Source organism: Trachinotus anak, unplaced genomic scaffold (assembly GCF_046630095.1).
Source record: "Trachinotus anak isolate AG129_WGS33_773 ecotype Australia unplaced genomic scaffold, CSIRO_AGI_Tana_v1 ptg000018l, whole genome shotgun sequence".
NCBI lineage: Eukaryota > Metazoa > Chordata > Actinopteri > Carangiformes > Carangidae > Trachinotus > Trachinotus anak.
The window spans coordinates 19,272,806-19,836,994 of record NW_027273869.1 but is presented as its reverse complement, the minus strand read 5'-3'; the positions used below and the strand labels follow the sequence as shown (position 1 = coordinate 19,836,994).

The window sequence follows — 564,189 nt, the reverse complement described above, 5'->3', positions numbered from 1 at the left end:
TTTTGGTTGATCCAATCTGTGCATAAAAAAGTTAATAGTGCCTTAATCATAATCTGATTCAGTTAATACCCTTGTCAAATGCATCTGAAGTACCATAGAAGAAGAAAGCGTGTATTTATATTAGCACTGTAGGGATGCAATCGACTGGTTGCACATAGAAATAACGTATTGTAAATTAATGTATTGAATGTACAGTGAGCAGTCTTCCTGGTTGGTGTTTTGAAAGAGGAAAAAAATAGGAAAATGTAAAAAGAAATCTCTCAATGGAAGCTCAGTGTGGCCATTGTCACAGTTCATCGTTAAGGCCTGTTATCTTGTTGCTGAATTTTTCTTCATCACCTGGGGCAGATAAAATAAAGATACATAGTCTTAGTCTTTACCAAAAGTTTTAGTAAAAGTTTAGTTTAGTAAAATTTTTCTGTGGAGGATTTGGACAGTAAATCATGATTTTGTATCCCAGGAAAATGATTCAAGTTTCCTTGTGATAATTAAGTTGTGATGTCATGATCACAGGCCTGAGAAAAACACTTGCAACCATAACCACTCTGGGCTTCCGTAGTTTATTTTTCTGTTGTAGAATTTTTCTTTTACAACTGTTCATCCTGTCTTTACTTTGGCTGTTTTCATGTAGTCCACTGCATTTTATCTACAAATTTACTAAGTGTATACATATCACTGTCCTGTATAAAAAAAATTTAAATAGAAATTATGATTACTCCAAAATCTTTAAATTAAACAGAATTTAAGGCTGAAGAAGAAGTGGAACTAAAATAACCTCGGTCATAACATTTAGTTTCAGTAAAGATTTCTTATAATTATGGAAGCTGACTACACTTGATCACACAGCACACAATAGCTCAGCATTTTTAATAGAGATCATTTAAAATTATTAAAAAAAAAGAAGTTAAAACTCACTTTAAAATCTGTAAAAATCACTTTTATTGATTCAAATAAAACAAAACAATATTGGACTTAAATAACTGCAACTTATTATTTACCATATTGATGTTATATTTACATCATCTGTTTGGTCTGGAAATATAATATTGAATAATAATAATGATAAATAATAAATAAATAATATTGAAAAATAATAATGCTAAATTCCCATGAAAAACAGTTGTATATTTGTTGGATTTTCCAGACTGCTGTGTCAAAGCGACAGAAATAAATCGTACGGACTCTGTGTTAAACCAAAACATACATTTACTTGATTTTTGATACAGTGCTGTTAGACTCAGTGAAACAAGGAGTGAAATGACTGAGAGAACGACTGCAAAAAAGAAGAAGAAATGAATATCAGACACTTACTGGCATGAGTGTAACAACTGCAATTAGTCTCCATGTGTTTGAGGTCAGTCCTGTGTCCAGTCACTGAAGTGTGTGTGTTTGTCTCATGGTGTTTTCCTGCTTCTGCACTGAGTCCTGCAAACAGCTGATACAACAGTGACGAAAAAAAACTGTCTGCAAAACCTCAACTTGTGTCCTCAATGTTGAAAATCTCAAGTAATAGATTTTATTTTTGTTAACTTGGAGTATCTGTGTGTTTCACTGTGCGACAGGTATAAAGTTAAACAACAGAGAAAAAAAACAGAGAACTTTCATAATGTGATATATGTATGGCTCGGGATCATACATACTGTATATGCACAACAGAGTCATTCTGAAAACTAGTTGTGACTATGTTTAATGTGGCCTTTTCTTTCTCTTTAATGTACTGCAATGTTGTAAATGATTTGTATAATATGACATAATGTATATTAAAGTTAATGAGGCTTTATGTTTCTACCACTTATGTTTAATAAATAAATGAACTGTGCTCAACTGTACAACATCCCCCTTTTTTTCAACACCTTGACAGGTAAGGTTGTCGTCTTTGTTTACAGTCATATTTCATTAAAACCACATTGTTCATTTAGGTGAAGATTGTAGTTCTAGTGGCTTTTGTGTAGTTTTTCTGGTGGCGTGCGTCTAACAACAGTTTCCCCACTGGAACAACAAAGTGGTGTCGTGTTCTAACTTCTTGACTCCTGTTTGCGGAGTCATGTAGATCCAGCAGATAGCCTCCCTTCAGCTGTCCCAGGCCTCATTCAAAAGTAATGACTCGGCGCTGCAGGGAAACAGATCCATTACATAAGAAACACGCTCTGCAGGGACTCGGCAGAGGCTGCAAATGGAAAAGCCACGACCGAACTCAGACCATTAGCTCAGAGACTGCTGAATCAGCAGTCTTATTCTCCATCAGCCACTTCCGATGCATATCTGGACTCAGGTCTAATGGTAACTGATAAGTTCAGTATTTGAGATGTGCTTCTCCACAACTACACCCTCCAGCTCAGGTCTGGAGGAGTCCGTAGGCCGGATGGGACTCAGAAAACCCCCTAGAGAACATGTAAATGTGAGCCTGACAACATGTTGGTTTTCAACCAAAACAGCTGATCTTGCTGAACATTATCCTCATGAAGTGACTCAGACCCACGGCTGTGGTTCAGGTCGGGGACAGATCCTGGTCTGGTTTAATACAGAACCAGTTCAGAGAGACTTCGGACACAGAAATAACACCTTAGATTCCTCAAGCAACTACTTCAATCACCATAGCAACCATCCACCAACAGTAATAATGAAAACACCTTGAAACCAACCACAAGTGTAGATTTAGGTCACATGACCTGGACTCGAACTTAAAGGAACAGTTCAACATTTTGGGAAATATGTGAACTGGATTTAGAAAGACTGATGCCACTGTCACATCTGTGCAGACAGCAGCCAGTTAGCTTAGCTTAGCATAAAGACTGTAAACAGGGGGAAACAGCTAGCCTGGCTCTGTACAGTTAAAGACAATTTAACGGATGAGGGGGAGGAGAAGATCGGTTTCAAATGATAAGAAAGTGACAGCGTACGTCTCAAAATCTTTTGTGCAGTGATTCTGTTCACGGCCCACGTTGTGCTCTACTGAACCAGTTTCATCCCAATGATCCCAGAAAGCACTGTTTATATTCAGCTCATCACTTTGACTCTGTGACTGCAGCGTTAGAAGATCAGCTGTCCGAGCGGCTGCACGGGCGACTGAGAGACGAGAGCACTCTGCCTTTGTGTTTCTGAAACTCGGCTCCACTCTTCATTAATAATTGATCCGTCTGAGCTGGTTTCACTTCTCCTCTCACATGAGGCGAACAACAACAGGAGGCCGGGACACAGACCTGAGCAGAAATCTGTGTGTTCATGGGTACAGTATGTGACCGTCCTCCTCATGACCTGCATGAATCAGTGTAGAGGGCAGTGCAGTGAACCGCGCTCTATGACGGGGCTCTAAGCTTTGGTTATTAAGGTGGAAGTGTATGGTGTTGTTCCTTAAGGTGGAAGTGTTCATACTATCAGCTAAAAGACTGAAGTTTCCATTAAGGCCACAGGAGAACGTCTGTGCTGACGGGGAAGGTAGAGGAACTGGTGTCCATCCGTTTGGAGGGAGGTGGCTCTGGACCAAAGCGTGGGTCAAGGGGAACGAACCAGATGATGGAGTTAGGGTCAGAGGGCAGCGTTGTAGTCGGGTCTTGAGTCCCCAGCGTTCAAGTCTGAGTCCGAGTTATTGAGGTTGAGTCTAATGTTACAGTATTAATAGATCAACTATCAATATCTTGTGCCAAATTATTATGGCTAATTATAAAACTAGAGTTACCACTACCACTCAGAGGAGTTTCAGATTACATCCCTGTTTATTCAGAATCATATGAAATATTAACAATTGCTGTGTGAAGCCTTGACTAATGGCTAAAAAGTGTTTTGTGTGGTCACAGTGACCTTGACCTTTGACCTTTGACCACCAAAATCATATCAGTTCGTTCTTGAGTTGAAGTGAATGTTTGGAGAAATTCTCTCAAGGCCTTACTGAGATATCGCGTTGACGAGGACGGGATGGGACTGACGCCGTCAGCCCTTGAGTCTGAGTCATCAGTTCAAGTCCAAGTTGAATCACAAGCCCTGAGCTCAAGTTCTACAACACTGTCAGAGGGTCAGCAAAATCAGTGGGTTTCATCCTGTGGGAATTATGAAAGTCTCCAATAAACCCCACTGAAACCAGCTCCGTGGTTGTTATATCTCGCTGTAGATGGATGGGTGGACCGGGCAGTGTTTGCTTCTGTGTAGTGTCAATGAACAGCTTACTTAACTTAATCAATCAGTGTAATGAGGACCCTCTGAGGGCCGCACCACAGTGGAGAGAGACCCAGAGGCTCTGTGATTGGTCCGTATGGGAGAGGTTGTTAGAAACTAATCTTTGCTTCACACACAGACATCACGAGTTCTCTCAGCTCTCAAATCTCAACTGGGATTAGCCAGTAATCCAAGGACAGTCCCGTCCATTTGAAGACGGCTGGTGGCTACTCATTAATGTAGGTCACAGTGAGAGTCATCAGTCACATCAGTCACATTACCCTGTGATCACCCTGTTCACCAGGGCTCCTTTGCTCTCTTTTGCCCCAGAGGAAGCGTTTTGTTAGCTGATTTAGGAGGAAGCAAGTCCTCGAAGAAAAGTGCACAGTCATCCATGAGTGTCTGGTCCAGCATCCCTGCTCCGTCGAAGACCTTTGAAGTTCTGCTCATTATCCAGACAAACGTCCAGATTATTTAAATCAGTTTTATCTGTTTTACATTTTCACTCATTTTCAGTCTTTTTAGAGAAAAGCTTCATTCAGACCCTTATCAGGGTTTTATTGACATGTTTTATTTTTAGAAACTTTATTCTCTATATAAGCGTTTAATTGTATGTTCAGTTTTTTGTTTTACAGCTGACCTGCAGCATGTGCAGGGACTGAAAAACTGGACAGGAAGAGGTCAAAGGTCGTCTGTCAGCAGGTTACTATGACCCATTGTTAGGTTTTGTTGCTAGGCGACATCTAGTGGTCGTAGTAACGATGACAGGAGCAAAGGGAAAAGTGCGGTGACGTTTATAGAGCGACAGAGTCCACGTCAGGAGGAGGTTGGGGTGGATGGATGAATATGACCCAGGAGAGCGGTGTTCGATTCCCATGTGACAGGAGCAGCTTATGTTGTTTCTATTATCCATGACCGTTCATTGTTATTATTGTAACCATGACAACAAAGATCGTCTGATGTCAAGGAAGAACTTATTTTAACCCAAATCACCATCTTTACTAAACCTGACCAAGACATGACTGTTATTATAGTAACCATGGCGACGAGAACGAGGTTGTCTTTTTACTACCAAATTATATATTTCTTTCTAGGGTTTTATTATTATTATTTTTATTATTATCATTATGAATTGACACACCTGAAAAAGAAGACTTAATTTTCACCCAGAATTAGTTTTAATCTTTAGACTGTTTATAAACATTTCAATCCTAAATTTAAGATAAATGACAGACTAAAGAATGAGTCTTCACAGCAGCAGCTTTGGTTAATTACCTGCCTGTTTAATGAAGTTTTACTGAGGTATTTCTGAGTGATGTCTCTTGAGTGTGGATATCTGCAGTATTACAGTATTTCTGCATGAAAACGGATGTGAGTTTTTCTGCAGGCTTAGGGGGCGAGGCAAGGTCGATTCCTCTCTTAACAGAAAGTGTAGGGATTTTTTTATTTTTATAATTTTTTCGGGTCATACCATCAGTGAACAGAGCCACAGGGGGAAGCTGAGAAAATACAGAGTGTCTGTCAGCCTCTTTGGAGTCCACGCACACATACACAGACGGCAGCATGAGCTAATATCCTACACTGGCTTAATTGCATAAGCTGTCACGCACTGATGGGTAAACTGCAGCGTTTCCTCATTTAGCGTGCACCAATAACCCCCCTCTGGACGGTAAATGGTGCAAACTACCAGGACCCTCAGCAAAAATAGACTCCAGAATCCCCTCAAAGAAAGAGGAGCTTTCTAAAAATAGCTCACACACACACACACACTCACACACTCTCTCTCTCACACACACACACACACACACACACACACACAGAAGCTATGTTCGCTGCATGTAGGGATTCCCTGAAGGTCATTTTTGGTTTTTACGTTTACATCGTTATTGTCAGAAGAAATGTAGAAACAAATGCAGCATTAAAGGGGCAAAAACTAGTGACTTTGGCTCCATGTTCTTAAATAACAATAAATAAATTGTTATTATTAGTATTACTATTATTATTATTATTATTATTATAACTTTAGCAAATTCAGACTCAAAAACACAGTCATTACCATTGTAATGATGCTCAGTCCAGCCTCCTGGTGGCGCTAAAAAAGAAGATTCATCCTCTGGGGACCATGAAGGTTTGAACCAGCTTGTCTTTTTGTCTTGATGTCATGATGTGTGATGTGACTATAACGGGTCAAAATAAAACTGTTGTGTTGCCCTGTGTGTGTCTGGGTACAGCTAGCAGTTCCTTCCTGTTTCTGGTCTTTGTGCTAAGCTAATCTAAACAGATCCCGGACGTCTCTGAACTGGACCCAGTCTGTGAATTGATGATGAAACTGAAACAGAATGTTAATCTCACTGTTTTGTGTTAATTTGCACACATCCAGCCTCTTCCTGTGTGTGTTGTTGAAGTGAGCAGTGGTCACGCCCCGGCTGCAGCGACAGTGTGAACACACAATCAGCTCCTATAGGATCTAATGATGGTGTTAATGCAGCCTGTCCTCCAGCTGTGTGGGGGTCGACGTCCCATTTAAACCTCTCTCTGAAAGAGCCACGAGCGCAGCAGCCATGTCTTGAGGAGGATCGCTGCCAGGGCCTCATTAAACGCTGCTGTGCACTCGCTCCACTGGGCTCATACACGATGCACGATGGGACAGAGTTAAAAAAGTGGGCTCCTTCCTGACAGCTGATGATGTGATGTTTTCTGATTTCTGAGGAGGACTGTTCAGACCGGACGCTCACTGGGCTCCAGGTGCTGCAATAATCAAACTAATGACAGGTGAAATTTGTGGTTCACAATTTAGGACCGGGCAAAGGCTCAGGGGCCCACAGGTCAGGGGGCCACTGGCCCTCACCCGCAAAATAATAAAATCTCATAAAGAGACACTGAGTGAATGTGTCACACCTCTGTCATGTTACCAAGGTGAAGCATCATATTTTTCTAATCGTTTCAATAATACATCGAGTTGTTCGGTGAACTCCGTGTTCAAACTACTGGAGGGGCTTGATGCATTTCTCCCTCATGTTCTCGTGTTTAATTCATATTTCCTTCCTTTAGTTTCTCACAAATACAAACCAGTGAACTCACGTCAGACTGAGACTGTCCGTCCTCTCTGCAGCGTCCCACCTCCGTCTGTCCCTCCCCCTGCTGCACAACACTGTGCTTCATGTATCACAGACATCATTTATTCATTTATTTGCTTTCATTAAAATTTGATTTGTCTCAGGTACAATGGAAATAAGGAAATTCTGACCATACATACATGTTTGTTTATAGTGAATTATTTATCAAATCATATTTACGACCTCTGTTAATGTTATTGATGTGCCCCTTCTCTGCCCCTCCTCCACCCCCCCGCCCCCCTCCTCTGGCCTTATTTACGGTTATTTGAAGACTCTGCTGTCAGACCTGTCAGACGTCTCTCCTTCCTCCTGCATCGTCTCCTCTGGCATCAACATGTCCCTCCGCTCGCTGACTTACTGCCGTCCCAGTGTCCCTATTGATCAGCTCATTGACACCGTGTCCCATTCAGGTCAATGTTATGATGATGAAACTGCCGTTTGGACATTGATGCGGTCAGCTGATGTTTCTTTGTTTACACTGAACCTTTAGACTGATGTTCAGACTCCATCCTGCTGACAGATAATAAATGATCCGGACAACAGAACATCTCCTGCCCCCTCCGGTCAGCAGATGAGTCAAATAATGGCTCATGTTCACATCTGTGCACAGATGTAGTGAAGTGCTGCGCTGCCACCGGCCTTTATCCAATAACTGGACTAAATACTGTTCTGATTCACTTCTCATTGTCCATATGGGAACAATCCAACAATCAAAGGACTGGTTGTATATAATAATCATCAACAACAACAACAGTATCATCATAAAGCCCATTAGAGTTTTCTATTGTTTTCCTTTTTTTTTTTTTTTTTTTTAGTTTAATCAGAACCAGTGTTTTTGTATGAAATGAAACTGACGCTTCTACTGACTACTTCTACAAACGCATCAGATTCACAACATCTCACCAGAACAGTTCAAACCAAATAATGTGTCCTTTTTAATCTAAAATCCCCCCCCCCACACATCTGCATCTCTATCACACTTTATCAATTCCATGTTCTTGTTTAGAAGGATCCTGAGCTACACTGGTTAAATCCAACTAGTCCTCCAACCTGAACAACCAACAACCCTCTGATCCAACCCATAGCAGAGTCTGATGAAATGGTCGATGCCCGCCAGCGATGAATCACTTTTCTAACAGAGAAGAAGACTCCACGAATATAAGAAGAGACTGAAGATACAGGAAGTCCTCCACTGACAGACCATCTCCTTTTGTTTCAGCCCTCACAGACTATGTGGCCCTTGGAGCCTCCCCCCCCACCCGGCCTGTAAATAAGGTTCTGGAGATGGAGACAGAGGGATCTGGAGTTGTGGACTCCTTTATTTAAAACGCATCGATGAGCTCTGATCAGTGCATCTTCTCCTTCAGTGGCTCCCTGACTGGTCTCAGACTGGAGTCGCTGCTGATTACTTGCTGCTTTTACTTTGGACGCTCAGTTATATTCTCAGACTTCCTTTTCTGAGCCTGATTTATTTCTGCCTCTGTGCGGTGAAACATGAACCTCATGACATCAGTATTTTCCCAGCCTTTACATTCTCTCCATCATCAGCAGCACCACTATGCCCTGTGTCCGTTATCTCTTCCCTCCCCCATCTGTCACTTCGCCTCCCTCTCTCCTCGCTGGCTCTCCCATGACGTGACTCTAATAATAGCTCCCTGAAGTCGGGCCCCGGCAGCCCCCAAGGGCCGTGTGTTGGTCTTGAAGGGCACTGCATGAATTGGCCACGCTCTTTTCCCTGCATGCTATGAGGTTTATAAATAGCTTTGGAGAAAGAAGGGGGGATCTGCATAGGCATTATATAAGCATCCCGTGTGTTTATGAATGAGGGGGGGTGAGGGGTGGCTTGGTACATTCATAAGTCCTGCTGCAGCTGCTGCTCTAAACACCCTCCCACCGTTCACTCATCCATGTGTGAACATATTGAATTTTTATATGAATAAGGGATAAGCAGATACTATTTTTCTTCCATGTAATCACCTCTACTGTAGCTTTGCTCCAGATTCACGGAAACACTGCTGGAATACGCAGTCTCTGACGTCCTGGGAGACCCCAGTGTTTTCAGCTCGGTAAATGAACATGACTTTGAAATGTTGCTGAAAAGGTCAGAAGGAATCCAGTTTGGACCAATCAGATACAAGTGCTGTCTCACAGTGTTACTGTTTGTTACTTCAGTTATCTCCACAGGTAAAGAAATGTAATTACATGTATTTACAAAATATAAAAACACCAGCTTTATGCTACACCTGAGTATTTGCTTCTTCAGGCCGAGTCAAATATATTTGAGCTCCCAGACAATTTCCTTCTCATATTTACGACCTGGATGTTGATGCTATTTGTTGGAAACTGGTAAATAACAAACATGTTCTTCTGTTTACTTCAAGTGTTGCAGGAGTTTTGACCTCTTCAGATTTTTTCCTTCCTTTGGAAGTTGGTGAAGTTGTGCCAGAAACGTATTTACAACTGATTTAGCTAATTTAAAAAAAATCTATATGTAGTTTATCTGTATGTTTTATTTACATATAACATTAAGAAATATTTAATTTAGAGTTAATTATATTTATCTGGTGTAACAGAGCCAATAAACTGGAATTAAAGAAAGTTTGCTTGTTGTAAAAGTGAAACATTTTCTGCTGACATGATTTTAATGCACTATGAACAAGCTAACGTAAACAATTAGCATGCTAACATGCTAACATTCACACTGTGAAATTTTTAGACCAGAAATTGATTTGGTTTTAGTTTCTATATTTGAGTCCATAATTATGATAAATATATATTTTATCACATGTCAGAAGCTGCTTTATTTTCTCGATGCCTCTGTTTGAATCCCATCTCCTGAGCTAGCTTTAGCATGTTTATTAGATTAATATTTCATGTGGTTACATTAGATTTTCTACCATCTTCACCTCCTCCTCTCTCTCTGCCTCCTGAGGTTTTCCTGACGAGGTACATTGAGCCGAGAGTGAGGAGATAAGAGGGATGTGGAGCGAGAGGACGGCTGTGGAGGGAGTAAAAGAGAGGAGGGGGGAGGATGGAGAGAGCGATGAAGAGCCCCGTGGAAAGGAGGAAGGCTTAATGAGTATGTTGCCCCTGATTCTGGCACGAGCACGAGGCAGGAGATGACAGGGCGGTGTGTTGCCACGGGGGATGGAGCGTCAGTCTGCATGAAGCAGAGGCATCCCTCCTCCTCCTCCTCCTCTTCCTCCTCCTCCCCCTCCCCCTCCTCCTCTCTACAGCTCATTGCATGAAGACCAGAGTACACAAGTGTGCACAGCTCAGCCACTTACACTCAACATTACAGCACAGGCCCGGCCTAAAGAGAGAGGTTCTTCATGGGTTTGACAGTTTGGATCTGACCTGAATCCCTCATCCACCCCCCCCAAAAAAGTGTAGCACCATCACTGAGTGGTTGCTAATGCTAACCTGCAGCTAACCTCCAATTCATCTGAAGCCAATGCAGAGTGTTGTCTGTCAGCATCTGTCAGCAGCTGGAGTGATGGAACCTGAACATTTCCCCATTCAGTTTAGGTTCTGATAGTTTGTCTTTGTTTGCCAAGAAATAGTTTTACATGTTTAACCTTCCATTAAAAAAATCACATTTCTGAGGGTTAAAGAGAAGTAAAGTGTGGATTAGTGAACTTTAGTGCTGTTGGTTCGTGGACTCTCAGGAAGAAGCTAAAGCTAAAATAACTACTCCTCTCCACTCCTCCAGCCCTGATTTCAGATTCACAGGCAACACTCCTGTCTTCTAAGTAGAAGTGGTGCCGACACGTTGTTCCATGCTTTGGTCAGAGATACGTGGGAACATGAATCTGGTCTCAGACCTGGACCACATGAACCCTGACAGGAATAAAAGTGTACAGAAGATGTTGATTTGATCTGGTTTGGATACTCACCATTACAGGTTGACTGGCCTCCAAGAAAACAAATCTTTATCCCATAATCAACAGCAGATCTGTGATGGCAGGTGAGACAGTCTTGGTTTAGAAAGCTTTGTCAGTGACTGACTAACAAGGTTGAATTCAAAATAACACCCTGGTGTTTGCAGTGTAAATTAAGAAACTAATCCTCGCCTAACGCTGCCAATCTCTGCTTCCCAGTAGAGGAAACTGAGGCCTTCAGGAGCTTAGTGGCTGCAAACATCAGCTGCTGATTGGCTGAGCAGCAGAAGGAGGAGAGGGGGTAAGAGCTCTCTCAAAAGTTCAAGTGCACATTAAACTTCCCACTTGCTTTGAGGCGGGATTTTAGGTGCGGCTCTGTCTTCCATCTTCAGTTTCAGCGTTGGTGAAGCAGCAGCTGTAATCCGACACTCGGCCGGTTATAGCAGCAGCAGCCTGCACGTATCATCTAACATGAGATAAAACACAGTCCAGGCAGCGCCGCGTTTCAGTGAACGCCACAGGGACGAAGTCATCCGAGGTGCATCTGTGCACCCGTGTCAATGTGTGAATATGTGTGTTCAGCACTACGTCGGCCGTTTGCCTGTTTCAGCTTTTTTCAGGCTCGTGATCTCTGTGCTCCTCGTCAGGTTTTCACATTTTCATGCTTCCATTCACAACAAAGCATGTGAGCATGTGTCGTCCAGCTGCATTAATCCCTCTGGAGTCTGAGGCTGCATTTGTTCACTGTTGAATTTGACCTGTTGTCACCACCTAGGAGCAGTTCACTGTAAATCTGACCCTGGCACTGATTTGTTCACCAGTTTCAATAAACACACAATTGAACACCAAAAGTGTTCATGCAGCTATCCAACCAGCCAATCACGTGGCAGCAGTGCAGTGTATAAACTCCTGCAGATACAGGTCAGGAGCATTTTGTAAAACTGACATTTTAAATAACCAGGATCATATGTGCGCGCACACACACACACACACACACCTTTTTTTCCCATTACTGCACTTGCTTCTGAACCAGATCTGTGTGGATTCTTACAAAGACCTCAACTTTTTTTTTCTTTTTTTTTTTTTTCTGTTGCCATGGCGCCGCGGATGGCTGCCTCGGTGTGTTGGTGCGCATTTTTTTGCCTTATTTTCTTTATAAATCCAGTTTTCTGCTTTGGTTTCCGGAGCTCTTTCACCAGAGAAGAGCTCATTAATATCAGAGAAACAACTCCAGTGGATTTTTTTCCTACTTTTCTCGACTCACCTGTGGGATTATTGGACATTTTGGTCAGAGGTCACTGACCGTTGCTCTCGCAGTGAAACGCTGGAGGAGAGGAAAACGTGCCGGTGCGCCTGCGCGTCTCCGCCGGCGCGCACTCCGCACACCTCTCCCAGGTATCTTTCTCTCCAAGGTGCGTTCACTGCCCAACAAACTGGATGAACTTCAGCTACTGGTGCAGAAGAACAGAGACTTTTCCTCATCTGCCGTCCTGTGCTTCACGGAGACGTGGCTGTGTGGATCGATCCGGACTCTGCGCTGGAGCTGGCCGGCTTCCAGCTCTTCAGAGCGGATCGCGACACAGAGCTGTCCGGCAAAACCAAAGGTGGAGGAATCTGTTTTTATGCAAACAGTGGCTGGTGCAGAGACGTGACAGTGATCCTGCAGCACTGTTCTCCTGACCTGGAGACTTTCATCATAAACTGCAGGCCCTTCTACTCCCCCCGTGAGTTCACCTCAATCATCCTGGTCGGTGTTTACATCCCACCACAGGCCACAGCAGATACTGTGTGTGGAGCGGACCAACCCGGACTCCGTAGTTATTGTCCTTGGTGACTTTAACAAAGGGAACCTCAGTCATGAACTGCCCAAATACAGACAGTTTGTTAATTGCCCGACCAGAGAGGGGAACACTCTGGACCACTGTTACACCACAATCAGTGGTGCTTATCACGCCGTCCCCCGGGCTGCACTGGGCCACTCTGACCATGTGATGGTCCACCTGATTCCCACATACAGGCAGAAACTAAAACTGTGTAAACCTGTTGCGAGGACATCGAAGCAGTGGAGCAGTGAAGCCATAGAGGATCTGCGGGCATGTTTGGACTGCACTGACTGGGAGGTGTTCAGGACTGCTTCCAACAGTCTGGATGAGTTCACAGAGGCTGTGACGTCATACATCAGCTTCTGTGAGGACTGCTGTATCCCATCACGCACCAGGGTGAGTTATAACAATGACAAACCCTGGTTCACAGCTAAGCTCAGTCAGCTCAGGAGGCAAAAGGAGGAAGCTTTCAGGAGTGGGGACAGGGACAAGTTTAAAGAGTCCAAGTACAGGTTTAGCAAAGCGGTGAGAGAAGCTAAACGACTGTACTCTGAGAAACTTCAGCTCCAGTTCTCAGCCAATGACTCTGCTTCTGTCTGGAAAGGGCTCAGACAGATCACTAACTACAAACCTAAACCCCCCCACTCCATTAATGACTTCCGTCTGGCCAACGATCTGAATGAGTTCTACTGCCGCTTTGAAAGACAGTGGGACAAGCCTGACACTAACCTCCACATCAGAGCCACATCAGAACCCCCCTCCTCCTCCTCTACCAAAGGAACGTCTCTCTCTATCCTGGAGAGAGATGTCAACAGGCTTTTTAAGAAGCAGAACCCCCGCAAAGCAGCCGGTCCTGACTCTGTCTCTCCATCATCCCTGAAGCACTGTGCTGATCAGCTGTCTGCAGTGTTCACAGACATCTTCAACACCTCACTGGAGACCTGCCACGTGCCAGCCTGCTTCAAATCCTCCACCATCATCCCTGTCCCCAAAAAACCAAGGCCCACAGGACTAAATGACTATAGACCCATTGCCCTGACCTCTGTGGTCATGAAATCATTTGAGCGTCTTGTCCTGTCCCACCTCAAATCCATCACTGACCCACTCCTGGACCCCCTGCAGTTCGCCTACAGAGCCAACAGGTCTGTAGACGACGCCGTCAACATGGCTCTCCACTTCATCCTCCAGCACCTGGACTCCTCAGGGACCTATGCCAGGATCCTGTTTGTGGACTTCAGCTCTGCCTTCAACACCATCATCCCGGCTCTGCTGCAGGACAAGCTCTCCCAGCTGAGCGTGCCTGACTCCACCTGCAGGTGGATCACCGACTTCCTGTCTGACAGGAGGCAGCACGTGAAGCTAGGAAAGCACGTGTCTGACTCCCAGACCATCAGCACTGGATCCCCACAAGGCTGCGTTCTTTCTCCTCTGCTCTTCTCCCTGTACACCAACACCTGCACCTCCAGCCATCAGTCTGTCAAGCTCCTGAAGTTTGCAGACGACACCACTCTCATTGGACTCATCTCTGATGGCGATGAGTCTGCCTACAGGTGGGAGACTGAGCGTCTGGTGACCTGGTGCAGGCAGAACAACCTAGAGCTAAACGCTCTGAAGACAGTGGAAATGATAGTGGACTTCAGGAAGAGCCCAGCCCCACCCACCCCCATCACCCTGTGCGACTCCCCCGTGGCTACCGTGGAGCATTTTCGCTTCTTGGGAACCACCATCACACAGGATCTCAAATGGGAGCTAAACATCAGCTCCCTCATCAAAAAAGCTCAGCAGAGGATGTATTTCCTGAGGCAATTGAAGAAGTTCAACCTGCCAAGGACTATGATGGTGAACTTCTACACCTCCATCATCGAGTCCATCCTCACCTCCTCCATCACCATCTGGTACGCTGCTGCCACGGAGAGGGACAATAACAGACTGCAGCGTATCATCCACTCTGCTGAGAAGGTGATTGGCTGCAATCTTCCGTCCCTCCAGGACCTGTACGCCTCAAGGACTCTGAGGCGTGCAGGGAAGATTGTAGCTGACTCCTCCCACCCTGGACACAAACTCTTTGAGACACTCCCCTCTGGCAGGAGGCTGCGGTCCTTCAGGACCAAAACCTCTCGCCACAAAAATAGCTTCTTCCCATCTGCTATTAGCCTCATCAACAAGGCTAGAGAGCCCCACTGTTGCTGATCAATTGCACCAATCACCAGAAAAAATTCCTTGTATGTGAAAACATACTTGGCAATAAAACTGATTCTGATTCTGATTCTGATTCTGAAATAACCAGGATCATATGTGCGCGCACACACACACACACACACACACACACACACACACACACACCTTTTTTTCCCATTACTGCACTTGCTTCTGAACCAGATCTGTGTGGATTCTTACAAAGACCTCAACTAAAGTCAAACTGGATTATAATCCTGCCCATTAAATCTCTGAGGTCAAAGGTTACAATAACATATGGACTGCAGCTCATCATACATCTTTGCCAAGTGTGCAGATCGGCTGCACATGCATGACTGAACATGAAGCCATTTTTCCTCTTTAGTGCATTGTGTGTGTAACTCAGAGCTCGGGAGGTGGATTAGACACCACACAGGTGCTGGTGTGTACTAGAAGTCAGAGCGTTTTAAAACTCCAGGAAACACGGGAGGTTGTGGATGAATCTGATTTGTGCGTTCATCGTCCAGAGAGGATTTCATACCACTGGCCTATTTTCAGACTAAATTTAGTTTTCAGGAATTCACCACTTCATGCAGGCGACATTTGTTTCGAGCAGCCGCGCAGCAGAAACTCTGCCAGCTGTCAGACAGTTACAGTGACAAACTAACACTGTAACTACAAATATAGTTCAGTCACTGGCACCGAATAACCTTCACCCACACAACACAAGGGCACAGTCCTGCCTGCACTTCACATTATTCACACTAAATTATATTTTATTGCTCTTGTGCTCGTTAATATCCTTCCTAGTTTTATATTGTGCACTAAACCAGAGGAACACTACTGACTTTCCAGAAATTTTCCCTGCATCTCTCTTGTCTTTGTCTCTGTCTTTGCTCTTATTAAAGTAATGGGACTGGGTCCAGCTCTTGAAGCCAGCTGATCTCCCAACTTCCTGCCCACTGCTGGGTCCATCTGCTGGGCTTTCACTCCTGCTGCCTCCTACAGACCCTGCCACCGATCTGCTGAAGAGACTACGTACAACATGGCCACACAGTGAATGACTACAATAAAAAAAGAGGCATAATGATGATGTTAAAATGAACTTAAACAGAATAAAAGAATGATTAAAGACGTCTGGAGGGACGGAGCTGTCCGTGGTGCTGAATTTCAAAAGCCTCCTGGGGCTTTTGAAATAATGAACAGTTTCACTGATCCTCTTATTCAGTTAGCATAGTATATATAGTATAGTATGAGTATAGTATAGTATATATAAGTTATTCCACTAAAAACAAATGAGCTTCTGCAATAAACTGATTTCTGTTGACTTGAAAACTGCAAGAAATGTCATTTGTTTCCATTTAAAACCCATTAACTGCACATTAGCATTTCCATATCTAAAGTTTGATTGACTTATTAAGACAATTAATAAATCCACCACCTGTAATACTGTGTCACATCAGAAGGTTTATACTTGACTCACTCATCTGACCTGAATAACAGTAGAGGTGAGATAACCTCAAGGCTTTTGTGGATTGAAGCTGAATCTCAAAAGCCCTGATAACGTTAGATTAAGCCTCAGAGCAATTCCAGGCTCAAGGTTTGAGTTTTATAATATTTGCAAAAAGGACAATAAATCCTTTGTTTGTTATCTCACTTATCAGCACATGTGACTTCATGCTTACAGCAGGTTGATTTTGGGATGAATTTGCTTTTGCAAATATGTGATATGAAAGTTATTTTAAACAGTGATAAACTGTTGAAGAATTGATGCGAAGTTAAGAAAGATAAATGTAAAACTACCTCTATATCCACATGAGATTTACTGGTAAGTGTTGATCAAAGCATTATCTTTAAATGTTTTCCTTCTGTGACGTTATTTATTTTAATTCTTGTCACTCCATACGTTTCCTGTTTTTCTGGCAGAGATGAGCTTCCATATAAAACCAACTGATAGTCGCTGATAACGTGTCACTTATTGATCGACTTCTTGCCTGAAGCCTTTTGGATTCTCTGCCATGAAGTTTCACATAAATAAATAAATAAATATAAATAAATAAATAAATAAATCATGTTTCTCCCTGTTACCATAGCAACACCTGGTATTCACACCAACATGCAGGCCTGACTGTCGCAAAGTGCTCAGCGGCCAATTACAGGAACAGTTTGAGCCGCAGATTCCTCAAGTCAAACCTCGAAACCTGCAGGAGTGTTTGTGTTGCACGGCAGCAGCAGAGACTTATACTGAACACTGCGGTTACATAACGCGGCGCAGTGGATGCTCAGGCTTCACCACTGATGTATTCTTTATCTTGAGCCTGCAGAATCCTCCACCTTGATTTCTAACAAGGTGTTTGATAAATGTCATGTGATAATGATGAGTCGTGCAGCTCAGTCTGGACCTGCTGCTGTGCTGCTTGGCACACACACACACACGCACACGCACACACACACACACACGCACACACACACACACACACACAGGCTACTGTAGTGCCGACTGTGTTTTACAGTCTGTCTGCATTGCGTCGAATCCCCCCTCCTCTCCTCTTTCTCACTCCCCTCACTCACTCACTCACTCTCTCCTAACCCCTCCCTCCCTCCTTCACTCACTTCTTCTTTTTTCCCTCTACACGAAATCCTGCAATATGCTTCCAAACCAGCGGAGACACGTCCTCTCTCTGGCGCGCCTACAGCGCGGGATAAACCGGTTTCAGTGAAGCCTCCGCGGTTTTTTTTAACACCGCAGCAGAAAAACAGCAGAGTCGCTTTCTGCTGATGCTGCAGTGTCCAGTCCTCCCAGTTCCCTCCATCAGACTGGGAGCTTGATCCAGCTTTATTTTCTCATTTTGCGCCTGTCCTCCGCCTCCGTGATTTCCAGCATGATTTTAATACACCGTCAGTCCGGATTTCTGCTGCTGAGCCGCGGTTCACAGGCGTCTGAAGCCTCCTCCTCCCGCGGGCTGCTCCGATCGGCGCTGAAAACCTACACCAAGAGGATACGGATGTTGACCAAGACAACATAGTCTATTAATATTTCAGAGATACTGTAAAGCGATATCAGTATTAAAGCCAAGTTGTGGTGGGTGGCCGGGGAAAAGTGCGCACGGTGAGGACATTCTCCTGCTCTCCAACTCTGCACAGGTAGGGTTTAAATGACGTTTTCTTCATTTAAAGAAAACGTTAGGTTCAGATTATATTTATTTGTTTATTTGAATGTGTTAAACCTTAATCTGACAGGACAGCAGTTGATGTGTGAGTGAAAACTGCGGGTCCTGATGTGCGCAGAGGGAGTGCAGCGGGACTGCAAACTTGAATACTGATGTATGCGGTAAAAATACAGCAAATGCAGCACAGGCTACTGTACTGTACTGCATGATTTTTCCCTCCTGCTCCGTCTGACAAACAGGAAGCTCTCCAGCACATGAACACGGCAATGAGCCAGAATCTGTTTGCTTTTTTAAAGACTAGATTTGGTTGATTCCCTGTCTTCCAGGTGACCGATGAAGCATTGCTGAGATAAAGAAGATGTTCAGCTCGGAGATGATGGAGATGATGGTGGTGATGATGATGATGATGGAGAGGGAGGCTCTGCGCAGCTCCCGGTCTCACTAGGACCTTCTGCACTCTGGCCTGTACCCCCACCCTCTTCACACCACCTCCTCTTCCTGTCCTCCACCCACCAGGAAGGATGACTGTGGTGTCCACAGACAACATGGACGAGACCTCCACCCTGCCAGGTCACCCGCAGGACCCCTACCCGCCTGATGATGACCACGATGACCATGACTGCTGCGAGCGGGTGGTCATCAACATCTCAGGGCTGCGCTTCGAGACCCAACTGAAGACCCTCGCCCAGTTCCCGGATACGCTCCTTGGGAACCCCAAGAAGAGGATGCGCTACTTTGACCCCCTGCGAAACGAGTATTTCTTTGACCGGAATCGTCCAAGCTTTGACGCCATCTTGTATTACTACCAATCCGGGGGAAGGCTGAGAAGACCGGTCAACGTGCCGCTGGATATGTTCTCAGAGGAGATTAAATTTTATGAACTTGGTGCAGAGGCTATGGAGAAATTTCGGGAGGACGAGGGGTTTATTCGGGAGGAGGAGCGACCTCTGCCGGAGAAGGAGTTCCAGCGGCAGATCTGGCTCCTGTTTGAGCATCCGGAGAGCTCTGGACCGGCCCGAGGTATCGCCATTGTCTCAGTGATGGTTATTCTTATTTCAATAGTCATATTTTGTTTGGAGACACTACCAGAGTTGAAGGAGGATCCCAACGACCGGATGAAGGTGGTGGGGAACACCACTATCTATTACAAACCAAATGTCCTCACAGACCCTTTCTTTGTGGTGGAGACACTCTGCATCATCTGGTTTTCCTTTGAGTTGATCGTTCGGTTTTTCGCTTGCCCCAGTAAGGCGGCGTTCTTTAAAAACATGATGAACTCTATTGATATCGTGGCTATAATCCCATATTTTATCACACTTGGCACAGAGCTGGCTGACGACCAAGACAACAAGGAGGGGAAGGGAGGAGGGGAGCAGGCTACATCTCTGGCTATTCTCAGGGTAATCCGTCTGGTGAGGGTTTTCAGGATCTTTAAACTGTCCCGACACTCAAAGGGGCTCCAGATTCTGGGGCAAACTCTAAAGGCGAGCATGCGGGAGCTGGGCTTGCTCATTTTCTTCCTCTTCATTGGCGTGATTTTGTTCTCCAGTGCTGTCTACTTCGCCGAGGCCGAAGAGAAGGAGTCGTTCTTCACCAGCATCCCAGATGCTTTCTGGTGGGCCGTGGTGTCTATGACGACCGTCGGCTACGGGGACATGTACCCTGTGACCATTGGAGGGAAGATTGTGGGCTCGCTGTGCGCCATCGCTGGCGTGTTAACCATCGCACTGCCGGTGCCCGTCATTGTGTCCAACTTCAACTACTTCTACCACCGGGAGACGGAGGGCGAGGAGCAGGCCCAGCTGCTCAATGTCAGCAATCAGAACCTGGCGTCGGATACCAACTCCAGCCGCCGGAGCTCCTCAGTCGTCAGCAAGTCAGAGTACATGGAGATAGACGAGGACATGAACAACAGCATTGATAACTTTAGGGAAGCAAACCTTAGGACTGCCAACTGCACGGCTCCCAGCCAGAACTGTGTGAACAAGGGGAAACTGCTCACCGATGTGTGAGGCAGCGTCCAACGCACCAGTGTAAATATTGTAGAAATCTCTGGATGCTTTATCTCCATTGGTGCATTTTATTCTCTTTTTTTGCATTGATTCATTCAAACATGTGTGATGACTTAAATAGTTTAAAAGGCACACATGGTAAATTTGTAGAGGTAGAGGCTCAGTTATTTCATTAAAAAATTGAAGATCAGCAGGTGTCAGCGAAACATTTTTGATAACATTCAATTAATTTTGTAACTTGCGCCCTTAAATTCCTTAATTTAGTCCATAACTTTAAAGGTTAACACAGGTTGTTAGTTTTGGTGTGTAAAAATGTTTTCTAGTCTTTGGATGATTGTTGTCCAGTCATAGAAAAATAACCCTGGTGATGTCACAATGACGTCATCATGGTTACCTTAATTTGGGCTTGGACACCACATATGAAACTCCGAGCATGGAGTTTTAAACCCATGGGTAGGCTGGAAAGAGATGCTGTCAAGTTGCATTATGAGAAACGTGGTGTTTTGCTTTCCTTTCCCCAAAGCAGAGACAAAAAAGTATTTTGGTCTATGATACATCGTTTTAATTATTCTTTTTTTTTTCAAATGTGTCTAATTAGTCCCAAAGTTTTGGAGGTGCAGCACTACAAAGGTTGGAGTGCAACCTTCCTTCATTACAGCTTGGCTTTGATTTTAGACTGAGATACATGGATTTACTTTAAGTTTACAACATTGAATCACAACCTTGTGTCATCTTTGATGCATTAAATGCATTTTATGGGATTACAGCTCGTTTTGTTGTAAAAACCTGGACGAGCCACTTCAGACAGCTCTAGATGCACAACAGAGGAATAAGTGAGTGAAATACATAATTTACAAAGAAGCTCTAGTAAAGTTGAAGGATGCAAGTTTATTTGTACAGAACCTCTCAACAAAACAAAGCAATATATAGACACACAAACAGGGTTTAGAGTTGTTTTCATAAATGTGAGGGTGCGAATGATTAAGTAGGAGAAAAAAAAACATATTATATTGAGAGTATAATGGAATAATTTGCTATTTTAGGGCACAAGAATTAATCAAAAAGTCTCCCTGACACCGACCAGGCTTTGTACAACAGAATCAACTTTCAGGATTAAAAAAAAAAAATAATAAAATAAAAATTAAAAAAAAGGACAAAATAATGAAATGGCAAAGCCCAACTGAGATTTGAAGAACGTGTTCAAGGACAAATTGCTCCCTGAGGAAACACATTTAAGTGGATTACAGTTGACGTTCAGGCGTGTTTTTCTGCAGCACATCCAGGGAAGTTTTGGGAAAACTTGACGCCAGATGTTAAATCGACGTTTTTCAGGCACCTTATCAGAAACAGACAAGAAGTGTGCCGAGCCTTGTGGAGGATTATCTGCACCGCTGCTGCTGCTACAGGTCGGCTGGAGGTTCCCTGTATGATGCCATGCAACACTCCTTTATATAGAAGCATGTGGAGACTCTCTTCTCTCTTATATCGGCATGCACAAGACGTTACCTCATTTTTATTTTTACATTGTTTTTTTCTTCTTCTTTGACCTTCATCTTCTCCTCCTGGATTTTCTCTCTCATTTGTTTTCACCAAAAGTGCACTGGCTATTTATTATTGTTTAAGTTATTTCAAAGCATTTAAGTGTTGAATGTTAAAGCATTAAGGGAACAGGAACACTTCTTTTTCGAAGATCATGGCATGTCAAAATACTAAAGCATTATGGCCTAATTAGCTATGGTATAGCTACGTATACTCAATGCATGATGTCAGTATTAAATTGCTTGCAGTTGTGGAGGAACCTCGGGAGCTGGAGGAGGATGATGATGATGATGATCCTCCTCATTATTGTCAAGCTAACAACAGGATACGGTGCATGACGGAACTAACTGCCGGAAGGGACAAATCTGCTAGAAAAAAAAAAAAAGAAAAAAAAAAACACAAGGAAAAAAAAATCTGAAGAGACATATCGGTGATCTCTTTTTAAAAAGTGACATTTCAAAAATTACATACTCTTTCATTTATCTAAAGCTTTGATCTTTGACGACGGAGTGCATGGGATCATTTTATGTGATTTGTGACCCCATTTTTTCGTTTTTGCATTTGACTTTTAAACAGTTTCAAGAAGGAAAGCAGTAATATTTAACAAATTTCATCGATATATCTAAAATTAGTTTCTAGTGCCTTGAACCCCGTCTCATTATAGAATTGACTAAAGTGCCTCCCGTTACGACAGATGACTAAGAGCCTACTATGTGCAGCTTAACTTCTCCTGCCATAAAGATGCACTACTCCCTGCACAACTGGAAAAGAAGAGGGTTACTAATACGTGTAGATACAGATATGAATATATTCCTTATTCCAGGGTCAGATTTATTGGGCTTAAGTAAACTCAGTTTTCCTGGATGATGACACATGGCGCCCAGTGCACATTTAGCAACACTGATGAGTTCAATATGGATTATTTTTCCTGAAAGTACAAGAAAAACAAGTCTTTTTTGTCCTGGATGTGCAAGTAGATGAGTTTGACATCCTTACATTTCAGTATTTTCAAAACTGGAATTGGTCACATAATTGAGGTCGATAACGGCAAAAGCAACTCTAGCAAAACCAAGTCCATCACTGCAACCGAAGGGAGCTTCAGAAAGCTGTTGAAATCAATTTCAGATGCTTTTCTCAGAGTCCAGACTTAAGTAAACATAGATTGATTACTGGATTAGCTACTGCAGCTAACTAGGGATTGACCATTTGACTAATAGGTCTGTTTTTCAGTGAACAAAGCTAACGATTTGGTCAGCCAACTGCCTATTCATGGCAATGTCTGAATCCCAATGAAAGTAGGAAAGGGATTTTCTTGGATCTGTTAGTTGGCTAATTCAGCTAGCTGTTGGGTTAGCCAACAAGCTGCTTTATACTGAGCTAATTGTTTGGTCCAGCTGCTTCAGTTTTTTCTTTTAGCTGATTTTGGGGAGGTGAAAATTGTCTCCATTTTTTCTTTCCTCTTCCGTCTGATTTAAATCCTTGTCTGTTTATTCTGGTTTGGATAAACATGGTTCAGATAAGCTACAATTGCTAACTCAGGGAGCTTCTTTACTTCATTTAGAGACAAGTGTTTGAAATGAAAGTTTGTTCGGAAAGCTTTAGGAGGTTTGGCTTGACATGTTGTTTTGACAAGGTCAGACTTCCTGAATATGTACAACAGAAGTGGTGAGTGCAATGTTAGCATGACCATAGAAAGATTATCAGAAAAATTCTGAGGTTGAAAAATACCAGGAATTTTCCAACCAGACACATCTACAGTATAGTGTTGGGTCATAAATACATGTAGGGGTCATTATTTTCAGGTTTATACAATAATACAGATAAAATTATATCCTAAAAATACACAGATCATGAGTTTTTCAGTCACAATAATATTATGGATTTACATGTTTGTGAGAACGGTAACAAGGGTCTCATTTGTTCAAAGGATAAGTCTGGAAATACTCAACATTTTTCTTACTGTCAACAAATCTCATGTACAGACCCAAACCTTGTGCTAGTTCACCTCTACAGCTCAAATACATCGTTCTCTTTTACTGGGGACTATTTTCAGCGGCGTTTGAATCGACATGTAGCGCTGTAGTGAGTATTTTTGGACTGAGTCAAAATAAACTAGAGTGTGTGTTTTCATAGTGATGAAGAAACAAGTCACCCAGTACAACACTGTGGTTCACTGATGTGTTAGTATTACAGATTTACTGTTGATTGGTTTGGCTCTGCATGACATTTGATGACAACAGGAAAAGCAATAAATATCAGATTTATATTCTAATGTTACATATGGCAGATGCAAAAGCCTCCACATTTCCTGAATCATTGAGGACGTTACCTCAAGTGTCCTCTGCTGTATCTACAGCCCCGACTGCGGCACAACAAAATTTCAAAGGACTCAGATCTGCAGCACAATGAGCAGCTCTCATGCTTTTTCTCTTCACTTTCTATCAGCTGCCACTGCCAGAGGCGACTGTGAGCCGAGCTGAAAACAGCGTCCTCTGCCTGCACAACACACAAAACAACACTGCCACTTTATGATGACTGGGACCAAAATCCTCTGCTGAGAATTCAGATCTGCTCCTTTTAAAATAGCCCTGGACACATGAAGCCTATTGAAATGATTGAAAATCCACACAAACAGAAAAATGAGGCTTAAGTACACAGGTTTGCTTTTGAGTCTTTCTGTGGTCGTGTCTTTCTTGCATTTCACATCTTTAACCATCTAACATGATGTTCTGTCGTCAGCCTGCTTCTCAACAGGAGCACTGCAGTGTTTCTGATGTTTGATTAAGGCTTGTATTACTTATATCCTCAGTGTTGGGACGACTGGTTGAGCCTTGAAAATATCTGCTTTTTTAATGTCTGTAAGTGCTCGGTTGTGGATGTTGCTGTGCAGACTTGTGAACAATCTGACCACAGTGCAGGCAGTGAGTGTTTCCTCTGCAGAGCTGCATTCATCTGAACATTACCACAGGCATTAGTCACTCTCCATGCCAGCAAAATGGCGCTGCTGCTGCTGCTGCTGCTGCTTTGTTTTGAGGAGGGAGCACATGGCTGTGTGAGGGAAACGCTGTCTTTCCTGTTTTGTTTTTGTGCAGGACAGGGTGGTAAAAAAGATGAGGATTGATCAATGACCCTGAGGCATCCAAAAGAATCATGAGTGTTGACTCAGTCTGACGAGAGTTTGGATAAAACGTGACTTTTACTGGCTGAAATGTCCCTCTAGGGTATGCACTCTAAATTCTGGTGTTTCTGTTAGCACAATCACTGCTGCAAGAGATGAACTGACTCTAAAGAGTTCATCCTTAATGATGCATATTTTCATAGTGACCCCAGATAAAGTTCCTGATGAGGAAACTTTTACACAGCAGTTAAACAGCCTCAGAGGTGATCTCCTCCAGGTGTTTCGGCTGATCAGACCTCTTCCTGAGGACGGTGTGGGCGCATGCAAACTGTGTAAGACTAACATTGTCCACAGGCTCCTGTTGAACCAGTGAGGCCGGGACACCAGCAGAGACCTGATCAGTCACCAGTTATTGAAGACACCTGTTCAGGTGAGCAGCGCCTTAAAGCTACACTCCCTGATTTTGTTGTAGTCAAACATCATCACCCCAAATCCCACAACTGAACAACATACAGACACACTTCCAGGCTAAACCTAAAAGACCTGAAGCAAATCACAGATAAGTATTTTCAGTGGAATTGTCTCGTCTATTCCTGTTCAGTTTCCCCATAAAATTCTTCATTACTGCCTCAATATTTTCTGTCACGATTATTGTTAGAAAATACATTTATGTCAGTGAAGAACAGTATTGCAAATTAATTATCAGTGTACCTCCTCTTTTGCTGTTGAGGAGATCTGAAGTTTTGGCCCCTCGAACCTCAACTTACTATATGTATATTTTTTATCTAGTTCATGCACATACTTTATTATCTTCTTCACAAAAGATCCAGATCTTGTGCAAACAAGATACAAGATAATCTAAGCACAAAAGATAAACTGTCAACAAGGTTACAACTTGATAACAAGATAATTTTTGTTCATAAATTATCATAAATCATAATTATAATGCCGCTTGCACAAATGATCTGGTTTGCACAAGATCCTGTGTTGTTAATAATTTAACATGATAATAATTTATACATGCAAGATTGTAATTTGTGTGCAAAAGTTATTTTTAGAGCACAAATGATCTACTTTGCACAAAGATCTGGTTTTAACAAGATATTGATAAAAGATCTTTTTATGTAAGCATTATAATATCTTATGTGTGGAAGACTTTAATTTGTGTTCTCAAGAAAATTTATTTTGTGCGAACAAATACACAAATATCATCATTTGGGACTCTCGGGGACTCTGCAGCACTGCGTTCTCAAATATCTCAGTATATTTACAGCTTAAAAACCTCAGCACAGCCAAAATCCAGGTTTAGTTTCAATATAACATCTGATTTAAATTTCTTTTTTTGTGAGGTTTATTGTCTAAAAGCCTTGGTTTTGTTTGCAGTGCATGTGTGCACCAGCTCTGTGTCATCACCCTGTTAGCTTAAACTGCTGTTGAACTTGTGAAGAAAAAAATCCCTTTAATTAATGTTTCAGTCTGATAGAAAAAATAAAATAAAAAATGCTACGAAAGGTGCTACGTGTTAAACATACAGTAGGTCCTAGGGAGCAAAATTACAAATTTCACAACTTTTTTAAGGATAACAATCACGTAAAAAAAGAGAGGTTCTATATTTTCTTGACAACTATTTAAAATCAGTGAGTAAAAACAACATCAGGGTAGTTGGTAGTCTTGTGGTATTTATTTCTGTTTGTTCACACTTGTAGTGTTTACCGTAGGCCACTGAAGGGACCAAATGAAGTTTTATATTTGTTTCATATCATCAGAGCAGCTTAACAGACAGATGATACTAAAAAAAAAAAACAAAAAAAAAAAACAAAACATTTTGTAGATCGAGGGTCAAATGTTTTGAAAAATGTTAAAGTTTGTCAGTTTTATCTTTGGACATTTTTGTTTGATATGCAGTTGAAAATGACAGGAAATTCACTTTTCCTTAAACATCCTTAAAGTCCAGGTTTTATAGCTACAGTAAATAGAATTTAGTTTACAAGCGTCCAACTGCCATTTTAAGTCTAAAATGATCAATAAATGAATTTACAGATGATCACATGATTTATCTCCAATGAGCTGCATATCAACCATTTCTGTTAATTCTATGTGTTTATATAACAGGCAATTTGGAAAATTATTTTGGTTCAATTCTTTTTCTTAATATTCATTCACTGCTGAAATAAGCCATCAATGCAGAGTTTCTCAACCTTGAGATTTTAGGACGTGTATATCAACACACGCTTGATATATTGTGACTTAAAGCTGCATTAATTGTGTTAAGACACTAGGGGGAGGAGAAACAACATCTGGCATTTTATCAGCTTTTAGCAAACAGCTAATCTGCAAAACCAAATTTAAAAGCAAAAAGTTTCTGCAGGTTTATCACTAGAAACGACCCCAACAGCAATATGATCAAGTCTTCACAAAACATTTATTAGTGCAGCTTTAAACAAGATATTGGTTTGAACAATCTGAATAATCAGTAATTAGTCGACTGATTAGACCAAAAGAAAACTAATCCATATCAATTTTAAAAGTCGATGAACAATTTGATCACTAATTTAATAAACATCCCCCAAATTAGCCAATCAAAGATGGAGATTTCCTGTTTTCTGTGTTCTGTATCTTTGTAAATTTAATAATCTTGGGGGGCAGCAGTATGTGTCATATTGTCAAATTCTTTGAACAGTAAGTGGCACTTGAGTTAAGATTATTTATTTATTTTTGTTATCAACTACAATATCCAAGGTCAAGAAATGAAAATTCATGCTCAGTTATTCAATTCTCCAAAAAACTGAAATAAACTAAATAAAAATAAAAGAAAATCTTATTTTCATTTTTCATAATTAATTAGCCCATAAATTATACTTCTGATTATAAAATTAGAAATGATAATAACAAGTCAATTCAATTCAATTTTATTTGTATAGCGCCAAATCATAATATACATTATCTCAAGGCAAGACAATGAAACTGTTTTCACCACTTTTGAAAAAGTTCTTCACAATGAGGCAAAACTACATAAAATCTCCACAGACAAAACTAAATAAAAAAAAAAAAGGTTAATTATTTAAATATTAAGAATAATCTGATGTTTCAAAACTTCTTCTTCTTATCATTATTATTATTTCACTGCATAATCCTTTAAAAAAAACCAAAGAAAATAAATTTACAAAGATATGTTGAGCTGAAGTCAAGCTAAAAATAAACAGGTGGAGAAACTCTGCATTATGTTTCACAAGTGTTCATAGGGAATGTCTGTGATTTTAAAGCCATGACTTTAGTGGTGGTGACTTCCTTCGACTTCTGCTGAGAAAGTGCATGAATGACTGAAGACTGAGCTGCATGATCATAACATTAAAATAGATTAATGATGGTCATATACTGTATTTTTGCTCATACAGACATTATCATTATCACAAGTATTACTATATTGTATCTTAAGAAAATCATTTTAAAAAGATCTATTTTCAGCTGGAGGATTGGTTATTTTGGGACTAATTCGGTTCAGTTTGTCCTTTAGCAGTAGTTTGTCTGTTCCCTCTCGTCCTAACTTAAGTCAGAAGCCAAAGTCTCGTCCCGAGCACGACAACTGAAAGTCCGGTGCTGGAAAAAAAATAAATAAATAAAAAAATAAAAAAACGTCCTCTGCACTGGGCTGTTGAGATCCTCCCTGAACTCTGGAGTCGTTCACATTGCAGTTTGTCCGTTCTTTTTTTAATTTGTTTTTCTTATGGGTTCTTGCTGCAGTATGCAATGTTTGTCATTTGTTGGTGAGGCATAGTCTGTAACCTATGCAAGGTTAGTTGACAATTTATGTCCATTCTGACTTCATCATATTACAACAGTTTCAATAAATTTTGAAAGATATGACTCTGCTGTTTGTTTATTATTGAGGTGCTATGAATCAAATGATTGGATGATCTAAGTTATGTTCAACCGATTTCTTCCACTTTTTGTCTGGAATTTGTTTCTACTCGAATAATTTAAGTAAATATGCCTTGAAAAAATGTAATTATTATAAATGGATCATTCAGTACGTTATTTGGATATTGTTATATTTGCATTGGATATTCTGAATTTGGCCTTTTCCTGAATGTAGCATTTTAAGATGAAGCCATATGGAGTATGCTGATATTATTTACTAGAGTTATTCAGAGATAAACAGTTCATTTGGAATAAGCGTCTCAGTTGGGTTTTTATCACAGTTCCTGTTAATGGTCAGCTCTGGACATTGTACGCAAACCAACTAGGCAACAGTTTGCAAGTCTTGGGTAGGAATGGACGCCCAAAAGAAAAGCCCACATTTCTGAATGAAAGGAGAAAACCACCTGTTTGGAAAGATTTGGAAACATACTTTTAACTTCTTAGAGAGTTCATCTGTGAGTAACTTTACATTTGAACCTTTCAGTGCTGAGTTAAAACTTTATTCAATACGTGTTGCTAAACCTGGGTGAGCTGACACCCAAAATTCAAAACCTCAAAAATGAGTTTTCAGGTGTGACAGCTGACAAAATGTCTAAAAATATATTTTTTAGGAAGGAAACAGTTTTTGAGTTTTCTTAATTCAAATATTTAACAGGGATTTTATTGTATTGAACTTAAATAGTAAAAGAAACAAAATACACAGTTGCAACTCACATGAGAGTATGGAAGAGCCCTGCAGGAATTTATCAGCAGTTTGTGAGTGACACACATTAGTGTAACATGATGCTGCCAGAATATGTGAACTGTAAGCAGTGCTCACAAACTGCTGTCGTAATACAGGCCCCTAAATGCATCAAGGTCCTGCTGGGAGGTGGGTAAAGACACCTAGAAGTTAAACAGCCAGGCAGACGTCGGCTCTGAACAGCACCCACGCAGGTTTCTGTAAATGCTGCTGATGTTTCACAGGTGTTTGCAGCTGCAGACAGTTTTTCTAACGACAGGAACACGTCAGGACGGCAGCAGCACAAGCAAAGTCAAAGTCCAGGAGCAAACTAATGTTAGAGACCAGCAGCAGCACGTGTAGGTGTGACCTCTCTAAAATAGTCCGGCATGTGAAGCAGCTCAGACTGTCAGAACATAGTGACCCTGCTGCACAACATTAACGTCAACACTAATGTCACTGACTGACGACAGGCGGTGATGAAACAAGGGTTAAAACCTGCTTCGTTAGAGGAAAACAAACCAAGTTTAAACGTGCACTGTTTGATTTAATGCTCCTTTAACTCATGAGAACATTTCACTGAGGAGTCATTAGGCTCTTTAAACGCTGCCAAGACGTCTCGTTGTTGGAAAAGCTGTTTAACTCTTTAATAACGAGGGTCTCAGCCTCTCTTCTGATTGGCTGACTGTTTTCTGAGTGATCCAAAAAAATATAGCAGATTTCAGGTAAACACTCAGAGAAACCAAATCCTGCAAGGCTGGATGGTGGGTCCAGGTGGGCGGGGCTTGGGCTGTGGCTGAGGTCACCGCACTGTTGTGACATCACAAAGTTACAGAAGGGTTAATTAAAGAGGGAAGAGTTTGATGCTTTAAATGTCTTGTTTAAACAAAGCAGCTCAGGGTGTTCTTCAGATGGGATGTGGTCAAACAGACATTAATGATGTACATTAATACACAGCAGGTGATGTTACACCTGGTGTAACAAAGGCAACAACCTTCTCTCCTAGACATAATGTTTACAACTACATCACAACAGCAAACATGTTTAGTAGGGGATGAAGTCGCTGGTTGTAGGAGACAACAAGAAAACGTTGCCTGTGACGGTTGGTTTTTGGACGCAGGCTGCTCAGTGCTGCAGTATAGACTCTATAGTCTGTACATGTGTAGCTGCTCCGTGGGCTGCAGAGCCATCTGAGTCAGAGGAGCTATTCTTACTGAGCTAAGAATACGACCGAAACAGCAGCGTCTGCAACAGCTTCACACACCACACGACCACAACAACACGGATACTGTGCTTGACACTGAGAGCCCTCGTACAGCAGCACTGCCAACAGCCACAGAATTGAAAACACTTCCCTACTGATCTACACTCAGCTCCTCTACATGTACATGAAGCTGCTCATGCTCAGTTACCTGCATCCTGTAGGTTAGAATTTCCCATGGGACTCAAACACATCCCACTACCTGGACCCCTCTCTGTACTGGACCTGAGATAAAACTGATCATTACTGTTTATTACTCCCATATGTTGGGCTGCTCACTCAGCCGCTCACCGTCTCCTCTGGATGTAAATCCTGTAGATTTTTCTGACATTAATTCCTACACTGTTTTAATAAGATGCTGTTTTTTTTGGGGTTTTTTTTGTTGCATGAATCATACTGAGGCTGGAGACCACTGCGGCATACAGTAAACGATAGAGAAGAGCTGTTTCTGTATATGGAGACAGAGAGAGAGGCAGCCTGAGGTAGAGTGCATGTTAGGTTAGTGTGGGTGGACGCAGGGGGAGATCCAGGGGAGGAAAAACACAACAGAAACAAAGAGGAGGAGGAGGAGGAGGAGGTAGACGACTGAACACCGAGAGGTTTGCTATTTGAGGAAAGAGGAGAGATGGAGGTACAGGGACGGAAAAAACAAGAAGGTGAGAGAGAAAAGTGAAACATCCAGTAAATGATGAACTGATCAGGATTCCTGGAACATACAGAGAACTGCAGGTTTTTACAGTTTCAGGGCCCTGAACGCCTCATCCTGTAAACACGAGACTGAAGTAACTACATACATCACTCAAATAACCTACTGTACTTAAATACAGCTTAAAGTACTTGTACTATACTGGAGTATTTCCAATTTGTACTGCTTCATATGTTGTGTTGTGATGTTGTGAAGTCACAGCCACACAGGTGTTTTCAGGTATGGCCTGATCGGATCAGGTTGAAGCCGTCCACAGCTCTGATTGGACTCATATGAGGTCACCTTGTTTTCCTGTGTCTCTTTGTCTTTTCTCTGTAGTTTAACACCATCAGTACTTCTAGGACTGATACTTTAAGTACATTTAGCTTGTGATACTTTGGTACTTTTACTTGTGACGGAGTGAGTCTGAGTGTTTCCATTCGGGACCATTTCCATCATGTTTTCCACACAGTCGTCCACTGGATGGACAGATAGATAAATATATGGATGGATGATTAATTATAGATACATAGATGGATGGTGGCAGATGGAAGAGTGATGGATGGATGGACAGACCAGTAGATGGATGGATGCTGGTACCTCTCTGACTGCAGTTCTGCACTGGCTGCATGGAGAGCTGTATGGACGGATGAGTAGATGGATGCAGAGTCCTCTCCTCTGCAGTCCTTCTCTGGTTGTGTAACGTCCTCTGGATCAGTGCTGAGCTGCAGGGTCGAGCTCTGCTCAATAATTGAGAGCTGCTCAGTGTCTCTATTGTTGGAGTGGAAATCTGCCAGCAGACTGATCTCACTGAAACCTGAGCCGCTGGAAATATGCACAGTTCCTGCTCTCCTGCCTGTATGTGGGAAAACGATTATTTAACTGAACAAAAGGGAGGAACAACGTCCTGATCGAGTGTGTCAGCGAACATGGAGGGAAGGCGAGGGACACGGGAGGACAGCTGCTCAGATACACAAGCAGAGACTTTAGACAATAAGATGACAATGTTCAAAACAACTATGAAGAAACACAGAGAGAGACGCAAAATGACTCTGTATCCATAGAGACACAAAGAGACATAAAAAAGATGCAGAATGACTCTGTATCTCATAATCCATCCATGCACTGGGTTCTGAACTCTTCATCTAGAAACACCGTCTCCTACAAATTATGTTTATAAAGTACTGATTTGTTTCAGGGAAAATGTCACAGCTGCATAGATCAGGTTCCACAGTGAAGCTTATTTAAGTTACTGAAGTACAAGTTACCAGGAGGCGGTGCTGGATGGATTTCATACCCGAGACTAAAGGTCACATCCTGAGTCCTGTGTGCAGGTTCAGGTGGTTTGGGTCAAATATCAGTGAAGTAAAGATGTTGAGTCTTTGTGTCTGAAGGTGGTTAGGACGCTTCCCGGGCCCCTTCCATTGGAGGCCTCCGGGTGAACCCAGAACACACTGGAGAGATTAGACACCTCATCTGGTCTGGGAACGCCTCAGGAGCTGGAAAACACTGCTGGAGAGAGGAATGTCAGGAATACTCCGTTTGACCTGCTTGACCCCACCTCGGATATACGTAAAAGAAAATAAATGTATGGACGGATGAGTCTTCAGTTCAGTATTAAACCAAGACAACCATCTTTCCTGAACCTCGACCAAGTCCTGTGAGCAACTAAACATTTTCATAATGTTTAGTCGGCTCCGGTGTTCATGTTCTCCTCAGGAAGAACTGGAATCACTTCGGAGACCCAGTGATTAATCGGTTAAGATAAGGAAAACTCAGGAACATTATCAGCAGATTAAGTGATGATGAAAATCATTATCTGCTGCTCTGTTTGGTGTGTCACACAACACGAGTAAAGTGGAAAATCGTTCAGCTCAGAGGTTTGGGCTGCGGCTGCTGCGTTGGCACAGGCTGCAAACACCCACTCACATTCTCCCACACACACACCGTGTCTCTGTCTCCCCCATGCAGACATACAGACATGTCTAAGCTAACAGCCCGGCTGTCTCCTCGAGTTTCATTTTCCATTGGAGCGTTCCAGCTCTTACCTGAGCCTGCACCAATCTATTCAGGCGGAGAGGAGGTGAGACGGGGGCAGTCGGGCCGAGCCGGGCCACGCGTCTTCCTCCAGCACAGGAACGCCAGACAGCCCGACACAGCTGAGAACGAGCAGTTGGCTCATTGTGCTGACACAGAGCTGTGAGCGCCAAGACCAGCGTCCATATGGGCCCACAGCATGAAGGACAGACAGCGTGAGCAGACCAGAACCAGCTGTATCTCTGGGTCTGCATCAGTACATCTCTGTGTGGACTCACTCTTATTTATCACATGTTGGAGACATTGATGCACATTTTAAATACTCCCTTTGAATCATGGATAAATTCACCTGACATTAAAATGAGCTTTAGGTGATTGGATTACAATCAGATGGAGCTTGACCACATGGAAGTCCAGCTGTAAACACAGCCACGACACACTGAGGACACGTTATGGTCCTGTTGGACAAAACCGCCTCCACCAGTGCTCAGGGACACATCGTGACCACATTGAACACAAGTGTGAATGCAGTTGCGTTGTTTAGCCACATACAACAACTACATGGATGGAAATACGTAATTACATGCAACTGTTCCAACCAAGGTAGCAGCTAGCAGCTTTTAGCATAGCAAGCAAACACAATAACACAACTTCATGGATGGCCACCATCTTTTTGTAACGTTGGCTGGACCACAACAGCGGGGCGAGTCCTATCATCTGGACTGTCCCTGACCGACTGACTGACTGACTGATGATATTTCCACCACTGTTCAGCTGAATTCCTCGTCACTGAGTTGAGTTTCTGGTGTGAAATGGTTTTATTAGGAGAATGTTTAAAACCTGGACCCTGTCAGCTATTTGCACTGACAAACAAGGACCCTTCAGCTGAGGTGGACCTCTGCTCAGGGGGCAGCGTGCTGGAAGGAGCTCCTCTCAGTCTGGTGTCCTGTTCCCTTCGAGCAGCAGATGAGGTTATAAAATATTCACATCTGTACTTTCTTGAGTGCACTACCTCTACTGTACAAACTGTCCACACGGGAGACGAGGCTGCTCTAACGAGATCAACCAGTGAGAACAATGAACTTCATTTAGATGCTTTTTAGCATCTTTTAGCTCCTAATTTTGGTTTTCTGCTTTATTTTCTATTTCAGCTCTTAAGATAATTGGACTGTGCTGCCTGCTCAGCAGTGTAGTGGTGTCTTGGTTTACAGTAGCTTCAGTGGACACTATACACTCATGAAAACAACTGTAATTACTTAAGTATTTCTATTCATGCTTCATGTTTTCACTTGACAACATTTCAGAGGGAAATATTGTACATTTTACTCCACTACATTTACATATATTTTCACATAGAGAACATATGATGTTTTTATATGATACGATGAAGTGCTGTGTTACTAAATGTGACACAACACTATAAAAAAAAATCTCTTTGTTTCTATGACTCCATTGCAGAAAAACTGTCCAGGGAAACAGATAGAGGGAGTTTTATATTGAAAAGGCTTTGGAGGATATTTACTGTATTTCATTAACTAGACTGTTTATATTACTGCTGAAGCAGAAAGTTCAAACTTCATGTGTGCACCTAACTATTGTGGAAAAATAGTTAACATGTATTTGAAAACTTGAATAAAATCAGTTTGTCCAAGCACATTACTCTTCAAAATAAAAGTCTAACACCGACCACACTGGTGGATGAGGGCTGAAGTCTGTAATCTAAGCAGGGACCCGTCGACTTCCTCCTGTCTGTCAGTCAGCTCTTCATCACCTGTCCAGGCATGTGATCTTCACGTGTCGGCTCCACAGGAACAACACTGTTTCCATCAGCCTGGTCTTTACGAGCCTCTCTCCCCACACACCTGTCCAGGGTCAGCCATGTAAGGAGGAGGACGAGCCAGTCTCCTCCTCCTCCTCCTCCTCCTCCTCCTCCTCCTCCTCCGGGTGGCCCAGTGGCCTGAAGATCTTTTTTACACTCACACCATGTTTTTAAATAAAGAAGAATATGTTGAGAAGAAAGCAGGGATCCTGTTCTCCTCCCTTTGGCTCGGACTGGTGCTGAACAATTAATCTAAACACGGCCAGGTGCAATATCCAACTCACAAGAGCTGCAATTTTTTTTTTTTCTGTGAAAATCAAAAGCAAAAATAACCATTTCAACAGATATTGTGGCTCAAATCACAATATCTGCCTAAATTATTGCAATATGATTATTATTTTTATTTCTGCTTGGAGAGAGTCTTAAATATATTGTGACATCTGACATAAAAATAATAATTAAAAAAGTTTTTTCTTTCATTATTCATGTTCAGTTGGTCCCCGTCATCCTGCCCTGCAGATTCCCGCCTCCACCTGAGTAATCAACCCCTATAAATATGGACGACAGAAAACAAGATGGCGGCTTACCACTGGAGAACAGGCCCGGTCCGTCCTGCTGTGTGTCCGCCCTTCCTCCGGCTCCGTGTTCGGTCCACGGTCGGTAAACACCCGGTGCTTCCTTCTTCAGCCCCGAACAACCCGGAACTCAGCAGGGAAACGTCCCCCTTCAGGCCGAAGACTCACCTGTCCGGTGCCGCAGGTAACTCCGACACCGTCCCAGGTTTTGTGTTTACTTTTAGTCAAAGATGGACTTTTAGTTTCGTCGGGAAGAGGATTCACTCGGTGATTTACTGAAGTAACAAGAGATCTTCAACCGAACCGAGACCAAAGATCCGATGTTGTTTAGCTTGAGAAGAGGGCTCACTCCAAGGCTAATTTAAGAACCGGAACCGAACATAGTTCATTTTTGTTGGTTGTTGATAAATCCCTGTTTCTTTATGTTGGTGAATTTTATTTCTCTTGTTGAGTGTTGGAAGTGAAAGCTGCTTTTCGTTGAAAGGCCTTGTGTGTGTGTGACATGATGATTGCTTGGTTATTGGCTGCAGACTGGAGTGGGTTCATGCACCGGTTCAAGTATCCAGGTGAAATTATTATTGTTGGAGGCCATAAGGAAAGAAAACGTTCGCAGTGGGACTCTTTTTGGTTGCACAGGGCTGATGCAATGCCCATTTCCCAGCATGCAATGCAGGACAACATGTCCCATTTGGCCTTTAGAGATATTGGCAATATCTCTCTCTCCATACATGTCACTGGTTTGAGCCCAGTTTCCTCCTCTTTAAAAGGTTATGTGAGCAGAGTCACCTCAGCCGTCGGTCTTTGGGTTAGCAGCCCTCCCCTCCCCCTCCCTGTTCTCACATTAGATTAGTGCAGCTGAGAGGGGATTTGGGATGCTACATTTCGTTAAGGCGACCCATTGACAGCCATCACGCTCATCACCAGCGGTAATGTAAAAATGTGTCATATGCGTTGCTATTTTAGGGCCACACCAGACAAATATTTATCCACAGCATAAGTGCGTAGTATGAAATGGGAGCAACGCTGACGACATGACGACACTGTAATGTAGGAACAGAAGTACAGTACGTACAGCACATCAGGCGGAGAGGGGCTTTAAGAGCCGTCCTGTGAAGCTTCCTGCACATAAAGTTTCAAATGACTCATAAAATCGCTAAATGTCACAATGTCAATTAGCCAACGCTGGGTTTTGACATCAACCTGATTTTCATTTCCAACCAAAATGTAACATCTGTATAACATCTGTCTGACATTACATTGCCGCCCGTTGTCAGCTGGGTTACAACTATATTGTAATGTGTTGTAACAGGCTTCATCCAGACTCAGTCAAGACCGTAGAGACGGGCAGCACTGATCAGTAATCACCATTTTCTAATCAGTGGACTATGTCTGTAAACTCATCTCTCCGTTAATCAACCACAGCCTCCATGTGCCGTTCGGCGGCATCAGGCCACCTCACCTCCGTGTAAGTGTCTGGTTCTACACCCCAGGAGGGATGCAGTGTGTTGATACCAAACAAAGCTCTGTAAAGCAGGCCTGTAAATGATGGATGATACAGAGCTGCAGTCAACACACGGAGAGAGGAGCAGACGCTCAAACTCTTGAGTTACAAGGTGCAAAGTGCAAAATCCGACAGCTGATTTAGTCACCGGAGACTGTGTGTGTGTGTGTGTCACTCTACAGTCAAAGTAAGCAGAATAACAAACCTAAGAGCCACTTACCGGGCCGGGCAGGAAGACAGCAACCACACAGAGTTCAGACAGGCATGAATACGAGATGCACAGTTTATATAAGCATTTAAATCCAACAGAAAGCTAAAGAGTGACTGTTGGTAACCTTCAGAAAACTATCAGAGCTGTTACGTTGCAAAGGCACTGAGCATTTCAATCCCAGTGAAATGACATGAATGTGCCATTGACCTCCACACTTGTGTGTACATGTGTGTCCAGCAGGGGGCACCTCAGGGCCAAATGATCCCTGCCTGACACCAGAAGATCCACATCAATAAAACTCCTCATGTGGAGACTATATTGTTTATGATGAAAGGACCGTGATTGTGACTGTTTGTGCTCATAACTTCTCCTCCCTCACAGTTGTGGCTCTGGTCCTGGTGAGGCTGTAATGAACTCTGGAGCCTCTAGGGGACACTGGCAGAACTGCAGGCTCATATTGTCTCCATGTGTTAAAGAGAAGCGTCATGTGATGGTAAATGGTTGGATGTCCTCCGTTCAGCAGGTTGCAGATTGTCCCCGGACATGAACGTGGGGGCAGGTTTTTGTGAGGTGCAGTTAAACTCACCGTGCAGTAAATAAAAGTTATTTCTGTCAAAACCAGCTTGAATAAAAGGTGAAGTCAGAGTGCTGGTAATTCAAGAACACTGCTGCTGCTGCTGTTGATGCCTGAAGCTGTGTCTCTCTTGTAAAGACCACGTTATGAAAACTTTATTTAAGGTGCGCTCAGATGCATGAGTGTGCGCCTCTTCCTCTGGGCGGCCGGCCTTTGCATCATTTACATAACCCTGCCCCTTACCCTTTGTTTTTTTTCACCTCTGTCTCTGGTTTGTTTTCTTTGCTTTCGTCACACGCAGGCTCACTGCCCTGCAGCGAGGCCTTCCACAGGACGGGACGACGTGTCTTTAATACACACTGACAGCGGATACTGGCTTTCTGCTTGTGTAAGTGCACATACTGTAAGGATTTGACTGCCTTTTAAGGCTGGAGACAGAACTCTAAAAATAGGAGCTGTGAATAATACGTCAAAACAATAGTCTTCAGGACAAAAGGACGGTTTGGAGGATCGTCTTTGGAGGACAGAAGAGCTGAATGGGCTGGTGTCAGCTTAATGTCAGTCAGTGAGGAGGGACCAGAGGACAGAGACGGTCTTCGGCTGAGGAAGGTCGTCCTGCAGAGACGAACTCGTCAAAGTGCTGCTTCACTTTTATCAACATGAGAACGGGAGAAATGATCCTGAGTAAAACAAGACGTACTGACGAAGTGACTCTGTAGCCCAGAAGAAAAAAAAAAAATCTTAAATTAGTGATTCAGAGTTTGGTTATTTTACAACCGTAGATTCCCCTGAAAGATATCTGATCAACCAACCAGCCACTCGATCGGTTCAGTGACACTGTCCTAAAAAATGAGGTCACAGGTCGTCTGTCAGCAGGTCACTATGACCCATAGTTAGGTTCTGTTGCTAGGCGACATCTAGTGGTCATAGTAACGATGACAGGAGCAAAGGGAAAAGTGCGGTGACGTAGTTTATAGAGCGACAGAGTCCACGTCAGGAGGAGGTTGGGGTGGATGGATGAATATGACCCAGGAGAGCGGTGTTCGATTCCCATGTGACAGGAGCAGATTGTGTTGTTGCTATTATCCATGACCGTTCGTTGTTATTATTGTAACCATGACAACCATGGTCCGGTTCGTCTGCTGCCGAAGAGGAGACACTGCTATGGGTCGTATCAGAGGGTTGATGGTTGGTGGAGGAGTTGTTGTGTCATTGGGAACCTTTACTAGAATATCCAACCTTCACTCATGATATAAAAACTTTTCAATGATTGGTGCAGAGAAGAAAGTGAATTAAACTAAGACTTTAAATCCCCGTCTGTATCAGTGAGTGTTAATGAGCTGATATTCTGTTTCCCATATGAAAAGGTGTAGAATTTAAGGAGGTCTGACATTTACTCAATTAACTGAACAAAGAATTCATTTAAACTAATTTTGATAATTAATTGTTTTTAAGTAAATTTCTGAGCATAAATTACAAAAGTTAGACTGAACTATGTGGACATTTTTCACTCATCTCTGATATTTTATAGACAAAATGATTAAAGCTTATGTGTCTTTATTTATATGTGCAAAACACACATCAGTAGTTGGTCTGTCCTACGTTTGCCCCAGTCTGATGCAAACACAACCAAACCACAACAAACTCATTTATCATGTGCAGTCTTTCTCTGAACTTCAGTCACTGCTGGTGGTTTCTGCAGCCAGCAGCCTGTTCTCAGCTTGTGGGAGTTTTGTCATCAGGTTTTCTGGGTCACTGCTGACTCCCAGGCTGTGGATCAGTAATGGCAGGTTGTGGACTCACCAAACCCCTGTGTAGGGACTGCAGGATTTTAACTACAGAGCCACGGGATGAAGGTCTGCATCAGCTCAGTCTGCTGTGCAGCTAATAGGAAACATGACTGAAGCTCAGAATGTCCCATCAAAACACAGCTTATGTCCCCGCAACAGTGACACTCAGCCAGTGTAAAACCTTTCATATAAACATCTGTAACACCACTAACGCACCAAATGAAGACATTTCTGCGTGTCCTCGAGATAATATATGATGTGCCTGGGAAAGACTGACCTACAACAGCGTAGGAGTCTGTGTGTTGTACAGTCACATAACAATCAGTTCAATTAGCCGCTGGCGTTGACACATTAGACTCTTCCAATTAAGACACAAGATTTTATGAGACTTATTACGAATTAAGACACTGTGTCCTTCATGTACAGCCAGTGAAAAAAGAAATCATGAGCTCTTAAACTCATACATAAACTATTGAACATAAAGGTTCCTGTCACAGTTTCTTATATTACTGGATTATTATTATTATTATAACTGATGAAGCACTCAGAGCAAGAGTAAACATACTGAACACACAAAATGCTTCACTCATAACAGCAAACTGTGGTTAGCATAAACATCACTGAGGCACCTTCACTCAAGAGAACCTCAGAAACGTCTCCTTTCTTCTACTGAGGCCTTGATATCGACACCAGAAAGTCTCCAGCTCCACCTTGTGGCTCCTCTTCATCACTACAGCTTCTCCATTGAGAAAGACACTATGGAATACACATCCCCATATCCAATACACAATCCATCACATTCACCGTGGGAGGGATGCTGCGTTCACATGGAGACAAGCCTTGGCAACAGGCAAATACTACTGTGTGTCACCATGGTAACCTGTGAACTAGTGAGAGGCAAGAGAGGAGGAGATGTCAGAAACTGAGGGAGGAAGATGAACGCTGAAGCATGAGGGATAAGAGGCAGGAAATAACAGAGGTGATGAGATATAATGACGTGACGGGAGAGAGGTTTGTGTCGGTTGATAGATGATAACACAATAACACAACAAGACACCAGCGTGTCTGTAAAAATAAGGCCAAGAAAACCTCCAGGCCACATTTGGTGCTACTACTGTTTCACTTAAATCACTGTGTTTCTTTCTCTCTCTCCGTTTTTTTTTTTTTTTTTTTTTGTTTGGACTGAGTCACGCCGCTGATGTGTGACCTGTTTAATGAAAGATAAAGTAGGACAGTCTTTTCCTGCTGGCGCTTCTCAAACAAACTCAGCTCCCTCCCACAACGCCGGTAAATAACAAACAAATGGAGCAGGAGAGGCAGAGCCGGCTCCACGAACAGCTGACCTCTGCAGACACCAACACAACAGCCGTCAATACAGTCGACCTGCAAACTGTGTGTTTTAAAGCAGCAACATGAAAATCTCAAATGTTCCAACCCTGTAACAACACGGAGGTCAAATGAAGCCTTCTCAGAGCACTTTCTATTTTAATGATAACGACTGAACATTCAGGACTGAACTGAAACAGAGGAAGCTCTTTTTTTTTTTTTCTTTGGACAGAGGAGAGATCACTTGTTGATTCACCATCTGTCTCTTGACTCTTTCATTTTAATTCTTCCTGTTTCTAACCAGCTATCCAAGTTGATTCTCCAGTTTTTGCCATGGATGTGATCTTTTAGCGCACAATCTGGCTGAGATGGCAAAGTTAGGGTTAGCTGTGAAAGGAATCTTTAAATTTTAATGAGATATTTTTGTTTTAATACAAAACATAATTCATATTTTTATTTTTATAATGATATCTTCTCACCAAAATTGTACTGTTTGGTAAATGATTTATCGGCCTACTTGCAATACCTTCATGGCCCACCAGTGGGCCCCAGCCCGCAGGTTGGGAACCACTGTTTCAAAGCTTTTCACATTATTCAGTGTGAAATTAAACTGTGGACAAAGACTGGACAATATAAAACCTTTAAAAGCCCAAACTGTAAAGTTTCACTATGAATATTAGACATAGATGTGAACATATGTCTAATATTCATGGTGAAACATGGTGGATTGAAGAGTTTCAGTTTCTGTAGATGAACAATTATTTCATTAGATAAATATTTTATTAATAGCTAACACAAGTCTGGTATCAGCACAGAACTTCCCAAAGGCCAAGTTAACTCTATATGATTTAGGTCATTATAATTTTATTAATTGGAGATTTGTCAGAAATTCATTTTCATTAATGCATCTTACATTTAATAATCAATTTAATAATCAGTTAAAACTTGACTAATCAACAGTCAGAAACTGTGGAGTTTACGATACACTCACATTGAAGCTGGTGCCTGTGAATCATGACTTTTTTTTTTTTAAATAACCAAATTGTTGCTAATTGATTTTTTTTGTCAGTTGACTAATTCATTAATCAACTAATCCTGGTATAAAGTGATATAATCTGAGGGACCAACAATTGTGAAATCCCAGGAAGGCTGTGAGTTTATGCAGATTGGAAGGTTTGATGTGAAGTGACGGTCAAGTTCCCTGAAGTTTCACAGATGCTGCTTAATGTGAAAAAGGCTCAGAAATTATATAATGACCTCTGAATGCAGGCTGCCGGCACAGTAAGGAGCATAGTAGGGCAAACCTGTGTGTGTGTGTGTGTGTGTGTTTTAATGTGTGTGTGTGTGTGTGTGCGTTCTGGTTGGGAATTCAATGTGCGGGACGATGTTCTCTCATGCTGAAAAAATCTGTCCTTCCTTTTCTTGTTTCTCTCCTGGGGTGTGTGTTTACATATATCTGCGTGCGTGCGTGTGTGTGTGTGTTGCAGCTCTCTGTGGGCAATGAAGGCATCTGGTTCAGTCTAAACAGACGCTGCAGTGTCATGTTCATAGTTGCAAATCTGCCTGTTCAGATTTTCAGGAACAGTAAAACTCTAATAATAATTTTTATATTAAAGCATCAAATTACTGTGAAATGTTAAAGCCTCTTTTAGCTCCTTGTTTCTGTACATACATACATACATGAGATCATTCAGCTTTAAAGCTCCACCCAGTCTAAAGGTAGATGTCCATGTGTTTGTGATTATAAAGCAGGTCTAGGTTCTATATTAATACTGTGAAAGTATCAAAGCCTCAGTCCACAGAGAAATGCACACAGCCTGTATTCAGACACTGAGCCTTAAAACCAGCCGTCAGGACTTCTGCAACTTTGTGATGTCACAACAAAGCAGTCACCACCCCCACGCCCCAAGCCCCGCCCACCTGGACCCACCATCCAACCTTGCAGGATTTGGTTTCTCTGAGTGTTTACCTGAAATCTGCGATATCTTCATTGGCTCACTCAGATAACGGCCAGCCAATCAGAAGAGAGGCTCAGATCCTCTCTTCTGATTGGCTGACTGACCTGTTGTTACTTGAGCTGCAGAGAAAAGCCTGAGAGAGGAGATGTAAAACTACACTGATATATCTTCTGATGGAGATCAACACTTTAAATAAAACCCAGGAGAAGTTAAAATATGGGACCTGACTGCTTTGTTGTGACATCACAAAGTTCCAGAAGTCCTGACGGCTGGTTTTAAGGCTCAGTGTCTGAATACAGGCTGTGTGCATTTCTCTGTGGACTGAGGCTTTGATACTTTCACAGTATTAATATAGAACCTAGACCTGCTTTATAATCACAAACACATGGAGATCTGCCTTTAGACTGTGTGGAGCTTTAACATTGTTGACTGAATTCATCTTGTGGCTGGTGGTGCCACATATATTCTTTTCTCTGGCCACCACTGCTGCTGCAAGTGAATTTCTCTACCTTCAATATTGATAGCACCAACTACAGGCTGGTCTGTGTCATTTCTTCGTGCCTTACACTTTATCTCTACATACATGTGCACATAGACTGAATATGTAAGTGCATATATATCTGTGGATGCGCCGCCTGTACAGACATTTATATGACACATGTGATGTGTGTGAGAAAGAGGGAGCAGAAGACTCTTAATACCTCACTTTTCCTAATGCTTTTCACTCTTAATACCCTCGTCTGAGAGAGGGAGAGCGAGGGAGGACGTGCGACATACACTCGCAGTGAGAGAGAAGGAGAGAGAGAGAGGGGGATCTGTCTGGGGATTTGGACAGCTGTCAATTAAAATCCCTCGACACAATCCACCTCTCCTCCTCCTCCCCCATCACACCGACCCACATCCCTCTGCTCAACGGCACTCCTGACACCACATATCACTGATGACTCCGCTCTTACCCTGTACCCCACCCCCCCACCCCACCCTCCTGCACCCCCCATGACATGCATGTATGTTTTAATGTGTGTGTGTGTGTGTGTGTGTTGCAGGCTGAGGCTGTTGTTATTATTTCTCAGAGGCTGTAATCCCCTCTCTCCCCCCCTACAGCCTTTGTTGAGTTATTGTAGCTTTGGTTGTGCATGACCGTGTGTGTGCGCGCGCGCGCGTGTGCGTTGTTAATATCCTCTGTAGGCTGCTGTGAACAAGCAGAGATTTTCTTTTTGTATCTGGTGATCTGGGCTCCAGAGGGCTTTTGAACAAATGCAGGGACACTGAGGTGGGTAGGATGGAGGAGGGGAAGCCCTACCCGGGCGTGTGTGTGTGTGTGTTGGGGGGGCACTCAGGCTGCATGTTCAAGCTGGAGGTGTGATTCGTGACCAGTGGAGGCTGATGATTGGCCCACAGTTCCTCCAGTAGCAGTTATTTTCCAGTTCAGTGCTCATTCACTGCACACACACACACACACACACACACACACACACACACACACACACACACGTATGCACGTCTATGCTTGTGAGGACTCTCATTGCCATAATACACTCCCTGGTGGCTAACCTTAACCCAAACCTAAATCTACAACCTTGACGTGTTCACCAACGGACAAAATCATGTTTGGTCTCCTGCAGAAAACGTTTGTGGTTTGAAACACATGTTCGTGTTTGTGTTGAAACAGTTTCAGAGACATGTTGGTTTAACTTTGTGGTCATTTTGGAGGTTGTATTTTGTGGGGCTGAGTTAAGATGCACCCTTACTGATCCCCTGTAGACGAAATTCAGATTAACACAGCAGCACAAAGGGCAAAATATAATGAGAAATAAAATAAGAATCAGAAACAGAATCTAAGATAAAATAGAAATTCCGTGTTAAATTACAGACTAAAGTGCTCCTCAAAAATACAGAAATGTGAGACAAGATGGTTCAAATCATTCAACTGAGATAACAAGATGATACGAGATGAGACGACAACATAAAATAAAATGTCTGCTGAGCATCAGAGAGCATAAGTATGAGATAAGACGCCACACGAGACGAGATGAGACGAGATGAGATGAGACGAGATGAGGCAACCTAAGATGACATGACGCAATGAAATTTGTCTCAGAGAGATGAGATGACACGACATGATGTAACATGATGTGACGACATGAAGACATGAAACAACCTGACATGAGACAATGACACAAAATAAAATGTCCTTTTAGGTATAAATAAGACATGAAACAACACAACACGACAAAAATGAAGATAAAGGAACATAAATAAGACATGAGATGTCACTGTGTATCATAATGTTGTCGCAGGTGCTTGAAAAAGTTCTATACAAATAAAGTTATTGTTGTTAATTGGTCAAAGAAATTAATAATCAACATGTTACAAACTAGTAAACTTACAGTGGACCTGGGCTCTCAGGACCTCCTGAGCTCTGGACCCTAAAAATCTGAAACAATATCTTTGTTTCTTGTGTGAATTGACCCTTTAACCCACAAACAGACCAACAAAAATGTCCCCACTGGAAAGGTTTACAACCAAACTGGTCCTCACAAGGACAGAAACATGAGCGTACACACAAACACACACTCATATGGTGAAGAGGAGGAGGGAGACAGAGAGGAGCCCATTTTAAACCGCTGCCATCTTGACACTGACGGCCACTTCTCATGTGAGCGCGCTCAGATCGCTCCCCCTGCACAGTGACGGCCGGAGACGCCTCCTCTGTGAGAGTCAGGACGACAGGCGAGGAAACGATGTGACGACATGTTGACTGATGTCAGGAGGACGTGTGTGGCTCAGGACCTGAAGAGGTTTCCCTTCTCAGCTGCTGAGTGTCAATCCTAACGAGCTGCAGCATCAGATTGTGTAAATGTTTCTCTTGTTTGGGCTGAGGCTGAACTCGGCCTCCTCCTACACATCAGCATCTGTTCCAACGCTCGCTGGCAAATCTCACCAATCACCAATCATACTTAAAAAAGTCCTCTCCCTAGCAACATCGCCTCGACCTCATCAAAATACACGGATCGTGTTTTAAATCCCTCCCCGGCTATATTTCACAGCACTGATTTACAAATCCATTTAGCAGCATCTGCAGCCTTTTCTGCACATAATCTGTGTGCATGTTTTAAGCTGCGAGAGGAAACTGTGACTTTAAATGACTGGCACGCATGACGTGGTGTCCTTGATTTTCCTGCTTGCACATGTCCTCTCTGTGTGTTATTATGCAGGCATCTGCTGTCAAGACTTCTTAAACTCATCGCAGCGTTCCTCCCCGCTCGCCCCTCCACGCCACTCTCTCCATGCAGCCGCCCTGAGCCCAAAAACACACACACACACATATTTAACACACAGACGAGTGCATGCAGAGTCAAACACAGTGAGGAGGACACACAGTGTGAAACATGCGCACACACACACACACACACACACACACAGATATGATGATGGTGATGATGAGGAAGATGATGATGATGGGAGGTTGGTGAAGCTCCCTCGGGGGATGCAGAGTCTGACTCAGGCCTACTGTTAGCCTCGCAGCTCTGCTCGTCTCCGCACCAAACCTGACGTTTGGCTGCTACTGTACCGCAGAGTCGCTCTGAGCTCGTCTGTCGAGGCCGACAGGTGAAACCAACAGGTCGGGTCCGTTAAAGCCGTCAGTTCAGTGTCTGGGAAATACCTCATCCTCCTCCTCTTTTCTTAGATGTTCACATTGATCCTACATACAGGTCTGTTTGGTGAATATGAAGCTAGCTTAGCATAGTTTAGCTTAGCACATCTTAAGCTCACTGACCAACATGTTAGCTCTTCTTTGTTTGTCCCAGATTTTAACTTCTCCTGTGTTTTATTTAAAGTGTTGATCTCCATCAGAAGATATATCTGTGGTTTTAAGAACCAAAAACCATCTCAGTGTAGTTTTACATCTCCTCTCTCAGGCTTCTCTCTGGAGCTCTAGTAACAACAGGTCAGTCAGCCAATCAGAGGAGAGGATCTGAACCTCTCTTCTGATTGGCTGACTGTTTTCTGAGTGATCCAATAAAAATATAGCGGATTTCAGGTAAACACTCAGAGAAACCAAATCCTGCAAGGTTGGATGGTGGGTCCAGGTGGGCGAGACTTGGGGCGTGGCTGAGAGCAGTGACTGCTTTGTTGTGACATCACAAAGTTCCAGAAGTCCTGACGGCTGGTTTTAAGGCTCAGTGTCTGAATACAGGCTGTGTGCATTTCTCTGTGGACTGAGGCTTTGATACTTTCACAGTATTAATATAGAACCTAGACCTGCTTTATAATCACAAACACATGGACATCTGCCTTTAGACAGTGTGGAGCTTTAACATTCAGCAAATTATACTGTTATAATGTTTTGATCTGTATTTACTCAGCCTGTATCCACCTCTTAAAAACTGCTGAACAACATATTTCTTCAATAAACCAACCAAAGGAAACAGGAGATGAACTGTTTGACAAGAGAGATACAACAACAGCAGCAAGTAAGAGACACAGAGCATATGAAGTGGGAGGGCATCGCAGATTTTCTCATGCTCATGCTCGCTGTATGTTTCCCTGTGTGCTCTGACCTTCAGTGTGAGGTGAGCTGCAGCAGTGATGTACAGCTGCTTGGAAAACACTTTAGAAAAGCCTGTTGTTATCAGCAGCAGCAGCAGCAGCGGCTCTGAACTGTGCCTCTGTAATTAGAGAGCTAATTTGCGAGCTGCAGTTGTTATGGATGCTGGTTGTTACGGCTACCTGTTGTTATGGTTACCGTTTCCCTCTGTTACTGGCAACAAGACCTCGAGTACCACAGAGTGGGACTCAGCTCAGCTCTCCATCTCCCACACACACACACACACACACACACACACGCTTTGGAGACTTTATATGAACTAAGCCTTAACTACATTCATATACGAGCCTCACTGTGGTGGCAGCGTCTCTCCGTCTCTGGCTGGATTCTGATCAGAGAAAATGTTTTGTTGTGTTTTTGGATGAATGAAGCGACACATTTATTAACAGCAGCGGAGTCACCAGGAGCCGGTCTGTGAATTAACTCATGATGACAGAGGAGGAGCGCACTCAGTCATAAGAGATCGTTTTATTCATAAAATACACGGTTTCTGTGTCACAGTCCTGCAGTGTAGCTGCCTCACGCAGGTGATTCGTGTTGCACCTGGCAAACCGACCAATGAGCTTCCACAGAAAAATGTGGAGTCTGTCCAATAGATCCATCACCGATCCTGTCACACATCAGATGTCAGTAGGCGTTCAAACAATTACCAGATCCCACATTAAACAGTTAAACAGTTAAAACAGTGTCTCTATTGCTTTGAAATGAATATTAGAGTAAACCTGGATCCAGAAGCAACAGATAGATAACTGGACTGGACTGTGTTCTACACTCAACCATGAAGACTGAGTTACTGTATATGCACAAGCTGAAGGGGGGTCCCTCTGCTGAGCCATGTTGTTGTTCATAATACTGATTGTTGAATGAGATATTGTTCCTTCATGTGGAGCTGTGTTGCTTTAGACAGAACCCAGGTCAACACTGATGAAGCTGGGGTGTCCACAGGTTCTTTCATGGCTTTAATCAGTCAGATTTCATTGGAAATCAGTGGTGGAACTTTGTATTTTCACTGACGACTATTTAACCTGTTTGTCATTAATTGCACATGAGATCAAATACCCTGCACTTCAACTTAAAAACAATGCACTTATTGTAAGTTGGTACAAATTAGGGTCTGAGGACGTCTTCCTCCTCTACCATGTTTCCTTTACAGGCCTCTGGCTCAAGAACAAATATCTGTGTGAAACGCATGATGTGATCACAATACTTGGATTCAGCACCATGCATAATGTGCACACACATACATACACACACGATGTGACAAATAATCTGCACATCTTAGAGCCCTCTGCTCTTTTCTCGTGTCCTCTCGTATCCTCCTCCCTGATTTCTCTCACAGCAGGAAGCTACAGGCTCACGTTTATCAAGCCGCCGTCGTCCACACGACAAATATTATAAAGTTTATTGTAAAAACATCCTAATGGCTGTATCCAGTGCGTGAAATCGCAACGTTGCCAGTGGCCAGTCACACAGTGAGATGGATGTTGGCGAGTTATTATTCATGGCTGCAGTAGTCTGAGGACAGTGCACTAATCCAGGGGCGGGGAGATGCACATAGTTCTTATCATGATGAGGCTGGGGCATTAGATAAGGAAAAGGATAAATATAGTGCTCGTGCTTTGTTTTCCTAATCCACCCACAGGGCTAAGAAACTAACCTTTTAAATAGGTCACCTTCTCTGCTTTTAGAAACCAACACACTCAGGCTCTCAGTGTCCACTGGCTGTGTGTGTGTGTGTGTGTGTGTGTGTGTGTGTGTGTGTGTGTGTATTTTTCTTACCTATCTGAGACCTTTTCCAGTATAAACACCGACCTTGTTGGGACCAGTGGGGACTTAAGTCTGGTGCTAAAAGTGTCATTTATGAGTTCCTGGTTCAGGTTTACATTAGTCTGTCTACAATGAATGGAAGTCAGTGCAAGGTCCAACAAAGATGGCTGCAAAAAACCTGTGTGTGTGTGTGTGACTTACCAGATATATTTCATGTTAAAGGTCCAATATAGTATATAGTGACTTTGTCGCTCTATAAACTACGTCACCGCACTTTTCCCTTTGCTCCTGTCATCGTTACTACGACCACTAGATGTCGTCTAGCAACAAAACCTAACGATGGGTCATAGTAACCTGCTGACGGATGACCTATGACCTCATTTTTTAGAAGGGGACAGTCTTAATAAACTACACTGACAGTCAAGAGGACTGTAGGTTTGTAGCTAAGCTAACAAGGAAGGTAATATTACCCAGCATTATTTATCCAACTGAATAAATCCACTGTGGGAGTAAACTTGTGTTGTTGGGTCTTTGTGGCTATAAAACCTTCACATGGACAAATAACATGATACAGAGCAAACGAGACAGTGAACTGTGGCTACAGCTGCTGATGCTAAGCTAACACGCTAACACGCCTTTAAAACACATTATTTATATTTTACCAGAATTTCTAAATGATAAAGATAATAAACTGTATTTTTTTTCTCTTATTGTTTGATAAGCATTGGTGAAAATGCAAAGAGCAGTGTCAGAGAGTTCATGTGGAGTGGAGCAGGACAGGGTTAGGGAGTGAGAGTAGTCATGGATCGTCTTTATAGCACAGAGAAACACAAGTTTATAATGTGTAGTTGTAAAGAAAGACTCTGTCCATCTTCTTCAACGCCAGCAGGACGGGTAACCATCCAGTTCAACAGCAGAGAGCAGAGTGTGGCCCCGGGGCCCAACCCTCCATCCGCAGAGAAGAAGAGCACTCGGACACAAAGACAACAAAAAGGGCCCAAGTGAAAGAGAAGAGGCCATGGATGTCATCATGTGGAAAGCAGGTCTTTGTGCTCGGACAGTAAGGAGATGGATCTGTGTGCATTAAAGGACGTCGGTTTGAAAACGTAGCAGCGACCGGCCGTGTGCACAAAACTGCAAAACACAGAAGAGTCAGCGTTACATAAGACTCAAGGACAATATCAAATCATTTTGGGACTAAAAAGCTGCTGTCTCACCATGAGTTCTGGAGCTTTTGATCATATCACATGATCATCCTCAGCAGGTGTTTGCAATTCTCAGCTCTTCATGTTGATTTAAAATGTAAAATTCTCGCAATATCGCAAAAAGGTTTTTACAGTTAAGATAAAAGCAGATGTTTCATGTCTGTGCTTTTCACGTGTCTGGAGAGTTTGAACTTTTAATACGCTGAATTAGTTTCTTCACAAATGTAATTAAATTAGTTGAGTAGTAATCTCACAGATCTGTTTCATTATCTATATTAATACTGTGAAAGTATCAAAGCCTCAGTCCACAGAGAAATGCACACAGCCTGTATTCAGAAACTGAGCCTTAAAACCAGCCGTCAGGACTTCTGGAACTTTGTGATGTCACAACAAAGCAGTCACCGCCCCAAGCCCCGCCCACCTGGACCCACCATCCAACCCTGCAGGATTTGGTTTCTCTGAGTGTTTACCTGAAATCTGCTGTATTTTTATTGACTCACTCAAAAATAAATAAAACACAGAAGAAGAGTAAAATATGAACCTTTAATGAGAAAAGATCAGTTGATTCCACTAAATTCCTATTTGATGTTTTACACTGAACATGGAAGAAAGGAAAGAAAAAAAATCAGGTGACACATAATTCAATCGAAGTAAAGAGAAAAATAAAGACGTTTCGTTTTTCTTCTTGAAATATTATGATATAATATTACTGTGTTTCTCTCTTTTGTCTCTTATTATAAAATGGTCAAAAGAGAACATGTGACCATTCAGTTGACAGAGTGACAGCATGCGGCCACTTCCACAGTGATAGGCTCCGCCCCCAGAGAGAGAGAGAGAGAGAGAGAGAGAGAGAGAGAGAGGTCTCCTCCTTCTCCTCTGCTTTTAATATTTACTTCCTCCAGAGCAGCGCTGGGTTTAAGCCTTAACAACCCCGACACACATGCAGTGATGTAAAGAGGAGCCGCGGCCCGGATCCACCGCTCGGCTCCATCTGCTGCACATTATTTCAACTTTTTATTTCCTCAAAATATCGGAGAGGATGTTCTTCCCCCCGCAGCTCAACAAGTCTCTTTTATTTTTCACACATTAACTGTTGATGGCTGCGGAATGGAGATAGCCTTGGTGAGTTTTGAGAACGGCGGCGCCAAAGGGAGCGGTGGTGGTGGTGGAGGAGGTGGAGGTGGAGGTGGAGGCAACAATGCCGAGGAGAGCTGCCGGAACGCGCTGGATGTCCCTCAGTCGGGCTTCGTTCAAACTGGCCTCGGAGAGGACTACAGCAAGGAGCTGAACACCCGGGGGAGTCCCCAGCAGCGGCCGCGGCAGAGCTCCTGGAGAATCAACGACATGAACAACACGCTCAGCTGCAGCGAGAACGCCATGGATGCGCTTTTACGCGCGGACCACAGTCCCCATCTGTTCGACGAGGACCTGCTGGACATGGACATGGACACGGAGAGCAACGAGAGGGTGCTCATCAACATAGCCGGGCTCCGGTACGAGACCCAGCTGGGCACCCTGAACCAGTTCCCCGATACTTTACTGGGAGACCCAGCCAAGAGGATAAAATACTTCGACCCGCTCCGGAACGAGTACTTTTTCGACCGCAACAGACCGAGTTTTGACGGGATTTTGTATTTTTATCAGTCAGGAGGGAAGATCCGGAGACCTGTCAACGTGTCCATCGATGTGTTCGCGGATGAGATCAGGTTTTATCAGCTGGGGGAGGAGGCCATGGAGAGGTTTCGTGAGGATGAGGGCTTTATAAAGGAGGAGGAGAAGCCGCTGCCTCAGAACGAGTTCCAGAAGCAGGTCTGGCTCATATTTGAGTACCCGGAGAGCTCCAGCCCGGCCCGGGGCATCGCCATCGTGTCTGTGATCGTCATCACCATATCCATCATCACCTTCTGCCTGGAGACGCTGCCGGAGTTCCGGGATGAGAGGGAGCTGCCGGTCACCAGCCGGCTGGACAACAGCACCGCGGCCCGGCCGTCCCTCACCTTCACCGACCCCTTCTTCATCATCGAGACCACCTGCGTCATCTGGTTCACCTTCGAGCTCATCGTGCGCTTCTTCGCCTGCCCCAGCAAGTCCGAGTTCTCCAAGACCATCATGAACATCATCGACATCATGTCCATCATGCCTTACTTCATCACAGTGGGCACCGAGCTGGCGGAGCAGCAGGGCCAGGAGCACCAGAACGGGCAGCAGGCCATGTCCCTGGCCATCCTCAGGGTCATCCGCCTGGTCCGGGTCTTCCGGATCTTCAAGCTGTCCAGACACTCCAAGGGGCTGCAGATCCTGGGCCAGACCCTGAAGGCCAGCATGCGGGAGCTGGGCCTCCTCATCTTCTTCCTCTTCATCGGGGTCATCCTCTTCTCCAGCGCCGTGTACTTCGCGGAGGCGGACGAGCCGGAGTCTCACTTCTCCAGCATCCCGGACGCCTTCTGGTGGGCGGTGGTCACCATGACAACCGTCGGTTACGGCGACATGAGGCCGGTGACGGTCGGCGGGAAGATCGTGGGCTCCCTGTGCGCCATCGCCGGCGTGCTCACCATCGCGCTGCCGGTGCCCGTCATTGTCTCAAACTTCAACTACTTCTACCACCGGGAGACGGACCAGGACCAGTCCTCCCTGAAGGACGAGCCCCACAGCGGCCGGGCCAGTCCCGAGCCGAAACGCAAAGGGAGCAAATCTTCGACCAAGTCGCAGGACGTGGAGAACAACGATGCGGCCGCTTCGGCGGAGAAGGCGAACATCAAGGCGAACAGCAGCATGGACTTCAAGAGATCCCTTTACGCTTTCTGCCTGGACACACGGGAGACAGACCTGTAGTCCTGCAGTCCTCACTTTAAAAAACTATTAAGGCCCATAGTTGTGTAGAATAAACCCCCATTAATGGGCTCTTAAGTCTTTGCACATCGCCGCCAGGAGGATCAACACATTGCAATCCTGAAAAGTTTTAAGAGCGACGGGGGTTGATTTATAAAAAGCACATTTTAATCCCCCTCATCTGGTGAGCACATCCGTTAGTGAAAAAACTGAGGAGTTATGAACAAACCACGGTGCATGTGATGCAACACAGTGGCCCTTTAATAAAGTAGGAACACCTAAAGAACATTAACTCATGGATGAATTAGTCTGGAGGAAAAATAGGACATCTAGCCTGTGCTACAGATAATCAAGGACAAGCAGGACTTGGAATAATTACTTGACATCAGGAGAGGATTAACAGGACCAACTAGTACTGTACTCTTTGTACATAATGTAGGAAACAGTCCCTACTCAGTAGTGCAACAAAAGAAAAAGCCAAATTTTGTTTTTTCGTACCTTCCCTACATTTAGTCGTTATGTTTACACTGAGAAGTTGCAGCAAATGTGTACATATTTCCCATAGGCCTACTATTTATGAATTGGATTATGGTGTTATTGTAGATTTTGAGGAACAAAAAAAAAAAAAAACACAACTATATTTTTTGAGATGCAGACACCTGTTCTCCTCCACTCAGGTTCTGTAAAAGAAGTGAAACACTTTCCTTTTTTCTAAATGAGAGTCGATTCACTCTCAGAGAACCTAAAGAAAAACAGCCTTTTGTTTTAAACTAAAAAACGCTTTTGAATTTTTAAGAAAAAGGACATAATGTGGAAGTACGTCAACCGAAGGAGTGACAGCCAAGAGAAGAGGACAGCGCAGAGACCATCTGGAGAGATCGAGCAACACTGATACCAGGTTAGTGTCATGAAACAAAGATCTGTGATATATTTAACATAATTTGGGTTTAAAATGAGTTTTTATTTGATGGAAATTCTCTGAAATCGATTAGTTATGTGCAGATATGGAGCAGTTTTGTCCCTAATATTTCTCCATACATTCAGCACCAGTGCTGAAAGGACAGCTCCTCATGTATTGAGTATAATTAGGGACCAAATTAAATCCTTGCGTCCAAGTTCCATAAAGGACATGTATATATATAACTGTGAAGACAAAGAACAGATATGTGAGTAGTTTACTTTATAGTTTATTTTATTTTTTACTACTTTATACTTTTACCAAACAAGAAAACAAATAATACGTACTCTGTGCATTGATGACATGAGGCACCGTATGGAAAATTCTTATAATGGGTTTTACACAAATATAATAAATCTGTGACAAATCAAATTAGATTAAATTGAAAAAGAAAAAAAAATGATGCAAACATCTAAAAAGTTACAGCTTGCTTTGGAACATGTAAAGTTATTCAATGTAAATTATGATAAAGAGGCTAAAAGAAAGGGATGTAGTCCGCTATTACAGACAACAAACGTGGACATGCTCTGCTTTAATCTATCAGTCAGTTTAAGTAGCTATCAGCTGTGAAGTCAATAGTGCAGACATCATGGTTATTTAGAGGATAATGATACGCTGTGACGGAGCAGGGTGAGGACGACTGTGATCATTACTACATCAGGATAAGTGTGTGTTGGTAACTGACTGGAGAGCTGCCAGGAGAGTGAGAGTCAGTGACCTTTAACCTTTGATCCTGGCATCTTTCTTTATTTAAAACAAGCTCAGTTGTGTTTACTTGTTGAGTCAGTGACAGTGGAGGTACTGAAGGAGGAACAGGGGGCTCGCTGTAGTTGCACATGTACAGGACCCGTATCCTCGTGTTGCACCACTTCTCACGGCCACTGATGTTGGTGATCTGGTCTGTTGGCCGTCCAGTTTATCCCAGAGGTGTTGGATTTGTTCTTCTCCACCAAACTGGGAAAACCTTGTGACACAGTGTTGGAAGTCATGCAGTCGTGTAGTGATCTCTATGTAAACCATGGTGGCAGAATCAAAACATAATTCATCATCTGATTTATTCTTTTCTTCACTGTGGTGAAACCAAAACTTAGATCCAGAATTTTCAGACTTTGACATCCGGCTCTGCTCTTCCTCTCTGGGATGTAGGTGAAGCCTGTGGCCTGTGAAATCTGTGCAAATATCGGATAAAAATGTTGGTTTTCGCTTCACCAGACTTGTTATTGTTTCAAGCAGACAGTATATGTGAGAAAGATAAACCCGTGGCTGGTGAAGGGAGGTGAAGTCTCCATCCAAACATAGTGCAAATCTTAACCAAAGAACATCTGCAAAAGAAAATGCAAATGACTGTTTGTTTCCCTCCTCTCCTGCTGTGTGAATATGGTTGATGGAGATAAGCAGCTGGTGGAGCTCAAGGTTCCAGCCTCCTCATCATCGCTTCACTCAAAAGTTTCTTTCCACTTTTTCGTTTGTTGCATGTTGTTTTGTTGATTCACTGCCTTCTCGCTTCAGCCAAGCGTATAAGGTGTTTTTTTAACTGTTGTCTAAAATATCACTGAGTGCTGTAGCAGATAAGGAGCTGTTTGTAAGTCTTAGCAATGCTACATAGCCAACGTTAGCATGAAAAGCTGTTTTTATAACACGTCCTTTGAGCAGCTACTTCTTCAAGGCAGATTTGACGCTACAGTGACTCGGTATCGGAAAGTGACAAGACGGGTTGACTGGGCCGGAGCTAGCTGGTTAGTCTGCTAGTATAGTAGTACTAGTTAGTATGCTCCTGTAGAAGGAAGTGATAGAAATAGAAGCAAAACAAGAGGGTTGCTTCCCACGAGTGAACTTACAATGTTTCTTCCAGACTGGTCAGTAAACAGCTCTTAATGCTAACGTTGGCTATGTAGCAGTAGCAAAAGGTGTCTCTTTATTGGGGCCATGAGAAACAGCCTCAACAGATGTACACTGATTGACCTCCTTCGTGTCGGGATTTTGTTCACTGCAGTGTAATTTAGGCTGAATTCAATACTCAGCTAATACACTGTGAGTATTTAATCCCGGGAGTCTTTGTGAATATTTACCCATTCATGGGACTATTCATGTGACGAGGACACATTCAGCTCCACCCTTCAAGTATCTGAAAATGATTTTTTTTTTTTTTTTGGTTAAATCATCTTTGCTCTGCTTTTGTTGATCTCATCACCCATCAGCTCTGTCCTCCTGCCTTTAATCAGTTCAGGGGCTCTTCTGTTGGTTTTGTGAGTGATCCAGGTCCCCTCGCTGCCTGAATCTGGTTAGATTACATAACATTTTTTCTTTATTCATTTTTTCCCCTGCTTTCTACAGTATGGTGACTTTACAACCACGACAACAGTTGCTTTTTCAGATGTAGAAAATGGTCATTTAGTATCATGTCTGTCTTGTTGAGCTTGTGTCAGTCAGCAGAAATCTGCAGGACAAAAATCTGTCCTGCAGATCCACGTGGCCTCACCTACGCTGACACACCGCCAGCAGTGCAGCATCTGGATGCAGTCGACCAAAAGCCAATGTACATGTTAGCCTGCATCTTTTATTACTTTCATCTGATTTCACTGGGTAATTACAGCCTCCATCACCATCTCCTCTTCTTTGTGTCATGCATGCTCCTGATTGGTTGTTAAGGACAGACTTCTTTAAAAAAAAAAAACACTAGTAAATATTAGTGATAGATTAACTGATTTCCTTATTTTTACATTTTCTGTTCTAGTTTTCTTTCTGGAGTAGAAAGTGAAGGAGTGGCAGATGTGAAAGTGAATGTATGTTAACAGTGGCTCAAGGCGATATGAGCGTCAACAAAGCCAAATGTTCACAATCACAACCCATGAATGTGACGTGACATGACAGGAGCATAAACTGTGAGGGCTTTCGTGTATTGGGACGACATTACAACCTCATAAATTCACAAGCCTCTCAGCTCATGGGTGCATTTGTAGCTTGGATATGTATAGTTTTATTTTCTGTTGTGGAAAATTGATTTGCAGAAACTAAACTTGGTCCATGTCCTTAAGAACAAATACGATCTTATTCTTCAGGCTCTAATAATCCCTCAAAGTTCAGAATCTGGCTCACAGTGACAATGCTAACATGTTGATGTCTAGCAGGTATCATCGTATCAGTTTAGCTTACCAGAATGCTAATGTTTGCTAATTAGCACTAAACACAAATTCCAGCTGAGGCTGATGGGCTGATGTTTTATTTTGTCATAAACCAAAGTATTAGATGAATTAAAATGTGACCCGACAATGGTCAGAGGACACAGAGGTCGAACTTGTGTGGCTCATTAAATGTTGGACTGTTCCTTTAAGACTTTTAATTCTGATTGAGTTAAAGCTGAGCTACAGTAGCTTTTCTTGACCTTTTGATCATATCGCATGATGTTCATCAGTCGGCAGAGTTTGTTCAGTTGTAGCTCTTTAAATTAATTAATTAATTAATTAATTAAATTTAAATTAAACTCCTTGTCAATGTGACCTGATGAGCTGATGTTCAAAAATGCTACAGCCTATGCTACAGCCCGTGATGCCATTTTTCCCAATCACATGTTGTGTCAACACATATGGCTGTAATCTTTGTCCACATACTTATGGCCATGTATTTTAACCACTGTAATGTTGTCTCATCTCTACCTATTCCCTGTCATGTGGTTTTGTCAGAATAAACTGCTCTACGGCCTTCGTTATCTGCTGGACGCATCAATTAGCCAGATATAACAGGACTATCCACGAGCCCCGGGACGCCGTCCAATACTCATACTTTTTGGCAGAGCCGCGGCTGCCGTGTAATCTGGTGAACTGGCGCTCTGCAGATCCCAATCAGGGGAAGCTGTCTGCTGCTGGCGAGCAGCGGCTGTGCTAAAGAGGGGGCTCAGAACCATCCACAGATACATGAAAACAACCTTCAATTGTTCATCGAGAAGCAGTAATTTATCACAGGATTATCTGCTACTGAGGGTTTGGAGCTGATTGTTTCTCTATAGTCTCTCAACATCCGGGGGTAAAGGAACAGACTGATACTCTGAGGAATAAATATGTCAATTCACACCTGTTTTGAACAGGTGAAGCTGATGATAGATGGATCTTAAATAACTAAAGTTAATATTGTTCCCACATGAATCACATGAAAAGATCAGTTTGCGGTGGACAGAGATTAGAGACAACGGGCCCCTGGGCACAGACATGTTAAAGGCCCCCCACCGTTTTATAGGCTGTGGGGCCCAAAGACTGAAACAGACACAACGTTTACAAGCGACAAATCTATGTGAAGTTGTTTAGCATCCCTCTCTGGGCATTTTGCGTTTCTTTGTCATTGTTTGATGAACTTTACAAAAAGAAATGTTATCAACCCCCAGCCCCCCCACAATCCCTTACCCTGTAGACCACTTCAGGAATCCTTCCAAGGACTGGACTGGGTCCAGTTCCTTTGACAGAGGCACTCAGTTCACACATAACAAAGCCTGACCTCTGATTTGTTCGGCTTCCTAGTAGGTCTGATGTTGTGCTCATTGACAGCTGCCTCTCTGAGTGTTTACCTGAAATCTGCTATATTTTTATTGGATCACTCAGAAAACAGTCAGCCAATCAGAAGAGAGGTTCAGATCCTCTCTTCTGATTGGCTGACTGACCTGTTGTTACTGGAGCTCCAGAGAGAAGCCTGAGAGAGGAGATATAAAACTACACTGAGATGGTTTCTGGTTCTTAAATCACAGATATATCTTCTGATGGAGATCAACACTTCAAAAGTGGAAAATATGGGACGTCTAAGGCCTGATTTGTGATCTATTAATTGGTTTTAAATTGTTAAGTCTATAAAATGTCATCAAATAGTGAAAAATCACCATCAAGGTCCAAAGTGAGGTCTTCAAATGTCTTTATTTGTCTGAGGATATAATACATAGGAAAACAGGAAATTCTTACATTTGATATTTTTGGCATTTTTGTTCTAAAAAAGTTTGATTAAATAGCAAAACTACTGTAGAATAATTTTCTGTGTCTTCATCACATCATAATCTCTTCATATCTGCCGCATAACTTCTCATTTACACCTGAGTTGCCTTTTGTAATTTGTCATGGAGATTTTTTCTTTCAGATTTAATTTAGAAGATTTTTCCGTCATGTTTCATTTGACCTCGAACGCCTTGTGTTGCTCTGGCGACCGGCTGGATCTGAGCCTCAACTTTAAGCCGTGTCCTCGAAAACTTGGAAAAGATTTAAAAAGTTTATGCTGACAAAAATATCCGGTCCCTGTTGTCAAACTGATTGACATCTCATTTCACTGAGAGCTGAGAGACGGTGAAAACTGTTTCCATGACTAATCCAAACTGCTCTGTAATCTCAGGCCTCCGCCATTCATATAAATAAACACACATTAGAAGTACAGTATTTACATGTGTTGCATTATCATGTTTCTATTTTTACCCTCATAAAAGCATTTAATCCGTGGGTGTCTTGTGCTTTGCGTGACAGGGGAGCAACATAAGAAATATTGCTGAGGAGCTGCAGCAGCACATCTAATTACACTGCTGTTACCACACAAACCCATCAGCCATGATTAGTGCCATTAAAACGTGACTGTCAGAGGTAAATATGTGGCGCTGCAGCTCAGCTGGAGATGGCTGAGTGAGGCTTTTGGCATTAACACTGGCTCCAGTTGTCAAATGTGAAGACGGAGACGAGTCCGTGCAGCGTTTCCCGTGACTTCTGAAGACACTGAGGGGTGCGGTGATTAGCGTGAGCTTCTTTCTGCAGCTCTGTAACCCCTGCTCTGCTCTGCACAGGCTGGGAAAGTGCTGGGAGCAGGAGAAACAAAGCCATGAGGAAGTTACGTAACACACACACACACACACACACACACACACACACAACACATATATATATATATATATATATATATATATATATATATATATATATATATATATATATATATATATATATATACACACACACACACAGTGGCAGTCCTCAGCTGTAACCTCCACTGCTGCTCAAAAAAAGTGGGAAAGCAGTGAGAGAGCAAAGATGGGGCTGAGCTCGTCCTGGCTGACAGAGCGAGTGACTCCAGAGGAAACTGTGCTTTTCACTTGCAGGGCTTTTGTCAGAGAATCTGAGTCTAGCTGCAAAAAAATTCCCGTCCATGGGACAGTTTGACCTTGATAGAGCTCCACCAGGTGTGTTCTGGTCTGCACCGGACTCAGTCTTCATCCAACCATGACGTATTCTACATTGGCGGCATCCTCACATCACTGCAACAACTGTTGACACTTTTCATTTGATTTTCATACAAAAAAACAAACTCTTACACTCATTCTTTGGTTGTAGAAACCAGAGTCATGACTGTAATCAAAAGGCTTGATGAGCAGTACTAATGCACTAATGTTGACTGTTGGGAGGAGGTGCGATGCAGGTGATGGTACCTGGTGTTAGATGCTTTGTGAAGAGATGTTTTTGAAGCTTTAAATCTGTCGAGTGCCAACATGTCCAGGGGCATCATTTCCAGTGGTTCTTTCCAAAATCTTATTCTTGTCACCGTCACGTCGACAGTTTCAGTTTGATCATTCTCTAAAAGACCACGAGACACCGAAATCCAGAAGTTAATGAAAATGTTAATAACCTCATCTTTACCTCATTTAAGCTCTGCGAGTAAAACATCCAAGCTGCCCTCGCTTCTTGGTGCAGGTAGTTGGGGCAGAGTGAAGCAGTCTGCAGACGCTGCTCAGGGCTGAAAAACGTCGGCATTTCCTGCTAAAAAAAAGGTTAATAAACAAATAATTCTCCCACAAACACACCGGAACTGATCATCAAGCAAAAATAATGGAGTACAAGTCAGTTTTCGTTGTATTCAAGATAAAAATAGAATGCTACTTATTGTGTTTAAAACATACGTATGTAAAAACCAACACTTAGCTCCAGGCAAACAAACACAAACATGAAGTCCTACACATCCAGGTGTTTCTCTGGGGGCCACAGTCACTCTCATCACCCACAGGTGAGTCATGATGAAGCTTCACTGGAGAACTGAAGAAAAACACTGAGCTACTGGAGTAAAAACATGTATAATATCATAGGTTCAGTGATTTTACTCAATGTTTTTATCACCAAAACACTGTGACCTTGGACCCTTGACTTTATAATTACTGGCTGCTTGTGAATTAGCATAGATTATATAGTTTGGATGGAGCTGGAGCTGGAGCTAAAAACCTAAACCCCCCCTCCCACACACGCTGTAATCTCTGGTGGTAACCCTGCAGTTGCATAAGAACCGATCTTGTGTGTGGAGGCTCAGTCGTAGGAGCACAGGTGTTCATCACAGCTGACATCTTCAGGTGATGTTTGAATTTACCTGCCACTGAGTAATATTGTCCCTTTTTCAGCCTGTCAGAATAAAATAAAAACCGATGAAGAGCAACGACCAAAAGTGATGCTGACAAGTTGCGTGGATCACTACAACAACACACTATTTATCAGGACCAGGGCTATTGATATGTTGATTGACAGTAAGATGGATCAATCGGTTTGTGTGTAGGCCACCGACATTTTACTGGGACTGACAGGTGAGTGCTGAAGCAGAGACACTGAAAGGAGCTGAAGTGTCAGTTGAACTATAAGAGCTGAAAGCAGTGGAAATCAGTTGTAAGGGTTGTTAGCGAGAGCATTAGGAAATTCAGTTCCAAGTTTAAACCCTGTAGGCCGTTGAACTGTACAGCACTGAAAGGAGTTGAAGTGTCAGCTGATGGTGAAGTGATGGAGACAGTTGTGTGCAGGGTAAATGGCGAATCAGACAGGTGGTTTGAAAACAGTTGATTTTTAGCAGTTAATCTGATTACAATAATTATTTTTACGCTTCCTCTAGTTTCCTGCTAATTATTTAGAAATTTCCTCATAATTCCCTAAAAAAAAAAAAAGACGTATTTACCTGTTAATCACCAGGATTTTTCTGGGAAAAGCTGACACAGTTTGGTGCTAATTGTATGACTACGATTTTCTTTCACTTGTATCCAAAGACAGGGTAGATAAACAACATATTTGACATCCTATTAACATAACGCTAAAATGTGTGAAATGTTTAAACCAGCGTTTAACATTATGTTCTGTTCATTTGTGAACAAAAAATATACATTTTTGAGAACAGGAATGACCGTTTGTGATACAAATGGAAAAATATTTTCAGAATATTTGTATTATTCATTATATCATTACATTTATTTGTTGTTATGGACATTTTTTTACCTAATGACTACATACATTTCCATATAAAAATTCAATAAAATTAGATAATGTTGAAATAATATGATATAAGAAGATATAAGAGAATGAAGCTAAATAATGTCACCAGTTACTACTACTAAATACAGATGGACATTTTAAGACAGCTGAACTTTATTGTACACTCATTTACTGAACATAAATAGACCACTTATTTCTGAACCAGCAGTGGAACATACAGAGAACACCACAATAACCCTGAACGCAGCGAACGCCCATACGCCCACAATTATCTAAAAAAGACCGAGCAAAATGGCAACGTGAAGTTCACTACATCCTCACGTAGGTTATTTTAAACCTGGGCCGTACTGGGAGATTAACTGGAGCCGAGTGTGTAGAAGGGAGCACACGAGTAAATAGAAAATGATTGCCTCATTGGCGTGTGATAATTAAGGGTTTTCAGCCGAGCTGCTCAGCTGGCTCGAGGTCTGTGACATGGAAATGTAAGACTCATATGAGCTTATGTAACCTAATTGTTTAGCCTGGGAGAAGAGCGGTTATCTTTAAAATGGAAAGCATTGTGAGGGCCTGAATTAATCAAATATATGTAAACTCTACTGAGAATGCTAATTAATCCCTCTCGCTGTTCCTGCCCTCCGCTGCCATCTCAGCTCGGCTGCTGTTTCCTTTACTGTGATCATCAAACCAACCAGGGTGGGGCGGGCAGGGGGGGGTCCACTGCTAATTTCACACATGGTAACGTCACCTCCACTTCAATACCACACTGACTCATCCTGACAATAGTCTCAGTGATAAATGAATACTTAACATATTAAATGCAAATAAACCGAGTCCTCATTGTACAGGCCAAGACTGTAAGCGACAGAAACAACCAAGAAAAGAAGAATCTAAGAAACACAGAAGATCACATTTCTGTTCTTCTATTTCTTTATGGCTGAACTCAAACCAGGATGTTTAAACCGCCAGGACCCCAGCACACACCGTAAAACTTTAAATTAAAACAGAATTAATAATAAATTCACTTTAAAAATGTAGATAATGAAACTTTAGTATGAGGTCAATAGGAAATATCAGACATAAGAACAAACATCTATAAGACTACAACATACAAAATACTGTATATTCTCAAGTATAACCTGAGTGAAAATAATGTCTGTGTCACCTGAGGAGTTTTTTTGAGAATTGAAGTTATACTGTATATTGATCAGATTCTGGCTGACCTCAAAGCTCAGAAGAAACTGGGCATATTTCTGTTATTTCTCTCCTTTTTCTATCATTTTTTATTCTCAGTTAGCTCATTAGCTCTCTTAATTGGCTGAAAATCACATTTAAGGGAATTCATTAAAAAAGACACTTAAAAAGACATTATTAATAAACAAAATCTGAAGAGGCAGGGGAGCTCATTTTGAAGAAGATATAACAGGAGCTGTGTGGAAAAATCTGATTTGCTATGTAATATCAAAATGGTGAATATACAACCTCACTAATGTAAAAGCTCAGCTGAAACAAAGGTTGATGATTTCAATGGCGTTAATGGCCAGTAAAATTTAAATCATAAAACATGTGCAAGCTAAAGAAACATGTTAGTGCAGATTATATTTTAGTGTCGGGTGTATTTCAGAGGATCGGGTCATTACAGACTGTGGTGCTTCTGCAAGCAGAGAGAGAAAAATCAGATAAGCAGAAAACAAGCAAACAAAGAGGCATCAGAGGAATGTTATCTAACCAGACTGACTGAATGCAGCGTTTCCACATGAGCGGCCTCTGCCATCACTTCTGCATCATCTGCTTTAAGTGCAGCCCCGTAACTGTCTGCCCCAGGGCACCACAGCACCTACACTGCTGCTGAAAGTGATGATGATGATGATGGTGATGGTGATGGTGATGACGATAATGACACCTCGGGGCACTGCCGCTCACAGCCAATCAGAAGCCACGGAAGTATTGTTGGCAGTATTTGTTTTTTTTTGTGGAAACAGAGTTTTGTTGTGTTACGTAAGATTACAAAATATTAGATACACAATCATGATGCACATCACTCTTCATTCTTCTTACTCTTGGCTGTTCTTGTCCAGTTTTCTCTCCTTTAATTTACAGGCTTTTAGCCTGTGGTGGAATGTACACAGTGCTGATCCTAGAGTCTGGGGGGGCCCTAGGCAAAGAGCCCCATCGAGACCCCCCCACCCACCCCCACATACAGACTCTTGGTAGATGCTACAATTTACGAACGTCCCCTAAATGCCTCAGACGCAGGCAATGGGTTACTTTAACCCTCCGCTTTTGTGTTATTCATTCTTTATACTTATATTTCAAAGGGAAACTACCCAAGATGCTGATGGAGCTGAAACATTTAGCTCATTAACTGACCAGCCGACTGTCAAAAAATTAATCAGTGTCTATTTTGATGAACGTGTAATTTTTCACATAAAAATACCAAACATTTCATAGTTCCAGCTTCTTAAATGTAAAGATTTGATGCTTTTGGTCTTTTTGGTTGTTGGACAAAATATTTTGAAGGTTGCACTATTTTATGAAAATTTACAAACTTTACTAAATTTACTGGAATTAATTGAGACAATTATCAACATATTAATGCACCAGATAAATAATTAGTTGCAGTCTTTTATAAAATAGTCAAAAATCTGAGCAGTGAGACTTTACAAATCACTGTGGAAAAAATTAATCTGATTTAAAAGTGATAATATTAACAGCTTTTTTTACATTTAGGAATATATCATGATTTTGGTTAAAATAACCACTTAGTTAATGTTTATGGACACGCAATTTTATTATTATTAGTTTTTTTGTTTTTGGTGGAAATTTCAGAGACAGATATTTCAGAATCTCAACAATAAATCAAAAGTATCTGTGTCTGCACTAGAGGGAAGTGACAAAATAGGCTTTTTGTAATTTGAGTGAACTGACCCTTTAATACTGGAGCTAACAGCTAAAACATGAACACAACCTGTATTTCTTATAGAGCCACATGCAGATCTTTTGGTGCGAAAAGTGACATGTAGACGTGACGTGTTGACATTGTGCAACAGGCTTACAGAGTCCAGCAGCGGGAACATAAAGGTCAGCATGTGCACGGCTTCACTCTGCAGAAACGTCAGCCAGAGAGGCCGAACATCAAGCTGCAGACCGTCTGTCTGACAGAGCAGAGGTCACTTTGGACTGTTAAATAATACGTGGGCATGAAAAAAAAAAAAAAAGACAGGGTCGTGGGCAGGAAGAGACTGAAAGCTCAGAGAGTATTCATCTTAAACAATAAAAACTAAAATCAGATCAGATGCTGGGCTTTAAAAAAGATAGAAAATACTTTGGCATTCCTACAGAATTTCTACAGCCACAGAATTTATTTTGGCACCATTTCTGGTGATGAGCTGTTAGTGCTTTGTTTTTTCACTTGTATTACAGACTCTGACTCCAAATGCTTTATTCTAAACAACCCACATCTGTGAAGAAGACTACTAAAACAGCACTGGCTCTTAAAAAAATATGTTTGTATTTAACAATTTACATTAACAAATATGTTGTTGTGGGAAATCAGTTTATGAAGTTAAACTTAACCAAAAATACAGATATGAAGTAGTTTCAACAGCAGCAACTAAAACATGAAAATGGTTCGTTACTACAAAACTTCTTAAGTGACTTTGAATGCATAGTATATTTTTACATTGTTGTATTTAATCTTTTGCAAAAGTAAAAGTACGTGAATATTTCTTCCACCACTGTGTCCTACAATATCTACTCCTGGTGAGTAAAAGCAATTCATGTTTTAATATTTGTTGTTTAGGCCACTTTAAGAAAGATGGTGGGATATTTCTGTCTTTTCTCCAATCAACGAAATGAGCAATCTTCCCCTAAACTTAAAGGCCCCATATTCTATAAAGGCAGATGTCCATGTGTTTGTGATTATAAAGCAGGTCTAGGTTCTATATTAATACTGTGAAAGTATCAAAGCCTCAGTCCACAGAGAAATGCACACAGCCTGTATTCAGACACTGAGCCTTAAAACCAGCCGTCAGGACTTCTGGAACTTTGTGATGTCACAACAAAGCAGTCACCACCCTCAGGCACGCTCCAAGCCCCGCCCACTTTGACCCACCATCCAACCTTGCAGGATTTGGTTTCTCTGAGTGTTTACCTGAAATCTGCTGTATTTTTATTGAGTCACTCAGAAAACAGTCAGAGCCAATCAGAGGAGAGGCTCAGAGCTGTTGTTGCTAGTATCGATTGTCTCAATACTTTTTTGTCTAACACTGATATCATTTCGGATCCAAGACGTAAACCTCCTACATTTTTTTTGCACGTGAGCAGTGGGTTATATAAGCGTGAGATATGAGATGCAGGAACACAGTTATAAATGCAGCCTTGAAAAAGGTGCAGCAGCACAGTTTGAGTTTGTCACCTTCAGACTGTGTGAACACAGTAGCAGGTCAAAGAGGCAGCTGGGATGTGAGGCTGGAGCTTTTCAGAGAGATGACAGAGACATGAAGTTTGGCCCCGAGGCCTGTGTCACGCCCCTGTGAGGCTCTGCTGTCCACACAAATCTGCGGTTTAGGGAGGACTGGATGTACGGTGTTCGTAATGAATTCACTTTGACCAAAGGTCAAACTGAGGCGGATCTTTTCCAGCTCACAGTCCGTCCTCATCACTGTCAAACATCTCAGATCGGACACGAAGAGCGACGTCTTTCTTGTCTTGGTAACATCAGCTATCTGAGTTTATCTATCGAACTGTTTGTCCTCCGTTCAGTTACACTTCCTCTAGAGTTTGGTGCACCGTGTACGCAAGCAAATACTTTTATATATTTGTATACTACGCTTAATATACTTATATAGACAGTGTATATTAGAGCTCAGCTAATACTGGATGTTTCAGATGAAACATAAATAAAGTTGGCAAATATTAATTTAATTTCATAACAATATGTCCAAGAAAAGATATTTTAGAGTTTAACTTTTTGAAATCAGTAACAGTAGATGCTATAACAGTAGATTTTGAACAACAAATATCACTGACACATGCTGTAAATAAAAATACATAAATGAAACTATAAAATCAGTTTATATTCAGTTTAAAAAGTGAATTTTAATTGTCTTTCAAACCTTGAACTGGGGTTGTTTTGTCTATCTACGGTCAGGGACGAACTTTCATGCATTTTATCACAAAATATCTAAAAATTAATGCTTAAAAGTCCACATAACATATTAGTTGGTGTGGTTTATTGCACTGTAAGGCTAGAAAAAAGATATTTATAGAAATCTAATTCCAGTTGTCGTCTGTTGTGTAAGACACTGTTTTCACAGATTTTTGACATACTATTCTATTCAAGATGATACATTGATTGACAAAATAATTAGCAAATTAATAATTTGAAATAAAGTTTTTATTCATGGTTTGGTACATTATTCTATAACAATCCATAATATTTTAAGATATCAATATGTGACATAATATATTGACTTTGTAAGTTCAATACAGTCGCTCAGTAAAGTGTAAGCACCTTAAAACTGACTTGACTGATTATATCACATATTGTGTGTGATGAGACATAATGTAGTGATATGAAATGATGAAGTGAAGCACACAGGATATGTGACCCTCCATTTGGAAAGGATGGACAGTAACAGACCCCCCCACCCCCCACCCCCTGAACTTGGGAGCTATTTTTAGGAGCTTAAAAAGGGAAAATCCTGTTTCATTATTCACAGACGAGGTGGCACAACTGCGTCATATAACTCTGTTTTTTTTTTCTTTTTTCAGTTTTTCAGCTGACAGGCTACAGTAGCACGTTCGACTCCATGTGCCACATCAGTCATGCATGAACACACAGATTTAATTACTCAGTAATAATATTCACCATGTCTAACCCCAGTTATAAATAGAGGATATGCGAGTGTGTGTGTTGTGCTGTTTGTAGTAATCGGAGCGGAGTCGGCTGTTGGTGTCAGAGCACACCAACGGCAGACGCAGCAGGCGAGGTCACATGCTCCCAGCGGCCAATCACAGCAGGCCTCGCTTGATTGAATTTCATCGGTCGGCCACCGTTAACGACACGGCTTCCAATAAACCCTGAGGCTGTGGATGCTGGTCACAGATGTGTGTCAGCTCTGACGGAGACATGACGGAGGGTGTAAGGGAGATTATGTCATTAACAGAACAAAAATGAAGGCAGTCATTTATCTGTATACACCTCAGTTAAACTAATGCAGATTAATACAAACAGTCCTGCAGTGAATTCTGCCTTTGTAAAGGCTCTAGTGTTCAGCTTTTGTTGAAACTGTTTTACAGAGGTGTTAATTTAGCTGCGTGATCATTTTGGAGGATGTCGTTAGAGCTCCTGTCAGAACAACACAATACAGTTCTGACAGGAGCTAAAAATATTTTGTCCACCCCTTTATATAAGCGAGTGTAGCGTATGCCTTTGCTTTTGCATGTAATCAATCTGATCAATGACTTCAATGAAAGATTTTCTGAGCTATAAATAAAGTGATGTTGTTGCTCTGGACTATGTAGAGCGGACGTGTTAGCAAACACACGGAGGAGTGATGTGATAGTGTGAGGGTTGTGTCTTCACAGTGAGGACGGGCAGCGTCCTTAGATCGGGCTACTTCTTCTTTAACTTTGCATAGTGGTCATAAATCAGGGCGGTGTCCAGCTATGAAACACTTGGTTATATACCACAGGTTTAAACTGTGAGGGAGGTGCAGGAGGAGAGAGGCGAGGTGACAGGGACAGGTGGTGCAGGTGTGGTAAAAACTACAGTTAATGTAGTTTGGTTGTTTAGCAACATGATCAGTTGTTGCAGCAGACAGATGCTCCTTATACCTGTCTTCAGTATCACAGTACCAGCAAGCTGCTGATACCTCCAAACAGTCGGCTGCTTGTTAAACCACAAAGTCTTGTTTTCTGTTTAAATAAAGTGCGTGGTAGTTGTGAGGGTGGGGGATTTGCAGCTGCAGCACATAACTTTCACTGAGATGTGCTGAATAACAAAAGTGTTCTCTCTATTTTAGCTCTGTTTTTGGTCTCCACCAGCTCCTGAGGGAAGTTTTGGCTCTTTAGCTGTAGAGTTGCAGATTGTGTGACAGTTTAACATGATGCATCTTTTGATTAATTGTTATTGGGAAAAAAAATGACTAATGGACCTTTAAGCTTTATTTTCTTGGCCTGATGATTATATATCTTTTTGTGTTACAAAACACTGTATGAAGTGTTTGTCCTGCTCATCACAGACCCTGCAGTGCTTTGACTCGGGTGTTAACCTTGGGTACTGTTTGGTCATTTTGGTGATGTAACGCTGCAAATCTCTGCAGAATCTGTGCCTCCGTAAGAGCGACCTCAGCAGCGTGTTGGTGCTGGATAAAATCAGTTCCCGTCTCCTATGTGACTCTGTTGAACATCTCTGCAGCAGACAGTCTCAGTGCAGCTCATCTCCATCACACTTCCCTCTCAGCGAGGACGAGGGTGTGAAGTCGTGGGCTGTGTTGACGCCGAGCAGGGCTGAATGTTCTTTCATTCATCTCAGACGATTAACAAAACCAATGAAGAAGTGGAGCACCAGGGAGGAGAACATTTCTGCTCATAGATGTACAATCATCACGACATGTTACAAACCAAATGAGAGCTGATGTTCATAGTTCAGTAAATAATTGTACCTTTTAAAGGTAAATATTTAAGCAAAGGTGTCTACAGAGGTGACAAACAAACTCCATCCATACAGTTTTCTAAACAGACCTCCAAACATGTAGTTTTATGCACGATTTTGTGCAAAATTATGAACAGGACATTTTAAATTCCTTTAAAATTCTGTGTGGATTAATAGAGACTTTTATTTTGAAGGATTGTGTTTATACAAGTGTTATACAATTTTCTTATGTGGTTCTCAAAGTGTTATATTTTTAAGAATAAAGACGGTTTGATATAGACGTCATTCAAGAGATACAGGATGTTTAGCAGCTGTTTTATTTCAGGAGCTCTATATTGTGCTTTTGCCAGCTTTTGAATTTTCCCCAGAAAAATAAATATTTTCGTCTGTGTTTTTAGCCAAATTTGTTGGGTTTATTTATTTATTTATTTTTTTTTGTGGATGGCTCCGTCAGTTGACCACTTTGGCTTGCTATTAAATCTGGTACATGGTAAACATGACACCCGCTGGCATTTTAGCAAAACACCAACTTCAACTGCTCCGACCTCAGAGCGTTCCCCCATTATTCCAAGGTGTTAGCCCTAGCGCTTATCTTGAGAGGTGAGGTTAAATTAGCATCTTTTGTTGTATTACAGACTGGTAGGAGTTCAAGTGTCACCAGACCCAAAAAAAAAACAGTGTACACATGACCTCCTATAATGCTGGGTTTTATTTGGAACTGCAGCAGTGGTGCACTTGCAGCCTTTTCTTCCAACAGTTTTGTTGACATGTCTGAAGCTCTTTCACCAAGTGGGATATATCTTCTCTGTCAGAGGCCCCAGCATTAGCATTCCAGCATTAGCATTCCAGCATTAGCATGTAGTCTTGTTGCTTGGAAGCAAGTGTAATAATTGTACTGATGTTTTTAGATTATGTTTTCATATTTTCATGCATAATCTACTAATCAGAAGAGAAGTTTGTTAAGGCATATGAAGTGGGGTTTGCAATGCTGGATTATGATACTGAGATCCTGTCGGCTTGTGTGGGTCTTTTAAAGGTCCCATGTTGTATAAAGTTAGATTTCCGTTTCTTTGGAGCAGATTTCAGGTAAACACCAAATCCTGCAAGGTTGGATGGTGGGTCCAGGTGGGCGGGGCTTGGTGTGTGGCTGAGAGCGGTGACTGTTTTGTTGTGACATCACAAAGTTCCAGAAGTCCTGACGGCTGGTTTTAAGGCTCAGTGTCTGAATACAGGCTGTGTGCATTTCTCTGTGGACTGAGGCTTTGATACTTTCACAGTATTAATATAGAACCTAGACCTGCTTTATAATCACAAACACATGGACATCTGCCTTTAGACTGGATGCAGCTTTAATATTGAGCTACCTGTCGTTGCATCATGCAAATGTGAGTGACTGCTGTAAAATGCTCTAAAACTGCACCATAAACACTGTGAATAAGCTGCAGTCACGAGGACATGGAGCATGAATGATCTGACACAGGCCTCACACAGACGGATGTGACACCACACTGATAAAAATGAACAAAATAAAGTGAATGTTATGAAACAGATAATGACTGACACCCTGTTACATGCACCACAGTCATTGTGACTATCAGTTGACTTCATGAACAATAATTATACATTTTAATGTTGAGTTTTGACTTTAATTCTCCTTGACACTGAATGTAATTCACTGGAGGTCACGCCCACCTCGGCCATGTGACCACGCCCACTTCCACCTCCATGTGCAGGCTTTTTCTTCTTTTCTCTCTCGAATTACACTGAATTCATGTTGGTGTCTTGTAATCAAATGCTATGACACAAATCTTTATGTATCAAAACAAAACTGCCCTTTTTTCATTTGCAGAAAAGTTACTTACAGACTAAAACAAACCCTAATGATATAAATCCCTTGGAGATATTAAGGAGATAGGATTTACAGTTTACCCTCCTTTTTTGGGCAACTACGTCAGTGATGAGGCTCAATAAAAATATGTCTTTAGCCCCATTAAGGCAGGATTAACATTACAGAGGGAGGTGGGGAGTGTAATCTTCAATGTGCTCCTCAGTCGTTTAACTCATCGTTCTGGACAGTGTTTAAACCCTGGTGAAATTACAGGATATTGTCTGGACATGGAGGTTAAGCAGAAAGAAGGTAAAAGAGAAACATTGACATACATTGTGAATACGACCACATATCCAGTTAGAAATCACAGAAAAATGAAGCTGCAGAACTTGCCTTTGAATAATGATGTTTTTAACTTTTCTTCAGTATCAGAGTAATCCAGGAAGTGCTCATAGTTAATTCGGTTCCACAACCTTAACCACATTATTGCTATTGTAACCATGAACATGAAGGTCCTCTAGTCTGAGTCCTTCCTTTAATCCAAACTGTGATTGTTCCATAAGCCTAACGTTGTGTGTTTATCATTGTTACCATGATGATGAAGGACTGGTATGCCTGCTGCTGGTTCGCTCCTGGATCGTACCTGAGTGTAGGGACAAACAGCCTCTATGGTCCATAAGACTGGATGACTTGTTGAATAGAGAGACAAACAGCTCTTCATGCAGAAAAAAGTCAGAGATCCACTTTAAAAAACAAGAACATGACTCCTGGATGGGATTTAAACGGCAGGAGCCCAGTTCACAGAAAACACAGGAGATCATTGTGGCTGTAATTGTTGTTGTGGTGGGGGTGAAAAATGACAGGATTAAAATCACTGACCAGGGCAGGTAATGAAATAAATCCAGACTGAATGAAGCTTTAGGTGAAAAACCGATTCAGTAGCCGCAGCTCTTTTATCATTTCTGTCTATATTAGGGCTCCAACAACGTGCATCTTCAGCCAACACTATGTGTGCATATCTGATATACTGTGACAGCTGTAGGCCTCCACTTGAGAGCCTGTCACTGTCAGATTTCCCATAATTCCTGTCCATGCAAGTAACAGCCAGACCGTCCCCAGATTATGTAGGTTGGGTGTGAAAACAGATTTGGATATGGTCAATTTATGCATCCAGATTTGAGATGTGTGTGTTATGTTTTTTTTTTCTCCGCTGATGTCTGAAATGTGGGCAGATCCTTTTAAAACTGCAGTTGTATCTGTGTAATGGTTGCAAAAACACTTTGGCTCAAGCTAAATCCTGCAGGCTGCAGCGCTGTGCTGACTGAGGCTGGAACCTGTCCTGCCTGGATTTGCGGTGTCTGTTATTAAGTACATAATGCCGAGCATGCTACGTGATCTGCCGGCCACCCTCACAGCCAGAGGTCAGGGAGGGTCTTTGATGAAAGACAGATCCAACAGCCACACCTCGTCGATCACCACTGTCTATTTTAGTGCTCAAGCAACATTTTTATTTGTTTTTTTTTTTTTTTTTAAATCTATACTATTTTTTGTGTTGAAGCTGCAGAGGTAGTGATTATATTCAATATTTCCAATGTTTCAAATCACATATATTCATATTGTGACTTCTCTTGGATACATTACTGACTTTAAATGTACAATTACATTACAAAACACATAATATTGTTATTTCTGGGGCACCATATTTGTCCAATGCATATTATGTAAATTCCCCATGTTGTAGGTAATACCTAACATGGCATTTTAGTTTTTAATTGCATGTTTTTCTGCCATGTAATTTTGTTTAAATAACTGATATATCCCAATGTATTTGTTTTTAGCATGAAAATGAAAAAAAGTCATCATTAAAAATACAGGATATTAAGGAGTCCCAGTCCCAGAGCAACAACTATCAAATAAGAAAATATGATGAGAGTCATTTAAAGCTGCTAACAGAGCCAATTATAATCAATAATCATGTAGAATTTTTTTATTTTTATAATATTTAATATTTAATCTTTGTTATATTTTTGTTAAATCACCTTTTTCTCAATCATTGATATATTCTAGTGTATTTGTTTATCAAGGGAAATGTAAAATAAACAAATAAATAATAATGATTTTGTAAACATCCAGTATTGAGTAATTTATAAAGGGCCATAAATTTACACCTATTTCAAAAAAATATGAAATGAATGAAAGATGCCAATAGAGTCGATTTTATTAAATATTATCTTTTAATACATATTTTTCTAGTTCTGCTGAAGTTTCATTTGAAAAATGAAACAAAAAAATGTCCACTGGTAAAGCCTATATTTGTACATTTATTTTATATTTATATTTTTACCAAATCCAATTGCCTCTTAGTGACTTTTGTCACAGCTCCACACTGTCCAGTTGTCACCTCATATTTAATAAAGCTTGGTATCAGCACTACTTTATTACTCATAATGTGTTATTGATGTGGTGATTAATGCAAATGACCTTCAGCAGCCACTTATGATAATAACAATAAATACGTGAATTGAAAGGATGAAAGTCAAGGTCAGAAAGCTTATTGCAAACGCAGCTTTTCAATATGGAAAATAGTAACCATAGCAACCACGAACAACTCCAAATTAGCCTTGGTACCAAGAAACATAAAATAAAACCTCTCCCACTTTGAAAGCTGACAGCAGAATAAAAAAACACCCTGCAGGTTAGCGTGATGTTTCACAACCCCAGCAATGAATCATCAAATCTAACACACACAGTTTTTTCTCTGTGCATATTTTCCCACTGTGTAACACCAGATCTGCAGGACGTGTCTTCATCTGAACCAAAAGAGAGACATACATACATAAATACATGCAGAGCTCTCTGCATTTAATCTGCTTTGCACGACATATTCATGCTTGAAATAGTCCGGAGGGGAATAAGACTGCTGGAGCGCCCAAATGTCACTGTTTCCATCTTAATGTAAAAGTATATCTGCAGAGGTCAAGTACAGCGTTAAGGTGAAAGATCCCAGAAACAGGTACTCCTGCCCTCATGAAGTTAATCATAAAATATCTTGATCATGCTTTTACTGGACAAACCACAAAACAATGAAGTAAACAAATGAGAGCATCCTCTCTTCTCTCAGACCGAAGCGAGACATACAGCTCCCACACGACAGAGGAGGGAAATCTGGAGAAATGCTGCAGCTCCACCTTGTGGTTTTTAATGAGACTGAAGATACCAGAGAGTTAACAAGCAGTGGTGGAGGAAACACTCAGAGCCTTTGCTGAGTATGAAAAAAGTATGAAAACCACAATGTAGAACTACTCAAGTAAAAGTCCTGCATTTAAAACTGCACTTAAGCAAAAGTACATTAATATTGTCAGTTAAATATAGTTAAAGGATCAGTAGTCAAAATACAGAGGTATTCTCAGCTTCTACTGCTACTTCAACTACACAAAGCTTAGAATACTTGTGTACAATTACTGCTTCAGAGATATTTTTAATTTTTGAAATGGTTTAAACAGATCACCAACAGATCAGAGGCAAAGTGGACTGCTCGGGGCTCCAAAAGCTTTTTACATAATTTGATTAATCGCTAATGTGTTGGACATTTGCACCGCTCATGTGCATCATCAACAATAATGGAAGCTCCGTCCTCCATTCTGTGGCCCCCGTCTGGAAGAGAGACTCTCTCTCAACGTTTTAAGACCTTTATTTATTTTAGTTTAACTGTAAGGCTGCAACCCAATTATTTCCATTATCAATGCATCTGACAGAAATTAATGTGTGCAAATAATAATGCAGAAATTTGCATTACTGTAAGTTGGAGGGAAGCTGGGGTGTGGAGGGATCATGGATGTGCAAATATTAGGACTTTCTGACAATGTGATGTATATTTCTTTAATAATCAGTGAATCATTCAGTGACAGAAAATAGTGCAATATGCTCGTCATGATTCCCTCAAATGCAAGTTAACATGTTCAAATCATTCACCATGTTTACCATGATAGAAATATTTCTTTCTCTGCATTTAGATACCTACTATATTGCAATATATTCTGCCAAATTTGACACATTTGTACAATTAAAATTAAAATGAAAAGCTGAAAGACCGGAGTTTGACCAAAAAGATATGTATGAAGACCATAAATTAAAATTCTACAATCTAATGGTCTTTAAAGCCTGTTTTTAAGTACCATATTTAAAATTACACAATAAGCCTGATGTTTAATAACCTGGAAAGTGACTCAAATAGATTTTTGTGGCTGAACTTATTTACTTTTGTAGAACACGTCTAAACTGACAATATTAGACATGAGCAATATTCTTGATGAACTTTAAGGATTCTTTCTTCAGTTTGACTTTAAACAGATCAATAATCATCTGTCTGCTGGCGAGGACGGAGCGAGGCGTCCTGCTGAGGACGTCCGAGTGATTACAGACCCAGTGGTCACAGGATAATCAATGATTAAGCCATTCAGAAAAATCCAGCACACATGAGGTCACAGGAAGATGAAGGGATTCGTTTACATTATGAATGAAAAATGTCAAGTTGCAGCTATCAAGCTAACGAGCTAACAGTGAACTCAGAAACAACAGCTCCTTTACTTTCCCTGACATTTTGTCCATCATTTCATTCAATAAAAAAAAATAAAGCTCTACAACAAAAAAAGGGAGCAAACTCCTTAGCTTAGCTTGGTCGCTAATGGGACGCTAAAGTTCACACAGTTTATTTGAATAAACGTATTTGTACCATCAACTAAAAAGCTACAAAGTTCAGCTTCATCTGTTTTGGACTCTCCGGCCCCTCAAAGTTCAGCTCAAAGACAGCTTGTGATCAGTCAGTGGCACAAATTTCTGCATCAGAGTTCACCTGTACAGGTGAGATTCATGCAGGTAAATTTAGCCTCTTTAAACGATGCAGTCGGATGATTTTCATCCTTGTAAATTCAGGCCTCACAGCACAGATGGGTTCGCAAAATTAGATTAAAGACTTCCTTTAATTTTCTGTTTAACTTTAATTTTATCCTAAGCTTATGTAATAATATAATAATTTTGTGTGTGGCATCACGTACAGTTATAATCAGGCAGGGGGCCGTCGGAGGCCATGTTAACACCTTGTGGCCTCCTTGGAGAGTATTTGATGACGAAAGTGAAGGAGGGAAGTTCTCCTGCCTGCTGGATTTGGCCCTGTGGGCTGCTGCTGCATATGCTGCGGTGGATTACACTGATCCAACTTAATGCCTAAGACCATGCAATCATTCATAACTACAGGAGCTGTTGAGGCCACAGCCACGGAGGCTCCCAGCACCATCTGCCGCTGCGGGACGGATTAACTTCGAGGAAGATGTTGAAAAAGGTGGGGGGTGGGAGGACCAGATCAACGCTGAGCTGTTGACCACCCTGCAAAAACCACCCGCTGTCAGGATCCTGACATTTTACCAACCTCACACTTTGGTTTCAGTCTCTTTAATAATCTGACAGAGTGCTGATTACATCTCAGTTTTAGTTTGCCTGGAAAGCACGACCCTGCAACCACATGCACATTTTCTGTTTTCTTTTCTACCTTTTCTATTTTCTTTTCGTGCAAGAATCGATCGCAGCAAACACAGCACATTGCTTGTCAGATCAAGTCCTTAAAGATCCTTTAATCAATATTTTTAAAACAACAGAGCTCAAGTGAGTGAGGTGTCGCTCGTAGTGATGAATCTCATTGTTTATTTGAATTTTACTCCTGTGGTTCCCTCTCACCCCGAGGCGTCAGGTATACTGGACCTTTGTCGCCATGGTTACTATAATAACATCATGTCTTTGTTAGGTTCAGGTAAAGATGGTGATTTGGGTTAAAATAAGTTCTTCCTCAACATTAGACGATCTTTGTTGTCATGGTTACAATAATAACAAGTTAAACAACATAAACACTGTCACATGGGAATCGAACACCGCTCTCCTGGGTCATATTCATCCATCCACCCCAACCTCCTCCTGACGTGGACTTTGTCGCTCTATAAACTACGTCACCGCACTTTTCCCTTTGCTCCTGTCATCATTGCTACGACCACTAGATGTCGCCTAGCAACAAAACCTAACTACGGGTCATAGTGACCTTCTGACCTCTGACCTCATTTGTTACAGGACAGACTCACTTTATTTCTTTATTATATACATTATTGTAACATTACAATAATGTATATATACATATTCAAGTAAAGCACAAATACCTGAAAATCTAGAAGTAATCAGTTACTTTCCTCCGCTGCTTCATGTTCTGCTCAATAACAATGAACATGTCCTCTGTTTGTTCCTGTCTCCACAGAGAGTTGAAGCCCTGCCCTCCGACCATCAGGAGTCGACCCGACCGCAGGAATCCCCTCCACATGGAAACAAAAAACTGCTGCTGCTCTTCAAAAAAAAAAAAAAAAGGAGAAAAAGCATCTACGACCCTTTTTGAACTCTGTGCCTTCAACCAAATTCACCAGTGATACTTCTGAAGTTTTCTTTTGCTCTTTTTTTTTGTTCTTTTTTTGGGTGTTTTCTTTCGAGCAGGACTCAGAGGATATACAGCATCTGCCTGATGTAGGAGGGCCTGGGATTGTGCTGCTTTGTCTCTCTGGAGAAAAAAATAATAATAATCAAACCTAACCAGGACATGCAACTTTTGATCAATTAATGTCCTAACATTTTTTTTTTTTTTTATCAGATTGTGTCAGTGATTTACTTCAGATCAGAAGAAATCCCTTACTGTGCAATATCAGCCCATATTTATGTGAAGTTGTCATGTGGATGTAGACTTTGGAGGAATTTTTTGGTTTATTTTTGTAATGATGTTTTCCTGATTTCTATTTTTCTAAAACGATAAGACAGATGAAGAGAGAAAAAAATAATAATTTGAGTACATTTAAGGGAGAGAGGACGTTTGGTTGTTGCTAAAAGACAATTTTGTCCAAGTTTAGTTTTCCTCAGCTGCACCCCCTCCTGCTCTGACCAGGGCCAAAGCCATAGCCTATCTCAGATAACAATGCACCTGGTGTTGTAAACACACCAGGGTCCCTAACAGCAAGATGCATTCAGGGTCTCACCGTTTCTCACGTTAGCTCATCTTAGCTGTTGGATTTTCGAGCGATGTTTTGGTTTCTACTGTACGTTCAGGGGCTTGAATCTGAAGTATTTAGTATTCTCTACCTTCGTGTGGCCTGTTCTTCTTGCTGTTATTTTGTACTTCCTCCTACATATCAATCAAGCAACTGTAAGTGGCATGAGTACATATGTGTGCAAGTGGGAAAGAATGAGTGAGTTCCAGAATCAGAGGTGAAATACTGCAAATTCTCAAATAAAAGACGAATAGAGGTCATGGAGCCAGAATGAGGGAATTCTGCTCCTGCTGGGTTAAGACACTTAATTCTGTGAGTTTGCTGGTACCCTGCTCTACTAATTGCTTGTCCTGTTAGCTAATGCAGGGTGACTGGAAACTTGGCCCAGCTAATCGCTCATGTATTTGCACACCACATCAAATACTAAACCAAGTCACAAAGCTAACCACGCTACGCTAAAAACCCGACAATCTTCACACAGCCTAGACGATCACTGAACAATATTTCCAGAATCCTCACAGACTCTTCTGACCATCTGGATGAAATAATCTTACATCTGTTGAACTATATTAATTTTTTGGATATTTTTCATCAGTTTTGCAAAGATGGTAGCTAGCAATTTCACATCTCCGTGCCCAAGTTGTGTGAAATGAACCAAAATTAAAACAATTTACTATCACTAATATTTGTTTACATTGATATTAATTTGTTTAACTATATATTTTTATACACAGTAATATTTTTATTTAATGCTTCATTTCTTATCTCGATCATGGACATATCATTTTCAGGTGACCTTGTAGGGAAAGATAAGGAGGTTAAAGATCTTTATTCTGCAGCAGATGGACTTTTTTCATCCAGATGTGAAAGAAGCTTTCAGGATGGATACCTGCAAAACTCATGACTAGTTCTATGTTAGATTTGTGCCTTGTTAGCTGATATTCACAACATAACCTGGATATGATTTCTGCCCTGTTAGCTGATCTCAGTCTGTCAGTACTGTACACCTGGTCTAGCTGATGTTGACCGGGAAAATATATCATTCACTCTGACCTCTGGAGGCAGGAGGCACAAAGGTCTGGTTGAAAGCTTTGAAACTAATATATGGACCTTTGTGCTTGTATTTGGGAATGAGCATTAAACATTAACTAGTAGGAATAATAATTATCAGATATAATAACCTGTTTCAAATAAAGGGCAGTATTTGAGAATTTACAGTAATTCCAGTTTTATTGTTTCAACCCTGTTTTCTGCAGTTGTGAATCGTGTTATGTGAATCCACCAAGCTGCTCTCCCTGTGCTGTGTAGATTGGAGATGTCCAGCCTTACCCCTCAAGTCCTACAAACATCCTCCATTAACTCTCCATATACCTCACACACACACACACACACACACACACACAGATATTTATCTTACAGGCTGATCAGGCGAATAGATTTCAGTTCAATGCTTCAGTGGTTGACTTGATTCAGTTTGTGCCTTTCAGGGAATATTGTCTCATGTTCAGTAAAGCAGATTTATTTTGACCTGTTTTCCAAGATGCATCTCTGTTCATTGGCCCAAACAAAGATGGTGACTACGTGAGTTTGTTGACGTGTTAAACGTGCTAATGTCGTTTGGAAAGGACTTGAGAGCAGCGTCGTGGAGAGGGGGGAGATCTCCATGTTTAAATATTGGAAGTTACAGCAGTTACACAAAAGTTTGTGGTTTTATCTTACAGATCATTATCTCATCTCACATGAAGTGAAAATAAACATTGACACATTATTTTTATATGACAATATGGAAGAAAATAAAATGATTCTGACAGAACTTGTGATGACGTGCTGCTCAGCAGGAGTGAGGAAAATGTCACTGTGAGTTTCCGTCTTTGTTTGGTTTAAAAATCTGCTTAACAAACATTTTATGGAAGATTTTTTTGTACCGAAGAGTCTTGAAGTATCTCAGAAATGACAAAACCTGTTTGGGAGTTTGATTTACGTTTTCTTTTAATATCAAGAGCAGCATTTTCTTTTATTTTCTTTGAAAAAGAAAAACCCTTGGAGGCACAAACTGTCGCTCATGATCCACAAATTTGCTTCAATCAAATCCACATCTTGCAGCATTTTGCAGCATTTTTCAACATTTCTTGAAAAGCAACTGTTTGTAGGCATACCTACAAAGTGTTTAGATTTTTTTTTCTTTTTTTAATTTGATGAATAAATTTTTTACTGCATGGTTTTGACTGAATACAGCCCTATGATGTTGTGTTCTGCCAACGGTAGTGGAGGTAGTTCCCCTTCTGTGTGGAGTCACTAGACTTTGCTGCCTGTGAGTGTGAATCATCCGTGAAGCTGCCTCCGTCCGTCAAGTACCTTTACTGACACCGTTCCCCAAAACAACGCTGCCAAATTGGTCTGAAGAAGCCAAAACTTTCTGACGTTCTCTGTGTATAAGTGGTTTAAGTGTATCACATGTTAAACCTCATCCCGTCAATGTTACACTGTGTTTTTAACAGAAAGAATCCTGTTTGTTAAAATGTTAATAATATATGCAGAAGACTTATGAAATAAACTGAAACTAACTCAAACGTGGCTGTTTGCTGTTGACTGAGGAGAATTTGTACAAGGTTGTATTTCATTGTTTCACCACTAGATGATGCCATTAACTTACACATAGGTGTCTCTCAAGCTGTGGCCAGGGACCAGACCGTATTTATTACACTGCTAAATCATAATAATCATTTATATTGGATCATAATAAACAGCTTCTCTGTCTCCACTTGTCAGTGTGGAACTAAATTCTCATGATGTGATTTCTCTAATGTACCTTTTCTTCAACAGCTGAAAATCTTACAACATAATATTTTGTTGTTTATTTCACGTTAATTACTTTTCGGATTTAAAAAAACAAATAAGTTTTAACTTCATATAAAATATTAATAATAGAAATAATATATTATTAGATATAGCAGAATAGCATCCCCCTAAATAAACTGTATACAGATGTAGGGTTGACCTACATTCATTCTTACAAGTTTGAGAAATGGGGGCCGGGGTGTTGTCTGTGGTTATTTGATTGCACATATTCATTATGGGATATTTCACATAATAAAGACCTTAAAAGTAGATTCTGACACAGACAGAGCCTCAAAACAAGAAAACAAAGCAGCACCCACAGTATCAACCATAAGGCAGCTGATACTTTGCTTTGGTGATGCAAATACATTCAATCAGTTTTCTGTTAAATTAACACAGATCAGCTGACACAGCTTCTGGCCCTTTGAGTCCTGCTGCCCTGAAACATTTCTGTGTAAATGAAATAGAAATTTGCTGTAGTGATAAGTTTAGTTGAAGTTAGGATTAAATTCAATGTAGAAAAAAAAGATAAGATTGACCAAAATGTGTTCACTAGTCAACATTTAAACACTTTTAATAGATAAACTTTACCTTGTTTTGTTGATAAAAATCATCTTATTAAAAACTGAAAATATGAAAGATGTTCATGAAATAAGACTGATGTCATAAAGCCAAATGTTGTTCAATGAAAACAAAACTTTAATGGACTTCAAGAGAATAAAAAAAATATAATAATATAAATAAATGAATTAATAAATAAAACCTCCACTAAAGCTTCATAAACACATCATCTTCTGTGTCCCGATAAACTGAGGCTGAACCTCATCTCCCTCAACTTCCTCCTCCATGTGCTGCTGGGACACTTCCGTGTACAGCGACTCTCTGACGCGTTAACAATCAGCCAATGGCAGAGCGGGGACAGCGCAGTGCAATTTGCATATGGTGTGTAGAAGAGGAGCAGCCGCCGCTTGTTCTCCACACATTTGCTTGAGCAAAGTGAATCTGTTACTATGCCTGAACCAGCAAAACAAGCGCCCAAGAAGGGCTCCAAGAAAGCCGTGGCTAAGACCGCCGGCAAGGGCGGGAAGAAGAGGAGAAAGACCAGGAAGGAGAGCTACGCCATCTACGTGTACAAGGTGCTGAAGCAGGTCCACCCTGACACCGGCATCTCCTCCAAGGCCATGAGCATCATGAACTCCTTCGTCAGCGACATCTTCGAGCGCATCGCCGGCGAGGCCTCCCGCCTGGCTCACTACAACAAGCGCTCCACCATCACCTCCAGGGAGATCCAGACCGCCGTGCGCCTGCTGCTGCCCGGGGAGCTGGCCAAGCACGCCGTGTCCGAGGGCACCAAGGCCGTCACCAAGTACACCAGCTCCAAGTGAACGGCTCTGCTCACACCGCCCGCACCAAAGGCTCTTTTAAGAGCCACCCACTGCCTCTGGAGCAGCACAGTGTCCTCAGCTCCGCTTCAAACTCAATCACTTAGAATCAATACACATCATCGATATTTCATTTTCTGAGTCAAGGCCCTGAATCCTTCACCATAGCAAGATAAAGCATATAACTCAAACTCTGCTCAAGCTTCTAATCAAATACACTGTTTCTGCAGCAGCTGCTCACCAGCAGCTAAACAGGGTGAAATCTCCAGCCACTGTGACCAAAGAGTTATTTGTTTACATCAGACATTACTTGTCTTTGTTTTTATACCGTTTACTTGTATGTTATGCATCTTATTTGTGTGAGCGGTAACATACATGTGCTTCGCCCCACACTTCATGCTTGCCTCTGTGTGCAGGGGGTCGCTGCTGATGTAACTGCAACATGATGGTAACTAGTACATGAAAAACAACCGGACATAATGGCGCAGTAATAATAATGTTATAACAACGTTTATCTGACTCGTTGACAGAGAAAGGCGGGAAAATGTGGGTAAAACATGAGAATAAGATTAGATCTCTACAGACATTTGTATGACAACACTACTCTATTCAGAAATCAAAGCGTTAACGTCAACGGTTTAACAGTTTGCCGCCCAGTGGATGCATGTGCTCTTCAACTACGTCCGCAGAAAAGATTCAAATACCAACGCGAGTCTGATGTTCGACATCAGTTTTTCTGTTTCTGCAGCACAATGAGCGGAAGAGGAAAAGGAGGGAAAGGACTCGGGAAAGGAGGCGCTAAGCGCCACCGGAAAGTTCTCCGTGACAACATCCAGGGCATCACCAAGCCCGCCATCCGCCGCCTGGCTCGCCGCGGCGGAGTCAAACGTATCTCCGGCCTCATCTACGAGGAGACCCGCGGTGTCCTCAAGGTGTTCCTGGAGAACGTCATCCGTGACGCCGTCACCTACACCGAGCACGCCAAGAGGAAGACGGTGACCGCCATGGATGTGGTCTATGCCCTGAAGAGGCAGGGCCGCACCCTGTACGGCTTCGGAGGCTGAGCCTGTCCCGCGTCCCCACAACACAACGGCTCTTTTAAGAGCCACACAACCCGTCTGCAGAGCAATAACCCTTGTTATGGTCCAATATGAAAATCATCAAGCAGCTGTTTCAGTTGTTTTTACTGTGGCTGTTAATACTGAGGTGTAAGTAAATAAAACCAACATCACTGTAGAGATCACACTGAGACAAACTCTTTACTGCATCTTAAGTGTCCCATCAAATGTCAGAACATCTGACACTTAAACATCAACACACAGAACATGTGAAATGTGAGAACATAAACTCAGACATGCAGTATATTCTTGTACTGATCCTGACCCCTGACCCCTGACCCCTCTCTCTTCAGATGTCTCCTGTCATAAACTACAAGAATCTGAGGTTTCAAAAATGATTAAAGCAGCTGTGAGGAGCAAGAATTTGATCTTTGATTTCAATCAGATATGAAGAGTGTGAGGCTCTGTCCTGTGCCAGCTGATGACAGTTTACTGGTGAGTTTAAACATTAATGTTATTACAAAATATGAATCTAAGTCTAAGGGAGAATCAACGGCTGTGCATCTGCTGACAGTGCAGCGTCCTCCCATCTCATTTCACAGAAGGCAAACTGAGGCAAGTTTATTTGTACTTTCCAGCGATAAAGCAGTTTAAAGTGCTTTACATGAAATATAAAAGATGTTAAGAAAAAACCCAACATAACATAGAAAGACACATGTGACGCTCCTATTGTGTTCAAGTTTAGATGTGTGAAAAATACCTCTCATTTTTTCTGATCAAAGCAAAACTTCATCACATCCTCAACAATGACCTTCTGAACACAACTAAATAAATTTTGATCATTTTTCTTTAAAAAAAAAAATCCCTATTTAATAAAAAAAAAAATACATACACATAATCCATAATAATCCTTATTATGACTCAATCACTAACGTAGATGTTTTACTGGAAATAAAACTACCAATATCAATAGCAATAACATTAAATAGTTGTTGATATGAGTCGTTTGTAAAATCATTAATATTTATTCTTACAGATGTTGTCAACGCTGATTTAATTTCATTCTCATCACTGATCGGCCCTGAAGTTAGAGCCACTGGGCGAAGCATAGAGAATAAAGGAGATATTGATAGTATTGATCGTGAAGTAGTCTAACTAGTTTGTACCGTGTGTGTATATATAATATATAGTTTGGTGATTATAAAGATATAAACTCCCACCACAACAGGGGATATCTACAGGTTGGTTGAATTAGTGGACAAACAAAGCAGCTGCAGCAGCGGCTTGAAGTGTTAATGATCCGTTATAAATACCGTGTATCGATGTTCAATAATCGATAGGAAAATACTCTTAGCAGACGTGTGTGTGGCTCTTAAAAGAGCCGTTGTGGTGTGTGTGAGCCGGGCCGGGTCGCTCTACGCCCTCTCCCCCCGGATGCGGCGGGCCAGCTGGATGTCTTTGGGCATGATGGTGACCCTCTTGGCGTGGATGGCGCACAGGTTGGTGTCCTCGAACAGGCCGACCAGGTAGGCCTCGCTGGCCTCCTGCAGGGCCATGACGGCGGAGCTCTGGAAGCGCAGGTCGGTCTTGAAGTCCTGGGCGATCTCCCGGACCAGGCGCTGGAAGGGCAGCTTGCGGATCAGCAGCTCGGTGGACTTCTGGTAGCGGCGGATCTCCCTGAGGGCCACGGTACCGGGCCTGTAGCGGTGAGGCTTCTTCACGCCGCCGGTGGCCGGGGCGCTCTTGCGGGCAGCCTTGGTGGCCAGCTGCTTCCTGGGGGCTTTGCCTCCGGTGGACTTACGGGCGGTCTGCTTGGTTCTTGCCATTGTTGGCGAATTCGCGCTTCTTCCTTCTCAGAAAAAGTTGTGCTCCTGAAGCGCTCGGTGTCTGGTTTATATAGCCAGAGCCGGAGCACCGACGACGCTGATTGGTTGAAAGTATGCACATGACCAACGGCTGGTCTAAACGTCAGTCTACCGGAAGTCATGTCGGGTTCATGTATGAAATAATGTCAATCTCATATAAAAGTTAAAGTTTCTCTAATAAATATTTGAATATGAGTGGACTGGTCCAGAAAACATTAAATCCAAGTGTGTGTGTGTGTGTTTTCTTAAGCTTTATTTAATTGAGAATGAATATTTATGGTAAAATCAATTTCAACTAAATATTATTATTTTATAATTATTAATTATTAATTATAAATTACAATTACTATAACTGTCCACTATCAGAAGGAAGCAATTAAAACAAACCAGCATCATTTATACAGCTGATTAATGTTACCACAGCTGTCCAATCATTGGTGTCATGAAGTGGCTAGATTTACTTCAGTTATCTTTTCAGTTAGATTTATTAAGTCAATACACTTTATTTATCTTTATATTATTTATATATAAATGCATCATTACTCTCTGCACCAAGTTGCCAGTACTTTCTGTGTGAAATGACAAAGTGAGACATGACAGTGAAGTGAATGAGATTGATCTTTATTGAAACAAGCTCAACAATATGAACAGAAAAAGTATAAAGAAACAAAGATTTACAAGCATATAAAAATAAATACAAGAGCAATGAAGTTCAACGTTACAGGGCAAATCATAGACATACAACCCAGTGTTGTGAACTAACAGTGCAGTGCTGTCAGGAGACATCACTATGATTAACAGGAGCGTGTGTGTGTAAATATATATATAATGATGATGAGCTTTATTGTCACTGTAACAGTACAAGTACAATTACAGCAAAATTACACACACACACACACACACCTGTTAATCAGGATATATATATATATATATATATATATATATATGAGCATAATACTGGTACTGTATTGTGTGTTATTGTATCTAGACAGTTGTGACAAGGAAAAAAAAAAAAAAAAAAAAACTATTGGAGAAACTGTAGGTAAAAACTACTACAGAGTATTTTTAACAGACAGGATATACAGAAACAGTAAAGGGAGCATTTACAATATACAACTATAAAAATATAACTCTACTGCCAACATTTATACAATATACACACACACACACAATATATTCAAAGAATTGTATGAAAATCCAGGTGAAGAGGAAATCTGCTCTGGAGTGAAATATCTGGGTGGCTCTTAAAAGAGCCTTTGGATGTTTTAGAGCCGAGTCGTGAACATTCACTTCTTGGCTGTTTTCTTGGCGGGAGCCTTCTTGGTCTTGGAGGGTTTGGGCTTGGCCACCTTCTTCGCAGCCTTCTTGGGCGTCGCCGCCTTCTTGGTCACCTTCTTCGGGCTCTTCGCAGCCTTCTTGGCCGCCGGCTTCTTGGCAGCCGCGGGTTTCTTGGCCTTCTTCGGGGTAGTCTTGGCTGCTTTCGGCTTCTTGGCGGCCGTCGGCTTCTTGGCGGCGGCGCTTTTCTTTGCCGCTGGCTTCTTGGCTTTGGGGGCCGAGGGGGCGGCGGCTTTCTTCGCCGCCTTCTTGGGCTTCTCGGCGCTCTTGCTCGCCTTGAAGGATCCGGAGGCCCCGGTGCCCTTGGTCTGCACCAGGGAGCCCTTGCTCACCAGGCTCTTGATGGCGCGCTTGATGTGGACGGTGTTGTGCTCCACGTCGTAGCCCTGCGCGGCCAGAGACTTCTTCAGGGCCACGTAGGACAGACCTTTGCGCTCCTTGGAGGCGGACACGGCTTTCAGGATCAGCTCGCTGGCGCCGGGGCCGGACTTCTTGCTCGGCTTGGCGGCCTTCTTCTTCGGGGCTTTGGCCGGGGCGGCCGGGGCGGCGGGTGCGGCTGGGGCGACTTCTGCCATCGTGCTGCGGGACAATCACGGTCAACGAGAGCTCTCAGACTGATGCTCAGCCTCCCGCCCAGAGAGGCACTTAAACACACCATGAGAACCGTGGAGACTCAACCCGGCCCGCCGCTCCGCGGGGCCGCGGGAACAGGAGACACTTGTGTTTTCTCTTCACCGATAAATGCACAAAATACACGTTTCGGGGAAGCGATGCAACATGAAATCCCATCGGTCTGGTAGCGAAGGAGCTTCTCCTCGGGTGCAGGTCAAATAAAGCCTTTAAGCTTGTTGTGTTTGGAGTGAGAAGCCTTTAAACCCGCCCTATCTGCCGCCGAGTGAGCCTCTGCTCCGCGACTTTTCTCTCTCATTTCTCTCGTAAATGTTTTAAATTAGACCAGAAGTTCACTAAAACCAGTCAGATTTTGAGAGGAGAAGTTTGTTCAAAGAGTCAAAGTGAAAACAGTCAGATTTTGAAATCTATTATACATTTAACAGAGGTTAGTTTGGTGCCTGCAAACACAGCCAAACGTTGTTTACACCTGCTATGGCAGACAGTCACTGAGTTGATCATTTGTTTTATTCTGCTGTAAAATTCAAATATTTGAGCCGATCTGAAACTATGTCTTTGTCATTAAAGCAAATGCACATTAAGTCGACATTTTATTTGGCATGTGTTTTACGTTGGGAAGGTCAGCTCCACTGCTCTGCTGAGGCCTGAGGCCTGTCTGGTGGTTGCACCTTATACAAGACAGTTTGGGATTTTCTGAATATGTCTAAAGAATAAAGTTTTGGTAAAATACTCACACTTAACTCGTACTTATCAATGAACTGAATGAGATATATCATGTTTTAACTGATATGATGCACAATTTTGTCTGGGTTATATTTGTTTATGTGAGTATATTTCTGCTGGTCCTTGTGATGGTGTGTGTAAACATTTATAACATTTTCTGTCCTGCTGAACATTATATGTAGGTTGTTCATGTTTTCATGAGGTCAATATATTGTCCTGTGCTATTTCTAAGAAGACTGGGTCATACTCATACTAAGTAGTATTAACAGTAATAGTATTAATATCTTTAGCCTCACATCTCTATAATATCTATATCTATCAAGCAAGTCAGAAAGTTATTTTGGATCTTAAGTTTATTTCATAAGATTTTGATTTGATTTCTCCACATATACAATTTACACTTCCCATATCATCAGAAAAAGACCAACAGTCTTAACAGTAAAATTAAATAAGACAAGAAGACAAAACAACACAATGGTAAACATAATAACATACATTTGCTCCACACCTAAAGCAAACAAGCACAATTTCAGTATCTTCACATCTGAGCAACATAAAACAAATTAAATACACAGTATACATATATACTAATATTATACCGTTCTTGCTTTTAGTGCCATGGTTTTGTTCTCTGTAATCTTGAATCTACATTAGTGTTTTCTGAGATTTTTGGCCTGTGTCTCCTGCTAAAAAGAAATTATACTAATGACCAAACAAAAGTCAGAAAACACAAACAAAGACACAGTTTCATTCTTATGACAATGAAAATGTTTTTCCAGACCTGTTGTTAGTGACTCTGTGTTTTTGCCTGTTAGGTGATGCTGGTTTTGTCCATTTTGGAGCGAGATCGTGTCTTTTCATTTGTTGCTCTTCCACTTCTCATTTATTCTGTTTACTTCTGAATGTAATTTCCAGGACAACAACTGGTTCTAAGTGGTTTCCTCCACAAATGACACTTAGAACTCAGACTAAACAGCTCAATCATGGTTTAATCAGACCACAGATCCTGTTTCTCATGGTCTGAGTGTCCCCTTGAACTCTTACCAAGACCCTGATGTCTCAGTTAGTCCAGGCATCCAGCTCTAGGAAGAGTCCTTCATGTAAGAATGACGGAGGCCATTGTGCTCTTGAAGCTTCAGTGCAGCGGAAATATTTTTGTTTCCTTCACCAGATATGAGCTTTGACACAATCCTGTCTCTGAGCTCTGCAGGGAGCTCCTTTCTCCCCATGGCTTGGTTTCTGTTTTGATCTGCATTGTCAGCTGTGAGACCTTACATAGACAGGTGTGTGTCTGTCCAAATCATGTCCAATCAGCTGAATTTACCACAGGTGGACTCCAATCAAGGTGAAGACACATCTCAAAGATTATCAAGAGAAATGGGAGGAACATGAGCTAAATTTCAAGCGTCATAGCAAAGTATCTGATATGTGATATTTCAGTTTTTACTTTTTAATGACTAAAATGATTTTACTTTGTCATCATTTTTTAAATTTTAACTTAAGGCTGCAACATAACATGAAAAAATGGAGGGGTCTGAATACTTTCTGAATGCACTGTAAATGAGGACATAAAATTCAAAATGTTTGAAACTGGAGGAGAAACAGTGAGCTGCTAACCGCCGTGAAAACTGGTGAAACGGATCTGTCATGTCTCATCTCCGGGTGCTCCTGTGAAAATGTTGGAGCTTCAAATCGGTGATTGTATGTTTTAAAAACTAATTTCAGGGCTGTGCTCACTCTGTCATCTCCAAGCGCAGTGTAGTGGTTTAATGGCACCGTGATGGACAGGTGACACGTGTGTTTTCAGTGTCTGAATCATGTCACAGCAAGAAAAGGGGTTAAAATTAGCGTGTTCACCCATGTGTTGTGTTTACATCAATGATTGGAGGAGGAACTTATGAATGTGTGTGAATGCTAACTGTACCCTTCTCTATTTCCAGCCTGGTGTTAGTGGGTCTTAGCGGGTTTTTCGACCAGTGGAAAAGGGGCTTTGGTAGTCAGTTGATGTGGTTTAATATTTAGGCCTAAGATTACTTAAGTTTGTGGTAAGTGATTATCCCAAAGCTCCATCCAGTCTAAAGGTGGATGTCCATGTGTTTGTGATTATAAAGCAGGTCTAGGTTCTATATTAATACTGTGAAAGTATCAAAGCCTCAGTCCACAGAGAAATGCACACAGCCTGTATTCAGACACTGAGCCTTAAAACCAGCCGTCAGGACTTCTGGAACTTTGTGATGTCACAACAAAGCAGCCACCACTCCCAGCCACGCCCCAAGCCCCGCCCACCCAGACCCACCGTTCAGCCTTGTAGGAGTTGCTTTGAGTGTTTATCTGAAAATTGCTATATGATGTTTTTAGGTTCTTATAACCACAAATACATTTTCTTATTGATATCAGCACCCAGGATAAAACATGAAAAAAGTATAAAAGAGACCTTTAATGCTGTAAACGAATTACTAATTTGTCCCATGACTAGAAAATCTAATGAAAATAAAGATGGTCTCTAAATGACTAACTGAAAAAACAAAAAATAAATGATGAATTGTTAGAGTCAATTTGAAAGTAGAACTATTCTTACCCCAAACAGCAAGAACATCATTATATATGTATATAATACAAAATAACAATACTGAATGATAGTAGTTGAGTGTAAAAAAATAAAATCCATCTTCCTCAAGATTATAATGGTCGGATCAGTGTTTATTCATCTCTATGATGTCTGATGATACTGAGAGGTGTTTCCAATGCTAGTTCCCCCAACAGCTTCAGCTGGGTGAGGCTCAGAAACTGGAAACAGACTGCATTTAAAGCGTCAGACATACGGAGGCTTTCATGTGAATTACTTACAATATACAGAATATTCTGTCTGAACTCAGTTCATATTCATCACAGCTATGCTGCAAAATTCATAGTTTCATGTTGTGTCAGTTGACTGTGTATTGATGAGTAAAGTGATGTGTGGTGTTAACTGTGTGTGAGAGGGTTTGTGTCGCTGCAGTATGTTTGTTACACAATGTCAGGTTGTTACTGTGATTCAGGTCTGATCTGCTGTGAATTTAACAAGAATAAGTTTGGTAAATACGTGACACCGTGTCAGGAAGTAACTCAGCCAGTGGCTTCACTGACACCAGTGTGTTTGCAGGCACCAAAATAACCTCTGTTTATTAAGAAACTAGAGACACGAGATAAATGTTTTTACATCAGATCTCTGAACAAACTTGTGGTCTCACAGTCAAACTCTTTTAATTGAACTTCTGGTCTAATTTAAAACATTTACGAGAGAAATGAGAGAGAAAAGTCGCGGAGCAGAGGCTCACTCGGCGGCAGATAGGGCGGGTTTAAAGGCTTCTCACTCCAAACACAACAAGCTTAAAGGCTTTATTTGACCTGCACCCGAGGAGAAGCTCCTTCGCTACCAGACCGATGGGATTTCATGTTGCATCGCTTCCCCGAAACGTGTATTTTGTGCATTTATCGGTGAAGAGAAAACACAAGTGTCTCCTGTTCCCGCGGCCCCGCGGAGCGGCGGGCCGGGTTGAGTCTCCACGGTTCTCATGGTGTGTTTAAGTGCCTCTCTGGGCGGGAGGCTGAGCATCAGTCTGAGAGCTCTCGTTGACCGTGATTGTCCCGCAGCACGATGGCAGAAGTCGCCCCAGCCGCACCCGCCGCCCCGGCCGCCCCGGCCAAAGCCCCGAAGAAGAAGGCCGCCAAGCCGAGCAAGAAGTCCGGCCCCGGCGCCAGCGAGCTGATCCTGAAAGCCGTGTCCGCCTCCAAGGAGCGCAAAGGTCTGTCCTACGTGGCCCTGAAGAAGTCTCTGGCCGCGCAGGGCTACGACGTGGAGCACAACACCGTCCACATCAAGCGCGCCATCAAGAGCCTGGTGAGCAAGGGCTCCCTGGTGCAGACCAAGGGCACCGGGGCCTCCGGATCCTTCAAGGCGAGCAAGAGCGCCGAGAAGCCCAAGAAGGCGGCGAAGAAAGCCGCCGCCCCCTCGGCCCCCAAAGCCAAGAAGCCAGCGGCAAAGAAAAGCGCCGCCGCCAAGAAGCCGACGGCCGCCAAGAAGCCGAAAGCAGCCAAGACTACCCCGAAGAAGGCCAAGAAACCCGCGGCTGCCAAGAAGCCGGCGGCCAAGAAGGCTGCGAAGAGCCCGAAGAAGGTGACCAAGAAGGCGGCGACGCCCAAGAAGGCTGCGAAGAAGGTGGCCAAGCCCAAACCCTCCAAGACCAAGAAGGCTCCCGCCAAGAAAACAGCCAAGAAGTGAATGTTCACGACTCGGCTCTAAAACATCCAAAGGCTCTTTTAAGAGCCACCCAGATATTTCACTCCAGAGCAGATTTCCTCCTCTTTTTTATATATTCAGGGTCATAATATTCAGTCAGTTGATAATATGTGTGTGTGTGTGTGTATATATATATATATACATTTTATATATTCGTTTGGCAGTTTGTACAGATTAATGAATTATATATTTATAAACAAACCTGTTCACCCTGACCCTTTCTATGTATGACAACTTGTTTTTTCTTCCATTTTTTTTGCACATTTATTAAATGTATTTTATTACATTATCTCACTGGTTGCCCCTAACATTCATCCCACACTGGGAAATACTCATTACAGCAGTAAATCTAGTTTAATACTTGGTTCACTTTTTAATAACAGTAAATCTAGTTGGCTTGTGCTGACACACCAGCATTTATTGGGTGAGGGAGTTGGTCAGTGAATGGATGACTTCTCTGTACAAAACAAAGAATATATATATATATATATATATCTATATATCGCCCCGCATACCATTACAGATAATAATGGTAACATATTTACATTTACAGTGGGAATATAAACAGAGAAACAAACTATATACATATATATATATATATATATATATATAGCCACCACAGTGTTACATTAAGTACATGCAGTGTTGTGCGGGAGAACATGACCCATGAATCTGGAGTTATAATTACTAACTAATGTTATATTTAACTACACATTTTCTAATTGTATGGACATAAATACACTACACTCCTAACTGATGATTTTTTTTTTTTTTTAAGCAGTGACGTCTTATTTTGTAAGTCCCACAGACTGTGTGGCGGAAGTCGCGTCCTCACGACAGTGATTTGACTTCAACGTTTGTGATTGGAGGAGCCCACAGCGGCTACACCTGACCAATGAACGACGAGATAGTAGAATATAAGCTGGCCTCTGGAACTTCTCCGACATTCTGTTTTTGGTTTCAAAGCAGTAAACATCTCTTCAAACATGTCTGGACGTGGAAAGACCGGAGGAAAGGCGAGAGCCAAGGCCAAGACCCGCTCCTCCCGGGCCGGCTTGCAGTTCCCCGTCGGCCGTGTCCACAGGCTGCTGAGGAAAGGCAACTACGCCGAGCGCGTCGGTGCCGGTGCCCCCGTCTACCTGGCGGCGGTGCTGGAGTACCTGACCGCCGAGATCCTGGAGCTGGCCGGAAACGCCGCCCGCGACAACAAGAAGACCAGGATCATCCCCCGCCACCTGCAGCTGGCCGTCCGCAACGACGAGGAGCTCAACAAGCTGCTCGGCGGAGTCACCATCGCTCAGGGCGGCGTGCTGCCCAACATCCAGGCCGTGCTGCTGCCCAAGAAGACCGAGAAGCCCGCCAAGAAGTAACCTCCTCTGCCCACAACTACACAAACGGCTCTTTTAAGAGCCACCCACTCCCACTCTAAGTGCTGGTTCCTTATGGAATATAACGTGATATTTAAAAAAAAAAAAAAAAAAAAAAAAAAAAAACAAACCACATAACAAATAATACATTGTTTTATTATATAATTCTTTATACTATCATACTTCTGCTTCTATTCAAATAACTGACTTTTATATTGCCAGACACTCATGATTTCAGATCAGTATTTACTCCACCAGGATGAGCTGAGGATCAATGAAATAACACCAGCTCCATATAAACAAAACCCAAACTTGTTCAAGGTTCATGCTGAATAAATACATTCGAACCAGGGGAGAAGATGGCGTCAGATGTAAATTACTAAGCACATGCATATCTCATTATGTTGGCCTCTAAATTTAAGTTTTTATGTCACATAAAGAAGAACAAACTGAAAATATTTAGACAGGGTCACCATTGATTCTGGTACAGTTTAAACTTTATTGTTCCAAACCAAGCTAATAAAACATCAAAACACTTTGGCACCATATTGAATTTAAAACACAATATCCTGGTGAATTTGATAATAGTCGAGACAAACTTTATTATCACCAAAGGGCAATTAGTTGTGCAGCCAACAGAGAATAAATAAATACAAAATCAAAGACAGCAGTAAAACATACACAACAGACAGATGTGGGCTTCTGCTGTTTCTAGGGGGCAGATCGTATCAAATTATTGATGAGGCCAATGCTGACTGGGACAAATGAAGATCCGTACCTTCTTGTTTTGCACCTTGGCACGATGTACCTGCGACCAGGTGGCAGCAGCCTGTACTCATGAGACCACGACACAGGGGATGACCCTGGTCGCCAAGGTAACCTTTGACCTTCCCTGTGACTGTCTCCGTAGAGGTGAGAGAGCTTCATCTCTATAACTTTACCACATGACTTCATGAAGCTGTTTAGTCTGTGCTTATTTTTTAAAGTGAGGGACTTAATATTTAGATAATCGACTTGAACAAAACTAACTGAAGCACTAAGTTCAAGCTGTGATGTTGAGTAGTTGATAATTAAAATCCATGTTGGTGTCCAGTAAATGTTTGAGACACTTTCAACACTTCTTTTTTTTTTTGGAAGAGTTTTTACCCGGAAATGCAGCGGCTCACAGGCTCCAGCTTGAAAGAGGAAAAGGAAAAAATGGCGGCGGGGGGGAGCTGCCTGTCTTCATTCACGGCCGCATCCAGGATTTAAATACCGATGTTTCTGCCTCACCACTCATCAGTCTGTCTTCAGATCAACCTGAACCAGTCACCATGAGCGGAAGAGGAAAAGGAGGCAAAGGACTCGGGAAAGGAGGCGCCAAGCGCCACCGGAAAGTTCTCCGTGACAACATCCAGGGCATCACCAAGCCCGCCATCCGCCGCCTGGCTCGCCGCGGCGGAGTCAAACGTATCTCCGGCCTCATCTACGAGGAGACCCGCGGTGTCCTCAAGGTGTTCCTGGAGAACGTCATCCGTGACGCCGTCACCTACACCGAGCACGCCAAGAGGAAGACGGTGACCGCCATGGATGTGGTCTATGCCCTGAAGAGGCAGGGCCGCACCCTGTACGGCTTCGGAGGCTGAGCCTGTCCCGCGTCCCCACAACACAACGGCTCTTTTAAGAGCCACACAACCCGTCTGCAGAGCAATAACCCTTGTTATTGTTAACTAATGTAGGAAATGCTGCTTATAAAATCTAACAAGTCAGTATATTCATATGAATGCATAGTAACAGCTGATATTTATATAAACACAGCTTGTCTGTGTGTGTATGTATGTGTATATATATATATATATAACTACTTATCTAATCATGAGATCATTAGATTTTTATAATTCTGCTCACTGCTCTTGACCCAAACTGGTGTTATTAAGTTAAATTTACCTGTTCCTGTAATTTTCCCTCCCTGTTGAATCAATGATTGTGGGATGAAAGAGGCTCTTTGTATTGTACTACAGTTCAATATCTCATATAAAAGAAGTTTTATTGCATTCTTAGTATTATATTTGTCAGTTTGTGGAAACTGGTTGAACATTATATATATATAAATATATATAACCCTAAGAAATAAAGGTACCCTTACACTCTTGCATAGTTCTCACGTACTCTTTACTGTCCTCTATTTATCTGCGTGTAGCTCTGAATATTATTTATTGCTCTTCATCTGACGGCTGCCTCTGGGTTATGGCTCCTACATCATAAGGTGCAATGTAAATTAAAGATTAAATCAGCAGTTTGGGACCTTTTGGACACTTACAAAAAAGTACAAGAAATAATAAAGAAATTTTGTGAGTCTTTGGAGGTTGAGCCTTTGTTATTAAACCACCGAGAATAACAGATATACAGACAGTCAGAGTAAAGCCAGTGGTGCAGTATTTTATGATTTTATAGTTGACACCGTATTATTGTATGTTTGAGCTGATATAAATACTACACTGTATGTATTACACCATAAACACTGTATAAACGTTATGAAAACTAATCCTGGTTCATTTGCCATAACACTGGGAACCACTGAGGCAACTTTCTGCAACTGCTGAGGACAAGAGAGCGAGTCCACTGGACCGAACACTTGAGTTTATTGGTGTTTTCTGTACAGTTAAATATGTAACTATATTAATGTGTAACATCACTAATCACAGAGAGTTCGAGTTATATTTTATCTTCCTGTAGTGGCAAATGACTCAGAAAATGAAATACTGATGATGTGTATTGATTCTAAGTGATTGAGTTTTGAAGCGGAGCTGAGGACACTGTGCTGCTCCAGAGGCAGTGGGTGGCTCTTAAAAGAGCCTTTGGTGCGGGCGGTGTGAGCAGAGCCGTTCACTTGGAGCTGGTGTACTTGGTGACGGCCTTGGTGCCCTCGGACACGGCGTGCTTGGCCAGCTCCCCGGGCAGCAGCAGGCGCACGGCGGTCTGGATCTCCCTGGAGGTGATGGTGGAGCGCTTGTTGTAGTGAGCCAGGCGGGAGGCCTCGCCGGCGATGCGCTCGAAGATGTCGCTGACGAAGGAGTTCATGATGCTCATGGCCTTGGAGGAGATGCCGGTGTCGGGGTGGACCTGCTTCAGCACCTTGTACACGTAGATGGCGTAGCTCTCCTTCCTGGTCTTTCTCCTCTTCTTCCCGCCCTTGCCGGCGGTCTTAGCCACGGCTTTCTTGGAGCCCTTCTTGGGCGCTTGCTTTGCTGGTTCAGGCATAGTAACAGATTCACTTTGCTCAAGCAAATGTGTGGAGAACAAGCGGCGGCTGCTCCTCTTCTACACACCATATGCAAATTGCACTGCGCTGTCCCCGCTCTGCCATTGGCTGATTGTTAACGCGTCAGAGAGTCGCTGTACACGGAAGTGTCCCAGCAGCACATGGAGGAGGAAGTTGAGGGAGATGAGGTTCAGCCTCAGTTTATCGGGACACAGAAGATGATGTGTTTATGAAGCTTTAGTGGAGGTTTTATTTATTAATTCATTTATTTATATTATTATATTTTTTTTATTCTCTTGAAGTCCATTAAAGTTTTGTTTTCATTGAACAACATTTGGCTTTATGACATCAGTCTTATTTCATGAACATCTTTCATATTTTCAGTTTTTAATAAGATGATTTTTATCAACAAAACAAGGTAAAGTTTATCTATTAAAAGTGTTTAAATGTTGACTAGTGAACACATTTTGGTCAATCTTATCTTTTTTTTCTACATTGAATTTAATCCTAACTTCAACTAAACTTATCACTACAGCAAATTTCTATTTCATTTACACAGAAATGTTTCAGGGCAGCAGGACTCAAAGGGCCAGAAGCTGTGTCAGCTGATCTGTGTTAATTTAACAGAAAACTGATTGAATGTATTTGCATCACCAAAGCAAAGTATCAGCTGCCTTATGGTTGATACTGTGGGTGCTGCTTTGTTTTCTTGTTTTGAGGCTCTGTCTGTGTCAGAATCTACTTTTAAGGTCTTTATTATGTGAAATATCCCATAATGAATATGTGCAATCAAATAACCACAGACAACACCCCGGCCCCCATTTCTCAAACTTGTAAGAATGAATGTAGGTCAACCCTACATCTGTATACAGTTTATTTAGGGGGATGCTATTCTGCTATATCTAATAATATATTATTTCTATTATTAATATTTTATATGAAGTTAAAACTTATTTGTTTTTTTAAATCCGAAAAGTAATTAACGTGAAATAAACAACAAAATATTATGTTGTAAGATTTTCAGCTGTTGAAGAAAAGGTACATTAGAGAAATCACATCATGAGAATTTAGTTCCACACTGACAAGTGGAGACAGAGAAGCTGTTTATTATGATCCAATATAAATGATTATTATGATTTAGCAGTGTAATAAATACGGTCTGGTCCCTGGCCACAGCTTGAGAGACACCTATGTGTAAGTTAATGGCATCATCTAGTGGTGAAACAATGAAATACAACCTTGTACAAATTCTCCTCAGTCAACAGCAAACAGCCACGTTTGAGTTAGTTTCAGTTTATTTCATAAGTCTTCTGCATATATTATTAACATTTTAACAAACAGGATTCTTTCTGTTAAAAACACAGTGTAACATTGACGGGATGAGGTTTAACATGTGATACACTTAAACCACTTATACACAGAGAACGTCAGAAAGTTTTGGCTTCTTCAGACCAATTTGGCAGCGTTGTTTTGGGGAACGGTGTCAGTAAAGGTACTTGACGGACGGAGGCAGCTTCACGGATGATTCACACTCACAGGCAGCAAAGTCTAGTGACTCCACACAGAAGGGGAACTACCTCCACTACCGTTGGCAGAACACAACATCATAGGGCTGTATTCAGTCAAAACCATGCAGTAAAAAATTTATTCATCAAATTAAAAAAAGAAAAAAAAATCTAAACACTTTGTAGGTATGCCTACAAACAGTTGCTTTTCAAGAAATGTTGAAAAATGCTGCAAAATGCTGCAAGATGTGGATTTGATTGAAGCAAATTTGTGGATCATGAGCGACAGTTTGTGCCTCCAAGGGTTTTTCTTTTTCAAAGAAAATAAAAGAAAATGCTGCTCTTGATATTAAAAGAAAACGTAAATCAAACTCCCAAACAGGTTTTGTCATTTCTGAGATACTTCAAGACTCTTCGGTACAAAAAAATCTTCCATAAAATGTTTGTTAAGCAGATTTTTAAACCAAACAAAGACGGAAACTCACAGTGACATTTTCCTCACTCCTGCTGAGCAGCACGTCATCACAAGTTCTGTCAGAATCATTTTATTTTCTTCCATATTGTCATATAAAAATAATGTGTCAATGTTTATTTTCACTTCATGTGAGATGAGATAATGATCTGTAAGATAAAACCACAAACTTTTGTGTAACTGCTGTAACTTCCAATATTTAAACATGGAGATCTCCCCCCTCTCCACGACGCTGCTCTCAAGTCCTTTCCAAACGACATTAGCACGTTTAACACGTCAACAAACTCACGTAGTCACCATCTTTGTTTGGGCCAATGAACAGAGATGCATCTTAGAAAACAGGTCAAAATAAATCTGCTTTACTGAACATGAGACAATATTCCCTGAAAGGCACAAACTGAATCAAGTCAACCACTGAAGCATTGAACTGAAATCTATTCGCCTGATCAGCCTGTAAGATAAATATCTGTGTGTGTGTGTGTGTGTGTGTGAGGTATATGGAGAGTTAATGGAGGATGTTTGTAGGACTTGAGGGGTAAGGCTGGACATCTCCAATCTACACAGCACAGGGAGAGCAGCTTGGTGGATAATTCAATTCATTTCAATTTTATTTGTGTAGCGCCAAATCATAATCTACATAATCTCAAGGCTCTTTACAGGGTCAGGTCAAGACCTTACTTTGTTAAAGAGAAAAACCAACAGTTCCCACAACGAGCAAGCGCTTGGCGACAGGGGGGAGGAAAAACTCCCTTTAACAGGAAAAAACCTCCAACAGAACCGGGCTCAGGGTGGGGGGGTCTGCCTCGACCGGTTGGGTTTAGGAGGAGATAAAAAAAAAAGGGGTGGGTGGGGGGGCAGGAACAGCTGTGTAGGTAATGGTGTTATCAATAATAATGACAGGTAACAGTGGTTAATAGTAAAGATGAGTAGTGGTGGATCTGGATCCTGCTGCTCCAGAGGCAGAGAGACCTGCAGAATGAGGACAGAGAGAGGGAGAGAGAGAGAGAGAGAGAGAGAGAGAGAGCCCAGTGCATCATGGGAATCCCCCAGCAGTCTAGCTCTATAGCTATAAGTCTGTGAATATTCTCATTTGTCCAGGTCATAGTATCTCAAAGGAGTTTTAAATCAAAAGCAACTGGACTTGGTTATTTGTCTAGGAAGACGTTTCACCTCTCATCCAAGAGGCTTCATCAGTTCTTTCTCGCACCTGACCAGGCTGGGACTGGTCCAACTATCTGGTGTGGAGACCCAGGTATTTAACCTGTGGGAGGGGTTTCACAAGGCTGATGATTTAACTTTGTGCTCCATGTGCCAATGACAGTCGTTACAGTGACTGTCTGGGTGGAGAGTTGGTTTCCACTTCGTTAGAGCCCTATTGTGTTATAACGACAGTCGTTGGAGTCACATGCCACTTGTGAACAGTTGTTTCTCTTAGAGGTTAAATTGTTGAATCTCCTGGGAAGGGATGAAAGGGCAGCAGTGTAAATTGGAGCTAGGTGGTGTCTGAGGCCTCCTCCCCTGTTGAGGGATGGTTTCTCTACTTTCACATAGATGGCTTCTTTCACTCCTCTTTCGAACCACCTGTCCTCTCTGTCCAGGATGTGAACCTTGCTGTCCTCAAAGGAGCGGGCTTTCTCCTTGAGATGTAAGTGGACAGCAGAGTCCAAACCTGAGGAGTTAGCTCTCCTGTGTTGGGCCATGCGTTTATGCACTGGTTGTTTTGTTTCTCCAATGTAGAGGTCTTTGCATTCCTCACTGCATTGCACTGCATACACCAGGTTGCTTTTTTGGGTGTGTGGTGTTCTGGCCTTGGGGTGTACCAGTCTGTCTGAGTGTGTTGCTGGGTTTGAAATACACAGGGATACAGTGTTTGTTGAAGATCCTCCTGAGTTTTTCTGATATCCCAGACACATATGGGATGACTATGTTGTTTCTCTTGTTTGGTTTTTCTTCCTCAACCATTTTGCTACTTTTCTTTCTGGAAGCAGAAGCAGTTTTCACAAAGGTCCAGTTGGGGTAACCACAAGTTGTGAGGGCGCCTCTCAGGTGCTTGTGTTCTGCCCTTTGGGCCTGTGAGCTGGTGGGTACGTTATCAGCTCTGTGTTGCAGGGTTCTGATAACACCAAGCTTGTGTTCCAGAGGGTGGTGTGAGTCGAAAAGTAGATATTGGTCTGTGTGTGTGGGTTTTCTGTATACCCCAACGTGGAGGCTCCTGTCCTTTTTCATATGGACGTCACAATCTAGGAAGGGCAGACTATTGTCCTTGACATCCTCTCTGGTGAACTTGATGTTTTTGTCCACTGAGTTAATGTGTTTGGTAAAAGCTTGCACCTCTTTGGTTTTGATTTTAACCCATGTGTCGTCCACATATCTGAACCAGTGGCTCGGTGTATAGCAGCATAACTAAGGGATGGGTCAGGACATACCTGAGCCAACCCTAACTATCAGCTTTACTAAACAGGACAGTTTTAAGCCTGATCTTAAAGGTAGAGAGGGGGTCTGCCTCCCGAACCCACACTGGGAGCTGGTTCCACAGGAGAGGAGCCTGATAGCTGAAGGCTCTGCCCCCCATTCTACTCTTACAAACTCTGGGAACCACAAGTTGACCTGCATTTAGAGAGCGAAGTGTCCTATTGGGAAAATAGGGAAGTATAAGCTCTCCAAGGTACGATGGTGCCTGACCATTAATGGCTTTGTAGGTGAGGAGGAGGATTTTAAATTCTATCCTGGATTTTACAGGGAGCCAATGCAGAGAAGCTAACACAGGAGAGATGTGATCTCATTTCCTAGTTCCTGTCAGTACTCGTGCTGCCGCATTCTGGATCAATTGGAGGCTTTTTACTGAATTTTTGGGACATCCTGACAATAAAGAGTTACAGTAGTCTTGTCTAGTCTCCAGTCTTGAGGTAACAAATGCATGAACTAGCTTTTCAGCTTCCTTTAGACATAGAATGGGTCTGATTTTAGCAATATTGCGCAGGTGGAAGAAGGCTGTCCTAGAGACTTGCTTTATATGTGAAGTAAAGGACAAGTCCTGGTCAAAAATGACACCAAGGTTTCTGACTGTAGCACTGGAGGCCAAGGTGATGTCATCCAGAGTCAGTATATTATCACATAGTGTATCTCTGAGGTGTTTTGGGCCAATTACAATAACTTCAGTGGTCATCCAGGTTTTTATGTCCTTAAGACACACCTGAAGCTTGGCTACCTGGTTAGTCTCACCTGGCTTCATGGATAAGTACAGCTGGGTGTCATCTGCGTAACAATGGAAATTTATCTGGTGCCTCCTAATAATGTTTCCTAGAGGAAGCATATATAGACTGAAGAGCATTGGTCCTAGCACCGAACCTTGTGGAACTCCATGACTAACTTCTGTGATGATAGAGGAGTCATTGTTAACATGAACAAACTGGAGTCTATCTGACAGATATGACTTAAACCAGCTTAGTGCGGTTCCTTTGATGCCGACCATATGTTCTAGTCTCTGTAATAAAATCTTATGATCAATGGTGTCAAATGCGGCACTAAGATCTAGTAGGACAAGTACAGAGACAAGTCCATTGTCTGAAGCTATGAGGAGATCATTGGTAACCTTAACCAGAGCTGTTTCTGTGCTATGATGGACTCTAAAACCTGACTGAAAATCTTCAAACAAACCATTTCTGTGCAAATAATCACAGAACTGGTTTGCATAGGATTCACATAACACAATTCACAACCGCAGAAAACTGAATTGAAACAAAACTGGAATTACTGTAAATTCTCAAATACTGCCCTTTATTTCAAACATGAATAATGAAATAATGAATAATTATTATTCCTACAAGTTAAAGTTAGCACTCATCCAAAAAGTTGAACCAGTTTAACACAGTCATCTTAACAGCAGAGTTGTGTCCAGACCAGCTGATTGTAAACTAATTGATCCAAATACAAGCAAAGCAAATTGGCCAGTTACTGTTTTCAAAGCTTCCAACCAGTTGTCAGTGACCAGCTGCTGCAAACAGTGAGTTACAGACATGAAGTGAAAGTTTAGTTGTGTTTAATTAGAAGCTCGTGCAGAGTTTCAGCTTTATTTCTCTATAGTAGAGAATAAAGTGAGACTGAAAATGAAATATGGATGATGTGTATTGATTCTAAGTGATTGAGTTTGAAGCGGAGCTGAGGACACTGTGCTGCTCCAGAGGCAGTGGGTGGCTCTTAAAAGAGCCTTTGGTGCGGGCGGTGTGAGCAGAGCCGTTCACTTGGAGCTGGTGTACTTGGTGACGGCCTTGGTGCCCTCGGACACGGCGTGCTTGGCCAGCTCCCCGGGCAGCAGCAGGCGCACGGCGGTCTGGATCTCCCTGGAGGTGATGGTGGAGCGCTTGTTGTAGTGAGCCAGGCGGGAGGCCTCGCCGGCGATGCGCTCGAAGATGTCGCTGACGAAGGAGTTCATGATGCTCATGGCCTTGGAGGAGATGCCGGTGTCGGGGTGGACCTGCTTCAGCACCTTGTACACGTAGATGGCGTAGCTCTCCTTCCTGGTCTTTCTCCTCTTCTTCCCGCCCTTGCCGGCGGTCTTAGCCACGGCTTTCTTGGAGCCCTTCTTGGGCGCTTGCTTTGCTGGTTCAGGCATAGTAACAGATTCACTTTGCTCAAGCAAATGTGTGGAGAACAAGCGGCGGCTGCTCCTCTTCTACACACCATATGCAAATCGTACCGAGCTGTCCCCGCTCTGCCATTGGCTGATTGTTAACGCGTCAGAGAGTCGCTGTACACGGAAGTGTCCCAGCAGCACATGGAGGAGGAAGTTGAGGGAGATGAGGTTCAGCCTCAGTTTATCGGGACACAGAAGATGATGTGTTTATGAAGCTTTAGTGGAGGTTTTATTTATTAATTCATTTATTTATATTATTATATTTTTTTTATTCTCTTGAAGTCCATTAAAGTTTTGTTTTCATTGAACAACATTTGGCTTTATGACATCAGTCTTATTTCATGAACATCTTTCATATTTTCAGTTTAATCATGTTATCGGTACAGAAAACGTAGCAGCTTTTATCCTGCCACTCTGATATTATTAACATCTCAGTTTCAGTTTATTTGACATGCACATCACCTAAAGAGCCTGTAGACACTGTAAATAATAATAATTTAAAAAAAAACATGGCTTCACATGTAAAAGTACACATCCGCACAGGTAAGAACAGGACTGAGGCTGGGACATACAGAGCCTGTTTGCTGAAGAAGCAGTGCAGTGGCTTCAGGCTGTAAGACAGAGGGTGGATCTTGTCCTCGGTACCTGGAGGACAGGTGCTATATGATCAAATTTATAAGAGCTTGTGATGACTTTTGCCAGCGCACGTTGGACCAAACATCTGTCTGCTGTCATTGGTCGGCCAGTGAAGAGCATTAGAGCAGTGAGGACTTTTTAAACTGGATAAAATCACACATTGTGTTCACATGAAGGCAGATGTTGTGATGCACTGATACGTGGGTCAGGCAACAGATGTAGAAACCTGTTCTCTAGTGCCACACATTTTAGTTGTGAACAAGAAAATATTCATCAACAAAACAGTGTAAAATGATTCATTAATGAAATAATACACATGTATGTAACCTGTGTGAGAGTCGACTACACTGTGATGCTGAAGGAGACGAGGCGGAGGTCGGATGGGCCCAGTTTAACCTCCGTCTGCCACTAAAACTGATGCTTTAACTCAAGACGACAAGATGTTTCTCATGAATCAGTAAATGGGATCTTGTGTAAAACAAACTTGTGTCAAAAAGGAAATATGATCATGCAAGTAATCCAAGAGAGGAGTAAGGTTTTTAACATGCACAATTTACTTTTTTACACATCGATACTGGTACAAAGTACTATTCTATGCTATGCTGGTGTTTATAATGTTGTTTTTACTTTATATGATCCTTATCCTTATTATAGAAAGGTGGTGATTTATGTATTTTTAAATAATTCATATTTCAACCTTTATGTTATTGTCTATACTCATCTCTGCAACATGTTCACATGTGATTTTAAACTTTCACTTCTTTCTTAACTGTTCTTAACCAGGCATCTTGTTTCTCTCCCCCACTGTGTGATAAACATTTGTTTTTTGTTAATATTTATTCAGTCACTTACCTGCAGTGAGTCCTGAAGTTCTCATATTTTGTTAGAGGTTAACTTTGTATAACATTACAGGTTAACTGAACATGAGCGGACTTCCCGCCCTGAGAGGAGGTCGGTTTGAATTTCAAATTTCTTTGTCCAATGAACAATCGGTTACATCACGTGTATAAAATCGACCAATCAGCGTTAGCGACGGTCCGGGGTCGGCTATAAAAGAGACTCTGCCGCGGACTCTTTCATGTTCATTTTCTGATAAACGAACTACTGTTAAAATGGCAAGAACCAAGCAGACCGCCCGTAAGTCCACCGGAGGCAAAGCCCCCAGGAAGCAGCTGGCCACCAAGGCTGCCCGCAAGAGCGCCCCGGCCACCGGCGGCGTGAAGAAGCCTCACCGCTACAGGCCCGGTACCGTGGCCCTCAGGGAGATCCGCCGCTACCAGAAGTCCACCGAGCTGCTGATCCGCAAGCTGCCCTTCCAGCGCCTGGTCCGGGAGATCGCCCAGGACTTCAAGACCGACCTGCGCTTCCAGAGCTCCGCCGTCATGGCCCTGCAGGAGGCCAGCGAGGCCTACCTGGTCGGCCTGTTCGAGGACACCAACCTGTGCGCCATCCACGCCAAGAGGGTCACCATCATGCCCAAAGACATCCAGCTGGCCCGCCGCATCCGGGGGGAGAGGGCGTAGAGCGACCCGGCCCGGCTCACACACACCACAACGGCTCTTTTAAGAGCCACACACACGTCTGCTAAGAGTATTTTCCTATCGATTATTGAACATCGATACACGTTATTTATAACGGATCATTAACACTTCAAGCCGCTGCTGCAGCTGCTTTGTTTGTCCACTAATTCAACCAACCTGTAGATATCCCCTGTTGTGGTGGGAGTTTATATCTAATCACCAAACTATATATTATATATATACACACAAGGTACAAACTAGTTAGACTACTTCACGATCAATACTATCAATATCTCCTTTATTCTCTATGCTTCGCCCAGTGGCTCTAACTTCAGGGCCGATCAGTGATGAGAATGAAATTAAATCAGCGTTGACAACATCTGTAAGAATAAATATTAATGATTTTACAAACGACTCATATCAACAACTATTTAATGTTATTGCTATTGATGTTGGTAGTTTTATTTCCAGTAAAACATCTACGTTAGTGATTGAGTCATAATAAGGATTATTATGGATTATGTGTATGTATTTTTTTTTTTATTAAATAGGGATTTTTTTTTTTAAAGAAAAATGATCAAAATTTATTTAGTTGTGTTCAGAAGGTCATTGTTGAGGATGTGATGAAGTTTTGCTTTGATCAGAAAAAATGAGAGGTATTTTTCACACATCTAAACTTGAACACAATAGGAGCGTCACATGTGTCTTTCTATGTTATGTTGGGTTTTTTCTTAACATCTTTTATATTTCATGTAAAGCACTTTAAACTGCTTTATCGCTGGAAAGTACAAATAAACTTGCCTCAGTTTGCCTTCTGTGAAATGAGATGGGAGGACGCTGCACTGTCAGCAGATGCACAGCCGTTGATTCTCCCTTAGACTTAGATTCATATTTTGTAATAACATTAATGTTTAAACTCACCAGTAAACTGTCATCAGCTGGCACAGGACAGAGCCTCACACTCTTCATATCTGATTGAAATCAAAGATCAAATTCTTGCTCCTCACAGCTGCTTTAATCATTTTTGAAACCTCAGATTCTTGTAGTTTATGACAGGAGACATCTGAAGAGAGAGGGGTCAGGGGTCAGGGGTCAGGATCAGTACAAGAATATACTGCATGTCTGAGTTTATGTTCTCACATTTCACATGTTCTGTGTGTTGATGTTTAAGTGTCAGATGTTCTGACATTTGATGGGACACTTAAGATGCAGTAAAGAGTTTGTCTCAGTGTGATCTCTACAGTGATGTTGGTTTTATTTACTTACACCTCAGTATTAACAGCCACAGTAAAAACAACTGAAACAGCTGCGTGATGATTTTCATATTGGACCATAACAAGGGTTATTGCTCTGCAGACGGGTTGTGTGGCTCTTAAAAGAGCCGTTGTGTTGTGGGGACGCGGGACAGGCTCAGCCTCCGAAGCCGTACAGGGTGCGGCCCTGCCTCTTCAGGGCATAGACCACATCCATGGCGGTCACCGTCTTCCTCTTAGCGTGCTCGGTGTAGGTGACGGCGTCACGGATGACATTCTCCAGGAACACCTTGAGGACACCGCGGGTCTCCTCGTAGATGAGGCCGGAGATACGTTTGACTCCGCCGCGGCGAGCCAGGCGGCGGATGGCGGGCTTGGTGATGCCCTGGATGTTGTCACGGAGAACTTTCCGGTGGCGCTTGGCGCCTCCTTTCCCGAGTCCTTTGCCTCCTTTTCCTCTTCCGCTCATGGTGACTGGTTCAGGTTGATCTGAAGACAAACTGATGAGTGGTGAGGCAGAAACATCGGTATTTAAATCCTGGATGCGGCCGTGAATGAAGACAGGCAGCTCCCCCCCGCCCGCCATTTTTTCCTTTTCCTCTTTCAAGCTGGAGCCTGTGAGCCGCTGCATTTCCGGGTAAAAACGCTTCAAAATAAAAGTGAAACGTTGACCCTCACAATCCTGCTGACCTCAAACATTTACTGGACACCAACATGGACTTTATCTAATTATCAAATACTGGGACTTAATGTTTCACTTAGTTTAGTTCAGTGCAACTGAATAATGTAATGGGTTAAAATATTTTTCAGTTTGTTCATATATTTTTATATTTTCAGTTTTTTTCATCTTAAAATACAGGAACAAAACACACGCTTCCTGCCTAGAGCTGATTCACCAGTGAGAAGAGCTTGGATGAAAGACACAAAGCTTAATTCTGTTCAATCAATATTACATCATTGATATTTTGTAATTTTAACAGTTAACATCTTCAACTCAGCAGGAAACGATCAACCACCACAAGAGCCACTCAGTTTTCATTGTTAAAACCCAAAAGATCAAAAACACATCATTTGCTCCTTTAATTACTTCATAAACCAACAACACTGATGTTGTTGACCGATTATGTAGAACAAAGATCAATAGTTATTTAGCACCATGTGACGATCTTCATTTTATTTTGGTTCAAGTGTTTCTTCAGATACAAAGTTCAGAGACAATCACCCTGAAAACATCTCAGAAATAAGTTTGACTCTATAGACTTGACACATGGATATAATAAAATATAATTCTGTCAATATATATGTATAAGTATTTTATTTTAGCAGTTCCACAGCTTAACATAGCTACTGTGTATTAAAAGTAGGCTCATGAAATATGTACCGGATTATTATTAGTGTTAGTAGTTGAGGAACCAGCACTTAGAGTGGGAGTGGGTGGCTCTTAAAAGAGCCGTTTGTGTAGTTGTGGGCAGAGGAAGTTACTTCTTGGCGGGCTTCTCGGTCTTCTTGGGCAGCAGCACGGCCTGGATGTTGGGCAGCACGCCGCCCTGAGCGATGGTGACTCCGCCGAGCAGCTTGTTGAGCTCCTCGTCGTTGCGGACGGCCAGCTGCAGGTGGCGGGGGATGATCCTGGTCTTCTTGTTGTCGCGGGCGGCGTTTCCGGCCAGCTCCAGGATCTCGGCGGTCAGGTACTCCAGCACCGCCGCCAGGTAGACGGGGGCACCGGCACCGACGCGCTCGGCGTAGTTGCCTTTCCTCAGCAGCCTGTGGACACGGCCGACGGGGAACTGCAGGCCGGCCCGGGAGGAGCGAGTCTTGGCCTTGGCTCTCGCCTTTCCTCCGGTCTTTCCACGTCCAGACATGTTTACAATATCTTACTTCGTCAAAATGAAGTGAAACGTTGTCTTTGTGTCGGATCCGTCCTTATATCGCCACTAGCGGCTTCTATCTTGTCGTTCATTGGTCAGGTGGAACTTAGGCGTCATCGTCCAATCAGAAATGATTACGTAAAGCCGCTGTAGCGATTACGCGGCTTCCGCCCTGGAGTGAATGCGATTTACAAAATAAGACGTTTCAGAAATATAGTTGGGTAGTTGACAAAAACGCAGCAAAATGTTTGATTTTGAAGAAATTCTTAAATGAATATAAGATGTTAGAGAAAAATTCACGGAGTCACTCATTCTGTCAGTTCTTTTATTAGAACATTTTCACTAAACAACACCATAATGTGTGATCTAGTGTGAGATAAAAAATGTGAAAAAAATAATAATTTAACAACATATATACAAAAAGCATGAAAGAGATTTGTCTTCACTGTTCTTCATTCATTCTTCATTTTCCCCATGACTTGTCTTTCTTCAATTATGAGAGTAAAACTTGTCTGTTATCCTTTCAAAATTGCTGCAAATTATACCAGTTTAAGATGAGTGATGATTATATCTCTTCTAATGCTCAATACTATGCTGTTTATAAGAACTATGTTTTGGTTCTTTTATGTGTCACACCATAGGACATTAGGCAACACTAAAGGACAGAAATGATAATAGCATTAAAGAGAAAGTGAAACGTTAATGTACACACACTCATTTGTCTCCCCCAATTCTTTGTCTCACAAAAGTTAGGTATCATATTTTATTCTTATTTTCATAACATTTTATAACACTAGCCTACAAATTTTATGCAAATTATTTTAATTAATGTGAATTTTCCATTTAAAAAAAACTGAAAATTGTCAGAAAGGAATAAAAAGGAAAACTAATCTTTAATTCAGTTATTTAAAAACCTTCTTAAAGGGACCTTGTTCTCAGGTGTGACAGTACAGGTGTCACTGCAGTGGACTTAATCATACAGTTTAACATTCAGTTTAATTAAAAAATTATATTTCAAAGATGCCACACCATCAAAACTTAACACTTTAAATGGTTTGAAAAAAAAGGTTACAGACACTTTCACTTCCACTGCAAACAAACCGGGGGAAGACCCACACAGTGTCACGAGCAGCCGCCCCATAAGCAGCGGTGGACAGGAGTACATTTACTTGAGCACTGTACTTCAGTATATCTTTCCACTAAACGTATGACTTTCACTCTACTACACTTAACTCAAGTAGAAATTTGACTGAACAACTCTCACTTGTGTTGTAGTCATATTAAACCAGGAGAATCTATACTTTGACTCAAGTAATAGAGTTATGCACTTTGTCCACCTCTGCCCACAAGCTTAAAAATAAAAACTGAACTGAACTGAGTAGGGCGATGGGGGCTCAGAGGTCAGACAGTAGAGAGTCGAGTGGAGCAGAGTAGAAACCAGTGGAGTGATGGGGCTCAGAGGTCAGAGGCGAAAGGTATCCCAGCATCCTCGCTGATTGGCGAAGAGATGTCGGCCATCTTGGATTGTAGCGGGGAAAAAAGATTGATGCGGTGAGCTCCTTCTTTATCCGTTTAATTTATTTTCTGAGCCATAACCAACCAAAACCCAATTTAGGTAAAGCACCTGTGCTGTGGTAGCCACCACGGAATCAGGCTGTGAACGGAAGTGACAAAATACGCCTTTAAACGCAGTAGTGCGGCTTCGTTTCTTTTTGTTGTTGTTTGGGGGAACTGACCGACGGAGGCGCAGCAGGCCCAAACCCGAACAAAAACACACCTGTCCTCCGGTCTCCTCCTGCTCGGTAGCCTGTCTGCATAACCGAATATAAACCCACTTTCTCGACTTGCCAGATAGTGTTATAATCGCTTACAGCTGCCCCTGTAGCGGTTTTTATACGGTGCTGTTAGCCGAGTAGCTAGCTCGGTAGTGAGCGTTAGCTCCCATGCTAATGTCCCCATGCATTCTTATCGAAGTAGCTAGTAGCTTAAGTGCGCTTGTTAGCTAGCGGTAGCTCCTAACATTCTACAGCTAACAAGGTAACGCCAACTAATAGCTGACATTTGTTTGGGACTCATAAAGATTACACAGAGCAGGATGAGTCTGTTCATTTGTGCTGTAATGGAAAGGAAAGGAAACAAGTGGGCGGTGTTGTGTTTGAGTTATCATTATCACACAGTGTATTAGCGCTTGCATTAGCTCACAAAGCTAACATTAGCCTTTTGCGACACTGCTGCACCTTTAACGGAGATGGAAATTTGAAACAAGAACATTCAAGCTCCCACACTGCTCTGCTGGTGTTACAGCTGAAGGGGAAGCGTTAGAGGAACCCACAACCCGAAACAGAGGCTTCGGTATAATACATGCCTTACAGAGGCGTTAGCTCAGTTAGCCGCTGTTCACCGGGTCTCGATGCTGCTGTTTGGGGTTGTGGATGTTCGGAAACTGCTTCAGTAAACAGAACTAATCCTGAAAGATCACTGTCCACACAGGGCTCTGGATCTATACATTTACACCATCTCATGCTGTACAGAGACCACAGGTAAACTACACCAGTCAGCCTTTCACCAGGTTTTAAGCATATTGATGCAAGTTAGGTTGGTCTTCATATAATGATATGGTTATATTTTCTGATTAGAGCTGCAATGATTACTCAATCAATTAATTTAGGGTTAGGGTTGTAGATTCATCTGGAAATTAACTTTTTTAAATTCTGGCATAATGTTTACTTGAATAGGTGGTTAAGCATCAGAGTTTTAGCTCGACTGTGTCAGGGGACATCGTGATGAAGAGCCATTGGTGAGGCTGAAACATTTTCCTGTGTGGTGCTCCTGTCATACAAACAGCTTAGTTGACTCAGAGTGATGAACACAAGTTTAGGCTGCATAACTCTGATTTTGCATGTTAATCAATGATTATCACTGCTCAAATAAGACCTGAGTCTGCAGGTGTAGCTCCATCAACGATGTACAAGTTATTCCCGATGTATTTAAAGTAATTTTGTAAACATAATTGTAAAGTTTTTTTAATGTGCAAACATGTCTGAATAGTCATAGCTGACAGAGGTTTCTAAAGATGTTTATGTGCGTATCTCCAAAATTAAATATACACTTTGTGCATCAAAGAAAGGATACTGGTTCTCAGCAGCGTTAGAGATGGGCGTAAACCCAACATGAAACTAAAGCAAAAACAATAAATCAGTTTATTTGCCTTGTTTTCAGGGTTGCAAAACTACTTTCTGTGTGAGAATCTGAACATGATGCCTGCATGTGTTTGCAGAATCAGATACAGAGGCATGTTTACTGGTTTACAGAAGAGTTGTCGTTGAAGGCAATTGTTACAAGCTGCACGTAGTGATTCTTTCATTATCAGTTAATCTGCCACTGAATTATTACTTTTTTGATGAACAGCTCAGTTTTTATTTACAGCATCTTAAGTGGATTTGGAGACAGTGTTGTGAATCAGGGCTTTGCAAAAGCGCTGCAGGTGTGACAGGAAGGAGGTTAGTGTCTTCTTCCGTCTGACCGTTCCTCGTCTGGCCTCTCAGGTGACACGCGGCATGTTTGGTGCTAACCGGAAGAAGTTTATGGAGGGGGGGGTGGAGAGCGACTACGCAGATGACTCCAGCCTCTACTACAGCCAACAGTCCATGTTCCCTCCTCATCGCCCTGACAAAGATGTAAGTTCTATTAATGAGGATTTTCTAAGTCAGGCTTTGCTTTATGAATTGTATGAATTTCAACTTCACATTCAGTCTCCACTGCAGGGCATCACAGTTGTGATTTAAGGTCATGGAAATACTGTAAAAATTCTATAATTTGTTAAGAAGACCATGGCAAGGTGGTTCTTCTTCTGACAGTGATCAAAGAGGAAAAAACTATCCAGGAAAATCACTGGGTCCTGTCTCAGCGATTTAGTTTTTAGTTATTTATTGTATTAGATTTTGTATTATATCCTGATTCTCCCTGTTTGGACTGAAGCCCTCATCACTATCAACTCTGCTGCTGTCATGGACAGGGTGTAGACCAGGGGTGGACACAGTATCAACCCTCAGTAGACTCAGAGTACCAACTAAAATGTGTCGATGACACTGAGCATCGTAAATTGTCTGGTCCTCAAATGTCTGGTCACATTCATAATGTTGTTTACTTCCTCTGTCATCGGACAGTTCCTTATTTAGATCAAAATATTTACATGTTTACAAAGTTATTCTGTGGCTGCTTCTGTCTACACAATATTAAACGTTTGACAAATTTGACTCATTTAGTTCGAGGGAAACAAAAAAAAAGGTTTAGGACAGGTACTGAAAAAAGTATTGCATTGACACAAGTATCAAACCTTTTTCGAAGAGGGACTAGTACCTGTGTAATAAAGGACAACAGAACATAATACTGTCAGTTGCTGCATATTGTCATGTGGTCTGGTTAGGGTTAGTTGTAGAGGAACACACTAAACCGATGAGTTGCAATTTCACAACATGTTTGTGTTTTAGATGCTGGTGTCTTCCTCTGCTTCCTCAACGGGTCAACTGTCACAGCTGGGAGCCAGCTTATATGGCCCGCAGAGTAAGATCTATTTATCTGTATAATGGACCGATTGGTGGAGGCATACACCTGTGAGGTGGTGATTCTAGTTAAAGAATAACATGTTTTCTCTCTGTCTCTGGTTGCAGGTGCTCTGGGGTTTCCCATGCGGGGTATGAACAGCAGTGCAGCACCTCAGTTAAGTCGAAGTGGGCTGAACCAGTCTGCCAGCCAGCTCTCCAGTCATGCCAGTACACCCAACACTGGCACAATGCACACACCTCCCTCACCGAGCAGGTACAACACACACACACACACACACACACACACACAAACACACACACACACACACTGTGTATTTGTGAGTCCTTAAAACATCTTCACTTATTCAGTGTTTGCAAAAAACATCAAATCAACAAAGTTTGGTGTAAAAAAAGAGATGAAAACACACCATCAGAGCTGTAAACTCCTGTCTCGTAGTTTTATAAGCCTCCGTGCAGCGTGGATGTATAACTCAATTCATTGTCTCACCAGTATCTGGAACAACACGCCTCCAAAAGCGCCGCCGCTATTCTAGTCTGAACGCTCAGTCAGACACGTACCACATAACCTCAGTGCTGTTTCAAATCCAGCTGCTCCCGTTTCTCTCTCTCTCTCTCTCTCTCTCTCTCTCTCTCTCTCTCTCTCTCTCTCTCTCTCTCTCTCTCTCTCTCTCTCTCTCTCTCTGTGTCTGTGTGAACTTCATCTCATGTTCACAACCACAAACCACCACCTGCAGCTTCAACCTTAAAATACATTTTTCCCTCTGTCGGTGCTTGTGCCGCTCTCTGCAGGGGTATCCTGCCCATGAGCAGCCGGAGCGTGTTGAACCACAGCCAGCAGGTGGGGGGTCCGACGGGTCAGGCGGGAGGGATGGTAGGAGGAGGAGAGAGGGGAGGCGGCGGTGGCAGTGGAGGAGGGAGGAGCGGCAGCATGGGGAGTCCGAGCCGCTCGTCACCCAGCATCATCGGCATGCCCAAACAGCAGCAAGCACGGCAGCCTTTCACTATTAACAGGTAACACACACACACACACACACACACACCTTTCTACTTAATACCCAGCTTAGTTTAAAACTGTCCTCTAGACTTTCAACCTTCCTCTTTTTCTGACTGACCGAATAAAAATACAGCAGATTTCAGGTAAACACTAAACATATTAAGGGGCAGTTTCTGAATACAGGCTGCGTGCATTCAGTTCCAGTTTGATTCTGGTGTTGAACAAAAGTTTCATCAGTTCTGGCAATAATCCTGTGTGTGTGTGTGTGTGTGTGTGTGTGTGTGTGTGTGTGTGTGTGTGTGTGTGTGTGTGTGTGTGTCAGTATGTCAGGGTTTGGGGTGAACAGGAATCCCGGCTTCAACTTGAACAACTCGTTGTCCAACAACATCTTCAATGGCACAGGTACAAAAAGATAATTGTGTCATTATAATATTTTTCATTCCAATGTATTTTTAGACTCAATTTTTTTTTCTTCACTGTTGTTGTTAATGTTTCAGCTCAGATGATGATTTTCATTTTTTTAATAGTGCTAGAAGCTCAAAAATGTCATCATTTCTCTTTGTTTAATTTTCCTGTGTTCGTCCAGACGGCAGTGAGAATGTGACGGGGCTGGACCTGTCAGATTTCCCAGCGTTAGCAGACAGGAGTCGGAGGGATGGAGGCTCAAATCCCACCCCACTGCTCAACCCGCTGGCCGGTCGGGCTCCTTATGGTACAATCACACGACAAGCTTTTAAAATACAACACGTTGTCAAAGATGAAACCAGTGGTTTCCAACCTTTCTGGTGTCTGACGTCTTACTTAAAGTGTGTAAACTGTGTGAAATTGTAATGGGTGAATTACTAACTGCTCTTTCCCCCGTTTCTCCAGTTGGCATGGTAACCAAGCCGTCCAGTGAGCAGTCGCAAGACTTCTCCATCCACAATGAAGATTTCCCAGCTCTTCCTGGGCCAAACTACCAAACAAAAGACCCCACCAGCACCAGCGAAGACAGCAAAACGGTCAGGGTCACTTTTCTTTGTCTTTTCTCATTGTGTCCCTTCCCTTCTGATTTCTTTTTTCTGTCCCGTTTCGTCATCGTTCTCCCGTCTTTGTCTTTTGCCGTTGTCTCCATTCATGTCCTGCCTCGTCTCACTTGTTTTGGGACTGATGTTTTTTTCCCCTCATTTTTTTGTCTGGGCAGAATCTGAATTCATCAGGAAAGCCCACCTCTAACTCAGACGGTCCAAAGTTCCCTGGCGATAAGAGCTCTGCGCCTAGCAACAACAACCAGCAAAAGAAAGGGATCCAGGTGCTTCCCGACGGTGAGAAACACTCCAGTTTTTTGTGACACACGCACAGAGCGGGAGAATAAAAGGGACAGATCTTAGTCTAAACCATCGTCATGTGCTGTCTCTGTGTCCCAGGCCGTGTGACCAACATCCCAGTTGGCATGGTAACGGACCAGTTTGGAATGATCGGCTTGCTAACGTTCATCCGGGCAGCAGAGACGGACCCTGGCATGGTCCACTTGGCGCTGGGCTCCGACCTCACCACGCTCGGCCTCAACCTCAACTCACCTGAGTACGACACACACACACACACACACACACACAAACACACACACATACACAGGAGCCTGTTATAAAAATACAACTTAAACACTTCCAGCTAACATGCTCTTTTTGGAATAAAGATAAATCAACATTCCTATAATTGGCTGAGAGCTGAACATGTGACTGAAGACATTTCATATCATCATATGAGTAAATTTTCATCTCTAGACTTTTCATCTCTCAATGAGGAAGTAAATCTAAACATCTCTCTCTTTTCTCTCAGGAATCTCTATCCTAAGTTTGCGTCTCCCTGGGCATCGGCTCCGTGTCGACCGCAGGACATAGGTGAGTTTGAACTCAGCCTGTGATTATTTGAGTTTATTGTGATTATTCATGGAAGTAATATTACACTTACATTCATCTCATGGCCACTAAACAACTCCAGTGGGATAATCGTGGTGCTCTGTGTGAGCCGTGTGTAAACAGGCGAGTGTTTGCTAAATGGCTCTACAAGGCAACGATGTGTGTGTTGACTGTCCCAGAAAAACGAGGGAAGCCATTCAGTTCAGAGAGGTTTTGGTTTCTTCTACCACCAAGTGGCCAAAATATAATAATGCAGCTCTAGTGACAATATTAAAGGATGTGATGAGTCTCGTCTCCTCTGTCAGTCCTGTCCTGATGAATTTGTAGGTTTTACAGTGTTTTCAGCTCTGTTTGCTTCCTCTTCCTGCAGACTTCCACGTCCCCTCAGAGTATTTAACCAACATCCACATAAGGGACAAGGTATGTGATTCAAAAAACACCAGAAGGATCCTTTGTTTATTTTTTCTTGCTGTTACAGTAATTTTATTGTTTCCTTAGTTAATTACAGATATTCTTCTGTGTTGTGTAACAGTCAAAATATGTCATTTTAGTCCCTCCATTCCTTTAAAATTGGGGTTGAAGCTTTAACTGTGCATCTATTTCCCTCTGACCTTTGACCCCACTCTGTCCTGTCTGCAGTTAGCAGCTATCAAGTTGTCTCGGTATGGTGAAGATCTTCTGTTTTATCTCTACTATATGAACGGAGGAGACCTACTACAACTTCTGGCTGCAGTAGAACTGTAAGAACAACACACACACACACACACACACAGCTGATTTTCATCCTTTCACCAACTCCTCAGAAAATAACATCCTGACACTTATGCAAAGCTTTTCAATTAAAATGTCGGTCTGTAATTTTGTGTTTTTTTGTTTTTTTTTTAATCCCTCCTCTGATGTTAATATAATCACCATCCTTTATGCTCATATCTTCTGCATCTTTTCTGTCCACAATAAGGGAATTTTTCTTTCACATCACCACAAACAACACAAACTAAATACAACACAACTTGGCAAAAATGTTACTTTACAAAGACACAGTCGCCAACTTGACATTTACGAATCTGTCCAGACTTTAATTGTGAGTTTGAAGTAGAAACGCTGTTTGAACCTGTGTGTGTGTGTGTGTGTGTGTGTGTCTGTGTGTGTGTGTGTCTGTGTGTGTGTGTGTCTGTGTGTGTGTGTGTCTGTGTGTGTCTGTGTGTGTGTGTGTGTGTGTCTGTGTGTCTGTGTGTCTGTGTCTGTGTGTCTGTGTGTCTGTGTGTCTGTGTCTGTGTGTGTGTGTGTGTGTGTGTGTCCAGCTTTAACAGGGACTGGAGGTACCATAAAGAGGAGCGGGTTTGGATCACCCGGGCCCCGGGTATGGAGCCCACGCTGAAGACCAACGCCTACGAGAGAGGGACCTACTACTTCTTTGACTGCCTCAACTGGAGGAAAGTGGCTAAGGTGAAAACATATTTACACTTTACATCCCCTGGGGTACAACTCTACAAACATATGATCTCTTCAGCTGTTATTTGGAGAGGTCACAGCAGAAGTATAACAGTTAAACTTGAAATAAATAGAATCACTGACAGTGAAGTTATTATGGGAGAATAAAGAATAATTGATTGTAGGACTGGAACTAATTTTTACTTTAATACATTAATCTGTCACCTATGTTCTCAGTTCATTGGTGCATTGTTTAAAAAAAATTAATTAATTTTCTTGTTTTGTCAGTGAAGACAAAAGGAAAACAGCTAATTTTAAAATTTGAGAAGCTGAAACCAGTTTTTTTAATGTTTTGCTTAAGTAGGGTAGATGTCCATGTGTCTTTTTTATTATAAAGCAGGTCTACGTTCTACATTCGTACTATTAAAGTATTAATATTAAAAGATCCTCTCTTCTGATTGGCCGACTGACCTGTTGTCACTAGAGCTCCAGAGAGAAGCCTGAGAGAGGAGATGTAAAACTACACTGAGATGGTTTTTGGTTCTAAAAACCACAGATATATCTTCTGATGGAGATCAACACTTCAGATAAACACAGGAGAAGTTAAAATATGGAGCTTTAAAGGCAAACACAGCTTCAGTTTTATTTGCCTTTTGTCACCGGTGAAATATTTTTATCAATAACTATTTTCAAGCAGCATTTTGACCATTAAATAAATAACCACAGAACACGAGGAGTCTAGTGTGAGAACTATAACATGTTCTCACACAGAAGTTCATCTGTGTCTCTGCTTTCAGGAGTTTCATCTGGAGTACGACAAACTAGAAGAGCGGCCTCACGTTCCCTCCACGTTCAACTACAATCCTGCCCAGCAGGCCTTCTGATTGGCTCTCCCTCCTCCTGCCTGCCTGCCATTGGCCCTCCTGGCTCATCAGACAACCCCCTTTAGGTTTTTCCCACCTCCACACACTCAAAGTGAATCTGGCCGTTAAGGACTTGGGACAGGGGAGGAGGTCCTGGCTCCTGTCCTGTTAAACCCCTTTCTGAATAGACTTTATCATTTTAACCTTTCTGATTTTTCTTTGTTCTTTACCTCATTTTCTTTTTTTTTATTTCCCACCCTCCCTCCATGGGTTTGGTTCAGTTGGTCTGTTATGTGGAGCACAGACTTAATGTCAACAGACAGCACAGTCCATCAAACACAGACACACACTGTAAATAACTGTCCATCTGATCGAGTGATTCATGTTTCTATTCAGTCTTAAGAATCGACTATTTTTGTCTAGAGAAGCTTTTAAGAAGAACCAGATTTTAACACAGGATTCAATCACCTGTCAGGATGGATAATTATTTCACACTGTGTCACACAGGAACTGAAGATATTTATCTTTTTCTTTATTTTTACCAGGTTTCTCCAGCATTACAAATCAGAACACACACATCATCAGCAGACAGTGGACAGTCAGGAGAGGAAATGCAATGTACATTGTAGCACTATTTCATAATAAAAGGAGAAAAAATATCTTTTATTTTGGTTTGTGTCAGTGTGGCGATGCGTGAAGCAGCGGTTTTGATTTTAAAGGCTCAGCTTTTTGGTTTTTAACCCATTTAGGTGAAGTTTAGTGAAACAGAAACACCAGCGTATTGAACGGACAGATACATGTGTTTACTCTCTTTCACCGAGCCAGTGTGTTTGTAGTCCTCCTTAGTTATATCTTAAAGAAGTGGTTCCCAGCCTTTACCAACTGAAAAATCTCCAAAATGTTGGCGGCCAGAGCACTTTTTACACTCGTTGATTCCCCATCTGTCTGTTTCCGTTTAATTCTTACTGTTGCTAACAGCTATCCGTTTTAATTCTCCAGTTTTTACCACAGATGTAAACTGTTCACACACAATCAGACTGAGATAACAAACAGGTACAAAACATAAACGTTCCTATCGTTGGCTTATCACAATGATAAACCTTAATACAAGAGAAAAAAAACAACGTTAGAAGTTTTTAAACATCTTTAATGTTTTTAAAGATTATTTAGTTTTAAAACTTTTAAAAACATTATTTTATATAACTAAATTATTTTCACCAAAATTGTTCCGATTTGCAAATGTTATGTCAGCCCACTTAAAATACCTTTGCGGACCACCAGCAGGCCCCAGCCCACAGGTTGGGAACCACTGTCTTACAAAATAAAGCTGGCATTGAAGCTACATATATTTTTTTTCTTATTGTCAATGAAAGACCCAAACCATCAGTGTGCATTTGTAAATCTTTAAAACCTCAGAAACCTCTGTCGTCTCCTAAAACATCTGGACACTGTAGTTTTTACCAAACCACAGTGGAGGATTTATCCACATTCAGTTCTCTAGTGAATATTTCCGACCATTTTACTTTGCTTCTCTAACTGTTACCTCTTTAACGTAGTGTTGAATTTTAATGTTTCTGAAACAAGACTGAGAAAAACAAATTGTTAAGAATGAAGAAAATTTTGTTTTTATTTTTAGAAAATACTTGAAATTACTTGATTCATTTAGGAAGAGGTGGAATAATCTGTCACTTGTTTCTTTAATAATGAGACTTTAATGATTTAAGCTACGGGGAAAAAAAATAAAATACTTGCGTCGCTACAGCAGGATGGTGTTTGTGAGACTGAGTCAAAATAACTCACATGAAGAAGACGCCAGATGTTCGTAGGAGACATTCAGTGTTGGTTTGGGTCTGATGTTGACAAGAAGAAAACTATAGACTTTCTTTAAATTTAAATTGTATTTAATGATAAGACAGAACAACAGTGGAGGGTAACAGAAAATTTTTTTGCCAAAGTTCAGCTGATAAAAGTAACAGACTGACAAAGCTTTTGATCAGTTTTCATCCTCAGCTTTTTATTTCTGTCATCACAGCTCTTGTTCTTTCCCAGTTCCTTCACTTACAGCATTTAATTCCTTTATTTATCCTCTTCTACTTTTCTTTCACCTCCCACGTTTATTATTGGCAGTTTCTTGTTTTCTGCCCGGCAACAGTCAAACCAATCAGAGCGTTGGAGTGACCTTTCCCATGATAGTTAAAGGAAACGTTTCCTATTTTGAGACATATGCTTATTAGCTTTCCTGCTGAGAGTTAGACGAGAGGATCGACACCACTTTCACGTCAGAATGGTTAATATGAGCTATAGCCAGTTGGCAGTTAGCCTAGCTTAGCATGAAGATGGGAGAGACAGCTAGCCTCACTTTATCTGAAGGTAACAAAATCCACCTATCAGCAGCTGTAACTCACTAATTAAAGCGTCTTTCTTGTTTGGTTAAACTTACAGAGGATCATGTGACGGGCTGGTTCTTGATGAATAGTCTGGTGAGTAATTCGTATAACAGAAACCATTCAGTCATTTTTACACTTCAGTGTTCAATGTCAAATGAGACAAGATGTTGATTAGTGAACTTTTAGAGGAGCTAAGCTAAGCTAACCAGCTGCTGGTGGTAGCTCTCATGTAGAGTGGCGTCAGTCTTCAAATCTAACTCTCAGTAAGAAAGCAGATAAGTTTATTTCTCCAAACGTCACTTTTCCTTTTCCCACTGCCAGTTCAGCGAAAGGCAAAGTCCACCAAAAACAAATCATTTTAAGGCTTTATATTGATTTTAATTTGAATTTCACTGTTCTTAAATTCCCTCCAGGAGGCACCAATGTACAGTTATTTGTGTATGTGTGTGTGTAAATACATATATGTACAGTACACATATATATATATATATATATATATACACACACACACTCACACTCATAAACATAAGGCAGTATTACTTCTAAGAAAAAAAGGGGGACAGAAAGCGAAATGACACTCCTCCTGTACTGGCCACCAGTAAACGATGCAATACTAGACTTCCCGTTACCACGGAAACCATCATGGTGACGGTTTACAGGGGACCATGCCCACACCAACCACCTTCTAGCAACAACATCCGCTACTGTGACGATGGCGGTGGCGGTGGTGACATTGGTTGCCGTGACTACAGGAGCCAGCTTGTTCACACTGCAGCAGGAAAGCCAAGGACACGCCCGCAGACCCCATGTGACCTGTTTGAGAAGATTTAATTGGAGAATGAGGACTGAGGCACTTGGCCATTGGCTGTTTTATTAAATATGGCAGCTAGTGTTTTAATAGAAAAAAATAAAATAAATATTCTGGTAATGAAATTGAAAGACGAGTCTGGGTTGTTTGTTTGTTTTGTGTTACTGTGGAAATGCAGTTTTTATTTTTCAGGACTGAAAAGTTGCTGAAGATCTTGTGAAGATTCACGTTTTCTTCTTTTTTCTTCTCATCATCTCAACTGCTACGTTCTCTACAACACACAAGTAAATATGAAAATAACAAACAGTCTGTCAAATGTTTACCACCTGTTTACCTGTTTACCGACCCATACTTGCTTGTTTACATCTGGCCCAGCACACATCTGGACCATATACAGCATGACTGTCAGATGCTGCTTCCACATCTGGACCTATTCTGACACTCACAGAAAATCTTCGGCTGTCAGTCAATACAGGAGGGTAACATCTGGGATCTGACCAGATGTGGAAGTATACGGGCCGGACTCGGGCCGAGGACCAGGCCCCTTCTGGGCCAGGAGTAAACTACTATGACTTTGTCGCCATGTTGCCAGTTTCTCTTTGGAACATCAAAACCAAACCAGTTGAAATTAAAATCATGGCTGCAATTTAAAATTTTTTATAATTGAATAATCTGCTGATTAAATGTTTGGTCTATTTACAATTTTCCAAAGCAGAAGCTGTGTCTCAAGAAAAATCCAAAACCCAAAGATGTTCAGTTTCCTATCACAGAAGACTGAGAAGCTGCAAATGTTCACATCTGTGAAGCTGAAATTATATATTTTTGGCATTTTTGCTTGAAAAAAAAAAAACTTATGTGATTAATTGATTATCAAATTTATTGCCACTTAATGTCATTTTAATTTGTAACAGCAGTGGTTGCTGGTGGAAGTTTGCAAACAGCAGTTAACAAGTAATATGTCATTTTAAAAGTTGGTATTTCTGTTAATCCACTCAAAGACTTGTACGGCTGCTGTACGTCTCATCCACACTTGTCACCGTGTTTCTGTCCATTTTTCTCTTGTCTCTGCACAGGAAGTTGATGTCGCCATTTATTATCCACCTATAAACGTCTGATCACCAGGTCACCACCAGACAGCAGAGATGTGGATGAAGATTCAGTGATCTTTCTGTTTCAGGTAAAACGTTACTATTGACTTTCCTCCCCCCCAAACATTAATAAGAATAAGAACAAGATTTAATCACCACTAAAACTGGAGGGTATTTGGCTTTTTGTTTGATAAATGACTGAAAAGTTTAGTCAGTTAAATGCTCAGAAAACTTTAAAGTGGAGAAAAGGTGGAAGTGTTTGAGAAGTTTGTCCACATGAGGGTGCTGTGCTCCAAAAGAAGCTCAACACAGGAAGAGCCTGAGCGATGACGTCAGTGTGTGAACCAGCTGGTTGTTCTGTTGATAGAAAAACATTATTATTGTTAAGTTCAACTACATGTTAATCAAATATCTTTCTTTCTGAAAAAGCAGTAATTTGATCTGTGCACCATCAACAATAATGACAGCAGCATGTTTAAGTGTAATTAAGTAAATTCCCAGATTTATTTTTTTAAACCAAAAACCATTGAAGTGATTTGTGTTAACTTATATGAAGAAGACAGGATCATGTTTTTTTGCAGCTGCTGCCAACAAATATTTAGTTTGTCTGTCTGACTGTCAGTAATAAAAGTTTCCATATTTTTACCGTCAACAAATCAATGTATTGACTTTTCATCACAGCTGCCTCCATGTTCCAGGAGGTGAAGAGTAATAGAGGCAGTAACTTCCAAGACGGGGGGTGGTTTATACCCTGGAGGTAAACACACACACACACACACACACACACACACCCAATATCATAAAGAAATACACAAACAAACAAAAAAATAACACACAGATGCTGAGAGTGATAAAAGTGTTAATGTGGTGATAAAAGCAGATTTTACTGCAGCAGCTGAGAAACGACTGAGGAAGCTTTACACTAAAACCACCTTGAGTCCAGTCACTATTAATCTGCTACACTGTTGATCCTGGTCCTGTTTTAAAGTTATTTTCATTTTCCACAGAAAGTCTTCTTTTTTCCTCTGGACCCAAAATGAAATGAAAAATTGACAGCGTTCCCTCCAACTCTCGGGCAGTTAGGAAAACTGGAGAATTACATTATGTAACAGGCTCTGAATGTGTGAAGGGGGGCGCATTCAAACCGGTTCAAAATAAAACCAGGTTTTGAGTTTGTGCTGTTCTGTGTTCACACTGTCACAATATTAAATATGTACATAAAGGTCAGTGTTCATATTAAACTACTGTTTCTGGACACCGTTGTCTCTTCAAATGTGTTGAATTCAGCTCCTTTTTTTAAAGAAAGGCTTCAGCAGGTGTTAAAATATAATTCATACAGGTCTGGAATATTTCTTGCTTCTTTAGCTGCCACAATAACATTTGTAGTTGTGTGTCAGGAGACATTTATGAACTAAAAGGTCGTTGGATCATTGGGTTGAGCTGGAAACTCATCAACTCATAATGGACAAGTGTCGATTTTAGCAAATAAAAATGAAATGAACTTAAAATAATAGTTTTTTAATTAGTTCATCCATCCATCAGTTGGGTCCAGGTCAAGATAACTGAGTAATTATTGTTGTATCCAGCTGGGAAGTGCTGACAACAGTGTGATATAAATCTAAATAACTTCATAAATAATCATCAGCCTTGTCACCAGACTGGTTCTCTGTCACGTTCTGACCAGTATGACTGTGAAACAGGTTTTAAATTACATCCTATGAGTTACTAAAATAAATATAATTTAGTGAACACGACAGAAATCCAAAAGCCCAAAGTAAGTGAAGTAAGTGGAGGAGCTACTGCAGAAAAATGTAATAAAATAATAATGAGAGAGCAGAATAAAAACTGGAAATAAAACATAAAGATGGAGTTTAGTTCAGCTGCAGAGGTGTTGCAGTTAACAATTAACTTTAGTTTTTCATAATCACAGTTTCCTCAGATAATCTGAATGATTCTTTTCACTTTGTTCTGAGTCTTTTTCTTTTTCTAATTTGATGTCTGAACAAAAGTTATGTAACTGACTAAACTGGTCTAAAAACAGTCAAACTGTGGGAGTGAGTGGGCGAATATGAGAAATTCAACTTTATTTGTTAATTAGCTTGTTGTACAAATAAAACCAAAGAACTAGAGTCACAAAAAAACACATTAAACTCCTGTTTTAAACATCACAGTTGCACAACATTAACCACTAAAAACAACACATTCATTGTGTCACTGGAAAAAAAAAAAAAAAAAACTTCAACATCTAAAAACTCTACTGTCCCTGTTCAGAACAGTCACAGTAGAGGCCACACATGATCTTTGTACCTGTTTTCCTGGTTAGTTGGAGCTTTAGTCTCCAACCACATGGCCATGGGTCATCTGAGTGGTTATCTGAGTGACCATAGCCCTTCTGTCAGCTCCAACCAGTCTGAACATTCTTAAAAATAATTATAAAAATAGTGTTTTTAAATGTTTTAAAATGAAATGATCTTTAAAAATATAAATGAATGTTGAAAAACTCCTTTAATTGTTTTTTTTTTTAATCTCATATTAAGACCTAGAGCCAATGACGGGAACTTTGCTGCCGGACCACATCATACTCTTGTTTGCTCTCTCAGCCTGATTCTGTGCTGATAGATTATATTCATGGTGAAAACTGGAGAATCAAAATGAATAGCTGGTTAGAAACAGGAGTCAAACAGAAAAAGAAAATCTGAGCTTCCTCTGCTTTCAGTTCAGTCCTGAATGTTCGATCGTTTTCACTAAAATAAAAAGTGCTCTGAGACTTTATCTGGCCTCCGTACTGTTACAGGGTTGGATGTGGGCGCCAACACTTCTGAGATTTTCAAAGGTTGTGAACCACTGGTCCAGAGACTGTGTGTGAAAAAAGTTTCAGAAACCCTCAAACCAGCTCGACAACCATCATGTAACTGAAGCTCCTGCACTGCTGCAACGTGATTGGCTGATGAGATAGCTGCATGAATAAGCAGGTGGACAGGTGTTCCTAATAAAGTGCTCGGTGAGTGTATACACAGACATATTGTGGTTTGCTGTGTGAGCTGCTGTTGACAGTGTGTTTTGTGTTACCCTCTAACCGCCTCATATGTCCCGTTTTAACAACAGGATTTCCACAATAAGAGCGCAGCCTGTTGTTTTGTGTCTGGCATCCTCCACTGTCGGTGATTACAGACAAAACAACGTGTTAAAAATAATATGTCGCCTCAGATCTGGCGCAGAACAGGGCTGCAGCATCACTCTGTTGCATTTTTCCATCACAGTGCTCTCAGAAAAAAAGCAGCCATCAGCTCCATAATGAGGGATATTACCGGGCTGTGGCTCACTGTCAATGCTGGGATTTTCAGCCAAATGCAGCAGCTCTTTGTAGCAGCACTACGTCTGTGTTTTTCCAGGACAGCAGGAGCAAATATTGCGCTGCCTAATCGCATCATCTGAATGTTGATTTGAGTCAGTCGATGCCCTCTTCTATCCACTTTTATTTGCTTCACTTCCTGAAAACCCAAATCCCGTCCACAGAGGATGCCAACTGTCGACGCAGCCTGTCTTTCGAATTTTTCCTCTTAGTTGTATTTATTTCATTCTAACTGGAAATTTAGCTCAAATTTCCTCAATTTTATTTGTTGTCACATGCAGGCTCAGTCAAAATGACTTAGTCAGTGTCTGGACCTGTGATTTTCTGCTGGGTGGCCTTCAGACCGCTGTTTTTCTACTGCTCTGGTGTTTGTCTGTCTGTGGGAGCTCTGCAGAGACACGTGGCCCGTGTCCTTCCACGCTGATGTCCGTTATTATTTGTAATCTTTTGATCTGCAGAGATGATAATAATCCCGCCACATGCCTCCCTGATTACCAATGCATAATGCTGAGGCTTTATTCTGGAGCCTCTCAGCGCTTCACGTTTATGCAACAGGCCAGAAGCAGAGAGAAATGATTCTTTACATCCAGCAGAGGTTGAAGGACGTGAGTGTTTAAACTAAAGAGCTGGTCTCGCCATCATTTGACTATTTTCATGAAAATGCTTTAATATTTAGTGTTTACTACCATTTTTTTTCTTTTTCTGATCAATGGTCACTAAAACTGCTAAGTCTGGAGAAACAGTTTTTTTTGTTTGTTTTTAGGTTTAAGGAGCCTTTAGAAACACTGAACATGTGACACAAACATCACAACACATGAATCATCCCGTTGATCCACAACTGCTGGATGTGGAGAGAGTGATCAAAAGTGACGTCGTGCAGGCTGAAATAAAGATGTGGACGCTGGTGTCTGCATCCACACCACTTCTGCTCAAGACTCTGAGCGGAGCAGCTTCTGCGTGATCACCCAGCACAGTTTGTGTTGATAGATTTGGTCTTTGGCTTGTCAACAGGTCCCTCCGTTATTCATTTATTTATTTATTTATTTACAGCGGCTGGACTCCTCAGTGCCGACTGAGAGGGAGAGAAATCAATACAGTTCAGTCAGTTCATTGATCGTTTGGTCCTTGGAGGCCATTTTGGACAGCTGGTTGCATCTTTAACAGCGATCAGACTCTGCCTACACACACACACACACACACACACACACACACATGATGAAACTCTATTGATCTATTTAGAGAAACTGTGCCATCAGAGCAGCAAGTAATGAAGTACAGTAAAGAAAATAAGTGTTGTGGATGACACTACAGCCAACCACGTGAATACATACATATAATCCAACTAATACAGCAGCTCAATAATTTTCTTCAACAGAAAATCCAGATGAATCCAGTGAAATGTCTGCAGCAGGTTCAGCATCTGTCTGGGACCAGAACAGTGGAGGCTGATTTAACTGCACATTAACATCACGCCTTGGTGTCCATATACCTATGGCAATGTAGCGCAGCCTCCATCTATCTGTGATGTTTCTATGGTTTCGTCTCTCTCTCCTCCTCTGTGCAGGATGAGTGATGCTCGGTCGCCCCGGTGGTCTGATGATTCAATCTAGATTTGTGTTTTACTTCGCCGGTGGACGCTTGTTGTTCTCTCACTGTTACAGGCTGGATGAGATAAGCCTCTTAGCCGAGGGAGAGCACGTCCCTCTCAGAAACATCCTCTGGTTCTCAGGCACAGAGGACAGATGTGATATAGTTTATAAAAGTTATTAAACTGATTTGATTAGTTATGAAGCTGTTGATTAAAAAAATACTAAAGGTAATGAGGTGAATAAGAAGACGGTGCTATACTGAACTCATTTTGATTCTTTAATTGGTTAAAATATGACACATTTTGAAATGAGACTAAGTTAATATCTGCAGAAACTTTCTCTACACTGACGTCTTTCTTCTTTAGACATTTACTGAAATAAGTTTTACCAAACGAGTCCATTTAGGAAGCTGCATCTGGCTGCAAATGATCATCTAGATGCCAAATTTTCATTTTTTTCAGAGCATTTTAAGGATTTCTCATCCATGTTGGCTTCAAAGTTGAGGAACAAATAATTAAATGTGGTAACTTCATTAGTAAATACACGGAAATTCTGCTATTCAGTGAGATGAAAAGCTCAAGAACGGGCACTAAATGGACTAAAACATGGCGTCGCTCTACAGGTGGTGGTGCAGGTCGCTCCACCACTTTGGTCCAGACCGAAATATCTCACCAACCATTACATGGATCGCCCAGAAATTTGGTGCAACATCAGGACACCTACCATGACCATTATTACGGTAACCATGACAACCAAGGTCCATAGGCCTGTCGCCATGTGGAGCGCTATTTCAGGAGACGCTCCCGTGGGTCGTATCAGAGGGCTGAAAAAAAACGACGTAAATGGTCGTTCAGGTTAGAGGACGTTAATGTCAATGATAGATAGATAATTATATGTAATTTGGGTGAACTGACCCTTTAATAAAAGTTCCAGTTGTTTTACAGTAGTTTTTGTTTTTACAGTGAAGAGAGTTAAAATTAGAAGATGATGATGATGATGATGAGACATTGTGAAGGAGGAAGGGCAGAGTGAGGGAAAAGTAGAAGCAGTAGAGTAGGAAAGAGAGGGAGAGGGATGGAAATAGAGCCGTGGAGAGGGAGGGAGGATGGATGGAGGGGTGGAGGCAGGGAGGAAAGCCTAAATGAAGCCGCGGGGAGATGAAACAGATTTAGAGACAGAGAGCAGCCGGTGTTAAAACTCAGTTTCTCAGTAGCAGGCAAACAGCGTCGCCCCCACCTCTCTCCTCCTCCTCCTGCATCCTCCTCCTCCTCCTCCTCCTCCTCCTCTGCTCCTCTCCATGCCGGCGGAGGTCTCCGCGGGGCTGCCATGGCGAAGATCCGGGTGTCGTACGAGTACTCCGAGGCCGAGGACAAGAGCATCAGGCTGGGCTTGTTCCTGATCGCCTGCGGGATCCTCAGCCTCTTCATCCTGGGCTTCTGCTGGCTCAGCCCGACCCTGCAGAGCCTCCAGAGCAAGCCGGCCAACTGCACGGTGAGCGCGGCTGCGAGCCCCGAGCTGCCGCCGCCGGATCCCGGGGCCAGCGCTCCGGACCGGGGCGGACTAGTTGTAGTAGTTGAGTCAGTCGCAGCAGTGGTAGTAGACTACTAGTTAGTGAAGGGGACACTGTACTTTTAGCTCAGGCAGTTTGTTAACATGCAGTAAAGACTTCACTGTAATGTAGTTTTAAGCAGATTTTAATTTGTATTATTTCACAGCGACGAACCCACTGAATGAAATGAATGAAACAACAAAACAGCTGTAATGCTGTAAAACACATCTTCTTATATATATATATGGTCTTACATCTGCTTATAACCACATGTAATGTGTTATAAAGCATTTATTAACTGTTTCAGCCTATAGAGCTTATAAATGTTAAACCTGAACTAAAGAGACTTTTTGTTGTTTTAATCAGTCATTTACATTAATAGTGGTGTTGAAGTGGAGTGTGTACTTTAGTGGAGGTACTTTTTAATGGGAACATTATTAATATTAGAATAAGTTGTAAATTTGTCACTGGTGTCAAAATAACTGTGGGGTTTGGTGGTGCTGTTCATCAGGAGCAGTGATAGAATTAGTAATGTGTTATTTTTAATGCAGTTACTGGTAGAAGTTGTGATAAAACTACTGCCTGGAAGGATTAATAAGTCTGCTATTAGTAATACTAATATTTGTTGTAGCAGTAATAAATACCATCAGTACTTTTGTTTGTATCAATATTACGACTAACAGCTGTATTAGTTTTACCATTATGAGGTACTACTCTTAGGATTTTCATGAGTGCATCAGGGTAAATCCTGAATAATGTCAGAAGTATTGAGTTGTGTTGAAACAACAGATAATTAATCCCAAAACATTTAGATAATTTATTCACCAGAATCAGAAAAACTTCAAAGATCTGCACAGAGACATCACTTTGTTACAGTTAGTTGTGACTTGAAGCATCAGGTGGTGGAGAACTTTCAATATGCACCGAAGATACTGGAGGGAAGCAGAGTGATGAAGCATTTCAAGACTTTTATCATATTGAAAAAACTGATGTGATGAGATAATCTGTGCCAATCTCCTGCAGCCACTTTAAGTGTGCAGTAATAAATCAGGACTAAAACCAATCTGATCAGTGATCAGTGATCGGTGGGTGTGTTGGTCCAGATTTTCATCACGTTGATGGACGGTGAAGATGAGTCTGTTATCAGATCTGACAGAATCGCTGATACCGAGCTGTCAATCATCCGTCAGGCTGTCATTGATACTCAGTCACTGTGGTTTTTAAACTTAGTGTATTGGATGTGTTTTGGCCCCACAACAGTCACCATCAATCAATTAGTCGATCGACAAAAAGAACAAAAAACAATTGATTCATCAAAAAAATATTCAGCAAATTTAGCAATAATGAAAATGTAGTTTGTCGTCTTTATTTTACTTTATTTGGTGCTTCAGCAGTTCTGGTTTTAAGGGATGGCCGTGGTCCAGATTCATATAACTCTAAAATATATCTCTCCTGAAAGCAGACTACAAAATGAAGCCCATATAACTTCATGTGCTCTCTAATCACAGCCAAGAGAAAACTGGGATCTTAAAATGAAAAATAAGTGATGAGAATCTGTGTTACGTCACCTGTGGGTTCAATTACTTGAATTTAAGTGTAAAAATCCTCGACCGGCCTCAGGCCTTTTTCCATTTACCTCCTCAGTTGTTTGAATCTTTTTTGTCGTCCGCTCTTGACCTTCAGCTCCTGTAGTTCCCTCGCCTTGCGTCACTGTGGATTATTAAAACTGTTTGCACAGCGTGTTGAACCCACTCAGGAGTTTTCATGACATAAATTACAGGCGGCCACAGGCTGCACTCCTGCTGCTGCTCCCTGTGGATGATGAATTCATACCAACCTGATTTATTTGGCTGTTAGCTTATTGCATTGTCCTGAAATAATGTTCATGCATTACAGAGAGTGGAAACCTTTTGTTTTTCTTTTTTTTTTTTTTTAATAACACAGTCTGAAGTCATGTGGCAGTGAGAGTGTACTCCGTCATTCACTAATCCACTGCTTAGTATAACATAAATCTCAGGACCGGGACATTATTGTGGCTGCCGTACGTCTTGAGTGATGAAGAAAGGTCTGACTTTCATCAGTTGATTGATTGTGTTTTATCTTGTACTGATATTTATTTTAATGGCTGTGTCTGTTATTTCAGTCTGGTAATGAGCGGGGAGAAGCACTGCCGTCATCGCTCTTCGTTAACATGAGATATCAAAATCATTCAGGTCACGTTCACTCACATGTTCAGGCTCGACAGTCGGATTTATCATGTGTCCAAAGACGTGGATAACGTTTACTTGTAGAGGGGCGTCTCCAAACCAAATCACACTGTACACGTTCTTAATATACCAGTACACCAGTACAGATTACTCATAATTACCCTGCTGGCTCCAGGAGTGGCAACGCCAGTCGGTCCACGACATTTGTCTCAAACTAGAATTACCTAGAATTACCAGTGACCTTTGACCTTTGCCCACCAAATTCTAAACAATCCATACTTGAGTCCAGTGAACATTTGTGCCAAACTCGTAGGACGACTGTCTGAGATGTTGTGTTCATGAGGCCAAAGACATTTTGTGAGGTCGCCTTAACCTTTGACCTTTGACCATGAAATTCTGATCGGTCCATCCTTGAGTCCAGGTGAATGTTTGTGCCAGATGTAATGAAATTCCTTCCAGGTCCTCAGAGGAACAACCCCTCTGACTTTGGTGATACTCTGACTTTAACTCCACCAACTTTATAAACTTGTCGATGTCTGTGTTGGACAAACTCTGACGGTATCACTGTTTCTTAACTACGTCAAACACATCTTTGTCATTTCTGTGCTCACACTTGTTACTTATCAGCCAACATATACACTGATGCTAATATATCTGCAATAAGCTAATATCTGCTGATAAACCAGCAGCACAGATTTATCAGTCTAGTTCCAGTTGGGGGTGAAGGTGAGGGAATGAATAGCATTTTGAAGTTCATGGTTTCCTCTTGCTTCATGTGCTCTCCTCCTTCTCTTTCAGGTGGTGTCGGTGTTGCGTCCGGAGGAGATGTTCGAGTGTGTGTTTACATGCGGGGCGGACTGTAAGGGGACGTCCCTGTATCCCTGCCTGCAGATCTTCGTGAACAACTCGGAGTCAAACTCTGTGGCTCTGCTGCACTTTGACGAACAACAGCTGGTCCTCAACCCAAAGGTAAGACAGGACTGTTTTTTATTATTTCAGAGTTGGGAGCGAGATACACGTCAAACTGGATGCACACAGGGATACACATGGGTGGAGTTGTTCTGCTGATAAACTCTACACCTTGTCAAAGAAAAATTACAGCAATTTAATAAAAACTGAACGTTACAACGAAAAGCCCAATATAAACTAAAATAATAAAAGTGTTAAAACTATGTTAAAACTATGACCAAAACTACCAGATGAAGTCATAATGAGATTTTACTTAAGTAGACCGGAATGATATTGAGTAAACCTGGGGCTTTTAGAGTCCAGTACGTATCTCTGCCAGGACGAAACAACCCTGTCAAGTCTGTGAGGTCCAGAGGTCAAAAAACAAAAAACCCTGGCTCCACCCCTTTAACTGGATCATTACCAAAATCTAATGGATTCGTCACTGGCCCATGTCCCATCCCCCCAGCAAGTTTGGTGCAAATCAGTTCAGTACTTTTTGTGTAATCTTGCTGAAAAAACAAATGAACAGATACGGGTGAAAACACAGCCTCTTAGGTGGAGATAATAAAGATTTAGTTAATAGAAGCTTATCAGTGTAGATTTAATGGATTTCCTTAAAAGCAGAGGAAAATAACCAAAGGGAATTCAATTTTAGTAGAATAATCAGTTTATTTACAAAGGTTCAATGTCAGGAAGTTGAACTTGAGTTAATAAAGTTGAACTGGTTGTAAAACAGACAAACACATATTGAACTGGTGAGTGCTCAGTATAATGCATCAGTATGTAAAATCATGTGAATCAGGCGTTAAATGGCCTGAAACATGCAGATAATATGGAAACGCAGCAGCAATTTCACAAGTTTCATGTTTTTTTTTTTATCTGATGGGTTTTTTTATCGCAGCTGCTTGAAGTCAGGAGGTGAACAGAAATAGCTCCACTGAGACACAACACACCATTACAACACTCACTTAGAGCATCATTAACAAACAGCTGACAGTAAACACATCACAGCTGACACCATGTGTACTCACAGCTCCTACTGTGGCCAAAACTATATAGACGCCATCAGACTTTCGTGTCCTTTTCTTCTGCGGTTTGTTGTGCGCGGTTTGGGGAGTCTTTATACTTCGTGTCAACAGTTTGTGTTTGTCCCTTTCCTGCTTCAACATGACACTGCCTCCGTCAAGGGTGGATCACCAACCAGAGTGTGTAACTGCTCAGGGGCAGGATCCACGGTCAAGTCATAAACAAGCTTTATTCTTGGTCTTGTTTATCACAGTTGTTAAAATCTGGGGGAAAACCTGAACCCAGGAGAGTGGAGGCCGTTATAGCAGCACATGGATTTAACATATGGGTGGACCATCCAGGTGTCCACATACTTTTGGCCATGTGTATAGTGAAGACCCCCTCGTGGGAGAGACTGAGAGGGGAGGGGTGGGTCCAGTACGGACAAATACAGTCAGCGTCCGTCTGTCTGTTGGTCTGTGGGACGTCTTCTTCTTTAGTGCACGTCTGGGTCGTCGCTAGGGCAACAGAGTAAATATAGAGGGGAGAGACGGAGCGTCATAGATGCCGCTCAGTCGCCATAGCGACTGCAACAGAGATGATGTGGAGGGACAGAGAGAGAGACAAGTCACGCTTCATTCAGAAATACTTTAATGTGCGATGGATAGAGAGGCTGGATATTAGGATGGATGTCACACTGCTGTGGTCATGGGCTCTGTGACCTTTCATATATAACTAATGAAAGAGAGTCACACTTCAAACACAGTCAGATTTTATTTACATAAACTGCCAAGATCACAAATTTTCCTCAAGAGGTTTGACAATCTGTAGAGCTGTGCAGCATCTTCTGTTCTTAGACCGAGGAAAAGGAAAGGGAGGAAAAACTCCCAGCATGGACAATCAATGATGACGACATTACAGATTGTAAACATATATTGAGAAACCTCCAACAGATCCTGATCCATCTCCATAAAGACCTGGAAAGAGGGAGACAGGGACAAGGAGGAGGCTGGGACAGACGTCCAGATCCCAAACATCTGAATGAGGCACTGAGACGGGGAGGGGGGAGAGGGAGGTCTCTGAACGGCTGCTGGTCCAGCACAGAGAAGACAGGGAGGAGGAAATAAAGAGAAAGAGAGAGACAGAGCCTGAGGGTTAGAGAGATGTAGTGGCTTAATAGAGTCATCTAGAGCGAGACCGAAGCACCAGAGGGAGAAAGGTAACAGGTACATCTGAAGGTTCAGGTGTGAAGATGAGTTTCAGCCTTTTAAAGCTCCAGCCCACCTGGACCCACCATCCAACCTTGCAGGATTGTGTGTGTTTACCTGAAATCTGCTGTATTTTTATTGGTGACCTTTAACCTCACAGTCTAATGAGAGCGACAGACAGACTGTGACAGTTAATTGCAGCTGTGGCTGTGATGGACCTGTGGACCAGCTGACTGAGAGACTGATTAAGAAAGAGAGACCTGGAGCTAATTGGTGTTGTGTCCATAGGGGGCGATTAGTTAATGGAGCCGCCTGTGGACCGATGACTGACATGACATTAAGATCAACGGCAGCACGGCTGTTACAGAGATCCACCGTCTGTGTGTGTGGAGGGATGTGTTAAAGGATCAGTCTGGTTCATCACAACCTGGGTCTTATTCTGTATGTCTGTCAGTAATAATCAGCTGTTTTTAAGTCTTTGTGACGTCACAACAAACACTGCTAATGGAAGCTGTTTGGTAGTTAATGTCCAGCTGCAGGCAAAAGATCTGAATGTGTTAAAAACTGTTTATTATCTGTCTGTCAATTTGTTTTTCAGAAAGAGAACTTTTGTGATCAGGAAGCACTTGGCAAACGTGTCAAAGTGTTTGAAGTTTTTTTCTCATAGGTGAAACTGTAGACTGTAAATAAAGATGGACGTAGCCTCGTGACGTCACCCACAGATTTCGGAAGAGTGAGCTGATCCTCCATTGCCATCTTGGCAGTGCCTGACTCCGCCCCAAGCTAATCCAAACATGGATATAGAGGAGGGGCATGTGTGGAGCTGAGACAAGCATACGTTCACCCACCTGTCACTCAAATAGGCCACGCCCTCAATTTTACATAACTTTAATCCTTAATAAAATGTAAACGGGTGAGTTGAAGGAGGAAAATGATCAATCAGCCTTAAACACACGGTCACAGTGTGAAGCTGTCTGACTTCAGCTTCAGTGTGAAACATCCACAGCTTCATAAGATCCAGAGCTAACAGCTGATTCTGCTGCGAGCCAACAGGCAGGTTTCCTTCTTGAGATAATGAACATTTTCTGTTCATCACTTTTGCTTTTTAGCCACAAAAACAACATTTCATGTTGATCTCAGTCATTTTCTGCCTCCTGCCACCTACATCACCAAACTCTGTGGGCTGATTTTCTCTCTGCTCCATCCTGATGAGCTAATAAACAGAGCTGTAAAATAATTGTCTCTCAAGCAGGTTTGACTTTGTAGAGCTATTTTAAATCCAGAATAAAACACACATCTACCTGTGTGCGGTTAGCTGCAGCATGAAGATTTTAGTTAATCATGATTTTAAAAACACATAAAGTCCAATGGTCTTTTAATAAACAATATTAAAGGAAATGTGTCTCCAGGGCCGAGTGGATCTGAGGCGACGCGCCACATCGATGCATTAGTTTGATAACCTCCCAGAAAGTTATTGTGGAAGACACACACACACACACACCCACACACACACACACACACACACAGAGTGATACTCTCTGGTTTATTGGGGTCACGAGTTCGTTTCATTTTTTGTAGGAACAAAAATGAACTGTGGAGACAAGAGGAGGAAATGGCTGGAGGAAAAAAAAAATGGACTGCTGCAGTGTGTGTGTATATGTGTGTGTGTGTGTGTGTGTGTGTGTGAGTGTGTGTGTGTGCATTGATTTTACACATCCATCAACCTGCCTCACACTCTGGTTTTTAAGCAGAAACAGGTGACCTGATATAAAAGATAAAACCTGCTTTAATTAAATGTGTGCATGTACATCTTAATATATTGTGTGTATTGTGTCTGTGTGTGTGTGTGTGTGTGTGTTTGCGTGTGTGTTTATACATGCATTACTTAAATGAATCACCATGTTCAGTGGGTGTAGAAGCAAATATCTGAGCTCCTGACTGGACGTGCTCTGTTTTCTCTTTGGACTCAGTTAAAGCTCCACACAGTCTAAAGGCAGATGTCCATGTGTTTGTGATTATAAAGCAGGTCTAGGTTCTATATTAATACTGTGAAAGTATCAAAGCCTCAGTCCACAGAGAAATGCACACAGCCTGTATTCAGAAACTGAGCCTTAAAACCAGCCGTCAGGACTTCTGGAACTTTGTGATGTCACAACAAAGCAGTCACCACCCTCAGCCACTGGATCACAGAGAAAACACTCAGACAATCACATCGAACTGCATCAAAGTTTTGAATAAAGACTGTTTCTTGTAGATGACAGATTGTTTTAGCAGGTTCAGGTTAGAAGCACAGTGCTGTGTTTATTTGTTTTGTTCTTTCTCTTAAAGGAGACGTTAAATTAAATGTACAGACTCAGAGTTAGAACACTGTTACTTTCATCCACACCCTACTGCCGTTCTCTCCTGTTCTCTGTGAGCTGGTTTACAGTTTATTGCTCTGAGCTCTTAATGTTCCCCTGGCCTTCTATCAAATGCAGACATAACTCTCTCTCTCACACACACACACACACACAGACAAGGACTAATGTAGCTAGCCTAGCTTGGCTTTGCAGACGCCATTAAGCAAGAAATTGAAATTGACTGAATGATGTGTGTATTTTACTTTACCAGCAGTGTGTATATGTCTGTGTGTGTGTGTGTGTGTGTGTGTGTGTGTGTGTGTGTGTGCCTTCATACACTTTCTTTGGTCAGAGTGTGTATTTGTCAGGGTGTTTGTGTCCATCACATTATATATTTCATTAGAGCTGAAATTCCTCACTGAACAAAGTAAAGCTGCTTTGCATCATGACGGACATTACTGCACGTTTTTACTTCTGTAACGCTGACCTCTGACCTCTGACCCTGTGGCCGTCTACACACTGGTGTCCATGTTTGTTTTTACTCTGAGATAAAATGTAGTGTAAAGTATTTGATGTGGGGAATTAATTGCTTTCCATCCATGTAGGAGGAATTATCAACATATCCAGTGGCGTCTAAGATGGTTAGGCATGTGAGGCATTTAAGGAACATATGTAAATTGAAATCTCTAACCATAATCTGCATGTGAGGCGTTTAGGTGCTTTTTATGAATTAATAGCTCTTTCCTCCGACCTTCTCAGCCTGTTTGTTGTGTTCTTGTCATCGTGTTTCTACACAGATGAGGTCCACATGTCCTCACAAAGATGGGAGGCAGTGAGGACATTCTGCAAGTCACTTGTATAAATTATTAGTGTGGGATCAGGGTTCATTGTTAATATTAAAATACTGGTAAAAGTGAGAGGTTAGAGGTCGGTATATTAATACTAAATGATGATGTGATATGATCAATAAATATTTACACTGGCTGTAATCTAATTACCTTTTTTCATCTAACCTTTGATGCACAAAAGCAGCTGCATGCAAACTCTGACTGCAAAGGCTTTTTGCTTCAAAATAAGAGCATATCAGACTGAGATTTAAAAGCCAGAAATATTCAGGGAAAGTAATCATTGAGCCATAAGTGTTTATCAATAACATTATTACCCTCTGCAGATTAGTCTGTGACAAGGAGCAGAAGATATCCAGCCTGTAAAGCAGATTCATCTGAGACTCCTTCCTTCCACTTCCTGTCATTTAAAGAGCAAATCGGCTCCAAATCATGTGTTTTGAGCTGTGAAACGGTGACATGGTGATCTGGTGTCTGAATAGAGGAAGAGAGAGTGACATGAACGCAGCGTGACAGGAGAAAAGAGAGAGGAAGGAAGAGAGGAGATGAAGGCAGGTGGGTGGTTTCACTCAGCCAATTACACCGCCGAGTAATTTCCTCGTTTATGACTTAATTATGTTATAAATGTAAATGACAAGAGCGGCAGGTAACCAGAGGGCAACGCTGCTCAGCTGACTGACATGTACACACACACACACACACACACACACACACACACACACACATATTTTGTATTAATATACCCACCTCTAACCTCTCACTTTTACCAGTATTTTAATATTAACAATGAACCCTGATCCCACACTAATAATTTATACAAGTGACTTGCAGAATGTCCTCACTGCCTCCCATCTTTGTGAGGACATGTGGACCTCATCTGTGTAGAAACACGACAACAAGAACACAACAAACAGGCTGAGAAGGTCGGAGGAAAGAGCTATTAATTCATAAAAAGCACCTGTTTCTTCAGGCAGAGAATGAAAAAAAACTTAATGAAATCACTGACAATGATGATGTGTGTGTGTGTGTGTGTGTGTGTGTGTGTGTGTGTGTGTGTGTGTGTGTGTGTGTGTGTGTGTGTGTGTGTGTGTGTGCGCGCTACTAACTTAAACTAATTAACCATAATGAGGCAGAGCTGCAGGAGCTCCAGGACACTGGGGGGTAGTTGTCGGTGTCTCCCTGCCCAGCCAGGAGCCTCCGTCCCTGGGGACACACTCTGCCTCGCTCCCTTCCCTCCCTCTGTCTCCATCTCTCTCTCTTTCTCAGAAGAAACTATGAACTAAAACTTAAAGGAAGAGACGTCTGTGTTCATCTGTCCCCACTGGTGTGTGTCCTCTCTCTCTTCCCAGTTGTGAGCTGGGGTGAAGCTCAAACCTGTTCTCAGGTAGTAGAGCAAACACACACCTCTGCTTAAATAAGCCCAGGCTGACCTGCTGATTCATCACTGTCCTGTTCATCCAGCCTCCAGAGAGACAGACGGGCAGGCAGACAGGTGGACGAGGCCCCGTGTTAATCTGTTTAGCTGTTTGCAGAGTTGGAGTCAGACAGAAAGGCAACAGCAGGTCACTGAAGACAAAACACACACACACACACACAAAGATCCTGATTATCTATTTAAATTGATAATAAGCCTGTATGACAGAAACACTGTCTGATAATGTCAGCAGACAGTCTGCGTGCTTATTAATGCGTGCATATTTTTACATATTTTTAGACTCTTGATTTGTTTCTCTTTATCAGAAGCTGTGAGTTATTTATTGATGAGCAGCCTGTGTTCACTTGTTCACCACTTTTCTCTTATTGATCAAAAGGAAGAAGCTGATTAGTTTACTTTAAAAATAAAAGAGGCTTTTACTCTTTCATACATAATTATCTACAAACATATTTTTATGGCTTGAAACAAGTGAAGGACAAAAAATGCCTCAGATTATGACACGACTTTATTTTTGGTTATTTTTGCATCTTCGTGTTTGTGGTCGTTGTGCGTCTCTTTGATGACATTTTGCATCTTCTTGTGGTGGTTTTTTCCGGCTCTTCCTGTTGAAGAAGCATCTTACAGTTGTGCTGGAAATGAACCGGACTCATGGAACCAGGTGTGAACTGGGACAGGAGAGAACAAGCCTGTGAGCCAGCTGTGGTCCACACTCTGATGCCTCCAAACTTCCTGCAGGATAGAGTTCACCTTGTCATTATCGACCAATCAAAGGACCTTTTGTCCTTGACTGAACCAATCAGAGCGGAGAGTGTTTGTTTTGTCCACCTGTCAGGACGTGATTGATGCTCTTCCACCCACAGTTGATTGTTTGTGTGTTGACACATCAGTGTCCTGTGTTGCATCTTTGTTATGTGGGACAGCAAAGTTTGAAACAATTCATCAACTCACTATTTTGATGATCAAATTCTTCTTTTAGCAAAAATCCCCCAGAAAAAAAAGAACGTTGGTACCAGAGGATTTCTCCCTGAACATCTTTGGGTTTGGATAAAACAAATTATTCAGAGATGTGACCTTGGGCTCAGAGGATTTGTGGTTGACATTTTCTCACTTTTTTTTTTTTTTTTTTTTTTTTTACAGACTGAACCACAGTGATAAAGTGTAAGTACTGCACTTAAGTACTAATTACTTGAGTACTTCCATTTTATATTTCTACTCCACTACATTTCATAGGGAAATATTGAACTTTTTGCAGCTTTTTTCTGACAGTTTTGTTATTTTTCAGATTAAAACTCTCAGTATTCCCAGTAAAAATCATGCATCTCCAAATTTTGCTTTGAAATACTGATTTTAAACAACTGATTTGAGCTAAAAAAAAACAAAAAAACAACAAACATCTGGAAACATCATCATCACAAAGATGAAAACAACTTCTTCGCTTATGAGAAGTCGACTTTTCAGAGGTAACACAACACTGCAAATGTGATGATTCCAGACGACAGGAAATGAATATATATCATACAACAGTAAAACTTTTAGTTTCGATACTTGAAGTAAATTTTACTGATATTACATCTGTGCTTTTTCTTCCCTAAGGTTTTCAATGCAAGGTTTGCATGCAATACTTCTACTGAATACTTCTTCCACCACTGCTTAACAATTATAAATAATCAGCAGATAATCAATAATGAAAATGAAAATGAAGCTGGCACTGCAGCTGATGATGATTTTCATTACTGATCAGTCTGCAAGTTATTTTACTGATGAATCACTTTGTCTATAAAACGAAATTAAATAGTGAAAAAACTGTCACACAGTCCAAAGCTTCAGACAAAGAGAAGCTTCAGATCCTCATGTTCAAGAAGATGGAAATTATTTAACATTTTTCCTTAAAGAAATTAATTAAATATATGTTTGATTACCAAGATAACTGTCAATCGACTGATCGATTAGTCGACTAATCGTTGCAGCTCTGTTTGACCTGACACATCTGGCCCCCGTCGGCTCTTTTCACTGAGTTGATTTCAGCCATTTTAACAGCAGAAGGGTTGAAAACGTCGTCGTCCCTGATTTGAATTTCAAAACCCTGAAATAGCAGCAACACCTGAGAGGAGAATTTAAATGAGTCCAGATTTGTAGGAACCTGTGGTGTTTTCAGACTGATCAGTGTGTGACGGTTCATCCTGTGAGCAGCCGGCCGCAGCTTCACACACACACACACACACACACACACACTACATTGATCTCATTTAGGCTATTTATTAGAGACTAAAACACACACTCACATGAACACACATACACACACATGTAATTGTAACCTCAGCCTGTTGGCATGGCAACCGCAATCATCCGGCAGTGCGACCCACTTATGATGTCATCGGGCGAGCCGAGTGCGATTGGCCAGATGATGAATGGCTGCTGAGCTGAGCTGGGTAGTAAGCTGACAATTACCTGAAACATAGAGAGAGAGAGAGAGAGAGAGTGATGGTCTCTCAACCTACTCTGAGTCTGGACAAGATGCAATCAGACGGAAACACAAAGTGAGGACAGATGAGATTAGAAAAACATCAGCTGAGAGGAAATGAAATAATATCTGTGGATTTACCTGCCAGGTGAGACTGGGCCCTGTGGCCCCTGTGCACCATCGTCCAGGGACAGGGTCTGAGCTCCACCGGCCCCTGTGGTGACCTTTGGTTTCAGACTGTGACTTTGTCTGAAGGTGAAGCTGAACACATAATAAATACATGTTTTACTGGACAGTTTAACAACAGCACTGCTCTGTTATATGCACAGATAATTTACTTTGACTCAGTCCCACACACATCAAATGTGGATTGATCCGCCACAGAAACTAGTCCCCAACAATTTTTTTTTTTTTATAGTGAGCAGCAGTTTCAGGAAATTTCTGAGACTTCTGCACTTTTTTAAACATTTACATCTTCAGTGGGAACCAATGAGCTTTAGTTATTTTATTGTCTCATCTTTCATTTTGATGTATTTTTCTTGTGTTGAGCTGAACTGTAGCTCCCCTCCAAAATCACATCACACAGATGATCCACAGTAACCAGCCAGGAGGCAATCAACCTCCTGCAACGTGAGTCTGTGTGTGTGTGTGTGTTTAGAAAATGAGACTAAATCTAAACTGGAGAAGAAGAGCACGGTGCAGATCCCCTCTGAGCCAATCAGTTTTAAACTGATCACCTTGTTTTGACCTGATTACTGCGCCCCCTGTTGAGTAATCACCGTCATTTTCAGAGACGCTGGAGCGATCGTCAGTCATTAGTCTGAAACAAATAAAGAACAAGACAAATCCAACTGTGTCTTTAAGGTTTAATGTTTGAAATCACAGCCTCACTCTGTCTGAATCATGCAACAGAAATAACAAGACTGTCCTGTAACAAACGAGGTCAGAGGTCGTCTGTCAGCAGGTTACTATGACCCGTCGTTAGGTTTTGTTGCTAGGCGACATCTAGTGGTCGTAGTGATGATGACAGGAGCAAAGGGAAAAGTGCGGTGACGAAGTTTATAGAGCGACAAAGTCCACGTCAGGAGGAGGTTGGGGTGGATGGATGAATATGACCCAGGAGAGCGGTGTTCGATTCCCATGTGACAGGAGCAGTTTATGTTGTTTCTATTATCCATGACCATTCGTTGTTGTTATTATTGTAACCATGACAACAAAGATCGTCTAATGTTGAGGAAGAACTTATTTTAACCCCAATCACCATCTTTCCTAAACCTGACCAAGACATGACTGTTACTATAGTAACAGTGATGAAGGTAGGTACGCTGCTCTCAGTACAGTCCATGTGTTTATTATTGTAACCATGACAACCAAGGTCTGGTACACCTGCCACCATAGGGGCGCTATTTCAGGAGACACCGCTGTGGGTCGTATCAGAAGGGTGGTGGTCGTGCAGGTTGGAGGACTGTTACAGAAATCTGAATGTGATGTTTGCAGTTTCAGTGAAATATTTTTATATCTGAATATAAAGAAACAACAGCTGCAGATTTTATATTTAGTGGTTATGTCTTTGCGCCTCATGTTAAATTTGTGTTTTGTTCGTTCAATTGATCTTCAATCATCAGTATTCTCCAGCTCCTTCATGAGGCCTCTCTGCGATGAGTTACTGACGACGGGGGCGTTGATATCTTGGAATAAAATCTCTGTCTTTCTGCGTCTCAGTGTTCGTACGTCCCTCCTTGTGAGAGGGACAACCAGAAGAACAGAGACAGTGTTTTGTGGTGGGAGGATTACTTCACTAAAGAGGTCAGCAGCCAGTCCTTCACCTGCTTCTTCAACCAGCAGAGGAGGTGAGACACACACACACACACACACACTCTTACAGTGCAGTCTATTTGGAGGTGTGGTGCAGATAAATTGGAAACTGGAGGATGTGTGATGCTGTGAAACTGACAGATCATTGTTACCACAGGAGATTTCAGATGGGCTGCAGCAACCAGCAGCATTACAGAGGCATCTTTCTGACCGAACCTTTTCCACTTCACAATTTACTGCTGGACGACCTTTGACCTCGCAAGAGTGACCTTTAACTTCAATTTAATAGTCCTTATTCCTCCAGATCTTTCGGCTACATTTTCAGTCATTTTGTGAAGGACGTTTTTCACAGGAACACAGTTGTTGCTACAGAAAATGTGTTGCAGGACTTTAAACGATCCTTCACAAAAGTAAAAGACTTGCATTTTAAATGATACTTTGGTAAAAGGTATATAAATCAGAAAGTAGGAAAAAGAACTTGAAACTGTTCAAAGTATTCAGTGCAGAAAAATGTGCCCCATGAATGTTGGATTATTATATACTGTACTATATAATAGTATATAATATTGTTCAATTACTACTCAGAATATTATTATTATTGCTGATGCATCTGGGTTGTAAATATGGCAGGTAGTGGAATTTTTAACATATTTCATAAGCTCTTCATATGTTTTACGTGCAAAATCTTTAAAGTAACTAGTAACTGCAGCTGTCAGATAAATGTGGCATTAAATAGCATGAAAAATAAATACTCAAGTACATGTTCCTAAAATATGTACTTATTTAGTGTCTGTCAGTCTGGTTCCTTTTGTTCTGTTCCTCCTGGTAAAAGTACATTTTACTGCTGCAGCGTTTCAATATGACGAAACCAGCGCCATCATGAAACGGTTTCCACTGTTTAGTGTGGAAGAACTTGACTGTGAGCACTTTTTAATCTGTGACCAAAAATTGATGAGATGGACAAAAACCGTTCTCCTTTAGTGTGTCAGCTTAATCCTCCTTTTATTCACAGACGATGCTTACCTGTGACCTTGGCTAGTTTTATTTTTATCTCTGCACCAGAAGGATCTGAGCAAGGAAACTCTGCTTTGTAAATGAGGGCCCAGCGGGAGCTCATGATGCTGCACATCGGCTCTGCTTTACTTTAGAGGAGAGTATTCAGAGGGCTCGAGAGAAAACACAATTACTCGCTACTTTTTTCGTAGATGGTATGAAGGTGATATCCCAAAACTTTCTGATGTTGTCTCGGCCAAACTATAAGCACTAAAATCAAGTTAAAACACACTGCTGCAAGTTAAGGATTTACTTTTTCTGACTTTAAAGTTTCTCTATCATTAATTTCAGCTCAAAGAGGAAATCTATAAGTTATAGTTATAAAAATCAACAATCTGTTTTTTCTATCACTGTTAAAAAAGAGGCAGCTCAAAGGGTAAAATTCCTCCCTTTCCTGGTAGGCTTTTAATTTGAAAAATTTGCAGGAAGAGTAGAGTTTCATTGATAGTAGCTGAACCATGACTAAAAAAACAGCAAAGTAGAAGAAACTGGAAATAATTCCTGTTCTTTTTTATGTGTTTTCAGGCCCGATGACGTGTTGTGGCGCCGTTCCCATGACACCAGCGTCCTGCTGCACTGTGTCCTCTGGCCAATGGTGTCGCTCCTTTTGGGCACGCTCATTGTGCTCCTGACGGTGTGCGCTCGTTCCCTGGCCGTTCGAGCCGAAGCCCTCCAGAAGAGGAAATGTTCTTACGAAGTTTGCCAAGACCTGTCCAGCATACCCTCAGATCGCCGCAGCAACAAGGCCGGAGACCCCCTCTCAACGAACTCTGACCCCGAGCTGTTGTCGCCATCAAGGACCCTGCCACTGTTTGCGGTGCCGGTGCGACGCCGCGATCGGGAACATTAAGGCAGAACCGATATCTGCTTTCACTTCATGAAATCTAATCTGTTAGGATGCTGATGAGCCGGTGGGCGAAGTCGACTGACTGGCTGAGGACGCCACCGACAGCCCGCTCCTGTCTGGTGCGGTTTGTATGATCAGAAAACAAGAGCTGAATGTGGCAAGAGGATGAGGGGAAATCCACCCTGTGGCCTCTAGATTTCAGCAGAAACACTGTAGAGAAACATCAGCACCTTGGATCAGTTGGGACTCTCGGATGCTGCTGAGTTCAATCCTCTGTTTATAATCAGCATAGCTTCTGTGCTAGAGTCGTTACGAATGGTTCTTTGAATTACACTCGTGCTGTCACCGACGATACACTGGCTGGAAAAGTGAGTCAGATTCAAACTTCGAACATGAGGTTTGACATGTAGAACTCACCTGCTCTTTACTGAGGTCTTTACTGTAGCTCTTCTATTAATGTAGTTTTGAGTTTTGAGTCCCAGTAGCCATAAATGTGTCTAAATGGAGAGCCAAAGTCGTCACCTTCGGGTTAGCCTCTCTTCCTCTAGGTTCGTGAGCAGTCATTCATTGAGAGTTTCTTTTACTAGTCTGAAAATGTGTTCCTTGGGTTTACTTCCCATATTCTATGATAGATGAGTGTCTACTATAGCATTTTGATGGTAGTTACAATCCAAACTGCCCAATTTATTGGTTAGCACTGAAAAAACTATAGTTCCCATGAAGTATTACCAGCATGAAGTATCACAGAGTATGTCATCGTAACTGTTTCTTCTGTAACCGTGACGTTCAACGACAGATTCGTCTTTCCTGCTCTTTAGCTGTAATCTCTGTTTGTACCAATACATACACATAGACAACACCTGCAACATCAGTATTATTGTTCACACACTTGCTTGTGAACTTTGTGTGTATCTGGAGGATTAAGAGAAATATCCACTAGGGGGCGAATTAGGGCCTAATCATTCCTGACGAAAATATTATCATTGTGAACTTTAGCTTTCGTACAAGGTAACCAGAGCTCGTAGCTACACCTGAGGAGGTTGTAATGTTGCTGATGTTGAGGTCACCGCAGAGAAAACAGGCAGACAAGCCTCCTCAAGACTTTCTGTGATACTGCCCCCCGCTGGTCATGTGCTGCATTGCACTCGCAAACACAGACACAGTAATTTCTGAGGACCTTTCAGCAACCGAGAAACGCAGGATACACGAAGTAGCTTTGGTGCAAATGTGTAGCAAATATGTCGTCTACAACTGTCCTGATATCGTCACAGTTTGGTCACCAGGACCTGTGCAGCCATCAAAACCAGTCAGGGCCTGGCCTCAAGGTTTAACCAGCACTGAAAGGGTGTTCATTAAAGGCTGCGAACGATAGAAATATTAAATAGATTATATTAAAACAATATTATATTTGTAAATGAACATTCTCATCTTGACAAATGGAGTTAACAACACAACACAGTGTTTGGTATATACATGTCGTAGGGCTGGGTTTGTATTAATTAACAAGAAGTTGTTCCTTTACTTCCAGTCAGTTGACAGAATAAATAAGCTCTTGATTTATTTCACACTCCCATTTATAGTTTGCTGGCTCCATTTATAAGAACGAGTCAACAAAGAAATTAATCACAGAGTGAAAACTGTGTCTTCACCTTGAAGAGTAGCAACACCTGCTGTGAAGAAAAGTTCCTCCATAAATCTGTTAACAGCGTCTTAATGTCATAGTCTGACCGCTGCAGTTACTGTTGGGCTGCTCCTGCTACGCTAATGTGTCATATTTTTATTTATTTATTTTATGTTTAATGTAAAATATGAATTACCACCAGCTGCCAAGTTAATGTAGAGGAGTAACAGCTAATATTTCACTACGAAATGTGGTAGAAATGGTAGAAAGTCACACAAAATGGAAAAACTTGAAGTAAAAGTACCTCAAAACTATTCTCAGATTTAGTACTTGAGTAAATGTACTCAAGTATGTCACAGCTCTGCATGTAAACAACAGGAAGAAGAAGAATTTCATGTTGGGAAAAACAGAAAAATGAAGAAGTAAAAAAGTAAAGAGCCAGTAAAGAGCCAGTAAAAGTTGATTGGAGGATATTTTTAAATCATTAACTGGAGGTAATTTTTAATAATTGAACTTACCTTATTATTTATTGATGTATTCAGATACACTCTTGACTCATCTGAGGGCCCATTAGTGGCTCCTGTTGCTTCTGGGACTCCACAGTGCCTCCTCATTAACGGGCTCTTTGAATCACAAAGGTGGAAAATGAAGCACAGTTCGTCTATGTGTTCTGGTGTAGAGAGCACAAAAATGACACTCACACCAACCACAACAAATAGAAGTAAAAATAAAAGCAAAGATATCATAGGTAGCAGGGACTGTGACAGAAAAATGTCTTTGTAAAACAGGAATCTCAGCCAGCTGTGGGACTGATGTTGGGTGATGAGGAGTGAATCAGAGAGGCAGATGACTCGATGAGAATGAGCTTTGGATCACAGTGTTCTGGAGCAGGAGCCATTTCGGTGGTTCTGATCTGTAGTTTAAAATCTCACTTTGTTCTTTTGACAAAGCCTCAAAAAGGTGACCACCAGGCCTCTGAAGAACCGAAGCATCAGTCAAGAGTGAATCTGATTAAAAGGCTCCAGCAGGACGTGTGCATGTTAAACAGACGGGCTGTAGCTCAGTGAGAACGCTGGGGGAGAAAACAACACATGGCCGGGACCTCCAGGCCTTTCAGCCGTCGCCTTCAGCGGTAATGAGGACAAAATCTAGACCATGTGAATAAAGTAGGATGCTTTGGTGAATCCCTGCAGTGCAGATGGTTTGTGGCTGTCTACTGAATCAGATTCTACTTGGTTTCTACCCTGTTTAGACGTTTAGGGAAACTTGTGGTGAGTAAAGAAGAGGAAGGTCAAGCTTTAAAACTGGTAGCGTTTATTTATTAGTTGTTTTGTTTTTTTGTAGCTGTGGCTTCATTTTAAATGGTTTGATAGAATCAGTGGTGAAAACAAGCGAACATGTCGTGCAGAGGGCAGGCTGCAGGTCGAACGCTCAGTCTCGGGAAGCGGCAGCAGGTGGTGGAGATGCTGTGGTAAACTTGAGTTTCATCTTTTCACAGCTTTTACGTGGTGCAGCAGACAGGACAGTAACATCTCCATCTGGATCTCTTCATGTGGAATATGTGTCTGTTAGTCTACATCGCTGACAAGGCTGTTGGTACATGTGAGATTTTGTTTATTTGCTGCACAAGCCGTTAATTCAAGTCATGTTCTGAACTGAGAGGATCATCATATACATACTCGATTCCTCTGTAATCTGCCCTCTTCTTCTTTCTTGTTTCGACATGCTCTCAACTATCACTGGAAAATTCCCGAATCAAAGGAAGCAAAAGTGGACTGAGTGTTTGAAGAGCAGTAACCTCCACGGGCTGAATTAGACACTAAATCAGCTGCTGTCATCAAACATGATTCATCCTGCATCAGAGGGACTTTTTAATCTTCAAGTGTTTCCTCCAAATTCCTGCCACCACCTTTCCAACGTGCCCAACGGTCTAAAAATTACCTGGCGTGAAGCTACACGTTGCTTAGCAACAGCCTCAAGGCTGAGTGAAGTCGCTGCCAATGAGAAGTGAAGCAGCTGAACTTCAGTCTGTGTGTGTGTGTGTGTGTGTGTGTGTGTGTGTGTGTGTGTGTGTGTGTGTGTCAGCCGACTGTTGTTGTAAATACATGTCGTCCTCCTCGGGTTCAGTCTCTGTGCTTTGTGTTACGCTGCTGCAGCACGTTTTGTTGGTGCAGCTCCTCCAGGAAAAGTTCTGTCGCTTTGTTCGTCTCAGATTTGTGTTGTTGGTTTGTGTTAGAGTTTTTTTTTTTTGTATTTTTGACAAAGTTTAACTATAACAAACTGAATGTAAAATCTTATTTATGCCTGCTGTGGCAGAATGTGCAGAAACAGTGTTTTATGGTCATTATTCTTTGTCTTTACAATAGTTTTTCTAATTGATTTTTGTACAAAACTCAATAACTCATAAAAGAACAAATAAATCAGCTGGTTTACATGTAGAGCTGTGTATACAATTAACTGAAACATGAAAAATTACAGGACCCCTAAGAGAAGAAGACCCCACTTTACTTTCCAGTCATACATGAAAAAAATCTTGTGGACATAAAAGACTTTGCTCCCGTTGCTTTAACAAAACCGAGCTCAGCCACGTTGTGTCGTGTTGTGTTGTGTCGTCATTTCTACGCTGGCAGTTTCCTGGAAGCTGTTTTAGTGAGTTTTGCTAATTTGTTAGTTCGTTTTTGTTAATGACACCTTTGGGCCACCGTACTAATCCATAATGAATATATCAAGGAAATATCTGCTCTTGTTTGAACTAATGTTCTCTCAACATAAACAGTTTCAGGTGCATTTTACAACACGATGTAACACGTCATCATCATCATCGTCCTCCTGAGCTGAATGACTCCATGAATGTAGGCAAAGGAACAGGAAGTACTGATGTAGCTTCATTTAAACTATAGCTGCTTTCCAATTCAGGGGCCGTGTCCCCTGCGAAGGTGTGGCCCTTTGTAGCCGTCACAAGCTACGTTGCGTCTGAAACCCATCGTTTCCAGTGGCTTGTGCCACGTCACGGCGGTTTGTCGCTGTTCTGCGCAGAGCGTGCATCGTCACTTTGCACCACCGGCTGTGCCCGCCCTTACTGTTGCCTAGCAACCCTGACGTAACAGTTTTTCACGATAACTTGAGTTTTTAAGGTCCTTGGTTTTAACAGTTGCACCATTACTGTTGAGCTGGGCTGAAACCCAATGCTTACATTTAACAGCGCGATCCTCAGGCTCTCTGTCAGTGCTGTTTGCTGCTATTTTATTTTCATTACCGCACGCAATGCATCTTGGGATAGGTCGCGCCCTTGTGACACAATCAGCAGCCTCTGAAGGATATGGCCTGAAGGAATCAAACAAAAGTCATCCTCCACTTTTTCTTCCCTCCTCTCCTCCCTGTTCCCTTTTTATTTACCTTTTCTTTCCTTATCCCTTTATCCTCTTTACCCTCCTTACTCCTTCTTTTCCCAACTCGTTCTTTCCTCTTTGTTGTGCTAAAATTACAAACCTGTTAAATGGAAACTTTTCTCCTGAAAACTTTCTCAACTGCAGAAAAACTATAAAAAATTATAGAACAAACCTCTCTCTGTCTCACACACACACACACACACACACACACACACACACTTGTATGAATCAACTGTTGTTTTTTGTCCGTCACTAAACTTTAATCATGAATAGGTTTTCAGCTGTGGAGAGAGTTAAAGCCATCGTGTTGTCTGTCCTGTCCAGAGAAAACGTAGCTTCACTGTAGCATTTCTGTGTGTTTCTATGAGCTGTTGACGTCTTTGTGTCTGAGATAATAATGTTAGATTTTCTATCTGAAGCCATAAGCTAAGCTGTGAACCGCAGTAGCAACTAAACACTGTATTTTGCTTCTTCACAACAGAAATTGAAAACATTTCATTTTATTCTTACAGATGTGGTTTTGGTGTTTGTTGAGGTTTTATTGAGATTTTAATTGATTTTCTAATTTATTCTAATCCACACTGTAAAATGTTTGTTTGTTACTTTAAGTCCTTTGTTTATTGAATTAATGTCTTTATTTTTATTGTGATACTTTTTTTTCATACCTTTGTACTTTGCACTGTGTCGTCTGCAGGTATTTTGTCGTCCTCCATCTCTCCTGTGTACCATGTGACCCAGGTAGCCGCTTCGCCTGTATTTTAATGATAACGATGATAACTATAGTGCCTGATAGAGATCTTTCAATAAAGACACATTTTCTCTTCAAACTGAGTCGCACCGAAGCTTCTTCTGCTTCACCGGCCTCCAGCATCTCATCAGACTTCACATTTTATTTTCATAAAATGTGAAGTGCACAGACGGGAATAATAAATAATAAATAAGGAGTATGAAGGATGTGTGCGTAACGGGAGAGAAAGAGAGAGAGAGACTGGCGACCGGAGCAGAGAGTTAGCTTGTTAGTTAGCAGTTAGCTTGTAGCTGCGAACGTAGCAGTGTAACGTTTGTTCGCCTTTGGCTGTTTGTGTAAATAAAGGTTACGACTCAAGACCGAAGTTCCCGCCTCTCTGAGCTTCAGCTACGGTCCAGAGGAGGAACCAGGAGGATGAACAACACTGAGGCGGGAAAATACAGGATTCTACATGGTCACTGTGTCACTGTCAGTTCATGCTAAATATGCTGATTAACTTAGAAGAGATTTTAGACATTTTTCCTCTTTACTGCACATTTGATCAGTTTAGTGTCAGTTCAGAGGAATAATCAATAATAATTTTTAAGATTTGTTACTGTCATGAAAAGGTTTGTTTTAGTCTGGTCCATATATTTGTGGTTAGTTTAATACACAGCTGAATCGCAGAGTTAGGGTTAGGTTTCGTTGTGTTTGTTTTTTGGCTGCTTGTCTATCTACAAAAGTCACAGCACACCACCAAGTCAAGAACCACTTACTAGCTTTAACCACAAGTCTTCATCAGCAGTTTGCTCAGTTCTAGAGGTCGGCAGTATTTCCTTAGAATGATAGTGTGGTATTTTTGTTGTCAACAACGGAGAAATCTGTCTGTCTATGTGTTAGGATGAGTCTGTCCTTACTTTGACCTCATCTCAATCCTTTCATTCACAAATCTCATCAAAATGGAGAGTGTTGAATTGAATGACCTCCTATCAGACAAGAGAAGGACACACACTTGTATTGTCTGAGTCACACCACTCGTTCTTTCTAATCAATGAATATTCAATGACTCTCTCTCTCACACACATTGACCCTGTCTCAGCCTGGACAGCGGTGTTAATACCAAACCACTTATATCTCAGGCTGTTTGAGGAGGAAACACAGTGTGTCTCTGTGTTGTTTGTGTTGTTGTACTTTGTCAGCAGTGTAAAGTGAACATATGTGCGGATACAGATGACAAGCAGAGCTTAGCTGAAAGCTAAAGAACATTCTCTGTTTTCTCACACAGGAAAACATTCACACATCAGTGTTCAGGTTTTAACTGGTTTGTGTATCACGAGTCCTTCCTCCCTCAGCTTCAGTCGCTCTTCGTTTCAACAGACAGTGAGCAGACTCTCCGCTGTGGAGGTGCAGCTGCTGCAGAGCTCAGGTGGATTAAAAACCTGCAGACTCGTGGTCCTCTGCGGCTGTTTCTCTGCTGATGGAGGCGCCTCCTCTCCAGCACATAAACATGAACAACACCACCATCAGCAGAACGAGAGCCTAATCAAGACCAGTACATCAGCGCAGACACCGAGCGAGGGGGAAACTCCTCAATCGACCTCAAACCGTCAAGCTGTGTTCAGCACTGGGTCTCAAACTGGGGATTGGGACCCTACAGGGAGTCGTTACATAAATCTCAGTGGTCAGGGAGGATGAAGAGGACTAGAGAGGATCAAAAACACATTTCTACTACACCAAAACGTCCATTTTCTCCTGACTTCTCTGTAAATTGATTTTTTCTTGTAGCTCCACCACATATTGGGATCAAGGTCGCTTCTAGGCGATAGCTTAGCTCATTAGTGTGGTCCCTGTAAAGTGATGCCATCCTGTGTGTGTGTGTGTGTGTGTGTGTGGGCCTATAGGGGTCATCCTTAGTTTAGGTTTTTGTTATGTCGGATGGGTCAAAGGGCAGGGCGGTCAGCTGACCTGACCTGTGAGGTTTTAAAACAGGAAGTGAGAAAGAGGGAGGCGGAGGGAGCCCTGGGCCTTTCTTCTCCAGAGCTGTGCTCCGCTGAAGCGGTTTGCTTTGCCGGGAAATGAGGACAGAGCTGCGGAGGGAACTCATCCGGGGACGGGTCGGTGATCCTGGTGAGACCGCTGCCTCTGGGTCTGTGGGGATGTTTGTCTGTGGGAGGATGCAGCGACGGGTTTTGCCGGTTTTCTCCAACGTGATTTCTCTGTCGGATCATTGGGACACTCTGGGCTGGATTTATGTTTCCTTGTGTTTGAAGTGACTTTAATCCGGAGTCTTAGTGTGCGTCCCGCCGGAGGAGAGCCGGGCCAATTAAGAACGCTGATTATTCGAACCTGTTTGCGCATGCGTGTTTGTCTTCTGCCAAAACAGTGAAAGGCCTGAGACAAACCTGTGCAGCAGTGAATCAGCACAAGAGTTCCTACTGACAGTCAGTCTGTCTAAATTATTACATATATATTAAAGTCTCAGGAGTCTCAGTACATGATGGTCGTAGCAAGTGAACAAGAGGAAGTGTTTTTATTAGGGTTTGAGGTTTTGTTTGAGGTGTGTTGTTTAAAGAGGAGAGGAGGAACATACTCAGAGATATTTACAATCCTAACAGGACTTCCTCACGTCTCCTCTTTAAGCCTCCCCTGTGTCTTTTTGTCTTGATGGCCTTTTTAATGTCTGGCGGACTGTGTGTGTAAAAAGTAGGAAATGAAGAAATGTGAAATGTCAGCCTCTGTAATGCCGGAGGCTTTGAAAGGTCAGTTCTAAGATATTCTGCACCGCCACGAAGAGGTGCAGACGGGAATCACAATGAGTCTCCTGTTAAAAAAAAAACAACAACTTTCGTTATGACGAGTCCAGCTTCAGGTGGACGTCTGTAAATACAGGGACTGATTATTGGTCTGATTCAGGCATGATGGGAATTATTTTGACTTCCAAAGTAGACGAGTGATTGTTGAGTTTCTGTTGATATTTTCTGATTACTTCTCTAACTGAATATCTCTGGGTTTCAGACTGTTGCTTGGACAAAACGAGACATATGAAGGCACTAGTTTGGGCTGTAGAAAATAATAATGGACGTTTTTCATGTTTATTTTACATTTATCGAGAAAATGATAATTTATTAAATTGAAAATAAGTTTTATCCAACTTTTTCCTCTGACTTGTTACTCCTTACATTTAGCAGTCTCTGTGGTCTGCAGTTTGTGTTGGTAAACTTTGATGCTCTTTGCACCTTTCATGGAGTTTTTGGGCAACACATTGAAAACCATAGCTGTCACGTTGGAGCTTGTTTCCCATGACTGTACATGCTGGCTTCTCTTTGAGCTCACTGACAGGACCGCGGGACGCCGGAGGATTTCTAACTTTGCCTCTGTATGAATCTCTGCCAGGACAGAGTGGGGAGGATGAGCTGGATGTTGGGCCTGTGGGGAATCAGGCTCAGCTCGGCCTCTCTGACAGGGACTCCAGGCTTCGCTTTTAAGCCCCTGATAGCTGCTGTATCTGGGTTACCCAGTTCTGCTCTGGCCTCAGTGTGCCCTAAATCAATGTGGAAATAAGAAGTTTGAAAACTACATCCACAGATGCGGAATAGAAATGTAAAAAGAGGCTAGAGCTTTTCTTTTTTTTCTAGTTGGTGTCTAGCTGTCTGTTTGTGAGTCATGTAAATGGCAACAATAATATTAGATCATCATGATTGAATTTTACTGCAAATTGATAAATATTATTGTTAAGGGTTAGGGTTAGAATTTATATAAAATTATGTAAATGATAAATATAAAGTTAATGAGTAATAATAATGTTTGTTTGTTTTTTTTTCTTTAAAACTGTAAATAATAAAACTAACAGGAATTTTTAGTGATTTAAAGTTATTAATATGAAAGCAAATGAGAATTTAAAGTTATGTACAAGTTGTAATTACAGCCAATACCAAAAGATTTCAAAAGGTATGTAAAATTATATAAAAGCTTGTGAGAATATTTGTTGAGTTAATATTAAAAAACATAGATTACAAATAACAAATGCCTCAAAAGTTCATGAGACTATTTTGGGTTAATTAAAAGTGAACACAAAACGTGATGAGTACAAAAAAAGAAGTAAAGACATGTATTAATTGTAGTTATGTGTCAGTTATGAATATGAAACAGTATAAAATACAAGTTATATAAAAGTAATATAAAAGCTAAAGAAAATTTAAAAAAAAATAAGTTGTATAACAGTTTTAAGGGTAAAGTGTAATAACACTACTGACAATGTTAAAATGCGTTCAGTATGTAACTGATCATGAATGATGCTCCTTCAGTCAACTTTAATTTTCCATTCAAACAAAAAACCTGACTCACACACAAAAACATAGTTTGGCAGCTATTTTTAATCAGCACTTTATTTTCCAGTTGACAGTGAACTGACTGCATCGGGGCAGCAAGTTATAAAAACTGCTTTATACATTCTCTTAGGACTGGGTGATAGGGCTTAAATCAATATCATAACATAACAAATATATGCAAAATCATATATAAAACCTTAATAACAATAATATCTAATTTTGTTAGATTTAAAGCACAGTTTTCCTGGCATTGTAATCTGGATGTTAGATTTTTGTAATATTATAATAGTGCTACTAATAATAATACCAATATTGAATTATTGCCCAGCCTTATATTCTTTTCAGAAATTCAAAACCAATGATCATAAAAAACATATTGTATGAGCGGAAATCATTTAAAAACCTTAAAATTCTCCAACAGTCAAGTCAACACAAAGAGGGATTACCAAATTTTTAATACTGCTTGAATTTCAAATGTGAATTTTGAACACTTTTCAAACAAATTTTTTAAAAATCACACATTTCACAGATATTTTAACAACAAAGCAAATATTTTTATCCAAATTTACTCCAGTCAATAAGTGATGCAATTTAACAACAAGAAAACAGGGGGAGTCCCTGCATTATATTCAGACTTCCACTTTAATATTTCCATGTTAACTTCAGAAAATCTATGAACAACTTTACGAAAGAGTGTGATTATTGTAGTGTATGTTTAAAACTTTTCTTATTTGACGAAGTATTTAAAAGCAGTAGTTACAGTAAGTCTGAATACAGCAGGTTATAATTACTTGCAGCTACTGAAACGTTGGAATCATCTAAATATTACCCAGCATTAAAACAGTCAACATACAGTATGTATTCCTTATCATATAAAAGAGTATTACATCAATATTTACATACAGCAATATGTGTAACTTTTTAAATAAACAGCTTATATGGATGAGTGAGTGACAACATACAGTAAATAATAAAGGGTATAAAAAATAGATGGCTCTTTCCTTCCCTGTGATCAGCCAGTTTATGTTGAGGATAGCTAGTGAGCTACCGCTGCTAATGTCAGATTTAAACACAAATGTTTTTAATAATCACTTTAACACCAATGACCTGAGATTAACCTGCGTTTCCTTTTAACTAGGGATGGGTTCCAATAGCTGGCGCTGAAATATCAAGTTTTATCTTTTTATTACAGTGCCCATGTCTTCACTTCCCCCAAGGTTTGATAAAGGATTCAGATTCAACAAAATGCTACTGAACGCCGCCCCCACCTTCAACACGTCAGAAACACATTGACCACATTTATTAACACGATTCTAGTTTTTTAGGTGAATAAAATCCATCTCCAACATTTTTTTTTTTAATTCGAAAAGTTTTGAAAAGTCACCAACTGGTCAAAAAAATGACAAAACTTTAGGGTGTAGCTAATAAACAAGCCTCCCTGTAATCCTAGCAAACACAAAGTTCCTGTAATTGAACATGGGGGTCAGCAGTTGGCGTTTCGCTTCCATAAACTCTGATACACTGACAGAGGTCAAGAAGTTGATGTAAAGGCAGTGATACACAGTAAAAATGGACTTTAAGAACTGGAGAGAAAAATCAGTTTAACTGGTAAAATACTGACCTCATAACATATCAAATCATTTGTGTTGTTTTTTTTTTTACTTGCTTACTTTACACATTGCAGATTTTTCCCTGTTTTGTCCGGTGTGTAGCTCAAGTTCTCTGCTAACTCAGATCATGTTAGTTAATTTTCAGAGAGAGTTAACGGAGAAAAGTTTCCTCTCTGTTGATCAGATGGATGTCATCGTCTGTTCAGCGTCCAGTGTACATGAAATCTGAGGAGAGACAAAAACACAGATGAGTTTCTGGATTTGTTTCAGGCACGTCAAGTTCAAGGAAGCTGAAAAGCTGAGAATATATCCAACTGATTTTCCTTTCTGCTTCCAGCTTTTAAACATCAAGATTTGCTGCTTGTTTACTTTGCAGTTGTATGAAAAGTTTGGGCCACAATTACTGATTAATTTTGTTTTAATATTTTTCATGACATTTTAAGAAAATTACATTTTAAAGTGTCTTCCTGCTGCAGGAGTTGTATTTACTTCACAAATCAGCAAAATGTTTGCCCAGGTGTTTTTTAAGAACAACTGTAATAGTAAACTTAATATCTTAGGTTGAAAATTAATGGAAGCTTAATCTATGGAGATGATCTTTAATTACAGCCCTATAATGTTTGATAAAACTCAACATACAGTAGGTAGGTAGCCATGTTGTCACTCCTGATGTAAACTTGTTTTGTAGATACAAGACACAGCTGATGATTAAATCTCAATATATTTTTAGTACCAAGTGAAATGTGTTGTAACATATTGAAAAAGTATTGTTTTGGTGTTGCTGCACTAACAATTTTTTTTTCTTAAAAATCAGTTTATAAGAGGTTTAGGTTTAGGTCATGGTTCATGTTATAAGTGTAACGTTCAGGTGGATGAGCTGAGTCTCACCGCGGCAGTACTCAGGGTTGAAGTTTTCATAGATGGGGTAGAGAGGATTCTCCTGCTCGCTGCGATGTTTCTTGGCTCTCAGGACGTCCCGTACACACTGGTGCAGGAAGGCATACTGGCACTGCAACACACACACACACACACACACACACACACACACACACACACACACACACACACACACACACACACACACACACACACACACACGGGAATCAGTGTAATGAATGACTTGATGTGTATCATCACATTGCTGCAAACATCAGCCGAGTATAAACTGTCACTGTAGCTCTACTTTAGTTACTATCTACTGTTGTTTTAGTCCAGTATTTGTTTTGTCTCTGTCTGGTCCTTGATGTGCTGATGTTGCAGCTGTAGTTTCATCCAATATTCATTTGTGTTTAGCTCAACTTTCTCTGTTGTTTAAGCCTGTTTTTACTCTAATATGGTTGAATACTGGATGTCGTCTTAGCCCTATATTAACTGTTGTTTTTAACCCAGTTCTGTCCAATATTAACATTAGGTCCAGTATTTACAGGTGAAGTGGTTCTAGTTTCATCCAGTGTTGACTGGTCTTTCAGATCTAGTTCGGTCAGTTATTTGCTGGTGTATCAGCTGCAGTTGAGTCTGATATTTGCTTGTTTAAGCACCAGACGGGTCCAGTTTGTTAGCTCTGGTTTAACCCAGTATATATATTGTTGTCTGAGCTCTTGTTTTATGCATTATTCAGAAGAGACAGGGAGGAAGGGTCCTCCTCAAGGACTCTTTGTGTACCTCAGTCTGGACCATGTGCTGGCGGTGCAGGCGGAGGTCGAACACGCAGCCGTACAGGTCGATGGTTCCTTTAGAGTCCAGCTGCTGCAGAACCCGATCCAAGGCGATGAAGGTCCCTGTGCGTCCAACACCAGCACTAAACACACACAGAGTTAACTGTCCAACTGCACCTCTAAGAATGATTCATCTAAAACGAAAGTCTTTTCAAAACTACTTCAAAAATGAACTGGTTTATGTTTCCAGTAAAACTGGTTTATTGTAGTGAGATCGGCGCCTCCTGAAGTCCTGAGGAGCAGCTCCACCACGCTGCGACCCACCTGCAGTGAACGATGGTGGCTCCGGTGCTCGGTGAGCGGTCCACATAGTCTCGCACTGTCCTGACGAACTGGATCAGGGACTGGGTGCTCTCTGGGACTCCGTGATCAGGCCACACAGTGTAGTGGAAGTGACGCAGCACCCGAGGGTAACTGCGGCTGCTCTCCTGACAGGACACACAGGATGTATTGATTAGGAATTATTGCATATTAAAACTTCTAATAACTACTAAGACCTGGAGGTAGAGCGGGACGTGAAGAGTCGGTACCGAAGTGATCTTGAACTCCCTGATGGTCCACTCCGGCAGGACGGACTCTGACAGCATCTGAATGACCAGGTCACCGTAGTATATGGGCTCTCTGTCTGCAGGCCAGTACTGATCACACTTCACCTGGAAACACACGTTTATATATTTAAATACTTTTCAGGCTTGTATTTATTTTCTTATGTGATGTTCATTCAGCTTCTCCAATTTTTAACTTGTTAGAATCGACAGTGTAACATACAAGGAGACTGTAATTTGAAATTTTAACTTTCAAATTGTCAAGGTTTGACACAAATTTATGCTCATTTTCTGTTTCATTTAGAGCCGCAACTGTCAATTAATCCACCGTTTATTTGGTTCAAGCTTCTGGACAGACGATCATCACCGTCTTTAGGTTCCTTCACCAACAAGCGAATAAAAATAAAAGAACCAAAAATGAGAGTATCAATGACTCACCCGTCCTTTCTCCGTGCACTGTGTCACCATGACCACATTGTAGACGCCGTGCTCCCACACCATCCGCCAGAAATCATCCTTGGTGCCTGGCAGCGGGCCCTGGGTGGCGATGTACTCTCTGCGGTAGTTATTGCCCTGCACACACATACGAAGGAAAGAGGGATTAGTACTGTGTGTTAAACCGGGTATGTCTTCAGTATGTGCAGATGAGCGTACGTACAGGTATGTAGCTGGCGTTGATGTAGTCGGAGCAGGGGTCGTCCTCAAGGTACGACAGCTTCACTCTGGTAGAATCATCTGAAAGATGTAAAGAGAATTATCCATGTGGTTCTGTCTCTACAGTTTGTTGGTGTTTGTAGATAAAGGCCTGAAATTAATCCTGATAACCTGGAATTTTTTTTGCGCATAAAGTTTTTTCTAATGTAATAATTTATATCAAAGCTTAATTTGTTTTTAAAGCCACTGAAATGATTAAGGAGCCGTTTTATTTAAGCACTACATGAACCTTCATGGGTTAAAGCATCAGGATCAAAGTTCAACCACCTTCTTTAAAAGGACCACGAGGCCAAACTGATCACAGCTTTTCTGAGGCTTTTATTGTTGTAAGTGAGAATATTTGTTAAAATGTTAGATGTTTGTAAATGTGAAGAAGTTCAGCTGTGACTCAGACGTGGGAGAAACAATTCATTTTACTGTGTGTGTGTGTGTGTGTGTGTGTGTGTGTCTGACAGTTAATTATAGAGCTGCTGTTGTGAATGTATCACCTCCAGTCACAAATCATATTTCATATAGAAAATTAGCTACAGATGCACATGACTGAGGCTCAATTACTTTATTTGTGTATAAGTGTGACACTGATACACAACTCTAACAATAATACACACAATGATTAACAGCAAACACCTACATGTTTTCATAACTGTTGCTTTTTTTTTTTTACATTTTATAGACAAAAGACTGGTCAATCAAAAACGTCAGATGAATTGATAATGAGAATAATCTTTATTTGCAGCTCTAGCATCATTTCATGTTTGATATGTAAACATCTGCAAAGTGACAACGAACTCCACCAGATTAAAGCAGGAGAGATAAAAATATATATCAATATCAGTATCAAGTAGCTCAAACTTGTAACTTTAGTAAAGACGTTCCTCAAAATGCCTGCAAAACACTTCTCAACCTACTCTGTGATTTGGAGAAAACTCTTGTTGTATCAATTAATTTATTACTTTTTTTTCAGCACAAACATAGAAAGAGGTAAATAAAAGGTTTAGGGTGGAAAAACATTTAAACTTACATGGCAGGATGTTGTTGTATCGGTTCTTTCCTCGGTTTTCTGGCAGCCGGGCGACATCCATGGGCTGGTTGCGACCCACATCCTTCAGATCCTGAACAAACGCAAGATGGTTTGTTCACAAGCTCAATTATTTTCATGAAAAATTAGTCAATTTTCTCCAAAAAAATAATATGAAGCAACTCTAAAAGAAAGTGGGTCAGATTTCTAGACTGCAAAACCTCCACCAGCTGCAGGTTCACCAAATTAAATCAAGACTTTCTACGATATCCTGATAACGGTAACCTGAAAACCAAAACGAGAAGTTTGTGGACTTCTCATGTCGTCACTACTCCCAAACCCTGGGAGTAAAATCTATTGATTGCAGCACAAATTCCCTTAAGCTCCATGAGAAATATGACTTCCGTGCAAAATCTGGCCGTTATAAATACCGATGTGATCAGACCCACGGTGGAGTTTTCTCCCAGTTTTCTACTGATGTGAAAAATAATCTTAAACTGTTTGATTTACCTCAAACTCCTCAGACAGCATGTAGTTGGAGTCGGCCTGCAGCTTGGTCAGGTGGGACTCAAAGTGACAGGCATTGATGGGACTGGACAGACACAGACACATTTTCAACATATTATGATTATTATAATAATTATCCCCCCCCCCGTCACTTAAAGCTGGTGCAGAATGAAGAGACTCTTACCTGGTGACCCGACGATTACTGCAACAGGAAGAGACAACTAGTTATTATATTGTCATAACTGTAAGTTAGAAAGGTTAGTTGTTATTAAAGCATGGAGTAGTGGTGTTAACTAATATTCATAACCAGTTATTACAGTCTACTGTTTATATGATTGCTAATATTTATGAGGTAATTAATGATAATAACAGATATAATTAAAAAGGGTAGAGGGTAATATTAAAAACAAAAAAAATTACTAACTACATACTAATAATTAAGACTTATTACCCAATTATTACATGTAATGACTGGCTTAAAATATAAAAGTTCAACAAATATTCATAGTGTTATAATTACAAACAATAAATATTTTCAAATACAGACTTAAAATAAAAAATAAATAATCTCATTAGAAGAATGCCATGTTTCAATCTGCAGTCTGATATCAAACATTATATATATTTTATTTTTTTTAAATATGCAGCCATGTAATGTTTGGTCATTTTACAAGATGTTTTAGAGCAAATCAATGTCAATATTGTTGAGCACAAACCAAGTTTTAAATAACATCCCTGAAACCTTAAACTGCAGCTAAGATATGTCAGGATTTAATGAATTATTGCTTCAGTAAAAATAGCATAAACACTACTGCAACTTAGGTATGGAAGAGGAAGAAGGACAAAAAAGACGACTAATTCAAATTAAAATAAATATTTGAATGACAGTAGCAGTGCTACAGCTGAGAGCTACTGATGGGACCGTTCATGATACAACAGAACAGTAAAACAAGATCACATCACTTTCCCCAGTCGTATGGAACCGTATGAAAACTGATGCAGGGTTTTCTGATTCACATTTTAGTGTTATGCATTTTTTTAGCAATAATTAATACGATTTCCAGAACAGCAAATGATAGGAGCTTATTTTATCAGTGTGTAGTAGAGTCTGTTGTGCAATTATAACCTATTAGAGCCATTTATGAAGCACAGAAGTTTCTACTTTAACTGACTGTTAATGAGCTGCACACAAACACACACACACACACACACACACACAGACACACACACACACACACACACACACACACACTGAGTAACTAACAGATGCTGTGGACTGTGGAGGGTGAATGATGATGTCATCTGAGAGACTGAGCACTTTGCTGGAAACTAATAGCTCACAGTCACATATTGGATGTAGGAGGTATTGGAAACTAATCTCTCACACACTGAAGGAAAATATAGATCTCACACACACACACACACACACTCTTACCTCCTGACGCCCATATATATCCCTGAAGCTGGAACCTCTTTCCACATACTCATCCTCACCACTGGGTTCTCCTGCACAGCCCTGCACACACACACACACACACACACACACACACACACACACACACACACAAAGCTGTACATTAGAAAATATCTCAACAAAACACCTCAACACAATATTTACCTCGTTGTTTTTCTTCACATTTCCTGTGTTCACCACAGAATCAACTGCCTGTCTTTTTTTTTAATTTTTTTTTTTTAGAAAGAGGTCAATGAGTTGTAGCGCCCCTATGGCAGCAGGTGCACTAGACCTTGGTTGTCATGGTTACAATAATAAACAGGTACATGACTGTACCTAGAGTGGTGTACCTACCTTCGTCACCATGGTTACTATAATAACAGTCATGTCTTGGTTAGGTTTAGTAAAGATGGTGATTTGGGTTAAAATAAGTTCTTCCTCAACATCTTTGTTTGATCTTTGTTGTCATGGTTACAGTAATAACAGTGAACGGTCATGGATAATAGAAACAACATAAACTGCTCCTGTCACATGGGAATCGAACACCGCTCTCCTGGGTCATATTCATCCATCCACCCCAACCTCCTCCTGACGTGGACTCGTCGCTCTATAAACTACGTCACCGCACTTTTCCCTTTGCTCCTGTCATCATCACTACGACCACTAGATGTTGCCTAGCAACAGAACCTAACTCTGGGTCACAGTAACCTGCTGACAGATGACCTCTGACCTCGGTTGTTACAGGACAGACTCTTTACATTTCAACTTCAGATGTCTTCACAGTCTTTTCTGTTTGCAATAACATGTCAACGAGGACTCACAAGTGCAAATACATGTGTTTGTTTTTTGGTTTTTTTGTGTACTCACACTTTGCGGAGCCGCTGTCTGTAAACCAGCAGAGAGACGACGGCCACCATCATCCCGATCAGAAACATCCCAGCACTCAGACCCTCCACAACGCCGCCGAGAGGCTCTGACACAGAATAACACACATCAGAAGTTAGGTAGAGGCATCAGGTGGTGTGTGTGTGTGTGTGTGTGTGTGTGTGTGTGTGGTACTCACCTGCGTGTGTCCTGAGCGGTGCAGACAGGTAAGTGTCAGAGAAGAGCGGCTGTGGAAACTCACTGTGGTTTTCATCAAACAGTCTGGTGAAAGCTCGAACACTCAGCCTACACACACACACACACACACACACACACACACACACACACACACACACACACACACACACACACACACACACACCTGGTCACCTGCAGTAATTACAGCTGAAGGGTGAGCTGCCTTGCTCACAGGCTCTGAGCAGGATGTGTGTGTGTGTGTTTGTGTACCTGTAGGATGTTTTGGGTTTCAGCGGTCCGTCACAGAAGCCGCCGTAGCTGTCGCTCAGGTAGAGGTCGTCGTCATGGTAATGGTCACAGGTGCTGCCCAGTCGGTCCCCTCCTGCCCCCAAGTTCACCTCCACCACCTGAAAAATTATTGATTGATCAGTTTGACTCGCACAATAAATACAAACATGAAGAGATGATGTTGTTTTTTCTCCTCAGTCTTCATTTCTTATTTTACATTAATTCTGTTTCCTGCGTCCTCGGAGCAGCCGCTGTGTTACCTGTCCGGCTGAGGTGTCTGTGTCCTGTGGGCAGCGGCTGGGGAAGTAGGCCGTCTGATAGGCTCTGACGGAGGAGTTGTTGATGTAGTCGCGGTAGGAGGGCAGAGGGTGGCGCTGCTCCGGCTGCAGGGGCTCATTGGCTGTTTGAAGAGAGCAGGAAATCAATTAACATGCAATATTTTTCTGCCGATTGGCTATTTATATATTTTTATATTTATTTTTTTCTTCTTGCACTTTCAGCCACTGAACACAGAGGCTCTAAATGCCAGATTTCTTCCTAAACCCAATGATGATAAATATAAGGTGCGTTGAAAGGACAAAAACCTATATGAAGTAAAACTAAATGTTTTTAAAAATAAAAACATAAAAAAAAATCTGGCTACTTTTGTGATGGTTGGGCAGGTTTGTGGCTGTGATTCAGCTGATTGGTCAAATCTGTCAACACTGTGGGGCTCTGAGAATCACTGCTGCTTGTGTTCGCACCATCAGACTCGGCCACGATCACAGCGAAGTATCGCACGGCTCCATTGGCGTCGCTGAACCAGGAGCAGTTGAAGCGAAACAAGATGGAGGACGACGTGACCTTCGATGACCTCTCACTGACACGTACACTGGTGGGCGGGACCGGAGGACCTGGGAGGAAACAGATTGGTTAAACACATTGTCTAAATGAAACATCACATATTTGTTGTTCTACTGTTTCTCAAATTATATGTTTATTGATCCTAATGTTTCTCTTTTTTTAATAATAAAAAAAATACTCAAAGTTACAAATGATAAAAAAAAATAAATACTAAAATTTTAATAAACTAAATTATAACAATCTCTTAATTTTAATTTAGTAAATCTTACAACTTTATAACTTTTGTATTCTTACATTATGATCTAAATCATAATTATTAGGTATTTTATTTTTAGTTTTTCTTTTCTTCATCTCATGGCAGAAATGCATTCATGTGTAAATATTATGTTGTTTTTTGTTTTGGTTTTTTGTCTTGGGGAAAATCTGGCTCTGTCCAGATTTTTGTCACCAATAAAAAATAAAAACATTCTTGGGGATTTTCCAGAGTCATTGCTTTTTTTTTGCTTCTTTTTCTGTTTCCAGTCCAGTTGTGTCAGGATGATTTATAATGTAACACAGGCAGAGAGGGGGAGGGGGGAGGAGAGATGGATGTGAACTGAGAGGAACAAAGAGAAGAAAGAAGAAGGCTGAAAAAGAGAAAAGTTTTCAGACGCTGTATTTTGGGTCACTGACTTTTTTGAAAAAGGGCAAAGAGGAAAAATAAGCAAGTGACATTTTAAGACGAAGAGACGCTGAATGTGTTCGTGTTGCGTTATTTCACAGATCTGTTGGAGTCAGACACAGCTGCTGTTATTTTCCTGTAGGGAGCTGAAGTGAACCAGAACTTAGAGAAAATATTTAAAACCCCACTGACATCTGTAACAACTCTAATAACTAAAGCTTTGTCAACAGTACGTTGTGTAGCTCACTTTAGATGAGGACGGTTGTTTTTTGTAAATTATCTAATGTTGTTTATTCCAGGTCTGCGGTTAGTTCATGTCTTGTGCTGTAGTTCTTTTATAAGAGCCATAGTTTTCCTGTGCTCACAAAGTAATCATTGTTTCAACTTTGACCTCAGTTCTTCATAACTTTAGTCCTTAATAAAATGTAAACAGGTGAGTTCTGTAAAATTCAGCCGCACAGTCGTCATGAAGGAGGAAATTATCTCTGGAGACCAGAACAGTCAGTCCCCATAGAACCGAATCTATGGGGACTGACTCACTGCTGGAGCCAGACTCTAGTGGTCATTAGAGGAACTGCAGCGTCTTCACTGTTGATACTTCAGGTTTCATGTTGATGCTTGGATGCAACCGATCTTAATAAAGGGCCAGTGTGAAACCAGCTCAAACCCACGACGGCTTTAAGATTTCACACAAACTTGGAGATGATTTTGTGAATAAATCTTCTCCGGCTGTTCTGTTCCCTCCGTCGCTCCCAGGTGACCAGACCTATTTAAACAAGTTTTATTTAAACACCAGACTCCACTACTGCACCTGAGGGGAGCGCGTGTGTGTGTGTGTGTGTGTGTGTGTGTGTGTGTGTGTGTGTGTACATATATAAACTCACGGTCTATCATGGTGACTGTGGTGTGTGTTGCTGGTGGACTCATCTGTCCAGCCGAGGACACCCTGACGGTCACAGAGTACTTCCTGTACGCCTCCAGGTGGTCCAGCCTTACAGCGGTGACGCCCCCATCCAGCCTCAGCGCCGAGGTCAGCTCCCCGTTGTCATGGCGACGACACTCGACCTCATAGGAGTCGAAGTCGGAGAGGGGAGGCGACCAGGAGCAGGAGAGGGAGGAGGAAGAGAGGGGGAAGCAGTGGATGGACTTCAGAGGGGACGGGCCTGTAAGAGGAGAGGAGATGAGGAGACAAGAGGAGGTGGAAAGGAGACAAGGAAAGGAGAGACAAGAAATGTTCAGTGAGTTCAATGAGCTTTCAGTTTGTAAGTTTTTTTATTTCCTGCTCCACTGACATTAAACCTTATTACTTCTTTATTCATTTTTTGCTGGTTGCTGAGTCATGTATTTTACTTCCAGACGAAGGTCAACACATTCAGCATCAATTCAAACTAATGAACACACAGAGCTGAGTGATGAGTCTGCTTTCTTTTTAAGGTAACGTCGCCGTTATTTGTTCTGATGGGACGATAAAAACGTCTCCTTTAGTGAAGACAAATGTGCGAGAGAGAAAACAAAGAAGGTGAAGAAGAACACATTCTTCATCTTCTGTCTCGCAGCAGACGGAAGATAAAACCTCATCTCAGGATAAAAACAGATGTCGACTGTAACTTTACAGTGAACTCTGGGTTTTCAGAACGTTTTATGGCATTCTGTGGACAAAACAATGAGAAAATTAAAGGTCCCATGTTGTATAAAGGTAGATGTCCATGTGTTTGTGATTATAAAGCAGGTCTAGGTTCTATATTAATACTGTGAAAGTATCAAAGCCTCAGTCCACAGAGAAATGCACACAGCCTGTATTCAGACACTGAGCCTTAAAACCAGCCGTCAGGACTGCTGGAACTTTGTGATGTCACAACAAAGCATTAACCACCCTCATTGGTTTGTTGAGGTAAAGTTGGCACAAGTTTGTTCTGCTCAGTTTAAACGTTGGATTACTGCACTGTGTAAAAGCTAATTTTAGCCATTTTGGAGGTTCTGTATCAGTTTGGCAGCCAAAGGATACCTGGGTGCACTGGTCACGAACTGACCTGTAAAACCTCTGCACTTTTATATATGCACCTAAAGGTGGATATATGTGGATGGCCTTAACCATGGTTCTATGATGTTGACATGTGAAGTTATTGAGTTGTTAAATATGAGGTAAAATCAAGAGGAAAAACAGCTACTGCACAAATCAAAGCTGTTTTTTTTGTCCATATAAGAGACACAAAGTTGGCTTTATTTTTGTATTTCCTGTGTGTACAAACCCACAACAACTTTCAGTGTATTCACCAAACTGTGGCTGCAGTTCTTTCCCCTTTGAGTCTGTGTCAAGTAAATACTGCATCAACTCTTTGGCCGACCTCAGCTAAAAGAAACGACAGACTGGGTCAGCATATACATATTTATAAGTGTGTGTGTGTGTGTGTGTGTGTGTGTGTGTGTGTGTCACAGCCCTTGATTTGTTATTCCTTTTGCCGATCACTTTTGATCCCTGCAGCCAAACAAACAGAATGTGATTAAAAATGGATTCAGTGCCAGAGACACAGTCTGGTCACTGTGCTCTCTCTTTTTTATTCAAACCCTTTGTTGTTTCGCCATCTTGTGGTTAAAATGGATATTACATCTCTAGACCAGATCATATGTCAAATTAAAATATTAGAAGTTTGACTCAGCAGCTTGAAGTGATCCTTGTCTGCCCTGTTGAACCACATCCTTTTTAATTACATGTAATTAAAATATAAATATACCTCATATACTCAAATTAAAGATGATTAATTGACTTTAAAATCCTGGAATTTATAAAACTGAATTTAAGATAATTTAACACCTACTTGTCCTGACGCTTCTCTGGATTGGCTGGCTCCTTACAGTGGGCCTGCCTCTGGTCCCGTCCCCGCTAACAGTTGTCAGGGTGAAGTTATACTGTCGCCCTGGAAACATCCCACCAACGATGCATCCAGTCAGGTGAGTGTGTGTGACTGACAGGTGATCTGGAGGAGTCCACTGAAGGCTGAAGTTATTGTAGTCCCCGGAGGTGGGACCAGACCATGACAGCTCTATCGTCTCATTGGTCAGGCCTTGTTTGACGGACAGGTGGGTGGGAGGCTCTGGAGCTGGAAGGAGAAAAAACAAAAATATGTATTAATAAATATTAACACTAGTATTAAGTATCAATAATTACAACAAAAGTCATTATTTAAGCTCCTGTGTGTTTTTCTTGACGTACAGGTGCGTCCGAGAGCTGAGATTGTATTGGTCAGCTCCCCGCTGTGTGTGATGACCTCAGCACGGTACAGCCTACCAGGGATCAGCCCCTGGAACATTTGACTCTTGTGTTCCGCCCCCAGTGTCTGAGCTCCCAGAGTGGCTCCAGAGATGTCGTACAATACCACCTGAAATCACAGGGGAACAACAAAATATAAAAGATTGAGACATTAGCCGCTGCGATAATGTTTTGGTTGTTTGGTTTTCAAAATACAAAGATCACCAGTTAAAAAAATGTCACTTACAGCTGAAGACTTGAAAACTTAGCAGCCAATCTACGCATTTTTTAGATGCTCAACTTAAATTTAGCATGCTAACTTGCCAAACATGGTAAATAGGCTGAAATAGCAACAAGTAGCTCTGTTTTTGGTCTCTACCGACTCCAGAGAGAAATGTTGATCCTGTGGATATTACTCCTGATTCCTGTGACCTACTTTTAATTGTCTCCAGATCATTTCTTATTTCTGCTACTGTCGTGATTTTGATGAACACACATCAATGGTGGAGTTGTTTATTCACTCTAAAAAAATACACATCGCATGAACACAATTATCACAGTAAGGTGAGTAAAAACACGTCTTGATATGTAGACGACAGCTTCATATTTTGGGAGAATAATGAAGCATATGGTCTTATTTCCACTCTATACGGGAAAACTCAAACCACACAATACATTTAGGAAGGACGTCCACACCCGAGTGTACTGAGGGAAAATAACACTTGAACATCCCGGCACTAAGTCTTGGCACAAGCTGCAGATCAGAGCTGTGAGCCAACAAAATGATTTCAATGTTACACTGTGTGAGTGTAATGCTGCCGTGAGAACGTCCTGAAGAAGTACATTTTGGGGGCAAGTGTTGCCTGAAACAACCTGATCATAAAGTCAAACCATTTTCCTGAGTCATTTTCTAAGACATTTGAAAATTTTGATTAAATAAATCCCAGCTGATCAAGAACACATTGAAACTCTGCCCGTTTACCTGATAGCTGCTCAAGCGTCCCTCCCCGTGCTGCCAGCTGACCGTCAGTCTGTCCGTCCGTCCTGAACTCTGAACCAGAAGAGACGAAACTGGAGACGGGACTGCGGGACAGAAGAAAGAAAAGATGATAATGATAATAAAAGATGAAGATGATCCCCAAGATGGTAAAGACAAAGAGGAAAACAAAGACATGAAGAAATGAGACACCACCTCTACTTATTATGTCAATAATATTATTAATAATAAGATAATAATGTATTGACTGACCGGTTCTGGCGAGAACAGACGAGTCGCTGCTCATGCCTCTGCTCCAGCTCACCACCTGCAGCCTGTACAAACTTCCTGCTCGGAGGCCGGAGAAAACACAGCTGTCTGCGGTCGGACCAACCTTCTGCAGGTCCACTAGGTCACCTACAGCCTGAACGCACATTACACCAAGTCAAACCACAGCTGTAGTTAACCTGTTGGGTTCTGATTGGTCCCAAATTCATTCAGCAGCACACAGCCAGAGTCATGAAGAACTATCTACAGAAACCAGAAGAACCAGGAGTCCTGCAACAGATCATCTGGACCCACAGAGCTCTGATCTCAACATCATGGAGTCAGTCTGAGATCACATGACACTGACACAGCTTGAATCCACAGAGGAACCGTGGCAGGTTCTCCAAGATGCTGGAACAACCCACCTGCCGAGACCCTGAAGAGCTGTGAGCAGTCCCATATATTGTTACATATATGAAACATTAATCTATTATAACTTTTGTCTTGATGCATCAGTGTCATGATAATCACCTGGTGATGCTCCTTTCTGCTCCCTGCAGCATCCTGCCTGTGATTGGCTGTTGCCTCAGTAACTCTGTAGAGCGACAGGTCATAGATTTCGACGTGGCCGTCTGAAGGGCGCCAGGAGAAGGAGAGCGAGGAGGTGTTGGCCGAGGTGACCGTCAGATTACTGACTGCAGCCGGACCTGGATGAGGGGGGAGAACGATGGTGACCACGGCAGTTTACACACCTTTCTCAAGCCTTCTCTTTTCAGCCCAACCTGATGAAGTAGTGACTTACGTGTTTGTCCCTCTGCTGTGGCCTCCAGAGACGGGACTCCGCCGCTCAGCGTCACCACCCTGACACGATAACGCTTCCCTGAGGTCAGACCCTCCAGACGCTCGCTCCGACTCCCCACCAACACTGACCGATTGGCCACGACGACGCCGGCCTCGTTCAGCAACTGCAGACTGTAGCCATCGTAAACGCCCACCGGCCTCTCCCAGCTGACGGTGAGGCTGTGGGTGGTGTGGTCGTTATCGGCCTGCAGGGCCGTGACACTGGCCGGAGCTGGAGGAGGGTGAACACAGAGTATTAACACCGTACAGATTCATCTAAACAACTACATTTATATGAATCTCATCCATCGTTCAGTCTTACCTGTCCTACCGGTGGCTGTGTTGGTATTGTTCAGCTTCCCGCTCAGTGATTGGATGGAGATGGTGTAAGCGTTGCCTGGGATCAGATCCAGGAAGTCCAGGGAGGAGACGTGTTTAGGGACAGGACGAGTCTCAACAACGACACCGCCCTGCAGAGAAAAAAGGAAGAAAGAAGAAGATTTGTGTCATTTTCACTCTGCTTTTACATCTCTTTCTGTTTCTGGTTCTAACTGTTCACTCAGTTTAAATATTGTGTTTATAAGTGTCTGTTTTTTATACACAGCTTCCGTTTTGTTACAGGCTTGGATGTGGGTCGCCAACATTTTTGAGATTTTCAAGTGGACCATGAGTTGGAAAATCTTGGTCAGGACACTTCATGTCTTTCCTGGTTAAATAAAGTTGTATATAAATAACAGGTGATGTTCAACCATCAGTCAGTCATTTAATAATAGATGCATCCTTTTGTCCATCGTCTTTGTTTTACTCCATTTAAATAAAAACTGGATTCATTCTTCCAGATTGAACCCAACACGTGCAGTCGGACTGACCGTGGTCGACAGGGTGACGATGTACATGTCCAGGTCTCCGTCTCCAGGAGTCCAGGTGACCAAGAGCCCACCAGCAGAGTCCTTCAGACCAGGTCGAGGTGCCATGTGGAGGTTTCCTACTGGACTGGGAACTGAGGAGGAGAACACAGTGACAGGAGACTCATCTAAACTGGACTGGATGTATTTAACTCTGAAGAGCAGTGGGAGGAGAAATGTATCTGTGATGTTTAAAATGCTGCTGAGTCTTCACACCTGTCCGTCCCTCGATGAACTGGGGTCTCTGGTTTGGTCCGCTGAACGTTGACACCACGATCTTATAAAGACGCCCGGGGGTCAGAGAGGTCAGCCGGTGATGCCGCACCTCGTTCCCCAGCGTTGCCGGAGGGAAAACCCGAGTGTCGTTAAAGAGCAGAGTGACCTGGAGACGTGAGAGAAGTAAGGACGATATTAAAACCCTGGAGCTTTGCCAGCGTCCACCAGGGTGATGGAGCTAAACTCAAAATCTTTACTTATCACACCTCATAATGGTCCACATCTCCAGGGGCGGGGCTCCAGGTAACAGTCAGATCACCTGTTCCTGTGTTGCCTAGTGACAGATTTCCCACAGCTGCTGGAACTGAAGAAAAACCAAGACATTTGCTCTTAATCCTCAATAAAAATACAAAAACAAAACACAAACAAGTATTGTATTTGTGTCCCTGGTTTGTGACTCACAGGTGCGTCCGTCAGTGGAGACACTGCTGACGTAGTCTCCACTCCAGGTTTCCACGGTGACGGTGTAGAGTCTCCCCGGCGTCAGAGACGAGAAGACGCACTCGTTGTGTCCGTTGGAGACGCTCTGGTTCTGCAGGACGCTGTGGTTGTAAAGGATCAGAACCACATAACGGTCCAGATCTCCAGCTGCGTGACGCCAGTACACCTGAACATACAACACAATACTGTAATACCACTGCACCACTGATAGCACAGACATGTGATATACGACTTTAAAAAATAATAAAAAATTATCACAGCAGTGAAAAGCACACCTTGAGGAAGTCGTCTCTTGCAGAGTGAACAGCTGTTGGGTTTTGCACAGTGGCAGGTTCTGCAAAACAAAGAGAAGAGAATATAGAGCAAAATAAAAACATTCAGACGTGTTTAATATCATCTGTACACTCACATGATGCGTCATTTTTTGCTTTGTGACTTGAGGTGTAAGAAATAAAAGTATAAACATAAATGTAAATACAAACAAAGTAAAATACAAATGAACATAAAAGTAAAATACGAGTAAATATTCTCCCTCCTTACGCGTTCGTGCTTGAACCGTGGTGGAGTTCTCCAGGCTGCCGCTCCTCGTTACTATGACAACCGAGTACAGTCGCCCAGCAACCAGCGAGCTGAAGGAGCACTCAGGCAGTGAGGAGCGGGACACGGCCAAGGTTTGACCTTTGAACTGAAGACGAACCAGGTAACTGTCCACCACGCCCACCGCTGGATGCCACGACACCTGCAGAGCATCTGACCTGCCACCGTTAGCAACGGTTACCTCGGAGACGGATGCTGGGGCTGAAAAAAAAAGAAGACAGTGACAATAAAAGAAAAGTTATAAAAGATTGTTTTTTTCCTCATTATTGAACAATAAATTTATAAACAAGAAGTTGTTGTCTAAGTAGTTTGAAAAAAAATCACACATATAAGAAAAAGCTGTAAAATAAAGTACACAAATTGTAAATAATATAAACAATGCCGTAAATCACTACACTAAATAATAATTTGATGTGAAATCGTCTTAAATTTGGTCTTAAATTTAAATCAAGAATTAGCACAGTCAGACTTTATTAATTTACTATATTAATATTGGGAAAATACATTAACATCACTGACATTTACTCAGTCAAATATCAACATAAGGTTCCATAATTTAAGGCATGTTGTGATATTTTTGTTAAATGTAATTTAAAATTGATGATCTAGGGCAGGGGATTTTTCGTTGCAGTACCGCAAGTGGCCTCCAGGACGAACTGGCTGAGTTTTGGTGTCATAAATTTACAATTATACCAAGCTAATACAAAGGTACATAGTCTGTATTTAAATGCCATCTATTGACTGATGGAAGGTCATCTAAGGAGGCTGGGGGCGGGGTTTGTTTTGTCAACCTGTTACATACACACACACAAACTCACAGTCTGTCCTGAAAATAACTGGGACATTCTGTGGGAACACAATAGGCTCACTGAGCAGGAAGGTGTGTGTGTGTGTGTGTGTGTGTGTGTGTGTGTGTGTGTGTGTGTGTGTGTCTTTGAGCAGGGTCTCTTTGTGTGTCTGGAACATTCCAAACTTTCCTTCTGGTATTTCAGCTATTGTTCTAAAGTCTCTCTGATGTTATCACATAGAAATACACAAACACAGACACACACATTCACTCACACACACTTTAAATGTTACTAACTCTGACACTGATCTGCTGCTTATTAATACATAAAGGTTTAAATAGTGAAACATCAATTCTAAATGTCCTGAAACAACAGACAAGGTCATTTTAACCTTGGAAATCGTAGTTTAACAAAATAATTGAAAGTACAGATTATTATACATGTGAAGGTCATTTATATGATTGAAACATACTGATTAGGACATTAAGTCTCCATTAAGTGATGAATATAACAAACAGGGAATCACATCTGCAGCAGCATTTTCTCTGATATATTATGAAACCCATTTCCAGTGACTCCTCTGTGCTCAGTTATTTTACAGTGGAGCAGACTGTTGCAGCTCCAGACTCTGACACACACTGTAAACTGCTATATTTCTGTTCTGCGTGAGGACTGTTGATTCTTTGGTCGAGCGGGTCACTGAGTTTGTCCTGTGAACAGCAGCTGAATGTGTTTGAGGGGAAACAACACAAATCCTGAGGGCAATATTGTCTCTACACAATAAAACTGGCAATCAAACAGTCTTATATAACCAGGAGGAGTGTGTGTTTGTGTGTCGCTGTGAACTCTTTTAATTATTCTGGCTTCCGTTAACTGATGAAAACAAACTGAAAAGTCATAGTTTTGTTACTACTTTTTTTTCTCATAACACATAGAAACAAGCTGTAATGGTCTATGTTAATTGTGCAAATTTTTATATATAATTAATGCCACAGCGGATTCTGTAGCATGGGGACAACTGGAGCTGTGACCTTTGGGAGTTTGGCGGGAAAAAAAAAGTTATGCGTGTTATTTCTTACAGAAATAAAAGAACAAGAAAAATCACTGCAATAATGTGAAGAAAGAATTTAAAGTTGAAATATTAATATAAATATTCTCACTCAATTGGCAACTTTTTGCAAATGTGAGAGTGTCATAAGAAAAAAATACATTAACATTGATTTTTTTGCATCTATTTAAGTATTTGAAAATGATTTGAGGTTATAAAATGATAAATAAATGCATGAAAAGTAAAAAAAAAAATTTTTAAATTCTGTGTTTGAATGTTGCCTGATTAAATTTAATGTAAAATAATGATAAAGCTTTATTGTTAGGATAAAGAAATATTGGGAAATGAAGTACTATTAAAATACAGCCTTTCCAAAAAGTAAGTAAATACAATTTCAAATAATCAGCTCAGACTGCAGGAGAATAAAGTTTCAATTATAAGATTTAGGTTGCAGTGTCTGACCTGTGCGTCCCTCCAGACTGATGGTTTTAGAAAGCAGCCCCCCGCTGACAGTGGCAGCCTGCAGCCTGTAGAGGGCGCCGGGCATTAAACCATGGAGCAGCAGACTAGAAGAACCAACCAGGACACTGACGTTCTGGACCACAGCACTGTGGAGGAGGAGGGACAGTTTAGTGATGGGAAGACATTTTTTTTTTTCACTATTTTCCTCCATTTTCCATCATCAACATGGTTTGACTAAACATTGACATACACTACAGAAACTACTGTCCACTAGTTTCCACCATCAAAGCTGACAAAAAAATATATATTATTAAAAATACTTCAAATAAAAGCCTGTAAAGTCTTAAACTTACAGAGACAAAGCTGAAGTATTGACCAAACAAAGTTGAAAAAACAGAAATATCAAAATATTTGACAGGGCTAAAATCTGGTTGGTGTTTTTATCCAGTTTCATGTACAAAAAACTGGACCTGGAAGTTGGTGGAACATGTGCTGTATACAGCAAGCTAGCAGTTTCCACCGGCTTCCAGTGTTTGTAGAACTGGAACTGATTTATATCTTCTTATTTCACAGACGTTTAATATTTCCATAAAGACATCTAGTTCACATACACACCTGTCTTGCAGCAGGGTCAGTGTGTACGAGTCCACATCTCCGGGTGGTTTCTCCCATGATGCCTGGAGGCTGTTGACTCCTGAGCTCCTCAGATTGATGGCGTGTAGTGCATTAGGAACTGCAACACACACAAACTGTCCAGTAAATATAACGTACACGCAAACAAGGACCAGGGCCGTCAAAGGCATCTTAAAAATTTAAGTCTTAGCAAACTCTGACAATAACCAGTTCTGTGAAATGTTAGTTTGATAATTTCTCCATATTACAATCAATTCAACTTTATTTATTTGTTGATTCATTTAAAAATAGTTGAGCTTCACTACATGGTCTGTAAGGCTTTTGTTAAATTCTGGTGAGGAATATTCATAAATGTATTCTTTCTTTTTCTAGGCCAAATCATTTTCAAATTAATGTCACTGAGGAAAAAAAAAATCAAAATAAAAGAATAAAACAATGTGTCATGAGTGATTTTAAAAACTCCATAATAAATTTTATTTATATGATATAAACTACACTTGCAGTCCTTAAATTCCCAGAAAAAAAGGGGTTCTCAGTTAATTTTGAAACTAACTTCACTAATATAGTATTTATACTTTTAAGATTAATTTCTAAAATAATATAGTTTCTGCATAATATAGTTTGAATCTGCCTTGGCCTAACCCCTAAATCTAGTTTACCCTAAATCTGGCCAAGTCTTTTAATATAAAATGAAATAATTTTGAATTATTCATGCTGTTCCTTATCAGGACCTGCATGGTCCTGGTCCCCACAAGGTATCAAGGCCAGTACACAGACACACACCTGTCCTTCCCTCCACAGACACGGATGTGTTCAGTTTCCCGCTCCTGGTTGTCACTGTGATGGTGTAGTGTCTCCCAGGTGTGAGTACGTTGAATGTGCACTCCCTCATGTTAGGATCCACCTCCCTTGTATCCACGGTGACATTATCTATGACATGCAGGAGGGAATAATTATAACACTAATAATAACGACCTTTGGTTTGGTTCATCAGTCTGATATTGGCTGATTTATACATCCATGCATCTGACTCTAATGATTACCATGGCGAATGGTGAGGAAGTAGCTGACACGTGACCCAGAGGGGGCATGGCTCCACATGGCACTGAGAGAGGTCTCATCTGAGTGTCGAATATGGAGGTCCAACACTGGAGCAGGGGCTGCAGAGGCGAAGATAGTTTAGGTTCAGGTCTTAATATTTATATACTAATATAATTATTTTGTCATATATTTCTATAGAAATATACAATTTGTGGTATGTATGTGTTTGTATCCTGTTATATAGCAAAATATCTTTGTTTCATACCTTTCTGCTGTAATTCTGTTACACTTTTGAAATATACCGTTAGTCAGGCTTCAGTATTTTCTAACATACACATTTCTGCAGCGATATATATTTGTGTAATATTTCTGCCATAACTTATATTTTCTATCACCTCATATTTCTGCGTCAGTATTTTCTGTCATATATTTTTGCAGTAATATACCTATGTATTGACTTTTTGTTGTGTATTTTTGCAGTAGTTTCACCTGTTGATCCTTCACAGCTGCTCTCAGCCATCAGTCCTGCACTCTCCACCCTCAGCACGGCTCTATACGTCCTCCCAGGTATTAGACTCGTCCCAGGGAAGACGAACTTCACCACCTCCCGGTCCAGAGTGGTGTTGACTAACTGCTGGAAGCCGTCAAACAGGAACAGTCTGTAACTCTCCCAGTGGCCAGGAGGGGGAGTCCAAGACAGGAGGAGGTCCCCAGAGGAGGAGGGAGACAGGGAGAGGAGAGACGCTGCTGCTGGAGCTGGAGACAGGAAAAGACAGGATGAGGAAAAGACAAGAAAAGAGAAGAGAAATAAAAGGAAAAGAAGAACGACTCACCTGTGCTGACAGCGCCCTCTGATTGGCTTGTCAGCTCGCCACTCCTGGATGTTACTGCGACCTGATAGGTCAAGCCAGGTGTCAGCTGATGGATGGCGACATCTGTGGCATCTGGGGGAAGCGTCTTCTCCCAGAGGCTCGTGCCATTGGTCAAGAGGGTGACGATAAGCACATCCAAGTCACCTTTGGGTCGTTGCCATGACAACAACAAGCCTGTGCTGTTGCTAAAGTCAGTGGTGAGGTTTGAAACAGCAGAGGGAACTAGAAAGAAAAAGAGAGGGGTTATAAAATTAAAGATCAAATCTCTTTCTTTTCCTCAGTCCTCTCTCTCTCTCTCTCTCTCTCTCTCTCTCTGTACCTGTCTGGGCCTCGATCACCCAGCTGTTCTGCAGATCCCCGGCCTCCGTCACCACGGTAACATTGTACAGTCGTCCAGGCGTCAGGTCGATGAGTGTGTGTTGTGTCGTCGTGCTCTCTAACGTCTCGTTCTTCAGCAGACCTGCAGACACAGAAGAGAAGAAGAGTACACAAAAGGTCACATGACTCTCAAGCAGCTTGTTTATTGGTCAGAAATTTGGTTCATGTAACCAGTAAAGGCCCCTCTAGGGGAATTACAAACTTTCTACGCCTCTAAATGGTGTGTTGTGTGACCATGGTTCATACAAATAAACATTAAACACATAAATAATAGTAGTATGAAATCATTTTTAAAGAAGAAGTGGGGGATGAGGGGGGAAAAGACAAACGTACCTGAGTGATCCAGACTCTGGGGGGTTTCCCACAGCTGCAGCCTGAAGCGCTCCGTCCTGCCGGGGCCGGCCTGCCAGGAAAGACCCAGGCTGCAGCAGGTCCTGGAGGTCACTGCCAGGCCGCTCACTGTTGACGGCCCTGATACAATAAAAAAATAATACACACAGTCAGAAAATATAAGTCATAATAAACACAATACCTATTGAAGTCATAGTTAAAGGAGGTGTTGAGATGAGCTCCATTATTGGGAGGTGTTTCTGTATTAATGTGAGGGGAGCAGAATAATGCAGCTCAGTGCAATACTAAAACATGATTTAATTAATACATCGTTGACAGTGTGCAAGAACAGGACGTTATAGTTGTGTTAGATTGCATTCGACCTTATTTTGGTGAGAGTGAAAACGTTGAGACACCAGCACTGATCGAAACCTCTGAAAACTGATATTTCTGGAGCACGTCTTGTCAGATGAGATGATGGACTCCAGTTTCATCTGTGTGTATCCAGTACTGAACCAGGTCAAGAATTTGGCCTAGATTAGCACAAAGACTGGAAACTCTACACAGAATCCCGAACAGCGTCTGTTCCTTTACAGTGATTTATCTGTTTTGAACACGAGCTTCAGTCAGGCAGCAGGAAGGTTTCGGCAGGAAGAGGATCCATCTCCTCAAATCTGTGGCCTTGTCATCAAAGTGTGAGCACTGTGGGAGTCCTGTTGACACGCTGAACAGACACAGACACAGACACACACGCACACACACACTCTAAAAACCTTAAGAGCTCCCTGCCTCCCCACAGCACCTCTCTCAGCAGTCAGACGGGTTAAGTGCTTGAATTTGTGCCGCCGTGTCGCCACTGGTGCTTCAAACTCAAGTCGAACAGTATTATCAGGCTGTGACATCTTTTCTCTACCCTGAGAGCCACACTCGCACAAACAAACCATTTACGCAATTTTCAGTCCAACTGTCGAGGTTTCTGCTTCTTCTCAGGCCTCCATCAACAATCAGTGGATTTCAGTTGCTTCAAAACTCAAATAATGAGTATTTATACATTTTAATTACAGATCTAATGACTCTGAATTGTGAGAGGTGGCACTGTGACGCACACAGAGAATTGTGTGAATATTTAGCCGGATATTTCCCTCAGGAGCCGGTGGAGCCCAAACACAAGCTAAAAGAGAGGGAACAGTGGACTGAGATTCATCAGGCGACACAAACACAACTCCACATGAATGATGAGTAAGACAGTATGCAACTATTTGTTTAGCATGTTAACACAACTTTATATGGCAATAAAATATCATAGATGTGGCACTTTCAGCTTCTTCTGCTGCCCCCAAGTGGCCAAAAAGTCAATTAATGCAGCTTCATGGAGCTCACCAACACCTTTGAAGTTAAAACAGGTAAAAATAAACCAGCAGAGGTTGTGTGTGCTCTAAAGGTCAGTGCACGAAACAGTCAGGGCGCCTTCAAAGATAAGAACCTCAAACACCAGTGTTTTGCATTGCTGAGAAGGTTACTGTCGGGAGTCGACTGGGTGCAGTAACACCCTGTTTCCTCCGAATGCAACACACATATACACATATACAAAGACACACTGACACACACACACACACTCACACACACATACATACATACATACACACACCCTCACGCCCTTTCCCAGTGTTTCCCACAGAACAAAGGAACAATGGAGGCAGGAAATGGCTGAACCCTGAGCTCTGCCCATGATGGAAATACACACTGAGAGTCCAACTTCTGTTCTGGACACCCGCCACTGTGGACACACAACACACACACACACACACACACACACACTTACACACTTACATGTACTTTTACTGCTCTATCATACTCTCTCAGCAGGGCAGTGGTTCCTGTAGCTAATCACAGAGCTACAGAGAGGGGAAGCTACATGAAATTAACTCTGACACACACACAGACACACACACACGCAAAGAGGAGGTCATGTCGTGTTCTTTTACTTCAAACGACGAGAGGTCAGAGGAGATGGAAACAATAGAACAAAACAGAATACAACAGAATATTTGGAGTAAATACTGTGGACTGAATTTAAACTTCTCCAACAGGTTGTCACAGGTACAGGTGTGAGCAGCAGTGGATATTTCACACTGTCTGTCAACATGTAAAACCCTCAGACTCTCCACAATAATGAATCAACGTCTGTGAAGCATTTTCATGTTGTAGGTTTTTAAGGTGGTTTAAGGTTTTTTTTTACCATTTAAAAACCCAAACCAGGCCCCTGGTTGCAGCTTCTGCAGGGTTTTGGTCGTAAATAGAATTTTTGGTTCTGGATATTTGGTCAAAGCTTTATGACCACTTCTCCTCAGGCTGTGAGAAATCACAACAGACATCTTATAGACCTAATGATTAATTGATTAATTGAAAAAATACTCAGATAATAAGTCAGTAAATATGAAGCAGCCACTATCAGGGAGACACCGTCGCCACACTGACTGTAACAGACCTTTCACCACAGGTCAAACACAGGTGTAACTAACAACATTATTAATGGCCCAGTTCCATTTACATGTGCCAGGGTTCTGGTATTGTGTGTACTGGCTCACCCTCACACCTAAATGGAACCGAGCCATCACTAATGTTATTGGTTACACCTGTGCATGACTGAAAGAACATCATATCAAACCAAAGCCGAAACCACTCAAATAAAAACAAACAGTTAGACTGCTGCAGTAAAATTATTAAGTTTATAAAGTATGTATTAAATTGTTTGACAGGAACAGAGCCACATTGATTTTGAAAATGATCGCAGTGATTGAAATACGAGACTTTAATTTGTTAATAAATGTACAAAGTGTTCCCACTAATAGAGGTTTTTAAAGTGCTAGCTGCCAGTGGAAGTTGTACATAGTGGCAGCAACCTGCAGGTGGAACGATGGGCAGTAACAGGTTAAACCTAACTGACCTGAATTACAGTGGAAATCCAAAGATGTGCCAGACTTTATACAAATTTCCCCAACTGACCTTGGAACAATGATCCAGCATATACACGATACTGTCAGACAGGGTGGAATAAAGCATTTTTTTCTGACCTCACAGCTACTTAAAGGTGGATAAAAGGGGAAAAGGCACTTTGAGAAGTTAAATAGCCCCTGTTTTGTATTAATTCAGCCCCTTTTTTTCACTGTGTGGATAAAATTTATTCTGGCAAAACATTTCGAGCTTTCGGGCTTGAATCACAGTCAGTCTTCCAGAGAGCAAGGAGCTCATAGCTACCTTACACATTAAAGCTCCACACAGTCTAAAGGTAGATGTCCATGTGTTTATATGTGATGTGATTATATAGCAGGTCTAGCTTCTATATTAATACTGTGAAAGTATCAAAGCCTCAGTCCACAGAGAAATGCACACAGCCTGTATTCAGAAACTGAGCCTTAAAACCAGCCGTCAGGACTTCTGGAACTTTGTGATGTCACAACAAAGCAGTCACCACTCTCAGCCATGCCCCAAGCCCCGCCCACCCAGACCTCTGATGGAGATCAACACTTCAGATAAAACACTGGAGAAGTTAAAATATGGACCTTTAATGTTCAGGTTTTGTTGATACTTGTTGATATTTGTCCTGGAGCTTTCAACCCTATCACATGGTCTTCATCAGTTGATGGACTTCACTCAGATGCTACTGGAACTGCAGGTGTTCAAACTTTACATTAAAATAATTTGACTAATAATAAAAATTAACTGATTATTAAGCTTCATCTATGGATGAAGACCATGTGACACTGATGAAAGCTCTGAAAAAAGGAAGGAAGTGGACTTTGAGCCGTCAGATCTGGATCAGGACTTACTGGTGTGCAGGGTGAGGTTTTCCGTCTCGTTGTCTTTCTGGGATTGAACCTGCAGCTGGTAGGCAGTCCCAGGCTCCAGGTGATCCAGCACACAGGTGAAAACGTCTTCGACACCTTTACTCCCTCCATCCTCGCCTCCTAGCTGGTTGGTTCCCAGAGAGTTAGCTCCTGTCTCCTCCTGCCTCCCCCTCGCCCCCTCCTCTCCTCGCTCCCTGCCTCCGATCTCATTAGTCTCCAACTCCTCGTCTCCTCTTCTTTTTCTTCTACACTCTGCGTGGTCTGCTCCGGAGTCCAGTGAGGTCACGATGAAGGAGCAGTCCCGTCCAGGTGTGTGAACAGTCAGTGATATGGAGTCCAGACTGGAAACTGGTTCAGATACAGAGATGCTACATGGGACCGGCTGGTCTGTGGGAGCTGCACTGCTCACATCCTGACAGAGATATGACACGAACATCAGTGAGACGAAGCCATGAAATAAACTGTGGGCGTCCAAAATTCATATCTTTGATGCATATGAAGGAAAACAAAAAAACTAAAAAAATGTATTTGGATCTTTACTCTAGCACAGGTAGAGTGACTTCAGGTGTGTTCTGGTCTGTCCAGGACTCAATCTTCAAACAACCTGGACAAATTCTACTCTGTTTGAAAGCTCCAAACCCTCACATCACTGCAACAGTTTTTAACATTTTATGTGAATTAGCTGAGACTAAGCTCCTGCTACAGGCCTGATGTTCTCTTTTTACACCAAACAAACCCAGATTTCTACCATGTTGGTGCCTCTGTAGCTTTGGTTCATTGTCTCTTCTGCTCATTCAGATTTTTTTTATTGTAAAATCTAAAGTGTTTCCTTTGGGTTAGGGTTTTTACTCCAGTCAGTTGGTTAGCCCAGGATAAATGTAGTTTCATTGTTCCAATGGAAAAATTAGTTTTGCAGCTCCACAATAAACTAACAAGTAATATTCTCCAATAAATGCAACATAGTAGTTAATATTTCCAACTTTAAAGGATGAAGTATTTCTATAACATTAAGGAGGCTGATGCAACAGAGGCAGATTTACCCCAGTGTGTGTTATACATAATGACAAACAGTGATGGTTTGGACCCACAGGGATCGTGTGAGACAAACTTTAGTTTCCAGGCCAGAAATCTGGGAGGAATCTTTTTATTTATCTTAATAAACATTTTAGCAATGTCACTAAATCAGCCATTGGTCAAATCAGGAGTTATTTCCAAAAAAAACACTCAGTGACACAGACTCATCCATGTTTTTGTTTCCACCCATACTGATGACTGTAACTCCTGCCCCAGAAATTCATTAACTGCCTCCAACTACTGCAGCAACAGCACTTTGTGCATTTAGTCATGTTTTGGTGAAAACATCTGTAATGCGCTGAGCAGACTGTGTGGATGGACAGTGGATGAGTAGATGATGCTGCAGGACGTGGATTGAGAGGCTTCGACAGACATTTTGACTGACAGAGAATCTACAGCCTCCGCCCTCCATGAAGGAAGAAAACAACATGTCTCTACAGCCAAGTCGACAGGAGACCATCGTCAAACTCCAGACTTTGGGTGGAGCAGCTCTTTGATCCCATTGTTCTGAAAACATTTGTGAGGGCCAAGACTTTGGAAATATCCACAAGTTCTCCTTCACCCTTTATTTTTCTACAGTATTAATGCACTTAATCATAGTTGCTTCCTCGGCCAAATTCATGAACAGTAATGTAATATATATTTTCTGCTGTTGTGATTTGTGCTTGAAGGTTTAAAAGCTTTAAGAGACTTAAAAATGCCAGGAACTAAATCTTAGTTCTGAATTCTGTGTAAGAATATTTTCAACCATCTCAAAAGGCGTTTAAGAAATAGTTTGGCACATAATCTTTTGTAAAGTTAAAACCTGATGTTTTTATACTTTTGTTTTTATTAAACACATAAGATATAATGTTCTAATTAGTGGCATTTAGAGCAACAACTTCTATAATAGCAGCAGCTTTTTTTTTCCTCTTCGTCTTCCATTAACAGAAACATTTAAAGAGTTTGTAAACTGCTCAACAGTTCTGTCTGGAAGCAGTAAACCAATCTTAAATGATGAGAAATATAAAACTCACAGCTACTTTTTTTTTTTTTTTTTTAAATATTGAAATATTTTGATGAAAATATGCAAAACCAAAAACATTCAGCTTTTTGTGTTGATGATGCCAAGAGAGCAGACGGCTGTGGGAGTTAATCAGCTGCAGCTATTTAAGGACCTGTAACTGCAGCGTTTCTGTGTTTTTATCACTTTTTGGGTTTGACCTTTCTGCTGACCTCTGGCCTTGTGCATGTGTGAGTGTTTGTGCAGTGAGCGATAATATAGTGACAGTGACAGTTGTTCTGAGCTCTGTAACCTTTAATACTGGGAAGCAGAGGGGAAAATAAAATAATTTGTCACTGATAATGAAGTTCAGGGAGTTCAGAGACAATGATGCTGCAGGGAGGAGACACGGACAGATAAACAGACAGGAAGAGAAGGAAACGACAGCTGAGGAAAATAAAACTGTATAAATATTAGCAGGACATCCAGCACTGTTAAACCTGCAGCTGCTCTCAAAACCTGATTAAAGTTCACACTTACATCATCCTAATTATCCAATCATACTGTCATTAAAAATCCAATATCATATGGAAACACTCTCAAAAATAAGATAAGTCCAGGTCATGTTTAGCTTAGCTTAGCACAAAGACTGGAAGAAGAAGGGAACTGGTAGCCTCCTGCTAGCTCCACCAGCTCCACCAGCTCCAGAGTTGTTCAGTTTACAGTTTGCATCTCACTTACTGAACAGGTGTAGAAATAGAAATATAAAAATATGTGATACACTGTGGTTTTAGCAGCAAAACCCTTCTCAAGAAGATATATTATATTCAACTGACTGTAATTATATTGTCTCTTTTACATTGTGCATATTACCTCAGTGTTTGTTGTATCATAACCAGACTGTTCTTCTGTATATTCTATTTATCAGGTTCTATCTTTACTGTACAGTTACACACTAAGATATCACAGCTTCTTTACATCTTATATGTTTATTCTGTGCTGCACACAGCGTGTGTTAACTTCTGCTCTTGGTGCATCAGCTCAGTTTTATATAAAGTAGAATTGTAAAACTAAAAGCTGCTACAGCTGCAGAGTTGGTGATGGTTCTCAGTTGGACTGGCAGTAATGCAGTGGTATGTTTTGTGCTGGTCTGTGTGTATTTCACTGTTTAGTTTTATGTGTTTTAAAAGAGATGGACATTGAAAATGAGCTTTTTGAAAATTAAATCCATAGTTATGCATTAAAAACAAAATGTGGCCATAGCAAGACATAATAATCCTCAGAATATCTCTTCATAACAAGGTTTCATGGTACTGTAACTACAAGGTGACAATTTGTTATATCAAGACAATTTGCTTGATATAACAAGGTTCATCATAGTGGTAGCAAGGCTATGCTAACTTCATATATAAACTTAATCTTTCTTATTAAGTCAAGAAATATCTACTAGATTTTTTTTGTTGTTATCAGTCTCACCTGAATTCCCGGTAAATTTGAAAATACTGTTATACCATCACATTTTCAATTTTTAATGCTTAACTTGCATGAGACTATGAATATAAATTAATAAAGAACAGTAGTTGTTTAATACTGCAAGTAAAGCCGTAGGTTTGTTTTGATAAAGATACTAATGTTGGTATAACAAGAAAAATGAATATTTAAAGCAGCTTTACACAAAAAATAGCAATTAAAATGTATCTTTAAACCAATGAGTATAAATTTCAGAGTTGCACCAATTAAGAAAATTAATCAGTAACTATTTTGATAATCGGTTTTAAGCATGTTTCAAACTAAAAATCCAAACATTTCTTGGTAACAGTTTCTCAAATGTGATGATTTTATGTTTTTCTTTGTCAAATCAGATTATAAACATGAGACTTTGGGGATTTTGGATATGGAAACTGTTTAAATCAGTTTTTTTTTTCCACTATTGTTGAATAGAAATATACATTAGAAGTATTGATTTCCTACACATCATAACCATCATAAATGATTGAAATGAAAAGAAATGTCATCAGACTGACCTGGAGCAGCAGCAGCAATGAGGTGAACCACAGGGAACAGAGATAATTATGAATTTTACATTTCAGCATTTTGATCCTCCTTCAGATCCTCAGACAGAGCAAACACCACCATAATCCTGAGGCTGAGGTAGAAGATGTGAGTTTTGATTCACTATGTCAGGTAGATTTAGGAAAATATCCTTCTCTTTTATCTTTGCGGTCTTCAGCGTAGAACAAATCCTTCTGGAAAATTTAAAGCTGGAAAAGAAAACACCTGGTTAAATGTCCTTTTTTGTGTTTCTGAAAACAAGATAATAATTCCTTATTTGACGAGAAGAAGTTTCATTTTTTCCAGATATTTAGTCTTGTTCGTTCGTCGTCTATTCTCCGTCTCATGTCCATCCTCAACTCAGAGCTTTCAGACTTCAAACTCAGTCCTTCCTCTCTTTTCTCTGGACTCTTTGCCTGTCTCACCAGCTGTGTGTCTCTCTTCCTGCCTGTCTGTCTGCCTGCCTGCCTGTCTCTCTGATGGTCAGACTCTATAGTGTCGAGGTTAGGAGTCACTAACGGACTTCCTCAATCAAGCCAACAGCTTTGTGAGTCACAGCAAAAGCTCGACTACAAACCCTGGCTGGATGGAGGCTATAAATAGGCCAGTAACTACAATAGAAGCTCACCTAGCTGCACTGACAGCAGAGGTAGATGTTAAAAATAGAGACCAGTGTTTGATTAATTCCCACCGAGACAGAATCGTTGTGGAGTTTAAAGTTTGCTCCGTCTCTTTCTTTCATGACAGTGTTGTTGATGTGGCTCCATCGGGTGTAAATTTAGTTCTGGATCCATATTAGATCCCTCCCTTGGTTTCTGGTGGTTCTGGTGTTACTTTGAAATTAAACTTTGTGAAAAATTAACTCTCACAGGACAGAAAACAAGACATAATTATGTTGTCTCATAACTATAGTAAGGACCAGGGTGGCAACAATTAGTCGATTAAGTCAACAGGAGAAAAATTAATCAGCAACTATTTTGATAGTCAAATAATCATTTTTTAAAGCAAAATTTTTTTAAATCACTGCAAACATCACTGGTGTAGTTAAGCAACAAAATTGCTCATTCACAGATTTAAAAGTTAAGTCTTGTGACAACCCTACATTAAGTCTAAAAGTAAGAAAGATTAATTCTGAGATGACAACATATTAAGCTAAAAAAGAAACATTTGAAAAACAGTTTTTAAACCAGATCCTCAAATGCCTCATTTAAAAACTGTTGCATGAGCAAAACATGTTTTAAACAGTTCATCTTCTCTCTTTCATTCCTGTCAAGTCATATTTTATTGTTTAATATGTTAATGTTGTATACTGTGTGTCTCCTTATGTCTTTTATGAGGGAGCAGGAAGGAAGGAAAAAGGTGTGGATGACTAAATGTAACTCAGACCAACTTGAAACAAAAGCCGTCTGGCCTTTAACTTGTGATGCTGCATTACAGAAAAGTCGACCCAAACTTTTTGTGGGTCAGATTCAACCTCTGTCACGGCAAAAATTTTACCACTGATAGACTTCTTTCACTTTTTCTTAATGAGAAAACAAAACTTTTCTTTCTGAGTGAGTTTAAAATACATTTTCCACTACAAAGGTAACGTAGAGTAACTAACCTTTCTGTAATGCAGCATCACAAGTTAAAGGCCAGACGGCTTTTGTTTCAGTTGGTCTGACTTACATTTAGTCATCCACACCTTTTTCCTTCCTTCCTGCTCCCTCCTCTCTCTCTGTCTGACTTTCTCTCATTATATGACACATGCTGTGGTTTCTAGGAACAACAGCTTCAGCTCTGCAGCTTAAGTCTTTTAATGTCACCTTCAGGAGGGATGTTGGGGGTCATTACAGACTATTGTCACCCTGTATGTCCCATTTAATTGACATCCTTATGTGGGTTGTCCCAATCGTGACCCAAGATGTTTGCAAAGTAGTGTGATACAGTGCTACTGTCCTCAAACCGGGATAAGTATATTTCAGTCTACATTAAGCCAGCTAAATTCTAACAAGCCATTTTCGTGCATCCACACCAGGCGTTTCAACAATTACCTCCGTACACATTAAAATACCAACATGAAGGGCGCCTCGGTGGCTCACCTGGTAGCGCACGTACCATTAAGGCTTAGTCCTAGCCACAACAGCCCGGGGTTCAAGTCCGACCCACGACCTTTGCTGCATGTCATCCACTCTCTAGCTCCCCAACTTTCATGTCTCTCTCTCACTGTAACTATAATAAAGGCATAAAAAGCCCCCAAAAAAGCCAAAATGAGTAATTCTCCTTCCACTGGGCATGTGTGAGGACAGGAGGACAAGCCAGCCTCAGAAACAAGCAAAGAAGAAACTGAATAGTACCTGAGTTTTTGCTCCGCGCATCGTACCGAAATGAAATGCGGCGATACTGCCACCAACTGTTTCTACAAAGTTCTGTTTTATCCGTACACACTACAATGCCAAGCTGGCGTTTTAAGATTTACACAATCAGGAGGCCGTTTTGGAAAAGCTCTATTTCAGGCAAAGAAAAAACACCATTTTAGTCAGGTTTTTTTGACCTGTCCAAGATCCTATAGTTGTTTAATAATCAATAATCCAAGTTCTCATTCCTACCTTCAGTGAGTTGTCATCTTACCCGTCTACCAAAAGAATAGCTGAAGCCAGAGCAGGTTCTTGGGTCTTGGGTTTAAGATCACAACCAAAGCTGACCAGTGATCAAATGACCAGCATTGACCCATTATGAACAGCAAAGTTAAATTTCCCAGGTCCAGTCAGTCCGTCAGTTGGTCCCAAACAGGACTCAGAGTTCCACTGTTTTTATGTCCAGTGTTTTTATGCACATATTACAGATAACAGTGTATATGTAGATAAAGTAGATAAAGAGGTTACAGCACTACTCAGTGGCTAATGTTCTGGACTATTACAACATTCAAGTTGATTAGTAAGACATTAAAAAATACACGTACCATAAGTACACTAATTAGCATCAGTTGTACTCTGACTGAGCTGTAATGCCCACACAGTAGAAGGTTAAAGGGACTCTCAACATTTTTAATTTTAATGTGGTAGTTTTGTCTTTTTAATCAATTAATTTGTTACTCCCATCCTTACATTAAACAATTTAAGCAACACTGACAATTAACTAAATAGCACTCACGATGATGTATCAGAAGCAACTGTCAGCATGTTTGTAACATGAATTTCTTAGCTTGTTAGTGAGATAATAGTTACATTTCATAAATTAAATTATTGAGATATTTGATATCTTTAAAAGGTTTGAAACAAAGTTCTAGTTGTTTGAAAACTTCAACTGTAATATTAATGCATTACATCCACTGTACATGCTCAACTTTCTAGTTAGCTAACATCAGCTAACTATCTTGCTAACTTGCAAATATTAGAAAAATGTCAGGCTGGGGATTAAATAAAAGATGGATTACATCTCCATGAGGGAAAATAATTTTACTAGCCAGTGTTAGCAAAAGAAAAAACACAAGCCAAATATTTTCTCTTTCACATGCTAACCCTAAACTAACTATTATTGAGCTTAAAATTTGTCATTTACAAGCAAGCTTTGAGAACAGAACTAAGCAAGCTAAAACTGCTTGAAAAAATTGCTAAAATTTGTTATTGTCACTACCTGTTATTATTTACAGCATCATGTTTGGTAAACACCTTGTTTTCATTAATTACACATTTATAACTGGAAACTTTATTCTACATATATGTTGAATTTTATTCTTGCCTGTTGACAAATTTTTGCATGTTCATCTGACCTTGTGTACACTGACAAGATAACTCTTGATTGAATAGTGAATTGAACAGTGTCTCTATATCCATGTTTTTCATAGAGCTGAAACAATTGGTGAATTGTGAAAACACACCACATCTTTGCAAAGCCTCTCAAAAGAGAAGATTTGCCACTATTCTTTATTCTGTATTATTGTTAACTGAATATTTGGGGTTTTGGAGTTGAATGTCAGAATGTCACTTTATGTTCAGTTAAATTTTTGAAAAAATTTTAATGTTTCATAGATGAAACAATAAATCAAAAAGATACTGAAAGATTAATCTAGAAAGAAACTGACAAATAACTGTACAGTCTCTGAAAGACTCCTGGAAAGGACTCAGTAATATAGTACTAACAATTAGGGCTGCAAATAACAATTATTTTTATTATTAAAACAGGAAACTTTCTGTTCAACTCCTACATTAACCACCCATCTTTGAGTCTGAACCAAAATGCTGTAAATTTCAATAAAACTGCAACTGCATGACCGTCTAAAATTGAAAATGTTTAGCGTCCCTTTAATCTCCATCAACAGTCAACAACAATTAAGTACAGGACATCAACCACCACCTACTGTACATACACAATACTATGTCAGAGGCAGTGTGTGTTGTTGTACCCGCTGCTGCAGTGGGCATGGAGGCTGGGTTCAACTCACTTTCTCTTCAGTCAGTTCAAAAAGAAAATTACATCACTATCACACTGTAATATATTAGATTTTGACCATTTTGAGTTTTGAAATTGATACGAATTGAATTGACTTAAGTGAAAAGTGGGTTGATGATGGTCCCAGGAGGCATGTTGGACGTGTAGACAAACAGACGCAGGTCCAAAGTCCCTTGATTGTATCACAAGTAAAGATACAAATAAAAATATATTGGTACATAGAAAAAGAAGAGTCTTCAAAGTTTCTCTCGTTCATTGTCCGTCAACGTTCACAACGCTCCCAGTTTTAGCAGCAAGATCTTCGTGTTTGTGGTCCGCGTTTTGAAATGCAACTGCCCACATCAGTTTTAATAGCACTTTAACATGTACTGTACAATGTTATCCCATTCACACAGAGAGCAGATTAAATGTATATGTTAATGTTGTTCATTACTGGCATTGTTGTAGAAACCTCAGATCTCTAAAAAGAAGTCAACACCCCAGGAACTGGAAAAAAAAACATTGGTCCTTGTATTTTTGTTTCACACTTTATTCTAAAATATATCATTATATATGTCGACATTTTTATAAGTTAATTTGAAAACTTCTCTAGAAATACAACGCATTTAGCTGTCAATATCTAATATCTTCTATAGTTTTTGTCTGGTGACAAATTTAACAAATACTGCTTCATTAAAAATAGCTTAAACAGGGATAAATTTGGGTTTGTGTAAATTTGTTCAAACTTCAACTCCCTGGCTCCAATAAAAGAGAAAATAAAGTCAGTTGTTAATTCCTTCCAGCTCCTGCTAAATTGATAATTTAGAGATAATGAGGTTTGTACCCCCATAGCGAGCTTTCATACAAGTCGACAAATGGCTGATAGCTGCTAAACACATCAAAAACATGTAAAAACTGTATAAAAATAAAGTTATTATTACTTTGATACACCAAAATAATTCACTCACTAGATAACATAATTTACAACATCACACCAATGAGATGATTGCACCATTGTGACTTAAATTGTTTCACATTTTTGGTATAAAGTAATATTTCACACAACAGCGGAATTGTCAATGCAAGAAACAAGGTTACCTACTATACTAAGTGTAAACTCTGAGACCAAGCAGCACAAGTTGGTTTTTTTTTTTTATTTTTGTTGTGTCAGGAAATACTTAGCAAACTGGTTTTCAATTTGGCCCTAAATTTTGAATAAAAGTTATTAATTTTAAGTATGGATTAAGAAAATGATTGACCAAAGTGCCATGCTACTTTTGAGCTAGCGTGTGTTATTTTTTATATATATTATATTATTTTTATTGATATTTTTTAAAGTTTTAACATGATGGTTAGGAATTGTGTCCATTTTGTAAGATAATTGGGTTTCTAATAGTATACCACTCTAACAGCTAGAAAAATTTGAAAACCTCTAACAAAGATAAAAAAATAAAAAAAACACTTTTTCAGCAGTTTTTTTCAGCATTCAGAAACTACAGTTCCCATAACTCTCAGTTCTGCTGTCAAAGCCTCATGGGAGCTGTACTTAATGAACGGTGTAAAAATATATGGACCAAACACATTTTTATTGTTTTACAAGCATTATGTAGTTGTGGAATACTAGATTTTATTGGTTTAATGGAATATTGCATTAGCATAGCGTGCTAGTAATAGCATGAGTTTATAGATTTGTGTCCATTTATTAACATAATAGCATATGAAACTAGTAATGCAAGAATGAGTCACTATGGGAAGAACTAGCTTAGCAGAAGCTTATTTATCATAACATTGGTTTGTTAGCTTTAGCATGTGTTGTATGGCTGGAGGTAGTTCCATTTGTGACCTTAGCACTCTATAAGTTACCAGGCCACAGACATAATGTATGGCCAGTATAAATTAGCAGAGGACTGCAGTTTGTGGGAACAAAGAAAAAAAACCTTGGGCCCTGGTATAAACATTGCCCCTACCCTTCAGTTACAATTTCAGTTTGTTAGTATGCTAATCACAGTATTGGCTCACCTAATCAACACTGTCTGATTTACAAAACAGCATACTTGCTAACATATCAGAAGGTAGTGTTAATATTTAATCAATGAAAATGAATGTGTTTGATAAACTACATTGATGGCTTGTTACCAAAGTAACATTTGATGTTTAGCTTAAATTCCTATAGATATATTTGGTATCTCTAAAGTTGTAATAGTTGACACATCTGTGAAATCATGAAAATACCTTTAAACATACAACTCATTATATAATTCTTTAAAAAAAAAAAAAAAAGACATTTTGGAGTGGGTGATCAAAATTAAAATATGCTATACTATACAATATAATATAATATACTAAGTTGTAGGGTTGTGGCTTTGTCATGGACTTTTCTCATATATTCTGAGACTTCAAAATTTTCAAAAAGAGATCAGGTTTATTACGGGTATTGATTTGAATCTGAATCCCGCACTTTTTTATTTTTGGTATCCTATCTGAAAATCTACCAGAAAAAAAAAATTGAGCTACTTTGGAAATAAAAAATTATTATGGTCTCCTGGTTAAAGCCGCAACCCCTAAGCATTGACTAATAGAGAAAAAGGGTCAACATGGCTAATGTCATAGCGAAGATCACAGCTGCAAAGCTGTGAAATAGAAATGGGAAGAAACAACTTGTACAGGCATATTGGATTAAAAGCACTCTGTGTGTTTTGTTAGTCATTTTTCTCTTAATTATTATTTGTTGTCTATTAGTTTTTGTGTTTTAGTTTTCTTTCAGTGTCTGTAAGGTATCTTGTTAAATTGTATGTTAAAATTATTTAGTAAAAATAAATTAAATACTGTTACAGTTAGTGTAGGGAACGCAATGTGTCCAAATTACAGAGTAACTTATGGCGTGCTGAAGTCATAAATAGGAATAGGCTGGAAGGGTTGGTTCAGCAGTGGTATCGTAGCTTAACCAAAGGTACAACCAGCTAACAGTCATTTTCCAATAGCCTTTTGTATAAGAACACCATGTTAAAAAATAATTTTAAAATCCTATAAGACACAGAAACACAACAGTGTTATTGAACAATGTACCATCAATTTCAGTCAAACTATTTCTACGTCTCCATGACAGAAAAGAGGTAATAGGACAGTCTGGTTAGTTAAAAACGACACAATCTGACAGTCAGTTAAGAGAAGTGAAGTTCCTCTGAAGAACCGCTCGCCGACAAAACATGAAGAAACAGCAGAGAAGAAGAAGAGCGGATACATTCCATTTTCAGAAATTTACCTGTCCTCTTTCCTTCAACAGGCTCCACCCACAACAGTCCTCATTTGTTGTCCATCAAACTCAAAGACTTCTTCAAGAATCCCCTATCCTCAGAGAAATCCCAAATCTCGGAGATCATACCTTCTAAGGACCTGCTATGTCAGCACACTTCATGGATAAAGCAGATGTCCCCTGTGGTGGTGAACACTCATTGGCCGGTTTCTGCAGAAAGGCGGGCCTCGTACAGGCTCAGTGCGTGATGGACAAACTCATACTGCTCACCTGTCTGGATCATACCACCTCTGCATGTGAAGAGACAGAGAGATTATTAGTTACTGTAATAATGATATTGCACTCTTCAATTGAATTTATTAATCAAGATACCGTGTATACTTGAATTGATTATTATAACATCTTGGAAATGTCTGGGCATTGTGGGACTCAGCACATGTTTTTACACTTCACATTGTGAAGACATATGGGGACTAAAGGGTGGTTACCACAACACACAAAATACTACATGTCAAACATATAGTGGTAACAGAGAGAGACACAACACCTGTATTTACATTGACATTGTAGGCACATGTGGATAGAAAGGTCACAAAAAAGTGTGTGTGAAAATGCAATGTGGGGACCTAAGTTTTGTTTATATGTTGTGAGGACATCTGAGGACAAGAAGGTCGTTGCAGGAACAACTACAAAACAAACTAAAAATGTAAAAGCAAAAGAAATTAGTGGGAAAAAAATCAAAAGTGAGTGCATGAATTGCGGGAACACGCCTGCTTTTACACTAACATTGGAGGGACATCTGCAGACAAAGCTGGTCCCCACAAAGGTTCGCCATTGATTTTAGTTTTAGGATCACTTATTTTAGGCTTATTGCTAAATTAATTTTACAGATTATGTGACTGCAAATAATGTCTGTTTGTGTAGGTGCAAACAGGCACCATCTAGCTGGCACAAATTAAGGAGTTAACACTTATCCCATTACTTTTTGACTTCACTTCAGGACTGTACCAAAATGAGAAGAAGAGGGAGAGAACTTAAGGAGGAAAAGGTATTAGCCTTTATATAAAACCCATTATTCCCCATGTGTTCTTTGGAGGACTTTTTGAACATAAAAACTTTCTAGACTAGAGTAAAGGTTAATGTTAGTGCCATGTCATGCAAGAACAGTAATTCAAGTTTTTCTGCTTGCACTACCTGTCGGCTCGGAGCTGGCAGGTGATGCTCAATACATCCACCACTTCCTCCAACTGCAGCTGTCGACAGCCTATTGTTGTAGCAATGAAACAGCCGGTTCGGCCAATACCGGCACTGCAAGGACGGGAGCGTGATTAATGAAGTTATTTCAAACATTAAACAAACAACATATCAAACATGTCCATTGCTCTATACCTGCAATGGACAATAACTGGTCCCATGGAGGTGGCTGCTCGTCTGTCTGCCTCAACATCAGCCATCAGCTGCAGCAGCGGCATTGCAGATTCGGGGGTTTTGTGGTCGGGCCACGATGTATACCAGTAGTGCTGCAGCACACGGGTTTGATTCCCGCACTGCAAAGATATAGTCCCAAGCCCCAACTTTAAATAAATGGCTCTCTTTGCACAGGAACACCAGAAATAAAAAGTTTTTATTAAAGTGTGTGTACCTTGAGTGTGAGGCTGCGAGTGGTATAGTGTTCACACTCTCTGACGCTGTTTACCAACACTTCAATCTTCCCGTAGATTCCTCTCTTCTCCGGCCAATACAGAACACACTTCTACAAAGAGAGAGAAACAAAGTCAGCTAAAAGCTCATACATGTTTAGCCCATTAACTTAAGTTTACCTGTATTGTATTTTACTTTCCTGCTGAGATTTTAAATTGATTTCCGTCCTTTTGTTTTCTATTACAATGAACTTGCAGAGACTTGCTGGCTTTTGTTATTGTTGCCTCGGCCTTTCCTGGAAATATCCTTTTAAGTTTTTAAGGTTTCCAGAAAACTTAGCTGGAAAAATAAGGGAAACGTTACCAAACTGTTTTGCAATATTTCGAGATTTTTTTTTTTCTGCATTTCGACAGAGGTTTTTTAATGTGCAAATAGAAAATAGGTATAAAAACAGGAGGTCAGAAGTCCACCTAATACAATGCCTCTTTGAGTGACATATTGTCTGAGTGTGCTGTTTTTAAAACAGATCTGCTCATATGTAGAATTAAACTTCCACCTCTGCATCAACATCCATGTCCCTCTTGCTTATCCATGTCTTTGTTTTTCAAGTTTGAGTTTTTCAGTTCGTCGGATTACCTCGTTCTTCTCCTTCAGTTTGGTGATCATGACGATGACCGGCGACTCCTCCTGCCACGCCATTTGCCAGAAGTCATTTACTGTGTTCACCATGGGACCCTGTGTGGCGATGTACGCCTTCTCGTCGCCTAGGTAACCCTGGGATGAGAGCCAAACAAACAACAGCGTCACCAGGGTAGCAACAACACTCTTACGGACAGCTAATATACTTGATCTTACAGTATCTATTCATATTTCAGGTATTTGTTAGTTTATTGATAATTAAATTGCATTCTGGTGTCCATATACTAAATGTCTATGTTGTTAATAACATTCTTCTTACCTTGAGATTTATCTGTTTATCTTGTGGTTTTATTGCTGAATTTCAAGATAAATGAACAATCTATCTAAAAATCAAGAAATGGTTTAAAAATACATCTGGTATTGAATCTGCTGATGCAGGCTGTATCGCCTCGTATTACATTCTCATCAAGCTGTGTAGATATTTTCTGTGTCCAGTAGATTGCATGAACAACAAAAACAGCAGGGAATTACAAGACAGATTTGATGATGATGCACTCATCAGCTGCATATTTTATATTTGATATTTCCGTCTCTCCCTTTAGTGTGATAAATGTGCAAAGTGACCTTGGACGTGCTAAAATTGGTGCGTGTACAGTAGGATGAAGTATTTAAACACAGCCTCTGTTCTCTCATGTGGCCCGATGGTTTCAACTGTTTCAGTGGGGTTTCCTGACAGGAAGAAAGTCTATTGTGTCAGAGTCTGAGAGCGACATTACAGACCTCCGCTGCAGTTTACTTTCACTGTGCTTGTGGTGATGAGGAAACCAGAAGAAAAACCTGTTGGCATTCCAGATATGTGATGTGATAATGTCAGTGTGTTGGATGTTTGTTCTCAGTTGAGTTGTGTTCAACCAAGTCCGGACTATGACGTGTCACCAATGAAAATAAAAACTGATGAAAACTGTTCGTGGTGTTATAAATACCTACCCGTATGTAATTAGCATTAATGTAGGAGCCCAGCAGGTCGTTGCAGCTCTTGGACTTCAGGATCACCCTGGAATGAGGATCTGGGGACACACAGCAAGGAGAGGAGGTGAGGATACAAGGGAGGAAGCAAGGGAAAGAGAGGAGGGAAAGGAGGCAAGAACAGAGAAGGCAATAAAGATTTAGATGTGGCGTCTACATTTATCAGACATGTTTATCAGACAGACATCAGACAGGAAGTCGCACAAAAATGTCCACAGAGCTGCACCACACATCAGTTATCTAAAAATAATGAAATATGTGACGACTCTGTGCCAAGAGAACAGGTGGGAGGGAGCCGTGGTTCATGAAACTCAACTATCAATGTCCTGGAAAATCACTACAGGCTACAGGTCGTTTACATAATTTACTGGACTGAAATCCCCTCAATATTCTAGCGAAACATCAGCTGCATTAAGAAAACAAGAAACTGGAACAACAGGTGGGAGGCTGACATCACTGATTTATTCTGACCCGCTTTTAGACCTGGTCTTGACTCGGTCTAACCCTGAGCCTTATCGCCCTGCCTTGACGTGGACTTGCCTCAGTCCCGTGTTGTCCAGGCCACAGCCCTGCACCAGGGTTTACACTGAACACCTCCAGAAAAGACAACAGATGAACTGGAACACAGGAAGGAGTTTGATTGACAGCAGCTCTAGGTGAGAATTCCTTAGCCATGATTGGCCGGAAGGAAGGAAGGAACACCCCCCCCCCCCCCCCCCCCCCCGAGGTGCTGATAACCCCACCCCCCCCATCTCCAAAACATGAGCACACAAACCAAAAACCATCATTTTGTGTGTGTGTGTGTGTGTGTGTGTTACATAATGTCTTAATCGGGCTCATTGGTTGGCTGGCAGTGTGAGAACAAACTGTGCTCTGAAGAAAATGTATTGTTCCAGTGTGTGTGTGTGTGTGTGTTAAAGGAAGAGGGAGGTGCGATATTAGCTGTCCTTGAGGTTGTTGGCCTTTGACCTTAAACCCCGCCCACATACTAAAGCAGCTTCCTGGTTCAACAGGAAATAAGACATGAGGATTGTTTTACAAGTATTTCTGTTTATTAGCAACTTTGAGACTATTTCTCTTTTACACACACACACACACTCACGCAGTACTCACTGGGTAGTATGGTCTTGTATCTGTTCTTGGTTCCATGGTTTGGAATATCCAGCTCCTTGGGGTCAATGAAATTCATGGGAATTTCCTTAAACAGGAGAAAAGACTTTCATCATTAGAAATAAATGAGCAATATTTTATTACATTTTCCTGAATAATTATAAACAGGAAGGATATACTGTCACTGTTAAACAGTAAAACAACAAACCAGGGAGGCACCATATAAAAACAACATGAGTGGTGTCACTGCCTGGTGAGATCTGACCTTTGACCTCGTGGTTGCAGGAAGATTCTACCTCAACGTTTTAATTGTAACAGGAGATTATTTTTAATACCAATGTCAAAAGTGAGTGTGTGTTTCATTTCATACAGCGAACTCGGCGTGCAGCTTGTGTGTGTTGATGACTCGCAGCTGCTGTCTCGTCAGTGGCCGGCCGGCCGACGACAGGTACTCCCTCGCCACTGACTCCCTGGGGGTCAGGACAGGAACGTTGAGGGGCTCCACGGAGCCCAGAGCCGACATGTCCAGCACCAGAGACACATTAGAGCCACGTCTGGAGGGCGGGAAAGAAAGGCAGAAAGAAGAAGAAGAAGAAGAAATTACATTAGGATCCTCTTCCTCCTCAGTGACAGTGGACTGTGATTTAACCAGCAGGGGTGAAATTCATCTCTTCCTCTTCCAGATTTTTTTTTTTTTCCTGTCATGAGTCAAGAAATAAACAAAAAATGTTGATGTGAAAACAACTGATTTCAGTGAAACAGCTGAAATCCTTTATGTTGCACAGTGAGGTGTCAGAGCAGAAGAAGAAGAAGACAAAGGTGTGCTTTGATGAGGTGTGTGTAGGTGGACTGTCGTCTAGCTACGTGTCGGCCGGCTTCCTCTCCAGGATGCCGTGTCTTCCTATCCGTCTGATTGCTGATTGGCTGCCATCCAGAGTGGACAACACACACACACACACGAGACACAGACACCAAGAAAAACATCCTGTTCTCACTCTGAGGCTGAAATCTTCCTCCCTCTCTTACCTTCAGAAACACAGATTGTTCTCCATACTTTTAACGCCCCGGCGCTGAACGCTGATGTCACCAGAACAAAATGGCCTCTGAGCTCCGACAGCTCGTTAACGGAAGAGTCACAAGCAGCAGATAAAGGCTAAAGTGCTCGGCACCGAGCTGAGCTGCAGATAAAGATGTTTTCCTTTCAGTTATGAAACTACTTAAGAGGGAAACGAGCTGCGGCCAAGGTTTAAAGCAACACCGGCTGATTCCTACAAACACGTCTGATTTTGAAAAATGGGGTCCATTTATTAAACCAACAAAAAGCCAAGTTTCTCAGAACCAAACTGAGTTTCCAACCTGATGTGAAATTAAATGATGAACGGTGACTCTGGACTCAAACACACTGAGTCTTTGGACGAGATTATGAAGTTTTAATACCCAAAATCAAAATTATAACATTTACCAGGTAAAAACTTTCAGATTCACAGGCAATTTTTTTTATTTATGAAGAAACAATTTTAACTTCCATATCAAATAAATCAATTCACAAATAACTTGAACATTTGACGACTTCCAAGGCTGCAACCAGACTTTATTATATATGGAAATAAACTGAGACCAATGGTCCAGAACTCAGTGTTTAACTGTTCTCTCAGCAGTGATGTAACGATGACATGATTCATGGGCTAAAACGTGGGAAAGGTTAAGGATCTAATGTACATCTTCCTGACATAGATGCTTCCCTTCATATAATCACCGGCCTGAAGACACGTACAGGCAGCTCTGATAGATGGTACACACACACACACACACACACACACACACACACACACACATACTTGTACTTCTATCTTTGTGAGGACACTCATTGACATAATGCATTCCCTAGCCCCTTACCCTAACCTTAACCATCACACCTGAGTGCCTAACCCTGTCCCTGACCTTAACCTTAACCTAAACCTAATTCTAACCATAACTCTACAACCAAGTCTTAACCCTCAACATGTGATTTGAAGGTGTCTCAAAAGTGAGGACATTTTGGCCGGTCCTCACTTTCCCAAAATGTCCTCACTCTGTTGATAAAATACTTTTTTTGGTCCTTACTATGTAGCAAGTACAAGTACACACACACACACACACACACACACACACACACACACACACACTATACATATTGTTTATGGAGGAAGCCAATCTTAATGTAATCCTCAAGTGCTGATACTTCAGAACCATAAGTAGAGCGAGCGCACACACACACACACACACACACACCACCTCCATTTTAAGCCTCCTCATTGACACGTACGCAGCTCAACACCTGACCGCTCCAACAATTACAGGTTAGAGGTCACTGTACTCTGAACACACACTGTTCTTCCGCTGATAAACAAGGTGTTTCATCTGAACGCTCGTTATCTGCATTTCTGTCCAAATGTTAGGAAACTTCACGTTTCATAACAAGCTTTAAGTTTCGTAACATTTTAATCAGTTGATGTGTTTCTTTGTGCACAAGCACAGTCTGTGTATCTGACTGAAACTAATACACAGATGAAATCCAGTCCAACATCTGGAGAGAGAACAGAGACTCGACTCTTGATGTTTAGCCACAAACATCTGGGGCTGATGGGAAACGGTGTTTGGTAAAGACCACTGAAAACATAAATATTGTTACTGTTGACAAAGACTCTACCAAACCTAAATGTTTTAATTATTCCTGTTGTTGAAAATATCAGTGGGATTTTTTACTTCTGGAACAGGACCTGGTTCTGGTTCTGGTCTGATCTGGTCTTTCTGTTGCTGTCTGGTCCCATCACCCTGCCACCCCCACCACTCCTTACCTTTCTTGTAGACCTGCAGCAGGTTTCATCCTAAAGGGGGAGGGGCAGGGCTTTAGCTCGTTATTGGCTGTCGCTGGGGCAACGCTGGCAAGGGGGGCGTGGTTGTTGTTGTTGACAACAGGGACAGGGGCGGGGCTGGGAGGAGAAGCACGGTTAAAAATTTGTTTTGTTTTTCAATATATTGCAATTAGGGGGTTGGTCACTAAATCACCTGGGCAGAGGGACGACAGGTGGAGCAAGGCGGCGGCAGGCTACGATTGGCTGCTGCTGGGGAATGGGCGTGGCTACAGCTGGAGGGAGCTCAGCTTGGACCATGCTTCCTGACGTCACAACCTGGAGAAGACAAGGACGCATGAATGAGTCATAATATGTTTTTTTACACCTTAACAGTCAAACAGTTTTGGTGTCGGGTGCTGACCTTGGTGCCCTTTGACCTCTGTGCAGAGTCTGGAGGCACAGCCGGGGTCAGATGGAGGTCAGGGGGCGGAGCTTTCAGTTGTCTGTCAGAAACCTGAACCTTCTCCTTAAGTCGGTACAAAACCTGGAGGTCAGTCGGGAAAGAAGGTCAGAGGTCATGAAGCTGACGGACAGAGCGGCTGGAAATTAGAAGCTGCTGATGTCACCTGACTGTTTTAAATAACTAAATTAAGAAAAAAAGGTTCAATAAAAGACTCATTGGTGTCAAAGCTCAACGAATCTGGTTATTCTGCCGATGAGGAACCAGATCAAAAGTGGAACCACCTATCGGAGCCTGAAACATCCACAACACGCTGGTGCCTTTAAGTTTGGTGCCAAAACTTGGTATTTTCTAGTTTCTTTAATCAGTTTAATCTGTTTCTGATTTTCCTGATTTATAATTATTATAATTAAATTGATATTGACATAGACTAACGGTATCAAACAGTATTGTTTCAGTATTGCTACAGGTATTTAAAAAAGTTAATAAAAAAGTTCTAAATGATATGCAGCATCATTTATTACTTTACTCATTTACCATCATTTCAGTTTAAAAAATTCACTTAAATTTAATGATGTAATCTTAGAAGTCAGCAATGTTATTATATTCTATCTACACAAATAATTCACTGTCACTGAAAACTCCCAATTTAATCCTGTGTCCTAACAATTATGTTCACATTAAATTAATTTGCAATACCAAAAATGTTTATCTTCACATGTTGGCTGCCAATTCAACATGATCTTTGTCAGTATATTTTATATTTATTTGTTTTCCCTACAGTTTCTGCTCCTGACATGATCAGTTGTTCAAACTGAAGCCAGATCAGTGAGAATTCAGCTGAGAACCAGACAAACAGCTGAAGGAAGAATAAACAGATTCAGGTTCATCAGCCCTCGAGATGCCTCGTTGTTGTTTCAGTGGACAGCAGCTCCCTCATGTGGATTCATGTCACACTACAACTGAAATGTTCTCAGTATTTCTACATACAACATACATTGTTGATATTTAACCTTTAACTTTTACTTCTCTGTTTGTTATTTTTATTCATTTCAGACTCTGTAATATTTAATATTTAATATGTGTTGTGTTAAGTGTGTGTGTAATATATGTTCTCTGCTTTTGCTTTTGTTGTTTCTTTTAGGCTTTTTATCTTTTCTATATGACAACAAAGCAAAATGCCTTAAATCCAGTGTGTGTGTGTGTGTGTGTGTGTGTGTGTGTGTGTGTGTGTGGTTAAAGGCCAGGACATGATGACCTTTGACCATGGACACAAATTGGCTAAAGGCGGTTGGTTGTCTCAGCCAATCAGAGCGGCCGAGGTGCAAGGTTTAGCGACGTGTTGCATGATGTCAGCGATTATGCTGATCTGTGTGTGTGTGTGTGTGTGTGTGTGTGTGTGTGTGTGGCTCTATTTTAAGTGCACAGCGGTCAGCTTCTGTGGGCGTCTCACCTGCTATTCTGGTTCATGTTTGTGCAGCAGCACACGGAGCCAACGGGCTGCTGAGGTTGAATATGGATCATAAATACATAAATACGCTCGGTCACATCATTCAGCCAATTTAAAGGCAAAGAAAACACCAAACAGGTGAAGTCTGGTTGTTCTGCCGCCATGAAAATAAAGCCCAGTGTCTGGTCTTCCCCCTTTAAAGGTTGTTTCAGAGTCAGGTGGACATTTCTATATGGAGAGTGAAGGTCGTGTCTGTGTGATGATGTACTTTACCATCAAGCAGGTGATGATGATGACAAAGATGGTGAAGAAGAGGACGACAGTGTAAAACCCTTCTCTGCTCCACACGTGATCCCTCTGCTCGCCCTGCAGGACGTTTTTCTGCAGAGAGACGAAGGAAGTGACGTCATGAATTTTCTAAATCCGATTTCACCTGTAGTTCAGTTCAAGGTTTAATTTACTTCCACTGCTGCAGAAAAGCTGTTACTTGATCCCTGAAAATTGTATAACTGAAATCTAAATTATTTTTCTGTTTTTGGTGCCCTAAACTTTTTTAATTTTGCCAGTTTACAACGTTTAAGGTTTTTCACAGGGCATTAGGTGTATGTGGGAAAAGCACAGCAGATCCATTAGCACTCAGACGAGTCTCAAACAACACTGCAGATAATCATACTGAACATATTGTGAGACGTGAAAGAGCAAACAAGAATAAAATTAAGTCTTGACGAGAAGTGTGATGTGACCAGAGAAGCGTGAGTACTAGTTTACGCCCAGACGACAAACTAACGAGGATGTTTTTGTTCATGCACATCGACCAGTGTTAAGAACGGCTGCTTTAAAGGGAGCAGAGAAACCTGATTTGTTCTACGGGGAGAGTCTGATTTGTTACTGTAATATTATTACAGAAGGGCTGTCACATCTCTCACTGCTGCGAGTGAGAGTAATAATATTAATATAATCTATAAAGCTGCTCTGTTCTTCCTCAGGCTGATCGATGGGACTTTAATACTTCCATTAAACTTTTAGCAGCAGCACTCTGCTCTCTAATAATCCCAATCCATCCTCTCCATCCGTCTGTCTCCACGGGCACTAACGAGGCTGCTTAACGAGCCCCTGTTACCTAGGAGACAGAGCAGCAGGTACATTAATGGTTTTCAAACACACACACACCTCAGTTGAGACCTCGGTGATGCCAAAGTGTCCCAGGTGGCGATGAAGGACCCTGACGTTCAGTGATTGGATGACCTCTTCGGCGGGGCGGGGCTCCGAGATCCCCAGCCTATCAGAGGACACGAATAGCTCGATGCCATTCTTCTTCTCCTGCAAGAGCCGGCCATCAGTCAATCAATGAAACAATCGATCAATCAGTCAGTGGAGTGTGAATGTGTGTGTGTGCGTGTGTGTCTCACATTCAGCCGGTTGATGTGAACATGTCCTGCAGGAACACCGAGCGCTGCTGCTACACCTTCCCGAAACCACCGAAGAAGACTGACGTTCAGCCTCCTCACATCCACAGCCAGGTACTGGGAGAGAGAGAGAGAGAGAGAGAGAGAGAGAGAGAGAGAGAGAGAGAGAGAGAGAGAGAGAGAGAGAGAGAGAGAGAAAGGAAAATGTGATTTGATGAACATCTCTGCTGTTCATTCTGAATAAGAGTAAACTGTTTAATGGTTAACTCTCCAGTCGCTGCCATGAAACCACTGCAGAAGAAGACGAGGTCCATGATGGAAGACCATGTGAAAACATGATGGAGATGTGACACTTCTGTTCATGGGTTAATGCGAGGAAGGCTCCAACCTCCTCATCATCGCTCCACACACACCCGATGTTTCCGTCTCTTTATGTACGTTATGATTAATTAACTGAGTCTGTTTCTGTTGCACATGTTGCTTTTGTCAATGCACCAATTTTTTCACCTCAGCTGAGAATAAAACTTTTAAAATAAAAACTCCAGTGTTTCCACAAGTGGACGAAAAGAAACTAAACAAAGTTGAATCTCTGTCTGACTCAACTCAATTCATATTTAGCTAACGGTTCACATTTAGGCCTGAAAGCTGCAAAGAGGTTGTACAGAAAGTACAATACACAGATTGTCTCATCACTGCTCAGGTTCAGGGCGAGATTTCAAAATTACTGCAGGTCAGATTTACTGTATATGAACCTTGATGTTTTTGCTTTATATTTTTAGATTTACACAAACTTTAAAATTTGAGACAGAAAACACTGATTGATCGATGTGATGATCGTCTGAACGGAAACTTCACAGTCTGCAGCCTCATCACCAAACAGATCGAACCATAACATCATCCCGCTGATATTTCATCTCTCTCTCTGCTACAATCCATCTTTCTACACCCCCGACTCCCCCATCCCCATCTCCATCTCCATCGCCCCTCCTCTGGTTTTCCCAACAGTCTCTCAGCTTTCAGCAGCAGTGATATGGGAGACAGGTGAAACACACACACCAATGACTCATCCTGGATTTTACTGTAATCAGTCTCTGAGTGTGTGTGCAGAAAATATACAGGAAACATAACACACACACACACACACACACACACACACACACACACACACACACACACACACACACACATACCTGACTGGTTTGTGTTGCTAAGACATCAGACAAACTGAACATACATGTTTCTTCAGTTACTCTATTTGACAAAAACACAACAAATCATCACTTTAAAGCTGCTGGAGCCACAAAAGGCTTTGGCACAAACAGCTGCAACAAAGTCAAAGCAAAGATGTAAATATGCTGCAAATAGAAGCAAATTCACTCAAGGTGACAAAACCTGAGGCAACGATGTGATTGAAAAAAATGTAAAAATGCTGATCTGGGTCTTTATGAAATCAGTCGGAGGCTGAACAAACACAGACAAAAGCTAAAACTGTACCTGTGCAGTTGGTACATCGGCTCACCTGAAACTGAATCTGCGCTCCAGGTGAGCACCGGAATAAAGTTTCACTCTGAACAGTCAGTGTTACAGCTGGTTCAGTGACGATTCTTTTATGTTTATATCTGAGCGTTTGGGACAAAATAAAAGTTCATCAAAACAACCTGTCCACAAACTGTCCTGTGTCCCGTCCTGCTAAACAAGTTACACTAAACTACAGGTGAGCTTCCAGCTGCTGTCCTCACAGTCAGGTCGCCAGGTTCCAGCTCCACTGCAAACTACACCCAGTTACCTACAGCAGGGGTCAGTGACCAGCCTGTTAGCTGACAAGATATATAAACAGCTCTGGCTTCCTGTTTGTGCTAAGCTAAGCTAAACACGTCCTGATGCTAATGTCCAGCTCTGTAGAAAGAGAAGACAATCACCATCGATCATTTCTCCAATAAGTTTAGGAGAAAACAAACATGAAGTCTGTGTGTGTGTGTGTGTGTGTGTGTGTGTGGGCGGTTTTCTGCTAATGGCTGTAACAACAACATGTTCTGTTGCCACTTAATTCAATATCAGGAACAATAACCACAGCCAGACAGGCTCGCGCACACACACACACACACACACACACACACACACACACACACACACACACACACACACACACACACACACACACACACACACACACACACACACACACACACACACACACACACACACCTGATGTTATTATCTGTGTCTGGTTGCAGTTTGTTCTGTTAAACAAATTCTTATTTTTCTCTGCTTCATAACAGAAAAAAACACTGCTCAACCAACAAATAAATAACCTGCAGTCATTATTAATCACTATTTTCATTTATTGATGTTTCAACTATTCTCAAGATTAATTGTGTTAATTTAATTAAGTTTTATGTTTAAATTTAGTTTTAAGTAAATTTTTTGTCAGTTTTGTTTAAAAGAAAAATGAAGTGATTAAGTGAGTATCTGAAATGTCGCTGGGAAATATTCTGTCCATAAACCAATAAATCAATCAGCTATTTTTTTCAGCTCTAACTCTCAGTGAACCACTACAGAGCTGAAATTATTAGTCTATTAACCAAATAGTCAACTGAAAAAAAAAAAAATCTGCAGCCATTTTGACAAGTGATTAATGCAAAAACTGTCAAATGTTCTGAGTCCAGTCTCTGACATGAGAAGATTTCCTGCTTTTTTTATAACCACAAATCACACTGAATAAATATTTGGACTTTTGGTCAAACAAAACAAGACATTTGAAGACATCACATTCAGCTCTGCAGAGCTGTGATGGCAATCTTTTAAAACTATTTTATGACATTTCATAGACTAAACGGTTAATTGATTAAGGGAAAAAATAATGGTCAGATTTATAAATAATGAAAATAATTGTTAGATTCAGCCTTGAAACAACAAAAAAACAAAAACACAAACTGTTTGCATGAACTAGAACTAGCTCCACCAAGGCCAGTGTCAAACAACTTCCACCAGACTTCACACTAAAAATAAATAAATAAAAATTGTTAAAAATCAAATTCATAGTAAATGATCTGGATCTGGGTTCTTCTCCATCCCACCACCAAGTGATTCTGCTGTCAAATGAACAAAAAACACCAACAAACAGACGCGGGTGAAGACTGAAGCTCCTTGGAGGAGGAAACAACAATCGACCAGGAAACCAAATGATGTTTAAACATCTAAACAAACTGAAACACACAAAAAGAAACAAAAAAACTAACTAACTAGTAAAACTACAGCCTAAATAAAAACAATACGACTCCCTGAAACGTCCAGCAAACAAACACCCTTACCAAGTAAACATGGAAACATTGTGGATCCTCCCTGTCGCCCACAGGAAGCCTTTCACTCAACGAGCAGACACAGAGCGACAGCCTGCCTTTCAGTCACAGCTCAGGGACTTCTCGCTCCATTTCCTGATCTAGTCATGTCGTGATCTCTGATTGGCTTAGAGGGGGACAGAGCTCAACCTGCCACCTGATTGGCCGTTGTCCAGGTAATGCCATTATCCCACTGCGCTTCCTGTCAGGATCAGGTGCTATTTCTGTCCGACACACACACACACACACACACACACACACACACACACACACACACACACACACACACACACACACACACACGGTAATAACCACTAATTAGCTGATAGCCCTCAGGGCAGAGGGGAGAATCCAATTTGGATAAATCAGATATCAGATGGGGCCGGGGGCACGAGTGGGGGTTAATATGATGGAGATAAACAAAATGTAAAAAGGTTAAAAAGGAGAAAACGAGTGAAGAGATTTAAAGAAAAATAAAGAATTGGTCAAAAATGCAAAGATGCATCTCAGTCAACAAAAATTAGGCATTAATGTGTACAAATTAATTTTTTAAAATCAATAATAGCTGCACTGATTAGGCAATTGATTAATTGATCAATCAATCATAGTTGATCAACAGAAATTTAATCAGAAACTATTTTGATGGCCAGTTAATTTTTTCATTCATGTCACAAATCTATTTCATGTTTCCAAACGGCCTAAAAATGCTTACATTTTTTAAATTTTTACTCTTAGCAGTTCACAGAGTAAAGATTAATAGGATTAATGTAGAAAATAAGCAGTGATTCATTGATAATTATAAATTGCAGCCATCAATCACACAATCAATCAATCAATCACTGATTTTAAAACAAAAACATCACAATTCTCACTCAAGTTCTGGAGTCACATGGAGTTTTTTTCTGTTTCTAAGCTGGTTTATGGAGATTTACTCTTAATGGACGTCAGAGATAATGATAAACATGGAAAGTGTCAGTCACAGTGAATGATATCAACATAATAAAATAAAATCTGTCTGTTTCAGTCTTATTCTCACTTCATGTCTTTAAATCACCGAAACACAGTGAGATACCATTTATCACTACTGCCCATTATGTTTTCTATCAAACTATAAATATCAGATAATAGTGAAAACTGCTGTTACAATTTCCCAGTGACACAGTGACATTTTCAAATGTCATTTTTGTTGAGTTCAAAACCAAAGATCTTAAAATTTATCATCAGCTACGATGAAGAAAAGCATCACATTCTTAGATCTGAGAACCAGCAAGAAGTAATATTTTACTTAAAAAATGATTAAATCAATTATTTGAATATCAGAATAGCTGCTGTTAATTTTCTGTCAGTCAACTAAACCATTAATCAGCTACTCTTGTTGTGTTTTCCTGTTTGTGTTCTGAGCTCTGAACAAAAATAAAAGGGTCAACAGGCTGTTATGGTGTTTTCTTGTTATGAATTTCATGAGACAGTATAACTGGCTGACACTGTTTGTTTTCCTGGATCACTGACACACACACACACACACAAAAATCTGGCTTCCTGTGGATCAGCTTGAATAATGAAGCAGTAGTAGAGGCGAATCTTTTCTTCCAGCGAGTTACTCGTGCCGCTTCTCTCCAGAACGCTGACGGGAAAAACGTGAGCTGCACGTGCAACATCCAACTGAATGATATCACACACACACACACACACACACAACACACACACACAACATACACACAGCACACAGCTGAATGAGTGGGTTGACATGAGGTTAGATTATTCACGCTTATGTTACTTCCTTTGAGAAAAACAGACTCTGGAGCAGAGCAGGCTGTAATCTGACAGGAGACCTCCTGAGTCTTACTCTCATCATGTTTTAATGGCTGAAAATGTTACTGCATTAATGTTACTAGAGCTGCAAATAAACATTATTTTGATTATCAATTAACCTGGAGATTATTTTCTTGAGTTAGTGATTAGATTAAAAATGGTGGGAAAAATTTTCAGGTGACATTTTTAAAGCTCCACCCAGTCTAAAGGCAGATGTCCATGTGTTTGTGATTATAAAGCAGGTCTAGGTTCTATATTAATACTGTGAAAGTATCAAAGCCTCAGTCCACAGAGAAATGCACACAGACTGTATTCAGACACTGAGCCTTAAAACCAGCCGCCAGGACTTCTGGAACTTTGTGATGTCACAACAAAGCTCTCAGCCACGCCCCAGGCCCCGCCCACCTGGACCCACCATCCAATCTTGCAGGATTTGGTTTCTCTTTAAAACTGATAAATTGCAGGTAAAATGTGTTAATACAGAAAACACATGAAGCTGCAGTTATCAGAAGTGAACTGAGCTCTCTCACACACACAGAATCATATTTCCCTCTGTGGGTTTGAAGTGGCGTCAAAGTTCCCTCCACTAGCAGACGTAACACACACCGCTGACATGAATTATTTAATAGTATAACACACACACACACACACACACACACACACACACACAGCGTAGGCTGAGATTTGAACTTGAACACAGTGAACCCTCCTGCTGTGATTCAGTTCAGTGTGTTTCAACATTTGTTTTTCCAGCTTTCATTAAACTAAATAATCTGCAGACATTTAAAGCCTCACAGTGACGTCCAGGTGAATGCAGAGGTCTACAGGAGCTTCAGATTCAGACACAAACATCAAAACTCACCCAACGACATTTCGTCATTCAGCAGGACGATGATCCTGAACGTGTGAGCGAGCATCCTGAAAACATAATCCCTGACTGTCACTGGTGTAAAGCCATCAAACACTGCAGATAACTGCAGAACTTGCCTGAAAATCATCACATTTTTAAGTTTTCTTCAGGATCACAGTGATCCAGTGATATTTGCCTGCACATCCCTGGGTACACTGTAAACAGGAACTGCTGGTGGATAATTCGGCTTGTTTCTAATGGTGCCAGTTTGACACAATCTAATAAACTGAAGCTAAAAATGGGCTAGTTGTAGCCCACAGCTAACGCAGTGACTCCACAGCAACATATACTTCATACAGGATGTTTCTGTCTCTTTAGTAGAAGCTTATAAACTACTTTGCAATATTTTTCAGATTTTTCAAAAACATTTTTAACAAATTGAAAAAGCTCATAAAAACAGGTGGATGTCAACACAGTGAGCCGAGAGGTGAAGAGCTTTTCAGCCCTTTTCAGTAAACAGCCTGACGACACACAAACCTCTACCCTGCACCTCCTCTGATCAGTTTCAGTGGAGGTTTCAAAGCACAACATCTGAATTAAATCCAGGTCAACATTCAGACTCACAAAGAGACACACACAGTTTTTATGCTACACACACACACACACACACACACACACAACTACAGCAAAGTATGTGTGTGATAACCAGCTTGTACGTGTTGTAGGAACCTGACAGGGGAGCAAAGGCCACACACATACTCACACTCACACTCACTCTCTCTCACACACACACACACACACACACACACACACACACACACACACACACACACACACAGCGATGGGAGGTGACTGGATACCATCTGGGACTTACACAACCTCGCTCCATCCTCTTTTTAGCTTCCACCTAAACACTGGTACATTATGGTAAAATGTAATACTACTACTGTACTACAGATAATACATACCAACTAATCAATGCAGAGTAACCTGCTGATTATTTCCCACATAATCAATTCATTACTTGGTTAATAAATATCAGGAAATAGCAACAAATGCCTTTCAATTTTCTAACAACAGCCCAAAACAAAACACTAGTTTAATATAATATAAAATCTATTTTCTTGGTGGTTTTGAAAACAAATGTTTTTAACAATGAATCAATTATTAAAAAAAATAAATAAATAAAATAAATAAATAAATAATAATAATAATAATAGATTATTTTTCTGTCAATCAACTCATTGTATTGTTGAAGGTCTAATTATTTCACATTAAATGTTTGCTTCAGTCACTAAACCTCTGTCTTTTCTCTCTCCATCCATCAGTGATGTGGTTCTCATAGTGATGTGATGGGACGGCAGCAGCCTGCAGGGACAGGTCATGTGACCTCCCACAGAAAGTCAATTAACACAGAATAGGGTTATGTAAGACCAGTGTCGAGCCTTACAGCGGTTTCTCATTGATAAACGCACAAAGGGCTGCAGAGGGAAAAACATCCATTATAGTATCGTAACCACAGACTCTCCTCGTTCACTGAGTCGGTCACAAAATTTCAAAATAATTATCTTTCATTTTAGTTACACCACCAGCTACACCAGTGAGTGAAGTAAAACACCGTCCAGTCAAACTGTCTCCTTACAGTGCTGTGAGGTGGTTGCTAAGGTGTTGCCAGGCGGTTGCTATGTGGCCGCTACACTGTTACCAGTTTTTGGGTGTTGCCATAGCATCACTAGGTTGTTGCTGGGTGGTTGCTATGTTGTCCTATGTGTCTGTTTAGGTGATTTCTAGGTTGTTGTTCCTACAAAAATATCAAAGATCTGTGATAAAAGCTTTTTTTCTGCATCCAATTCTTTTTTTTTTTTTTTTTTTTTTTACAAATTTGCTGTATCTAACAATGTAAATAACAGGCTTGTGTAAAATCCCACAAATTCAATCAACAATTTATATCTTAAATCCAAACAGGTTAACAGTCTAACAGCCATTGCAGACTGATATATATATATTTCCACACAGCTGACAGACTGATGATCCCTCCCTGCTGTACAGTGTCCATTTACAACAAATACATTATACTCAAGGTGCAATAAGCTTTAACTGTTCCTTTTATACACTTGTCCAATACTAAACGGTGTCTTTAATTATCTGGGCTTTGGACTGACCCTTTAAATAACTGCTCTTTTACTTTACTTGTCCAAATATGTCCTTGCATGGTCAGGTTTCTCCAGTGTGAATCTATCATTTAACAACGTGCAAATTTAGATTTCTTATTAATTTTTCATTGCACTCCTACAAAGTGTGTGGGTCTAGTGGAGTGTGCGTGAGTTTGCTTCATCAGGCACTGAGCAGGGTGACCTATATCCCACATCAAGGACCCCAGGACCCGGTTTGCTGTGAAGGTTGAACCAGAAACAAACAGTGAAAGACTGAACCGAGTGGACAGACAGGTAACCCGTCTGGTAACACCCAGCATCCCTCGTCTGTCTTTTGGTTTCCACCGGAGGTTTCTGCAGATTGCCTCCACTCCCACGACGCATCTGTGCTGACAACACCTCTGACTGTTTAGGCAGAGAATTGTGGGAGTGTTGACGCTGAGAATTCACAGTTGAGGCGTGTAGATATTCATTTAAATTAATAATCTGCTACATTTCTCCTAAAAATAAATGTGAATCAGACCCTGTGTCCTGATTCCACACTTTCCTCTGACACTGAGACTAATGACTGACGCTAGTACACAAGAAATGAATGGACTTTACCGTTCGACCACAAAATGATGCAAGATGTGGCCTCGACTCATTACTGAACCAGGTTTTCATCGCAGTTTTGCAACAGATTCCCAGCGATCTGCCTCTCAGTTGGAACTGGCTCCCTGGGGCCGTTACTTGAATCCAAAAATAAGTGATTTCATTTCAGTTTTGCAAAATATTGCTTTGTGGAATAGTCTGAAAAACCACCTCATGAGAACACATTTGAGATTTTTTTCTAAATTCAAAAACAAGTGTTTCCATTCACTCGTTTTTTAGTTTGCAATTTCAAATTGCTCATAAAGCAGATTAATGTCTAGAACTAGAGCAAAAACTAGTGATTTTTTTTCATTATCTATTGTTAATCTGCTGATTATTTTTTCAATGAATCGATTGTAAAACATTAGAAAATGAAACAAATGATTTTGTCCTCAAAAGGCTTTTTGTGTTGGACCAACAGTCTAAACCCAGAGTCACCCAGCTTCCTCCAGGTAAGAGTCAGAAGAAAAGTCAAACCCTCACTGGAGAAGAAACAATCAATGATTAAGATACTGTAGCTGCTTCAGCTCTGACACAGATCCTGTAAAAACAGAATTAAATGTGATGGAGCTTCTGGTCTTTTCCTCTCTGTGAAGGCTGCATCCATTTTTAACTAGGGCATCTCTCTCTCTCTCTCTCTCTCTCTAACAGCCACTTCATACCTGTCTGTGTCTTTGTCTCTCTGTTTCTGTCCCAATGTCACTCTGAAGGTCGCTGCTGTTTATCTACGAGTTATGTAACTGCCCATTGTGTAGGTAAGTGGGTCTCTCACACACACACACACACATCCATGATTAGTGTTACCATGGCAACAGAGAGCGCAGCATCTCTCCTCCGGCACTATAGATAGAGGAGTCTGCAGCTCCTCGTCCATCATTCACTTACTGTCTGTTTGTTCTGACCTTTGACCTCCCAGTATTAGTTGCCTTTGACCTCTGAGAGCCAGGAGACGACCGTCGTTTATCAAACGGTCATATGAGCGAGCCTCAGTGGGAGCTGCAGCAGCATCTACTCACACTAGCTTCCAGAAATTTCTAATCTGCAGGAATTTAGCTGGTTGTCAAACTGAGGCTGAGGCGTCATAGGAGCCCTGCGTCTCTGATGATGATGATGATGATGATGATGATGATGATGATGATGGACCAAAGTCCTGATATGTTCAGGTGTTTCTCCTCAACTCACAGTGTGGAAACCTCCAGATTAATCACCTGAAGACACGGGTTGTGTCTTCAAAATAAAAAATTTCCTATCTGCATTTCTGAGAAACTTCTGTCCTGTTTCAGATTCCTGGATGTTAGAAATAAACCAAAGAAGCAAGAAGAAGAAATCCACAGAAACTGAATGAACAGAAACATTTACAGGAGGACAACATCATGACTTCCTGCCTCACAATGTCTAATTGACAGGAGACCCCGCTCCCACGCTTTCCTTCTTTCTCATCCAATCAGGCAGCAGATTACTCACCACGGTAACCAGATGCTGTGCAGACACGGCGGCGTGCTCCAGCTGCACCTCCTGTTGCGGCCGTGCCAGCAGGTTGAGGGTTCGGTGACCGGCGGGCTCCTGAGGAAACCGAGACTGCGAGAGGGCAGCCGGCCTCCGCGGGTGGTGGTTGTGGTGGTGACGATGATGATGGTGGTGCGACTCGTCCGCATCCTGCTGCTGGTTCAAGCCGTGTTGAGGGTGCAGAGGTGGGGGGAGGTGACCGGAGCGACGAGAAGGGAAGAGACAAATCTCATGATCGCCAGAGGATGACTCTGAGGGAGGAAGAGGAAGATGATGTCAATGGAGGAAACATTAAACAGGTGCCACTTTGAATTCTGGGTAATTATGATCGCATTTCTCATTATTATTTATATTTTTTACAAACCAATCAAATTATTAATAAAGAAACAAGTCAGTCTTCTCTCTGGAGCTCTAGTAATAACAGCTCAGTCAGCCAATCAGAAGAGAGGCTCAGATCCTCTCTTCCGGTGGGTCCAGGTGGGCGGGGCTTGGGGTGTGCCTGAGAGCGGTGACTGCTTTGTTGTGACATCACAAAGTTCCAGAAGTCCTGACAGCTGGTTTTAAGGCTCAGTGTCTGAGTACAGGCTGTGTGCATTTCTCTGTGGACTGAGGCTTTGATACTTTCACAGTATTAATATAGAACCTAGAGCTGCTTTATAATCACAAACACATGGACATCCACCTTTAGACTGGATGGAGCTTTAATTACTTTAACTTTAAATACCTAAATTACATTTTCCCGATTATACTTAAACACTTTTACTTAATTAACATTTAAGGACTTAAGTGTTTTTACAGATGGTATTAGTCCTTTAACTTGGGTAAAGATCTGAGTATTTCTTCCACCACTGAGCTTTTGATGTTGCATCTTTGGTTTTTTAAAAGGCAGTAAAAAAAAGTCACTATCCTCCTCACACTTCAGATATGAAGTTAGGAGAGGGATTCATCCGACAGTCGTGTCAGACCTGACTTTAAAGACTTGAGAAGGAAGACATGCAGAAAGAGATGTTTTCTTCTCTCTTGTCTTGTCTAATCACTGCACAAATCTAAAACAGTCCTCCCGTCTTTAAACCTGCAGCCCTCCAACAGCACATTCAGCAGCAGCGAGAGAGATGAGAGCAGGAGATCCCATCTGTCTGTCGGTGTCTCTGCTGTCACAGCGTCTTTGCTCAGGACCGAGGCTTTCATCAGTCTGCAGGCAGGCCGAGAGGAAACCCCTGACTGAACTCAGCCAACTGTGACGAATGTGAACGCTGCATAATTCATTCTCAGTCTTTATTTATCCTGAGAGAAGAAGAAAAAAATCTACTGAGTGAAGCAGTTTTTCCCCTCCCAGCAGCATCCGGCTTCATATTTACAGCTGAGGGAAGTTCACGTTGATTGAGAACTGGACCTGACACAGACTGAAAGAAAACACAGACCAGAACCTTCCAGAACCGGACCTGAGCCCGGTGTTTGTTGGTTGCAGGGACGACATGAGCATCCAGGCTACGTAGCATTTTTCAACAGTTATATCATAATTCATATTACTGCAGCTGTGTCCACAGGAGGAGTTACAGCTGTTTCATACATTAATAAGCAGACAGACCTGCTCACACCTACACTGTAATGTGTTAATGTGTTTATAAATGACTATATACCAACTATTCTTAGGGTCCGATAAAATATTGATGCAGATTGGAGTGATGCTGGAAGTTTCAGTCCGACCTCCACGACCCCCTCAGCTGACAGACCGCCTGTCCGTCGACTCGTCTGTTTGTTCTGGCAGGAAACACGATGAGAGGAAGCCAGAAAAGAAAAATATCTGACTTGTGTCTACCAGCCCGTCTGGCTGCTGAAATCAGGACTATTTTTCTTGGCTGCAGCTTTGCCAAAAACCATAAAAGTGTCGAGAGAAATCATGAATCTTTTTCTCCCATATCTGAGAAATCACATTTGTCCATCATTTAAGAGAATGGGTTTTAAAGGTCCCATATTTTACTCTTTTCCAGGGTTTGATTTGAAGCGTTGACATCCATAAGAAGATATATTATATGGTACTAAGAAACAAAGCCAGGACACCAGAAGCCAGGAGGGCTGACTCTTCTCTGTGTGATCTAATAAAATTATAACAGATTTCAGGTAAACACTCAGAAACACAACAAATCCTGCAAGGTTGGATGGTGGGTGCAGGTGGGCGGGGCTTATTTGTGACATCACAAAGTTCCAGAAGTCCTGACGGCTGGTTTTAAGGCTCAGTTTCTGAATACAGGCTGTGTGCATTTCTCTGTGGACTGAGGCTTTGATACTTTCACAGTATTAATATAGAACCTGGACCTGCTTTATAATCACAAACACATGGACATCCACCTTTAGACTGGATGGAGCTTTAGATGGAGAAGCCAGTGAGGGCTGTGAATCAAATGGGTGAATTCAAAACACAAAAACTGATTCAGAATTTTAAAGTCAACTGAAAAAAAAATGAATCCACGAGGCTTTAACCTCCACAGTCAGGTGTTCCCACGAAGCTATTGTGGTCCTGTATTTTTAAAAAGGTAGAATATGAATGGATGTGTGCATCCTGTTTATGAAAGAGGTTTTTTGGTGACGGTGGCTGCAGCAGAGCAAGTGTTTCTCATGTCTGAATCATTTCACTGTGTGAAATTATAAATAACAGGAAACAGCAGGTTAAAGAGGTAAAAAAAAAAAACTTGGACCAGTCCTGTGAGATGGCTATGGAGCTGACACAGCTTCTCTCCATCTCTGGCATCTTTTTTCCCTAGCGACAGCGTCCTGGTTGCTATGCACGACCCTGAGCTGAGCCGAGCCATGATTGGGCAGGGGCTGCTAGCCAATCACATGTCTGAGTTAGAGAGGGGCTGACAGGTAGCTCTGTGGAGAGACAACACACTCCCCAGCACACAACAGAAGATGACTGGGTCTATCTGTCTCTGTGTGATGTTAATAAAATTAATACGCATCCATCAGTGAGTAAAATCAGGACGATGAAGCATGTTGACTTCTCTCATTATTATCATTATTATTATTATTATTATTATTATTTTCCAGTTACAGAACTAAGAACAGAATGAAATCAAAACCCTTTTCTTTCAAGTTTATATCCATCATTTTTGTAAACACAGCAGGAAAACATCTGAATTTTAAGTACATTTGTCTGAGAAACACGACAAACACAAAAAAATAGTTACGTGGACCAACATTAAAAACTGATTTGTGGTATTATTAGGTAGTTTTCAGCAGTATTCAGATTATATACTGTACATAATGTCAAAGTATATGAGAATAATCAGGAAAATGTACTTAAATAAAAGTGAGCATTGCAGATAAAAATCTCCTGGGAGTATTTTAATGTTATAATAATATAACTCGTGCATTAATGTGCAAACAGCATTTTCCTGCTGTGGTATTTTTTAAAGGTCCCATATGCTCCTATACTGAGCAGTGTACCTACCTTCGTCACCATGGTTACTATAATAACAGTCATGGTTTGGTCAGGTTTAGTAAAGATGGTGATTTGGGTTAAAATAAGTTCTTCCTCAACATTAGACGATCTTTGTTGTCATGGTTACAATAATAACAACGAACGGTCATGGATAATAGAAACAACACAAACTGCTCCGTTCTGATCAGTTTTAACAAATATAAAACTACAACATCAATTCACACAAACAACTATATGCTTGCAAGTCTGGACTGGAAGACTGGAGCTGCAACGATTAGTTGATTAATCAATTAGTCGACTGACAGAAAATTATTAGGCAACTATTTTTAGAGGTTGTTTATCATTTACGGTCATTTTGTAAAGAACTAAAAAGCCAAAACTCTCAGGATGCAGCTTTGGTGATTTCCTGACTGTTAGGTGAATCTCTTTGGGTTTGTCGTCACCTTGACCTCTGGAAACCGCGATGGGCATTTCTCACTATTTTCTGGCAAATAATTAATCAGGAAAAGAGCCAGCATTTATTTGAAACTGCAGCAGAAAAGGTCAGTATATTCACTGCGACTTCAGGGCTGCTGAATGCCAGAGTATGTTAAAGGTTTTAATCTGATCTTTGAGGGGGGTGATGGCTAAAATCAGATATTTCCTGTCATTGTTCTTAAAATTATGGCCCCAAAATCTCAAGCCAGAAAAAAAAAAAAAAAAACACCTCAGCATCAGCATTATAATAACTCCTATTACCTACAATAAGAAACCCTAAATGATCTGGTTCCAGTGTAAAGGTTCAAGGTTTTTCTCATCATTTTACACTGAATCGTTTCAGGGTTTTAGTCGTGTCACCTCATCACAGGCTGTTTCAGGGTAAATTCCTGCACAGCATCGCCACGAGCATTTATAGTGAGCAAATACTGCACATTCTGTAGCATTTCTCTACAAGATTTAACCTCCTCTTCTCCTTCAGTGACAAATTATCATCGGATTATTGCAGTTACAGTCCTGTCATATCCTTGTGGAAGGTCTGAGCCTCTGTCAGGGGGATTTAAATGGAAAACAACTGATTTCAGCTGCAACAAACATTATTTAAGGATTAATCAGAAACATTTGTCATGTGAGATCTGTAACTGCTGGATAGATTAAGTCACACAGGTTATTGTGCTGATGAATCTGATCAGAGCAGCAGCAGTGTTGGTTTCATTAGCACAGTAACAGTGGCTCCATTTCTGCTGGTCAGAGGCAGCAGACAGAAAACAGACGCTTACCTGAGATCAGCAGCTGTGTCCATGCCAGACACAGGAGCAGAAGCATGGTGAGAAATCCTCCTGTTCCTCTCCTGCGGCTCAGACCGGAATAAACCCGCAGTGATCCGCCGCAGCTGCTCTCGCCGCGGTGCTTATGAACACAGGGAAACAGCCGGTGTGTTTGTCCGCAGCGAGCAGCATGAGGGAGGGAGGAGGCGCCGCCGGAGCTCCGCAGATCCGCTCCACCACCGGGGGACCCCCTGCGACGCTCCTTCCCCGCCCTGCGGTGTCCTACAGCGGCCTGACTGCAGCAGGAAGAGCCGCTCTGCAGCAGCAACTGCTCCGGGGAGAAGAGGAGGTCTGGACCATCTGAGGTTCAGAGACGAGCCTGTGCTTCAGGTGGAGGCTGATGATGATGATGATGATGAAGAAGAGAGGAAGGGGAGGAGAAAAGGCGTGTTGGAGGAAGAGGAGGATTTATGTTAATTTATTATTATTTTAAAAAATATATTTAAAAAAATGAATGAGCCATTTTTATATTAAGCATTAATTAATCTAAATGTATTTTATTTCCAATGTTTTTTAGCCACGTTATCTGTAACATAAGATGTGTTACAGCTGTTTATATAGCGCCACCTGCAAGTCAAAGTCTGCACTTCACTTTACGAATGAATACCTCAAATATTAATATTAATGACTCTTAACTCAAGGGTTATGATAAGTAACATGCTAATTAGTTCATGTGATGCGTTCAAGACATATTTTAAACCGTAATTACGAGCAGCTGAGTGGGGAAAAGCGTTCACATCAGTCTTCAACACGAAAACAATCGATTCAGATCATTTTATAGGAACTTTACACACAAATCTATGCGGTTTATCTGGTGATCAAAAGATTTGGATTTGGGCTGTCATGGTCATGTGATTATAGTGACCAAAACATTAACAATAATAACAATAATAACGATATTATCAGATAAAAAAAACAAGAAGAAAGAAAGAAAGAAATGTTGTTTGTTAAATTCATTTTTATTATCATATGAATTAGACTCAAATACAAGTGCAGGGAGGTGGAGTCTCTAACTACATCTGTCACAGTCCATGTAAACACCGTCAAAGTGGATTTAAAGAGGAATTAGATTTTCTGTAGACAGTGAACTTCCACATCTGCAGCTTCGTCCTCCTCCCATCTGTTACAGGAAGCCCTTCCTCCCTCCTGACTCTTCACTTCAGCCCCTCTCAGCCACTCTAACACCTCTGAATGTGTCCCTGCAGCAGAAGAAGCATCATGACTTGGGTCAGGCGTCTCCTCATCCTCATCAACATCGTCTTCCTGGTGAGTCTCTGGATTTTAAGGTAGAAAAAAAGACTCTTTTTGCCCTGTGAAGCTTTTACAGAAGGTAAAGTGTGGAGATGAGAACAGTCATGATGACACATGAGGATTTGCAGCAGGACAGACAGAGCGTGAGCGACCTCTGCTGGTCAAATAGATGAGGTGAACTCATGAATCAGGATTCAAACTGTATTTCACTGAGCTGGAATCTGTCTGTTATTGATGAACTTGTTTAATAAGGACTCCTCGTGTTTCAGATCAACACCGTGCTTGTCCTGCTCATCCCTCTGGGTCTGCTGTCTCCACTCGTGGATTCTTTACATGGAGATGATTATGTAAGGGTGAACACACCAGCTGGACACACACACACACACACACATCAGTTTACTACGCAGCACTAACTGGCCGACCAATGTCTCTGTCGTCCAGCTTGAAGTCGAGATGGCCAACCGCACCGCCCTCTACATCATGCAGAGCAATGTGGTTACCATGGTGATCATGGTGATGAGCATCCTGGGAGTCTACGGAAGCCTGGAGAGGAACCTGGCGGCCCTGACTGTGGTGAGTAGAGACGCTGAGGCTGCAGTGACGCTGGCCACTGAAAATCTCCCAGTGTTGGTGAGATTTGAGACAAACTGTGCAACTTCTGCAGACGGAGAGCAGGTGGATTTTCTGAGGAAGCACCTGCACAGCTGTCTTTCATCACTCAACACAAGTTGACACTTTATGCAAATTATTTTTCACTATTTTTGATACATTGACTCCAAGACCCAGAATATATTCAAAAAGAATTTCAATATTTCGTCCCAGTTGAATCTTCATCAGGTCAAAATGCCCTCACAGGGTCGCAGGCTCTGGTGTCCTCCCTCTGACCTCAACAAAAACTAAACCTGATGGAATAAAGCCACAAAAACCACAGGGAGTTGAACCAATGTCCCCGCCCCCTCTTTCCAGGTGTCCTCCCAGTCAGACCAAATACACCCGAGGAGAGAAAACATCACGAGTCATTACACATCATCACCAGCAGGGGGAGGAAGTAACATCGACCTTTACGCCCTGAAGCAGTTCCTCTGTGTCTCCTCTGTAGTTCCTGGTGTGTGCGGTGACTGTGAGTGTGCTGATGCTGAGAGCTGGACTCCCTGCTGCTGCAGCCCGTCCTCAGGTGACGACCTGGTTCAGGTGCAGGTTCAGGCTCCAGACGAGAGGCGGAGCTTCACCTGATTCGATTTGGACAGTTTGATAAGTTTAGAACTGACACAATCAGTCGATGAATCATTAACCAGTCGACAGAAAATTAAACTATTGAAACTGATTTAATCAAAACAATTGACTGACTATTAAATCAACTGCAAATTCCTTCAAATAATCTTTTCTTTCATTTCATGTGTTTATAGTTGGAGGGACTGGTGGAGGAATGGTGGCGTTCACGTCTGCCACTGGATCAGGCCTCAAACGACATCAAGAAATGGGTTGAAGGTCTGCAGCCGTCGGTAACAACCACACACACTGATTATTATTTTCACAATAAAACACCAGTCTGGGAAATATGTAGATTTGCTTTTTTCCCAACTTCCACAATAAGATCAAAACCAGAGGCCTGAGACCAGATGAATCCTCAGTGTGCTCTGTGGGGTGTAATAACCGCTGCAGTCTGGGGGGGGGGCACTAACTCTTCTTCTCTTGTGCTTAGCTCGGCTGCTGTGGCATCTTCAGCTACAAAGACTGGGGGGACAACATTCCCGCCTCCTGTCTGTGCAACCAGGTGGAGGAGGGAGGGGTGGAGGGCTTGTGTCAGACCGTCAACCACAGAGTGAGTATTAACACGCTGCCAGTTCTTGTGGTGGCAAAAATGTTTTACCTTGTTCAGTAATTGAAAAAGAAGATCTTCACGCGTCAGCTGTCTTTCTTGAGTTTTAATAAACATTCATGAATGGAGTCACACAAACACAACCGAACAGCAGTACAGTCAGTGAGTGAGAGGCCTGAAGATGTTTTCCAGGGCCACAGTCTTATAGAGATGAGATACGATCCTCTCTGTCACCTGCTTGCCTCTCCCCAAACACAATGTCCCTGTAACTCACAGCTCTGTCTCCACCGAGGTCAGTGAGACACCCTTATCATGAGCAGAAAGGCAGACGGGCAAGACCTTCACATATATTTGTCTACACGTGTTTATCATGGCGAGGAAGGCAAGGCCATCCTGATATCTTGTCTCCATGTGCTTATCATCAGCTCATCCAGAGTTTCTTTCATACTTCAAAACTTCATTAGAAATATCCACACAGTCTTTGGTTACACAGTTTTGCATAGACACACATGAGTTATACCAAAATTTCCCATTACATCCTCAAACAGCTCTTTAAGATGTGGGAACTGGACAAAATACATTCACTCAAAACATCTCTCAATGTCAAGGATCTGAAACATCATGAAGCGCATGATGGCCGAGGTTTCTCTTGGTTCTCTTCCAGAACTTTCTGCTGAACCTCTTCTGGCAGAAGAAGTCCGTCTTCACACAGGTCAGTGAACAACAATTTAGAATTGGGTTAGTAATTACAGTTATGTCATATTAACCTCATGCATGGCCCATTAGGAAGGTGGAAGGACTGGGCTTCTTCTTCTTATAGTTTATGCTGTTAATTCCTCTCTCTCCTCCACCGTCAGCCCTGCTTCCCCTTCATCATTTCCTCCGTCAGGATAAACGCTGACACCGCCCTGAGTGTACACTTCATTCTGTTCGTCCTGATGGTGAGTTGAAGGTTTTTAACGTACTGAAGACAGGACCACAGCACGGCACCGTCTGTCACTTTGTCCTTTCAGCACAAGATATCTAAATACTGGTCAGATTGCTGTCAACATTTATTAAAGAGGAGCATGAACCAATGACCCCCCCCCCACGGCCTTTCCTGTAGTTTCACCCTTTGGACAAACTTTACGACTTTATCTCGACTACGAATCTGAAAACAGAATAAAGAATCCGTCGAACTCACATCTTTTCTCGAAGCAGTGACAGAGAACAGATAAAAATTATTATTATTATTCCTATGAGAAGAAGAAGATCGGTTTTAGAGATATAACAGTGAATGTTCATCCAGAAGCATCAAGCATCATTGTCCACATTAACTCAGTGTGTTTGTGTGGTGCAGCTTCTGGCCTCGGTGCTGTCTTCCCTGATGATCTGCCGGATCATCAGAGCCTCCACCGGGCCGAGCGCCCCTCTGTCTGTGACGGTGATGTTCGGCGACCCCCCCCCTGCCTACCATCAGCTGTACAACCTGCCCGAGTAGGCAGCGTCTCTCTCACAACAAAACCATGATGCATGATTTCTCCTTCAAGCTCAGTGACCACGAACACGACCCTGGAGGAGGATACAGGGACGGCCCAGCGTCAACAACTCAGTTACATGATGTTAGACTAGAAACTACTTTCATTACCGATGACACATTCTTTTGAATGATATGACTCAGTGTTTTTTTCTTTTGGGTGTTTTTTTGTATTGATGTTTTGATGTCATTGTGCTTGTTATCTCATGGTATATGTGCTGATCTTATCCCTGCTGTTTCCATGAAGTTTACCAGGTGTCAACACAGTTTGTGCTCTGAAGAAGACCCACAGAGGCTGGAGCTGGTCTCTCTGCCTCCAGCCCAGAAGTGCCCGAGGAACGTTTTCTTTACTCGATGAATTAAAGCAGCTCTTTGGAAAAGACATTTGGGATTGTAGAAACAACTGTGTCTGAACAACACAACTGGAGGATTAGTTTCAATTGTAAATGGTAAGTGGAGATTGTAGATACTGTTTTGGGACTTTTAGGATGCAAAGGGCTCATTTCCAGTTTTCCAAAAGATTCCTGGCTGGTGTCTTTGGATGATAAATAAATAATGGTTGATACATTAGAATTAAGAAAAAAAATTGTCAGTTTATCCTTTTTTTCTTTGGGTTTTTATATCTTCATTGGACAGACGACAGTGAGCAGAGAATTTGTGATGAGGATGAATGAGATGGGTCAAACTGCAGACTTCACATTTATTTATGACAAGTATTCAGCATGAAACAATCTCACACACAGTTCAACAGTGGATGGTGCATTAAAGTGTCAAGTCTCAGCTCCGATTTCAGTAGATTTACATCAGTATAGAAAGAACTGTGTGGGAGACATAACTTTTAACACATAGTGCTCAAATTGCAAAAGTTCAAAAGTAACTGGACACTTGGCTACTAAATATTTTGTGTGCTTTTTCCAGAGCGCTTTATTAGGAACACCAAGCTAAAACTGATGCATTCAAATACAACGGTTCTGCAGTAAATCCTCCGTGAGGTTTTAGAGAGGTGTTTACTCAGGTGTGTGATCATTTCTGGAGGCTGCAGTTTGTGTTTCTATTATTTAGTCCTCAACAATGTGTGTGTCTATTTTATAAGCTTATCACAGTTGTCATAAAAGCATAAGAAAGCAGAACCTCAAAGCTGTATCTAAGTACTTCAATAAATGTACTTTGGAACTTTCCACCACTATAACAGAGTGAGATAAAGCTGAATGGCTCTGTGTGTTTTTCTGTTTCCCCCTCAGCCTGATGAAAAAGGAGGTCAACCGACCAGCTCCTGTTTTAAGATGTTCATGGCTGAAAAAGGTTGTTCATGTGAAAAGTAACAGAAACAGTCGCATCGAGACTGAATGGTCATTTATTTCTGTTGACCTCAGAGGCTGTTTGAAGCATCTCATTCGTCTGCACATGCAAATGAAATGTGTTTGACATGAATCATTTCCTGGTCCTGTAACGTTCACTGCAGCAGCCAGTCAGCGGAGAAACCAACAAAGAAAAACACGCCTTCATCTCAAAGGTTTAGATATGTATATTTACATCTCTAGTGTAAATATGTCTCACAGACACGTCGTTGGTCCAACCCCCCTGCAAGCAGCTCATCTCCTTTAAGACCACGACTCCTCGGTTCAACATATTCCTCTGCACTGAGTCACAGCAGCACAGACCCACACTGGTGATTCTGATCTGTTTTCCTCTCAGACCTGGTTTAACACAATCCCTCTCCCTCCTCACCTGAACGCTCCATTCCTCCCCCGTCTCAGTGTCGCTCTTCACCTTCGTCCTCTCTCACCTCTTCATCATGAGTCATCGCAGAAACACTTTCACCTCAGGTGTTTGTTGACTTTTCTGCCAGTGAGTTGACTTTAAGGCAGCAATAAACCTGTTTAACACAAAGAAGCAGCAAACGCAAGTCTGACTACACTCGACACAGTTTCTGACACGTGGAGGGATCACTGCTACACAAAATGACTACAAAGATACAAAAAACAACTACAAAGAGACACAAAACTACACAAAAATACAAAATGACACAAAAATACAAAAAACAACTACAAACAGACAAAATGACAAAAGGAGTTTTATTGAACCAGACTTTAACGGTGAAGGAAACAGGTGAAGGAAACAGGTGAAGGAAACAGGTGAAGGCTTCTGCTTCTGCTCGCACACATGACCGTTGTGATGTTGTACAGGTTTCATTTCTCTCCAGTGAAGTTTGACTCTAGGCAAGATTTCCCAGCATGCATCTTATTTCCTGAGCTGAAATTCTCCAGAGACCCCGAAGAGAAAAAAACAAAGAAACGACCATCGAGACAGGAAGAGACACAACAGACGGGGACACATGACCACAGACACACAAATCCACCAACAACAAAGAGCTGCACACAGACACACACACATCAGACCATTAATACTGGTGCATCAGTGTCTCAGTTACAGTTCATTGCTGGAGATGAAGTGTGAATCATCCACAGTCGTGTTGTAGTAACAGCAGTAAAAAGTGCAGTATTTCTGTAGAAGTACAAAAATACAAAAGGGAAATACTGGCACTCTTCAGGCCTGTTCTGACCTGCAGTGTGTTTACCTCTTTACACATGTTCTCAAGAATTAATGTACTGACAGTTAAAGAAGAAAGACTGTAATTTCCCAGATGTGGATAATGAGGGAATTAAGCCCCGCCCCCCCCCCCCCCTGTATCCGCCCCCCTGCCGGATCCTCCGACACCTAAAACCAGCCCCCCTGCGCGCTGCCCCTGACTCCAGCCCGCAGCCGCAGAGCCACCGTCCCGGACTCAAACTGCAGAGGAGCGACCGCTTCACTCAGTTTCTTCTTGCACCTGCAGCTGTAAACATGGCCAAAGTCAACACGAGCCTCAAACGCGTCTTCACCATCTTCAACGTCTTTTTCGCGGTGAGTTCACGGGTTAAAGCTGAAGCTTTTGAAAATGGCTGCCCTTTGATCTCCATCGCTGTGGGAATAAAAAGTGCGTAGTTTCTGCTCTTTGCGCTTTCAAACACAATTTCAACATTTGTATTAGGGATTAATATAAACTCCAATATTTCAATCAGTTGTGTGTCAGCAGGTCGACCCGTGAATAAGCCTTTGAGAGAAGAACAATATTTGTGTGCAAAGAAAGAAAAACTAACCCAATAAAAGTTCACATATTTCTTCTGATCCGTTTACAGGTTTATTCTAATGGTTCAATGTGTTTGTGTGTTGAACATTTTTGCCTTGTTGATGGAAACTAAAATCAAATGTTGTATAAACGGAACAGACTCTGTCATTTCCACCAGTTTTAAGCTTGTGAAGATTTTACAGCTTTATCATGTTATTCTAAGCGTCACAGCTTTTATTTGTCATACGATAAAAAAATGAAATGATTTTGCAATTTGTTGACGTTGCTTTGAGCTTTCATCATTTGTCATCACCTTTTTACATTTAATAGACACAACAAGTATTTGATTAATCGATAAAAAATAACAAAGATCCCCAAAAGTGGGACAAATGTTTTCAAAAACTCTAAAATCCATGGATTTACTGTGATATAAGACCTGGAAAAGCAGCAAATTCTCACATTTAAAAGCTGGAATTTGTCACATTTGCTTGAAAAGTGGATAAAAAAAGTTGCTGCCAGCCAAATATGTGTAAAGTGTAAAGTAAGATGCTGCTGGTTTCCAGTCAGTGTGAAGTGAAAACCAATTAAATTTGATCATGAGCAGCTGCTCTGCTCCACACAAAGCTGCAGCTCAGGCGGTTTTCACAATAAAAGCTTCCAGTGATCCATTGCAGTGATGTTGCTCGGTCACTGTGGGTGAGTTTGTCCTGATGTAATCAGGCCAGTCTGATTTTTATCTGGGATTTTATTTTCTCTGGGCAACTGTTTGCTCATTGTTTGAAATTCATGGACAGTTTAAGTATTGTTACAAAACTTTTTCTAGTATAAACAGGTTTTTCTTGTTTTAGTGTTTTAATTTAGCAAGGTGCACATTAGAGACGTACTGTTCATAACTGACTGTTAACAGAAGAAGCTGATAGTGGAGCATTTACAGTGTAAAAATAAACTTGTGTCTATGTACAAACTAAGGACGGAAGGCTCTGTTTGTAAAGGACCCGTGTGTTGGATTTTCTTCCTTAGTGTGAAATCCAGATTCGTCATGTTTTTATTGGCTTACAGTGAGCGCCTGAAGGCCTCCGCAGCTTCTCCTAATCTATTCAGTGTCAGTATTCAGGGGTCTGCAGCCTCACCATTAGGAGGCACTAAATCCTACACACTGGTCCTGGCATTTTTTAAATGAATTAATATTTTTAATTTTATTTCACTTCTCAAGTGTTCTCTTTATCTATCTTCCTCATGACACAAGCATTTTTCACTGGTTTCTGATGTTTTATAGATGACACCAAACTCATTTATTGATAATGAAAAAGCCCTTAAATATAATGTGTGTAGCCTTTGTCACGCAACCCCTCAGCTTTAGCTCTTTTAAGGACTTTAACTTTAGTGAGGTGAAGTGTCACTTGTGTTGTTTGAGTCGTCGTGTTCGCAGGTCAGCGTGGATCTGATCAAACTCTGTGTTTTGTGTTTCAGATTATTGGTGCGCTCATCATCATGTTCACTCTGACGTGTCACGTCCTCACCAACAGAATAGAAAACGTAAGAACAAACGCACGTTTAACCTTCGACTTAAACGGGTCTCTAAAAAACCCAAACATATGAACCTGTCGCTCGTCTTCTTCTCCAGATACAGAGTGGGAGCAGCGGCCTCATCCTCCTCTACGTCATCGGCACCATCACCATGGTGATCGCCATCCTGGGAGCCTACGGAGCCCATAAGGAGAACAAAGCGTGCCTGATCGTCGTGAGTATAGACATCAGCACAGGATCACACAGGCTGCACAGGAAGATGATGATGAATCTTCAGAATAAAAGAGGATGTGAAATTCATATATTTCCAAATCAGAAAAACCCCAAACTTAGTAATGTTCCGCTCCTAAAACATGATGAAACGATAGAATCAGGTGACGCATGAGGGGAAAAACCAGACTAACAAACAAACCAAAGTCCGACGAGGAAAAAACAACTTACGTGACCTGCAGAGACGAGAGCAGGGAGGTTTGTGTGGTCTTTGTCCTGTTTCCTGTTGTGAGTTTGGTTATTTCCTGTTTGACACTTAATTTCCCCTCTGCCACGTCAACAAGAAGGTTAAACTTTCACCCTTTAATTGCCAGCTCGTTAGTTTTAATGCCCTTCAGAAAGATTATCTCCTGCTGGGGCCTCATTCATGAACAAAGCTGGTTATCAGCCGTCGTTAGGGTCCAGATTATTATATAGGCCTGTAAATATATCATTTATGCTCCATATTGACCTGTTGTCTCATACAATCCACTGCACTTCGGTGCAAAGGTGGTTCGGGTGTGTGTTCTTTAGCAGAGGTCATGAATTCCTGTGTTTCGTTTGCAGTTCCTGGTGTGTATGGTGATCGGGACTCTGCTGATGATGAGGTCTGCAGTCCCCACTGCTGTCATCCGTCCTCAGGTAACAACCCTGACGCTCCACTGTTAGTTCTACTGTTGGTTCTACTCTTGGTTCTAGTGCACACAAGAAAACAGTGATGCATCATTTCCTTGTGTGTGTTTATAGGTGAAGGACCTGATAGAGTCTAAATTCCGTGACTTCCTGCCTCTGGACCATGCTTCATACCAGGCGCAGAACATCGCTGATGAAATGCAGAAAGAGGTGAGATACACACACACACACACACACACACACACACTTTTTTGAAAAATAAAAAAAAATTCCATTAAACAAATAATTGTGATGACAGTTGACCAGCGCCACCATCAGCTGTGGTTTTCAGATCAGAATCCTCACGGCTCATCGTGACTTTCTCAGGATGCCGTGACCTCGTTGTCACAGGACGAACGTTCAAGTTTTCAGCTCCTCATTAAACTTACTTTACTTTCACTGGAAAACAAAACTCGTCAAGTCAGAACTGGCTGCTCTGCCTTTGCCTCCAGCTCTCTGCAGTCAGGAAAGACCGCTTTACAAAATAAAAGCTCTAAAACAAAACCGACGTTGACACTCCCAGAATTCCCTTGAGGGCAAACAGGTGCGGCCCGGTCCGTCTGATTGGCTCTCATAGTGACAGGATAGTTGTTGGGCAGGAATGTAAATCAAAAATGGCTGCCGTCAGGAGGAAGTCACAGAAATCATGTCTCCACGTTGTCCAGGGGTCAGATCTGATCATTTATCACTTCTTGATTTTAAAGAGAAACCTGCCGTGACTTCCCTCAACGTCTTCCACATTTATTCTCGAACTGAAACGATGAGAACATGAAGCACAAAGCAAATGGTGACTCAGTTCCCTAGAAGTGTCTTTATTTGCTGTTCACTGAAATGTGCAAGAACCAAATTTTTAAGTATCACAATTTGGTGTTTTTATTTTGTTTTCATATTTACGTGTGTGTGTGTGTGATAGACTAACTCTCTTAACCAACATGAGACAAAAATAAAATAATTATCTATTCTTAAAGGTAATATTTTAGTTTACTATCAGAATCTCAGACTGATAAGGGTTTTTTTTCTCATTTTACAAAACAAGCTGCTGTTGTTGTGGTGATACTGGGAATTCTGGGATACTGAGTTTACACAGGTTGAACTGTGAGGTGAGGATTTAAAAGAATAAATCTTCTTCACCAGCAGAGCCTCGTTTCCTTGAAATGAACAACATGTAAAGTTAAAAACAAATGGGTGAAACCACAGCTCAGCGGTGATTACAGCTAACACCTTTCCACCAACTGTCCTAGTTTCAGGTCTCAGTGGAAAGTAGAACCTTTATTATTTCCTGCCTCCGTTCACTCTGAGGCCAAATCACCAACCACACAAAGCAAGAAACTGTCGAGCAAATCTCAAGCTTCTCACACTTGAAGATTTTAAAGGTCCCATATTGTATAAAGGGAGATTTCCATGTCTTTTTGATTATAAAGCTTATATAACTTATATGTGTGTGTGTGTGTATATGTGTGTGTTTGATCACATCCTGTAATCAAAGTTACAGGATGTGACGTGACTGCAAATAATTTCAGTTTTCAAACCAAAACTCCTCCTGATATTGACTCTGATCAATAACCCTCCCATTTCTCTCGTCTTCTTCTCTTGTGTTCAGCTGCACTGCTGCGGTCTGGACAGCTACAACGACTGGGAGGGAAACATCCCCGACTCGTGTCTGTGCGACCCGGAGGTGGAGGAGGAGGGAGCGTGTCAGACAGTCGGCTACAAAGTGAGTATCCATACACAACCCGGCTTCGTCTTCTTCTACTGTGTTTGAAACACTCGTGACTCACGCTGTTGTTTTTTGCGTCTTCTGCAGAGCTTCATGAACCAGCAGAAATCCATCTACACCAAGGTCAGTAACCCGGCATCAGGCTGAAAATAAAAACCAGTTTTATTTAAAGATCCATCAGCTGGTTGTAAGAACTAGAGGTGATGATTTCTCTCTCTTCCTCGCTCCAGACCTGCCTCCCCATCATCGTCTACTACGCCGAGCTGGTCTGTGACATTGCCATCGGCATCACCTTCACTTTGCTCGTGCTGGCGGTGAGTGTTTGTCGTCGCACTGTTTCCACATGTTGGTGTGTCTGTGTGAAAAGTAATGGGATTAAAGGACTGACCGGAGCAGGTGGTGTTAAAATCCCCTCCCTCCTCCGGACAGGCTGAACGGGCTCTGTTCTCACGCTCTGACCACCCACACCTTTCTGTTCTTAACCACCTTCAAAAGGTCGACGTTTGCTTTTTCCAGCTTCTCGGACTCGACAATAAACTGAATTTTTGTGTTTTGGAAAAAACAAGATGTTTGAAAACGTTTTCTGATGTTTCATAGTGTTGCAGGGATGATGTGTTTTTGTTCAGCAGGATAATCTTCACTAACAAACACCACTTCATGACGCACTAGTCTGAGCAATGGAGGCGTACATACAACTGCAGGGCCATAATTCTAGTTTAAGTGATGTAAAAGCCTCTAGAAATCAGAGCTGCAGTGTTTACTGATGTATTTTATGTTGTAGAATAGGCTTGAGCTCGTTTTAACCACGGACCCTATTTCAGTCATTTAAACCAAAACGCAGAGTTCAGGATGAGGGAACAGGAAGTGCCCAAACCCAACTAATCCCTTTGTTTTCAGACTCGTTCCCGCAGCTCTCTTTAGACAAAAGCCCTTTAGTCTGACTCACTTCGTCAGACGTCAGAAAGCTTCTGCGACTGTTGAGCAGTTCTGACCACGACGAGTTCCCTGACCCATGATTTCTAACTGGACTCGCTGTGTTCTCCCTCCAGCTGCTGGGCATGATCCTGTCCTCCATCATCATCCATCAGTTGCGCTACCCCGACTCACCCACCATCCTGATGACGGTGCCCACCATCTTCACCACGGCGCCGCCAAAATACCAGGAGCTGCAAAACCCCCCGAGCTACTGAAGGAACCACACCAGCTTCCTGTTGTGCTGGTAGCCTGTTGTACAGGGTCAGGAGGGTCAGGTGTTTTTTTGTTTTTTTTTTTGTTTGTTTTTTTTTTTTTCTTCAATCTTCGGTTACAGGACTGAGTCCAAAGTGCCTCACAGCTGAGGAACTGCGACTTGTTGGCTCCATTTGAACCAGTGGGAACATGACAGGAGCCTGAAACACCACTGGCTTTAATTTTCGAATAGAAGAAAAGAAAAAGCTGCTTTTTAAAAAATATCTGCAACGAGATTATTCTTCTTTCAGAATCTGCTGTTTAATTATGTTTGTAAATGTTTCTCTAATCATCACAATAATTATTTCTTGTCAGTCATTGTCCAGTTCACTAAATCTGTTCATCCTGGTGAAGAGAAATTTGTTTGGTTACTGAGAAAAAACAAGAAAATGAAGCTTTCAGGCTACAAAATATTCACAAAATAAAAATGTTTGTTTGAGGAAACTAGATTTTAATTTAGCCATAAATTGTGACTTTTTTTCTGAGGTTTGGCTCTAATCTTTTTCTGCAAAGGTGCACAAAGTTTAAGTTTATACTGTGAAAAGACTTGAATTAAGAAAAACATCTTATTCTTGTGATCCTGGAAAAAAAAGTCATTTTGTCGTTCGATACAAACCTAACGAGCTTCAAATTGTTAGTTTTTCAAACTTGTTTCTTGTTACACGCCATAAAAGAAGCACTTTTTTTTCCTTTTTTTTTTTTTAACCACTAATTCTCATTTTGTTCAGCAAATGCAAAAAATAAGCACACGGCCAATGAAGCAGAACCACAAGTGCCAGAAATTATGTTTGTCCTGCAGAAGCACTGAAATAAACCTGACGCTGCAAAAGATTTAGTTTTATAATAAAATATTTTTTGACGCAAAGCTTAAAAATTTAATTTTATACTGAAAACCCTATATGGATTTAAATCCACCGTTTGTAGAAATTGTCACGCTTCAGTCAGTTATTTTATTTTTATAATAGTTTTTATAATCTTTGTGTTTTGTTACTGAATGTGACTGTGGGTCTTTTCTTTCTGTTACTGTGTTAAACAGTTTTACACCTCGTAAACCACTTCTTCCTGTTAACCTGCATCATGTCAGAAACATTCACTTAGTCAAAACTTGAGGTGAAAATAAAAGCACGTTGAGAAAAGGTAAAATAAAACCTGAATGTTTCAGTTTGGACAGTTTGTGTCTATGAAAGTAGAGAATAGGAAAATGTTTTTTATTTCATCTTCTTTGTGTCATTTGTTTGTCACTTTGTTTGATTCTTATGCAGAAAATATTCCTGAGGACCTAATAAAAAAATAAAAATTCACCAGAAACTCTGCTTGTGTGTCTGTCTGTCTGTGTGTGAAAATGTGTAGATTAACAACCACAACACAGAAAAATGTGTTTTCAAATTATCTACTTCATGAGTGGTTTCAGTAAATTTCAGTTTTATATCTAATGAAGTGTCAGCAGGTGATTTAGACGAGCTGCAGTGTTCGGGTTCATCCTGTTACACAGTTCACAACATAAATGACTTTACATTTATTTGTCTCAGACTTTTGGACGACAGTTTACACAAATTACACTTGGTGGGTGGACGATTGGTTTATCTTTAAAATCTTTAGATTGTCTTGTCGACTGAAACTAGATTTTTGAGAACGATACTGGCAAATGAATAAATAAATAAAATGTCCACTTTGATTTTGAACTAATTTCCCGGAGCTGTGGGAAACAGACTTTAAAGCCTCATCAGTGATCGGACTGAAGGATGAAGACGGCTGCACTCAGCCTCACAGAGCGGCTGAATTTACAACTTCAACTAAATTTGTGCCTCAGATACAAACTGAGACGTTTCACAGTGCAAACACAGTCAACAGTGCTCTCTGGTGGACAAGCTCCACAACAGCAGCTCTGTTCATAAATCACCTTTAACGTGTTTGTACAGACGCGTCTTGTTATTTATCAGTCGACAGATTCACTAATAAGATGTGTAGTATATCTGTAATAATGTCAGACATGCTGGGTAATTACTTGGGATGTACCTTTAAGGCAAAATACAGAGGAAAAGTATACATTTAGTATTTCTACAGAAACCGTGTGGAGAAGCTTTCATGAAGATAAAATCATACAGAATTTTAAATTAATCAATAGAAATGTTTTTCTTTGTTGTCGTCCAGTGTCGTCTTGGACTAATGTCCCTCCCTTTTAAACCTAAACCTGTGGCTCCACCTGAAACATTTAGTTTCCACCTTCTGATGAAACTCCAGCTGAGCCTGGGACAGCCTCCTTATGTCAACAGGAAATGTTTTTACCTGAAGAGTGATTCTGATGTTATTCTGTATTTTTATTATTATTATTGTCAGCAAATCCCACAAAAAACACCCAAAAACAACAACATGTAAGTGCGACTCTCTAAACTTTCTGACTTCTTTACTGTGTCTCAGTCTGAGCCTGTCAGTTCCTACTGAAGGTGGAAAGTTTGGGAACTATTTTCAGCAGCGGATTAATCCACACTGGGGGTTTTAGTGATCAGTGTGACTCACTGATATGTTTTTAATAGTTTTTAGGAACCGCTCAGCTCTGTCTCAGAGGAATCAGGCGGTGAGACACAGTAACTTGTTCGCAGGAAACATTCATTGTTATTTTGGTCTTTTTATGGAATTTGTTGAGAAGAAGAAAAATATAGACTAACACTAAACTTCTCCTTAAAAGTGTTGAACTTTAATTTCTTTTTTTTAAATCTTCGTTTTTCCCATCTGAAGAACAACAGTGAATATGTAAAAAATGAAATAACGACAATGTGTGCGACACCTCCATGCGTTGTGTAAATTGTTATAATTGTTCTATTATCTTTACAAAACACTTTTGACACTAGCAGTTTAAAAAAATTACATTTCCAAAAGGTGTGCTGATTTTTTTTTTTTTTTTTTTCCTTTTCAACCACGTTTTTGCTTTTCCATTATTCCATAATAAACAGGACAGTACATAGTTTACTTCTTCTATGTGCGTTGATTTTTCCCAAAGGCAGATAAAACGTCCAGTTTGGCCTTTTTTTTTTTTTTTTTTTTTTTTTGTACAATGTCAGAGTTTTTTTCAGTAAGCAGAGAGATTAATGAAGCTACAGGCCCGGTGGAAAAACAACAGTAAAAGTCCACAGTAGAGCGTACACAGAGAAAAGGTTTGTTCATGTACAGGTTTCAATCACTGCCACATGAGTATAACTTATTAAATAATTGCTGCTCAGTTTTTTTTTATTTATTCACCAAGTCATTTAAAAGTCAAACAAACAAAGCCTTTTACAGAAATCAAACATGCACGGTTTTATTCCTCTGTCCAGGAGAGTGGTGCGATGTAGTAATGACGTGTTTTTGTTTTACAAACCATTAACTCAACAAGTGGAGGAAGAAGGAGCAAAACTTTGAGCTGCACAACATCAATAAAACCATAATTTTTCTTTGAGCTGTGACATTTAGTCAATTAATCATTTACCAAAAAAAAGTAATTAACAAAATGTTATTAAGCAATTTTTCAATGTCAATAAATTCCTGCTTTTCTGTTTTATGGAATTTAAAATTGAATATTATTGGGAACAATAACTTGTTTGAAGATGTCACTTTGGCTCTTTTTCACTATTTTTCTGATATTTTATAAACCAAATGATAAATTTATTGAAAATAAATTGATAAACTGATTTTTGCTCAATATTTCAACTGCAAACTGAAACACATTGACCACTATCAAGAAACTGTTTTTAGCAAACCTGTAGGAACTGAGATGTTTAGGATTTGCTGTTTTTATTTTCTTTGTTTAGAAATTTGATTTAAATTTAAAAATGTGTAACCAAACCAAAAATCTGCATCAACAGCTGCTGCAATGATTCACGCATTAATCAATGAATCTGTTAAATTATTCAGCAACTGTTCTGACAACCAATTAATCATTCAAGTTATTTTTTCAACATAAAATGTCTAACTTTCTTTTGCTGCAGCTTCTCAAATGTGATGACTTGCTGCTTTTCTCCGAGAGTCAAATGTCTTTGGGTTTTGGGGACAAAATAACCAACTTAAAGACGTCACTATGGGTAATTTTTTAACATTTTATCAACTAAACAACAAATCAATGAATCAAAAAATGTATTTGTTTGTTGCAGCACTGATTTTTAGAAACTTTTAGCTAACTGATTGGTTCTTTTTTATTTCTAAATTTGATTTTAATTTCATAATGTGCAGTTTAATTTATAGAACAAAAATCAGGCTCAACAGCCGCCACAGTGTAATTTTAGATCCTTCTTGTTCTTGCATATGTTTTCTTGTTTATTTATAAAATAATCACATTTTTTTCATTTGGCTTTAACAATGAGGAGTTAATTCCATTTATATTTAGTTTACAGACGACTGTAGCTTTCGTTTGATAGTTTTTGTGCAGCTCCACCTGGAGTTTGTGTTTGTGATGTAGGTTTTCAGCTGCTTGGTAGAGGTCCTCACAGGTCCAGGACCTGATCCCTGACAGACCAGTGGAAACACGGCCGCCATGTTTAATTTTAGGGGATGTTTATGGGATTTGTGCTGATCAGACACCAGTGCACATGAAATCCATGACCCCCACTGAGCCGAAGACACTGGGACCATTTTTAACTGAGGTCACATGAAGTTGGGGAAAGTTTTGGCACCAAATGTAACTGGAGAAACATCAGCCTGCAGGTCGAGGAGTTAACTGAGATCAGTACTGATGCACTTCAGTTTGAGCTCTACTTCATCCTCACTGTTCATTTTCCTCTGTGAACGTGCGGGTGCAGGCCACAGCAGCAGATATCAGAGCTGAACCCGGGTCAGGTCTCAGTTATTAGGATCTGTGAAGACCTCTACATCCTGAATTTACCTTTGATCATCTCCCTGCAGTTTGACTTTCGTCCAGCAGGTGATGCTGTTACACCACAAACTTATGTTTACATTTTCAGATAATGGAGGTTTGTACAGTGTGTGTGTGTGTGTCTGGATGCATGTTAAACCCCCTTAAGAGACCCCCACCCCCCAAAACAAAAACAAAAGAAATCTTTGCTGAAGCCTGAGCCGCTTTTTTCTGTCTTCAAACTTAATTGCAACTGTTGTATTAATCATTTTTAGTATGAAACACACAAGAACTGCCGAAGGAGGGAGGTGAAGAGGCCTTCAATGTTTCTTGGAGGTTGTCTGTGATATTAGTCACTGCTTTGTTTCAAATTGCTGTTGAGTTATAGCATTTTTTATAAGAAATTATAGTAGATAAAGTGCTAAAAATATGATTTTTAGAGAATTTTGTCACTAAAAGCACACTGATTTTAATCATGAGGACTTCAGTTACTTTTACTTTGAAAGGGAACACTGAATAAAGTCTTTTAAATATGATTTCCCATGCTCCTTAGCGGCAGAGGCAGTGCTGAATGAACACAGCAGATCACTTTAGAGCGGACCAACCGGACAACAGAGACACTGATAAATGTGTGTGAGTATAATGTCTGTCAGTATGTATGACAGAGAGAATGTGTGTGTGTGTGTGTGTGTGTGTGTGTGTGTGTGTGTGTGTGTGTGTGTGTGTGTATGTTAGCCAGAAGAGCAGCACCCTCCAGCAGGTGTGGCCTGTGGTTCGTCATCGACGATCTGTACTCCTCTCCTACTCGAAGCTGATTGGCTGGCTCCATTGCCCTTCAACCTCTCCTCAGCCTGAGCTGTTTCCATCATCCCTGATAAAACACACACACACACACACACACACGCGCACACACACACACACACACACACACAAACAATGTTAAAATCATTCCATTTATAAAAACTAAAATTGTCATTTTTTCTTTGGGCTTCTGTTCAGATTAAAACAAACCAGATGTAAAGTGTTAATTTGTTTAGTTTTGTGCGATTTTGTGTAACTTTGTTGTTAGTAAGTTGGTATTACAGCAAAAGCATTTAAAAAAAAAAATAGCTGAGAACATTTGTGTGACTGGAGCTCTAAAAAAAAAAAAAAAAATGATGTGGTAAAAATGTTTTTCCATTTTCACTTTGATCTCGAGAGAGCGTCACTTCTCTTTTATCACCTCTGAATGTTCCTAAAAAAACCATCTTGTTATCAGAGTGACTTTGTGAGAACATCATGATGCAGATGTTCAGTTTGCATGATCACAGGTGAGCTCGTACTTTTACAGAGATCCAGGAAGAGCTCCTCGATGCCTTTGTTTAACTTGGCTGATGTGTGGTAGTGTTTGGCTCCCACCGACTCTGCATAACTAAAGAGAAACAGAGATAATAACCAACACGGGAGTTAACACCGTCGTCACCACCATCATCATCATCATCAGTGTTAATAATGAGAGTCTGTACCTCTCAGCCTCTTCCACTGAAACATGTCTGTCTTTGTCCAGATCAATCTTATTACCTGCAGAGAAAAGAAATCACACATTAATCTTTGTCCTCGTCTCACTCAGTGACTCTGCTTCTCATCAGACCACAAATCAAACAGGATTCATTTTCAGATAAACACTGAAGATTTTAAACCTTGTTTTTATTTAACAGTTGTTGAGAAAAGAGCCTGAGTTTTTTTAAACTACCAGGAAGTTTTAACCAAACTTTAAAAAAAAACACAAACTTAAGCTGCAGATTTATTGATCTGATCCAATACAATTAAATCAGGCTTCATCAGCAACGTGTTCATTTGGTTTAATTAATTAATTTGTACAGTAGCTCCTTAAACTAAACTCTGTCAGAGCATTCATCTTAAGTCACAGAGTCTCTATTAACGGACTAAATGACACATATTAGCTCATGTAAATGTATTTACATGGAACAGTTCATACACTGAGGTAGTTTTAAAAAGCTTTACTAATAAACTGTGAAGGAAAATGTAAAATTATGTGCAGCATTTCTGATGTAACAGGATTATTTAATGTAATCCTGTTCACCTTTTCCTCAGTTTGGGTTTTAAATCATGTGACTTCATGTAGGTGCAACTGTGTTATAAATATAAAGCAATAAAAACATAATACAAGTGATAAACATATTTGAGGTTTTTAGATGTATCATCTTATATGGTCACCGTCTTTGTTTATTCTCTCTATAGATAAAATCTTTAATCAGCTGATCTTTGTTCAGATATCACGCTCTGCACAGGTCAGAGTGCGACAGATGTAAACAGTGAAACACTTGAACGCAACACAAATAAAAACCTGCCTTTAAACAGCCTGTCGTGATGTCAGGTGTATTAAACTCCAGGTAACATTCAACCTTGTGCAAACACCCACGGTAACGATACGACTGTTAAACGCTGCAGCAGATTCATTATATTTAACAGTTACATCAATCATCATCAGCTCAGAGCCTCATGTGACTCACTGCTAATTAAAAACACTAAAAATACATTTTCCAAACAGCAGCTTCCACATCTGTCGCTGTGCTACTGTCCAAACACATGATGAACACAACAACAACATCGCCAACATAATCCAATTAAAACTAAAACTTCCCTCATGATGCCACACGCTGAGAAATAACTTGATATGTAGCAGCCATGACAACACAACAGAGACAAACACGCAAACATGACAACAGACGCTGCTGATCGTGTGTTTGTGTTCAGTTTGTCCTCACACAGGTGAGAGCGAAAACATTAACCATCTGTCTTCTTCTGCTGCTCTTTCTGTGTTGTCCGAAGCTCAATGAGTTGACTGCAGCTACAGTCGTTTGGAGTCTGGAGGACGCGTCTTATTTAATGTGCAGACCGTTTGTGTTCATATTTCCTTTTTAAATCTCTGGATAACGTTTCAGATGGGTTAAAAAAAGTAAAATAAAAATTTAAAAACTTACCTACTATACATAAACAAATCTCGTTGCCCAACATTTTCCTCAACTCTTTCACCCAGTTCTTCACCTGCAGCCACAGAAACAAACAAGAGGAAGAGGAGGAGGAGGGATAAGAGTTTAATAATATAGAAGACCAAAAAAAAAAAAACTGAAACCAAGATTAATTTTGTTATTTTCTGATGAAGTGAAGTGTGCGTCACCTTCTGGAAGGAGTCTTCGTCTGTGATGTCGTACACTAGTATGGCTCCATTGGAGTCTCTGTAGTAGATTGGACCTAACGCATGGAAACGCTCCTGACCTGCTGTGTCCTGCAGACAAACACAACACAGCTCACATCTGTCCGGTGTCGTGTTGTTGCCGTGACAACAGAGACGCAGGCTGTAACTCTCTTACCCATATGGCCAGGTTCACTCTCTTTCCTGTGATGTTGAGCTTCTTTGTGAGGAAGGATGCCTGCAGAGGAAGAGGAGGATGATGATTGTAACCATTAGGTTTTAATGATGATAAATCTTCCAGTCCTTCAGACAATCATGACCATATGATTTACAGCAGTGGTTCCCAACCTGTGGCCCGGGGCCCACTGGTGGGCTGCAAAGGGGGACTTACCCTCAATGATTTTAAAGTTTAAATGCGTAAAGAAAAATAAATAAATAAATGTGCAGGTTGGAAACACAAACCCTGAGTGCAAATACCAATGACTTTCAATCTGATCTTTACTTTGATGATTAATAATTGCTGAAGTCATTGATGAAACTGTGACGTTTCAGCTTCTAAATGGGAGAATTTTCTTTCTTAAAACTATAGTAACTTAAATATTTTGGGATGTTTGGACAAAACAAGACATTTGATGACATCAACGTGGGCTCTACGACACTGTGCCGAGTCATTTCTAACATTTTCCAAATAATTAATCACAACAAAATAATAATAATACATCAACAATGACAATAATCATTAGTTGAAGCTCTCATCCAAAACCTAAAGAGATTAAATTTACTGTCAAATATGACAGAGAAAAACAGCAAATCACCACATTTAAGGGGCTGGAACCAGAAAATATTTGGTATTTAACAATTGTTGACTGTAAAAATTGTTGCAGATTCATTTTGTATCAGTTGTCTAATCGATAAACTGACTAATTGCTGCAGCTCCACAGTGACGCCTTGTGAACCTTTAATCATATCACCAAGGCCTCTGATGGTGGATTAGTCTCAATCAACTAAAAACTCTTTAGTTATTTTGATCTTCAAACAACTAATGAGCCATTAATCATCATCATCATCATCATCATCTGATTAGTCTCAATCTTCATGACAGGTCTTAAAAATGTACTTTCTGCATGACTGAACTGAGAGAAATCTCAGAGTTCATATTTACGTGACTCAAAATCAATACTGACTGTTTAACTCAATTATTCACAAAAAGAGAACATTTTATTCAACAACAGCCATAAATAATGAGATCACACAAGACAGAAAAAGAAAGTGATGCAGTGAGGAAGCAGCCAGTGGAGATAATATATTTATGTTTTCAGTCCCTGAGAGACGACAGTTTGCTTATCAGTTATGAAAGGAAGTGAGAGAAAACAAATATTTCTTTGAGGAAACAGTCTCAGTGATCTAAGTAGAAAAGTGCATAAATTTCACTGCTGAATTCAGTCGCCTGCAACAGTTTCATTTTCATCTGGAAACTGCGAGAGTTTCCTGCCCCCAGTTTGTTGAACGCAGCTCTGATAAGAACCCAAAGGTCAAAGTCAGTGTGGGGACAAGGCTGTTTTTTTTTTTTCAGATTTATTGGGCTGTTCAGCGTCAGCGTCTCCACCGAGATTAAGACTCAACGTCAGCAACAGAAACGATCTGAAGGTTCAGACCAAGAGGAAGAGGAGGCAGAGTTATCACGGAGTGAGCAGGGATGTAACAGTGTGTGGTTCTGTCCCAGGATTGAGTGTGTGAATGTGTGTGAGCTCGGTCAGCTGACCGGGTGTGTCCATGGACATGTGACTTCTTACCAAGGTGAACGCTGCCCATAAAATACTTTTAAAAAAAAAAAACAAAAAAACACAATTGTTCATCACAACTTACAACAACCACAACTAATGACTTTAAAATCCATGAATCAGTCACAGCAACAGACAAACAGGCTGAATCCAATCAATTCAACCAGCTACAGATCATTTTGATTATTGATTCATCTCCCCGTTATTTTATCAATTGATCAATTTGTCTATATAAAATGTCTGATATCATTTCCCGCAGCTTTTTGGTGTCACTTCCACTTCCATGTTTGCAGCTCGTGTGTCGTCAAATTGATGAAGATTTATTCATGTTCTGTCTATTTGCGTGTGTTTTGTTAAGTTGCAGTGTGTTGAGCTCTCTGGGCCACTGTACGAACTCCAGCAAATTAACCATCCACAGCCTGCTGACAGTATCAGCTCTGACAGTGGACGAGGGGACAAATATGTACAAATGAATGAAGAGTCTCATGACGAAGCCTGACAGTTAGAAATGATGCCGAGCTCGTGCTGGGAGATTTCAGAAATCAGCAGCATCAGAAGATTTTCCACCATTTCTGATCTTCAAATGAAAAGATCAGAGGGCCTCATTTCATGTAACGCGTCAAAACGTCTCCACCACTGGCAGAAAATCGCAATAAAATCATATGTTGATCTTCTGCTGCATTGATCCCATCATGTAAAAACTCTGTAGGTCACATGTGGGTGAGTGTAAACTGTGTCTGAGCCCTGCAGCAAAAGGGCTGAGGAACGTTCAAGACCATGTGACTGTTCACACTGGAGGAGTCCACAGGACCTGGAGGGGTCTCTGCTGCCTGGGTCTTACAAACGCCTGGGAGATCTGAATTGATTCCTTCCATGTTATGGAAATGAGAAACATGGTTCACCCACTAACTGGATTTATCGAGGAGAACAGCAATTTTTTCTCCACGTGAACATGTAACCAGATTATATACGTCCAACATGAACATTCAACCATTGATGTAATTCAGACGCCGCTGTGAAGAGAGGGAAGCTCTGCTGTCTGTGCTAAATTAAACAAACCATCACATCAGTTTAATGAACGTCCTAAATTTATGGTTTTCATTGCTTCATGAAAACACGTCAGGCCACGCTTCCAAAATAAGGTCGGGGGAAATCTGATGCATGTATACTCAGATTTACAGTCACCAGGTCACCACAGTGCACGTAAACATGTTCTCCAATAACCAACTGCTTTAGTAATCAGGTTATTTAAGTGCATGTAAACACACTACATGACAAATAGGAACAATCCCGACTTCACCGTTTCAGGATTTTTCCATCTGGTGAAACTTTCTACTTTCTGCCTCAGGCTGCGGCTTCAACACCAGAAGCTGCGACTACGCAACAGCCAAGTTAATGACGCAACCCACAAACTCCGGCGCAGCGCCAACTTAGGCAACCACAGCCGCCTAAAGATGCGAGGCTTTCTATCACTGTCACTCTGAGCTCATCACTCATCTGCCGACAGAGACCATGCTGGTTTGATTCAGCGGCTAGAAGTCGTTCCTGATGCTCCATCACTGGCTGCTCTGATGGAAATGCTGCATCATTCTTCCTGCTTTGAGACCCACAGTCAGCGCGAGGCTTTTGTAACCTGATAAACAACTGAAACAGAGTCAGAAAGGCGGAGCAGCTGCCTCTGAGCGCGGCTGACATGGGATATGCAAACACACTCAGACAGTGAAGGCATTTTATCGGCTCGGAGGCCATGAGCACAGTGATACGGATGAATATGAAAACTCAGTTTACATTTGGAAAGTTTTCCATCCTCACTCATGATTTCTGGACTGTTGTCTGAACTTCTTTGTCCTCAGTGAATGAAAAACTGGTCCAACCTCCTCATGGCGTTTTCTGAGGAAACTGATGGAGCAATTTTCTCTAAACCTGTTCTGCCACCTTTAACCCGAACCATTATTTTCATCAGCCATTCATCTGCTGATTATGCTCTTGATATATCAACTAATTGTTTGGTCTATAAAATATGACAAAATGGTGAAAAATGCTCATCAGTCAGGTGACATCTTCAGATGTTTTGTTGGTCAAGCAGTTCAAAACCCAAAGAGATCCGGTTTACTGTCATGACATCTTCACATTTCAGTAGCTGGACCAGCTAATGTTTCACTGTTTGCTCAAAAATGTTTATTAATCTGTTCCTTAAGGTTTTTTATTAACCATTTATTTGTAAACTCAGACAGTCAAAAGTCTAAATTGACATTTTTCAAATGTCTTGTTATGTCTGACGAATAGTTTAAAGTTTCATTATGATATCAACCAGAAGAAAGCAGCAAATCTTCACATTTCAGAAGCTGAAACCAGAAAATATTTGGTTTGTTTAGTGAAGCTGAGAGAGAGAGAAAAAAGGAGTAAGACCGAAATAGAAAGTTCACATCTGTGGGTGAGACGGAGGGAAGCAGAGAAATAAAACTGAAACTTTTATTTTAGTTATTCCAACTCAGTGTAACTCTTAGAGGAACACTGAACATATATGCTGTGTGTTTATTATTTAACCCTGTTACAGCAGAGAAGTGAGCTTTAAAGGTCCATATTTTACATTTTTCCTGTGGTTTTTTTTGAAGTGCTGATATCCATAAGAGGATATAATTGTGGTTTTACCAGGAATGAGTTTTGAGAACTAACCAAAAACCATCTCAATGCAGTTTTACATCTCTCTCAGGCTTCTCTCTGGAGCTGTAGTAACAACAGGTCAGTCAGCCAATCAGAGGAGAGGATCTGAGCCTGTGTATGGTTGTGACATCATAAAGATCCAGCAGTCCTGACGGCTGGTTTTAAGGCTCAGTTTCTGAATACAGGCTGTGTGCATTTCTCTGTGGACTGAGGCTTTGATACTTTCACAGTATTAATATAGAACCTAGACCTGCTTTATAATCACAAACACATGAACGTCTACCTTTAGACTGTGTGGAGATTTGACCAGGGTGTGTTAATGTGGAGCCTTTATCAGTGGCTGTACAGGGATTCATTATTCAGCACATTTTATTATTATTAGATATACAACTGCAATTTTCATAAATAATACTAACACAAATATAGACTGAAACTACTCACGCCAAACATCAATTTCAAATTATACTGGTTGACGCTAATGAAATTACAAGTACAGCTTTTCTTTTACTTTCTCAGTTGCTGTGTACCAGCTGATATTCACATTTAATAAATCAGGAAACTTACAGTTATCCCAGGAACAAATTTGTACTGAAACTGTATTTAATCCTCAGTAGTAGTTCAAAAACATTAAATTGGGCCACTCAGGCCAGAGCGAGAGCTCCACTTTATCCATAACTGTAGCAGGGAGCCATCAGCACAGACAGCTGCTGATATAACGACACTCAGTGGGTTTCAGCATCATATCACTGATGCAGCAAACATTGATTATCCACAGTCTATGTGACAGTTTCCCCTCTGATAGCTGCATGTAATTCAGTTTGACGGTAAGGTTCACTTCCAGCAGTTAAAGGGAAAGTTGAATAAAGACAGACCACATATGGACCAGGTCTAACTTAAAGGTCCTGTATTGTATAAAAGGTCGATCTCCATGTGTTTGTGATTCTAAAGCAGGTCCAGGTTCTATATTAATACTGTGAAAGTATCAAAGCCTCAGTCCACAGAGAAATGCACACAGCCTGTATTCAGAAACTGAGCCTTAAAACCAGCCGTCAGGACTTCTGGAACTTTGTGATGTCACAACAAAGCAGTCATTTTCTCAGCTATGACCCAAGCACCGCCCACCTGAAAGAAGCCTGAGAGAGGAAATGGGAAACTACATTGAGAAGGTTCTTGGTTCTTAAAAGCACAAATCTATCTTCTAATGGATATTAACACTTGTGAAGTGCAAAGCATGGGACCTTTAAAAAGCCCCACGTTTACACTTGTCAAACCTGGACCTGATTAACAGACTCCACAGACAGGTTGAGACTGTTTCACATTTATGAAACTGGAATTAGACAAAAAACACAAATAGGGCGATTTCATTGTTTGTTCTTACCCCATCAGACCGGGTCCAGATCAAAACCACTGGTCCTAGATTTATCAAATCTGGACCAAAGTCACCAGGAGAAGCTACAACCTGTTTAAAACAGTCTCAGATTTGTGAAAACTTTATTCATACTGCGAAAAGGCAAAAATAATCCCGGACCACCCCATCCAGACCTTTTTTTTATTTTACTGATTCTACCTGCATTTTACTTGTGATGGAGTATTTTCAGTGCGGTATTAGGATTTATATTCAAGTAAATGGTCGGAGTTCATCTTCCACCACTGCAGGTACCCAAATCTTGGCACATCAGTGGACGCTTGACTTTCACCTCCCTCACCCCGGCTAGACCTGGCTAGACGGGCGGCTCCGGTTTCAGCCACAGCCCCCGCTCTCCCGGCACGGCTTGGGCAGCGTAACACGCGTCCACACACAAGTGACAGCACTACAAACACCCCCACCTCAACAAAACAACCCCTCCCTCCCCCAGTCCTCTTGGACTTGCAATAAAACAAACACCTCCGTTTAACAGTGACTGAGGTTAGCTGACAAGCTAACCCGGGTCAGCGGCTCCCCGGCGGTCTGCCTTACCTGTAGAGTTGTGATGTGTTTGTCGTTGAATTTGTTTTCGCAATATCGCAGCACCAGCGACGTCTTCCCCACGCAGCCTTCCCCCAGCAGCACCACCTTGAAGGAGTAGGTCTTGCTGATGTTGCCGCCCGCCCCTCCGGCCGCCATGGCTGGGAGTTATATTAAACTAATTTATCGGCGTTTATCAAAACAAGTGGTGTCAAGCTAGCGCTGCTAATGCTAACCCCCGTCGGAACTGAAGTCCTGCGTAGCTCACATCGGCTTCCGACTTTTAAAAAACAGCTAAAAAATCAGGAGAAAAACACATCGACAGCACAGGAGAATCCGACGCTAATCAATATTTGCTGACAGATGTGACACAGATGGGTCTACGCTGTGGAATACGTCCCCTTTCGACCTGATGCGAACGCCTGGTTCTCACCCAACTAATGGCGTCTCTTTGAGCTAGCCGTTAGCCGGTTAGCTCCGCCGAAGATCGTCTACGGCCGGAAAGATGGATCACTCAGTTATTTGAAGAGCAGACATCTCACTCCCTCTTCATTTCCTGCTTGTATGTCTTTAGTTGGGTAAAACTACAAACACGTTTCTGCTCTATTATAAGTAAAAGTAAATAAACAATTACAGACAAACATAGAATACATTTACACACCAACTGTACAAGTTAATGCGTAAAAAGTGAACAGCATGACCTTGCCTTGGTTAAAGTACATTCTGCTCATAATACCTCTGTACTTTTACTTGAGTAGTATTTTGAACGCAGAACATTTACTTGCATTAGAGTAGTTTCACATTTACAAATTGCTACGCTAAGATCAGAGCTCTTCTTCCATCACTGTTTGTTGGCTGACCCTGGAGTCGTCAGGAGTTTGCTCCTCAGAACTGGCAGCAGAGTGAGAGCTCTGCTTCGTCCTCTGTGTTCGGTCACATGATGACGGAGCCGCTGCCTGTCACAGCCCTCGGTGCTGGGGGAGTGGAGGGGGTTTCTGATGCTGGATCATCAATCTGACAGTGACTCCACAGTCTCAGAGCTTTTTATATGGGGGTCACCTGGGGTTAGGGTGCAAAAGGCATTTTGTGTTTTTATTCTGTTCCGCTTTAATTATGATTTAATGGAAAAACAATATATAAATCTCAGATTTTTATTATAGAAACATGATTGGTTCATGTTCAGACAATATTTCTGTGTATTTCCTCAACCTCCTTCCACAGAAAAACATCGTTGTAACTGATTTTGAGATATAGAGCTGCAACTATCGATTGTTTTCATTATTGATTACTCTGCAGATTATTAATTTGATGAACTGATTAATCGCTTTGTCTATAAAATGTAAGAAAATAGTGGAAAATGTCTGTTATAGTTTCCCACAGCCCAAGGACATGTATTCAAATGACTTGTTTTATTCAACCAACAGTTCGAAACCCTTGAATTTTATTGATTGTAAATTAGTTTGTGAATGTGTTCAACCAAATCAACAAGGTCTCGAGACCCAGTCCTGTAGGAGGACTCTGCGTCAAATCCAGTTTTAAGCCTTTTATCATTTCAGTCATTGTGTAGTTCACATGCTGCAGATTCCTAAATATAAATTGTGTTTAATCAAATTTCCATAAACTACAGATGCGGATTAACAGGAGGACAAGGCCCATATCCACTAACTAACCTGTTACCAGACACCTGCATTTCTGTTCTGAAGTCTGAAAATAATCTCTCCAAAATAAAAAACAATGGTTTCTATCCCTGAAATGAAACTCTTCAGATTTTACAACCAGACAGTCAGAATGAGCAGAAGAGACACTGAACTAAAGTTACAAACAGGAGGAGATGTAAATTAATCTAACGCCTGTAATTTGAGCTTTCGTGTGGAATCACCTTTGTGTAAATATATGAAATATATGATATGCAAATAAAATTGTGAATAAAAATGAATCAAATAAAACATGTATAAAGCCACGTAAGCTCTGAAGTTCTCATCCATCTTTGTTTCTCACTGTCTGTCAACTGCAGCCTCAAGGACCCCTGGAACTCCTTTAAGGACCCCTGGAAACTCCTGGAACCTTCTCATTTGACAGTTTGTGTCTCTGGGTGCAGAACAGCTGATCGGCCATTAGAGGTCAGGGTCGCACCAGAACTGGAGCCACAGAGAAACAAGCTTCAGAAACATTAAAAGGAGCAGTACAACTGAAATAAACTGTCATAACTACCACTAATAGTTAATCGAATGTCATGTGTGTAATCACTTACTGCTGTCAAATACTTCACTAACTTTACTTTATTATTTTTACAAGTAGTTTCCAGGAGCTCGCAAGGGTCTTCCAGGAGTTATCATGGAGGATCCTTGGGAAGTTTTGAGGCATCAGTAAAGAGTTTTCAGCTGCTTTTCAGAGTTTTTATTAGTACTAGTGTATATTTTTGAATATTTATGATATGTAATCATGTGTTTATTATTAATGTCATATATTTATCTAAGCTTACAACATTTGATTGTCTTTAGCTTTGTGATTATCAAAGAGTTTTTTTCTTCTCCTGTTTATTTTGTGTATTTGTTGACCTGGATGATGAGCGGATGTATGAAACTGTCCTCACAGGCAGAAATAAAGTTGTATTGAATTTAAATTTTACATGAGTGACATAAATGAATTCAGGCCAAATAAACAACTTGAATTATTCTAATATAAAACAACTACTTCAACTTCAACTTCAGTAACTTTATTTGTCCCCAGTGGGGCAATTTAGTCTGCAGCAGTGGGCAATGAATGAAAACATAAAAACACTGGGCACATAAATACAACAACAAGGCCAATAGATAAAAGACAATAAGTTAATAAAAACAAAAGAGAAACAGAACATTAGTAAATTATATGTTCAGACAACATCTACCTTTCCTCCCAGGATTTAGGAGGGAGAAGGCAGCGGGTTGAAAAGACTTGAAAATGACATAAATGAATATCAGTAACTCCTGCCATCCTGAGACAGCAGACACGGTGAAGGCCCCCGCCCTCCCACATCTGGGCGAGACTCCCACACTGACACAGTCGCCAGTGTTTGTAGCCGTTTTGTGTTTTGCAACTTTTTATGGTCCTTTCACATCTTTGGAGAACTTCTGTGTCTCTCTGTGGTCGTTTTACGTCTCTTTGTGATCATTTTACGTCTTTGTGGGCCTCACGAGTCTCTTTGTGGGCAAGTTGCAACTCTTTGTAATAATTGTACGTTTCTTTGTGGTCATTTTTTGTCTCTCTGTAGTTGTTCTGTGTCTCTTAAGCCCAAAACCGAAGCCTCTTGGTCATTTGATTGACTTTTCAACTGGAAACATAAACAACAATCACTTCATACAGAGGCTCTGATATTAACACACCAACTACCTTCTTACTCCAGCAGGGGGGGCACCAGGGGAGGGCAGATAGAGTCTAGTGGGGGGGTGGAGTGCTGTTCCACACCTGTACACCACCTCTGTATGTGTGATCCCCAAAATGTGGAACTATTCCTTTAAATGAGCTGAGAGAAGAGACGCTCCTCTGCTGGTGTGGGACAGATTGCCTCACACTGTTGCATCATCACTTTAGTGCAGTGTGTGTGTGTGTGTGTGTGGCAGATAACTATCTTCATATCTCACCCACACCACCATCCCCCCAACACACACACACACACACACACACACACACACACACACACACACAGTATATATAATAGAAAGACTCACTGCTTTACTTCTATAACAAACTAATGAAACACAGATGTGTAGATAGAGTGTGTAATCATTAGCTCGAGCTCCGTCCCTCTCTCTCTGTGGTGTGTGTGTGTGTGCGTGTGTGTGTGTGTGTGTGTGTGGTCATCATATTAGAGAGTGAATATTGGACTAGATTCATCAGATGAAGTTATTTATTAGAACTGTAAAGCTGGTGTCTGTTTGATTTGACGTCTTTCATTTTATTCATTAACCTTTTATTGTTAATTATTCACATTTTGAGTGAAACCACTTGATTCTGTTTTGTTTATCTTTAAACTTGTGTTGGATTTGTTCTAATATTGAAATTATGTTTCTGATTATGTAAAAATGCTGGACACAGTCATCCTTTATGAAACAACCTGACAAAGCGCTTCACTTCTCTGTTAGAGCCAAACAACATAAAGACACAAACAGACAAAACTATAAAAACTGTAAACAAACATTGAAAAATCTCTTTTTAAATGTATTGCTTACTTTAAAAGAAAGAAAAGATGCAGATGAGAAATTAACTGAATGAGTGAAAATCACATGTGCATTCACAAGTTGTCTATATACAAATGTAATGTATGTACATATAAATATAAATAAAAAAGTGAAATAATTTCATATATTTACATATATATATATATATAGCTCATACAAATATGTACATTTATATATGTATGCTTATATTGTAGACATATGTTACATAAATATATATCCATCCCTGAGCCTGTTAATATATATTGAGATAATATACAATAGGGTCCAAAAGTCTGAGACCACTTTGCCAGAATGTGAAGATAGACATGTTTAAAATAAATAAGAAAAACATATATGAGCATATAGACTTTTTCATATGTATATGTAAATGTACAAATGTTATTATGGGTATTTCATAAATTCTATAAGCCTTTATCGTCATATATGGGACATAGTTCCTTTATGGATTATATGTCACAATATCTGAAAATCGCATCATGTTACTTAGTGAGTTATTGAGTTAGTTATGTAGTTTGTTAGTTATGAGTTTTATTTGTTTTCATTGAGACCATGAGAACAAGTTACACATGTTGTGTGTTTTATTGTTGCTTTAATGGCTGATTTAACATCTGGCCAAAGAACAACAGCCGACACTGAGCCCACACATTTACAGTGAACCTGATTAATGTGCATTGTCTCTGGAAACAAACACAAACAACACACACACTCAAACACACACACACGCACACACACACACACACACAAACAAAAAAACGTGTATAAAAGTTTATAACAACATGAGTCACACAGAAAAACTCATTAAAACAATCACAAACTTTATTGAAATGATCAGCAAGTTGAATTTATTACAGAAAAACAAACACGTTCAAATGTAATAAATCGCTAAATGTTTTTATTTGTAATTGATTTGCTGATTTAATTAATTCTGTGCATGTATTGATTATTTCATTCGTTCAGTATCCTGTTCTCCCTCCCTCTGTCTGTGCTGTGATAAATGACCACAGACAGTGACACAGTGAGGTATATAAAAGTGCTGCAGTAGGAGCAGAGGGAATCAAACACACACACACTTCCACACACACTTGCTCTCTCTCTCCACACACACACACACACACACACACACACACTCCGGCTCTGCGGCTCCACGCGTGCAGCCTGGACAGCGACCAAGCTTCTCTCAGACAACCTGGATGTTTTATTCCAGCCTTTTATCTCCTCTCTGTTAATCCAGATGAGCTGAGTTTGATCTGCACCGTTTCCAGCCAGACTCCAACAACAAGCACAGCGGGATCCGGACCCCGGGCTGCAGCTGTGCTGCTGCGTGATTATTACTTCTGAGTGCGGCTTCACTGGAGCTCAAACTTGTATCCTCCGAGGACAGACCACCGGGGACATGCCGGGGTTTGTGGCTTTGTTAGCCGCGTTTGCAGTCCTCTCGGCCAGCTTACAGAGCTCCGTGGTCGGGGTGGAGATGCTGGGCTCCGTGGCCGTGGAGGAGAGCTCCGCAGCCGGGGTGAACAGCACCGCGGTGGCCAGGGAGGGGAGCCGCGGGGACGGGGACTCAGGAGCGGGGAGGGCTGGCTGCCCCGGCCGCTGTCGGTGCGGGGTGGACGGGCTGCTGCACCGGGTGGACTGCTCGGACCTGGGGCTCCGGGAGATACCGAGCAGCCTGAGCGTCTTCACATCCTACCTGTAAGTCAACACCCAGGGCAACCTGTTGCTCTTAATCTGCACGTATGAACAACAACTCAAATTGGTGTGTGTGTGTGTGTGTGTGTGTGTGTGTGTGCGTGGATACTACACACTCGTGAGAAACGCAGCACCTGTCCCGCGCATGTCACGTAGCCTGGAGTTGTTCATCTGGTGGTTAAGGCGGTTCTGAAGAGATTAGTTTACACTCACCGCCAACACAGAAAGAAAGTCACTGAAAGTAGCAGAGAGGGAACCTTTGAGAAGTTCCACAGGTTTGCTGAAGTTTCTCTAGGAGAGTAATGGAGCGTCAGGTTCCTTGGTTCCAGAGGGTTTTGAGGAGGTTTCAGCCGCCCTCTTTTTCAAGTGGTTCCACAAATCCATAAGATCATTTCAAATGTTCATGAGGAGGTTCCTTTGGTACTTGAAGCGATTCATAGAGCTATCGAGAAGTTCTAGATGTTGTTGAAGAGTCTCAAAGGCATCTTTAGAAAGTTCTAGAGATTTCAGTGGTTTCTCAAGATGTTTCAGGTGTCCTCCTCAAAGACAGTTAAGGGGTCTTAAAGTGGCTCCACAGATCCTTGAGGACATTCCAGATGTTTAGGAGGAGGTTCCACTGGTACTTTAAAAGATTCCTGGAGCTACTGTGAAGTTCCAGGAATTGTTGAGGGCCTCTTTAGAAAGATCTAGAAGTGCTCGTGCTTGGGGTTACTGAAGGACTCAAAAGATCTGAGTGGTTTTCAAAAAGGTATTGGGAAAGTTTCTACCTTCTTGAAGAGGTTTTATGGGTTCATACAGGTTCCACAGATCTTTGACTTCCACTGGTACATGAAAAGCTTTCTGGAGCTATTGAGAAGTTCCAGGGGCTTTTGAAGATACTGTATGTTTCCTTAGAAAGTTCTACAGGTTTTTGAAGAGGTTCAAGTGGTTTTAAGAAGGTTTCAGGTCAGGGCTTCTGAAGATGACCTACAGGAACTAAGTCAGTTCCCAAGAGCTTCACAGAAGTTCCAAGAATTCCTGAGGAAGTTCTTCTTGAAAAAATGTTCGAGTGGAACTTCCTGGAGCACCTGAGAAGGGGTTCCAGGAGTTCTGAAAGAGATTGAAGGATTGCTGGAGCACTTGAGGAGGTTCCAGTAGTTCCTGAGGACAGTTCAGGTGTACTTGGAAAGGTTTCATTAGCTTCAATGTTCCAGGTTTGAGATGTTCAAGAGATCTCTGAAAGTTTTCCAGTGGTTTTTGAGGAATGTTTTCTTGTGGAGGTTTAAGGGAAGAGACATCAGGAGTTTCATTTGGTTGTTTTTGGTTCTAGGAGTTTGGTTAGAGGGTTAGAGGGGTTCTTAAATGGTTTCCAGGATTTTTTGGGGACATTGAAGGCATTATTGAGAGGGGTCACTCCACATGTGGAGAGACTCCAGGCACGTTTCAGATGGTTCACAAATTCTTAAGGAAGTTTCTGTTTTTCAGAGAGGTCCCAGAGATCCCAGAGATACTGGGTTCAAGGAGCTTAGAGTGATTCTTGAGGATGTTTACACTTGTGGGTGGAACTACAAAATGACGTCTGCAAGTCCTGAAGTTGAACTTAGGTCAGGAAACAGATGTTTATAAATTTAAGCCGTTTTAAAGGAAATAGTCATTCACATCTTAATCAAATCAAATTGAAACATTTGAGAAAATGTTGTGTTTTTGTCATTAAATGTTTGTGAGGTCTAGTCATTAGCAAATAAGGCTGTTAACTCATCTATAAACTGAAGATATGCCTTGTTAAACTGGTCCAAAACAGTTTGTTATTCACATGGAACAACGTGCAGAAGCTTTGCTATGGTCCTTTAACAACTGTGTCAGTGAAGTTTCAGTGTTTCTACTTGAGTGAGCGACTGTGGTCTGAGTTTAAACTCCTGTTAAAGCGAGACACTGAAATTAATTCAAATCCATTTCACCTCACAGCAGGTGACCAGCCTCGATACAAGACATGTTTCAGCTCTGGCAAAACCATTACATCACTGTACGCTGTGTGTGTGTGTGTGTGTGTGTGTGTGTGTGTGTGTGTGTGTGTGTGTGTGTGTGTGTGGAAGGAAAACCTGCCCATCTTGGCTGTGGTCTAAAAGCAGCACAATGTCCAGGATTTAAGTTTCACTCTCATTAAAGAAAACCTTCTTCTATTCAGAATAGCTCTGTGTGTGTGTGTGTGTGTGTGTGTGTGTCAATGAAAGCACTTTCCTTACAGTTTGTCTAAGACAGGCAGATGGACACACACACACACACACACACACACACACACACACACACACACACACACACACACACAGCGACAGTCGATCAAAGGTTCTTTGTGTCTTTATTAAAGCTCCAATCAGGAATTGAATCCAACAAAACATCAAGGAGTTTCTGTGTGTGTTTCTGTGTGTGTTTCGGAGAGTTGTCGCTCCATAGCTGTGTCCCATCATCTGCTGGTTACCAGTATCCATCGGAAGCTGGTCACCTTTTGATGATGCGTTCAGGTGCTCCTCGTCAGCTTGCTGAGGAGCAGGTGAATCCATCTCCTGAAGTGAGATTAGTTTTTTTCAGCAGAGACATGTTGGTCCTCGTGGCCTGCTCCAGACGTTCACACATGACCACAGACATACAGGGCGTCACACAGAAATATTTCATCTGTCGCTCTGATCGTCAGGGATCCTGGTGCTGCTTTACCACTGGGACGCTCCACTTTGTTGACCTGGAGAAAAGTTTGACTGCTTCATGGTGGCGAGTCGTTACAAAACCAGCGGTTCCCGTCTTTTTCTTGCTTGTAAACCTTCAAAGCGAATGTGAGCGGTGGTGGGCAGAAGTCACCGGGTTGATCCCTGCACCAGCAGCCAGGTTCTTCCAGTTAAACTTCCCTAGATAAATACAGGAAAAAAAAGAGAAAATAAACTCTACCCATAACCTGAGCAGTCCAAGAGCAGACATTACTGAAACACTGAAGAGGTCAAACTCTCCAGTGTTTCACAATAAAAAAATAAAAAGGATTTGAGGAAAACTTCCTATCTTGTTATTCATCTTACGACCGCAGAGCTGGATTCAGATAACAGGGTTTTTTGCAGGTCTTTAAAAGTCTTTAAATGCAGTGAATTTAGTTCCTATTAAAAAGCTCAAAATTTCATTCACCAAGGTTTTGATTTTAGAAAATAGCAATGTTAGTTTAAGAAGCTCATTTATTCATAATAGGCAAATATTTTTAATTGATTAATCCATCCATCTCTTTTTCCAGTTTATCTGGGTCCAGGCATTGACCCTATATGAGACAATGGGCCCCCACCCCTCCGAAAAAAACTCCCAGACACAAAATAACTACAGACAGTGGTTGTTTTGTGTCTCTTTTGTGGTCGTTGTGCATCTCTTCAGGATAGTCCTGCCTCTCTTTGTAATCTTTTAACTGAACACTGCAAATTTTGAACAGGAGATATTAACAATCTCTTCAGACAGAGGCTCTGACCCGGGGGCCCCTTGACCCTTTGGGGCCCTTTGAATTAGCTCAGCCCCCGGTCAGAAACACACCAGTACCTCTGAAGTGATTCGCATGTTGTATCTTAATTGTCTAATCTCTACACAAACGTATAAAACCCATATTTTGTGTGTTGTGCTGGAACTATTTCTTGACAAACAACAGCATATCCCCCCGCCCAGTAGTTCTGTGCTGTGCCCAGTTATTTTTCGTGTTTGTTTGTGTACAGATGAGACCTTCCCTCAGTGTTTATTGTGAGTCGGTTCATGAATTTCTGTACGTTCTGCTTCACTGTGAGAACTTTTAACCACTTTGTGAGAAAATTAAACAGTAACTGATCTCAGACAGACAGAAACGAGGGAGAGTCAGTTTACAATCTGCTTCTGTCCGTCTGTCTGTTTGACCGCCGTCACTCTGAATACTACCATCTGTCAATGGCTTTGTGAGTGTGTGTGTGTACACTAGCTGCATGCCTAAGCAGTGCTGTCTGAGGCCTGAATGGGCCTGTAAGTCTCTATTCTACCTCTGACTGACAGCAGGAGCACAGGAATGCATTTAGCTGCAGCCTGATGAATGAACTGATGTACATATGAAGGATGTTTGCAGCCATGCCCCCTTTTGGCAGCCATATTGGAAGTCCTGAGCTCTGTCAACAGCTGAACTGACCATTTAATCTTTGATCTGGTGCCTCATTTGGCTCCTGTGAGATTTTTACACTAAAAAGCTTCTGGTTGTTTTCTAAGTGAGAGGTGGCTTTAATTCAATTCCATGATGCAGCTTAGAGACAGAGAGACAGGTAGAGCGACAGACAGGTGAGCCTCCTGCCGTCAGCCTGACCTCTCTCACGACCTCAGAGTGAGACAGCTCGTCCATTTACCTGTGCAGGATGTTTGGACGGCTGCTCTCTGGCTGAGAGAGAGCGCTGAGCTTCGTCAAGGTTCAGTTGAGCTCAGCTGTCGTTGAGTGCTGCTTTTTGGACGCCACGGCCCACAAAACACACACACACACAAACCTACACACACACACACACACACACACACACACACACACACACACACACAGGTAAATGGACTACCTCTCTCTTCCCTTGAGGTTATGACAGACAATATAGATGCAGAGCTGTAGATTGAACTGCTGTTAGCATGACATGAATTGAGGGTCTTGAGTTTCTCAGCAAAAGTCTCCTTCAATTTAACATGTTAATAAATCATTAGTGGGTTTTACAATTATCCATCAAGTGTGTAGTTATAAATGTTAATAATCAGTTTATAAATGGATTTTGGTCCAGCAGCTGTTTTACACAAGATAAATGGTGAAACTGTCCAATGGAAACATGTCACTACTGAATAATGATAAAAATAAAGAAGAATTTAATGGTTTATAATCTATAATGATGATTTATCAACAATTAACAAAGCCATTAGTTACATCTTATAAAGCCTTTATAAACGGTGTCTTTTCAGAATAAGGTACCTTCGTATTTGTAACTGTAAATGCAAAGAAAGATGCAAAAACCACATTAAGTATCATTTCTGCCACAGACATTTTCCCACACTTGCTAAACTTCCTGTTACACCACTGCACCGCTTTTTATTTGTTTCCTTATTATTTTGATTATTTGGTAAATTACTACAGAGCTTCACTGAAATTTCACAGCTTTTAATGTTTTTTTTCTACTGTCACCTACTCAGGCACCAGGAACTGACACGACCCGAGATATAGTGTAGATATATAGAATATAGATATAGATATAAAGTAGATATTGAAGATTGTTATGTTAAAAATCTTGACCTCGACTTGTGATGTTGTGATTAAGTTTTATTATGTTGAACGTTTGTCTTTCCCAATATAACAACATAATTACATTTAAAGTCTTCGCAGCGTCAGGCTGTTTGTTTGCAGTGAAACACATGCAGATCTGTGGGGAGCTGTTGTTTATCCTCCGGTATCTTTTTCTCTGGAAGCAGACAGCAAAGACTGACAGGACAGATCGGGGAATACACCCCCTGCGTTCACTTGCCCCGGGGGGCCCCTGCTGACCCGCCCCCGAAACACTGAAAGAAAGACAGAGTGAAAGAGTGAAAGAGGACAAAAACAGAGAGAGGCCTCGCTGTCACATTACGCCTCCAAACTACACAACTCTCTTTTCTTTCTTTCTCCAGAGTTTGTCTTTCTGCGGGCCACGGACATTTGAATAATCGTCTGATATCCATCAGTTTGAGCCCGAGGAGACGGAAAAAAGACAACACATACACACAAAGCTTCATCTAACTCATTACCGAGAGGGAAAAAAACCATAAAACATGGTTAATGTATTCGTCTTTTCTTTCATCCCTCTGTTCTCCTTGTTCTTCATACATACCGCTTTTATTCCTCAGTCCAGAGGGAAAAAAGATCTCAAGTTGTACAATAAAATGGTTCCTGATTGTGGGTCTGTAACTCAAACTGTGACACACATGATCCTGAGGAAAAACAAACTGAAAAGAGAATAAAGTTTATACAGTATTGTTCTTCATTTGGGTAACATCATGCCTTCAATCTGATAAAAAACAAAAACACTTTTTCTTTTACATTTTTGACTTTATGTGAGATATATATTACAACTTTTTCTTTGTTTTTGAATATATTCAAAAACTATTACATCTTAAATCTGAAAACATTATGACTTAAATCTACAAAATAAAACTTATATAATTTAACTTTTATAACTTTTTATACATTTTCCTTAAGATTTTTTACCTGATTCACAAAAAATTATAACTTGATTCTTTTGAATATTAAATTAGAAAAATTAGCAAAAACTGCCACTTTTTATTTTTTGTTTGTTTTACTTTCTTTTCGACCTGTATGACTTTTCCTCTTGATTTTCAGAATATTACAACTTTCAACTCAAATTATTTTTTATTGTAAATATTTCATTAATCAATCTGGAAAATATTAACTTCGATATAAATAATCACTTTTTTCTTGTAAATTTTTGACTATTTTCTTAATAATATGAATTAATTCACAAAATGTGATCAGTTTTTCCTTTTCCTTACTGTGCACCAGGAATGTGGTTCACCAGATGAATCCAACTGTTTCAAAATAAAAGCTCAAGCAGTGAAAGTCAGGGCAGTGTAAACACAATACAAATAGTAAGTACAAGACTTTTATATACGACTGTTGTTTGAGGTTTGACATCATAGGTTTCACCCAGCAGGGTAATCAGTGCTGGATATTTCCTTATTGTTAAAGCACAACAATAGCACCACCATTATCATCATCATCATCATCATCATCATCACCATTACACTGTGTGTCTCAGTAATGTCCCACATCTCAGGACTGAAGTAAACCAAAACACACAACACACACCACAGCTGGACCAGACAACCATCATAGTTATTTTAAGTCATTTATCAAACAACAATGACAAATATTTCCTGGTTCAAGCTTTTCTGTTTCATATATATAAATCGTTGTTTTTATAAAGCAGGCGTTCTGCAGTCGTCAGTTTCACTTCTGGAAGCTCAAGATGCACATTTTTCTTTACCCTCTGATCTTCATGAATAAAAATGAATACTCAATTAACCAGTAATCAACAATTCAATCATTAGTAAAAAGATATGTTACAGTAATAGCTGCAGCCCGAGCTAGCAGCTAGCAGCTAGCATTAGTAGTCTGAAGAATGCAGATGATATAACTAGGACATGAAACAATGCTAAGCTACCTGTGATTCAACATTAGCAAACAGGCCAAGAAGCTAACGTCGCATTAGAGGCACAAAGCTAACAGAGAAGCAATCAAACTTTGGCTAAAAGATACTGATTCGACATCAGCGAAAAGGGAATGAAGCTAACGTAGAGCTAGCAATTCAACATTTAACAAGACCCAAAGTTAACATAACATTTGAAGGTAAAATGATCAAACACCAGCTAATTAGCGCTGGAGCAAGCTTGAAAAATGATCAGAATTTCTACAGTTTGTTGGTAGAAAGACATTTTAAAAAAAGGATTTTACTGTTTTTCAAGCAGGAGCTTTGCTTTTTGACTCATTTATGACCATGAATTCTTCTCTCAGTAAATCCTGTTTGAAATAATGACCCAACTTTCTGTAAATAGTCCAGTTTTTTTAACTGTTTATATAAGATATGTGACCACATGTAGGGAGCTTTACAGAGCTCTCAGTCTGGGTAATGAACAACTCTGTGTCTGAAAACACGCTCACGTATAAATATATATATTTTGAGTGTGAGTTAATAAATGAAGTGAATGAGAACTGCTTTCAAGCACCGCCATACAAACCTGAATGTGTGTGTTAAAGCAGTAAAAGTCAATCAGCCGTAACGCTGTTGGTCTGGTCAGAGTAAAGGTACATTCTGCTAAAATAAGTCCAAACAAACCCTCTCTGTGTGAGCGCACTACCTGTCGACAATGTTGTAAAGCTACACACACACACACATTAACAGGCTTTATGGTGTTTTGAGAAAGTTCCTTAACAACCAGTATATTCAACCTGCAGACACACCCTCACTGTGTGTGTCTGAGACAGAGACAGCCTGTCTCCCTTTCCTTTCAGACGGAGCCCTCCTGAGTGGAAAGACGCTACCTGCCGATAGTTATCAGGCGCACAGAGAGCAGAAAATAGACGGGCGCAGATAAGGAAAAGAAAAGAAAGGAGAGAGAACGTCATGAGCGCACACAATCACAACATACAACAAACGATGTCCCTGTCCCTGCGAGCCAATCAGAAACACTGAAGTCACCTTGTTTTGGCTTGAAATGGAAATTACCTTTTTAAGAAGCTGACGTTGGCCCCTGGTTCTGTTTCACCCCACAAAACATGACATTACACGACATTACTAAAGGTTTGTAGAGCTCTGCACAGTGGATTAGATTAGATGCTGACATATTTGTGACCAGGAAACATTGCATTAATGTCATGTTTGCTTTTGTTAGCGTTGTGCTGACGTTACACTGGTATTCCACAGGTATTTTGTGGTCATTTTCCAGGAACATTAATGTATTATTACACACAGATGGGTGACAAACTTTGGAAAAACCCACAGTGGAGATATCAGATGAGATATGACCCAAAAACAATATGAATTATTATTTTAATCTTCCGGTCCTTGTCCATTTTGTTCTGGAACATAGTGAAAATGGCTCATGCCATCTCCCAGAGAAAACCTCAAAGAGTTAATGTCGTATGTTATGGTAACCAAAAGCATCAAATCCTCACATCTGAGAAGCTAAAACCAGAGAATATTTGGTAATACTGATATAGGTCGTTAAATTAGCTGCACATGATGTGTACAGATTAATGTAATAATCATCTCAGATTTCAAACCAACTGAGCACCACATGAGGAAATGGGGCCAAAAGTTTGCGGACAGGGGTGCACAGAGGGCTGTAAACTGTGTCCACATACTTTTGGCCATGTAGTTGATGATGTTTATGCCTTCATTGGGGTTATAGTGTTTTTTTGCTTTAATTTGTCAACCACACACAGACAAACACCTCGCTCCATGTGATCCACAGGTGTTAGAGGTCATTGAAAGTCCTGGAACTTCAGAGCAGAGCAGGGAAACCTGGTTTATTCATTCATTCTTTTCTTGCTTTCTCTCTTTCCAGTAACTTCCACTCCCGTCTTGTTTCTCACTCAGGTGTGTGTTGACTCGTTCCTCTCAGCAGCTCTTTGAAGGAGGCGTGAAGTCCTGTGTGTGTGTGTGTGTGTGTGTGTGTGTGTGTGTGTGTGTGTGTGTGTGTGTCCTACCTGAGTCATGAGTAGACGCTTTGTCAAACTAAATGTTTTTATATGTGAAGTGTGTGTGTGTGTGTGTGTGTGTGTGTGTGTTGAATGGTCTCTGTGTGTGAACACAGACTCTGTGGCCGTTTTATGACCTCATGTCTCTTTAATAATTCATGAGGCATTAATGCAGTGTTTGTATTTCTAATTGGTCGTTTGGATCAGGATGTTGTTTGTTGTGTTTTTCTATTTAAGATCTAAAAAATGTCATAAAAGCTGCTGTACATTATTTTTTTATCCCAAAAGTTGATTTATTTATATACATTTTATGACTTTCCATTACATTTATTTGTGACTTTACTATGTAACTGTACAGTTTCAAAACAAGATGTTTCAGTTGTGTCGGAGCCAAAAGATGTGAAGGTAGAGAAACATTAACAATCACTTCTCTCTCTCTCTTTTTGTTCTCAGTGATCTGAGTATGAATAATCTGACTGTGTTGTCCAGTGGAGCTTTGTCCAACCTGCACTTCCTGGAGGAGCTGTGAGTTACACACACACACACACACACACACACACACACACACACACACACACACACACACACACACACACACACACAGGTTCATTCCTGTCTGATATGTCATCATCTACTGTGTTTGAGTCGAGGAGGTGACATCAGTTTTCCTTCCTCAACACCTGCTGAAATTCCAGGAATCTCAGAGTGAATCAAAGCTGCGAGATTCCAGGTTGAACAAACAGAATCTGTATAACATCTTACAAGCAAACTGATGAGTGCTTCATTCATCCGTCTCCGAGAAATTACATTTATGATGTAGGGAAAGATCCTGATCTGGTTTAAGACAGAAAAAGTTCACAGTGACTTTAGACACAACCAGTTTATTTAAATTTAAAGGTCCATTCAGTCTAAAGGCAGATGTCCATGTGTGTGTGATTATAAAGCAGGTCTAGGTTCTATATTAATACTGTGAAAGTATCAAAGCCTCAGTCCACAGAGAAATGCACACAGCCTGTATTCAGAAACTGAGCCTTAAAACCAGCCGTCAGGACTTCTGGAACTTTGTGATGTCACAACAAAGCAGTCTGAGTGGCTCAGATCCTCTCTTCTGATTGGCTGACTGACCTGTTGTTACTAGAGCTTGATGGTTTTTGGTTCTTAAAACCACAGATATATCTTCTGATGGAGATCAACACTTCAAATAAAACACTGGAGAAGTTAAAACATGGACCTTTAAGTGTTTTGTGGTCCTGTTTACAGTTTCTGTTTCCCCAGTTATGCAGATATTGGACTGGATAATGTTTTGCAGAGGGGCCACAGCTCTCAGTGTATCAGCTGATCTATGTGTTCATGAACTGGATGATATGAGCGTGTGCAGTGAGGGTGTGTGAGCGGGCGAGCAGCTCAGATATCTGTGAGGATACGATATGTAATCCCATCTGTCCTCACCTACCTAAGACTGGATTACCAACTGGGCAAAACAGGCAACTGTCCAGGGGCCAAAGACCCCCAGGGACCCTGAAAAGCCCCAGCCTCATTCCACATCAGTATATAGACTCTAAATAATTTGATGAATTACAAATTTGCAAATAATTTGCACCACTAAAATGTACAAAATCAGGCCTGAGTCAGAATCTAGTTTGAAGACCTTTAACTGTTTTAGTTTATATTTTGCACATCTGAAGTTGTGTTTTATCAAATTGTATTTTTCACTGTGTCAGGTTGTTAACACAAAAAAACCTGCAGCAAGGTTGTATTACTTCATCATAAGTAATGTGATGCTGAAAACTATGACTATTTTTCTTATCAGTAGGTCTGACTTTTATTTTCTTTAGTAACAAGTGATGTACAAAAAATAATTTGTCTTTAATGTTTGTATTGGTTGGTTCCTGGGGAAATATTGAAACTATCATGCAGGTTGGAGGACCCCAAAACAGACCCTGAGGGGTTAAACTGGCCACGCAGCCCAGCAGCAGCGACACTTTCCTGCAGCTGAAGTGTGCAGACGGACTCTGATGGACTAAATTAAAGCTCAGGGTTCGGCCTGCGAACAGCTGACCTCACAGAGACCTGAACATGACTCTGACTGCTGTTCTGCTCTGCTGCCAGCCATGTGTGTTTATACGTGTGTCTGTGTGTGTGTGATATTTCTCACCGTGGCGTGAGAAACGTCACTACGGCGATAGGACACCGCAAGAGGTGCATGCTGGGTACATGCGGACTGGCTGAACTCTGTGTGGCCTCGAAAAACACACAGACCTGCAGGACCCATTACAGCCCAGTGTTTTCTACTGGTTTGAAAATCAAGACTTAGTGAGAATATCATGTTTACTGAGGAAGAAGATACTTCACCATGACTGACTGATCAATGACTATTGATACTTAACTAATCAGGAAATGGTGCACAGCATATTCCCACTTGTTGCTGTTTGATTAGTATTATTCATCCGCCATGTTTATCTGTTGTTATGTATTTTACCAAATCTTGCAGATATATTTGTTGTTGATAGAGCAAAGCATCTGAAGTACAACAGCCACTATTCTTTATGCGTTTTAGCTCATCTGAATCTTTTTGGAGCTAATTTATAAGGTTTATGCTTTGCACTTGGGGCTCCACCTGTTGCTCTGCAGTCTGACTTCGCCTCCTGCTGCATATTTAAATTTTCTTTTGAGAGATGTTCTTCTTCTCTGAGGCCAAGTTAGTGGTTGAAGAGGTGTTCGTATATTTTGCTTGAGTAAAAGTAGCAGTATAACTCTGTTACAGGTAAAAGTATTATCAGCAAAATGTACTGAAAGTATCAGGTTCCACAGTTACTTATGGTGGCCCATAAGTGTCCCACTTCAACCCTCTCCCTCTCTCTCTCTCACACACAGGCGTTTGGCAGGAAACGATCTGTCGTTCATCCCCAGAGGAGCGTTCACCGGCCTCTACAACCTCAAAGTGCTGTAAGTCCGCACACGTTTCTGTACTTCAGTGTCAGTGACACAATGGTTTCCCTGGCCCCTTTACCCTGAGCCTGAACCTTAAAACCAAGTCTTAACTTTCAAACAGCCCTTTGAAGTTGGAGGGACTGACCAGCATGTTCCCACAATGCAGAAATGTCCTCACAATGCACACATGTCCTTACAATGTAGAAATGTCCTCACAATGCACAAATGTCCTTACAGTGCAGAAATGTCCTCACAATGCACAAATGTCCTCTCCACAATGGTTTAAAGCTGAAACTGGTCCTCACAGAGATAGTAACACGAGCTCACAGCCACACTGTAATAATGTGTGGTATGTTTACTGGTGCTAATCATTCACAGACACTTTGAAGACGTCGTCTGTCTCAGTTTAGTGAGTTTCTGCTGTTTGAAACAACACTTCTGTTCACTGTTTACCTCCCACATGTTTACTCACATGAACAGATTATTTCTGTCGTGTTTCATGCATCGCTCTGTTCATTTCAACTTCATTGTCACGATTGTTTTCTGTTGTTTTATTCAACTGCAAAAATACTGTTAGTAAAGCTCTTACTAATACTGTTACTACTGTAACTAGAACTACTACAACTATCAATATTGATATTTGACTGTTAGAAAAATCACAAAAACACATATCAAACATGTTATTTATTCTTTATTAGTTTGTGAACATGTGTTTGCCAGCAAACTAATAATAAAATCAATTGATGCCTCTATAACTCTGAACACTGGAATAATAATAATAATAATAATAATAATAATAATAATAATAATAATAATAATAATAATAATATGGGAAAGCTGTAATGATAAATTGTGAATTACATAAGGCAGCACAATAGAAACCGCTGCTCTAAGTTAGTCAGTATGTTGTTTGTTGTGTTTAACAAATTCACAGCAGATTAGATGATTAGTCATGTTACTATGTTTTAACAGTTTTTACTATTTTTTTATTTTTTATTTATCTTGACTCATTTTTTTCCAGGATGCTTCAAAACAACCAGCTGAGGTCTGTCCCTGCTGAGGCGTTCAACAACCTGCACAACCTGCAGTCACTGTGAGACACACACAAACACACACTTATCCTGTTATCTCGTTTTACGCTTTGGTGGAAAGGAATCTTCACTCACACACACACACACACACACACATATACACGCACGCACACACACACACACACACACACACACACACACACACACACCAGTATATTAATGTATGTAGTCCAGACACTGTGTTCTCTCAGCCTGAAAACACACAGTAATTGTACTGAAACTGTACCTGTGTGTGTGTGTGTGTGTGTGTGTGTGTAGATAAGGGTATAAGAATGGAGATGTCTAAGGTCTCTCTCTCTCTCTCTCTCTCTCCCATTATGTGGAGTCCCATCCTTCTCTTCTCTCTCTGGACCTGAACAGAGGAGGTATTGTTAGGACAGACAGACAGAACATACAGATAATATACAAGAGTTTTCCAGAGCAGAATGAAAATGAAAGCAGGAACCAGGTGAATGTTAGGAATCCTCTTATTCCAGTGAAAACTCATTCTTGTGAGGTGGACCTGGGGAAGGTGGACCTGAGGGAAACTGAACAGTCCAGACTCAAGATTTAGACCATGTCTGCATTAAGTCAGTTTGATCCACATTGATGTTTCCAGGTGGTTTTAGTAGAGAACTCGGTCCAGACCTGATCAACATGAACACAGATTAATCTCTTCTTCTTTATCCTCTGTTCAGTCAGAAAACAGGTGAGGAGCGAGTCCGCTGATAACGTTCATGGTCAGGATGTCGTCATGATGACAGCTGTGCTTTCTGATCGACTGTATTGACATTTAAAACAGGATTTATGAGAAGTTAAAGGTCGTAGTTTTGTAAGAGGTAATTTTTCCCCGTACACAGTAAACACCAAGCCAACATTTTTAGTTTTACACTCTCCATACATCCTTTTGGGGGAGAAAAGTTTTAGTCGGAAAGAGGGCTGAAACGCATTTAACCAACGTTAAGGTCCCACACAGTCTAAAGGTGTCCCAGCCTGGTCAGGTGCGAGAAAGAACTGATGAAGCCTCTTGCATGAGAGGTGAAACGTCTTCCTAGACAAATAACCAAGTCCAGTTGCTTTCGATTTAAAACTCCTTTGAGAGTCTAAAGGCAGATGTCCATGTGTTTGTGATTATAAAGCAGGTCTAGGTTCTATATTAATACTGTGAAAGTATCAAAGCCTCAGTCCACAGAGAAATGCACACAGCCTGTATTCAGAAACTGAGCCTTAAAACCAGCCGTCAGGACTTCTGGAACTTTGTGATGTCACAACAAAGCAGTCACCGTCCCAAGCCCCGCCCACCTGGACCCACCATCCAACCTTGCAGGATTTGGTTTCTCTGAGTGTTAACCTGAAATCTGCTGTATTTTTATTGGATCACTCAGAAAACAGTCAGCCAATCAGAAGAGAGAACATTTTTAAGATTGTTGTTCCTCACTTCAACCTATTATTTTAATGTTGGTGAATCTTACAGGGGCACTGTTATGAGAGGCTTTTACTTTGAAGACCAAGGAGGAAGCAACATTTTTGTGGTTGGTCAGGAGGGGAGTGTGTGTTGCTTGTGTTGTGTCCTCTGAGTGATATTTCTAAGATCTTGACATGAGCACAAGAAGAAATGAATTGGATAAAAATGAGACCTGACAGATTGTTTCCTCGTGATCATTAAATGATCATTTTGTGGTCTCAATAAAAACAACAATGTGGGATAATAAGATATTTTAAAAAATCATCTTAGTGTGGCTGTTAACCAAGCACATTGGCACTGACTGACCCACTCAATCCTCTCAGCAATAAGTCTGTGCTCATTAAAATACCTTCGTTTTTCCCCAAGAGCTCATTGGCTGGTTAAGTGGTACTCGAGCGGCCTGCCGATCATTCCTCTGCACTGGTCAAACACTCAGCCTCTAATGTTCCTCTTAAACGGCTTAAAAGAGAAGTGAAGCCTCCGAGTACGACGACGTTTTAGAGTGTAAAGCTGCGACATTTCAATGAAGCTGAAATTCTCTCATACACATAAAAAAGTAGATGTTTTCTGTGACTATTGATCTTTAATAGTATAAAGAAATACTGAAGATTAGAAATTGTTCAGATGCTGTAAGTTTACAGGAGGAAAACAAGGGTTAATAATCCTGTTTTTACTGCTTCATTATCTCCTCAGTGACACTGAGATTTTTTTAATGATCAGTTTGGTTAAAATGAAGTTGGATCTTTAGCTGCTGTGTTTTCAACCCACTAACAATGTGCAGACTGTAAACTGAAGTAAACCAGAAATAATTCTGGTTTAATCAGACTTATCAATAACAGGAAGTGGCCTCATTTAAATTCATAGAGGAAGAACGGACGGTTCCGTGTGTGGCTGACGAGTGAATGTTGTCAAAGTGATTCTTATATGGATCTGATGACACAATAAATAACGAATATATATGAAAAGAAGGATCCAACTTAACAATACAATATCTCCCGTCTATATATGGTATATATCGTGTATATTTTCCTTTGTTTACGCAGCCGCCTGGATGCCAATCACATCTCCAGCGTTCCTATTGGCTGTTTCTCCGACCTGCGTTCGCTCCGTCACCTGTGGTTGGATGATAACTCTCTGACGGAGGTGCCGGTGGAGGCTCTGAGCGATCTGCCCGCCCTGCAAGCCATGACCCTCGCCCTCAACCTCATCAGCCACGTCCCCGACCACGCCTTCAGCAGGCTGGGCCGCCTGGTGGTGCTGTACGTGATCCTGAACACACACTCAGAGATTTGAACATTTAAAATGTGCAGAGAATAAACTTTTTCCAAAATTAAGCAAAGAGACAAAAATCTGCAAGGTGTCATCTGAGGCAAACACGTGAGTTGATTAGTTCAGTTTAGAAGTCGATTTTAAATCAACTGATTCAACAGATTTGTTCCAAACTGAACTCAACAGAATTCAAAACATCTGGATTCAAATCTGCTCAAATCACATTTTTTTCCACTTTTTGGTAATCTTCTTGTTTTTGCAAGTGTGTGTGTGTGTGTGTGTGTGTGCATATTGTTGCTAGGAGCTGTTGCTGCATTAAGTTTAACCGTGGCAGCGACTGTCCCCGACCGTCTGTATTAGCTCCTTAATAACATGCAAAACTCTGAGTGTGTGTGTGTGTGTGTGTGTGTGTGATGGCATTCAGCGCGGCAGCATTGAAGTCTGCTGTCATTTCCTTTGTCCAATCGGCTTGAAGCTAATTTGCATGAAATTACCAAAAGAAAAAAAAAACCTTCTTGAGAGGCCCCGGGGCCCCTTTTAGAAAGATACACACACACACACACACACACACACACACACTCTTTGTCTGCTTCATTAGTCCATCAGTCTCTCTCTCTCCACAGGCATCTCAACAACAATAGGATCGTTTCCATGGGAACGAACTGCTTCCACGGACTCCACAGTTTGGAGACGCTGTGAGTTACTGTGTGTGTGTTCGAGTGAGTGTGTTTTGGGGTGGAGTCGCAGCAGTCAGGGTTGAGCTGGGGTCGGGGTGAAGGGTTAAGAGACGACAGAGAGGTTTAGTTTATATATTTGTAAATTCCCTTAAAGGACCAGTGTGAAGGATTCAGGGGGATGTTTGCAGAAAGTGAATCAAATGTCATTATCTTTTCATTAGTGTAAAACGAAACTAAGAACGGTTGTTTAGAATGAGCGCTTCATATCTTCATGTTCCTACGGTGGCCCAGAACAGACAAAGAGAGAGGACCCATCACGTTTTACGTTACCTGAAGGCCTCCATAGGTTCTCCCACATGCAGCGAGGGTCAGATCAGTTTCAACTCTGTGCTAGCATGTGGTTAGCATTAGCCTAGCATGGCAGGTTTGTTTTTAATATGAATAAACATGTACAGACATATACTGAAGTCCAGCAGTAAAATATGTTTAATTCGAAGGACATCTCGTCGCGCCGCTGTGACGCAGCTGCTGAATCTGAACACAGCTACTGCGTTTGATTGACAGCTCTGTTTCGGGACTTATTGTTTTTATTAGTACACAGGGTTTGGTGTGATCATGTAATATAGCTGCTCGTTACTTAGATCAGACTGGACGTCTAATCAGCCAGAGTGATGGAAAACACCTGTGCAGGTGTGCAGAGGCTTTAATTGGCCATGTGACTTGTTACTGCATCTGTCAATTACATGTAGTGCAGTAAAAATTACATTTCAATGCATTTTGTACTGAAGTAGAAGTAATTTACATAACATGGAAATACTTGAGTAAAGTACAGTCAGATGAAACCAGTTGTTTCTGGTCTGTGAACATGTGATCAGGTTGTTCAGAGACTTTGTGGATATTAGCTGGAGTCGCAGCAGATTAACCTGTGTGTTTATGTTGGTGTGTGTCTGCATGAATTAGTGTGTGTGTATAATTTGAGGAATGTGTGTGTGTGTGTATAGAAATGTTTCTGTTTTCTCAGTCAACCAGAAAGGCAGGTTTAAACATACAAACACACGCTGCCTTCATTTGGAAATACTTCTGTGTGTGTGTGTGTGTGTGTGTGTGTGTTGGACTGGCTCTGTGTGTGGCCCTGGCTGTATGCTAATCATAATCACTATTCATGCACACACACACACACACGCACCCACACACACACAGGCAGCATGTGTTTGTGTGTGTGTGCTTGGAGGCTGTGTACCTGCACGATCAGCAATAATAAACCACACCAGGGCCTCATGTTCATCTGAAACTACAAACACAAACAGAGAGAGAAGAAGAAAACGGAAATGAAAACAGAAAAAAATAAATTAATACAACCGGCTCAGCTCCGACGTAAAGGAACACACACGTTCACCAACGTCAGTGTCTAGTTCAGCTGTGGCGGAGGCCGAGTCTCGCCCACCTCGGCTTCACCTAAGCCCCGTCCCTTTTGCCCAAGTTAGGATTTTCTGGTTCCAGTAAGTGACGGAAACGGTGGTGAGCAGGAAACCCAAAATCCAGCTTTAAAAACATTTCTGCAGAAACCTCCAAGGCACCACAAAAATACTGTGTGTGGGCCCCGAAAACCACCAGCACTGAGTGTGATCAGCTGAGACAAGTGTCAGTGGAGGCAGAAACATCATTTCTACTGTCTTATACCAGCTTGTCAGTCAGTTTGTACAAATAAAGTTTGAGACATTTTTCACAGAGAACCAAACCTCTTGGGGAAATATGGGTTTTCCCTGGTTTAATTAACCAGTGAAGTAGGTGAAATCTGGTTCATTAATTTTCCATTTCTGACCATTCCCAGTGTAGTAGAGTTTTCTCAGTCTGGAGCCGACTATTTCCAGTACAGAGCTGTATTACCAGTTTAATTGGACTGGTAGTGCCATTAAGGATTTAGCATTCCCAGTCTAGAGCTGATATAACTGGTCTCTAACCAACCATTTCCAGTATATATGTGACCCAGTGAAGTGCTGTGAGAACCAAACCTCCTGAGTTAAAAATGAATCTGGATCCTTAATTCTCATGGAAAAGTTTCCCTGTAAAGAAACTGTATCCAAGCTTGATCCCAGGTCTCTGATTCATGATCCACACCAAAGGTTTTTGAGTCTGGTTGACAGCTGTTTCATTTCTACCCGATGGAGAAATAATCATCAGAATTTTGCAGGCAAGATTAAGAAAAGCTATCTACCTATTTACACCCATGAAAAATAGCAACAAGTGTGGAAGCCAGTGTCACAACTCAACAAGAGCTGTGAAATTTAAAAAATACACATGTTTCTTATTATACCTCTTCGTTTGACTGAAAATTGCAGACACTCTGACTTTGCTCATGTCCAGTGAAGGACATGAAAAGCTGCTGAAAGCTCCAGAAAAAGCCAGACAGCAGATCTTGAGTTAAACAAGCATTTGTTGCTGTTTCAGAACTCGTCCTTATTTCAAACTGGAAAACAAAGCACTGCACTGTAATTGGTCCAGAGTGTGATTGAAATTCCTAAATTTATCTACAAACCTCAGCTTCTAACTTCAGTTCAGCAGTAGTTCTCTGGACGTCTCTCTGGACGTCTCTCTGGACGTGACTTGACTTCTGATAGTGTCTCATTGCTTGTATTGATAACTGGAAGCTTCATGTCCGTCCCACCTACAACAGTCAGTCTCCTGATGCCGACAACATTGAACTTAACAGGACTTTTACTGCAGGAACCCAGAACGTCTAATGTAGCCCCGCCCACTGATTCATGCTCTGTTGAACCTAATCGGCACATTCAGTTTAACTATGACGTGATGATGAGTGAGATTTTTCAAAATATTTCAAAACTGATCAAATCAGAAACCTGTTATCCAGCTCTCAGCCAATCACGGCCTCCCGTCAATAAAACGTTCCAGCTATTGTTGTTACAAATCATCCTCTGGACACACACACGGACTCACACACTCAGATCCAGACTGAAGCAATTTCAATTTAATGGTATTTTCACAATGTGGCAGCTTCATTCCACACAGTGTGTGTGTGTGTGTGTGTAATAGCCACCTGCATCCCAGAGATGGATGAGAGGACCTAATGGAAGCCATGTGTGGACGGAAGAATGCTCTAGTCTCTACTGGTGACGAAGGGAAGAGGAAAAGAGGGAGGAACACTTAAATATTTTTTAATAAACTTAAAGGACGGAAAAAAGATTAAGCTAAACATCGAGCTTGAAACACAAACATTTACACGAGACATTTTCCCACAGCGTCGCAGAGCCGGCCTGTCCATCACAGAGCTCATCTAGAGCTGTCATTCCCAGTATACAGCTGACATTCCCAACACGTAGCTGTGTTACCAATCTAGATTTCCCAGTCTAGAGCTGATATAACGTGGTCTCATTATAGTGCAGGTATTCCCAGGCTAAAAGTGTTCTCAGTGAAGATTTGACTATTTCCACTGTAGACACTGTTTTCCAAGTGTAGAGTTGATTTTTCCACTATAGAATTGATCATTCCCAGTTTAGAGCTGACCATTCCCAGTAGAGCTGGTATTCTTGATCTATTCCAGTTATATACTGTAGATCTTCCACTTTCTTTCCCACTAGTTGGTATTCCCATTCCAGTACTTGCAGTACTTAGTTGGTATTCCCAGTCTACAGCTGGTATTCCCAGTCTGGAGGACAATTCCAGTATGGATTCTGTATTCACAAAGTAAGAGATGACACTACTAATACAAAGGTGATATTCCAAATCTAGAGCTGACCTTTCCTCACACCTTAGATCAGTTTACATCTGGTGTTTCAAAATAAAAGCCTACCACAGATATTCCAAATCTTGAGCTAAAATTCCAACTTTGATCTAATATTCCAGGATTACAGCTGATAAATAATGACACATTTGAATCTGATAATCCAAGTTTGACCTACTGTTACTGGTTGAAAGCTGATGACACGAGTATATAGCTCTGTTACCAGAAGAACCAGTATTCCCAGTCTATTCCCGGTATTTAGTTTATATTAATGCTAATACTAATACTAGCTGATCTGACATTCCAAGTTGAAGCTAAAATTCCCAGTTTAAGGTTGACATTCCTAAGTGTTCCCAGGAGAACAGTGGCCTCAGTATGAGATGTCAGTGTTTGATGTTTTCACTTGTCATTGTGGGTCATTGAGAGTGGACTGATGGGCAGTGACAGTTTTATCCATTTAAAATTAAACCTGCACAATAAAGTTTGCAAAAAGTGACGGGATCTGAAACCACTACATTCTCTCTGTGTGTCTCTCTCTCTCTCTCTCTCTCTCTCTCTCTCTCTCTCTCAGGGATTTGAACTACAACAGTCTGGTGGAGTTTCCCACGGCCATCCGCTCACTCAGTCACCTCAAAGAGCTGTGAGTCCAAAAATCTGTTTGTGCGTTTGCTTGAGAAACATCTCAGACAGTCTGCATGATCCCTGATAGATGACGCTGGCTCACTTCCACGGTAGCGTACGGTGCATCGGTATAAACATTAGTCATATGTGGAAAGCTCGTCACTTTCCTTTTTATCCACTTTTTCTTTCTCACTTTTTCCACAAACATATTCACAATATTTAACTAAATATGATGCGAAAAAAGATAAATAATTTGAATCCCGACTCATCTTTTCAAAATAAGTCTCAGGATACACATGAAGCATCTTCCTACTTCTTCAGGGATGAAGGACAGAAGAAAAAGCTAATTTCTGCTCTGTTTCCTGTTTAGTGGTTTCCATAGTAACAACATCCAGTCTATCCCGGAGCACGCCTTCACAGGAAACCCATCACTGATCACCATGTAGGTACCACTCCGAAAAACTAAACACAAAAAAAATCATCTAAAAAAATCTCATCTATAAAAAGATGAAATCACATCCGAGCTCTCGGATCCATCCCACACTTCCTGCAGTGATGAAGACCATATGATGAGGGTAAAAGCTCAGGAAAAAAGCCTGTAAGTGAACATTGAGCGGAATGGTTTTGTCAAACTACTGTTTCCAAGGTCAAGAATAAAATTCATGTCTGTTATTGTTTTATTAGACAGATGTAATTTATTGATACCAAATTGCGAAATTCTAGAATAGAATAAATTGAAATCATAGAGTAGAATAACAAACAATAACAAATAATAAAATAAAAAAAAGCTCAACATACATAGAAATAAATGCAATGAATAACAAAATAAAATATTATTATTATGTTGTTTATATTTATATGTGTTTATATGTTGTCTGGCCTTAATGTGCAGTGTTGGCGTGTGAGGCTGAGAAATCATTTTCAATTTTTTTCAATTTCAATTGTGTGTGTGATGATAATGTCTTTGTGTGTCTGTCTGTGTGTTTTGCAGATTTTTCTATGACAACCCGATCCAGTCTGTTGGACGCTCGGCCTTTCAGAACCTACCAGAGCTTCGCACACTGTGAGACACACACACATTTAAGATACACACACACACTGGAGGAGTAACAGACAAATAATCAATAACTGTTTTTAAATTATCTAGAATTATCAGCTTGTGGTTTTATGACTCCGCCGCTCAGACTAGTTTCAGATTACATAAAATATGAACCATTTGTGTGAAATTTAGTCAGAATTGCTGTGTGAAGTCTTTAAAAAGTGTTTTGTGAGGTCACCGTGACCTTGACCTTTGACCTTTAGCCACCAAAACCTAATCAGTTTGTCCTTGAGTCCAGGTGAATGTTTTTACCAAATTTGAAAAGATTCCCTCAAGGCATTTGGAGATATTGCGTTCACACAGCCAAGACCGTGTTTTCTGAGGTCACAGTGGCCTTGACCTTTGACCTTTGACCACCAAAATGTAATCAGTTCATCCAAGAGTACATATGGATATTTGTGCCAAATTCAAAGAAGTTCCATCAAGGTATTACTGAGATATTGAGTTTAATTTGAATGATTTTAAATCAAAAGAGTCTGATTGTAATGAGGCTAAAATCTAATATTTTTCATTTCCCTAGTTAATTTTTATATATAAATATGGGACCTTTAAAATTTTCTTTATGACCAACGTGATCTCCACTGTGCATCTGAGCTCACAAAGTTAAACTAAAAGTCGGTTCGTTGTGCTCACTGAGTAATTAAATCAGATGCTAACACAAAGAGCGTAACACAAAATGAATGAAAGGATCAATATTTCTGTTTCTCTCTCAGCTCTCTGAACGGAGCAGCAGATCTCACAGAGTTTCCAGATCTGACGGGAACCAAAAGTTTGGAGAGCCTGTAAGACACACACACACACACACACACACACACACACAGAGAGGAATGCTTCATATCTGAGTGTGTTTGCTGTTGTAGCCAACATCAGTGTGTGTGCTGTTATTAATACACTACAGTTGTTATTATTCTCTGTAACTTTATTTTCCCGCAGCTCGGGCCTGAAATTAAAACCCTCCTCTCCGTCTCCTTGTTGTGACCCACTTTTCCATGTCATAATAAACACCTTCACCGTGTTTGTTTTCTTGTATTTTTCCATTTAAGCTCATGTCTGAGAGCAGAGTGTGTTTAACAGTAACCTCACACTGAACCAGTAGGTGGAAATAAAGACTCCAGTCAAACAAACCATTACACATTCTTCCTCTCTGTTTTGAAATGATCCCTTTGGTGTTACTGTTACGCTCCGACATAACAGAATCCAGTGAATTCAAATCTGACTAATACAACAACCTAACACTACTTTTGGGGCACATAAACACGTCAAAATTCCTTAAAATGCTCCTGAACACACCATAGTACAATGGGATACACCCTAATTGCACCTGAATGCACCATCATCCAGCTAAGCACATCATAGTACAACTTTGATGCACTGAATGCAGTATAATGCTTTTTTAAACATTCCTAAATGCACCATGGTACAATGTGTTACACCTTCAGTGCACCTGAATACACCATTGTACAACCTAATGCACCTTTGATGCTCCTGAACTCACCATGATTCCCTTAAACACATTATCATACAGTTTATCTTCTGTGCTCTTGAATACACTGTAGTAAAATCAAATACAACTGCACAGCGTGGTGCATTTTTGATTAATCTGAATGCTTAATGCTTTTTAAATGTGAACACGTAATAGTACCATTAACTACACCCCCAGTGCACCTGAACACACCATCACCACAATGCATTTGATCCACCTGATAACAGCGTTACACATTTTTAAAAATGTTCCTAAACATCTGTAAATTTATGCTACAGATCTAACATGTTTCTTTGTGTGTGTGTGTGTGTGTGTGTGCGTGTGTGTGTGTGTGTGTGTGTGTATGTGTGTGTGTGTGTGTGTGTGTGTGCGTGCAGGACTATCACAGGGGCCCGGATCACCTCTCTGCCCAGTTCAGTGTGTGAGCAGCTTCCAAACCTGCAGCTGCTGTGAGTCCAAACACAAACTGCATCCACATCTACACACTGAGGACGCACAACACCCGACACCTGAGAGCCTCATTCACTTTATATATTTTTATATCATGCTCCTGTTCACATCCTGTGATGCGTTCAGTGTGTTTTGGATTTAACAGTGATGACAGTTGACGCTCTCTCCCTGCAGTGATCTCTCCTATAATCAGATCCAGACTCTTCCCAGTTTCTCCGGCTGTGAAAGTATTCAGAAGATGTGAGTTTGACTTTTTACGTTCACTTTAATTTTACTTTTAATTTTGCTTCTTTTCTCAATCATTGACTTTTGTTTGAGGGATCAGGTACGACTTCTCTGACCTGTAACACACAGCTTTATAGTCTGCTTCACAGTCACTGTAACTTAACAGCTGCCATGGCAACCAATCAAGTGCAACCAGCTGTGCATTATGGGAATAATTAGCACCATTGTAGTCCAATCAGAGGAAAAAAAAACTTTGCTGTAAAACTGATTGATAAATGTGATGTAATGGAAACATCAGGGTCACGTTTGTGTTTCAGTGACCTGCACCACAACGAGATCGAGGAGCTGCAGGAGAACACCTTCCACGGTCTGATGTCTCTGTGCTGTCTGTAAGCGCGCGCACACACACACACACACACACACACACACACACACACACACACACACACACACACACACACACACACACACACACACACACACAGGTTTAATTATCCTGCAGATCCTGAACAGTGATCTGAAGCCCTCTTTAAATACTTCAAAATGGAAACACACTCACAGACCCAGGTGGTCTGCGTGTTGATGGGACAGGTATGAGGACATGGTCTGGCACAGAGTCAGGACTCTACACTGGAATATTACAACTGATCCTGATTCTACCAGCGACAATAACACATGAATTAAAGACTAGAAAAAATATTTGATTTCCATTAGTTTGGAAAAGCTGAGTTATAATTTTCACATCAGCTCCGTCGGATTTATCTGTTCTCAGGGGAAAATGACTGAAGATATTCACTGTCAGATTTGAAGTTTGAAGTTATTGATCCACTAAAATTTATCTTGTGTGAAAGGTGCTGAAAAGCCCACCAGAAATGATCGTGGTAAATTCACATTTTCATAAAAATCACTGTGTATTTTATAAAATTATCATATGTTTGTTCATGTAAAATTTTAATCTGAAAAGTTTAAAATGGCTGTAGTGGAGTAAAGAACCTCATCACTGTATTTCAGCTCAGTAGTTGAGTCAATGATCTCTCATGCTCATTGTTGTTTCTACATAATATTAAAAACCACATTTATGAGCAAATATAATGTGAAATGTTTTTTCCACAGGTGATAAACATGTTTATACGTCACCAAACATTTTAGCCTCACAGCTGAACACTGGTGAAAACGAGTCCTGTTTTCTTTAGTGCTGCTCGTACTTCGATGGTTTATGAGTTTTCCATGAAATGCACAATACTGAAATATTCAGATAGTTTAATATTGATGTGAAACTTTGAACATCAATGTAAGAGTTAATATACGACTTATTTCATGATGGTATTATAGAAATAAGAGTTTTATACACACACTGGTTCTGGGATTAGGAACAAAGACTGTGTGTTGAACCCGTGGAGTCACTGCAGGATTAAATGAACTGGACCAAACTCAGGATGGGTGAAGTCTGATGCTGGTTCGATGCCGTAGCGTCTCTCTCTCTGTCCCTGCAGTGATTTGTCGTGGAACCGGTTGTCGTCAGTGAAGCCGAACTCGTTCTCTGCTCTTCCCACTCTGACCAAACTGTGAGTGTCAGACGAATTTACAGAGACAACCTTGAGCGCAGGAATTTGTTGGTTTTAGAAAAAAATGCAAATAACTGAATGTCTCTCTCTCTCTCTCTCTCTCTCTCTCTCTCTCTCTGCAGTGACCTGTCCTCCAATCAGCTGTCTTCTCTGCCTCTGATTGGTCTGCAGAGTTTAACTCACCTTCGATTGGCTGGAAATGATCAGCTGATGGAGTTAATACCTCGGGAGGACCTGCCCCGAGTCAGGTAGACAAACACACACAAACACACACACACATGAGATACATAAGACACACATCTATAATCAGGACTGATGGACAGAAGAACGTGTGGAAGAAGAAAATGAGTCCAGCTCTGAACTCTGGTCACTGTGTGTTTAAATCTCTTTATCTCCCACACAGTTCTTTCTATAATGACGTAAATCTGCTCAAATTATAGCTGAGACTTTAAAGTAGTGTCTATAATTTTATTTCGAACTGAATGTGCTGAAGCTCAGAGCCTGAAGAACAATAACTGTCTGAATACTTACAGCCTGAACGATACATAAACAAAGGAGCATTTTTTGCATTAAGACTCGTTCCAGTTAATCCATGGCTCATGCACCTGAACTGAAACATGAAATACCAAACAAAACGTTGCCTGCTGTGATGCTGGACCTCCAACATGGCTGCTTGGGGGGGGGTTCATCACCGACAGCCCTGTCATCCTGCTCAGAGTCAAAACTACAGCAGAGACAGACCTCACAGGTTTTCCCGCCCTGTTTTCGCTTGGCGGTCACAGCCGTGTCGTAATGTTCTGAGTTATTGTTAGCTCACAGCGGCGGTCCCAACACCTGCCTCCAGCCAATAAAAAGCCAGAGAACACCCTCCGTCTCTTTTCACCTGGGGGGTAAATCTCTAAATTACACCAGTAATCCAAACACTGCCTGTGTGATTTAGTGGAATTTCCCTTTATCTGGAAAAGGTTTGAATTTACAGCTACAGTATTTAGATGTGACACACACACACACACACAGACACACACACACACACACACACACACACACACACACACACACACACTAATCTGTCTCCACCTTGTGTACTTGAAAGGATTTAAAGGGACATTCCACAGGTTAATAAAGTTGATTTATTTGGGCGTGTTTGGACGATGGAAATGATAAAGACGTAAAAAGTGTGTGTTTGTGTGTTTTTCAGGGTGATGGAGCTTCCTTACGCCTTCCAGTGTTGTGCCTTCGTCTCCTGTGAGAGGAGAGGAGGAGGAGGAGGTGGAGGAGGAGGGGAAGGTTTGTCCTGGGAGAGAGAGGAGGCAGCGGACTTTACCGGGAGAGACACGTCTGTCCTCTCCAGCCAAGGTGACAAAAAACTGTTTATGATTTTAAAGCAAAAAATCTGAAATACTCTCAGGTCAGCAGCGCTTTGTCGTCCATGTTGCAGTCACCAGTGGAAGTCGAGACAGATGCTTTTTGTTTCCATCCAGAAAAGCTGCAGCAGCACCTCAACACAAAACACCACCCTGACGGTTTAGTTCGTCTTAAATCCAAAACGTGATAATTTATTGTAAATGAAACAACATGTGGAAGCTGAGTAAGATTCAAATGAATCACACGGGAGTGAACTGGAGACAAACTGGAGACAAGCAGTCGACTTGTTTCCCTCAGAGTTGTTTTCTTCTCCCCTCATCTTCGTGACAGAGATTCATACAAAATGGGAGGTTCATCCTCTGGAGACCAAGAATACTCTGAGTAAATAACATGTACATTTAGCCGGTTGTTGTTCAAATGTTTAGAACAAAGTGTCAATGAAAACCAAACTTCAGATCCTCTAGATTTGTCCATATATGTTGTTTTCCCACTCAAAGACTCGGAGGACTGATTTGCTTCTATCCCTATGTCTCTGCAGTGGATCAGGACTGGGAGGATTTTCTGATGGAGTTTGAAGACGAACCAAAACCTCAGCACTCGGTCCACTGCAGCCCTGCACCAGGTGACACACACAACCCTAACAGATCAGTGTACTTCAACACCATACATGAAATGTGCTCTATTATTAATCCTTTCACTTATTGAGAGATGAGATTTTATTTTGTTCGTACAGTAAATAAAGTTTGGTTTAAATTTATTGCAGGGCCGTTTCGTCCCTGCCTCCATCTTCTTGGCAGCTGGTTGATTCGTGGTGGGGTGTGGCTCATCGCGGTGCTCTCATTGGTCAGCAACAGCCTCGTCGTGCTGTCGATCTTCTTTTGCCCCGTCACCTCGGTTACGCCTCCCAAGCTGCTGATTGGCCTGCTGGCCCTGGTGAATGGCCTGATGGGGGTGTGGTGCGGCTGGTTGGCGGCGGTGGACGCCTGGACATTTGGGAGCTTCTGGAGGTACAAAACTTTTGGAGCAGTGAGATCTGATGAGGCTATGAGGACACTAGGGATTATAAGGACTCTGAGAATTCTGTGAATTCTGGGGACTCTGGGAGGTGTGGGGACATTTTTGACTATGTTCTAAAATTGACCAGTTCAATCAGATTTACCATGTAGACCTGTAATAATCACATTAAAAGGATCAGTCTGTGTTAAAATGCCCAAAATGTATTTCATGAACAAGAAATTTCAAAATAATAGCCCCTCAGCTAACAGGAGAAAACTACTTGGAATTCATCTATTTGTGTGTGTGTTGCAGGTATGGGGCGAAGTGGGAGAGCAGCTTCCTGTGTCGACTCAGCGGCTTCCTGTGTGTGTTTGCGTCACAGACCGGCCTCTTCCTGCTCACCGTCGCAGCTCTGGAGCGATGCCTTGCTGCCGCCGCCGCACGACACGACAAAACTGACGAACACAGCGGTGAGGAGCCACGGACGTGAATTTCACCATCACTCATCATGAAATTAGGGTTTGAAAGATGATTTCTGATTTCACTCTTCTGTCTCCAGGTCGCTCCTCGTCTCCACTTTCCGTCCGCCTGTCCGTCTTTCTGTGTTTCCTGTTGGGTTTGGCCGTCACACTGCCCCCCCTGGTGGCTGGACACAGTAGTACCTCCCTCTGTTTGCCGCTGCCGTCCTCCTCCTCCTCATCCTCCCTGGCCTTCTCCGTCTCCCTGGTGCTTCTGGACTCGCTGTGTTTCCTCCTCATGACGGTCGCCTACACCCGTCTCTACTGTCGGGCCAACAAAGTGCCACCTGCCTCAGAAGAGGAGGCAGCGCTGACTCGACATGTAGCCTGGCTGCTCTTCTCTGACTGCCTCCTCTACCTCCCTGTGGCCTTCCTCTCCTTCTCCTCCCTGCTGCGTCTCCCCGCTGCGGGGCCGGAGGTGGCGAAGGGTGTGCTGCTGCTCGTGGCACCGCTGCCGGCCTGCGTCAACCCGCTTCTCTACCTCCTCTTCAACCCACTCGCCAGAGAGGAGCTAGCAGCGCTGGCCAAACGCACCTGCGGGGCTGTGGCGGTACGAAGACTACACAGGAGTGGAGGAGGAGGAGGAGGAGGAGGAGGAAGGTCGATGCCTGTAATGATGGATTCAACGTACGACGAAGACGCAGAGAAACAGTCATGTGACTCGACTCAGGCGCTGGTGGCAGTCGGAGGCACTAAGGAGGAGGAGGAGGAGAGAGGAAGGATAAAGGGCGAAACACGACATTCAGTGGTGATTGTTGTTCCACGTCACTAGACAGACACAACACACACACACACACACACACACAGGATTTAATGTTCTCACCTGCAAAAGACCAAACATCTATCTGATAAACTCACCTTAGGTCATCGGTCATATTCATTCTTTGGTGTCTTTTGTCCCAGCTGGCCACCGTACTCCTCAGATGATGCCCAATCAAATCAAACCAACGCGACCTACTGTATCCGGCTGTAACGGGCCCCTGGACGCAGACATGTGGAGGCCCCCCGCCCTCAGAAAGGGACACGAAACAGCAACAGACAACACGACTGCATCTCTGTGTTCTTTTATTTTGGTAAAAGACACAAAAAGCTGAATCTCATCATCATTGTTGGAGCTTGGAGACAAGACTCAAGGAAAGGAACCAAAACAGGATAAAGAACTGATGAATATAAACAAACAAATATTTCACATGTAAATCTCAGTTCAGACCAAACACATTTCTGCTCCTTAGAGGATGAACCCTTTCAGTTTTAATGACCCCTGTTCCTCTGGCGCCACCTTCAGGACAGACCGTACAGTTCAGCCTCTGAGGACACAGATCTTCAGTGTGTTGTTGGTTTGTTTTGTCCAGTTTGTTCATATAGTGGCTGTAATTAAAGGGGGGCCCTGTAGGACTTTGGCAGGTGAGACAAAGACCTAATTTTAGGACACCACACACACACATAGAAACACACACACACACAGTAACAGATACACAAGTAGACTGATATGACTGTGTGGCAGCAAATGTAGCAGAGGGCGGTGACAGAAAACAAAGGAAAAGAAAGCACATGAAGGTGAACGCACCGCCAGTTTGACCCCAACTCTCTTTCCTTCTCTCTTGATGTCTGTCTTTGTCTCTCTCTCCATCTTTTATTTTATTTGTTTTAACTTCCTGTAAAGACGAAAAAGTCGATCAGAAACTAAAAGATGGATCAAGATATGTGAAAACAGAAGAACTGTGCTTCATCCTGGACTTCACAATCTGCAGATGACTGATTGGTCAAGCACATGCCAGAGGACACACACACACACACACACACACACATACACACCCACATATATAATGTGGAGCATGAATTCAGCAGCTTTTATTTTGAAATTTTACATGATTTACAGCATCTTGTTACCAAGCATCCTACCAAATGTTCTAGCAAATGCTGTTTACCATTTTCTGCATGTGTGTGTCTGTCTATGTGTGTGTGTGTGTGTGTGTGTGTGTGTGTGTGTGTGTGTGTGTGTGTGTGTGTGTGTGTGTGTGTGTGTGTGTTTGTGTGTCAATCCACAACTAATGTGTTTTTGCGAGTGTGTGTGAAAACTGCAGCATCTGTGTGAGTTTTGCCACAGAGTTGATCCCTGAGCTGAAAACAGGAACCAGAAGACAAACAGGATTAAAAACCAGCTGAAGCTCATGTTCAGCCACTGTTAAAAAAAAAACAAAAAAACACAACTGGTCCTTCAAAATAATTACTTCCTGTTGTATTCCTAACATGAACTGGAAATGGAAAACTGACCCAGGTTCAGACTGTGATGTTCATCTCACTTTGCAATGTTAGTGGTGACATTTCTAAAGAATAAAGCTTTTTATGTTTTTATTGTCCACAAACTGCACAAAGAAATAGAAATACATTATATTAATGAAGAAAAAAGCCTTTAAATTAACAAAACAGTCAATAAAAAGGTTCATATATAAATAATTTAAAGATCAGATCAAGCCAAACATCTTCTGACAGTGGTTTAAAACTAATTTACTTGTCTAAAATGACCCTTTGTGAGTGTATGTACGTCTAATGTGTTGATGCATATTGTTGTAAATACAGGCTACTGTGACAATCTTTTCTTTCTATTATGTCGACTGTGAGAAATATCTTTACTGAAATAAGGTTTATAATGTTTGTATGTGATAACAATGCAGCCCAGAAAGGTTTTCAACATATTCTCAGTACAGACATTTATTTTTTTGTTTGTTTGTTTCTTTATTTTCCATCCACATGAATCTGAAAATCTTTTATGAATTTTGTTGCATGAGCGTCATCAACATCCTCTGAATCTCACAACCTGCATGAGCTTTTACACAAACCCAGTGTGAGCTTCGGAAAAAACAGCTGACAAAAAATCTTAACTCAAGTTCCACTTACTAGCTTTCAGCCACATCTCTAACACGTGACCATAAACACTGTGGGACCTTCAGACTGAACTGTCTCCATGACAACTGAGCATCCATTGAGGAAGATGTGAGATTTGGTGGAAAGCTCCAGGAAAAAGTTAATAAGAGGATCTTGAGATAAGATTTTTCTCTGTCCTAAATGGTTTGAAAAAAGAGCACATTTACTGTGTTGTGGTTTTAGTTTCTATCATATAAGTTGTATCAAAGTTATCATGTTGACTATCAAAATGTGGGGGTGGAGTCTTTTTTCAAGGCCCCGCCTGCATATGCAGCCATGGCAAGAGAAAAAAAAAAGAATTGACTGTTTGAATGTCCACTGAGTGTGATGGTTTAACTGCGCACTTTCTGTGATCTTAAAATCTTAAAAAAAAAAGTTCATAAGCTTTGTTAAAACCTTACCAGTTCAGACGTCATCCGTCCATCTGTTCTCTGGTTCTGTTGTAAACTTTTGTAAATTATCTGAGTGTTTTGAGTTGTTTTAGTTTGTAAAATCCAGAGTGAAGTTTTAGTTTGTGGCGTATATAAAACGACATCACGGCTGTAACTGCTCTGAGTCTGAGTCTTTTATTTCAGCAGCGATACAGGTCTGGGATATTAGACAGTGAGGGGGCAGTCGTGGTTTACCTGTTGGCTGTGGGACAAGTGAGCAGGTGTAAAGACCTCCACACCTCCTTGTCCACCTCCAGACGAGCCACAACTAACAGGTTAGCATGCAAACAGTGGAAGAAAAGAAGTGATAGAAATAGAAGCAAAACAAGAGTTAACATTGTCATTGCTCTCCACCTCTGGAGTCAGCTCTTGGTGACTGAAGGAAGGAAGTTTGATGTTGAACTCACAATGTTTCTTTCAGACTTGTAAGTAAACAGCCACTAATGCTAATGTTAGCTATCTAGCAATAGCTAAACTTACAAATAGTTCTGTCAGGCCGCATAAATGTCCAGCAGCCTCTGTAGAGCAGGCTGATGACGTCTGAGAGACAAAAAAGGCCATAAAGCACAACCCAGTTTTGATAATAACTGGAGGACATGAATCTTTTTATCATTTCATATCATCTGCATTGTTGTACCCCACCCTCCTCCTCCCCACCCCTTGTAGAAATTACACCCTTGACAGTTTGTGTTATGATTCATCCATATCATCATCCATCAGTCAGTATGAGTCTGAATCTTCAAACGCTGCTGTGACTCATTCTGGCTAAAAATAAGTTTTGAATTTAAACAATTACACAATGATCCACAGCAGCTTTGTGAGCTGAGCGGTTTCTGCTGTCGGTGGCTGAGTCGTGAACTCATCCTTCCACATCAGCAAACACTGAAACGTGTCTGAGGATTTAATAGAGAAGGTACAGATGCGTCATAAATACGTGAGGCCCTCCTGACCTGTTTTTAAGCTGCAGTAGCTTCAGTCTAATCAGTCAGACAGTTTTATTTTTCGTCATGTGGGTGTTTAGTGACTCCATTAGCTCAACATTTCATTCCTCTCAAGGTCTCGTTCATCTGTTCGTGCATCAAGGAAGTTTACATCAGCTACACATTACAACACAACACCTGTAAGTGTTCAAGCCCCGCCCACTGTTTTTTTTTTACTTATCTGTTGTTGCCCTTCTACTCCCCCCGTGAGTTCACCTCAATCATCCTGGTCGGTGTTTACATCCCACCACAGGCAAACGTGCAGGAGGCACAGCGGGCGCTCGCAGACCAGATACTGTGTGTGGAGCAGACCAACCCGGACTCCGTAGTTATTGTCCTTGGTGACTTTAACAAAGGGAACCTCAGTCATGAACTGCCCAAATACAGACAGTTTGTTAATTGCCCGACCAGAGAGGGGAACACTCTGGACCACTGTTACACCACAATCAGTGGTGCTTATCACGCCGTCCCCCGGGCTGCACTGGGCCACTCTGACCATGTCATGGTCCATCTGATTCCCACATACAGGCAGAAACTAAAACTGTGTAAACCTGTTGCGAGGACATCGAAGCAGTGGAGCAGTGAAGCCATAGAGGATCTGCGGGCATGTTTGGACTGCACTGACTGGGAGGTGTTCAGGACTGCTTCCAACAGTCTGGATGAGTTCACAGAGGCTGTGACGTCATACATCAGCTTCTGTGAGGACTGCTGTATCCCATCACGCACCAGGGTGAGTTATAACAATGACAAACCCTGGTTCACAGCTAAGCTCAGTCAGCTCAGGAGGCAAAAGGAGGAAGCTTTCAGGAGTGGGGACAGGGACAAGTTTAAAGAGTCCAAGTACAGGTTTAGCAAAGCGGTGAGAGAAGCTAAACGTCTGTACTCTGAGAAACTTCAGCTCCAGTTCTCAGCCAATGACTCTGCTTCTGTCTGGAAAGGGCTCAGAAAGATCACAAACTACAAACCTAAACCCCCCCACTCCATTAATGACTTCCGTCTGGCCAACGATCTGAATGAGTTCTACTGCCGCTTTGAAAGACAGTGGGACAAGCCTGACACTAACCTCCACATCAGAGCCACATCAGAACCCCCCTCCTCCCCCACCAAAGGAACGTCTCTCTCTATCCTGGAGAGAGATGTCAACAGGCTTTTTGAGTAGCAGAACCCCCGCAAAGCAGCTGGTCCTGACTCTGTCTCTCCATCATCCCTGAAGCACTGTGCTGATCAGCTGTCTGCAGTGTTCACAGACATCTTCAACACCTCACTGGAGACCTGCCACGTGCCAGCCTGCTTCAAATCCTCCACCATCATCCCTGTCCCCAAAAAACCAAGGCCCACAGGACTAAATGACTACAGACCCATTGCCCTGACCTCTGTGGTCATGAAATCATTTGAGCGCCTTGTCCTGTCCCATCTCAAATCCATCACTGACCCACTCCTGGACCCCCTGCAGTTCGCCTACAGAGCCAACAGGTCTGTAGACGACGCCGTCAACATGGCTCTCCACTTCATCCTCCAGCACCTGGACTCCTCAGGGACCTATGCCAGGATCCTGTTTGTGGACTTCAGCTCTGCCTTCAACACCATCATCCCGGCTCTGCTGCAGGACAAGCTCTCCCAGCTGAGCGTGCCTGACTCCACCTGCAGGTGGATCACCGACTTCCTGTCTGACAGGAGGCAGCACGTGAAGCTAGGAAAGCACGTGTCTGACTCCCAGACCATCAGCACTGGATCCCCGCAAGGCTGCGTTCTTTCTCCTCTGCTCTTCTCCCTGTACACCAACACCTGCACCTCCAGCCATCAGTCTGTCAAGCTCCTGAAGTTTGCAGACGACACCACTCTCATTGGACTCATCTCTGATGGCGATGAGTCTGCCTACAGGTGGGAGACTGAGCGTCTGGTGACCTGGTGCAGGCAGAACAACCTAGAGCTAAACGCTCTGAAGACAGTGGAAATGATAGTGGACTTCAGGAAGAGCCCAGCCCCACCCACCCCCATCTCCCTGTGTGACTCCCCCGTGGCTACCGTGGAGCATTTTCGCTTCTTGGGAACCACCATCACACAGGATCTCAAATGGGAGCTAAACATCAGCTCCCTCATCAAAAAAGCTCAGCAGAGGATGTATTTCCTGAGGCAATTGAAGAAGTTCAACCTGCCAAGGACTATGATGGTGAACTTCTACACCTCCATCATTGAGTCCATCCTCACCTCCTCCATCACCATCTGGTACGCTGCTGCCACGGAGAGGGACAATAACAGACTGCAGCGTATCATCCACTCTGCTGAGAGGGTGATTGGCTGCAATCTTCCGTCCCTCCAGGACCTGTACGCCTCAAGGACTCTGAGGCGTGCAGGGAAGATTGTAGCTGACTCCTCCCACCCTGGACACAAACTCTTTGAGACACTCCCCTCTGGCAGGAGGCTGCGGTCCTTCAGGACCAAAACCTCTCGCCACAAAAATAGCTTCTTCCCATCTGCTATTAGCCTTATCAACAAGGCTAGAGAGCCCCACTGTTGCTGATCAATTGCACCAATCACCAGAAAAAATTCCTTGTATGTGAAAACATACTTGGCAATAAAACTGATTCTGATTCTGATTCTGATTCTGAAATATGCTTATTAGAGAATTTGATTGTAAATATATGGCTACAGAGAGTAGCTAGTTAGCTTAGCTTAGCATAAGAGCTGGAAACAAGGCACAACAACAAAAGCAAGTGGACTCACAGAAAGTGTAAAGCTGACTTCACACATACTACTTAATACTGGAGTCCTGTTGGTACTGTGAGGTTTTCTCTCTTATAACCGTCCGCAATCCACAACTAAACTGCAAAACTAAAACTGAAAAATGTCTTAATTAATGAGCTTCTGAGGGGCTGGTGGGTGGATATTCAACGTGCTAACATAAACAGGTTTCTCAAAACTGGGATAAGGTCCAGGTTTCTGAAATTGGGACCCGGATCATAGCCAGGATCCTCATGTCCATGTAAACACTCTCAGTTCATCTCAAAGACTCAGTGTTAAAAAGTGAATTAAATAAAGTCAGATTTCACTTCACTTCATGGATCATCACTACACTGTTTAACCCACTGACTAATTACCAACTAATTACCATCATACTGGAGGTGATGCCTCACCTGTGCTGACAGTGATCAGGTTGAGTTCTAGTTTCTGGTTTCTTCAAGTTCACCGTGAAGAGTTGTCGTTGTTTCTTCAGCACGACAAACTCTGACGTTTCTTTCATCGGTGACTCAGACGTCAGCTCAGTAATTCACTTCCTAACTCTGAGGGGATTTTTTTAGAAACTGGTTTGTTGAACTTTGTGTAACTGCAACCCAGAAGAACAAAACCAACCTGAGGTGAATCATACTGAACTTATTGTAAAGCAATCGCACAATTACTCAGAGCAAACCCCGGAGAACCAGGGATCTGACTCACTGTTCACTTATGTTGATGAATTTATTTAATGTTAATTATCTTCCATGACTCAGAGACTCGCACAACCAGGCTTAAGGTCTCTGTCCTCCTCCTTCTGTAGCTGCTGAAAAGTTTTAAGGTTTAATTTGATGTTTTAAACACATACATCAATACATGAAATATTTTCTCACTAATTCTCCTTCCAAAAATTAACAAACCAATGTGGATTGTATAAAGCTGCCGTTTGACTTTCCCCAGTACATTCAAAAAACGTAAATAATGACGTGCTGCATATAGAGCGCAGGCTGATCGCTGTTGGGATGAGTCTCTGACACGGAGCTGGTTGGCACGGTAACGCTGTTGTTGCCATAATCTGATTTCCAGGTCACTGATAAGAAACTCAACAGTGATAACAAAGACAAAGGAGTGTGTGTGAGATGGTGATAAGATACGAGCGGACAGAAGAGTTATTGTTAAATGGAAATAATTTTTATGTTTCTCTGACAGAAGCTACTGCACTATGACTGAACTATCAGAGGTCAGAGGTCACGGAAACATTACAAAAGATGGAAGCTGCAAATATTCAAACACTATCGTCAGCAGGTAAACCACGCCTCTCTTTGTTCATTCAAAAAAAAAATTTGAACATTATATCATTATTCCATGATACCTGAACCTGCACCTGTCAGACCCAAATTATTATTATTAATAATTATTAATAATTGGTATTTCTGCAGGTTCAGTTCAGAGTTTGTAATGTCTCCAGGATATAGCTGAATGCCTGTGGATATTACTCCTGATTCCTGCTGTTTGTGGACTTTAGAGAGATTCACTGCTGCAGACCTCCCTGTTGTATCTGGAACCAAGACGACAGCAGCAGATCTTTTAAGTCATCTAATTTGTGATGTGGAGTCATTACCCAATTTGTGTCGGTGCCCAATCTGGGTCCCACATGCACAACTGGGTCAACGCAAAGCCTAACCCATCCCCTAAGCCCTGAGACACACAGGCTTATCCCCCCTCGGACTGTCGCAGTTGTCGTTTTCCAAAAGTACTAGAGTTTAAATTATTTTTCCTTTTTTCTAGAATATCTAGTTGTTTACCTTTCTCCCCTTCGTCCTGTTTTCTTCCACTGTACCTACATTTAACTACATGTATAGACCTGATTAAGGTAGTGAAATTACACTGTAAATCACATTAGTCATTTATTAAAATGTATCCAGCTGTAACAGACCCTATGTTTTTGTTTTCCTGACATATGACTCTGTAGCCAAGACTTCAGGTGTCAGAAACGTAATTATTTCATTTCTAGAGGGACCTGTTCATTTATATTTGAAGTTTTATTCGAAAGGAGCAGATGTTTTACAGAACTCATCTGGAAACAACAGCTTGATAAACTGGCTATAATAACAGTGTCAGAACTCTCTTTTCCTCATAATTTGTACCAGATTACAAAGTTCTTTCCAAGAACTTCCTAGAAAATTGTTAGTAGTTTTATGGGCTCGTAAAATGAAGCATTATTGCTCATTTCCCAACATAAAAATATATAAGCTGTTTCAAAGCTTTCTACACACTGCCAGGAATTAAATTCTGGTGGGGAAATATTAAATGCGTTTTTATTGTGTTGGACTAAAAGCGAGTAGAAAGAAGATCAAGGTCGATGACTGGGTCAGCAAGGCCACAGCAGACCGCTGTTGGCATTTAGTCGACATTGGTTTCTTTAAACCATGACCGAAATATTTCCCTCACACTGACCAAGTAGTTTTTGTGTGAAAACCTAACCAAAACTTAACCAGAGCTGCATCAGAAAATCTTCATGTGAATCACTTTTGTTGCTGTTGCTTTGTGAGGCAATGACAGATGACTTATTTTGTTGTTTAGTTTGGAGCATGTGTTTTTTTTTTGTGCCAAGGCAATAAAATGTTTAAGCCTCATTTTGTTAAAGAGGCTTTAGTGGATATTTTTTATAAAGACATATCAAATGACAATGGAGCAGTAAGTAAACAATGTGAAAGTGATTAACCTAAAGAGAAGTATCTGAGTAGCTGATTCTGCAGCTTCCCGCGGTTTCACAGAGCTTTACAGTGACTTTCAGCTCTTTGTTCCTCTGTCCGGACACAGATTTCCTCTCAGTGCTCTCGTAGCATCGTTTTCAGCCGCAGCAGGAAGCCGTTGTCAGAGAAATAGCTGTGAAAAACCTCTGTCCTCTACCTGCTCGGCAGCAAAGAGAGCAGCTGGTGAACATAATGAAGCATTTAGCAGCTAACGAGCTCAGGAGCTGGTGGAGACCAAACACAGAGCTAAAAGAGAACGAACACTGGACTGAGATTCTTCAGAGGATGTGTTCATCATATTTCTGTTATTAAAGTGTCATCATTTGTATCTCTGTGTGCAAATTTCCATGAAAAACTGAAGGAAGTTGACAAAACAGAAACCTAACTTTCCTGTCTTCGTGTCTGTTCACTGTTTGTATGTTAAAGCTCCATGTGAGTCGTCCAGTTGGGCCACAAATCACCCATGAGGGGCAGATGAGGACAGAAGAGAGGACTCCTTTCCTGTGACACCATCTACTGGACAGACAGAGACTCATATTCACTAAGTGGGAATTATTTTATTTGATATTGTTGTTTTTAAAATACCAGTTCTTATTGTATTAGAATATTTATCTTTAACCTGATTGATTTATATTCTAGTTGATTATTCTGTATTTTGCAGCAACAGGTTTCTACAATTCAGTCAATGAAGCAAACTGAACTGAAGCCTGTACTGCCACCTGCTGGCTGAGAACCTAATGACATACATCACAATAAGAAAAAAGGCAAAGGGATTAAACTGTAGATAAACACAAAATTAACACATGATTACATTCAAATCAAATTTCACCTCAGGACTCAATTAACAAAGCTGAGTACTGCCTCATTGCAGCTGTAATTACAGTTACATTTATTGAGCTCATGGGAGTCATTTAGTTTGATGTGGGCTGAATGTAATGTTTAAAATCAAGTTATATTCTGTATTGAGGTGTAAATAGTAAATAAAGCCCCTGCAGCATGTCTTCATGTTTTAGTGCTCTGCTGCTTTTTAGTTCAATTATTCAAATTAGAAATAGAAAAAAAATAACAGTAATTGTGGGATGCGCAGCTTAAGAGTTTTTCTATTCTTGTTGAGGAAATTGTGCACCACTTCAGGTTCTGAGATATTTTCAGGCTACACAACATGTTCATGATGATATTTGCTGATATTCAGGTGAATCTGTTCTGTGCAATGTTAACTGTGCATCTGTTTAAAGTTAGGGTCGGGGGATGTAATGTGTTGGAGAGGGTCCTCAACAGTATGAAAGTAGAAACGTGTATTTGTGTGTGCACTTCCATTAAGACGACTGCCTGGTTTATGGCTTTCCACACACACACACACACACACACACACACAGGTGTGTTTTATGCTTGTGTCAGGTGTGTGAATGTCTTTCGTCTTTTCCTGTTCAAAGCTCAAAGTCCAGCGGACAGACAGAGACCATCCACAGACGCCACAAACAAGAAGAAGAAGATTTATCTAAAAGGAAATATTTCTCTCAGCTGAAGCTACTTAAAACGAAGAAGAGTATCGAGCACATTTGGAGAAACTGTTGGGGTCTAAAATCTGACTCTAAACCCTCCCTCACAGATGGATTATACCTGAAGACGAGCCGCTTGGATAAATCACATGAATCACTGCTGATCGACTGAGCGGTGGCCATCTTGGAGAGACACACAGGTGTGTTTGAACAAATATGTCTGCTGTTGTTTGTGTCGAGCAGGTCAGAGCTGCTGTTCCTGCACAAACCAGATCCTGAATGACAGAAACAAAATGATCATTTTATAAAAAATAGGTAATGTTTAAATGTTCTATGTTCCTCTATGAGCTGACGTGTCTCAGTAGGAGAAGCACAGATGTGAAAAATAAAATGAATTATGGCTGAATTCCATTGAGCTGCTTCAGTTTCAGGGTTCTAGTGCTCGAGGTCATTATTTACTGGGACCTGAACAGAACAGAGATATTGTTAATGTTATTAGTGACAACTGTGCACTGTAAAACATCATGCAGTAATTTTCTTTTCTTTAACTTGATATAAATAATAATAATACATTTTATTAATTCCAAGTTAATTCAACTGAAAATGTCTAGTTTATTTTTCAGATCTCAGGTGAGCTGTTCTGACTTGAGGCCTTTAGAGAGTTTTTATTAGTTTTTTTTTTTTTTACAGAAACCAAACTGACACGTTAACAGATTTCCCAGCATGCCTTGTTTCAGAGATGAAACTCTCCAGAATATTTGTTCATGACATGATGTAAACTTTCTGTCCGAAAGAAAACTTCAGTCTGTTTTACATTTTCAAATTTCATAAAACAACATTGAACTATTTCAGTTTGGTTAACGGAGGAGTGAGCGATTCTGGAGAAAGACCAAATTCATGGACGCTCTTTGCCAAGGCAATGACACAACGGTGGAATCCAGAGCGTTTCATACGGCGTGGAAGTTAATTCTGTCTCTCTCATATCATCAAACAAATGACATGCTCACAAACAGCATCCAAACACAACGGACTAAAAACCACAGAGTTAGCTGATTAGGTTGTCGTCACAAAACTACGGTGACTTAAGACATATTTGTTATTTAGCTAACAAGAAAGGTAACGTTACCTAGCATAGCTTGTGTTTTTATGTCTGTGGTTATAAAACTCTTCGCACAAAAACATGATACAGCGCAAACAAGACAGCTACAGCTGCTGTTGCTAAGCTAACATGCAGAGAGGTTAGAGACCACACCAACTGCAGACAGCAATACTCACAACCCTCCTGCTACTACAGCTAACATCACATCAACAACATATCTGTGCAAACTCAGAGGCAAATGTCTGTGGACGAGTAATTTAAAATGACCAGACTCATAAATGTGACACCAGCACCTGCTTTCAATCTAAATGTTAGTTATCACAACCATTAGCAAACAGGACACAATAAAACTCTGTGAGACATAGCAAAACTAGGATTACCCACCTGAAGCTGAAACAGAGCAACCTCCACACCCATCTTCAGCCCTTTCAACTCTCACAGGTCTCCACCACAGTCGCTGTCAAATCATCAGTAGACTTTTTGAAGTTCAGATGATCGGTTTCCCAGAGCGACCATGTAGTTTCCACCTGATTATAGCTCTTCTTTTTCTTCTCCTCTCAGTCTGTTCATTGTTGTTCCTCATTAACAGAACCAGGTCTGTGTACAAACACCCCCTTTTATGTAGGTAACACATAATTTAAAGCTTTTGTAATTTCTTAATAACTATTGCTACTGTGCAATTTCAAGTTTATGTAGAAATACAAACACATTTCTGAGACACTACACATAGTTAGCACATGGGTCACATAGCTGAGTAGAGTCTGTCAGCAGTTTAAGATTCATTTAACTCAAATTACATCTGTAGAAAATGTTATTATCCATTTTTGTTTAGTACTGAATTGTTCGATTATCAGCAATTACACAAAATGACAGATTTTAATTTAAATCTTCTTCTGACCTGCACAAAAACAACTTTGATAAAAGAAGAAATTGAATTAATAGAAGTTCCACCAATTAAACAGTGTCTCTCTTTTCCCTCTAATATTACCAAATGACACACATCTTTCCAGGAAATTTTAGGAAATATTCCATAAAATGACCTAAATAAATAACATATCTTTGTCCCTGAGAGGTCAGGGGGTTAAGATTTCTCTCTTATTTGTAGTCAGAGGCTTTAACCTTGAACTTTATATCAGTATCAGATTTGACGTTACTTCAGTGTCGTAAACCTATTTTCTTTCTCCATTTCACCTACAACCCCAACCAGCAGCTGCAGGACAATAAAGAAAATGGTTTTAATATTTTAATGATTCTAATTCTAAGTTATTTTAACAAAATTTTAATTAAATTGCCTTAAAAACTTCTCTGTATTTTTTACTTCATCTGTACACTTTTGTATTTATTCCATCAGTGTCTGTCTCCAGCCCTGCAGCAGCTGGTCCAGCCGGGGCCCCCCGATCCCTCCCCACTCCCCAGCCTCGGTGCCCCCTGCTGGGCAGCATGGAGCCTGGAGTCAGCCGGCTGCCTCTCCAGGTCCTGGGAGAGAACGAGGCACTGCAGCAGTTCTTCAGTGGTGAGCTGTTACATGTCATCAGTGTCTTTACATCATATCATCAGCTTATATTAGAGGTTCTGTTAAATACAAAAGATACAGTTGATGATGTGATTTGTCACAACTTTAAAATCTGAGAGGACACAGAGCCGCCGTCTCTCCTCGAGGCAGAATCATCAGTAACAGCTCAAAGCTTCTTACACATTAAACTGTATATTCACAGTCAGAATTAGTGCCTGACCTCAGAGGATATACTCTGTATGCTTGAATACACGCAGGAAGTGCACCAATCTGCTTTTATTTTGAAAAGCCTGCATCAGCAGAAGCACTAGCAGAGTTCTAAGGGATTCTTAAAGTTGTTTAAGATGTTCTTAGGGAGGTTTTGAGGTTTGGAGGTCAGGTCATTAATGTGGCTTCAAGGGTCCTTGAGAGGGTTCAGGTTGTCCTTGAAGTGGTTCTCGTGGTCTTTCAGGTAGAGGATGGAACCACTGGTACTCGAGAAGGTTGAAGTGGTTCTGGTAGATTTTGCATATTTCACTTGTCCAAGTTAGTCTTTGAGGACACTCTAGGTGAAGGGGTGTGAATACTTTCTGAGGCCACTGTATTTGAGTCCTGTGGACATTGTAAATGTAATTGGCAGATTCAAAATGTGAGTTTGTGTGTGCAGGTCAGGATGTGAGTGGTGTGTTGGACAGCTCTGTCGCCGTGGATACCAGCATCCTGGAGCAGTATCTCAGTAATGACATGGATCCAAACAGCTTGTAAGATTCTCTCTCTCTCGAACACACACACACACACACACACACACACAAACACACATACACACACACTAACCTTAACCATCGCAACTAAGTGTCTAACTCCAGTTCTTATCCTAACCCTATTCTAAACCTGAACCCATTGTGTTCTTGTTCTTTGTTATCAGTCATCAATGAGTTGAATCCAATTTGATCAAATCCAGTAAAGCAGACTGGAAGAGAATAGACTTTTAACAGTTCACTCTCATGGAAACAAATCCTCATTTTAACATTTAACATTTATTTACTTCTTATCAAAGATTCTGCAAAATCCAACACAAAGATTGTTGTTGTAGGTGAAGAATTAAATAAAACATGGTTTTCAACACTAAAAAGGAATTAGAGTACATAATAAAAGTACTAGTAGGGGAGGTAGAAAGAGTTGTAGCAGTAATGAGGAAAATTTCCTGTGTTATCTTCATTCCTTGACACACATACTATTATATAATACACATAAAAACAGCATTGACCTAGTTGGTTATCAGCTAACTGAAGGTTGTAAATATTAAGCACAGAGAGCTTCCTGGAAAACCATGAGATCCTATTAAAACAATGTAAAACACACATTATCAACACTAATACACAATCTCCACCATAAACAGTTACACAAAAATTGAAAAACTGGAATTGACAGACACAAAAAACATTTTCAAATCACTCTTTACTGAAGGGAACCGGTACAAACAGCAGAAATCACAAGGAAAAAAGGCACTAGACAAAAAAATCTTAAAAAATGAAACAGTAGAAAAGACACTGGAATAAAAACATACATATATTTGTAGGAAAAGTCTGTTGGTTATAGCTCAGTGAAGTATGAATAGTTATTATTATTATAATTCTTAAAATTTCTAGGAATTACATCAAAGGTTAAACATCTTATGTTTGTGCATGTTCAGCTAACCAGTCCATGAATCATATCTTTTATTTATTTCTTTACTTTTTTTCCAGCATACTTCCTGAGTCTCCTCCTGACTCGAGCTCAGAGGCCTGTTCGCCTGCACAGATACCAGGTACTGTTCACATCTTCAACCACCAAGTCTGTCTATGGTGCTGATACACACAGTTAATAGTTGTATCAAAATGCTGCTGTTGATTATATGATATTGTTGTTTTCTCTTTTTTTCTAGAAAAACTCTATACAGTAAAGTTTACTTTACAGTAATTTTTTGAAATTAATGAATTTCTTCAGTAACATCTGTGCTTGAGTATGTTTTGAAAATGTGCTAATAGTGTTAAACTGTCCACTAATATACTGGACATTTCTAACTGGCAGACTTCCATCATGAGCCGCCCTATTGGTCCAACCAGCAGACCACCCAAGAGGTTTTCCAACCCACAGCACAATCTGCTGCTTCTTCATCCTGTCGCTTTAAGGATCGAAGCTCCGCCCCCGCCCACCCTGAATTGCTGACCCACGATCAGCTCCACAGTTTGGGCCTTACTAACACTTACATCAAGTCTAGGACACCGCCCATCCCACCTGGTGCACCTGCTCCCCTGCACCAGCATACACACCACTCACCTGAACACAATCACTACCTGAATCCTGAGAGCTGCTCAGAGGTTTACACTCCACCCACACCTCCTTCTCCGCCCTTACCTCCCTCGAACAGCTACATTGCTCCTTGTGCTGGTCCCGATATGGGCCCACATTTAACTACACCCCCTGCAGCCTGTTTGCTCAGCTCCGCTCCCACGCTACACACCCGGTAAGCAGATTTCTGGCACAGTCACTTTTATAACTTTGAGTCTTTATTAAGTCACCATTTCATACTTTTTACTGTAAACATGTAAATGCTTGTCTGAAGAAATATGTGATAAGAAGAGATTTAAACACTGACACTGAAGTAGCAGTGCAAGTTACTCCAGATCCAGGGAACTTTAACAACAAGGGCTCTAGTGCTAGACTCTAGTTAATAACCTGGACCCAGAAATAGCCAAGAAACCCATGCCAGAGGACTTTGAGTTGCAGTGTAGTTCATAATGGGATAAGAGTTAACTGATGTATTTTGCACTTAGTTAAGGCTTAATCAGTAAAATTTTGACACTACAAACGGATTGGGTGCATAGAGTTGGGAGGATCACATATAATTATCTCTGATTTGCAGGAAATTACCTCTTACAATACAATACAAGGCACTTAAAGAGTGGAACAAGAGGAACAATTCAATGACAATTCACTAGGTATTATTGGTACATACAGTAGGGTGTCATCAGCATAAAAATGTAGATTAATATGATATTTGAAAATAATGTCCTAAAGAGGAAGCATGAAAACAGAAAACAGCAGTGGACCTATGACACCACAATATGAGCAGAAGAGCAGAAGAGAATGAAGCATTACCAATAGCACTAGAGATCACTCTCTGTGGCTGAGGTAGGATCGAAACAGATGACTACCCACATTTCAAGATGAATAAGCAGGATGCTCCACTCATTCTAAGTCCGCTGTATCAAGGTCAACGCAAAGTACCAACAGTATTAAAAGGGAATAGTCTTTAGCATTAGATGCAACCAAAGGGTCCCTGGTGATCCTCAGGGTGGTGTAGTTCTTCACCAGGAAATCAGAATAATCTCTCTTGTCCAGAAATTATGGCTAATGCATCACATTTCCTGAAATGCTTATGAGTCATATCTACACCTGACATAATGAGGGAGAAAAACAGATTCAGATGAGCAAAGTTAGTGCAGCTTTAACAGAACACAACAGAATAGTAACTCAGTCAGTCAGTTATTAGTTGTGTGTGCTGAATCCCTTTGTCTTTTTGTGCTTCAGCTCCCCACAAAGTAAAAAGAGGAGGAGATCGGAATGTGAAGAACCACCACAAGTAATTGATGCTTCCTGCAGCGATGGTGACGGGACTTGTGGTGGCAGTGTAGGGAACGGCATAGGTAGTGCACTAAATTTTGGATCCTACCAGCTTCTAACCTGGGAACAATATCAGCCGGGACAGTGGAGCACTTTGTACGACAGCAGCTACCAGACACTGTGAGTAAAGAAACCAGCTGAAGCAGTTTGTAATTTCCCTGATACCATCTCAGCAAGAATGGTTGTTCTTTGTTTCCAGGTCTCCTCCTGCCTACCACGTTGACACAGATAAAGGCTTCAACTATTCCACAGCTGACGAGGCCTTCATTTGCCAGAAGAAGAATCACTTTCAGGTCACCATTCACATTGGTGTGGCAGCAGAGCCACAGTACGTCAGAACACCCAGCGGAACACAGGAGGTGGACCACTTCCAAATAAAAGTGTTTGGGGTCAAGGTATGAACAGAACTCTGAAACTGCTTTTCTACATCCAGTGAGTGACCAGAAAAATCCAGAATACAGAAGATCCATATCAGTCATCATCTGTGTGTCCAGTGCAGAGATTCAGGAGGTTCAGGACATGTTTAACCAAGACTAGCACAGGCATTAGAAGCAGGGAGAAATTGTTAGCCTAGTTCTGAAGTTACTTTTTGACAGACAACAGTGACTGCACACAGTGGGGTTATCAGGCCAAACTCTACTGTGAAACCCCAAATGACTCTGAGATGAGTCATTTGGGGTCATCTGAGATGACTGGTGACTATTCCCTTTTGTACAGCATTCAGTATCTTGATGAAACTGATTTTCTCATCTTGCTTTGTATAAGATGTTTTCCCAAAATGTTTTCCCAATATGCCAGGCTGATCAGACTTCTCCTATTGAGCTGTTTCAGTTGTGAGACAATCTGAAGATTGATAATACAGCCAGATAGAAGGGCTCAGTTGTGTCGCTTGTGTGATACCTTTGACTTCCTCCTCTAAACTTACAGCTGGAAGCTCCAAGCCACCAGGTGACCATTGAGCAGTCTCAGCCCGACCGCAGCAAAAAGCCCTTCCACCCTGTCAGGTAGGTAACAAATGAAGAGTCCATACATGCACCAGCAGCAAGTTGTATCAAACCACCACAGACAATAAAGAACTCTTACATCTGTGCATGTACATTTAAATTAAGTTGTAAAATTACAAAAATGAAAACAAATATTAAAAAACAACAACAATAATCTTTGAACATCCAGGGTCAACCTTCCCGGTGGTAAGATCACAAAGGTAACGCTTGGTCGGCTGCACTTCAGCGAGACGACGGCCAATAACATGAGGAAGAAAGGCAAACCCAACCCTGACCAGAGGTATGTGAGAGAGTTTCTTTGTGTGAGTGTATAAATGAATTAACTGCAGTCAGAAAGTGGCTGAATAACTGTATCTGTGTGTGTGTACAGGTATTTTCAGATGGTGGTTGGTCTATACGCTGCAGTGGGAGAGGACACGTTTCTCCTGACAGCTCTGGTGTCAGAGAGAATCATTGTCAGGGTAACAACACCAACTTTGAACTAATAACGTATTAAACAATAAGCCAGCGACCCTCATATCAAATATCTTTCAGTCTAAGAGTCGTCTCCCTCCTCCAGGCTTCTAACCCTGGTCAGTTTGAGATGGACGGGGACGCTCTGTGGCAGCGTGGGGTGGTGCAGGATGCTGTGGTCTGCCAGGGTCGGGTGGGCATCAACACCGACTCCCCCGATGAGGCCCTGGTCGTCTGTGGCAACGCAAAAGTGATGGGTGCCATCATGCAGCCATCGGACTGCCGTGTCAAAGAAAACATACAAGAGGTAGTCAGGTGCTTTAGCTCCATAACTTTGCATGGAAACAGATTTTTAAAGGCAATAAAATTACAGCTTTTGTATCTAGATCTAGATCAAGGTGGAAAGGAAAATGGCCACTGTACCTCTAGTACAATATCAGCAACTCTTGACAGTTGCTAATCCTGTTATTACCCAATAGAATTGTTGATTACAGTTGGGGGGGGGGGGGGGGGGGGGGGGGCGTTATCATCATCATCATCACTCCCCAGTTCCTTGGTCCCTGATGTGCTGAGCTTGTTTTTTTCTTGTGAGGAATAATGTGGTCAAAGCTGCACATAATCTATGTTCACATGAGTTGAATTTCTGAAATTACATTAATAAACATATTTAACATGTTATAAAGCCACTGTTTGCAGAATTGCCTGATTTTGGTGTCATATGGTACCAGGATCAAAAATGATGAGTTTTTATTATTGAATTTTACTCATTTGAAATTCAGTTTGTTGATTCTGCACTTCAGTAATTAATTAACCAATTAATTACCAGAAATCCTCTTATCTGTTTGTTTTTTAGGTCGACTCTGAGCAGCAGCTGAAGAGAATCACTCAGATGAGAATAGTTGAGTTCGATTATAAACCAGAGTTTGCCACCAAGATGGGAATGGACCACACCCACCAGACAGGTAACACGCCACATTATTATAGTGTCATTAAAATATTGAAACTGTCATTTAGTTTTACACCGGGTAAGTGTGATGTTGTGTAAATTGGGATTATTTTGAATTATTGATATTTCAGGTATAATAGCTCAGGAGGTGAAGGAGCTGCTGCCGTCAGCGGTGAAGGAGGTCGGAGACGTCACCTGTTCTGATGGAGAGAGGATTCATAATTTCCTCATGGTGGACAAGGTACTCCTATTCCCTTCCTCCTGCCCCTAGACTGTGTTGTGTTTATTAAAGTTGTCATGGAGTTTGTGAATCTGTATTCCTTCTGATGGCCTCCTCCTCCTCCTCCTCCTCCTCCTCCTCCTCCTCCTCCTCCTCTTCCTCTAGGAGCAGATCTTCATGGAGAACATTGGGGCGGTGCAGCAGCTGTCAAAGCTCACCGATAACCTGGAGACTCGGATCCAAGACCTGGAGATCTGGAACCGCCGTCTGGCCAAACTGAAGAGCCTGACGGGTAGTCTGCGCTCCACAGGGTACTTAAGTTTATTCATCTTCCTGCCATTTATTCATTCAGTCATCTGCTATTATAGCTATTATAATAAAAAATGATTTACAGGGTTGGACAAAATAACAATTAAGTATCAACTAAATTTACCTAACCCTAACCCTCGAGGCTTGGAGACTTTGAGGATATTTTTTAACTTTTACTATACAACAGCTCATGGCACTACAATAAAGCAATATGAAGAACAGAGCTGCAGCATCATATTCATAAAATGTATCCAAACACAAGACAACAAAACAGTAACTGAAAAACACAAACAAACAGAAAAAAAAACAATCAGGAATTATAGTGAATTATTTTTGGTAAATGTTCCCTAGATTTTATGAATTTTTAATGCTGATTAAAAAACTTCAGAGACATGTTTTTGATTCTTTTAATGATAAAAAGTATTCAGTCCATTACAAAATAATTTTTTCATGATTTTTGACAAAAACAAAACTTATCTTGGAGCAGAGTTGGCATCATATTTTGTTTTTTTCACCTTCTGTGGGAAAAGAGAACTGTGAAAAAGACACAGTTGTACAGAATACAGTGCCATGGAAAACTACTGATGAAAAGTGTGTGTGTGTGTGTGTGTGTGTGTGTGTGTGTGTGTGTTGCATAATAGTGGAATCATTGTGTTATCAGTGCAACAGTTCAAGGACAACCAGGTTTAGAAAAGCTACTGTGTGAATGAAGAGCAGCGGCTTTAATAGACCAGAATTCATTGCCACTAGAAAAACAGGATGAAGCTGTGAAGTTACCAAAATAAGAGACATACTCCAGTTTTCACAAACTGGTCACCTGCTGAGCTGTAGTCTTACTCGTTGTTTGTTGAAAGATATTGTGGGACATGTAGGCAATGGGGACCTGAAGCAGAAGTCATGGTTGAAGGACTATATGTTTACTTTTTTACAAAGCAACAACTGCACAGTTCAGTTGTTGTCAAGGTCACACTGTTTTAAAAGTGTTGATAGTTACTCAGTGATAAATCTTTGGTTAAAGCTTTTCACAAAAAAATTACATTGTAAGAATTCATATTCTGTCAGGTTGAAGCCTCGTGTGTCTACATTGATTCACTGCATTGATTTAGTTTTAGTACACAAACAAAAAGAAAATTTCAGTGGATCCCTAAATGATTTCAAAAATAAAATTCTTGTTTGTGTGTTTCCTCCAACAGGAAACCCAGGGCAAACAGCAGCGTGTCAACAATGTCGAGTACTGACCCATGTAAGACTGGGAAAGTTCAGAAGGAGGGCTGGAGTCAGAAATACAGCCACTGTATACGGCATAAAGTCTTCCAGGCCAGCGCCTTCAGCCTGTTGGCCGCCCTAGCTTTCTGGTGAGGCTTGATGCCACTTACTGTTTTTACTAATTAATAATGTGTCAAATTGAGAAAGAAAATACATTAATATTAATTTAAAACGCTTATGGTCTGTGTCTGCAGCATCATCTCTATCACCGCTCTGTACCTACTAAATTTGAAGGAGGAAGGCTTGGGTCAATTTCCCAACTACAAGTAAACAACCAGCCTTTTTATTGTAATAGAAACAGCATTTATGTACACTTAGTAAAAGCCCAGCAATCACCAAATAACACTCAGCAACCACTGAATATACCCAAGTCAACACCCCTAGTAACAACCCTATAACTATTAACAGTCGCCTAGCAACCTGACAAACACCTTCACAACCACTCCCATTCAACAAACACACTTGTTTTTTGTTTAGAAACTGTTCTGCAGAAACACCCAGTAACACAACAACTACATAGTATCTTCCTAGTGACAACAGACAGTCACCTGTCAACAACTCAGTAACACCCTACCACACATATTACCAGTAACATTTCGCAACCACATTAAATCTCCAGACAAACACCTGGTTTTACCTAGTACCTTACTTTTACCTAGTAACATTTTAGCAACCACTGTCGGTTGCTTGAAAACCATCTAGTAACATCTGACAGTTAGTTTTCCTTCTGTAGCCACTGGTAGTCACCTGGTAACCACCTAGTAACATTATGCCAATAGTATTCCCTTTATAACTGCTGATTGTCACCTGGCAACAATTTAGACCTTACCATTCCTGAGTATTCCTTCTGCATTGACAGTTTCCAGGCAACCACATGGTAACACCCCACAATTACTATTCCATTTGTAACAATTTACAGTCACCTGGCAACCTCCTAGTAACACACTACCATTAGTAATTCCTTTATAACCACTGACAGTTGTATGGTAGTTATCTAGTAATACTGTGCAATTACCACTCCCTTTATAACCACTGACCAACTACTGACTAACCATCTTGCAACATCCTAGCAGCTACCTGGTAACAACCAACAGTTGCTTGGCAACAACCTAGTAACACCCCACCATGTAAATGCCTTAACAACCACATTGTAACACTATTATAAACTATTGCTCGATTCTGAAATTTTAAATGTACACTTTTAAAAAATATATTTTCTAGCTTGGCTGCCTTCAAATTTTATTGTGTTGCCACATTTATGAACACAACAAGTAATTACATCCCCTGATTGCTGATTCTGTCTGTTAGTAACGGGAGCGTGGGTTCTTCGCAGACCACAGGCTGGACCAGCACAGGTAAAATACAACTTCACAACACTGACTTGTGTTTGCAATGTCATTGTGACAAAGAGGAAGTAAAGAATTACTGTTCAATTCATGTTTACAGGTAATATGATGCAATGATTATTTGGTATCCTGTGTACATGGATAATCAGGATAATCCAGAGTCCAAAGTAATATTAGATAACCACTGAGCATGTGAAAATGGCTACTGATAAATGAATGAGTTGATTCATTCACTCATTCACATATGGACTTAAGATTAATCTCATAAATTAAAACAAAAAGCAACTTTTGTCTCAGAACTATTATTTTCCCACATTCTCAATCCTCCAGTCCCACCAACCAGCCCACCTGGGCCCTGGCCCCCAGACATTGACTTCTGTGGCCTGCTGTACTGCGATCAGGTGTACTGCTGCCCTTCACCAGCAGAGGGCAGCCCTGACTTCAACGTCACCACCATGGCATTAGCTGGAGCAGATAAACCTGATATTATTGGTAATGATGGGCATGTGCCTGATAGTATTAATACATACATGAATACAAACAGAAATGTATAAACGGAGAAAAGTTAGTATCGTTCCTGCTCACTCACTGGTTGGATGTTGCTGCCTGCATTTACAGTACTAAGTTTGTGATGCTGATTTCTTGTTTTATGTTTGGTGTGTTTTTGCTCTGCAGAAAAAAGAAACAAAAAACTTTATCGCAAGCTGAAAAGTGCCAAAGACTGTAAGTGTCCACATCTTTAAACCTTAACAGCCGTATTCATAGACACAATGACTTCTTTGACAAATTGGTAAATAAATTGATAGTCAGAAGCTGATAGTTGTGGATATGACTGACAGTCAAAGTATATTCCCAGTGGATAACTGACTGGACTTTTTTCATTTTGTGGGTTTTTGAGTCTCATCATGGTCGTCACTCTCCCTCTCTACCAGGGACAAACACCACCATCCATTCTTTCAGGATCAAAGAGAACCAGCAGATGATTGACAGCAAATACTGTCTAAGAGACGAATGTGGGTAAGTGCAGAAAGACAAAGAAACATTATCAGCATGATACAAAAGGTTGAGGCTTTTTTTTGTTACAGCTCATGTAATAGTCATAACAATAATGCAATAGCAATGTTAAGTTACTGAACTTTGTTGTGCTTGTTAAAAAAACTGTATAAAATCTATATGTCAGTTGGATGCTTGCTTTTCTCCTGAAGAAGGCATTGTGCCAAAACAGCGATAGCTAAAACTTACAAAAAAGATCACATCAGACATGTTTGACATGTTGAATGTATTTTACTCACCAGTACAGGTCGTCATTTATATCAGAATGTGTAGAGAAAATTCTAGTACCATGTTTCAGTCTTTCAGAGAGACAGATGAAGAAAACTTTTGTGTTTGAAACTCTCATCAAAGTAGCCTGAATGGTGTGATGACTCACTGACTTGTTGAAGTCAAGGTTGTAGGTGTTTGTGACTTTACTACATTTGAGTTGATTCACTTGCACGTAATGTAATGAGGATAAAATGATGATTAAGTGTCTTAATTTTAATGAATAGCTTGTGTGAACATGATAATTTTGGCAGAATTTATAATTTTGTGTGTGTTTCCTTTAGGCCAGGTAGATATATCTACAGAGTTCCCATCAACCAGTTTGTCCCAGTCAACATGAGAGTCACTTTGCTCATGAAGTAAGTACTGACTGACTGCAAAAATCCAACTACTACTTCTACTACTACTAACACACTTGGTCTCAAACCAAGGACACAAGACAGAATTTAATCCAGCTTCCAGGTAACACAAGAGCTGTGGCTAACATGAAACATTCACTTCATCTTTAAGACCTTGAATTATTCATTTTTGTTTTAGATATAGATATATATAAAATGTAAGAGTGGCCAGCTAACAGTAAACAGCTGCCTACTACATACAATTTCTTTATGTTTTGGGTTTTTAATGTGAAGTAAAATCACTTTTATTCAGTGTGGTAATGGAAGTGGAGATATTGTCATTAATCAAAAGTGGGTAAAAAAAACAAAACAAACAAATTCAACAGCTCAGAAAAGTTAAGATGAAGATTAAAAAAATAAACAAATTAAGTTCAAAATAAAATTGTTTTACAAAGTCTTTGAATTTTTTTATTTGTTACTGGTTATAGTGTTTTACTTACCAAACATTCATTGGTTCACACTTTCAGAAATACTGTACATTATATAATTTCTTGTAGTCAATTTTGGCATGTAGTTAATAATACACAATATATGTAATTGGGACTCAATAAAACCAACCTTTTGCACACTGAACCATAGCTGGGTGGTTACTAATGCAGCTGATTAGCACACTAGCTAACTTGGAAACCGCCGCATGTAAAAGCTGATTCTTATCAATAGTGTTTTAATTGAAGACTAAAGCTGAAATAAAAAAGTAAATAAAAATCTTTCCATGTATTTTGTTTATTTCTGTGTAGCTCTTCTGAGCTGCTGGTGGTCCATCTGTGTGGGTTTGATGAGTTAGCTGCCTGCTCTGCCAGGCTGGATATTGATACTGTCACAGGGAGCAGATACCCATCAAACACACAGGTAATTATGAATTCATTAAGCAATCCATTATATTATGTATTGAATTATAACAAAAATTGAACATCTGTGCTTTGTAAAGTGATGGAAAATACACGCAGCTGTTTAGATCAACTTAAAGGTTAAATAGAGGTAAATTTGGGGTCTTTGCTGGTTCTGTATTGGAAAACCAAAACCTAAACTAATTTTAATGTTGTAGCCATTCTAGTTTTTTGTCTTTGTGTGTGTGTGTGTGTGTGTGTGTGTGTGTTGGTTTGAGAGTCACTGAGGTTCCAGTCCACTAACCCAGTTACCGTTACAGTTAATAATGCAGGAAGAATGGGGGAAAACACTGATGAATAATGGATGTGTGGCAGGGTTTCCCTCACATCAGGACAACAACATACTAATCACAGCCACACTCACACTAATCTAGGACACAGACACAATCACACAGTGACCCAAATGTTAACTGCCCGTACACACAATGATAGTATCATAGACAAAACACATATTGTATGTAATTGGGATTTTTGGCAAATTTGATTGTTCTGTTTTCCTTCATACTAATTTGTCTTTCACAGTTTCTGCTAAAAGTGCAGATTGTGTTTTTATTTCACAAATATTTCTTAGGAGCAAAGCGGCCCAGAGGACAAAAACAATCCAACACTAAAACTTAAAGTGTGCAGTTTATAGGCCAAACAAATAATTGAGACGATAATCTGCAGATTAATGATGATTAATGAAAACAAGTGTAGTTGCAGCCCTATCATGCATTATGACGTTATGGCTTTTCAAAGGCTTGTTTTGAAGGGGAGTTAGACTAGGATATATCTGATCTGATGGATTGTTTTTATTGTAATTAAATACCTTCAACAAGCAGGCTGTGCAGCCAAATATTGTCCAAACCCACAGAACTTTGATTTAAATTCTAGCAGAGATCCCAGAGTGTAAGTGGAAAACTGTATGTTAGGTTAGACCTGACTGGTGTGTTTCTGTGTCTGTTTCTGCAGGGAGAACATGAATGGCCTCTCCATGTGGCTCGTCTTTATCACAGCTCGTATCACTTCCGCTCCACAGTGGCTGTAAGAAGCTAAAAATTATTTTTCTTGCTTCCAAAGATGGAAATCTTTAAAAACAGTTCACAATTATAAATTATAAAAAAAAGGTTCCTTATTTTCTGCAAACATCTGGACACTGTAGCTTTTACAAACCAGAGGAAATAGCACAATTCTTTTGGACTATTTTCAGCAGCAGATTTATTCACATTTTGGAAACAATGGAAGATTAAGATATGTCCAACTTTGGATACACACACAGTACTTGTTAGGAGGATACCTCACATGTTTTGGTCTTTTCATGGGATTCATTGACAATTAAAATAATGTTGAAAATATATAATAACACCAGCCTTATCTTAATCTTACAGCTAAAGCCAACACAACTCTGTGTCATTTTGTTTGCTAGTAAAGCTATCAGAGTTTGTAAGCTGCATTTGGAAACATGTCATTCACTTTTACTGAAAACATTACTGAGTAGATCTACAGACACACAACAACCTTTATTTTGTAGTATTTACTATACTAATATAAGTCTACATGTCTTTCTCCAGGGTCAAGCAGACTGCAGTACTGACCATCACTTCGCGGGGGCGCTCTTCACTGACTACATTTTCCACTTCTACAGACGCTGCACAGACTCATAGACAAATAACTAAACATATTAAATTTTAATATATTAAATGCAAACATATGAAATATTTGTTTTTTCCTCACAAAGATGATAATCAGAGAAACAGAAGCAGACTTCTACTGAAGGACGTCACCTCTGCTGCTATGTTTTTAGTTTTTTTAAAGATGCAAATTTTTATTGTGATATAGATCACTTTTGCTGACATGCTATACGGCATAATTTCAAAAAATGGTCTGCAGTGGACTTTAGGCTCAGATCAGATAACACATTTCCTTATATGTTCTTTTGTTCTCATGTCTTTCCTGTTTTGTGAGATAGTGTTAAACTAGTAGAGACAATAGACCAACAGAGCAACATCACGATGGAGAGTGAACTGATGAAAAGATTAGGTCAAAGTTTATCTCTCATAATTCACTACATAAACATCAAGCCATCAACGATTCATTTTCAGCACAATGAAATTTAGTAAATTGAAAATTATGTACGGAAATCAGTAAATGGAGTTCTGACACTGACTGTAATCACTTTGAAGGATATTAATGTAATAAATCAAACTGAGAGTTTTGTTAGTCTTGATTTTTAGTTATTAGCTAGTTATTATGACTTTTTCTGTAAAGCACTTACAATATTTCATTCTTACGGAACAGAATTTCATCTTTGTGAAAAACAGTATGACTTCTGAGATCTCTGAACTCTGAGAAAACTTTCAGATTTCTCTGAATAAAACCTGAATTTTAATCTCATAATTGTGGTGTTTGAACTTGTAATTCTGACTTTAACACTATGTTTCTAAATGCTTAAATTTAACTCTAACTTTATTTAACGAATAAGAATATTAAATCACAGATTCTTATAAAAAATTAAGCTTTTCTTGTCTGAACTCTGATAATAATCACAGAACCTTTAAATACTCAAGCATTAGTGAAAGAGCAGAATAAAAAATTACTGCTGTAAACTCCAGCAGTAACAACAGTGGTCTGACTGAAGCAAGGTGTTAAAGTTACTTGTTAAAAACTAATATTGATATGGTTTGAGTCATTTCTGTTAAGGTGTTAAAATGAGTTTTTTCTGTGTGACTGAATCCTGACTGCTCTGCTTTATGTGAAATAAAATAAGCAGTGAGGTAGTTTATAAAGATATTTTAAAAATTTAATCATATCGTTGTAATATCATTCATTTGACTCGAACATTTTCACATTTTAAAAGGAGAGACAATGAGGAAGAATATTAAAAGAAATAAAACATGTTAGCCATGAACCACTTGTGGACGTTTCTGTTGCGTGTTAATAAAAATTTAATTCAATCAGTATTACATTTACTACAAAATACATTTGCCACTGAGGATTAGTTATATATGAACATAGTTTTAAGGAGACAGGTCTGTTATTTTTTTATGTGCAGTCCTTCAGCTGACACAAACACACTGATGACTAATTCAGGTGGAGGAGGTGCAGCAGAAACACCAAACTAATTAGGTGTCTGAGACAAACAGATCACCTGCAGAGAGGAAGGTAAAGTTGCAGGACAGAAACACAAACATAGAGACAGAGATGGACACGCAGCACAATGTAAGTATCTGCATATTTAGATAATGAAGCAGTTTTTTCTTTAGTGGATGATTATGGAAGATCTTTTACTCATTTAATAATCACTTCATTACATTGATGCACTACAAAATACATACATAGATTTTTATTATTATTCATTATGTGCTTCTATTAAAAAACTGAAGAAATATTGGTGTCAGTTTAAACTCAGGTTCTTTGAAATTGTGTAAATAAAAAATATATATATATTTAGTTTATATTTATATTTATTTATATTATAGTATTTAAAGATTTACTCCACTTACGAAAGTACATGTAACTCGGAAAGGATGGAAAAACTACTTAAATATAAAATAAATAACCTGACCTAAAACATGAAAAACCAATGGGACAGCCCATTGAATGACTGACGCTTGTATTCCTTGCTGTTTCAGTGAAGAAACAATAACATAATACGTCTTTGAAAGAATGAAACATGGTGTTTGGGGTGGGACTTTCACATCAGTCAAGACTCAGTTGAGATAAGGATGGGTTAGTGGTCAACTGGAAAAGGAGATTCACATGTTACTGGATCAAGTTTTCTTTATACGTCCCTGAGTGAAAATTGAGTCATTAAAAACGCTGATACCTGATGACCAATCTGAAACCCCCCTGCCCCAAAGCTTTTCCAGAATAGGAAGGGTCCAGCTATTTCCATATGAGTTTCCCAAAACAATTTAAGCTAACCCTTAGAAAAAGGGTTTACTAATATAAAATATAATAGTCCACATGTTAGTCTGTCCGAGAAAGCTCTCAAACTATGAACCGAACTTCCATGAAATTTGATGTGGATATTTCTGCCCCCTAGAGGATGAATCCTTTTGATTTAATGATCTGATTATCTTTACATTTTACATTCATAGCACTAAGAATCATCAATTTGCTGTTTGTTCTGTCCTAAACTTTCATGTTAACGGCTATAATCAACATATGTTCCTGTGGGGGGGTGCTAAAGGAGCTTCAGCTTTATCTCAGTTTATATATATTTGAAAATGCACAACAAAGAAACCCTTTCTCTGATGTAAACTGTTAATCTAGACTAAACTAAAACCAGGTATAATGTTCCAAAACTGATACAGGTAACTAATCTCTACTCAGTTGCCAGAGTGTGTGTGTATGTGGTGTCATCTGTCAGCCCTAAGACTGATGGACAAATGTCTTCTGTCACCACGGTAACTGTCGTCGAGGGAAACTGTCATTCTCCTTCACTTCACAGCTTCCGTCTGTCCTCTGAGAACAGGTAATTAACTGATACTCTATCCTTTGTGTGTGTGTGTGTGTGTGTGTTTGTGTGTGTGTGTGTTGCAGGGCAGGATGGCAGCTCGACATCTCTCAAAGATTAAGGAGGAGTCAGACAGCAGAGAGCACAGGTAACAGGGCAGCTGACCTTTTATTCCCCCTTATTTTATTGTACTCTTCCAATTCTTATTGTAAAGCACTTTGAGCTACTTCTCTTGTATTTATTATTATTATTATTACTATTATTATTCAGACAATGTAGCATTTGTGGAAACGTGACTTCACCTCAACGTACAACATGATGTCCAACCACATAAGAAATCAAATGTACTTATATCTGATTCAAGTATCATGTAAATATGGAAAAAAATAAGGATATTTTCAGACAGTCTCTCTAGGAAGAGATTCTATGCTGTTGCTTCGTATTTAATGTGCAGACTCGATAGTGGTATCAGACTGAATATCTGACCCTCAGCAAGAAAGCCAGTGTGAACCCGAAATGTTAATAAGTTTGTTTAAAGTACAGCCACTGAGTTCACATGAGAGTTAATATCAGGCACAGTCATAAAGGTCACAAAGAAGATGTTGAGTTTACATATAAATCATGAAGGTCAAATGAAAAACACAGGGATATAATAATAGACATAATGCTAAAAAGGAAGCTATAATTTCCAGCAAAATACATTCTAGGTTTCACATTTGTTGACAAGTTAGTATATTTGTGTATGTAAATGAAACAAGGCTTTAAACTAATTATGTATAGCCTAGATATATCCAGAAACCATGAATGGAAACATTGCTACTGTCTGAAGAGGAAATGGAAACTCAGTCTGGATGGGTCAATCTGATAAGAGTGTGTGTGTGTGTGTGTGTGTGTGTGTGTGTGTGTGTGTGTGTGCGTGTGTGTATGTGTGTGAGATACTCTCCACCGAAGCGCGACCTTGGCAGAGGGATACATTACTGTGAGCAGACACCGACGAGACTGTAAACAAATCTGAATGGAAATTAGTTTACATGGAAAATCAGATTGTGTGTGTGTGTAGGACTCCAGGTATTACTGATGTTGTGGGGACCTAAGTCTTTTATATTACATTAAGGGGACAAGAACCAAGTCCCTATAACATAAATCATTAAATTTTAAGGTGAAGACATGTTTTATGGTCAGAGTAACTTAGGGTTTAGGTTAGGGTTAGGTTAATGGGCTGTGGAATGACAGGTCCTCACAAATACTGTAACACGAGGATGTGTGTGTGTGTTCATTAGCTCTGCCAGTCAGCTGCTGCTCGACAACATCACAACATGATGAAGTGAAATATGAACTCATCACTCTCTCTCCCTCTGTCAGTACCTGTTTCCTGCCTCCAATCATCCAACAGCAGCAGCAGCAGCAGCAGACAGGTGAAGCAGGTAAACCAGGTGTGGACAAGGTGGAGAGACGGGAAGTGAGGTGTCTGTCTGATCCGTCATCTCCGGCTCTGTACGAGCAGCAGAGGAAGGTGGAGGATAACAGGACTCTGCTGGACGAGGTAGCATTTAAAATAATACAGTGCCACTACTTGTTGCCATTTTACATGAGGTGCAGGGTCAAACTGTGCCCTCTAGAGGTCAGAATGAGACGTTTCCTCATTACCTGAGCAGATAATACAAATGAGTAAATAAGTTGATTGACAGAAAAATAATAAGCTGCTATGTTAATAATTTTCTTTGTATGAAAAGTTAAAAAAAAAAAAGTCTGACTGATTGATTGATCGATTGATAATCAGTCATTTTAAGTTTCTCCAATGTGATAATTTGCTGTTTTTCTCAGTTTTATATCATTGTAACTTTAATTATCTTTTGGTTTTGGACTGTCAGTCACACAAAACAAGTAATTTCATGATGTCTCTTTAGTCTGTGTTTGGCATTTTTAAAAAATATTTCAATATTTACTGTAATTTTTTTAAATCCCAATTTATTTAGAATTCTTCAGAATATACATAATACATGTTTTTTTTCCCACAGTTCCAGAAATTTTCATCTGTAGATATGTCTTTAACTTAGTATTTCAATGTAATTTGGATATAATATAGATTGCAAATTCTATGTATGAATAAGAAGAGTAAAAACTTTTTGCAACCTTGCACCGCCTGGTGGCAAAGCGTTGAATTAACCAAGTGACGTAAATTTCGTCACAGACAGAGTATTCAGTGCGTCCATGTACCTTCCCATTAGGGCACATACTACGCTTTAAAGAACAGTATTGTTCTTGTATTGCTAGGTGGAGCTGGTTCGCCCAAATTATTTTTATAAAGTATATTATAATACAGTATTATAATGAAAATTGTAATAGTAACAAATAGGGAGAATACGTTTTGCATATTTTTTGGTGTCATGAATGGACCCTCATCTGAGCTTTCCGGAGACATGCTACATATCAGTCACCCATGTTGGCACGGTGAGACCAGAATTTAAAACTTCTGTGTGTGTTCTTCAGTTGGGTCGTATCGAGGCGGAGCTTCGGGAGACTCTGCGTCTGGATATGGAGCGGCAGCAAGAAGCTGAATTCCTCCGTCAACAGGAGAACAAGCTGCTATGGAAAAACCTCTGTTACCTGAGTCTGAGCCAGCGTGTTGCCAAGTATACACACACACACACACAGACACACACACACATGTTGGTTTTATTATAGCTGTGAGGACACTCATTAACATAATGCATTCCTCAGCCCCTTACTATGGTGGCCCCTGAGGACTAAACAGATGCAAGAGTGAAAGGACAGACATTGAGGGAAACACACTCCAAATTCAGAAATGCGACAAACACAAAAACACAAACAGGAAAGTCGCATGCAACAAAAACTGCTACACTGAAAGTACTTTGGGAAATTGTGGGAAGAAAATTGCTCTTGGTATTTTTTCCAGGAAAAAGGAGCAATTTTGGTGAGAATTCCTAGAAAGGATAGAATCTAAATTCCTGGCATTCAGTGGAAACACAATCAGTGTGGGGGCCACTGGGGGGTTACAGTATATTTTATTCAGCTGAATAAAAGTGAGTTGATTAAAATGATCCATCATAACTGCTAAGCTCAGCCTCAAACAATACTTCTGCTGTACATTTACTCCCTTAACTTGCATGAGGATTTTATTGAAACCGGTAGGAATCAGTTTTCTTGTCGGTTAATGTTTGTTAGTTTGAAAAGCTTGAAGAGCAACATATGTTGTCAGGGTGTGAGGGGCCGAGCTGGCAGGCAAACAAAGAGATTTCATTTACCCAAAAAAAAGAAATAACAATTTACAGAATATGCATTAAAGTTCTGTAAAGGAGGTCAACACTAGACTCAGACAATGTAAATTTTGCAAAGACTGAATAGACGTGAACGAAGAAAACGAACTGACCCAACAAACCTATTATAAATAATGACACATAAACACAAACCACACCAAATACACTTCAACAAAACAGAACAATTAATCGTTTTAAATAATCTGGCAGCAAACAGGTTAATTAAACAAACTGGTAATACGACAAAACAATGTAAAGTAGATGTGTGTGGTTCATTTAGAAAAACAGTGCAGTGTCCAAAGGTGCTAATAAATAAATTATCTGCTGTGAAAGTAACTGCACATGTGATAATGATGTGGGTGGGTGTGTGAAACCTTAAACCTTCATTTGCGTGGCTGTCATCACACAGGGACTCTGTTTTTTGTTATTTATCTTCCACAGACCCTGGGTCAGCAGCTACTTCAGGAAGTTTCCCATGCACATCTACTGTCTGCCTGTCCAGGCTGCCAATCACAAAGGCAGGAGGCGGGGGCTGAAGAAGAGGAGATGATGAAGAAATCTCAAATATCTTATTTATCTATATTTTTGTTTGGGCTTTTTTTAAACCTGAATAATAAATTTGGTCTCCTCCTCCATCATTATTTCCTGCTGTACTCATTTCTGCAGCAGAATCCAAATAAGAAACCTTTATATTATTTTGATTCCACACTTTATGTCCTCATGTGACTGCAGAGGGAACAGTCTAAACTACTGGACTGACTTTAATTCTGCTGGAGCCTCTAAAGTAACAAATGGCCTCAGACTGGACTCTGGTTTTAAATGGTCCTACGCTCCTTTCCAAAAAGCACCTTAACGCTAAAATTTATTTTATGAAATGATGGTAGATGAACAAGTTCTTCCTGTCAGCTTGAAGAAGACAGACAGCGCCCCCTGTTGGAGTCATTGTGGACTACATGTTTCATTTCGAGTCTTTTGTTTTTCTCATGTTTTTCTCATTTATGCTGCCCTGTGGTATTTAATAAAACATAACTGATTGTGTTTAAATATAGGGAGAAAGAATGGAATCTTAATTAACTTGAATAGCTACTTATTTATGATATATTCTAATATCAAATAATAATAATATAGTAACAGAGTAATAAAAATACACATTTGTGTACATTTCATTGATTATTTGTAATAAGACAATACCCTGCATTGCCATTCATGCATCATTTTTATTTTGCATCTGTCTTTTATCTACATGTATATTTACTTATTGATTTATTTTTGCACATGTATTATATACCATGTACAAACTTCATTTTACAGTACAGACAGTTGAGATCTTGGAAGCAGAACTTGACAAAACAGTCTCAGTCTCAGTCTTTCTTTTTTTTTTTTTTTTTTTTGAGCACTTAAAAGAACTTCATGTCAATGTTCATGTCAGCGCTTAAAAAAAGAAAATGTGATCTTCATCATTACTGGTGTAGATAATGTGGTATGACCCAAAACAGCTACCAAATGTTGAGCTTGTCTTTATTTAAATGAGTATACTGAGCATCTTTCTGAATTTATCTCAGCAGTTGATCAGCTACTTCAGTGGTGTAAATTTGTAAGTAATCAAATTGTGTAGACTGTAATAGAGTACAGCAAACCTGGAGTTTTGGGGATCTTTGAGGGTCTGGACCTTGGCAGTAGTCCACCTAATTTGTAATCCAGCATCGATCTTATTGGAGAGAAGTGTAGATAGCGTAGCAAGTTGATTAATACAGAATACAGTTTAAGGAAAACATTTTGTGGTACATGGGTTTGGGGTTCGCATTGTGTCTTAATCTAAAAATAAAATCTATGCTCTTTTGGAAACTCTGCCTTTTCCTTGATCTGTCCTGAACGCAGCATTACGCTTGTACGTAATACGTCACTCCCACGTCCAGCCCTTCCTTCTGTGCGTGTACGGCTCCAGCCCAGAATCCCAGACATCATGGTGAGTTTTAGCTCTGATTTACTCTTTTCTTAAACGACAGAATCGGTTATAATTCGGCGCTTCAGGTCTTTATATATTCGAGCGCTCAAAGACTCTGTAAAATACCATGTACGTACTGTTTACGTTGTTTGTAGCGTCCCTGGAGCTCTAAGCTAACGGTGCTTACCGGCAAGCAAGCACATGGGCGTCATGAATACGCTAGCGGCTAAGCTAACTGCTTAAACGCAGCTGTTTCAGACATTACACACAGAAACGATGGAGCTGACGACGCTACTGCACATAACGTTATCTCAGCTGTTGTGTGTGAAATGTAAGTTGCCGCAGTTCGGGCTCAGCTTGTTCTCGTTCCTCTTAGCACGCCTGGTAGCATGCTAGCTTAGCTTGTCATCTGGGCTTTGTGGCTGTCAGTCAGGAACAAAGTGATGGTAGAAATTATTAATAAAACATGCGTTGAAGATAAATTAGTAAAAGCTGACGACTGAAGCATCACATAACACTCACTTCGTCATCAAACTTAATCTGTTTATGTATTTTTAATGGTTTTGAGTGTGTTTTCTGATTGTTGGGTTGGAAGCTTCTAGCGGTTTCCAGGATGACAGGGGCAGGGCTTGACTGCTGCTGCTTTCAAATCTGCTCGGAATAAATAGTTCTGTCCACGCCTATGCCGTGTATAGTTTTCTACATGTCCATTAATGATTATTTTAGCTAAGAGTAATGCCATGTGTAAATTGTGTTTTTCTTGAGAGGGTGATGATGACAATGCTTTTGTATATGTGATGTAAACGGTAATTTGAAGTAAAGTACTTGCATTTTTTTTTGTAATCAGTGAAAAGTCATTTAGTTTATAAAATAGTAGTAATGAGGCTTAGATGTTTTTCTTCTGTATTGGTTGATTTGTTGATTAATCAACTTTGCTGTCTCTGTAGGCGTCCTTATCGATGGCCCCGGTCAGCATCTTCAGACATGGAGCTGATGAAGAGAAAGCTGAGACTGCACGACTGGTGTGTTTATTTGTGCTTTAGGCTTTTATTTTGCTCTTAACTACTTGAATTGACAAACTAATGTTCTGTTTCTTTAATCCCCTCTATGAAGATTCAGAATAACTTCTTTGTGTTTTCTCTGCAGTCCTCTTTCGTGGGCGCCATCGCTATCGGAGATCTGGTGAAGAGCACCCTGGGTCCAAAGGGGATGGTGGGTCATTTTAAAACCAACAAGTGTTGTTTTGATTCTACAGATTCCAATTTTTTCCTTTTAGATTGTAATCCCTAAGAAAAGAAGGAAACATGTTAAAAGCTAAAGCCTGATTGATTTAAGCTCCCATAAAAAGTCACATGTTATACATGATGAGTCATGGTGTGATTCTTTTGGGTTAAAACCTGAAATAAAGTCTTGTACATTTCCTCATTGACTTCAGAAGTCTGCAAGAACATACTCTGTAATTAAAAACATTTCTCATTTTCTTCAGGATAAGATCTTGATGAGTGGAGCGAAGGGCGCCTCAGTGACAGTGACCAACGATGGAGCGACTATCCTGAAAGCCATCGGGGTCGACAACCCTGCTGCCAAAGTTCTGGTTGGTGAGTGAAGATGCTGAATCCCTGCTGGTCATACTGGCATTGTTTTGTCTGTAATATGTAGGTAAATAGTGAAAAATGCCCTTGATAATTCCTCACAGTCTGTGGTGATGTCTTTACTAAACCTAAAGATATTCACCTTATTATCAGGTTTGACCAAAAAAAAAACCAAAAACATCAAATCCTCACTCAAAGGAGTTTTAAATCGAAAGCAACTGGACTTGGTTATTTGTCTAGGAAGACGTTTCACCTCTCATCCAAGAGGCTCAGTTCTTTCTGGCGCCTGACCAGGCCGGGACTGGTCCAACAAATCTTCACATTTTTTAAGCTGAAAACTGCAAATATTTGACATTTTTTGTCAAAAATATCATCAGAAAAAATGAAAAGCATTGAAATGATAACAGTTTCCATTAATTTCACAAGATATTGCCAAGGATAAAGTGTGCAAGTAGATCAGGACCTGTGTTGTTTAGAATAATATCACGTCAGACTCAACAGTAAAACTAATTTAAATGTTTAAAAGTTTAGTTTGTAGTAAATCTTTCACCTACCAGTTTATCAAGAAGGAATCAAAGTGAATCTGAGATGATGAGCAGAACAGAAAATGAAGAGTGATTTCTAAATTCTCTTTGTAGACATGTCGAAGGTTCAGGACGATGAAGTCGGAGATGGGACGACGTCCGTCACTGTGCTGGCTGCCGAGCTGCTGAGGGTAACTACCCATCATTCTGTCTGTTATTACACGATGGAGGTTTAACGAGCCCTTCACACAACATTTCTGCTCTGTCGCTCTTTAACCGTCACTGTTGCCGTCGCAGGAGGCGGAGCTCCTGATCGCCAAGAAGATTCACCCACAGACCATCATCTCCGGCTGGAGGAAGGCCACGCAGACGGCCAGAGAGGCTCTGAGGGAGGCTGCGGTCGACCACAGGTTAGACAGACAGATGGATCTCAGTTTATTCCACTGAACACAAACAGAAACGTCCAGAACCAAGAGTTTGATCACTGAAGTTATTTCACATGTTCTGCACATTGACTCAAAGAGGAAGTTCAACGGGTTTAGAGGGAGTTTAGGAGATTTTAAAAATTACGTACAAACTGAAGTTACTGACAATAACATTAATCCAAACATTTGTTAGATCTGTGAAGAAAAGAAAATCACTGTAAAGGAACTGATGTGAAATCTGTTCCCTTTTGTTTCTTTTATAAATGAATTTATTTTTTATTTGTACTGATTTGTTTTTATTAGCCTCTGTTTCCAAATTTTGGGGATTTTTTTTTTTTTTCTTTTTCTCGCTTATGTTTTATTCCTGCAACTACATTATAACTTCACTGTTGGTAACTCCTTAGGTAAATAAAAATAACAGTGAAGTGGGAGAGGAGAGGAAAGGTACTGATGGTTTTGGTCTGGTTCTAGCCTCTGTCAGTGAAGTAAAATCACACCGTAAAAACAAACTGATCTGGGCTCAACAACATGCTGGAAAATGCACATTTATCTGGAGGGATGTGGGGGAAGCAGCGTTTTCATTAACAGAGACAAAAAACATCTGAGTGCTCAGGTGGCTGTCACAGAACTAGTTTCCAGGTTGTGACCTAATCTAACCCCCCCACGGTTTCTGATGAGCCTCCAGTTTGAGTTAAATTAAAATTCAGATGATTAAACAGAAACGTGTCTTTAGCACCAAACCCTCAGTTAATGTGTTTGTTCTTCTTCTGTCTCCTCCCTCCTCTACCTCATCACTCTGGTCTCCATAGCAACGACCCGGCTCGTTTCAAGGAGGACCTGCTGAACATCTCCCGGACCACCCTGTCCTCCAAACTGCTGACTCACCACAAAGACCACTTCGCCCAGCTGGCCGTCAACGCCGTCATGAGGCTGAAGGGCTCCGGGAACCTGGAGGCCATCCACGTCATCAAGAAGCTGGGAGGCAGCCTCACGGACTCCTACCTGGACGAAGGTGAGGGCACGTGATGCGTCCCAGGCCATGCCCCAGGTTGGGGTCTTCTCTCTGATTGGTTGCTGTAACGCTGTGTGTTTGCGCTCTGTCTAGGTTTCCTGTTGGACAAGAAGATCGGAGTGAACCAACCAAAGAGGCTGGAGAACGCCAAGATCCTGATCGCCAACACCGGCATGGACACTGACAAGATCAAGGTACACACACACACACACACACACTTTGTCCTCACCATGGTAATTAACTTGTGCCAAGTGGCTCCTTGGCTCCAACACAGCTTCTCCTGCAGCTGCCTCACAATAAAAACCAGAGTCTGTTTCCTTCACAGGAAGACTTTTATTGTGAAACAGCAGCAAATCCATTAACATTAAAGGGAAAGTCACATCAAAGCTCGTCTGTAGACAGACTTCAGCTGCACAGATTGTAAATAATCCACAGTCTTATTGGCTGAATATTGACTCTTAGCGTGTGTGTGTGTGTCAGGTGTTTGGCTCCAGGGTCCGCGTGGACTCGATGGCGAAGGTCGCAGATATCGAAATGGCAGAGAAAGAGAAGATGAAGGAGAAGGTCGACCGGATCCTGAAGCACGGGATCAACTGCTTCATCAACAGGTACAAACACGTCTGAAAAGACTGACCTGCTGTGTGTGTGTGTGTGTGTGTGTGTGTGTGTGTGTGTGTGTGTGTGTGTGTGTCCTCTGACTGATCCTGTGATTCCCTCTGCAGACAGTTGATCTATAACTATCCAGAGCAGCTCTTTGCTCAGGCTGGTGTCATGGCCATCGAGCACGCTGACTTCGCCGGCGTCGAGCGCCTTGCGCTGGTCACTGGTGAGTACACACACACACACAGACAGACTCTCTCTCTCTCTCTCTCTCTCTCTCTCTCTCTCTCTCTCTCTCTCTCTCTCTCTCTCTCTCTCTCTCTCTCTCTCTCTGTCATTGTGCTGGACATTTGAGTTATGTTAATATTTACTATTTATGATTTTTGTTTTTCTTCAGTCTGAGGATTTTTCACTTGATGCAACTTGAAATAAATGTAACAAAGAAAAGTTAAAAAGAACAGAAAAACACACAGTTTTCTTGTGCCAAAGTGATGTTTGTCAGGATTTAAAGTAAAAACAACGGAGCTAACGTAACAACTAGTTGTTCAAAAAGGAAAAAATTCAGTTCTTCTTCTTTGCTTGTTGTTTAGGCGGAGAGATCACCTCCACCTTCGACCACCCCGAGCTGGTGAAACTCGGACACTGCAAACTGATCGAGGAGGTGATGATCGGAGAAGACACACTCATCCACTTCTCTGGAGTCGCCATGGGTACGAACACACACACACACACACACACACAGTATTAACACCCAGTCCTTCCCAGTTTGTAAAAAGCAGTGATAGTGGAAAAGCATCTGTTGTGTGTATGTCACTGACGCTTTGACCCCCCCTCCCCTCAGGTGAGGCGTGCACCATCGTCCTGCGAGGAGCGACTCAGCAGATTCTGGACGAGGCGGAGCGCTCGCTGCACGACGCTCTGTGTGTGTTAGCTCAGACTGTGAAGGAGCCACGCACCGTCTACGGAGGAGGTACACACACACACACACACACACACACACACCATCAAACCTTTTTCATCGTGTTTCACCAGATTAATGAATTATAATAATGAAAATATGAGGTGATATTTACATGATTTCAAATATTTTAAGATAAATCTGAAAATAACAACCTATGATTTCCTGGCTGAGACGTGTAGCAGTCCTGCTGCACACCTGTAAATAAAGGGAGTGAAAACCATGAAAAATGATTAAAACAGCAGAAGCCAATGAAAAACAATCAGTGCTTTAAAACATGTTATATTGTCTTCATTTATTCAAAAACTAAAATGTGCAAATGAAAATACAGGTTTTTCCATTTTACATCACCCCTCATACATATACATACTCACCCTGACTCTTCATCAGGCTGCTCTGAGATGCTGATGGCCAAGGTGGTGACTGATCTGGCCAACAGGACGCCAGGGAAGGAGGCGGTTGCCATGGAGTCTTTCGCCAAGGCTCTGAGGATGGTACGAACCTGCGTCTGTTTAAAGGGTCATACTGAGGTTTTCATATCCCTCCTGTTGCGTGAAAAAACCTTCAGGGGATGGGTGTTTATATGAATATGATCGATCTCTGAGTCGTTACTGGAAATTTGAGTCATTTCTAATGTTCACAAATATGTTTTGGTCCTGGTGGAGGTCACTGTGTGTTCAGCTGTAGACAGTCAATAAAACTGGAGAAACCGTCTAATAAAGTCTCACATTCAATCAGCTGCTGTTATTTTAGAGTCACCAGAGCGAAATACAGCTTCATACAGTTTGAAAGGTTTTTTCCAATTTTGATAAACAATTTCTTCTCTGTTTCCTCCTCCAGCTGCCGACTATCATTGCCGACAACGCCGGCTATGACAGTGCAGACCTGGTGGCTCAGCTGAGAGCTGCTCACCAGGAGAACAAGACCACCTTTGGACTGAGTGAGTTACCACAACAGACGAACGTATAGCTCTGAAAAAGTTGATATAAAGAATATTAATGCCACAGATTCTCTAAGAGTCTAAAAATGTGCTCTTTTTCTCTGTTTTTATATTTTAAAATAAACTGAATATCTAGTTCAAAACAATGGAAGAAATGAAATGAAGATGTCACCCTGAGTTTTCAGAAGTTGTGATGAACATTTAAAATGAATAAATAAAAATAATAGTTTCCACATTAAACCATCAGTTTATCTACATTTCCTAGATTTCCTGTCAGATTTTGCAGTGGATTCATCTCAGCTTCATGAAACCCAGGAGCTTTTCTTTGACAGATACATGAACCCAGCAGATTAGATCCTTGTCAGCTGGTTTTAGACGAACTGACAGGTTTGTGTTTCTCTGCAGACATGTCTGAAGGCACGGTGGGTGACATGACGGAGCTGGGGATCACAGAGTCGTTCCAGGTGAAGCGTCAGGTGCTGCTGAGCGCCTCCGAGGCCGCCGAGATGATCCTGAGAGTCGACAACATCATCAAAGCTGCACCCAGGTCAGTCTTCATGTGTCCGTGATACCACCGACTGGAACAGGGTCTTGTTTGGTGTTTGTTTCATAGTTCTTACTGTTGTTGTTTGTGTTTGTAGGAAGAGAGTTCCTGACCATCACCCCTGCTAGAGGAAGAGGAGGATGAAGAAGAACGGGGGAGGGGATCAGTTTTGTTATTTATCACCTCTGTAGTTCAAAGTAAAGAAACGCTCCGCTGTTTTTTTCTCTGTTATTAAACTCACTGTGGAAGCACTGTACAGGCTAGCTGGATAACGCTAGCTAACTGTCAGACGCAACCTCACTTCAGTGCCTCTGCTAATGCTAGCAGGAAAGATGGCTGACATTGGCTAAGTATGAAGCTAATGTGAAACCTTGGTCAATAAAGTTTGTGATGCTAACATTAGCAGAGGTCGCAACACGCTGGAGGCTGGTTATGCTAACGTTAGCCAGTTGGTGCCGACAACGCTTAGAAAATACGTTTAGACGTTGTTTTTGTTTACTGAAATAAATGAACCAATCCTCATCAGTGGATTTGTTTGTCGTCGTTATTTGTCTGATTTCATTAAAGCTGTTTAAGATATTTGTAAATGACTCTAAAGACATTTTACTCAGCCACCAGTGAAGTGTTCATGTTATTTAGTCCATTGTTTGTTAGTTCACAGGTCAGAGTGGCTGAGGCCTGACAGTGTCAATATACTGAAGTTACTCAACCAGCCTCTGCAGTCAGTCAGAAAGCTCAGTCTGACCTGAGCCACTGAAACGGAAACAGACAACTTTAACTCTGAGTGGTTACTGTGGTAACCTTAGCTTTGTGAAGCTAACCTGTTAGCTTTCCCTCAACAAATGGTGCAAGAGTTTCTCTGTCTCCTGATGCTGTGTGTATTTCTCTGTGGACTGAGGCTTTGATACTTTCACAGTATTAATAGAGAACCTAGACCTGCTTTATAATCACAAACACATGGACATCTACCTTTAGACTGTGTGGAGCTTTGATTAGTTGGTCGATAAAATGTTAGAAACATCAGTCAAATAATTATTTCAGCTGACTGTAACATCTACATTATTCCTAATGAATCTGAAAGCACAGTGAAGCATAACACAGTAAACTCACTATGTTTTACATTGAATAATATAAACTTTGAAACATAATATTGCATTGGTGACTCAGTATCAAGTGTTTATATTCTTCATACTCAGAAGGCAGAGTCTGGTCTGAATCTGGGCAAAAAGACAGTTTATCTGGACCCAGCACAGTGTAATCTGATTCAGACTGTACATGTCACATTACTGTCATTTCACCTCACCTGGTGGGATTTACTGTGGCCTTTTATTCAACAGAAAGTCACTGATGCATCAACTTTAAATTACTGTTAAATGTCCAAAGAGTCTGCATACACATGCACACACACACACACACAGAGGGTATGTGATTGTGAGTTTTTGGGGTGGATTTTCTCACACTGACTCAGATCCAATCAGAGAATCAATGAAACCTGATAAAACTCCTCAACGCCTGCCAAGCACCAGTGTGACTGACGGACGGGGGCAGACCGACACGATGAGGCTGCTGGTGGTGGTTCTGGTGCTGTGGACATGGACAAGCTCAGCACTGGTCAGGTAGGAAACATTCACCTTCAGTGATACCAGTGTTCAAAGACAGTATTTCTCTTAATAGACCAGTTAACTTTCTTGAAGTGATATTTCTTTATTATTTGCTCCATATTATTGGGTTGTGAATAAACTGAGTTCAAGACTTTTGACACATATTTTACTTTTACTCTCAATTTCTATTGAAAAACCCCCAAATATTTAAGCTTGATCTTGGTTTTACTCTAAGTTTTTTGTTTTCTGATTAACATAAAAATAAAAAAATCATCACTCAGCCAGTTAATCTAAATCCAAGAAACTCATCTATCACCTCCAGGGTCCCACTGAGGCGGGTGCGTTCGATTCGAACACAGCTGCGAGCCAAGGGCCTGCTGGATGAGTTCCTGAAGGATCACCGTCCTGACATGTTCAACCGCCGCTACACCCAGTGCTTCCCGCCCGGCACGCCGTCACTGCGACTCGGACGCTCCAGTGAGAAGATCTACAACTTCATGGATGTAAGAACAACAACACTGACTGTCAGATGAAGAGGTTGTTTGTTCATATCCCACAGCTGTTCAGAACAAAAAAGACACTCAGCATTTCCTTACATCTGCTGACGTGCTCCTCAGCAAGGCACTAAACCCCCGTCTCCTTATGAAGCCCAGGGATTGTACCTGTCAGGCTGTAAACCTGCTGCAGTGCCTTTAAAATTCCAGTGGGGGTCAGTGTTGCAATTGTAATTTGAATTTTTTTAAAGGGTGTTTCTGTGCCTTGCTCAGGGTCTCCTCAGCAGTACAAAGTCAGGCATGAAACCTGCAACCATTTCATATACCCTATTCAAAAATAAAATCACAGCCATGCTGCTGTGTGTTTACAGTGTGTGTCTGCGTTGTGTGTCAGGCTCAGTATTATGGTGAAGTCCGTTTGGGGACACCAGAGCAGAACTTCTCTGTGATTTTTGACACTGGCTCAGCTGATCTCTGGGTGCCATCGTCCTACTGCGTCAGCCAGGCCTGCGGTACCACCACACAACACAACACAACACAACACAACACAACACAACACAACACAACACAACACAACACAACACAACACACAATACTGTAACACTACACTGCTTTACAGAACTCACACAAGTGGGTGTGTATCTGTATTTTTATATTTGTTTTTATATATATTTGAGTTGTGTTTGTCGGTCAGGACAACACGACTCCGGTTTAGGGTGTTCCGAACTGTGATAAGAAGTTCAAGGTCTGTGTGTGTGTGTGTGTGTGTGTGTGTGTTTACAGCATCACACAGGCGTTTCAGGGCGTTTGAGTCAACTTCATTTCGTCATGATGGTCGGATGTTTGGGATTCACTATGGATCAGGACATCTGCTGGGAGTCATGGCCAGAGACACACTAAAGGTCTATTTATTCTACTCTACACCAATGTGAATGTTACAGTAAAGACTGTATTTATCTAATCCGGGTAGCTGGTTGGTTAAAACACATACTACATATCCCAAAGTCCAGACAAAAATACCTCTGATACACCTGTCAGAAAAAATACTGATTCTGGAGTCAGAATCTCCTCAACATACGAGCTGCAAAGGATTTGAATATTTATTTTGACCCAACTTTAGCTGTTTATGTTTTATAATATTCTGCAATGAGTTATCTTCTGTTCCAGATTGGTGATCTTGCCACCCTGAACCAGGAGTTTGGGGAGTCGGTCTACGAACCTGGTGCCACATTTGTATTGGCAAGGTTTGATGGTGTTCTGGGGATGGCGTACCCATCCCTTGCCGAGATCCTTGGAAACCCCGTTTTTGACAACATGTTGGCACAGAAAACGGTGGATGAGCCAGTCTTCTCCTTCTACCTCAGCAGGTGTGACTTCACCAGTTAGGTCCAAAAGATCTAGGAGAGTCCAAGAATTAATGAGGTTTGACAGAAATCCAAAAACAGAATGGGGTCTTGGGATTTCACAGGAGTCAGAGGTTCTGAGGAGGTCCAGAGGGTTCTCGGAACCTTCTAAGAAGGTTTTCAGTGTTTTAGGAAGCTCTAGAGCAGACATCTCAAACCACCTGCCACAGAGAACTGAGACTGCAGGTTTTCACCCCAGCCAAACTTAACAAGTTCATCTCTGTCTCTCTGGTTCAGCATATGGAAAGAATTAAAGTCTGCTGGGACAACGTTTGGTTGGACTGATAACCTGGACACTTTATGGTCACTGTGTGAGACATTTGGTCTAAATGGATTCAGGAAATCAAAGACTTGCACAAGTTTCTGTGATTTTACAGAAGACAGTGTTTTGGGTTATTGACTAAGCATAAACTTAAAAAGTATTCTCTGCAGGAGAACAAGTAGCAGTGATGGAGACGGTGAATTGTTGCTAGGTGGAACAGATGAGGCGTTGTACACCGGACCAATTACCTGGATTCCAGTGACTGCTAAGGGATACTGGCAGATTAAAATGGACAGGTTTGACATGTTTTTACTATTGTGATTCTGACCAATCAATGTTTATTTACCCTGTACTAACAATCAATGCTAATTTTCTTGTTTTTTGTAGCACCATTGGTGACTGGCAGTAACAGATCTTGACCACATCCAACATTGCAGCTGTGCTGTCATGATTAATACATTGTGCTGATATGCTATGCAGTACATGCTGCAATCACTAGATGGTAGTGCAAAATGAAACAGCTAAATGTCCTCATTTGGGAGGATTTTACCTTGTCGTTGTGAGGACATTTAGTCCTATTCATGATAGGAAAAACAACAATTCACACACCACTAACAAAATGATGATGTCTGTGTATGTTTCAGTGTGGCGGTGCAGGGTATGAATTCGTTTTGTCCTCATGGTTGCCAGGCAATTGTCGATACAGGAACTTCCCTAATTGCTGGACCGACCAATGACATCCTCAACCTCCAGCAGCTGATTGGAGCCTCACCCACAAACATTGGAGAGGTAGAAAATAATTTGCTTGAATAACCTAAATCTCAGATGATAGTTAAGAGTAAATTTGTTAACCTGCTGTATAATTTAATTTGATCTTTACGTTTGTGTGTTTAGTTCCTTATCGACTGTGTCAGGTTGTCCAGTTTGCCTCATGTGACATTTGTCTTGGGAGGAACAGAGTACACGCTTACTGCTGAACACTATGTTAGGAAGGTAACTAATCGTCTGTTTGTGAATGTCTTTGTCTTCATCAGCTAGTTCTCCAAATATGCTTTCACCCAATTTTGAGCTGTGTCTGTTTTTGCATCAAAAGGGCTAGGTCTTTTTTGCGGTTCCATAAGGTTGATAGAACTTTTGCCATATTGGCACCGTAGCTTTAGAACCATCTTCCAGTTAGTATTTGGTCTTCTGTCCTTGACTTTTAAATCAGACCATAAAACACATCTTTGTACAGCTGGCTTCATGTCCAAATGCTAGCTTCATTGTCAAATCTGTGATGTTACCACAGGATTTAAATTTTATTTCTCTCATTTAATGTTTTATTGAATGTTCTTGCCTTTGAATTATTGCCATATTTACTCTTCTCATATTGTCATTCTAATGGTATCCTGTATCCTGTATGTAGTTTTTGTGATCCCTTTGGCCTTACACCACTGTCTCTCTGTCTCAATCTTCAGGAGATGCTTGGTGACAGGGAGTTGTGTTTCAGTGGATTCCAAGCCTTGGACATCATTTCCCCTGAGGGCCCCCTGTGGATTCTGGGAGATGTATTTCTATCACAGTACTACAGTGTTTTTGACAGAGGACAGGACCGGGTTGGTTTTGCACCTGCTAAACATCCAATAACCCATCAAAAGCTGACAGCTGTGTGATCAATAAATATATGAATTTAAAAGAACTTACCAGCCTTTTGTACTCCTTTGAAGGGCGCAACACACAAACACAAATGGCAGTCACATTTAGCTGGTAGCCTAGTGCTCAAGTTATCCTCCATTCTCTGAACTATTTTGTGATCTTTGTCCATCAGCAGTGCCCAATCAATGTTGGTGACCCATCAACAAGTCAGTCACTTTATTTAAAAAATTAGCTTTCAGTGATTCGGCAGCAGCAACAGTGTATATTCACAACTTCAGTCACATTTACAAGACCAGACACATATAACAGTCACCACATAAAGACAGAAGATTTTGTTCTAGAAAATATTTTTGTTCTAGAAACCTTTAAAGTCCAGTCAATAATCCTGAGCACCAGTACTTTATCCAATCGATATTCACCACAGTTGAGTCTTGGAGTCAGTACTTGAGTGTGTTCGCCTGCAGTTCTTCTGATGGCCAGTGGGTGGTATCCATGAAATATCTGTGTTGACGTGAATGAGAAAACGCCTAAGTCAACACATTATTCCCACGTCAAGTTCATCTTACGGTTAATTTCACTTCTTCTAATGTGCACTGTTAAGGCATGACACGGCTTGAATGACAGGTGTCTCAGTCTTTCATGCTAAGGTTGTTGCTTGCGCTTCCCATTTCTTTTGCCCAAGTTAGGATTTTTTTGAGTGTGAAATTTCTTGTATTTTTTTATTCCTTCATATACCATCTTTGGATTAGGGATAAGGTATTTTGTCTCCAATAACAAAACTGGAAACAAGCAGTAAGCCAAAATTCCAAGCGTCAAAACATTCATGGTTGGCATATCCACCTTCCCAAGCCTTTGTTTGATCAAAGCAACAAAATTAAGCAACTTAGAACATTCCTCTTGGTCAAAGATGCAACTTCTCTTGCTGAGTCATGCTGTTCGCAGCTCAGTGATTCGCTCTGTTTGGGCAGAATTATGTTACTGCGTGAGTGGTTCTCATTTCTTTTCCGAACTCTGTGATTGGAAGCTGTTGTTTTCGACATTGTCACTGTTGTTGGTTCCATCTGTCTCACCATCCTCAGTCCCTGCTATTCCCTGGAAGTTGTGGTCATACTCAGGGTCAGGGAGCTGTAGAGTGTCCGTTGGTGGACCGGGCGATCTTCGGGATTGAAATCGAGCCAGGCCTCGTTTTCGCCTCCCCAGGGCCTTGGGGCTTGGCAGGCTGCGTATTGATGCCTTCGACGTCTGCCGGGAGAACTGGAGGGAGAACTGGCGCCCCCGTGGCCGAATTATAGGGGGATTTTGGGCAGTCGTCCAACGGAATTCCTTTGGTCCTAGTTGAGTGGGGGAACAACAGACAGACCCAGACCTGGAAATACATAGGGCAAGGAAGTCAAAGCAGTCGATAGACAGAAGAAATAGTAGTAGTATATTAGCAAAAAGACCAGCTGGTTGTTGTGGTAACTGTAAAGTGATGGCACTTTGAGCAGAAAATAATGAATGCATCACCTTGGAGTTTCCAAGCCTGCTGCCTCCTCCGTGGGGGAACGATCCAGCCCATTCTGAGGTTTTTCCACTTCAGCGTTGCCAGAAGAATCTCCATTGTGATGGCCATCACCAAACAACGGTGGGCTGACGATGAGCCGGGGGAAAACAGCAGAGGGTGAGCTTTCAGGGGATGGAGGGTTGCTGCTGACCTCCCTCAAGGTGGACAAGGTGTCAATGGAAGGTGGGGGTATGACCAAGGAAGAGGGTGGAGCCAAGTCATCTGCACCTGGATTGAGCCTGGATGGAATTAGATGGACGTCACAATGACCATCAGAAAACATAAAGATCATCTCCATCTTTAGAATTGATGGAATGGAAATTGGCCAATGGACCAATGCCATACCTGAAGTCTGGGAAGAAGCTTCCTGTTGCATCACTGCTGTGCCGTTTGAAGATGGGTCGAGGGGGACAGAGGTCAGGAGGCTCCTGAACACTAAGCAGCCGACGGACTCGACCAAGAACCTGCAACATTGTAAAATTCGGACTCCAAGAAAGCCATAAAATTCTCTAAATTTTTTTATTCTTATTTTTTGTATTCATAAAAGTTAGACAAATGTGATGAATGCTATAAATCTGACATCATGTCAATCAGTCATTTAAATTTGCTTTTGTTTTTTACAGATTAACTAAACAGTATGGTGCATTAAAAAGTTATAACCTTTATATTTAATGTAAAAATTTTACGGGCTCTTTAGAGAAAATATTTGGTTGAAAAAAACTGAAATAGAATTGACCTACATGATTCTTTGGCCTATTACCTTATTTTTCGAATTTCTGTGAAATATGTTTAATAGATTTTGAGATATCATGTTTATGGATGAAAAAGATGGTATAAGAATGAAAAATAAGTTTGGCAGCAGAGTTAAGAAAAATGTTGTATTACCGACTCTTGGCGCCGAGCCAGAATAGGGTCCTGTTGCCGTGGATGACTGTCACTAATGTCCACCTCATCAAACTGGAGAATGTCTGAGAGTCTGGAAGAGACGGTGGATAAAAGTTTTTCATTTGGATGAAAAACTATTTGAAACAGCCAGTCACATTACGACAATACAACATTACTGAAGCCTGGCTTGAGGTAACCACACCCAATGAACTTCACTGATTGGGCTGAAAAATGACACAGAGCAGGACAACAACTCACTCCATACTGATGAATAAGAGTCTGCCCTCTAGGGGAATATATCTTTATTACAACAGTTACCAACCCACTGACTAAATCCCTGCTGACATTTGCAATCACAACCAGACAATTGGCTTGAACTAATCAGCTTGCTTGGTTAAAATTATCCAGTGTTTGTATGTAAAATATGTGTGTATGTATCTTCACCCCATGTCGGTGGTGGAGCCGAGGAACGACGGGATGCAGTAGTCGGCAGCAGCCAGTGTGTACGGCGGGCGAGCATCGCAGTCGTTCCAGTACATGTCTTTGGTCATATGAGGCAGGTTCATGTGCATCTCATCAACAGCCAGAAGAGAAACCTGGAAGAACAGGTAAACAGGGAGTGACAGGAATGCAAAGGTTTTAGTCTAGAATCTTTATTTAAGATAGATAGATAGATAGATAGATAGATAGATAGATAGATAGATAGATAGATAGATAGATAGATTCTTTTTGTGAGTGCAGTGATCAGCTGCAAACCTGAAGGTTCCTGTCAATTATCCAGTTTGCTTCAAAGTCGTCATCATCCTCTCCAAACGGGTTGATCAGCTGCTCTGCTACCTAACAATCACAATGTGTAAAGATATACATGTAATATATCACAAGTTTCACAGGCCAGATTTCCACAAAATCTACAGCACACATTCATGTTTCTCAGAGGATGAACAAGTCCTTTCTTATAGCACCACACTCGACAGTCGACAATATGTACAATTTCAGTCTCAGTGCTTGTGACACCTTTGTTTTTTTTTTTTTTGCAGCTCAACCTCATCCAGTATTTACGGCTCATATCCACCACATAAGTTATTAATAACTTTATATGGTGTGTTATTAATATAACAGACCAAGGTTGAGACATAGACAACAGGTCAACCACCGGCCTGTTTATGTCTCAGCAAACAGGAGAGAGTCATAGAGATTTGCAGGTGTGTGATATTCTGTCATTTTTCCAGATTATTATCTGAATCAGCACCAAATGGTATAAAGTCAAAGAGCTCAACACCATAAACATGTCTGATGTTTTACATCAAGATCTATACGTTACCTCCTGAGAAAATGACACAATCTTGCGATGTTAAGGAAAGTGATACAAATCTCCCAGATCCACCCCTTTACAAATAAACAAGAGGAAATATATGAAGCTGGGGACTATTTTCAGCAGCGGATTAATTCACCTTTGATGCTCTAGTGAGTATTTGGTGCAGAAAGATGTGTGTGTGTGTGTGTGTGTGTGTGTGTATGTATGGCACAGAGCAGTAATAAATATCAGACTTTCTTGCACACGTAATACTTGTTGTTAGGACACACTCGTTGTTGTTTGGGGTCTGCTCATGGGATTTATTGGCAGATTTTCTTGACTTATTCTGTTAGGAAATATAATCTCACCTTCAGCCAGCCAGCGTAGAAGAAGAACTGCAGCAGGGTGAAGACGGGGACGTAAAGGTCAAGGTCGTGGCCTTGGTATCTCTGAGCAGGGTCCAGAAACTGTCGACCAATCAGACAAGCGAAGAAAAAGGTGTAGACAGCAAGAGTGACGACCTAATGGGAAAGAGAAAGAGAATATACTGTTCAGCAGTCGCTCTCTCCCTCCCTCTCTCTGAGGGAGATTCAGAGCTCTGATTCAGTTACAGTAATGACGGAAGATGATTACTGTTGTGATTAGATGAGCTACATCCGTTTTAAACAGATACAGGGCAGACCTGTGTGTAGACCAGTGGGATGCCGACCCAGTCGTAGCCGAAAAGAGTTGCACACCAAGTCCTGAACCGATTCATCTCCTGAACAGAGAGAAGAGACAGAAATTAAATAGGGTTTGTAGTTTGGCACCAGCTGCCTCCCCCCTGATTTCTGCCACTCAACAGGCTGATTGGAAAAAGAGTCTCACCCTCCCCTTTGAGAGTAAGCTGGGTGTCACATTACCCACATGTCGGGTTTATGTGGTCACAGGCAAACAGACTGGCTCCAAATTGGCTTTGAAGGATGAACAAGTGTGTGTTTTGAGTGCTTAAGAGCCTCCTTCTCTCTGACAGGATGTTTGTATCCTAATGTACCCCTCCATGCTAATCTCATGCCAGAGCAGCACTTGAGGCCCAAAGCACCTCCTGTCAGCCCGGTTATGCCCCGCTAGTTGCCCCTTCGGTCGTCCCAAATGACTTGTTTGGGTAGTTCAATTGCATGTGAGGCAAAAATTAACCCCAACTCTAATGGTGTAGCTACGATGCTAACAAAACAGACTACCAGTGATCAACACGGCGTTTCAAACAAAACTCTGGGACCTGTACCTGAGATTTATACGTTTCCGTCACATCACATTCACGTGTATTTCTGAAGAAATACAACCTCTCATCAAAGCAGTTGAAGTGGTGATTGAACATTAACAACTGCAGCTGACGACGTGAGCTGGTGGTTTCTAACACATCTGGCAGCTGCATCTGCACAATGATATTCTGCCAATTGAAGCAGGTTCAGCAGCGTAGAGGAGGTGTTTCCTCAGACTCATAAGTCCTGTGTGTGTTTGGGTGATAACAGCTGCTCCAAATGATCTGCATACAGAATCAAAATCCACTGTAGAAACAGCCTGTTTGCAGTTAATAAAATATAATCCAGCTCAGAGTGGACTCTTTGGTTGCTGCTAATTCCAGCATTGCTACATTCAGGCTCAGGTTTTTTTTTTTTTTTAGTTTGGTCTCTTGATTTCTGTTATTATTAACTTGATCTCGTGTTACAGATTTTTTAGGAACAATGCTACTAAATCAAAGTGGACAGTAGTTTTGTTAGCCAAGATATTAGCAGTTAGCAGGAATTAGCATTTTATGTTTTACTTTCTGACACTGGCTTTTTCTTCATGTACACAATAATTTTGATATTTGGTATTTTTGTCCACAGTAGTATGACAGGTAGTAACGTTTATTAATTTTTAGGATTTACTTGATGAGAAAGGAGTATTTTCTTTGTGGGTGACATCCTACTGCTACCAAGACTTTGCTAGCATAGTGAAGTGACATGGTTTTATTTTATTTTAATGATTTATTGTTAATTTGTAGTAATCTTATTTTGATATTGCACAGTTGGTCAGCTTCTGTTAGTAATACATTAACTGCTATAGTTTTTTACTAATCAAGTTTTATTTTTGGAAGCTAATTTACATTAGCTTCTTTAGTAAATATTAGTTTGCTCACTTTTGGTAACAAAGTCTTGACAGATCTAGTTAAGTAATTTTGTGTAAACTCATTTTTGTTGTGTTTTTTACCCTCTAAATGTCTAAACATTCAAACATCCATATTTGGACACAGAATATAAAATATTTAGTGTGATCCCATGTGTCACATTGAGAATATTCTGCAGGTCGATGCTGTCTTGGATGCGTCCTTCCTGTCGAGCTTTAGACGCCAGGTTGGAGAACCAGACTACAGGGATCCAGTACTTCAGGTGAGGGGAGCGGATGTTGTCAAACACCTTCCTCTCCTCTGGAGTCATAAAACCTGCAGGTGGAGAGACAGGCAGGTAGAAACACTGTGATTACAAGTAAACAGCTGGAACATCAGTCTGGAGGAGGAGCTTCCTCATGTGGAGAGACGCATCAGACCACAGATCTTTACATTAGAGATATTATAGAAACCTGACAGACAGACTGAGATTCAGGTTGTGTTGTCGCAGTCTGAGGTTTCACTCCGAACACACAGCTCGTCACCATCAGCTCTGCTCTCCTGGAGCTCTTATCAGCCACTAACGAGCCGATCCCTGGGGCCACATCAGACGGTTACAGGAAGGAAGAAACACAGCCGGGAAGGAGCTGAACTCCATCTGACTTTCATCATTTCAGACACACTAACACAGCTGGGACACTCAACACACACATACTGGACACTGAACAACACATGCTGCACCTTTGGGCTGTACAGTATCAGCACTGAAGTATTACTGAGCAGGTACAGGCCCAGGGGCCCCCTGACTGTTAACATTTCTGTACTTACACAAAACAAACACAAAGACACAAAACTACCAAAAAGAGACACTGTGTTTCAGTGTGGGGGTCTTTCTCCTGTGTAGGAGGGGTGGGGCATCCAGGGGCCTGTGGTCTCATACTACGTACATCAGTAATAATAATAACTGGTCTGTTTGCTGAACACAAAGCCACAGTTCACTGAGGCGCTCACCTGCCTCCACCACGTGGTCCATGGTCGGGAACCGTTTGCAGACGGCGGTGCTGACGGAGCGGAAGATGAGGAGCGACGTCAAGTTAACATAACGCACCAGCGTCCTGCGCAGCAGGCGGCCATATTCATCTTTACCCTGAACACAGCTGGAGGAGGCAAAGTGATATAAATAACACTGATAATATCTAAATTCACAAACTGTATATTTTACTGTGTGTTGTTGTAAAGTACCTGGAGATGTGGAACATGAGTCTGTCGGGCCAGGGCAAGTTAACGAACTGGTTCCACCATCGATTCACCACCAGAGTCACATAAAACCCTGAAACACAAACCAACACATTCACATCAGTCACATCAGGACCTGCAGGTTCGTTTAGGATATTTGACATTTTAGTGTTTTTTCGTCCCATTTTCTTTTTTATTTTGAAACAACACAACACAACATGTGAGGAGAACATACACATGTAATCTGATCAATATAATATAATAAAGTTAAATGTACAAACTTCTGTTGCAGTGTGAGCGTTCACATGCAAAACAAAGATAAACATTTTCATGTTTTTGATGTTAATACATGTTAATAAAAAATTTTGTTATACTAATGTTTATATTATGGACAATAATAATAATGAGGACACAGAGACACAAAACAACCACAAACACACTCAAAAAGAATACAAACCAGCTAAATGACCACAAAAAGGCCAACCTACCACAAAGGGCCACAAAACAAACACAAAGAAACACAATACAACTAAAAAGAGACAAAATGATCACAAAGAAACACAAAACTACTACAAACAGGCGCACAACAACTACAAAGAGTCTAAAAACAGCTACAAAGACACGTACAACAGCTGCAAAGATGCAAACTTTCTTGGGGTCCTTTATAGGAGGGTGGGGGCCCGTTCATTGTCTGTGCCCAGGGGCCCATCAAGTCATAATACGTCCATGTTTGGCAGATGTTTTTTTTCCCAAAGGGACACAGAGTATTATGACTGAACATGTATCAGACCACACATTTTGTTTATTATGGCAGATGTTTGAAGTTATTTCCCTTCACGCCGAGGAAACGCTGCACTGAGGGAACACGAGGCTGTTTTCACTTTGACAAAAACACAACGAGGAAACATACAGATAGTGTGTGTTTTCTCTCATCAGCTGCACAAACACTCATCCTGCTTTTAGCCCTTCTCTGCTCTTTAATGATCTGTTTCCATTAGCTGCCTGCTAATGAGGCAACCAAACACTCATCTATCTGCCCCTCGTGCTCCTCGGGCAGCGTTACACAGATATTTCAGTTTTTTAATCCATCTATCCATTTTCCTCCACTCATTCAGGGTGGGGTCGCGGTTGCAGAATGGTAAGCAGGGTATTCCAGATGTCCCTCTCCTCAGCTACATTTTCTGGTTGCTCCTGGGGGATCTTGAGGCGTTCCCAGGCCTGATGGGATATGTAATCCCTGAATCTCTTTTCCCCATTTTCAGTTTAGTTGTTAGTGCTCAGGTAGTTTTTAGTCTCTCACAGTTCACCTCATACTCTATTATCCAAGCACAACACTCATTTGTCAGTGAGTGTGGTTGAGTTAAGCCCTGGACTCAGAGGACTAATATTAGCCGGTCTCCTCCTGTGATAGTTAATAATAACACGTCCAGGATCACCTGGGATCACCTGTGGGACGCTGTGGCCATGGTAGCGTGAGCGAGTACAATGTTGTTTGAAAGCTCTAAGTCTCCTGATTCCATCTGTGCAAAGTATTTTAGGATCCTCACCTCACATCACTGCAACAGCTGTTGACACTAAATTAGTTCAGACTTGTGGCTCCAAAGTACCTGGTGCTGGTGCTGGTGCTGGTACTGGTACTGGTACTACCAGGTGAAACTTAACCAGGGGTTAAACATCCTACAAAAACTGAGGATTTTTTTAACACACGTGATGGTGATGGTTTAAGATTCGCCATCATGTCTCCATCACTATGTTCTTAACGTTGTACCACATCAGATTTTGGATCAGGGTTGAATTCTGTGAATCCTGTGAATAAATATCTACGTGAATCTAAGACTTTTGTGAGGATTTGTGTTTGTGTGTTCGCCTGCTGAAGATTTGTGTAGTTACTAAAACAAAAAGACCTCATTCAGTGGTGGAAAGTGACGAATACAATCATTACGTGTATTCATTCATTCATTCATTATGGTACTTGTATATTTAACATTCTATAATATTGCAGTTTTCACTCTGTTGCATTTATTTGAGGAGTTTAGTGAGTAGTTGCTTTTCAGAGAAGATTTCACATGATTTTCACAGTTACATGAGCACTCAGAGCTCATGGGTCGGTCCACACAGCTTCAAATTTTGAACCTTAGAAATTTGAACTTTCATTTTAATCTCAACTACACACCTGCAAAGTGTCACTTGTGCTACAGCATGTCAGTGCTTCTAGTTATTTATAAGGATGTATAAGGATGGGAGTGTCGTACAGTAGGTGCTATGAGATACAGAGACGTCTCAGTGCAGGTGAGTAAACAGTCAGACGTACCCAGGACGAAGGTGACAGGAATCTGCTCTGCATATTTGTCACAGTACATGGAAAGTTTCTCGAACAGTCTCTTCTGAGGGTCAGAGAGGACGAGCCTGGAGGTCAGAGGACACAGAGGTCACAGCCAACTCATGATAACCCACTGCAAATGAATACATAAATCTGAATTATGGTTCCTCTCCAGCCAATGTTGAAGCAGGCAGTGCTGAAGTGTGATCAGCCGCAGTTCCTCCAAATGCAGAAATCAACTCCCTTGTTTTGCTATTTCTATCACTTCTTGTCTTCTGAAGTTAGCATGCTAACCAGCTAGCTCTGTCCCGGCCGGCCCACCTCGTCACTGTAGCGTCCAGTCTGCCATGAAGAAGAAGCTGCTCAGAGGACGTGTTCTAACCTTTTGTCTTCTAAACACAACAATGGCTGAAGCTCTCGGCAAAACTGGTGAGGAAAGAGCTGTCAGTGCTAACGCTAGCTATGTAGCAATAGCAAAACTTACAATTAGCTCTTTTAACAGCCTTTGATAAGATGATACTGTCATTTTGTTTAATCTGCACTGTTTGGTTTAGGTTCTTGTTTATTTCTTGTGTAGCTGGTTTTTTGTTTCAGTTTTTCCTGAAAAAATTTGCCAATAAAAACATAAACAAGAGATTTTATCTTTTCCAGTGATTATTATCACAGTCTTAAACTGTCTTAGTTTGTTCTTTAAATGGTGTAAATATGAACATACAGCTCTGACAGTGAGGCTCATATCGATGAGACAAAATAACATGGACAACATGCTGCATCGAGACCCGTGACTCCCTCGTGACCCTAAAGACCACCAGCCTGCACAGAGCGGCAATCACTGACTGTAAACACATCAGTATTATAACTTTAAAGACAACAATATAATGCACAAGTTCAGCATGTGCTCCCTTTCAGGTGCTTCTCCTGTGTGTGTGTGTGTGTGTGTGACCTGTATACGACGCTGAGGACGGTGTAGAGCAGAACGAACAGGGTGAACTCTCGGTACAGCAGCTTGTAGATGCTTCCCTTCCAGCGCAGCAGCAGGCGGTGGAAGCTGAAGAAGGTGGCGTTGGCTACTTTACTGGAATAGGTGACGGTCATCCTGAGACGATCTGAGACAGACACACAAACAGACGGACCTGAACGCCCCCAGCTGTCTCTCTTTACTCTAATTTTCAAGTGACAACCTGGAAAATTAATTATTATTGTAACATTACAACAGTTGTTATGGATCTAATCATTCATTGTCCTTATTTTCAAGGTGTTTTACTCACAGAAAAACTCACAGACGTCTTCTCTTTTCCTCAGCGGTGCTTTTCGTCAGGCTTCTTCTTTCCTGATTTGTTTTTGCCAAGTGCCAACTAGCCACTGCCGCCCCCCTCCATCTCTCTCTCTCTCTCTCTCTCTATCTCTCTCTCTCTCTCTCTCACTGTCTCTCTCCACCATGATGCTGTCCAGTTGCCCAGTAATGCCAGGCAGCACACACACACACACACACACACACACACACACACACACACACACACAGGTCCAGAGTTATATTGATGAGCTGGCGAGCTAAATGTAGTCATGTTTCAGCTGTGTGTGTGTGTGTGTGTGTGTGTGTGTGTGTGTGTGTGTGTGTTGGCATAGATAGCAGTGGAGGTAAACATGTATAAACAGAAACGATGTAGACACGACATGATGTCATACCAGTAAGTCTTAATAATGACCAATCAGAGAGAAGCAGTGTCAATAATTTTATTTTGTTTGCACTTTTTAAAACTGAAAAAAGAAAGAACATAGTGATAATTAAAACCGTGAAATAAAGGAAAACACAGGTATAAAGCTTCTCCATTAATATAGTCAGGTAGACATGTCCATTGTGCAGCTAACACACTCTAAACTGCTGTGGTGAGCAAACAGTGGGGTTTTTTGATAACTTTCGTCTGGACCACAACAGTGAGGCCGGCCCTGTAGACATGAATGTCACTGACTGACTGAGTGATCAAGTCGCACCACTGGTCAGCTGACTGCCCCGTGACTGAGTGAAAAGGTTACAACATTGGTCGGCCGAGAGTTGGAGTTTCCCCACTGGTTGTTGCTCTTTCAAAATGATTTAGCGCAAACAATCAGTGTAACTCAGTGCCTTTGTTGCTATTTTTATCGACTTTTCAAACCTCATTGGAGAGAGATCAACTTGTTTTCTTGATATATTTCTTGAAATATAAAATCACATTGAAAAAATATTTTAAATCTTATGAAGATCATGATGCAACATGTGCAGTAGCCTCACAAAAATTAAATTAAAATCAATCTGTCCCTGAAATGTGGTTTATGAATTTCAGTATTGTTGAAATGTAACATGGTATTTTTTTTTATCATTTCCCATTTAAAGATGTAAAAGTAAAACAAATAATAAAATGAAATAAAATAAAATAGAGATTTTGTTGGCCTGCTCAGATTCCCCTCCAGACCAGCAGGTGGAGGTAAAGCATCATTTCGTTGTTTGCAAACATCGCAACATAAAGAGGAAGGAGACTCACCCATGGGGACGGGCCCCTGCAGGACCCCGCTCCGCCGCGGTGCAGCGCTGCTCTGCGGTCAGTTTCCTCCCCGTGCCCCGCTTCCTCTGCGCGGTGGCGGCTGCTCTCAGATCACCGCTGCCCCGCCCCGGAGGAAGGCTTTGGCGGTAAAATCGAGCCCCGCCGCAGCATCGGTCAGACTCGGGTGACGCCGCAGAAGCACAGGAGCAGGTGAGACAGCTCGGTTCATCGTTTACCTGTTGGTGCGAGTCTCCGCTGGTGGAAACCGTCTGTCGGCGGGGACACTGGGACCTGCGGACGGAAACACCGGGGCTGTGGCACCGAGTCACACTGCGCAGCGTTTGGGCCTAACATGTCTAAAAACGACCAGACCTGCGCTTTATATTAACATATATGTATTGAGCTGTGTATTTACATTACCCCAGATGTTTCCATCAATTTCAAACCCAGATAAATCTTTTCTGAAATCAGGTAACGGTTCGTTTTATTTGGTCGCCTGTCAATGACGTTGTGTCCCCCGTACGCATGCGTCAGTGTTGTGTTTGTCTGAACTGAAACTCAAAACTTTTTTTTAATCCACTTTTAAGTCACATTTGATGAGACACTTTTTATTGGTCAACTATAAATTTTAACCAGATGAAGGATTTTAGTTACTGAACGTCTGGATCTTAAGTTATCAGAGAAACAAGCCGAGCAAATGTTAGTGGTAGCTCGGCTTCACCAAACAGCATTAGAGAAACACTGGTTTTTAACATGAAGCTCCTTCATTCAGTGTTTTTACTGGATTTAATCCCCTGGTCTATTTGTTTTGGAGAGGAGGAGACCTCTGTGGAGAATTCGGCTCCTGGTAAAAACCTCCTGAAGGTCTGGATCGTAAGTCATCAGAGAAATAAGAGACACAAAAGTAAAAGATTTATAACATTAAAACTACTTTATTCAGTGTTATCACCGATATTAACCTGAACGATAGAGACTGAAAGAATCCTAACCAGGAGAAACTGACTTTGATGACTGCAATAGTGGTGAAGACAACAACTCCCATGATGCCACACTACTTCACAACATCACCAAACTCTGTTTGATAAATTGCTCTGGAAAAACAGGCCTTCAGTTAAACCGAACTGTTGACCCCTGGTGCAATAACACAAACTGAGGTTGATGGATATTTGTTTAACTTACCCACTGACCTTTTTAAAGTGTTTTATATTAAAATTTTTCTCCTCATCAGTTTTCTTGTTTTCTCTGTCCCTGTTCTGCACATGCTCAGTAGAGCCATGCCATCCAACGTGGAGATCAAAGCTGAAGTGAGCGACCCGACGCAGTTTGCCGAGAAGGCTGCCCAGCTCAGCCAATCAGAGGGCACCATCATCAGGCAGCATGACACCTTCTTCAACTGCAGCCAAGGACGACTGAAGCTGCGAGACTTTATGGTACATACAGTATAGTGTGTGTGTGTGTGTAATTTTGTCGTGTGGTGTAACAGACAGATCACCACCTGTAACACCACAGGTTGCACTGTGAGCTCCACCTGGTGGCCACTGGAAGAATAACACTGTAATTTTGACCAGTTATCTGACCCAGATACTGAAGGCCATGATCAACAATGTTAGATGCGGGGCGCCTCAGTGGCTCACCTGGTGGAGGGCGACCTTTAAGGCTTCGTCCTAACCACAGCGGAGTTTGAATCCAACCCGTGCCCTTTGCTGCATGTCATCCCCTCTCTCTCTCTCCCCTACTTTCCTGTCTCTCTCTCACTGTACCTAACTAATAAATGCATTAAAAGCCCAAAAAATAACTAAAAAAAAAAAAAAAAAGATAGATTTGTAAGTTTAAATTATTGATCTGATATCAGTGAAATAAAAAATAACATTTAAATAAAAATTACATAATAATGATAAAAAAAAAACAAAGTAATATTAGATTCAAAAAACACATCCACAAAATCATTAGTCTCCATGTGAACCTGACTAACTGTATGTTTGTTTGTTTGTTTGTTAGAATGGCTCAGGTCAGCTGATCTTCTACGAGCGTCCGGACACTGATGGACCCAAACTGTCTCGTTACTCCATCAGTCCAACCAACGACCCACAGAGTCTGCAGGTGTGTGTGTGTGTGTGTGTGTGTGCAACAATAAGTGTGTGTTTGACCAGGTTACTAACTGTGTGTGTGTGTGTGTGTGTGTGTAGACTGTGCTGTCAGACGCCCTCGGGGTTAGAGGGGAGGTGCGGAAGGAGCGACGACTGTTTATGATTGGTCAGACCAGAGTTCACCTGGACACAGTGGAGGGACTGGGACACTACATGGAGCTGGAGGTCAACACACACACACACACACACACACACACACACACACACACACACACCCCTTCAGCAGCCACAGCATGGTCTGTTTATTTCTGACATATCTGGAGGTGGTGATGTCATCACAGCGTTATGACCATAAAAGGTAAATAAAGATGGGCGGAGCCTACGTGACATCACCCACAGGTTTGTAAAGAGCAGTTTTTAATCAGAGTGAGCTGCTCCACTGACTCCATGTTGGCAGTGCCTGACTCCGCCCCTATCTGGAGCCAGACTCCAGTGGTCATTAGAGGAACTGCAGCTTTTGGCTCTTCAGTGGAGGTCGCTGCTTGATTATGACCCTGTACAACATGTTGTTGTTATTGTAGCATCATCTGAAAATTTTGTGTTGAAATTATGTGAGATTTCCCAGTGGAGGCGAGAGCACAGAGAGCAGCAGGTTACAGAGCTGAGTCGCCCTGAAAGACAAACCAGGGGCAGAGGAACCTGAATGCAGAGTGTAAACTGACCGACCGGCTGAGTAACCTGTGTGTGCTTCTGTGTTCAGGTTGTGATGCGACCGGAGCAGACGGTTGAAGAGGGACAGCAGGTGGGTTTTTAGTTCACAGGCACAGTGGAGACTCACAGGGTTCAGACCAAGAGCAGCACTTTGTCACTTTATCAGACGGCAACAGACGTTTATAAACTATGGGAGTGATTCCAAGATGACAGTGTTATTTATTTAAAATTAAATCTAAAACACAAAGTAAAAAGAGAAGGCTTCTGAACACTAACTGAAGCCTGTGAGTTTCTGGCCCATTAAAACGGTGCAAATCATCACATGACTGATAATGAAGGATCAGAATCTGGTCTCAAATTTTACATCTGTGATTTGCTGTTAAATGATAGAGTTTTTGTCCTATCATTTCACATTTAACCTCAAGTACAAATGGTTTAAAGCTCCATCCAGTCTAAAGGTAGATGTCCATGTGTTTGTGATTATAAAGCAGGTCTAGGTTCTATATTAATACTGTGAAAGTATCAAAGCCTCAGTCCACAGAGAAATGCACACAGCCTGTATTCAGACACTGAGCCTTAAAACCAGCCGTCAGGACTTCTGGAACTTTGTGATGTCACAACAAAGCAGTCACAGCCCAAAGCCCACCTGGACCCACCATCCAACCTTGCAGGATTTGGTTTTTCTGAGTGTTTACCTGAAATCGACTAGATTTTTATTGGATCAGTCAGCCAATCAGAAGAGAGACTCAGATCCTCTCTTCTGATTGGCTGACTGACCTGTTGTTACTAGAGCTCCAGAGAAAAGCCTGAGAGAGGAGATGTAAAACTACACTGAGATGGTCTTTGGTTCTTAAAACCACAAATATATCTTCTGATGGAGATCAACACTTCAGATAAACACAGGAGGAGTTAAAACATGGAGCTTTAAAACGTCACGTTTAAAATAGTTTAATTTAATCTGTGGAGTTTTGTAGTTTGATAAGACTTTTTTTTTCATTGGCTTGTGTTTCTCTAGGTGGCTGAGGATCTGATGGAGCAGTTAGGTGTGTCTCAGCAGAGTCTGGTGACTGGAGCCTACATGGATCTGTTACTGAAGGGACAAAAAGAGACATAAAACAAACACACACCTGAACTGAAGACGCAAAGTGCGTCAGTGCAGAAATGAAGACAACGTACAGCAACGACTAAACAGTACGTAGAGTAAACTGATCAGAAAACAGTAATCAATACAACAGTTACACACAGTAGTTACACTGTAACCAGAGCACTTAGAATAGAATCTGCTCTGCTGTACGAGGGTTAGTGTATTTAGTTTTTATACGTTCTCTAAATGTTTTCTGTCGTCTTGGACTGAGATGTAAAGTTTGAAAAAGCTTTTTTTTTAAATAAATGAGCCAGTGTTCAAACAAACATCTGTTTGCGTTTGAATGATTCAACTTACAACAGCAACACAAACACAACAATGTAAAACTGGCTCGTCTGAAGCAGCCTGCTAACAAAAGATCCTCTCTTCTGATTGGCTGACTGACCTGTTGTTACTAGAGCTCCAGAGAGAAGCCTGAGAGAGGAGATGTAAAACTACACTGAGATGGTTTTTGGTTCTTAAAACCACAAATATGTCAACACTTCAAATTAAACAGAAGTTAAAATATGGACCTTTAAGTCCGACTCTGCCGTACGAGCCGTGGAGCTCCAGCACACGTCAAACCGGTCTTTAATCTCCTGCAGGTGGGCAGTTGCCATGGTAACTATACAGTCAGCCATCAGTCTGTGTGTTCAGCCTGAAATTAAAATGTAAATCCCCAAATACAGATCTGCAGCTCAGTGGGAAACTTTTATCTAACAGAGCTGAAAACTCCCAGAGAGAAGAAAAGAAACAGGTTTGAGTCTGTTTCAGTTTTATCCTGTGAACACAAACATCTCACCTGCAGGTCGTAGATGTTCCCTCAGAGATTTCAGCTTTATTTCTTTTTTTTTGTTTGTTTTGCTGTTCATCAGTTGTGTTAAACTCAGAAACCAAACTTTTGGGAATTAAATATTTGTGTGCAGGCTGCTTCACTCCAGCAGAGGGCGCTGTAACTATACAACAGGCAAACACAGAGCTTCAGCTGCCAACAGGCTGTTTGTACAGTGAGTGTTTTCATTTCAGTAACACTAACTGCTGATAACATGATCCTCTGCTGCTGCTCTATCTTCAGTTTCACAGGATGTCTGCAGGTCTTGATTTGAGTTTCCTCAGAAAACAAAGAAAGTTTTTAATTTAATCTGCAAGATGAAAGATTAATCACTCATCCATCCATTTTCTGCTGCTACACCTTATTCATTAATTCATGATATTATTAGGAGTTATTATGTACGGCAGCTGAGCAGTGACAAAAATGTGATATAAATGTTCATAAATTCATGCGTAATTGTAGTAAATAATTGTTTTCCTTATGACCCCCGTTGTTTTTTCAGTGATCACTTTGATATGAAGGTGAACCAGGTATTGAATTGCAGCGTGTGTGATATTACATTAAATTTTAATCAGTCATTGGTAAATGAAGCTGTCAGGTGTGTGAACTGAAATGAGTAAAAACTGTAATTTGTCTTTTTTACCTGTTTTATCCAGGTGAATTTAGGTCGGGTAAAGTTCCTGCTTATTAAACTCTTTATAAATATAACTCTTCAGCAGTACTTGAGTAGCAACACACTGCAAATAAATTAAATACAAGCACATAGACAAACATTCACTACAAGTACAAAGTTTTGCCATTTCACTTTTATGAAATATTGTTTTGTTGAAGAGTCTGAAAAACCACCTCATCCTAGTGTACAATTTTTATTTTGCAAAATTCACGTTTCCATTAATTGTTTTTTTTAGTTCAAAGCACATGAAGCAGGTTAATGGAAACGTGGCTAGTAATTAGTCAAAATTACATATTAAAATATTAATCAGTGTTATCAGAACTCATCAGGCTTTAGTGCCGTTTGTTTTTGCTGAGTATGTGTCGTCATATTGTTGAATGTTTGTCTTTATTTAGCTGTATGTTAATAGCAGGTGGTTTTCACTGAGCTCTCAGCCACTAACACTTCACTGTGTCACAAACCTGTTGTCTGTTGTCATTGAGAACATTTAGCCTCCATCTCCTCTCTCTGTTGTCTCAGTTCATTCAGGAATAAATGGATTTTACTTTAACTGTCATTTCCTCTCAGTCACAGCTGATGTCAGCAGTAGATCTGTAGCGGAGGGAAGCCAGAGATTAGAGCTTTAGACGCTGCTGATGCTTCATATAGACAAATGCAGTGACACCCGGCTGAAGCTTTCAAACCACATGAATAACTGCAGAATTGTTTGTTCTGATCCTGACTCCAACACAAGCTTCTCTGATGTTTGTTTCATCTTTTTGGGATCTGTCAAAGCGTTTTCTCATGAGCACAATAAAATTAGTTCAGCATCATCAAATCTAACCTGAAGTCAGTGTTAATACACTTCCCTGGTGCCAACATGAGGTCACGTTATTTTAATGAGGTTTAGACAGACTGAAGTGTCACCACAAGTGTGGGTAAGTGCCGAAAAGGTGCATCTTACACCAAAAACCATCCAGTGAACAGAGGTCAGAGGTCAGAGGAGAACAGACAGACTGGTTGGAGCTGACAGAAAGGCTACAGTCACTCAGATAACCACTCTCTACAACTGTGGTGGAGCAGAGAAGCTTCAGAGTGAACAACACGTCCAAGCTGGAGGTGGATGGACTACAACAGGACCAAGAACAAGAGAACAGAGCAAGACCACATCAGGTTCCACTTCCTGTCACCAAGACCAGAAATCTGAGGCTGCAGTGGACACAGACTCACCAACACCGGACAGTTGAAGACCTGGTCTGATGGATCAGGGTCTCTGCTGATGCAGCAGATGATGGGGTTTGGCATCAACAGCATGAATCAATGGACCCAACCTGCCTTGTGTCAACAGTCCAGGCTGGTGGTGGCGTGATGGTGGGAAGTTTTTTCTTGTCTCATTTTGGGCCTTAACACCCATCAGTCCTGGTCTGAACGCCTCAGTCTCTCTGAGTACTGTTGCTGAACATGTTCATCCCTCCCTCGGCTACTTCCTTCAGGATAAAGCTCCATGTCCCAAAGATAAAGTCGTCTCAAACTGGTCTCATGAACATGACAGTGAGTTCAGTGAACGTCAGTGACCTCCCCGGTCTCCAGACCTGGATCCAGTGGTTCATGGAGCAGAATCTCAAAGGAAAGTTTCCAACATCTCGTGGATTCGAGACACGAAGAACTGAGGCTGTTTGAGAGCAAAGGAGGAACTAGTGTCAGTGAGGTGTTCTTAATGAAGTGCTCAGTGAGTGAACACTGCTGTGTAACATTAGCCCCTTTCAGACTTGAACAACCTTAAAGGTAACTCTCTGAAAACTGCTTGGGGCTGTGCATCCTGTCCGTGTGTTCTGCCCTCTTGTGGCCTGAAAGGAGCAAAACACCCAGTTCTCCACCAGTGGAGATACATTCTGAGGAGCAGACCAGGGTCAACCAGGACCATGAACCTCCCAGTCCTGGTCCTGGTCCTGGTCCTGGTCTGTCTGAATGGAGCTGTGAGGAGCATTAAGCCGTCACTCTAACATGTGTTTCTGTATAAAGCCGCCGGTGTCACGTGTCCCCTCTGCGTAGAAACAGCATGAATGGAGGATTGTATGAGGCTGATCACAGTGACTGATGTCAACAGTCTGATTGTTGCAGTCGGTGTAAACACAGTCAGTGATCCTCAGCCTCCAACGTCTCCGCCTGACTGACGGGTTCACATGAGTCATGTGACCGCTGTCACGTGTGCTCTGATTGGTCGGGTGTGACTTTAGAAGAATGTTAATAAATCAAACAATGTATGAAAAATAACTGTTTATTCCTTCCTGTCGTGCACCAACGCTCATCATCATTGGCCGATGATGATGATGATGATGATGATGATGATGATGATGATGATGATGATGATGATACTTGGATGCTGAGCCCCTCTTTTTTTTTGCTATTGCATCGTTGCCATGGTGACGGGGCCGCTCCTCCACACCCACGCTGCTTACCCCCTCTCTCTCTCTCTTTCCTCTCTTGCTCCCTCTCTCGCTCACAAGTGAGGGAGAAAGGGAGAGAGAGAGAGAGAGAGAGAGAGAGAGAGAGAGTGGTGTGTTTTCTAACCCACGCATTGGAGTGGGAGACAACGTGCGCACTCACATGTGCACGCACGCACACACACACCAGCACACTCGTATGCACAGAGTGTGTGTCATGCTAGCAGTGTGTGGGCTGAACCGACCAGCCTTCCACTCATCCTGCCTCTCCCTCTCTCTCTCCTCATCTCTCTTCATCTCTCTCTCTCTCTCCTTCCCTCTGTCTTTTCGTCTCCGGATACACCTCCTCCTCCTCCTCCTCTTCTTCTTCTTTTTCCTCTTCTTTTTTTTTCCATCTTCCATCATCTCTTCCTCCCTTTCTCTCTCCATCAGTCCTTTCTTTTCTTTTCAGTTTATCATCATGGAGAACGAGTCGGTGATCTTCTGGGTGAGTCTCTCTGCAGCTCTCTGTGTGTGTGTGTGTGTGTGTGTTTGAGTGTGTGTGTTAGAGGGAATGCATGTGTGTTTGGCTAATGTTGTTTTTGCTGATATGTGCAGTGTGTGTGTGTGTGTGTGTGTGTGTGTCACTTGCTGCCGGTCTTTAACTTTAAAAGTCGTGACTTAATTTTCGTTACACTTTACCTTTTTTTTTACCTCTTGTCATCCTTTCATCCTTTCCTTCACCATTTGCTTCCTTTCCTTTTCTCTTCATCTGTCATCGCTTCATGTCCTTCACTTCTCTCCTTATTTCCTTTCCTTCTCTCCTCTCTTCATTTGGTTCTTTGCCTCCTCTCCTTTATTCATTTACATTCATTCTCTCATATCTTCTTTTCCTCCTTTTTCTTTCCTCCTCCTTTCCTTTCCTTTTTCCTCCATCTTTCATCTCTCCTCCTTCTCTTCCCTCACCTATCCTCTCCTTTCTTCTTTCCCTTTCCTGTTTTTCTCCCTTCCTTTTCTTTCCTTTCCTCCCCCTCTTTCATTTCTGCCTTTCCTTTCCTCCACTCATCATTGCCCTCCCTTCTGCCCTCATTTGGCTCCTTTCCTTACCTTTCCATGCCTCATCTCCTCATCTCCTTTCCTTCCAGTTCTTTCTTTCCTTTCCTTTCCTCCTTACTTCCTTTCCTTCACCCTTTTCTTATTTTCTTTCCCTCTGTCCTTTATTCCCTCCTTTCTGTTTCCTTTCCTTGAGTGCTCTCATGTCTTCATTTCCTTCACTTCACTTCACTGTCTTACCTTTCCTCACTCATTCCTCACTTCCTTTCCTCTCTTTGATCCTTACCTTTCCCCTTTTCTTCCTCTCTTCTTCTCTCTTTCTTTCTTTTCTTTCTCCTCTCCTTCCCTCCTTTTCTTCCTCCTTTGCCCTATTTACTCCTCTCTTTCTTTCCTTTCCTTCCTTCCTGTCTTTTCTTTGCTTTTCCCTTTTTAAATTTTATTCTCTTTTCCTTTTCCTTTCCTTCTGTCTTTCCTCCTCTTCTTCTCCCTCGTTCTCATCTTTTTATTTCCTGTTTCTGTTTCCTCGAGCATCACTTTACCGTCCTCTGTGTGTTTGTTATGTAAGAACAGCAGAGAGTGTGTAGGCCGTAATCTCAGACCGTCTATCTAAAGAGATGATCTGCCCAAAAAAAAAAAAAAAAAAAAAAAAGACTGAAAAATGAAACACTTCAAACATCACGTGGTTGTCATGGCAACACATTAAGCCTCGTCTGAGTGACTTTACCTCTGCGTTGATGGTCAGAGGTTAAACTGCTGCGTTAGCGACAGTTGGAAGGGTTTTTTTTTTTAAACGTCAGGTTCACAGTTTTTCACGTCTGTTTAAAACCAGTCACGTGTCCAAGTGAAGCTTTTTTTCTCGCTCCTCCTCTTCATCCTTCCTAATGTGCTTCCTGTGTAGGTGATGGGAGACAAAATCCACCGTCCTTGTTTTGTGCAAACATTTATTCAAAACTTTATCTGGAGCTGATCTGAGTCTTCACCTGATTAATTTAGACAAATCAAGAATAAAACTCCCTCTCGTGTTTCAGGACAGTGTGTCCTTGTTGAGCTGCAGAGGAAGGACAGTGACACAAGGAGAGTTTGTACTAAAAATACTTTTTACAGAAAATCGTCATTTCTTACATTTTGACGCCAGAACATTGTTAAAGACGAGTAGTTTGAGGAATATCAGGGAGTTTAGTGCTGAAGTAAGTGAAATGAGAGAATTAGACAGGATGTAATTTAGTCCTGGGGAGCTAAAGACCCGTGGTATTTAAGGGTGAAACGCACTCAGCCGGATTTTGCCACAGTGCTGCGCTCATGTCCCACCTCAGTGCAGAATCGTTCTAGCATGAAGACCTGCAACCACCATTTTCCCTTCATGTCATGCTCAGATAGTCATCATCAGACTGTAGAGGCCGACTCACGCTCCGTCAGAACCACAGCGCTCTGCAGCAGCTTTAGCAGCTAAAAGTAAAGTGAAGATCCGTTCAAAATGATGCCACTTCATACAAAGTTGAAGCAAAGAGAAAAAAAACCTGAATCAAATGAGAATTTGTGGATCCAGTTCTCCTCGGTACACCTGCACAGCTCTTCAGGTTCTTGGCAGGTAGCTTGTTCCAGCATCTTGTGGAACCTGCCACGGTTCCTCTGTGGATTCAGGCTGTGTCAGCATCCTCTGTCTCCTCACTTGATCCAGACTGACTCCATGATGGTGAGATCAGGGCTCTGTGGGGGTCAGACCATCTGTTGCAGGACTCCTGGTTCTTCTTGTCTCTGAAGATAGTGAGGGGCAGGTCTCAGGAAGGTGCAGAAATGGTCCGACGCGGCCCAGATGTTTGGGTGTTAGGGGAGGTTGTTTCTGACGATATCTGATAAACAGTTTGGATTGAGTATACTGGCCCTTTAAATTAAATGTCACTGTATTTGTGATTGATTTATCCTAAGCATCGGCCCTTTCCCTCAGCGCTCTAACTTTGACCATCCTTCTCCTCTAAAGGCCACTGACAACAGCTTTTTTTGGATTTGCTTGCTGGTGCGAAGCAAATCTATCTGAATCTTTCATGCTGAGTTCAGTTTGGTGAACTCTGACACACAATTTGCAGCGTTTGGCCACAGCAAATCATCCTGACAGTGCTGACCACTGGGAGAACGGAGAGAAGCTGCTCCACAGTGCAGAGTTTGTTTATGAGACAAGAGTCGATAGGACAAATAAATCTCTACAGTAAACTTTGAGAACCTGTTGTCGCAGCTGTTGAACCGCAGTGACCTCACAAACAGTGACTCCACAATGTTCCTCATTTGCTCCAGCACCATCTGTGTGCATCAGACCTTACCTCATGTTAGCTGTCATTGATCGGTCCAGATCATCGTGTCGTGACAGTTTGTGTTACCAGAGACAAAAACAGCCAAATCTGAAATCAGTCGCTAGAAATGTTAAACATGAGCCAAGCAAAAAAAAAAAAAAAACACCTTCTATTTAACTCCAGGGTCCAGAAGAAGATGCTGTATCTCATATATCAATAGAAGTTGCTCCAGTGTCAACATCCAGCCAAAAGTAAACCTAAACCTGATTTTACTGAATCAGGGATTCAGTAAAATGTTATATATATTATAATATTTTACTCTTCTTCTGTGGTTTATCTGAAGTGTTGATCTCCATCAGAAGATATATCTGTGGTTTTAAGAACCAAAAACCATGTCAGTGTAGTTTTACATCTCCTCTCTCAGGCTTCTCTCTGGAGCTCTAGTAACAACAGGTCAGTCAGCCAATCAGAAGAGAGGATCTGAGCCTGTGTATGGTTGTGACATCATAAAGTTCCAGAAGTCCTGACGGCTGGTTTTAAGGCTCAGTTTCTGGATACAGGCTGTGTGCATTTCTCTGTGGACTGAGGCTTTGATACTTTACCAGTATTAATATAGAACCTAGACCTGCTTTATAATCAAACACATGGACATCTACCTTTAGACTGGATGGAGCTTTAAAGGAATTCACATTTAATAAGAGGATTTTATAAAATGCAAACTCCAGCCCTAATCATCACGATGTTCAGTTCATCCTACACTTACACGTTGTTGGCTGTAATGAACATTTCAGCCTCTAGAGGACGTTTCCACAGCTTCAGGATTTTTGTTCTTGTTCAAATGCGAAAAGAAAAAAACTGAACAGATTTCGCCTCAGTTTTTTTGGTTCCCAGTGATGTGAGAAACTTGACAAGAGAAAGTGTGTGTGTGTCAGAAAGAGAGAAAATACTGTGTGTATTATCAGATCCTGCCATTGGTTACCATGGTAATGGCCAAGGGAGCTACAGATCCAGGACACACACACGCACAGGCAAACGCACACTCTCTAACACACCATGTTCACACCTAACAATGAAATGCATCTTCAGTGATCTGACCACAACTGTGCAGCTGAGTCGTATCTGGATCTGGAGATTCTCAGAAAGAGGTGCAGATACATGACGGATACAAATTCAGTCAGATGCTGGAAAACTCAACATTAGATTTTCAGGATCACTGTAACTGGTATTAACATGCAATCCAGAAAAACTCATGTTAAAGCAAGTGTAGGGTAAATATAGTAGAGGTGTCACTCATCATTTCTCCATATAACAGCATGGTTATACAGAGAGATGGTGGTTCATAGGCCTCCTATATAAATCCCCTTCAGTTCAGTCCCAGTTTGATATGTTTCAGTTTGATTAAATTTAAATCCTGAAGATTCAAATGTCAATATTGCAGGAATGTAAAACAGTAGAGTCACATTAACCTTGATTTAAAAGTGTAACCAGAGTAAAGTGTTCACACCCCTTCACTTCATCGTGTAGTAGACTTTATTTTGAATAGATAAAATTGCCTTTTTCACATCAGTCTACTCTTCACAATCCACAATGACAAAGAGAAAACATGTTTTCATTAAAAAAAAAAAGAATCTGAAATCTCTCATTTACAAAAGTATTCAGAACCTTAACTCAGGACTTTGTAGAAGCCTGTTTGGCAGCAATTACAGCTTCAGGTCTTCTCGAGTAAATCTCAAAGTCTGAACACCTGGATTTGGGCAGTTTATCTCATTCTCCCTGGCAGATCCTCTCAGGCTCCGTCAGACTCGATGGGAAGCATCTGTGAACTGTCGTCTTCAGGTCTCTCCACAGATGTTCTGAAAATACCTGAAACCTCTCATTTGCAAAAGCTTTCAGACCCTTTGCTGTGACACAGTCAGGTGCAGCTTCTCTGCCTGAATTATCCTTGAGATGTGTCTAGAACTTGAAAAGAGCCCACTTGTGGCAAACAGAATTTATTTGACATAGTTTAGAGAGGCTCACACCTGTGGTCCCACGATTCACACTGCATGTCATTTAAAACCCTGAAGTCCAGTGAACTCTCTGTGGACCTTTGTGATAAAACTGATGAGGCATAGATCAGAGTAAAAGGATAAAAACATTTCGAAAGCTCTAAGTGTTTTTCAGGAGCTCAGTGGCCTCAGTAAAAGTGAAGTAAAAGACGTTTGGCACAAGCAGGACTCTGACTAGAATTGGCCATCGGGCCGAACTGAGTACCCAGGCTGGACAGGCCTTGGTCAGGGAGGAGACCAAGAACCCAACGGTCGCTCTAACAGAGCTTCAGTCGTGTCCTGGAGAACCTGCCGGAAGAACGACCATCTCAGCAGCTCTCCATCAATCAGGCCTTCATGGTGGAGCGGCTACAGAGTGGAAGTCATATGACAGCCTTCTGTTTGCCTGAGGGCAGGGAGACTGGTCAGAAGAAAACCTGTTCCAGAGCTGGGACTCGGGTGACGGTTCAACCTTCGTTTCAACGAATCATTTCAGCTGCAGAACAGTGCAACATATTGAAACTGAAACAATGATGTGATAATTAGTCAGTGCCACCCACTCCTCTCTCTAAATGCAGAATAATATGTGGGTACTCTGCACCTCTAACCACTGATGGATGGGGAAAAGTAAAAGTTCAAACACATTTTAGTTTCTGATGTTTGAACTGGATCTATAGACAGTCCAGTAACACACATTTAGGCAGTGTGTGTGTGTGTGTGTGTGTGTGTGTGTGTGTGTGTGTGTGTGTGTGTGTGTGTGTGTGTGTGTGTGTTTTATCAGTGCCGTCCACCTTTTCAGCCTTTTCCTGCCAAACATCCGTTTCCTTGGCAACCCAGACTGGAAACAGGAAGTGTGAGTGACGGGAAGTGCTTCTAATCTTTGTCAAGTCTTTGAGTTGTTTTTAACATGTCCTCCTGCTCTCTGTGTTGTCATGGAAACACACCGGTTACACACACACATACACACACACCAGCTGGCTGTTAGCTATTAGCAGGCTACCAGCTGGTTACCAGTATGCTACAGGCTGACTAGCCTGGTGAGCTAACGGCAGAGACAAAGGTCAACAGCTGGTAACGAACAGGAAGTCTGTGTGTGAAATCACTCATTCACTGCTCCCCACAGTAATAATGACAACACACTCTCAGTTTCCTCTGCAGTGACTTCAGATCGAAGATATTAATCAGCCTCATGTTAACGTCATCACTCTCCGGCGCACTGATTTATCACCTGTAAATAAAGCACTGTGGCATTGTTCAGAGACGGCAGCTGTGTTTCTCACAGAATTACACTGTATTCCTGGCAGTAGCCGAGCTGGGAGGGGGGAGGAGCTCAGAGTCTCTTCTGATTGGCTGACTGTTTTCTGAGTGCTCCAGTAAAAATACAGCAGATTTCAGGTAAACAATCAGAGAAACCAAATCCTGCAAGGTTGGATGGTGGGTCCAGGTGGGCGGAGCTTGGGGTGTGGCTGAGGGCAATTACTGTTTTGTTGTGACATCACAAAGTTCCAGAAGTCCTGACGGCTGGTTTTAAGGCTCAGTTTCTGAATACAGCCTGTGTGCATTTCTCTGTGGACTGAGGCTTTGATACTTTCACAGTATTGATATAGAACCTAGACCTGCTTTATGATCACAAACACATGGACATCTACCTTTAGACTGTGTGGAGCTTTAAACTGTTTGGTTCAGGTTTAATACCAAAAACCTTCACAGTGACTTCAGACACAACCTGTTTATTTAGATTCAACCAAAACCACCATGTTTCACTGACCTTAACCAAAGTTGCCTAAACTGGGTCTCTGGACATGACCCTGGTCTCTAGACTGACTGTCCTGTGCTTTGTACGTCCTCAATCCACCCCAACCACCTCCTGATGACTCTGCCGATGTTAATACATATAAAACTCCATTCATTTAAAGAACAAAGTTGTCTCTGAACACAGTCCAGCAGTGATTATGTTGCCCCTTAGAGAAACCAGGCCAAATGTTAACAGCATCATCTACTCTAAAGAAACAAATTGAAACAGAAATACACGTCTTCAAGAATCTATCCATCAGCAGGTTGGACAGAAGGTTTGTGTGTCCGTAGTTTAGGAATCAGTTTTTCTATTTGATTCTATGCATAGAAATTAGTGTAACTGTGCGTATGTGTTGATAAATGAGGCCCCTGGTCTGCTGAGAGGACTCCCACCATCAGTCCTCCATCTTTTATCCTCATCTGAGAATAGAAAGACAAATCGATACTTAAAACTTTACATAATACTACCAGTTAGAAACAAGGTTTACTGCTCTTTCAGTTGCCATGCAAACGGATACAACAGCTTCATATTGTGTAACAGACTCAACCTGAAATGGCCTCCACGAAATGCACCTGTGTCTGACCCAGTTAAAACCGTAAGACTGCAGACTCCGTCGTCTCTGTGTGTACCCTCCTCTCTTCTCCTCTTCTGACATGTTTTTTTTTCTTCTCCCCCTCCTCCCTCCTTCATATCCTGGCCTCCCTCTCCTTTACCTCCCACCCGCCTCCTCCCTATCTTCCTCTTCCTCTTCCTCCCTCTTTTCCTCCCTTTCTACAGGATGGGCAGGGCAGCTCCCAGAATACAATCTGAAACTCTGAGACCTCTCACTCTACTGCAGGATTACTACACAACGTAAACTACTTTACTGCTTTCTGTAAAAGTAATTCAACTACTCCGGATTCTGCTCATTCTACAACAGGAACTACAACATCTACGGAAACTACTTCATCTACTGCAGAAAGTACTCCCTCTGCCACCAGTCAACCACAGGATTACAACAGTCCACCAGAAACTCCTCTGAAATCCGTGCTGACGAGGTTCAACCACTCAAAACCCAAAAAGAGACACTAGATCCTGGCACCTCAAACTGGACCAGAACCAGAAACCAGAAGCCAGAACCAGGCCAAAGCAAGTGCCATACCCGTAAACCAGTAAAAATCCAGACAAGACCAAACCAGGCCAAGATAGACCAGAAGAGACCAGTAGAAATCAGTAAAGGCCATCGGAAAAGTTTGATGGGACTGCTGACGATAGGTAAGTGTGATGGTGTTTTGTGTTACCTGTTACTGGAAGTGTTTTGGTTTAGTAGTTGTGGGGCGGCACACAGTCATTTCACTTAATTAAATCTGTTTGATTACACATCCGGGCTGAGTAATAACGAGACTAAACTAGTTAACTGCACATGAAGAAGTTAAAATTAGTTCCTAGATTTATTGACATTATCAGAACGACGGCTGGTTTTAAGGCTCAGTGTCTGAATACAGGCTGTGTGCATTTCTCTGTGGACTGAGGCTTTGATACTTTCACAGTATTAATATAGAACCTAGACCTGCTTTATAATCACAAACACATGGACACCTACCTTTAGACTGTGTGGAGCTTTAAATGGGGTAAAAACTGAGCAAATGGTTAATTTATTAACCTGGGAAAAGCATCAGTATGGTCCTTTAAGCCTCCAGACTCATATTCAAGCTCATCCATTTTATGCTTATGGTGTAATTTAGGACGAGGTTCTGCTGGTTCCTCCACCTCTTCATTTAGGCTTTCACTGTGTTCCAGGGATATTTAAGGTCTATGAAGTCTTTTTATATCTCAGTCTTTAAAGAGTCCAATTGACTCCTCGCTGGCTGACATACACACCACAACACAGAAGCCTTGAATCATTTCAGCTGGAACATCATTAAATAGCTCTTACATCCTGTCCTCACGCGCTGCACAGTGAAAGCAGCACATCACCGGCAGCTGATGTGCTGCGTCAGTGTCTACACTAATTGATATGAAATTCATGACTCTAGTGATGCCCTGAATTTTCATGTTGCACCATAAGGAGGTCGTCATCAGCAGTGGTCGTCTGTTCAAATGCCTAAAGTGACACATGTTTGTGACTTTTGTAAAACTCTCAGCGTTGTTTTCTTTTAACCATGAGCACAGTCATTTCCAAACCGTGACCAAGTCGTTTTTATAATGTAGTTCAGCTTTCTCCAACTCATTTTTGTGCCTAAATGAAACCAAACTGTAACTAAAGCCGGACCAGATCAGAAAACACTCACACAGGTTCACACTGAAGGTGGATTCCTAACCTTTGAAACGACACATATATGATGCTTCTGAAGCCTTCAGCCACAGCTCGTCTCTTCACGGTTGTTTCCAAGAGAGATTGAGTTTGTCTCATAGTAAAACCTGGTTAACGGTGTTAAACCCTGTATCTGCTCGAGGTGGTCTTGATTCATGTGAGACATTTTGCAATGCAAATTTTGAAAGATAAAAAACCTCAGGTCTCAACAAAATCTGTCAAGAACCAATGAGTGAATTTATACCGTTGTAACGTTAGCATGCTGCCATGCTAAATGATATAGGTCATAGTGGAGTTTGACAAAGTGAATCACAAACTAATGAAAGTTGAGCCAAGTCAGTCAGTGTCAGTGTGAAGCTACAGTCACAAGGTGAGTCTGCGATGTCCTAAAACAGGCGCCGTACCAGGGATGATGTTGCGTTAATTAATAAACCAGTGACAACATTTGAGTCAATGTCCAAGTCATAATGACAGCAGGGAAACATGAGTTAGGGTTTAATAAAACAAAAGTTCTTTAAAACAAAAGAAATATGGATGTTTTATAACAGCTAAAGGACATTATTCAAGCCAATTCAACCCAAAGTTCACATATTTGTTGCTATATTGTTGATGCACAGTATTTTCTAACCTTCACAAGACAAATTTTGTCATCAACCATCTTAAATTGGATGACCTCGATACTTGTGATCTTTAAACATGGGGATCATCTCCTAGCTCCTTCATGTGTCTTCCACCTCTTTCTTCCTCCTCCTTTGTGAGGACGTTTCTCTCTCTTCTGTGCACAAAACACAGAATTTGCATCTCAGGACGTGGAGCCGGTTTTTCCTTCTGATCTCCGACGTTCAGACTGTGATCACTGTCAGCTGGTAACACAGACGTTCTCCTCACTACAAACAAAGTCTCTCTGAATTATGCAGCAAGTCTGTGGAGGAACGTTTGGGTTTTTCATCAGTTTCCTTATTGTCAAGAAAAGTTCTAGTTAGAAATGATTCCACGTCTATACATTCCTGTCGGTGTAAACTGTTGATATGCAACAACTAGATTTAAAGTAGTTTTTTTATTGACTGTGGAGCCTGATGAATCTTATTATTTTACCAAGTTGTGCCTGGATCCAAAGTGGAACCAGGTAAAGGAACCTGTCCCTGTTGTTAGACCGACTTTTTTTTAAGGAAATTAAATTAAAGACATGGCCCTCAGAACTCCGAGTGTCTCCGCCCTCTCACTACAGCCCCACGTACAACACTCAGACCTAAAGTTTGACAGACCAGATGTATCTAGTTACAATGCTCTTGAATCCCTCATTGAACCTTTTATCTCTGCTAATTCTTTTTTTAACATCTCGTTTTCAAGCTCCTGCTCCAGCCACCAAACGACCATTAGATATTTTAAGTTGTAAATATTTTAGTCTTCAGATGTTGAAGGGGAAACCTTATGAGATTTGATCAGATGATTCAGGACTGGATTTGAGTTTGATAAAAATGCTGAGCCCGTCCCTAAAGACTGAACACTAAACGTTCAGACGAGGGTTCAGAAAATGGCCAAATTAATTCTTTAAATTGTTGATTGAGAATTTCTTTTATCTCAAGGCTTCCCCCAGCTGAGGGGCAGTTTGGCCCTGGAATCATTCAGATGTTATTCAGGGATCTTTTATGGGCTTAAATACTCTTGATACGAAGAGATTTTTCTGGCATCAGATATCTGAATCTTAACCAATTAAAACTGAATCATTAATGTGATTTAAAGCGAAAACTACTTTGATGAAACCAAAGCTTTTTGAGTTTGAGTCTTATTTCCAGATAAACGTAGCTGCAGTGTTGTACAGGCTGTGTGGGAGGACAGCGGCTCTGCTCAGGACAAAAACGGGAAATGATCGAAACGGTGACCCCAAGTTATTTCAGGACGAAGCCGCTCGCTGCTCTAGTCGAACAAGAATCTCACCTTTTTCACAAGACAATGATCTCGAGCCAAAATCGGAGCAGCGCTGAACATCCTGGATCAGATCAGTCCTGAAAGAAACCTGAGGACCGACCCGGGGAGACGTTACATAACAGAGCTTTCTGCAGAGAAGAATGGAGGAAAACTACCGTCGTGAGCCACACAAAAGCTGCCTCCGCTCCCACTGAGTGTTACCTGAAGGACCCATTCACCTTTACAGCAGCCAGCAAAAAGATAACTAGAGACGATTTCCAGGGAAAATATGGTGTGATTGCCACCAGTAAAAATGTTGTGATTACTGAGGTGTGAAAGTAGTTTGAACTGTGTGAGTAGATTCAGGGAAAGGAAGTAGGAGAAATGAGAGGAATGAGGGGAGGAAAGAGGGGATGAGAGCTGGAGAAAGAAGGAACAGCCTCACAAATGCAGAAAAAGAGAAGAAACGATTATTAGAAGGCAGCGAAAGTCACAGAAACAACCACGATGAGTGTTTTCAGTTGTCTGAACAGGGGAAACTTCAGCTCTCGACACAAGCAGGTACCTTTGACTTTCTCTGAAGTTTTGTTCCACAGTTCCTGATATTTTTCCCTGATGACTGAACCTGTAGAGTTTCTCTATGTTACGTGCTGCAGAAATGCTTCAACTGTGAGTCACCAACATTTTCTACAGGAAAAATAAACGAGGCTTTTAGTTTTAGCTTCTCCCACTTTGTGATGCTATTACCCTTCAAAACTTTGCTGTTGTAAATTAGGAATCTATAAACCTATTTTTTAGAGGAAAGGTTTGAATATTAGATGTTCAGACTATCTACAGGGGGTGGATGTGCTGTGATGAGTGAGAAGCTGCAGGACTGAAATCATAGCTGCGTTTCCTCGATCAGAGACTGTTAAGGACCAGAGTCATCATATAGAAACTGTTGTGTAATCGAGCTCTTTGACAACAGTTTGTCAGATTTATGTTTGAACAGCTGTCAGAGAGTTGGCCCGCCTTTTGTCTTTACCTTCATTCTGAAGGTTAATCCATCAACCAGTGAAAAGCTCTGATTTAATGAGCTTTTATTCCTGGAACTGATGCATGAAAAGCCCTAAACATAAAAAAAAAAAAGTGACTGTGGCGTCTTTTGTTATGAGCAGAGAAAGTGTCTCACCTCAGAACAGGTGACGTTTGAATGAAACCCACAGGAAAGAAAAACCTCCACCCGGTGCAGAGTGGTTCAGGGGTGCTTCGTCAGTTTTACAGTGTTGTTAAAGGCAGAGGGGGAGATTCTGGATGTGAACCTCGTCACCCGTCACATTCATTAAGGGCAGAGAAAATATCAATACTAGATAAGTTGGAGAATAGAGTTTCTGGACTTTCCCATCCCCCCCTCAGAACAGGAAAGGTTTTGTGTCGGAGCTTTAAATGGCAGGAAGGTGATTCACAGCCTCTGGTGGATCTGAAGTGTTTTCTGAAGTGGAAGAGGCTGGAAGTCAAACCCAGCGACTGATTACAGAGGCAGAGCTGGAGGCAGGAAGTGGACAGAGACGTTTACACAGCACAGACACAGAACTGTTGGATTACGTGACCTTCGTCTGTGTCATCTGGGCTCAGTTTTTATTGTGAGAGCTTGACAGAGCAGAGAGTTCGTGATCCCTCGAAGAAAATGTACAGTTACGATGAACCTCAGTGATTCAGCTCACAGCCTCGTTTCTGTTACACAACCAGAGCGAAAGCAAACAACTGATTAAAAACTCCAACCAAGGTCAGAACGCAGCAGGAGTGAAAAAACACCGTTTTAACTTCATGTCTAATTAATTTGTCTTCATTAGACGTTGACAAAAGTGAGGAAGCTGCAGCACAGGTTTGTGACCTGATTCGAACCGGAGATGTTACAGTTCACGATCGACAGCTTAACCACCAGACACACAAAGTGCCACAAGTCTGACGTTTCTAGACTTGGGGCAGAACCTTTCACAGTTTTGCACAAAATAGAAGCAATTTTCTTTTTTAAAGTCAACAGAACACAGCTGTTGATGGTCTGTTTCCACTGAAGCTGGGTTTTCTCCTCTCGTGACATCGTTCCAATATGACGTGATGGCGGATTTCCAGGCGTCTGCCTCTCAGTTGCAACTGGCTCCCGGGGGCCTCATACGGCAGCCGCCACAACTTGAATGTGAAAAAAGTGTTTCCATTTCAATTTTGAGAAAATGTTGCTTTGGCGTATAATCTGAAAAACCACCTCATGTGAACGTATAATTTTTTTAGAGATCTTTCGAAATTCATGTATTTCCATTACTTGTTTTTAAGGTGGTAATTTCAAATTGTGCCTCGCAGATCAGTGTTTTTGTCTCAAGACCCTCAGATTAATTTGTGACAATTTAAAAGAAACACTGACTGAAATAATTGTTTTCTTTTGTGTATATATATATATATTTACATGCTTTATTTTATATTCAATAATTAATTGATTATTTAAAAATATATGGATTGATACTGAAGAGAAATACAGTTTACCTGTGAGGAGTTAATGAGACAGAATTGCTCAACATGACAGAAACACAGTCGAGGTAAAACAAAGACATTTAAAAGGAGAGCCTCATTATTACAGGAGACCCATCTGTGGCCTCCACCCAGTGCATGCTGGGATACTCTGCAGCCGACTGTGACCCTGAGCAGCAGTGACTGATGGTAAAAAGAAATGAATGAGTCTGTAATTTCTTTTTAACTGACATTTCAGAGACTGACATGTCGAGGATTCCTCCACAGGGTGAAACGTTAACGTTAAATATCGCTGCAATTACCAGGCTTTTACTGTAGTAAATGAAAGGAAGTGAGTCATGTCAGTGAGCCGCTTCTCTGTGTGTTCTGTCAGCGGCGTCTGGTTTCCATCACTGGCTTCAGTCTGCTGTGAAAATCAACTCACAGGGACTTGAAATGAGATTTGAAATTAAATTATCATTGCGGGTTAATGCAGCTGAGAGCAGGGACTGTTTAGAAAACTCTCCCAGTTGGTGCCTTCAAGGACACTCAGACATCTGAGAGGTGAAAGTCGGCTGTTGAAGAAAATGCACATGATCCTATTCATGTTTAGATTTTTCTGGCATTGGTTTTAATCACAGTTCATCTGAAACAAAAAGTGGTGACGTAGCAAATGGATCCAAACAGGACTGAATACATGTTCCATGCATTTTAAAGGGCAACGCTGCTAATTTTACATAATCTATTGACGTGTGTTTTATTTAATGTTTTGTATTTTTTAATGTTTTATTTTGGTTATTTGAAATGGATAATTTTCTTGTCCTGTATATTTTTCTTTACTCAGAAATTATGAACCATAAAATAAAATATTACTGGATTGTACTAAAGCACTTGGTAAAAATTCTGTTTTTGGTTAAAGATTGAAAAAGTCCCATCTTGTGCTTTATTTACAAACATTTCCCTGTATATTGATTGGGGAAAAAAATCATAGTTAAATAATAAAAAGCATTACACTTTGTACAAAACATATCGCAAACATATATTTTCATGATCTATTAATCTGCTGATTATTTTCTCTATTAACCGATGAATCGTTTTGTCTATAAATGTTACAAAATAGTGGGAAAATGATGTCATCAGTTTGCATTTTTTGTCCAACAGTCAATAACAGTCAACAGGCTTGTGCACATGATTTTTACTGACATTGAATAATTATTTATTCAGTAACTAGTCACCGGTGATAAACAGTCTGTAATTTGTAGTTAACAGGCTCAAACTAACCTGACGCAGCAGATGGTTTGTTACATGGAACCATCTAGGAAAACTTTGTTGGAAACTGTTTTGAAAAGTGTCGACACTTAAAAAAAATACTTTGTGGTTGGACGAACCATCTGTCTGTCATATGACGCAGTAGGAGAGCTGCAGGCTGAAGAGCTTTGAAAGCTAGTTAGCATGTCAGTAGTTTATTGTTGTCGTCTTTGTGAGGAAAATTTGTGCATAAAAGTCACTTGTGAATCCAAATCAGTCGCTTCTCTGCAGCTGCCCGTTGCTCCTCCCTCACAGGACGATGGTTGGTCCAAACCACGAGCTAGGAGCCTGGCAAGATGGACTCTCAGTTGTGAGAAATCTAACTGCCTTGCAAGATTTGGCTAAAACATGCCAAAAAAAACAGCGGGATGGTCCTTTAAATGTAAGTGGTTATGGTTTAGAGAGAGCAGAGAGAGTCAGTGCAGCTCTGCAGACAAAATCCCTCTTCAAACATCTGAGACGCCCTCCACATGTGAACTGTGTCTGAACTCAGACTGCAGCCCATCTGCTCTTCCTCCAGTCCGTTTCTATTGATCCTCTATTGGAAATCAATACCTGATCAATGCTTTTTTTTTTTTTAACCACCTGCTTTTAAAGCCATCGTGTGGTCCTGGATGTGTGAGTGGTACAGTGTGGATGTACAGGAGGGCTGAGCAAGGGCTGAGCGAGGTTGACAGAAAGACAGACAGAAATAGAGAGAGAGAGAGAGAGAGAGAGAGAGTCAGCAGGTAGGTCGGTAGTTTTAAACGGGAACTGCGAAAATTGTTCAACCGCGTTGCCATAGCAACAGTGAGGATGTAGATCAAGGGGCTTTTTTTAACACACACACACACACACACACACAGAGTGACACAGTGAGGTTAGCACAGGATTCCCTGCTATTCCAGTTTCTATGACAACTCACAACTCATCCTCCTCTCGCTGTCTGTCTCTCTTTTATCTTCAGCTGTAATGGAAGCAGCCATTAAGTTCTGACTTCAGTTCTGCTCTGCTTTATTGGCATGAATGGTAATCAACTGCTAATTAGCACCAATGATGATTAACACAAACGATAATTAAACACATAATAAGGTCTTGTATTGAACAGAGAGTAACATCAGCAGTAGTAGAGATGGTATCAGTGATAAGGGACTGTATGAAAGTATTTTGGTGGGGGGGGGGGGGGGGGGGGGGTCGAACCTTACATTTCATTTTTTTAATAACAATACAATTTACAACAAAGTGTCTGAAGACAATGTGAAGACGGTCACTTGATGCGACACAAACCTCCTCACTAAATCTGTTTGGCGTCAAATAGAGCTGAAACTATTAGTCAATTAATTGATTTGGTGATCAAGAGAAAAATACTTTTGACAAATTATTTTACTCCAACTCCTTCAATAATGCATATATAAGTCATTTTTCAAACAAAATGAGTGAAAAAATGTCAAATATTTGCAGATTTCAACTCTCAAAAAGGAAATTGGCTGCTTTTCTTTGTCATATATTATTATTTAAACTAAATATTTGAGATTTTAGGACTTTTGTGCAATTCCCAATATGTTGAACTATTTATTTAATATGCTAACATGACAACAATTTTCATACTAATTGTATTTGGAGGAGAATCTGCAAGAAAATTCAATAAAATCCTGGTCTTGTAACCAAATATTCCAGCAGTTTACATTTTTGAAGCAAAAGCTGCTAAATATGCTAAAGCACTGAAACCATCAGTTGATACTAAACATCACTGATGAAACTGTTTCCTTTTGAAACAGTGATTTTTTATAATAAGTATCAAAAAAGAAGAAGCATCCCTTTTTCACCCCCCCTTTCAACAGTAATTTGCAGACAGGCCCTAAACTTGCAGTAAAACTGGTGATTCAACTGTTTTCTGAAACAGTGTGATATTTCCCTGTGTGGATGTGTGTGTGGACATTTAGCTGAGGGTGAAAAACAGGATGTGATGTAACATCCCGAGGCCATTATTAGCGTCGGAGAAGGTGGAGGTCAGACCAGAGTCAGCAGACGATCTGAATAAGACGTCCCACAGTCAGAGAGAAATCCAGCAGGGGAGACGCTCAGACCTAATTACATTAACATGTCTGTGTAACATTTTGGTCTGCGGTGGAAATGGAAAGCAGCCATTATCACTTCGACCTGTATTTAAAAATGCAAACGTGTCTGCTGTGAGAAGCGTCTGTGGGAGGCTGTCAGATTCATGCTAATATCTGAAGTCCGCCGTCTGATCCAGCTGTCACTGCTGTTGTAATAAAGACAGGATGATTCTGAATTTAAGGGATGAGGGAAGGGATAAGTGGCAAAAAATATCAGAAAGTCTAATTATAAGACAGAGAAAAGTTGCAGTTTAAAGTTTAGTTCTTAACCTTGAGCAGTTGTGGTTCTGTTTGCCAGGTTGAGATGAGACAATGATCCTCACTGCTGTGAGTTACAGAGAGACTGAGAGCTAAAACTGTGCATTGATAATAAAAGTGGCTTTAATTACACTGAACGTCATTTGTCTGATCGGAGGCGTCGTTATTTTAGCACTAACGTATTAGTAAGTGTCAAATTGGAGGTTTAAGGAAAAGATTTCAGAATTATGATTATTCTCAAAATATTTAGTTCAAGTGAATAAAGATATTTAACATTGTTTTACTATTTGACTGAAACGATGAATCAATCATCAAAATAGTTGCAGATTATTTTTCTGTCAATCAACTAATCGATGAATCGATGATCCAGAGCCCAAAGTGAAACCTTTGGAACGCTTGTCTTGTCCAACCAATAATCCAAACATCAAAATCATTGTTAACAATAATTATAATAATTGTAAAAGTAGTAAATCCTCACATTTTTACATGAAATATGACTTCAGCTGTCACTGGATTAGATGCCGAGTGGTTTCTTTTCCAGTCAACTAATAGATTAATCAACTAATTGTTGCAGCTGTAGTTTGATTTAGAGTAAAGCACCGTTTGTTTCAGATGTTGTTGGATCGATGCAGGAAAAACAACAGAATTTCCCTCTGAAATGTCCAATAGAACAAAAAACTACAGTAATGGAGTAAATGTACTTAGTTACCTTCCAGCAGAGATGAGAGGAAGCTGATGTGTGTGTGTGTGTGTGTGTGTGTGTGTGTGTGTGTGTGTGCAGCCACATGCCTCTGAGTCCGGCTGCTGACACCAAACATGATCGCCCGCGACAACAGGCGGTTACTAACGGCAACCCGACAGGCTCTGCTGTTGCCAGGGACGACGACGCGGATGACACGCCCCCTGGAAACAGCATTGTCGTCCGCATCGGCATCCCGGACCTGCAGCAGACGGTACCACGCACAGATACACAGTGTATACATGAACATGCAGTGTGTACATATATACATGTGCATATATGTACGCAGTGTGCACATATATGCACATGTATGTACATGTAATGAATCAGCAGCACAAACGTGTCCGTCTGTCTGTCTGTGTGTCTCTTTCTCTGTCTGTCTGTTTCTCTGGCTCTGGCTCCCTCAGAAGTGTTTGCGGTTGGACCCAGAGTTACCAGTCTGGACCAGTAAGCAGAGGGTTCTGGTGACGTTGACTCAGTCTCTGTCGGATGTTTTGAACTATGGTCTCTTCCAGCCGGCGTTCAACGGCCGAGCCGGAAAGTTTCTGGACGAGGAGCGCCTGCTGAAGGAGTATCCTCTCCCCCCCATCACCCCCATCCCGTACCTGGAGGTGAGCCCAGGCTTCACAGGTCCAACCTGGCGTCCACACAAAAGCAAACACACAGATCAATAATGTGGCTTCTGTTCCTGCTGCACGGAAACTGCTCACAGACATAAAGTTGATCCTTTTCAATCATGTAAAGCAGCTGCTCACTGTTATTCAGAGGTTTCATATTTTTATCTCCATCAGAAGATAAATCAGTGTAGTTTCACATCTCCTCTCTCAGGTTCTCTGCAGCTCCAGTAACAACAGGTCAGTCAGCCAATCAGAGGAGAGGATCGGAGCCTCTCCTCTGATTGGCTGACTGTTTTTCATTCAGCTAGAAATGAAGGTCACTGTTAAGTTAGATAACCTTTAAGTTTAAGTCTCATGGAGCAACTCAAAGAAACATCTGTGAATATGAGTCAGAGCTGAAACCATTAGTCAAATATTTATTAATCAGCTGACAGATAATTAATGTGCAAACAGCCCAGATGTGAGGATTCTTCTCTGGTTTCATTTTATACACAAAACGATTCATTTATTCATTAAGAAAAGTTTCACTGATAATGAAAATAACTGAGTCATTTTTCTGTCAGATAAGTTTTACAGTAGCATCAGCTGCTCTCAGCTCCAGGTTTTATTACAGAAAAACAAATATGGCAGCATCTCGTCTGTAGAACGGGACCAGCTGACCCTCAGTTCGCCTGTCGACCCCCAGCTGTTCACATGAGGAGCATACAGATGTGATCTAACTGAACTTCACATATGTTAATTATCTATGAATAATTAAATAGGTCAAATCTTTCAAATATTTCTTCAAATATAAATCAAACTACATAACTACTGCTGATTGTCATGAACTAGTCTGAACTCCCATCAACTAACACTAACTCTAACTCGTGATCTGTGGAACCTCACTCACCTTCATCCTGTTTTTGTTTTTACAGTTTCGTTACAAGAGGAGAGTTTACACGCAGAGCTACGTGGACGATAAACAGCTGGCCAAGTTACACACCAAGGTACACACACACACACACACACACACACACACACACACACACTTTATGTGCAGCAATAAACACAAGTTTGATTTGTAAGAAACTTCATTTCCTGAACGTCAGTGGGTCTGAGCAGAGTTTAAAACGCTCCCACTCAGAGAGACGTGTCCGCAGACGTCCTGCCGTTGTCCTCAGGTGTGATGTTGTCTTTCAGGCCAACCTGAAGCGCTTCATGGAGCACGTGCATCAGAAGAACGTGGAGAAGGTTTCCAAATGGCTGGAGAAAGGCCTGGACCCCAACTTCCACGACTCTGACAGTGGGGGTGCGCACAAAACACACAGCGCTGAAACATTCACACAGCTCTCAGCTTCTGCTGCTCTGTTTGTTTTACTGCACACACACAAGTCTGACGTTTGTTTGTTGCTTATCCAGCTATGTTTGACATGTTTTTAGCCTAGCTTAGCACAGGGACTAGTAGCAAGAGGAAACTGTTAGCCTAGCTCCATCAAAAGGTACCACAGGTATAATCAATGACCTTAGTAATGGTTAATAAATCATCTGATAACGCTTCTGAGCCAATAGTAAGAACAGCTTTTGTGTTGCCAGGTTATGAAAAATCCTCCTCCAGCACAACACTTCTTATCTCTGTAATTCATCGGAGGGGTTTCAGGTGCTAAGTTGAGCTGTTTATTGTATTTTCTGTGAGTTGATCTTGTTTTATGATGATTTGAAAGCTTTTAAAAGCTTCTTCCAGACACGTGGTCCTGATGGAGACGTAGTAAATCCCCGCTGCTTTATCAAACATCAAACTTTAAAGGTCCCATATTTTACTCTTCTCCGGTGTTTTATCTGAAGTGTTGATATCAATAAGAAGATCTGAGGCTCTCTTCTGATTGGCTGACTGTTTTCTGAGTGATCCAATAAAAATATCACAGATTTCAGAAGAAACCAAATCCTGCAAGGTCCAGGTGGGCAGGGCTTGGGGCAGTGACTGCTTTGTTGTGACATCACAAAGTTGTCACAACAGGCTGTGTGCATTTCTCTGTGGACTGAGGCTTTGATACTTTCACAGTATTAATATAGAACCTAGACCTGCTTTATAATCACAAACACATGGACATCTGCCTTTAGACTGGATGGAGCTTTAAATATTATGTAGAATAACAACATTGAGGACATGCCACATGAGAGAAAGTGTGTTTGTTTCCTGCTCTGATTGTGCAGCAGTAATAACTGAAGCTTGTCTCTCTGTGACTCAGAGTGTCCTCTGACTCTGGCCGTGCAGTTGGAGGAGAGCTGCGAGCTGATTAAAGTTCTTCGCAGCGGAGGAGCTCACCTGGACTTCAGGACCAGAGACGGCATCACCGCCCTGCATCGAGCCGTCCTCTGCAGGAACAGCGCTGCTCTGACTGTGAGGAAACACCAGCCTCTCGCTGCGTTTGTCCCATTTTTTATTAACAAGCCCTGAAGGCAGGTTCACACAGAAGCAAAGCAAGAACTTGGAGGAAAAATCTGGAAACGATCCAAGTAGAGGATCAAACAAAGTCATGCAAATAAAGCAAAGAGAAAAACTGTCCTGCAGGACTGTGATGTGACCTTTATAGCCTCAGTATTCAGGAACAGCTAAACCATCAGTGTTTCCTCCGCTCCATCACTTTCATATTGTAGGATGTAATGGAAATTGCAGTCTCTGAGGCCTGAACATGTTGAATCTAGCTTAGTTCAGACACTGGGGATCTCGTGGCAGCTCCTCTCAGCTGCACAGACACCTCCTCCAACACCCGGGGCCAGAATTACCGAGCCTCTCCACACTGGTTGTTCAGGCGCAGATCTGACTCATTCTGTCTCAGAATGTATTTATCTGTCAGCTTTAGTGAGAGTCTGCAAGGTGCATTTCTACATCTCTCTTCTCATTGTCTCTGCGTCTGAGGGACAATCGGACAAATGACAGATTTACAGATTTTGTATTTGAGGTGTTGAGTTCTGTGGGGAAAACATTCTCTCCCTCTGAGGACCAGGAATAAAGATGAGATGAGATGAGGAGGAGATGTTTGCTGCCTACAGTCATTAAGACGTCTTGTGCTGCTGAGCAACATAATGATTCCGCTGGGAAAATGAAATACAGATGTTTATGTGGCTGCAACACGTTCTGAGACAGAGGAGAGTCTGAACACTGTCCTGTCCTGGTCCTCAGACCCTGCTGGACCTCGGTGCGTCCCCGGACTACAAGGACAGCAGAGGTCTCACTCCTCTCTATCACTCTGCCATGGTGGGCGGCGCCCCCTACTGCTGCGAGCTGCTGCTGCAGGACCACGCCAGCATCGGTACGGCGGCGCCACAGTGTCGATCCAGCAGCTGTTGGCGTAAAATACCAACACCTGTGTGTGTGTGTGTGTGTGTGTGTGTGATGGCGTCACTGCTGCCCTTTAAACGCTGTTGTATGACTGTTTTTAATAACCAATAATTATGATTGTGTTGTTTGTTTTTTGTTAGTTTTTTTTTTTTGTGAAAAAAAAAACACTTCACTGCTGAAAGATTTCTTGTTGTCATGGTTGCAGGGATGACTGATGAGAACGGGTGGCAGGAAATCCACCAGGTGACACACACACACACACACACACACACACTCACACTCACACTCACACACACACACACACACACACTCACACACACACACACACTCACACTCACACACACACACACACACACACACACACACACACTCACACTCACACTCACACACACACACACTCACACTCACACACACACACACACACTCACACACACACTCACACACACACACACACTCACACTCACACACACACACACACACACACACACACACTCACACTCACACACACACACACACACTCACACTCACACTCACACACACACACACACACATATATAATCAGTTAAATTACTTGCACTGATGATAAGTTCAAGCTCTGTACAATTATGATTTGGTGTGTGTGTGTGTGTGTGTGTGTGTGTGTGTGTGTGTGTGAGTTCAGGCATGTCGCTATGGTAACGTGCAGCACTTGGAGCACCTGCTGTTCTACGGTGCTGACATGAGTTCCCAGAATGCATCGGGAAACACCGCACTGCACCTCTGTGCGCTCTACAACCAGGTAACACACACACACATAGAGTTCAGGGTTTTGGTTCTGGAAAAGATATTTTTACATTTTACGTGTTTTTGTGGTAATGAAATGATCTTTGCTGGTTTTGCAGGACAGTTGTGCCAGAGTGCTGCTGTTCAGAGGAGCAAACAAGGACATCAAGAACTACAACAACCAGACTGCCTTCCAGGTAAAATAGTAAATGTGTGTTTGTGAGTGTGTGTGTGTGTGTGTGTGTGTGTGGTCTAATCACCAAATGTGAATTAATCCACTGCTGGAAATAGTCCCCAACAAATTTTCTATTTCCTCCTGTTTGACTAAAAAAAACCACAGTGAAGAAAATACTGAGTGTTTTAAAAAATGAAACTACACATCTGTGAGGTGTTTTTAAAGGTTTCAGTCGTGGCCACTGAGTTCAGAGCTGAGAGTCAGAGACAGAGGGAGAAAGTCAAAAAGTATTTAAATGGTTTTATTGTTGGTTTTGTTTTTTCATGGGTTTTGTTGAAAATAATGTCAGTGTTCTGATTAAAGGGTCTGATCCAGCTGTTGTTGTGTGTGTGTGTGTGTGTGTGTGTGTGTGTGTGTGTGTAGGTGGCGATCATTGCTGGGAACTTCGATCTTGCAGAAATCATTAAGATCCACAAAACCTCTGATGTTGGTGAGTTGGCTTAGAGTTTGAACACGTTCACATCGTGTGTGTTTGTTTCCACGTGCACGTGTCACAGTAGCAGGTTACGTTAACTCTGTGTGTGTGTGTTTGTGTGTGTATATATGTGTATATGTGCCCAAGTAGTTCCCTTCAGAGAAACTCCCTCCTACACCAAACGACGGCGAGTCGGCGTGACCAGGACGACGGCTGGAAATGGTCTGTCATCTCCACGTTCTCTGATTCGCTCAGCCAGTGACAACGCTCTGGAGAGCCCCGCCTCCTCTCCTGGCCCCTCCCTCCAAAGCCTGGAGACACACCATGACACACACACGCACTCGTTACGACGACACACTCGCCGGCTCAGGTACACACACACTCAGGCTCCATGAACATTTATAGTTATAGTACAGACAACAACTGTGTACTACTGTGGTGGACATTAGTACTGGTGTAGTTTTTATCAGTACTGGTGTAGTTTTTATCAGTATCAGTTATTTTAACTATCAGAGCAGTATCACAGTCAGCTACAGCGCTGCGTTATCACTGAGTAACCATGACAACCGTATCTTCGGACGCTGCCGGGTCTTTGAACATCTGGCTCCAAATCTCTGACCTGCAGCCCGAGTGGTGGAGCTCATGTGGAGACCAGCCCCCCCCCATCCCCTCCCCTGACTCCCCAGTTGAGGAAGAGGAGGCTGTACAGCGCCGTACCGGGACGCACCTTCATCGCCACACGGTCCCACGTCCCCCAGGGGCCCGGCGAGATCCAGCTCCACCGAGGCGAGAGAGTGAAAGGTCAGACAGGAGAGACGGTTGTGTTAGACGTGTGTTGTTCTGCTGTTTTGTGCGTTCACAGTGACTGAGTGTGTGTGTTGTGGCTCTACAGTGTTGTCTATAGGTGAGGGAGGATTCTGGGAAGGAAGCGTTAAAGGAAGAACTGGCTGGTTTCCTGCTGAATGTGTTGAAGAAGTCCAGATGAGACAGTACGACCCCAGACTGGGTAAAAACCACAAATATATACAAGTAAAAGTACAAAATATACACAAATACTGTGTAGTGGACTGTGTAGGTTCATCACACACAGTTTATGTAACATTGACTTTTAATTTACGACATTTATTTGTATGTTTCAGAAACAAGAGAGGACCGCACCAAGAGGCTGTTCAGACATTATACTGTAGGTTCCTATGACAACTACACCTCCTACAGGTAAAACCCCATAACTACACCACCTGGTAACTTCACATGGATGAAAATATTAGAGCCAAAGAATAAAATTAGAATAAAATACCATTCCCAGTAACCTTGGCTGTGATGTGAACGGCCCTTGGATTTATAGAAAATCAAACTGAGTCAACGTACTGAGACCTTTTTTTTTTTACATAAATGTAAATTTACAGGTAAATTTGCATTGTGTGATGTTTAGAAAATAAAATGATAATATGACAAATAATAACAAACAGCTGAGAACTCAAAATTTTAGACTTAACATTTTTAGGCTAAATTGTAGATGATGTCATAAAATGTTTATTATTATGTTTATTCAATCAAATATATGTTATTCATTATTGATTATTTCAATAAAATAGATTTATGAAATGCCACATTTAGTGAATATTGAATATATTATATTATTTTCTTTCTGCATCATGAAAGTTTAGATTTACATAATTAAATGTGATTGTTGTGTTAACTTATCAATCAGAAAATCAGTCAGTTACAATCAAACAAAAAGAGCATTTAACTGTGAATGATTATAATGAAATTTATTTATATTCATTTATTTACTTTTTTCACACAGCTCTTTACAAAACAATATTAAAAAGTCTAATCAGTTTTATTTACATCACAATCTTAAAAACGTAAAACTGTAAAACAGATTTTATTTTTTTTATTCTGATTATTTTAAGAACTCATGTTCATGTGTTGTTTAATCTTAATGTAATGTTGAGAGAAACTGTTCCGACCAACGAACCCTTCTCTCAGCTTTTAATCTAGTTTCACTGAATTATTTATGAAAATTTAGTTTTATTATTTAAAGGTCATAGCTTCACAATGTTTATGAGTTTGGCTGCATTTCAATCTGTCCCATTATTTAATTTAAACAATATTGTTCAACAATTTCCCGATTAATAAAGTATTTCTGATTCTGATTCTGATTACAGTTAATATTTATATCAAAATCAATATAACACATTAATTTTCAATTTCATTCTGTGAAGTATGTGATTTAAAGGCAGTTTAACCACCAAACAGCCTCCACACTGTGTTTTCACTCAGTCTCTAAGGTGGAAATAACGTTTGTGTCTCTGTGCGTCAGCGACTACGTGATCGAGGAGAAGACGGCCGTGCTGCAGAAGAGAGAGAGCGAGGGATTCGGCTTCGTCCTCAGAGGAGCTAAAGGTAGAAACAGAGGGATGAGTAGATGCATGGATGGAGGAGTGGTGGGTGTTTGGAGGTGTTGGGAAGGGAAAAAGTCCTCAGAGGAAGAACAGAGAGCTTTAAAACTCCTGGCTGTGTTGTTTCATAATAACGACACTGAGCCTCTCGTTTCCAGTGAAACCATTAACACCACATCCTTCGTCCTGACAACAAGCAGCACTGGGGACAGACTCGTTGTTCATTTATTTCATTATTGTCCTACACTGTAAATTCCCAGCTTTATTTTTTCTTTTATTGATCTCCTATTGATCTGCTCCAATTCCCATGATCCTCAGCTGTAAATCTGACCGACCCCCTGAAGCCAGAGGAAGCTTCTTGTATTTTAATTTTGTTTTAATCATTAATCATCATAAATGATAATGAGAGATAATAGAAATATTAGTTAGTCTCTCTGTATTTCATTTCAACAATATTGTTGTTTTCAGGGACGGATTGATAAATTCTTTAATTTTTTTACTTTTTACAATATTTTTTTGATGTGATTTTCTTGCTAAACTTACACTTACAGTGTGTCCGCAAATAAGCAATAAAACCACAGCGTTATAGTTACACATTTTTACCTCCATACCCCTGCGACAGAGTAAATCACACCTTGACAACATTGTGACGTCATATCAGTAAAACTTATTACTTACTCATTTATTTTTCTTTCCGTCTGTTTCAAGCTGAGACGCCCATCGAGGAGTTTGCCCCCACCCCAGCGTTTCCCGCTCTTCAGTACCTGGAGTCAGTCGACCAGGGGGGCGTGGCGTGGAGGGCGGGGTTACGGACTGGAGACTTTCTCATAGAGGTAACACTCCTCTCACCTGAGGCACCGTTAGGTTTCTGTTTGTTACAGATAATTAAAGCTTCACGGTAATCACCTGTGTGTGTGTGTGTGTGTGTGTGTGTGTGTCTCCAGGTGAACGGTACTGACGTGGTGAAGGTGGGTCACCGGCAGGTCGTCTCTCTGATCCGACAGGGAGGAAGTCGCCTGCTGATGAAAGTCGTGTCTGTTTCCAGAAAATCCGAGTCCAACCTGATCAGGAAGAAAGGTCCCACCGTCAATACTCACGATTATTTATTTATTTATTCACCTGATTAATCATTTAGTTCATTCACCTCATGTAGCAACCAGACAGGATTTAGTCCATTTCTCTTTATTCAAACAAAAACTATATAAATACAATATAATAATTTCATTGAGCAAAAAAAACATTCATCTCAAATTAAAGACAGCTCTGTTTTTTATGTTTTATATCATAACTTTTCTTTAGTTTTTATAGAGTTTGGGTCGGGCTCAAAAAACTGATAAATAGCCACTGATATTTCTGAATGCTGTAAGAAAGACATAAAATCTAATGTCCTGTCATTGGTTTCACACCTTTGTGAAGCAGGTTTCTCCTTCATGTCGGCCACTAAAACAAGACCCTGAATTAGAATAAATGTATGAAGCTCTCTGCCATATTAGTTAGTCATTAAACTAAAAACAAGTGGTGAGCTTTTTATTTTTCCCTGTAATAGTTTGGTTTTACACACGGTGATGGGTTAGTGAAGTATCCCTGAAGCTGCTGGATCTGGTTTATTCCGACAGATTCGTTGCCTCAAAAACTGGAGATCTGGTTTTAAATCTGAATTTTAATAGAAAACTGTACTGAGTTCTGTTTACAGATATAAATTAGTCACAAAAATGTTATTTTCACTTATTTCATTTGTGTCTGTGTCACTGTCCATTTACTAAAGGAGTTAACCACACAGACAGGACGCTGTTTTCTTTCTCTGACTGTTATCTGATTGGTTCTCGCATTATAGCTCCACCCCCTCCAAAACGAGCCCCCAGCACGTCGCTGACACTCCGATCCAAGTCCATGACTGCTGACCTGGAGGAGATAGGTAAAACAAACACACACACACACACACACACACACAGACACAGTGTTAAGTCAAACTGCAGGAGTGTGTGTTGTTGACCTTTGCTCTGTCTGCAGCCAGGAGGAGACGTTTCGGTGAGTCAGTCACGTGGATCTGATGGTGCACCTGTTGTCGTGTTTGTGGCTTTAGTTTTAATGTGTGTGATTGTGTTGTGTTGTGAAACTGCAGCGAGAAGAATTTCAGTCTTTTGGCATGATGTTGGACTGATGTTGCAAAGACGGCATGGTGTATCAGTCCAGGCCGTAGCTGAACGTGCCCGCGGTCGTATTATATTTCTGGGAATTTGGAGAATTAAAGGTCCATATTTTAACTCCTCCTGTTCATTTATCTGAAGTGTTGATCTCCATCAGAAGATATATTTGTGGTTTTAAGAACCAAAAACCATCTCAGTGTAGTTTTACATCTCCTCTCTCAGGCTTCTCTCTGGAGCTCTAGTAACAACAGGTGTTTCTGAATGAGTGTTGTGACATCACAAAGTTGCAGAAGTCCTGACGGCTGGTTTTAAGGCTCAGTTTCTGAATACAGGCTGTGTGCATTTCTCTGTGGACTGAGGCTTTGATACTTTCACAGTATTAATATAGAACCTAGACCTGCTTTATAATCACAAACACATGGACATCTACCTTTAGACTGGATGGAGCTTTAAATAGTTTGCATCAAAACTTTTGCGTAAATTTCTGCTGCAGGTAACAACGTAAATAAGAGATGTGTTTAACTCCCAGAGAAGATGACGACCTTGTAACAAGAAATATAATCTATGAAATGTGTTTACTACATGGGACCTTTAATGACTTCAAAAGGAGTTTACAATATTTTAGCATTTTTCCACCAGATGGTAGCAACTCAACTCAACCAGGTACTGCTGCAGATATTTCCTCCTCAATGCAACATTGCTATCTCCTCAGTAATCCACAGTGTAGTTTTGTGGGATTCCAGACTAAAAGTATTGAACAGTAACTATCAGAAATGTAACAGGATACAGTGAACGGTGCAGTCGCTTGGCTGTTTTAAAAATGGCGGGTCGCGTCTCGTACAACTAGTGATGCTTCTCTCTGACCAATCAGTGTTTTCACATCACCTTACATCACCATACTGTCCACAACTTTTACCCAATGGAAAACCAGAGGACTCGTGTTGAGTTGAGGTGCCATGCAGTGGAAAACGGCTACATACTCACGACTAAATGACAAGTCAAGAATATAGTTGCTAATTGATGCCGTACTTTGCAATAAAGTAAGTTCCTCGGTACGTTTTACTGCAGTAACTGGGGAGTTAAATCGAGACCTCAGTGTTTCTAAATCCTGGCTACGACCCTGGTAACTGATGTTGCAGCAAGTTTTGATGCCATGATTTCGCTGTGGTGTCGTGTTGTTGTTGTTGTCGTCATGTTGTGAGGCTGTGTTTTAGTCTGTTTTGTTTTGTTCATGTTGTTCTTTGTGTCTCTTCCCTCCAGAGAAACTGGATGAGATGTTGGCCAGCGGTCAGCAGGAAGTTGTTCTGAGGGCCCGCCCATCAGACGACTTCAGAGCGGCGACGGTCAAACAGCGACCGACCAGCCGACGAATCACACAGGCTGAGATTAATGTAAGACGAGGTTCAGTTTAGTTATAAACATGCACCTAATGTTGTGTTCATGTCAAATCAGAAATATCGGTTTCCAGCTTGTACACAGTATCCTCATCTCCCTCCCAAGTTGTGATCTCAACTGGGTGAGTCAGATTTTTCTCAAAGCTCAGACAAATCCAGTTTGGCACTAACAGACACAGACATGCCTGGAAACCAAACAGCCGAGGACAAGTCTGGTATTCAATGTAATTAAATCCAAATTTGATGATTACAGCATCTATTTTAATCCTCATTTTACAGACACTGTAACCACACACACATTGTGAGTTCTCCAAGAATCTGAATGCTCACAAGTCATAGCAAGTGTCTTTCCCACCTCTACCAGGATATGAGCGCAGCATGAGAGCTGTTAGTGACTGTTAGTCAGTCTCCATCAGCTCAGAGGTTACATGAGGACAGCGCTGAGTTTGGATGTTTCAGCCAAATTACAATTATCTTTGTTTTGTGTGTGTGAACAGTCCCTGTTTGAGCGTCAGGGCCTGGTGCCGCCCTCAGCCCCAGAGAAGAGCACCATGGCTTTACCCAGAGGCATGTCCAGGACCAAGAGCTTTGGTGAGACACACACACACACACACACACACACACACAGTGTTCCACATACAGCACTTACAGGAATAGTTTTACTTTACCCTGGTAAATATGAAGATAGAGCCAGGAGAGAGTTAGCTGTTAGCTTAGCATCAAAACTGGGGTCAGATGGCCTAGCTCTGTTTAACTTTCGAACTTTATGGATGATGGATATGAGCGTTTATTTTTGAGCTGCAACAATACGTAATTCATCATCTGTGATTTGAGTAATTATCAATATATGTGGAGACCATGTGAAGGATGATACACCGACACTTACAGAAGACGATCACACAACATCCATGAGAGAATCAAATTAACCTTACGTTCAAAATACAGGATTAAATGCAAAATCACTGCGAACACTCACTTCCAATAATCAGCCAATCACATGATCACAAATCATCTGGTTTTGTTGTGTATGTGGTTTTTGTTGGGTGCCTTTATTTGAACGTCTCCATGGTTACCACAACAGGCACACCTGAGGACGACAGAATCACCGCTCTGATCAATGAGAGTCGGTTTCCGCGGAGCTCCTCGCTGACAGACAGCTTCATCCCTCCTCCTCCTCAGACAGCTCCACCTCCTCCTCCCTCCGCCTCTTCCACCTCCTCGCTCTTCCTCCTCGACTCCGGGCCGCCTCCCTCCTTCCTCCCCCCTCCTCCTCCAGCCAGAGGGGAGGGGCTGACCCGCTCCAGCTTCAAGCCGGGAGCAGAGCCACGGCTGCAGGAGCTCTTGGATTCGCCAACGAGGAGCCACGCCCACGCCGAGCGGCAGAGGAAGGCGAGGTCGATGATCATCCTGCAGGACACGCCGCCACCGCTGCAGCCTGACGCGCACGCTGCCGCCACGCACACGCTGCACACTGCCACACACACCGCCACACACACGCTTCACACCGCCACGCACACCTCCACACTGTCTCTCCACAGCACCAGCCCCGCCCTTGGACACTCACCACTGTCACGCCGCCGGGGTCGACCAATAGAAAACCCTTATGCTAATGTGGGACAGCAGGCTCCACCCACCAAACCGCAGAGGAGGAAGTCACCTTTGTTGAAACAGCTTCCAGTAGAGGAGCAGGGTTAGGATCGTTCAGAGTCTAACTTCCTGTGTGCCTCATGAGAGGTTTTGAGCATAAACTGATTTTGAAGAGAAATTATCACAGAAAGAATAATTTAATTAGAGCAAAAAAAAAGAAGTATTCTGGTCAGTTTGACATATTTGCCTTTATCCACATAAACGCACAACATTTTTTTCTCTTCGTGCTTTTCAGTTTGTAACAATTTCAACTTTCATTAAATTGTGTTTATCCGTCTCCACTTTGTTCATTTGCAAACTAACTGTATTGGTTGGTAGCTAGCCATATGCAGAAGCTAAGCATGCTAAAGTTAGCTAGTTGGCTTGAAAAGCGTGTGGGAAACACTAGCATACTTGACCAATTAGTGATGTTCATCTTTGCAAGCCCTACCCTGAAAGTTCCTGAACCTTCAGAAAGTACCACCCCCTGAGCAGAGACGTTTTCTGTGGTGAATCCCGGAACTCGTCCCTGGTTCCTCTGGTGGAAACACATCTATTGTGTAGCAGATAACAGCACACATGCAAAGAAGTCTACTGGACAGTCACCTGATTTTTGTTTGCTCAAATTAAATTATTCTTTCTTTGATGATTATTTTGTAGAAAGAAAAAAAGGAAGTCCCTTTACTCACAGTGTCCCATTGAGAAACGAATATAATGCCTTAAATTCCTAATCATCAAGCCAATCAGTCTGTTCTTTTCTTCTAGGACTTGGAATCAAAGATCACGATTCATCCAAATCAGATGGAGGTGGGCCTGGCAGCCCCAGCAGGGCGGAGTTGTACCAGCAGCAGGTTCTTTCAGAGCGTGCTCGGGTTCAGGGCCGCCGGTCGTCTCTCTTCCTGTCTGTTGAGGGGGCGGGGTCAGAAAACCAGGTGCCCCCCCTCCTGACTCAGAGCCATTCGATGGACGACCTTGGCGAGCTTCCTCCTCCGGCCCCGGTCCTATCGCCTTCACCAACACCTCACACCTTCCTCCACCCACTGACAGGGAAACCTTTGGGTAAGTCCGACAACATAACCTTATGTGACCTCTTTTGTTTATGATTTCAACATTAAGTGAGACTAGAATCAAGAATAACTCCTGCATTTTGGCGTTTGGCCTAGTGGACAATTCCCTAAGGACATCAGATTGCTGGTCGTACGCATCTTTTGTCCAAGTAGAAGCATGTAGATACAAAACAGTAGGAGACCTAGGACAGCCTTGAGGTACTCCACAAAATACTAGTATGAGAGAACCTAGAGATTCTGTAAAATAAAAGAGGAACTAGAAATTACTATGATTAATGGTTGATGATTTTGCTGCCGACTCCAACAGTATTATCCTTTTCTGTCTTCAGACCCCTCCTCTCCACTCGCCCTGGCTCTTGCTGCACGAGAACGAGCGCTCACTGCACGAACACCAAGCCCCGAGCCTCGGACTAAACACGCATCTGCCTCCACTACGCCCATCCCCACCCCAGCTGCCAGCCCAGAGGGCAGACACAAGCGCACCCCTATCGCCACCCCACAGAGCAGCCCTGAGCCTCGATCCAAGCGCACCACCCCACAAACGAGCCCAGAGCAGCGAACCAAGCGCACTACTCCTCAAACCAGCCCTGAGCTGAGGCATAAACGCATAACCCCACCCCTGTTCCCTGATGGACAGGTGGAGCGCCCAGAAACAGAGGGTGGAGTGACATCACCTGCCGGCCCCTCTCCTGAACGTTGGAGACCTTCCCCCTTGCCACCGCTGGCCAATGAGAGTCACTCTGCTCTGATTGACAGGCGCAGAAGCCTCACAGTGGGCAGCTCAGAGGAGGAGGGCGGGGCTTACACAGTGACACTCCCACCAGCATTGTTGTCATCCAGTGATGAGGAAACTAGGGAGGAGCTGCGCAGAATTGGTCTGGTTACTCCTCCCCCTGCCTTTGCCAGTCCTCCTGCTCCTCCTCCCCCATCCTCTCTCACCCTATTGCCACGACGAGGTGGGGAGGGAGGGGGAGGAGAGAGTGGTCCTGACTCCTTGGGTAGACGAGGAGATGAGGAAGAAGGAGGTGATGAACGGCTCCATGACAGCTCCTCCTCCCCCAGCTCACTCCCTCCCTCCATCACTTTGGCCTCCCCTCCTGCTCCATCCTCCCCCTCCTCCCCACCTGCTGCTCACCCATCTCCCTCATCCACTGCCACTTCCCCATCAGGCCTAAAGCCTCGCCTACGCTCGCCAATTGGCCGGGGCCGCTCAGCGCTTCGGGACCCGCTTCTGAAGCAATCTTCAGACAGTGAGCTCCTCCCCTCTGCTGCATCCTCCTCCTCGCCCTCCTCGCCACTCTGTTCCTCCCCCACTGGTGGTGGTGGCAGACAGCCACGCTACCTATTTCAGAGGAGGTCCAAGCTGTGGGGAGGAGGGGACGACCGTGGGGAGGAGCGCAGGGGCCTCAGCCCGGACGAAGGAGGAGGCCGTCCGGCAGCGCTGGGAGGTCAGGGGTCGGGGTCAGCTGTGGATCTGACCAGCCGGTCTGCATCAGCACTGGAGCTGAGCGGCAGGGCAGGGTCAGGACTGGATCTGGCCAATCGGCTACAGCTGCTCAACAAAGACAGTCACTCTCTGGGGGAGGAGCCGAGCCCCCTCGACCCAGGCCGGAGGTCACCAGTAGGAGGTGCCAGGTACATTGAACTGCCTTACATTGTAAATACTGCAGTAGCACTCACCTGATAGTACAACTGTGTGTGTGTGCGAGTGTTGTAACAGAAATCTGTTGTTTATGTTGTTCCAGATGTGTGGACAGTGGAGAGAGTAAATCGTAGGTTTTAATCTCTGGTAAACATTTCTTGTTATCGCTAAGAGATGATTTTCTTTAGCTAACAACTAACTAACATTCACCTTCTTTGCAGATGACTAACTACTAAAAATCTGAAATTACTCTCCCATCAGTCTTTGGAATAAACCTTTGGAAATGACTGTTTGCTGAACCCCTCCCCTGAAAACCTGATATATCAGGCATAACAAGTCATAGCAGACCTGTCAAGCTTTGTTTTTAACCTGTTTAAATGGTAGCATTGGGCTTTCATAAGAACTCATACTTTATGCTTTCAAAAGCCAAAAACACAAACAAAAGCGAGTGGAATAGATTAAACTCAAATTTAAGCTTCAACCATTGAATTCCAGAATCTACATTAGTACCTTAATGTTACTGAGAACAAGATGCTGTATTATTAACATCTTTGAAGCTTCAATAGAAAGTCAAGCATCCAAGACACTAGAGCGATAGCAACAGTGTGTAGCTGTAGCTGTGTGTAAAGCTGTATGAGGTTTATAAGGTTGACAATTCTTGTATGTGTATGTAACCATATGAGTCAGTAGGAGACAGAATTTCAACCCTTATAAGTCACATTAGCGTTAATTAGCAAGCTGATAAAAATCTGCTAATGACAGTTGTAATTTAGGCAAAGTCGACAATCATCACGTAGAAATGAGAGGATGCTTCACTGACTGAGGCTTTAGGAAGGATCAAGAACTAACTCCACATAAACCCGACTGATAACTGAGGTGTCAGTGATGTTTGTGTCATTGGTTTTCTGTTTAATGTGTTGCAGGTTGTTCTCCAGTCTCGGTGAACTCCACACCATCTCCCAGCGAGGATATGGCGCCAGCTATACAGTCCGACCAGGAAGTCGCTACCCTGTAACCCGCCGCAGCCCCTCCCCCTCTCCCTCCCCCTCTGATAGGTCAATAGGGCTCACCTCCTCCCCAGCTCCCTGCTCTGAAAGGCCAGATCTGAGTTCCGGTCGCGGTCTAACCATCCTGAAGTCGTCCAGTCTCAGTCTCCCCTCAGAACCAAAGGAGGTTCGGTTTGTGATGCGAAGCGCCAGCGCACGAACCCGGTCCCGTTCCCCTTCACCTTCACCTCACGCCTCACCTTGCCCCTCCCCGGTCCTCAGTGGCCCCCTGTTGGCCCTTCGGCCATGGAGGCAGCGGCCCCTCAACCTCTGGAATAAATATGACGTGGGTGACTGGCTGGAGAGCGTCGGCCTGGCCGAACATCGCCAGCGCTTCCAGGAGCACGAGATCGAAGGCTCCCATCTCCCCGCCCTCACCAAGGAGGACTATGTGGAGCTGGGTGTCACCAGGCTGGGACACCGTATCAACATCGAGAGGGCACTCAGACAGCTGCTGGATGGTTCCACTTGACCCCTCACCTCTGACCACTAACCTCTAGACATCCTGAACTGTGACCTCATAACCCCTGACCTCTGGTCAGACACTAGGCCATCTCTTTGACTAGGATATCTTTGCAGTGACTGAATCTTTAGACCTTTTTACCAACGTGGAACCCAGCTCTCTGAGTGATCTCGGTGACACTTTGGCTCATCAGCTCTTTGATCAACTCAGTGCTGTGAGGACTGGTAGCACCAAGCTCCGTGTCCAGTGTTCAGCTGTAGCTGGACGTCTGTTACCATCTAGTGCCTACTGAAAATATCATAGAGTACATGGATGCCAGGCTAGAAAATGAAAGTTGCAAATATTTATTCACTCATGCCAACGCAGTTACCTGTCTTGACTTTTCATTCTGCACACACATCGTGTGCACTGTTCACTTTTGGTCTGAAAACAGCCTGAAGAATGACACCGTTTGACTTCAAACAGACGCTGAGGTCTAAGAGTTTCCAAAACAAAAATCTGATCCAGAGCCGAGTTTATGACGTTTCTAAGAGTCCCTTATGGATACCAATGATTATTTTCTCAGTGAATCGTGTGGTCCATTGGTTCCCAACCTTTCCCAACTCATGGCCCCATAAAAATAAAAGTATACAATGTGGTTTGGCTGTCTGTCAAAATAAAAGTTCCTGTTATTGGCTTATCACAGTGATAGGCCTTAATACAAGAAAAAAATGGATGGTTTTTAAATATCATAAGTGATGTTAAAGATCAATTTATTTTAAGACATTTAAAAACATAATTAATATATAATTTTTATATAGCCAAAGGTGACTTTTTAAAATTGCTCTTTTTTTGGACACAACCCAGAGATATTCAGTTTTGTATCACAGAAAACTTTCAGAAGCTGGCGTCAGCAAACGTTTGGCATTTTTGTCTAAAACACTAACGTAATAGTAACGATTCAGCAATTATTAAAATAGTTGTTGACTTATTTCTCGTATCAACTCTACTCTCCATCTAATTCATGTCCTTTCATCGATGGACCTGAGACATCAACAGCTACTAACATTTTGTCCTAGCTAGAGCTAGTTTTTCCAAATACTGGCATAATGTAGGGCAACAAATTTCTTTTTATGTGTTTTTTGTGTATTCTGGTCTGTGTTACACAATATGTGATGAAATTTCTGGGTTTTGACACGTATAAAATCCAAAATATATTAATTTGTAAGTTAGAAAACTAGCAAAGATTTAAATGTGGGATCCGAACAGAGGGTGTAACCAGTGAGTTTTACGAATTTTTCTATAAGAAAATGATTGATTGATCAGAAACAGTTGATGATTAATTGATCTGATGATCTACTAATCGTTTCAGCTCTACCACCCACTCAGTTTTCTATAGCATTACATTCACATACAACAGACCAAGCGATTTCCCACTGGACACAGAGCTCTGCTGCCAGTTTCAACATGTGAAGATGTGTTGATCAAAAAGCTGATCTGACAAACTCACTACAGACATGAGACGGGTTGTTTTCCTTGTGCCATTCTGCTTCCCCAGACGAGATTAGCTGGATTTCTGCTAGCGGAGCTGGAGGATTCACAGGTTTACTGGGAGTCTCTACCTTAACAACGGGAGATTATAGCTGAGGATACGTCTCCGTTCCTTTTCAGAAAGTTCTTGTGACTTAGCATTTTTTCCAAATATCATTCATGAAGAATTTGTGTTAACTTTGAGTTCATATCTTAATGCAGATCATTTAGAATTTATGAATAACAAGTAATAATAATGTGGTGGTGATGACTTACAGAGTTTATAATAGTTTGGAAAATGATTTTGAGTTCCTTATGATTTGACAATGAGTTGAATTTCAAGGTCGTTTCGGTGATTTTTTGGAATTCATGATGATTTGTCAATGAGTGTGAATTTGTGCTGATGTGCTGTGTGTTTCAGGGAGAGCTGCAGCAGAGCTCCAACTGTAAACCTCTCTGGTTTCTAACCTGCTTATCGAGGGCTTTACTGTACATGGTGCTATCTGTTTAAAGCCATCTGTACAGAAAATACTCCTTCTCCTTCCCCTCCTATACTTCCCTCACACTGACACCTGAAGCTCTTAGGTTATCCCCCTTAACTCTAGTGTGTAATTCTTAAATTAATCAATTAAGTACGGCTGCACCTGCCATACAGGTAACACGTCAGAAACAGGCCATAAATGGAGTTTCCTCCCTGCCATATTGGGGATTTCTTCCCTGCCATATGTGGAGTTTCCTCCAGACTATATATAGAGTTTCCCAGAGGCCATAAGTGGAGTTGCACAGTTAGAGTCAACTGCGCATTAACTTTAGGGTTGCAACCAACAACTAATCTTCAGATCAATTTCTTGATTAATCAACTGGTCGATAAAACATCAAAAAAACGAAATTTACTGTCATGTAAGACCAAGAAATTTTCACATTTGAGAACCTGATGACAAAATGACTTAAATGATTAATTGATTATCAGAATCATCAGTGATTAATTGTTCTTGGATTGACTAATTATTGCAGCTCTAATTCATTTGTGTTTATGAGTTAAGATTTGGTCACACCAACATATAGAGCCCATGTTCACCTCATTGATTGTTGGTCAAAACCCAAAGATAGAAAAGGAAAAGCATTAAATTCTTAATATGAAATCCCGAAATCATCAAATGTTTGCTTGAAAAATGAAAAACAATTCACAGATTATTAAAATATTTAGTCGACGGTCGGTTTATTGACTAATTGTTGCAGCTCTAACGGGCACAGCTCTTAAAAACCCTCTTGTAGTACAGATCAGAGGAGTGGGATCTGTGAGTCCAGCACAGAGGCAGGTCCAGAGCATGTTTAGCTTAGCACAAAGACTGGAAGCAGCGGGGAACTGCTAGCTTAGCTCAGTCAAAATTGACAAAATACACCTTCCAACAACAAAGCGGTCCAACTTACATGCTGTATCTTGTTAGTTAAGAAGCTCGTCACTGATAGAGAGACAGGAAAAAAAAAAAAGAAAAGACCGACTGCTGCTAAAACCACGTTTCATTTTTATTTTTTATCGTCCTTGTAAATCTGCTCAGTGAACAAGATACAGCGGTGAAGTGAGACCTCTCTGAAGTGGCTGAAACATGTATTTCTTTCACTTTTCTTCCTTAAAATTGAAATGGGGAAGCAAAGTTGAAGATGTTTCAAAAACCGTTGGCATTAACAGTGTTTTAAGTGATTTTTTTTTTTCTTGATTCTTACCATCACATCGCTACAACACTACCTGACATGTTACAGCCTCTCCCCTTGATTCCCTTGTAAAGCACAATCAACATTACAGTGCCTGTTTCCACTACAAACAAATCTATTGCGTTTATCTATTTTTTTGTCCAACTGAAGTACCTGAACACGTGCCAAGCTACAATCATTATTTTCCAAAGTTGTACAAGTTTACAACAATCCCTTTGATGGGAAATGTAATAGCAGAGGTATAAAATGTATAGTCTGTGTACAGCACATTACAGTAGACTATATAGTCTCTATAATATATATTATGTTAGAATAATGTAGCTATAGTGTAATATATAGAGTATAGTACAAAATAAAATTTATACAGTAATATTTTGTTAGACTATAGTGTATGAAGTCTTTATCCATATGTGACATTCAGACTTTGTAAACAGCTACACATCAGCTGTTAGCCTAATGCTGACTTCACACTAACACTGAAGGAAGATGCCCTCTTCAGTTTCAAAACATCGACACTGAGCTCGGAGGATATTCTCAGAGTTAGGGGGCGTGTCTTCAAAGATCAACTAGGTTGTTTCCGTTGAAACCCGCCCCTTTACATATTCAAAAATCTATCACGCCCCCTCCCCTTCATACCGACACTCCCACCCCCCTTTACATTTGTGACCAAACATGGTTCCAACGTCCCTCTATCGTATCAGTGGAAGTATTGAAACAGCATATTATTACATGGTCAATCAGCATGCTGGATGTTTGCCCCTGTGGTCCACTGCAGCACTGCACTGGACCACAGTTATAAATAAAACATCTGCAAAACTGTTTAAGACAAATCAAACTCCAGCCAAAGTCAATTATTACTTTTTGCATTGTGAATTTTTAACAATGATGGTGTTTAATCAGCTGTTTTTATGTGCGAGACATAATCTGTACAACACAGAAGAAGGAGGAGAAAAAACTTTTCAACTCTGTGAGAAATTTACATCCTTGATCTCACTCAGCGAACACCTGACGTGATTGAGTCGTGTTTTTAAATGGTTTTCAATCAAAAAAACTGCAACGAGAGTTAACGCTGTAAAAAGCCACTGTCTGCTCCCTGCTGAGCAGCAAACAGCAGACAGACAGGAGCTGGTGAAGACCAAACACAGAGCTAAAAAGACAACACTGGATTTAGATTGACCGCTTGTTGCTCTGTGACTGCAACCATCAGTTCACCACGTCAGCTTTTTGTATTATATTCACAACTTGTTTCTACTGCCAAAAAATCAGTTCTCCCAGGTGTAATTACAGTGGACACCACAGACTGGGACCGTACATTATAATAACAAGAGGCTGTGTATTATTACTAACCCAAAAAGTGAATTTAGTATTAAGCCACTCTGTTAGCTACCTTGTTGACTGATGCCAGCTGGAAATAACAGCCCAGTTAACCACCTACAGAGGTTAGATGAAGTCGCCTTTTACGCTGGACTGTCCAAATGAAAACCAGCAGAAAACCTGTTCACAACACGAACATCTTTTTAGCAGTTTATCTGCAGAACAGTCCTGGTGTCACAGACGACATCAGAGCCCCTGTTGTGTAGCTGTTTACACCGACTGAAAACCACGTTCAACAGATATATACTGTATATCTGTAGTATATATTATAATGGACTAGAGTCTACTGTATAGAGTCATCCACAGAATGAGCCGTCGCTTTTTCTGCTGCGTAACAATGAAAATCAGGTTGGATGTAGATCAGTGATGACGAGGTCATGTGACCTCTTAACCTCTGACCTCACGTCCTCGCTAAAAATCCTTCTGTACGCTAATATACCTGACATGAGGTCATTCACCTACCGCAGGATTTCTCAGCCAATCAGAAACACAACCAGCAAACCTGCAGCTAAAATCTTATCAGTGACATGTTGATGAAGTAAAGTCAGTGGTGTTCCTCCGCTGGGAAAAGTAGTTCCTTCTCTACTTTTCTCTTAAGTTCTGCTTCCTGTTTGTCACCAATCAAAGTGTTGTCAGCTAATGTCACATCCCCAGATTTAGCAGAAAACCTGGTTCCTGTTCTGTCCCAAACTTTCTGGTTTGGATCAATTTTGGTTCCAGATCAATGGATGTTGTCCATTTTTCAAGTTCGGTCTAGTGATTTGGATGATTCACTAGTGAAGGTTGTTGCCATCTTACCTGGTCCTGATTTATTTTCTCCTGTTCCACCTTGATTATCCAGATCAGTTTTACTCCCATGAACACCTAAACTCAAGTCTGTGCTTCTTTTTTCTATATAAGCCAACACATCATTGATGTTGAATTGTTTTGACAGATATTTTATAGCATTAGCACATCCAGGCTCCCATACCTGACCTGCTTCTGTCTCTAAAGCAGTATGTGGCCAGTTTTGCACTTTAACCAGACTGTAGAGTTATTTAGGTGCCAGTATTAAGATTCCTGTGTATTATCTCATAAACAATGAGACGAATACTTGGAGGACTCCTGGTTAAATCATCAGTACAGAAGACAAACAGCTCTTGTCACTGGCAAAAGCAAAAGAACTAAAACATGACACATCCATATTGTTTAGGTGAGATAAAATGCTGACTCATGCAGGTACAGGTGGACTGTCAGTCGCAGGTGATTCACGTACAGACGTCCACCGTGACGGTCACTGTGAGCTCGGACAGAAACTCCTCTGCTCAGATGTTGGCCGGTGTTCGCTCCACACACTGTTCACTCCAGCTCCACGGCGCCAGATTTAATCCCTTTAACAAAGGCAAACTGAGCTCAGATCAGTCTGCAGAGGCTTGTTCACGCTGGTAGAGTCGGGACCGCCCGGAGTCACCACAGTCCTGCAAACCGTGACAGGTCCACACAGACTCTACTTACTCACCTCAGTGTTTACCAGACGAGTCGTGACCAGCAACCAGCCATCATCTGTTAATTAACCAGACCACTTACATCACAAACATTCAGCTCAGACGTAGATGTTTACTGAGGAAAGGAACAAAGGCAAAGATATTGATCAATATCAATATTGGATCATTCAAATCAAAACTGATAAATCTATTTGTTATACCTTGTAAGGTGTTTTTTAGTAAACAGAATTCTTCTTAGGACTTTAAAGGTCCCATAATTTACACTTTGAAGTGTTGATCTCCATCAGAAAATATATTTGTGGTTTTAAGAACCAAAAACCAAAAATGTAGTTTTACATCTCCTCTCTCAGGCTTCTCTCTAGTAACAACAGGTCAGTCAGCCAATCAGAAGAGAGGATCTGAGACTCTCTTCTGATTGGCTAACGGTTTTCTGAGTGATCCAATAAAAATATAGAAGATTTCAAACACGCAAAGAAAGGTTGGATGGTGGGTCCAGGTGGGCGGGGCTTGGGGCATGGCTGAGGGCGGTGACTGCTTTGTTGTGACATCACAAAGTTCCAGAAGTCCTGACGGCTGGTTTTAAGGCTCAGTGTCTGAATACAGGCTGTGTGCATTTCTCTGTGGACTGAGGCTTTGATACTTTCACAGTATTAATATAGAACCTAGACCTGCTTTATAATCACAAACACATGGACATCTACTTTCATATTATATGGGACCTTTAAAAAAATGAAACCAAAGCAGGAAATGTAATATTCAAATAACAAATGTGCAACAACATGAGGAGGTCCAGGCTTAAATGTTTAATGACAAAATTAAAATTTTAAATAAAAAAAAAATTAATTTCCCTGATATCTGCAGATGATGTACGACCAAACAAGAAATAAAATTGAGTAATCCTGGCTTTATTTTCATGTTTGGAAACATCTACACCAAGAACCCACTTAGACCTGCTTTATAATCAAAAATCTCACTTTATACAATATGAGACCTTTAACAACCTGCAGACTCCTGCTAAACAACACGTATCCTCAATGTCCAAACATCTTGATTTAGCTTAAGCTAAATGTATACTAGCTAACGCAACAGCTGAAAGAAATGTCATTACAAATTAATATTAGTTGGCTCATGTAAAGTCAACTTGTCCCCCAATAAAAAGAGACGTGGCTGCAACAACCCAGATATAGACCGAGATATCAAATAATTATAATACTCATAGATCAAAGTCCTCCAACGTGGTGACAGGAGAGAACCGGGACAGTGGTTTCAGAGCCAAACTGGCCGCCGCTGCAGATCTGGTAAAGTTAGAACAAACACGGGGACTATGGTAACATCTCAGCTTCCTGCTGATTGGCTGAGAATCCTGGCTTTCTAACCTGTGTGTGAAACCTTCCTCCTCCTGATATTCACATGGTTATAATGGTTTTATGGTTACCCTCCTCCTCCTCCTCCTCCTCCTCCTCCTCCTCCTCCTCTCTGGCTTCCTCTTTTTACAGTATGTTTGTAGTTTCTTCTGAGTGAGTGGCGTGTGTGTACTTGTAGTTTTTTTTTCTTCCCTTTTCTAAAAAACTAAAAGAGCACACAATGACAACTGATGAGCTCTGTAACGCAACAGATTGTAATCTTTATAATAAACTGTCATTTATTACAAAGGTAATACTCGGCCTTCATGTGTGGTTCTTTCAAATTAAGAGCTGCCTGTTTAAAGCAGAGACAACAGGTTTATGACCTCTGACTTCATTTGGCCAATAAAGCTTAATGATTGACGAGTTTCATCTCAATATAGGAGATAATAACACCTTCACAGGATTCACACACTCCTACATCACTGAATAAATAATATATGATGCAAGGACGGACCCTCAGACCTCCAGGGGCTCAAGGTTTACTGGATCCACATAATTTGATTAACTGCTAATTTGTTTCTTAGTTTAATTTATTTTGAGTTTGTTTTAAAGTTTTGTTTTATCAAATTACTTTATTTTTCTTCCGTAAGTAATAAACACAATAAAAACCTTGGCCAAGGTTTTATTATTGTATTATCATAGGAGAATCATTTTCATTATCAATATGATTTTTTGTTTGTTTGTTTTAATAATCAAGTTATTATTCACAGTATAAAATTTCAAAAATATATATGATGAAATTTTAATAAAATAAAAATAAAATGTCGTAATTATTCCCTGCAGATAAAGTTAACAGGTTCAAATTTCCCTTTTTTTGTTTATTGGAAAAAATGAAAATAGAAAAATAAATATACAAAAACAAAGTTAAACTAGCAAAGCTTTTTTTTACATTTTAGCATTAAAAGAATGACTTCAACAATTAATCAGTTATCAAAATTAGTTTCCCATGAAGAAGCCTTTGCCCTGGGGCAGGTCAGGAGGTTAATCCAGCCATGAACAGAAAACACTTAGAAAATATCTCAGGAACAGAATAAACTCATGTGTAACAACACACACACACACACACACACACACACACACACACACACTCTCTCTCTCTCTCTCTCTCTTTCTCTCTCTGACTGTGTGAAAGAGCAGCACCAGATCATGAACTTCAACTTGACTGAGAAGTTAAAGGTGTTTTTTTTTTTTTTGTGGACACTGAGTAAACCACAGCTGAAACCTGATTGGCTCTGTCCTCCCCTCACCTCCTCCTCCCTGCTCTCCCATTGGCCGATGAACTCAACCCTGCAGCTGCTTTAAGATGAGCTGCAGGGTCGATGGCACTTCACCGACTGCAAACACCGGACCAGGTAGGCTGCTCCCAGTGTGTGTGTGTGTGTGTGTGTGTGTGTGTGTGTGTGTGTGTGTGTGTGTGTGTGTGTGTGTGTGTGTGTGTGTGTGTTTTACTCATCTTGTGGGGACAACTCACAAGTTAAGTTATTACATTTTAATGTTAACGTGTTTGGTTGATGTCATGGTGAGGGTTGTGGTTACAGTCTCACGGAGTCAATTCAAGTCAGTTCAGTTTCTTCTCAGTGTGTTTGACTGAATCTCTGAACATTGTCCGTCAGTTTCTTGTCTTATTGTTTGTGAAATTAGGTTTTAAAGTGTTTGTCTTGAGAGACTTTTTTCCTGTTCTGGTCTTTTTTGTCCCACAAGAGGAAAATGTTTTGCAGCACAGGAAGCTGCGCAATCTAGAAAATGACAAAAAGCTTTGTGCGACAGAGCAGAGAAAAACGGGCAGGACAGGAGATAAAGTGCTGAACTGTTTGTCTGTGTTAGATCGATTCACAGCAAGAGATCAGACGACGACTGATGAATATTTTCAAGACTAATTAATTTATTTTTTTGCCTGCGATGTGGTCAAATGTCTAATTTTGTCCAAAACCCAAAATTGTTTTTACTCCTCACACAGACAAATATTCACATTTAAGGGGCAGGAAGCGATTCTTCACTTATGGAAATAATTGCCATTTAAATGCCTGTGAACTGATCAATCAATTATTTGAGTCATTGTTTCAGCTCTACACAAGATGACTGAAATCTTCAACCTGTTGCACCAAATTATTTATGTCATTTAAATCTAAATCTGTGTCTCTGATCTGATCCAGATATTAATTCAGAACAGGTTCTAAATCTATTCCATGTCCAAAGTGGAAAAGTGACAAAATAAAGTTTTCAACCTGACAGAACACCGAGAAAACAGATGTTTAGTTTCTGTTTCTTCGTTGTTTTAGCAAAACAGACATTTACAAATGATCCCTGGTCTGATGGGATAAGAATCATTTTTCATCACCAAATTTTATGACAGTCGTTCTGGGAGCTGCTGATATTTCAGTCAGGACCAAAGAACAAACAGCTTCTGTCGTTTTGTTATGACAGCGCCCGCATCGAGCGCATGCACAGACCTGTGTGGAAACTAAACTTCAGCATTGAGCTTCAAGATGCAGCAGCGGCATGTAAATGAGGAAATGACCCTGATGCATCATCTCTGTGTGAGATCCGAGTCTGAGGCAGAATATTGTGACAGGAAGAGAACGGCTCCTTTCAGGAGGTCGGTGCGTAGGCTGTTTACATGGCGGGAGAGAGAGAGAGAGAGAGAGAGAGAGAGAGCGGCGATCCTGGCAGCGGAGAGTCAGCTAGTCAGTTAGCAGTTAGCTGTAAACATAGCAGTGAACCCAGAGAGATTCAGATCACTGCGATGGAAAAACAGAAAATATTTCAGTTTGTGAGTTTTTACTGAAACGACGACGACAGATCAACAGGTTTGTGTTTGTTTTTCCAGACCGACATGCTGTCGATACGGGATCTGATCAGGAAGAAGAGAGATGGAGGAGCGCTGAGTGATGAGGAGGTCAGAGCCTTCATCCAGGCTGTCACAGAGGAAACCATCCAGGAGTGTCAGACAGGTACGAACCGGTGCAACAGGTGCGGCGACGCGTCATCAACAGCGCTAACGTCGCTGATGTCGCTGTCTGTTCAGGGGCGATGCTGATGGCGATCTGGCAGAAAGGGATGGTCGTCAAGGAGACGGAGACCCTGACCAGAGAGATGATGAAATCGGGGGAAGTGATGTCATGGCCAGAGGAGTGGGCGGGGCTTGTAGTTGACAAACACTCGACAGGTGGAGTGGGGGATAAAGTCAGCCTGGTGTTGGCGCCTGCGCTCGCCGCCTGTGGCTGTAAGGTAGACTCAACATTCAAATCTGTCATTTATTTTTTTATTTTAATTTAGAGTTTTTGACCTTGAACAGGAAGAAGAACAGTTACTGTCTCAATCTGCGGTTCCTCTAAAGACAGGAGACTGTTGAAGTGAACAGGAATTACTTTGGATATAAAATGTGTTGAAATAAAAATAGCAGTTTAAATATCTGTGACGTCATGATGTCAGATGTGTGGTTGACAGGTGCCGATGATCAGTGGGCGGGGCTTGGCCCATACAGGAGGAACTCTGGATAAACTGGAATCAATACCAGGATTCAACATCCACCAATCAACACAGCAGGTGCAACAGAACATTCATTTACAAACTATCTCATTTACAACAATTATAAACTATTTCACTTCAATTTACTTTAATATAAACATAAAATATATTTTTTCACAAAGCATTTTTTTATCTAACAAATGAAACTAATGTTCACAAATGTTAAAATACTGAACTCTGTATAATAAGAAAAGAAAAACACTGGTTTTGTTTGAACAGTTTTCAGTTTCAGTCGTCAGCACAGAAGTACTGCGGTGTGATACTCTGTGTATTTACACACTGCAGTAACTGACAGTATTTTAACTGCACTGGCTGCAGATTCAGAAGATTCTGGCCTCGGTGGGCTGTTGCATTGTGGGTCAGACAGAGAGGTTGGTTCCTGCGGATCGAGTCCTGTACGCTCGGCGGGACGCCACCAGCACCGTGGACAGCTTACCACTCATCACTGGTACTGAACGTAACCTAACACCGTTCTACCAGCTAAATATGAACGTAAATATGCGTTGTTGTATTTTTCAGGTTCTATTATCTCAAAGAAAGGAGCCGAGTCTCTGAGAGCTTTGGTGCTGGATGTGAAGTTTGGTCGAGCGGCTCTGTACAAAGATCTGAGCAGCGCTAAGGAACTAGCTCAGTCATTGGTATGTACATTAGAAATAAAAATAAAAGCTCTAACCATTTAGTACAGAGTGTAACAAGCTGAACGGCACCACACAGTGGAGACGAACCTTTTCTCTACTGAGCGATGTTCTGCTTCACCACAGCTGGAGGCTGAGTTTACAGGATATCAAAACTTTTGTCTCGTGCTCGTAACCACCAAGTAAATCACTGGTAAATAATTTCAGCATTAAAGGCTGATATAAAGAGCTGGTAGGTTCACCCACCATCCCCTGTGATTTCAGGTGAGCGTCGGAAACGGCCTGGGCATGCGCACAGGTGCGGTGCTCAGCTGCATGGACGGTGCGATCGGTCGCTGCGTGGGCAACAGCCTGGAGGTGATTGAATCTCTGGAGGCGCTGAAGGGAAAAGGCCCCGAAGACCTGATGGAGCTGGTTACGACTCTCGGTACAGTATATTCATCTGAACCCTCAAGTATTTAACACAAAGCTTCATCCACCCTTCACTGCTCAGTGTTGGAAATTAAACATTTCAATATCGTCGTCTGAAAACTGTTTATCTGAACTGATGTGGTTTGAATTTCTGTCTTGATAACTTCAGATTTTGCCTTTTCACAAACTTGATTTTAAGTAGTTTTTTTTATTTTGTTCTGTTTTTAGTTTGTTTTTTTTTCCCATGTTTTTAAGTTTTCTTCAGCATCACGTTAATCCACTGATGGGTTTACACTCCGTGATTACACTGCAATCAGGAGCTGCTAACAACTAATTTAGCACATTTTAGATGCCAAACTTGTGTTTTTAAATAGATTTTAAATTGGAAAAACACTTGTCTGAGAGCTGCTCATCTCCCTCTAGGTGGGATGCTGCTGATGATGACTGGCCTGGCGTCGGACCTATCAGGAGGCAGGAAGCAGATATCTGATGCTGTGACCAGTGGAGCGGCTCTGTCCAGGTTCCAGGCCATGATGGAGGCTCAGGGCGTGGCCAGAGACACTGCTCAGTCACTGTGCTCCGCCCACTCAGATTACCACCGCGTCCTGAGAAAAGCTGCCCATCAGACCGAACTGACAGCTCCTGCAGATGGTAAAAAAACAGAGACACAAACGACCTTTCATTTCAGTTAGTGTCAGTTCAAATGCTGGGACATCAGAATCCTTCACAACCGACGTTTACAAGCTGCTGATTCTGTAGCTTTTCATATGTTACAGAGGAACGTATGAAAACTTATGGTTATTTATTCACATTTTTACTTGTGCACGGACACATTTACGTTGTTGAAGCCACTTGAAGTTTCCCTCTCTGCAGGAGCAGTTCTGGGTGTGGATGGTTTGGTTTTAGCTGAAGTTCTTCACAAGCTGGGGGCGGGACGATCGAAGGTCGGAGAACCTGTCAATCACAGCGTGGGGGCAGAGCTGCTGGTGTCGCAGGGTCAGATGGTCAAGAAAGGTGAGAGGTCAAAGATGATGATGATGATGATGATGATGATGATGATGATGAAGACGCCTGACCGTGTTGGATTTTTGTGTTGTCAGGCGTCCCCTGGTTGCGGCTTCATCATGAGGATCCAGCTCCGACTCCGCAGCAGATGCATCAGCTGCAGAACGTTCTGACTCTGGGATCAGACAAAAACACACAAACACAACAAAAACACACTTTGGTGAAAGAGCTACTGTTGCCGCAGTAACACACACTTCAGTACTTCATATCTATTAGAGCATAATTACTAATAAACAAAATAAAGAATGGAGCCACTTTGTGATGAGGCAACATTTATAAGCTGTAATTAAGGGAATCACTGATTTAGTCCAGATGTTCTGCAGCTGTTCACCTGAGGAGCAGCGGTCAAACAGCTGTTTCTCTAATGAGAGATAAAAAGACAAAGTGTGGAGGGGGATTTTCCACAACCTGGCAACACAAAAGTTGATTTTATTAATGCATTAAAAGTTATTATTATATAATAATTGATTCCATTAATTACAGCTGATGATGCCTGATAATTGCCTGCCAGATAATTTATTTACATAAAAGTAGAATTACCACAGTGTAGAAATACTCTGCTAAGTAAAAGTTATGAGTTCAAATTTTATATGTGTAAAAGTACAAAAATAAGAATGTCAAAATATACTTAGTGTAAAAGTACTGATTACACAGAGCGGCTTATTTCAGAATAATTGTATTTCTTTATTATAATTATTGATGTATTACATGTTACAACTCGTAAAGACACATTTTTATTCATAATTCATCATTTTAATTGATAATAACATATTTTAATACTTAATATTCTGCTGCTGGTTTTATTGTAGGATCCAGGAAGTCTTGAATATAATAATGCATCATAATGAATTTATTGCTTATATATGTTATTGTTGATCTGACTATGTAAAATAACAAGCTGTAAAATAAATGTAGTGCAATAAAATTTACAGAATGATTTTTTTAAATGTCCAACAACTGCTGATTTTTTCTCTGCTTTAATTACAGAAACACTGAGACATTAAACTACATGTATTTAAATAAAAACAGTGTGAAATTGAGGCAAACACACTGTACATGTACACTTATAAAATGAAGAGAAATACATATTAAGCACAACATGGGAAAATAAATAAATATTAAAACTCACTGAACTTTCATCCATATTAAAAGAGTTTTGTGCTCAAGGTTTGGTTAATGGCTCCACGTCGTTCAGCTATTGAATCGCTGGTCTTCACATCCATCGTCTGGTTTGTTCCAGGTCTTGATTTCTGATTCTCCAGGTTTTTATTTCTATTTCTACTGTTTGATTTACTCTTTGACGTCCAGCAGGTTTAAACCAGCTCCTAGTTATTTGTCTCATGGCTGCAGGTAAAGAGATTTGTTCTGTGAGAGCTTAGATGAACATAAGGCTGAAATATCATGTTTGGTAATTTTTTAATTAATTGCCAGATTGTTGTGTTGTTGATGTGAATGATTCTTGTTCTTTTCACCACTTCTTCTCCAACAGGTTAATTTAATATTGTAAGTTTTGATTGTATTTTTAATAAACAATCAATGTTCTCCACAAAAACTCCCTCCACTATTTAGAATTTATTCTTTTCTGTATATTTTCTCCATCTTCATCTATTAGCTGTCGACCTGCTGTAGTTCTGAATTCCACTTTGACTTAATTCTAACCTGTAATTCTGTTTGGTTTTCTAATGTCTATATTTTAGAGGATGTTTTGAATATTGTTGCAGCGAGCTGTTTCTCTTTTCTGAAAATTTATTGGATAATTTCTGATTTGCAAATATTGCTGAAAAATTCAACTGAGCTGAACAAAATTTTGTTGCCACGGCCTCAACACAGTGAACAACCTTCTTCTTTATAATAATAATGTTTGAAATATGTTTTTAGTCCTTTTGACTTTCAGATGTATTGTCAAACATATTATCTGTTTTATTTGGTTTAAAAATCAATTACTGACTCAATTATTTATAATAAAGTACTTAAGTCTCATTGTTGGTTCAGTGGGTTTTGTTCTATGAATAAAAATAATGAAAATCTGCCAATACCAGTGTTTTAAGACTAACCTTTTATGTTTTACATGGTTTAATGTGTTTTGTGCTTTTTAATGTTTTTTTTTTTTTGTATTTTGGTTTGTTCTCTATTATTTTTGCTATAAAACTGCATAATGTCCTTATTTTTTCTCATTTTAATGTTTTAAAAAATATCTGAATTTTGCTCATTTATTAATTATACAAAAGTCTTGGGAATTCAAAAATAAAATCAATTCTTATGAAGCTTTGTTGTTGTTTTCCTTCATCTTCTACTTGATCAAACTGAACGATTATCAAATTAAATTTGCACATTTACACAATTCAAGTTCAAGACTGATCCTCAGGATCCTCTGATCAACATAACGAGTAAACAGAGGTTTAGTCAGAACACGACAAGTGAAATTTTATTACACAATCGCAATCTCACAAAAAGATTTAAAGCATAAAAAAACTTCATGTAACAACTCGAACAATTCACTTCTTTATTTATAAAAAAAATCCAAACAGAAAAACGTCGCCACAAGAGCCTGTTACTGACAGAAGTTCACTGAGTTTTCTGGATAAATGATCATTTTAACAGCTTTAGTCCGTTTTTTGTATCCGTGCTGGAGGAGGCCTCAGCTGATCCAGTGTTAAAACAGGCTCCTGTAACACTCATCCACACAACAGCTGTGTCTGAAATCACTCCCTGTTCACTTCATGGTGCTCCACAGCTGCCCTCTGCTGTTTTATCTGAGTGTGGAAATTTACCCTCTACAAAGTGCCCTGAACGCCACACAATGGAAGGGACACAAAACAGCAGCGTCAGTGGCGTGTGTAGCAGCGCTCGTCATTTTGTGCTGCAGTTGTGCGATGACACAAAATGAAGGTGGTTAAAAGACTGAGTGAACGGCCGAGAGTGTAACATCAGGAAGGAGTGAATGAGAGAGTGAGGGAGTGATTTCGGACACAGCGCGAGCCACGCTGTTGCCATGGAGACAGCAACTAGGAAGGGGGGTGGGGTTGGGGGTCGGAGGGTCAGTGGACGACAGAGTTGAGCGGCTCGGCTCTGATGTTCCCTAAGTCCAGAGTGGAGTCTGTCTCCTCGTCGATCTCGCCGATCACAGCCCTGAAACACGAAGACACAGCCGTCAATCAAACACTCTGCTCACATATTAATCAATACACACAAAAAAAACAGGATTTACTGATAATTTTATTTTTCATCTGCTTTTCCTTTTACCATTTACATGACCCTGTGTGTTAATGTTGAGCTAACAAATTATATTATTCAATAAAAAAAATTAAAAAATCACTCTGAACTCTCCATTTTCTCATTTGATTATATTATGTTTTTATTTACATAGTTTAGTTATTGTCTATAATTTAACCTTTAAATCGTACTGTTTACCTCCTTCATTGTTTCTGTGATTTATGTGAAGTGATTGCTGCTATCGATCGATCTATCGACCGCAGAAACTTGTGGGAAACTCAAACTTTGCTGAGAGAAGAGAGAAACTAACGAGACAACAGCTGACCATGACGTCTCCTCTGTCACACGTCACTTCTGCTCTGTGCAAACTCATCATTCTTCATGAGAAATTCCAAATCACTGGTTTTCAAAATGCAGCTGAGGTGCTGATCGCCATGTTTGACTCACACGTTGTCTCCTCTGACGATGTAGAGTCCCAGCACCACCTGCTCCACCCCCTGACTGGAGCTGAACACCCGCTCATGACTCTCATCCAGGATCAGGTTGATGGTCTGATCGAAGCCCTTCAGAGTGCCCTACACACACACACACACACACACACACACACACACACACACACACACACAGGGTTGAGAGTGAGGCTGAGCGCCACCTGTTCATGTGATCATCAGCTTCATCATTTGCTGTAGCTTCCTGTTCCGTGTCAAGTTTCATATCTCACACAAGCACAAACAGAGGAATTACTCAATGTTTAGCTTTAAGTGCCACATAACAATCAAACACAAATTATATAAAATATATAACCTGAACATCTAAATCACTGATGATCTGACTCCTCACGATCAATCTTTTTCACATTTGTGTTTCTCACCCAACATGTGTCAACTACATAACCTCATCACTGTGCAGACGAGGTTTGACCGAATACAGAACAGAAAGATTTACTGTAATTCTATCATCAGTTCATCGTTATGTCCCGGCCTCAGTTACGAGCTGAACTCCAACTGACCTCACAACCAGCAGGACAGATGTGAGTAGACAGCTGTTTCTGTGTTTTCTCAAAAAGAAATTCCTCTGTTTTTTTAAAAACCAAATGACTGTTTTATAAACATATGGCTCTTTCAAAAGGTGTTTTTGTCCTGCATCAGAAAAGGTCTATAATAAACAGACCTTATATCCTTAGCGTGGCTGACTGCGACAGCTATCTCACAGTTTTGTGACATTTTATGGACAAAAAGATTAATCAGAAATATCATCAGTGAATGGCTGATGCACAGACTGGAAAACTAAATGTTACATTCAAAACATGTAATAAAAACAAAAATGTGGATGAAATGCTAAAACCCACAACACAAGCTCAAATAACATAATGTGCCTCAAAAACAGAAAAAGAAACTTAAAGAGATTCTGTGTTCACTGACAGAAAATCCTCACGTTTGAAGCTGGAACCTTTTTGGAGATTGTGCTGGAGAAAAGACTGAGGACTGTTACAGAAACACTATCATCTGTCGTGTTAGTCAAGAGAAAATTAATAATACAAGATCGATATCTATTCTGTTAAATCAAACAATATTAATAGCCTAAAGAAACTCACCACAATCATCCTGCCGTCTGAGGTGACGATGGCCACAGTACCTGAACCACAGCTAAAGAAACAACATTTCTGGACAAAAAACTAAATTAACGTTAAAAACTTACATTAAATTGTAAACTGTGCTGCTTCAAAAACACAAAGGAACCTTGACTTCACCCGGCGCTGCCAAAATGTAAAGTTACATCGCTGCAAGTTAATAAATAACGAAACAAAAATATCTCTGCTAGCTTGTATGCTACGCTAACTAGCATTCAACCATTCATTCCGACGGGCAGTTTTCGTGTTTGCCAGCTAACGGCGGCAGGATACGGTTAATGTAGCTCTCCAGGGCTGTGGACATGTTTCCCGCCGGCCTCGGTGCTTCTGAATCCCGCAGAAATCAGGGTGAACGTTTCCACCGGTTGCGTGGGGATGAATATTTGCAGAAACGACACCGACAGCGACGGACGGCAGCTGCTGACACCGACAACACACCGGAAACCAGAACCTAATAATCCAGCACCGAGTCCCCGAGCAGGCAGCAGAGCAGAGCGCCGAGCGGCGACGTCACATCCGGTGTGAGTTTCAGCGGAAAAAAATGCTGTAATATTTTTATATACATTATAGTAATTAATGCTATTGTAATAAATTATACTTTCTTGTCCTCAGTAATACAGTATAGTACTTCACTATATAATCTATAAAAAGAATACTTTATGAATAAATTATGCTTATAAATTATACTCAGCAATAAATTACTTTTCTATATAATTTTACATTTCAATCTATACCTATATGGTGATAAATCATACCTTTTTATATACGTTATATAATATAGAAACATGTAGTTCAAACATTTCATTAGCCTGGCTGGTTCTTATCTTACTGAGATTATCTATCGTCTTCTGATAAATAACAAACAGCAGCACAGAAACGTCGCTGGAGAGCAGGTCAATGTGAGATAAATAATATGCATAAATTAATTAGTTGTTGTTGACTGGATATTCTAACAAAACATTAATTTAATTTTCATGGACTTACCCTCCATAAACTACCTTAATATTCATTGCAATATAAAGTTGAAAAAAGTATATTCATAATATAATTGTACATTTTTTCAAATTATAAAATATAATACTTTTACATTATTATAATATTTTACATATTTTAAATATATAATAAATTCTTATATAAATTTTGGTAATAAATTATCTTCAGTAACAAATCATACTTAATAATAAGTCTACTTATAATACAAATTATTTAAATAAAAAAGTGGTATGTTTGTTTTATGTATGTATGTGTGTGTGTAAATTTTTTTTATGTGTTTCTTTTAAAAACAAACATGTATGTATGTGTTTTTGTGTGAGACGACACATGGAGTCCAGTCGTCCCAGCAGGTCTTCATCTTTATTGTTGCTCAGTAGTCGTCCATACAAAGGAGGGGTGGAGGAGAGCAGTGGAGCCCGACAGGACAAACACCAGGAACGTCATGCTACCAAAGTATTAAATTTGTACAAAAATACTTTACAACATCCCTGTTCCTTTAAAGAAAAATACAGTTTAGTTGGTTGGTGAAGCTACATGGAAACTAATCTGACCCACTATTTCAAATGGCAGTGCAATACGTGTGTGTGTGTGTGTGTGTGTGTGGATGGGTTTGTTTGACTATATTTGTGGGGTCCGACAAACAAGAGCCCACTAAACGTGTGGGGTCTGACAGCTTTATGGGGAGCAAATTACTGGACCCCCACAATTTCAAAGGGCTTAGGACCAGAATGAGGGTCTGGGTTGGCCTTTCAAATGTGATGGTCACAGTTCGGGTAAGGGGCTAGAGAATAAAGTATGTCACTGACGGTCCCCACAAAGATAGGTGTACAGCAATATGTGTGTGTGTGTGTGTCTGGGCGGACGTCTTGCTGAGGTGAATCACTAGAGTGCAAATCCCTGCAATGTTACACACACACACAAACACAAAGACACACTCATACACACACACACACGCACACACAGAGTTAATTCATGCACACGAACTATGGAGCTCATTTCCAAAACTTAAACAAACAAAAGCTGGTTGACAAATGCCCCATGATTCACTAACAACAAACATTATTTTGTCATTTAATGTCACTGTTTTGTGGTGTTTTGTGTTTGCAAACCACACTGTGTTTGTTTAAATCAAAGGGCATTTATAAAACATGTTCTGTTTTGGCAGGAAATTAGCTCCATGACTAACACAGTGTGTATGGCTTTAGATCTCACTCGTCAAACCCTCCTGAAGCCACGCCCCTCAGCTCTGTGGCTTCTTCCCATTGGTGGAACTGTTTGTCTCGTCTGAATGCAGCTCTTGCTATGGTAACTGGTCAGATCAGCGTTTGAGCAATGTTTGTCCTTAGATGGTGACAGTTAGTTGTATACTAACTTAATACTAGCCATGTGAACCAGGTGTTAGCTGTGTGCTAATCAAATATTACCTACATTTATGATGTGTTAGCCATGTTTTAGCCTCATTCCAGGTTTTACTAACTACTAACTAGCTGTGTTAGCCCTGTTTGCAGTGTGCTAACTAAAAATTAGCTGTTTACCATGTCATAGCCAGGTGTTAGCACTGTGTTAACAGTGCACTAGACTAGCTGTGGTAGCCCTGTGCTAACAGGGCCATGTGTTAGCTCTGTTCTAGGCATGTGCAACCCAGCTCTATGCTAACAACTATCTGTGTTTGCCAGGTATTATCCCTGTGCTGAGACTTATCTGTTAGCCAGGTGTTAGTCCTGTGCTTAGCCCTAGTTGAGTTAGCCTGGTCCTTGCCCTGCTTTATCTGTTTATTAAATAACTATTGGCTATGTTTACCAGGTGTTAGCCCTGTGTTAGCTGTATGCTAACTGATTACTAGCTAGGTTTACTAGGTGTAGCCCAGCACTAGCTGCATTCTAGGCGTGTGCTGACCATATTCTATGTTATCCAGGTGTTAGCTCTGTGCTAGCCATGTGTTAACACATAGCTTTGTTAGCCAGGTGTTAACGCTGGATTATCTGTGTACTAATCAAATTCTAGATGTATTTAGTGGATCTCAGCCCTATGTTAACCTTGTGCTAAGTGTGTGCTAACCAAAAACTGGCTGTGTTAGTCAGGTGGTGGCCCTAACCATATGGTAACATGTTGGTTCAATGCTAGTCTTGCGTTAACTGTGTGCTAACCATATGATAGGAGTGCTAGCATGTGCTAAACAAACACTTGCTAGCCACATTCTAACCATATGCTAGAAGTGTGCTTCAGATTCAAAGCATCACAGTTAATAAAGTTTGAGATGTTGGAGAACAGCCAATCACAGCTCTGTTATCCAAAGCACAGAACCTGTTGCAAAGCAGCTATTGGGCATTGCAGGTCAGGTAAGGTCTCTGTTGGCCGTTGGTGCTGAGGGAGGGTTCTGATTGGCCAATTTAAATAGTGAGTTCAGACTGAGGTGAAAGCAGGAAGATGCTGACATCACTCTAAAGTAAACACACACACACACACACACACACACACACACTTACTGTCACAGGTTTCCTGTTCGAACAGGACTTTTTTTCTCGTGTAACGTCATTGTTTTTGTGGTTATGAGGTGAAGGTTTTCAGGGTTCAATGGTTCCAATGTGACTGAACCGTTTTTTTAATCTATTTTACATCTTTTCAGGCTCAGTCGCCATGGAAACAAACAAACAAACAGATAAAACTGACAACAGTCAATCAAAAAACACACAGATCGATTAGCATAATAGATCACTGTAACTGGGGGGAGGGGGGTTGGGGGGGCATGCTTGGCTTCTTCCTGGGAGCTGATTGGTTTGTGTGTTGAAAGGAACCAATCACAGACAGGCGGGTAAGCATTTGCTTTCTGATTGGTTCCAGCCAATCAGCTGAATCTCTCAGAATTGCCGTCTGTCTCTCATCCTGGCTGCCTATTGGTCGAGGGTAGAAGGGGGTGGAGGGCTGGGATTGAGGTGGGAGGGGCTTAACTGGCCTTGTGTTTAACCCACACACATAACACACACACACACACATACATACACACAGTGTGGCCAGTCCAACAGGTGTAAACAGTAGAAAAAGATTCTTATTGAACTGCTCAGTGTCATCGCCATCATCATCATCATTCTCAACATAATTATTACTTTTCCAGTCTGCAGTTCGTTCATGGCACAGAACTAAAGAGTAAACCCCTCTGTCTTTCTATCCATTTTATTAGGGATGCTCCGATCGGTACCAGCTGATAATTATTGGAAATCGCGTGATTTTTTTTTATTTATTGTAAAATTCACCAAATTAAAAAATATTTTCACTGCCAAATCCATCACGGCTGCCAGGTCGTCAGCACTATGAGTGGTTATTGTGTGAGCATTCTCTGACACTAGACCTGAAAAGACAGTTTCTGTAGTGATACCAAAATATATTTTTTAAATATGTTTTTTTAAATATACATGTTTGTGTCTACAAAAACCCACTCTTACATTGGCATAATATTTGTCACCACAAGGTCAATTTAGTAGCTGTTTCTGGGCTTTTGATCACATCACATGATCTTCCTCAGCAGGTGGAATTTGCCCAGTTGTCATGGAATTTTTGATGTTCAAGTTTCCATGTTTTTCTGAGTTCCTTTATCTTGGAACGAGTTATTGAGATATAAATCAATAACCAGCCTTTGTGTCCACCACACATAATCAAAACAAACTCTCTGAACTAAACAGTAGTCATGGTTACAGTCACCATGACCACCATCTTTCCCCAACCTGGTTTTGTTTGTCTAATCCAAACCTGCCTTCAGAGATCTGAACTGGACAGTTTGTCTAAGTATGTTGAAACTCAACAGGAAATTGAGAGAATAAAGCCTTATGAATCTTTAGCTGTCTTCCTGTTTGTGCCATAAAAACTGGAAGCTTCAGGATATTAGTAACCAGGTAACATCTGATGGCTTACTGTCATTCAAGACAGGGGCCAAAGCCAATGCACCAATTTTAGGGTTTCAATCCCTAAGAAAACCCTTCGCAGGCTAGGTATTGACAGTTATTCTTCTTGACTGGTGTGGTATGAGCTAATGCAGAGTTCTTTTCTGCTATACTTTTGGAGTGTTATATTTTTGTAAGTGTTACAGGATTACGCATCATGTCAGAACTGAATTTGAGCAGCTGCAACCCTTCTTATCCTAACCTGAGCTACCTAGCCATAGTCAGATAGCCATAGGTAGGCCACCTGACCATACCTAGTACCAACTACCACTGACTTAATAATTTTCCTTTATGCTTTCACTTAACCATCTCAACACTTGCATTTAATGACCTTTAATCTTGTGCCTAAACCAAACCTCTGACGCAATCACAGTCCTTCTGCCCCAAAGCTCTCGTGGTTTTTTGGTTGCTGCACAGCTTCCACTCCACTTGTGCAAGATGTGGGGCAGCATTAAGGTGCCAATATGTTTAAAACAAATACTTTTCAGATTGTCAAACAGCATCTCCAGTGTGAGTGTGATCATTCTGAACAGCTATAAATACTTTGGCCTTTAGTGCGACAACCACCTCTTACAAACTACTTTATCTAAAGCATACCCTGGCCTTCATTATCAAAAGTCCTGATGGTGGACCGCTCAGCCTTCTCTGTTATCATCCGGAGACACAGGGGTTCAGAAGTTGCTTATTGCCTTTGAAGCAAGTGGCAGCATGATAGACTAATATTTTGGATCACTGAGTCCAACTTGGAGATTATGAAGAATAAGATTTTGACGTAAATCAAAGTGCTGGGTTTTAATGGGTTTCTCATGCAGGAGATTCCTGTCAAAGTTAAAGAACAGAAACCAGTCAGTTATCAGCACTGGTTTGGATGATCCCAATTCCATCTACCATAGACACCCTGATCGGAGCATCCCTAGTTTTCTTGGCAACCTGACTTATCATCAGCAGGTTCTGGATTCTGGACTGGAGTCATCAGTCTTTGTGCTGCTGTGGTTCTTGGCCAGTGTAACCAGAAGCCATGGTTGTGGTTCTAGTAAGACCAGAGAGGCCAGGAGCCACAGTTCTGAACTCGTAGAAGCAGCGGTCATTACTCTGGCTTAGTATCCATGATTCTTTGACCACCAAGACCACCAAGAACCATGTGTTAGACCAGTAAGACCTTTGGCTGTGGCTCTGGCTTCAGTAGGACCAGTGCCTATGGTTCTGTGACCCTGAGACCATGAACCACAACCATGTCTTGGAACAGGTAAGACCACTGGTTGTGGCTCTGGCTTTGGTGGAACCAATAGTCATGATTCTGTTACCACCAAGACTGGAACCCATGTGTCTTGGACCAGTAAGACCACTGGCCATAGCTCTACTTCCAGTGGGACAATTAGTCCTATTTTGAGGTTTGTAGAACCGGTAACCATTGATCTTATACCAGTAAGACCTATGGCTGTAGTTCTGGTTTTAGTAGGACCAGTAGCCATGATTCTGTTACCACTAAGACCAGAATCCAAGTGTCTTGGACCAGTAAGACCATTGACTGTGGCTTTAGTTCCAACAGGGCCCGCAGCCCTAGCCTAGGCTTGACAAACCAGTAGCCATTGATCGTAGACCAGTAAAACCATTGGCTGTGGCTCTGGCTTTAGTAGAACTAGTGGCCATGGCCCTGGGCTAGTAGAACCAGTACCCATTAATCTTGAACCAGTAAGACCAGTAGCTCTGGCTGTGGTTCCAGTAGTATCAGTAGTTATAGTTCTGGTTCGAGTAACACCAGTAATACCAGTTTGCATAACTGGTTCAGGTGAAAAGGTGAGGAGTTGCTCCGGTCCATCAATGTGCTTTCAGACTGCTTTAGCAGTTCAAGGGTCAAACTTTAGTGATCAAAGGTCAAAGTTCATCCAGAGGGTGTGTGTAGCACCATGGGGGGTCCATGTCTAACCAATCTGGATGGGTCTAATCCTGTTTGATTCAACTTTGTACTGTTCTCCTCATTGACCTCTCTGTTCTAGTCTGATTAGGACCAGTTTAATCCAGTTTGATCCAGTTTTTGTCTGCTATGAGGAGCTATTATTCACTTGCCCCACCCCAAGCCCTGCCACCAGCCCATCTCCAGGTTGGCTCCACTTCACTGGACCACCATCCTCTCCTTGGCCAATAGAAAGCTCTGACGGTCCCAGCTCACTTCCGATTGGCTGAGGGGTGTGGCTGTTATTGGTGGTGCCATCAGTATGGTTGGCCAGCAGAGATGAGGAGGTGGGGCTTCGACTGATGACAAGATCCAAGCGATTTGGAGACTCTGCGATCAGAGGAACGACGAGGCAGCAATCGAAGTCCCTTGTCCGCACATGGTTTATCTGGAAAACAGAGAAAAAAATATATTATTAATTTAGAGGGAATTATTTTTGGAAGTGCAGAGATGAGGTATTTCAGAGACTGTCTTTTTCATTAGCCACACTAAAGGCATGGCTCTATAGAAGTTGGTCCAATAGGGGTTTATAGGGTCCGGACCAACACTTTGGTCAGGATTGAAATACCTCAACAACTGCTGGATGGTCTGACATAGAATTTGGTACAGAGGATACATCTGAATGACTTACGTGATCCCCAACTTTCATGTAGAATACACAATACAGGTACATAAATTCATGTGTCCTGCACGGTGGATTGCAATTATAGTCCAACAGTCCAATGGAGTTGTGATGTGAGAGGACTTACTTTAGGCCGTAACCACTTCTGGAACCAGCAGCTCCTCACACTTCACAACTCTGTGAAGTCCTATACTTTGGTTTATAACACAATACCAGCAAAACTAATGACATTCCCATCAGGCTTGGATTTTGTACCTGTAGTATTCGGTCGTAGGCTCGGAGGCCACCCTGCTCCGCTGGGCCCCCTGGTCGGATGTTGTTTACATAGACGCCACGGTCCAACAAACCATCAGAAACACTGAAACCAAAATCTTCAAGGTCTGAGGCCTTTTCTAAAGTCAACTACAAATACAAACACACACTCTGTTAGGATCACAAGCAGAAGACTAACATCTTGTCAGAGTGATGTGTGGGGTTTAGGGGTCAACGGTCACCTTGTGGAGTTCCACAGGGTTCTGGTTTAGGATCTCATTAACTTCCTGCCTCATCTTCCTCATGGCAAAGGCTCGGCGTTGGGGGTCAGAAGGCAAGGTGTTGGACCTAGGGGTCACCTGGGAAAGTTCAAAGGAAGAGTCAAAGGAAGAATCCTTAGAAACGCTGAGGATACAAAGACTAAACTGTTAACACAAGTGTAACAATCTAGCTGAGGGTTACCTGCGGTCGGGAGCTGCTGCGTTCCTGGAAACTCGCCTGGCGTCCCAGAGTGCTGCGCAGTGGGGTGGGGTCATGGTTCAGACTGAGGGTGGAGCCCGACATGATGGTTGCCTGGAGATGGCCAATCATAGAAAGGCATGCAATCAAAAGCATCCAATCAGAAGTTTGCTGGTTAAAAACACTGTTGGACCAATCAAAAACATGGAGATTAAAGGCAACCTGGATATAAGACCTTTGACCCCAGCTGTCACGATCACATCAGGACAGGACAGGTTTCTACTGAAAGGATCTACTAACAGATTCCATTGTTTCTTCTCATGGGATTTACTTCTGGCTCTTCTGTTGTTGTTTCTGACTTTCAAATCTCGAATCTATGGTTGTTTCTGAGGAGAGGATCTACTGCTGTTTTTATTTAAAGGATCTACTAGGTTTCTATTGATAGATCTACTGATAGGAGCTACTCTTGGTTTGATTGACAGGATCTATTGTTATTTCAGCTGTTAGGCTCTATTGACCCAATGACCTGGTCTTTCTACTGAAGAGATCGACTGACAGAGTCTGTTGTTCTTACAATAATCTGCTCTTGAATCAAGACGCTGCTCTTGCTTCTACTGAGATTCTACCTGTTCTACTTCATGTTTGATCATAGTATCTAGTTGTCTCATGTCACTCAACAGATGCCCACTCTTCAGCCAATCAGAATCAAGGACTCATCAGATGCATGCATGACTGACATATCTGCTTCACGACGGGCAAAACAAACTATTCATCAGGCCTTGCGCAAGCTCTCCCAGCATGCCTTGCTCAAACTGCCATGCCCGGTGCAACATGACTCTGCCACGTGATTGGTCAGAAGCTGAGTGATGTCACTAAAATGTCACAATGACGTCACCATGGTCTGCAGCTTGCTGCTGGGGTGCGGGTTAGAGTCACATTCAAAAACAGCTAACATGTCAGATGTTTGACAACGCTAAAAGTCCAGTGACAGAGAGGAGAGAGGAGAGGACAGGAGGAGAGTTAGTAGTGGGGAGGAAGGAGGATACCCGAGTGAGGAGGTGCGTCTCCTTTCCAGACTCCTGGAAGAGAAGGAGTCATTTCTCTTTTCAGCGCAGTCACTAAAATTTACTGCTGCATTTCCAAAGGTCAAAACATGAGCGGAATATACACCTTATACTACTACTACTACTACTACTACTACTACTACTACTACTACTACTACTACTACTACTACTACTACTACATAGGGCTGGGCAATAATTCAATATCTTTTTTCAAAGAAATCATATCATGAAGATCATATTGTGCTGCGTCTAAATTGAAAACAGCAAATTAATAACTGATGATATTTGATAGAACAGTGGACAATTTGTTGTATTTGTTTCAAACATTATTATATTCACAAGCTCTACTACTTTGTTTGTCAGGAAGTTGCTGTTTTATGAGATATTTTATTAAGGTAAAGTTCTCGTGTTTAGACGACATTTAACATTTGAGCCATTTGCCTTTATTTGTTGTTTTTTTAAAAAACATAGAAATAATTTTCCTGCTTTGGTATCAAAATTGAGGTTTTGTATCAGAACTAGTATCAGGAAATGTTCAGCCACTTCCGGCCCTGCAACTATCAGTCATACTCATGCTACTACAACTATTATCACTACTTCTCCTGCTCCTACTACAACTAATACATGTAGTAGCAGTAACTCTAACAGTACTACTCACCTCCAGCTCTCTGAGGATGCCGCTCTGGCCGCAGGTCTCCAGATCCTCCAGAGCCTGAGACCAGAAGTTCTCTTCCTGGTCCGGTTCTGTCCCATCATGCCCCACAGTGAACCTGGAGGAAAAGGTGAACAGTCAGCCAATCAGAGAGGAGAACAGCCTGATGGGCTGACACACAGAGGAGTCATGCTGGTGAGAGTGTTTCGTCTACGACAGGAGGGATGGGGGCACTGTGCAGCGACAACATACACATCCACCAGGTGTATGTGTCAGTGTGGTGGGGGTCAAAGGTCGCCAGGTGAGGGTTTCAGCTGGAGGTTAGAGGGGTGACAGAAGACTGTGTGGGGGTTAAAGGTCAAAGGTCATCGTGGTACCTGCTGTCAGTGATTAGACCGCTGGGCAGGTTACAGGCTCTGCAGACAGAGACACACTGCTGTTACTGCTGTTAGCTCAGCGCTAGCAACCACCAGTGATTTGAATAAGGAACGCTAACGTGCTAATGTCATATGTGAATGGCGGCTGTGGGAGAAAAAACCAGAACTTCACTGAATCATATCACAAGAGTTAGAAAATGAGGAGGAGTGGTTTTGTATGGAGTCAATGGAGTGCAAAAAAAAGAAAAAAATCTATTAAAGAAAAATGAATGTGGAAATAAATAAAAGAATAAATAAGTAAATAAAAATGTAGAAATATAAAGAGCAATAAAGAAAATAATAACAAATGCTTTTACCTATTTCCTTTATTTTAAAAACAAAGCCATCGGTTAAAGCAAAAGCAACAGGTAAAAGCATTTTTTTATTTTTCTATGTATTTCTCTCTATATCTACATCTTTTAACTTATTTATTCCTGTTTATATTTCAACGTTTATTTTCTTAATCTTTCACAGATTTATTCTTTTTTTATGACATTCTTATGGCGCCATAGATTTTGTGCCTTAAACTGCACAAATCACAGATGTAACAGGTGGATAAAGTTAATTAACACAAAAAGGAAACTTTTTATGGAAAAAGTAAAAAGTAAAATACGTTTTAAAAAAAAAAAAGAAATCCACCAGACTCGTTTCATGACCTTGTATGTCTGATTAATTCAACTCATCAAATGTAATGACAGTTAGTCATCAGTGAAGTTAATGTAAGTCGAGGTCAAACAGGCCCAGAAAGATTAAATGTGTCTCGTTCCACTCTCGCTGTAAGACATGTAAATATCTCAATCTTCAGCAGCTCTTATCCACAAGGAAAACAAACCCAGTTTGTTGTTGCTGAGATCAGTGAAGACAGTGATGTTGTCTATTCCACACTTGAAAATTCTACCTCTGAACTGTAATTAACACTGAAAATATAAAAATTATGACGTTATTGTGATATTGTGGCTATCTATTATATAAAGTATTAATGTATCTGTAACTGTCTAATTATATCAGACCTGTTCAGTTTTCTTTATACATGTTTTCAATGTATGTTTCCACTCAGAAAGTCTCTGCCTGTGTCTCTCTCGCTGTCTCACCCTCCGAGTGGTGGGCGGTCCCAGTCGTCGTCACTCAGACCCAGATCTGATAGCGGATTGGCTCGCTGGCGAGTGGAGGACGATGATTGGCTGTTGGTTGTCTTGGCGTTGCGCCACTCGTGGAAACTGTACGGAGACGATTGAAACGGTGGAGCTACGAACAAACACAGAAATATTTTATTACTGACCTCTGACGTGGTTCTACAGTTATTCACCAAATAAAAAACCTTTTTAAAACACACAGATGCAATTTAATACTTTTACACTATGAGAGCTGTTGAAAAATGACACAAAATATACAATAAGGTCCAGAATTATTTATTAAGTTTATTGACATTCAAATCACATTTCTGGACCTTTGCAAGTTACAATTAGGACAGAAGGTCAGAGGTCAGGATCCTACCTGGTGAGGTGAAGGTGCTGTCCACGTTGGATCCGTCCCAGGACTCCACGGCGCTGTCCACAGACGGCAGCGTGCTGAACGCTCTCTGGCTTGATGGAGGTGCGACCATGATGACAGGCTCCTCCTCCCCGTCCTGGTTCTCCTGACCAAGCCCCACTCCCAACCCCAGACCTGGACCAATCACACAGGACTTCGGACTCGACACTAAAGAGAGACAAATGTAAAAAAACACTTTGTTAACCACAAGTTTTGTTTGGTCTCTAAGGAAAAATATAATAGATAATAAAAAAAGCTTTTTATTACTATATAGTAGAAACCAAGTGTCCAATCAGTGTGTGTGTGTGTGTGTGTGTGTGTGTGTGTGTGTGTGCGCGCGTACATTCTCCCTGCTTCTTGATCTTCAGTGTGACCGTCTCTCCCGCCTGCTGCAGCAGACTGATGGCTTCACTCAGAGGTTTCCCCTTCAGGCTGCTGCTGTTGATCGCCAGAATACGATCTCCGACATGGATCGCACCAGTCCTGCAGCACACACACACACAGTACAACACACACACACACAAAGACACACACACGCACGCACACACACACAGGAATACACACAGAGATGGGGTCAGGAAAAAATGACACCTCATGACATTATAAAAAACATGATCTAAAACAAACCTGCATCACTGTGTGTTGTCATTATTTGTGTGTTGTGTGTCTTTGTCACTTTATTGTGTAACCAGCACCTCCTCATGTTTACAGCACCAGGGGCCTGAACCACAAACTGAGATCCAGCTCCTCTCTGGGCTCAACTCAGGTTTTCTGGTGTCACGATGTTGGCACACTTTTAACCGGGTGAGATCACCATGGAAACGGAGGCATGTCACCATGGTAACCGGGGCACATCACCATGGTAACCTATGCTCTGCAGCATAGATTACCATGTCAACAGGTTAACTTTGTGAGGATCAGATCAAAACCCCACCAACGGCTGCAACCACTGACCAATCAGATCACTGGAAAGACTGAGTCATCAGTTCTACGGGATCCTGACAGGGACAAAAGAGTTCACGGTGAAGTGACATACAAAAAAGATCAATAGATACAGCTCAGTAGAGTCTGTCTGTCTATCTATAGACTTTGTGGTTGGAAATACGAACTAAATATTAATCACTTCATTCTTGGTTCGTACGATGTCACTTCTCATGAACGTGAACACAGTCACTGAACAGGTGAACCCAGACTCCACTGAGCCAGGTGACAACCAGCTCTGAGATACAGGTTCAGGTCCAGGACTCAGGGAATCCAGATGAACCAAAGCGAGCCAGACTGAGCTGAACTCCTGTGATTCAGGACCCTGGTGTAAACGCACTGATGGAGACTCTGAGGTCAAACACATTCAGCATCTTCACCAACATGAAGAAAAAATATTTACTGCAATTAGATAAATATGATCAAATATATCAGACAAACAAAGATTACGTAAAAAGGAATAAAGATGTAACATTCATTATTAGCAGCAGAGGGCGACATTCTCCACTTCATCCTGACCTGAACACATCTGTCACTGTTTCACTTCATCATTCACTCCTGCAGAATCAGCGGTGAGTCTGTTTCTAATGTTTTCATTTGATTCTTTCTGTTATATTCAAAATGTAAAAAACTACAAGATACAGGAGGAGGTTATGTTAATGTGCTCACCTCTCAGCCAGCCCCCCCTTGCTCAGTGAGGAGATGATGATGGGGTCAAATGGCTCCTCGGTGCCTGAGATGGTGATTCCCAGCGGGCCCCCGTACCTCTGCAGCTCCACCGTGTAGATGATGCTTCCAGACACTTCCTGTTCATCTGAAACGATCAGTAAAGATTCACTCAACAGCCGTACGATGATGTAGCTTCAAGTCGTATCAATAGTGGCAGAAAAACATTGTATTTGTCCTTAAACTCGAGTTGATAATAAAAATAAAGGTTTTAGGGGTTGTTGGTTTTGTTTCAGGAGGTTCTACAGATCCTTGATAAGGGTCAAGAGGTCATTATTGTGTGACTGATTATCAAAAGGTTGCTGAGCTCTCTCCGTTCTACAGAGACCTAATGATGTTTAAGGGGTCACTGAAAAGTTCGCTGAGGAGGGTTAGGGTCACTCAAGATGTTTAATATTTCCAAGTGAGAGCATCTCCTAAATTTCCTCTCTGCAGTGCATTGTGGGACGATGGAGTACATTTAGAGTCTACTTATTTTGGTCACTTTTTCAGTGTGAATTCATTTTAAAACCTAAAAATCACTGTGTGGAACTGCAGATTATCAGTCTCATTAGTGACAATGTTTGTAAATCTGTGGACAGATGAAGATGATTTAGCTCCTACAGGAATATTCTGGACTAAACACAGTAAAATAAGCTGTGAGAAATAAAACCTGAGTTGTCTTCGTCTTTGCGGATCTTCAGCTTGACGAGCTCCTCGCACTGCTGGAGGATCTGAACTGCTTCCTCCATCGAGCAGTTCTCCACCCGGATGTTATCGATGGCCAGCAGCTTGTCCCCGAGCTCCAACGTCCCCGTCCTGAAAACAAAAAAATACCTTACACCAAATACAAATACACCAAAGTCCATAGAAATACACAGCACAGGATGCACGTAAACAGATGCTACCAGCTGGTTAGCCATCAGAAGCTCACATTTTCTGCTTCACACACCAAAACACATGACCTATAAAACACACACACACACACACACACACACACACACACAGTCCTGGACTGTTAACCTAATTAACCAGCCTACAACAGACGGCTGATTGAGCTTAAACTCTTAGACACAGCTGATACTTTTATTTTTTAGTTTAGTCTACATCAGATAGTGTTATATGTGTGTGTGTGTGTGTGTGTGTGTACCTGTGTGCGACACTGCCTTTCTTGATGTCAGAGATGATCAGAGGATCACCTGGTTTCCTGTTGGACGGAGCTGCAGACACACACAGAAAAGTTCAAACAGAAAACTGAATAATTGAACATGTTTCCTCCACTGCTCCTGGCGATCAGGTTTAAATGTTAAAGGCTCCACATTCTACACTCTTCTGGTGTTTTATCTTAAGTTTTTATATCTATCCAATCTATCCTGGATGTGGAGACTGGGGAGGCTCTGTGACATGGAGCATTATCCTGCAGGAAGTCTCCATTAGAAGATGGTGAAGTTGACCAGAAGACGTCTCCCACACCGTTACTCCACCAGCCTGGACTGGTGACTAAAGGCAGGTTGGGTCCATGGATTCAGACTCTGACATCAGCAGAACTCCGGATCCATCAGACCAGGCAGCAGCTGTCCAGTCTTGACGAACCTGTGTCCACTCAGGGAACCACCACTGTGCAGCGTCGCCGTCCTCGCAGACTAAATAACCTGAAGCAGAACCTGACGTTGTGTTTTTCTTTACTTACAGCTGATGGTGATTCCCAGCTCCACTCCCGGTTTCTTCGGGAGCTTCACGTGGAACGTTCCAGAGCTGGGGATGACCGACTCTGAGTCAGGGAGAGAGACACAGACTGTGAGATACAGTATTCAGAGACAGATATTTAAAGAGAAACGAAGGCTGTCGTCACTACCATCTCTGAAAAATATCATAATTTAAAAAAATTCTCACAAGAAGAAGATGTTTTCTGAATTTGTTTGTCTGTTTGCATGTGTTTTCTGAAATGCAGTGAGTTGGGCTCTCAGGGCCACCGTAGTTTTTACTCCAGATGCATTTGAATCACCAAAAAAAAAATCAGAGCTATGGGCAGCAAAGATATTCAGTTTATCATCATGTTTGACCACAAAAGCATTTTTACATTTCAGAAATATTAAATTTGAAACATGAATTTTCTTTGCTTGAAAAACATCTGAAATTATTGATTATCAATCAATTATTCTGCTACACAAAGAAACACAGCTAAGAAATACTGGTAAAGACCATGTTTTAATACAAATATTACAACAAATATTAAATATTGCAACTATAGACTTGATCTTGATGAAATGTCAGAGATAAGTTAGTGAAACAGTGATACTGCACAACACAGAGCTGTGTAACTACAGAAGATCACACCACACAATGTGATTATCATCAATGATATCTCATTCAGTGACTCCTCCTCTGGAGATTATTCACTGCGTGTGAGTCAGCACTGACAACATGTGTTGTCTTCAGGCGTAGGTGGTTATTTATAATAACTGGAGTATGTTACATTAACAAAGAGTCTGACAAATTACAGAGAAGCAGAACTAAACACACACTGACTGTCAGGCAGCCAAAACGAGAACAAACACCAGACTGCTGGTTTGTCTTTGCTCATTTGTAGTGGACGACAGCCTGAATTTCATCAACACAAACAAACAAAAAACACTTTTCATGTCTAAAATGAGACTGTAACTAACGGCAACCACATTAAACATTACATTTATCATTAAATCCTGTCATTTAAATGTCGTAAAGCGCATCAGAAAACACCCACAGCAGACTCACCAAGGAGATTTCAAGCTTTCAGACAAGGTATTACATGAATATATCCAATATGTATGTGTGTGTGTGTGTGTGTGTGTGTGTGTGTGTGTACCGGCCACGTCGAACTCAATCTCCAGCGTGAGCTGAGCGGTGATGGACGAGTCTCTGAGCAGCTGATTGGTTTCCTCCAGGGTGGAGTCTTCAGTAGGAACTCCATTTATGGACAAGATCCTGTCACCGATCTGCAGGATGCCACACCTACAAACACACAAACACACGACAAAGGTGAGAGCTGCAGGATGGAAGATGAAACTTTGGGCAGCTGACAGTTACTTTCACTGCTGGTTCATCTGCAGATTATTTGGTCTATAAAAAAATAAAATAAAATGGTTTATTCAGTTTCTATCATATCTATCATATCAGAAGAGGCCAGAGGCCAGAAACAGCACTTTACTGAAATGATTTATCAAATCTCAAAACTGTTAAAGATCAACTCTGTCGATCAACTGTTTACCTCTCGGCCGGGCTGTCGGGGTCGATGTAAGCGATGAGCGGTGGCGAGGATAACGTTTCCGTGGCAAAGACTCCGCCCTGCAGCTGCAGACCAAACCCCATGACGCCATCGCCTAGCAACATCACCTCTGTGGTTTCTGTGTGGACGACCTGACCGGCGAGACCCACGGTGCTGGACGCAAGAGACACTGATGGAGACAGAGACAGAATGAGAGTCAGGAAGTAATTGCAATAGAACAGAATAGAAAACTTGAGAGCTACAGCCCAGGTCAGAGGTCAGAGGTCAGACTCACATGAGCTCTTAAAATCTTTCTTCTTGGCCTTCCTCCTCATCAGTGTGCCCCGTGGACTCGTGGGATACATGTTCCTGGGCAGGGTGCTCATGTTAAGGGATGAGAGACTATAGGCTGACATGGAGCCAGGAGAGAACGAGTGGCCGAGGGCTAGAGAGAGAGAGAGAGAGAGAGAGAGAGAGAGAGAGAGAGAGAGAGAGAGAGAGAGAGAGAGAGAGAGAGAGAGAGAGAGAGAGGATGAGCTGAGGCCTCTCTTTCAAAATAAAACATCACACTTCAGAGAGAGAGAGGTGGACGTACAAGGGTTGTTTGTATGGCGGTTGTGCGATCTGGCAGCTGATTGGTCGGGGTGGTACGTGTTGTAGTGGTAGGGAGGGAGGATGGGAGCGGAGCCTCCGGTCTCCCAGGGGAGGGGGCGGGGACTACGCTGCACCTTGACTGCACACACACACGCAAGCACACACAGAGGAGGGTGTTTGGTTTAAAACAAAGGGAAAGGTTAAAGGTCAGAGGTCAGAGGTTAGGACGTGCCTGAATGTTATGAAAGATTACATGTTATTATGTAATCTTTCATCTCTACAGTACATTACACCTTTATCAGGGCCTGTTCAGGTCTTTGTGTGTTTATACCGTGCTGTGGTGCGTTCAGGGCCGGTCGGGCCTGGTGTTGCGGCAGGATCTCCATGCGGACGGTCTGACAGGAGGCGGAGAGCAGCTGAGTGGCTTCAGCCAGAGAACAAAACTCCATCGACTTCCCATCCACAGACAAAATGTGATCTCCTGCATGAAGAGCCCCACACCTACACACACAAAGACAATACACACACAGGAGGAGGTGGATGGTGACGTTAATAAGCCACAAACCCTCCTTTATTCTGGACTCAGCAGCTCTCAATGTGTGAATCCAAGGACATGTTCACAAAAACGATTTTCAGATTTACTTCGCCCACACAAACAAATCTATTTATTGTGGCAGGTTAATTGAAATAAACTGATTTCCATTCATTTTGAATGCTGCTGTGACCAGGTCATTAAACGCACCACATAAACACTTCAGCCTTGTGTGTTTTTCAGTCCTTTACGGGTCAGAGGTCAGGTACCTGTCTGCGATGCTGGCTGGTTTGACTTTGTCGATGATGATGACCTGTTTGCTGCAGAACATGGAGGTGGACAGGGCCACACCCAGACTGGAGCCTGTCGCCTTGGCAACCTCCACCAGCAGTGGCCCCGATGCTGTGGCAACCGAGTCTGACAAAGGGAAACACGAACAGAGATTTTATTTAGATTTATTTTACAGTAGGATCCACAGGGTTCAGTCCTGGGTCCTGTTTTATTTCATTTCCACATGTTGTTCCACTAGATCGTATTATCTCAAATAACAGTGGTAGATAACAGAGTGTTATCCACTAACCACTTTAATAACAGCTGCATCATATGATTATTTTCATTATTGATTGAGCTTCTAGATAAATTCATCACTTGTTTTGGTTTTTGAATGTCAGAAAGAAAATAATAAATAAGACAAAGAAAAGCAGCAAAATCGGACACTGGAGACACTTGAGTCACACGTTAACCATGAAAGCATCGAGCAGAGAGAATGAACTGACCCATCACTGACACGTCGTACTCGATCAGCAGCGTAGCTTCCTGCCCACACTGCTTCAGGATGCTCATGGCCTCCGATAGCGTGCTGCCGTGGAGACGAATCCCATCGATGCTTAGCAACCGATCGCCCGGTTTGATGGTTCCTTCTCTGGAAAGAGAGAGAGAGAGCGAGAGAGAGAGAGAGTGGACAGTTTTCAGTTTTTACAGAAGCTCCTGTTTTTATTTGTTTATTTATATCCTCTTGTTTATGTTGTGATTTGAACGTAATCATCACTGAAATGATCCCGTCATTAAATCTCTTCGTGATGAACTTTGGTCAAAGTTTGTTGTTTTTAAATGCGCTCGTTCTCGACTCCTGAGCAGCGTTCACAACGCTCATGTTGCTGCCTGACAGAGCGCTTCAGAGTCGGATTTACTGAGGAGAGTCCGTCTAACAAACATCAAATCATTTTCATCCAGACCGGAAAGGTCAGAGGTCACTTACCTGTCAGCCGGCCCGCCTGGCCTGATGGTTGTTATGACGATGGGACGAGACTTGTTCCTGTCTTCATGGGCTCCACCTGCAGACACTCGTCATGTCATGTATTTATATTATATTACATACATACACACACACACACACACACACACACACACACACACACACACACACACACACACACACACACACACACACACACACACAGCCGTCCTCACCTCTGATGACGAAGCCGAAGCTGTTCCCTTCTTTGTGAAGCGTGACCTCCACGTTCTTAAACATGACCCCTGACCCCTGCACTGCTGCAACACACCACCACATCAACACGTCATCATCAGCTCTGACTGACGGCAGCTCGACTGTCTGTGCCTTTACTTTCTTCTTCATTTAGCAGCTTTTAAAAATAAAATCTACAAATCTTTAGTCATAATCTGTCAAAGTATTAAACAGAAGATTTCATGGTTTATACACAATACGAACAAATACAACAGAAAAATACATGAAATAAAACTATGACAGTGTATTTACATGTAAAGTCCCAACTTGATTTTATCCCTTTTTCATTTTGTAATATATATTACATATTATTCTTATTATTATTATTATATTATATTATATTATATTATACATATAATATAATATAAATTATACAACACATTATTACAAGTAATTGACAAAATTATGAATTAATTAATTGAGAAAAGGGAAATAAAGCAGGTTTTCTCACCTTGTCTCGTCATGATATTAAAATCATGGAAATATGAATAAAAAAATCTTTGTATTTTCACAGTGTACTAAACAATATATTTTCACCAATGACTTCACAGACTCCACAGGGTTAAATTCTGTTCTACTGTCCTTTAACTAATAATAACTATTACTACTATAACCAGTACTTACAGACGGGCGGCAGCTCGTACTCGATCTCCAGGACGACCCGCTCCCCGACGTTCTTCAGCAGACTGATGATCTCGTCGTGTCTGAACTTGGCCAGGTTGATGCCGTTCACAGCGCGGATGTAGTCGCCCACGTTCAGCTGGTCGCTCCTGAACAAAGAGTCAAACACCTGCTCTTAAATCCAGATCCAATCTTTGGAGCAGAGTCAGTTCCGGACTGGAGTCAACCTGAAAAACTGATTCCACAGAGCTGACCTGCGATGTCACCGGGCTAATTAAGACAAGATAACTACGTGTGCATGAACAAATTTAACAATAACGATATAACTGACTTCATCTGTTTTTTTAAAAACATCAGTTGCCTGAATCTGGTAAAAGCCTCAGGACCTCAGGTTTCCTTCTCTTTAAAGCAGGATTCTCGTTGTTTAATCAAAACAAATTCTACCTGTGTGTTTCTATATTGCAGCTGTGGTCACACCGTTTTCTCCCACTCGTTTCTGTACGTTGCTCTCACCTCATTCGCTGTGACAGGTTTTGATCAGACTGACACATGAAACTGCAGAACTCAGAATCACAGTCTGACCACGTTTGTTTTCATTCGCGATGCGTTCACGGACTCACTGAAGTCAGATGGTAACAGTTCATTTCAATCAAATGTACGTTTGAGTTTCAAAGAGCGAGTCAATAAAGTTTTATATGTGCTGTAAAATGAAGCGGTGGCCAGAGGGAGGAGGCTGAGACAGAAACAGATGTGTTACCTGGCAGCGATGCCTCCCTGTCGCAGGTTTGAAACCCGGGGTTTCCCATCTTTGTCGATGCCGCCTGAAACCGTCAGTCCCAGCGTCGTCCCCTCCTTCTTCATCAGCTCCACCACAGAGCAGCCCCGAAACTCGTCTACATCACAACATACAGGACACGTGATTGGTTGAACATAAAATCATCTTCCAGCACAATCAAACCCCTTTATTTCTTCTGGGTTTATTTATTCCACCTCAGCTCCTTCTCTCAAGTTTCCTCCTCACACAGAGAAAGAAAATAATCATCTGAACAAAGAGAAGTGGAGTCATCTTCTATTCTGTCGTCCATCTATATTTTATCAAAGGCCTGAAATATTTAGCAGAGGGAGAGATGGATGGAGAGAGAGGAAGATATTTCAGTGCAGACCTGGTACGATGTGATGTGACCGGTCCTCAGGTGATAAAACAGAGAGTGGGATTTTATTGAAATGTTGTATTTTAATATTAATCAGGCAACGCTTCGCTTCATTTAGACAGGATTAAATAATCTGATCTTTGGCAGTGACCATCATTGTCTTCTTCTCCTCCCTCATCTTCCTCCTCCAAAGAGGCTTTACTGTGCCCTTTTCACCTTCTCTAAAACATCAGCGCTGACTCACAGCCTGAAAAAGAAAAACCTCAAATCTTTGATCCTGGAAAAAAAGAGTGAGATGAACCAGTTTCCTGCAGCGACAGCGGAAACTTTTGAAACCGCCAGTGAACTTTAAGCTGAAAGAAGAAGAAGTACAACAGAGCTTCATTAAAGCTGCTTGAGTTCTTTTGTTTCTTCTGATTCCAAATAAAAAGTGTGTCTGCAGCAGAGTATAAGTAGATTTAAATTCCAATGTGAGGATCGTCAGTGGTGGTTTCACTGTCGTTGACATGGCTCTGAAACTCTAATGGCTCAACCAGCTCCTCAAACTGGTTCTGAAGCTCCACCAGTTCCTCCATCACCTGGTACCAGAGCTCCATACGCTTGTCTGACGGGTTCAAAGGTTCTAACTAATCCTCTTACTGGCTCTTCAACTCTGCTGGTTCTGAGGATCCTTCAGTTTCTCTAAATCCTGTACCAGTTACTTTACCAGTTGCTCTTCAACTTTATGAAGCTCCACCAGTTTTACCAACTGCTACAAGAATCTGCCAGTTACTGTGAAGCACTGTAAGTTCCTCTACTGGTTCTGAAGCTCTTCCGAGTCATCTAACATCTAACTTTTTCAGAAATGACTGGGTTCATATCCTCGTGTCAAAAATCGAACAGGTCTTGACAGCTCTTCCACTTCCTTTACTTCTTGTTTATCACTGGAGAAACACTGAGCCGGGAGGCTGTTCATCACTATAACAGCTGTCTAGTGTCACTGGAAGCATCTTCATATATTTTACTTGCAGCGTTATTGGCTAATTCTGATTCCAGCGTTCAGATAAAAGCTGCAAGTAGGCCACCAGCTCCAGGTGGGAGGAGATAACTGCAACTGCAAGCATCTTCCTGCAGGTCACACACATAGAAACATCAGATAACTGTGTGTGTGTGTGTGTGTGTGTGTGTGTGTGAGGTCTATTTTCAGAGCTGTTATCTTCATCAGTGAGCTTTATTAGCTCTGTCAATGGAATCACTGTAGAAAACTGTAGAAACAACAAACAACAAATCACAGCACAAACTAGAATATAACTGCACAACAGTTGTGTGTTACCTGGTATGCTCTGCCTCCTGATGGCCAGCGCTCCATCTGGAGGTCTGGACCCGGCAGAGTGTTTGGTGTACGGCCCCTCATCTGAAACACAAAGAAACACAACACACATCACTATACACAGTAAAAGACACACACTGGTTCAGAAGCTCTACCAGCTTCTCAGACTGGTTTCAGACCTGCACTTCACCAGTTCCTCTAACTGGTCATGAAGCTCTACCAAAACCATGGTGTTGGACCTTTAACTGGTTCCAGTCCAGTTGTTCAAATGTATGCAGACTCACTTTCTCTAGCTGGTTCCAGACCTTTACCAGTTCCTTTAACTGGTTCCAGACCTTTACCAGTTCCTTTAACTGGTTCCAGACCTTTACCAGTTCCTTTAACTGGTTCTGGACCTTTACCAGTTCCTTTAACTGGTTCCAGACCTTTACCAGTTCCTTTAACTGGTTCTGAGGCTCTGTGACATCATCTGACTAATTCTGGATTTCTACCACTTCTTTCAACCACTTTAGAGCTTTACCAGTTCCTCTAACTGGCTCCACATCTGGACCAGTTATTTTAACTGGTTCTGAAGCTCCAATAAAAAACAACTCGGAGTTTTAAGTTTCACTTCTTTTTCACTCTGAGCCCAAACAAACCACAACAGACAAAAACCTCACAGATTTCAGTATCTACCAACCTGGGCTGTCCCCAAATGAAAAGTCACTGACAGACTCCCATAATGCATCTGTACTCACCATCATCATCATCAGACATTGCAGATCTCCCACTGCAAAAATACATCTCAGAGCTAAAGTGATAACTTATTGAAAAAAACAACAGATCAGCTGCTGTAATCCTTCAATTAAAGCTTCCTGGTGTCACAGGCCAGTAACTTAGCGTGTTAGCACCATGCTGCCTATTAACAGCTGATAAATCTGAGAGTTAACGGACAGACTCCTCCTCACCAGTTATCTGTCTGGTTTGCAGTGTAACGCTGCTGCAGCCTGAGCTCATGAATAAAAAACACTCCAGCTACAGAGAGGTGACCTCATCAGTCCAGTGACCAATCCCTGCGGAGAACACTGTGGTGTAGCTAAGTATGGGCCAATCGCAGCAGTCCGCTGGGAGACCCCCCACAATGATGTCATCGCACACAAGGCGTCTGACAGACCTGCTGAGAGCCACCATGATGTCATGTAGATCGTTGTTGATGCAGAGACGTGACCGGATCTGTGTTTTAATTGGATGATTGATTAATTGTCACTTTATTTGATTGAGGATCATGTTGAGTGGATCCACTGGAGGCGGGAAATACGTGATGATGACACAATTAAAACCCACAATATTCTAGGTTTGTAGCTGATACACAAGTTTTATCGGCTGCAGCTGAAACAAAAAAAACAAACAAAACCATAAAAACTGTTAAAAACTGTAACAGGGAAGAAAAAACTGACTGTAATCAAGGTTAATTAGTAATAATTACATCTACAAAACCAGATTTTACAGACACCGATAATGTAAAAAGTCACAAAGACAATTAATTAATGGAAGAGACTGATTACAGAGCGAGTGATGTGTCACTGTTGTTCTTTACAGTGACGCTGATGATGTGATGCAGCTTTGATAATGATTTTGTTCCAACCATGAATCTCATTAACTGAGAAACCATCTCCTGCTAAGTTTACTGTCACCACCATTAAGTAATATTGATCTGAACGTTTCTGCAGCCTCAGCAACCTGTCAAACAGCCGGCGTTCGCTTACAGTAAACTGTGGTGGACTTAGATGATTATTTGTTCTCAGTTACATTTGCCTGAATCAGTTACTGTGTTTCTGACCTTTAACTGTAATGAAGCTGTTGTGTAAGTTTGGCAGTTTTTATAGTAAATCTGAATTTATACTGAACTCAGTTAAACCAGGTCTGCAGCAGCTTTAGTTAAACCTCAGTTAAACCAGGTCTGCAGCAGCTTTAGTTAAACCTCAGTTAAACCAGGTCTGCAGCAGCTTTAGTTAAACCTCAGTTAAACCAGGTCTGCAGCAGCTTTAGTTAAACCTCAGTTAAACCAGGTCTGCAGCAGCTTTAGTTAAACCTCAGTAACTTCTACTGGACTATTGTAAACTACAGATTCGGTTTCAACCACAGTGATGAGGTTTAAGTGACCATGTGACTTTAACAGGTTTAAACCTGTTGTTGACAGAGCGTTGGCTCCTCCCACTTCAGTGTCTATTTTGGTCGTCAGTTTGGTTCTATTTTATTTCGCTCTAGTTTATTCTAATCTGCTCCAGATCTTTTTTCTCTTCTGTTTGGTTGAGGCAGCTGAGCTCAGAAACACAATGACACTGTGAAAAAACACACACACACACACACCATAGCTAACTGGAGATGAAAGCCTCCTCCTCCTCCTCCTGCAGATGTAGGATCTCTCTCTCTCTCTCTCTCTCTCTCTCTCTCTCTCTCTCTCTCTCTCTCTCTCTCTCTCTCTCTCTCTCTCTCTCTCTCTCTCCAACACTCACTCACATATTCTACAAACTGTGATGTTATATAATCTAAATACTTTTAGCTCCTATTATCGAGCAGTAATTGTTTAACAAGGTCACACACTCGTTTAGATATCGAGCGTCTGAAACCAGCCTCGGTGAAGCGTCCACACGGCGCCACCCACAGGCTGGAAAAATTACAGCAGCAGTAAAAATGCTGCTAATGCTTAATGTTACAGGTTCTCTGTTTTACAGGACACTTAACAGGCCGACACAGTTTGGTCCTAATTATAAGGGAAATGGACAAAGAGTTAGTTATTAAGTACCTGCTCAGTATATTTGAGTTTTTAAGAAGAAACCATGAAAAGACATCGTAGGTAAGAGAAAAATATTTCATCAACAGACCTAAATATCCATCAGTTTCCAAGAAGACGAAACAAAAAGTCCTCATCTGTATTCTTCATGACTTTGAGCTGCCACACATTATTGATCCATGTGTTAATCTGTAAATATTCATCTGATTGACGTCAGTTTGTTTCTGCTTCTCCTGGAGTTTTCTACAGCGTTGAACACAGAGACGCAGTCAAACATTTTCTGTCTAGTTTTAGTTATCAGAGTTTCTTTAATTCACTGCATTAAAATGATTTCAGTTATTTGTGCACATTTAGATGTTTTGTCTGCTCCTGCACGTTTTAAATTCTTATGTGGGAATAAATAAATAAAATACCTGATGAGGTAACCGACTGCTTGAGCTCAAATTTCATAGAAAATTCACATTTTCTTCAGATGTTGTCTCTGGTTGTACTGTAGGAAATAAACTACCTCAACAAAGAAACTCAGATAAAATAAATCCTCAGAGAGAAGACACTGGTTATAACTGCAGCTTGTTCTCCCCTGTGAAATAAAGCTGAACTATCTAATGTGACGTATGACACTGGAGCGGTGTTCCTGCAGATAACGTCACGTAGAGTGATTAAAGTGATGCTGCATAAACGTTACACGAAAAACAAAAGGAAAGTGAAGCTTCGTCGGGTTAAATGGATGCGACGCAAGGAGATAACGTTAGAGGCCACTGTGTGTTTTCACATGTTTGGATGAACCAGAATCTGCCTCAGGTCCACAAACAGCTGTGACCTTCTACAGCAGAGGTCGTCTCTCACACACACACACACACACACACACACACACACATCATTCAGTAACAACTCACAGTCTTTTACACAGTGAAGGAAACGAAGAACATTTACTCCAGAGCTGAATTTAACACAGTCACTTCACTGCTGCTCTTTACTTTCTCCTCATCTTCCACTGAGCTTCAGAGGGAATATTTCATCACTACACTACAAGTTTCTGACATTACTGAGCGGGTCTACTGGGCCCAGGCCCTGGGGCCCAAGGCTTTATGGGGCCCCTGGATTAGAACAACTACAAAGAGACACAAAACAACCACAATAACACACAAAACTACAAAGACACATAAAATTACTGCAGAGACTTAAAATGACTGCAAAGAGACACAAAACAACCACAATAACACGCAAAATTGCAAAGACATGCAAAATGACGGCAAATAGATTGAAAATTATGACAATAACACACAAAACAACCACAAATAAACACAAAATGAACATAAAGCGACTTAAAACATCCACCAACAGAGACACAAAGGCCGCCACATCGTTTGCAGTCATACTGTGTCTCTCTCAGTCTGGACGTCTCGTCCAGGAGCAGAGGCCTTTTCCAGACGCCTTCGCTCTCATAATCTGTCGCTGCTGACTGAGGATCTGAACTTCCTCCACCTACAAATTAAAACATCTCAGTTCTATAAAAACAGAATTTACTCACATTTAACCATCATCAATAAACCTGCTCAAACCGGTCACTGATTATCTTCATTATTTATTAATCTATTGATCCTTTTTTTATGAATCCATCAGCTCTTCAGGACAGACTTCATCCACAGAGTCGACTTCAGCTGGTTGTTTGATTTCCCTCCATCTCTCCTGTTTAAATTCCTCTTACAGATAAATATTTCATATTTTGTTCCACTTCATTAAATCGTCTCAGGTGTGCTGTGGTTTGACTCCTGTTTTCATTGGTTGTTGCAGCCCGAGGCTTAAATATAAAAATATAAAAATATAAAAGTCTTTTCCATTGATCAATAAAGTGCTTATTCTGGTTAAGACAGTTGCAGTAATTGTGGTAAAAAGAGCCTGATGTGACGTCTACATCTGAAAATCTCAAATCCATTCAGATTTTAGTCCCAGATTTGAGTCCAAGAGAAAACAGCAGTGTTTTCAAATAAATGACGTAACTGATTCGTCTTTCAGCTCCAATGATAATTAAACACTGATAATAAACACTTTTACTCTGCTGATAATTTAGGCTAAAAATCTGAACACGAGGCTTTTACTTGTTTGTTTTCATCTGATTTCACGAGAGAATGTGAAAAAGAAAACGGAGAAACAAACACCTGCAGCTTCAGCTCCACACTTTCTATCTGATGATGAGAATATCACAGAAACCTTGACACACTCTCTCTCTCTCTCTCTGCCCTCCTTTCTCCTCTATTCTCACTCTCCCCTGTTAATACACACCATGAATATTACATTCATGAAAAAAAGATGCACTGCTCTCTCTCTCTCTCTCTCTGTGCTGGCACTCACTCTGAGGGTCTCTCGTCCGGAGCTACCTGCAGCGATCGACTGAATGGATCCATGAGATCATTTTCAACACACACATGCATGCTCTCTAACACACACACACACACACACATGCACACACACACACACAGCTGGATTTGGTCATAAACAACCCACTCTCTCTCTTTTCAGTGTCAGCAGATTATACCAAATGTCTCTCGACCGTGCAAACACACACGTATGTTCCACATGCAAACATGCTTATCCCTCCATCACACACACATCCAGCCTCTCTCTCTCTCTCTCTGTCTCTCTCTCTCTCTCCCTCCCAGTCTCAGTCTATGTCTCTCTACCTTTGTTCACCCTGCGCAGGATCTGGCAGCGACATTTAAACGACACGGCGATCATGGTGAAGCCGAGCCGAGCGTCGCCTCCCCCCCGCCGCCATGCAGATGCAGCCGCCACAAACTACACCTCCTCCTCCTACTCCTCCTCCTCCCTTCTGCTCGTCTTCCTCTCCTCTGTGAGCGACTGACTGACTGACGAATGACCTCCTCAAACAGAAACCATCACCGAGCGAGAGAGAGGGAGCGCTGCAGATGTGAAGCTCCTCCATAAAATGAGGCAGCGGAGGAGGAGGGAGGAAGGGAGAGAGGGAAGGAGGGAGGGGGGAGGGGGCAGAGTCTGCGCAGATGGGAGGATGAGGAGGAGGAGGAGGAGGGGGGATGATGGAGAGGCAGAGGGAGGAAGGAGGCTGCTGTGTGTCTCCGCTGACTTGTAATGTGTTTCTGTGCAGCTGGATGGATGGATGGATGGAGGGAGGGAGGGAGGGATGGAGAGTAGGCTTAAACACGAGAAGGAAGGAAGTGGAGATAAATGGAAGGAAGGAGGAAAGGAAACAAATGAAGGAAACACAAAGAGGAGGAGTACTGGGAGGAGGAAAGGATGGAATCAAGGAATGAATCAAGGAGGAAAGAAGAAAAGCAGGGAAAGAAAAGAAGTAAAAAAGAAAAGGAAATGAATGTAAAAAACTAAAAGTAAAAGGAAGGGAGAAAAGATGGAAGGAAAGAAGGAAGGAACTAAGTAAGAAAAGGAGGATGCAAAAAAAGGATATAAAAACAGAAAAGGAAGTAAGGGAGAATGGATGAAATGAAATGACTCAATAAAGGAATAAAAAGAGGGAAGATGCTAAGGAAGGAAGGACAGATATGAAAGGAAAAAATGAAAGGAGAAGGAAGGGAGAAAGGATTGAGGGAAGGAATAAAGGAAGGAAGGAAGTAAAGAAGTAGAAAAGTAAGGAAATTATAGTAAAAGAGAGAGAAAGGGATGAACGAAGGAAGGAAGCAAAAGGAGGAGGGAAAGAAATACAAGAGTAAGGAAATGAAAGGATGAGGACGGAAAAAGAACGAAGGGGAGGAATTAATAAAGGAGGAAAGGAAGGAAGGATAGAAAAGAAGGAAACCACATCGATACACAAACACAGCTTCAATACCAGAGTACACAGTACACACAGTACACACAGTACACACTGTATATATATATATAGTAATGAGCAGTCGGTTTATTGTACTTTAGACCTGCTGTAATATTACACCACATTATACAGTGTGGCCATAAGTATGTGGACGCCGGGTCACTGCAGTACTATGATGAGATAAATACTTACTACTGGCCTGAAAGTGGCTAACAGCACAGAGCCAATAGGGAAGCAGCAGGTCTGTTTTCCGTGATGTTATTGGCTGACAGTGGAGGGGGCGTGTCCTGATCCAGCAGGTAGTGAAGTGGTCAGACATGTGGGTCAGTGTTCCAGCAGCAGATAACACTGGATTAGTGTCAGTGTGTGTATTAAAGGTATTAACAGTGATATTACCATAACTGCAGCAAAATGCAGGTCAACATATTACATCTCTCTCTCTCTCTCTATGTGCCACTCTCTGTTGATGTCTCTCGCCCCTCACTCTGACATCAGAGCAGTGTTTTAACTGAGGTCTTGCTCCCTGTATCTGTGCTGGCAGATCTGGACTGAACTGTGCCGGTCTGATCTGATCTGTGCTGCCCCCTCCTGGTCCCTCAGGTCACCAGCTCCACCATGAGTCGGCCCCGCCCCCTGCTGGAGACACCATGGCAACACAGCACACTGGTAAAACCTGTTCACTGTGTTTACTCCGGAGCTGCTCAGGAGTCACATCTTTTCATGGAGTTTTATATTTTATCACATCAATACTACTACTACTACTACTACTACTACTACTACTACTAAGACTAAAACATCATCACTAGCAGCAGTTACTGCGACTACAAATACTACAAAAACAACAAAAATTAATAGTACTTGTAAAATAAAAACAATGTACAACAACAACCAGTGGTACTACAAATAGTACAACTACTGCTGCTACACTAGTACTACTGCTGTTGCTGTTTCTAATACTACAAAAACAAAAAACAACAACTTCTTCTAAAACTAAACCATCACCAACAACAGCTTCTACAAATACTACTACTGCCACTGCTAATACAACAACAAATGCTACTACTAGTACTACTAGTACTACGATTAATACCACTGCTGCTGCTGATAATACAAAAACTAAACTAAACCATAATCAACAACAGCTGCAACAAATACTACTGCTGCTGCTATTACTGCAAAAACAACAAAATTAATAGTGCTTGTGAAAGACCACTGCTACCAGCAGTACTAAACTATAACATCACCACAGCTACTACAAATACTACTACTGATACTACTACTCCTGTTACTGATGCTAAATGTACTAATACTACAGTTCTGACAAGAACCAATCAAGAGTGAGATTTTTGTTTCCTCCAGAAACTTGACAAAATCACAAATGTCAACAGGTTCAAACTCAGAGGAACATGAAGACCATGAAGAATATGAGAACATGAAGAACATGAAGAACATGAAGAACATGAAGAATATGAGAACATGAAGAACATGAAGAACATGAAGAACATGAGAACATGAAGAACATGAAGAATATGAGAACATGAGAACATGAAGAACATGAGAACATGAACGTCTGAACTTCATGTTGACAGCTGTGATTTTGTTTGGACCAAACTGAGCCACAGCGCTAAGTTTCTCAGTGTTTACACTTCAATTACATATACAATGAAAAAACTTTTAGCTGTAACTAAATAGTTTTGCTGTTAGAAGTACTAGTTAGTACTAGTTAGTACTAGTACTACCTCTAACAGCTGTTTACTGTCCCAGAGGTGTGGGAGTCGTCTCTCTGTGCACATCAGCTGTAGTAATGGAGTATAATGAGCTGATGAAGCCCATCTTCCTGCTGTGAAATCAACCAACACCCCCCCAAAACACACACACACACACACACACACACACACACACACACACAGACACACACACAGACACACACACACACACACACACACACACAGACACACACAGACACACACACGGCTGCAGCTGTTTCCATGGAAACAAGCTGATGAATAATTGAGGGGAGAGAGCAGCCCTGCACCGTACAAAGAGTGATTTTGAGAGATGAAAGAAGTGTTCACACACACACACACACACACACACACACACACACACACACACACATACTGACACACACATAAACACACACACACATGCAAACACACATTACAGGTTATCATCACAGCCTCCGGCATTTCAAAATAACCAAATCACAGTGTAACACTGACAGTGTGTGTCTGTGTGTGTGCATGTCAACACCCACCGCCCAAAGTTAAACACGTGGGTTTGAGTCACCATGACATCTTCTTATGTAAGTGCACACACACACACACACACACACACACACACACACACACACACACACTCAGAGTGCTAATAACACTGCTCCAGAGATGGGAAGGGCAGAGGACGGATGTGTAAACCTTTAATTAGCGCCAACAGTCACAGTCAGACTGACAAGTTACCGTGTGTGTGAGGAACAGATGGGACAGTCCGACAGCACTGTAATCAACGAACCAGGAATTCTTCACATCAGCAGCGTTTGTCCACGTCTACAGACACACACTGCGTTCAGCTCGTCTCATAACAACGACTTCTGCACCTTGTAATTAACAGATCATGTAGAACTGACTCAGAATTTGCCGGAGAATCTTCAGGTTTTCAAGTTTTTCTTCAGGATCAAAATAATCCAGAGACAGTTTTCAGTTTGTCCAGCGGTGCATCGCCACCAGCAGCTGTTAACAGAGACTCCAGCTTCTACTGCATTTTCCAAAATGTAAACTCACACAGAAACTAAATCCGTGAACATGAAGTGGACTCACAGACATGTGGTTGTTTCCTCTGTCATCATAATCTCTGCTTCCTGAGTTACATCTCTGAAGGTCAGTAGAACATTGTGATGTCACAGTGAAGTTCACCTTCGTAAGTCAAGCTCATATTCATTAGACTGATAGACAGGAAAGATCATTAAATCAAAAATAAAGCCAATGACTGATCACATTTCCCATAATGCAGCTCAACAGCATCTGCATCTTTCTTTAAACCCTCCAAACTAAACAGGTCAGAACTTTTGATGCAGGTTTTCTGGTAAAAATCTTTCAAATTCCATCATTTCACTTTCACTTTTCACTTTTCTGATACCAAACAGATATATCATTGATATATTTGAGAAGAATGACTTCACTCATCTGATCAAAAGCACTGACACGAGATCAGATCACACCAGGCTCATTTGATCAAAGACACGATAAACAACCTGATGTTTAACGTAGCTTCGCTGCTACAGACACATTTCCCTGATGTCTCTTGTCATTTTAATTTTTCATGTTAATAATTGAGTGTATTTACAAATTCTCTGTAAACTCACTTTAGTCAACACTTGTTTGTTTATGTGGTTTATAAAAAAATGATTAGTAATTAAGTTTGTAAGTATCTTGTGTTAGTGAACTGTGTTGTGTGGATATTTATTCTTTAATGAAGGACATCAGACTTGCTCACATGGGATGTTGACTGATGATAACTTCATGTTGGAACATTAAATATCGATGAAGGAAACATGAGTACGTCCTTTAGAGTCCAGGAGCTTTTCCTGGACATTAAAGTGAAGGTTTGAGCTGCAGGCGGCAGCACAGACTCAAAGTCATGAGCTTTCAACATCTTTAAATCTTGGTACCAAATTTCACATCAATCCATCCAGCGATGCTGAGATGTTTCACCCTGAACCAATGTGTTGGACCATCAGACGGATCAGCTGAGGAGCCAGGATGCTAACACGCTCACACGCTAACAAAACTCTGTCCCATCACGTCCACTCAAGTTCACACAGCTGAAAAGCACAAGAAACGTGCAGATTCTAGTAAACGGATTCACTTCCTGCTAAACAAATCCTCATTACCTACATCACACCTGTGACATCGCACCTGTGACATCACACCTCGTTTGCGCAGTGTGGGACAGTTCTGTTGAAGGCCAACTGAAAACACGTAGAAAACATGTAAAATGTGGTTCTCAACCTCAGGTTCGAGACCCCTCGGGGAGGCAACAAGGTAAATCTGACGGGTCATTAACAGGGTTGTTTCATACTGACTAGTTTTACCACTTCAGGTCGACTCAGATCGTCCACTGCTGGTTTATTGAAGGTTCCCAGGAAAGCTGAGGATGCAGCCTTTGTCACGTGGACACACCGTCTTCATACCTCAGCCTTTAACTTGCTCTTATGCTCTGCTCAGCACTTCTTTAAAATTCTGGTAGAAGTATTGATGTTTATTATTATAATTTATTTCATTTTATTATTATTCTGTCTCATTTTACATGAATGTTTTAAAAATATTTTTTATCTTCATTTTATGTCTTTTTGTTCCATATATGTAATTTCTTTGTAAAGCACACCGAGCTGAATTTCCTGTATGAAAGGTGCTGTACAAATAAAGTTTATTGTCATTGTCATTATTATTATTATTATTATTATTATTATTATTATTATTATTATTATTATTAATCAGGCCTCTGGAAAATGGTCAAACATAACAATCCCTAATTTATTTATTACAACTGACTGATGATGTTGTAGGGAGACGATTCTTCGTTTTCATGGGTCAGAGGTGAAAGTGAAAATAAAATAAAAATTAATATGGTAAATATAAAAAAAATAAAAATCTAATGGTAATAAATCCTTTTAAAATGGTATTAAAATTGATTTTTTTGCTTCGAACAAAACAGTGTCACACTACATTTTGGAAAACAGCTCTTTGTATATGTACATGAACATTATAACCTTCATCAAGGAGGCCGTTACTTCAGACTGCATTAGTTTTAGTGTTCCTAATAAAGTGCACTCTACCCCATTGTGTATCCTCTTTTTTCTGGTCTCCTTAATTAAAGAAGAAAAAGAAGCATTTGTTCTTTAAATTAAACTCATTAAACATTGTATCCTAATAATCGGGGGAAGTGCTCTGAACCTCCAGAGGCCTGCGCAGTAATTAAGGTGAAGTTGTGCAGATCTCTGCTCCACTTCTTCTCTCTCCGGTTGTGCGCTCGCTGGCTGTGAAGATAATCCAGCAGCGAGGAACAACGCCTCCAGACCAACATGAATCCAGTCGCTGCAAATGGAAAAGTGGAACACGTGGGACCGAGAGCCGCAGAGTCGAGAGTCTCGCACGTTCACACATGGCGACTATTAAAAAACAGGGAGGTGTAGCGTTTGACAGGAATGTTGACGCAGCCACAAACAGATGAAAACCAAGTATTTTGTCATATTCAGTTTTCCTTCTTCACTCATTATAACAAAAATCAGAACCAGGAAGCACAAATAAAATGCTAATCCAGACCCCAGCCTCCCTCCTGCTGCCCGTTTTCCTCTTTAATCTCCATCATGTTGAACACAGCACCAGTTATGCTAATGAAGTCCTTATTCAAAGCATTAATTAGCAAATTTTTCTATGTCAACAATCTTCACATAACACATGACTGCTGTGAACTGCACTGGTCTGAACTCGTACCGTGTACAGTCGATATCGTCTCACCTCATTAATGTGTAAATGTATGCATCATGATGTTTCAGCGTGTAATGAGATCAGAGCGGAGACGGCAGGAGGCCGAGAGCCACACATCTGCTCGGGAAGGAAGCAGAGTCACATGCAGGTGAGATACAGGTGACATCGCTGATGGGGGCGGGGCCAGAGGCTGCACGACCAACACCTTTAACCTACGTCACTCAAACCAGACAAGACCTCCAAACACCAAAGTTTCTCCCAGGACCACTGGGGGGGGGCAGACACTGTGTCTGCAGAGGTTTAATCTGAACCCTCAGATCCACAGACGACTCATTCTCACCGGGGAAAATCAGAAATTCAACAATGAGAAATTTTCCCTAAAACAAAATCAGCTGATAATAAAGTTGGATTCAGTGTGAAGTTACTCTTTAAGACACCTGATGAAAGGAACCAGGTGAAGCTGATTAAATCAGTGACCGACTGAAATCACACTGAAAGAGGCGTGTGTGTGTGTGTGTGTGTGTGTGTGTTAACCAGTCAACCAACCACAAATCGCCTTCATATAGAATCACACGCTGTACTAAACACACACACACACACACACACACAGTTGGTAGCTACATGAGATGTCTCTTGGCAGCTCGGCCACACTCAGGAATATTGTGGTCGTTTTCACAGAGGAACCAAACAGCTCAGTGTCAGTTGTTAGCACATTAACACACATCCACACCTATAAATGTGTTGTCACAAAATTTACACAAATACACACAAAAGCTATTTGTAACACTTTCCACACAGAAGTGGATCAGGACAATCAGTCAATTAATCAATTAGTCGATTGACAGGAAATTTAGATCACTGATACATTTTCAGGATCCAGCATTTTACACGGTTTTTTGATTGATTCGATTTCATAGAAAAACTGAGAAATCAACAAATCCAGAAAACCATCTGATGAACTGGTGATGACGGTGAGCGTCAGCTGCAGCTTTAATAAACTCAGTTCATCTTTGTCCTCTTCATTCAGGAAACATAAGAGACACCAAAGTGAATCTCTCATCATCTGCTCGCAGCTCGGAGCAAACAGCTCGCAAACGCTTTCATCAGTGTAAACAGTTCAGTCGACGGCGAGTTCAAGTCCTGTCGGAGATTTCTCCAGAGGGAGACAGATGGAGCTGAGTGAGCCGTGAACCAGAGTTCAACCAAAAAAAAAAAAACCAAATAGTCCTGAATCTCATTTAGACGACGTCTGAGCGTAAACTCAGCAAGTAGAGGAGGGAATCAGACATTTGGTCTGTGACACAGAAACACAGAAACACAAAAACACACAGAAACACACAGAAACACAAAAACACACAGAAACACACAGAAACACAAAAACACACAGAAACAGTCACATGAAACAAGCATGTGTCGTCTTTGCTGCAGTGTCCCGGGGACAAACTTTGCCTCTGTTGGTGACTCACTGGCTGCTGGAGGATTCTAACACATCAGAGCAGAAAATTAATGAGCAGAAATATTGATAATCAATGAACTGATTACAGCTCCTCTGCTGCTCGTCTGTTTTATCGTTATAAACTGAACGTGTCTAAGTCTGGACGCTGTTGATTTGTTGACCATGGAATTAATTAATAAATCTGCAAGTCAATCACTAATTATAATCATTGATAATATTTAGATCCTATTTAGATCCTCGGGGCCCCAAAAGCCTCAGATTCACTCTGTTTCTGCAGCAGTGGTTGTATGATTACATCATATATTATTATTACATCACAGGACAACAATTATCTCATTATCAATACATCCGATGATTAATGTCTCTAATAATCAATTGATTTATTATCATAGAAAACCAGAAAACTGCTAAATATTCACACGTGAGAAGCTGCTGCCAGAGACAACGTCAGCTCCAAGCACTGCTTGGTTTTAGGGTAAATCATGAAACTAGAACGAACAGAGGGGGCAACAACAACAACCAACAGCTAACTTCTGCCCCGGGGCCCCACAGAGGGGCCACAACATCCAGGGTTGATTTCATGATGCCTCATCCTCCTCATCTCCTGTCAGCTCGACTCCCCGCTGACTAATGGACAGAAAAACCAAACACTACAGAATCACAACACAACAGAGGAACGTCAAGGAACTGAAAACATAAAACAACGGAGTCTAGACCAGAACCAGAATCCAACAGAACCAGAATCCCAACAAGGTCTCCTTACTCGATCCCTCTGGAGCTTTTCGACCGATGACTAATTGTTCTCTCTCCACCTCTTTGTGACTGACTGAGCCGACTGAGTTTGGTGAGATCCTGGATGCAGAGGTGTGGACCAGACCCGGTCCAGCTTGGTCCTGTCAGTATTTAAAACCTGCTCTATTCACATGCAGGTTGATGTCGGTCGGTGGAATGATGGGAAAATGACGGAGGATTATGTTGACAAACAAAACAGGAAGCTGCTCAGAAAAACGTTGCTCCATTACCCAGCTGGTGGTCAGAAGCTCCACAGGGGACCTTTAATAAGCCTGGTGATATATTCTGTCAACATGTGATGATCCTCTGATGTTATTTCTGCTTCAAATATAAAATGGAATTAAACCCTAATATAGGTCACAATGAGATAACTAATCATTCATTTGAATTAAAGGTCAGGTTTGCTTCTTAATTAAAGCAGGTGACATTTGCACTTGTGATTTGACAAACATGAAGAAAATTAAACCTCAGAAGGTTGCATCAAGAAAAGTTTAAAGGTCCCAAATTTTACACTTTTTAATCGGAAGTGTTGATCTCCATCAGAAGATAAATCTGCAGTTTTAAGAACCAAAAACCATCTCAGTGTAGTTTTACATCTCCTCTCTCAGGCTTCTCTCTGGAGCTCTAGAAACAACAGGTCAGTCAGCCAATCAGAAGAGAGGCTCTGAGTCTCTCTTCTGATTGGCTGACTGTTTTCTGAGTGATAAAAAAAATATACAGATTTCAGCTAGAGAAGCCAAATCCTGCAAGGTTGGATGGTGGGTCCAGGTGGGTGGGGCTTGGGGCATGGCTGAGAGCGGTGACTGCTTTGTTGTGACATCACAAAGTTCCAGAAGTCCTGACGGCTGGTTTTAAGGCTCAGTTTCTGAATACAGCCTGTGTGCATTTCTCTGTGGACTGAGGCTTTGATACTTTCACAGTATTAATATAGAACCTAGACCTGCTTTATAATCACAAACACATGGACATCTACCTTTAGACTGGATGGAGCTTTAAGACTTTGTACGACCTTTATGACCCCACACAGAGCGACACTTAACACCTGTTTGACAGCAGCCAAAGCAGAAAACTAAAGTGGAAACAATACAGTCTAGAATTATTCATTATTATATCACATTTCTTTCAGTACTTCTCAGCTCTGTTACACTAATGTCTAATGACATAATTAATTGAATGTGTGTGACCTGGAAAAGCAGCATAAATGGGTTAAATGGACAAACCAATTAACAAATGCCCATTGATGATGATGAACCGAACAGAGCTGAACAACACAATCCGCTTTCACGCTTGTAGTTTCAAGATGTACAACATCTCCTGACAGCGCACAACCACAAACCCAGCACCTCCTCAGGCCTGGTCTGAGCACTGATGCCCTGCTCTCAGCCTGAGACCATCGACTGTAGTTTTTGCTGCTGTTGTCAGCAGCAGGGGAGGTGCTGCTGTGAATGCTAATGCACAAAGCAAAGCTACACTCAGCTGTTGTTGACAGTTGGTGCGACTGACAGACGAAGACGGTCTGATCAAAGAGTCGGACACAGGCAGCTGGAACAAAACACGAAACCAGGAGCACGACCAGAAAACCAGAAACTGATGGGACCACCACAGGAAGTGGTCTGAGCGAGGAGTGTGTGGACTGAGACAACACAGGAGGCTGAACCTGGGGTTAGTGTGTGAGTGTGTGTTCCCTACAGACTGCATTCCTTTCCACAGTCAACACTTCCTGCCTTGTTATTACCCACAAACCACCTGGCCCCCCCGTCACCTGGATACCTGAGTGTGAGTGTGTGTGTGTGTGTGTGTGTGTGTGTGCTGTAAGTGACCAGCGCTTTGCTAACGACCTTCATCTATAATACAAGACCTGATACTCGCTCACTCACTCAGGACGACTTCAACTGTCATAATCTGTTGATAAGCTCCTCTCTCTCTCTCTCTCTCTCTCTCTCTCTCTCTCTCTCAAGACAATAAAACAAAGCCCTCTCCCTCCCTCTCCCTCTCCCTCTCTCTCCCAGTGTTTCCCTGTGGGACTCACTCACTCAGTAGGTGTGTGTTGTACTTGCTGGTGTAGTAGTAAACGTCTTCATAGCCTTCCTGGTAATCGTCGTCCGCCCGGTACCTCCTCCCTCTCCTCCTCCTGCCCAGCAGGCGCAGCAGGGCCAGGAACCGCTCCATCACCACCACCACCACAAACTGGGTCCGAACAGAGCCGAGCCGGGCCGAACTGGGCCGGGCTAAGCTATGAGCTAACAGCAAGGCAAATAACGTCAGGAGCTAACAGACAGCGTTATTCCACAGAGAGAGAGAGATCAGGTTTCCTCCTCCTCCTCCTCCTCTTCGCTTTGCTCGCTTCTGCACACACACACACACACACCTCTGGATGTCACACATGCACACACACGCACACACACATTAACAAGCATGTAACGCGCACTAACTCACTCACACGCTCTTTGTATTCTCTCCTCTCTCTATCTGCAGCCTCCCTCTCCTCCTCCTCCTCCTCCTCTGTTCTCATCTACTTCTTTCGGCTGTTGGTGCATCTAGCCGGGCTCAGCCAATCACAGGGCTCGCAGCTCTCTCTCTCTCTCTCGCTCTCTCTCTCACACACACACACACACACACACACACACACTCATGCTGGCTTTGCTCACTCGCTGCTCTAACACACACCACTCCTCCATCTCAGTGCTCCATTGTGTGTGAATGTGTGTGATGTGCACTTGAAGAGTCAGCAGAGAGGAGACGAGCTCCTGTCCTTCATCAGCTCCTTCCTTCCTTTGTTGCATCCTTGGTTATCCGTCCTTCCTCTCCTCTTTATCCATATTTGCTGTGTTTCCTTTCCTTCCTTCCTCTACTACTCCTCCTCCTCCTCCTCCTCCTCCTCCTCCTTGTTCACACACACTTCATACCAGTGAGGGGGAGGGGAGAGCTCTTCAGGCATGGAGTGTGTGTGTGTGTGTGTGTGTGTGTGTGTGTGTGTGTGTGTGTGTGTGTGTGTGTGTGTGTGTGAATTCCAGAGAGTGGTCTGTAATTGAACACTGGGAGGGAGGAGAGGAGACAAGGAGGGGAGCAGAGGATGAGAAGATGAGGATGTAAGGAGAAATGGAGGTGATGGGATGAGAGGAATGGAAAGGAAACTAGGAGATGAGAGAAGGTAAGGAGAGGAGGATGGAGAGGAAAAAGAAGATGAAGCAAAGGAGTAGATGAAACTAGGAAGGAGGAAGTACAAGAGAGCATGAAGGGAAAGGAAATTAGGAGAGGAAACTATAGAAGATAAAGCGATGTGGTACGTAAAGACCTGGTCCAGGTCCTCAGCTCAGAGCAGCTGACAGAAACTGAAGGACCACAGGCCTGAGCTAAAACCAGACTGGCTGGACCCTGTACAGGAAACAGCTCCCCTCTTCAACAGCATCATCATCGTCACTGAGGAAGGTCATTTCATCATCCGCCTACGTCGACGCCGCGACGTTTCCCAGGCCAGACGGGAAACACGATCCCTCCAGGTGTTCTGGGTCCGCCCCGGGGCTCCCCTCAGAGTCCAGGACACTTCCACAGGTGGTCCTGCTCACATGCTGAACCAGCTCAGCTGATGTGTGGTCCCCTCACCGCCTCACCTCCTCACCGCCTCACCTCCTCACCTCCTGCCCTCCTCACCACCTCACCTCCTGACCTCCTCACCTCCTGACCTCCTGACCTCCTCACCGCCTAACCTCCTGACCGCCTCAGCTCCTCACCTCCTGACCGCCTCACCTCCTCATCGCCTCAGCTCCTCACCGCCTCACCTCCTCAGCTCCTCACTGCCTCACCTCCTAACCTCCTAACCTCCTGACCGCCTCAGCTCCTCACCTCCTGACCGCCTCACCTCCTCATCGCCTCAGCTCCTCACCGCCTCACCTCCTCAGCTCCTCACTGCCTCACCTCCTAACCTCCTGACCTCCTCACCGCCTCAGCTCCTCACCTCCTCACCTCCTCACTGCCTCACCTCCTAACCTCCTGACCTCCTGATCGCCTCAGCTCCTCACCTCCTCACTGCCTCACCTCCTCACCTCCTCATCACCTCAGCTCCACACCTCCTCACTTCCTCAGCTCCTCACCTCCTAACCTCCTTACCTCCTCACTTCCTCAGCTCCTCAGCTCCTCACCTCCTCCCCACTGAGCTGAACTCACAAGGCTGATGTGTAAATGAGGACGGTTTTAAACCAGACTCACTGAGGTGGATGTGATCTGATGAGATTAATCAACAACAAGCAGCAGGCCGAGCTAATGAGCTAACGAGCTAACACCAGAGAGCGGCTAACTTTATAAAGGATTTAGCTCAGTAACACTTAACACTTCCTGTAGCTTCTTCTTCTACTACGCTGCTTTCCCACACATTGACAACCAGAGGCTGCAGGTACAACCACAGTCTGACCTTGTTGATGTGTTGTTGATGAAAATTTGGAGAAGTGCTGTTCTTCCACTTTTTCCATCCAGATTTAATCCTGCCGGTCTGTCACAGACCTGCTCCTCTAACCTTCAGGCCTCCACTGTGTGAAACAGCTCAGTTGTCCCACTGAGACCAGTGGAGTCTGCTCCGTAGAGTTTCATGTTTACTGAAGATGAACTCAACTCACATAAATATGAATTATGAAAAGTTAAATAAACCACAAGAAAACATTTCATTCATCCAGCTCCATATTAACACCACAGGGTCCAGACGTGTCCAGGTCCACCCCTCGTGGGTCGGTGACATGTGTATCCGCCCACGTGGGCTGTTGGTCAGGCCACAGAGGGCTTCAAGTCGGCCCCTGTGGTGCAGTAATCTCCAGGCCCTGCCAGACCCCAGGGGCGTAACAACTCCGTCCAGTTATTAGAAGTGTCAGTAATCAAGTGTGTGTGGAGCTGCAGCGATTCGCTGATTGATCGACCAGTGGAAACTCCAAATATCTCCTGGATCATTTCACTACTTTCAGACATTTTACTGAGGAACGGATCGATCGATGAACTGAGGAAATAATCGTGAGCCGCAGCTTTAAGTCTGAGACTGTGCTGGTCATAAAACACATTTTCTGTCCTTTACATTTTGCAGAGAGTACTTCTGCACTTTTACCTCTTTTACCTTGTAATGGAGTATTTTGACATTGTTGTACTATGAACACCCCCCCTCCCCTCTTCCTAATCCATTCAGGTTGCCCCCCAGTGGCCGGCTACACTAATCCATGAGGGTTCTCCTGACTGGGCCTGTTGGCTGACGACAGACCAGCAGAGGGAGCTGGTCAGAGACACCATCTTACTGTAGGTTTCATCCAAACAGTCACACACACAGAGCCAACAACAGACACTGCTCCTCCTGTCACTGAGCCCACGTCTTCCTCCTCACACCAGAGCGATCAGAGTTTGATCAACGTCGACTTCACACACAGGAAACAGACTATACATGTTTGTGTGTCCTGAGGTGATATGAAACACAGACACACACAGTAAATTGTTGTGAACTGTGACCTTTGACCCCTGAAACTGACAGAGACAGTGGCTGACAGCTGGTCTGCAGGGTGTACAGTGACAGTTTAGTGTGTGTGTGTGTGTGTGTGAGTGTGTGACTTTTGACCCCTGTCATGTCCTGACAGCTCTTGTATCCCACATTGCAACGATGCCTGACAGACGGAAAACTGCTGATGGAAATATCACACACATACACACACTGGTAATGCAGTAGAAAGTGAATATCCCGCTGCAGCTTTTTTGATGAAGGTGAAACGTGTCACAACAAACCGTAAATGAAGCGTTGTGGTGACACAAGACGTCCTGAGCTGAAAATCATACGTCATCAGACTTAAAGGAAAATGTTTGTTCCCCATAAAAAAATCACATCATCATCATTTTAAAAATTTTCAGTGAAAACACAAAAAAGATCTGAAATCATGACTCACATCACAATATCAAAATAATCAAAAGAATCAAAATAATCATGTTTGATTTTTCATGATTTTTTTGCAGCCTCGACCTGCAGAAACCTTGATGATGATAAAGCTGCATTTCTTGGTCTTTTGTGATATTAAACTATCGCTGATATCAAACTGAATCTCTGAACAAGAGGACGTCACCTGGGATTAATAATTATACTCGTTTAATACTAATCATTAAAGTAACCATGATGATAATTACTATGACAGAAACTGATTGGATGGATTATGAGACAGACACTGAGCACAGTAATGAAAAAGACACAGAACAACCACAATGTTGTTCTAAGTCTCTTCACTTTGTCTTCTGTAGTTTTTCCGTGTCTGTTTTTTCTTCTCCACACGAGTCAATAAAGAAAATTTAAAGTTCAGACGGAGCAACGAGCTGAGCCGTGTCACCGATCATCATTTCATTTAGTTTTCCCTCTGTGCAACCTGCAAACTGCAACCAGCAGTAGGTTGCACGTTGGAGTTGCTGGAGTTAGATTAGCTGTGGCGTTAGCTCAGGGCAGCGAGGGAGGAGTCACCGTGTTAGGCACGGCTGGGCCTCCCTCAACTGTCAGTCACCCCTGAGGGCCTCAGTGCCCCAGGAGCTGCCTCACAAACGCTTCATACTGACAGAGCTGACAGCCGCACAGATGGTCGAGTCACATCTACTGACACAGGCAGAAAGAGAGAGAGAGAGAACGAGGGAACGAGGAAATGTTGCTGCTAAAAATGACAAGTGTAGGTTCATTTGCATATCGCTCTCAGGCCGCTGCTGCTCTGTAACACGATTGGAGGACTTGTCGGTGTGTGTGTGTGTGTGTGTGTGTGAGCATGTGTGTGTTTAATCTGATTCTCCATGCTTCTCTGCAAAACACACACACACAGTTTATCCTCTAACTCCCCCTCCTGGTCGCTCAGAGTAACTGCAGCCTTCAAACGCATCAGCTGCATTCAGAACTCTGAAGACAAAACTGTACATTTTAGACGCTTCAGAGGTCTGAGTTTGGCTAAAAAATACCCATGATTCACTTGGGCAGACAGGCAAACAGAAAGACAGTGATTGATGAAGCCTGAGGGAGAGCGAGACAGACAGAGAGACCCAGAAACAAACAGAACAAAAGAGAGAGAGAGAGGACTGAATCCATGGTCTTAATGGACTGCTGAGTGACTGACCTTGATTCCTAATGGACACACACACTGACTGACACACACACACACACACACACACACACACACACACACACACACACACTGCATTGACTTCCATTCATTCCCTGAAGGCTGAGTCCAACCTGAACCCAGAGAGAGAAGAGGACAAACATCTGGACAACAACTGGACTGAAGACAAACTGAAGGACACACATTTATCTAAAAACACACAAAATGTCAACTGGTTCAAGGTCCACACACACAAATGGGTGAGTTAGTGACAGTGATAACAATTCATGACGATGACAGCATCTGACGGAAAACCAGGAGGGACAATAAGGCCAAGAAATTATTCACCAAGTGCAGTGAGCTCTCATTTCTCACGATGATTCTGGAAGCAGCAGTTTAAGCCGTGACACTGATCACGACACTGATCACTACAGACACACACTGATCAGACACATTGACAGATTCTGTGACAATAACCCTGGACACAGTCATGGAAAAGGCCCCTACCCATCCAACACGGGAGCAACAACAAATGACTCCCTCTTTGTGGTCTCTGAGTCTCTTTGTGGTGTTTTTGTGTCTCATTGTAGTCATTTTTGTCTCTTTGTGGTCATTTTGTTGAGTTTCCAACAAGAACTGTTCAATTTTAAGTCACCTCAAACAGAGGCTCCAGTCCAGGGCCCCACTAAAGCCTTGGGTCCCTGAGTCTGGGCCCAGGAGACCTGTTCAGTAAACCTCCTATCACCAGGAGTCTGGACTCACCAAGACTGAAAAACCACCTACGTTAGTGTGAACTTGTGTGTCTGTGTTTGAAAGGCCTGCAGCTGAGTGGAGCAGAAATCACCTCAGTTCTGTTGGTAAATGGTTCCTGCGGCACTTCAGACGACGTTTGCATAAAATATCTCAACTCCTCCACATCGAGTCTGCGAGTCTCGATGGGCAGAACCAGCGTGAATGATGAAGTCAAATTTACACTGACTTCATATGAGAATGCATGAAAAGGAGGATTGAAAGTGGACAAACATTCTCCTCAACCAAGGACAGACTGCAGAGCACCGCTGGAAAATTATTTCCAATACAGCCTCTACCTTACTCAAAAGAAAGAATGAAAAAGACTTATCAGACAAATGCAGCTGGCACACACACACACACACACACACACACACACACACACACACACACACACACACACACTGAGAGCTTCTTAAGCGCAATAATGGATAAAACACATCAGAGAAAACAGTGGAAATACTCTCCTCTCTGTGTTGCTGCAGGTTTCAGTGTCAGAGCGACTGTGGACTGTTAGAGACACACTGAGACATAATGTGAGTGTGAGTGTGAGTGTGTGTGTGTGTGTGTGTGTGTGTGTGTGTGTGTGTGTGTGTGTGTGTGTGTGTGTGTGTGTGAGAGAGAGAGAGGGAGAGAGGGAAAGTGTGTATTAATAATTGTTTTGTGTTAGTGTGTCCATGCTGGGCTTATCCAAGTAGAAAATGAGTGTGTGTATGATGCCAGCAGCCTGGCTGTCCACCTGGACGCCGCCCAGGGCTGAGTGTGTTATTTTGTGTGTGTGTGTGTGTGTGTGCATGTTACTGTGGTTGTGGTTGTTTGTGTGTGTGTTATCGTGGTTGTGTGAGTCAGTGTGTAACAGATGAAGGACAGTAAAGCAGATCCTGATCCTGAGTCTGTTTTCTATTGAATCATTCAAGGAAATTCTGTTGGCTCCTGTTTCATTAGTGTCGACCATCAGCTCTGGAAACACACTGACATCTTTACAGTCGAGCAGAAAAACAACACAAACAGGCTGTAAACACACACTGTGCCTAAAAGAGAAAACAAGACTGAACCAGGAGCAACACACTGCACCTAAAGTCAGACTTGTGATAATCAAGTCCAGCCCAAATATCACAACGTACAATATCATCATAGAATTATATTGTTGTTTTATTTTATTTTTTTCTAATACATAGTAATTGTATTTTATGTTTGAGGTATGTTTCTGTTTGAGGAGCAGAATGTGAAAAACTACAAAACTTTTTGTGGATATAATGAAAAATATCACATATGGCGGGAAATGGATGACATTCAGTAAAGGGCCACGGCTCGGATTCATGATGTCACTGTATCCAAAGATCAACAATTAACTCAGCGAGGAACATGTTGTTGAATGATTAAACAGCTCCGTCTTCAGGGACACCAGCGTCCCGGTCAGGAGCGAACAAGACAAGGTGACTAACACTGATCTGGATCCTCTACACATGAATGTCTAGTGAATATATTTTAGTTTCCATTTGTGCACTTGGGATCATTCTGATTAATTCCTGTGACATTTACTGTGAGGTACAAAGTTTATGCAGTAAAGAAACGACCTTTTGTTGTAATGGAGTCTTGGTTTATGCCAAATAAACGCAGTAAATGCATAAATAAAAGACAAATAAATAAAACCATGCTGATCCATATTGTATAGGTCAGGAAGTTTTCTTTGTTGTCAGTGTTGTGCAGCTTAAAGGTCCTATATTTAAAATTTTCCAGTGTTTTATTTGAAGGGTTGATATTCGTATGAATAACCATCTCAGTGTACTTTTACATCTCGTCTCTCTGGCTTCTCTCTAACAACAGGTCAGACAGCCAATCAGAAGTGAGGCTTTGAGCCTCTCTTCTGATTGGCTGACTGTTCTCTGTGATCCAATAAAAATATAGCAGATTTCAGGTAAACACTTAAAGAGAAACCAAATCCCACAAGCTTGGATGGTGGGTCCAGGTGGGCGGGGCTGAGGGCGGTGACTGCTTTGTTGTGACATCATAAAGTTCCAGCAGTCCTGACGGCTGGTTTTAAGGCTCAGTTTCTGAATACAGGCTGTGTGCATTTCTCTGTGGACTGAGGCTTTGATACTTTCACAGTATTAATATAGAACCTAGACCTGCTTTATAATCTCAAACACATGGAGCTCTTCCTTTAGACTGGATGGAGCTTTAAAGAAATATAGTTTTTGTGTGATTTCCACAGTGTTGGAACGACATGTCCCACTGCCACATATTCACACCATGTTCAGGTGTCCACATACTTTTGGCCTTGCAGGCAGCACTGCAAGAGCTCGCACTGTGTCATTCTGTGATACAATATTTGCACACACTTGACACACACACACACACACACGAACACACACACATTTAACCGGATAAAGTCAGAGTGATATACACAATGACACACACACACAATCAGCAGTTTGTTCCACACAGTCATGGTGAGAGAGAGACATAGACACAGACAGAGGAAACGAGAGAGAGAGAGTCTCTTGGTAAAATGTGTCAGAGACGATAGGGATAATACATTAAGCTGAGGAAAATGGATGTGTACACACACACGCACGCACGCACGCGCGCGCGCGCACACACACACACACACACACACACACACACACACACACACACACACACACACACACACACACACACACAGTCAGGTCTGCTTCAATAATCCTGAGGACAAAGATGAGCAGAGTTCTGACATCAGCACCTCTTAAAGGACAGTGTGTGTGTGTGTGTGTGTGTGTGTGTGTGTGTGTGTGTGTGTGTGTGTGTGCGTTGGCGGAAGAGAAAATGGTTTGTGACGTTGTGTGTTACTGTGGGTCCCTCGGTGTGTGTGTGTTTGTGCCTGAACCATTTTCTCTGCTTCTTAGTCAAAAAGCTTAAAACGGTGGGATGATGTCATGCTGTCTCACACACACACACACACACACACACACACACACACACACAGTAACACACACTGTAATCACTCTCAGACTCACAGTAACACTCGCAGACACACACTGACTGTAACATCCTCAATATAACACACTCATGTGTGTCACTTCTGTTTTTTACTGTATTTATGTTCAAAATGTGACAATAAAACTTTATCAGCTGCACCTGCTCAGTCTAATGAACCTGTTCTGGTGTCTGTAATGTCGACAGGGTCACAGTGGTGTAACTGTAGGCCTGCAACTAATGATTATTTTCATTATCAATTCATCTAATGATTATTTTCAATCATGTTAAAAATAGGGACAAAATGCATGAATCCCACGGTGACGTTTGTCCGACCGACAGTCCACAACCCAGAGACGTTTAGTTTACTGTCATCAGCAAATACTCACATTTGAGAAGTTGAAACCTGAGAATATCTTGAATTTCTGCTTGAAAAATGATTTAAAAGATTCATTGATAATCAAAATTGTTGCTCACAAGTTTTAAAAATCTTGTTATTCTGCATCAAAACAGCGAAAAGCTTAAAAAATTAACATTTACTTCACAATCTTTCCATGTACCCCCTGGCAACTGCAGTAATACCTCCTGGAGTCAAAGTACCCTTGGTTGGGAGTCACTGAACTAAAAAATGAAATGTAAAATTTATAAAGAAATGACAGCGTGTCTAATAAAATGGCTCTCGTATGTACAGTACGACTGAAGCACGGCGCTCCTCGGGCTGCAGTTGTCAGTTTCTAACTCTGTCTGGATGAAGGTGGTGTGTTTGTGGGAAGGGCACTCCTGTCGAGCTGCAGACAGCAGAGGTCTGGCCACGGCTCACACTTTCACTGTGGCCTGAAGGCAGACAGGTGCTGGTCCCTTCTGGACTTGGCAGGTAAGAAATCAGGGTCATGAACCCAACGCTGTCACCATCAGCACGCTATAAAAACCTGCCTTTGGCGTCCATGTTTTCCTCAGCGTGGGCTCAAGGAACATTTTGAAGCCTGAATGTGTAACAACAAAGTCCTTATAGGCAAATCTGTTTCAAAATCTCACTTTCCATTTATAAAAATTGCCATTTCACAAAATTAAGTGTCAAATTCAGTTTTTCATTTTCCTTTTTGTTTTTACGATTTAATTACAGCCTGAAACATAGTAATACTTTATTTGCCTTTTTGTATTTGAAAATTTTCCGTTTTCCTTTTATCTTTATTCTAGGCTTCTCCTCCTTGCTGCTATTTTTCCACCTACAACTCCTGCTGCACCATGGGAAGTGAGATCTCTCTTTGACTTTCATCTTCTGAAGTTCTTCTTTTTATTTAACTCATGTGTTCAGATTTAATTTCTTATCTTCTTGAAAGGCTGAAGTGGTGAAAAACCCATTGAGACTTTGTATGATATCAAGCTATACATATAAACATGACTGGGTACATGTTACCACAGTAATATACAATAGCACACTGTGTCTCTGATGGTTTGTCTATCTATTATTTACCTGTTATCTATTTTTACTCCCCTTGCCTTTGGTTTTGTGATGTTTTCTTTTTTTGTACTGTACTGTAAACTCTCCACTTACTGCTGTTTTTACATGTTTTGCTGCATAGTTCTTGCTAGTATATTTTTCTAGCATCCCAGTGTGAAGGACTGTGACCACAGTTTACCTTGAAGCTGTACACCTGAAGATTATATTATCATCTCTTCCTGAGCACTAGAGACAGATTTACAGCGCAACACTAAATCAACACTGTAAGGTTTTTTCTAACAGCCACTGGGACTGAAGCTTGTGAGATTAAAACATTTCAGTCTCCCTCATATACTTGACTATGACTGCGACTAACAATTATTTTCAATATCCATTAATCTGCTGATTATTTTCTCAATCTGGAGGTAATGTCTTCAAATGTCCAAAACCAAAGGATATTGAGATAATTAACATTTATTTCAAATAAAAGCAGCAAGTATTCAATTTTAAGAGGTTGGAACAAGCAAATAGCTGCTGATTCATTTGTTGTCAATTGACTAATCACTGGAAGCTGTATACAGGACTGACCTGGATAACTACATGTAAACTGCTGTTGGTTAATGTTATGACCATTCTTCCTTCCTTTTCAACTACATGAGCACCATGGCTGAAGAGATGGCTACAGACCTGGAACCATCAGTCTACCCACAGGAAAATAAAAGAATTCACAATTCACTTAAAAACAAGCAATTGTGTCATAAAAAATTTAATTTCCCCTTTAAGGGACTGGCTAAAAAGGTATCCAGCATGGACCTGAAATGATAGTTTAGTAATTGATTAACTGACAATTAAGCAACAATTTCTATAATTGATGAATCATTTAAGTAATAAGATTCTTAGTTCAGCTTCTCACATGTAAATATTTGATTTCTTGGTCTTTTTGAAAGTAAACTGAATAACAATATCTCCGACAAGACATCCAAACAGTGGAAACTTGTGATGGGCAATTTTCCATATTTCATAACCCACTAATCTATTTATCAAATTATTAGATTAACTGAACAATTAATGGCAATGTTAGACAATGTTAGACATTCCGGGTCCCCAGAGGATGATTCCTGAGTGTGGGAGTGTGGAACATTAACAGTTAGTGAGGAAAATTATTCTCAGATAGTGTCAAAAAGCAGAAGGGGCTGTGAGATATAATGAGAGCAGGGTGAGAGCATAAGCTGCAGGAGCTCGGGTGGCTACGACAAAAGCATTTCACATGTTTCACATAATTATTAATTTGATCAAACTCTTTGTTGTTGTTACCCTCTGTCTCTGTCCTTGCGCTCACCACTTGCCATCCAGCATCCCTGCTACTGTGATGCTTGTCATCCTTTATCACATTGTTGCGTGAACAAGAATAGAAGTGATAACACAGTCTTTCTTTCTTTCTTTCAAACTGGCCGGACACTGGAGAGTCTCAGAATTCATGTCAGAATTCAGCTCCCTTCGGTAAACTTTATTCTCCCCCAGCGGGGCAATTAATCCTCTAACATCGACTCAAAAATTACAACAAATGTGCTGTTTTTGATCATTAGATGCTTGTGATGAATTTGGACGTTCAGTTTTACCACACTGTTGGTCTGTGGAAGTAGACAGACGCCATATTTTTAAGGTTTAAGTCGTATACTCGCATTAATATTGTGACAAAAAGGGCCATCTAATCTTCTGATACACATGCTGCCTGCTGATCTTCATGTAACGTCATGAGCAGTCCAGCCTGTGCAAAACAAAATCAGAGTCCATGTTTCAAGCTCACACCCAGTCTAAAGGTAGATGTCCATGTGTTTGTGATTATAAAGCAGGTCTAGGTTCTATATTAATACTGTGAAAGTATCAAAGCCTCAGTCCACAGAGAAATGCACACAGCCTGTATTCAGAAACTGAGCCTTAAAACCAGCCGTCAGGACTTCTGGAACTTTGTGATGTCACAACAAAGCAGTCACCGCTCTCAGCCACGCCCAAGCCCCGCCCACCTGGACCCACCATCCAACCTTGCAGGATTTGGCTTCTCTGAGTGTTTACCTGAAATCTGCTATATATATATATATATATATATATATATATATATATATATATATATATATAGGATCAGAGCCTCTCTTCTGATTGGCTCACCGGCCTGTTGTTGCTAGAGCTCCAGAGAGAAGCCTGAGATGTATCTTTACTGTAAAAGTGTAAAATATGAGACCTTTAATGGTTTAAAAGGGTGAGAAGCAGCTGTAGCTCTCATTTAGCTTTTAAAGTGGAGGACGTGTCCTCATTCTGTGGCGGCACTCGTTACAGTTTGTAGAGTTCAAACCTTTAAAATGTGAGCTAAAAATGGTTTGTTGAATCTGACACCGGCTGTAAAAGGAGAATAACTAGCCCGCGTACAGTTCAGGTTAGTGATGACACGTCTGTTTTTGTTCATCAATACTTTTTCAATCCAGGTTCATTGATCTGTTGCTTATGTGCTGTGACTGTATTTTTCTATATAGATCAGCATTTTATTTACAAGATAAGAAAGATAACAAGGTGCATGAATCTTGTGTGTTGAAAATCTGCCTGACAGGTTCATCTCCAACATTATTTTTTCATTGTATGCAAATTACTGTTTGACCACTCATCTTCTGGAAAACAGCTGCAGGACATCTGGACCAAACTCCATTCACCAGCGGATTATTAACAGCTACAGATGTGATGCACTGTACAGCCCATGATTTCTTCACATTTATAACTGCAGGGGACTAACTTTTGTTAATGGTTCATTACAATCTGAGAAACTTGGGCGTGAGCTTTTATCAATACATGTGATTATATATATTTATATATGTCATTTACTTTGTTGTGTTGCTCTCTAGGATTAGGACTATTTTGCACAGAGACCAGCAGCCTGTCAAACTCTATGTATAAGCTCATAAATGGTTATATAATTATAAATAAATGTTAATGGTGAGTTTAAATGTGACCTCTTGCTCAAGGTCATGGAACACCGTACGGGAGACCTGGCTGTGGATTGGAAGAAATGTTTGAACAACATTAATACAGAGTACAAAGGAACAGGTTTGTTTAACTGAAAATAATACACAGGTGCATCAGAAACCACAACAACTATATAAATAGAAACTAATAGCAGTAGACTCTTGCTGGACACGTGAAGGCAAAGGTGTCTCTATTCTACATATACTGAGACTGTTTTGTCTGAGCTCCCGGGCGCTGACTTCTCCTCTGAAGGGAGATGGATTATTCTGGTTCTCACAGCAGCCAAACAGATACGACTGAGCCACTGGAGGAAGAAACGCCCGCCTCTCTACGAAGAGCGGTCCACAACGGTGACACAGTCGGCTGCTCGTGACAGAGTCTCTACTGAATAAGCTCGATCGGTGCCCCGGTCTGTAACTTAGTGGTCAACTGTTAGCCCTTTTTCACGGCATGGTGTCGGCTCAACTCGTCTCGACTCTGCTCGCCTTTGTTTTTTTGGTTTTCCATCGGGTTGAAGTTGTGGATAGAACCTGGCACCTGCTGCTTCTTCTGGTGTCAGTCCAAGTGAGCTGAGGCGAAACCAAACGGTGCCAGGAAAACACTGCCGGCTGCTGATTGGTCAGAGCGAATCGGTATTATTGCGTCATCACTGTTTTGAACAAATCAGCCATTTTTAAAACAGACGAGCAGCTGTGCACCGTTACATTTCTGTTGGTTATTGTCCTTTACTTTTAGTACAGCAACCGGCAAAACAATGCTGCGGTGGACTGAGGCGGTGCAGACTTTTCTCCGTTTGGTATCCTCCATGTGTCTCGTTGAAGATGACGCACGATAGCTTTGTGCATCACTGCTATACTACTACTGCTGTGCTGTATCTGCAGTGAAAATATAAATACTTGATATGCAAAGCGAGTTGAGTCAGTACCATATGGTGGAAAAACACTATTAGTAATCCGGTGTTATCAATGGACTGTTGTGTTTATCCTCAGAGAAACTGTCAGTGTGGCCGCCTGTGTTTTATTTTATTTCCTTATCTCATGAGTTAATGGATATTTAGTGTTGACAGCTCTCCCATTAAGTGAATTGATTCCTGTCTTATTTCTGTGTTTAAGCTTTCAATAAACTGTTCATTCAAGAAAAAACACAGAGTTGGTCCAGATGTCCTGGAGTCCACTGGAGACGTCTCCCTAATGAATTAAAGAGATAGAAAGACAAAGTGTCTGCGGAGGGAGGATTTCCCAAAACCTGGCAACACAAAAGTTGCTCTTATTAATGCATCAGGGGCGATATCATGTTTAGAGATAATGTGTTAACCATAAATGAATCATGTAAACCGATATTAAACGGCGCCTGGTCAGAGGAACGACACACCGAACGCTCTGCTACACCGGATTAACGGCAGCTGCACACCGTGCGGTGAATTAACGGAGAATTAACGGAGAATTAACGGAGGCTGCTGTGAAAACACGGGACGGTGCTGGAGTCACCGACTTTAACGGCAGCGGGAAGAAACCAAACATTAACCCGCAGAAACCGAAGGGTCACAGATGTTACTGTAAACACCGGGGCTGCTACCCGGTGAAGGTGGTCGGTACACACACACACACACACACACACACACACACACACGGGCAGACCCCCGGTTGACCAGCAGCGACCGTTTCTCCTCCTCGCCCGGTGTAACCGTTGGTTTAACCGTTGGTTAGCCTGTTAGCTGCCCGGCTACCTCGCTCCGCCGCCGGTTAGCCGCTGACCGGTGATCGTTCCTAATGATAAACACGTTAGCGGCACATAACGTAAAAAAAAATAAATAAAAAAAAAATCACCGTAGCGTCACTGTAACCTCTCCCGCTGCGTCGGATTCACACACACACACACACACACACACACACACACACACACACGGTATCAGTTACCAACTTTCCCTGATTTGAACACAGCCACCGCTGAGCTCTACCGGCGGCGCCAAACCACGCTGCACCGGCGATAATTAGTACACACACACACACACACACACACACACAGGTATGTACTAACACACACACACAGAGGGGACACACACTCGCCAGTCGTGGTATCGACCTGAACGGATCGGTCTGGTCCGGTCTTACCTCCCTCCTGGTCCGGTTGGAGACAGGCCGGGATGTTTTTCTTCCAGCCGGGCATGATGCACCTCAGGGCGGATAGGGAGTCCAGGGCGGCCCGCTAGCAGACACACACCACCAGCAGCGGGAGGAGCGGCAGCGACAGCAACATGGCTAGTTAGCTTTAGCTTCAGCTGCTCCACTACACAGGAATCCACCTCCCCTGCACTCTGGGGCTACCTCTCTCTACCACTCTCTCTCTTTTTCAACCTCACACAGGCACACGAACCTCTCTCTCTCTCTCTCTCTCTCTCTCTCTCTCCTTTTCCTTCTCTTTGTCTATGTCTCTCTACCCCCTCCCCCTCCCTGTAACTCTACCCTTCGAGCCTCACTGTGGTCTCAGGAGGAGTGGGAGAGAGAGGTAGAGTGGTGGGCAGAGAGAGAGAGAGAGAGTGACGTGATCACCGTTTTACAGGTCGCCCCTCAAAACCCGAATTGTGGATCAATGACCGACATTGATCACAAATATCTCAAATTCTCGCAGCCATTTAAGCGACTTGCCAGATGGACCCACGCCTCCCGCCTTCATCCATTCATTCATCCATTCATTCATTCATTCATTCATCCATTCATTCAGTCACAGCGGAGAGAGAGAGGCTGGTAGAGAGAGGCTGGCAATCTGCAGGGATCAATGAACCTCTCTCGGCTGAATCTGCCCTGCTGCTGGTGAAGCTGTGATAAATCTCTTCTAACTGCCACATATTTGAGAAAAATTAAAAAATATATAATTAAATATCATTAAAAACACGTGGCTGAGGAGGAAAAGCTGCTGCATCACTGAAACCAAAACAGCATAAAGTGCTGTGGAAATAAGTTCATGTTGAGTGAAGCGGTGGGAACTGGAAACAGGTCTTTGTGATGAAGAACACAGGTTGCACAGGTCTGACTGGCACCACTGTTTTAATGAGGTTAGCTTGTTGCTCCATCTTCTCCTGTTTATTGGCGCCTGGGTGGAGAATTAGTGCCACCACCTGTTTATCTCAACAAACTCCAGTATTCATTTTTTTAGCGATTTTCCTGAGACTTGATTATTATTTGGATGGAAACGTAGCTTGATACAGAGAAATCCTTCACATAAATGCTTTACGGGCTAATTGACGCCCAGCCCCATTGACCTCACTTAAAAACTTAGCTGTGTTAAAACCTCATATGCCCCAAAATCTTTCTTGGGCCCCAACATTACACGATAGTTTCATTATTTCCACAGACCCAGAAACTAAGCTGGAGCTGAAACAATTAAGTTTATTAATCGATTAGAATATTTGTTAGTTTTCTGTGACAGAAGCTTCAACATCTTTGTGTTTTCGACTGTTGCTCAAACAAAACAAAGCAATTTGAATATGAGCCTGAGCTTCTGAGGAATAATGAGTCATTTTTCACTATTTTCTAACATTATACACTCAACAGTCAATCAATTATTACAGATAATAGTTGTCAGATGTATTGATAATGAGAGTAATTGTTGGCTGCAGGCTCACAGTGCCTCTGTGTTGGAATAATACAACCTTGCCCAAGGCTGTCTCTGTGTTAATTACTGGACACAGAGAGAAAAATGAATCAGCTTGATGAGCTATTTAACAGCAAATAAGATCAACATAAACTGAAACAATTCAGGTCTTAAAACTGGAATTTCAAACACAGACCCGCAACAATATCAGGGCGACGAGATGGAGGACGCAGGGTTGATCTTCTACTTTGGTGAAATTTCTATCAAATGTGCATCTAATGAAATTATGTAGACAGCAGCGGTATGAAGTGAACCCCGGAGATGTGATTACACATAATGTTAAATATTATTAATGATGTTTTAGGGTCATATGTGAAAGTACTCTATGATGTTATATGTAGTTATATACAGTATATAGTATAGTACATGTGCAGTTACATACAGTATATCACAATGTCAATATATCATGATGTAAAAAATACATTTTCTGAAAAATTAACTGAGAAACTGTTTTGGGATAATACAGCAGATTAAATACCTGACATGTCAAAGCACAGCGGTCCTGCTTAATGATTTACAGAATCTGTCGTGTTTCAAGCTACAGCCATAATGTTTTATTGTTTAGTTCTGTTGGGCCGTGTGTGACTTATACATTTGGCAGCACAAATACTCATAATACACATGAGTAATTCAAGGGCATGGAGTAGAAATTATTGCACACAAAGTAAGTAATTCAAGAACATAAAGGAATCATTTGTGTCTGTGAATTATTCACAAAGTTATGCCTACAAATGAATGTTTTTCTGTGGGAAGTGTTGGCTTTGTAGGAACCTGCTGCTGAATAATTGGTAAAAATGTTGAAAAGATTGACTCAATTACAGATGAGTGTACCAAGAGTTGAGATCACATATAGAGCTAATCAAAACCCTGAGCTACTAAACTGTTCTTTCACATGTAGCTTGGTTTATGGACGGTATAATTAAAGAACATTCAAGAACATTAAAACATTTGCTATTTCTAGTATTTTGATCGGAGTTCAACTCGTAAAGGCTGCTTGATTTAATAAGAAACAATACAGAAAAGAGTAAAATGTAATTTGCTGAATTTAAAAAAAGACCAGTTTATCGACAAAAACATAATGTTGTGTCGCAATAATAATGAACCCACAGCCATATTAACCTGGAAACCACACACACACACACACACACACACACACACACACACACACACACACAGGTATTTGAAGTCTGGTTCCTGTCCTAACTCGCCTCTGAGGAATTCACACCCCTCAACCTCACCTCGCTGTGAATTAAAGGAGAATCCTGCCAATTTTCAGCCTCTCATTTTTCAAATTAAAGTAGAGCACAAAGCAGAGGGGATGACTCAAAAGCTGACATCACGGAACAGATAGTATATTGTATGAGGCTGCTGTGACCTTTAACCTTTCACCTTTTTTGGAGCTAGTTCTGATCAAGCGTGACTTTTCTCAGCGTTGATTAAGCAAAACAAGCGTTTGCCTTCTCCACTTGTTGAAGCAGTGAACATGAAGCTGGAGTTATATCAATACGCTGCAGATTGGGTGAAACAAAGGCTATGTGTTGAAAAATAAGCTGCTAATGTTCCCATCTACTTTACTTTAATAACGGCACTAGTTTGTGGGATTATAGGTTATAAAAAAAAAAATTAATGACTAGTTAACATTCATTGCGCTGAATGTAATTCTGGATGCGAACATTAGCAGCTCTGTCCCATTGACATATATACTGTACATAGATGCTGCATTGGCCACTTCAGCCCGTTGCCACCATAGGTTTCTACGTTACATCAACGTGTCGGCCATATTGGACCGGGAAAGACCACTTTCAATGAGTCATTTTAATATTCAAGGATTTCTGATCTACGGATGCAGAAGTAGCATCTGACAATCTTACTCGGCCATATTCAGGCTGTATTTGGGTAATACTTACGGAGACGTTCCTATATAATAAAATGTGTTACATGGAACGTGCAGAAGGTTTTTATGGTGGAAATGGCTTATTCTTTGTTTTTTACTGTTATATTATACAGTACATGCAGCCATCAAGCGCATTAAAACCCCATTAATAAGATTCTAGTTTTAAAACAAGTCAGCTGGAGGCATTAAGAGATTAGCTGGGGGCAGTGTTTTCAACCAACTCACAGAGCTAACATTAGCTTGATTAGCTAGCTAGCTAAGTGCTAGAGCTGATCAAATCTGCTTGTTTACTTCTCTCTCTAAGGGTGGACAACCAGAAAATAAAAAAAATAAACTAAAACTCTTATCTCCTAATATTCACAGTAATGGATGGAAACAATCATTTATTTGCATTTTCTTTTGTCAATTTTGTAGAAATTTGGTTAAAATTTAGATTGAAACCTGGCTAAAATGTGCAATACGAGAATAAGATAAAAGATATTCTAACATCCGTATGAGGATCTTTGTTTTTTTGTCATGAATTTCTTTTAGGATGAAATGATTATTCTTCTGCTAAAAGGCAGAAGATTCAAATATAGAAATTAACTGGCAGAAGCGGAGCAACGTGTTGGTTTAGTTTGGTTTCGCAGACTGGACTCTGTGACTGGATCTGATGGTTTGACAGGAAGAAGAAAAAACACTGGTATCAAAACACATATAATGCAAACCACTAGATAACAACAGCGATTAACTGTCAGTCTTCAGCATGACGAGCAGCCGTCTTCATCCCCGTGGAGCTGTGGAGAGACGGGTGGAGGAGGAAGAGGAGGAAAGGAAGCAGTGAAGTGGAAGAATGAGTCTCTGCAGGCTACAAGACAAAAAGCAGAGACTGACCTCAATATGGAGAGAGAGACACAATGTGAAACACTGCAGTTTTACAGCCATTCACACCGACTAACTGTTATTATTCATCAGATTGTCAAGTTATTGCTAATCAACCTTTTTACCACTGGTGGATTCATCTTCGTGATGTGGGGGCGAACACTGTTGAACGCACCAAATTTCACTTTCAATTCTATTTCAGGATCCAACTTTTCCAAAAAAAACAAATATTTCAGAGCAAATTTAGTAAAAACAGAGACACACAAGACATTCACCATAAACAAATCTCAGCTCAGTGTTCATGTAGTAGCTGTTCGGACGCTTTCAACCATATCACATGATCTTCATCAGCAGTCTGCTCATCAACTTTCAGTTTTTTCTTGTCCATGTTTTCTTAAAAGTTTAAGATCATTCAATTCCACGACAACTGGAACAACTGATGAGCCACTGATGAAGATCATGTGATATGACTGAAAGCTCCTAGAACAGACACAGCCACTAAACAAACCTTGAGGTGAGATTTGTTTACTGCTGTTTCCAAGGTCAAGAATGAACTTTTCAGATCAAATTTTAACAGAATGTTTGTTTAAATTTCTTGTTCATCCTAATTTCTCCAAATCTACTGATGAAGATCAGGTGATGTGATCAAAAGACCTCGAACAGCTACTAAATAGAGCTTGTGGTTAAATTACTTTTTCAATTGGTGTTTTCAAGATTTTCATAAGAATCATTTAGCTTCAATAAAGTGTTCGGACAAGCTGCAATGCCTTGAGCTAATTGCTAATGACAGCATGCTAACATGTTGACGATGCTAATGCTAATGCTAAGCTGTTATAATGATTAACCTTGGACCACGCAGTGATATCTTTAGGTGGAAAACCTGGTGGGGCAGCAACTGCTTAGGATGGAAAATGACCCAGTTTTACAATTTGACATAAAACATAATTTTCTTCACAGTTTAATGTGACTGAGCACAAACCTGCTCTTCTCAATTTACTGTCATGTTGTGGAACAGCAAACACACACTAGAGGCACCTTCGACCTTCGTTAAATCTGATTATTTTCACCAGAAGTCTGGTTTATAATGACGATCCACTGCTGATGCCCAGAGGAGTGTAATCTCCAGTTTTTCTTCTAGAGGCAGATTTTCAGATTTGTGCTGCAGGAGATAATCCACTTTGTTTATGGCGACTGCAGCTGCTCTCTTCTTTAAAAGAAAATCTAACAGACTTCAGCAAATATCAATCAAACAGCAGCGTGTCATCAAGTAGATTTCAGAATTGCTCCATCTGCTTTCATGACCAAAGACTTAGGACACATGTGTTGTTGTTTTCCCGCTCAGGCAACTTGACATTGTGAGGACAGGCTGTCCTCCCGTAGAGACCAGCAGCAGGTTTCCCCAAAACAAACCAAATTATTTTGTCCTGAATAAATCGAAACTTTGACCTGATGATGGCTCTGGATGAAAAGTCAAAGGATCACAAAGTTATTACAGTTCATCCTGATCATGATTATTGTTGAGACATTTCACTCAAAACAGCAAATGTCCTGGTGGCACTAAAGGAAAAGTCAGGTTGACCAAAGTTAGTAGGATTCATCCTCAGGGGACAATGAACATCCAGTGATGCTGAGATACTTCAGTCTGGATCAAAGTGGTGGACTGACATCGCCATCCCTACAGTCATGTCACTATTGTGGTTAAGAATCTGATACCAATATATCAAACAATAGTTTTTTAGTTACTGTGTGTGCTTGGATTCCTCTGTCTGGAATATTTAGTCTTGAAAAGTGTTTTAAATCACAGATTAAGTAGGAAATTACATGAGTGATGCTTCTGAGTCAGGATGTCAGGGTTTGAAACAGCTGCCTTCAGCCTGCAGAGCCACAACGAGCTCAAACCTTCAGTCAAACCTTTAAACCAAGTTGTAAATGAGCGTGTTAGGGCCTGTGTCTGCACGCTGCCTTTTCTTCTGTCAGGGAGCTCTCAGCTGTGTCGAGGCACAGCTGTCAGTCTGTCTCAGGCTTTTCACGATGCTCCATGTTAACATCGGCTCTGTTTTAACCTCCACTTATCACGATTGATGTACTAGTTTATATTAAACCTACATTATACAACAAGCAGTATGTGGACATTTACCTTGATTCTGTATGAACCGCTCCATTGGTTCTTAACCTTTTACAAGTACGACCCCCCTCTGAGGATGAAAATATTTTACACCACTGTCGCCATTGTTAGGAAATAAAATGTATAATCCTGAACTGATTCACAACTTTTGTAACAAATATAATAAAGCAGGTATTAGAGGTAATACTTCTGTAAATCCCTAAATTGGGCATTATTGTTGTGTACTTCATATTGATTTACATTTTTTTAGTTCATACAATGTTCTAATTAAATCAAATTCAATCAATCAAAGATTAAAATTTCATCTTTATAGGACGTTTATGTCAGTGTTAAATGTTCTGCATCTGCTAGTATCTGCTGGGGTCCACCTGAACGCACAATTAGAGTGGAATCATGGGTATTTATATCTGGCTTTATACTCTCTCTGTCATCATTGATGGGAACATCAGATCCTCTGCAGAAATGAGCAGCTGGCAAAGTTAAAAATTTAAATCTGGAGAAAAGTAGAACCTGTTTCTGTTTTTTCTAAAGACCAATAAGTCACATTTAGAAAGCTGTGGATACAAATACAGTGAAATCCCCAAAGCCAGTGTGTTTATATAAAGTAAAAGTTGTGCAGTTTCCTTTCCTTTTATATATATAATAGATAAAAGAAAAAGTATATCAAAATATAAATAAAAAATATTAAAAAAAAATATTTTTATAAATATAAAATAATCCAACTGAACCCAAATGAATTAAATAAATAAAACACCTGATGTATCAAATATGATACAAACAAAACCTCAATTACTCAACTTAAAATAAAATATTTTTTCTGACTCTGTCAAAAGGTTCAACAAACATCTCAGTTTTAAAAATGTGAATTTTCTGATAGATACGTTATGTGTCAGGCTTCACGGAGTTAATCAGCTACAATCACACCTTCCTCATAGTTTTTATCGTCAGCATCTTCTTCATCATCATCACAGTCATAATCACGATCGTTTCCTGAGAGACGTCTGGAGAAGAGGCTGTGGGAGTGTGTGTTTGAGATGCAGCTGGAGCCTCATTTCATAGATTACTGTCAAACACTGTCAATGCATTAACACACATTAACACACACACACACACACACACGCACACACACACACACACACACACATACATGCACACACACACACACACACACAGCATGCATATGTCAGTGGCTGCATTATGTGTCAACAGAGAGAGAGCGCCTGGGGGTTTGTAAACATCCCACTCAACTGATCTGTGACTCATCACACACATATATACACACACACACACACACACACACGCTGAATGCATTCAACCAGCATGAATAAACAACATCAGCATCCTGAATATCCTCAATCTCTTTCCTGCATGTATGAAATTATAGTGTGTGTTTTAATGTTCATGTTTGTATGTGTGTGTGTGTGTGTGTGTGTGTGTGTGTGTGTGTGTGTGTGTGTGGGTGATTCATTATTTAGTAGAGGATAATGTGCTCAATATAGCTCTAAACACACACACACACACACACACACACACACACACAGAGCGATGTAGAGCGACACACACTTGCAGTTGATTCCCTTTCTGTCTCTTTCAGTTGAACTCATTCAGTAAACAGGAAGTAGCTCTCTGAGGTTTCTAAGCCGACGCACCTGCCGCAGGTGAAGGAGGTGATGGTTCAGGAGGGTGTGATAAAATCAACTCAGCTTCATTTAAACAGCACTTAAAACACAGCGTGGTTGATCCAGATCGCTTTAGAACACAGGGCAGAAAAAAGGGACTCAGCCTCTGTCTGTGCACTCGGTCACATTCAGAGGTCAGACACAGTTTAAAGTTGTTTCCTAAAGTCATTAATAGACCGAGATAATCGAATAGAAAGAGGAAGGGAGTTCTAGCATTTGGGGGCAAGTAGTGAGATGACATCAGGCTTGGAGAGCAGCAGGGGACAAGATGCATGTACAACTTCATACACTACGTGGTGGCGGAAAGTAGATTCACTCAAATACTGTATTTAAAGGTCCCATGTTTTATCTGAAGTGTTGATCTCCATCAGAAGATAAATCTGTGGTTTTAAGAACCAAAAACAATCTCAGTGTAGTTTTATATCTCCTCTCTCAGGCTTCTCTCTGGAGCTCTAGTAACAACAGGTCAGTCAGCCAATCAGGAGAGAGGATCTGAACCTCCCTCCTGATTGGCTCTTTTCTGAGTGATCAAATAAAAATATAGCAAATTTCAGGGAAACACTCAGAGAAACCAAATCCTGCAGGGCTGGATGGTGGGTCCAGGTGGGCGGGGCTGAGGGTGGTGGCTGCTTTGTTGTGACATCACAAAGCTCCAGAAGTCCTGGCGGCTGGTTTTAAGGCTCAGTGTCTGAATACAGGCTGTGTGCATTTCTCTGTGGACTGAGGCTTTGATACTTTCACAGTATTAATATAGAACCTAGACCTGCTTTATAATCACAAAAGACTCTTTATACGATATGGGACCTTTAACCTTTTGAAATACAATACAATACAAAATACAGTTCTTCTATCAGCCTTTTGGTCCAGAAGGTTTGTTGAAAAGCTGATGGACCAAGAGATAACAAACACAGCTGTTAAGACCCAGGTGGAGGTGTTGATTCTCACCTCCACAAAGCAGAGGAACATACAGCCTGTCAGGAAGAGAGGCTCTGTGAGCTGAGACTGAACCTGTCAAGTCTCTGTCAAAACAGGCAGAGTAGTTTATAACCGAGCTCCAGAGGAAACTGAGCGAGCAGTTGCAGCAAGAAAAAGACATTCATCAGCTGAAAAGGGGAGAGAGGATCAGGAGCTGATCCATGGGCTGAGGACTGAGCAGGATTCCCTCCATCAGAAACTGAACGGCCTGAAAACAGAACTGGAGGAACTGACCTCAACCAACATCGAGTTTGTCACCAAGCTCAGGGCTGAAGAGGAGGTCGGTCAGGCCTCCAAAGAGAGCAGGCCCTAAAACTGGAGCCAGAGCCTGAAGTCTCTGAGGAGAATAAAAAGAGGCACTCAGTCACAGAGCTGTGTGTTGGTCTGTGAGGCCACAGTGCAAAGCACTCCACTGGTTAGCACTGTGGCCTCGTGTCAGCTGAGGGTTAGGGTTATGTTCCTTCTGCTGTAAGCGTCAGTTTCCTCCCACACTCAAGTGAATTGGCTTCTCTAAAATGCCATCAGTCAATTGGCTTAAAAAAATCAATACAAACATTTCAAAATACATGTTCTGTCTAGCTGTATTTTGTAGTAGTGCTAGTGTTTATGGTCACAACAAGTTTTGTGCCACCTGTATTATTAACCTCTGCTGGTCTCATTTATTTATGGTTTTATTTGGTTATGTACTTTTATGTCTTATTTTCAGGGACATTTTATTTTATTAAGCCACACGGGTATGAGATGTCATGTATGTGTTGTGATGCACTTTTATGTATGTACTTGACACTTTTAACACAAATGAAGTTCCTAACAGAAAAACAAAGTACCTTTGACCTTTGACCTTTACTGAATGATCAGTGTTTGAAATACAAAAGGACTGTTGGAGACAAAACATTCAAGTTAAAACATGGTACACTGGGTTTAACATGTATTACAGTCATAGTGACACTTAAATCTATATCTGTGTCTAAAACCACTCTGTATTTTCCAGACAATGTACAACAGTTAACCATTTCATTTGAGTTGTAATTGTGTCAAATTTATGAAGTTCATATAAAAATCCCAAAATATCACATAAATCTACAAGTAAAATAATAATAAAAGTAAAGTATTGTGGGGTACAGGACTTTCCATCACTATTGCACTGGACATTCTGAGGAAAAAAACGCGTAAAAAAATAAAACAAACAGCCCAAACTCTGACCTTCGACCCCTCAGCGTCCAGTCCTGCTAACCCCGCCCCTCTGCGGAGAGAACGGGAGCTCCATTCAAACACACCAAACTCCGCGCCCCGGGATGCGACAGTCGCTGTAGAAGGAGAGCAGGCGGCAGCAGCAGAACCAGAACCAGAACCAGAACCACACACTTTACCCCGAAAACCCAGACCAGCAGGAGGGCGAAGCAGCTAGCCAGAGACACAGCAGCCCGTCAGCCCGCAGCCGGAACACACTCACTGAGCGCAGTCTGCTAGCAGGAGGCTAACGGCTAACACCGACATGGCGAGCGCCTCGTACCACATCTCCAACCTGCTGGAGAAAATGACCTCCAGCGACAAGGATTTCAGGTAAAATAAACCCCCGCAGAGCAAACTAACAGCCCGGCTCACGTAATTACAGCTCAAACTGTTTCTGGTAAGTGTTAAAAACAGTGACTGGCGCTGTCAGGCCTCATGCTAACAGCTAGCCTGCCACCTGTCTGATCATCGTCACACCGCTAACCAGCTAGTTAGTGGTTAACGTCTGGTTTAAAATCGACGACAGCGTTAGTAACCAGCTAATAACAACGTTAGACCTGCAGGTGAGCTGCAGGTAAACGCCTCCGGTGAGCGGCTAGCTTGCCTGTTAGCTGGTTAGCTCTAACTTCTGTCATGCCGCAAGCTAGCGTGATGTCAGCTAACGCCTGAATGTTTACGGTGTCTGCTCGCTATAGGCATTAACATGTGAAGTTAGCACGACAGCTAACTGCCACTCATGCCAACAATGATGTGGTTTGTGGTGGTGTTTTCGCTCAGTGACATTGTGTTGTATTTTGGGGTGGGGGGTAACGACAGGTAAACAGACTGGAGCAGGTGAGCGCTTCAGACCGTCGCTCCCGGTGTAAACAGCTTGAATATAAACCCAGAGTAAGGTGTAATTTAAAGAGAGGGGCGTATCTAAAGTAAACTAATCAAGTTTCATCAAAGCTGGGGGTAAATGGCATATGATCAAAGGTAAATCATAGCTTGGTTTAGCTTTACAGTGTGGTAATCTCAAGATTTCATTCGGAAATTATTTTTGATTTAAAATAATTCTTGAGTCATTGAAAAGAAATAAGTGGGAGCTATACATTCTCCTGCCACTTTATTAGGAACACCTAGAAAAAACTATTGCAACAGTCCTGCAATACGTCCTCTGTCACGAAGCTTGTAATGTTCAGTTTATGTTAAAGAGGTGTTGATTCATCTTTAGGACCGTTCTGGAGGATGTAGCTTGTGCTGCTGTTGAATTTTATTGAGTTATGTCTACAGGTGTTTCTATTAGTTAGTCCACCCCAATTAGAGTAGGTTTAACAACAGACAACCTCCCTGTACAGTGTAATACAGCTCAACAGCACCACAAACTGCAGCCTCCAATTCACCATTAACTTAAATCAACACCTTGTGTCACCTTGGTCAGTGGAGAATTATGACAACATTTCTCAATATTTACTCTCACTTATAGACAGAATTAATAATTGATTTATAAGATCAATTGATCTGTTCATGCTGACCATTAAACAACACCCTCCTAATGCATTTCCAGTGTAAGTGATGGGGGACAGAATCCGCAGTCCTTGACAGTTCTTTATCCGAAGCATCAGTCGTCCAAATGAGTTTTAATGAAGTGGGTGTTCATCAAAGTTAAAGTCTGTTCAGTGTGAGATTTCCTCTCTTTGTTGCAGCTCATCAGGGAAACACAAAGAGGGAACTAAATACTGAAAAGACAAAACTATGGAAGATGTGCACATGATCTGACCAACTCAGACAGCTGAAGCCTCATAATAGCTTAAAATTGATTTGTTTTTGTTTCTTTTTAAACAGGACTTTGTGTGTGTGTGTGTGTGTGTGTGTGTGTGTGTGTGTGTGTGTGTGTGTGTGTGTGTGTTCGTTCTGGATTAAATGGGAAAGAAAGCAGAGCTCCAGCAGTGTCAGTACCACAGTTATCCACAACTCGGCACAGACTGTGCAGACTTTTTTTCAGATATACTTTTGACTTCGCCCAGTCGGAGCTGGTTGAAGCTTTTTCTGAGAGCTGTGCTGTGTGTTGGTCATCTGGTCTCGTTGGTTAGTGATACAGTTTGCTGCTCCTCTCCATGAACATCTGTTGATGTTGTGATGTTTTTACAAAATATTCACAGAATCATTGTCTGTGTCTCGTAAAGATGATTATTAAGTCATTAAATCCAAAAAGTAGCCAAATGTTACGTTACACTAAACTATATCATAACTTCACTAATATTATTCCAAAAATCTATATAATGTATAAATACACTCTCAGCCAATCATGTCACTCTGAAACAGCTCAGCCAATCACAGTGAAGCATGATGACAACAGCAGCTTACAATGGTGGTGTTGTGTGGGTTTTTAACAGTTAATTAGTAGCTTGGTGCTGCAGGTCATGTGATCATATCAATCTGACGCCGTCATTGCACACATTGTGATTGATTGGTGACATCACTTCCTAAACCGCATCACAACATTTTGTTTCATAATGTTTTTCAAGTATAAAACATGAACTGTTTTTTCTTATTAATAGCAAATGAGGCTTTGATGCACAGACTTGATGAGCTGGTGATGAATCGTCATCTGAGCGTAAACTGGTCTGTTACATCAGGTTTATTGAAACCAGTGTTTTAACTTGTGTCTGTGCTCTGCCTTCACTTTGTTCAGCTCCTGTTAACAGCTACAGCTGAAACAGTCGATCGACAGTAAATGAATCTGCAACTAAAATAGAATCATTTAACTTTCGTTGTTGCTTCCAGCTCCTCAGACAGGAAGATTTTCTGCAGTTCTTCACTGTAGTTGACAGTAAACTGGATGTTATTTGGTTTCAGACAAAACAAAACGCATGAAAAAAACACATTTCACAGTTTTCTGTACAGAACAATAACTGATTGATCCGGGAAGTAATCAACAGATGAATGGATACTAAAAATGACGGTTACAGCCCTGGTTCATGCTCGAAGGTCTTTTTGCTCATGATTTGGAAAATAATCAACAGGAAGTGGGAGCTTGTGTTGTTTGTTGATTGGTGTAAAACATGATGAAACACTGATGGTGCTTTGACCAGAGGCACTGATGGAGCTCTGTCTGTGTCAGTGTGTGATTCGGTGGAGGATACACGGGCAGGCAGCACTGGGAGTGATACTGGCCAATAATTGAATAATACACTTCATTACTGTTCATCATGGTGATGATATTGTTCTGCAGAGTTATGATCCCAAACAATCTGTGATGAAACTGATTTCTGTAAATAAAGAGTTCAGGTTTTGAGCTGTTTTATTGCTGCTATTTTATGACATTTTACAAGGAAACAGTGAATCTGAGCTCGTTAGTTGAAAGCATGGCAAAAAAAAAAAAAGATAAGCAAGTAGGTTCCTAATAATTATTTTTATCATTGATGAATCTGACTGTTTGTTGATTAATCGACCAATCGTTTGGTCGATGAAAAATGTCTCACTGTCTCTCCTCACATCGTTTGCTTTGTCCAACAAATTAAAATCTAATTTTATTATATATAATATCATAATATCATAAGAACACACACACACACACACACACACACACACACACACACACACTTGTACAAATATCCATAAAAGAAAAAAGACATGAAACATCAGCAGAAGAAGCACAACAGAGACAAAACAAACCTGTTTCTTTTATAAACTGTTTTACACCTATTTTAACAACTCGTACAAACTGAACTAAACAAACTGGAATCTGGGATTTTTTGGCATTTTAATATTTTAAATAATTAATCACTGATCAGAATGAATCAAATGGAGCTGCAGCTAATATGATTTTTATGATTGTTGTTTATTCTGTGAATATTTACTTAAGGATTAATTATATGGTCTGTCTTTGACCATCAGGTCAAAACACAAAATATTCAGTTTATTATCAAATAAAACCAAGAAGAGCAGAAATCTCATGTTTACGAAGCTGGAAACGGCAAAACTTTGACCTTTGTGTTTGAAAAATGACTGAAATGATTATTAGATTATTAGAATAGTTACAGTTAAATAGTTACTAGTTGATTAATCGACTAATCGCTGCAGCTCTAGATTTTAAATTATACATTTGAGTCATGATGTTGTGTATTCGTTTTAGAAATGAACTGAATCAGTCTGCTGTTAAAGATGTAAACCGTAGTGCATCACCAGCTGAGCTCAGTGTGCTTCTTGTGTGTTTTAAGTTGTGTTACTGTGGAAGCAGCAGCAGATTATAATGTGTGTTAGAGACATATTAAAACGGAAGCAGTGAACAGTTCAGCCTTTTCAAAAAACCTCATTTAACAGATGATTTTGAGCCTGCAGTCGAAGCAGCTCGAGGACGTTGGCAGCACAGCTAATCACTTCATCACTCCTGACAGCAGCGCCCCCCCTAAAACCACCCTCCCCCCTCTCTACAAGAAAGCCGTGAAATCGTGAGTCGTCAGGATCCGGGCTCGTCGCTGTAAAAGCTGCTGCTGACCCTGAACGAGCGGAGCTGAAAGAATCACTTCAGTCCTGATCTGAGAGCTTTCATACAGCGTCTGTATCAGCACAGACTCTGCACACACACATAATTACAGTTTTCTTTTTAGGTGACGTGTCCCTGCTGCTGAGTTCACAGCACATTTCCTCAGTGCAGAGCTATTCAGCTGTCAAACGCATCCAAACTGCAGCTCTGCCACAGACGATTGGACATGGTGTCAGCAGATACGACTCTAAATGCGATCAGGATAGAGGCTGATGAAGTCGTCCTCAAAGTCCAGAGTTTTTCACCGTCCTCTGAGCGACACAGACGAGACGCTCTTTCACCCGTTTTCTGTCATCTTTTCCATTTTCCATTTGTCGCTGTTTATAAATACACTTTAAATAATGGTGAGTGTGAGGGCAGGAAACACTGTGTTTGGTTGCTGCCGTAGACTGTAAATAAAGATGGACGACGCCTCAGTGAAGTCACCCACAGCTATTATTTATCAGATTAACACAAGAAACTCTGTTTTCATTCTTAGGTTCATGGCCACAAACGACCTGATGACGGAGCTCCAGAAAGATTCGATCAAACTGGACGACGACAGCGAGCGCAAGGTTGGTTTATACTGGTTTATACTCATTTATATTGGTTCATACTGGTTTATACTCATTTATACTGGTTCATACTGGTTCATACCGAGCTTCAACTGGTTTATAGCTGTTTGTCCTGGTACACTGGTCTGTTAAAAAGCTGTGAGTTTGACTCCAGGCTGATGTGACCAATAAGATTTAAAGAATGTTAGTTTTGAACAAACCCAGGTATTGATTGGTGATGATTGATTGACAGGTGGTGAGGATGATTCTCAAACTGTTGGAGGATAAGAACGGAGAAGTTCAGAACCTGGCTGTCAAATGGTAAAAACACACAAACACACACAAATGTTCATGTTTTAATAAACTGTTAATTATAAATTTTTTCCAAGTCATATTTTTCTTTTTTCTTCTTGTATTTACTGTTCGTGTGTTGTTTTAATTCCTGTTAATTCCTGTTCCTGTTTTTTAACTGTGGGTGTGTTTGTTTCGTCAGCCTGGGGCCCCTGGTCAGTAAGGTGAAGGAGTACCAGGTGGAGACGATCGTGGACACGTTGTGCACCAACATGTTGTCGGACAAAGAGCAGCTCAGAGACATTTCCTCCATCGGACTGAAGACTGTGATCGGAGAGTTACCGCCCGCCTCCAGTGGTAAACACACTGCAAATACTAATCCTGTGTACTGTACACATGACTCATGGTACTCATACTACCACTACAAGTACTACGGTCACTGTTGTTACATGCACCACTGCTTCAGTACTGCAAATACTTCTGATACTATGATCACTGTTGGTGTTAGTACCAGTGGTCATGTTCAGATAGAAGTACAAATACTGCTGATACTACATCTGATTGAATTAACTGCACTTACTACAATTACTACAAGTACTTATTAAGCTCTGGATGGTCGTTTATCATCAGTGTTTTCCTTGTGTCTGTGTCTCCTCCTCTTCCTCCTCCTCTTCCTCCGCTGTGTCAGGCTCAGCTTTAGCCGCCAGCGTTTGTAAGAAGATAACAGGTCGTCTGACAAGCGCCATCGCCAAACAGGAGGACGTCTCTGTGCAGCTGGAGGCGCTCGACATCATGGCCGACATGCTCTGCAGGTACAGCACCTGTCAGTCTGTTGGGTTCAGTGTTGGGTTGGTTTATTCTACTCAACAGGGATCTGACTCGTCAGGAGGGTAGATCAGTGTTAGGGGGGAGACGGCATCAGAACTGTTGGTGCTGTTGTTGCCGTCTGATTGTATCACCACAGTTTAAAGTAAAAGTTCAGAGACTAACTGGATGTTTTTGTCTGGGCTCAAATTATCATCACTGAACCGTCTGTTTCTGTCTCTTTGCAGACAGGGAGGTCTCCTGGTGAATTTCCATCCCTCCATCCTCAGCTGTCTCCTCCCCCAGCTCACCTCCCCCAGACTGGCTGTCAGAAAGGTGCGTCTCACCCTTTAACCCTCCCGTCTCCACAGCAATCTGTGACAGGCGTTGGGTTGTTTACAGCTGTTGTGTTGTGGTGTTTTCAGAGGACCATCATGGCTCTGGGCCACCTGGTGATGTCCTGTGGGAACCTGGTCTTCATTGACCTGATCGAACACCTTCTGACGGAGCTGGGGAGGAACGACAACATGTCCACCACCAGAACCTACATCCAGTGCACAGCTGCCATCAGCAGACAGGCTGGACACAGGATCGGTGAGTCGGGCGCCGTGTTCACCAGAGGAGGAAACTTCTGATGCAACATGGAGACAAACTTCACCTGAAGCCTTTTAAAACGTCCATGTTTGTGTTTGTGCTTGTGTGTAACACCCCTCTGTGTCTGTCCTCAGGAGAGTACCTGGAGAAGATCATCCCTCTGGTGGTGAAGTTCTGTAATGTTGACGACGATGAGCTCAGAGAGTACTGCATCCAGGCCTTCGAGTCCTTCGTCAGGAGGTGACTCACAGCGACACACAACGCTAACATCTGCCGCTGCTTTAAGTGTTTGTTTTGTTTCATTCTCTGTTTGTCCTTAAAGGTGTCCTAAAGAAGTCTACCCCCACGTTCCCACGGTCATCTCCATCTGCCTGCGCTACCTGACCTACGACCCCAACTACAACTTCGACGATGAAGACGAGGACGACAACGCCATGGACGCAGAGCAGAATGATGAAGACTACCAAGGTACAGAGAGATGAGTCGTTGGTGAAATAACTGAAAGTAACCACTGTGATCCAGACTGAAATATCTAGACCACTGTTCGATGGATTGATATGAAATGGTTTCATTGATCAGTTTGCTGATTAATTCGTCTCCAAAACGTCCGTCAGTTTCTCTCGGTCTGAAGTGACGTCTGTAAACGTCTGAGCAGCATCGACACCTCTAACATATTCAGATTACAGTGATACAGACGGTGAGAGGCAGGAAGTTTTATTTTGAAAAATAAATCAATCATCAAAATAGTCTCTAATTAATCTGTTGATCAATTTATCAACTGATCGTTTCAGCTGTGACAGAATACACTGAGGGACAATATACATTTGTTGCTTGTTATAGATTTTGCAGAACTGTTCCCATTATCCGTGGGTGGAGTGTTGCATCGTGGGTAATAACAGGATGGGATCTCCAGGTGATTTTTATCCTCATTTCTGTCTCTGTCCCTCCGTGTGTCCAGGCAGTGATGATGAGTACAGCGATGACGACGACATGAGCTGGAAGGTTCGACGGGCGGCGGCAAAGTGTCTGGACGCCGTCGTGTCGACTCGTCACGAGATGCTGCCTGAGTTTTATCGCTCCGTCTCTCCTGCACTCGTCTGTCGCTTCAAGGTACGGGTCTCCTCCTCCATCACTGATTATTAACCAGTTTGAGCAGCAGATCTCCACCCGTCCTTATATAGCCTTGTGTCACTTTATCCTGTGGATCGATCTGATCTTGATCTAATGACCTAATGTGTGACATCATCACCTGTGTGTTCTCAGGAGAGGGAGGAGAACGTGAAGGCGGACGTTTTCCACGCCTACCTGTCGCTGCTGAAACAGACCAGACCAGCTCAGAGCTGGTTGGCTGATCCGGACGCCATGGAGCAGGGAGACACGCCGCTGACGATGCTGCAGAGCCAGGTGATGTCATAACCCGGGATGATCAGACACAGCACAACCCTCTGTTTACTGCTGTTACCTTTGAAATCAGGAAATGCATCAGAGCTGAAAAATGATTATTGATTATTAATTTCAGTCATTTAATGAGCAAAAAGATTCTGACGTGCAGATTCACCTGCTCCTGTTTGTTTTCAACTCAATCTTTTGACAAAACCGTCCTTGTGATGGACGTTTTTTTTTTCCTGATCAATCAATTACTTCATTCATTAATTGATTACTTAATGCATATGTCAAGCGCTTCACTCTCTGTGCTGAACTCACGCAGCAGGTGGCGCTGTTGGTCACTGTGAGAGCTGCGGTGTGGTGGTTGTGACGCAGACAGGAAACCCAGAGCATCCTGCTCGATCGACCGCACACAACAACAAGTAGCTTTGGTGGTCTCTCTCTCTCTCGTTCTCACCCTGTCTCTGTGAATGTCTCTCGCCCGCTGCAGGTTCCCATGATTGTCAAAGCTCTTCACAAGCAGCTGAAGGAGAAAAGTGTCAAAACTCGTCAGTGTTGTTTCAACATGTTGACTGAGCTGGTGAACGTCCTCCCTGGAGCCCTGACTCAGCACATCCCTGTACTAATACCTGGTAATACTGCAATACTGTTACTACTACTACTACTGCTACTGCAGCAGTATTATAATAATATACTGGGTTTAACAGGTATAGTATGTGTCTGAATGACAAACTGTACTGTCATGGCCAAATGGATGTGGACACCCCTGTCAACACAACATAATTAATATTTCTGATGTTGATATTTTATTATTAGATTTATTTATAGTTTACACTGAATTACAAAAGAGCACAGCACTTCTGATTGCTTTGATTTTGTTATTTATTTATTTACTTGTTTATATGATGGGAACAATGCATATCAATAAACATCAGTACAAAATACACAATGTAAACATGACGGACTGCAGCAAAAATATTGTAATTTACATCAATAGTCCCTGAACTGAACTACAAATACAAAATACACAAATAAACGACACCTTAGTGCCACTGTCAGCTGTTTAATGAAGGTGGTCCATGCAAAACCTTACAAATAAAACAAGCATATTTAATTTATTTTTAATTGTCAAAAATCATTAGATTATATTTTTATGCAGTTTATGTAAATGAGTGGGTGGAGCCTCAGCAGCGTTTCAGGATCATTTTCTTTGTTTCTCAGGAATCATCTTCTCTCTGAACGATAAGTCGAGCAGCTCCAACCTGAAAATCGACGCCCTGGCCTGCCTCCACGTCATCATGGTCACGCATCCCGCTCACGCCTTCCACGCCCATGTCCCTGCCCTCGTCCCGCCCGTGGTGGCATGCGTAGGAGACCCCTTTTACAAGATCACCTCTGAGGCTCTGCTCGTCACTCAGCAGCTCGTCAAGGTGAGAGACGCCCACATAAACCCCGTCATCGTTTAATGTCACATGACGAGTTTAAAGATGACTCTACTATTTCTGTCTTTTCCAGGTGATCCGACCTCTGGACAACCAATCAGAGGGCTCGGATAGCTTCGACCCCTCCCCCTACATCAACGACCTGTTCACCTGTACGATCAAACGCCTGAAAGCCGCCGACATCGATCAGGAGGTGAAAGAACGAGCCATCTCCTGTATGGGACAGATCATCTGTAACCTAGGTAACCACCGCCTGTCAGTCACAGCGCCATGATGTCGTCTGCTGATGTTTCCATTCTCTGATCTGTTCTCTGACATCGTGTTGTGTTGAGCAGGCGACCGTCTGCCGGCCGAACTCCCAGGAACGCTGCTGATCTTCTTAGAACGCCTCAAGAACGAGATCACGAGACTGACGACAGTGAAAGGTGCAGTGCATGCTGGGTCTCTGTTACATCATCACTGATGTCATTGATTGAGCCGAGTCAGACACAGATTTACTGTCGTTTAGTTTGAGTTTTTTTCTGTGTTTGTGTTTGCAGCTCTGACGCTGATCGCCGGCTCGCCGCTGAAAATCGATCTGAGGCCGGTTCTTCCCGACGCAGTTCCCATCCTCGCCTCCTTCCTCCGCAAGAACCAGCGAGCACTGAAGCTCTGCACGCTGGCTGCTCTGGACATCCTGCTCAGAAACTACAGGTAATTCACACACACTCACTCACTCACTCACTCACTCACTCACTCACTCACTCACTGAGTGACACTGACCCTGTTTCGCTTTCAGCTCTGCGGTGACTCCGGTCATGGTGGACGCTGTCCTGGCCGAGCTGCCTCCTCTCATCTCGGAGAGCGACATGCACGTGTCTCAGATGGCGCTGAGCTTCCTGTCCACGCTGGCGGTGACCCACCCGTCCTCGCTGGGTCAGCTGAGCGGAGGAAACATCCTCCAGCAGCTCATCGCGCTGGTTCGATCCCCGCTGCTGCAGGGCGGAGCGCTCGCCGCCATGCTGGACTTCTACCAGGTACAACAGGGGTCATTAGAGCCGTTGACGGCTTCATGACGGCTTCAGATTTTAGTGAACGGGTATCAGTACTAACTGTGTGTGTGTGTGTGTGTGTGTGTGTGTGTTCAGGCTCTGGTTGCCACAGAAACCCCTGGTCTGGGCTACATGGACCTGCTGAGGATGCTGACGGGTCCGGTTTACTCCCAGAGTGCCGCTCTGCCTCACAAACAGGCCTACTGCTCCATCGCTAAGTGTGTGGCGGCTCTGACCCGAGCCTGTCCCAACGAGGGGCCGGCTGTGGTGGGACAGTTCATCCAGGTGAGCTACCTGTGCCACACAGGGGAAGGTGAGCTCCCTCCATGATGAAGCGTTTATCTAAAGCAGGTTTTGTTCTGACAGGACGTGAAGAACAGCCGCTCCACAGACTCCATCAGACTGCTCGCTCTGCTCTCATTGGGCGAGGTGGGACACCATGTCGACCTCAGCAGCCAACCAGAGCTCAAGACGGTCATCCTGGACGCCTTCTCCTCCTCCAGTGAAGAGGTAAGAGTCTGGGTTTGGACTGTTGATCAGACGGAACACGACATCACATCCATGGATTAATAATAAGAAAATAACTGATTCATTGATAATGAAATGAGTCGTCATATGCAGGTTATGTATCGGTGCAGTAGATATATAACCTCCGTCTCTCCCCACCTGTGTCTCAGGTGAAGTCGGCGGCCTCCTATGCGTTGGGCAGCATCGCGGTGGGGAATCTTCCAGAGTATCTGCCCTTCGTCCTGCAGGAGATCTCGTCCTCCAAGAGACAGTACCTGCTGCTGCACTCGCTCAAAGAGATCATCAGTAAGAGCACAGACACATATCTGTGTGTGTGTGTGTGTGTGTGTGCGCGTGTGTGTGTGTGCGTGTGCGTGTGCGTGTGCGTGTGTGTGTGGTTTTAACCTGTCTGTGTGTTCAGGTTCGGCGTCGGTGTCCGGTCTAAAGCCGTACGTGGAGTCGGTTTGGTCTCTGCTGCTCAAACACTGCGAGTGTCAGGAGGAAGGAACCAGGAACGTTGTGGCTGAGTGTCTGGGCAAATTGACGCTGATCGACCCTGAGACCCTGCTGCCCCGCCTCAAAGGATACCTGCTGTCAGGTAATCAATAACCACTAATGCCTGCCACTTAATCAGTTAGTTAATCATCAGATGATCAATTAAAGAATCTATATAAATGTTATTGATCGTAAAAGTCTCATGTTTCTTCCTGGTGACAGAATCTTTAGTTCTGATAAAAACAACTCTGAAAATAATATATTAATAATAAATTATTGAAATATTGATTTCTGATTGATTCTGCGTTCAGGTTCGTCGTACGCCAGGAGCTCCGTGGTAACGGCGGTAAAGTTCACCATCTCTGACCAACCACAGCCCATCGACCCGCTGCTGAAGAACTGCATAGGTAACACACACATTTATTTTTCTTATTGTACTTTATTTTTTCTTGTTTTAAGAAGATGCTAAATATATTTCAGACTTTTTAATTTAATTTCTTTATTAATTGGTTGTAACATATTTAAAGATAGAATTTCCCAAGTTGATGAGCTGCTGCTTTAAAGTAGCGACTGTTACAATCAGTAATGTTTTCATTGTTGTTTTTACCACATTAAATAAATGGTTAATAAATGAGTATTAAAGTTTAATGATTAAAGTGTGTTGATGTCATAATGAAAAGAGGGTTCGAACGTTCCTGTTTCTTACTAAGAAAAAATAAACCTCATTAAGTCTGCCTTCTGATTGGCTGTGTGTTTTTTTTCTCAGGTGATTTCCTGAAGACGCTGGAGGACCCAGACCTGAACGTGCGTCGCGTTGCCTTGGTAACATTTAACTCTGCGGCCCACAATAAACCCAGTCTGATCCGAGAGCTGCTGGACTCTGTTCTACCACAACTTTACAACGAGACCAAAGTCAGGAAGGAGCTGATCCGAGAGGTGAGAACAGCTGGAGCAGGCTGACGTCGGGACAGATCAGCTGGACGGAGCTCAGGTGTTTGACCGCTGTCCCCTCTGTGCAGGTGGAGATGGGTCCCTTCAAACACACGGTGGACGACGGGCTGGACTTGAGGAAGGCTGCGTTCGAGTGCATGTACACTCTGCTGGACAGCTGCCTGGACCGACTCGACATCTTCACCTTCCTCAACCACGTGGAGGACGGACTGAAGGACCACTACGACATCAAGGTCTCACCACACAACAAAACCACACTTTCACCACTGCTGAGGTTTATATGTATTCACAGAAAGGTCGATACACAACGATCCAGATTCCCTCCTTTCAGGTCCAGTTTCAGACACATCCTCTGAGACAGACTCACACACCACTGACCTGACTGCACAACCAGCTCTTAGTGTCGGCAACCTGCACAACAACAAACACATGTTCACACATATCAGAGCTCATTAGAACACAGAACTGCTGCTGGACCAGGTCTGCTGCAGCTGGTCTCCCTCAGTGTGCTGAAGGTGTCGCTGTGTTTTCAGATGCTGACGTTCCTGATGCTGGCCAGGCTGTCGTCTCTGTGTCCCAGTGCTGTTCTGCAGAGACTGGACAGACTGGTGGAACCACTGAGAGCCACCTGCACCACCAAGGTACACCAACCTCAGACATGCTTTGTTCTTGGGGGGGGGTCTGTCTGCTAGAGGGGGACATGAGGTTAAAAATAACTGTTTTAAGTCTGTTTCTCCTTGATTTTATGAATAATTGCCACCACTCTGCATAAAATATAAGAATTGTCAATTTACTGTGATAAATCATTTGCCATCCATCTATATTCTGCTGTTTCCTGTGTCTGGCTCTCAGGGGCAGCCGTCTATGCAGGACTGATGCTTCAGCTACTAAATATTTATTCAGTGGGCCTGCATGGTAGCTATCAGCTAGTTAGCATGGCTGCTGTGCTTAAACCAGTTTCACACTGGACTGGGGGGGCGCAGCGGTGTGATGTCATATGAAGTATCGCAGCCTGCAGACGGATTCTTTAGCTTTATCGCTTTAGATAGTTTGTGGCTTTGACCTGGTGGTGGACGGAGTTGTTTTCACGTTTTGAGCTGAGGAGTAAAACATCCTCGTCTGTCTCCGCAGGTGAAGGCGAACTCTGTGAAGCAGGAGTTCGAGAAGCAGGACGAGCTGAAGCGGTCGGCGATGCGAGCCGTCGTCGCCCTGCTGACGATCCCAGAGGCTGAGAAGTCGCCGCTGATGTCGGAGTTCCAGTCCCAGATCTCATCCAATCAGGAGCTGGCGGCCATCTTCGACTCCATCCAGAGGGACTCCAGCTCCGCCAACATGGAGTCCATGGACACCAGCTAAAAAGATGGACAAAACAAGTTCCCACGATGCAACACGGCACCACCCCCGCTGCTGGAGCGCTAACCCTGCAGCATGTTTCCATGACAACAGGACGCAACACACACACACACACACACACACACACACACACACACACACACACACACTTGTAGTGACACACCCTCTCCTAGCGATTGATCGTTCCATGATGCATTGCACTGAAGTCAGCTGTTGGGAAAGAAAGGAAGAAGACTGAAGTACGGCTCACACACACGGACAAAAAGGACAAAAACAAAGAACAAAAAAAGAAGAAAAAAGAAAAAAAAAAAAAAAGAAGAAATTCCAGAAAAAAGTTCCATATGAGGCTTGGAAGCTCCTCCTACTTCCTGTTTGTTTTTCTAGCGAGGTCGTCTGATTGGTTGATCTCCCTGTTCATCATCATTCTTCTCTTTTTTTTTTAATTTTTTGTTTTCGTAACTCCAGAAAGTTCCACAGGTACTGTAACCTGATTGGCCGCTGCTGAGTGACTGACAGTTGGCTTGTTATCAAAACTGACCAATGGGGGAAAACGGCCTTTCTTGCCTGAGGCTGTGGTGACCAATGGGAGAAGGGCTCGCTCTGGTTTTTGTGAATGATGTAGGTGACCAATAGGATGCTTGGGGGGTAACGGCGGGTGGGAGGTGTTTTACTGTTTGTGGACCAATCAGCTTCGTTGTTTACCCTAATTCAGTAGACCCGCCCTTGACCCCTTCACTCCTTGGAAGGAAGGAAAGAAGGGAGGGAGGGAGGAGGAGGAGGAGGAGGAGGAGGAGGAGGGATATTGGACCAGGTCCAATCTGACCAGACCTGACTGGACCATTCTGATGACAACACAGTTTGGCTGTTGCCATGGTAACGCTGTAAGTGCATAGTAACGATATTTGGATCATTCCGTTTGTTGCCCGTTTGATCCCGGCTGCCCCCAAAACCGGTTCCAACCAGAGTCCGTCTGGTCAGGACCATTTTGATTAACTGAGTCCTGGTCTGGTTTGATCCGGTTTGACAAACCAGACTGAATCTGGTTCGATGTGGTTCAGTCAGACCTGGTCAGGACAGTCCACTGTTGTTTATCGCCCAAAAAAATAAAAAAGGTCCATTTCTGCCTGCCTTCATACTCCGACTGTGTCCTCTCTTTGTGTGTGTGTGTGTGTGTGTCAGACATTTTTGTAGAGAGCTGAAGTGAAACCAGAACTTCAGGTTCTGCTCTGAAATAAGGAAACCACAAAATCTCATCGACACTTGTGAAAACTCTAAAACCTGAGTGTTTCTCAACAGAACGAACCAGTGATAAAAGTCTGTGATAATTTTCCACAGCAGCAGGTGACGTCATTAAACACCACCTCACCTGTCTGATGTCAGAATCCGGGGCTGGGTCTGACGGTTTCAGAAACTGGGCTCTGTGATCAACTGATCCACTTTGGTCCACAGTGAAATATCTCCACTGTTAAATGAATTCTCATGAAATGTCTTCAACATTCATGGTCCTCAGAGGATGAATCACACTGAGTTCATCATCTCAGTGGGCAGCAGCAGCAGCAGCCATAACAGCTGACGGAGGATGTTAAAACACTTAGAAAACTCCACTTGGCGACAAATATCACGCTCCTCCTTTGAGTTGTAACTCAGTCAAATACACACACACACACTACTACACGTTCCTAAGTCCAGTGTGACTTTGACCATGATATAAACCTCCATGAATCTGTTCAGGAAGCGAAGAAAACCGATGCCACTGACAAATCCAGAACTTGTCTGACAATCATCTCATTTCTAACTTTACTTCCGTATCACAGTGATGAGGTGACAGCGGTCTGTACATCCAAGGGTTCCCTGCTAACAGCTACTGCTAACAGCTAATTCGGCTACTTTCAATGGTGACAGCGGCCAAAATGTAAACAATTGCAGTAGGTGAAATATATTCAGCAGCAGCAGAGGGAGCCAGACTCGGTGAGGAGCGGTGGCGGCTGCAGCTGCAGGGAGTTCACCTTCCCAGAGGCTGGAGCTGCACACCTGGATTCCTCAGGACCCGCTGAGCTTTTAATGCTGCGACGTACTGATGTCAGATGGAAACCTCTTCTCTTCAGATACCCAGGTAACGATTAAAAGAAACAACTTCCTGTTCAGCTCTGATTGGCTGTGTCAATGAAGCAGAAACTCCTTAGAGAGCAAACAAAGCAAATGATGCTTATTCATCTGGTCTCTTAGCAACAGGTGAACTGATGAGTTTGTAGTACTGTGTGTGTGTGTGTGTGTGTGTGTGTGTTGATCATTGACATGCTGATGATTTTTCCTCTTTGAAGTTCAGTAATTTATTCTGCCCTGATGGACTGATGCTGTGTTTAAAGAAAGTCTCCATGTCTGAGACTTCGGGCCTGTGGAGCCCGGGGGCCGATGGACCAGAGCCGCCGTTTGAAGAGACTTCAAAGTTAACATTTCTTGTTGGAAAGTCAATCAAATGACCACAAAGAGACACAAAATTACTAAAAAGAGACGAAATGGCTACAAAGAAAGGGGCCGGTGCTGATGATGGAGGAGAAAATAAACTTCTACAGTTCCGAAAACTTAGCTTTTTCTTCTCTGTAATTCATTAGTGTTTCTGTTTTCAGGTTTTGTAAATCCCACGTACATTAAAGGCCTCATCTTAATAATCTGCTTCTGACTTCTCTAAATCTGAGCAGCAGACTGTAGCAGTGTCTCTATCAAGTCAACTGAGGCTGTATGTTCTTAATAAAGTGCTCAGTGTGTGTAAGAACCTCTACTTAAGAAGCTTTCACTGGAGTGTACACACACACACACACACACAAACAAACACACACATATAGAGGAAGTGTGTGTCAGTGAAAGGGAAGCTGTATGGGTGGCTCCATTCGTGTTTGGGTGTGTTCACAGCACCGTATCTCTGGCTGTAGTACATACTGAGTGTGTGTTTGTGTGTTTGTGTCTAGGCTTGTTCCCATCAACACGCTCTGACACGCTCTGCTGCCCTCCAACTCTGCGGTAACACACACACACACACACTTCTGCTGTTTTAATGTTTGGTTTTGTTTGGTAACCCCACTGGAGTACACTAACACACACACACAGTTGCTTTGACCTTTGACCTCCACTCTGAGCTGACAGTGGGACTTTATTACAAACACCCATTTCATCACATGTCACCATGACAACACGTTGTGCGTCCTGTGACTGGGACCTGTCTGTGGGTTTGACTTGTGTGAGTTGAAAAATGGTTGAAATCTTTATGTTTTGGAGTAAATTAGAAATCTACTGGCACTTTAATGGGGACTGAGCGGCCGAGGCCATAACAGAGGCTCTGAGGGCTCATGGTGGGATCATGTGACACAAACAGGCCCATATATGGACAATCATTACAAAAGCAACAGCTGTAAATGGATGGAAATGATTGAAAACTGAACTTATTTTCCTGTGATTAATTTGTGCAGGGAACCAACAGGAAGTCAGCTCAACCAGAGGAACATCTTGACTTCATGTAGTGCAGCGTATTATAGTGTCATCACTTTAATATCATATGGAAAATAAAATATTAGATAAAACGGATTAATTTAGATGTATCGTGCAGCACTACAGCATAGAATGTACGGCCATATATATTACACATAATGAATACAGTATAATACATACATCATAAATAAAACATAAATGTTATATGTATTGGGGGGGGGGGGGGGGCAGAAATCATGGCAAACAACATGTCACATGTTTGTTTTTAATGTGACAGATAAGATCAAATAAAAATATGATATTGTTTTCAGCCTGGGGCCGTGGAGTGAGGCTGGAGATGCCACAGAGCTGTGTGCAGTTATCATCATTTCATTCTGAACCTAAAACAACAACAAAGATCTGTAATGTTTCTGCTCTGCAGGAAGCGGGAAGCAGCTGAGAGCGAGGCTGAGACGTCACGAGAAAAAAAGAACTGAGCCAAGCTGTGACGAAGTTACAGCAAAACAGGAAGTAAGTTTGGGCCGCTGTCAGAATAAAAGCATAGGGACTAAATCGTCAGAACAGATCATGACAGTGAAGAAAACAGGTGTTCTAAACATCATGAATTTACATTTTAAGATTTCTTTAAATGGTGCAACATGCAAATTTGGGAAGGTTTTTTTTTTGCCAAATTTATCAGGAAATTTGTATTTTTATTTTATTGTTTCTTTAATAATTTAATCGTTATTTTATCACTTGGTATATGAACAAATATTTTCATTTGATTGTATATTTGGTATGTAAAGATTGCTGTAAGGCCTTTGTTTTTTCAAATTAAGACTGTACATCATTTGAATAACTGTTCATTATTGATTTCAATAAATTTCCTGGATGTTTACCACTGATAGCTGTTTTTAACTATGTCAGTTGTCATTTTACAAATCAGTTTTGTTTATCTTTATTTATTAATCTTACCATCATTAAACATTTTCCTTAGGGACTTTATTTTGGAAATCTGAGGCAAAGTTGTGCTTTTTATTGCTCAAGAACAAGTTTTTTGTTTGTTTATTTCTATCTGACTTTTCTTTTTCATTTTGGAAAAAAAAACTGATTACAGCAACTTAATATGAATTCATCCTTTTAATTTTGTATTTTCACAGTTAATGCTTCTATCCTATTGCCTAGATATTGCAAAAATGTTCCTTATGTCAAGCCTTTATTTTGAATATATGAAAGGGAAATATCTCTTTTGTTGTGTTCAGTTTTATGTTGTTATTTGTGCAGCTATTGTGTGTTCTATTGTTCATTGTTGACTTTGGAAATAGTGGCTGGACAAAACAATCTTAGTGCAAAGTCTGTTCTGTTTCCAGAGCTTTCAACCGCATCTCACGGTTTTCATAAATCTAGCTTCTTACTATTATTACAGTGCAGGAAGGTAACCAAGCATATTTACTACATATGTAAAATTTTGAGGTACTTGTACTATCCTATTTTCCTTTATCTGCTACTTTACACTTCTACTCCACCACATTTCAGAGACGACTTTATTGATCCATACAGCTGCAACATTAAAGCATGTAAATACTTACACGATAATGAATCAATAATTATGTTATATGCGTTATTCTGAAATGTGCCATCCTGCATAGTGAGTACTTTTACTTTTTGATTTGATGCTAATACTTTATAATTTACCTGCATTTTTCTATCGCCTTTTGGGTTTTATTTTGAAAGACTTAACAGGAAACGCCAACGTTCACTGCGTCCACCTTGACGTCAGAGCGCGGCGACAGCAGGAGGGAGCGGCTCTGATAGAGCGACATCCACAGAGAGTGGGAGAGAGAGAGAGAGAGCGCAGCGGAGCGGACGGGTGGATGACTGTGAGTACCGCTTCCTTTCTCTCTTTTCTCTCTTTTCCCGTTTTTCCTCTCGTTTCTTCTCTTTCTTCCCTCCATCGAATAGATGTAGGTTAACCGGGGGCTGACCCGGACGCTCGTAGGTCGGTAGCCGGGGGGGCAGGCCGGTGCCGAGCGGAGCGGGGCTGGGTTTGCGGAAGCGAGCGCCCGGCGGACGGACGGACGGACGGACGGGCGGCAGACAGACAGCAGCTCCGGTTATAATGAAATACTGTGGATGTTGGACACAGACCGACAGCCGGGTGGCATCATGGCGGCTGTCGGTCTGTCTGTGTGTCTGTAGCCGTCTGTGCGTCTCAGCTCGCAGCTTGTCTCCGGTCCTCCAGGCAGCGGGGCCTGCTGCCAGGGCTGGCCGGGTAGGGAGCGTTCTGAGGCAGCTACAGAGCTGCGGAACTCCCGCTGCTCTGCTGGAGAGAAAAGAGAGGAAGTAACTCTGAACAGTTTAGGAGTTTGGAGGAACCTGTCTGCCTCTCTAACTGTCTGCCCACCTTTCTGTCTGTGTGCAGTGTGTAGACAAGGCTTGGTTTTATTCCCCTGTTGTACTGTCAGCAGCAACACACACACACACACACACACACACACACACACACACACACACACACTTGGTATTGACAGGCCCCACCTAGTTGTGGTTGACTCAGGGATCTGTCTCTGTGTGTCCATCTTTCTCCTCCAACAACTTTACTTTGGTAGATTAACATCGTGCTGCCTTTGGTGTCTTCTGGAAAAAGCAGAACTACAGTGTGTCCTCGTACAAGTACAGATAAAATACAGGTTCTGTCTGGATTAGCTGGGCAGTGCTGGAGGAAGTATTCACATCTTTTACTTCAGTTAAAGTACTAATACTGTACCACACTGGGGAAATACAATGATAATGTTACTTAACTAAAACTGTGTGAGTATAATCAGGATAATGTACTTCAAGTATTAAAAGTAAAAATATTCAGTGCAGTAAAATGACTGTTGTACTCTTATATATCATTAGATTATTTGCTGGTGCATTAATGTGTACGCAGCATTTTACTGTTGTAGTTGGTCGAGGTGCACTCTGACTAGAACTGATGTATATATGATTGCATCTAATGATTTTTTTCATGATGGATTAATCTGCAGATTGTTTTCTTGATTGATTGATTGATTGTTTCTGATTCTGAAAATAGTGAGAAATACCATTTGCTGATTAGTTTTTCTGTTCATTTATTAATCAGCTTCCCAGATCCCAAGGAGACATCTTTAAATGTCTTGTTTTGTCCGACCAACAGTCGAAAAAAAACCCAAAATATTGATTTCACAAATATGACAGAGAAGCAAATCCTCTGATTTGAGACGCTGGGAGCGGAGGACAAGGAAATGACTAAACAACTCATCGATTGTCAGAATGGTTGCAGATTATTTTTCTGTTAATCGACTCATCGATTCAGCTCCACCCTCGTTGTTATTGATAACAACCAGCAGGTTAATCCGTAATCAGTCCTGTGGTCTGGTTCTATATAAAACAGATTAAATAAATTCATGAGTAATAATAATCTAATAATATGATATATAGAAGTATAACAGTCACAGAAGCCATTTTACTGCATGGAGTAGTTTTATTTTTAATACTTGAAGTACATTTTCCTGATTATACTTTTACCTAATTAGCACCACTGGAGTACAAGTAATCAAAACTGATGAAATGTAATAGTTACATATAGGGCTGCAGCTAATGATTATTTTCATCATCGATTAATCTGACAATTATTTTCTCATTTTGGTGATTAATCGTTTAAAGAATACTGAAAAAGTCCTTTATAATTTACTACCAATCTCTTCAAATGTCCAAAACTCCATTTTTTTGTCCTTGTTGTTTCGACCAAACAGTTCATCAGGAAAATAACTGGCAGACGAACTGACAGTGAAGGTTCTCATCAGCTGTGATCACCTGAATGATCTGATATAAAACAAACCGAGACTTTCAGACGAGTCTGTTCTGCAGCTGTTTGTCACTGACGCTCCCAGGCTGACACAGTGCGATCACTCTTATCACTTATATAGAAGAAAAACTTCCCCACACTTTATTTAAATGAGTGTTGTTTCTTCTTTTTGAAAGCTATCTCTGGCGAAGCATAAATAGCACTGACAGACATACAGTCTGCAAATGAACTAGACGACAGCCAACTTTTGTTTTTGTTGGTTGAACTCACAGAATCAATAACTCCAGCCGAGGAAATCCACAGTTCCCGGGTTCAACTCTCAGTTGCTGCAGCTGGTTGAGTTAGAAATGAGACTGCAGCTCTCGCACTCCTGTAAATCATGGTTTTGATGCAGAAATGATTAATCGCTCAGACTCAGTTCATCCTTTTGCTGCTGCTGTTCTTTTTCTGTGATGGTGTGTCATGTATGTGGAGAACAGCTGCATCGTGAACTATGAGCTGAAGATCCAGATCCAGGTCCACTCAGGTGAATGACAGTGTAGAGAAAGAGGTTCAGGCGAGTTTTGTCTTCAGAGGCCAGTGTGGCTGTAACAGAGGAATTAAAAACTACCAGCTCGTGAAGCAGATTCACTTTCCCTTCACCGGCCTCGCCTGCTGCTGCTGCTTCAGTCGGTGACTTCCTGTGAGTCCCTGAACACGCTCGGACTTGTTGCATCACACTGAAGATGTAGTGAGTCAGGATCTGTTTAGACCTAGAGGCACTGAAATTCATCTCTGCTGAATCTTTCAGTCACAGCTCGACGGCTTAAATTCCTGATGTGAACGCCTTCCTGTTCCACTTCTTCATGCACCTTCAGCATCAGATAGGGGTTAAGGTTAGATAGGGGTTATTAACTCATAAACAAAGGTGTAAATGTACAAACAACATTTTTTGTTGCAGTTGAGCAAAGTGTATAGTCACTGAGAAATGAGAATGAACCAAGGACGGTGGATTTTGTCACCTCATTGTGTGAAACAGTCATTTCTTTAACTGTGTGTTGTCTGGGTTGTGGTAGCTCGGCTGTTGACTGATGGTTACTAAGGTGTTACAATGTGACTGCTGGGATGCGGAGAGGTGTCTTCTAGGGCACTGATAGCCGACCGCTTAGTCTAGAATTTTTGTTGGTTGTATCAGCATGCGTTACTGTCCACCGGTGTCTTTTTTGACGCCAACGCTGTGGGGCGCCAAAGCTGGAAACTTTCACATTTCACATGTTCTTGTTGACTAAGTTCACAGTAGTTGTTAGATTTTTTTTAGTGGCAGCTAGGGTGTTACTAAGGTTCATTATTTGATGAAGAATGTTGTTACGTGTCTGCTAGTGCGCTGCTAGGTGATTGCCAAGTTGTTGCCAGGTGGTTGCATCAGTGTGTCACGGTAGTTCTAGAACGTACAGGGTGGTTGCTAGGGTATTGCTAGGTGGTTGCTAAGCAAAGTGTGTGGAATATCATAGCAAGCAAACTAAGAACATAAAGCACTATTTTGATTTTTTAGTCATTTTTTAAGCAAACGTCAAACATTTTCTAGTTCCACCTCATCAAATGTGATTTGTTCAACACCTGAACTGAACAGCCTTCACTTCTGGGTTGTTTGTCAAACAAAGAAAGTCATTTGAAGACATCAGACTGTGAAAAACTGACTGTGTTTACTCATAATTCTCTGATGTTTTATTGACCTGTTATTTGACAAATTAAGAAATTAATTAGCAGTTTAATCAGTAATGGAAATATCTTAAGTTACAGCTGGAGTATATTATATTAAATGTGTATATTTTTCCACATTTTGTTTCTTTTTTTCCTTTTTTATGTTATCTTATTACCTTTAAATGGGTATGTGAATTAATCGCATCCTTGATGTTACCATCAGCTTTGTGGTCAGTTGTCAGTTTATCCTCCAGCCCAGGGGATTCTGGGTAAAATAACACACTGCTATGGCGGTTACAGAGAGATGTTACCGTTTGGTCCTGACACCACCTGCTTAACCATACACCAACACACACACTTATCTCATCACTACGGTTACCTTGGCAGACCCTTAACAGATATGAGAGGCTGTGTGTGTGTGTGTGTGTGTGTGTGTGTGTGTGTGTGTGTGTGTGTGTGTGTGTGTGTGTGTGTGTGTGTGTGTGTGTGTACTTGTACATCTATCTGTGTGGGGACCAATTTCAGTTTTCTGGGAGTTAAGACCATTTTGTAAAGTGAGGACGCTGTTGTCCTCAGTTTGAGACAGAGCTTCACGTGGCCGTCTGAGGGTTAAGGCTTCGTTTTATGGTCAGAAGGTTTCTAACTAACGAGGGTTGGAGCTCAGGAAATGATCGTGTGCGTATATATATGCTGATGTGTGTGTTTGTGTGTGTGCATACCAGTCATGCTTCATCATGTGTTGTTGCAGCAACAAGAAGCAACATGACGCAGACACACACACACACAAATGTTTGTTCTTCTATCTCAGTGAGGACTGTTGAGGACATAGTGCATTCCTTAGCCCCTCACTTTAACTTTAACCAGAACTAAACACCAAACTCTGACCCTGACCCTGACCCTGACCACGACCACATTACACCTCGTCACTAACCTGAACCCTCAGAGGACCCCAGAGGTGACGTTCTGCCTCATTCGGTCGGGGCTGTGGTCCCCATGACGACCACTGATCCTGACGAGGTCCGTGTTTATACTGGAAAAGAGGTAACAGAAATGTGTTCATAGCAACAGTAACCAAGAGGGATTCCACAGTCGTGACATCACCACCAGCTGTGTGATCACGTGACCTCGCTGTTTTCATTAACTCACACAGATGCATGCTGGGTAATTATTAGCTCCTAGTGAGAGGGAGGAAATCTTCATGTGTGTGTAATTGATAGTTTCACAGCTCCAGGTGCACTGCAGCAGGAGGCGGGGCTTGCTGTAATGCTGCTATCTGATTGGCTATTGGAAATGATGCCTAGGAGTGAAATTAGTAACCTGGTAACCTCTCTCTCTCTCTCTGTCTCTCTCGGTGTCTCTCCACCAGCAGACAGACAGTCAGAATGCGTGAATACAAACTGGTTGTTTTAGGATCAGGAGGAGTCGGCAAGTCAGCTCTGGTGAGTTTCTACGTCCACTTTACAGTCTCAGCTGTTTGTGTTAAAGCATGTCTGCTGTTGTTCTGTATTGTTCGTTGTGTCACTGATTGAATCCTGTGAGTGAGAAGTGTTTGTGTATAAAAGCCTGATGTTTCATATTCCTTTGTCCTGTTGAAAACACATTCCTGAGCCGCACAGTTGCACTGTTCAGTATTAAATAAACAAATAAAACAGTATGAAATAAAAATCATATGACTGACAAAATGTACAACAAACACACAAACAACATGATACAGTATCTTCACCCCCCCAGACGAACCTTTTCACCTTATTTATTTCAACCCAACTGATGGTTTAATTTTTGCGACATTGGAAAATTTTGCTCAGAATTCTTCTGAAAATGGATGAAACTGATGTCAGTCCCTTTTCAGTCCTTCTGCTCAACACACACACACACACCCACACACACACACTGGTGCGACTCTCACTACAATGAAGTGCTTTACTCCAGATGATATAATGGAGATGTGTCAGTGTGTCACATTAATTCCAATCGAATGACTTCCAATACAGAACAGAACAGAGCTCCATTAACACTACTGCCCTACTTCTCTTTATCTCACTGCCTGTCTGTCTCTCGCTCTTTCTGTCTGTCTCTTTGTCTCCAGACTGTCCAGTTTGTTCAGGGAATCTTTGTGGAGAAATACGACCCAACGATAGAGGATTCCTACAGGAAGGTAAGACAGCCTCCACCCGTCTGTCTCTCCTCGCTGTTTCATGTCAGTCTATAGGAGCTCGACCTGGACAGTGATGTTAGACAGAGGGTTGTCTAAATGCTGGTGTTAGCTGCTGACCATCCTGCCAAATAAAAAAAGGAGAAGGGAGGAAAGGAAGGAGGAATCCACAGAGGTGAGGATGAAGGGAGGAGAGGACCAAGGAAAACGAGAGGAAAGATAGGAAGGAAAATTATCAGAATAGAAATGAGAAGAAAGCAAATCAAGAGAAGAAAAGAGTAAATATGAAGGAGAGTATGGAAGCCCAGTGCTGCCAAGATGAAGATGCTCACAGTAAGTCAAAAGATAAAAAGTCTGAATTATGAGATAAAAAGTCAAGATTAGACAACAACAACTGAAAAAGTTGAGATACAGAGTTAAATTATTAAATAAGTCAAAATTCTGAGATTGTCTGAGGATTCTGAGGACAAGTCAAAATGATTCAATATTAATTAAAATTCAATAATATGTCAAATCTGGGATAAGAGTTACACAATTAGGAGAAAGTCAGTTAAATTTTTGACTCATTTTCTTAAAATTAAGTTTTACTTTGTGGCAGATTTTGGATTTTCTTATTGTATTTATATAAGATATAAATATAATAAATATGTAAATATAATTTATATTTATATATTTATTATATTTTTAGACATATTTCATTACCCAAGATAAGAAACAGACAGGAGGTTATGAGCAGGTCCACTTCCCTCCCCCGGCCCCGTGCAGGGCTCATCACAACATCAACACTTCTCTGTTTGATTGTTGCATAAAAAAAGTTGAGAGATGTGGTCACATTTTCTTGCATCACTTACACCACCCACCAGAGACACACTGCATATGTAAATTACATGTAGTTTAACACTGGTTCCACTGCCTTTCTTGGAAAAGACCCACCCAGCTTATCGAAGTCAAAACCCACATAAGCCTCACATTTAAACTAACCACCTACAACTAACTAACTATAACTACAGTTAGCTAACTATAAACATTAACGTTGAATCACCAACTGGGTGAAGAGGAAACCACCCTGAAGCTTCAGGCTTTGTACCAGTTAGTTTCTAGATCTTTCTGGTGCAAGAGCTAAATAGACCTATAAAACAGATAAGATGAAGAAGAGGTGTCATTTGCTTCATGTAAAACAAAAAATACACAGGAAATGAAAGCGCACAGTTATTTGTGCATTTCCACAAGTACCTGTGAAATTCTAGTAGTGTAAAAGCTGCAGGTATTCAAGCCTGATTGAAAATTAAAAGTTAAACCTTGAAGTGCTAAAGTCGTGGTCCAGTCTTCTCTCTGTGAGAGCTGCCTCTGATGGAACAGGTGACTGCCTGATTTTTTTTTTTATTTCTAGAATAGAGTCTGCAGCCGTGCTCGTGGCTCTATGACGCTGTGCTGAAATGATATGAAATAGAAAAGTCGGAGGATCACTGAAGTTACCACATCCTGAGGGGAACATGAATGTCTGATCCATGTGGCAGATTTTGGATTTTCTCATAGCACAAGTGAAAACTTAAGAAGTTAAGAGAAACGTAAATGTCTGCACCAGATTTCACATCATTGCATCCAGTAGTTGTTTGGATATTTTAGTCCAGACCAAAGCAGCAACATCCTTCGAGTCGGGCTGTAACACCGACCGTTACATAAAGAGCAGGTCGTCGTAGACGATGTCTTTAAGTTGAACATCTGACAAAAAGTCTTCAAGTTTCTGGTGACATTTATTGTGAAATCTGATGACACGGTCTCTGTCTGTCTTTCCAGCAAGTGGAGGTCGATGGACAGCAGTGCATGTTGGAGATCCTGGACACAGCAGGAACAGTAAGACCTGTCTCTCTGTTTGTCTGTCTGCCATCTCTCTCGCTGTCTGTGAGGACGAAATCTGAAGATGCTGATACTAAAAAATCCAAAAGTTGTAAATGTTGGAGAAGTACCTGGAGTTTGGCTAAATTCAGCTCCTGGATGGTGGAGATCCACGACCACCACCAGCTGCTGTACAAAAGTTCACAGTCTTTTTGAGCTTTGAGTGGAAGAAGGAATCTTTAGATTAAATAGTTTCTCCAGAAAAACTTACTACAAAATTATGAGGAAATTATAGGTCCACAAAAGGTCCAGGTGTGTCTTCATACTTTTGACCATGTAACACATTTGTCTCTGTCTGCCTGCCTGACCGCCTGACCACCTGCCTGCCTGTCTGCCTGCCTGACCGCCTGTCTGCCTGTCTGTCTGTCTGTCTGTAGGAGCAGTTCACGGCGATGAGAGACCTGTACATGAAGAACGGTCAGGGTTTCGCTCTGGTTTACTCCATCACGGCTCAGTCGACCTTCAATGACCTTCAGGACCTCAGAGAGCAGATCCTCAGAGTGAAGGACACCGAGGACGTACGGCTCTCACACACACACACACACACACACACACACACACACACACACACACACACACACACACACACACACACATTAGAAACACCTGTCAGTATCTAAATTTCCTAGAGCTGAAGATGACGTCTATGACTCGATTGTTTTAACCGACCAACAGAATCCAAAGATATTTCATTATTTACATTTCCACCTGGAAACAGTGATGGTTTGCTTGTCAGTTTTGCTTGACAGATGCCTTAAATGATTAATCATTAATTAGTGGGTTAATTGACTAATCATGTCAGCTTGACTAGTGACAGGGAAACGGAGGATTTTCAAATTAGGGAAACACTTTGAAACAACTGCTTTGATTTGGTGGAAATGTCGACACCTGCTGGTCAGAACGTGTTATTGCATCTATGTGGAGGAATTTTAGGCAAGAGGTCACAGCTGTCATTCATGATACTTTGATAAATAAATGTTATATTAAAAAGACTGACCACTTTGACAGAGACAGCTCCTCAAACAGTTCACAGGTGGGATCATCTCGGCTTCCTGTCCTAAATTTTAATCATGCATATTCGGCGTGTCGTTCCAGGTTCCCATGATCCTGGTTGGAAATAAATGTGACCTGGAGGTGGAGCGTGTGGTGGCCAAAGAGTCCGGCATCGGCCTCGCCCGCCAGTGGAACTCCTGCGCCTTCCTGGAGACCTCGGCCAAGAGCAAGATCAACGTCAACGAGGTGACCACGCAGATACATCCGCTTTGTTTATATTCATGTCAGAGAAGTCCAACCCAGGACCCGAGTCCTGCCACGTGCAAATTATATTCACTCAAATTGTGTGTTTAAGTACAGTTCTGAGGTACTTCTACTGCACTTGAATATTCTCATTTTATACTTAATAGTTTCAATTTCAGAGAGAGGTGTTGAACTTAACATTAAAACCTACGATAAGCTTCTAATACTCAACACAGAAACAGTGTGTACATGCGGTGTCTCTGTGTTGTCGACAGTTTCACCAAAGAGACAGTTCCCTCTAAACTTCTGATATGGTTTCATTTCAGTTGCAGTTTGAGAACTAAAATTATCCAATATTTCACGAAAAACTAAGATTAGAGAAAAATTCCACAAGTCAGAACTTTTCTTCTTCAGAGCTCATCTCACAACCTAGAAATCAATTAGAAGATTAATCTCAGAGATTTAAAAAATATATATTTTTGGCTCTTTTTCTGAAAGTTTAGATTGTATTCCCTGAGTTCTGACCTTTGTGTTTGTGTTTGTGTGCAGATCTTCTATGACCTCGTGCGACAGATCAACAGGAAGAGTCCAGTTCCAGGGAAAACTCGCAAAAAGTCCACCTGTCAGCTCCTCTAATGACAGGTAGGTGTGTAGCACACGCTGACGTTATTACACAAACTTTATCGCACACACTGATATTTACACACACTCTCGATCTCTCCTGCAGTTTTTCTGCTCACCTGACCAACAACCAACAACCAACCAACCAACCAACCAATCACAGGACATCTTCCAGCTGGCCACGCCCCTTTAACACAGCCATGTCATCATCAACATCAGCCACCTCTGACCTCTGTTTCCATGACGACCACATCTCCCACCCCCTCACCACACTGTCTAATGGAGACTGTTGCCTTGGAAACATTAAAACCAAACATCAAAAGACTGCGGCGGTGGCGGCGACGACAATGATGATGATGATGATGATGATGATGATGATGATGACAATGAAGATGTTGTTGCAGGAAATAGGGGGTGGGGAGGCAGGGGGGGTTGTCCAAACAACTGCCCAAATTTAAACAACGGTTCCCATCATGCTCTCTGCTAGGCCGTTTTGCACTGGGGAGTGGCTTCTTGCTTTTTAATTCTTTAATGTTTCTTTCCTTTCTTTTCCTTATTTTCCAGCAGCACCGAGCCGTTCACACGCAGCTCGACCACTTCACCGTCAGCCGTGTTGGTGCCATGGTTACCATGGTGATGTCGTCTCAAACATGGCTGACTCTGTATGTGTGGCTCTGGTCGAACCTGTGGATCCATTCAGTGATTATTATTATTACAGTGGTTATAATTATGATTCTGTGTGAAAAGATATAAAAGTCATTTAATGTTTTTGTTTTTGATTTTTGGGGTGGGGGAGGGGGGAGGGGGGTCTTGGGGGTGCAGCAGGCTGTGGGGTCAGCTCACTGTGTTGGTAGCTTTGAGCTAACTCAAGTTAGCCGACCACTGTTGGTGTGACTCAGCAATCAGAGATAAGGCTAAATGCTAAAGAAATCAATGTGTACTTGTAGCTTTGGGCTACCTCGTTAGCCTAGCAGCTATTAGAATATATTAGAAACTTTTTGAGCAAATAATTCTGTTTGTTGATATTAGCATTTTTAGCATGTAAAGTTAGCATACTTACAAAGAAACAAATGGGTTGCTCTGAGCTAGTTTGTCAGCCACCATCTTGAAGACTGTATTAGTAGCCTAGTATCATTAGAAAAAGCTAATGATGCTAACACTTGGGAACAGTGTTGTGCTTCAAATATCAACGATGAAACTTTAGTATTTTAGGCCCTTTAGCAAATATCTAAAAGTGTTTTTGTAAAGAAATTACAGTAATGAGTGCTGTTAGCTGCTAGCTCATCAAACCAGTAGCCATTGGATTATATTCAATATTGTGAGGGGATGCTAACAATGCTACACTCCAAACAAATAAACAGTAGCTGCAGACAGAGATGTTTGAAGAGCGTCCTGTAAGGACTGTGCTCGTTAGCAGCACAGTGAGCTGACTTCAGATCTGCTGCTCAGGGCGGACATGTTGCCTTTAGACAGCAGACTCACACTGGTCCAGTACCTTAGCTTTGTGTGTGTTCGTGAGTGTGTATGTTTTGTGTGTTTGTGAGTGTAAATGAGCTGCATAACAACAATGAACGAGGCCAGTTTCTGTAATGACCATTTTGGCCCAGGAGGGTTGGGGGCAGGGTTGTGTTATAGTTACTGAGCAAGACAGCTGGCAAATGTTGTTTCTGTATTATTAACCATATTATTACCTGATTATTAATATCATTAACACAACACATCTGAGAGGGAAACACTGAATTATTGGTTGAAGGTCCCGTTGGTCAACCCTCTTTAACTGATGGGAATATATTAAACTATCCAGGTGTGGTGGCCCAGATAAGATTAAAGTAGGTTGGTGCTTCATATCCTTGCATGATCAGATCATCAGGTGCAGCATTTACCGGGTTGAGCGATAAAGTTTGTTTCCATCCATCAGTTTTTATTCAAAAACATGAGTTTACCGACCTCTGAACATAATCTGACCAGCGATTACTTTTAAAACTTAATCAGGAAATCAATTTAGTAAAATAAACACGATGGCTTTCGACTGGAAAATTGTCACCACCAGCCGTTTTTCTCAATGAACATCTAATATTAACATCACAGTAGTGGATGGAAACATGCAGTATCTTGCAGGTTTTTTTGAATTTGGCTAAAATCAGCGCTACATTTGGATGGAAACTCACATGGCTTTTAAAATGTGAAAGGTTTATCATACAGCACCGCGGACACATGGATTGTTTTGGTGTCACTATTCCCATAAGTTAAAGAAGAATGTTGAATAAAATGAGTGTTTCTAGTATCACAGCTGAAGTTGAGAGGGGGTTGGGCTTGAAGCTGAAGCTCCGCCCTGAATCAGTGGGGGCGTGGCCTGTGAAGCAGCAGCCAGAGAAAGCCTCTGAATAATCTGTCTTCTGTTTGAAATGTGAGAGTGGTCATCTTACAGATACAGTATGTTGGACCAGTGACCTCTGTGAGTACTGCTGTGCACAGTGTTGTACTACCAGGAGTACTGCAGTACAGTGCGATACTGCTGTCAGTGTTCTGGTTCTCCTCCAGTTCGTTCAGTCATGTAGCATGTTGATGTTTCTGTCAGTACTTAGTCTGACCTCCAGGAGGTGCTGCGACAGTTTGCATGCCAAGCAGAAGCTTTCAAGAGAAAAGTCTGTTTGTAGCCATGGCGGGGCAGTCCTGTTGATTCCAGTGTTGGTGGAGTTACTGTAACGTACAGCAGGAGTAAGACGAGTAGGGAGTGTTTTGATAGCTGAGTGATTCCCACTGAAAGTAGCTGTGTGAATATACTATTCTGATAAAGCATAAATTTCACCTTTACATACCTTTTTTCAATTATTTTTCTAGCGCGGTGTTTCTTAAATGTATTCTTGTATGCCAAGAAAACACCCAATGCAACTAGTTACAAGAACCACTGTCTATTCCACACTGAAAAACAAACTTGGGCTCACCACACAGTGGTGAAATTTATGCTTCATCAGATGTGTTTTCAAATAGTTTTTTGTGGTTTCATTAGAAAAATGAGAACGATAACAGGAAAACGCAAAGGTTACTTAAAAATGCCCTTTTTAGTATTTATAAGCAGTATATGAACCTAAATAGATGGGTTATAACACACTATAACGTAGTTTTAAAGAGGTACAAGGATATTTGATGTGTTCATTACTCAGTTTATCTTCTCTTACAAAGTTACCATAACTGGTGTGTAAGCAGTTAATCAATGATTGATAACACAGGATAACATAGCAGTAATCATATTTAATAATATATAATTTTATTATTGTTTATACACATGTTAAAAATCATTCACAAGTTGGTTTAAATTGTTTGCAAATATGCTAAAAGTGAAGACATCAAAAACTGATTAGTTTTAGCTGCAACTTGTGGCCTTCTTGCTCAATTATGATAAAATATATGAATATCCAATTAATAAATATAATTATATGTTCATCTAAAATATGACATTTCAGCCTGTGTGATTACAGCAGTGTAATACGTTGTTATCAATCGTTCATTAAGCAGCTTTGAGCGCTTCATAGGAGGATAGACTGATGAACACAGTGTCCGACTACATTAGAGTGTGTTATAAGTTTTTTCAGGTTTTTACACAGTGTCTGACACAGGTTTTGCGTTGTGAGTACTCCTCTGATGAGAATGTCCATTTTGCTAATTGGCTGATGAAAGCATAGGTATGTCCCATCTGTGCTCTCAGCAGCCAATCAAATCTACACCTGGCCACGGCTGCAATCAGACCTTTCTGGCATCCAGAGTCATAGAGGCTGCAGCAGCATTCATCATTTCATTCAACTTCTGGAAGTGTAGTGTTTGACAGCTCAGGCCAAACTCTGTGATCAGATAGTCTGTCACAGACTTTCGGCAGATCTCAAGGTCTCAGGTGCTTCAGAACAACTAAGACTGTGAGATAGTTTGTATTCCTGCATCTGAAAGGCAGAAGCCTCTTGAAGACATTTGTAGTGTTGCACTTGGTTGTTCACATGAATAGTGACAGAAGTAGTAATGTAAAGACTGAAAAAGTGAGCTTTACATAGAGGTAAAAACTTGGCCTTACTTTAACACTTCTGCCGTCGCCGTGTAATCTGCCAATCACTTCTTCTGAAGCACACTGAGGCCTTAACAGCTGTGGGAAACTGTTTTTTTCGCTTTTGATGGAGGTGGCTTGCAGGCAACATTTGATTTTAAATCCCCGTCTTTATCATTCATAAGCAGTAAATAAACATTCATAAATGGTTTATAAAATACTATCATGAAGTTGTAAGCAGCTTATACATTCTTATTTATGTATTTGTCAACAGCTATAACTCCTCCCGTGGCCTCCCATTATTATAGGCTGATGTAATGATTATGATAATGAATGACAATATAGTAAAATACAGGTGAAATAATATAAAATACGTCTTTATAGGAGATGTTAAACATTTTACAAATACGAAAAAGCACTTAAAATGTCCTCATAGCTTCTTACAGCAACCTTATAGTGTGTTAATAAACTATTATTATTAAATGTGGATGTACTGCTTATAGATGCTAAATAGGGGGACTTGATATAAAGTGTTACTGGCTAGAAATTTTCCTCATTCTGGACCTATCTCTGTACTGGACTCAGATTAAAGTGAATATGATCTCCCCATCAGATTTTCTGTAAAATGACAAACGAAGACATTGAAGAGACGATTGCAGCTGCAGCCAACTGGAATGATTCATTCACAACAAGAAGAAATTATTTTATCTTACTGAAATAAATCTGCTTCTTTTTCTCTGTATGGCATGATGACCAGTGAAATGTAAAAGAAACCAGTTCAGCCAGTGAAGTTTCAGGTTGAAATCCCAGTTCCACTCTGCTGAATCATTTCAGTTCAGCTGAGGGGAGGTTTCAAAACTGGTATGAAATTGTGTCTGAACTGGTTTCTTCCAGAACAGAAACCCACAGCAGCAGCGGGAGGTAGGGGACGGGGAGGGGGGGTGAAGCCAAATGTAAAGTAAAAACTAAAAAGCCTTAAATGAATAAAAGTGGTGCAATTTTGTAACAGCAAACTGCAATGTGGAGTCATTCTGGATTCGATTGATAGATAGATAGATAGATAGATATTCTGGTGCATGTCACCCTCTGGTGGTTGTGTTTTGTAAAGTCATGTAAAGTCACAGAAAACAACAGCAGAGCAGAGACCACACTGAATTAGTTTAATTGAATTAATTTAAAACAGAGATGAAATAACAGTATATCCATAATATACAGTAATGAACTTTAATATACGGTGTCATTGCAAAAGATAAGCAAATGCAGGATCATATTGTGCACCGTTTTTGTTGTTTCATACAAATGAATATAGTGAATAATAACATTTGGATATATTTAGTCATATTTTTGTGAAGATATTATCACAGACAGACAGAGAAATGAGATGATTGTTTATCTATGTTGATTTTACAGTTTCCATTTCATCTTATATAAACTTTAAACATTGAAAATAGACGATAGAATCAGTCAAAACTTCTGAAATAAGATACACAGTACATACCAAAATAAAAATGAATAAATAAAACAAAAAGCGAAACATAAATAAAGTCAGTGAAATAAAAACATTTCAATAAATTATTAGGCCTCTATAAATCTGACGTCACTGTATCAACCGTTTTGCTGCTAATGCGCCTGCGCATGACGCTAAGCTGCCATGGCAACGGCGGCAGCAGCTGAGGCTGCGGAGAGGCTTAGCCGCCGGTTAGCATGCTGGTCCCGTTAGTTAACTAGTTGTTCAGCAGTGTTACAGCTAGTTAACTAAACCCACCCGGTCTCGTCTTAATGACTCGTCGTGTTTGTTCAGCGGTGACAGCGCCATGACTGTCGGCTTCAAGGTAAACAACAACAGGTGTTAGCGTTAGCAACAGGTTAGCCAAACAAGCTGGTGCTAACGAACATAGCCACCTAACAGCTAACTCACTAACTGCCATATTTATAAACTGGTTCTAAATCAACTAGCGACAGTTATAGTTAAATGAACAAGTCTGGTCCCGGTTTACCGAACAAAACCTGGCGCCAGACTGCAGAGTCAGGATTAATGCGATTTATCTGATGCTATCAGTTAATCCAGCTAATCAGGGTAACAGATAGATGTTGTACTCCCCAGTATTCTCCAACAGGAAATTGTAATGTTGCTGCAGCCACTTCACATAAATAGCAATAATAATTTTTGATGTAGAGCAGTTTTCAAACCTTCAGTTACAAAGTGCTAAAAGATTTAGGGTTAGAAATCCAATAAAACAAATAACATTACTACTATTACAGTTGCTGAGAATATGATACCATCCATAACTTAATAAGTACTACTCTGTACATTGTCTATATTGATTATCATGTAGTTTTGATTAACAATTTATCAGTAAGACTCGTTTGATTGTAATAATTTAAGCTCTGAGAAATACTGATGAGCATTTTCCATTGTTAATGACACTGTGGGCTGCAAATGATGATTATTGTCATGATTGAATAAACTATATTTTACTTCAATATAATTAGCTGTGCAGCCTAGTAAATGTTAGAAGATATTGAAAAAACTCATCACCATTTTCTAGAGCCCAAGATGATGTCTTCAGATGTTTTGTTTTGTCTGGCAAACAATCAAAAACCCACATATAATCAGATTGTGATATATCTTACATAGACTGAACTTGAGTGACCCTTCATGGTGTCATTTAGTCTGTACACTGTATAGATTATGTATCAATGTGTTCCAACTCCTCAGTGAAGTAAATGATTCTTACAATAAGTGAAATATTCAAAGACCTAAAGCCAAGATTCTTTGTTTTTTACGGCTGTTTCAATAAATGGAAATATTATGTATGACTTGCGCATCATATTATTAACACTTAGTTTTATGTATTTATAAGTTTGGCCACACGACTTGGACTTGTGAAGACACCCCAAACACTTCTATCTTTGTGTGTTTGTGTATTTGTGTCAGTGTCAGAGTGAATACCAGAAGAGCTACAGGGTTCCCCGGTCCAGGAGTGTGTCTCCTCAGCGGTGCGCTCTGTTGGCCGGCCTTCGCACGGACCAGATGGGTGAGAACCCTGAGATGAGGAGGGCTGGACAAACTTCATTCTGAAAATGCCACAGATACAGTGGAGTGTGAAGTTTGTACTTGACCAGGGTTCAGCAAATGGCTTAACCCAAAAATTATAGCTCTGAAATCAAGTTATTTGTCATTATTTTTCTAAGTTGCATCTTGTTTCTGTGTCTCTCAGGTATCAGCCGAGAACCAGGTCTCCAGCGTCGCAAGAGGCTTGGTCCTGCTGGTCTCGCTCAGTCCTGCACTTCTCTGCTCTGTCCATCAGATCCACAGCAGTCCCGCGCTGAACCTACTGCTCATCCTCAGAGAAGAGGGCCCTCTGCTGGTAGGCTGTCCATGTACACATGTACACATTACACATGTAGATGAAGAAAATCTGTTTATTTATATGTTGTAATATGATGTTGGCAGCTGTGGCTCAGGAGGTAAAGGGGGTCGGCCACTAATCAGAAGGTCAGTGGTTCAGTCCTGTCAGTAAGTGTGTGAGTGTGTGTATTTTGAATGTATGAATGTGTGTAAGGTGGTTTGAGTGGTCAGTATGACGAGAAAAGTGGCATATAAATGCTGTTCAATTACCATTCATGTGAAAGTGTTTTATAAATGAACTCCTTCTCCTCCAGCCGCTAGGAGCCGCTCAGCCCACAGGAAGGAGCCGTCCCTGAACCCAGGACCTCCAACACCTCCTGAATCTCGAGCAGAACCTGAATCTCCTATACAACCAAAAACTCCGGCAGGACCACGACCTGCTGCAGATCCTGGACCTCCAGAAAGGCCACGAGGTGCTGCAGATCCTGGACCATCAGCAGAACCAGGAAGGCCTGGAAGATCTAGTGAATACACATCACATATAGTCCAGACTGTAAATATTTGGATAGTTCAATGTTGATTGTTCTTCAGTTGTTCTCTGAGCTTCAGCACATTCAGCTTGAAATAAAATAATAGACACTACATTAATGTGAGCTGGTTTATATTAATATAGAAGGAACTGTGTGGGGCATTTTTAAAAACCTGAGCTTAAAGAACAATAAATGTGTAACTGTCCAGATACTTACGGCCTGAACTGTAACCTGGTTCTCATTATTTTCTTACTCTAATCTTAATTTTATTTTCAGTCACCTTATTTTTAGATGTTTTTTCTTCTCAGCAAAGCCCCACCCCTCCCAGCCTGACAGCCAACCACAGCCCAGCCACCCTTTGACAGCTGCACCTGATGGACAGGAGCCCTCGGCCAATGAGGTGAGCAGCCTAAAAACTGTTTTTAAAAACAGGAAAATATCAGGATTAACAGGATCCCCTCCCTTGTGCTGCAGGTTGAGCATGCTCTGCGGTGGAGGGTGGGACTGAGGTCGGGAGGTCAAAGGTCAGGAAGTCAGAGGTCAGAGTATCACAGACAGTTCGGCTGGAAGAAACCTGCAGCTGCTGCTTCACCCATGCTGACTGCAGAACAAGTACGATGCCACCAAATACTATCAATACTATGAATATAATGCTAGTAAATGCTACTCTGTCACATGCTAACTAGGAATGCTCTCGTCTGATTCGCTGCATTAGTTTCTGTCCTAACACCAACCTCATGAAAGGGTTTTGGACGAGGGGTGAAACATCTTCAAGACCATTCTAAGTATCAGAGAGGACAATAAACATCGACACACCAATAAAACAATGATAAAAACCAGGCGACAATGTATGAAGGCTGAAATAAGTTAAAAACTGAGAAAGTTACAAAACAGTTCAGGAAAACTGAAATGAGCTTGAATCCAGTCTGGGATCTGAGTTGTTTGGTTTAATTTCTGTTTCACGTGAACACTTTGTTTAATATCTCAGTCTGCACAGACAGAGATATGATCTATGTTTGTAAAGATATGAGTGAAAGTTTTGTCTGGAATGCTTTTTTAAATAAAAACATACCACTGACATAAACAATAGATTAATGGATAATGACAGTAACTAAAAACTGTTTCACTGTTGAATACATCAGATACAGCAGAGGCAGCACCGACTGCAGTTTAAAAACCTGCAGTTCAGCTGCGTGTCCACCAGGTGGAGGAAGACTGTTTGTTTGATGACTTGACTAAAGTGAAGATGACCTTCACTGATGAGTTCACTTCAGCACGTTCAGTTATTGATGTGACTATTGATATCGCTGATGTGAAAAGTGGTTTAATGAATCATTCAGTAACATCACTGTTCTTCTGATTAGTGTTAAAATGACTAGTAGTTGCTGCTGACCTTTGACCCCAACCCTCCCCCACCACTGCAGGTGCTGTATTCCAGCAGCAGATCTGTCCCTCCCTTTAAGAAGAAACCCATTTCCATGGTAACGGAGTATCAGCGGAGTTTCCAGGGTCTGGCCCCTCCCACCAAACCCCGCCTTCGGAAAAATCTGGAACATCAGCGAGTCCCACTGTTCCACACACACATGGTATACGTGCTGTATGTAAATGTATAGACATGACTATAACCACACACATGCTGAGTTCTGTTTGAATGACGACTGCCCTCATCACTCCTCCCTGGTGGTGCTGGTTTGATGACTTACATTTTCTTTCCTGTTGTGCCACTTCAGGGTGTTGCAGTTTGCACTTGACACATAAACTGAATGTCGTTTCCACTGACTGAGCCTGTAATATTCTGCTCAGATAAACAGTGTCAGAGTGAGACGGCTCTTTAGACATACTCTTAATGCACCTTCTTTGTCTACTTTGTCCATTTAAAACCTATTTTAACAATTCATGTTGTTAAATACACATGTGCAAAAATGTGTGCAAAACAGAAAAGAAGTGATTTTGCCCTCTGCCCTCTGACATTAAAAGATTTGCCTTTCTACAAATGTTAATATCTGTTAATTATTATTTCATGAAGTTATTACATCAGTACGTAGTAACCCCCCTTTACCAGCTGTTTATCAGGGGGGTGGGAATGTTCTGCGTGTGGGTTTGTGTGGCAGCCAGTGGTGCAGGGAACACAGCACAGAGAGGGGGAAGAATGGATTCAACTAAATATCAGCAAATCCTGGATGCTAAGGTCCTGCAGTCAGGACAGTGACTCTCTGACTCTATGTAATTGCTTAAAGCCACCTGCATGAAATGTGTTGTGGTGTTTCGCCTCCCTCCTTCTCACAGACATCACTTCAGGATATTTCAGATTTATCGAGGTTTCTATCGTGTACATGCAGCCTAAAAATATCGCAGTGTTATTTCGAGGCCATATCACCCAGTTGTCTTTCTGGTTTAGTGTCATTTGGCTTCACATCATTTGTAAAGTTCGTATTTGATGCAGTAGATAAATATGTAATAATACACATGTGCTCCTGTTGCTCCTGCAGTCTCTTTGCTACAAACGTCCTGACTGAGCTTTATTCATCTCCAGGCCAACAAAAAGAGGAGGGAGGAGTCACAGAAGAAGTCCCGCCCCGATCATGATGTCCCCACCCCTCAGAATGATGACACCACACCCCCTCCTCCTCCTCCTCAGGTGCAGAGAGGACACAGGTGTGTGTTTTTGTGTGTGTGCATGTGTCACTGTGCAGAATGACTCCATGGTGTTCATGAGGTTGTCTGTCTGCCTGACAGGATGTTGACAGAGTATGAGTCCAGCTTTCGTTCTCCTCTCTACAGGATCCCAGAAAAAGGCGGAGCCACGGACGGCGACGCCCTTCAGGTCAGGATGCAGTGCTATGGCTGATGGGGGTCATTTAATGAGGGGCGGGGTCAGTTACTGTCCTTATTACCTGATTCATCTATAGAAACCTGACCTGAAAATCTCATTCAGAATCCCTTTGACATCTGTGACTAAGCGTGTCACTAAAAACCAGCAGCGTACAGGTCGGCAGGTCTGCACGCTGCTGGTTTTTAGTGACACGCTTAGTCACAGATGTCAAACGAGCTGTCACTTTGTGCCCATCCAGCCGTGCCTTCACTCACCCATGAAAAAAATATTTGCAAGCGGGAATGATCCAAATACCTCCCCTCCCCTTGCCCCGTCCTCCCACAAACGTTAGCCTAACATTACATATGTATTTGAAAGCTAGCTTGTTTGTTCGCCACTCATTTAAGTTGGCAATTCATAGTTTCTGACACAATGAGAATGTGACAGTAATGGATAAAAGAAGTGTGAAACTAGTAAATACGGTTTCTCTGATATAACATGAACGTGCGTCGCGCTTCAGTTCATGTCTGTAATAACAGCACAAATTTCAGCTGGAGAGCTGGTGAGCTGGTGAGTAAACTCGTACAGTGAACGTGATTTTACTGAGCTACAGAAGCTGCAGGAGAAACTTTGAGCTGAGCTGCATCACAACTGTAAACAGATCCACGCAGCTGTTTACACAATTTACATGTTGTGTCTCGTTAGTTAGTCACCAGTCCACTCATGACTCAGCTGAGCTTAGAGCTGAAGAATGTGAAGGTCTGCACTTCTGAATCCGGCTTTTAAAGAAGGAGTGTCAAGTTTAGATAAAGATAAACAGCTTCATGTCATAAAAAATACCTGCACACTGACGAGAAAGTTCACTCTTCAGTTCACTCTTCATGTGTAAAAGGTGACACACAACCTGCAGAGACTTAAACAGGCAGACAAACATCAACGACCACGTATGTTAGTGAGCTCACTGGTTCCTACTGAGACGTAAATCTTTAAAATCACATCACAAACGTAGAGATTCAGCTGCTCACTGGAGTTTCATCAAACAAACTGGAGGATCAGCGCGTCCGTTGGGGACTATTTTCAGCGGCGGATTAATCATCACATGGTTCTGTAGCTCGGGGCAGCGTGAGTGTGTGTTCATGGTGATGAAGGAGCATGTGCAACAGTGAGTCTCACTGATGTGTTTTAATACACTTGGGGTAGTTGTAGTTGTGTGACGCTCATTGGTTTTGGCCTTTTGATGGGATTTGTTGACGTGACGTCTTTTGTTCTTGTCAACTTCAGCTCAGATTAAACTCTGCAGCATTTTGTCCACTTGTAGAGTCAGACCTGTTGGACAGCTGATATGACGGAGCACTTTGTCCCTGATGTGGCAGTCAGGGGATTTGCACAATGCCTATCTGCTAGCTAAACTGTGTGTGCGTGCGTGTTTGTGTGTTTGTGTGTGTTGCTGATGAAAAACCAGACTGCTGAGTGTCAGCGGTGAAACCACAGAGCTTCATTTCAGGGAAACAACACACAGTTAGTCACACATACACACATGCACACACACGCACACACACGCACACACACGCGCACACACACACACACACACACACACAGGTAGGTTCCCACCAGTCCTGTGGAAAGTGTCGTTGCAGAGGTGAAATTCTTTCACTTTTCTTTGCTGACACCAGATCAGCTGAAAACATCAAACAACTGCAGAAAACTTGCAAAAAGTTTGCAAAGAGAAATTACCTTCAGATATTCCCTGAAACTCTGCAGAAAAACCGTTTCTGCAACTTTTTAGTTTTACCTTTTTGTTCTTAATATTTGAACCCTTGTGCATCTTTTTAAAAAACGTGCACTCCTGTGGGCCAGACCTTCTCCCCCAGCATCAGTGTCGGACCTCACAACTGTCTCATTCAGAGACAAGACTATTTAATATTTGTCTCTTTTCAGTGTCCTTCAACAAACATCATTTCCCAAGTCTGTGATAACAGGACAGAGACAACTGAACAGCAGAGGTTGAAAAACGACTTTAGAAGAAGGTGTAGGTGATTTTATTGATATGGATGAAACCAAGTTTCACCTGCTGCAGCGACTGTAGATGTTTCATGTCTGTGCTCACAAAGTAACTGTTGTTAAATTCATGAAGGGCTAATTTATTTATTTTTTAACCATCTTTATTGTCTTATTGTTCAAGTATAGCAGCATCTTACAACATGCAGCACACACAGCCCCCTCCCCATACACACACCCGAACACCCGAACAACACAAAGCAACAACCCAAAAGGTGTATATAACCATACACAGTATATCGTGTCCCTTCTTGGCTTGGCTATTTGTAGTTGTCCATCACTTTTAACATGTCCCATGTTTCATCAGGTGTATGTTTGGCATCTGTTTCAGAACTGACCAATAACACCACATACTATCCAGCTGTGTGCAATAACCCTCGTGTGTAACTGACAACATCTGAAGTCATCAGTACCAGTTATACAGACATTTCCCTCCAGAAGAATGGACAATGGAAAAACAAAGGTCTAAATCTCTAACAGCAGCTGCTGTAGTGAAGCAGGTTTGTCTTGGACTAAGAGAAGTAAACTCCAGGAAGAGGCTTTGCCTTAATAAACTGCTGATGGATGACTTGTGCTGAGCTACAGGAGGTGGTGGGACAGAGGCTGCACAGGACGTTTTGTCAGGACTTCAGTTCTCTGAAGTTACAACACATGGTATAAAACACATCACACACGTGGCCTGATTTGCTGAAAATGTATCATATTGCACAATCACCTGATGACAGGCAAAATTCTCTTGACCCCTTTAAGACAAATGCTGAAAAAAACAGCTGCAGAGCTATGTCACTGAAACATTAAAAATGTTTTGAACTTCAGCAGCTGTTCATCGCCTCCATGCTCCACGTCTGCTGAGGTTAATGATGCTGCAGCTTCTCTAAACAGACACGATGACCTCTGAGCAAACCAACTGAATGAAAGGGAAATCTTTGAATCTGTGGGCGACATGTAACCGTCCAATTAACTTTCCATCCTGTGGTGACTCTCTGAAGAGTTTGATGCAGTGGGGGGAAGCTGTCAGCTAACGTCAGGACCTGCCTGCTCAGAGGAAACAGTAGAACCTTCACAGACCTGCAGCGTCAGGCTTACGGTTCATGTTGGGGTTGAGGTTTAGGTGAGGGACAGGCTGCGGGTTTGAACTGGGGTCAGGGTCAGGTTACTGTTGGGTTTACCAGAATTGACAGGATGAGGCGTCACGGAGGCAAAGCAACGTCAATAGATTTATAATTTAATGATTTGCGCTTAAATTTCTGCCTCTTGTTGAAATTTAACGTTCAGCGTGTTTTTTTTTTTCTGTGTCTGTTCAAACCTGTTGATCGTCTCTTTGGGTTGTTTTAGCATCTATTGTTACTTGTTTTGTGGCTCTTTATGACATTTGACTGACTTTTTGACAAATGTTAACACTTCACACACGGGTCCCCGGGCCCCCGGATCTGTGCACTGTCAGTCCGTCCAGGTCCTTCACCTGCTTCCATTCCTTTTTTTTTTTTATTGCTGAAATAGTGTCACAAACTACAAAAAAAATGTGTGTGTGTGTGTGTGTGTGTGTGTGTGTGTGTGTGTGTGTGTGTGTGTGTGGTAGCTACAGTATATTTATAATGATTAGTAAATAGTGTGCTGAGTGTAAACACAATACAACCGCTTGCTGTCTGAAAGCAGTTTACTGTGCCGTGTCGGTGATTCTGTTCTGACTCCGGGTAACTGAGTGACTTCCTGCTTTTTTTCTTTCTTCTCTTCTTATCTAAACTTTGCTTTGACAGTTTCACCACAGTTTAGAAACAACGGAGCAAATCCACAGATATAATCTGCTTTTATCAAGAACAACCTCAGACCACAGTTTGTTAAAGAGAAAACATAAATTCTGTTGTTTGGTTTGAAAATTGATCCATGTTTCAGGCTGTAACAAAGAAAAATATCAGAGTGTAAAAGCTGCTTCACGACTCACCTGATGTGTGTGTCTGTTGTCGTCCAGGTGAAGCAGCTGAGGCAGCAGGCCTCGTCCTACCGCCGTCATGCCTGGGGAACCAACTTCTCCAGACATCACCTGTGTCAGCTGCAATCTGACCACAACACTCTGTGGGAGCAGACGGACACCACAGACTCGGCCACCGATCCCCCAACCCCACGCTTGACCTTTGACCTCTGTGAGGATCCAGACAACCGCAGCACTTCCTGTGTGGAGGCGCTGGACCTGGCCAGGTGAGAGGTTATTTCTCAACTAATTGATTTTAAATTGTGAAAAATGTCCAAGGGGATGTTTTGAAATTGTGTCAGATATTAAGTTTGTATCATATTTGACCAACAAAAGCATCAAATGTTTGAAATGTGTTAAAAAAATTACTGAACCGATAAATTGATCATCTAAATATCGATTGATCGGATCTGAAAACTCCCCTGAGCGTCTGTCTGTGAGCTGTGTTTGTTGTGTTTGCAGCCGCTCCAGTGCCTCCAGTAAGAGGTCTTCTGTTGTGGGCTCAGGACAAATACACAACACAAACAAAAACACACAAATAAAAGCACAATCACCTCCAAGTCCTGCTGCTGGAAGACGCACGGCCTGGGGAGGAGAAGAAGAAGGAGAAGAAGAAGGAGAAGGAAATACAGACGAGTGAGTTTTTCTGCTCCACTTCAACCTGATGTGAATCATGATTGTGAAACTTCCTTTAATAATTAATAATTAATTTATTATATATTATTATCATATTGAGACAATAAAACACAACTTCATTTAAAAGGTGATTATAACCTTGATTTATCTGAAAAGCAGCTCAACGTGTCATCAAGATGACAGGAAATGAAACGTGTAGGAAATATCATGCAACAATTCAAACAGATGTAAACTGCTGTTCAGCATCTGAAACCCTGAAACAAACCAAAACAGTTTTGATTTCAACAAAACTATGAAGAAAAATGTCAGTTTACTCAACAACGAGACTAAAACAAAGAGCAGAGGCAGAGCAGGTGACACACACTCTCACTGCCGCCGCCTCGACAACAGTGATTCATAAAGTTCAGAACTGATCAGTCTCATCAGCCGCTGGTGGACGTCTCTCACAGTGTGGTCCAGGAGCTCGATCTAGACCGAGAGCCACGAATTTCACCACGTTTCTGTAACAGAGCCTTTAATGTGAATTTAAGGAGTAAACAGAAAGTGAATAACTCAGAGCTGACACCATCACATCTCTGCTGCAAACATGTCTGAAGCTGTGTGTGTGTGTGTGTGTGTGTGTGTGTGTGTGTGTGTGTGTGTGTGTGTGTGTGTGTGCAGGGAGGAGGGGAGGTTACCAACTCCCAGGCTGAAGATGAGACCAGTTCAGAGAACTCACCACGACCTCACCACACCTGCTACCGGTACACACACACACACACACACACACACACACACACACACACACACACACACACACACACACACACACAGAGTGTAGAACACTGACCTCTGACCTCTGTTTGTCCTGCAGGAGGCGCTATTCTCGTGGGGAAACTGAAGAGCAGTGATGAATCTTCTCCACACAAACAACAGGTAACGTTTGATTCTTTCACTGTTACTGAAACAAACTGATTCTTTTTCTGTCAATCGACTAATTGATTAATTGATCTCCAGTTAATCTACAAGGCTATTTTCAATGTTGCATTAATAGTCTATAACTGATTAGTTGATTGAAAGAAAATTAATTGACAACTATTTTGATAACTGATCAGTTGTTAAAAGTTAATGTTGAAGCACAGATGCTGAATATTGAATAATTGTGGTTCCATGTTATAAAATATTCACATTAATAAACTGAAAATCTTTGAGTTTTGTTCTGTTGTTCAGAAAAAACATTTAATGTCTTCATCTCCTGCTGCAGGATAATGTGATGTTTCATTGACCAGATGATGAATGGAGATATTTAGATATATAGATTGATCGATAAAAGTCATAGATTCATGACCTCACCAGCCTTCTGCTCTGCTGTGACATCACACACTGACACTGAGGCCGTTTCTGTCCTCAGAGGAGCGGGTCAGCCGTTTCCACGGCAGCGGGGGCGGACACCGCGGTCAACACGCCAGTTAAACAGAAAGAGGCGTGGTCAGAGAATAACCACCCCCCATCATCTGGCTCCTCCCCTGACCACAAACCAGCGTCTAAACCAATCAGGATGAAGCAAACGCCTCCACCCCCGCCGGTCCCTCTGGTCCCACCCCCACTGCACTGCATCCAGGGCACCCTGAGACACCCTGACTTCCAACACAATGGTGAGCACCTGCACGGCGACGGCTGCTGATGACGAATCACTGAGTCACTGTTTGGCTTCATCTCCATGACGATGGGTTTGTTTGTTGTCACGTGTCTGCATTCACACAACTTTTCTGTTGTGTGTGCAACCTGCTACAAAAGCAGCAGTGTTTTAAAAGGTTGTGTTGTAGGTTGTTGGTCAGTCGTGTCGACATGATGAGTGGTTGTGTACCTGTGTCTCCTCAGGTGAGCTGGGTGTGAGGTTCAGGGAGCGGCAGTGTTCAGGAGGAGGCTGCGGCTCCGATGAAGGTGAATCTCTTCAACCTTTATTAACAGCACTAAATAAAATTTCTACCTGTGTCGTTAATGTCCATTTAAACCCGTCATCCTGTTGCCCAGACGACCGGCTCTCAGTGATGTCGTGGCGCTCGGCAGCCTCCTGCTCCATGGCGTCTGCAGTCCTGGAGCGCACTCAGAAGAGACGGGAAAACTTTTGGGGGAAGAGATGACCTCTGACCTCTGATGTCACTGCTGTCGCACAGGAAACCAGCGTGTTGTTTGTAGAGCTGAGTGATTAGTTTCTGAATCATCGCTGTAATTAGTCAGAATCATGTATTTTTATAGATGAATTCAAAATGCTGATTAGTAATTTTATCAGTTGACGCTGCAGTTTTGTAATAGATGTTTTTATAAATGTGATAATGATATAATGTTAGTAATTATGTCTGCTGTGGTTGCTCAGATCAATGAGAAACTTCTGAGAAACGTTTGGCAGCGACGCTCCGTCCTTTCAGCAGCTTGGTGTCGGTTTCATCCTCCTCTGACTGTTTCTCACAAGCTGCGGCAGCTGCAGTCTGACGAACTCATCGATTAATCTGCCCGTTATTTTCTCAGTGAATCTTCAGTTTGGTCCATCCACCATCCATCAGATAAACTTCTTCCTCTGATCCCAGCCAATCCCAGCTGACACTGGCTGAGAGGCGGGGTTCACCCTGGACAGAGAACCTGTCTGTCACAGGCCTGACACACAGAGACAAACAAACTTTCACACCTGCAGGAACCCAAACAAAGACGAGGAGAACACGTCAGTGCCGCACAGAAAGTCCCGGGCGTCTATGAAGGAAATGCAGCAGACGCCCCCCCCACCCCATGTGCTGTTTATTACACTCATCAGATCAAAGATCAAAGAAAAAACTCAAATAAACAACAAAAACCCACATTAGTGTATTAAACTGTGATAAACGTCAGGACTGTCAGTGGAAACCTTCACTCTGATGCTGTGCAGTTCGTCTGCAGCTCAAATCCACTCGTTTCCAGTTTCACTCCGTTTCATTCAACTGGGAATTAACAGCAAAATTTACAACTTTAAATATTTCACTGACAACGTTCGAGAGCCGACATGAAGCAAACAGAAGAAGAACAAACATCGTCATCACTTCCTCTGGACAGAGCCGAGGGATTACCTGGCAACTCCACACACTATGCAAACACACAATACACACAATACACACACTACACACACACCGACAACCACCGACCTGCAGATAAACACCTAAATGTGAATTCCCCTCGTAACAATGTATAGGCCAGAACAAACAATGTGAAGCTCTGTGTGTGTGTGTGTGTGTGTGTGTGTGTGTATTCATCTCAGTGAGAAATTCCTGCTCTAAAGTTTCATTCCAGGAAATATGACAACACAGGAAAAAATCTGAGTCAGTGTGTTAAAAGTCATAAAATGATCCTGATCATTGTGCTTTCTGTCTCCATTTTATTTTTTTTAAGATTTAAAAATGTCACGCCTTCATCAATAGTAGCTGTAATTTCCACATCTTCATGTTTTTCACTCTACATGATATTAAAGTGTCTTACAGTCTCAGATGGATCCTTCTTTCTCACGTCTGTATGATCATTTCCCTCAGTAAAACTCAGGTGTCTTCATACTCAAGCTCACAGAGGTTCTGGCTGCATCAGATGTTGCTATGGTTACAGTGGTTAAAATAAAAAGTGCTAACCCTGTGATTGATCAGAAAATGACCTGATCTTCATCTGAGTAACACATGTAGATAAACACAGCGTCTCCGAGCTGGTATTTTTTGTGTTGTTCACAGTGGTGGAAAAAGTCACTGAATCCCAGGATTCAATAACCTGAATCCAGCTCCTCCTGTAGCTGCTCTCAGACGTTTCTCAGGAGGTCCAGTGTGAGCGGCTCCTCAGCTCAGTACTGGATTGAGATCTGGTCTCTGACTCCAGAAGGTGGATTTTCCTTGTCTGAAGTCAGTAGTTGTTTCCAGTAGTTGCAGAAAAAGGTCTGTGGTTGATCTCTACTTCTCTAAGCAAGATGGTTCTGGTCCAGTAGAGTCAGAACTGAGCCGTCAACAGCATCAATCAGAGGTCGTGAGGACCCGTCAGACGGGCAGTTTCTGGTGCAGTCGAAAACCAGATTGATATTTCTCAAAAGACTTTTTTTTTTTTAGACCTTGGCGGGAAGCAGTGAACTGGGTCTGTATCTGTCCACCACGACAACTGAGGGACCAGATACTGACCATGGTCGGATTATGAGACAATGGACCCCCAGACATGTAAAGGCACCCCTCCCCCCACACTCCCAACCCCCCTCCTCATGTTGGTTGTGAGTAGTTGCAGTGCGTTTCTGTATTCGGTTGTGTTGTGCGTGTTTGCAGCGAATGTGTTGTTCATTTGATGAGTGATGTTTTCTGACGTCACCGTGCGTTCAGCTCCCTCAGACACTGTGTGCACCCCTGATTAAAGTCAACCTGACACTTTGACTCTGAAAGGTTCCTGAAGGACGGCAGGAGACAAAGTGGTAAGAACATATCTTTATATATAAACACATATATCTGATCAATGTTTACGATGCATACATTCATTGATTTAGTGTAAATGAGAAGAAAATAGTTACCTGGTGATTTTGAGTTCAGATCACTTTTGAATATTACTTCCAGTTTCAAATAAAATTACAATAAAAAAAGAGATGATGGTATCAGACCTGCAGGATGATGCACCAATAGCAGCTCTCTGATGACATCATGCATTTTTTTAATGCAATTTGTTATTGAATTGTTTTTCTGGGGGATCAGAAACGTCACTGAAATCCTCTTTGGACACTTCTCAGAACTTCCAGCAGCTCAGCTCTCAGTCACTGCTGTTCATCTGTGGTCACTTCCTGTTCATTGTTAACTGAGTGTTCCACTTCACTTCTTCCTCACTACGCACAACATGTCGCAACGTCGTGAGTGATGTCTCCTCTTGTGACAGAGATCTGAGGTCTGATCAGAACATCCAGCTACAGGCAGGAAACTGGAAATATGAGCCATCAAAATTTGATTTATTTCAGTGTGAGTGAGTTTCCACTGCTATAATCTCACTGATTTGGTGAAAGGTTTATGTAATTGATAGATATCAAATAGTACTGCCTCTGTAGTGTCAGAACGAGCAGCCTGTTCTGTTGTGGAGTCCCCCAGGGGTCTATCCTGGGTCTCTTTTTATTCTCTGTTTTTATTCTTCCCTCCATCATCTGCAGATGCAGCACTGATTTCACTGTTGTACAGATTTAGCTGTTTATCCTGGTGAAGCCTGCTCTGAATAAGTAAGAGTCTGTTTGCTTAGTTCTGCCTGATATTAACTGCTGCATGTCCAACAATCTCAGGTCGAACCACACAGTTCTTATAATGTCGCTTTCTAATCCAGGCACTAGATTCTTGATATTTTTATAATAAAAATGTACCAAATGACAAAGCAAAAATAATGTTGCTCATAGTGATGAAGCTACAGAGGTTTATCAGCTGAACCTGCAGGTCTCCTCAGCTTTACAGAGCTCTACAGTGAATCTCAGCTCATCGTTTATCAGCCTGCTGAACATAATGGAGCATTTAACATCTAAAGAGTCAGATATTTACCTGGTGGAGGTTGGTGGAGACCAAAAATAGAGCTAAAAGAGGGAACGCTGGGCTAAGACTCATCAGGTGGACATTAAACACAACTTCAGTTAAATGCTAATGATTATGATGAAACTGTTTGCAAACAAATTCACCGTAATAACTTTTCCAAGGTGATAACATATCAGTGTTGCAAAAGAAAAATCCATTGAAACTACTTTAATCACATTCTGCCTATAATCTTGATGTGACATTACATTTAAACATCTTGTTTGGGGCTAATTAAGAACAGGGGAGCAGTTACATTTTCAACTACAGCTGGGAAGTCGACAAACCTGAAACCTGCAATAACTGATTTTTATTTTAGCCACCTGGGGGCAGCAGGAACAGGTTGTGCACACTGACAGTTTATCATTAAAGTTGATATAGTAGATTTGTGAACTTTTTACTAAACGTTGACTTATTTCCACATGCAGCAGTTACAGACTTGTTTTATTCCAGTGTTCACTCTCTTTTAGCTCAGTTTTGGTCTCCACCACCTCCTGAGGGAAAAATCTGCACGTCTCACATTAATACATCAAACAGAAATGTCATATCTTTCATGTATTCTACATATGTTTATTAATTATTTGAACGCTTTTAATTGCATTAGGACTTGTTGTCCTCTTCTTCTTTTACGGTTTAATGGCACAAAATGGAGAACTAGCCCCGACGGCCGTTTACCTCGATGAACTCCTGATATTCACATTACGGTATTTTCAGTAACACTTTATATAACATTTTATTTTACAGATTTTCTGGAAATTTGGGTAAAATTTTTGCAATATTTGGATGTAAACCTAGCTACTGCCATTTGATATTGATTGAAACCAATCATTATAAACATTTTAAAGACTTTAAACACAATCAGGGAATTTATTGGTATTTGCATAAACTATAAGAAGAAGCTTATCTTGCATCTGAAAACAAATTACAAATCACGTACTCCAAAATTGTTTCAGTTATTGCATCATTGAAACATTAGAGAATAAATTGTACCTATTGTACATTACTGTTATGTAATAATTTTAATGTCACCACACTTTGAAGTGATATGTTGCATAATATGACAAAAATAAACCTACTGTACAAACGTCTAGTCTGAACAGAGCTACTGTGACACGCTGGTCGGACAAGGGTTTTTTTGTTTGTCTGAGGGAAGTTTAAATAACGATGATGACTTCCAGCTTCTAATCCACCAGGGAGTATACACACACACACACACACACATGCACGCACATGCACGCACACGCACAGCAAAAGAGGAAATGATGTCACTGAAGAAACAATTAAATGCACTTTTAGCAAATCAATGACAAACATTATTAGAGGTAATCGTCACGCCTTGACTGACAGTTAATTTCCTCTTTGTGTAAGTGACAGTAAACACAGATTGCCCCAGCTCAGCACTGACCTGGGTGTGTGTGTGTGTGCATGTGTGCGTGTGCGTGTGTGATGGGGTTTTTTGGCTGGTTACCTGTCCTATATTTCTGCAGAGGGGGCGGAGGGTTGATCTGTATAAAGAGACCAAGCACAGGCACATCTTCACAACAGCATCCACTGACAGGTGAGGACACATGCACGGACGCAACAGATTCCTTTAACAAGTGTGTTTGAGTTTGATCACAGAGGATTTTATCCCCTGCTTCGTTATAACTGATCTGTTTCTGTCTTGCAGGTGAAAACACTCTGACTTCTCCTCAGTCTGAAAGGATTAAGATCATTAATCTCCAAGAAAGATGAAGCTCAACGTTGCCACACTCACCTCCTTCCTTCGTCCAACCGCCGCTGTGCTCGTCCTCCTGCCGCTGCTTCTGATTGGCTGGGCTGAGCAGGGGGCAGCGCTCCCTGTTGACCGGCCGCTCAGCCAGCCGCTACGAAACCCCCAAACGTACCAGGCTGTCCGGGAAGTGTCGCAACATGTAAGTGGCTAATTTAAAATGATACGTATTTACATGTATTTAACTGTAGAGTCAAATTCTGAATCAAAATATTTATTTTTATTTCTGATTTTACCTATAATCAGTTTTCAGATCCTTCACTTAAGTAAGATAAAACTGTATTGTATACTTACATAAAGTTGAAGTATCCTAAAATTGTGCTTGTGTAAGAAGTCACAATTTAAAGTTAAAATCAGATTTCATTAAATTTTTTTTATCTTACTTAATTTATTCAATGTGAATCTTCAATGTGAACTACAACTTTAATGTTAGAAATCTCATCATTTTAACTTTATATTTTGTTATTATTTTGGCACCATCCTTACTCCGTAGATCTGTCCAGTGTAAAGTATATATGGAAATCTGAGGGAATTATTAAACAACCTGGGTTTGGGTGTTTTAGAGGCTCATTCTAGAATATTTTTACCCAATATTTTCATTTAGGATTTAATCCCAATATTCCAACATTAATGTTGGAATTTATTTTCAACTTTAATTATACTCCATAATATTTAAAACATTTGTTCTGTCTTATCTGTAGCCACCGTTGGGCTATATCACAGGTTAATTCCAGCATTTTTAAAACCAGTATTTTACATCTTGATTATTTTGAGGTTGATCAAAACAGAAATAAAAAAAAGGATTCAACATTTCTCCACCACAATTTTACGCCTGGCAGGGTGTAGAGGTCTTTGAACCAGCATTTAGGGTCTAAAAGTAGCTTTAAAAAATTACAGGAAATACAATTAAACAGTTTGAATAGATAAAATGTGACAACTCCATATAAATAAAACATTTTAGAGGCTTTGTTTTCTGATGGGTGCAGTGTGTGATTGGTTAATATATGATGCTAATGTGCAATGCCCTGTATTCCCTTTATTCAGGCTCAGAGTGAGCAGACAGACGACGACTCCAGCACCAGACTGATGCCCAGAGTCGACACTAACCAGGTGAGGACACATTCAGACGACTCTCCTGTTTGTCACAAGCTTCCCCACAAAACAATTAGTAACACATTCAAGTAATGTTCTCCAAACATAACCTGACCTCTGACCTCTCCCAGGACCACCTGAAGATCTGCTGCCTCCACGCCAACATCCTCGACTTCTACCTGAACAACATCCTGCATCACCGTGACAACGAGCATCCCAGCATGCACCGCCTGAAGACCGACCTCTCCCGCGTCAGCGAGGACCTGAAGACTCAAGGCTGTGTGAGTGTAGCGGTGTTTAACTGGGCTGTTGTTCAGACTGAAGCCACTCGCTGTGTCTGTATGCTGAGAAAGTGAAGGAGTGGGTACCCCGAGGATGTTGAACGACTCCTTTAATAATCAGTTAGTTGCTAAATAGTGAGACCTGAAAAAAGAAATCCACCTTCACAAACCGTACAGTCTGCTGGAGAGCCCAAAAAAGCTTCTTTATCATCTTCATTGTGTCTAATTCTCCATTATTTTTAAAGAATAAAACTAAATTTGTGACTGTTTTTTGCAGCGTACATGTGGTGACAGTGTGGTTGATCTTATCTGAAGTGACAGATAAAGACTTTCTGTGGTTTCAGTCTGAGAAAGTCAACACACATTCATCACCAAGATAGATTGAACTGATAACAGCTGCTAACCTCCTTTACCTGTCTATCTCTCCAGAATGTGACTCACTACCACGACCATCATCACGCTGTGGAGTTTCGCAGGAAGCTCAACAAGGTAAGATTTTATAATTTAACTTCCGAATGATCTGAAAATCCTGCAGCTGCACCGTGACTTCACTGCAGATTAGTCTGAAGTTTGATCTGAAAAATCAACAATTTTTCATCTGGAGTTTGGTACAGAAGCACAAAGATGCCACAACTGCTCGTGTTTGCTTTGGATTCATTATCTAAATAATAGTAATCACACATTATTGAACTATTCTTTATACTCAGGATATCAATAGGATATAATTAGATTATCTGTTAGCTCCAGATAAGATGATTAATTCTCCTTTTCCTATTTCTGATTTTACCATTGAACACTTAATAATCTGTTACGTAAACATCGTTGAACCATGGTTAATAACTTACATTGATGAAAACAGTTGTACCATTACATTTGGAACCTTCAATTACTTAATTTTTTTATCTCCATTAAAATGTAGGACACTGAACATAATTTGTAACATTCTGTTATTTAATTTGACTAATATTATAATAATTGGCGGAAATTCAGGGTGGAAACATGTTTTTCTTGTTGTCATGACAGTGAATGAGTTTTGGTGTTGATTTAATGACCTTTACTGAACACACTTGGTTGTAAAAAAATGACTCAGTAATTTACTAGAAATAAACAATTACTAATTATTACACGATTTACTAAATTACTGTTTGTTTCAGATGGGGGCTCAGCAAGGCATCAACAAAGCTATGGGAGAGATCGACATCCTGTTCACCTACCTGCAGGACTTCTGTGTCCTCCCCAACTCCACAGACACTGCTGCACACTGACGCCTCGGCTGTTTCTACTGTTTCTACTGAAGCTGAGACACTCTTCTATTTCTCATATTTATCACCTTTTATACCACAACATTTTATACCATCCACTTTTGTACTTTTATTTATTCATCTATTTAATTTGAGAACATATTTAACTTTTTTATATTTATAAAACCTCAAGTATGACTGATAAGTTATTGATCTATTTATTGGTCAGAATGTTTCAATACCTGAGCTTAAAGGATTCTGGTGTTGCCATGTTATGGCTCATTGTTTAAATATTTAAATGTTTATTGTTACACTGAGACTGTTGGACACAATGTGGATGTGCTGAGTCAATTTACATGAAAATAAAAAGTGTTTGCTCCAAATATGAAAGTTGTTTTTCTGTCTGGTTGTGAAGTTAATGGAACGCCTAAACGTTTTTCAAATACAGGCTTCATTTAAAGCTCCACACAGTCTAAAGGTAGATGTCCATGTGTCTGTGATTATAAAGCAGGTCTAGGTTCTATATTAATACTGTGAAAGTATCAAAGCCTCAGTCCACAGAGAAATGCACACAGCCTGTATTCAGAAACTGAGCCTTAAAACCAGCTGTCAGGACTTCTGGGACTTTGTCACAACAAAACAGTCACTGCCCTCAGCCATGCCCCAAGCCCCGCCCACCTGGACCCGCCATCCAACCTTGCAGGATTTAGTTTCTCTGAGTGTTTACCTGAAATCTGCTATATTTTTATTAGATTGCTCAGAAAACAGTCAGCCAATCAGAAGAGAGGCTCAGATCCTCTCTTCTGATTGGCTGACTGACCTGTTGTTGCTAGAGCTCCAGAGAGAAGCCTGAGTGAGGAGATGTAAAACTACACTGAGATGGTTTTTGGTTCTTAAAACCACAGATATATCCTCTGATGGAGATCAACACTTCAGATAAAACACAGGGACAATTACACAAATAAGATAATTAGACAATAAACAATATGCAGTATAACAACAATGTAAAAAATCCTTCAGAAATAATAATGAAGACAACTGGTTTTGTTTGGTCGGCAGGATTAAAGACACGGGACGACAATGACAAAGCAAATATTTACACTCATGGCAGCTGGCCAATGGTCTAAATATAGTCCAGCAACAATAGAAACAGATGCCAAAAATGGATGCTGACTCTATTCTTAGTTCCTGACACATTAGTATTGACCAACTTTGGTTCTGTGTGCAGGTGGGGAGGAAATTGTTGTAGCCTGATCTCGAGACTGAAACATCATTTTGGTTTTATTTTCTTCATCACGTCTGACACTGTCTTCATGTTTTCCATTTGAGAGGAGTGGTGTTTAATTCATTCGGTAGCAAGTGGGCAGCGATTCAGAAGTGAGAAAACAGGTGTGATGATGAAGACGAAAAGACACATTTGTCAAGGATTAAAGTCAAAGTGAAATTAACGCCACAAATATCTGCTCTGTTAATCACCTTTGTCTTCTCACCAAAAGGGAGAAATACAGCCGCTCCAGAAAGGGTTCAGACCTCCTCGCTTTATTGTGTGGTAGGGTTGATTTTAAATACATAAATTTGCCATTTTTATTGCCAATCATCTGCACTCAGTAAGTCATAATGACAAAGTGGAGTTTTTTGCAAATTTATTAAAAATCAAACAATCAAATCTCTAATTTATAAAAATATTTCGAGCCCTTAGTGTGACACTCCATGTTGTCGGCAGGTGCTTCCTGTTTACTTTAATTATCCTTGAGATGTGTCTAGAACTTTAACAGAGCTCACTTGTCCACTTTTAAAGGGACTCATATAAATCCTGAAAAATAAATGACCTTTTAGCCTCTACTTCTGAGTGGTGGGAAGTAACCAAGTGCATTTACCTGTATCTGTACTGAAATACATATACATATACATATACATACTTAAATTCCATTTTCTGCTACTTTACACTTCAACTCTACTAAATCTATCTTATGGTTTTAACTTTGAGTTTTTTACACTGTGGTATTTCTACTTTTACTTCAGTAAAAGATACGTGTACTTCCTCCACCACTGAAGAGAGGCGTGTACTGTATGGCTTAAACTTAACCAGATAAATAACAGATAGTTAATATGATCCACTCAATTAAAAAAAAAACAAATACCACTTTAATTGTGGTAAATCTGTAAAACAGAACTTTCATTCAACTATAACTGAATCTGGCGTCTATTTATCATCAGTTTCAACGCTTTAATTATACTGCAACATATTTGCATATATGAATTGTGTTTCGCCAAATGTAACTCTATTAGTCCAAAATGAGTGAGAATGTGAACTCACAGACATGTTTAAAAATTGATGTATCCTTAAATTAATAAAAAGACATGTAGGCCTGTATTTATGCCCCCATTAAACAACACTGAAAAACTGACCCTGGCCTATATAATCCACACATTTTCCCTCCACACACTTACATATATGACATGTTTATTATTCTGTCTAAAATTTCATTAATTCTAAAAAAAATCCCTGAAAACTGATATTTAAATGTTTAAAACCAATTGCCATGATTGATTCAATCAGATTAGATTAAATGATATCTGAAATCTAAGTTGTTCTCAGTCTTATACACTTACACCCACTGACCTATATCTACAACTGGTGCAGAAAACTGCAGAAACCACAAGTACATAAGACCTACTTGTCTACTTTCAATGGTGTAGGTTTGGTTTCAGATCAGGGTGTTTGTGTGTATAAATGGATACTGTACGGTATGAGTGTGTTTTTGTGTATGAATGTGTATATTGGGGGGGTGGGAAGTACCCCCTCACCTCTGCATGACCAAAGAACAACTTAAAGGATAGATTGTGTACTTGCAGCTTCAGATACAGAAAGGTTGCATGTAAACTGAAAAGTATTTACATCAGTTATCAAATAATATCTCCATGTTTTCACACATCCATTAAAAATATAGTATTATGTTTTTAAATAATACACCTACAGCTGAGCCTAGAAGACACAGAAGTCTGCCAAGATCATTGTCAGAGAACACACACCAGACTTCAAAGAAAAAAAATCTAAATTAAAGTAAATGATCCAGATCTGCCCCAAAATGTAACGGGTAAGTCCCCAGCCCATGATCCATCGATCCACCAAGTTCGGTGCAAATCGGTTCAGTACCTTTTGTGTAATCCTGCTGAGATACAAACAGACACAGGAAAAATATAACCTCCTTGGCAAAGGTTTGATTAGTGTCAGAAAATGATGGATGACAGTGCTGATGATGGTTCAGCAATTTTCAGTCTTTGATAAAAACTGCTAACGTGCAGATTCTCGAATGCGTGGCCTTGTGTTACTCTCAGTTTCACAACATTGTGTAGGCTTTGGTTTTCACCGGTAATCTGACTAAATGAACTGTTTGAAGATGTTACTTTTGGGTTTGTCTATTAAGAATTGAGTTTTGGGTTTTTTTTGGACATTTTAGCAGCTTAAACATAAGTCCTACATTACAACCACATCTCATGTTCAAATAAGAGCTGAAATCTACTGATCTGCCCAAACACAGACTTAGATACAAGGCTTTTGCAGGATTTGGACGCCGTCTGGGGCGATGTCACAATAAACCACAACCACATTTCGTTATGCACTCACAGCACATGATTGGGTTTCTATCCAACAGGCTGGCACAGTGAAGTGGAGCTATGTACCTTGATGACCTGTTGGAGGTGTGCTTGTTGTCTCAAACAGCATTAAGACAATATTTCATTCTGCACCATATCAGTCCAGACTCAAATATCTCAGCATTAGATGGATTTCTAGAGTTTAGTTCGGACGTTCATGGTTCCCTCAGGATGATCTGTTATAACTTAGGTGACCCTCTGACTTTCATCTGGAGCCACTGTCAAGTCAAAGTTTTTATTCATCCAGTACTTTGGTTTATGATCAAATACCTCTGAAACCAATGTCATTCCCAGTGGTTTCTGTTACACTTTGTGTTGAGAGATGAAACAATTTGTCAATTAATTGATTAGTTGGTCAACAGAAAACATGATCTGCAATTATTCTGATAAGAAATTGATCATTTCAATCAACTTTCAAGCTAAAATAGTAAAAAAAAAAAAGCCAAGATTCTCTGATTCCAGCCTCAGATATTTGGATTTATGATTGAACAAAACAACATTTAACAAATGAAATGGTTATTTGATTAATTGCAAAAAGAATCCACAGATTGATCGATAATCAATATAATCACAGCTGCAGCCCTATTTGAGTTTAGTACTAATTAGAAAATGTGAAAGTATGAAATATCAGTTTATTGCAGATATGTCAGTATCAGCTGATAACGGTACAGAAATGGTAAACGTGTTTTAAAACAGTGTCACATTCACAGTCTTTGCACCAGAGATTAGTGACACTGTATCGTCTCAAATAAGATGGGTGCACATTGCAAACAATATACCTGCTAACATTTTAACACACCTAAACCTAAACCTGATTCTAACCTTAACCTTGAAACCAAGTCTGAACCTCTGAAGTGTCAAACTCTCACTAGAGGTCCAGTGACAACACACACGCACACACATCCACCTGAACCCCTTCCATTCACAGGGCTCTACCTGTGTGATGTCATCACCGGGGATTTCCCACACAGGTGACACAAGGAAGTAGAGAAACTAAAGCAATAGCAAACCTTCCATTGTGTGTGTGTGTGTGTGTGTGTGTGTCAGACAGAGAGAGAGAGAGAGAAAGATAGAAAAGAAGATAAGGGTCTATATTTAGCCGAGGTCTTTGTGTTGAAACTGAACAGATCAGGTCACATGACAATGTCATATTCAGGGGCCTCTGAACCGGTGGTGAGATATTTATAGAACCACCGTCCATGATAAAGGTTCATGCAGTGATGAGTCGTCAGGTGTTCACCCAGTTAAAGCTAAAAATAAACATCAATAAGATACGATACTGAGGTCGAAGTGATATCTCTCCTTATATCTGATCTCAGAACAGCTTTCTGTCCCATAAAGGATCTGATGCCTGTTTGCTTTCATCGTGTAATTTACTGCCCACTTGTGGCGGCAGCAGGGTATCGTCGCTGCAGGTAGCGTGACTTCAGGCTGTTGATGAGTTCAGCAAGAGGAGAGAGCTTCATCTGGAGGTGTGCGAACGCGCTTTGAGGCTAATTCTGGGATCTTTGACTGGTGAGCAGCTACAGCCGGTGAAAGATCTGCAGTACGTTTGGGAAGTTTGAGGCAGAATATTGTTACAGGAAGAGAGCAGCTGCTTTCAGGAATAAATCAGCACGTAGGCTGAAGAGAAGAGAGAGAGAGAGAGAGAGAGAGAGAGAGAGAGAGAGAGAGCGGTGCGTCAGCAACCGGAGCAGAGAGTTAGCTTGTTAGTTAGCAGTTAGCTTGTAGCTGCGAACGTAGCAGTGTAACGTTTGTTCGCCTTTGGCTGTTTGTGTAAATAAAGGTTATGACTCAAGACCGAAGTTCCCGCCTCTCTGAGCTTCAGCTACGGTCCAGAGGAGGAACCAGGAGGATGAACAACACTGAGGCGGGAATATACAGGATTCTACATGGTCACTGTGTCACTGTCAGTTCATGGTAAATATGTTAAAGATTAACATGGAGGTGGTTTTAGACATGTTTCCTCTTTACTGCACATTTGATCAGTTCAGTGTCAGTTCAGAGGAATAATCCTAACACTTGTCCAGACAGGAAGGAGGAAGGTGAAGGTGGAGGAGAGAGTCAGGACAGGACCTGAGTTTAAGAGAGATTAGATTTTCTACTGTCATGAAAAGGTTTGTTTTAGTCTGGTCTATGTTTCTGTGATTAGTGTAGCTCACAGCTGCTGGGTTTGCTTTCCTATCTATAAAAGTCACCACACCACTGTTTTTAAGTATAAATACCAGTTTCAATTTATTTGTTATTTACAAAGTTAATATCTACTCAGGTGCACATGTAGCCTGACATTGGCAAAAAACAAACACAAAATCCCAGCATCTCCCTGATATGAAACATTATAGAGCAAGAACTTTATTATTCTGCCACTGACACTGATAATAGAGTCACTTTGTTACCAGCGCTAATGCAGCGATGGACTCTCCATAAAACGATGTAACTTACATGATGTTTTATTATTGATTGATAATAATAAAACATGAGCAGCTACTTCTTCAGGGCTGACTAGACCGGGGCTAGCTGGTTAGCATGCTAACTTCAGTAGAAGAAAAGCAGTCATAGAAATAGAAGCAGAAGTGTTGCTCTTTACCACTACAGACAGTTGTTGGAGAGTAAAGGAATGAAGTCTGATGCATAATACACAACATTTCTCGTAGAGTGGTTAGTTAACAGCTGTTAATGCTAACATTGGTCATGTAGCATTAGCAGAGCTTAGCCCCCAGCCTAACCAACTCATTACAACATAAGTACATCTCCTATACTCAAAAATATCTTGCCACTGAACTTAATCCAGGCAGCGTTCACCATCAAAATTTGTTCTTTTTTTTGCAAGAAAAAAATAGTTTTATATAAATTTGTAGGAGACAGGGCGCTGGGGCCTTTCCCACCATGCACTTCAGGTCACCTGACAATGAATCACAGGATCATGGTAAAAATCGGTCCTGTGAAATGTGCATCTTTAAACTGCTACGGTTCAGACAGACAGTGGGTTTGTTAACTCAGCTGTTGTCAGTGTGGCTGCTTGACCTGGTTACGGTGCTGACTTCCAAGAACATCAGCAAACACAAAAACTCCTTCACCTTGACCTTTTTTAATCTTGAGAGGTTCAGAAGCAGCTTGAGGTATTCTTCTTCTATGGTGCCGAGATGCAGACATCTTCGCACCGTCTCTAATCTGGGTCGGACGACGACTCTGCGTTTTCAGAAACCTGCCAAGGTGGTTAAAAAACCCTGCTGAGTCACGGTTTCCTTCAAAGGCGCAACCTAGTTTTGTCTGACCACAAAATCTAAACACCAAAACCAGGCTTTATCTAAACAGATCGTTAACACCAAGAGGAAGTGACATCACCAAGGCCGCCATTGGCGCTTTTTGTGGTATGTGATGACTTGGCAGAAAGGTGAGGAAGAGTAGGACAGAGGAGAGAAGGAGAGGAAGGAATGCAAGTAGGGAATGAGGCAAATAGAAAGGAGGAGAGAAGTAGGAAACGGGAGGAGAGGGGAAAAAAAGGAGGAGAGAAACAGGAAAAGCACAAGGAGGAGGGAAGAGATGAGGAAGACTGAGAGAAAACGAGGAAGAGGAGGAAAGATAAAATAGAGGTAGGAGAAGACGGAAGAGGAAAACAAGAGAAAAGTGAGAAGAAGGAAAGATGGAAACAAACAGGAGCAGAGAAAGAGAGGGAGGGAAAAAGGAGAAAAGATGAAAAGACAATAAGGAAAAAAGAGGAGAGGGGAGGTGAAGTAGGAACACAAGAGGGGGGTGAGAAGAGACAGGAGGAGGGGAGGATGAGAGAGGAAAAATAAGGAAGAGGAGAAAAGAGAAAAAGAGGAATAGACTCGAAGGAGAGGGGGAGAAAATAAATGAAGAACAGAAAAGAGGAGAAAGGAGTTGAAAACAGAAAAAGAGGACTTGGGAAGAAAAGAGGAAAGAACAAAGGCTAAAGGGGAGAGAGGAGAAGGAGGAGAAGAGAGAGAGGAGGGAAGGAGGAGAAGGAATAAAGGGAAGAGGAGAGAAGGGGAAGGTGACATCAGCAGAGAGATTCCTTGGAAATTTGCGTGAGTCAGTGATATTAGGAAATTTAGAAACAGGAGAAGGGGAGAAGAAGAAAGAGGGGAGTGGTGAGGGGGTGAGGAGGAGGAGGAAGTATAAATGAAGCAGGGGGGAGTGAACCTGCTGCAGTTGAAGATGTGTCTCCTCATCGTCAGGACGTCTGCTCTCGCTCTGCTCATCAGCCTCATCTCTGGGCATATTGCCATGGCGACGGCCGAGCGGGGGCTCACCTGTCGGCAGGAGATCCCAGCTGAACTGATCCGAGACCTGTGGAGCCGGACCGTGCTGCTGATCAATAAACTGCCGGTAAGATCAATGACTGCTAATCAATATCTCTGAATATATTTGAGTTACTTTAACTGTCAGCATCAGTTATATTGCCTTGATTAGTTGATTAGTCTGCTGATCAGTGTCAGTGCATTATATGCCAATAATCACTTGTATTGATTTCTCTGCTAATATATCAGTTTATTGATGAGTCATATAAGCGTATTTTTCAATAGGTCAATAATAACTTCATAACCATAATTTATTAATTATTATTCTAGCAGTCAGTTACGCTAAATTGATGATAAACTGATGATGGATCAATGATCAATCAAACATGAAGTCATTATTGATATTATAATAATAATATTGATTATTATAGATCTGCCTTACTTGTAAATAAGTAAAAAAAGTTAAAATGCTGAGAAAAAAGATCAATAAATAATTCCTCTTCATTGTTACAATAATGTTACATGCTTATCAATTAAAGTGAAAATAATGTGAACACGTCATCAATTATAGGCTGAATATCAATCAACTGGAAATAATCAAAAATAGAAAATTGGTTCTTTCAAAATAAAAGTATTTTTCATTGAATGTTTATGCTATATCTGATCATATCTGACTGTTACAGATTTTTAAATGAGACATTGGCTGTTAATTGATATCAATGGGAAGTGAAAATGTGAAAAGTTGCAGTTTTTGAACCAGATCAAAGCTGCCAATCAGATCAAAGAGTTTCTGACTGAAAACACAAGATGCACTTTATGAACTCACAGCTGAAGGAAACACGTGAAGCAGGAAACGTCATTTACATACCGTGACTAGTATACTAATATTCTTATTACCACTGCTTCTGAAGTAACTAAATACATTTACTCAAGTTCTTTCTTTGAGTGCGTTCTTGAGGTACTTGAGATACTTTGTACTTTATTACATTTGAGAGGGAAAGCATGTATTTTTTTCACTATGCTGCTCTCACACTCTCGAAAGGGCTATTACACATAAGTATTTTCATTTTTGATACTTTATATATTTTGCTGATGATACCTTATTTTATATTAGTCACATTTTTAAGCAGTACCTTTACTTGAAACGCTGTATTTTCATATAGTAAGAGTATTAATACTTTTACTCCACCACTTTTACTACTAATGATGCAAAGGGAAATGGAAATTTTTAGTTTTACTTTTGCTTTTACAAAAAGATTAGATACTCAAGGAAATCGAGAATGCACTGAAAGATTACTTAAATAGAAAAACTGTACAATGACCTTTCATCATGTCATTGATTTAAGACTGATGAGTTTGATGTTTATATCTGCAGAAAGAAGAAAACTTCTCAGGGCGATGGAGACTGCTGCCCAAGTTCTGCACCACATGTCCTGAGGTCAGTAAACACGGCAGCGTCTGATCCTGTCTGTTTGCCTGTTTCATCCAATTCGCTGCAGAGACCATGTTGTAGAAAAAATGTCCTGTTTGTATTTTTCTAATGGAATCTGGTTCTGGTCGGCATAAGAGGAAGTAAATCTTTTGCTAAGCTTTAAGCTTCCAGCTGTGATGGTGTCCACTTGGTGTACAGCAACCACAACCACACACATAAACTCTCTCTGTGCCTACACAGAACCATGTCTAACCTTACACTGAAACACAACATCACCACCGCTACACAACACTGCTCCTCTCTGGAATTTCATCCCACAAACATTAACATTTCAAACCTGCGATTTACAGGTGTTTCCAAATATTAACTCACATACCTGTTCACAGTTTGGACTTTAAGGAGGAAGTACAGCACAGTACAGTACAGTGCAGGAGAGAGTTTACATACACATCAGCCAAATACATTTAAAGCCAGTTTTGCACAATTTTTGACATTTAAACCTAATAAATATTACCTGTCATAGAAATGTTGGGATGACTTCTTCGGTGTCAGAATAATAGTAGAGAGTGATTTATTTCAGCTTTTATTTCTTTCATCACATTCCGAGTGTATCAGAAGTTTACATGCACTCTGTTAGTGTTTGGTAGCGTTGCCTTTGGGTCAAGCGTCTCAGGTGGCTTTTCACAAACTTCTCACAGGAAGTTGCTGGAATCTTGGCCCATTCCTCCTGACAGTGTGGTTTGTGTGGCTGTGATGCTCATTTTAAAGAAAAACACAGATTTTATAAGAAGTGTTTGAAAACAAACCCTCCAGAGACGTGGTAGTATTATCATAGCAATGCTAGCGGTGTGGCTAAAGTATATGTCAGTTTACAGCTTTTGGTCCAAACTAAAATGTCTCTGTAACTGTGTCTTTGAACTTTGGTTCATGTTCCCCTCTGGATGAACTATAATAACTTCTGACTTTTCATGTAGAACCGTGGCTAAAAACAAGCAGGACTTTCATGTGACAAACTACTGTCTCCTCCTCAGAAAGCGATTGGCTGGCTGGAGATCCGAGAAATGATTGACATCTACCAGAGGCGTGTCTTCAGCAGTGAGGTCGTCCAGAAGCTCCTCCCCCTCCACTACAACGACCTGCTGTACCGACTGCAACACACACTGCACCACTGTGTGAGTACACAACTGTAAACACACACTGCAACACACACTGCACCACTGTGTGAGTACACAACTGTAAACACACACACACACGAGATGCACACTGACTAAACTTTGTGTTCAGATTTCTTCGTCCAAACCCTCAAAATGGTTCAAAATCATCAAGAGAGTGGAGAAAAAAATCAAAAAGGTAAACATTTAGAGTTTGTACTTCAACTACTACCTCTGTGAATACTACTGCTCCTTCTCCTACTGCTACTGCTGGTACTACCACTGATATTGTTACCACCACTGATACTTCAACTGTACTCTAACTGCTACTGCTACTACTAATACTGTGAGTACTGCTGCTACTACTGCTTTTGTTAGCATCCCTGCCACTGTAATATACTACTACTGCTACTTTATTACAACTCTTACTGGTACTGCCACTGCTATTACAACCACTACTGCTACTGCTACTACTGTTGCTATGACAACTTGTAGTGTTACTGATGAGTACTTATGAGTGTTGCAACTGTTACTATAACAACTAGCAGCTACTGCTATTACTACAGCTGCTTACATAATGTGCTTTTTCAAAACACAGTGTTTTACCTGCCAATTAAATAACACACATAATATAATGTGTAATATTATTATAATCTGCCAACACTAACAGTCTGTTTCCAACTTGGAAATAAAATATAATAATTAATTATAAATGATCTTATCCCATTCTGAGTCATGGATATTAATAAAACATACATTATTTATTTAGTTATTATTAACACTGTGTAATGCTTGAATTATCAGAGTGAATATATTAATGATACCAACTGTACCTGTGTCTCTGCAGAAGAGGAGAGATGAAGTTGTGCTGAAGGCCGTCAGAGAGTTCAGCTTCATCCTCAGATGGATCGATGAGCTGGCACAGCATTACATCTTGTAGAGCATCACCATCATCATCATCATCATCATACACAGCCTCATTATGATTGTCAGTATTATCCCCATCACCTCCACCAGCAATGCCCTCATCATCAGGGCCTATCCTTTACAGCTTTTTATTTTTTGGATATATTTCTTAAATAATTTGGATTTTTGCAGCACAAACATGTTCTCGTGACCTAAAGCCCACTTTAAAATCTGTCAAAACTGATCTGTTACTTTGAAAAAAATGTGTCTTCAAGAGGTAAACACTGGAAAATATTGAATCTTAACCATCATCGGTGTCTTGATCATCCACAGCTGTTTGACTGGAAGCCTCTGAAAATGTCTTGAATTTTTTACTTTTTAAAAAACATTGATTTAAATTTTGTGTTTGAAATGTTTTATGGCAAATTTGTAGCTTAATAAGTTATTTTAAAGATAATATTTATTATTATATTTGAGTATTTACTGATGAGTAAAAAAAAAGATGTGTTAAAAGTACTTGAAATTTAATATATTGAATTTACAACAATATGAAGGAAGATATTTTTTTTATTGTAGCTGTATTTATAAGAATTTGTCAAACAAATTCTGAACTAAATAAACTAGATTTTTATCTTCATCACTGGTTTTGGTTTCTAATTGATGAATAATGAGTTTTGAGTGTTGACTCCCTCTGCTGGTCAAAATTTGACAATACAACCAATATGGGTGACATGCTGAACTTCTTTGTCTTCACAGGGAAAGGACAGAAAGGATGGGGGGGTTAATAAAAAAGTACAAAAAAGTGTGATGGGAAGAGAAACAAAGAATGCAGGGAGGGAAAAGAGGAGAAAAAAATAAATGAGAGGAGAAATGAAGGAGAAAAAAGAAAGGATCTGATGAAAAAAGCAGGAAAAGAAATGACAGAAATTGAAAAATATAGAGAATAAAAAAGGGAGGAAGAAAAGAGAAAAGGCAGAGAAAGGAAAGAAATAGAAGTGGAAACTTGGAGGCGGATTTGGAGTTTGAAAGAAACACTTCACTGAAAAGCAAAAGTAAGTCACGGTCCTCTCCCTCACCTGTCAGTGGAAAACCAAAGTCGTCGGGACAAGTGCTGAAACCAACAGTGAAACCCCCACACTGAGACAGCACTGAACTGAACACATCATCATCATCATCATCATCATCATCATCATCATCATCATCAGTCATGCCCAGGTCAGGATGAAAGCAGAGAACATGATATTAAACATGATCATCTCAGGCTTTTGAGCCTGTTTTAGCTCCTAATTTTGGTTTAACAGCACATTTACTGATTCACTCAGTGCTCTCATCTGCCTTGTGTCAGTGAAGGAAGAAATAACACAGACCTGATCAGTTTAACCAACGGTGTGTTCCAGTTGAACTGGGAAGTCTGAGATGCAAAGCGACCACAGTGACGCAAAAACAACTACAAAGAAGATGTATCACAACTAAAAACAGACTTCCAACTTTACTTTATTGACGCAAAACAATTACAGTGATGCAGAAGCAACTACTGAGATATAAAACAACTATTAAGAAATGCAAATCAGCTACAAAGAGACAAACAATGACCACACAAGGATGCAAAATGAAAACTGAGAGATGCAAAACTGACACTGATACAATTTTGTGTCTCTGAGAGATCTGGTGCAGCTGCAAAACCAACCACAAATGTTCTGTTGTATCAGTCTGGCGATCTCTCTCCTCTGTCGGAGGGGTGGGGGGTATGTGGAGGGGTGGGGGTATGTGGGGGGGGCTTTACATGTCAGACGAGAGTCAGTGGGGTGAAGTTAGGTCAGAGCTCAAGCCATTACACTATGATGAAGACTGGACCTCTGGTACGCTGTGTGCATTACTTCTCCTGAAACCACAGTATCACTTGTTTGTCTTGATTTTCATTTCACATTGGAATTCCTCTTGATAGACAGATGGATAAATAGATCTTTTTATTGTCATTCAAACTATACACCATACAGTGCACATCAGAACGAGATTCTGTTGCAATGGCTCAAAATAATCCAACAAGTATGATGTATTAAAAACAAATAAAACAGAGGGAATCAAATAAATAAATATGTATATACACAAAATATAAAAATGTATTAAAAATATATATTGCACCTTTGCATGAGTATGAAATATTTCACATTTTCATGCATCCTTTTTCTGCCACTCAATGTGGTTAAACCATGTCAGCTGTATCCAGCTGATGAGCTCACATCTACACAGGCACAATGTGTAAATATGCAGTTTGATTTTTGCTTTTTCAGAGTAAAATATTTTTTTTCCCCATACAGAGGCTGAAATATTGATGATTACTAGTCTAACTGATGGTTAAGGATCTTCATATGTCAGCACGATGCCTCTGCAGGGTCAGAGGGTAAGGGTGAGTAAGGCTGATGGCATGGAAACATCAATCCCCCACCTCATGCAAAAGGATGTGGTGTGTGTGTGCCTATGAGTGTGTGTTTATGTTGACAGTTGGCCCGCAGGAAGAAAAACAGTCTGGTTGAGACTTCTAGGTAACACACACACAGAGGAGACAACCAGTTAATTCCAGTTAATTAACATTTACCTTGAAAGCCAACTTCAAGTTTGTGGGTGTGTATTAGTCTGAATTAGTGTGTGTCAGAAGGCACAAATTCTTCTGGTTTTTCTACCAAAGGCGAAAAATTACTGATAGAGCATTTAGTATTTTCAATTCATGCAGGAGACACATTTTTGTTTGGTTGTCTACAACATTTCATATTTTTTCGACAACATTGATGTGAATATTTTTACCCTGTAAAATATGAATTTTATATTCATATTAACTCTTTGTACGCTTTTAAATGCACAGTGTCTTCTGTCGTGCAGAGTCTCTCAATCAAAACAATAAGAAAAGAAGTGGCGTGGGATCATGGGAGTTGTTTTCTTTACTATTATTGCTGTACTATTGCTTTTCCTGGCTAAGATTCCTTCAGTATCAATCGTTCAGGAGCTTTTCACCATGGACCAAATCATTCACGAAGGTCTCCTCCTCTCCAAAACAAATGGACCAGGTGATTAAAACCAGTAAAAACACTGAACGAAAATTTGTGTTTCTCCAATGCTGTTTGGTGGACACTGCTAAAAAATCTACTTTGACCGCTTCTGGCAGACAGCCACAACACTGACACATGCTCAAAGGGGATATGCCACCATTGACGGGACCATGAATAAAATCAGATTCTCAGGGTTTGAAAATTGCTGTGAACATTTTGGATAATGTAAGACCACAACTTGACAAAATATACAACGTAGGTCTAGTTGTTTTCTCCATCGTAAATCTGACATAATGGCAAGATAATAAACACTAAAACTCTAAAATAAAATCTGAGCCATTACCTCAGTGGGTATTTTTTTATTTAGGTAATGGGATTTGGACAAATGATTTTCACCCTCAGGGTTATGGTGAAGATTCTGAATTACAAAGTACAAGTCCTGAGCACCAGGGCCTGCAGCCTTAAAGGGAACTTCAGCCTCAACAAGTCCTGAACAACCAATCATTTGTTCCAACCCTCTGAGATGATCCATAGGAATCCATAGGTCTGATACGCCACTGCCAGTACACTCTGCATGTTTATTATTGTAACCATGACGACCAAGGTACTGTGCCCCTATAGCAGCAGGTGCACAGTACCTTGGTCGTCATGGTTACAATAATAAACATGCAGAGTGTACTGGCAGTGGCGTATCAGACCTTCGCCACAGTTACAATAATAAATGGTTTGTTTAGTCACAAAAACTACTTTGTAAGGTTTAGGAAAAGATTGTGGTTTGGGTTAAAATGAGTATTTCCTTAAGATAAGACAATCTTTGTTGTCATGGTAATAATAAGATTTTTTTTAATGCAAAGTCTATTTATAACCAGAATTCTTACCTGCAGAATCATACTTTATTTGTTTGATTAGTACAATAGTATGTACGATTAAAATGAGACTAATGTTCCCCTGGTGAAGATTAAACTAAAATATCTAACTAATAGTTTTTGTTGACTAACAACAATCACATGATCAAAATGGTCAAATGGTCAAAAGACCAACACAACAACAGAATCAAAATCAGTTGTCAAAATGAACACTTTTATACATCAACTCTTCATCGACTAATGTGTTACTTTATGCAGATGATGTACAATTCTACATTTCTTTTTAGAGTCCCCAGGTTGTTAATGCTCAGGGCCTGTTTCATCACCATTTATATTTGGGTTAATAAATATTTTTCCAAACTAAACCAGTCAAGTGAGACACTACTCTCAATATTAACTTTGCTCATGTGTACAATTTTCTGTTTTACATTTTGCTTTAAATAGGATCATAGCTTTAGATAGATGGAAGCAACAGACAAATTAAAAGTAGGTTAAATTAAATTAAATTCAGTCTTTATTAAGGACACAGATGGGGGGGGTCCATCGGGAGAAAAACAACAATAAACAAAAAGAAGTCCACATAAAATCAAAGCAAAAGACATTCCACAAATACTCAGATATTTGCATACAAGCTGCAACACCAGTGGTTCCACATTTTAGAAGAGAACCTGATGCAGCTCAGTTCAGGGTTGGTAAAGGCTGAAATAATACTGTTTGCAGAATGAGATAACCTACACATTCATCTATGTATCAGATTTCATATCACAGCAGAACACATGGAGACTAAACATTTACAAACATGCAGCAGCTTCTTGGGACCTTAAGCAGCAGCCTTATATTCCTTTAGTCAACAGGTATCATATATTGTTTATTTTAAGGCGTTAAGGCTGCAGCTTCAGGCCTGCTTTTTCTTTTCAAACTAATTTCTTGGTACACTGGTGGAGATGTGTCATACAATTCAGCGAACTTTGATACCAGAACAGAAACTGAGATGAACTTTACCATCATATTCTTAGTGTTGTTCCAGTGTGTTGTTGCCATGGTCTCATTAACATAATGAGCCAGGAAAACTCATGACCTGCCATGATATAGCAGAAATTTGAATTTAGATTTTGTGTGTGTGTTTGTGTGTGTTTGTGTCTGTGTGTTTGTGTGTGTGTGTTTGTGTGTGTTTGTGTGTGTGTGTGTTTGTGTGTGTGTGTGTGTGTGTGTGTGTGTGTGTGTGTGTGTGTGTGTGTGTGTGTGTGTACTTGAGCTGTGCAGCTATATTAGGCAGGAAAATAAAAATATTCATGTTGAATTCGATATGGCTTGAATGCAAAATAAGTTTATTGGGGAGTCCCTAGAAATTAATTTTCTACTCATAGTAATGACATTTCTACCTGCAGTGATGATTCAGGTTTCGTTGCACGCCTTGCAGTGGCATTTCCACTGGCAGTGCTGATGAATTCTTCTTCCTGCTGTAGTAACATGACGCTCAGTTGTAACTAAAGTGATGATAGTTCCATCTGTATAGTGACATATCTACGCACTAGGATGAACACATTTCTCTGCTGCCGTGACGCTTTAACCTCTCTACGCTACATGTCCAGAAGTATGTGGACAAAGGGACATTACATCTATGTATTTTAATTGAATGTGTCATTTTAAATGGGCATTAACATGCTGCTGTAACAGCCTCCACTCCTTTGGTGTCAGACTTTCTGCCAGATGTTAAACCTGCTGCAGGGATTTTGCTCCCATTCAGCCAAGAGCATTAGTGAAGTTCATCACTGATGTTGGTGAGAAGGCTTGGTGGTGTTGCAAGTCATCCAACAGGTGCTGGATAGGGTTGAGGCCTGGGTTCTACACAGACCAGTCAAGTTCTTCCAGAAACCGTTTCTTTCTGGACTGGGCTGTATCTGAGAGGGCACGCTGAAATATCATTATGCTGTTTTACAGAAACAAAACTTTGGCCATTTGGTGCATCAGCAGTATTTCAAAAAGTGGGATAAAGACCTTTCTAAACAATTGTATGAAAAACTTAAAATCAAATTAAGATTAGAGTTGATTGACATGATTGGTATCAGTTTGATATCTGTGTGTCCAGGACGTGTTTAACTTAGCTCACTGTGACGTTGTAAGTGGTTCAGAAACAGACCTTTAAGTAGGGGCTTTCGTCCGACTCCACCACACTCCACCAATGTAAAGATCACAGCTTGGGGGTCCACACAGCTACAGAGTGAAAGTCAAAAGAGGCCCCTTAGACCTTTTTTGGTTGAGTGGTCTTCCTGCGTGAGTTGTATAGAGATTACTATTTTTGACGTTGTGACACACTTAAGCCTTTTGTGAAACGTGTGCTTTGGCCCTGATTTTGTTCTGATGGCACTGCGTGTGTTCGCTGTTGCAGCTTAATACACCTAAAACAAATGACCAGAAATGCTTCTGAAGAACAGCTACACAATAAAGGTTACTGAGAACAACAGGCCTGTATAGTGTTGACGCCTTTCTTATTGAGTTGTTATGAATGATGCACTCTCTCTCAGAGTAGGGAGATTACAGGAGTCAGAGCTTTTCTGATTCGCTGATGAAAGCTAATGTCGTCTTTTCAGACAATTATCAGTCACTGAGTTCTCTGTTCTCCCTTCAGGCTGCTGTGATCAGGGCCGTACGGCTTGTTGAGGACACTGACGTCCTTTCTTGTTATGTTTTCTTGATGTTTTTGTGACCTGATGTAATTTTACAATTTAGTGTTGAAAGTTCTTGTCTAACTTTCGATCCTGATCACCACTGCACACACCACCTCCTCCCAGGTCTTCTCTCTTTTCTGTGTTGCAGTAATTTCAGTAAAGAAACTGTTTATCGTTTATTAGCTGCAACTCTGACATGATCCGCTCAGTTGTCACTTTTTGAAGTACACACACAGTGGTATAAAAACCCCACAGCCAACTAGCCAGCAACGCAGTCACACTAGAGCACAAGTCAAAATGCTCCCAACTGCGTAGGCTTTGTAAAGATCCTAAACACAGTCAGACACACACATATAGTAACTAGTTAAAGCAAAGGTAGGTACAGTTAGAAAACTGCCCTGATGCCTGGAGAGCTCTGACTGGACTGTGGTCAGAATTCAAAGACTGTAAGAAGGATTTTCAGTTTGAATTTTGTGTTGCACTTGGAGACACTGAAGTGATTTGAATGCTAAAGTATAATGTTTGGCTTTGTGTGTGCACCTGAGGACTATTGCTGTGCAGCTTTTTAAGACATTTAAGTCAAACTGCAATTTCAAAAGCTTTTCCTCACAGACTTTATAACTGCAGTCCAAAAGTGTTTGTGTGCAGGTGACTCCATTTGTATTTTCTGTCGAACTAAACTACAAAAAATATTTGAAACACTTTATATTTTTAGTTGCAAATTATGTATCTGATGATTCTTGTGTCGTTTGATCTATTAGTCATTTGTCCAACAAAATGTCCCCCAGTGTCCAACCAACCCAACCCAGTTTCCATCTTTGATTAAGTCACAAATAATTACAATTATAGAAAATTAAATAAAACAATAAAGCTGAAATGAGGAAATCATAAGTATGTAAATTAACACAAGATGATTTCATGCACTGTGACTCTTTTCCTTGTAAGAATGTAGGACAGTTTGAGACCGTTGACGGACCGCACACGCAAACAGTTTAATGCACACAATCTTGCATACAAAATGCAAACACACACAAAAGGTCTGCATAGTTTCATAAAGCTTACATGAGGTTTTATGCACTCTTTGAACCAGTCATGCACACACACATCAACGATATCACTGGCACAACCGGCTAAGTGAAGTTAGCTTAGTGTGCACACAAAATTCTAAGTAAACTGATGAACTGGTCCATCTCCAGTTAAACCACAGTGACCAGGGAGTCTCCTCATTCTGTAATGTGAGTGCTCAGTGGATGGAAGTGAATGGAAACCCGACCAGGGAGTCTCCTGTGCGTGTATGTTTAGCAGCAGCAGAGTGAGTTTTAGAGGAAAACGTGTGTATGATGCTGTTTCTGGCGCTGCTGCTGCAAGCCCACAGACCACAGACATGCACGAACATGCACACTCACACACACACAATGAGACAGACAGGGATACAGACGGCAATATATAGAGACCCACAGGTCAACAGATAGCAACAGTGACTAAAGAGCACATCATCAGACACTTGAAGACTTTTTCCACAGTACAATCTGCATTAGTTTGCATTGAAATTACTGGTCCAACATGTCTACGTCTTGTGGTTCAGTGTGTCTGCTGGTCTTACTGGGAGCTGTGTTGGCATTTGGAAGTCCTCGCTGGCATGTTCCTGCGGACATGATACAAACTCATGAGTCCATCGCACAGCTGCTGGTGAGTTTTACTTGTGGCGTTCAGCAGGGCGCGATTTCAGATCCTGTCCTGTTTTCCTCTCTGCGTGTCCTCTGCCTGTGATTTTAGGGTCTAATCCCCAAAAAATACAGTTTATTGAGTGAATTTGTCTTTTGAGATTACACAGCAGCTGAAATCTGACTTCACATTAATTGATATGTGCACAAGTTAAAAGGTGATTTAGGCATTTTTCAGTTGTTTAAAGTGATGTTTACCCTCTGCTGTAAGGCCACTACAGTCCCATACAAATGTTTCACTTTGAACTAACAGACATCATATTCTCTGCACTGAGGGATGTTTTTGCTTTCATTTACAAGCTTTTAATCACAGATGAAGTAGAAACAATTAGTCTGCCTGTGTTGCAGCATGTGTGAAAGGCAGAGGTCATGTGTATCATTGTGTTTATGTTCTGTTTTCTCATGGTTAACTTAACCAAAGTGTTATCTTGTGGTCTAATGGTGATATAGGGTGTTAACAGTAAGTGATCTCTGATAGTTGATGTCAGTAGGAAAACCATTAGTTACTTTAGACTCCTGCAGCTGCACATAAATCAACAGCCACTGTAATAGTCCTATAGAGCCTGACACTGTATCAGTAGTCAGTTTATGGTAGCCTGGAGTGGCCAAATTATGAATAAAGCCCTGTAGTCTTACTTCAAGCACTAACAGACATTTATATCTGCTGATTGTAGTTAATCAGCACGTCACTGCTCACAGGCATTTTGTTCTATCAGGAAAACACATCATAACAATAATTAAAGTCAAACCCTGGTCTTGTCTATTATTCTGTTTCAGTGATATCTGGAGATGATCTTACTGGGGTTTAATCTACAGTTCACTGTTTTAAAACAAATTTTGAAAAACAAGAAGCAACTTTTTACAAAGTTATGATAAGATGTTTTTTGTGTTCTAAATGGATACACAAGCTACAATCATTTTTTACCAAGACAGCAATAGTTTTCTTGCACTAAAGGTTTCTGTATGCATATAAAAGTGATTCATTTCATGCTCTGAACACCTTACATTGCTGTATTTAACTGTATTATTTAACTTTTAAAGTTTCTATACAAGGTAGTAGTATACCTTTGAAGTGCCTTCTAAACATCTGCAGAGAAATAAAGTACTGAATAAAACAAAAATTTTAGGAAATTGGTAAATTAAAAAAAAGGTGAAAAAAAAAACTTATAGACTTATATATGTTCAATGCAAAGAATTTCCATCAGTGTCTTCATGTTGTGCTTGTTAACTTAATAATATGTCAGATATACTCACATATTATTTTTTATTTGTGTTTTAGGGCCTGAAGCAGCCAGAGATCGGCACTAAACCTCTCTTCAGTTCTGTCATCAGGAGCATCAACACATCCTGCCAGGTACAGAAAACATACTTTACTGTCACTCTGCTGATGTAAAGTCACACTAAGTCAAGCAGCAAAGGAAAAGTGTAATGCTGCCATGAGGAATTGAGTACAGGGAAAAACAAATAGGCACTAAAACTGAGCTCTGAGCACATGATTAATCAGATTATTTCATCCCTCTCCCCCACAGAGAAAAGAAGACATCATGCTGATAAACGCCACTCTGAGCATCTACACACGCATCTTCTCCAGCATCCTACAGCACGGCCACGACCACCATAACAGCCAGCACCACGACAAGGCCTCAGCCCTGCTGGACCAGCTGTCCGACTCCGAAAAGACCCGGGTGAAGACGGTTGTGAAGACGTTCCAGCAGGAGATGGAGAAGCTGAAGAGAAACCTGGGTCAGGTGGACACCGACAAAGAGGATGTGCTCAGCGAGCTGAACAAAATAAAGGTAACTTTGTCCACTTTTATCAGGCAGTCTCAATGAATTAAGAGCTGTGCAAGTCAGTCGGTCACATCTGATGTCATTGCTTTCAAGAGCAGGCGCGACATTAAAAACTCACTTCAGCAAAGTCACAGACTGACAAAAAAACAATCTTAATGATCCTACTCCAGTGCCCAGCTGAATACAGCTTTCTAATTGGCCTATGGGCCCATATTAAAACATTTTAATGAAGTATAATGATGTGGTTTGGTTCAATTTTGGCAAATTGAAAATTTGGCAAACCAGATGTGGATCAATCCGCCACAGAAAATAGTCCCCAACAAATACATTATTTCTTCCAGTTTGAAGAGAGTTTCTTGTGTTAGGAAATGAGTGAACCTTTTATAAAAATGAAACAATATATTTTTGAGGTATTTTTAAAGATTTACATCCTAAGTAGGGATCAGTGCATTTGGATTATTTATTTGTTTTAAGTTTCAACAAACTGTTTTTCCATATTATATTGATTTATACACCTCCCCCAAACTGTTACCACAAAAAGTTGGAGGCAGATTATTCGTCTCAGTGATTCCAAACTTTTTTTAGCTTGTGACACGTTAATGCAAAGAATCACTGCTTGCAACCCGTCATTATTCCATTAGTCCACCTGCTTTTTTACATTTTGTTTTATACTTTAAGTCCATACCTACCATACTCGCAAAAATAATAACATTTTACTGTTACACATACACAAACACATGTAAATTGACAATTGTGTTCTCTCTCTTCAGGTCGATGACCCCATTGATCAGCGTAAGGCTCTGGCTGAGTACCAGCAGATTTACCAGGCAGCTTCTGTGATTAGCTCCCAAAGCTGAGGACCTGCTGGGAAATGTTTGTTCTCATTAACATCATCTAATTTAGTTTAGTAGATTTTTATGTTTTTATCTCGATCAGGACATGTAGCTTTTCTTCCTCATATTTTGTGTTTTTATTTATAACTGAGTTAAGCTGTTATTATTTAAGGGTTATTTTAAGGATCATTTTTCAATCCAATGATCCACCAAACTGGGTTATATTTATTTTTTTGATAATTTAATGTATTTTATTTATGATTGATTTATTTACGTAATTTATTTTTTTTGTTGTCTATCTTCTTTGTTTGAATAAAAGCAGAAATCAGCATCAACTAAGAGCCTGATCTTGACTTTTTTTTTTTTTTACCTCTTTAAAGACATACTACAAATGAGGCTTCATTCAGTTTTCTAACAGAAGAATATGAAAGCGAACAGTGTGGAGTTGTCAGTAATAAATAGATTTTCCAAAAGCAGCGTGACGCACAGTTTCTCACATCTGACACGAATTCGTCAGTTGGTTTCGTACAGGCTGATATTTTGTGGTTTCGATTGTAAATCTGAAACGCTGCGTGATAATGATGCTGATGAACATCAGTGAATTTCTACAGAAAGAGAAAGCCAAACTACGTGACCTGCAATGAGACAAATAGAGAGACGCATGATTTAACTGCGAGATAAGGAAACTCTTTCCATCTCTTATCTAAATCAAATATATATCACGTCACCAAACAGTATACCCACACGTGATAGCTGAAAATGTGATGCCACCTTCATGTTCATTAATGTGCTGCTCAGAAAGCCTCCACTCCTCTGGTTTAAGACTTTCTGCTGTCAGTCAGTCAGCGAAGATACCTGGTTTTAATTTATTTTTCATTTAACTTGATACAAAGTAAACAGAAAAACTGATCCCCTTTGCCTTTAAAACAGCAGCAGTTCTCCTCCGTACACCTGCACATCGTTTTTCAGGTACTTGGCAGGTCTTTCGTTCTAAATATGTTGGAGGACCTGCCACACTTCCTCGGTGGATTCAGGCTGTCTGAGTGTCTTCTGTCATGTGGTCCAAGAAAGAGCAACAACCAATGGGAAAACTCCAACACTCTGCCGGCCAACCAATAACCTTTTCACTCAGTTATGCAGCATTCCTACCAAAATCATAAATATTTATAGTGTTGAAATCTGTGAATTTGTACAATTCCAGATAATAATCTGGATCTGACAGACATGTGTAGGATTGTTTGGCCTTGGCAGAGGTATGTGTTTTACTGAGTGCCATTCTGGGTTGTTTATCTGTCAGCATGATTACACAAAAAGTACTTAACTGATTTGCAGCAAACTTGGTGGAGGGATGGGGGATGGGCCAGTGACGAACCCATTACATTTTGGTGTGGATCCAGTTAAAGGGGCTGATCCAAGGATTTTTTTTTTCGTCATTATTTCAGCTTGGCAAAGGTATGAGTGCCATTCTAGTAGCATATGGTAGCAGTGTTAAGAAATTAAAGGGTTCTGTCCACTGAAATACTTTAATTTGAAAGGATTAAAGGAACTTTTTAGTTTGATCTATTGCGTAATTAAGTAACTTTAATAGGGCAAATGGGAGCCGATCAAAATGTCTTTTTTACTAAAACATTTCTACTTATCAAACAGAGGGGATTAGAAATAAAGGCAGGTCTCAAATAAAGGCCAGTTACTTTCAAAGGTGAGGTAAATAAAGGCCCTGGTCACTGTTTGAGGAAATACCTTAAGTATAATTGCATCACATGCACACACACACACAAATATCTGAGAAATGCTCTTTGGTGAGAGAAAAAACACACAAAAAAACTAAACTATGCGAAGAAAAAGCAAGAAAGAAATAAAGAAAGAAAGACTTCCTGGGTTTCTGCGTGGAATTGTATTATTCCTGTGACATCACTCTGACATAAAAGTGTTCCCCAGTTCATCCACCAATCACACAAAGGGGTTTCCCCTCCATCTCATGATGTAATGAAACCCTGCAGGGAAACACTCACAGGATGGATCAGTGGTTACAACACTGGTTATGGGTAATGAGTCAGTACCACCGACCCAAACCATCCACATGTACCGGTACGTTAACCTGCCTCGTTGGTTGTCACCACCGATTGGGACCTAACATTTCAGAGTCATATCGCCAACATGACAGAAACTTTTAATCATTTAAAGAATATATGTAAAGTGAAAGGCTTCTGTCTCAGGCAGATGCAGAAAAAGCAACAAGTTTAACCTAAATGACCACGTAGGCCGTTTGTCCCCAAACCCTCTGATACAACTATAGTGAAAGTTTGGTTTGGTTTAGGTTCAAAAGGACTTGATCAGGGTTAGACGAAGATCAGGGTTTGGGTTAAAACAAATGTTTTAAGTGACCCATCCACCCACAGCCACTAGAGGGAACTGCCACTTCAACATAAGCATGTTTTTGGGTCATTTAGTGAAAATTTTCTTGACAATAAAACGTAATTGTGGGTTGTAATAGCACCAACAACCCATGGGGATCATTTTTTATGGGAGGACAGTCTTAGGAAAACTTTTAAAAGAACTTATTTCCGGTCAGTTGGACTATAGCAGGGCCTTCCTCACTGGTCTGTCACTGCCAGACTCCTAAAAGCTAGTTTAATCGCAACACACTCCTTCTCAAATCTTTGCGTTGGCTAACAGTTAGTTAACCCTAACCTAACCTGACTACAAAATTTTACTCCTTGTCTTTAAAGCTCTAAAGCCTCGCTCCACAGTACCTCTGTGACCGACTCGTGCAGTATGAACCTAATCTCCATGTTGCTCCAAGAGTTAAAACAATAGCTGGTTGTTCTGGTCCCAGCTGCTGGAATATCTCACCAGATTGTTTCAGATGAGCTCCAACATTAACAGTGTTTTAAAGCAGACTGAAAACCTTCATGTTTTCCTGTGCATTTGATTGGTTTTATTATGTTCAGTGTGTTGGACTGGTCTACTTGGTTGTCTACATTCATATATGTGTTTTCATGTGTATATACATGTTTTTGTATGTTTTTTTCTTCTTTTCTTATGTCTTTTTTTCTTTGATTTTAATAAAGATATTAATGAACTTCAGTAGAATCAGTTTCTAATGGTCTCACACTGTCATATATTGTAGAAAATGGTACCTTTTATTTATATATTCACACAAAACATCATTGTTGGAATCTAATGATGTAAATATCTAATGTAATTAAATGTAATTTTTAAATTAATCTATTTTCATATTTTACCATGTGATGTTTCCCTGTTCTCCTTCCTGGGAACAGTTAGTCACAATGTCTAATTAAGTGGCTACCTTGAGATTCCCTCCAAAAAAAATACATGAATATGAAAACTACCTCAATAATCTGTCATAATATATTTTTTAATTTCCAGATTAAAGTACACAGTTTTTTTTTATTCTATTTCATTTTATGATTCAAGAATGTAAAGTATATAGACATCATGTTAAAAAAAAAAACGAATTAAGAATACACCTCGATCTATTTAAAAGCTTCCATCTCCAAAAAAAAGGGTTGCGACCATTTTAATGGTTTGAAATAATAATAAAAAATAATTCATTTTAATGAATAATTTTTAAAATATTTGACTCCGATAAGTACTCATTTTCAACCTTGAGTACAGGTGTCTGTGGTAAATATTTTAAGCATAAAGTCCACTTACGTAGCTTTTCCTGGAGCTTTCAAAAGTGTCCCATGGTCTTCCTCAGCAGAAGAAACTTGTTTTGTTTTGTGTAATGTTTTTTTTATTTGTCTTCTAAGATGTTGTGATTTTGCTTTTATTTCTGAAATGTTGTGGTTTGTTTTGTCAAGTTTCAGTGATAACATGTATATCTGAAAAGTTACCACAAGATACTGAAATGATAACATTTTATCTCAAGCAAACAAGACTAAAAAATAAATATCAGTGACCAGTAATCACAGCATCTGCACCTTACGAAAGTTATTTTAAATCCTTATCTCAAATGAAAACAACATATATACTTTTTAATACATGTCTCTGAATGGATTTATATAATGGTATGTATGACACACTTTTTGATTCAGGTGTCATGTGGTGTGAAGGGGTTTCCCCTCACACTAAGTAAGAAGATGGGACTTTTCTTACTCAGAGGAGAGAAAAGGTGACGTCTGCTGAAGAAAAAGGTCCATCTCAGAAAAACTGAATCATCCTACTTGCAGATGAACATGGTCAGTTTGAGGTCTAGAAAAATTTATTTTGTCCTGCCCCTGAGTCAAAATGCATTCTTCCCCACTTAACACCTGACAACCAAAAACTTTAAAAGAAAAACCATGTTTAGTCCGTTCTATCGACACACCAATTCAGAAACTAAAACGACAGACTCAGTTTTTTGTTTTCTGCATCTAAGGCTCCAAAGACTGATGAACTTTGCATAAACTACAGTGTGTGTCTTCATAAACATAACAAAGATAAAAAAAATAATTTTTGGTTGATTTTCTTTTTGAAGTCTCTCTGAACATTCTCTGACTTTCCTGTCTCCACAGTTCAAATGAAAGAAGATCTGAATTGATTTAAAAAAAAGAAACAAAGAAGTTGACTTACAATGTTCTCGATGAGCCTAAACCCCCAGGTTTCACCTATCAGGCTACAAAAAGGTTGCCTTACCTTAGTGAAGGCTGGTGAAGAGATTAACACAGCCTCAAAGGAATAGCTGCAGGTATTGCCAACAACAATGATATATAATAATGATACACTATCAGTCAAAAGCTGTGGAACACCCCCAATGTTACAGTATTTGTTGAAATTTCAGCAGTTCAGGTCCAGTGAATAACATTAAATGGTACAAAGGTAAACAGTAAACTACCCAAGGTAAGAAAAAAAGTCAGAACAGTCTACCTGTTAAATACCTTGAAAACCATGAACTGGTGCTGTTTTAAAGGCAATCAGGCAGGAACTGGATGTCAATGCAACATCAGACAGACTCTTAAGACTCTAGCATAGGACAGATGTTGTATTTCGATGGAAACAAAAATTGGGTTGATGTCCTAACCCAACATTGGCTGATTGATATTGTTATGTTTAGCAGACGTTGGGTTATGCTCCCAACCAGAATGTCAGTATTTTATATGTCAAAATGGTGTTGGCATGGAGAAATCCAACATTTGTAAGATGTTGGATTTTGGTTACTTAACAACACAACTTGAAACCATAGACTGTATATAAAAATAGACAGACACTCTGGGTCTGAAAAGTGAAGCCAATGTTGAGGAGCCTTAAACCTGCATTATATCTAATGACCATCAGGGGGCCACTCCACTGGTTGCAAAAAGAAATCCATTTTGTATTGAACTCCACGGGAAAAGACCCTAATTCTCACTTGACTTATTACCTCAGTAAACATTTATGGTCTCAGTTGCTCGTTTCAAGTCTTCTTCAATACAACATAATGTCCATTTTTTTAAAATTATGGCTCCATTTAGAGGAAAACAGACCATAAAGCAGGGTTACCATGTGATTGACAGACTGTAACACACACAGCGACCTGCCTGGCAACCTGGATAGAGAACAGAGCAGGTCAGATCCACCGATCAGTCCTTCTCAGCTCCACCTTCTTGAGCACATGAGGTTTCTTCTGGTTTTGAAAAAATACAAGATGGCGACTACCAACTTACAAATTTGAGGCTTACAAACAGCAGTTCACAAACCAACGTGTTAAAAATATAGGTTTAATTAAGGAAATACAGGGCCAGACTGGGACAAAAAATTCACCCTGGCATTTTGGTCCAGACCGGCCAACCACATGCATACATCACATGCACCACCCATCTTTGCACTCCTTTTAATATGTATACTAACTGCTACTCCTTAAAACCACCAAAGCCATGTAATTTGTAAGCAGGAATCATTGACAGTAGACACATTAAATACTTTTAAACTAGGCATTTATTAATACTATAACAGTGATGAATCCTAAAACAAGCTGTGGCATCCATCCCGTGTGTGTCTGTGTGTTTGAGGGAGAAAGAGAAGAGAGAGAGAAATGGACATGATAAATGATTGATCAGATGACTACTGTTTTCCAGACAAAGTAGGCCAGTGTTGAACAGCTTGTAAACTTACCCAGTCAGAAAGGATGAAGGTGAACTCCTTAGATTAATAATAAAAAGATCAACAGAGGGCATTCTGTGTCTGTGTGACAGAGAAAGAGAAACGAAGAAGGATAATAAAGGATTGATCAGATTATTAGTATCTTCCAGATAAAAGTAGCAATGTATAAACTGAAAACCTATGTATGAGGGATAATGATGATTTATACACATGTATGAGGGAGAGAGAAAGAGAAAGAATAGACATGATAAATGATTGATCACTGTTTTCCAGGCAAAGTAGTGTTGAATTATTCTCCTCCTCACTGTGTGTGTCTATATCAGTGGCGCTGACAGCACCACTAGCATCAGCCACAGGAGCTGATGACCCTGCTGCTGCAAACATGCCCCTGAGTTTGGCACATTTGGCAGCGTCTACCTCAAGTGCCTGTTTCTGCACACTGCACACAGGTACACAGCCCAAAGGGGGAGGTGTTTGAAGATGTGACTGGGCCGACCCAGTGTCAAAAAAAAAAAAAACAGCCGCTAATTTACATGTTTCATGGGCCTGTGCTCACTTGTTTTTTTGATGAATGCATTACGCCGGCACCGAGACCAAGGGGGAAGGTGTTTAAATATGCGACTGAGCCAGTCTGAGCCCAATGGGTCGCTGCTCTATGAATTTTATGGGCTGGTCAGACAAATAAAAAAGGGATGTATTGGCCTAAAAAGCACGTCAGTCCAGCAGGCCCTGGGGGGTTATGTTTGCTTCTTTCACACATTGGTGGTGGGGGGGGGGGGGGGGGGGGGGGGGGGGGGGGTTATTGGTCTTTCTTTGATGTGTGTGTCTCTGACTGAGCTGTGAGTTCAGTTGCAAGAAGAATTATGTTTGTGATGGAAACAACTTTACTAAACCAAAAGCTTATCTTTAATTACACGTGCAGTGACTAACATTTCCAATCAAAGGTCACGATCAAATATGGAGATTATTTTAAGTGAGTTATGAAAGTTGATGATCTGAAAGCCTAGCAGACTTTCAGAGCTTCAGTAGAACTTCAGCAGAAATTAGGCAAAAGATCATTTAAGTTCATGCAAATATTTGAAAAGAAATGGCTGTGAATTCCTCAAAACAGAGAGACATTCTACCTGTGAAACCTCTTCCTGTTTGCGCCTGTGTGTGTGAATAGGGGATACCCATGTACTGCACATATATTATTCAACTCCTGAACGTCAACAACAAAATCTAGTCATCTCTCATCCTGTTTCCTGCATTTCTTTTCTCCCTTTCACGCTGAGCTCAGCTCTTGATTCAACTCAGTCCCCACACCAGCAGCCATTATTGGGCAGGTCAGAAGTTGCTCCTTGACCAGATGTGTTCTTGGAGCATTCCTGAAAGAGTGAACGATGATGATGATTGGGAAGAGAGAAATGTTTGTAACCATCAATATACTGATCACAGGACCAGCTGACAGTAGGACAGCTGGATGTAGTTTAATCAAAGGCAACTTAAATAATTTTACTTTATGTGGAGGCCTCTATCAACCCTGAACAAAAGCTCAAGCATTGTTAATGTAACTTAACACTATGGCAAAGACAACACGAACACAGTGTGAACGCTGGCACCCACAATCACCGACCTTACATACAGACATTTGCATCTATGCACTGGAACCACACACGTTTCGTTTTGTGGGCTGTGACTTGGTAGTTGTGCTGCTTGGATAAATCTCGCTGACACGGCTTACATGCATATCATAAGTAATGCTAGTTCCATGTCTCACAAATGATTGTTGCTTGCAAATTGGAGAATTATTTGCTAGGCTTTCGCACAGTCATGCATGGGTCACAGCCAGTAGTTTTTGAATGTTTTGAACAAACAGCTCTGTTACATAGATGTATGTGGACTATGCAAAGTAGCTCTGTAATGCTGTAACTGTACAGTCTGTAACTGTATGGCTAAATAGAGCTGGTCAGCACTGTAAGACAGCTTGGTACTGGTTAATGACATTCAAGTTAAACTCTATGTGCATAAAATTGTATGGATTTCTTGCAATTTACCAATATTTAGCTGTTTTTGAATGTAGGTGTGAAGTTATGTGTTGGAATAAACTGATAAAGAAAAAAGAAGGTTTTAACTAGAATCACTGCCTCGTGGTTGTTTGCCTCCGCAAACCAGTCAAGTTGAAGGAAATATGATCACAATCTCTCCTAAGTTGCAGCGTTAAGCAATAGCCAAGAAGTGCTTTTGCAGAACACTATGATGTCACAGTTGACCTTTGACCTTTTAGATTTAAAATGTCATCACTTTATCATTTTATCCTGTTAGACATCTGTGGTAAAGTTTGTTATAATTAGCGCATGAATTTGTGAGTTATGGCCAAAAACATGTTTGGGAAGGAAACAATGACCAAGTGGAAATTTATACCCAATGCAATAAAATCCCACCTGGACGTCCCTGCTATATTGCATTCACAAGAACATAAGGTCAAAGTAACTTTGACTTTTGACCTTTTAACCTCCAAAATCTCATCAGTTTATCTTTGTGTGGTGAGAGATCAACGCACTGCAACACATGCGACTAGACCAACACAAGCAAATTCAGAAAACACCTTCAACAGGTTGACATCAAATTTCCTCTGAATATTCACGACACAACTAAAAACACAAATGCACTGCAAGTACTGACGACAGAACAGAAGTATTTCCAGCAGACACAAAAAATTGTTATTATTGTGAGTATTTGCAGCACGTGTCGTCAAATTCATGATGTTTTCTGAGTTTGCCTGTGTTTTGTCTATTTGCATGTGTTTTCTTAAGTTTCAGTGCATTGAGCTATCTGGGCCATTGTATCTTTAAATCCAAGTGAATGTTTGTAAAAACATTGAAGAAATTTGAGATTTTGCGTTCACAATAAGTGGATGGACAGACAGACAGACAACCCATTAACATTAAGCCTTTGGCCACAGCTGTCGTTGGTGCAGGGGCACGAAAATGTCAAAAGGCCAAAATAAAGTTTCCTTCACTGGTCAGATGGTTGCATTTATCCATGTATCCTTCACATTATAAGCTCCTGGGCATCATTCCTTCTCATTTACAATAAAACACTTTCTCTGAAGCACAGATGACCCTCCAGTTTCACTTTTCTTTTTTGTTGTTTTTCTTTGATGCAGCTTTCTGAAGGTATTTTCCCACCTCCTGTTTACTGTGCTGATGTTATCAGTGTTACTGCTGCCCAGGAATTCCTTTCAATTTGTTTCTATACAATTGCCTCACTGTGTGTGTGTGTGTAGTTGTGGGCTTGTTTTGCTGTATTTTAGGGTACTAAGAACCCCACTGTATCTGTGGAGTCCGGCAGCTTTGTTAGGACCAAAATGCTGGACCCTACAAGTTTGAGGGTTGAGACTTGGTTTTAGGGATCAGGTTAGAATCAGGTTTAGGGTTAGGGTTATTATTAGGGTTAGGCATTCAGTTGTGATGGTTAATGTTAGGGTAAGGGGTTAGGGAATGCATTATGTCAATGACAGGTCCCCAAAAATACAGTAAGACGTGTGTGTGTGTGTGTGTGTGTGTGTGTGTGTGCATAAAAATAGGTGTGTCTGACAAGAAAAGACTCATATTATGTCAGTTCCCTTTAACTGAGTGAGACACTCCTCATTACTCAGTAGAATCACCTCACACCTCGTTGGGTTATCCACTTCATGACATAATTTCCTGTCCTCATCTCGCCTGTCAGTCTTTCTTGTACGACATTACCGACAATTCAGTGCAGCCACTTTGACAGTTATCTCTGGTTAAAAACGTAATAATTTGGTGTTAATACTATGAAAAGTGGATATTGTTACAATATATTTTCATATCACCATTATACGACTATTTATACATTACTCTTAGCTCTCAGTTGTAACTGTTTGTCCATTATTTATGCAAATTTTTGTCCATTTATTACAAGTGGTCATCCAATACTTTTATCTGCTTGCAGTACTTTTATCTATTACAGTTATTCTTTAATGTCAACCTCTCTGTTTCATAACTAGTTTTCAAACACTCAATTGCAACATGTGGTGTTAATGTAACGAGTGACTACGAGGTTGATGGGCACTCACTGGTTATTTTAAACACACTGTAGAATTGGAGTGAACTTATCCGGTGATAGAAGCTATTGAGGACAGTTTTTATTTGATGTGCATGTTGGTGTTATGCTGGAACTCCTCAGCTCTGACAATAGCTGGTTGTGTTTCTATGACAAACCTTTCAGTCAATACCACATTAAAATCTGTAGAGCCATGTCAGCTTGTTAGATGGCTAACCACAGTAACCAGTATTGTCTTTTATTATGAACACATGGGATCAGCACACTCGCTAACCAAAGCTGTGCTCCTGCAGCCGATGTCACAGTTTCATCTTTTCATTGGATGTGTTGAAAATTTCAAATGTGTAGAATAAGGACGGTTTCGGTCATTTTCACCTGAGAAGATCTTACCAAAGAGAACGTCCACTGTGTGAATTACTGTGTGAACAGAATAAGCAGAAGTACCAAACCCACATCCAGTTTCGTTGGACTCTTTTCAATCAAACCTCCTCTGTTCAGTATCCACATGCTTCCACCAGCTTGGGCTACAGAGAACAACTGAATAACAATATCATCAGATGACTATAGCCGCAAAGACGCATTAAAGCGCTGTGCTGAATAACTCAGTAATTGGATGTGCCAGAACTCCCTCCATTTGAACAAAGATAGAAAACTGAGATAATGGTTTCTGGAGTCTGAGAAGAACGATTTAAAAGTCAGTGCTCTGCTTCAGTCACATTTAAAACCACAAACCGAGCCAGAAATCTTAGTGTTGTCATGGACTTAGACGTAAAGTTTAAAATTCGTGTTAAGACGAAATCAGCCACAAGTGTATACCAAGAATTAAAAGACTTATGTCTAAGCAGGATTTACATATAAATGTCTACTTGTCTCTAATGTATCATATCTGAAATAAACTCTCTGAATACTTGAGGTCAGTTCTTTTAAATCAGGGCTTAAGATTTTTCACATTGCTGTTGCACTTTTTCAAGCTGAACTTGGACTGTAACATAATCATTTGATCTATGATGATGTAAAAATACTGATTAATGCAGCTGTAGTGATAAAAGGCAGGCTCTGGCCCAGGGGTTTCCAGTTGAATGCTGGTGGAGCTGCCAACTGGCCTCTGATGCTTCGGTGGTACTTCAACACACTTCAGTTAAAATCACCAAACCTTTTGGAGTTCCAGTAAAACAACAAATACAGCCATTATACTTGTATAGTTTAGCAATTTTGGTTTATTTTGCCTCAGTCCCACTGGAAATATGCATTAATGTCAGCACTAAATGGGGATTAATCCATCACTGAAAATAGTTCCCAAAAAGTGCACTATTTCCTCCAATTGGTTTAGATAGATGGTTTAGATGTATTTTACATTTTTGGACGAAACCAATATGCTGACCATGCTTCAGTGGTCGCCAGGGGTTTTAACATGGTTCAGTTGAAATCATACCAGCAACAGAAACCCTTTAGAGTTCCCAATAAAACCACAGGTGCAATAGATTGCTCAGAGTTTGTAATGGTTTCCATTACATTCTACTGGATCTAATGATTTCCGACGCAGGCTGCAACCCAAGCGTGTTAGATAGCATGCTTTCCGATGGCTGCTACTTGAATCTCAATATGCTCCACTGGTTGCATGCAAATACAGGCCTCTATCAGAAACCATTAGAGCTCCCAGTATGACCAGTAAAGACATTAATCCCAATAAAGCCACTGGGTGATGTGGATTTCAGCAGTGAGCATGCTTTGTGTCTGGTATGCATGAGTGGGAGACCCCTCACCCACTTCTATGAAGTTTGTTGATTTAAAGGAAACTGCACAACCACACTTTTCACACCTAGATCATCACTGCATCACTCTCTCTCTCTCCCCTGTGTGTGTCTATGTCTCTCTGCCCCATTACCTCGCTCTCTCTCTCTGAGATATAAGTAAAAGCTTTCATGACAAGTCAACAGTTTGAGCCAACTTCAGGGCAAGAGACACACAACTGTCAGTCAGTCAGATCATCAGTCAGAGAGGTCTTTGCTCAGCCTGTCTCCATCTTTGCCGTCGCTCCGACAGGAATTGAACGCCAGCGCTCACACCAGGCCCGGACCGCCTTGGGAATCGAACCGACAAGTAGTGGACGAAGGGTATTACAAGAGGTGTTATGATGGTTGCAGCAGCGAGGGCAGTGGTCTGTGTTACTCTATGGCTTACTGTGTGTCAGGCCAGAGGCTTCACCCTCCCTGCAAAGATGAACAAAACCATCAGCAACCTGCTGCAGCACTATGTGAGTATTACTGGTACTACAAGTACTACTTCTGTTGGTACTGCTGATGCTTGTGTTTGTGTGTCTCTGTCCCAGTCTCTGTAGCACTTCAGACAGTGGTGGTAGCACTCTGTTTCCTCCTCTTGTTTCTCTCTCACCCTGATGCCCTCACCACAAACACACACATGCGCAAACACATCTTTTTTTTTTTTATCCTGCACTTACTGTGTGTTTAAAAGCCCAGTGGAGGTTTTTGTGTTAGTGTATTAATCCATTAATGCACACATAGAGTTTACTAAAACATTATTTATCATTATTTAAATGAAGTTTATGTAAATTCTATTATGGTCATATGGTAATGCATTGAACAGCAGTTTTGCTGTCTTTGATGGTACATTCAAGGACCCTTTGACTGATGAGATTTTAAAAGTTGAATTCTATTTTAATGCTTTTTAATGCAAGAAACAACCACATCCACATTTTCTTTTAGTAATTTAAAAAAAAGAAATTTTATTTACAACAAAGCTTGAGGCAGACAACAGTCAAATCCTTGAACACACCAACAACAAGTTTTTATGTAAAATTCTAGGAAGTTATAAATACAGTGTAAGAAATGACCGAGTCACATTATCTTTTTCACAACTTGTTTGTGTATTTATCTTTTATTTGATTATCTAATAACAGAGCTCATCAACAACAGCTGACTTTTAAATCTTTGATGTCAGACTGTCCTTGAATGCACCACCAATAAGAACAGTTTGTAAAACAGTGCAGGAAAGCATAAAAACAATTAATTTAAGTAATTCATTATATTATTCTATTGGATTCACTACTGTAACTCATCATTTAAATGATTTGCAACAGATACCTCTGAAATCTCAGATGTCTGATTGTTCTTGAATGCACTAGTAATCAGTTTGAAAGTTTTACGTGATTTGTGTTTATTTGGCCAATACCTGAATGAAAACACTAATCTGGTGCTTTAGACAGATTCATGTCAGGTGTGATCTGAAAAATATTTTTCTTTGTCTTTTTTGCAGAACATTTCATCTAAACTGAGGTATAGCGGGAAGCCCGTCTTCTCCAGAGAACTGCTGACTGGCAAATTAGAGGTAAACAAGGTCCAGTTTAGCTTCTACACATCTACAAGTCTCTGTGGTCAGTTTGTGTCACAGATATAGTCTGAGCCTCATGGAATGTGTTAGCAAATTTTCCTGTGGGGAGCGTGGGAGGTTAGCACTGAATTGCACCTACCAGGGACCACCATTTTCTCTGGTTGTGTGCAGTCAAAACTCCAACTACATTCTAAACCACAAGTTTAAAGGAACATTTTGGCAGATGTGTTTTTTTTCTTCTGGACATAGATGCTACTCTCATGTCCGTGTGTTAATACAGAGCTGGAGGTTGGAAGTGGTGAGCCCAGTTTGGTTCCGTCCAGCATCCAAGAACACACCTGAAAACACCTCTCCAGCTTGTTTATTAACACGCTGTATATTGTTCTATCAACGCTTTCACAAACAGAAATTTAAAATTTGAAGTGTGGATCTTGGGGGAGTTGCTGGGTAGTTACTACTACTTGACAATTATGTTTTTCTGTGCAGAATCTCCACACTTTAGGAAGCCGTGCACAGTCAGTGTAGTAAACTGCTTTTTGTCAAGAGATAGCTTGTAGTTTCTTTAAACCCACAATTTGTCATTTTCACATTTCTGTTTATATATGTGTTAATTAATGTTTGTATAGTTTGTGTTGAGGTTTTTGTGGGTTCTTTTTTCTCTCTGCTGGCTCTGCACTGTGCAACCTTTGTGCAATTTCTCAGACTCGAGATGAAACTTTCACTCCTCACCAACAATGATACAATGCCATTTCATTTTGGTTTTGAGTGTCAACTCAACAGAATCGAACCACTAAACACCAAGCTGAGAGTCTTTCCACCTTACAGGCTGCAGTGTTTTGCTTGGTTCTTTGCAGATTTATGTCTTGTGTGGTTTACAATATAACATCTAGGGAAGATGAGCTCGAGGGACAGCTAGCTTAGGGTGTAAATGCTCTTGGATGTTGCAGTAGTGCAATAATATATACATGTAAAAATAAACAAAACAAAGATAGAAATTTGGTTCACATTTAGATCTGACGCTCGTTTTGGTAAATAAACTCTTTAAAGTAAAATAATGTCAGCCATGATGGACCTACACTCCAAGAAAGTGTCAGGTATCCCGTTGAGTCGGGTCAACTGCGGCTGAGTGTTGGCACAGTCGGCTGTGAGCACTTGCATCAGCTTTGGCCATTGTTGGCACTGGAATCAGGAATGTGATTGTTATGTTGGCTGAGTCTGGCATGGCTGGACATTTATTCTATATTTGTTTGGTTTTTTAAAATCGTGTTTCAACACAGAAATGAGCTCAGACAAGGATGTCATCAGAATGAATTTCTATCATATTTTAGTTTGTTGGGTAGAAAGTGGTGTTGAGCATAGACCTAACTAACACACTCTGGAGTTTCCCATCTTGTTTTTCCCTCACCACAACACAGGTGCTGCATTTCATCAAATTTGAATGTGTTCCAGTCCAGACACTAAATGTGACTCATCTGAGGTGTTTTAGTTGACAACTCGTAACAATTAACTCACTGGACTGTGTTGACAGTTTTATTGGCTTAACAGAATAATAAGCAAAGATTGTTCAGTGCTTTGCATCCTAATGAGTTTCAAACCTGTTGGATATGACATTCATGTTTCACTGCCTGTGAGTGGCATTCCCCTTTAAGGCCTACTCTATGCTGAATTTAACCTATGTTGAAAACCACAAAGTTTTTCCACTGTGTGAAACATTTTCAATGCACCAATGCTGGTTATGTGTTTGTTAAGCAAGGGAAGACCAGCTTATATTTAATTTAAATAACTCTACCACTGCTTTTATGTTTTTATTAACCACAAATGTATATTTTCATATATTTAGTTCCTCATGTTTTAATTTTTTTTGGCAGACTTTGGTTTTATTTCATTTCTTTAGCTTGCAGAGACTTGAGGCTACATTTTTGTTGTGGAAGATGGTCAGGAAAGATTATTTAGGATTTGTAGTTAACAAGTTAAAACATACATGAATGATCTATATTATTTCAGCAGATGAAAGCAATTTAAACATCCACCATCAGAAATAATAGTTTATTTAATGACCTCTGCATTTCGCTCTCTCACAGACAAAAAAGCTGATTTTGGGCGGTGTTTTGGAGGCGTACGAAAAGCTGCTTGACCAGATGTTGAAGGAGCTGCCTTCCCCAGGTACTCAGACAGCCACCGCTGCCCCCATCCCCGCCGATAAAGCCGGGTTGGAAGTGGGCGAGGATGTCAGGACGCAGTTGACCTACATCCTGGAGAAGGTCCAGGATCTGAGGAAACACCATTACCAGGAGCAGGACAATATTCTGCAGAAACTGCATGCCCTCAAACACATCCAGGTAAAGAGACATAGACTCACAGAGAGAGAGAGAGAAAGAGAGAGAGAGAGAGAGAGAGAGAGAGAGAGCGCAAAGCCATGGACCTCAACAGTTAGGCTGTTGGCCTTATGATCTGGATAGCAATAATATTGTATTAGGTTTACGGAGAGTCTCTTTCAAGGTCATTATAAGACTAACTCGGGGCCTATGTAGGGCTTGAAGTGAGACTCCTGGAGGGTTTATGTAGAGCTTCAAGTAGAGCTTTATGATGGTCTATGTGCTGTAGGGCTTTTAGAGCACTTTAGAGCTTACAATAAAGTTTTTGGAAGGGTTGTGAAGGGTTTATGGATCTTTTCAAAGGTGTAAAGCATTGTAGGGAAGGTTTATGTTGGCCTTGAAGCAGGTAAAGGAAAGTTTTAGGAGGCAAGGCTTAAAGTCGGACTTATGGAAGGTTTATGTAGGTCTGTTGGGGGCTTAAAGTAAGGTTTATTAAAGGTTTTTATTGGGCAGCTTATGTGAGGTTAAATTAAGGCATATGAAAGGGTTTTGTAGGGCAAACATAGAGTTTACGTAGGACTTGAAGTAAAAATCCTGGAAGGTGTATTAAGGGGGGTTTGGGTGGGGTTTGGGTGGGGTACGCATAGTGAGTCTTCCATAAGACTCACGCATAGTGAGTTTATGGGAAGCTTAGGTATGGGCTGAAATAAGTCCTATCAAAGGTTTCTCCATAAACCTTCAATGAGCTTTAATTAAACTCTACTAAGCCCCTTGTAGTTCTACATAAACCCTCCACAGGTCTTACTTATTCTACAGCTTTACTAAACATTATACTTGACTTTTGATATGTCTATGTGATGTTACTGTTGATTTGTTGAATGATTAAAGTAGAATTTCCCTGTCCGACCCTTTTCCTCCCAGATGGATAACCTCGTCGTCCAGAACAAAGCATTGTTTGAGCTGCCGCGGCTGTACTCCGAGGCGAGTTCACTGCTCGGCGAAATGAAGAAGCAGATGAGGCGGCGACGGCGGAGGCAGGCACGGAGGGCCAAAACTAGTCTGAGAGCCTGAGACGTGAGGAAGCATAGCATCAATGATGACAGCACCAAAAGTAAAAGGCAAAAATAACAATAACCATAAAACAACGATGAAGGATATTTTATGACCAAATTGAAAATGGATAATTTTTTAAAATAATAAAAATTTTAAAAAGACCCCAAAACATTTTTAACTTAAATCAGCATGCCAATTTTTTTCTGTTTTAGGAGATTATTACAGAGATTATTTCATAGATATTTATTATAGTGAACCAGCAGCCTAAGACTAAATAATATACAGTTTTATAAAATTTATATATTTTTTAAGGTGTTTTGATACTTGAAAGCAGCTTGACGGTTTGATCCTGTGAAATGTTTGTCTCTGTAGGTACCACAGAGCTGATAACTAAGAGTATTCAATATGGAGTTTCACTCACTTGTAACAATCACAATGTCACTCAGTATCACCTGGAAACATTTGATTTCTTGATCATTTGTTTTTCTTTTTAATCTATGTAAATACTGCAGGCGATTTAATGTTAAAAAAAGGCAGGCAGATAATTAAATTAATAACTAAGAATTAAATATAATTTTGTCTGATATGATACATTGATAAGATCAGTATATAAGGAAAAGGATCAAGTGCTACAAGGTAAAAAAATTTATTTTTCATTGAGTGAAACTCCTACTCGATGGGTGGTGAAGAGGTGGGTGGTGTCAGATTGACGGGAGAGTCCTGATGCAAAGCAGATGAAATTTATGTTTTCACATGAGAAATATGACATTTACAATATTTCACATGTCAAATGTCTTTAAAAAACCTCATTTGCCTCTACCATATGAATGTTTTCACCTTGTCCAAATATACAGAAGATACAACTGTGTCACTTGTATCTAATATGTGAAGTTCTTGAAATATCCTAAACAAACAGGTGATAAACATTTGAAAAGGCAACATTTTTTAATCAAAAATCCAAAGTCTGTAAAACTTGGCCTCTAAATTCAGTCGGCCATAAGGTGCCATAAAAACGCTCCATTTCTCTGTGAAAGTTTAACAGTTGCACCTTTTTGACTTTTTATAAATGAAGCTGAATTTCAAAAGTAACAGGACTGTCGCTGCCAGAACACTCCACCAACTCCATTGTGCCCTAAGAGAACTGATGATGTTTACAGTACAAAATACACCAGAGTTTATTGCTAATGTACTTAAATGTACTACAAGTCCTCTGAACATTCAGGTCCAGCACTGAAGTACTTCACTGCAGTAAAGATGCTGTAGTAGAATTACAATTCTCTTCAGGGATTTTTGTATTTTACTGACATTGTTGTAATTTTCTATATTTATTTTCATATTTAAAGCTTTATTTAATATTGAAAAATATTATTGTTATGATTGATGGTTGATTATTTATTATGTATTTATTGATTGGCACATGCAGATAAATGCACTGAATAAAACAGAATGAACTTTACCTTTTCTCTTGTCTGGTTCTTGCCTTGATTTTTAGGATTGTAGTATGCACTTTGGTTTTGATTTGACCTTTACTGTTGAACTTGGTTTTCGGTTTTCATGGACAGAGAGCCAGCAGTTATTTCAGTTTGTCTGTATCTAGCTGAAGGAATTTCAGGCATTTATTCATTAATCATTAATTTGAGAAAAAAATGTCACCTACAAGTCCATTTGGTAGCTGTTCTGGAGCTTTTGATCATCCCATATGATCATCATCAGGACTTCACAGGACTTTCTCTTCTTAAAGCCAACAGAGATAAGAGGTCATTAAACATCAGTGAAAGTAATGAGTAAGAAGTGGAAATTTGAACATCCACATTTCTAAAACAGCTGGCTAAGATCATGTGATATGAATCAAGGCTCCAGAAAACAGTTACTTGGACCTTGAGTTGACCTTGAGTCAACTGTGTCCTCAGTCAAGAATTCACTTTGAAACTCAGTCACTGATTTGTTCAATTCACAGGACTGTGGTCACTCGGCACAGCCATGAGGTACGTTTTGGTATCATCTGCATAAAAACAGTATGTATGCAGAATTTGTTTTGCAACATAAAAATGAAAGAGGCCTGAAGGCTGAGCTGTGGGGTATTCCACGCTTTATTGTGGTCAGCTTGAATGCA

The 564,189-nt window shown here is 41.3% G+C and overlaps 37 protein-coding genes and 1 long non-coding RNA gene across 62 annotated transcripts; 25 read left to right on the top strand and 13 right to left on the bottom strand.

Moving 5' to 3' along the window:
• Nucleotides 1-17,772: 17,772 nt before the first annotated feature.
• On the top strand, nucleotides 17,773-28,847 carry kcna1b (potassium voltage-gated channel, shaker-related subfamily, member 1b). The gene is made up of 2 exons (XM_071501909.1): nucleotides 17,773-18,288; nucleotides 18,641-28,847. The coding sequence occupies exon 2, from the start codon at nucleotides 18,836-18,838 to the stop codon at nucleotides 20,324-20,326; it is 1,491 nt and encodes a 496-aa protein (XP_071358010.1). The 5' UTR covers nucleotides 17,773-18,288; nucleotides 18,641-18,835; the 3' UTR covers nucleotides 20,327-28,847.
• Nucleotides 28,848-51,840: 22,993 nt separating this feature from the next.
• On the top strand, nucleotides 51,841-78,883 carry LOC139635215 (potassium voltage-gated channel subfamily A member 1). The gene is made up of 2 exons (XM_071502323.1): nucleotides 51,841-54,670; nucleotides 78,760-78,883. Exon 1 carries the CDS (start codon nucleotides 52,051-52,053, stop codon nucleotides 53,773-53,775), a length of 1,725 nt encoding a protein of 574 aa, XP_071358424.1. The 5' UTR covers nucleotides 51,841-52,050; the 3' UTR covers nucleotides 53,776-54,670; nucleotides 78,760-78,883.
• A 4,471-nt stretch (nucleotides 78,884-83,354) lies between these two features.
• On the top strand, nucleotides 83,355-83,807 carry LOC139635219 (histone H2B 1/2-like). The gene has a single exon (XM_071502327.1). It carries the CDS (start codon nucleotides 83,383-83,385, stop codon nucleotides 83,755-83,757), a length of 375 nt encoding a protein of 124 aa, XP_071358428.1. The 5' UTR covers nucleotides 83,355-83,382; the 3' UTR covers nucleotides 83,758-83,807.
• Nucleotides 83,808-84,477: 670 nt separating this feature from the next.
• On the top strand, nucleotides 84,478-84,867 carry LOC139635217 (histone H4). Its single transcript, XM_071502325.1, has one exon. The coding sequence runs from the start codon at nucleotides 84,507-84,509 to the stop codon at nucleotides 84,816-84,818; it is 312 nt and encodes a 103-aa protein (XP_071358426.1). The 5' UTR covers nucleotides 84,478-84,506; the 3' UTR covers nucleotides 84,819-84,867.
• Nucleotides 84,868-85,564: 697 nt separating this feature from the next.
• LOC139635218 (histone H3) lies at nucleotides 85,565-86,671 on the bottom strand. The gene has a single exon (XM_071502326.1). The coding sequence runs from the start codon at nucleotides 86,636-86,638 to the stop codon at nucleotides 86,228-86,230; it is 411 nt and encodes a 136-aa protein (XP_071358427.1). The 5' UTR covers nucleotides 86,639-86,671; the 3' UTR covers nucleotides 85,565-86,227.
• A 1,209-nt stretch (nucleotides 86,672-87,880) lies between these two features.
• Nucleotides 87,881-88,644, bottom strand: LOC139635216 (histone H1-like). The gene has a single exon (XM_071502324.1). The coding sequence runs from the start codon at nucleotides 88,585-88,587 to the stop codon at nucleotides 87,964-87,966; it is 624 nt and encodes a 207-aa protein (XP_071358425.1). The 5' UTR covers nucleotides 88,588-88,644; the 3' UTR covers nucleotides 87,881-87,963.
• Nucleotides 88,645-92,949: 4,305 nt separating this feature from the next.
• On the top strand, nucleotides 92,950-93,692 carry LOC139635448 (histone H1-like). The gene has a single exon (XM_071502809.1). The coding sequence runs from the start codon at nucleotides 93,003-93,005 to the stop codon at nucleotides 93,624-93,626; it is 624 nt and encodes a 207-aa protein (XP_071358910.1). The 5' UTR covers nucleotides 92,950-93,002; the 3' UTR covers nucleotides 93,627-93,692.
• Nucleotides 93,693-94,582: 890 nt separating this feature from the next.
• LOC139635105 (histone H2A-like) lies at nucleotides 94,583-95,059 on the top strand. Its single transcript, XM_071502091.1, has one exon. The coding sequence runs from the start codon at nucleotides 94,631-94,633 to the stop codon at nucleotides 95,012-95,014; it is 384 nt and encodes a 127-aa protein (XP_071358192.1). The 5' UTR covers nucleotides 94,583-94,630; the 3' UTR covers nucleotides 95,015-95,059.
• A 1,224-nt stretch (nucleotides 95,060-96,283) lies between these two features.
• LOC139635383 (histone H4) lies at nucleotides 96,284-96,685 on the top strand. The gene has a single exon (XM_071502656.1). It carries the CDS (start codon nucleotides 96,325-96,327, stop codon nucleotides 96,634-96,636), a length of 312 nt encoding a protein of 103 aa, XP_071358757.1. The 5' UTR covers nucleotides 96,284-96,324; the 3' UTR covers nucleotides 96,637-96,685.
• A 1,141-nt stretch (nucleotides 96,686-97,826) lies between these two features.
• On the bottom strand, nucleotides 97,827-98,296 carry LOC139635384 (histone H2B 1/2-like). The gene has a single exon (XM_071502658.1). It carries the CDS (start codon nucleotides 98,249-98,251, stop codon nucleotides 97,877-97,879), a length of 375 nt encoding a protein of 124 aa, XP_071358759.1. The 5' UTR covers nucleotides 98,252-98,296; the 3' UTR covers nucleotides 97,827-97,876.
• A 6,120-nt stretch (nucleotides 98,297-104,416) lies between these two features.
• LOC139635067 (histone H2B 1/2-like) lies at nucleotides 104,417-104,879 on the bottom strand. The gene has a single exon (XM_071502012.1). It carries the CDS (start codon nucleotides 104,839-104,841, stop codon nucleotides 104,467-104,469), a length of 375 nt encoding a protein of 124 aa, XP_071358113.1. The 5' UTR covers nucleotides 104,842-104,879; the 3' UTR covers nucleotides 104,417-104,466.
• Nucleotides 104,880-106,575: 1,696 nt separating this feature from the next.
• On the top strand, nucleotides 106,576-107,084 carry LOC139635065 (histone H3). The gene has a single exon (XM_071502009.1). It carries the CDS (start codon nucleotides 106,611-106,613, stop codon nucleotides 107,019-107,021), a length of 411 nt encoding a protein of 136 aa, XP_071358110.1. The 5' UTR covers nucleotides 106,576-106,610; the 3' UTR covers nucleotides 107,022-107,084.
• A 1,329-nt stretch (nucleotides 107,085-108,413) lies between these two features.
• LOC139635064 (histone H4-like) lies at nucleotides 108,414-108,872 on the bottom strand. The gene has a single exon (XM_071502008.1). It carries the CDS (start codon nucleotides 108,855-108,857, stop codon nucleotides 108,429-108,431), a length of 429 nt encoding a protein of 142 aa, XP_071358109.1. The 5' UTR covers nucleotides 108,858-108,872; the 3' UTR covers nucleotides 108,414-108,428.
• Nucleotides 108,873-109,718: 846 nt separating this feature from the next.
• Nucleotides 109,719-110,183, bottom strand: LOC139635066 (histone H2A-like). The gene has a single exon (XM_071502010.1). The coding sequence runs from the start codon at nucleotides 110,131-110,133 to the stop codon at nucleotides 109,750-109,752; it is 384 nt and encodes a 127-aa protein (XP_071358111.1). The 5' UTR covers nucleotides 110,134-110,183; the 3' UTR covers nucleotides 109,719-109,749.
• Nucleotides 110,184-111,559: 1,376 nt separating this feature from the next.
• Nucleotides 111,560-120,549, top strand: LOC139635063 (CCR4-NOT transcription complex subunit 2-like). Of its 3 annotated transcripts, XR_011694119.1 has the most exons (16): nucleotides 111,560-111,690; nucleotides 113,685-113,816; nucleotides 114,630-114,702; nucleotides 114,810-114,957; nucleotides 115,494-115,715; nucleotides 116,021-116,100; nucleotides 116,285-116,410; nucleotides 116,569-116,699; nucleotides 116,882-117,002; nucleotides 117,105-117,261; nucleotides 117,517-117,578; nucleotides 117,967-118,016; nucleotides 118,236-118,336; nucleotides 118,898-119,042; nucleotides 119,825-119,976; nucleotides 120,436-120,549. XR_011694119.1 is itself a non-coding variant. In XM_071502006.1 (15 exons), the coding sequence occupies exons 2-15, from the start codon at nucleotides 113,697-113,699 to the stop codon at nucleotides 119,909-119,911; spliced, it is 1,623 nt and encodes a 540-aa protein (XP_071358107.1). In that variant the 5' UTR covers nucleotides 111,560-111,690; nucleotides 113,685-113,696; the 3' UTR covers nucleotides 119,912-120,549. The 3 variants fall into 3 exon arrangements, 2 of the variants coding, with proteins under 2 accessions (XP_071358107.1, XP_071358108.1); XM_071502006.1 differs by having other exon boundaries at nucleotides 119,825-120,549; XM_071502007.1 differs by lacking the exon at nucleotides 111,560-111,690 and adding an exon at nucleotides 112,649-112,679 and having other exon boundaries at nucleotides 119,825-120,549.
• An 8,938-nt stretch (nucleotides 120,550-129,487) lies between these two features.
• Nucleotides 129,488-152,667, top strand: LOC139635133 (calcium-activated potassium channel subunit beta-4-like). Of its 2 annotated transcripts, XR_011694126.1 has the most exons (5): nucleotides 129,488-130,605; nucleotides 133,669-133,839; nucleotides 144,837-144,964; nucleotides 146,508-150,046; nucleotides 150,212-152,667. XR_011694126.1 is itself a non-coding variant. In XM_071502149.1 (4 exons), the coding sequence occupies exons 1-4, from the start codon at nucleotides 130,441-130,443 to the stop codon at nucleotides 146,830-146,832; spliced, it is 789 nt and encodes a 262-aa protein (XP_071358250.1). In that variant the 5' UTR covers nucleotides 129,488-130,440; the 3' UTR covers nucleotides 146,833-152,667. The 2 variants fall into 2 exon arrangements, 1 of the variants encoding a protein (XP_071358250.1); XM_071502149.1 differs by having other exon boundaries at nucleotides 146,508-152,667.
• Nucleotides 140,295-152,637, bottom strand: LOC139635136 (uncharacterized). 2 transcript variants are annotated; one of them, XR_011694128.1, is made up of 6 exons: nucleotides 152,505-152,637; nucleotides 148,969-149,073; nucleotides 143,852-143,934; nucleotides 143,256-143,375; nucleotides 142,969-143,101; nucleotides 140,295-141,382 (listed from the first exon to the last, which is right to left on the bottom strand). It is a non-coding gene; the product is annotated as an uncharacterized lncRNA (long non-coding RNA). The 2 variants fall into 2 exon arrangements; XR_011694127.1 differs by lacking the exon at nucleotides 152,505-152,637 and adding an exon at nucleotides 149,383-149,516.
• A 4,254-nt stretch (nucleotides 152,668-156,921) lies between the features above and the next one.
• On the bottom strand, nucleotides 156,922-188,898 carry LOC139635128 (receptor-type tyrosine-protein phosphatase beta-like). The gene is made up of 40 exons (XM_071502143.1): nucleotides 188,340-188,898; nucleotides 184,242-184,671; nucleotides 180,415-180,552; nucleotides 180,023-180,163; nucleotides 179,665-179,925; nucleotides 179,321-179,587; nucleotides 178,834-178,950; nucleotides 178,574-178,720; nucleotides 177,773-177,890; nucleotides 177,158-177,303; nucleotides 174,803-175,060; nucleotides 174,538-174,596; nucleotides 174,224-174,428; nucleotides 174,028-174,125; nucleotides 173,762-173,927; nucleotides 173,510-173,640; nucleotides 172,963-173,110; nucleotides 172,603-172,872; nucleotides 172,332-172,507; nucleotides 171,807-171,957; nucleotides 171,540-171,640; nucleotides 170,522-170,687; nucleotides 170,127-170,408; nucleotides 168,195-168,473; nucleotides 166,550-166,699; nucleotides 166,067-166,206; nucleotides 165,789-165,925; nucleotides 165,520-165,626; nucleotides 165,324-165,429; nucleotides 164,439-164,519; nucleotides 163,188-163,205; nucleotides 163,007-163,088; nucleotides 162,500-162,590; nucleotides 161,423-161,499; nucleotides 161,203-161,337; nucleotides 160,750-160,872; nucleotides 160,484-160,647; nucleotides 160,167-160,302; nucleotides 159,393-159,513; nucleotides 156,922-158,729 (listed from the first exon to the last, which is right to left on the bottom strand). The coding sequence occupies exons 1-40, from the start codon at nucleotides 188,406-188,408 to the stop codon at nucleotides 158,707-158,709; spliced, it is 6,015 nt and encodes a 2,004-aa protein (XP_071358244.1). The 5' UTR covers nucleotides 188,409-188,898; the 3' UTR covers nucleotides 156,922-158,706.
• Nucleotides 188,899-192,624: 3,726 nt separating this feature from the next.
• ptprr (protein tyrosine phosphatase receptor type R) lies at nucleotides 192,625-221,789 on the bottom strand. Its single transcript, XM_071502145.1, has 16 exons — nucleotides 221,584-221,789; nucleotides 216,844-217,136; nucleotides 206,600-206,713; nucleotides 206,361-206,510; nucleotides 205,464-205,571; nucleotides 203,702-203,824; nucleotides 203,495-203,616; nucleotides 203,284-203,418; nucleotides 200,817-201,000; nucleotides 200,450-200,534; nucleotides 199,298-199,377; nucleotides 198,308-198,445; nucleotides 197,673-197,783; nucleotides 197,420-197,577; nucleotides 197,225-197,338; nucleotides 192,625-196,320 (listed from the first exon to the last, which is right to left on the bottom strand). The coding sequence occupies exons 1-16, from the start codon at nucleotides 221,627-221,629 to the stop codon at nucleotides 196,227-196,229; spliced, it is 2,055 nt and encodes a 684-aa protein (XP_071358246.1). The 5' UTR covers nucleotides 221,630-221,789; the 3' UTR covers nucleotides 192,625-196,226.
• Nucleotides 221,790-221,835: 46 nt separating this feature from the next.
• LOC139635130 (23 kDa integral membrane protein-like) lies at nucleotides 221,836-228,775 on the top strand. Of its 2 annotated transcripts, none has more exons than XM_071502147.1 (10): nucleotides 221,836-221,961; nucleotides 222,837-222,897; nucleotides 223,152-223,229; nucleotides 223,324-223,455; nucleotides 223,982-224,056; nucleotides 224,289-224,384; nucleotides 224,585-224,704; nucleotides 225,366-225,413; nucleotides 225,559-225,642; nucleotides 226,041-228,775. In XM_071502147.1, exons 2-10 carry the CDS (start codon nucleotides 222,850-222,852, stop codon nucleotides 226,179-226,181), a joined length of 822 nt encoding a protein of 273 aa, XP_071358248.1. In that variant the 5' UTR covers nucleotides 221,836-221,961; nucleotides 222,837-222,849; the 3' UTR covers nucleotides 226,182-228,775. The 2 variants fall into 2 exon arrangements, with proteins under 2 accessions (XP_071358248.1, XP_071358247.1); XM_071502146.1 differs by having other exon boundaries at nucleotides 221,847-221,961; nucleotides 222,761-222,897.
• A 111-nt stretch (nucleotides 228,776-228,886) lies between these two features.
• Nucleotides 228,887-236,031, top strand: LOC139635131 (tetraspanin-8-like). Its single transcript, XM_071502148.1, has 9 exons — nucleotides 228,887-229,121; nucleotides 230,797-230,862; nucleotides 230,951-231,067; nucleotides 231,670-231,744; nucleotides 231,850-231,945; nucleotides 233,375-233,488; nucleotides 233,579-233,614; nucleotides 233,722-233,805; nucleotides 234,541-236,031. The coding sequence occupies exons 1-9, from the start codon at nucleotides 229,062-229,064 to the stop codon at nucleotides 234,679-234,681; spliced, it is 789 nt and encodes a 262-aa protein (XP_071358249.1). The 5' UTR covers nucleotides 228,887-229,061; the 3' UTR covers nucleotides 234,682-236,031.
• Nucleotides 236,032-237,508: 1,477 nt separating this feature from the next.
• rab21 (RAB21, member RAS oncogene family) lies at nucleotides 237,509-249,588 on the bottom strand. Of its 2 annotated transcripts, XM_071502150.1 has the most exons (8): nucleotides 249,139-249,588; nucleotides 242,915-242,974; nucleotides 242,722-242,829; nucleotides 242,525-242,588; nucleotides 241,046-241,100; nucleotides 240,863-240,951; nucleotides 240,283-240,411; nucleotides 237,509-240,250 (listed from the first exon to the last, which is right to left on the bottom strand). In XM_071502150.1, the coding sequence occupies exons 1-8, from the start codon at nucleotides 249,283-249,285 to the stop codon at nucleotides 240,126-240,128; spliced, it is 777 nt and encodes a 258-aa protein (XP_071358251.1). In that variant the 5' UTR covers nucleotides 249,286-249,588; the 3' UTR covers nucleotides 237,509-240,125. The 2 variants fall into 2 exon arrangements, with proteins under 2 accessions (XP_071358251.1, XP_071358252.1); XM_071502151.1 differs by having other exon boundaries at nucleotides 237,509-240,411; nucleotides 249,139-249,585.
• Nucleotides 249,589-254,736: 5,148 nt separating this feature from the next.
• On the top strand, nucleotides 254,737-287,205 carry LOC139635314 (leucine-rich repeat-containing G-protein coupled receptor 5-like). The gene is made up of 21 exons (XM_071502502.1): nucleotides 254,737-255,035; nucleotides 264,715-264,786; nucleotides 267,136-267,207; nucleotides 268,214-268,285; nucleotides 270,771-270,986; nucleotides 271,620-271,691; nucleotides 275,984-276,052; nucleotides 276,404-276,475; nucleotides 277,025-277,096; nucleotides 277,846-277,914; nucleotides 278,993-279,064; nucleotides 279,240-279,305; nucleotides 279,608-279,679; nucleotides 280,784-280,855; nucleotides 280,978-281,103; nucleotides 282,054-282,211; nucleotides 282,759-282,842; nucleotides 282,984-283,227; nucleotides 283,529-283,686; nucleotides 283,776-284,482; nucleotides 284,638-287,205. Exons 1-21 carry the CDS (start codon nucleotides 254,737-254,739, stop codon nucleotides 284,659-284,661), a joined length of 2,868 nt encoding a protein of 955 aa, XP_071358603.1. The 3' UTR covers nucleotides 284,662-287,205.
• Nucleotides 287,206-290,764: 3,559 nt separating this feature from the next.
• LOC139634936 (myelin regulatory factor-like protein) lies at nucleotides 290,765-311,637 on the top strand. 3 transcript variants are annotated; one of them, XM_071501713.1, is made up of 26 exons: nucleotides 290,765-292,087; nucleotides 293,965-294,083; nucleotides 295,148-295,237; nucleotides 297,488-297,649; nucleotides 298,296-298,389; nucleotides 299,374-299,435; nucleotides 299,699-300,134; nucleotides 301,202-301,414; nucleotides 301,494-301,689; nucleotides 302,222-302,298; nucleotides 302,468-302,578; nucleotides 302,669-302,759; nucleotides 302,858-303,058; nucleotides 303,605-303,713; nucleotides 303,829-303,938; nucleotides 304,083-304,228; nucleotides 305,420-305,581; nucleotides 305,687-305,758; nucleotides 306,801-306,847; nucleotides 307,169-307,330; nucleotides 307,514-307,561; nucleotides 307,771-307,855; nucleotides 308,443-308,517; nucleotides 309,294-309,405; nucleotides 310,395-310,466; nucleotides 310,994-311,637. In XM_071501713.1, exons 4-26 carry the CDS (start codon nucleotides 297,577-297,579, stop codon nucleotides 311,084-311,086), a joined length of 2,847 nt encoding a protein of 948 aa, XP_071357814.1. In that variant the 5' UTR covers nucleotides 290,765-292,087; nucleotides 293,965-294,083; nucleotides 295,148-295,237; nucleotides 297,488-297,576; the 3' UTR covers nucleotides 311,087-311,637. The 3 variants fall into 3 exon arrangements, with proteins under 3 accessions (XP_071357814.1, XP_071357816.1, XP_071357815.1); XM_071501714.1 differs by lacking the exons at nucleotides 290,765-292,087; nucleotides 293,965-294,083 and having other exon boundaries at nucleotides 294,229-295,237; nucleotides 297,501-297,649; XM_071501715.1 differs by lacking the exons at nucleotides 290,765-292,087; nucleotides 293,965-294,083; nucleotides 305,687-305,758 and having other exon boundaries at nucleotides 294,227-295,237.
• A 7,033-nt stretch (nucleotides 311,638-318,670) lies between these two features.
• cct2 (chaperonin containing TCP1, subunit 2 (beta)) lies at nucleotides 318,671-326,224 on the top strand. Its single transcript, XM_071501719.1, has 17 exons — nucleotides 318,671-318,753; nucleotides 319,038-319,125; nucleotides 320,052-320,126; nucleotides 320,251-320,316; nucleotides 320,591-320,702; nucleotides 321,335-321,411; nucleotides 321,518-321,630; nucleotides 322,455-322,657; nucleotides 322,751-322,851; nucleotides 323,138-323,265; nucleotides 323,380-323,483; nucleotides 323,848-323,967; nucleotides 324,099-324,227; nucleotides 324,606-324,709; nucleotides 325,056-325,155; nucleotides 325,561-325,702; nucleotides 325,797-326,224. Exons 1-17 carry the CDS (start codon nucleotides 318,686-318,688, stop codon nucleotides 325,825-325,827), a joined length of 1,761 nt encoding a protein of 586 aa, XP_071357820.1. The 5' UTR covers nucleotides 318,671-318,685; the 3' UTR covers nucleotides 325,828-326,224.
• Nucleotides 326,225-326,353: 129 nt separating this feature from the next.
• On the top strand, nucleotides 326,354-331,272 carry nots (nothepsin). The gene is made up of 9 exons (XM_071501720.1): nucleotides 326,354-327,315; nucleotides 327,623-327,803; nucleotides 328,189-328,306; nucleotides 328,578-328,696; nucleotides 328,962-329,161; nucleotides 329,630-329,755; nucleotides 330,104-330,248; nucleotides 330,354-330,452; nucleotides 330,917-331,272. Exons 1-9 carry the CDS (start codon nucleotides 327,185-327,187, stop codon nucleotides 331,109-331,111), a joined length of 1,314 nt encoding a protein of 437 aa, XP_071357821.1. The 5' UTR covers nucleotides 326,354-327,184; the 3' UTR covers nucleotides 331,112-331,272.
• Nucleotides 331,273-331,282: 10 nt separating this feature from the next.
• LOC139634937 (bestrophin-3-like) lies at nucleotides 331,283-343,160 on the bottom strand. 3 transcript variants are annotated; one of them, XM_071501717.1, is made up of 15 exons: nucleotides 343,020-343,160; nucleotides 341,769-341,944; nucleotides 341,444-341,681; nucleotides 340,492-340,586; nucleotides 338,187-338,274; nucleotides 337,956-338,101; nucleotides 337,126-337,280; nucleotides 335,499-335,576; nucleotides 335,185-335,337; nucleotides 334,279-334,359; nucleotides 333,967-334,118; nucleotides 333,523-333,613; nucleotides 332,983-333,101; nucleotides 332,601-332,876; nucleotides 331,283-332,460 (listed from the first exon to the last, which is right to left on the bottom strand). In XM_071501717.1, exons 3-15 carry the CDS (start codon nucleotides 341,593-341,595, stop codon nucleotides 332,088-332,090), a joined length of 1,959 nt encoding a protein of 652 aa, XP_071357818.1. In that variant the 5' UTR covers nucleotides 341,596-341,681; nucleotides 341,769-341,944; nucleotides 343,020-343,160; the 3' UTR covers nucleotides 331,283-332,087. The 3 variants fall into 3 exon arrangements, with proteins under 3 accessions (XP_071357818.1, XP_071357819.1, XP_071357817.1); XM_071501718.1 differs by having other exon boundaries at nucleotides 341,444-341,633; XM_071501716.1 differs by having other exon boundaries at nucleotides 341,444-341,606.
• LOC139634941 (adenylate cyclase CyaB-like) lies at nucleotides 343,015-347,227 on the top strand. The gene is made up of 6 exons (XM_071501722.1): nucleotides 343,015-343,229; nucleotides 344,287-344,449; nucleotides 345,018-345,119; nucleotides 345,206-345,331; nucleotides 345,867-345,908; nucleotides 346,833-347,227. Exons 2-6 carry the CDS (start codon nucleotides 344,294-344,296, stop codon nucleotides 346,929-346,931), a joined length of 525 nt encoding a protein of 174 aa, XP_071357823.1. The 5' UTR covers nucleotides 343,015-343,229; nucleotides 344,287-344,293; the 3' UTR covers nucleotides 346,932-347,227.
• An 11,550-nt stretch (nucleotides 347,228-358,777) lies between these two features.
• On the top strand, nucleotides 358,778-393,965 carry shank3b (SH3 and multiple ankyrin repeat domains 3b). Of its 7 annotated transcripts, none has more exons than XM_071501917.1 (27): nucleotides 358,778-359,261; nucleotides 369,133-369,304; nucleotides 369,606-369,701; nucleotides 370,622-370,693; nucleotides 370,887-370,995; nucleotides 371,933-372,084; nucleotides 372,868-372,997; nucleotides 373,232-373,269; nucleotides 373,688-373,804; nucleotides 373,908-373,985; nucleotides 374,387-374,453; nucleotides 374,586-374,808; nucleotides 375,064-375,239; nucleotides 375,331-375,444; nucleotides 375,578-375,653; nucleotides 376,765-376,847; nucleotides 377,552-377,676; nucleotides 377,788-377,920; nucleotides 378,678-378,758; nucleotides 380,251-380,381; nucleotides 380,882-380,975; nucleotides 381,466-382,074; nucleotides 382,776-383,069; nucleotides 383,407-384,712; nucleotides 384,823-384,849; nucleotides 385,643-392,297; nucleotides 392,328-393,965. In XM_071501917.1, the coding sequence occupies exons 2-26, from the start codon at nucleotides 369,137-369,139 to the stop codon at nucleotides 386,235-386,237; spliced, it is 5,094 nt and encodes a 1,697-aa protein (XP_071358018.1). In that variant the 5' UTR covers nucleotides 358,778-359,261; nucleotides 369,133-369,136; the 3' UTR covers nucleotides 386,238-392,297; nucleotides 392,328-393,965. The 7 variants fall into 7 exon arrangements, with proteins under 7 accessions (XP_071358018.1, XP_071358016.1, XP_071358013.1 ...); XM_071501915.1 differs by having other exon boundaries at nucleotides 369,498-369,701; nucleotides 374,589-374,808; XM_071501912.1 differs by having other exon boundaries at nucleotides 369,498-369,701.
• Nucleotides 393,966-394,992: 1,027 nt separating this feature from the next.
• On the top strand, nucleotides 394,993-399,649 carry tymp (thymidine phosphorylase). Its single transcript, XM_071501805.1, has 10 exons — nucleotides 394,993-395,066; nucleotides 396,542-396,665; nucleotides 396,740-396,942; nucleotides 397,162-397,260; nucleotides 397,561-397,690; nucleotides 397,762-397,880; nucleotides 398,142-398,304; nucleotides 398,712-398,939; nucleotides 399,162-399,302; nucleotides 399,389-399,649. The coding sequence occupies exons 1-10, from the start codon at nucleotides 395,034-395,036 to the stop codon at nucleotides 399,538-399,540; spliced, it is 1,392 nt and encodes a 463-aa protein (XP_071357906.1). The 5' UTR covers nucleotides 394,993-395,033; the 3' UTR covers nucleotides 399,541-399,649.
• Nucleotides 399,650-401,842: 2,193 nt separating this feature from the next.
• lsm8 (LSM8 homolog, U6 small nuclear RNA associated) lies at nucleotides 401,843-404,657 on the bottom strand. Its single transcript, XM_071501806.1, has 4 exons — nucleotides 404,470-404,657; nucleotides 404,161-404,201; nucleotides 403,014-403,141; nucleotides 401,843-402,482 (listed from the first exon to the last, which is right to left on the bottom strand). Exons 1-4 carry the CDS (start codon nucleotides 404,498-404,500, stop codon nucleotides 402,392-402,394), a joined length of 291 nt encoding a protein of 96 aa, XP_071357907.1. The 5' UTR covers nucleotides 404,501-404,657; the 3' UTR covers nucleotides 401,843-402,391.
• Nucleotides 404,658-405,530: 873 nt separating this feature from the next.
• On the bottom strand, nucleotides 405,531-459,093 carry grip1 (glutamate receptor interacting protein 1). 6 transcript variants are annotated; one of them, XM_071501800.1, is made up of 25 exons: nucleotides 458,444-459,093; nucleotides 426,742-426,822; nucleotides 425,036-425,171; nucleotides 424,282-424,427; nucleotides 423,600-423,683; nucleotides 423,388-423,463; nucleotides 422,906-423,051; nucleotides 422,399-422,546; nucleotides 421,929-422,098; nucleotides 421,599-421,736; nucleotides 421,299-421,448; nucleotides 421,007-421,193; nucleotides 420,605-420,750; nucleotides 419,450-419,530; nucleotides 418,910-418,979; nucleotides 418,433-418,578; nucleotides 417,724-417,868; nucleotides 416,417-416,556; nucleotides 416,038-416,241; nucleotides 415,635-415,788; nucleotides 414,134-414,245; nucleotides 412,415-412,525; nucleotides 412,195-412,311; nucleotides 411,956-412,102; nucleotides 405,531-411,466 (listed from the first exon to the last, which is right to left on the bottom strand). In XM_071501800.1, exons 1-25 carry the CDS (start codon nucleotides 458,496-458,498, stop codon nucleotides 411,167-411,169), a joined length of 3,390 nt encoding a protein of 1,129 aa, XP_071357901.1. In that variant the 5' UTR covers nucleotides 458,499-459,093; the 3' UTR covers nucleotides 405,531-411,166. The 6 variants fall into 6 exon arrangements, with proteins under 6 accessions (XP_071357901.1, XP_071357899.1, XP_071357902.1 ...); XM_071501798.1 differs by lacking the exon at nucleotides 458,444-459,093 and adding an exon at nucleotides 443,081-443,863; XM_071501801.1 differs by lacking the exon at nucleotides 458,444-459,093 and adding an exon at nucleotides 432,193-432,465.
• Nucleotides 459,094-468,746: 9,653 nt separating this feature from the next.
• cand1 (cullin-associated and neddylation-dissociated 1) lies at nucleotides 468,747-483,798 on the top strand. Its single transcript, XM_071502775.1, has 26 exons — nucleotides 468,747-469,080; nucleotides 473,757-473,832; nucleotides 474,065-474,132; nucleotides 474,305-474,459; nucleotides 474,791-474,914; nucleotides 475,155-475,242; nucleotides 475,332-475,500; nucleotides 475,635-475,740; nucleotides 475,823-475,968; nucleotides 476,459-476,610; nucleotides 476,764-476,904; nucleotides 477,377-477,518; nucleotides 478,108-478,316; nucleotides 478,402-478,570; nucleotides 478,664-478,753; nucleotides 478,868-479,021; nucleotides 479,107-479,344; nucleotides 479,456-479,644; nucleotides 479,726-479,869; nucleotides 480,037-480,172; nucleotides 480,288-480,464; nucleotides 480,673-480,768; nucleotides 481,128-481,297; nucleotides 481,381-481,545; nucleotides 481,846-481,953; nucleotides 482,444-483,798. Exons 1-26 carry the CDS (start codon nucleotides 469,013-469,015, stop codon nucleotides 482,666-482,668), a joined length of 3,705 nt encoding a protein of 1,234 aa, XP_071358876.1. The 5' UTR covers nucleotides 468,747-469,012; the 3' UTR covers nucleotides 482,669-483,798.
• A 4,076-nt stretch (nucleotides 483,799-487,874) lies between these two features.
• On the top strand, nucleotides 487,875-502,316 carry LOC139635436 (ras-related protein Rap-1b). Of its 2 annotated transcripts, none has more exons than XM_071502779.1 (8): nucleotides 487,875-488,007; nucleotides 493,006-493,075; nucleotides 493,723-493,791; nucleotides 495,586-495,642; nucleotides 496,062-496,202; nucleotides 496,780-496,923; nucleotides 497,470-497,562; nucleotides 497,648-502,316. In XM_071502779.1, exons 2-7 carry the CDS (start codon nucleotides 493,019-493,021, stop codon nucleotides 497,554-497,556), a joined length of 555 nt encoding a protein of 184 aa, XP_071358880.1. In that variant the 5' UTR covers nucleotides 487,875-488,007; nucleotides 493,006-493,018; the 3' UTR covers nucleotides 497,557-497,562; nucleotides 497,648-502,316. The 2 variants fall into 2 exon arrangements, with proteins under 2 accessions (XP_071358880.1, XP_071358881.1); XM_071502780.1 differs by having other exon boundaries at nucleotides 487,924-488,007; nucleotides 493,003-493,075.
• Nucleotides 502,317-503,147: 831 nt separating this feature from the next.
• On the top strand, nucleotides 503,148-516,421 carry mdm1 (Mdm1 nuclear protein). 2 transcript variants are annotated; one of them, XM_071502776.1, is made up of 16 exons: nucleotides 503,148-503,406; nucleotides 504,513-504,612; nucleotides 504,796-504,945; nucleotides 505,241-505,450; nucleotides 505,765-505,856; nucleotides 505,931-506,068; nucleotides 506,881-507,042; nucleotides 507,990-508,111; nucleotides 508,193-508,280; nucleotides 512,296-512,522; nucleotides 512,758-512,931; nucleotides 513,592-513,674; nucleotides 513,785-513,846; nucleotides 514,322-514,565; nucleotides 514,792-514,854; nucleotides 514,945-516,421. In XM_071502776.1, exons 1-16 carry the CDS (start codon nucleotides 503,389-503,391, stop codon nucleotides 515,052-515,054), a joined length of 2,043 nt encoding a protein of 680 aa, XP_071358877.1. In that variant the 5' UTR covers nucleotides 503,148-503,388; the 3' UTR covers nucleotides 515,055-516,421. The 2 variants fall into 2 exon arrangements, with proteins under 2 accessions (XP_071358877.1, XP_071358878.1); XM_071502777.1 differs by having other exon boundaries at nucleotides 503,151-503,406; nucleotides 508,238-508,280.
• A 769-nt stretch (nucleotides 516,422-517,190) lies between these two features.
• Nucleotides 517,191-523,043, top strand: il22 (interleukin 22). Its single transcript, XM_071502778.1, has 6 exons — nucleotides 517,191-520,047; nucleotides 520,159-520,402; nucleotides 521,305-521,370; nucleotides 521,484-521,633; nucleotides 522,063-522,122; nucleotides 522,788-523,043. The coding sequence occupies exons 2-6, from the start codon at nucleotides 520,220-520,222 to the stop codon at nucleotides 522,896-522,898; spliced, it is 570 nt and encodes a 189-aa protein (XP_071358879.1). The 5' UTR covers nucleotides 517,191-520,047; nucleotides 520,159-520,219; the 3' UTR covers nucleotides 522,899-523,043.
• Nucleotides 523,044-542,021: 18,978 nt separating this feature from the next.
• LOC139635492 (interferon gamma 1-like) lies at nucleotides 542,022-548,525 on the top strand. Of its 2 annotated transcripts, XM_071502881.1 has the most exons (5): nucleotides 542,022-542,173; nucleotides 542,447-542,550; nucleotides 543,865-543,939; nucleotides 544,115-544,381; nucleotides 545,146-548,525. In XM_071502881.1, coding segments are annotated over exons 1-5 (534 nt in total). In that variant the 5' UTR covers nucleotides 542,022-542,172; the 3' UTR covers nucleotides 545,233-548,525. The 2 variants fall into 2 exon arrangements, with proteins under 2 accessions (XP_071358982.1, XP_071358981.1); XM_071502880.1 differs by lacking the exon at nucleotides 542,022-542,173 and having other exon boundaries at nucleotides 542,243-542,550; nucleotides 545,146-545,561.
• Nucleotides 548,526-555,334: 6,809 nt separating this feature from the next.
• Nucleotides 555,335-563,532, top strand: LOC139635460 (interferon gamma-like). Its single transcript, XM_071502828.1, has 4 exons — nucleotides 555,335-557,614; nucleotides 558,634-558,705; nucleotides 560,790-561,047; nucleotides 561,945-563,532. The coding sequence occupies exons 1-4, from the start codon at nucleotides 557,492-557,494 to the stop codon at nucleotides 562,092-562,094; spliced, it is 603 nt and encodes a 200-aa protein (XP_071358929.1). The 5' UTR covers nucleotides 555,335-557,491; the 3' UTR covers nucleotides 562,095-563,532.
• The last annotated feature ends 657 nt before the right edge of the window (nucleotides 563,533-564,189 follow it).

Excerpts from the sequence above, each read along its gene's own strand:
- LOC139635064 (XM_071502008.1), bottom strand. The coding sequence starts at position 108,857 with ATGGCGGGCGGGGGGGAGCTGCCTGTCTTCATTCACGGCCGCATCCAG.
- rab21 (XM_071502150.1), bottom strand. The coding sequence starts at position 249,285 with ATGGCGGCCGGAGGGGCGGGCGGCAACATCAGCAAGACCTACTCCTTC. Across the intron at positions 242,589-242,721 it reads ACGAAGACTCCTTCCAGAAG|GTGAAGAACTGGGTGAAAGA; the intron begins GTGACGCACACT and ends CTGTGGCTGCAG. Across the intron at positions 240,412-240,862 it reads CTTCCTGGATCTCTGTAAAA|GGATGATGGAAACAGCTCAG; the intron begins GTACGAGCTCAC and ends GTGTTTTATCAG.
- LOC139635130 (XM_071502146.1), top strand. The coding sequence starts at position 222,823 with ATGTGTCCCTGCAGCAGAAGAAGCATCATGACTTGGGTCAGGCGTCTC. Across the intron at positions 223,230-223,323 it reads CTTTACATGGAGATGATTAT|CTTGAAGTCGAGATGGCCAA; the intron begins GTAAGGGTGAAC and ends TCTGTCGTCCAG. Across the intron at positions 223,456-223,981 it reads ACCTGGCGGCCCTGACTGTG|TTCCTGGTGTGTGCGGTGAC; the intron begins GTGAGTAGAGAC and ends TCTCCTCTGTAG.
- LOC139635215 (XM_071502323.1), top strand. The coding sequence starts at position 52,051 with ATGGAGATAGCCTTGGTGAGTTTTGAGAACGGCGGCGCCAAAGGGAGC.
- ptprr (XM_071502145.1), bottom strand. The coding sequence starts at position 221,629 with ATGCTTCTGCTCCTGTGTCTGGCATGGACACAGCTGCTGATCTCAG. Across the intron at positions 206,511-206,599 it reads TTCACATCAACCGGCTGAAT|GAGAAGAAGAATGGCATCGA; the intron begins GTGAGACACACA and ends CGGCTCTTGCAG. Across the intron at positions 197,339-197,419 it reads CCAGTTATTGTCCATTGCAG|TGCCGGTATTGGCCGAACCG; the intron begins GTATAGAGCAAT and ends CCGTCCTTGCAG.
- LOC139635436 (XM_071502779.1), top strand. The coding sequence starts at position 493,019 with ATGCGTGAATACAAACTGGTTGTTTTAGGATCAGGAGGAGTCGGCAAG. Across the intron at positions 496,203-496,779 it reads GAGTGAAGGACACCGAGGAC|GTTCCCATGATCCTGGTTGG; the intron begins GTACGGCTCTCA and ends GTGTCGTTCCAG. Across the intron at positions 496,924-497,469 it reads GCAAGATCAACGTCAACGAG|ATCTTCTATGACCTCGTGCG; the intron begins GTGACCACGCAG and ends GTTTGTGTGCAG.
- LOC139635067 (XM_071502012.1), bottom strand. The coding sequence starts at position 104,841 with ATGCCTGAACCAGCAAAGCAAGCGCCCAAGAAGGGCTCCAAGAAAGCC.
- LOC139635131 (XM_071502148.1), top strand. The coding sequence starts at position 229,062 with ATGGCCAAAGTCAACACGAGCCTCAAACGCGTCTTCACCATCTTCAAC. Across the intron at positions 229,122-230,796 it reads TCTTCAACGTCTTTTTCGCG|ATTATTGGTGCGCTCATCAT; the intron begins GTGAGTTCACGG and ends TTTGTGTTTCAG. Across the intron at positions 230,863-230,950 it reads TCACCAACAGAATAGAAAAC|ATACAGAGTGGGAGCAGCGG; the intron begins GTAAGAACAAAC and ends CTTCTTCTCCAG.
- LOC139635218 (XM_071502326.1), bottom strand. The coding sequence starts at position 86,638 with ATGGCAAGAACCAAGCAGACCGCCCGTAAGTCCACCGGAGGCAAAGCC.
- LOC139635383 (XM_071502656.1), top strand. The coding sequence starts at position 96,325 with ATGAGCGGAAGAGGAAAAGGAGGCAAAGGACTCGGGAAAGGAGGCGCC.
- mdm1 (XM_071502776.1), top strand. Across the intron at positions 506,069-506,880 it reads CCATGCTGACTGCAGAACAA|GTGCTGTATTCCAGCAGCAG; the intron begins GTACGATGCCAC and ends CCACCACTGCAG. Across the intron at positions 513,675-513,784 it reads CCTCACCACACCTGCTACCG|GAGGCGCTATTCTCGTGGGG; the intron begins GTACACACACAC and ends TTTGTCCTGCAG.
- tymp (XM_071501805.1), top strand. The coding sequence starts at position 395,034 with ATGGCACTTCACCGACTGCAAACACCGGACCAG. Across the intron at positions 396,666-396,739 it reads CATCCAGGAGTGTCAGACAG|GGGCGATGCTGATGGCGATC; the intron begins GTACGAACCGGT and ends CTGTCTGTTCAG. Across the intron at positions 398,305-398,711 it reads GGAGCTGGTTACGACTCTCG|GTGGGATGCTGCTGATGATG; the intron begins GTACAGTATATT and ends ATCTCCCTCTAG.
- LOC139635460 (XM_071502828.1), top strand. The coding sequence starts at position 557,492 with ATGATGGTTGCAGCAGCGAGGGCAGTGGTCTGTGTTACTCTATGGCTT. Across the intron at positions 558,706-560,789 it reads TGCTGACTGGCAAATTAGAG|ACAAAAAAGCTGATTTTGGG; the intron begins GTAAACAAGGTC and ends GCTCTCTCACAG. Across the intron at positions 561,048-561,944 it reads ATGCCCTCAAACACATCCAG|ATGGATAACCTCGTCGTCCA; the intron begins GTAAAGAGACAT and ends TTTTCCTCCCAG.
- LOC139635105 (XM_071502091.1), top strand. The coding sequence starts at position 94,631 with ATGTCTGGACGTGGAAAGACCGGAGGAAAGGCGAGAGCCAAGGCCAAG.
- LOC139635492 (XM_071502880.1), top strand. The coding sequence starts at position 542,425 with ATGTCTACGTCTTGTGGTTCAGTGTGTCTGCTGGTCTTACTGGGAGCT. Across the intron at positions 543,940-544,114 it reads GCATCAACACATCCTGCCAG|AGAAAAGAAGACATCATGCT; the intron begins GTACAGAAAACA and ends TCTCCCCCACAG. Across the intron at positions 544,382-545,145 it reads GCGAGCTGAACAAAATAAAG|GTCGATGACCCCATTGATCA; the intron begins GTAACTTTGTCC and ends CTCTCTCTTCAG.
- LOC139635384 (XM_071502658.1), bottom strand. The coding sequence starts at position 98,251 with ATGCCTGAACCAGCAAAGCAAGCGCCCAAGAAGGGCTCCAAGAAAGCC.
- LOC139634936 (XM_071501713.1), top strand. The coding sequence starts at position 297,577 with ATGGAGCCTGGAGTCAGCCGGCTGCCTCTCCAGGTCCTGGGAGAGAAC. Across the intron at positions 304,229-305,419 it reads GGTAGTCTGCGCTCCACAGG|GAAACCCAGGGCAAACAGCA; the intron begins GTACTTAAGTTT and ends TTCCTCCAACAG. Across the intron at positions 310,467-310,993 it reads ACTTCCGCTCCACAGTGGCT|GGTCAAGCAGACTGCAGTAC; the intron begins GTAAGAAGCTAA and ends GTCTTTCTCCAG.
- cand1 (XM_071502775.1), top strand. The coding sequence starts at position 469,013 with ATGGCGAGCGCCTCGTACCACATCTCCAACCTGCTGGAGAAAATGACC. Across the intron at positions 474,133-474,304 it reads CAGAACCTGGCTGTCAAATG|CCTGGGGCCCCTGGTCAGTA; the intron begins GTAAAAACACAC and ends TTGTTTCGTCAG. Across the intron at positions 475,969-476,458 it reads GAATGATGAAGACTACCAAG|GCAGTGATGATGAGTACAGC; the intron begins GTACAGAGAGAT and ends CCGTGTGTCCAG.
- LOC139635216 (XM_071502324.1), bottom strand. The coding sequence starts at position 88,587 with ATGGCAGAAGTCGCCCCAGCCGCACCCGCCGCCCCGGCCGCCCCGGCC.
- LOC139635219 (XM_071502327.1), top strand. The coding sequence starts at position 83,383 with ATGCCTGAACCAGCAAAACAAGCGCCCAAGAAGGGCTCCAAGAAAGCC.
- grip1 (XM_071501798.1), bottom strand. The coding sequence starts at position 443,216 with ATGGAGCGGTTCCTGGCCCTGCTGCGCCTGCTGGGCAGGAGGAGGAGA. Across the intron at positions 416,557-417,723 it reads AAGGGGGGGCTGGCTGAGAG|GACTGGTGCGATCCATGTCG; the intron begins GTGAGCACATTA and ends TGTGTGCTGCAG. Across the intron at positions 416,242-416,416 it reads GATCAAGAAGCAGGGAGAAT|TGTCGAGTCCGAAGTCCTGT; the intron begins GTACGCGCGCAC and ends GTCTCTCTTTAG.
- LOC139634941 (XM_071501722.1), top strand. The coding sequence starts at position 344,294 with ATGCCATCCAACGTGGAGATCAAAGCTGAAGTGAGCGACCCGACGCAG. Across the intron at positions 344,450-345,017 it reads TGAAGCTGCGAGACTTTATG|AATGGCTCAGGTCAGCTGAT; the intron begins GTACATACAGTA and ends TTTGTTTGTTAG. Across the intron at positions 345,120-345,205 it reads ACGACCCACAGAGTCTGCAG|ACTGTGCTGTCAGACGCCCT; the intron begins GTGTGTGTGTGT and ends GTGTGTGTGTAG.
- shank3b (XM_071501912.1), top strand. The coding sequence starts at position 369,137 with ATGCCTCTGAGTCCGGCTGCTGACACCAAACATGATCGCCCGCGACAA. Across the intron at positions 374,809-375,063 it reads CGACACACTCGCCGGCTCAG|CCCGAGTGGTGGAGCTCATG; the intron begins GTACACACACAC and ends TCTGACCTGCAG. Across the intron at positions 383,070-383,406 it reads ACTGACAGGGAAACCTTTGG|ACCCCTCCTCTCCACTCGCC; the intron begins GTAAGTCCGACA and ends TTCTGTCTTCAG.
- LOC139635065 (XM_071502009.1), top strand. The coding sequence starts at position 106,611 with ATGGCAAGAACCAAGCAGACCGCCCGTAAGTCCACCGGAGGCAAAGCC.
- LOC139635063 (XM_071502006.1), top strand. The coding sequence starts at position 113,697 with ATGTTTGGTGCTAACCGGAAGAAGTTTATGGAGGGGGGGGTGGAGAGC. Across the intron at positions 113,817-114,629 it reads CTCATCGCCCTGACAAAGAT|ATGCTGGTGTCTTCCTCTGC; the intron begins GTAAGTTCTATT and ends TTTGTGTTTTAG. Across the intron at positions 118,337-118,897 it reads CTTCTGGCTGCAGTAGAACT|CTTTAACAGGGACTGGAGGT; the intron begins GTAAGAACAACA and ends GTGTGTGTCCAG.
- LOC139634937 (XM_071501717.1), bottom strand. The coding sequence starts at position 341,595 with ATGACCGTCACCTATTCCAGTAAAGTAGCCAACGCCACCTTCTTCAGC. Across the intron at positions 338,275-340,491 it reads TCCTGTCACCTTCGTCCTGG|GGTTTTATGTGACTCTGGTG; the intron begins GTACGTCTGACT and ends TTTGTGTTTCAG. Across the intron at positions 334,119-334,278 it reads TAATTGACAGGAACCTTCAG|GTTTCTCTTCTGGCTGTTGA; the intron begins GTTTGCAGCTGA and ends CTGTTCTTCCAG.
- LOC139635066 (XM_071502010.1), bottom strand. The coding sequence starts at position 110,133 with ATGTCTGGACGTGGAAAGACCGGAGGAAAGGCGAGAGCCAAGGCCAAG.
- nots (XM_071501720.1), top strand. The coding sequence starts at position 327,185 with ATGAAACCTGATAAAACTCCTCAACGCCTGCCAAGCACCAGTGTGACT. Across the intron at positions 329,162-329,629 it reads TTCTCCTTCTACCTCAGCAG|GAGAACAAGTAGCAGTGATG; the intron begins GTGTGACTTCAC and ends TATTCTCTGCAG. Across the intron at positions 330,249-330,353 it reads CACCCACAAACATTGGAGAG|TTCCTTATCGACTGTGTCAG; the intron begins GTAGAAAATAAT and ends TTGTGTGTTTAG.
- LOC139635448 (XM_071502809.1), top strand. The coding sequence starts at position 93,003 with ATGGCAGAAGTCGCCCCAGCCGCACCCGCCGCCCCGGCCGCCCCGGCC.
- kcna1b (XM_071501909.1), top strand. The coding sequence starts at position 18,836 with ATGACTGTGGTGTCCACAGACAACATGGACGAGACCTCCACCCTGCCA.
- il22 (XM_071502778.1), top strand. The coding sequence starts at position 520,220 with ATGAAGCTCAACGTTGCCACACTCACCTCCTTCCTTCGTCCAACCGCC. Across the intron at positions 521,371-521,483 it reads CCAGAGTCGACACTAACCAG|GACCACCTGAAGATCTGCTG; the intron begins GTGAGGACACAT and ends GACCTCTCCCAG. Across the intron at positions 522,123-522,787 it reads TTCGCAGGAAGCTCAACAAG|ATGGGGGCTCAGCAAGGCAT; the intron begins GTAAGATTTTAT and ends TGTTTGTTTCAG.
- lsm8 (XM_071501806.1), bottom strand. The coding sequence starts at position 404,500 with ATGTCCACAGCCCTGGAGAGCTACATTAACC. Across the intron at positions 404,202-404,469 it reads CCTGGAGAGCTACATTAACC|GTACTGTGGCCATCGTCACC; the intron begins GTATCCTGCCGC and ends GCTGTGGTTCAG. Across the intron at positions 403,142-404,160 it reads CAGACGGCAGGATGATTGTG|GGCACTCTGAAGGGCTTCGA; the intron begins GTGAGTTTCTTT and ends GTGTGTGTGTAG.
- cct2 (XM_071501719.1), top strand. The coding sequence starts at position 318,686 with ATGAGTATACTGAGCATCTTTCTGAATTTATCTCAGCAGTTGATCAGC. Across the intron at positions 321,631-322,454 it reads GAGGCTGCGGTCGACCACAG|CAACGACCCGGCTCGTTTCA; the intron begins GTTAGACAGACA and ends TGGTCTCCATAG. Across the intron at positions 324,710-325,055 it reads TCGCCAAGGCTCTGAGGATG|CTGCCGACTATCATTGCCGA; the intron begins GTACGAACCTGC and ends TTCCTCCTCCAG.
- LOC139635128 (XM_071502143.1), bottom strand. The coding sequence starts at position 188,408 with ATGCTGAAATGTAAAATTCATAATTATCTCTGTTCCCTGTGGTTCACC. Across the intron at positions 178,721-178,833 it reads CTTCCTCACCATTCGCCATG|ATAATGTCACCGTGGATACA; the intron begins GTAATCATTAGA and ends TGCATGTCATAG. Across the intron at positions 177,891-178,573 it reads GTCTGTGGAGGGAAGGACAG|TTCCTAATGCACTACACGCC; the intron begins GTGTGTGTCTGT and ends TGTGTGTTGCAG.
- LOC139635217 (XM_071502325.1), top strand. The coding sequence starts at position 84,507 with ATGAGCGGAAGAGGAAAAGGAGGGAAAGGACTCGGGAAAGGAGGCGCT.
- LOC139635133 (XM_071502149.1), top strand. The coding sequence starts at position 130,441 with ATGGCGAAGATCCGGGTGTCGTACGAGTACTCCGAGGCCGAGGACAAG. Across the intron at positions 133,840-144,836 it reads AGCTGGTCCTCAACCCAAAG|TGTTCGTACGTCCCTCCTTG; the intron begins GTAAGACAGGAC and ends TCTGCGTCTCAG. Across the intron at positions 144,965-146,507 it reads TTCTTCAACCAGCAGAGGAG|GCCCGATGACGTGTTGTGGC; the intron begins GTGAGACACACA and ends ATGTGTTTTCAG.
- LOC139635314 (XM_071502502.1), top strand. The coding sequence starts at position 254,737 with ATGCCGGGGTTTGTGGCTTTGTTAGCCGCGTTTGCAGTCCTCTCGGCC. Across the intron at positions 267,208-268,213 it reads CTCTACAACCTCAAAGTGCT|GATGCTTCAAAACAACCAGC; the intron begins GTAAGTCCGCAC and ends ATTTTTTTCCAG. Across the intron at positions 279,065-279,239 it reads CTTCCAAACCTGCAGCTGCT|TGATCTCTCCTATAATCAGA; the intron begins GTGAGTCCAAAC and ends CTCTCCCTGCAG.